The sequence below is a fragment of the Mustela lutreola genome, chromosome 1, assembly GCF_030435805.1.
Source record: "Mustela lutreola isolate mMusLut2 chromosome 1, mMusLut2.pri, whole genome shotgun sequence".
NCBI lineage: Eukaryota > Metazoa > Chordata > Mammalia > Carnivora > Mustelidae > Mustela > Mustela lutreola.
Genome location: NC_081290.1, coordinates 107045729 through 107622444, shown reverse-complemented (window position 1 = coordinate 107622444; position 576716 = coordinate 107045729). Strand labels below are relative to the sequence as shown.

The following is a 576716-nucleotide window of genomic DNA, read 5'->3' as shown; positions in this document are numbered from 1 at the left end:
AAAGTAATTATTAAATTACGAGTGTAGAAAAAATATAATTAAAGAAGTACTATATGAAAAAATATGGGGATCAGGTAAGCATATAGCCAAAGGGACTCATCATCTTTGGCGAAAGTTTAATCTTAACTAATAAGATAAGGAAATGAAGGGAGATAATTAAGAAACTACTGCCGTAGTCTGAAAGCGGTAATGTTAACCTGGGCTAAGGTTGTGACAGCTCAGATGGACAGAATTGGATACATTTGATGCATTTTTCAAAATTTGAACCGGTAAGACTTTGTGACGGACAGAAGGGTGAGAAAGAGAGAGCAAGGATGACTCCGTGAGTAATGACACCATCTGTGAGACAAGGAGCAGTGATGATGGGGGACAGTGAATGAATGGCATGTAGGCAAGAATGAGAAATTGAGTGCTGGACATGTTTACATGAAGAGTGTTCACATGAGTCCTAAAAATGGAAATAAAACTATATAAATAAGAGGGTTTTTTGGCTTTCAAATAAATTTTTAAAACAGTGTTCTCCACTGTTTTTAAGAAGACCAAGTAGAATACAGTGGACTAACATCATTCACTGCTCTCCCAAAAACTTTGAATATCTCTCCATATTTTGATAGGTTTCCATATTTTGAATCCTACTCTTTTAAGTTGAAATTTTGAGAAAAAATATTTTCTAGGTTCCTTTACACTGAGGGTACAGGCCTATCCCTGAAATTCCATCAAACAGATGTACCTGTTGAGACTTTGATTTGGAAGTGGGCTCCTGAAAGCAGGCGGCCAGGCATTAGTTTTCTGGGGAATAGTGCCATTGTTTTGAGCTTGGCAGTGGCAGCAACAATCACTTCTGAGCCAGTTCCAAGGAGGTTCTATTGTTCCTGAGAGCTTGGGGCTTATTTCCCCAGATCTCCCAATGTTCTCTGAGCTGCGTAACAGTCTCTAGTAATTCTCATCCTTTTTAAAGTAGCAAGAGCTGGGATGCCTGAATGGCTCAGGTGGTTACACACCTGCCTTTGGCTCAGGTCATGAACCCGTGGCTCTGGGATCAAGCCCCTTTCCAGGCTTCCCACTCAGCGGAGAGTCTGCTTCTCCCTCTCCCTCTCCCTCTCCCTCTTTTCCTCTCCTCCTTCACTCCCTTCCTATCCCCTTTCCCTTTCCCCCTCTCCCCTACTGGTGTTCTCTGTCTCGCTCTCTCTCTCTCTCTCAAATAAATAAATAAAAATCTTTAAAAAGATTTTAAAAAGGAAAAAAAAAGTAGCAAGACTTATGATCTTCCACTAAAACAATTCAGTCTGATTAATACATGGTAACAATTAATATATTATATTAATATATAGCCATAACATATCTACTTACATACATTGTTACATATTGAACAACCTGCTTCAAAGCAGGAAAATATCACACACAGATGCTTGGAAGTAAATAACCAGGTAATTTTTAACTTAGTAATTCAGTTCAAGGAATGTAAGAGAATGCCACAAACAAAGGAAATAAACTTCAGGAACCATAGGAAATGAGTATAGAAGTTAATCCTAATAAGCCTATTTATAGTCAATGTCTAGGAGACAAAAAAGAAAAATGGAAAGGAAATCTCTGTATATAATTCTAAGTTAACAGATGGAAAACTGTTGCATAACAAGAATACTCACACTGGGCTTTCGAATTTTTAATTTACATTGAATTCAGAAAATGGCTTCCACAGCAAAACCCATTATGTGAAGTGTGTGAAGAAAATTTGAAATACTGCAGTTGATACGCATAAATTAACACATTTTCCAGTAGGTGTACCTATCTAAAACAGGAAATCAGTCTTGTTCAAGCTATAATTAAGGACAAAAAAAAAATTTAAAAATAAAAGCTTTTTAAAACCTAAATGTTCTTATTCCATCTAATGCCTTCTAGCTCCCCATAATACTCAGCTAGCCACTTGAAGTCTGCTCAAAAATGACATGTCGGTCTAAAAAAATCTGAAGATAAAACCAGAAAGTTGCTTGGAAATAATATTTTACTATCTTAATCCAGATGCAGATTGTCTTAAAGAGAACTAATATTTATTTCCTGCAATCTCATGTCAGGCCCTACATTGGCTACTTTTTTCACAATATCCTACAGAGGAAGAGCAGGAAGTTTAGGGAAAATTGACATCACACAGCTAATAAAGGACAAATCTGAGATTCAGACAAATTGCTTAACTCCAGAGCACTGTACCACACCATCTCTATCCAAACATGAAAGCATCAAGTGGCAGCCTCCTACCATCAACTAATGGGCTTCTGACCAGGTCTTACCCACCCAAGGTTTCCCTCTGAAAATTCGGTGTCCCAGAAAAACCTAGTTCTGTGATTCTTTTGTTTCCTAGCTATGGCTGTCCCCCCGATCCTTTATTCCTGCCAGATTTGAGCTGTTTTCAGTTTTTCTGATGGCTCTCAGAATGATTCTCCTGAATCAGTCCTATGTCTCTACCCAACACTTAAGTAGGTCCTTTCCATATTTCTAGTGTAATATTTCTCACCTAGTCAGCCTAATCTAGACCCACTATGTACTATCATGGACTTTGGGCTGGATTTTTCACTCTCTCTTAAGTCTATCTAAATCTTGAGGGGCAAGGAGAGGGTTCTTGATTTGACCGTGATTTTTTTAATTTACCTTCAACAAGTTCCATTCACTTGGGCTCTGGACCAAGTGCTGATAGAATGCCAATCAATGGGCTAGCACTTCTCTTAACTCTATTCTAAAACTAGTTCTTAAAAAAAACAGAACAAAACAAGACAAAAACCCACTGAAGGAAAGGATCCCCAATGCTATGATAGCATCATGAGCAACAATATGTGACTTTTATATCATTTTACCCATTACGATGTACTTCCACATTGTCTGTTTTAAAACAGTAAATGCATATGTTATCCTGTCATTACAGAAAAGTAAAGCACAGATCCTAAATATGAAATGATTTAGCTAATGTCACAAAGTAATTGATGGAGCTGGGTCTCAAATTTAGGCTTTTTAATTCTAAACTCCATCTTTCTGGGAAATAACACCTTTTATGACAAATATAATAAACCATCCAGTGAAACTCGCTAAAACATATTAGTGAAATTCAACTTTAATGAGTTTTTAAAATCAGATATAAAGATTAAGGAAAAATTCATTGTAGGAAATAAAGTCATTAATTCTTCTCTGAGGGGTAAGTCAACAATATCAGTATTTTTAAAAAGCTTTAAATATTTCTTGATAGTTTGGGGATTGGTTTGTCTAAACTGGCCATTACATGTAATTGAAGCTGAATTATTGACAGACGTAAGGGACTAGAAATATTTATATAAATGTGTATGTCTAACATATTCCATTTTACTGACATGCAATACGTTATTAATTTCTTTTTTTCAACAATAGGATCTGCACTGTTAAATTCATCTCTGGAAAAGCTTTTAATAGAAAAGGTAACTAAAAGTAAGGCTGTAAACTAGAACCAAATGGGGGTTAATAGAGTTAATAGAGTTCAGAGAAAGGAAAAAGTTGTTATAATCTGGAGCCTAGGTCAACAAACCATGACCTGTGGGCCAAATCTGGCCCACCACTCAGTTTTGTAAATAAATTTTTTTGGAACACAGCCACACTCATTCATTTGCATATTTTCTGTGAATGCCTTTCTGCTAGAAGGCCAGTGGTAGCTACAGAGACTTCTTTAGGCACCTAAACAAATGACTAAAATATTTACTATTAGTCCCTTCAGATTAAGTTTTACTGTTTGTTTGTTTTTTTTTGTTTTTTGGTTTTTTTCCCCCCAGATTAAGACTACTGGTTTATAGTCACTGTGGAAGGTTTTATGGGGGTAGGAAAGCCGGGCCTCTGTTCTTGGGAAGAGTGAAAAGCACTGGAAAGAAATAATTCAGGCAGAAAATCTAGAAGGAGCAGAGGCACATCCTTAAAATATGCTTGAGGATGGTCAAGGGAGAGGAAAAAGTGCAGCTTGGCTCCAACAGACGATTGACTGTGGGAACTGAAGGGATACAAATATGAAAGGCTGACACAATTTCGAGGATTTTAAGGTCAAGTCAATCAACTTGAATGTTCTCTGAAGACCTTCACTGACACTCCACTAAAGGTAGAACCCTAATACATCTCACCCATCATCACCCAGTTTTGAATAGAGCCAGTGAAAGAAGAGCAGTCCAGAAATAAGCAAACTAAAATTCAAGAAATTCTTTTTTTATTTTTCTAGGAACATTGAAAGGGATCCCTCTGATAATAAAACCACTTCTAAAAATCTTCTTTCCTTCCCTCTCCAATTTTCTTAGCTTCCATGACCTTCCATAACCCTCTCCCTCACTTTTCACCCTCCACTTTGCCACCCCAACACACACCACTTTGGATATTTTCTGCTCCCCCTGGCAATTTCCCACTATCCTTCCCCTTCTCCCTCCTTCCCATTTCCTTTGCCTCCTCCTCCAACAACACATCAATTCCTCTCGATGCTGTCTTGGAGACCCTAGAAAAGAGTGGAATCTCTTTATAGCAGAAGCTTATAACTGCGTTTGTGCAGTTGGACTCATGGCAATCCGTGACATCAATAGACCTTATCTCAACAAATGTTTCTAAATGTCTAAAATAAAAATAAAAGCAAATATATTAAACAAGCAAATATGAAAATCTTTTTAAGTAGGTAGGGAAATGGAGGAAGACAGGCACTCTCATGCAGGAATTCTTTTTACCACTGAAATTTTTGAATAAGGAGGAAAATTCTAATAACAGAGTTTTATAAATATTAATTTGGCAACATTCAAAACACATTGGGAAAAAAATGTAAATAAACGAGTCAGAAAGATTTTGAAATAGTACATGAGGTGAACTACATGGGTTACTTTCTATTTGGAAATAAAAGGGGACATCTCACATGAATTTAGAGGGTATATCATTTATCTAGCTCCTACTCTTAAATCAGGAATAGATGACAATTTAGGTGATGTTTTCAAAGAAGAGTGAATATTTTGTTTCATAAAACAGCATATTCCCCAAACTCTGCAACACTGGGAAACACACACACACACACACACATACACACACACGCATGCACAACTGGAAAACTAATAAAGCTGTTGGAAATCCAGTATACTGGAATTGTTTAACAGTTGCTAGAAAATTCTCCCAAAATGCAAGCATTTTGAGCATTGACTTATCTATATGTCACAGAATAAACATCAGAGTTGGAGCTGGTATTCCCACTCTGCCACTTGTTAACTGTATAAACTTCGCAAATTTCCTTTAGGCATCGGTGTTTTTCATCTTTAAAAGGAGAATGCTAACGGTGGTATCTACTCTCCAGGGCATGGAGAGAATAATTACTCTATATATACCAAAACACTAATCATGGTATCGGATACATTGTAGGTACTCAATATGTGTTGATATGTGTTGATTGTATTTCAAAATAAGAGTGTACTGGATCCACAAGTTAAGAGGCTATCATTTAAAACCATCCTCAAATGAAATGTCTCATATGTTCCCCCTTTCTCCTTGGCTAAATCATGTGAGTGTTGTCCTGGAAAGAGAGCTATAATTTAGTTTCCCATAAAATGTCCTTGACCCTGAGGCAGTACTTAGACTATAACACTTAAGCATTTAGAATATTAGAAAGTTGAGCATCTAAATAGGGAACTTGGAAAGAATTTTGATTACATTGTATACTCCCATCTTCTTCCTTTGATACAAAATAATCATACTCTTTTGAACACAGGTTTCTTTGCACCAACCCTGATTTCTGAAGCTGTGGAGTCTCAGTGGATAGAGCTTGATGTTATGAAATGCACTCTCACCTTGTTCTCTTGATAACAGAAGCAATGGTTAAAATAAGGAAATGAAATCCTATGCAGTAGCCAGTAATGTGGTACAGAAGGAAGGCAGTACTTAAACCCTACAAAATCCACTCACGGACGTGCTGGGTTTTATCTGAAAACAAGCAGTAGCTTTTGTACTTGTTTTCTTAGAAAAAAAAAATTATGTGTTCTTCTACTGGCTTATAAAGAAAGGATGCATACGCTACCCATTCAAGACTCTTCCCAATGAAGACATATTTTAACAAATCAAGCCCTCTTAAGACTGCATTTTGTTTCAAGGGGAAAAAAATTAAGATTTTATTTATTTATTTGACAAAGAGAGATTACAAGCAGGCAGAGCAGCAGGCAGAGAAAGAGAGGGAGAAGCAGGCTCCCTGTTGAGCAGAGAGCCCAATGTGGAGCTCGATCCCATGACCTTGAGATCATGACCTGAGCCAAAGGCAGAGGCTTAACCCACTGAGCCACCCAGGTGCCCCTCCAAGAGAAAATGTTAACCAAGTGCCTTCCATTGGCCAGAAACATTTTTTGAATTGGCTACACATTGGTTTTCTTTGTACCTTTCCTCAATCTGGCTGAAAATCTTCATACCTTCTAGATTTTAGAAGCCATTCAACAACTTCCTGCCCATCATTTCAATTGAGCAAGACAGGACCATAAAATTGAAAGATTTAAGCCAAGATGAAAAAAAAACTTGTGATTTGTCTTAGCTCTCTCCTGGACATTAGGTTTCTCCTCTGGCCATTTACTGAGTTTGCCTGAGAGACCTCTACCACCATTGCTGGTCATGTATGTGACCCCTTGCTCACTAAAACCACATCAGATCCTGTCCTCTGATACTACCTTTTCTCGCGCTGCTCTTGTTTACTGGTGCTGATTGTCTTTAAAAATAGCTTTTGACGAAGACCTCATGGCCAAAGATTTATTACTGTTGGCCTCTTCTTTTCTAGCATGCATTTCTAGGGACTCCTCATGTTCTTCTTGTAACCCACGCACTGATAGAGAAACATTATTTTTTGACTCTCCAAAGTTTGCATAATTGCAAGATCTGTGAGTGGGAGCCTTATAACCATGCTGCCACAGGATGAAAGGCAAAGGCAAGTTTTGGAATTCTGCTACCATTTGGAAGCACTGCATTGCAAAATTGCAGAAACAGGACCTCAAAGAATAGACAAGACAGAAGTCACGACTGAATTGCATTTTGAGTCCAGGTAGGTAAAATTATGCTGTTACTTGGCTACCCATAAGACAAGAGGAGTGGGGCCTCTGGCTGAATTGACTTCAGTCACTGAATTTAATTAAACACTTTGCTATGCAAAAAACCTGTAAATGAGCCAGATTCCACCTTTTGGGCGCATCAGTGTCACTGGTCCAATGGCTCTCCTCCTACTCCTTTAACCCCCCTGAAGAGTATATTCTCTCCATCACTTCTTAACAACAAAGTAATGATTTTACATGATGGCCGAGAAAGTTCTGTCTGCTTTTCACACCCAATAGCCAATCCAAGGAAGCTGTGTGCAGCTTGTTTTTGGCTTGTTTTTTTTCCCCCTGAAACACATCTCAGACATAATCATTTTAGTTTTAAAGACACAATGGTGGTGAAGATTGTAATCATTTTGCTTTATGGTCTACCACAAAAACCTTCCGACTATTACCTCTACCTTCATCAATCTATGCAGCGTGCGACCACAGAAGCCATCTTCCTTAAATATACTGTGGTGATACTGTTTCTCTGACTAAACACCTGCAAGGGACTTCAGTTGTTCCTTATGCTTATTCTATGTTCTTAATGATGATAAAGATTCCACTAAAACACATCCATCTTCATTTAGGCTTCCTCCTCTCTTATTCCCATCCGAACTCATGGTTCACATCAAGCAAACTTGCTTAGGACCTCTGATGCTAATTCCAGTGCCTGAATTTGGGCACATTCTCCTTTCTCTGTTCTCCCAGGGTTGTCTTTCCCATTCCTTTTTCATAAAACTGTGCCCCTTGCTCCCTCAAGTGATGATCACCATCACTCAATGCTAGTCGTTGATACAGCCGCTGCTGCTGTCACAAAGGAACATTCGTAAAGTGTTTCCACTCTTAGTTTGACATGGGAAAGTTTATTTTGCCTAGTCATTAATTTTGTCATTACAAGTGCTTTATGCTCCCTTAGAAAAGGAGGCATGGTAGCACTTCTTCAGAAATACTAGGTCATTGGTCCTTCTGCTGTGGCCATCTTGGTTGCTGCTCCTATCACCTAGTTACTCTTTTAACCTAATTATGTAATCAGAAAATTGTTAAATATTTTCAAGTGCCAGTGATTATGTATCCATAGCAAGGTTTACTTTCCCTAAACCAAATGTGGCTGAATTTCTTGAACAAAGGGCCTCATGCCCAGAAACAGAGAAGGAGCAAGACAGAGGAAATTTCAGAGCTTCCAGAAACATTATTGATTGGCAATTTTGTCTAAATCTGACTTGAGTAAATCTGAATCATAAGAGAGTCTTGATACCAGGTAATTACTTCCTTTGAGAACAAGGTATCTAAGGGAAATAGCCTTGGCTTTGAGCTGTTCAGAACAAGTTCTGTTCTAAAACTGTTCTAAAACAAGTTCAGAAGTGAACTTGTTTTACAGATAAATGGCCTAAAGGCAGAAGTAAGCTAAGTCACTAATGGATCATTGTTGGAGCAGGAAGACTTACAGTTGGTCCCCTTTAAGGCTTTTATGCTAAATACTGCTGGGCACCACTAGATAGGAGAGAAGCACTATATCTTGGGAGGGAGCTAAACTGCCTGAACATTATCTGAACCGAGATCACATGGTGTTTTTTTAAAAAGCCTCTTCCAAACTATGTAAGAGGACCTGCAGTAATACGTGACTCATCCCCTTTCTGACTCACTTGACTCCGTTTTCACTCACCCATGTAGAAACAACCTAATATATTCTCTCATTTGCTTTCCAGAAAAGGTCTCATTTTATCCATGAAGAAAATGAAGTTTGGGAAAACTACTAGGGCCCATGTTTTATTCTTGTTGTTCATTATGAACCCACTAACTACTGTGGTTTAGGGATTGGCTCACAAGAATGAGTGTGAGGACTTCTCCATCATGACCACCTCACTGGGTTTCCAAGGCTCTGTGTTCCTTTGCTTGAGTTTAAGGGTATCATAAGGTGCCTTAATTGTGTCCATATAGGATATATCCAATGGGAATAGGGCAAAGGCTTAGGATTCTAATAGCCTTGATCTCTACGTGATGTCACTGGTCAAGGTGTGGACTGCTGACAAAGGGAAGAGTGAAACAAAGGGGAAGATAATTTTCCCTGGACTTTTGAATGAGGTGATGGCTGGTATTTGCTCGGATGACATTTGAAGTCTGCAGAGGATAATTCAGCTCACACATGACTTCTGGAGTCTCCTTCCTGCCCATGTGGCCCACTCAAATCCAGGGATGCCCTATGCCATTGCTATGCTAAGTATGCAGCTTTGGTATCACTTGGGAGCTTGGTAGAAATGCAGAATCTTGAGCTCCACTTCAAATCCACTAAATAAGAGTCTGCATTTTAGCCTGATCCTCAGGGGATCGTTGTGTTAGTCTGAAAAGTATTCCAGTATGTCATTTTTCTACCAAGCTTGGGACAGAAGAAATCTGTGGGAAGCTATCTATAGCCTTATCTACCTGGGCATCCTCATAATCTATCATTCTAATTGCCTCCCTGGAATCTGCCTAGTAAGCAGAACACAGGGTTGCTTTCCTTGGGGACCATCAACACCTCTATCCTCATCATCTGCTCCCACCTCCTCTTTCAAATGCCAGGAATTTTTTTCTAGCCCGGATAGGACACTACCCTCTTCCTATTATTTGCCCTGGTCATTTTATGTATTTTCATTTAGGTTCACTAAAATCTTACCTGCTTCTGGGGAAGAAGAACCTAAGACGCTATGTATCTATTTCTGATTTCTCTCTTGCCTCAATGCTGAACTGAGGCAATCAAATTGAAATCAACTATCCGCTGGGATTAGGACAGAAGAAAGGAGTCAATGGGGGTAGAAACATAGAGTAACTTACCAAAAATTATTCTTCCACAGTTACACATGTTGCATTTGTTTGAAGTATATTCTCAATAGTGTGTTTCTGACCACTGTTGGCCATGGCTTTTCATAGACTTTTAGAAACAAAAGCCTATAACTGCTTTTTACTTTGAATCTCATAGACATAAGAAATGTTTGTGGAAAATGATGATTGGGTTTATATATCCTTGGATTTGAGATGACTCAGTTATAAAATGAACTATTTCCTTACACTTTGAGCATAGGGAAGGCCGTCTAACCCAGCAGTTAGCAATGTGAGCACTTATATACAACTCTCTCACTTCCTAGTTGAGTGGCTCTAGTCTCTTAATCTCTCTAGTCTTCTTCTAATGAATGAGCATAATCCTATCATGCCTACCTCAGAGAGTTTTTATAAGATTAAATGAGAAATACATGTCAATGTTAACACACTATCTTGTATATAGTATGCCTAAAAATTCAAGCTTCTCTTATTACTTTAGAATTACTACCCATGAAGTATTGTTGTTGTTTATTTTAAAGATTTTATTTATTTGATGCACAGAGATCACAAGTAGGCAGAGAGGCAGGCAGAGAGAGAGGAGGAAGCAGGCTCCCTACTGAGCAGAGAGCCCAATGCAGGGCTTTAACCCAGGACCCTGGGATCATGACCTGAGCCAAAGGCAGAGGCTTTAACCGACTGAGCCACCCAGGTGCCCCTGAAGTGTTGTTAATGTTCACCTATGGCAATCAGAAAATTATGAGATTTGAATCTAGACTCCTAGCGTTTAAAATTATTATATAAAAATCAGAGTTGGAATTATCATAACACCAATAATATATTTATTAGGCATCAACTATGTACCTCGTTCTCATATATTACCATATATAATCCCAGTAACTCTTGTGGAACATTTTCTTTTTCATCTTTCTCTTCACCTAACCTATTTCCTCTCTTTCTGGGCACATAGCTAGAGACTAGATAGGTAACCACACTTATACCTAAGGATGGCCATGTGGACTGGAATGGATGAATCACAGATTATGCTACTTCCAAGCTGGACCCACTAAAACCCAGTATATGCCACCCCTGTGCTTTTCCTGTGTGGTGGCAACCTCCAAAATTATCTGGTGGAGATGGGAGAGTTGCAAGACAGAGGGAGACTGGGTTCTTCACTGACTCTTAAGGAAAGACACGAGCAGGTTGGGAAAACCTTTTTTATTTTTTGTTAGTGAGAAATAAACCCCTACTTGTTTGGTCTCTAGCATGTCTATTATAGTAGCCACTATGACTTTAATTCACTTGGGAGATTAAGTGGTCTACCTAAGGACACACAACTTATAATTGGGACCAGGAATTCTAAGTCAGTTGAATCCCAAAGCCTATGCTCTTGTTCATTAAACTAAGCTGTCATCAATCTTCCCCTGAAAGCCAAACAGGAATTTGATTCTAGAACCCTACAAATCATGTCAAATAGTAAACACTAGAAGGGGATGAGACCACAATCTAGAAAACACCTGAGCTGGGTTGTTGTCAGAAGCCAGAGCATGAATCAGCCAATTCATGCACCCTGGGAATTTCCCACAGCTGTCATCAGATGGTCTCAAGCAATGCTAATTTATTAGGAAAACAATTTTGCCTTAAGAACCTGTCATTGATTTTCTGAAATCTGTTGTCAGTTTCACTTCCATGGGGTACTGAACTGGTGACGTGTATGTTTGGAGCCTCTAATGAGGTTAGTAATGGTCTTACAAACTCTCCATGGAGCTCTCACATCTCTAATTGAGAATCAGACTTGAAATTGGCCAGACCCCAGGGAATATTCTCAAAGTGCATGCTCATAGTGACAGCTATTTACTCAGAAGGCCCACAGGGCCTTCTCCCTACCAGATCCTTAAAGAATCAGAGCAGGCCTAAGTCCACTTGGTGGAACCGAAGCTCTAGAGTCAAGCAGAAAACCAATATCTGTGATAACAGTAAACACATACGCAGCATCCACAAATAACAAGTTCTCCCGAGAGTCAAGAGGCATTGAGACAATCTCTATTTTATTCGTGAGATTCCTATGAATCAATGAAATTGAGTGACTTGCCAAGAGTACAATAAAATAGGGTATAAATATTGGCCTCTTAACTCCAAATCCACCACAAACTATTGCAGCTCTGAATCTAAATTCTCAGACATCCCAGTTAGTCAAGCAGCAGCAATCAGAAAGGCTGATTCTCACCCTCTTTTGAGTGATGCAAGCTGACCCATACACAAGACAATACGGTCTGTGAGTGAGGTTTTGTTCTGGCATTATCCCTGCCCTCCTGCCCGTCTGCTCAGCACTGTGAGACTTGGGCCTCTCATATCTGTCAGGAGCCACTGCTTTGTCTTTCCATTTCTGTGGTTTATGGAGCATTTAATACAGTTTGTGTAATTCATTTTTCTGGCTCCAAAATAAGGAAGCAGAATTCTCCCAAAATCTGAGTGTCACCCTTCTACTCAGGCTTCAGCCTGGCAAGAACAAGTGAAAGAACTTTGGCAGAAGACAGGATGGTTTTCTTTGCTCTGTAACCCTCCCCCAAGGCATATCCCAAGAATATTTTCACACAATGCAAAGGGAAGCATCAGGTTTGTTATTTCCAAAAGGCTCATTCTGAACTGCGAATCTGTTTTGTCACCTTACCACAGTAAACAGTTGGAAAAACATCCGAAAATAGGCTAAACATACCTGAGCCAAATTTAGCACTTCTATGAGAAGACTGAGCACACAGATGACACCCATGGTCGAGACAGTTGCCGACATTAGAGGCAACAAGTCACATCCTGAGAGTGAATTGCCCCCACTTGAACATAAGTGCAGTGGAGGAAAGGGCTCATTAATGATGAGACTTGACTTTTTCACACAATCACAAATGGAGATTGAACATCTTACGAAAACTCGTACAACCGTAACTTTTAAGGAGGGAAAGAGTTGTTTCTATTGGTACATGAGAGGATGTCATGGGTAAAAATAATTATATTTCATCAGTTTTAAAAGAAAAAAAAAAAAAGACTATTTAGCACACTTCTGTGTCCTTCCCACTCAGCATGGATTCATAGAAAAGGCAGGTGCTCTAGAGTCCACAAGACCTTAATTTCAAGTCTCCCTCCAAACATTGCAATGGCCACATTTCTTAATTCCCCAGTCTTGGTTCCCATCTTTGTAAATTGGGAAATAATCCTCATTTTTCTTAGGCTGTCTGGACATTTAAAAAAGTGACACAAACATAGTGCTTGGAATAACGTCCAGTATATAACAGGAGTTCAACAAACATTGGTTCCTCTTCACTCTGTACTATAGTGGGTAGAAATGGCTAGAGTAAAGAGAGTAGAATACCAGAATGCAGGCATTGTGAAATCTGGCCAAAGGTAAGCAAGAAGGTAACAGAAAAAATTCCCTGCTCCCCAAGGCTTCTTCAGATGAAAAGGGGAAACATCGTGTAATTCATTATAGCTTCCTTTGCTTGGATTCTATAGACACCCTGGAAGTGACCGCAAGTTACAACTAAAGGCAAGAAAAGAACAGGGGCTCTAACCCAGGTGATATTAATTGCCATCACTAACCAAGAGTTCATGAAAAATTAGTAGATCTAGAATACTGAGATATAAAATATAAAACCCTGCTAAGAGAAGCACTATAAATCAGTGCAGTAGGAGAAATAAAATCCTGACTTCAACATCTGTTGTTTAGGAAAACCCATCTCAGTTGGCTGTGTTGGTGGTGTACCAGTGTATGGGCAGGCCCGGTCCGCAGGAACTAACTTGTGGGGAGAAAGCTCCAGCACACTGCATACCTACTTAGGACACTGGAGGAAGAGGGGTGTTGCTGAAGGATAAGGAGGCACAGGACGAGAGAATGCAAAGAAGAGGGGGGTGGAGATATAAGGTAATACCTGTGAAGAACATTTGGCTGAGAGATTCTTAACATCTGGGTTGTCTAATAGCACATGCGAAGTCGGTGTGCTGGGGTGTCTAGTGTTAAAATCAAAAACAAATGAAGACAGCCTCGAAAATTTCTTGAGCAGACAAAACCAGTTTAATCATACAAACAAAGCTTAATTTAGCTTATTTTGCAACATTAACTTGACCTGGGTCATTTCTTGCTTATGCCTCTGGAAATCAAGGAAACCTTAAACTGTTTCTCAAAGTTAACGTGAGGTAACCACTGACCAAGTCCTATCATTTAAGAAAATTATTTTATAACCAATCCCTGTGAAGGATAAATAGTCTATACTTTTCTGCTGCATAAGCTACATTGTAACAACATACATCCCCCAGCCTCATTTTATGTTTTGGTTTGAGTGTTCCCCATTTGCAAACTTGTTTTTTAGATTTGTGCACAATACACTTTGACTAATTATTACTTCACTGATTTCATTGGTCATCTCTTTTTTTTTTTTCTGAACTTTTGACAGTAGTAATCCTCCCTCATTGCTACCACCATTTAGAAAAAAATCTGTTCTACCATTGCCTTCTGATAGTGGGTGCTATATAGGAATAATTAAGAGAGCACAGAGCTCCATTTTACAGCCGTGTTTCCTTTGGATAAAAAAATAAATAAATATGGGGCACCTGGGTGGCTCAGATGGTTGAGCGTCTGCCTTCGGCTCGGGTCATGATCCCAGGGTCTTGGGATCGAGCCCCGCATCGGGCTCCCTGCTCAGCGGGAAGCCTGCTTCTCCCTCTCCCTCTCCTGATGCTTGTGTTCCCTCTCTTGCTGTGTCTCTCTCTCTGTCATATAAATAAATAAAATTAAAAAAAAAAAACAAATAAATCAAGAAGAGGGCGTTCCAAGCAGAAAGATGCAAACCAAATTCTCACTAATTATGGGCTAGGTGATAGTTTCAGGGTGTATAACACCATTCCCTAGATTTAATGTTTTGCTAGAAGGTCCATAGGGTTCAGCATCCTCAAGTTCTCAGACCCCCGCTAGGCAGGATCCATGGGCTTTTCTAAGGACAACCATCTCCAGCCAACTATGCCAACTTTTTTTCTATACAGAACTCAAGACAGTTTCCAAATATTTTCAAAGAATGTCCCTCAAGTACTAGAAATCTAGCGATGTCAAATATCGGACATTTAACCTTTCTTAGCACTTCATACTCTAATAGCCACTTTCCTATGTGCATGAGTGTATCTTACCTTCGCATCAATGTTGAGCAGTAATCACTATTACCTCGCACCTGGGGAACCCGGCGCTCACTGGGGTTTGGAAACTTACGGGATCACATTCAGTGTGTTATGGAACTGTGCTTCAAACTCAGATCTTTGGACTCTAAACACAGCACACTTTCCACCGATTCACACCCACACCATTTCTCAGTTTGTGACTTGCATTCCAGTCCTCACCTCTAATCCACTCCTTCAGGAGCTTTCTATTTTCACACCTGCCTAAATCCAATAATGAGGCTGTGGCAGATTAGATTTCTCAAAAATGATTGCAATGATATTTCAAGTCACACTCACTCTTCCAGACACCTGCCACTCTCCCATGGAGATGTGAAGCCTATTCCCATCTCTCCACCGCTCTTGAACCTGGATGAACAGAGAGAATTTGGCAGAAATGATGCCCTAAGGCCAACCAGGCTATGTAATAAATAGCCATATGACTTCCTCTGTCTCTTTCTCTGTCTGTCTCTTGTCTCTCTCTTCTTCTAGACACGCACCTATTAGCCCAAGGTGACAAGACATTCAGTACGGAGACCACGCAGGAAAATTCCTGTGGAAAGACCACATTCACACAGATGCTCAGCAAACCCTAGTAGCTTCCCAACCCAGGCACCTGAAATGCAAGGTAATCAAACATCACATGATTCCAACCCCCAGCCTGGGAGGCACCCCTGCTGATGCCCAAGGCAACAGAAATAAACTGTCTCCGCCAAACCCTGTTCAAATTACAGATTCAGGCGCGAAGTAACTGTTGTTATTATTTTAAGTTACTTAAGTTGTTTCCATTTCAGTAGTATGGTTCATTATGCATCAAGAGGTAACGGAAACAGTGGCACTGGTAGAGCAGCAGAGAAAGTAGGTATTTAGATCTATTTTTAAAAGGCCGGATTCAAGCCAATATACCTAAGTAGATACTGCTGTTAAGATATTTTACATTCACCTTGTTACTAATCATTTCAAGCTAAAATGCTCTTAAGATAACAGACAGTAGGGGCGCCTGGGTGGCTCAGTGGGTTAAAGCCTCTGCCTTCGGCTCGGGTCATGATCCCAGGGTCCTGGGATTGAGTCCTACATGGGGCTCTCTGCTTGGCAGGGAGCCTACTTCTCTCTCTCTGCCAGTCTTTCTGCCTACTTGTGATCTCTCTTTCTCTCTCTCTCTCTCTGTCAAATAAACAAATAAAATCTTTAAAAAAACAAAAAAAGATAGCAGACAGTAATGCCAATCAACCATATAATAAATCTGAATTTTTAAAAATCTGTGTAAATCTTAAACTTTTTACATTTCTTTTTTTTTAATATTTTATTTATTTATTTGACAGAGAGAGAGAGAGAGAGATATCACAAGTAGGCAGAGAGGCAGGCAGAAAGAGAGGGGGGAAGCAGTTTCCCTGCTGAGCAGAAAGCCCCATGCGGGGCTCGATCCCAGGACCCTGAGATCATGACCTGAGCCAAAGGCAGAGGCTTAAACCACTGAGCCACCCAGATGCCCCAACTCTTTATATTTCCTAAGAGGTACCCATTTCATATTTTCAGACACTGTAATCATACTTGAAGGAAGTCTTTTTAGTCCAATAATAAAGAGTTTCACCACAAAACTGGACACATTACCTCATGTAATGAAGGAGCTTACTTCTTGGCAGACATCAGCTCCTGTACCTTCATCTGTTTTAATTTAGAGAACTGAGTTTCTTTGGAGGTGAATTTATTAGACCCTTTGGAAAGTGGAGTGTGACCCCTGGGGGCTGAGAAGTGCTAGGACACTTTTCAACGGGCAGGTAACATGAAAGTGACCAGCCAGGAATACCAGGGTTTGGAGCCAGCACGTCATGGCGAGAGGAAAACCCCTTTCTACCTAGGCTGGCAGAAACCACCGGATGAACTAACTTAAGGGAAAATGAAAATAGGATGCTAATGAGATCGGGAACTCTGGAAATTAGGCATTTGTCATCACTGGGAGAGAAAATAAAACAGGAACAGCCTACACACCTGAAGACGAACATAGCTGCTTCACCTATACTTTTCAGGGTCGATCTCAGAGAAACAACTGCCAGAATTAGAAGTGGTTTCCCACTTTGCAGGGTGGCACTGTGAATAGTTATACTTTAGAATAAGTTTCCAGAAAGTGACCATGTTCCTCATCAACGGGACATACATAACTACACCTACTCCCCAGGAATAGAGGGGGATTTTTCTTGCTCCATAGTCACATGAAACTGATTTTGTTACTTACTTGGACAGAAAGAATATAAGCTCCAGATAGTCAGAAGCATGCACTGGCAGAAAGGGGGCCAAGTGTAGCTCTGCTGACATGGCTTTCAGGCCAGATCATTAGAGAAGGAGATCGAAGAGAATACTTCTTATCATGCCTCATTTCTCCATACTTCAGCCAACTTTTTCTAATTAAAATTAAATTTCTACAGAAACTCTATTATTGGCAAAATTCAGGGCCAGCCCTGGAACAGTGGATGCAATAGGAGAATGTAAATTAGAACAGAAAAGGAAATTTTAATTATGCCAGTAATTACAACTGTTTTCATTTACCCCTACCCTCAGTGACTCTCAACCCTCTCCTATCACAGTAGCATATACTCCTCTCACAATACCGTATAGCTTCCAAAGATTTATGGTATTTATACCCCCCCAAAATATTTTGGTGTATAGAGGGAGTTTAGAAAACAATATCTCATCCTGTTTTGTTAATCTCGCCTTTATTGGCATTTTAATATTTCCTTTTATAAGCTCTTGGGATATATAGAATTTTAAGTTGTCCCTCAATATCTCTACCACTGGTTGTATACACCGTGTATAGCAATTGTCTCCCCTAACTGTGGGAAGAACTTATATACATGATATATAGTGACTCCCATGATTATGTTACGTTATTCCAAGACTTAGTCACAGTAGACTAGAGAGATTTCTCTTACTACTTCGAAGATGTAAGCTGCCATGTTTTGAAAAGGTCATGGCTAAGACCTGAGGGCAACTCTTAGAAACTGAGAACAATCTCTGCCAACAACCAGCAACAGAACAGAAACCTCAGTCCAGCAACCACAAGAAATTGAATTCTGCCAACAATCCGCATGACCTCAGAATGGACCCTGATCTCTGGATGAGACCCCAACCCAACAGACACCTTGATTTCCCCGGCTGGTGAGAGCCTGACCGAAAGACCCCCATCAGCACAGTGACAAATTTCCTGATCTACAGAAAATGTGAGATAAATAAATGGGTATTATTTTAAGATATTAAATTTCTGGTTATATGTTATATCGCAATAAAATGTTCAAACTACTCTCTCCCCCACCCTTGCCAAGTCTTGTTTTCAGGATGGTATCACATAACACTTACCATAGTGTGTTTATATTTTATTATCACTATTTTGTAGTGATGTATTTTATTATCACTATTTTCATACTATAGAATTTCCAGAGGTTTGGCACAGCCTTTGAACATTCGATCTTGTGTTGTGTCTTATCCACTCTGTGCTAGGTGCCTATAACCTGATTCACCATGTTTTCAGCTCTTCCCTGCTTCTACTTTGTGTACCATGAAAAGAAAACCAATAGGAAGAATAATATTTATGTTACCCCAGGAACCCAGACAGTGAAAAGTGATGTTCATGGTCAGCAAGGTTGGACACTCTTTCTGCCCCATTTCCTGTGACCTATAATCCTCCATCGCACATATACAGCTGTTTGTTGCTGCAAAGCTGACCAAGAGTACCACTCGTCTTAGCTCTAGAAGTATTCCCCCTAACTCCATCTCCATGTCCTCTCTTCAGGGCTGGTCTACTTTCATCACTCCAGAAAACAAAGTGAAGTGAACTGTTGGTTAAATTTCCAGAAGCAGGAAATGTCTAAAGTTATTGCCATTTGCAGCAAGGGTTGATGTCATAAATCAGCATGGAAGATAAAAAGCTAAAATGACCAAAAAAATACATTATTTAGGGTAAGTAAGGCAATGCTTTATCTATCTATCAATCTGTCAGTTTTAATTTATGACATATTTCCCCAGAATGTCACAGAATGTGACCTAATTTGGAGATAGGATCTTTATAGAAGTGATCGAGTTAACCTAAGATAATCAGGATAGGCTCTAAACCAAGATGACTGGGGCCCCAGAAAAGTAGACTTTTGGACAGAGAGATTAACATGCATAGAGAGAAGACAATATGAATAGACATAGAGAGAAAACAACCATTTACAAGCCAAGGAGAGAGGCCTGGGACAGATCCTTCCCTCATGGACCTTAGAAGGAACCGGTTCTGCTGACAACTTGATATTGGGCTTTTAGCTTCTAGAACTATGAGGTAATGAATTTCTGTTGCTTAAGCCACTCCGTTTGTGGCATTTTGTTAAGACAGCTCTAGAAAGCTAATACAGCCCTATAACCCCAAACGTTGCTCTGCATGTGCTTTGTCTGCTAAGTCATTGCATTCTTTCTGGTAGGTGGTCACCATTTCTTCCCTGAGTGGACCACAACTTTAGTCTCTCTGTACAGGAAATGTTGTTCCTTCTCCATTCACGCCTTTTTTTTTTTTTTTTTTTTTTAAATCTCATTTACTCTCTGTGCTATCAGTAATGGCTCCATGGCCCCTCTTGGAAAAAGCTGCAGAACATCTTGATAAGTATTTGATGCAACCAGAGTACAGGCAGCAGGTAAAGATGTACACATTTTGATGTGCTAGACAAATTGAAGAATGAGTGAGCAAATCTGTCTGGATTGAACAAAGAGTTCATGCCCCAAAGAGACAAGCTATAAAAATCAATGTGGACGTATTTTGAAGAAACTCTAGAGAAGTCTGACCTTTATCCCCCAGGCGTAAGAAGTCACTGAAGAGATTTGTCTGTTGTCTTTTGTTTGCCAAGAGTGTTATAATGGATGCAGCCTTTCAGGAAGATGCATTTGGCTACACATAATTTTGAAAATACATTAGAAAAAGGGACAGAATCATGGAGATCAGATAGGAGATTATGAAACAGTCATGGGCTGAGGTATTGAACACCTAGACAGTAATAGTACAGTAGAAATGGGAAGAAAAGAATTTATGTGGAAAATCTTGTGAAGAATCAACAAGTGTTACTGGACCATAAGATGACCTTGAGTCCTCCAGCTGGGAAAAGCAAAGCTGAGTCACCTGATAATGATAAGAAAAAACAACAAATAGTAAGTAGCTTAATCTCAGTAACATGTTATGTCAGTAGGTCTGAATAGTGATTTACAAAGTATTAATAGTCACTAATAAAATATTTTTGTTTTCTAGGTATATTATAGAAATCTCTTCTCAGAAATAACACCTAATGAGTCCAACTTGAGTTACTGAGTTGTTGTTACTTGTTTGATAAAATCATAGGCAAAGAATTTAACCACTTTTTTGGGAGGGCATAGTCACTGTTACCTTCCAGTGAAGGACAATGCTGTTTTTCCTTATACCAGGAGAGGAACTGGGTTATGCTTACTTTCTGTTGCCAGAATAAATACTCATATCCATACACACACTCACATGCATACACAATTATACAAGCCTTCTTAAAACGGTGTTATAAATGATTGCCTTCTTCATTAGTCTTCAGGAGTACCATGAGACTTAGTGAGTGTTAACTTATAACCTGAATAATAGCCACGAATCCATTTGCCTCCATTATTTCTAAAGAATCAAATTTAATATTAGCTAGACTGCCTTAATGTAGAAACACATGAACAACAGGGTCAATTTTATAATGAGAACATAGCCTTTTCTTACTCTCTCATATTTAAATCAATATACCTTAACATTGTTAAGAACCATATAAGTCTTCATTCACTTTCTGTCACTTTCTTCCCTTGGATTCATTAATGCAAATAAAATGTGGAAGATGACAATTAAAGACAGCAAGAAAATGCTACACAAACATTGGGAGCAATTGGGAATTTGGAAAAAAAAAAAAAACAGCAGACCTTATCCCTTGCAGACATTTACTCACGGAAATACAAACATTATGATTCTGGACACATTTTGAATGGTGTCACTAATTGAAGTGTGACAAAGCAATGTAAACCCCAAAAGCCATAAAATCATAGTCGTTAGGATATGACATCCCTAAATCTCAAATCATTTGGATGTTACCTCCCCAGGTACAAAGTTCCAAGGTTTCTGCAAAGTTTTTTGCTCAACACCATATCTCAACCTAAGCCCAACCAGTGTACTATTTACTGTGGTCTAGAAATGAACTTCTTACGTTAGTAGAAAAAAAAAAAAATGAAAAGAAACAACCTTTGAAAAATGCTGATGAAATGTATCTTTTCCCCATAATAATTTTCTGGCATTTATGACAAAGATTCTCTGTTACTTACTACTTCCAGCAAATTTCATTCTTGGCTTTGATGCAACCCAAATAACTGACAGGGGAAGGATATTAATATATCTCTGAGCAGTGAGGGAGCTGTTTTTCAAGTGAGACTGAAGCCATGAGTGTTTGGAACACCTCATACTTCAGTGAAATCCAATTTTCTCTTACAAGTTTCACTCGGTAGCAAGAAGTCACTCTTACTGCAATGCTTAGATTCCAACACCATTTGTAAAAGAGAAGGAAAAAGACAAGACACTCTGCAATGATGTTTAGGAGTTTTTTGTTACTTGCAAAGGCTCTTTCATCTTGTCTACTTCTGATGATTTCTCATCACTGAGGCAAGACCTCAGACTTCTAACAATTTGCAAAAAATTATGTTACCAGTAGTTTTACATATCCTCATGTCTGAACCTTCTGGGTTTCATGGAAGCACAACAGCTGGGGATTTGCTGGCAGACTAGAATCATATTTTACAGCAAATTGATTAAGTGGTAGAGAATGGGGAATTCAACAGGGTCATACAGCATGAAGGGGGATTTCAGTTGGGTGATATGTCATGTGAGATTGGAAGTTCTTTAGAGGGAGACATTAAAAGATTTGCAAAAATTCATGGATACAAATATTTAATATGTACTTATTATGTGTCAGGCTTTCAAATCATGAAGTCATCCCGGACTATAGGGAGAAATGGAAGTTGGAAAACCTGCAAAAGACTCAACCTTGGGAAGAAAATCAAACACAAAGAAGGTTATTTATAGTCATTGAGGTAACTCGGTGGCTCATTCTGCAACCAGCTACCACAGCTGGAGCCATTGTCAGTGGTTTCCAAACCAGGTCCTCAGCTCACAAAGGCCTCTTCAATTCCTCGGATATATATGGAAGTTACTATTGTTGTTACTGTTTTTGCAGAATGTTTTTAGTAGAATGTCAACTACATTTTAAATATGGGAAGAGCTTGGGGAACTTGAATCTCCTTCATAAAACAGGAATCTCTGTGAAGAAAGAGCAGCTTTGCAAGTTAGGGCACCGGGTTTTAGACCCCAGGCTTAGAAAAGATGTGAACATAGGTCTTAGAAGGAAATGGTTGGCTTTCCAGAGACTGTCCCACAGTTCCACAGTTAATTACCCACAGATATGTGCTGTATTCATCAAGGTTCTGCTGTAGGATTCATCATGGCTGACATTTCATAAAATCTGAGTTTATTTAAGCCCAAAGCGAAGTCTCAACTATTCTGTGTATTGAATCTAGAGTCCACTCATCCCAACTGGGAGTGAACCTCAGTTCTCTTGTTTGGCACTTAATCCACATCAAACACAATTTAACCACTTTATATAACCTCACTAAACTTCCACAATAACCCCATGCGTTAAATATTATTACTATCCCTATTTTGAAGATACGAAAATTAAGGTCATGGTCAGATAGCTACTTTGTGCCAGAGCTTGATTTTTTAACTCAGCAATGATCTTTTAACAACTGACTTTCCTGAACCTGACACTGAATACCTTGCTACTCTCCTAGTAGTAGTTTGTTGGATAAATCATCCACTCCAAAAAGGGAAATTCTATAAGGACAGTAAAGGAATATTACTGGTAGCATCTTATCCTAGAAAATAAAGGCCACTGAGTTAGAGTTAAGTCCAAGGAAGTTTTGCTAGGAATTCGTGAATAATCATACACCAGTAGTTCAGTCAAAAATTGACCACTAAGCCATCTTTTGCCAGCAGTAAACCAGATGCACACCTCATAACGAAGCAACTGTCTCTTCACCTCGATTGTTGGGCATCAACAACAAAAATAAATTTGGGGGAATATTTTAGCTTATATAACTCTAACTCTACTGAGAACAATAACAATTATTATTTTATTTTGCAAAAAGACTTAAATATCCTTTAAGAGAATGGAGCTTTCACATTTTGTCTGTTGTTGTTGTTGTCTCTTTTGTTTTGATTTTGCTCAAGAGAAGTCATGTTGATAAAAGCAAATAAAATTAAAAGAAGCCTGAAGTTTAATCAACAGTAAGATATACAGCTCTGTGTGTTACGTGCTTCTTTTTTTGTTTTGTTTTACCTTTTGGCATATCAGCATTTTTGTCAGCAGAAACTAAACAGAACTTTCCTCTCCCAACAGCCCATTCCTATTCCTTCTCTTTATTTCTTTCTCTCCCTGGCACCACTAAATTGCTGGAGGGGATGACTGGGCCACTGGATCTAAATACACTCAGCTCTAATCATATTCCATCAGAAACTGCTACTGAAATTGAGCTGTAACACATTAGAAACATCCAGAGATTGGCTCTCAAAGAAACCATGTTTTCTCTCTTCTGAATCCCAAGATGCCTTCAGGAGAGCAAAGGAAAACCTGCAAATGCAGAGAACTAAAGGACCTAGTAGATGTGATAATGAACATGCTTTTCTCGCTCCTTCCCGGGGGAAGAAAAATCCTTGTGAGTTTTGTGCCTACTGAAGAGAATGGTGTTGCATTCAGGTTGTCCCCTCTTTCTTTTTCCTTGACTTCTTCAACAACTGTGCATTCCTACTAAAGTGGGTGTTACATAAATTGAGGTCACTTAGCCAGTCACTATTGGTTCCAGAAGTAGGTGACTTTCTTTTACTAATCAGTGTGTATACTCAGTTGAGATTTAGCAGGAGCAGCTAGCTTTATTAGCATTGGAGTTTCCACAGTCCCTAGGAAACTTAACAAGTCCATTCTCACAAAAATGCCTGATCCTCACCTCCACTTCTATTTTACACACACACACACACACACACACACACACACACACACACACAATTTTCTACAACAGTATCCAACAGTATTCCACTTTGGAGACCAACAAGAGTTATCATGTCATTGAAAAGAGCCCCTAAAGATGATAAATGATAACTGCCCTACAGTTTCTGAAAGAATGACTCTGAAGAGATGAGCTGTGCTCTAAGTCAATGAGTGGTTCCATGTTCTTTGGGCCACGACTCAGATTCCAAACCCTATGTTCTTCCTGCTTGGCCACAGTAAAGCCACCATATGGCACTATTCACCACTGTTGGAAAGCATTACATCTTCAAACTTTGGGTACTAGGGGAAACTTCTTCTGGCTAAAAATGGCAACAACTTCACATCACCAAAACTGGCTCTGATCACTTGCTCTGCACTTCCATGAATGCCCAGAAAACTAGAGTCAAGGCGAGAAACTTACAATGAGAAAAGGGATAAACTAAGGCTGTTAAGACCTAGATGAGAGCTGAATAGATTGTCAGCTTTAGTACGATCTGACAGATGGCGTGGAGATCCCGATGAGAGCTTCAGAGGCAGAGATTGCATCATCACAGATGCAGCTCTGGCAAACATTGTCCTAGCCCACCTTCATTTACATGGATTTTTTTTTTATATTTTCATTGTAAACTATCAACTCTGATTTTTTATAGTTTTGCAATTTTATTTGTTATAACCAAATATTTGTATTTCAAATACCAAAAGATAGATAGATGATAGATAAATAGATAAAACACAGATGTTCTTAACTCATTCTTTATGACATTTCCAGGTTTTTATAATGCAAACTTCTCATCTAGTCCTCCATGCTAGTCAGGAATGTTAGTGCTTCAAAATGATTCCAACTTGTGTGTGTGTGTGTGTGTGTGTGTGTGTGTGTGTGTGTGTGTAGAAGCTCATCTTATTTTATTCTCTTTGGAAATGGTGCTGACTTTCTTTTCCCCAAGGTTGTATTACATTCAGCTAAAGATGAGGAAATTTTAAAGTGAAACCCATTTGTAAATTGGGACTTGCCTGCCAATAAAAGCCATATGTAATCTCAAATCCTGATTTTAATCAAAAGTTTCAAATTTTTCACTAAGTAAATCTTTATGCCAGAATACTCATGAGAGAATCCTGAAGTTTATTAGCATAATTGTGCAGCCTTAGAAATTATGACTAGGACAGATCTGGGCTGAAGTCCAGCTCTGCCACTAACTAGCTGCGTGACCTTGAGCCAGTTGGTTCATTTATATTAACCTCAGGTAGTAGCTCTCTCATTTGACTTTTGTGAGGATTAAATAGGCTAAGGCATGAAGAATGCATTGTTTAATGTCTGAAACATGATGAGGACTCACTGAGTATTACCTAATGTTATATTTTCCCCTAAAGCTTTCAGAGAAACAGAATACACGTTATTTACAAAAGAACAAAAAGTAGACTAGCATCAGACTTTTCATCAGAAAGACTGAGGTTGATAGATAGTAAGCAATACTTTCAAAGTTTTAAGACAAAAAGATTTTTAATCTAAAATTCTATATTCGGCCAAATTATAAATAACCTAGGTCAATGCTTACCAATCAAAAAACCACCAGGAACTCACCTGTAGCTGAAATAGATTGGGTTTATTTATTCTTGCTGCAGGAAAGGCAGGCCTCAGCCCATGGGCAGGCATGGGCAGTTCCGTAAGCAGGTGTCAGGACAGCTTCATTATAGGGTTTAGGCTTGTGGTGAGTCGTGTTGGAAAGAATGCAAAGAAGTAGGATTTGTTCTGATTTAGGTGCTTTCAGGAGATCCTATGATGAAGTACCTTAATAGTTCTCATCTAGAAGTGAGGAGACATGAACCATTAAGTCTAAAACTTAATTGACATGAAAGTGACAGTCATTCATTTGAACTAGGAGAGAAGAGAAAAGAGGCTGGACATCTGTATGGTTGACTCCGTGTTCTTGTTTTTGTATGTTCTCAGATGTGATTACTGAGTGATCCTGTTTTTTTTTTTTTTTCTAATTTTTTTCAACTTAATATTTTATTTCATTTACTTTTTTTTATTTGAATATACTTGACACACAGTGTTACATTAGGTTCAGTTATACAAGTTAGTGGTTTGATCAGTTTATACATTATACTATGTCCAACACAAGTATAGTTACCCTCTGTCTCATTAGATCTTATGTTTTCGACTTGTTTCATCGTGGTGACGGAGTTACCTTAGTCTGCTATGGGTGTTCTGTGAAATTGTTTATGTTGCCAGAGAGCCTCCCTGTTACCAGGCTTGCTACCAGCTGATGGAACTTGATCCTTCTCAACAGAAGGGAAGAATAAGGACATTTTCAGACATGCAAAGACTCAGATATTTTACCTTGTATACACGTTTTCCTAAAAAGTTCCTTGATGATACACTATGGCAAAAACTGAAATGAACTGAGATAAAGAAACCTGAGAACCCAAGAAATATGGGCCTCAACCCGGGAGAGCAGGGCAGTTGTTCCAGGGACAAATCAGCCCAGATCAGAGAACAGGTAAGAGAGAGCTACCTACTGGAGAGAACAAGAAACAGATGTCAGTTAGTAGAATGACTGCCTGAAATATAGAATTGAAGATATGGAGGCTGTGATAAATTCAAATAGTACAAGAACTAAAAAGGGACATTAGGTATTACATATAGTAAAAGTAATTAAAGCACATTGTCTAGCTATATCTTACAATAGTTAAATAATGCAAACACTTTATATCCATTTCTATTAGGAATAATCTCTAGATAATGATTGAAAAACTTCCATGTGAATTATAGAATGTGGATATTTTCAACCTTGACAACCTAAAAATAAAAGGTCAGGAGTCTACAAGCTGAAAAAAGAAAGACGAGCTGGAAGACATAGAAGGAACAAAAATAGTAAGTTGCAAGGTGGAATTTAGGAGAATGTAAAACAATTTGGCAGAATAAGAGATAATGGTATTATTGCATTACTCAAAGTTATGCAATAATCAATAAGAAAATCTAAAAACTGGTTTTGAACTCTGAGGAGAATGCAAGAAAGGGAGCTGGGATGGTGTTATAATAAAGGAGGCAACCTCATTTATCAAAACAAGAAGTCTAAATCATAGAATCAAAAAACAGCAACACTTGCATATTTATTGTAATGGTGGAAGAAATGATCATAAGAACCAGAACTGGGGCATCTGGGTGGCTCAGCTGGTTACGAACCCAACGTTTGGTTTGGCTCAGGTTGTGATCTCAGGTTGGGAGATCCAGCCCACCATGGAGTCATCTGTGGGGATCCATGCTCAGCTTGGAGTCTACTTGAGATTCTTTCTCTCCCTCCCCTTCTGCTCCTCCCCCATACCTGCCCACACTGTCTCTATAAATAAATAAATAAATAAATAAATAAATAAATAAATAAAATACAATCGATCTTCAAAAGGAAGAAGATGTAGAGTCAGAACCAGCCCAGACAGTTAAAATTGCTTCCTCTGAGCAGCAGATCTATCATGAAAAAAAAAAAAAAAAAAAATAGAGCAGCAGATTCTGTCCTAATCCTTTTTTCTGATTTGATTTTTTTCATATGCATAAATTATTTTAATACAGCTTATTTTAAAAGCAAAAGAAGGGGCACCTGGGTGGCTCAATGGGTTAAGCCGCTGCCTTCGGCTCAGGTCATGGTCTCAGGGTCCTGGGATCAAGTCCCGCATCGGGCTTTCTGCTCAGCAGGGAGCCTGCTTCCCTCTCTCTCTCTGCCTGCCTCTCTGTCTACTGTGATCTCTGTTAAATAAACAAATAAAATCTTTAAAAATAAATAAATAAAAATAAAAAATAAGAATAAAAGCTAAAGAAGTATTTGTAAAATGAACATGGCCATTGCTTAATGAATATTATTTAATGAATTATTTACTCTAGATTAAATATGAGAAAAATATAGCTTAGAATCAAAATTTTATCAGAAAATTTTTGTGTTATTTGTTTATAGTGCAAAAAAAAAAGACAAAAACAATATAATACAGTAGTCCAGCATCCAGATCCTTCAGAATTAACTGGCTACCTTTTTATCATGGGAAGCTGTTTTCTAATCCTATAGCTTCTGAGTAACTAATACCATGGACAGCAAATCAACTGACTTCTGCAAAAAATTGCCATCCCTATGCATTCACCTCAACAACCTGAAGACCAAGGAGTTTGGGACTTTGCCGAATCACACATGGCACCACATTGCTGTGTGGCCCTCTGTGCAGAATCCTAGATTTGGTGAGAGAAGGCAGTCTACACCCCACCTCGACTCACACAGGGCCCTAGGGGATCTGTACTGAGAACAGTGACTAGACACTTGTGCCTCTCCTTTTCACTCATGTCCCCCAAGAGTCCCCACCATTATTTGCTTAGATCCCAGGGCTTCCCTGAACATAAGGACACTATGCAGAATAATTCTGAATGATCCACATGCCAGATCTCACAAATTTCCCCACAAATGAAATTGGGGCTTCTGTTTGGACATACTTAGTCCAGTGGTAGTTGTTTCTGACCACCTAGTATCAATTTTCACTCCTTAATAACATCCCTGCTAATGAGGAATTACCTCCTCATATAGTTTGATAAGACTATAAGGGGAGGTGCTAACCATGTTAGCCAAGGAGTAGATTCATGACCAAGGTCAGTCAACAGAGAGTTCCTTTCATGGAATCCAAATCTCTACTAGAGGGACAAGGTCACCCAGGTCAGAGATTACCCAGGCCTTTCAAAAACAGGCTGTTCCTGTAAGAGCTTTGTCATGGCTCCTGACACCCAGGTCTTAGGGGTACTCAAGATCTACCTATTTCTAGGATTTGGTCTGTACCTATCAATCTTGTGACACCCTATAGTCTTAAATGAATTAACTTTTGCTACAGAAAAACAAAGAATTCTAACTAGAGGGGCACCTGGGTGGCTCAGTTAGTTAGGCATCTGCCTTCAGCACAAATCATGATCTCAGGATCCTGGGATAGAGTCCTACGTCGGGCTCCCTGCTCAGCAGGGAGTTTGCTTCTCCCTCTGCCCTTCCGCCCACTCATTCTCTCTCTCTCAAATAAATAAATAATATCTAAAAAAAAAAAAAAAAATCCTAACTAGGTTGATAGCATAAATCGATACTTAAGTATTTACTGATAGAAACTTAAACCAGATGGAGGACACTGACATCAATAAAGTGAAGATGATATTTAATATTTGAACAAAAAAAGAGGAAAAGCATGATTTATATCCCCCATGTATGACAGGGAAGATGATATCCATATATTTGTTTTTATGGACAGAAGTAGAAATAGGGAGAACACGGAAGGGACTGCTGCTCCTGGGTATACCCAGGATTTTGTGCAACTCTCCATGTGCTAACCGGAATTCCAAAATGAAATTGGAATGCAGTATGTAGCATAAAGAGAAAGGAAAATTTAAATATACTACATAGCGAAAGAGGATTAAGATTGCAATTACAAATGAAGACTAAATGAAGGGGCTGTGAAATCCTCTGATAAGGAAATATGCAGACATGAAAGAGGAGGTGACCACAGCTTGCGTGAAGCAGAGAACACTTTCCAAAGTACCAATACTTTCGAATTATATTTCTAAAGTTTTGTAAAATAAAAGAGAGAGAAAAATTGAACCTTAAATTAGATATTACAAAACTGGAGGAACTGTAATTCATCAAAAAGATATAAGAAATATTGTTTTCTGAAAAATATAGTCAACCAAAATAAATTCTCATTGCAAATAAAACACAGATTTAATATATAAAGGTAAAACACTGTCACTTTTACCATACTCTTAAGTTTTGGAAATAGTTTCACGGATTTATGAATTAAAATTTATGATTAACTCATTAAATATTTTTGATCACCTGTCACCTTTGGGGGACAGTCTCATAAAATAATACTTTAAGATTTTATTCAGTTGATCTGAATTGGCTTGAAAATCTGCTGGTAAGTTATTGAATGAATGGCAACAAACAGTGGTATTTTGGGTGCCTGATGAGGTTCCCTAAGAACTGATATTAATTCAGTCTCACTGAACAATAAGAACAGAACAGTGTCCTCTCACAGGCAATAATAGAACACAAATTACATTGTCAAAGTTCCTGGTAGGTTAGAGCATTAACCTCATGAGATTTAGATCAATTGGGCTTTGGCTTTTGGTAACAGCTTATCATTGACTAGGGTTAAAAAAAAAAAAAAACTTTAAGTAGGTAGGCCTGCAGCAAAAAGTAGCTAAATTTAACAAGTGAGTGAAATGTCCTTTACTTGCCTTATTCGTTTCTGTTTATAGATGGAATGTACATAGGGGAGAAAGAAGGCAAAGAACCTGTAACTCTAGCTTTGAGGGAAATCTCAGAAGAGAAACGCGTGAATGATACCAGAGCGGCCTCAGGCAGAATGAGTGATTGTTGCTGAACGGAGTCCACACCAGCTTCCCAGTCCCTCTCCACGTTGTTAGGGAATGGGAAATTTACTCCCTCTGATGAATTATGTACCAATTAAATGTGAACATTCTTCACACCAGACCAAGTTTCTAAGGCAATGGGATTTGACATAAATGAGAAACAAAATATAAATTCCAAGTTGCACTGAGAAATTTATTGTGGTTTTTAGTAAAGCCACACCCTTAATCACTCAGTGCCTTGACTGCTCCATTTGAAAACATAGAAAATCTTTGCTTATACAATCCTTATCAGTATGGCAGAAGGATTCATAAAGTCTGAAAAACACTTTTCCTCAGAGAAAAAAATTGCACGAATCCAGGATTTTTCCTCATCTATTAATGAAAACTTGACTTTCCCATAAAACTATGTTCCACTTGCATTCAAAGTAAAAATATGATAATCTAATCAATTTTGAAATTACTTGAAGGAGATCTGGCAATTTCCTTCAATAACCCAGTCCAGTATAATTATGTCCCCAACATAATGTTCATTATTACAACAAAATGAAAGCTGGAGAAGTGAAAAATAATCAATAGAAGATTCAAGTGTCATATATGCTTAGGTAATTGTGAAGAGAGATAATTATGTAGTTTATATTACTCAGATGAAAAGCTTAAATATAAAAGAGTAAATAAAAGAAATTTTACTCCCAAAATTTACTCCCAAATAAAATCGACCACTTACTCAGCTTTTGAAATCAAGCATAATGGGTTTTGTTCTGTGTGTATTTTCCTACATGGAGAAAGTTCTTTTGACACCAGCCACCATCTCTGCTCCTGGCTTATCTCCCAGGGCTTTCCCCTCCTTGGCTGCACGCTGCAGTGGCCATGGCTATGTATTCCCAGCCCCCACCACTCCCATCTGGCACACATCTGGAGGGGAGCAGCAACAGCAAGAGAAACTAATGAGACCTTATATTCAAAGGGAGGAGACATGCTTCTGGATAAGCTTTAAACTCTGCTCCAGTCCTCTTCTCTGCTCTTTGGCCTGTATTCAACCTTCCTCATCTCTAAAACCTTTCTCCCGTCAACTCACTTTCCTTCACACCCACTGATCTGTCTCTGATAGGTCAACAACTAAACAAGGAACCTAGCGCCTGATCTCCTACATTTTTGACTCTCCCTCCTCCAGGCCATTCTATTCACTTCCCCAAACAAGTACATGAATGTAAAAACTTTTCCTGAATTTATAGCCTGACATCAAAGACTCCACATTCTAATGTCTGTGTAGATTGGTGGTATTACCCTAGATCGATCTTTTTGATTTTTATTCTTTAACATCAATTCCTTTGAAATCCTTAGGATCAATAAATTAGATCGGAATTTTTTCTTCCTCAAAATAGTTTTTATTCTTCTAAGATTTACCAATCCTTAAGGCCTGATTCAAGTGTCAATTTCTCCATGAAGAAGTTCAAATATCTACCAGTAGAAATTCTCTGTTTCTCTTTCTGACCATCTATTTCTCTCCCTCTCTCCTTCTCTCTCATTACTATCATGACCACCACCATCCCATCTTCGTTATCATCATGACCAACATCATCATCATCAACACCCTATCATCATCATCATCATCACTATCACTGTAATCATCACCACCATGATTACCACCATCACTGTCATCACCACCATCATCACCACCATCACAAACACCTCCACCATCACCATCGTCATCACTATCATTGTCAGTATCACCACAACTATTATCATCACTGTCATCATCATCTTCACCACTATCATGAACACTTCCACCATCACCATCATCACTATCACCAGCACCACCAGTGTTATCATCATCAACACCACTATCATCATCACCACCACCACAGTCATCACTATCATTGTCAGTATCACCACAATTATTATCATCACTGTCATCATCATCATCTTCACCACTATGAACTTCATCTTCACCACTTCATGAACACTTCCACCATCACCATCGTCACCATCACCACCACCACCAGTGTTATCATCATTAACACCAGTATCATCATCACCACCACCACTGTCACCATCGTCATCACTATCATTGTCATCATCACCACCACCATCATCACCATTATAATCCTTGTAACTGTCATCATCATCACCACCACTACCACTATCATCATCATCTTTGGAATACTTTAATGGTCCCCTATCCAGGCTGGCACCATAATTATTATGTCTGCATCACCACCACCACCAGTGTTATCATCATTAACACCAGTATCATCATCACCACCACCACTGTCACCATCGTCATCACTATCATTGTCATCATCCCCACCACCATCATCACCATTATAATCCTTGTAACTGTCATCATCATCACCACCACTACCACTATCATCATCATCTTTGGAATACTTTAATGGTCCCCTATCCAGGCTGGCACCATAATTATTATGTCTGCACCCAACATCTTTTACTAGACCTTAAACCCTTGGAGGCCACAGTGCCTCATCTAGAATATGTGCTTCATCTTGCTTGCTCACTTGCTCATGTGTAAATAAACTTTCTTCTTTTCTATTCTCTCATTCACTTCCACAAATGACAAAATGAGATGGAAGGATGAAGGAGTACAGGTTAAGAAAAGCAGTGCATATCAAAGGGCTAAAGTCTATTTTCTCACCCTGCTCTTCATTTGATAATTTATTCTGTATTTGTATAACATACTGCTTTGAACAAAGAGGAAAGTAACTTTGAGGCAGCAATTTTAAGGAGGAAAGTGAGATAGAAATATGTAAGATTGCAAGAAAAAGGAAAACCACACTTTTTCTTATTCTCTAATTCTTTTATTTTCCATTTTCTATAGGAGCCACTGGAACAAGGCAAAACTATTTCTCTTTTAAAAGGCATACCGTATTTTGTCCTGTAGTCCCTGGATGAAACTAGTAGAGGATCAGTAACCAGCAGACAAGCAAGGAAGGAGATCCCCCTCCATCCTCTTATCATATGCTTCTTTCCATGAAGTTATTACAGGTCAAATGGGACAATGGGTCTGGAATCTTTCAGAGCACCTTATCATGACTGTTCATTATTAGCACAGTGTAATGGGCCAATTAGTCCTTCACAAACAGTCACCCATTGCTTGTGGTGCTTTGAGATTGCAAGGCCTTGGGAGCAGACAAAAACCATACAAACAGATGATGCCCCTATGGGACATTCACTCTTTTTTAAATTTAAATTTTAAGTAGTTAACATACACTGCAGTATTGGTTTCTGGAGTAGAATTCAGCAGTTCATCACTTACACACATCACCCAGTCCTCATCATAAAAAGCACTCTCCTTAATCCCCAACACCCATCTAGCCCATCCCCCACCCACTTCCCTCCATCACCCCTCAGTTTGTTCTCTTAACATTGCAAACAGACTTCACCCAAGTAATTAAATAACTTGAAATGTACAAAGTGTTATTTAAGAAAAGCACCAAACACAAATGTTGTGGTTAATCTCTTCCGTGTATGTGTGAGTGACCATTCACAAAGGCATCAGCACTGAACACACATTTATGAAGCTCTTATTAGTGATGCTACATTAAAGGCCTTTAGCAAAATGCTTGGTACCCACTATGTGTTTTATACATAACAAAGAACACATAAATAGCCCCCTGTTACAGAACTGTATACTTCCACTTCTAAATTCCTCTTCTCATTTCCTTCAAATTAGACGAGGAGTATTCCAAAGGCACTCCAACTTTACAGTGAGGATCGGTGCACTGTCTCCCAAAAGTTGGTGTACAAAGAGCCCAACTAGTGGAAGGAATCTTTCCTCTGATTTTCCTTACTACCTGCCCTATGTGAGGTCTCTGTAAGTTCATTTCCTGGTTTATGAAAGATGATACAGTAGAAAGGGCATAGGAGCTAGGCTTAACTAGATTTGGATGTAAGCTATGCTCTCCCAATAATAATAATAATAGAGTATATAAACTTAAATCATCTGTGAAATGGAAATAACCATATTGGCTGCATATCCCTTCTAGGAGCCTTAGACCTGGATCCATACAAAAGGACTGATGAGGACCACTGGCAGGGAGAACTATGATCCTTGAGCTGTTCTTAGAGGAAAAACAAAATTCAAAAGTATATTTAAGGGCCAGAGATGACAAACCAGCCTGCACTGATACCTTGCAAGAATAATGGGGTATTCTTCCCATTTGTCCTAAGCACAGTCTAGGCACAGCTACAAAGCAGTGATTCATTTTCTACCAGCAAAGTGGCTCCTAGAAAAGGCTGGGCCACACTACCATAACACCTGTTTAAGTACCAAAATGGAGCTCACTTCCCCACTTGGGAGCCCAAGAAAAACTCAAAAGGCACCATGAGAGTGAATCTACTGTCCCTGTTTCATGGAAGCCAAATGGCAGATCTTGTTGATTCCTTACAGTCTCATTCCAAACCATCAGCTTGGGCTCCCTTTATTATACCCTACAGCCTCTAAATCGCTGTACAGGATTTTCTGAGGACTCGTCCATGAGCAGATCATGGACTGCTGGATGTCCACATATCCTTGCACAAATAAGCAATGGAGAGCCGGATCAGGAAGGAGGACTTACATATTTTTTTTTTCCTCAAATGACATAGTTGAGCATTAAAAACAATGTATTTTGTTCTCCAGCTAGCAAGGAATAATGAAGCTAGAGTGTTGCCTTCCCAGCAACTCCTGCCTTTGAATTGTGGAAAACAGAAATGATCCTCGGTTTGTAGGCAGCAAGAGCCTCCTGAAGCTATGGGAACATTGCCAAGAGCTCTGAAAAACCTCCACAGCTAATTGGGAACTGGCTTATTAGTGACACTTTTGAGAGTCAGGTTGTCATTGAGGAGAAATGAAGGAGAACACGGTGGGCGCTGTAGCCTGGAATTAGGCCGTGGGAGGGAGGACTGCTTCCTTCTCCTCACAGGAACATTGCTCTGTAATTTTCTCAAAAGCTGTGCTCAGCTGCTTGCAAAAGCCCTGGATCTTGGAAGGCTGCAGGCAACACCTTAGCCTCCACAGTTGCCTGAATACAGTACCCCACCATCCACATTTGGAAAGCTCTGTGGCCATTTCAAAGATACCCTGAATTAGGTAACACCACCAAGATAAATGTATCCTGCCCTCTGAGCGGTAGCCTCTTGAATACGTATCTCCATTTTTTTTGTGTAGCTAACTCAAAGCATTTATTTTACAATTGTAGACAATTCCAGTAGCAAATAATCCTCAAGGTATTGCGTAAATACTTAAAACTCAGTAAAGAAAGAAAAAAAGCTGACGAATTTTTTAAAATGCTTAAATTAACTTGTCAAAATACTGGTCAGGTTATATTTAAAGTCAGGCTCTTGAAGCACCACAAGAAATGAATTATTTTGGGGGGAGGGAAGGTGATTGCCAGTGTTAGGCCAGCTCCAGCCAAGCACAACGCCATGTCCGGGGTGTTGCCTTTGAGTTTTGAGTGAGATGTTGCACTGACAACAAACTGGGTCTCTCAGCTCCCTTCATCTGCAAGGGTGGTTCCTGATCTGGATAACATTTTCTGAGTTCTGTGCTAGGATGTTAGTCCTCACCATTCCCCCACTCCAGTTCCCCTAGAAAAGATGAAGCAGCTGCATTAGCAATGAGAATGGTTTGAGCTGGGTAAGCCTATACCTCTTCCATTTGACATGCTCCTTGCTGGATGAACTGATGGAATCTTGTCACAATCCTGGTAGAAAGAAGGAAGCCTCTATCCTGAAATTAACCCCTAGGATTCTCTACTGGCATGGGAACAACCTCAAGGAGCTTTGTCTGGTGGTACTGGAAGTCCATCTGAGAACAAAGACTGGAACATGAAATATAGTTGACAGGCCTCTGTTTACGGCCTTATTCTATTCATTGCCTTTCTCTTCTCTTCCAGCAAATTCACTCTTCTCTTCTCATGAGAATGGTTTAACCTTTGTGCATTCCATAATTCAACCGAACTTGAAGAAGATAAGTTCCCTGAATCTCAAGGTAACTGGTGTTATCTCTCTAGCTCTTGCTCTTAATACACACACACACACACACACACACACACACACACACACATTCCACTGTATATGCACACACACATTTAAGGGTACACAAAATCGGGTTTGGTTGCCAACCCAAAAGTCGTTCATTTTCCTTTCTTTTCTTCTTTGCTAGGACAGATTGACTCCCACCAGACAATCTAAAATATCAGTTCACAGCAGTACTTTCTTACTATGAGATGTGATGATATGACATAGTATTTGGGTGGCCATGTGACAAAGTTCCAGAGTGAGCATGTGACACAGTTGTGGGGTGCAATGTGATAGTCTTGCAGGAGTACTGTGATGATGTGACACATTTCTGAAGTGGCCACATGACAAAGTTCTTGGGTAGCAGAGTGACACATTTCTAATAGAGGCATGTGACACTCTTCTGGGGTAGCCATGTGGTATAATACTTGGGTGGCAATGTGACACAGGTCTCTGTTGGCTATTGGATACAATGCTGGGGTAGTAGTGTGACATCATTCTGGAGTGGCCAGAACATGGAAGTGTTCCTGGGATGGCCACATGACAGTTATTGGATGGCTCTGAGACAAAAGATGACCATGTGAAACATTTCTGGTCTATGAAGCCTACAGGAAGTCTGCTGGAGAACTTTCTAGAAAGATTCTCCCTCTATATGAAGAGAAATATGGAAAAAGACCTTTCTCATCCCTGGGACTTCTCCTTTCTTTTCTTACCATAGAATAGATTTACATAAGGTTAAGGAAATTCAATATTTAATATATTCTCAATAATTCATACTTTGTTTTTTCATAATAAAAGTTTTCTCCAAGTTAGATAGAGACCCCAAACTCCCTCACACTTTTCCAAGTATTTTGTACAGATAATACAATCATGCTTGTGTGGGGGGGTGGGTATGTGTGTGTGTGTGTGTGTGATAGGATATGAACAAGGTTAGGAAGCACACAGAGAAAGCAGTTACCAATCAAGACCTGTCTTCCTCTATTTTCCAACTGCATCAACACAAAAGGAGACTTTCACTAAAGATGGATTTGAGTAGAATCCTGCTTCACTCCAAACCTCTCCATTTCAAGCTCTAGAACCACAAGTGCAGCCTGAGAGAAGAAGATAGTGTGAGTAGGGGTAAAGTTTGAACTGAATAGGGGATTACAAGTTAAAAAGAATGTGTTTGGCTCTGAATAACTGAAATGAGACTTGATAAAATAAATGAGATTTTATTGAGTCAAACTGAGATCCCAGTCATGCCACAGAGTACCAAGGAGAAAACAAAGTACCATCGAATGTAGACAGTACCAACTATTGGAACAAACAAAAGCTGTTCATGTTCATACCCCTGATAAATTGAGACTAGAGTAAACCAGTCAAATAGATTTAAAGTACCTCACAAATTTCACTCAAATTTATTTTGGAAATTCACACTAGACACATTCTTTCAAACATTTTAGATAACATAAATCAAAACAAGCAGCCTATGAATATATGGGTTTAATCCCATCTTTCTTCCCCTCCCCTTCTCTCCCAAACAAAGTTATGTACAAAATAACAAAACCAGTCTTGCTCCTGCCTTTTTTGCAGGAGTACAAAACAAATTTTGCTTCCCATTTTGAGGGCATGATTTCAGGACCCAGTAATTTTACACGCAGCTAAGATGAATGTCAAACAAAGAGGCAGTAGAAACATTTCCATAAATTGGGTGTGGGGATCAAAATGTATTATTCATGAAACATTCTTGAAAACTTGTTTTAAAAACTATTCCAACAGACCAAGCTATATATTAATATTAAAAGCTGCAGAATGATGAAGTCATAAAGACTGCTGATGAGTGAAAATGCTATTGAATACAGGTTAATTTCTAAATAATCATAATACATTTGAATATTTTTTAATTTAAAGAATTACATGTTAAAAATTGTTTCTCGTTCACCTATTGATGTTCATTTGGGTTGTTTCTACTTCTTGGCTATTATAAATACAGCTGCCATAAACATTTTTGTACATTTTGTGAACATATGCTTTCATTTCTCTTGGGCACATACCTAGGGTGAGAAGGGTTGGATCATGTGAGATGTGTACGTTTATGTTTTTACAAAACTGCCAAACTTTTTTCTGAAGTCATTCTTCCATTTTACTTTACCAAAAGTAGTGTGTAAGAATTCCAGTTGCTTCACATGCTCACAAAACCAAGTGTAGTCATCTTTTTTTTTTTAATTTTCAGTCATTCTACTAGGTATGTAGTGATAGCTTTATCATTGTGGTTTTAATTTGCATTTCCCTGATGAATAATGATGATGAACTCCTTTCAAAATACTTATCTGACATCTGTTTTTCCTCTGTTGTAAAGTGTCTATTCAAATCTTTTGAACATTTTATGAGTTTAATTTTATTATTGTGCTGTAAGAATTTTTAATGTTCAAGAAACAAATTCAGGACATCGGGGTGGCTCAGTCAGTTAAGCATCTGCCTTCAGTTCAGGTCATGATCCCAGAGTCCTGGGATAGAGTTCTGCATCAGGCTCCCTGCTAAGGGCGGGGGGGGGGGGGGGTCTGCATCTTTCTCTGCTTCTCCTTCTGGCTTGTGCTCTCTCTCTTGCTCTCACTCTCTATCTCAAAATAAATAAAATCTTTAAAAAGGAAAAAAAAGAAACAAATTCATGGCCAGATACATATTCTACAAATGTTCTTCCCAATCTATGTCTTCCTTTTCATTCTCTATACAGTGTCTTTTGAAGGGAAAAATTTATTCATTTTGACAAAGCTTTATTCATTATATTTTTCTTTTTATATTTCTTTGTCTGGTTCGTTGTTTTGAAAAAAAAAATCTTTTTCTAAACAAAGGTTATGATTGTTTTCTCCTGGTAAACTTATAGTTTTATCTCTTACATTCAGGTCTATGATCCATTTGAAGTTAATGTTTGCATAGCATATAAGGAAAATAAAAAGCTTCCTTTTTTTCTAAAAGACTATCCAAATATAACACCTTTGTAGAAAAGTTTCTTTTCCCCTCTTAGCAGTTCAATAAAAATCAATTTGTGATATATGTGAGCCCATTTCTGAACTCTCTGTTCTACCCAATTCATCTGTTTTTATCTCTCTTTTTGTTAATACGATACTATCTTGATTATCATTGCTTTATAGTAAGTCCTGAAATTGGGTAGTGGAAATCCTCCAATTTGTTTCTTCTTTGTTAAGGTTGTTTTAGCTCTTATAGATCCTTTCCATTTTTATATGAATATTATAAATCAGCTTGTTACAAAACAAAAGCCTGCTGGGAATTTGATTGGTATTACATTGAGTTTATATATCCAATGGGGAAAATTGTCATCTTAACAACATTGAGTTTTATGATCCATGAATGGATATATCTTTTCAGTTATTTAGGTTTTTAAGTATCTCTCTGCAGTGTTTTGAAGTTGTAGTGTAGATATATATCTTCTGTCAAATTTATACCTAAAACTTTTATATATTTAGTACTGTTATAAATGGGACTTTTTAAATTTTAACTTGTGATTGTTTGTTGCTAATATATAGAAATGATATTGAACTTGCATATTGATCTCTTATCCTGCAACCTTACGAATCTCATTTATTACAACTTATTAGTTCTAGCAGAGTTTTTGGTCAGTTATGTCAGATATTCACACAGATAGTCATGGTATCGGCAAATATAAACAATTTCAGTTTTACCTTTCTGATTTAGATGCTTTTTAATTCTTACTCCTGCCTTACAGCATTTGATAGAATCTCCAGCACAATGGTGAATAGTAGTGGTGACAGCAGATATACTCAAGTTTCTAGAAAAGCTTGTGTAAAATTGGTGTCACAGAAATCATCAGAAAACTATGTTGTTTGCCAAAGATTGGGAATACAGTCTTCCCCACTGCCTTACACTCATTCTTCAACTGTGCCATTTCTTTTTCAAGGTTCTAGCAATATTAGCCCCATTTAGTGACCTGGCCCTTACAGACAAGGGTCAAGGCAGAGAACAATGTATGCATTCCCAAAATCTTACTGAATATATAAAAACGAATCCCTCATTATGCCCTGTTGGTCAATGGTAAGCCTCTAAGAGCTTGTCTCATGTTCCTAGCTATAGGCTTCAACAGTCAATTTCCATCCAACGGGAAAGCTGCTATTCAACACTTTATATTATCTTGTAATATCAGCATGCACTGGTTTTCTTTCCTTTACCACAGGAAATTTTGTGTTTTCATATTACCACAGGAAGTAGAACCAATGTTCTATTCCAATTATTTTTTTTTCCTTTTCAGGAATAACTAAATTACTAAAGCTAAATCTCTAACTTCTCTCATTCATGTATTCAAACATCCAATCAACACATATTTACTAAGTAGTACAAGGAACCATTCCAGGCATAGAGATTACAGTAGTAAAATATATATATATACACACACACACACACACACACACATCATCTATTTTATTATCTTAAAAAAAAAAACAGAAGGAATTACAATTTCAATAAGATATGATATACTAGGATGGATAGTGACACCTGGGAACAGTAAATCCAGACGGTCCAAATTAGGTTAGTGAGTCAAAAACAGTATTAGCATTAGTCAGGTAAAAAGGTATCGAAAGTTCCAGAGAGAGGAAGAAGAGTGCTAAAAGACCTTGGAGGTAAAAAGGAATTGAATGTAACATGTTGGAGAAATTACATAAATTCATATTGGGTCTACTGGAGAAGACAAGGGCAGAACAATGGCTAGGTCACTCAGGGTCAGCTTAGGCAGCTTACACACTATAGATAATATCTCAAAGACAATAGAAGGACAACAAAGCTTCTAAGAATGGAGATGATACAATTATGTTTAGCAGGTTTAATGACAGAATTTGGCTATAATGTGGAGATTAGGCTAGAGGATAGAAAGATTTACATCAGGAAATCTATTAAGAAATGTTCGTATGACCCAGACTTGAATAGATAAAAGTCCAGATTAGTTAAGTTAGTGGTAGTGGACATAAGCAAACGTGGACAAACCTGAGACATGGTTAGCAGGAAGTTTAAAAAGGATGTAGATTGTGAAATTCAATGTTGAAGTCTTTGGGCAGGATGATTACAGAGATGTTAAAGAAAACTTGGTTTCTGTTTCTAGCAATATTTAGATATGAATTACAGAAGGAAAACTGATTCAGAATTTAGAGATTCAATGGGAAAGCCAAAAGCAAATAAATGTCCAGTGGTCAGTTGCCTATATGGCCTTGAAATGCAAAAGATGTCAAAGCTAAAATGTATATTTGAAAGCTATCATGTTTAATTTTAAGATTTCACCTGATATTACTTTTCTGTATTTGTTATTTTTTCTTCCTTTTAAATGATCTTTTTTTAAAATTTGAGCTCCATGTTCCTCAGAAAGTTAAAAATAGAACTACCCTATAATCCAGCAATTGCACAACTAGGTACCTACCCAAAGAATACAAAAATACTAATTCAGAGGAATGCATGAACCTAAATGTTTATAGCAGCATTATCAACAATAGCCAAATTATAGAAAGAGCCCAAGTGTCCATTAACTGATGATAAAGAAGAGGTGGTTTATATACACAATAGAATATTATTCAGCCATAAAAAAGAATGAAATTGGGGTGTTTGTGTGGCTCAGGCAGTTGAGCATCTGACTGTTGATTTTGATTTAGGTCATGGTCTCAAGTGTCCTGGGATCAAGCCGCTCATCAGATTCCACACTCAGCCTGGAGTCTGCTCTCCCTCTCTCTCTGCCCATCCTCCAACTATAAATAAATAAATAAATAAATAAATAAAATCTTTTAAAAAATGAAGTCTTATAATTTGAAATGACATGGATGAAGCTACAGAGTATAAGGTTAAGTGAAATAAGTCACTCAGAGAAAGACAAATCTCATATGATTTCACTCATATGTGGAATTTAAGAAGCAAAACAAATGAGAAAAGGGAAAAAAAGAGAGCAAGGCAAGCCAAGAAACAGACTCTTAACTATAGAGAACAAATTGATGGTTAACAGAAGAGGAATTGGTGGGGGATGGGTGAAATGGATAATGAAGATTAAGCAGTGCACTTGGGATGAGCAGCGGGTGATATATAGAAGTGTTGAACCACTATTTTGTACAGCAGAAACTAATACAATACAGTAGATTAACTAACTGGAATTTGGATAAAAAAAAAACTAAGTAAATAAGTAAATTTGAATTCCATATCATTGACTTAGTTTTCTGGTACAGATTTTTTTTTAAAGATTTGTTTATTTACTTTCAGCAGGGAGGGTCAAAAGGAGAAGGAGAGAGAAACTTTTAGCAGACTCCCTGCCAAGCATAGAGCCCAACATAGGGCTTGATCCCAGGACCCCAAGATCATGACCTGAGCTGATTCCAAGAGCAAGAGGCTTAACCAACTGAGCCATTCACTGGTATGGAAGTTTTATTAAACAGGCAATGCATCTTTACTAAATTTCCCTTTCATTTATCTCCATGCCCTCTTTTTTGGTATGTCCTTGCTATCTACGTAGCTACACAGTCTACATTACATAGCTTTGATTGCAGCGAGGCTGTCAGTTTCCAAATTCGCTTTGGGTTTCTATAGTAAAACATTTTTCAAAAATATGTTCATTCATTTTCTATTGAGGTTGTTTTTGTTTCAGTGTAATATAATCTTTTTTTTTTTAGGAGCCCTGAGTTATTTGCCCTCTCACTCATTCTCAACCAAAAAGATTCTCTTATTTTTAATTTTCACCAAATTTGATCCTGGAAAAAATAACATAGTGTATGTAGCTTTGGGAGGACATGTAAGAAATATGATAGAGAAAGGGAAAAGATATAGAAAAGAGAGGTCATTAATAAAGTCTACACTGTCAAACCAGCCACAGCTGTGAATAAATCTATGGGATAACTCTAGGAACCAGTGCACGATTCACCCAGAGGATTACTCCACCTGTGCATCCAAGGAGGTCTGAATGACATTGGTGGGCTGCTATCACACTTTAGGGTAGACTTCCCTTCCACAGCTTGGGTGAAATCTTCCAGGTAAAGAAATGTACATTTTGGCAGTTGGAGACACGTCAAGGTCACTGAAGTGTTAAATCCTGGGGAACGTGACACAGAGTTTCTGCTACAAGTCATTTTTTTGCCCCCAAAGTGCATGGGGTATGGATATCTCTTTGTTCTTTTTACCTCTTGTTCTGTTTCATCCCCAAGTGGATGTACTACAGTACAATTCTGATGAGACCCACTGGAAACATCAGACTCCACAAATAAAGTCTCAGTATGTTCTAAACTGAAGTTCATGTCTTCCCCCGCCCATCAAAGTCATGTGTTGAAACCCTAACCTCTAAGGAGGCTATATTTGTAGATAGGGTTTTTAAGGAAGTGATTAAGGTTAAAGGCAATCATAAGGGTGGGGCCCTGATCCAACAGGATTAGTTTCATTATGAGAAGAGGCACCAGGGATCCCAGGCTCACTTTTTCTCCCTCCTTCTCTCTTTCTCTTCCTTTCTCTCTCCATCTCTTTTCCTCCCTTTCCTTCTCTCCATCTCTCTTCCTCCCTCTCTCTCTCTTCTTACTTCCCTTTCTCCCTTCCTGTAAACACATGAAAAAGAGATCATGTGATCACACAGTTAAGATGGCAGCCTTCTTCAAGCCAAGCCAAGAGACCTCAGAAAGACAGCTACTTGTCAGCACCTTGATCTTAGATTTTCCAGCTTCCAGAAGTATGAAAACTAAATTTCTGTTGTTTAAGCCACCCAGACAGTGATATTTTTTTATGGCAGAACAAGCAGACTAACACACCTCCATAAGACTGCTCTTGACGTCAGACGCCAGACATATTTCAGGAGTCCCTTGGCTACCTGCATTTCTAACTGGCTATAAATTCAAGGGTTTCTATAACCCCCTCAGGTTCAGTAATTCACTAAAATGACTTACAGAGCTCAGTCAAGTGTTACACTTATGACTGCAGTTTTAATATAAAAGATACACATAGGACAATGTCTGGAAAGGAGGGCAGAGCTTCCCTACACTTAATTGTGGAGTTAGAGCATGTAACCCTCCTGGACAATCAGTGAGTTTTCCACTAAGCTTCAGTGTCCCGAGTGCTGCTTATCAGGGTTTCCTTATGTAGACATGACCGATGGACTCCTCCATGTGACAGAACAACCCTCTGTCCCTCTCTGGAGGTTGAGAAGTTGACTGATACCATGTGGCTCAAAGTTCCAACCGTCTCATCACATGGTTGGTCTTTCTGGTTTAGCATACACCCCATGATGAGTCACTCATTAGCAAAAGTATGAAGGCCTATTATGAATAAAAAAGAGCTCCTACACTCAAGAAATTACAAGGATTTAGTGTCCCTTCCAGAAACCAGGAACAAAGACCACACAAATTCTTTATTATACCACCTTTCCATAGAGTGACAATTAAATCTCCTTTGATCATTACTGGAGGGACAGTTGTGATTACCACTAATTTCTCATTTTTAGTGGGTCTTCATTCAGTGTATTTTCATACTAGGAATCTTTCTGTGTCTACCAATAGTATACATTCAAACAGTTTTCTTTTCTGTAGAAGAGAATGAAAAGACAAACTACAGACTGATGAGAAAATATTTGCACAAGACACATCTGATAAAGAACTTGTATTTAAAATACACTTTTAAATCTCAACAATAAGAAAACAAACAACATGATTAACAAATGGACCAAACATCTAAATAAATACCTCACCAAAGAAGATATGCAGGTGGCAAATGAGCATATGAAAAGATGCCCCCCACCATGTGTCAGCAGAGAAATGCAAATTAAAATGGGATACCATTATACACCTAGGAGAATGGCCAAGATCCAAAACAATGACAGTAAAGTTTGGTGAGGATGTGGAGCAAAACAAAGCACTCATTCATTGCTGATGGGAATGTGAAATGGCACAGCCACATTAAAAAGTTGTTTGACAGTTTCTTAGAAAACTAAACACACTCTTACTGTATGATCCAGCATTACTGCTCTTTGGTATTCACCCAGAGAAGTTGAAAACTTATGACTACACAAAACCTGCACACAGATATTTATAGCACCTTCATTCATAGTTGCCAGAATTTGGAAGCAACCAAAATGTTCTCCAATGGATGAGTGGATAAATAAATCGTGGTGCCTCTGGACAGTGGAGTACTATTAACTCTAAAAAGAAATGAAATATCAAACTGAGAAAAGACATGGAAGAAGCTTAAATGCATGTTACAAAGTGAAAAAAAAACTAATCCCAAAAGTCTGCATATGGTATGATTCCAACTATATGACTTAGGAAATGCAAAACTATGGTGAGAGGGGGAAAAATCAGTGATTACTGGGGTGAGAAGGGAAGGAGGGCTGAATAGCTGGGGCACAGAGAAGTTTAAAGGCAATAAAAATACTTTGTATGAAACTACAATAATGAATACTTGTCATTATACATTTGTCCAAACTCATAAATTATACAACAAGAAGGAACCCCAACCTAAACCATGGACTTTGGGTGACAATGATATATGGATGGAGGTTCATCAGTTAGAACACATGCATGTGGTGTTGATAACAGAAGAGAGTAAGCAAGTGAGGGCAGGGAATATATGGGAAATCTCCATATTGTCTACATAATTTTGTTGTAAACTTAAAACTACAGTTAAAAATAAAGTCTATAAAGAATTTAAAAAAAGGAAAAACAACTTATATCTCCAGACTACCTTACCTCTTCTAGGACTCTTGTTTTCAAAAGCTTTAGAATAAATACAGAAATATTAAGAAGGAAGAGCTCCTTTGCAGGAGCTGGCAGAGCTCCTTGCTTTCAGGATGGACATGGACCCAGGTTACTGAATGAAAGGTAAACCACTTTTGTGTTTTGTGAAGCATGTGTCCTGCTATTGTCTTTCAATAAGGTGGACTATTTTATTCCATGATTTTTCCTCCATCCTGATGAATTGCCTTTATTTTTCATAGAAATTTTTTCCAAGATTCTGACAATAGGTTGTTAGTCCTTTGAAGGCTCAAAGCAAAACCATCTTCTATTCGTATTTCACATTATGATTTCACAACATCTAATCCTGTATCATCCAACTTCTTATATCTTTTAATTATTAATATGTTCTGGCTAGTCTTTCACTGAAAAGTAGATATGGCAACATTGGCTGATAGAGCTTTATCACATAGACATTCTTCTCATGCAGACTATGCTGGGAATTCAGGTAAACTAAACCTAGATATGAGGGAGATGTGGACTTCTTTCCCACAAAGCTTTAAGGTCATATTTGACATCAGCTCTTTCATGCCCATATATTTTCTTTGCTTACTTTCATTTTGTTTTGTTTCATTGGAAATCACAATTTAATACTGCATCCATACATCAGTACCTGGGCTCATGTATAAAATATAACCACATACAAACCCTACATCAACCTAATATTCTTTCAAAATCTAATACTTCCCTATAACTATCCTTGGAATGATCTGACAACAGGTGCTGTATTCTATTTAGATTAACCCTCTATAATGTCTCCAATTTTATATTCCAGCAGGATTAATTTGCAGCTAAGCATTAAATATTTTATCAGGTTATATAAAACGTAATCCATTGGGTTTAAAAATGAGCCATTATTTCAAACTATTGCCATAAACTGTCTGTACCTTATTTTCAGACCATCAAGAGAAAATTTTATGCACGAAACTGATTTAAACAACATCTGCTTCAGTCACTATTATGATCTTCTCAGAGACAACTGAAAGGATAATCATTTTTGTCTGGTGAGAATAGTGTTCTGTTCTAAATGGGTTAAGTACCTGTGATGGCAGAACACAGGAGAAAGTCATAATGTGAAATATGAATAGAAGATAGTTTTGCTTTGAGCCTGACAACCTTATTTCACAAAAATAACAAATTGGTCCACACAGAAATTTTCTCTGACAAGTTGTGAACAGGTCAACCAAATATGAGTCTTTGAGTCAGTTCCTGGGCTACCAGACATTAGAAATTCTCTGCTTTCATTTTCTCAATCCATAATGATACTCATCCCCAAACAGTAGGCTCCATGAAGGGAGGTACACGTTATTCTGATTCTCTGTTTTATACCTAGATTTTAGCATAGTAACCAGCATGTACTTGGTCCTTAACCAATAGATGCTAAATCTTCCATTCATTCATTCAACAAACATTGACTCCAATGTAGTGAGAGAGAGCAGGGCAAAAGAGGAAAGACAAAAGTAAGCCATCAGGATGATCTTCCATAATGGAACTAGGTCTTGACTACCATAGGAGTGCTGAGAAATGAACCACTGCTTCTACCTAAAAGAACGGGAAAACATACCCAAAGAAGATAAGAACTTGATTCTAAAGAATAACCAAAATTTACCAGTTAGGAAAGAATGAGAAGCAGGATATAAAAGGCCAAACAACAGCACACTCAATGATCCTAGTAAGGAGTTTCTCACTCTCAGGCATCTCTGGAAGTTCCTTGTGCAGCATAGTGTATGTGGGAAAAATGACAGATCATTCCAATAAGGTGACCCTAGCTAGGCCACTAAGACATTACAATTTAGAATGGGAATATCTGTGAAAATGCAGTGAATATTGAACAACCATGACCTTCTGAACCCACTGGACCTGTAGCTTGTCCCACTCACCTTTGTTGGCCACTCGCTCAGTGGCCCCTTCTTGCCTGAAGAACATGCACAGGTTTCAGGTGACCCAGGTGACTTACAGAACAATTGTTCTTCTGCTCAGGGTCAGTACTCCCTGCTGACAATTAGACTAACTGGGGACAAATCTGAACACAGATGTGTTGTTACTGCTAAGGGAGAAAAAGAACTGCAAGAATCTAGCATTATCAATGCCATGGGCTGAAATAATATATCTCCCGAGGATGTTGAATGCTGTATATCAACTGTCCCCCAAGGATGCTTGGTACTGTCCATGAACTGGATTCTAGGGGTGCTGGACAAAAAGAAAACTACATAAGGGAGAATTTATGTGATGGAGGCACTCACTAGGGATAACACCTTGGAGAGGACCTCAGGAGAAAGTGTAAGGGTACTACAAAGATAACACTAGGCAGTAATCATCACTTTTTCCAAACTTCTAAATAAAGTAGAAATTCCAGAATTGCTATGGCAGTTCATGGAGCAAGGCATCCAAAGGCTCAGAAAAATGGCATACTCAATTGGAAAACCTACCAGATACCTCTATTTTTTAAAAGATCCTGAAGGACAGCAGGACATGCAAGGAATGTGCTGGTGAGACAGGCACCAGCATCCCTGAGAAGCTCACGGTGGTTGTTATGTTTAGGCCAACAGTTATGTTAGGGATGCTGGTATAGGACAGGATTATCTAAAATCAAGGACGGTCATAGGACCTGGAAAAATAGAGGCCAGCAATGGCATTTAACAATCAGAAGCAATAGACTAGAATAGAAAGGTCGGAGTGACCACCAGGAGCACTAACACACAAAAGTACTGTTGTGATGGTGAATGGACCGCAGTGACCATAGAGGCAAGATGTATGGACACTCAATAGGGAGTTGCTCAATTTATATAATCAAAAAAGATCCAGATGGATGATCATGATGCTGAAAACAATTACTGGAAGGAAGAGTCATATTCCCTTGCCCAGCTTTTATGTATGGCCCTTTCCCAGACCCTGAACCCAAATGAGGGAGAAGCTATGTCCCTCTTGACAAAAGGACACCACAGAGACACCTGAGCAAGCATATTAATAGTTCTCCTATTTTTGCCATCAACTGGACCTACAGCTATTTATTTGGGAAACCATGCTCTAGGGAAAAAAAAAAAAAAAAAAAAAGCAAAATTGATGAACACAGAGTCCAAACTGACATTAATACTTAGAGATATAAAATAGTACCATGGACTCCTTTTAGACGAGTGGACAATGGAAGTCTATAGTAAACGGAGCCCTTGTTACTAGTAAATGGATGTGGCTCATAATCGGTTCACGGGATCCACAGACAACGCCTGATGGTCATATCCCTGCTTCCTAATTGTGTAATTGGAGTGCTTGATTTAGCTAGCAAAACTATCACATTGAGCAAAAACTATAGCAAGAGAGCTATTGTAATGAGGGAAGCCAAAATACAAGTCACAGTCCCTTTACCTCTCCCCCAGGCAAGATGGTAACTGGAAAATACTACCATACATGTGGGGAATGGCAGAGATTATTGGCACCCTCAAAACCTTAAAAGCAGGAGTGATGTTCAGCATGGAGGCTGTTGGTTACACTGGAAAAGGCCCTTTCAAAGGAATCATGAAAGTAAAACAGAGTGAGCATAAGCAACTTCTTGTAGGAGATTTGCTATAATAGCAAGCAGGAAAATGGCTTTAAATGTGTAGTGGAAGGGAAAAGAAAAGAAAAAGATCAGTCTCCAACTTGTTGGATTAAATGTTTAACACCATTAACCAAGATTAAAGATAGATATGGAATAATGGTTTTTAGATTTGGAAGTGGAAACTGATGGTTTACTTTGGAACCTAGTAGGCTTGAATACAGAATTACTTAACTCAGGCAATCCAGAGTCAAGGACTATTGATCTCTAAATGGGGTTAATAGCTCAAGGGCTAAGACAAGTATGAGAGAGAGCAGGCTTTCCTGCAGCAGACAGTGGGGTCCAGAGGAATTAAGGAATGGGAAAAATAATATCAGTATCTTGGGCCAAGCATGTTTGGGGGAAAAAGAGAATTCCAGAAGGCTGAACAAGAAGAAATAGAGCAAATTGGACTCAGAAACAAGGTAAGAAACCCACATTGATTTGGGAGTCAGAGCAGTGATTATCTCTTTCAAAGTGGTCCCCAGAAAGGTCAGGGGCTAGACCATAGGAAGGATGAAAAGTTGTTAAGGGCAGAGACTTGGGAAAATATGATCACTTAGTGGTACACAAAAAACTTTATTATCTTTACTTCCTATCAGCTTTTCATTCTTCTATTCTTATTAATTTTGGTCTGTTTAAAGTCCGACTTCGCCCTTGGGTTTTTCCATCAGTCTGGTGAACCCCACAGAGATGAGATTATGGTTAGAATTAGAAACAGACTGCAGACACCTTGGCATCTAGAGACAATTCGAGTGAGGAGTGCCTGTTACCCACCTTATTTGAGACTCACAGAGAATTTAGAATGTGCACAGATGTTCAGAAATATGACAGGTTCCATATTGAGTATAATGACTAAATGGAGATGTAGACTTAAAACTCAAAAGATGCGTTCAATAGAAGTAAAAGTTACTAATTCCTGAGTATTTCCTATTTTGCCCTTCCTCCCTTCTTTTCTTTTGTGCTTGCTCAGATTCTCCTTTGGGTAAAGAAGCTAGATAATGAGCAAAGCCCAGAAAAGAACTGAATCAGAGAACTGAAGTTAATCTACATCATAATGAACTTGGAGAGTAAAATAGGAAAATGAGGTGGGCTGAACGGTGAGACAAATTTTGAAGGTTTAGAGTCAAGAGTGGAAAATGCAGCTTCAGGGAGCAAGTGCTATCTGCTCCAGGATCCCCAAAGTTGCAAAACCGAGACAATAGTTTAACCTGTGTTGTGTATAGGCAACACTCTCAGCTTATGCATTTATTAAGAGGCTATTTAAGTAATTAAATAATTTTAATTTTCTTAGAGCTAATTGACAACATTTTTTTTTATAATTTTTTTTATTTTTTATATACATATATTTTTATCCCCAGGGGTACAGGTCTGTGAATCACCAGGTTTACACACTTCACAGCACTCACCAAATCACATGCCCTCCCCAATGTCCATAATCCCAACCCCTTCTCCCAAACCCCCTCCCCTCGGCAACCCTCAGTTTGTTTTGTGAGATTAAGAGTCACTTATGGTTTCTCTCCCTCCCAATCCCATCTTGTTTCATTTATTCTTCTTCTACCCACTTAAGCCACAACATTTTTAAAAATGTCAACAACTTTGCTAAACAAGTCTACATGAGATCTTTATTTTATTCTATTTTTATTTTAATGAATACATACTAAATGTTTGCATAAATATATACTGGATTTTTTGTATGATCATCTTATGTTAGGTGCTATTCATGTGATTTTCGTGTTCCTTTTCTTCTCGTTTAACCACTGAAGAGTGAGCTAATAAAGGAAGAACAAAAATAAATACGTAAATAAAACAGAACTGAGGGCACCTGGGTGGCTCAGTGGGTTAAGCCTCTGCCTTCGGCTCAGGGTCCTGGGATCAAGCCTCACATCAGGGTCTCTGCTCAAGGGGGAGCCTGCTTCTCACCCCCCTGCCCAACTCTCTGCCTACTTGTGATCTCTGTCAAGTAAATAAATAAAATCTTAAAAAAAAAGAAGAACTTGACATCATATTTAATGTTGCATTTGTACCAGGTGTAGTACAAATGCAATTACAATGCCCTAAACAAATAGAAGTTTTGTACTAGTTTGAAAAGAGAAAACTGGATAAAAAAATGAATTATCACACCTTCAACAATAGAATGGCATCCCAATTAAAGGGTTCATGTCTTACCATCTTTACCATATCTCTCTTTCAAGTAGGGATACAACAGTGCCATCGAAACAATATACCACATTAATGGTGCTAATTTTAAATACATTATTTTAAAAGTTTGTTTATAAGTTAAAATTTTCTATTTTTCAAAGGTATCACTTCATGTCTGAGTATGTTTAAGGAACACTTTCATTAAAATAATTTACATTGATATAGAAACAGAGAAAGAATTTTGCCTCTACAAGGGGTTTACTTTCACTAATTTTGAAAAACACTTGAATGCAAATAACCATATGCAAAGCTTGATGAACAAGTGCTTTAAGAAGGGCATAGGCCACAATGGGCAGCTGGCAAGAAGTAGAAAAGATATCAGAGTAGCTTTAAAGTAAAATAGACTATTTGGGAACTTCCGATCTAATCTATAGACAGTTTTCTTATATCTAGCTTTTTGAATTTCAGACATCTCAAAGTTTTAATTCAGTATCATTCATTTATGTTTATGTACTTTCCCCATATCAGAAATTTGTTTAGCTACCCCAAATCCTAATTTTGTCTTCTCTATGAGTGAATACTGCATTAATCAAATGTAAGAAGCATCTTGGTTCTTTCAGCAAGCATAGTTTAAAGTAATGTAGTCATATTTTTTACAATGTGTTGAAAAGGGTATTATAATGTTGTTTAGCTACTGGAACATTTCAATTTAAACATTCATGGATCCCTAATTTTATTTTTTTAAATTTTTTATTTGTTTAAGATTTTATTTATTTGTTTGACACAGAGAGAGATCATAAGTAGGCAGAGAGGCAGGCAGAGAGAAAGGGGGAAGCAGGTTCCCCGCCAAGCAGAAAGCCCGATGTGGGGCTGGATCTTAGTACCCTGAGATCACGACCTGAGCTGAAGGCAGAGGCTTAACCCACTGAGCCACCCAGGCACCCCCTGGATCCGTAATTTTAAATCACACCAAGCAACAAAGATTGTATTTCTAAGTAATCAATCCTTATTTGGTCCTTTCTATTTATTTTTGAAAACTATTTGCCTCCCTTTAACTCTTAATTTGTCATTTATCTGATGTGAATTTTTGAGTGATTACAGCATCCAAATCTTCAGTCTGGATGGAATTACAATAGGAGTTTTGTCCCTATCCATCCCAACTTATTTCTTGTGACTATGCTTCCTCCTGTTCAAACCAAGTTCCAGCCAAATTGAAACTCTTCCATTTTCTGAATAGCATATGATCTCTCTAATTTTAAAAATGACTTTCAAATGTTCACACTACTGAGTCCATCCCATCCAGAACCTTTTTCTAAGACTTCAACAGGGTGCCAGACTCAGCAAATAGAAAAACAAAGCACTCACTTAAATTCGAATTGCAGACAAGCAACAAATTGTTTTTTTTACTGTAAGTATAGCCCTTATATTGCATAGGACATACTTAGAATAAAAATTTTGTTGTTTATCTGTAATTCAGATTTTATTGGATATCTGTATTTTATCTGACAACTGGCTGGTGAACTCCTAATGCTACAGCTTCTAATTTTTTTGTAAAGCACGCCCTTTCCCTCTGGCATGGCTGAAGAAACTAAAAACAGAAAAGAAAGACAGTGTCCCTAGACCTGGTCTGGCATTCTTTGGTGTGACATCAACTTCTTTCTCTCTGTTGATATGCTGAATCCCTTTTCCACATTAATTTCATAGGCTGCACTGGCATGTTGTCAGTATTGTTTCCTAGATACAGTCTTCTAAACCACTTTTGGGTTCTGGTGGATGAGATCTGAATTATATCTGATATTCCCTCTGGAGCAGGTGTGGAGGAAAGAGGGATTCATCTCAAACTCGTGTTCCTGGGGCCAGGACTAGCCATGGTAATGAGTGGGGCCAATGGTATGGCAATGGTATAGCACAATGGTAGCCAAAGTCCAAGTCCTGTGTCATACTGAGACTGCCAAGTGCACATATGAAGCATAAAGTTCAAGAGAAGGAAGAGGATATAATGGTGAGAAAAGTGAAGCAATAAACAATAGGATCTACAAGATAACACAGCAGGGAAGAGGAGTGTCTGTAGAGTATTTATAATGAAACTCATTGTCAAAGAGAAAATTGTTAAGAAGGCCAACCTTATTTAGATAATTCACTTTCCAGCTTTGGATGCCCAAAGACAAACACTTCAGTCTTAGTCATGGCAGACTCTTTCCTGGGCAGTTCCTTGTTCTCAAAGCCCACAGTCCATTGGGATTAATACAATTTTAAGACCAGGTCTATCTGGATTCCTTACTTATTCCTTACCCAGTTGTCCTCATTGTGCTTGACTCTCCCAGACCTTCACCCATGCCACCAGTCCCCATGGACTTGGTCTTTACGATTTACTATAAGAATAGAAATGAGTCATGGCTTTGTGCTAGGCTAAAGATCACCACCATCTATTAAGTAACACCTACCTATATTGAAATTATAATGCCTGAGAAATCACAACCAGATTCTAACGTAGTGTGCTTTATAACTTTTGTCCAATATCCCTGAAAATAAATTTACAAGCTGTGTACTTCCTCCCAACAATAAGGCATTTGTGTAATGATTCTAATCAACCAAATAGGGGGGAAAAAATAGAGGAGAGAAGTCTTGGTGAAAGTGACTTCTGCTTCTTACAATGACTGGCTGAATATAACTAGGAGGAAACTTACAAAGTATAGGAAATTTTCCAGAGCAAGATGTGGGAGAAAATGAACTCCAGAGCCATGCACTAACATTTGGGCCTACTTTTGTACTTGTGGCACTTGCCAACTCTAGAGAACTAGCTGAGAAGCTGAGAAGCACTTTTAACAGCTCAAATGATGGCAAAGATAAAAAATTGAAGTCCCATATATTGGTTTGGGAAACCAAAGAATTGAGGGTGGAAGGCAAATTGGAATTAGTTAACCAAGCCTCAAAAAGACTGCAGTCTTGTTATTATCTCATCTGAGTGGCCCAGAAAATCTCAGTTTCAGAAGCTAGATTAAAATGACCCCAGATAGCTCACAACCTTGTGAGCTGTAGATATAAAAAAAAAGTTCTCTCTAATAAAAGATATCATCATCTGTGTTAGAATATTAGTGCTTCTCACTCGTGTTTTTCTCTTTTAGACACAGGAACATTTCCACCCACTGGAATTTGGGAGTAGACTTGTGATTTTCCGGGGCAATGAAGTATTTAAAACCCAATACAAAATTCTCCACTATCTCTGGTCTTATAGAAATGGCCAAGAAGGATAGAATAAAGGCAAGAACCTCTCAGAGGACACAGCTAGGGATGGCAAGGAACAACAGATTGGGGAAGACTTCCCAGGGAGTAGAATTATTTAAGTCCTCAAGAAAAGAGACTGTTGAAATATATTCTCTGGATCATCAGCATCACTGGTGGCCCAGTGACTTCTTTAGGTCCCCCACTGTTCCTCTTTCGGAATTAAAAAGGCTTGTTATAATCATTTTGTCTCAATTCACTACTATATGTTGGTACGAAGCAGAAGATCAAGACCTACCACATCTGGACATGATATAAAGACTACCACACATTACACTCTAAAGAGGAAACTACCACATGTCACCAAAAGGTCCTAGATTTTCAGCTCAATGATATTACTGGAAGGGGTCCTAGAATTAGCTACCTTGGGGATAGAGGGGCTATAGCTGATATCCAGGAAAGACAGTGAAACTAACATTTGGTGATAAGAAGAGCAGACTGTAGTAGAAATTGGTGCCTCTCTCCACTATTTCCATTTTACCTCTCCTTCTGAGCACATGGAAAATTGTATCTCCCTGTCCCCTTGCTTTGACCAGTGAAATGTTAGTTAGAAGTCATATGTGCATTTGCAGGTAGATTTATTTAAAACATAACTCTTTAATTTTTCCCCTATCTTGACAAATTTCAGAAGCAGCTGTTAATATGAAAATGCCATAAGATTAAAGCAAGCTATGTGCAGAAGAATGAAACTTGGCCATTCTCTTACACTACACACAAAGATAAACTCGAAATGGAATAAAGACCTCAACATGAGGCAGGAATCCATCAGAATCCTAGAGGACACCATAGGCAGTAACCTCTTCAACATTGGCCACAGCAACTTCTTTCAAGATATGTCTCCAAAAGCAAAGGAAACAAAAGTAAAAATGAATTTTTGGGACTTCATCAAGATCAAAAGCTTCTGCACAGAAAAGGAAACAGTCAACAAAACGACACAAAGACGCAACCCATGGAATGGGAGAAAATATTCTCAAATGACAATCCAGACAAAGGAGAACAGTGTGGAGATTCCTTAAGAAATTATAGAGCTTCCCTATGACCTTGCAATTACACTACTGGGTATTTACCCCAAAGATACAGATGTAGTGAAAAGAAGGGGTATCTGTACCCAAATGTTCATAGCAGCAATGGCCACAGTCACCAAACTGTGGAAAGAACCAAGATGCCCTTCAATGGAGGAATGGATAAGGAAGATGTGGTCCAGACACACTATGGAGTATTATGCCTCCATCAGAAAGGATGAATACCCAACTTTTGTATCAACATGGAAGGGACTGGAAGAGATTATGCTGAGTGAAATAAGTCAAGCAGAGAAAGTCAAGTATCATATGATTTCGCTTATTTGTGGAGCATAAGGAATAACACAGAGGACATGGGGAGATGGAGAGGAGAAGGCAGTTGGGGGAAATTGGAGGGGGAGACAAATCATGAGAGACTGTGAACTCTGAAAAACAATCTGAGGGTTTTGGAGGGGTGGGAGGTAGGAGGTTGGGTGAGCCTGGTAATGGGTATTATGGAGGGCACGTATCGCATGGAGCACTGGGTGTGGTGCATAGACAATGAATTGTGAAACACTGAAAAGAAATTTAAAAAATAAATAAAAATTTTTAAAAAGAATTATTTTTCAAAATATAAAATAAGACCCATTTCGTTTTGATTTAAAAAAAAAAGAAAATAAGAAATGCTCTTTGCAAATACCACCAACTCTAAATAAATATTGGTATCTCAATCAACGTTAATCCTCTTCTTAACTGGGTAACTTTTTGCCCATTTTTTGCCACTCATATATCACTCATTTCTTTATTTTCCATTATTTTATAATTTTTGTTAACAGAAGCATATAACTGGTAATGAAGCAAAAGTACCTATAAAATTAAAGGAAGTCTAGAATGAGATCTGTACTTCTTGTGATAAAAGAGGTTTACTGTAAACAATCTGAATGTCATCCAAGAAAGGCAAAGGTACCTATGAAATAAAGAACACATGGCAAATGTAAAAACAAAACAAAACAAAAACAAACAAACAAACAAACAACAAAGACTAAAGCAAGCTGAAAAGCTAAACTGCTAAATATGAGTAATACTGACACAGAGAATTACTTGGTCCCTCTTGCATGAACAAAAAACAACTTCTTTTTGTTAAGCTACTGAGATTTTGAAGTTGTTACCACAACCTAACAAAGATTGACATTTTAACTTAGACTCTGAATTCAATTTCTCAGTTACCTCACAAAGTAATATTTTTATAGCATCTAGTTTTGTTTTGGTTATAGAGCCACAAATAGGATTGGGATGCCTAGGTGATTCACTCAGTTAAGCGTCTGCATTTGGCTCAGGTCATGATCCAAGAATCTTGGGGTCAGGCTCCCCACTTAGTGGGGAGCCTACTTCTACCTCTTCCTCTAACCCTCCCTACTTCCTGTGCTCTCTTTCACTATCTCTCTCTAAATAATTAAATACATACATACATACATACATACATACATACGTATATACATAAAATCAATCTTAAAAAAAAAAAAAAAAGAAAGAAAGAAATCCAGGTAAGATAAAGTGAAAAAACCCAGATTACCAGTGATCACTATGAGGCATTTTGTCATCTTGTTTACTTTTTTGGTCTGTAGCTTAAAGTAGGACAAGTCAATATTTACAGATGACTACAAGGCATAAAAGAAAAACTCCCAGTAACCAATGAGCTATTATTACCAATTAATAGCCACAGATACAAAATAAAATCAGTTGTAATAATTAACTATTCCTTCACAGATTTAGAGTATTATGAAACTCAAGAGCTAACCTTCAGCCTGTTTGGTTCTCTTTGAAGGTAGCTGGCTCAAGTTAACTTTCTGTTTACCAATAAACCACTTGGGTTGTAGTTCAAGTGACTTTTTTTAAAGATTTATAATTTATCTTATCAGTATTTTCTCCAAGGGGTGCTTTCCACATTAAATAATCAGCCTTGACAATATATTAGAGCAGAGCAAATGTGTGGTGGTTTAACAGAACAAAATTCACCTGATTTTGCATCTTCTTAACACCACAATAAGAGCATTAGATGCAGATTAGGATTTCAGCAGGTGCATTGCTTTAGTCAGTCAGTTCTTCCAGAGCCTCTCCATGGTCTTACTATTAAACACCAGTCTTTGAGGGCTATTCTTCTTGCGTGTCAGGACAGTGCCTTTCATGCTATTGCTCATGTTCCACATATAAGTGAAACCATATGATAATCATCTTTCTCTGCTTGACTTCCTTCACTTCATGTAATCCCCTCCAGTTCCATTCATGTCAGTGCAAATGGTGGTTATTCATCTTTTCTGAAGGCTGATTAATATTCCATTGTATATATGGACTGCATCTTCTTTATCCATTCATCTGTTGAAGGGTATCTCAGCTCCTTCCACGGTTTGGCTATTGTGGACATTGCTGCTATGAACACCGGGGTGCATGTGCTCCGGGGTGCATGTGCTCCTTCTTTTCACTACATCTGTATCTTTGGAGTAGATACTTAGGCTGGGTCCTAGGGAAGCTCTAATTTTAACCTCTTGAGGAACCTCCATTCTGTTTTCCAGAAAGAAAATTATGGTTTCACTCATATGTGGAACATAAGCAATAGCACGGAGGACCGTAGGGGAGGGGAGGGAAATCTGAAGGGGGGAGAAATCAGAAAGGAAGACAAACCATGAAAGACTGTGGACCCTGGGAAATAAACCGGGTTTCAGAGGGGAGGGCTGTGAAGGGGATAACAGTGTGATGGGTACTAAGGAGAGCACTAAGGATGAGCACTGGGTGTTGCATGTAACTAATGCATCATTGAACACTATATCAAAAACTATTGATGTACTATACAGTGCCTAACTGAACATAATGAAATAAATAAAAACAAAACGTCATAATACTTGAATTCTGTGAGAGTGAGACATTTACTTTCAGGTGTGTATATATGTTTATATGTGTACGTGTTTACAAGTTTTTATTTATATAGAATAAGAAATTCTATATTTCTGTGACCCCTTGATCATAAAACCTCTTACATCAATTATGCTAGAAAACTAAAGTTTCCTTATTTCATAAAAGTATTAACTGATAACATGTGATTACTTCAGACATTCTTTCAATTTATCTTTCATATCAAATCACACTCAACTCATTCTTGATTCTAATTTTTCAGTCTTAAAACATTGCATATTTATCTGACAACTTGGGTTTTTTGGCCAGAAAATAATGTTCTTTTTCAACTTCTGTTGAATAAAATTATGTCAATATGTCTATATTTTAAGGTGAAAATAAATGACAATTTGATTAATCAAGTCATTCTAATAGAATATATCCCTCTGTTACTATATCATTGCCCTCAGTGTTGTTTTCAGCAACTCATTCATATTGCAAAGATTGAGAATTTTGGAATCAGACCGACTTGTATCCATACCCTTAATCCTATACTTACTAACACTTTGACTTTGAATTAAGTTACCTATCCGGTACATAAAGTGACATAAGATCTAACTGGCAAGAAAAAAATAAAAAACAAAGCCTTTCAGTTATAGATTCCAAATATGTATCTTTTGCAACTAAACCTATTTCAAGGGGCTTTACTTAATCTAAAGACTCATTTATCAGGGGATGTTTATCAGGGGATACTTATTCAGTAACAGTTTTGTATCTAACACTGCAGTAAGGACACTGGGGGGAAAAGGATGTGTTGCTATTTTGTGCTGGAAGGGTTCTTAAGGAAAGATGACACCTCTGACCACATGTTCTTTCAGTCACATTTTACAAGCAGTTGCTTGTATGCAAATTTCTAGAGAGAAATGAGTAATTTATGTATCCTGATGTGCTTTCAGCCAGACAGACATCTCATATGCTCACATGCCATGCACAGGTTGAGGCATATAGATGTATATGAAAGTTCCAAGGGTACTCTTGAAAATTGCCCTAGACCTTACATTTCTGACCTGTCCTTAATCTCACTCCATCCCCATTTGACCCTAAGCTCTTGGCTCCACCAGCCGTGTCTGATCCCACCTCTGGCAATTTAGACTTGGTGTCTATAATTGGTCTCATTGGGGTTAGCTTCTCAGCGCTGTCTAAAAGATTTTGGTCTAAATTCTGATTCTCTCCTTGGCAGAATGCCGCATAGTATAGCCCATCCTAATCCTAGCCTCTCATGACTTGGCCGACACCGTGACCCAACTGGCCCTGGGTTATAATGGAACACTCCGCCTCTCTCAGAAATCATAATTATTGTACAAAATTCATTTCTCTTTCTGCCCTTCTTTGTGTTTCATATAGGTAAACAAAGCCTCATGTGGCTTGGGAAAATACAGTAAAAAATAGTGTGTAATGGCTTTCATGAAAAGGAGTTGGAAAAGTAAAATTTAGAGTGTATTTGGCTATTGAAAACATAGAGCTTATAAATAGCAATTGAGATGACAACATTCCTGTTTCATGTTGCATTGCATTTGTTTTATGGTCCGGAGCAGAGTCTCACTTTTTCCAAACAAAGAAAATCACCAGGGCTCTACATACTTGGTACCGATTTCACTGAGCACATTCAGTTCCATTATTACAGGAAGAAAAGTGAGCCTACTGTTTCTGAGAGGGAGCTGGCCCTTTTCGGAGGACACAGTAGCATTTTATGCAGCCACCTGTTTTAAGAGCCAGCAAACTGGCTAGGAATTATTAACTTGCCCTTTTCTATCAAAATGCTTAGAATGGGATCACCATTGTGAACAGAACAGTTAACACATTTTTCATATCTGTTATTTAATACATGCAATGTCACCAAATACATAAAATGGAGCTTCAAAAGCCATTTCTCCCCTCTCTTTGCATTAATAGGCTTTAGTTTTAAGAGCTTCCAGCTTATTCCCTATAAGACATTTCTACATATATTGATTTTTACCATAACCTGTAAAGCTAGAGCAATTTAACTTTTTATTCATTTAAAAGTGGGGACACAGAGGCATGAGAGTGCTCAACATCTTAGTTACCATCAGAAACGAGGCAAAAAAAAATAAAGAAACAGACTGGCCCAGGGTGAAATGCTGTGCCTTTGGCATCAGCGAGATCTAGGCTTGTTACCTTATTTGGATCTGAACACGTTGTGTGATGTCAGGCACCCAACTCAAGCTCACCAAATCATAGTTTTATCAGTTAAATGGGTTTTTATTTCTTTTTTTAGATTATTTATTTATTTATTTGACAGACAGAGATCACAAGTAGGCAGAGAGGCAGGCAGAGAGAAAGGGAAGCAGGTTCCCTGCCGAGCAGAGAGCCCGATGTAGGACTCGATCCCAGGACCCTGAGATCATGACCTGAGCCTAAGGCAGCGGCTTAATCCACTGAGCCATCCAGGCGCCCTTAAATGGGTTTTTAAAAACCCTATATCATAAGATTGCTAGAAATGCTGAATAAAAGCATGTAATTAGCACATGATAATTTTAAATAAATAGTAAGTATTCCTTTTGTTTTTGTTTTTGTTTTTTTTACTAACTTTATTTAGAGGCAATCCTAGAAACATCAGCCAGTAGACCTAAGTATTGAAGTGGAGAGAGGATTTTTCCACCGAAGAGGTGAGCAATTACAACAGGGGGAATTACAATGCTACTGGAGCTGAGTTTAATGACTATAATTTGGAGAGAAGACTGGGTGAAAGGTAAAGCATACAAAGTTGAGTACTAGAGGAAAACCTCTGTAAGATGATTTTGTCGTCATCGATGGAACCAGATTCTTCTCTGCAGGAGGAATGGCTCTTTCTGCAAGTGTTGCCATTGACCCCAAATCATCTGGCTCTGCAAAACTTACAAGTGACCATATAAACTCAAGTGTTATCTACTTTTTGCTAAGTGATTCACATTCACAAACTCATTTAATTTTACCCCAGCTCTGTGAGGCAGTACCTTCCTAGGTGTGGGAAGTGAGACTGTAGAGATTGCGTATCCTGTTCGTGGTTTTATGATTCATAAATTGAGACAAGGAAACTCAGATCCTTCTGACTGAAACACTCAAGTTATCACCAGTCTTCTAGGTTTCCTCCCCAAGAACCAGAAGTTCACCAAAGACAAACAAACAAACAACAACAAAACACCATAAGTGTATTCTGTTTAAGAAGAAAACGAAATATTTAAAAAATGAATATGTTTCTTTATGGAATCATTACCACACACACGAAGTCATGTCATAATATTTATTCAGAATGGGTTGAAAAAAAGGAGAAGATGGAAAATTAACTGTAAGCTATGATAAAACAAGAGACTGGGCCGAGGGGTGTCTAAGCTTTCAGCTCTTTTATTGATTGTGGTCTCGTCAGTTAAGATGATAGGAAGGGTCGCAAACGTGTTTCTTATCAGATGTTTCTACTTCAGTGGAGTTATGTTTCTTGAATATTTTTCTCATAACACATTTTCTAATAGCATCATTTATCATGCAATTATGAAGTATGTGAACTACTCATAACATGTATTCATATTTTCTTTCCCAGAACAAGTCAAGGATTTAGATTCTCTCTGGGGAAAGAAAAATGAAAAATTGATTATGCAGGTTTTTGTGTCTCTTGCTGAAATACTTTGACCTCTGTAGGCAGAAATGTAATTCACTGTGTAAGAAGGATTTATTGAGTAGCTACTGTTTTCAAGCCACTTTACTAAATCCTAAACTTAAAAAGGGGCGAGGGGGAGAGAAGATAAGTTTCTGGCCTTTAATAAATATATAATCTTGTTCAAATGTCAATACAAAGGAATCATCTGACTATCAAAACCATGAATGAAACATTGCCTTTCCACTGGCCAGTGTTCCTGATCCTCTGCTCTGTCTTTTCTTCTTCCACTAAGCTTAATAACACCCTTTACCAAAAAAAAAAAAAAAAAAAAAAAAAAGTGATATAATGTTCTTATATGTCAATACAGAGTATCTGGATAAATTCCTTCCCTTCTGATGTTTGGAGAAATATATAGGCCCAATTTTCAGAAAACACTGATGTCTTCTTCACAATTTCATCCAACTTTTTGTGAGCACTTACTCTTTACCAAGTCTTTCTCTAGGCATTCTCAAATCCATTATCCTATGTACTTCCACAGTGGCTTGATGTTAATATAAGTCACTTCCATTTTACAAATGAGGAAATGAATAATCAGAAAGAAAAAATAAATTGCCCAAGATTGTGCCACTAGTTCATGACAAAACAGAGATTTATACCTAGGGTTATAAACAAAAACGAAAACGAAAACTAGGTTCAGTGTTCTTCTCACTGAACTACTTTGCACGTAAGGACAGGTGATGTGTCTCATGTCCACAGGTTGGGTACCCCAGGAAGTCGATTCTGAGATGAAAACTAGTGCCCATGAAAACATTGGGGAGTGCTCTCAGGATCAACATGATCATTAGAGGAGAAGAAAACTGAGGAGAGAGAGTTGATGAAATCACAATTTGATGTCAGAAAACAAGATGTTGAGCTTTGCACCCTGATAAGGTATTGGATGTGCCCTGCCTCAGAAGGAGGGCTTAAATTTAAAGAAAGGGGCTCTCTGCAGTGAGGCAATTCCTAGAGAGGGCTAATGGTTGAGAGGCACCAATAACATTCTCACCAGCTGGAGGAAGATCCCTTGGTCTTGAATAAGGGATGTGGGTGCTGCAGAATAGCATTTAAACCTTAAAGCTTTGTGGGTCAGACTCCCACACTAGTTTTTTAGTGTATTTCAACTATTTTAATCCAGCCATTCAATGGATCCCCTTAAAGAAAGGTATTTTATTTGTATATTTTTCCAGAGAACCACATCCAACTAAATAAATAAGAATAAAATGAAAGTGAGAAAATGTGGTCAAGAATTTGATTAGAGAAAGAGAGTGGCAGAGGCTCATCGACAGTTACTCTATTTTCGAAAACTTTATTTTCAGTCCTCCTTTATGACAGAAACATTAGAGGAAGGAAAATTTCATTTAAGGTAACCAGTTACCTAGAATCTAGATTGTACCCCATACAAAAGATTCCTACTGATTTTCAAAAGTTGCCTCCTCCAACAAATTTTACAATTCAAACGCAAAATAGTTCGATAAAAAGAAGTCCAAACTTGTATCTGCATAATAGATTGAGCTAATATAGGACTCTTTCACTAAAATTGTAACAAATGCTAGATATTTCCCAAAGAAAATGAAAACACTAATTCCAAAAGATATATGCAACCCTGTTCATTGCAGAAACATTTACAATAGCCAAGATATGAAAACAACCCAAGTGTCTTCTGATAGATGGGTGGATAAAGATATATATATATATATATATATATATATATATATATATATCTCACATCATATATATATTACATATATATATATATATCCTACATCTGTGTGTGTATGTGTATATATATACATACACATATATTATTACTCAGCTGTATTACTCAGCCATAAAAAGAATGAGATCTTGCCATGTGCAACTGCATGGATGAACCTAGAGTATATTATGCTAAGTGAAGTAAGTCAGTCAGAGAAAGACAAATACCCTGTGATTTCACTTGTATGTGGAATCTAGGAAACAAAAAAATGAATGTACAAAAAAAAATAGACATAAATACAGAGAACAAATTGGTTGCCAGAGGGGCAGGGAATGGGCAGAATAGATAAAAGAGATTAAGAGGTATAGACTTTCAGTTATAAAATAAGTCATGGGAATGAAAAATACAACATAGAGAATCTAGTCAATAATATTGTAATAAAGTATGGTGACTACACTTATTGTGGTGACCATTGAGTAATATACAGACTGATCACAATGCTCTGTTGTACACCTGAAACTCATATAATATCATATGTCAATTATACTTAAATAAAAAAATATATAGTTTGTCTTTTTTAACTGGCATAAATGCTAGATAAAGGGCTAGATAAGCCCTGCCTCAGAAGGAGGGCTTAAATTTAAAGAAAACATTCTAAAATATATTCAAAGTTCAGAAATCCTCTCAGTGTTAGAAATACAGAGCTCAAAACCAGACTAACAAGTAAGCATCATATCTCCCCTTTCCCGCATGTGGGCATCAGAATCAGATGTGGGCCCAGCAGGCTAAAGGGCATGATTTGTGGATACAAGAATTGCAGCCACAGTCCCAGTGCAAAGCGCTGTTTCTTAGCTCTTTACATAAAGTCATGAACTGAGAAGGGTTGACCCATTATTGAAAAGGAAATTACAAAACCTCAGCTGCTGCACTAATGGATGGAGCCTAGAAGCCAGGCTATGGGTGGGAAAGGGGAGCTGAGAAATACAAAACCCAATCCTTCAGTGTGTAAGGCTAGGAAATGCCAATTGGAGAAATTAACACAAAACTATTTCAGTTCTGGCAAAACATGGAAGTCAGGCACAGGCAACCATGAAACCATCCCCTAGAGGTAGCTTCACATGATGCATGCAGGATTTCCAAAAAAGCAATTTCTTCAAAAGATGAATTCACAAACTTACAAAAAACAAACCAAAACACACAAAACTTTGAAGGCACAAATTTCCACAAAGCATACTACAAATGCAATATTCTGGAGAATTTATACCACAGAAACAACAAATAATGGAAAAATATGGAAGAATCCTAAAATAAATGTGTTTAAAGTGGTCCAACAGATAACAATTGTAACAGAAATCTAAAGCAGGAGCAAGATAAAATGGAAAATGAGCAGGCAAGCTTCAGTTATGTAGAACTAAAAGGGAAGCTTGAAATGAAAAAATGGGAATCAAAATTAAGAAAAACAACTCAAATTTAGGTTGAAAGCTTACGAGGTACAGCAGAAGGAATTAGTGAATTGGAAGATAGATTTGTAGAAATCATTTTGAATGCAGCACAGAAGTATCAAGAGATAGAAGATATTAAAGGGGAGTTGATAGACAAAAAGCACAGCAGCAGAAGTTCCAACAGACATCCAATAGAAGTAAAAGAGAAATGGAGGATAAGCAATGTCCAAAACATAACCTTTTTTAGGTAGGAATGTAGAAGCACTCATCAAATCCAGAATTTAATTTAAAAAAAAAAAGACAAAATCCATATTTCAACTAGAGTGGATGAGAATCATAGAGGGACACAGACAACGAAGGAGGTGGGGCATCACACACATGGTCGCTGGCATTAGAAGAGTGAGATGCAGGAAGAGAAAATGAATTTGCCTGGTCAGTGTTTCACACAAAATTGACACCTCCTTAAAACAAAACAAAACAAACAAACAAATAAAAAAACAAACAATAAAAAAAAAACATACTCTTAAAACTTGCTTAAGTAAAGTTCCAAGACACAACAGTATTTGAATGTGAATTGTTGGTCTCTATCCCTAAGTATTTACCACAATGTCCTAGTTCACACATTATCCTTCTAATGGAGGATGGTGCTCTGGGGATCCCTGGGGTTATCTGACCCACATGTGTATTACATGGGAGCTTACAAAAAAGGCGTCCATCTGGCTTTCTCGCTTTTTGCTGGAAGGTTCCCTCCATTTCATACAAAAATTAATTAATATATAACCAAATTAAGCTGTAATTCTCTGATGGACAGTTCAATACCTGATGTGCATCTTACATTTCACTGATGGCATGATATATTTTTTGCATGTCCATCATTTTAAAATTGTATCGACCTTCTTATATACAAACTACAATCTCCAAGAGAAGCTAAAATATTCTCTTTGATCAAACTCCTAAAGATCCCAACCTTTCAGTAGATGTAAAACAGGAAGTTGTTCCTCTCAATCTCCTCCATACTGTTTTATTCCTATTAGACCATTATCGATGCAATGCTAATATTCTTTTAGATGGAGGAGTTTGACAGTTGAAAGCACTACTGCTTTTTAATTATTGGTGTGCAAATAAAGATTCTTTTAATTAAAAGCTTTCTCCCAGTAGAGGTCAGGTATAAACAGCTCAGCAATTTCCTTAACTTTTCTTAAGTTGTCTAAATATGAAGTTTCAGCTTAGTTATCTCAGAGGTAAATGGATGAGGCTGAGTGAAAACCACGGAGCTTCTAGAAATCCTTATAATCTATTGCCTACTCCAGAGGCACAAATTGCCCTTCAGTATCTCAACATTTTTCTTAATTATCATCATGCAGTATTTCTATTTACTTTAACATTTAAGGTGCATTCATTCATTCCAAAGGTCAGAAATCCTGACTTTTTTACTCCAGTCTTACTCAGACAATTGTTGCTCTGTGAGAGCAGTCTCAGAAGTTATGTATACATAACAGATGTGGTACATACTGATGTTGAAAGAAATACACACACACACACACACACACACACACACACAAACACATACATATGTATATATATGTAATTTTACTTATATTTAGTTTTACTGTAAAAAATGACATGTAATACACTTAGTATTAGCATGCAGGTCCCTCATTTAGTGCAGAAGACAGTATAGAAAGTAGCAGTCCCATGAGGAGCATATGGCCAGTGTGCTCCCTTGATTCTAATACCACACACTCACATAGATGGATTTATAAGTCACACCTACTTTCAACTAAACAGTCCTCACACAATAGATGGGTACTGTAAAAATATCCTTTCAGAGAAATAGTTGATTGAATCAAATACTAGCAGGAATTCACCTAACAAGAAGCATATCTCTACAATTTTTTTTAGCAATATTTGAAATCATGCAATATCCAATCCACTAATTTATAAATAACCACTCACTATATCATCTGGGCTTTCTCACTTATTATCAAAGCACAATAGTCATTATATCTCTGAGGAACGTCTTTTGGCTATGGCAAAAATGACCCAAACAATATAAATAATATGATGATAAATCAAAGTTCATCTCACTGTTAGCACATATTGTTTGAAGATACAGAGAATCAATGTTAAAGACTTAAAGAAACAGACATTTCTACTACACTGAGCTTAGTTGCTAGATTCTCTTTCAGTGACAAAATCTACCTAAAACTACAATTTATGAGCCATTGAAGGACAGATGTACTTCAGAGGTTATTTTCTCAATAGTAGATGCCTTATAACACCAAATAGTAGATGTCTTATATTGGGATCAACCCCATGTCAGGCTCCCTGCTCAGTGGGGAGTCTGCTTCTCCCTCTCTTCCTGTGGGCCCTCTCTCTCTCTCTCTCACTCTTTCTCTCTCAAATAAATATTTGGAGAAAAAAAAAAGTAAATGGGTTTTGAGGAGAACAGAGTTTTCACTGGACTGCAAGAGATGTTAAGGGAAAGTGGACGCTAAAACACCTTGCCATGAAACCCCCTGATTCCTGAGGTGGGCTTGGGACAGTAAGAGGAGTATGTCCTATAGAGCAAGACATATCTGCTTTCCATTGCTCTTAGATCTTGCGTTCACTCCCTCAGGCAACCAATCTAAAAAATATCACAATTATGCCCAAATCACAGGATTATTACCAGGATTACACAGAATGACATAAAGAAAGTATCCATCATTCTGAGGTCCTTTACATACTGAATTTACCAAACTAAAAGCAGCATCAAAATAAAGACTGATGAACAGAGGGGGTATTTCAGGAACAAAGGGCACTTCCAAAATGAAAATTAATTACTTCAATAAGAATGTATTCTGTAGCTCTGCATTTCTATCTCCCTCTCTCTGTCTCTCTTTCCCATCTACCTTTCCCTGCACACATACGGCCCTTCTGAGAGATAAGCAACAAGCCATAGACAGCATGTATTGAAAGTGTACAACCTGATAACTCCTGAAAGAGGTAAACACTCATGAAACCATCACTGCAATAAAGAGTCATGAGCATATCTACCCCCCAAAAAAGCTTCCTCATGCCCATTTATGGGGCACCTGGGTGGCTCAGTGGGTTAAGCCTCTGCCTTCAGCTCAGGTTGTGATCTCAGGGTCCTGGGATCAAGCCCTGCATCAGGCTCTCTGCTCAGCAGGGAGCCTGCTTCCCCCACCCCTCTCTGCCTGCCTCTCTGCCTACTTGTGATTTCTCTCTCTGTTAAATAAATAAATAAAACCTTAAAAAAAAAAAAAAAAGCTTTCTCATACCCATTTGTAACACCCCTTACTGTCCCCTCCATTTCACTGGACAACAATTGATTTGCTCTCTGTCACTTGAGATTATTTTGTGTTTTTAGAATTTTGTGTAAATGGCCTATAGCATGTGTATCCTTTCCTGCCTGGTTATTTCACTCAGAGAAATTGCTCTGAGATTCTCAAATGCTGTGGTTCATGCCTTTTCATGGCGGAGCAGTATTCAGTCGTTCAGTTATACCACAGTTTGTTTACCCATGGTGTTCATTTGGACTGTTTTCAAATTTGGGGAATTACAATAAAGCTGTTATGAACAGATGTATTCAAGTATTTGTGGGGATGTGTTTCTTCTTGTCACTGGGAGCGAAATGGAGAGGAGTGAAATGGCTGGGTCAGATGGTAGGTGTATGTTTATCTCTTGAAGGAACTACAAACTGTTTTTCAAAGTGGCTGTGCCATTTTACATTTCCACCATCAGTGCATGGCCTGTCCACCTGCTCCAACTCCTGCTCAACAAGTTCAGATTTTTAAGTTTTAGACATGTTAGATTTTTCATTTTAATTTTTAAAGATTTTATTTATTTATTTGACAGAGAGACAGTAAGAGAGCATGCAAGCCAGGGGAGGGGGTAGAGGCAGAGGGAGAAACAGACTTCCCACAGAGTAGAGAGCCCAATGTGGGACTCTATCCCAGCACTTTGGGATCACAACCTGTGCTGAAGGCAGACACCCAACCAACTGATTCACCCAGGCATCCCTGGGATTTTTAATTTTTGCCACTGTCCCTTTAATCTGTTTGCATTTTTCTACTGATTTCTCTTGTTAAGCATATTATGTAATATGTAATTGCAAATAAAGCATATTATGTAATATGCAATATGTAAATAAATATCTAATATTTAATTGTAAATAAAGCATATTATGTAATATGTAATATGTAAATAAATATTTACATATTTATTTGCTAGCGATATATCTTCTTGGATAAAGTATCTATTCAAATCTTCCACTAGCCCTTTATTGGGTTGTTTGATTTCATATTGTGAGCTTTACATGTTCTTAATATATTCTGGGTGAAATCTTTCCTTACATATGTGATTTACAAATCTTTTCTTGAAGTCTGTGAATTGTATTCTTCACCCACTAATGGTGTCTTTCTAAAATAATGGTTCTTAATTTTGATGAAGTCTGATTTGTTCTTTCTTTCTTTTCAAGAATCATGATTTGGGCATCGTACCTAAGAAACCTGTGCCAAACCCAAGGTCACAAAGATTTTTGTCCTATGTTTTCCACTGGATATTTTTTAGTTTTAGGATTTATATTTAAGTCAATGATCCATTTTTGACTTAATTTTTATGTATTATGTGAGGAATGAATTGAAGATTTGTTTCTTGTTTGGCATATGAATATCCAATTTTTCCAGCATCATTTGTTGAAAAGATCAACTTTTCCCTATAGACCTATCTTTGTACCTTTGTTGAAATCAATTGGCTGCTCATGTGTGTGTCTATTTCTGGACTTTGTTCCAATGACCTGTCTATCTTCACACAAATGGCACATTGTCTTGATTTACTACAGCATTATAATAAGTCCTGGAATCCAATATTGTAAGTCCTCTAAATTTATTCTTTTTAGTTTGTTCAGCTATTCTAGTTCTTTGCATTTCTATATGAATTTTAGAATCAGCCTATGGATGGAAATGATGCAATACTGTTCTGGTATTTTTAGATTGTATTGAATCTATAGATTGCTTTGAAGCATATTTTCCTGGGGTTGTTGCCACCCTTTTAGTATTTTACTTGCCCCTTCATTTACTCTTATCTGGACAAAATGACAAGACGTAAAAATTCAACACAAAAAAAAGAACAAGAGGCAGTACCGAAGGCTAGGGACCTAATCAATACAGACATTGGTAATATGTCAGATCTAGAGTTCAGAATGACAATTCTCAAGGTTCTAGCCGGGCTCGAAAAAGGCATGGAAGATATTAGAGAAACCCTCTCGAGAGATATAAAAGCCCTTTCTGGAGAAATAAAAGAACTAAAATCTAACCAAGTTGAAATCAAAAAAGCTATTAATGAGGTGCAATCAAAAATGGAGGCTCTCACTGCTAGGATAAATGAGGCAGAAGAAAGAATTAGTGATATAGAAGACCAAATGACAGAAAATAAAGAAGCTGAGCAAAAGAGGGACAAACAGCTACTGGACCACGAGGGGAGAATTCGAGAGATAAGTGACACCATAAGACGAAACAACATTAGAATAATTGGGATTCCAGAAGAAGAAGAAAGAGAGAGGGGAGCAGAAGGTATACTGGAAAGAATTATTGGGGAGAATTTCCCCAATATGGCAAAGGGAATGAGCATCAAAATTCAGGAGGTTCAGAGAATGCCCCTCAAAATCAATAAGAATAGGCCCACACCCCGTCACCTAGTAGTAAAATTTACAAGTCTCAGTGACAAAGAGAAAATCCTGAAAGCAGCCCGGGAAAAGAAGTTTGTAACATACAATGGTAAAAATATTAGATTGGCAGCTGACTTATCCACAGAGACCTGGCAGGCCAGAAAGAGCTGGCATGATATTTTCAGAGCACTAAACGAGAAAAACATGCAGCCAAGAATACTATATCCAGCTAGGCTATCATTGAAAATAGAAGGAGAGATTAAAAGCTTCCAGGACAAACAACAACTGAAAGAATTTGCAAATACCAAACCAGCTCTACAGGAAATCTTGAGGGGGACTGACATTTAATATTGAGTCCTGGGATCCAGGAACACAGAAAATCTCTCTCTCTCTTTCTTTTTTTAAGACTGCATTCATTTCTTTCAATGATTTTCTAATAGTTTTTGTTGTATAGAGCTTGCACATTTTTTGTCACATTCATGCCAGGTATTTCATATTTTAATTTTAATGCTATTGTAAATTATATGTTATATATATATAAATATATAAATATATAAATATAATTTATATATATTATAAATTATATATATATATCAAAATTTAAATTTTGATTTCTTTCTTTTTCTTTTTAAAGAGAGAGAGAGAGCACACCAGCATGTCCACAAGGTGGACGGAGGCAAAGAGAGGGAGAGAGAGAATACCAAGCAGGCTCCACACCTAGCTCAGAGCCCAGCATGGGGCTCTATCTCACGACCCTGAGATCACGACCTGAGCTAAAATCAAGAGTCTGCCTCTTAAATGACTGAGTCACTCAGGTGCCCCTAAAGTTCTAATTTCTGATAATTTTTTGCTAATGTATACAGAAGCACAATTGACTTTTGAATATTCATCTTGTATCATGGAAGATTACTAAATTTATTTTTTGACTCTAGTAAATTTTTTGTAGATTTCATTGGATTTTCTATGTTGAGGATTATGAAGTCTGTAACAAAAGCTAATTTTGTTTCCTCCTGTTTAATATAAATGTCTTTTACTTCTTTTACCTGCCTTATTGGCTTGGCCCTTGACTTGTGTGTATATGCATCTGTTAGTATGGTGAATTGCATTGGTTTTCAAATATTAAACTAACCTTGCATTTCTGGAATAAACTTCTCTTAATTATAATATATTACCATTTTTATATATTATTGGATTTGATTTACTAAATTTTTTGTTAAGAATTTTTGTGTCTTTTGAAATACAGTGTTTTACTTTTCTTGCAATGCATTTTTCAGATCTGATCATCAAAATAATTCAGGCTCCACTGAAAGAAAAGAGTTAGAAAACATTTTGTCTTTACTTTTCTTTTTTTTTTTAAGATTTTATTTATTTGACACAGAGAGAGATCACAAATAGACAGAGAGGCAGGCAGAGAGGTTGGGGGGAAACAGGCTCCCCACTGAGCACAGAGCCCGATGCAGGGCTGGATCCCTGGACTCTGAGATCATGACCTAAGCTGAAGACAAAGGCTTAACCCACTGAGCCATCCAGGCACCCCCGCTCTTTAATTTTCTAAAAAAAAGGTATATATAATCAGTATTATTTTCCTTAAATGTTTGGAAGAATTCACCATTGAAGACATCTTGGTCTGAAATTTTCTTTATGCAAAAGTTTTTAACTCAAATTCAAAAGTATTAAATAGACACCAGGACATTTGTATTACATATTTATTTTTCAGTAAGTCTTTGCAGTTCACAACTTTCAAGGAAGTTATCCATTTTTTATAAGTTGTAGAATATATTGACATAAAGTTGTTCATTTGATTCCCTATCATCCACCAAGTATCTGTAAAAGCTGTATGATGTCACGTCTCTCATTCATGATATTGGTGAATCTCATATTCTTTTTTCTTTTGCCTGATTAGTGGCTAGAGATTTATCAATTTTATGGATCTTCTCAAAGAGCCAGATTTTGGTTTCATTGATTTTCTCTGTTGTCTTTCTGTTTTCTATTTCATTGGTTTCTACCCTGACTTTTACTATTTCCTTTCTTCAATTTACTTTGGATTTCATTTGCTCTTTTCTTCTCTACTGCTTTCTTAATTAACGTGGTAACAAGGTTATTTGAGAACGTTTTTCTTTACAACACAGGCATTTTGTTCTATAAAATTCCCACTGAGTAATGCAACATTGCAAATATATTGATATCTTCTGTTTCAATTTTCATAATTTCACTCAAACTGCTTTAATTTCCAGTTTGATTTTTCTTTGACCCACAGTTTATTTAGAACTGTCTTATTTAATTTTTTGATATTTGGGGGATTTGGGTATACCTTTCTGTAACTGACTTCATTTTTTTGTTGTTGTTTCAGTGCAAAAATGTGTTTTTATTATAGCATGAGGACAGGACCTGTGGGCAGGAAGAACCACATGGGCATTGTGAGGATTGCTTTAAGTCTTTAATGAAATACCAACGATAAGGAGGCCATGAGTTCCTTGAGGAATGTCATGCTCTGCAGATCACAAGGATTTGTCAGTGGGCTGCAAGTTGTAAGGAGAGGTAATTTTAGTCAAATAAGGTAATTTGAATGACTTGAGTCCCTTTAATTTTATTAAGACTTGTTTATGGACCAAATATGATTTATCTTGAACACTTGGAAAGAATGAAAATTCTGTCATTGTTGAGTGGAATGTTCTATATATATCAGATAGGAAAAGTAGGTTGACAATGTTGTTTAAGTCTCCCATATTCTTACTGATTAATTGTTCTATCACTTTTAAGAGAGGAATATAAAAATCCCTGATGATCAGTGTGAAAATGTCGATTATTTCTCTTTGTAATTCTGCCAGATGCTGCTTGATAGAGTTAATTTTTTTTAAGTAAGTAATTTTTTAAAAAAAATTTTTTAAGTAGGCTCCATGCCCAGCATGGGGCTTGAACTCACAACCCTGAGATCAATCAAAAAATGACCTGAGTTCAAGATACTTAACCAACTGAGCCACCCAGGCAAATTTTTAAACTCTTCTATTAGATATATGAACACTTTTTTTTTTTAAGATTTTATTTATTTATTAGAGAGAGAGAGCAAGCACAGGCAGACAGAATGGCAGGCAGAGGCAGAGGGAGAAGCAGGCTCCCTGCTCAGCAAGGAGCCCAATGTGGGACTCGATCCCAGGATGCTGGGATCATGACCTGAGCCGAAGGCAGCTGCTTAACCAACTGAGCCATGATTGTTAGTTCTTCTTGATGAATTAACCCTTTTATCATTATGAAATACACTTCTTTATCAAAGGTTATGCAATTTTCTATGAAATCTACTTGGATATTAATGCCCACCTGTTGGTGGTAAATTCAAATTTGTAAGTCTAAAACGTCTTTATTTTACTTTCATTTTTGAGAGAGATTATTTCTGGGTACAGAATTCTAGGTTAATGTTTCTTTTCTTTCATTATTTTAAAGATCTTGCTCCACTGTCTCCTGGTTCAAATTGTTTTTGATGAGAAATCTACTGTCATGCTTCTTGTTGCTGTTGTTGTTTTTCCTCTCTGTGCATGATTTAACACAGCCCCCACAACTCTTTTGGCCACATTTAAGATTTTGTCTTTATCATTGGTTTTGAGCAATATGAGTATGATATGCCCTAGTGATTTTTATCCATATTTCTTCTTTGGGATTTTTTTTTCTTTTTTAGCTTCATGTACCTGTGGGCTTATAGTTTTCATCAAATATTGAAGTTTTCAGTCATTATTTTCTCAAATACTTTTTCTACTCTCCCTTTTAAGAATTCCAATTACATGTATACTACTCTACTTAAAGCTGTTCATCTTCTTTTTAGTGCTTTACTTTAGATGGTTTCTACTTCTGTTTCTTCAAGTTTAGTAATCTTTTCTTCACTAAAGCCTAATCTTCCATTAATACCAGCAGAGTACAGTCAAATCTTATTATGCATGGATTCTATATTCGCCAATTCACTAGTCACTAAAATTTATTTATAACTTCAAAATCAATTCTCTTTGCACTTTCATGGTCATTCTTGGACCAGAGCAGAATTGACCAAAAAAAAACCAAGTTTCCCAATGAATGCATATGCTCACACAACGGGGGTGGAAAAATGCAAAACTCTGTGTTCCCGTTTTGGCTCCCATACTTTAAACAAGTATTTTTTTCCAGTTCATTTAATGCCATACTTCTTATATTTTTTTACTTTTTGTTGATGACTCCAGCATTCAAGATACCCCCAAGAGTAGTCCTGAAGTGCTGTCCAGTGTTCCCAAGCACAAAAACATTGTACTGTGCTTTATAGAAAAAATATATGTGATAGAGGAGCTTCATTCAAGCACAACATATGGTGAATTCATTGTGACTGATCAATGAAAGCTTTATGATCAGAGACTCATGGGAACTCAATCCCATGTTTTCCCTGAGAGCTATTGTTAATTATTTACTTGTGTTTATAATAACTCTATAGATCCTAAATCCCAAAATGATATGATTCAACTGTATTCATCTCAGACATAATTTCATCTACTTGACGTTTCCATCTCTGAAGTTTGATTTGGGAATTTTTTTTATGTCTTTCATTTCTTTATTTAACATGTTCAATCATTCTCCTAGCTTTCTGAACATAGATAATATACTTATAATAACAGCTTTCATATTTTTTTCTAATTCTATCATCTGTGTCATTTCTGAGTCAGTTACAATTGATTAATTTTTATCCACATATAGGTTGCATTTTCCTGCTTCTTTGCATATCTGGAACATTTTTATTAGGTGTAAGACTGTGAATTTTAACTTTTCAGGTGGTTCATCTATTTGTGTCCCCCTAGCTATCCTTGAGGTCTGTTCTGAGATAGAGTTAAGTTACAAATGCATCAGCCAGGTTGATCCTTCTGAGTCTTGCTTTAAAGATTTGCATAACATAGCTTAAAAGCTTAAAAGCAAGACTTGAAAGGATCAAACTGTTTCCAAGTAACTTAATATACTCAGAATACTCAGAATAATAATATTTTTCATCAAGTCCTCAGTGTCCATGTAGTTAAAGTTCTGAGTTAAATATTGTGAAGAACTCAATAATCTCTGCTTTCTATGGCTTTAGATGAAAGATTCATTTTTGCAACATCACTATATAAACTTAGATTATTGAAAGTTGAACATTAAAATAGCCTAATCCTTTGTTTTACAAATAAGGAAAGTGACTCATAAAAGTTAAATGACACTCCCAAGGTACCGTAGCTGGTTATTGGCAGAGCTGAGAAAGAATTCTGGGACTAATCTCCAGTGCTATTTTTTTCCTTCTACATAATCACTCTTTTCACTCTAATTTTGTCGTGTTATATTATTAGTAGGCTGTACATCTATCTGGATAAAATGCCAAGTATATTATGTCAGGGTCCCAACATGAAGCAGACAGAACTAAAAGTTAACAGAGCTGAAAGAATTTTATTAAAGAGAGTCTAGTAAAGAGAACATTCTCAGAGATGTACACAAGGTCAAGAAAACCAATAAAATGTGGTGACTACAGATGCAGGAATCTCATAGACTTCTAGGGCTATGGGGCTAAAACAGCAGTACAGACCTCTACAGCTATAGCCATAGAAGAAAAGCCCACCAACAACATCTAGGATGTAAAATAACAGCGCCACTTCGTCCAGGCGAAAGCAGGAGAATGAACATCCACCCTCTCTCCTCCCAGTCTCTAACTTTCCACTGGGTCTTCTCACTGGCCAAATCCAACAGAAACCATATAGAGGCAAGCCGCCTGGGGCAGAGAGAGAAGAAAATTAGTAAGTCTGAAGGAGAAAGGAGAAGAAATATTATACCAAATTTCCTTTTACATAGGCATGTAAAAAAAAATTCTGTGGTCACAGAAATGCCAAGGAGATTGAAAATGTCAATCAATCATTTGAGGACAGTCAAAACCATTTTGGAAACCATCTCTACTTCTAATGTTTTCATAAGCCCTTTACCGTAATTGCTCTTTTTCATTTTTTTTATTACAAAAGAAGTGTCTATGTTAATAATTTTTCATTAAGAAGACACAGCTAATGAAGTACAATGACAACAGGATTCAATAGGTATTTGTATTCCCAGGAGACCTAACATTTTTTCACATTCACCAGGAAGGATCTTTTAATTTATTAAAAGAATGTCTTTCTTGATATGATTAAAAATCAATTCAAAGTGTCATCATTGAGCATTCAGAACAATTTACCAAGGTTTTGTCATTCAGATTTTAAAATGTCATGGTTCTACTAGTGTGAAATCTCAGACTGAGGAAATATAAACTGCACAAAGGCATAATAAGCCTATATACTGTCGTCCAGATCCTAGTGAACTCACACATTATACCTCATAAGCTAATTGTTTTATTTCACATTTCACTTGGTATTCTCTGATCAAAAACAACTTGTGCCATCAAGAAGGTTGTATGTTGGAACAATTTACGTTTCTCACCTGTTCTCAGAAATGCTTAAAACTTAATATTGATCCAGGGCATATACATGGCTTAGTGAATGGACCATGCAACTCTTGATCTTAGGGTCAGAATTCATGCCCCATGTTGAGCATAGAGCCTACTTAAAAAAAAAAAAAATCTGGAAAACTTGATGTCAAACCTTTATAGTTTCAGACTGCACAGTAATACACTCAAAATAAAATTGTTGCAGAATTATCACACAAACATGTCCCAGGTTAATTGCTTATCCCTTAGAGGCTTTTTAAATGGCTATATCATGGTGAATTATGCTGGCAAAAGAAAGATGGTTCATTTATAAAGTTCATATAAATGATGCATTGGGAAAGGGCTTTTTGTTTTGTTTGATAAAAGTTAATCAAATGCAAGATGGCATAGAGCAATTCAGCATAAATCTTCCACAGAGCACCGCTTACATCTCCCAACTCCCAGACAGGGAGAACATTTATCTGATGCTTTTCTAAACTGTCCCAATAAATCTTTGATTAGGAGAATCCTATCAAAGTAGGTACGAATGACTTGTTTTCCAGAACTCTTCTAGTAAATATATTATAAATGGCATTTGAACTCTTTAATAGCCTGAAAATTGAGACATTTAAAACCTAAGTGAAAATCACAAATGAGTTACAGCTGGGAAGGACTTCCTCAAATGCAGTTTTCTCTTCATACCAGAGAACCTGCCACACGTCCAAGGGAAAGACACATAGCAAGTTCAGGTTTCACAATGCTCTGAAACTACTAGATTTCAGTTGCTTTAAGACCTAGGTTGGATAACAGATGTTTTAGTGATAGGGCCTATAAGATCAGTGACAAAAACTCTATTACTATTAATTTCAGGTATTGTCTGAAGTCTGAGATGAAGCAATAATTTCAAATGGAACTTTCTCTTCCTCAGTTGATAACCCTCAAAAAGAAACTGAAGCTTTCTTAACTAAGTGGGAGCCAATGGCTGGTACTTGAGGGCAGTCATATCTACCTCTGCACACCACTTCATGCCTAGGACAAGCAGGCTGTGACCATACTTTTGTGCCTGACCACATGATGTCAAATTATTCCTGTTTTAAAAGTTGTCCAGTGGGTATTTTGACATAATATGTGCCCTTTTACATGGGACCATATGAATTGAAATAGGTGCATGATGCTAAAAGATATTTTGATCTCTATTTCTTGGCATTTTGGTTTTTTTGAATTAAAAACCTATAGGACTGTTGCTTGTCACAATGCCTAGCAATGAAGACCTGTGTGTCTATTTCCTTTTGTGTTCCTTCATGATTCCAATGCTGGGTCCAAATATTCCAAATGTGTATCATCATCATCATCATTATTATTATTATTATAGTAGCTACCACTTATCAGAGGTTTTCTGTGTGCTTAGGATATATTTCTCATCTATTATATTGAAGCCATACAACAAGTCCTTGGAGTGGGTCATGCTATTGGTGAGTAAACCAAGATTTAGAAGACTTAAGGAACCTAGCATAGGTTACATTATCTGTAAATGACCTGCACGGAATCGGAACTCAGTTTTGTCTAGCTTTGAAACACATGTTCTTTCAATTGCTTATTTCTTATTAAACTGATAAAGGTACTAGGTGTTAAGATTTCTGATTCCAGATATAACAAAGCACAGTAATATAAACATTCTCACCTACAAGACTGAAATTTAAGGAAATCAACCAAATGCCTATTTTAAAAACCTGAAAATTTCAGAAACGTTGTACTATTCCTTTAGATTTACTTTTTTCCTTAGGTCTGATAGAAATAGACTATGTCCAAATACAATTCTTAATCTGTGGATTCAAACCAGGTGGTCCCAAAGTGCAACTCTGGATGGCACAAAGATGTTCTTACCTGGAGCATGATCTCACCGAACCATTACAATTGTTTGTTATTTGTTTAAAGTATAAGAAAAAATTAACAAGACATTAAATCTTCTTAGCAACTATACTTCATATAAAGCCCCTTTCTTTGCATGTAATTTATTTAATTAAAAAAAATAGTACTTGCATTTTGAGGACTAACTACAAAGGAAAAGAGCTAACAGGTCATGATAAATAAAATTAAAACACCCTTATGTTTGTAATGTATGGTTTGACTGCAGAATAAGAAAAAACAAACAAACAAACAAAAAAACAAATAACATTACTTACCGACAGTATTTACAGAGGTTCTACATATCTTTAAAAAGCAGAGTAACAATTCTTACTTTTCTCTCTCCCATTGAATTTAATTAAAATGTGATCTTTTCTAAATTGACTGAGTCACTTGGCTCTGCTCTGTATATTTCAGGCCCCATGCATGAATTCTTGACCAGATTTCCATTTGGGGAGGAGTAACCATTTTGCAATATAATTTCTTTCCAGCAAAATGCCTCTGGTCCTTTGTCAATACTCAGGCCGAAAAAAATGAGATATCCGAGGGTCTACCACTGTCCGTACAGATGAACTCTCGGGTTAATCTTCCTGATTACTTTCTCTCCCCCACCTTTATCCTCTCCACCAGGAGACTTGGCATATGGACAATTTCTCCTCAGAGGGAGGATTACATACTATCATCCCCAGTGAGTCCAGCCTTTGCCGCACATGGCTAATGCCAAATTTCATCAGACAAATTCAAATCTCTTAGCCAGAATTATAGTCCAAGGGATTTTTCTGTTGGACAAGAATCTGGGCTAGTGATTTCAAATTTCAGTCTCATTGCTTTCAGTTGCCATGACTATTAGTGTTGGAAAACTTATAGAGATCATTTAGGTCACTGCCCTCATTTTTCAAGCAATGACAGTGAAATCCAGACAGGTGAACTTTAAATGTCATAAATGATTTAGGGATAAAACCTGGACCACAGGGGCGCATGGGTGGCTCAGTGTGTTAAGCCACTGCTCAGTGTGTTAAGCTCAGGTCATGATCTCAAGGTCCTGGGATTGAGCCCCGCATCGGGCTCTCTGCTCAGCAGAGGGCCTGCCTCCCCGTCTCTCTCTGCCGGGCTGTCTGTTTACTTGTAATCTCTGTCTGTCAAATAAATAAATAAAATCTTAAAAAAAAAAAAAAACCTGGACCACAGTCCTGATAATACATGTCCAGCCATTTCTCTACATAACAGTCCTGCCTCATACACATGACTCCTCTCGTTAAAAACAAACAAAAAAGAAAACTATATTCACTTTTAATCTGCTGAGATGAGTGAACTGAACAATTACTCTTATATTTCATCTATACTGAAATACATTTTTTATTTTTCAATATCTCTAAGCTAGTGAGAAGTCTCACAGGCACTGGTATCTCAAAGCTGCTCTTAGCCTGGTGTCAGTAAAGATGTAAGTGACATTACCCATTCATATACACACTTGGCTGATATTCTTTTTTTTTTTTTTTAAGATTTTATTTATTTATTTGACAGGCCGAGATCACAAGTAGGCAGAGAGGCAAGCAGAGAGAGAGGGGGAAGCAGGCTCCCTGCTGAGCAGAGAGCCTGATGTGGTGCTCAATCCCAGGACCCTGGGATCATGATGTGAGCCGAAGGCAGAGGCCTAACCCACTGAGCCACCCAGGCGTGGCAGCGCGCCTTGGCTGATATTCTAAGAGCATAACTGGACAATCACAACCCTGTGACCCTTGACTGAACTTTTGAGGAATTAATACAATACTTAGTTGTTGAGTTTTATTGACTTCCTCTGATAATATCAAGAAATATACAACATCAAAACTTGAAAGATGGGTTTGTGCAACTTCGATGAAAATCCCCCAAATGACAGTGAAGTACACTTGAAAGAATCACTGCATCAACATTGCTCTTAGCAGCACAGAGAACCACACTGTGGGAAACCACAGGCCTCAACAGATGAGCTAAAATATGATTCAACACAGTCAGAATCTGCAAAGCCTTAGGAGGCACTTAACTAATATAATCAGCATATATATTCCATTTTATACACGAATAAGAGTGCTGTATAACCAGAATCTTCTAAAAGAAATTTAAAAATTATTCTCAGTAAATTTAAAATAGCAATGTAAATCACAGTTCACTTTTTCAGTGCTTTTTTTTTATACTTTTTACTGTTAAATAGAATAAGGATGTATCTTATAACTAATGGCAATTTGGATTTCACAAAAATAATGTGTATATTTACTTTATAAGAAAGATTTATCTATTTATTTGAGAGAGAGAGAGAGAGAGAGAGAGAGCACCAAGGGTGGGATGGGGGGAGGAGGTCAATGATGTAATAAAAATAATGCCTATAGGAAAAGCATATCACAGCACAGAGGCGGGGCATAGTGAAGGAAGGGGCCAATTGGAGTCTGGAAGATTGAAAAGAAGGAAGTTCTGAGTACGTGACGAGGGCACAGGCAGCAGCAATAGAGGAGAAAGAAGAAGATACATGATGATTCCCATGTATACATTCTGGATGACTAAAAAAATCTTAGCATCACTGATAAAGAAATGAGAGACATAAGGCAGGTTCTGAGAAATTAAGAAAGACTATTTACTCAAATGGGAAAGCCTCATGAGTAGGAGTTTCAAAAGTCTCTGAAAAAAATCCTTCAATCTCTGGATAAGTAACTTTTTTTGAGAGAGAGAGAGAGAGAGAGAGAACCTGCATGGAGAGACAGGGGCAGAGGGAGAGGGAGAGAGAGAATCCATGTTGGGCATGGAGCCTGATGTGGGGCTCCATCTCATGACCCTGAGATCGTGACCTGAGCTGAAATCAGGAGTCAAACACTTAACCGATTGAGCCACTACAGGTGTCCCTCTAGATAATTAATTCTTATAACAAAAAGCAGTATTATATTTTATAAAAGAAACCAACAAGCTCAGGATGGCCAGAGGAAATGTTGGTGATTAGCCTAAACAGAACAACCATTTCGTAAATGTTAAAGAAATGAGATATAAAAATGTAAAGCACTGGTTCACTCTATCTGCTCTACTTTATGCCAAAGGCTTGACTGTATACCTGTTATTCTCTCAATGGAATATACTGTGGTCTCATCTCAAGTGTGAATTTAGTATTCTCTTAAGTAATAACAAGTTGAAGTTCATCTCAACATAGGGCAGGCAGGAGTCTGGTTGGATCAAGTGTGCTGCTGGGGACCTGGAATGGGACCACCCCGTGATGGAGGACAGGTATTGGGGCCTGAGAGAGAGGTAAGAAAAGGAGATGCAGCTGCGCCACTGGCAGGAAGCCCAGACTGACAGCCTAGTAGATGGCAGGAAAGATGACGACCAGGTAGGTAGTGCCAGTCAATGATAAGCCTGAAAAGTGTCCCATCCAGCAGGTCAGGAACAAAGGGAATTCCCCCTGCCAAGCAGGAGGCTTCAGGAAGGCTGCCAGCAGATGGAAGGTGCTCAAATTCCTTGGTGGAGAATGCACTACCTAGATGAGCCATAGTAAAAGTACAGCCTGACTCAAATTACAGGTTTCAGGTAGACTCAGACACACAGAGACAAATAAGGATTCAGCTTCAAGAACAGGAACAGAAGAGAAATACCAAATTTCTGGAATAAGATGGCTACAAATACTGCAATACAAGGCATCAGAACTCTGCATAAAACAGAAACATTATACTGTTTTCAAGGAATCTATCATGTAATGGAAACTCCTACCTAATAGGATCAAGCTGTTTAATCTCCCCAAACCTCTGCTTCCTTGCCTATAACAGGGGGACAGTTACATTTCCTACTGTTAGTTCTAAGATATATTGTTGAGTAAAAAAGAAAATCACAAAATTATATTTATTCTATGACTCTATTTATATTAAAAATCTGCATCCAAGCTTTTTTTGTGAACATATGTACACACACATACACACAGTCACACGCACACCGGATCTGGAAGGAAACACATTCCAGTACTGTTAATGGTAACCATGGAGAAGAGAATGGGAGGGGTACCTTCAGTTTTATTATAAACAGTTCTGTTTCTTTAAATATTTTGCAATATGCATACATTAGTATATGACTTCTCAAAGAAAACACAGCTTAAAATATCTAGCTCAAAGGAGTATCATGAGGTTTCAACAAAATTGTGTATGTTCCTGAGGTGTGAAACCCAGGGACAGTCACAGAGGTAGATCTCCACAAATGACAGTACTGTTGCCATTGTCACTGTTGCTGCTGTCATTAGAGGGGGAAGGGGAAGAGGTTAATGAAATCTTTAAGAACACAGCAAAAGGAAAGTGAAGGCAGAAGCACAGTTAGGAGCATAAACAAGCTATATTTAGACATCCTCACAGAGAGGACTGTGAAGTGACTGATGTGTGGTAAGCAGGACAGTGTCCACCTGGGCAAGTTCCATGGCAATGAAGCTGATGGAGCAGAATCCGGAGGGCAGGAAGAGCTGTGGTTTGCCAGCATCGTGCGGCATTGCATGAGAATTATCAAAGTGGGTTGGAGGAGCTGAAGATCTCAGGCTGCCAATACATGGAAGTCCACTTTCACCTTCAGATCCTGTCAAAGCCTTTCTCTTCTGAGATGAAAAAATCCAGCAGGCATTGAGAAGGTTGGATAGAGGCCTTCCATGGGGCAGGTATAAGGCAGAGAGAAAAATGTGGGTGGATTTATAGAGGTTGCCATCTTTCCCCAGGTGCTCTGAGAAGAACTGGGCCAGCATTGCAGGAGAAGAGCCAACAGGAGAGAAGAGGAGAGCCCCCGCTCCTATAGCACCTTGTACAAGAGATCCAGCCACGGGCTTTGTTTATGTGAGGTTGAAATACCTCATCCAAGTCCACCACACTACCATTTCCTTCTTGGGGGGGGTGGTAGCAATCTGGGACCATGCTGTCCCCAACCACCTGCCCAGCAGGGAGATTCATGTGTCCACTAGTGGGCTTCATTGTCAATTCTTTTTGCTTTCTCAGAGCAGCTCTATTGGGCAAGCTTACTGTGGTGTTGTGGGCCGCCTGTTAGTGTCCCCCACAAATTCACATGTTGGATCCCCAAACCCCAATGGGAAGGTAATAGGAGATTTGGGCTCTGGGAGGTAATCAAGTTATGTATTAGTCAGAGTTTTCTAAAGAAACAGCACAGAAATATTAGAGAGAGAGAGAGTGAGATGGAAAGAGAGAAAGGGCACCTGGATGGCTCAGTGGGTTAAAGCCTCAGTCTTCAGCTCAGGTCATGATCCCAGGGTCCTGGGATCGAGCCCCGCGTTGGGCTCTCTGCTTGGCAGGGAGCCTGCTTCCTCCTCTCTCTCTGCCTGCCTCTCTGCCTACTTGTGATCTCTGTCTGTCAAATAAATAAAATCTTTAAAAAGAAAAGAGAGAGAGAGATTTATTATAGGAAATGGCTCACATGATTGTGGAAACCAAGTCCATAATCTGCTGTCTGGAATTCAGTCTGAGTTCAAAGCCCTAAGAACCAGGAGCACCAAGGTCTGAGGGCAGAAGATGGACATCTTGGTTCATACAGAGAGTGAATTTGCCCTTTCTTTGCCTTTTTGCTCTATTGAGGCCCTCAAGAGATCTGATGACATTCACTGGCATTGGTGAGACTACTCTTCTTTACTCAGTCTATTAATTGAAATGCTGGTCTCTTCCAGAAACATCCTCACAGTTACACTGAGAAATAATGTTTTACCAGCTATCTGGAGCATCACTTAACCCAACTGGGCTGACACGTCATAGGTCACTAGGGTGGAGCCCTCCTGTTGAGATCACTGCTCTTAGAAGAAGAGCCATGAGAGCACTTCCTTTCTCTCGGCCATGTGAGGACACAGCAAGAGACAGTCAGCTGCAAACCGATGTGGGTTCCCACCAGACAGGGAATCTGCTTGCAACTTGATCTTGAACTTCTCAGAACTGTACAAAATGGCTTTTTGCTGTTTAATCCACCTAATCCCTGGTAATCTGTTATTGTAGCCCCAGCATTCTAGGACATGGGGAGTATGGGTTTCTGCTCCTGATCATCCACAAGGGTCTCTGAGTTTGTACTACTATCCTCAGGACACTTAACCAAGCTTTTGTGACATACTACCTATGACACCAACACAACTGCTAGTGAACAGTAGTCAAGGCTCCCTAGTTCTCTTAAGCCAAAAAAGTTGGTCCTTTTCTTGGTCATCAGAGTGCCCTACTGAAAAATGAGCTCATACAGCTTTTTATTCACACTTTCTTCCTTGGATCACAGGCTATTCCATGCCTTTCTTTCCCCCAGACTCTCCCATCTTACCCTCATGACTTCTCGCTGTGCAGTGTCCAGGTCACTGGAAGCATACTTAGCTTCTCATGCAGTGTGCATCTCAGGGGTGCCCGTTCATCCAAAGGATCCACATGGGGTCATTCACTGGCTGGTGGTAGGTGCATTCCTCAGCACACTGAGCTCCTCTTGGACAAAAGCAGAATAGTCATTGAGAACCCCTCTCAGCACACTGACCAGCACTCTTTGAAGATAAGCTTTGACTTTTTCTACCTCACTATACCAATGCACATCAAACCCTCATACAGCTGATCAGAAAGGTGGAAAAATTCCTGTGGGAGCAGGGATTCTGAAGTCCCAATCTTAAGTCATGTAAACCAAGACTGAGCACAATCTGTGAGGCAGGAAACAATCAATATGAGGATACACAGCTGAGGCCAGCCAGATAGGCCACAGAATAATGACATGGGAAGGAAGGAAGTATGCACTAAGCAATGACTTGCAGAGAAGCTTAGGGCATGAGAATGGGACCTCAGGGGCAGGGCTTAGGTGAGAAGGAAGGTGATTTGGGCTTCTGTACTATTACATCCTAATTAAGGGAAATTAGTCGGCTTTCTCAAGCCTGACACTGAGGAATACCAGACCCTGTAGTGCTTTGTTTGGGTTGCCATAACAAATTACCACAAGTGACTGAAACAATAGAAATTTACCTTCTCACAGTTCTGGAGGCTGGAAGTCCAAAATCAAGATGCCAGCAACATGGTTGTGTGTGTGTGTGTGTGTGTGTGTGTGTGTGTGTGTGTAAACCTTGTATTCTTCATGATTCAAGCCTGTTTTGAGAAGGTGTAATATTTTTATTTATGCTTTGGATTAGCCTTTGTGCTGTATTAAAAGAGGGAGGTATGAACTTGTTACTTTACCAAAGTTCAATGAAGCAGATTCAAGTCAAAAGTTAAATCGTAGGTATTTTCCACCACACCAAAAACTGACTTCCAGTACTAGGCACTGGAGGCAGAACTCCAACAGGAAACTGCCTCAGGTCAGGAAGAGGGCAGAGTCTACCTGGAGGACAAAGGGCCTGGAAGTTTCCACAACCTGATTTTACCCATTTGTTAAGGGCCCCTAGAAAACAGGGTTGATGAATTACAGTATAGCACAGGTCTCCTACTTGTGTATTCCTAATCATGTCACACAGTTAATTACTATCCTGAATATGGAGTATGCGTTTGGGGTCAGACAAACAAATTCTAGATCAGTCAGGGTTTCAGACGACTCCCATCTGAAGAATCTAAGATCTCAATCTCCATCTGGAATATTCCTTGTGATCCCTACAGAACACGAGCCCAGATCCATGATTTAGAGGGATAAAACAAAACAAAAAGCCCATAGAAAAAACCCATGGCATAAAGGGAAACAACTGCAGACCATACGGTAAGCATGTTGCCAAGGGCTGAGTCAACATCCTCAATGAGAAGGTCCTAAGCCTCTCTCTACTAGTAAGCAGTGGGAGCACTGGGGGCTGGAGTCCTAGCCCACATCTGCCCCTCTCAAGGTTCGGGAATGTTTCAGTCTTGGTTAGCAGCCCTACTGTTGCGTGTTGTAAGTATCCAGGAGATCTAAATAATAAATAAGACTGCATGGTTTTAAAGGTAGATGGAACGTACTTCCTGGTTTTCAGTATGGAGAAAAGGACACCCATCCCTGAGTGCCAGAAACTGCTGTCATCCAGCACAGTGCTATGGCATGCAACATCAGCTCCAAAAGCACCTCCCTCTCCCTTGCACAGGCAGACAGGTAATGGTAGCACAAGGGTTGATTAAGTGTGCCTTAGTACAAGTGTTAGGGCTTGCCCATGGTGCTTGTAATGTTAAAGCCCGACATTCTCCCAATTCTTCTTGAGCAATGACACCAGGAAAGTGACAGCTAAGTGGATATCATATGCAAGCTCATCATCTGTCATCTCCACAAGGCCAGCAACCGCTGCCAGACACAGCACCTTCCTCGGTTGGAATCCTATCATGGACTTCACTTCATCCACTTCGGCCATCACGTTCTCATTGTGGGTCATCAAGGAAGGGAACTTGCCAGGCTTATTCAGGCCCAGGCCCGGATTCATGGGATCTGCTTAATCAGAGATTCCAAAGCCAAAAAAGGCATCATACTTCTCAGCCAACTTCTTGACTAATTTTTCATTCTTGTTGAGTTTTTTTAGCACCTCAATGTCCATGTAGGCAATATCCACAGCCTTGGCCTCATCACAGTGCTGCTGGTCTCCCAAAACACATACGGAGAACTGGGGTGGGGATGCACTTACGTCTAATGGTGTTCAAGAAGCATTTGTCCTGTTCCTAGGAAGATGTTGCTGCGGCTGAGGTCGAAGAGGTTGCTGCCTGTGTTCTCCTCAAGGATTTTGATGGATTCCTTTCGCACATTGAGGTCCTTCATCCATTTTGAGTCTATTTTTGTGTGTGGTGTAAGGAAATGGTCCAATTTCATTTTTCTGCATGTGGCTGTCCAATTTTCCCAGCACCATTTATTGAAGAGGCTGTCTTTTTTCCATTGGACATTCTTTCCTGCTTTGTCGAAGATTAGTTGACCATAGAGTTGATGGTCTATTTCTGGGCTCTCTATTCTGTTCCATTGATCTATGTGTCTGTTTTTGTGCCAGTACCATGCTGTCTTGATGATGACAGCTTTGTAATAGAGCTTGAAGTCCGGAATTGTGATGCCACCAATGTTGGCTTTCTTTTTCAATATCCCTTTGGCTATTCGAGGTCTTTTCTGGTTCCATATAAATTTTAGAATTATTTGTTCCATTTCTTTGAAAAAGATGGATGGTACTTTGATAGGAATTGCATTAAATGTGTAGATTGCTTTAGGTAGCATAGACATTTTCACAATATTTATTCTTCCAATCCAGGAGCATGGAACATTTTTCCATTTCTATGTGTCTTCCTCAATTTCTTTCATGAGTACTTTATAGTATTCTGAGTATAGATTCTGTGCCTCTTTGGTTAGGTTTATTCCTAGGTATCTTGTGGTTTGGGGTGCAATTGTAAATGGGATTGATTCCTTAAGGAACAGCACCAAAGGCAAGGGAAGCAAGGGCAAAAATGAACTATTGGGATTTCATCAAGATCAAAAGCTTTTGCACAGCAAAGGAAACAGTTAACAAAATCAAAAGACAACTGACAGAATGGGAGAAGATATTTGCAAATGACATATCAGATAAAGGACTAGTGTCCAGAATCTATAAAGAACTTAGCAAACTCAACACCCAAAGAACAAATAATCCAATCAAGAAATGGGCAGAGGACATGAACAGACATTTCTGCAAAGAAGACATCCAGATGGCCAACAGACACATGAAAAAGTGCTCCATATCACTCAGCATCAGGGAAATACAAATCAATACCACAATGAGATATCACCTCACACCAGTCAGAATGGCTAAAATCAACAAGTCAGGAAATGACAGATGCTGGCGAGGATGCGGAGAAAGGGGAACCCTCCTACACTGTTGGTGGGAATGCAAGCTGGTGCAGCCACTCTGGAAAACAGCATGGAGGTTCCTCAAAATGTTGAAAATAGAACTGCCCTATGACCCAGCAATTGCACTATTGGGTATTTACCCTAAAGATACAAACGTAGTGATCCCAAGGGGCATGTGCACCCGAATGTTTATAGCAGCAATGTCCACAATAGCCAAACTATGGAAAGAACCTAGATGTCCATCAACAGATGAATGGATCAAGAAGATGTGGTATATATACACAATGGAATACTATGCAGCCATCAAAAGAAATGAAATCTTGCCATTTGCAACAACGTGGATGGAACTAGAGCGTATCATGCTTAGCGAAATAAGTCAAGCGGAGAAAGACAACTATCATATGATCTCCCTGATATGAGGAAGTGGTGATGCAACATGGGGGCTTAAGTGGGTAGGAGAAGAATCAATGAAACAAGATGGAATTGGGAGGGAGACAAACCATAAGTGACTCTTAATCTCACAAAACAAACTGAGGGTTGCTGGGGGGGGGGGTTGGGAGAAGGGGGTGGGATTATGGACATTGGGGAGGGTATGTGCTTTGATGAGTGCTGTGAAGTGTGTAAACCTGGTGATTCACAGACCTGTACCCCTGGGGATAAAAACATATGTTTATAAAAAATAAAAAAATAAAAAAAAAAAGAAGAAGCATTTGTCCTTCTGAGTGTCCTAGTTCTTCAGGCTGATCTACAGCTCCACTGTCTTCAAAACCTTCTGGCTTTTGCACTGGTTGCTGTATAGGACTTCCCACATTGCCCTGTATACACCATATCATAGGAGACTTTCCTGCTCATGGTGCCACATGACATAACAATGGAAAAGAAAACAACATAAGTTTCATTCTGAGACCTCTTCTCTTGGATCATTCAAAACCATCATCTAGCTGCATACTCTCATGCCCTTTCTTTGGTGTGTACATAGGGAGAGGGAACGAGGGAGCAAACACAGGTGTCTTTTCTCATAAAGGTACTAATCCTGTTGGATCAGGGCCTAACCTTATAACCCCATTTAACCTTTATTAGTTCCTTAAATGCACCATCTCCAAATACATCCACACTGGACTTCTGGACTTCAAGGTATGAATTTGGGGAGGATCCTGGTAGACACAAACATTCAGTTCATAATATGCCCCTAAATAGGGTGGGCTTTCCCAAGAACTTATTAGTAATATTTGAGAATGCCTACAGGAAATTTAGAACCATAATTTGATTATTAGCATAATGTATATTATTTGCTTTAATACTACAAGAATAAGGCTTTCCATAGAATATCAGGGAAGAGAAGACAGACCATTCACATGGGGCCACTTTCTTAAGAAAAGGAATTAGCATGAGAGGGACTGGATAATGCTTCCTGTAGAACAGAAGTCAGAAAAGGGATCAAGTGTTGGAAAGGTGAAGTTTGGGGGGGGGGAAATGAAGAGGTGTCGCTAGAGAACTGGGAAAAGAATGTGCAACATGTGGTGTTCTACTCCCCAGCTCTTTCTTTATAAGATCACAAGTCTATCTGGATTTCTTATGAAACACAAAGAAGGGGCCAAGCCAGCAATTATTTACAACCAGGAAAGTACCACCCTCATAGGAGGTAGGGAGAAAAGTGGTGCTGGCAGTGTTTTAGATTGTCATGACAACCACAAAGCACCATTTAAAAGGCTTAATGTCCACAATGCAAGGGATGGTCCCATGGTTTTCAGAACAGTGTTTTCCAAATTTGAATCAGTTTAGTCTAAATTTTCCTGTCTCTGAGGAGTACCTGAGCCCCTGGGTCACCGTTATTTGTCTATTCATTGACTCATACATACATTCATTAAATTCCTACTAAGTATAGAAAAGCTGGGATAAGCCAACATGAGTAATACATGGAGCTTGCTTTCAGGGAACTCATACTCTAAATGCAAAATTAAATATGATGTTCTATGATATGCTCTGTAGTAGTTGTATAACTAGAGCAATAAGACAATGATTAATTCAAACTGCGTGAGAATAGAGAGGAGTGCATCAGAGAAAATACATTCAAGCTGGGCTAGAAAGGATGATTCGAATACCAGCAAGTTGTCATTGCAGAAGTGAGGGAGAAGGCAATTTGGTTGGAAGGAGCAAGCAGCACAAAGTCATGGAGGCATGAAAAGATGGATATGGTGTGCGTCACGTAGCAGAAGATATGAAGTATAATTTTGGTAGGTGAGACAAGAAAGACAGGTTGTGATGGGATTGTGAAAATCCTTGTAAGTCATTCTAAGAAGCTGGATTTCAATCTGTAGGAAATGAAGACCTATCAAAGAATCCAATCCAGATAAATGCCATAATTATTTGTGACTTAAAAAACAGCTCACAGCAAGGAAGGGGATAAAAGGAGGAAGACTATTTGAGTGCACTGCATAGTGCAGAGGAGAAAAGATAAGGAGAGTGGGAAAGGCGAAAGTAGAATCCAGAAGAACAGAGATAGGTATTTCAGAGCTGGAGTCGACATACTCCATGTACTGTGGGAAAGTTAATTAAAAACACTTGGGGTAGAGGGGTTACCAGGTTTCTGTGACACCAGTTAAAAATAAAGTTTAGCAGCATAACTCTTTCCAGTATTGGCATTTTATGGACTTAGAGAAGACCAAACGAGGAAAGAAAAACAGAAAGCAATTTATTGTCACAAAAGCTACATGAACTTGTGTTAATTATGGATAAATATTTACTCCATCAGCTATGAGCTTACCCTTCTAACATTCCCCTGAAGAACCGGCTGGGTAAAATCTACTGTGTTCCCAACATGCCATTGGGCTTTAGAGATAAATTCCTTCTCAAGGTAAGGAGATTTCAACATATAGTGATACCTCTGAAATTTCTTTCTCTATCAGTCTCGTCTCACACTTACTTGCTATTATGTTTTCCTATAATCGGGACATGGCCCAGCTGTTCAATAATGTGTTAGCCTGAACAATGTGGATGGGATGGATGACAAAGAAAAAAGCCAGCAATATGAAATTGCTGCCGTTTTAATCTTTACAAAGCTTAAACATGAGGGTCTAAATGTCTCCAGTAAGCTTAACTCACAGAATGGACTATCAGTCTTTTCCCAGACAGGAAGTCACTTTGCTTTTCCTCATTTCAATGTACCACCATTCACTTGAAGATTTGGGAAAGGTCATTGAACAGGGTTCTAGCATTGACTCTGTGTATACTAACTTCCAAGAAGGCTAACCAGATTCTCAAAATCTACTCAGCTTATTAGAGATGCTGCCATTTGAGGTCAGCTAATTGAGGCAAAGGATTTCCAAACTTGTTGGATTATGGCTTCTGGCAATAGAAAGGCTTATCCTTTCTGTTTCTGTTTTGATTCCCTGTTGTTTCTGAACTTTCAGAAAGAAAGTCAGTATGTATCAAACATACTTGGTTTTTATTACACCATTTCTGTGTAATCATACTCTATAAATTGTTTAAATGCAATGCTCATGTTATTAAAGAAGAAAGTAAATACAAATCAATTGTGGTTGTATAGTTACACTTAGAGTCTGACCTGATAACACAGAAGAGGTTCAACCTCAATACTTTCCAGTCAGGCAAAAGGCAAGGTAATTCTATTAATGTTTTATTGTGTAATTCTAGAATTTCACAACTAGGCTTTTACTTCCTTTGGTCCAGGAATGTTTCTTACCTGTCCAAATATTTCACACATGCCATTAAACACATGCTAGTGTCCTTATGTACTTACCTAGTCCACAGTACCAAATGGTAAGCCATGTTTTACAATGGCTAGACTTTATTGAGAATATCTTGTGTCTAGTTATAGTGTTAAGTGCTTCAACTGTATTAATTCATGTAATCTTGGGGCACCTGGGTGGCTCAGTGGGTTAAGCCTCTACCTTCAGCTCAGGTCATGGTCTCAGGGACCTGGAATCAAGCCCCGAGATCAAGCCCTACATCAGGCACTCTGCTCAGCAGAAAGCCTACTTCCCTGTCTCCCTCTGCCTGCCTCTCTGCCTACTTGTGGTCTCTCTCTCTGTGTGTCAAATAAATAAATAAAATCTTTAAAAAAACAAAAAACAACAAAACTCATGTAATCTTCATGGTGTCCTGTAAGAGTGCCACTATCATCACTCTTCCTATTGTTCCAATAAGCTACAGGTGCAAGCTAAGTTTTCCAAGGTAACAAAGCTTGTAGGTAGGACAACTGAAGTTCTTATTCCAAAGTATGTACTCTCAACCACCAAGGAATAACTTTTGTTGTTTAAAATATGTACACACATAGGAAAAAGTCATGAAGAGTCATATTAGCCTTTTCTAGTGATGAGACTTCATATAGTTTTAATTGTATTTTTATTTTTATTTTGAGATAAATATAAATTTACAGAAATGTTGTAGAAAGACTAACACTAGACTTCCTATATAGTCTTTGCCATGCTTCCCCTAATGTTAATATCCTACATGATCAGAGTATAATTTTTGAAACAAGGAAATTAATACTGGTACATACTATAAGCTAAAGTACAGACCTTATTCAAATTTCACCAATTTTTCCACCAATGTCCTTTTTCTATTCCAGGATCAAAACGACGATCCCACGTGGAATTTAATAGTCACGTTTTCATAGTTTTCTCTAATCTGTGCCAGTTCCCTAGTCTTATCTTTCCCAAACTTGACACTTTTGAAGACTTCTGGTCAATGCTTTAGCAGATTGTTCGTCAATTTGGGTTTAACAAATACCTTTTCATAATTAAATTGAAGTTACACATTTTTGGCAAGGTTATCACAAATTGGTATCCTCTGCATCATAACATAGTATACCTGATGTTGATAGATCTTAATTATAATGATATTAACATTAATAATTTTAATTTGTTAAGTTTCTCCTTGTTTTCCCTTTGTATTTAATAAATACATTGTGTAAGACCTTTTAAGATTATGCATATGCCTGTTTCTCCTAAAACTTTTACCCTCTAACTTAGCAACCATCCATGGACTGTGTCTACAATTATTACAGGGAGGGTAACCTAATAAAACGTGTATTTCCTTTGCATCTTCTACATTGATGAATTGGAATTCAGCTATAAGAAAGAGTTACTTCTCTTCTTCCCCATTTTCCTATTTGTCTGATTTACCTATTTATATTTATATGGGTTGTAGATAATTCATCTTAGTCTATCCATTATAATTCAATACTGTCATCTACTTTTTTCCAGGTTTGGTCACTGGTAGCTCCTTTAGTGTGGCTCCTGTGTTCTTTCAATACAATCCATTCTTTTTCAATCACTTCCTTATTTTCTCATACAAAAATATATTCTAAGGTTTTGTATTTTCCCTAACCCACCATGGGAATCAACGATTTCTCCAGAGACCTGGTTTCTTTTATTGGAGAATGGTATTTAGAAACCAAGGTCTGGCAATAGGCATGCCCATTGCTGCTGGAGTCATCTTTTTTCTAGGCACATTCAGTGGACTGATTAAAAAATATATGTATGTAATATCAATCACATATATGTATGCACATTTATGTGTTTCTTTGTAACTATCTGTAAAAATATATTAAAAACCCCAGGTTCATATTCATGGCTCCAATTTCAATTCAACACCACAGGGTTCATTTTAGCCTATTCTTATTCCTTATTTGTAACATTTTTCTCCAACCAGAAGAAATGTGGCTTTAATAATCTACAATATCTTTCACTTATTTGTGCAATCCTAGTATACTCAAAATGCAGCCTCAGAATTGCTAATCCATATTGCTATGAGAAAATAATAATTACCAATGAGAAGACAGCATGCATATACAATTCTTTTGGTCTTTTGTTTTAAAAAATACTATTTTCCCAAATAGGTTAGTTCTTTTCTTCCCCGCCCCATCATTTTTAAATTCTATTTCCTCATATTTATCAATAAACATATATTATTTTGTACATTTTTAAGACAATATTCTCTGGTGTCTATATATTGGCTAGAGGATAGAAACTGTTGTGAACAAAATAAAGTATGAAGATGAAAACAAAGACAAGTTTCCTAAGTGATATTATTATCTTTACCATTTTGGTAACACAGGCTTACAAACATTCTTGTCGGATTTGTGGAACTTGGTCTCAAGATGGTCTGAAGCTCCAGCCCCAGCCCATCCTGTGGCTGCTCAGCTGTTGTATTGTTTGTGTCATCCCTCTTTACCTGCCCTGAAGACAGTCTCATCATTCCAGCTCCCCAGAAAGGTTCAGGACCTTTAAGAACCTTTAAAAAAGAAATCAAGAGAGTACAATCACTGATACTATTTGTAAAAAAATCAAGTCAACAACATCTTTTGTGTTCTTCATCAAAGTACATTCCAGGAAGCTTTGGCAAACATCATGAACCATTAGGTTTATGCTGATAAAATTACACTCTTGGAAACATAATATTATATATATATTTGATGACTCATAATGCAGATGTGACATTGTCGTAGCAAAGAAATGAGGAAACTTCCAATAAACTGACCATTTCCTTTGCATGGAGATGACTCACACTACGACACTCATTCTGGCAGTAAAACATAGCAATTCTAGGCTTGCAGCACAAACCGCCTTTCCAGTAAAAGCAGTCACTCATTAAAATGTGAAAATAACAAGTCTTCCTCCAGAGTTGTTGGTAATTAATAATGGCAATTAATTTCACAAGACCAATAGGATTTGTAGATCAGGAAGCCATTAATGGAGAAAGATATCATTTTGTTTTAATAACTACTCACTGTCTCCAAACAAACAAACAAAAAAAATCTGTACACGTCATGACAAGCTTATTCTTTCTCCTGCCACCCAAATGCCCAGAGAGGCAGCCCCTGCACTTCCAGCATCAACACACGGGTACCCAGAGTCTCTCCTTCTGGAATTCCCTGACTCTAAAAGCAGGTGCCTGCCTTTCCTTCAATTTATTCCAATTTCATGTTCATTTCATTGGCATCTCAATTCTGTCTGATGCATTTCTGGAAATCAGGGTAAAAGCAAATCACAGTTTGCTTTAGTTGTCTGAGGCTTTATTTCTTACGTGGAATCCAAGGAAATCATTATATATGCCCAATAGTGTGTCACAGAAGCAAAAATATAATAAAAATAACACTTTTATCAAAATACACTTGTCAAATAACATTCAAAGTCTTAAAAAATAGTCTTGTGTTTTATACAGTGTTTACACATAGGCCCAATGTACTAAAAATGCACATGGACAATGAAAACCTCACCTGTACTGTTAAAAAGGAATAAAACAAAAACTAGTTATGTTGACTTTAACACTGATCATATTTATAATTAATACACCTATGGTTGATTTAGAATTTAGAACATCTGGAATTAGATGAAAGTGGCTGGGGGACTATGTGAAATATTCACTTTATTTTAAATATCTGTTCAGAAAGTTTGAGATTTTCCTCTTCCCTTTTCTCTCGTCTCTCCCGTCACTCGCTTTTACCTCCTCTGCTCCCCCCCCCCTTTCCCTTTTCCTCTGGCACCTGACCCTCTCCATTCATGTGTCCATAACACACAGAAGCAACCAGCCTCTTGCACTAACTTCTTTCCTTGGGGAGAAGTGAGGATGATATTTACTGTCTTTTTTTTTTTTTTTTTTGACATTTCAATAAGGGGTTTTCCCCCAGTTTTATTAAGCTATAATTGACATATAAAAGTGTAAGATTTGTAAAACAGACATTGTGGTGGTTTGTTATACGTTTACATTTTGAAAGTATTCACTCCATCTGGTTAATTTTAACACATTTATCAACTCCCGTGTCTTTTTCTTAAATGAAAACATATACCACTCTTCAGTTTTACTCTCTGAGCACATTTCAGCTATATAATACAGTGTTATCAGCTATTGTAGCCATGTTGTACATCAGATCCTTAGATCTTATTCATCTTACAGCTGAAAGTTTGTATCCTTTTACCACCCTCCTTCTATTTCCCCCATCCCCCGGTCCCTGACAACACTTTTATACTCTCTGTTTCTATAACTTAGACCTTTTTAGATTCCACATACAAGTGATACCACACAGTATTCGTCCTTCTCTGCTGGCTTACATCACATCACTTAACACAATGCCCACATGTTCACAAATGGCAGGATTTTCTTCTTTTTCATGGCTGAATAATATTTTATTTTATGCATTATATTTATTATATTATATATTTATTATATTATATTATATTATACATATATTATACATATGCATATTATACACACATACACACACAAACATTACAACTTTTTTATCCATTCAACTTCATGGACACTGTTCAGAGACACTTAGTTGTTTCCAGGAAAAAGTATTTATATATGATTTTGTTTTGAATTTCCTACTTCACCATCCAAGAAAAAAATGAAAACTCTGTCAATAGAACACACTGCTTATTATAATTTTTTAAATTTTACATATTTCTTCATATAAGAAAATCTGTAGGAATCAAATTGCTGATATTTGATTACTATACTTCATATTTTTAACACAGGTTATTTCAACACAGAATATTTGAAACTGGTAGTTTCTTATGAGATTTTGATGATTAACTTCAAATTGATTCATTATATTGAGAAAACTAGAGCCTATAAAGATTGAAGAACTAATCAAAAGTCTATTTGGATCTATTTCTAGACAGTAATATATAATATTAGAATATTAAATATTAGATTTATAAGAATATAAAGATAATGCATATTATGAAAATAAACAAAATTTTTATAATTTTTCTCAAACAATATTTTAATTGAGATATAGTTTTCATATCATATAATTTAGTCATTTAAATTATACAGTTCAGCGGGTTTTCATATAGTCACAGAGTTATGCAACTATTACTGCTATTTAATTCCAGAAGAATACCATCCAGCCCAAAATACTATATCTGTTAGCAATCACTCTCCATTCTTCTCTGGCAACCATTAATCTACTTTTTTTCTCTCTGGATTTGCTTATTCTGAGTATTTAATATAAAAGGAATCATAATATCACCTTTGTATCTGTTTTTTTTTTTTCGCTTAGCATGTTTTTAAAGTTCATCCATGCTGTAACATTCACCAGATTTTTTCCCCATTTTTTAAAAAGATTTCATTTATTTACTGGAGAGAAAGAGAGATCACAAAGAAGGGAGAGGGTCAGAGAGAGAAGGAGACACCCCACTGTTCAGGGAGCCCAATGCAGGGCTCGATCCTGGAACCCTGGGATCATGACCTGAGCCTAAGGCAGACGCATAACTGACTGAGCCCTCAGGTGCCCCTTTTTGTCCATTTATATGACTGAATAATATTCTATTGTATAGATATACCTTTTTTTTTTATTCATTCATCAATTGATGGACATTTGGTTTATACTTTTGGCTATTATGAATATTGCTGCTGTGCATATCCTGTATAAGTTTTTGTATGGATAGATGCTCAGTTTTCTTGGGTATATACCTAGGAATAAAATTGCTAGGTCATATAGAAACTCTGTATTTAACTTTTTTTTTTCTAAGCAGCTATATCATTTGATATTCTCATCAGTAATGTGTGAGAGGGTCCTTATTTCTCTACATTCTTCCCAATGCTTGCTATTACTAGATTTTTTAGTTCTAGCCATTATAATAGGTACAAAATAGAATCTTGATTTTGATTTGTAGTTCTTTAATAACTAATGATGTTGATCATACTTTCAAGTGCTCATTGACCATCTGTATATCTTCTCTGGAAAATGTCTATTCAAATCTTTTGCCAATTTTTTAAAAATTAGGTTATTTGTGTTTTAGTCATTAGCTGAGTCATTATGCATTCTGGATATTTGCCCCTTATATATATGTTTGCAAATATTTTTCCCATTCTGTGGGTTGTCTTCCACTTTTTCATAGAGTGCTTCGAACAAAAGTTTCCAAGTTTGATGAAGTCCAATTTATTTTTATTTTGGTCGCTTGTGCTTTTGTGTCAAATCTAAGAAATCATTGTGCAAATCAGAGTCACAGAGATTTAGGGCTCTGTTTTATTCTAAGAGCTTTACAATTTTAGCTCTTACACTTAGGTCTTTGATCCTTTTTCAGTTCATTTTCTAATATGTTGTGCAGTGGGAGTCCAGCTGCATTCTCTTGCGTGTGTATACCCCGTTGTCCACACTTACCGAAAAGACTATTCTTTCCCCATTGAATTGTCTTGGTACTTACTAACTATATTACACTGCTATGTTGGACCTCAACACCACATACTGCTAAAGCAGTTTTCTCTTGTGCGTCCATGATCCCCTTTCTTTTCTGGCCTCAGTGTTTGGGTTCAGCCACAAACAGAAGTCATACTGAGGATTGTTAAGGGTGTTTTAAAGCCACTTGAAAGTATCCATTGTTTTCCCACTCATTGTCCCATTGCTCTTCCCTACTCAGTATTTGTTCATCAAAAGAAGTTGTCAAAAGACTTAAACAAAGAAACCGCAGAACTGCCTCAACTGAGATGTGGTCCTCTTCCTTCAGGTTTTGTTTGCCTCTAATCCAACCCGGAAATCTTGATTTCCAAACACCACTCGTTAAAAGTGAGATTGCAGTGTCTCAGGACTGGTCATCCCATATTCTGACACTCAGGGAAAAAGATAAACTGGAAAAGGCTCCAAAAAATACCCAATGGAGAATAAAGAACAGCCTTTTCCCAAAAGCAATTAATACAGAAAAACACCTCCTTGTTTTACTTTCCCATTATGATACAAAGACAAATTTTCTAAATGAAATTACTTGAAAAAAGTTAATGACTCAAGAGTATACATGACCAAAAATTGTACCAAAATGCTGATAGCAGCTTCTCAGAAAAAATAAATGATCTTGTTTAGTTCGTGTGTTCTGTTCTCAGAGTAAATGCTTGGGCCTCTAAAGACGTGGGGTTCATTAAAGAAGTATACTTAGATCAGGTGAGGACATCTGGATTACATTAGTGGCTGAAAGCACCCCAAACTGTGGTGTGTTTAGAAACAATGATACTACTGTAGCACAGTCACAACAATAAATACTTCAGCAAATTACTTGTTACCTAGCACACATTTAATTATTATTATTATTTCTTGTGTGAATCTCAGCTCACCAGTTGTCACTGAACTGACCAGTTAATAACTGTGTAGATGTCTATCACGGCTTTAAAATATTGACAGCTGATTAAACTGACATTTTCTAAACAACCTTAAAAATTCTTTTTCATTTAGTCTAGAAGTTTCATTAATTGATTAAAACAAAAAACTAAGTTGACAATGAGACACTAATACATGCCCACAAGAATAGCTAATATTTTGAAAACTTATAACACCAAACATTGAGGAGAATGTGAAGCAACTGAAATTGTAAAACATTGCTGGAGGAAGCATAAATTAGTAAAATAATTCAGAATACGGCCATTACAAATTAGAGCTAATCATATGCTGATTCCATGATTCAAGAATAATTAGCTCATATGACCACCAAAAACATGTATAAAAATATTGATAGCAGCTTTTGTCATAGCATCCCAAACTGGAAACAACCCACATCCAATAGTAAGAAAATGGGTAAATGAATTACGTGTGCTCATAAACTAAAGAATAGGTTACAACCACAGACAGTCAGCCACATACTCTCCCAGATATAGATATATAGATATATATATATATATATATATATATATATACACATACATATATAGTGATCAGAAGAAACAGACACCAAAAAAAAAAAAAAATACACTATATGGTGCTATTTATATTAAGTTCAAGAACGTGTAGATCTAATTCAAGATGTTAGAACATGGAAATCAGAGTAGTGATTACTTCTGGGGGAGGTACTTGCTGAAAAATGAGGAAAATTCTTTGTTATGAGAATATTCTGTCTTGAGCTGGGTATTACATAAGTGTATAGACAGGAAAAATAGATCAATCCATGCATTTCTAATCAATGCACTTTATGTACCTCTTTCACATATAATAAACTTCAGTAAAAATAAATAAATAAACAAACAAACAAGGTAGGAGAAGTGGCCTGGGAAAGTAGAGAAACTTTCAAGCCTGTTTTAACATGAAACAAAACACTACCCTCATGCACCTGTAACAGACAGACAGAATGAAGAATTTAAACCTAAGAAGCCTGAACAGATTTGGTCTGAAAAAAAGGTGTGATGAGGATATCAGACTTCATTCCCACTCCCTATTCCTAATTTGAGTCCCTGTGTAACTACTATTTCAATTCCAAGAAATAAAATGATAAACACAAACTATCTGGTGCAGATGCAATCGAGTTCTTACTTAAAATCATGGGATATGACAGAAAACTAGAGCCTAAAATTTCTTTTGCTCTCCCACACTCACTTTTCATCCAAAGAATCAATCAATATTCAAGTTCAGCCACTCTAAACTAAGTCATATGTTAATTCAATTCTACTTGAATGGCTTTTACATAATCCCTAGGCAGGGACCTTGTCAAAATCTTTGCTCAGTACAATTCCTGGGACACTGCTGACACTCAGTTGAGTGTATAGTATAATTAATATCATAATAACAATAAGACACAAGGAAAATGCACACCTCTTGCAGTTTGCAGAAATACCGGGCAGCAGCTAACACAGAATTTTAATTCAGAATCAACAAAGAGAGATGGCAAGGCTGCAAGAGCCAATTGAATTCAATGAATTCACAGACTCAGCCTAAACTGCAGGAAAAACCACACTTACTAGGCAAGCTATCCTATAGGAGACAAGTAAATTAAGCAAGATAATTTCCTGTTCCTAATGCATTTACTTGGCTACAGTGGAAGTTGATGTCTTCGTAGCTACATGAAGTCAAACCTCCTTCTGAAGGTAGAAGGGACTTGAAGTGTGTGTGTGTGTGTGTGTGTGTGTGTGTGTGTGTGTGTATGCGCGCACGCATGCGCCTGTGTGTGTATTTACATCTACATACCTATGTCTGTGTATATTTGAAAATGATCAACTTTACTGACAGGTAGGGTGAGAAAGGAAGAAAGTAATAAAACACTTCTGTGACTGAAAAAGATTGTCTAATTAATGAAATGAGTTACACCTTTAGCTCCTTATTCCCACTACAAGAAGAACTGCTGGTATAATGAGGATTAATAAACGTTCCCTCAAGGTGCAAAGTTGTTGTTTTTTCCTCTGGAGAACAGCCAACATCTCTTCTCCAACCTTCAAGTTTGGGAGCACACCTCTGACTTTGCCAGCAAAGAGAAAACTACTCTGGCCTGCCTTTCACATGAACACCTGTCAAAAAGCCCCAGGGCAAGGAGGATTTTCCCCAAATCCGGGTTTCATCTGAAAGGCTCCTTTTATAATCCTTAATGGGTGAGGCTCCCTGAACAGCAACAGCAGCATCACCAGAGAACTTAGAGAATACCAAGTCCCCTGTTCTACCTCAGACTTACTGAATGAGAAACTCCAGGGCTGGGGCCAGGGAATCTGTCTTTCAAGAGGGCCTTTCAAGGAGCTTGACACATGCTCATCTTTAACTTGTTTTCCTCAGTTCCACATCCTCTTCCACCCCCTCAAAAAACAAACAAACAAACAAACAAAAAAAAAAAACACCAAAAATCTGGCCTGGTCTCTTCTTCAGCAGCTGCAAGTCTCTCTTCTTGCCCCATTGCTTTTTTAAAATTACTCTTCAGGGTGGAGCCATTGTTCCCACTTGCCACTTCTTTACACGGCATTATTCAAACAAGATATATTTTCCCACTAGCGATCATCAGTATGAAATAAAGTTTTTCTGTCCCCAAATCTTGCCAGTATCTACTGAATTATATTAGGGCCATCACACAGCATACAGATCTTCTGGAACCAGTCCTCAGTAACACGTTTGATATCATCCCTCCGCAGCCATACCTCAGCCCCCAAAGCCCAAATCTCCTATATAGTGTGTAAGTTTGCAATTATGACTCCATAGAAGAGATTGTGTGGCTACATCATTATTGTATTTCTAGACAATAAAATGTGGAGGAAGTAACTCATGTGAGACATTTCCCCTCCACCTACTAGATGGACACAGTGTGGGGCTCCACACCAGGGGCAGGGGTTCTCAAACTTTACCATGGGTCAGAATCATCCAGAGGACTTTTAAAAGTGCTAATCACTAGACCTCACCCCTATGGTTTGTATTCAATAGGACTAGGAGGATGTCTGAGAATTTCCATTATTAATAAGGTCCTAGATCATGCCAGTCTCACTGGTCCTGGGACCACACTTGGAGAGCCACTGGTCTGAACTATTGTTCTAAAGAACGGTGAAGCCAAAGGAAGGAAGCTGCTTCCCTAGGTGACCTTGAAGAGGAGAAATATTAGCTGATCAAGAACATCAACCTCATTCCGTCTGTGCAAGACATAAACTTGTGTTAGTTTTGAGCCTATGTGCCCTTACCTTCTCCTTTTAGCTATCATTCATTCTACTCTTAAGTAATAAAATTGCCTAGAAAGGTGAATTTTGACACTTTTGTGATCTTATACAAAAGTAAATTTGTAATATCCATTAATAATAAAACAAAAGGCACTAAACAAAACACAAAACATAAGCAAAAATGAAATGGTACATGTCTTAAATTAGAAATAGCCAACTTGTAGTCTCCTTTTTGTTATAGATTTTCTTCAGTGTTTATCTTCCCCAGGGTTTCAACAAGATTCTTATGAACTGCTTTCCATTAGTGCAATATAACATCTTTTTCTGCCTAGTTTTCTGTCAATCAACATCTTTTTGCGAGGCCACCAGGACAAAGATATGTCTAATTTATCTTTATTTTCCTGGCACCTAACACAGGGGCTAGAACGTAGTCAAGATTCAGAAAATACATTTGTGAGATGAACAAAATAATAATAGTAAAGTATGGCAAATGGACAAACACATATTTTTTTTTTTTTGGATTTTATTTATTTATTTGAAAGAGAGAGATGACAAGCAGGCAGAGAGGCAGGCAGAGAGAGAGGAGGAAGCAGGCTCCCTCCTGAGCGGAGAGCCCCATGCAGGGCTCGATCCCAGAACCCTGAGATCATGACCTGAGCCGAAGGCAGTGGCTTAACCCACTGAGCCACCCAGGCGCCCCCAAACACATATTTTTAAAACTTGGTTTTGTCAGTTGCCAGATCCTAGGTTATATTTAATTCTACAGATGTATTCAACAGGCATTATTGAGATGCTAGATAAAAAACAGGAGACAGAGTCAAAGTCCCTCCTCTTAGAGTCTATCCCTATGAAAAGAGACATAAATTAGCAAATATTTTTTTAAAATGCAATACAACCAAATAGAAACAAAACTAAAGTGAGACAACTAACAGTGAGGGTAGATTTATTAGGAAAATTAAAATAGGCTGCTATTCTCTAAGATGCTTGACATAGACAAAAGTATTTGGCAAATTTTATCAGCATAAAAAAAAGGGAAAATCTCCATTATGCCAGTAACACTTATTAATAAGTCCCTGTATCAATAGTTTTCACATCACCGATGGTTAATTTGACAAAGCACATGGGACGCAGCAGACACACTGACTTGACTTTTCTGCCTCCTGTATGAGTGCTCACCTCACGGAACCACCAGAGATGGAGTAAGAAGGTTGTAAGTCCAGTTAATATCGTCAGAGCTTTTTCTTTTTAGTCTCAGAAGCTACTTGGGTAGCTCAGTCTATGAAGCTGCCAGCTCTTGATTTTGGCTCGGGTCATGATTTCAGGGTTCTGGGACCTAGCCCCACTTCAGGGCTCTGCACTCAGCAGGGAGTCTGCTTGAGCTTCTCTCTTCCTCTCCCTCTGCCCCAACCCCAAAATAATATTAAAAATTATCAAATCTTAAGAGGTTATACTGTGAATATATTGCCCCTATTTTGCAATCTGTTACACTTCATCCTCATTGGTTTATTTTATAAATAGCCAAACTGAAATGATAGTTGATTTAGATTGTCATATGAGCTACAAGCCCCAGCCTGCAGGTCAAATAGACCTATTTCAAGTCACTTGATGACCTAGATGGCCTTGATAAGTCTAAATTCTCTAACATTTCTATGTTCATTGAATGAGATGACAGTAATGACTCTTTCTTAGGATTTAGGGGAAGATTACATGAGACAATTGCATGTAGAACACTTACATTCTAAATAATCATTCAAGTTGTGCAATTCTAGCAAGGATAAGAGTATATTCAGTAGGGGTGAGGAAAGGAGGCAGTCATCGTGAAAGAGTATCAGAACTTGAAAACATAGTGGTAAAACCATTCTGGATTTTGGAGTTTTACAATGAGGCTATTGTGATGAGTTGCTGAAAATAAGTTTGATGGAATAAAGAAGGGTAGAAATCAAAAAACTGTGAGTCAGGGTTTTAGGCATTGAACACAGCAAGGATAATGATAGAGGGTAGGAGTCAAGTGCTAGCTATTAAAAATGTGTAAAAGGGAAGTCAGCAGATGACTGTCAAAGAAGTGTTCTTCAGTTACATTTTTCTACTATATGCTCTTTTAGCACCTAGTATTTTTCCTTTGTGTCACTCATCTAAGTTATAATTAATTAATTTATTTATTAATACCCATCTGTAAGATAATAAGCTTCTTTAAGGTTAAGACCAGATATATCTTGTTCCCAAGCAATTACATTTGCTTGTAAAATACAGAGCCAAACTAAAAGCCTAATTGATGCTGGATAGGTGGATGGATGTATGGGTGGATGGAAAGATGGACGGACTGATGGACTACTTGGCAGATAAACCAATAAGAGACACTACTAAAAATACAAGGCATTGAGATCAAAAGAAGAGAGCTTTCAGAGTGAAGTCAACAGGATGATTATCTGTAAAGCAAAATTATACCTAAGAATCCAGGATGTCTTGATGAGGGTTTGCTTATTTCCCACCTCCTTATTTAATCTCTTCCTTTGTCCCAGATTAATAAACCACATCTTTAGAAACTTATTTGGTAATTAATAATTAAAATAAGCGTCCTGAATGCTCCATCAAGCATACTACTAGAATCTCTCAGCATCATTTATCACCTTGGCAATACACATAACATTTTAAAATGTGCATGACTTTGAGCCAACAATTCCATTTCTAGAAATTTATCTTACAGATACACTAATTCAAGTATGTGTGCTATGCATATAAAGATTCTCTTCACAACATTATTTAATATACTAAAAAATATGACACTAAATATCCCAAAATAGGAGATTTGTTAAATAAAAAAGTGGTAACATTCACACAGTTGAATTGTAGAAACCATCAAAAATATCCTGACCTTTAAATATTTTCCATGATATACTGTTAAGTAAAAAATATAGATAAAACATGGAATAATCTATGTAGGATGATTCCATTTTTAAAATATATTAATGAGGGGGCAGGGGACAGCTATTTCTGGATAGCACTCAGGAGCCTCTTCTCTCCTTTCTTTTCCTCTCCTGACACTCCCTGCTCTTGCCATGTCTTATTAAGGGAGGGTGGTCCTTGGTAAACATAATAGAAAGATTTTGGGGCATAACATACAAATATTGCCAGGAGAAACCGTCACTACCAGCCAGAAAAGTACTGGTTTGGTTTGTGGGTATTTCACTCTGAAGACTGGAAGGCTCTCCAGGTTTCTCCAGCTCTGTAGATCAGCAAAGAAGGAGCAGGCCCTGTCCTCTGTCTCTAGGTGACATCTAAGCACTTGAGCATCAAAGTTTTCAATAAGAGTTATAGGTACGACCAGGAGCTTGTAGAGGAGGAGAAGGAGCAAACCCGAGTGAGAGGGATGGGACCTCTGTGACTATGTCCCAACTGGGATCTGTCTGAACTGACAGGTGGCACGAATTAAAGGAAACGCTTTGCTCCATCCTCCGGGCTCCAGAAGATGCCCAGTATGTGTGTCAGGACTGGTTCTCCTGGTATAATGAAGTGGTAAAATATGTATGTTTACATATGTAATTGCATATGCAAAAAAAAAAATCGTAAGATACAAACCAAGGTGGTAACAGTGATTGTTCTTGTTGAGTAGACAGTCCCATTTGGTGGGAGAGAGGTGCTAGTGAGATGCAGATCAGAAGGAAATGGAGATACAAAGGAAGGGAACGGTTTATGGCAATTATGTCCTGTCATTTAAAAATGAAGAGGGATTTTTAAAAAGAGCTCAACCAAACCATAGCTTGCTCATACATTAATTGGGCCCAAGCAGGGGAAAGTCAGTGGGACTTTCCTAAGGATGGTGAATCTGTCATTAGCGTTGCCCCCAAATTTGAAATAAAACAATTCTGAAAACTTCCTTCCCAGAAAAGCAATTGTTCCACCTTCTTCAAAATGACTATTTACAAATGAAACAGGCATAACATAAGTTTTCACAATCACTTACACCAAGAGAAAAAGGAAATCACAGAGCACACCTCCCACATCAAACACTCTATAGATTAGCTCTATTCATCCACACAGCACAAGAATTCATACTGTTGCCACCTAATTTAAATAATTTGAGTACTTTTAGAATGAATTCTGGGATTATCTGTGGTATTCAAAGACTCCCAACTTATAGTCTTATAAGCACAAATTACTCCTTTTACATAAGTGGACTCCCAAGGTTGTAGACATTAAAGTCACAAAGATTACCACTTAATAACTAGCTACAAAACTCTGTATTCCTATTTCTACACTAGATTGCAAGTGCTCAGAAGGCCAGATGGAGTCTTTTTTTTTTTTTTTTTAATCTAATTTCCTATAGCACTAAGTAGAGTGCATTACCAAGAACAGACACTTACTTCAGTCAATGAAGACTAAATCCATCACACAGAAGCGACAGGTAACTGCTGTTTTTTGGGCTTTCTGGCCATAATTTTTTTCACTTCTTCACTGATAAAGTGTAATATATCAATTCTCTGTTCACCCAGAGATCCTTAATTTACCAGGATGCTTACTGTTTTTTGGAAGCTTAATTTACCAGGATACCTACTACAATGTGGAAAAAGGAGAAGAGGGAAAAACCCAGCTAATAAATTTGGTTCTTCTAAATAACTTTATAGGAACGTTGGCTGGACATTACGTGTTTAATTCATGGCCCACGTGATTCCTTCCCCCAGATCATGAGGCCAAGACTTGGTTGACTAAGACTTGGCTCTTGTCAGGGACTCACTAGGCCTCTTCAGCTTCTCTCATAGGTTCTCCTGGAATTGCCCCCACCACTGATCAGACAGAACAGCAAGTGCCTCACTACAAAATCACCAAAAAAATGGGTATAATTTGGGGCACCTGGGTGGCTCAGTGGTTTGGGCTGCTGCCTTCGGCTCGGGTCATGATCTCAGGGTCGAGCCCCGCATAGGGCTCTCTGCTCCACAGGAAGCCTGCTTCTCTCTCTCTCTCTCTCTCTCTCTCTCTCTGCCTACTTGTGATTTCTGTCTGTCAAATAAATAAATAAAATCTTTAAAAAAATGGGTATAATTTGCTCTTATAAATATTGAAAGAGCTCTTATCAGACATTAAGTTTTTAGAACATAATTTTTAAAAGATTAGAATTTATATATTCTTGTTTATTTCAACACGCATTCATGTTCCATTTTTTTCTATAAAACAGCTTCCCCATACTTCAGCCAGAGAGCATGACTCTAAAATGAAGAACTCGTGACTGGGTGTGGGAGGGAAAAGACTAAAATTAGAGAGACCAACAAGCTCTAATATTAGGGATTTATTTCGAAAATGCCACCTCTAATGAGAACTAACAAAGAAATTCTCTAAAACTGAATTGACTTGTTTAGCAGGTTGGAGTTCTGTCCTGTCCTAACAGGAGAAATGGCTAGCCTTTCTGGATTCTTTTTGAAGTTGCACAGCCAGGTTCAAAAGAAAAAAGAAGTATTCACTCATAACCATGTACAGAAGAAAACTTCGTATTTTAGCTGAAGACAGAAAAGATTGACCAGGACAGAGACAAGGCAAAAAAAGGAAACCTAGAGAGGTGTTCTTGATCAGTCTGTTGGGCTTCTAAGCTGGTCTCCAGTTTTCAGCTAAATAGTTAACACACAAATGGAATTAGATGTCACACACTGAATTTAGATGGGATACTGTGTCACCATGGTAACTGGTTTTGCTTAAACATAGCTCTGCATGTACGCAGTCCAAATTAGCTACAGAAGACACACACACACACACAATATTCCTGGAGCTTATGTAACATCCGCCTATCTGTTATATTTTTCTGAAATGGGGTATTTGAGTTCATGTTTGTAAATGCTCTTTCTTTAAAACTTTCCTTTCTAGGTAGTGTGCCTCTAATCCCTCAGCTGTTAGGATCCTGGGAGCAATAAGACAAACACAAATTCAGGTAGTAATCAACATGCGAAAAGAAGAATTTTCGCCTGTCCTTGTCAGGAAGTTCTGAGTGCTTGGAATACGGATTGTAAAACCTACCACTCAAGCTTCTTACCTTTCAGATGCTATTTTATTTGGCTCATCCCTGTGGAGTATTTCAGATCATTTTTCTTGAAAGATGATCCCCAAAATAGCATTCCCACCCCCGCCCCCGACTCCTCCTTGTGATAAAATTGCTAAGAAAACAACTTAAAGCAAATTGAAAGAACTTTTAAAAAGAAAGGAAGTTGCCACAACCTGGTATCCAAACCAAGAAATATCCTCAGCCATCTTCTCATGAGTTTTCCTTGAAGATTTATCTAAAAGAAAGGAAAAATAATTTATTGGTTGAACTCCATTACGTGGCCCTGTTAAAAGCATGTGATTCTTTTTATTTGTCAAGTATCTATTTCTGTTTTCTTCTTCTTCTCTCTCTCTGTTTTTTTCTGAGAAGAGAACTAAATATGATCCACTTTGGGGGAAATTACATCATTGGCTGTTTTACAGTTTTCAAGACCACTCTGATTTCTGTACTAAAATGGCATAATGTCTGCAGTGTTAGTGAATATTTGTCTGAGAAGAGGGAAAATTAATCATATTTCCCCTACTGAACACCAGTGAAATTATCTTTCTGCTTTTGGCTTCAGGATGTATTCAGTTTGTCCAGTCTCCCTTTCATTTAAAGGAAAATAGCTACCATTTAATTGAGCCCCAAGTATGTACCAGGCACTTGGTGGGAAATCTAGTCACCATGTCCTTTAATTCTTACAAAGCCTTGCAAGGTGGGTGTCATTATCTCTACTGAAGAAAAGGAAATTAATGCTCAGAGGGGGTCTGAAAAACTTTCCCTATTTTACACAGCTTATAATTTGGCAAAGCTGTTATACAAATGCGGGTTCCAGAATACATTTGCTCAGAAGATACTCATCCCATTTCTGACAGTGCTACTACTCAAAAAACAGCAGGTAAGGGCTCTTCAGCTTTGGATTATTAAGTTGGATCTGCTGAATTTTTTCATTAGAACGCTCTTTCCCTCTGTTGGAGCAGCAGTACTGCGATACCCCGGGGGACCACTGGGAGGCAGTAGTAGTCTGAACCCAGCATCCCACCATCAAGTCCTCACCATTGGCTTGCTTTCTTTACAAAGGGTCTCTACCTCTACAAAGACCTGAATATATAACACTTTTTTTTCCTTCCCAAGATATCCAGAGTCGAATGTGCTGAAATATCTCTTGAAAACTCTTTAAGAACGTGAAATGTCCTGACTCTCGTATGCAACGAGAAGCAGCAAGATAGCTGTTCTGCACAAGTTTCTGACAGTGAGGCTGCAATAGCAATGCCTGGGTCTGGAAGTGGAGGCAGTGGGACAGGCCCATGCCCTGAACTCACAGGGTCCAGAGGCGTGGGAGTAGGGGAGAAGCCAACATCAACCTTCCAGAATCGTAGGAACATCGCTAGTGTAGCTGGGAGGGATCAATGGCTACAAGAGGGGACAAAAACACATGTCGATGCCACTGATGTGACAGAAGCGTGGAGAAAGAGAATCCACAGATCCTTGAATGCTAGAGCTGGGGAGGAGCCTCAAGAAAATCTCATCCAGTCATTGTCACTCCGTGGCTTGGAGAGCTTCTTAAGCAAGTGTCCCAAAGGCAGCTAAGGGGGTGGAACAGGGAAGACTCTCCAGGTGAGGCTCCTGGCAGTGCTTTCCAGCCCTGCATTTTTGCCAGTGTTTCCAGTTCTATCAGTTTCGAGGTTTCTGCGCAAGATTTTCTTTTATAAAAGAAACCTATAGCTTTAGAAATTTTCAAACTGCTTTGTAAGTAAGGACGTGGAGACAGAGAGGTCATCCCTTATATGATACCTCTTTCTGCAATGAATGAGCAGATTGTTGGGGCATATTCCTTTCAATAGTGCAGATAGTCCATGATGCCCTGCAGCATCCCAGCCCAGTACTGCAAAAAGGTGTGGACATCAGAAGAAATAACAACCAATGCAGTAGCCCAAGGTCTAAGACTCAGCTCTACGAAGATGTCTTGCTGTTACATGCTTTGAGACAAATCAATGACAGACAACCCGCCTTTATTTTCCTCTTTAAAATAAAAGCTGCAATATCAGCTTCCTTTATTAGAAACAGATTCAAAGCCAGGTATTGGCTGGGTATTCTGTCAAGAAAGGGATACAAGCTAAGGGCTAAAGGAAACAAAATTATGTGTTAAGGAGAGTAACTTTTATACTATTAACTCAAAGCAGGAAGACTTAATTCAGCAGGGGATTGAAAGGATACTCGACTGAGGCCTGAACTAACATCACGTTTCTTTATATGGGCAGGAATTAAAACCAGAATAACCTCTCCGTGGCAGACTCATGTACGAAGTTTTCCTAGGACAAGTTTCCATAATTGGGGGCAACAGAACATTTTAGAAGGAGAAGCATCGGTTTTGGACATAGACATTGCTGAGTATGAATCTAGCACTGCCAGTTCCTGACTGTGTATGCCCTTGACCAAGTTGTTCAGTCTTTGTGCACCTTGTGTTCCTGTTTGGAAATGCTTGTGGGACTGTTTTGAGCATTAGAGAGAATACATGGGAGGCATCTCACCCGTGTCTGACATTATTATTCTTGTGTGTTCTTGTTGTTTTCTTTGTTATTGGACCTGAAAATCAGGATTCGGAGTTAGAGTGAAGCGACTTGAGTGATCTCTCCACAGATTGGAAACTTCTGGTTCTATAGCCAGTTTCATCTAGCCGGGAAATTGTTTTGACTACATGAGGAGAAAATTGCAGAAGCTTCTCAGCAGGAAAAATGTTTCATGAGTGTAGGAATGAAGATGTGGTTAGAGTGGGGGCACAACTGTCAGGTATAAACTGTCTTTGCTCTGGGCTGTTAAGGAAAGGGAAACTATGGGGGCACCTGGGTGGCTCAGTTGGTTGGTGCATCTTCTTTCAGCTCAGGTCATGATCTCAGGGTCCTGGGCTGGAGTCCCACATCAGGCTCCCTGCTCAGAGGGGAGCCTGCTTCTCCCTCTGCCTCTGCCTGCTACTCCACCTGCTTGTGCGTTCTCTCTCTCTATCAAATAAATAAATAATAATTCTTAAAAGAAAAAGAAAGAAAGAATGAATGAATGAAAAGAAAAAGAAAGAAAAAGGAAACCATGAACTGAGCTCCAGTTTTATGCCTGATGTTTGAGCCATCATGGGTAATTTTTTTTCACTGCAGGGTTTACTTTATACAAGGCTGACTGTAGCACCCCACAGCCACTGCAACAGGTTGAGGAAAGTGTTGGTTTAGAAGAAGAAAAAGCAGGAGAGAAAGATCACAGAGAAGTTGGAGAGGGAACCATTTAGATTTGTGATGTTGAGCAAGTGCCACCTGCTATCCCTAGCACTCATTCAACCATGCAGCTTTCATGCAGCAGGTTGGAGCCTTCCTAGGGCCATTGTGAACTCCTGGAATAACCTTTGTGTTGGACAAAGTTCTTTTGAAATTAAGCTATTCAGGAAAATGTGATCTGAGGCAATTTTGACGCCTAGAGTTAGTGGATTCAGAGTAGCAGGAGCCTACCTGATCAGCACTAAGGTTTAGATGCTCCAGAATTATTTCTGGGTCAAAGAAGCCAATTACAAGATGACTTCTTATAGAAAAAGAACAAGAAAGAGAAAAGACTTAGAAAGCCTTCATAAATTGACTGTGGTCATAAAAGCATGGAATTAGAGATTTTGCACACTTTGATATTCTTCTAGAGTGACAGGCATGATAATACAGAAAAATAATATCTCCTATGAATGTAACTGTTTCAGTAGAGATTATTGGAGGGCAGTTCCTTCACTCCCCATGTTAGAAATCTATCATCCATTCCCCCATGAGCAGAAATTACAGTTTTGAAAATCTTAGCCATGTGGGTCTCAGGGTATGGGCTGGCAGTGGGCCATACAGATTGAGGGCTACAGCTGGCCACCTTGCTCAAAACGTGTCAGCCAGGCCCTTGAGTTCTCCCAGGGCTGGTTGCTAATAGAATTTTCAGTGTTTCTTCTATAAAGCCTTGTTTCCTAGTTGTGGCTTTTTGGGCTATAATTACTTGCTAAAGATGACATCTTTCTTTTACAAGTACGAGGCCTAAGATGAGTATATGAAACCACCCTATTTGAATAAGTGCATCAATTTAGTATCTTGAAGTAAACAAGGTTAATGAATTGATGCATTCCGTGTAGTCCCTGAACGTAATTAAATTCAAACATTACCCAGGAGGGAGTCATGTTGCTGACCGGCTTCCACAAGGACAGCACCAGGGAAAATAGCAGCCTACAGACTAATTATTAATTCTTACCTCTTCATGAGGGAGAAACAATGGATTAACTGTTTTAAATCACATTGGAACTCAGGGTGGCTATGCAGTTCTGTCATAAATATTTACCCAACACTCTGATTTCACCATGCTCTTTACAGAGTTAGAGTTTGTCCTGGGTCTTGCATACCTATGTTTCCTCAGGCTACAACATTGCCCAGGGATTTTTTTTTTTTTTTTAATTTAGAAATGGTATGTTCTCTTATCTTGGGCTCCTGAATTGATTGGAGAATCTCCATTCCTTTTCCATCTTTCAATCTTGGGAGTTTCCAGGAAGTGTTTCATCAATGTTGAGCTATCTGACAAATACCACCATCTTTCTACTCCTTGGCTCTGTTCTGAGATCCCTATCTACGTATCTGCTGCCTCAGCCATTAAAATCCCAAAGGCCCCATAAAGACAACTCACCGTTGCTCCTACGGGCTTGGGCACTGTCCACCAAAGTCAGGCTGTCCCAATCCCATTGAGAGTACAAGCTCTATTTCCACTCCTCCTCTAAGACTAGGGTTGTCAGATTTAGCAAATAAAAATACATAGAAGCGACCAATAAATTTTCCTGGAAATATGTCCTAAATATTATATATAATATACTCAAAAAAATTATTCCTCTGAAATTCAAATTTAATTCAGTGTTGCATAATTTCCCTGGCCACTCTATCTAAGACATATAGAAAATGTCTGTTTCATTCACACCACAGTATCATAGAGGAGTTTTTATTATTTTTATTAGCCCACTAAAGAGGACACTGAAACTTCCAGTCTCAGTGCACAAGTTGTACCTGAATGTCTGGTTTCGGTCCTGGGCTCCTAAATCCTCCCTGTGCTGCTCAGTCTCTCTTCTCTACTGCTGCATGAATCATACCTCTACTAACTAAAGATCATCCACACTGTCAAATGGGGGATATTAAAAATACAACACATTGATGAGTGGGATTTTGAGTTAAGAGTGATGGGACCTTGGTATAATCCAATAGTAGCCTAAATTTGCTATAGCTGGAGTACCTAAATGAGCTGGGCTCCTGTTGTCAAGGAAACCAGCTGACCCGAGTATCAAAAAAAGTGATAAGGCCTTCATATTTTTTAAAAATATGCATTGATTTTGGAACCATTTCTCCCTTACTCTTTTGATCAATGTCCCATTTATCCTAAAGCCCAAATCCCATGTCCTTCCTATATTGTCACACAGGACTGGGAAATTGCTTAATTAATAAAGCACTTCATCTGCTATTTCCACCTACTTCTTGGATACCCACTCTCTTTGATCACTTGTAATGCTATCCAAACAGAATTTCCTACCCTGTCTTTTTCAATAACTAATAGATAAATGAGTCCCGTATCTCTCCTGACCAACCATTGGTTGTGGCCTCTTTAAATAAACCAATAGAAATCATCATCCACACTAAATGGGTTATTAAAATAACCTTTACTTTAAAGTCACCTACTTGAAAAAAAAAGTTTATATGCCCCTCAATGAACAGGGATCCATGTCTTTTCATCTGGTTGTATTCTATGACATACACATATTTATGTTGGATCCAGGAATGGACCCTTCTTCTAAGAAGAATCAAAGAAGGCAAGAGCAATAAAGTCTTACATTTATATCTTTACTGTATTCAACATATTTTATTGTACTGAATTTGGTTTTTGAAAACCAATGGTGAGCTGACATACCTACTTGGCAACCACAGACTGAAGAATCTTTCAGCATTTCAAATGCTTCAAAATATAATCTGGACACTCAGCCTAGAACCTTTCAATTTTCTTAGATGGGGACTTCTGGCTCAGGAAAGCCTGTTCCTCTTTTAAGGATTCTCTGTTTGTCAATAGTAACTACCTTAAACATGTCATTTGCATGAATAGAGCCTACCCTGGGACTTTCCTTCCCAATAAAGAAGCTTAGGATCAAAGGAGTTTACCATATTTTTGTTCCAAAACATATTGCAACAGGGGTTGCAAATTAGTTTCTGGTCACTTCCTGGAGTACTGTGTTGAGGATACTACTCGGGCCACCTTTGGGCTCTAGAAAATAGTTTTATGGTCGATCAGCCATGTTTCTCATGGTTGCATGCTTGGAGGACAAAAGCACACATGCCTTGCATTTAATATGCCTGTATTAGAAGCATTAATTGACTACATGAGACTGGAAATCAATTTCAGATTCCTGGGATGAGACAGCAGTATTTTTAACTAACAAAGGCAGCTTCATCTTTTCCTTAACTAACTGACCAAGATGCCTGCCAAGCAGAGAAGCACTGATGCCTGTCTCTAATACCTTACTATCTTAATCTAAAAGGATTTATTAAGCATTATTAATCAATTAATAATTAATTAATTAATTAATAAGTTATTAATTGTGCATATGGGTGCTCATGGCTCTGAAAAGAAGTACAACCTCATCTACAAGCTGCATCTTAGCCTAGAGAAACATTATGATAGGGTATTAAAGCAAGGGCAGACTCAATGCCTTTTCTCCTCCATATCATATTTTATCAGAAGAATCTCCCTTTTAAGTTGCTTGAACCAACACCCCAAAAGTATAAGGTTCTTAGTGGAATATTCTTTTAACTGTACTTGCCATTCCATTTCTGCCTAGGATTCAGACACTTTTTCAGAACTAGCTCAAGCTAGTTCAGAACTAGCTGACAGCCAGCAAATCAAATTCAGATCACCATCACCATCCAGGTGACACCTTCTTTCCTGCTTTTCTTCCCTTGAGATGAATTTTCCTGAGAAGTTCCTTTGTCCTCATGCAGACAAACTTCTCATAGCTGTTCAGAGAAACCCAGATAGGTGTTAATTCCATACAGATCCATACTGGGATCTCTGGGCTGAATTTCCATAATCAATGGGGTGAGGCTCAATTGAGGTAATCAATTGATTATCTATGAATGCCTTAGGCATCCAGAAAACAGCAGTATAATTATAATAGACAGGTAGCTTCTAAGCCATTTATTTAATATCCATGAAGAGTCCTAAAAACGGACCTGGGTAGCTTCTAGTTCACATGACTCCATGGATAGGACAGTTCCTGCACTTCAGCAATGGTGTATATGATGAAAATATTAAGTCTACTCTTGAGTGACCCTCTGGGATATAATAGCACTAAATTCTCAGGGAGCAACCTAGCCTGATAAGTGCACCTTTCCCCTCTTTAAAGTTGCCTAAAGGTAGACCCAGTATTTCTGAACTGAATTGGAACAAGCCTGTACAATGGCATTGAGAGAGGGTGGGTTGGGGCTGATCACATCCCACACCTTACTTACCAAGTCCTGTTTCACCCAACCCTTTATGAGTCCAGAAGAAACCCTTTATTAGCCAGATGGGCTAGAGATAGCTCGGGTTAATCATTAGTTCTGTGAATCCTCTGGGTAGATAAGGATCTTTTGAGTGGACCCATCCAGATAAAAACAAAAACAAAAACAAAACAAAACAAACAACAACAACAACAAAAAAACACTTTTTTCTGAACAGCTTCACCAAGTTGTAAACCAAAGGGACATGAAATGGAAAATTAGACCCATGTATTTGAAAATCTCTTTATTTCTTCATTTTTATTCTCCTTGCACTTATACCAGAGATCTTCAAAATGATAAAATGACTCAGAACCAAAAGAACTATTTGCAGGATTATACTTTGTGGAGAGCTGTGGTGGTACAGTGTAAAAACAATCAGAACATAGGACCTGGCCCACTTAACAATCTCTCTGAGCTTCAGCATCTTTATCTATAAAATAAGAAAATGGAGGCTGTATGGACACTTCAAGAGATATCCAAAAATAACTTTTGCATGTCAGTGTTTTGTACATTGTAAATTTTTTTAAAAAATCTGAAGGAGTATGATGATTACACTCTAAATATGTATGGTAGGTTAAAATTTTTCAGTAATGTTTATTTTATTTCAAGTAAGTTAAGTGACAACTTTTATTTTTTATTTTTTTAAAGATTTTTTTTCACTAATTTAAATACTGGGTATTTATTAGAATAAAATAAAAACGCATTTACAAAAGGCATACTCTCTCCTATTTTTTTAATTAATTTATTTATTTTCAGCATAACAGTATTCATTATTTTTTTCACCACACCCAGTGCTCCACATTTATTTGACAGACAGAGATCACAATTAGGCAGAGAGGCAGGCAGAGAGAGAGGGGGAAGCAGGCTCCCTGCTGTGCAGAGAGCCCAGTATGGGGCTGGATCCCAGGACCCTAGAATCATGACCTGAGCCGAAGGCAGAGGCTTTAACCCACTGAGCCACCCAGGTGCCCCAGGAAAGTGACAACTTTTAAATGGGACTGTTTCCAAATTTTTAATCATCAGGTGACACCATGGGGAGAGGTATTGTCTCACTCTAACCCCATCAGCAAACAAAATAGCTTGTTTCCTGTTTCTTAGGATGATCCAATTGTTAAAATTCGTGCAGGATACCAGGTCATACCAAAGTGAGATCCATTATGTTTAAAACTGAGAAACAAAAAATAAACAATAAGGCAGAGGACAATATGTTCAATTCATAGAGTGAGAAAGAATTTTCTCAATCATGGGCCATAATGAAAGTGAACACTCACATAAGAGAAAAGCTCTTTTAAAAAAATTACAGTACAACTAAACAGGGATACTCAACAAATTGTCTTTCTCTGCAATGTGCACTATTAGTGCTGTAGATCTTGTTAGTGATATGTTTTAAGAAATGACATGATACAATTATAAGCTTGAGTGTCTTTCTCAAGATTATATAAACCATATCATAACCCCAACCTCATTTTTGTTTCTTTTAATTATTTGAATTATTTAATGTTAATTAATGTTAGTCACCAGTATAAGAAGACAAATTCATTATTAATAACATTCACACTTATATTATCCAGGCAGAAAGGGTAAGACTAAAAATGAAGGGAGAGAGGGGCTTGAAGTTGGGAGGCTTTCATTTTCTTTTCAAAGGAAAGGAAGGTCACTGATGAGAGGTGACTTGAGATATGTTTTAATAACCTTAATTTGGAAATGGTATAAGGGAGACTGAAGGAAGAGAAACTGGAGATAGTTAATTATTACAAAGTAGCTTACCGATGTGATGGCAAGCCAATAAACAAAAAAGAGTGATTACTACAATGGTCCAGGGGCTCATTTATTTATTTGGCAAATATATGTAGTGGTTATGACCTAAACACAGATGACACCATAATGTTGACCAAAAATACTACTGAGTGTGGTGGTAAAATAATCATATATACAATTAAGTGTATGATAACATACATAAAAGAGTTCTATAAATGAAAGGTAAAATAGTTTTATAAGTCATAAATAAAGGTTACTGGCAAGAGTTATGAATCAGGCAAGGCATCCTTGATGAAGTGACACCCAAAGTAAAATAAAAATAGTTGAAGGAATTTAGTAGGTAAAATGGCAGGGGAAGATGTTGAAAAACATATTTCAAGTAGAGCAGATATTATGTGTGAATGCCCTGTGGCAAAAGCAAGTGATTGAATAAGAAAGTGTGGCTGAGTTTAGAATACAAGAGAGAGAAAAGGAGACAGATATGAAATACATCAGATAGTGGTTAGGTGTTTAGAAGAAAAATAAAGAATAAGAGGGACAGAGACAGATCAGGGAATAGAGTAACTTTGAGCAGAAACTAAGGGATGGAAATATGTGGGTAGTTGAGGACAGAGCTTTCCAAGTAGTGAATCAGCAGCTAGTTACCTGAAGTGAGAGTATTCTCGCTGTATGTGAGGAGAGAAAAGATACCATTCTAGCTTCTGTGGAATGAGCAAGGGGAGAATATTGAAAATGAAGCCAGAGAAATAGTAGGGACCAGAGACCACTACTTTGCATGACACAGAAAAATACTGGAATATTTTTGGAGAAGATTTTCATAATCTGGCTTATCTAAATCATTCTGGCCACTCTATGAGGAACACACGATGGGGGCAGGAGCAGATACTGTCATGACATGGGTAAAAGGAGAGATCAAGGATGACTCCTCATCACTTGACCCCCACACCCGGGGAGGAATGGTACCATTTGTGTAGATCAGCAATACTGGAAGAGGACTGAGCTTTCTGTCCAGAAAGCAGAGGAATCCTGAGGGGGAGGAGAGCATGAAACACATCTTGGGCATTTGAATTTCAGTTGCTCTGTGACATCCAAGTAGAGATGTAATGGTGAGAGTCATAGTGAACAGAAGATAAATGAAATTTTGTGTATATAATAGATTGCCTGAGGGGGACCTGGGGAATGGGGACTCAGCCGTTAAGCATCTGCCTTCTGCTCAGCTCATGATCCCAGGGTCTTGGGATCAAACCCCGCAAGGCTTCCTGCTCAGTGGGAAGCCTGCTTCTCCCTCTTCCACTTCTCCTGCTTGTGTCCCCTCTCTTGCTGTGTCTCTTTCTGTCAAATGAATAAATAAGATCTTTAAAAAAGGAAAAAAAAAGGGGCGCCTGGGTGGCTCAGTGGGTTAAGCCGCTGCCTTCGGCTCAGGTCATGATCTCAGAGTCCTGGGATGGAGTCCCGCATCGGGCTCTCTGCTCAGCAGGGAGCCTGCTTCCCTCTCTCTCTCTGCCTGCCTGTCCATCTACTTGTGATTTCTTTCTGTCAAATAAATAAATAAAATCTTTAAAAAATTAAAAAAAAAAAAAAAAAAAGAATAGATTGCCTGAGAAGAGAGAATATACTGACAAAACAGAGGGGTCTAAGACCCAGTCTTAAACAATATCAATATTCAGTATGAAATTGGCAAGAATTAATAATCACACTAACAATAATAATAATGCATGAATATAGGACAAGAAAGAGGGAAATTAGAGCTGCAGCTGTATTTGTTGGTGATTAATATGTTCCAGGCACATATCTTTATACCTCACAAAATTTATCTTCACAACAACCCTATCTGGGCTCTTTCACTCTTCTTATTTCAATAATTTCCATTATTTGATGAGGATATCAATTTTGGACTTTATTTCAGGAAATTGTTTATTATTCATTTTTTTAGACATTTTTGTTGTTAGTCCATATGTCCTGAGCTCTTTTGCTCTCTGTATGTTCTGTCTCTCTATGTCATCCATATCTATTTCTTTCTCTAAAATTATTGCAATATCTTTATGGCCTTTTGTCTTTCATTATGTATGATTTCCTTAAGCCTACCCACAGATTCTCCCATTCACGTTTGCTTTTGTTCTAATTGTTGAAATATGGCTTTCAACTCTATAAATTTTTTCCTTTTCCATTTCCTCCTTGAAATTTTTCCTCCTTGAAGCATTCTCTTCTCTTGGGTTTCGTGCTGTATCTCACTGCTGGCTGTTTGTTTTCTTCCTGCATCACTCTGTGATCACATCTCCCTGTTCTTTAAAAAAAAAAAAAAAAAAAAAAAATTTATTTATTTTATCTATAGAGAGAAAAAGTGTGGGAGGGGAGGAGCAGAGAGAGGGGGAGAATCTCAAGCAGACTCCCCAATGACTGTGGAGCCTGATGCAGGGCTCTATCTCATGACCTTGAGGTCACGACCTGAGCTGAAATCAAGATTTGGACACTTAACTGACTGAGTTACCCACACCCTCTTCCTTTCCCCAACCTCTACACCTTCACGCACTGGTTCTCAGCCTTATGTCTTCTTATTTTCTCTCCCCGGCATTCTTCCTTCAGCTCCATAGATTTAAAGAATATCTACTCCTGTGATTTTCGAACCTTAATTTCCAACCCAACCTTCACTCCAGAAACATCTAGTCAGGCTCTTAACAAACCCATTTCAATATCCACTGGCCCCCAAAGTTAGGAAAATGAAAACACAGCTTTACATTTTCTCCCTAAAATGTACTTTTCTTCTATCTTTCTTATTTTTGAAATGGTATCACTTTCTGCCCTACTGCTCACACCAAAAACTTTATATTTATTATTGCTATCAATTCCCAAATCTAATCTACCATTTGGAGGGCCTAGACCTGTCTCTCATGATCATGAGAAAAATCCCCTAATGTCAGGTGCTGCAGATCTCATTTCCTAGCCAAATTCTTCACTTTTTTTTAATAAGATTTTATTTATTTATTTGACAGAGATCACAAGTAGGCAGAGAGGCAGGCAGAAAGAGAGGAGGGAAAGCAGGCTCCCCACAGAACAGAGAGCCCGATGTGGGGCTCGATCCCAGGACCCCGAGATCATGACCTGAGCTGAAGGCAGAGACTTTAAACCACTGAGCCACCCAGGCACCCCCAAATTCTTTACTTTTTGAAAAGGTAACACCAATTTACTTGGGATGAAAAACAAATTGCTTGGAGATGGAAAAATTATTTAATCAGTGAATAAAAATGTCTAACTCTGGGAAGATTGAGGATTAAGGTTAGAAATAATGAAGTAAATTAAATCTGTAGTTTTAATACTTGTGCTTTGAACTAAGAAATAACCTTTGTACATTATTTATTTGACATATTTGTAATCTTTAAGAGAATTTGGCATATTAGAGCTGCGACTATAATTCAAAATGTCTAATTACTAATTTACACTTGTGATTTTAAAATCAAAAATATAAAAATGTTTTATTACATACTTATGACAAACTACTTGCTATGTTAGTAAGTTTCAGTAAAGAACTTCATAGGTCCTTTATAAGTTTCAGTTGGTCATATTATTGAAATAGTTAAGGGGCACCTGGGTGGCTCAGTGGGTTAAGCCGCTGCCTTCGGCTCAGGTCATGATCTCAGGGTCCTGGGATCAAGCCCCGCATGGGGCTCTCTGCTCAGCAGGGAGCCTGCTTCCTCCTCTCTCTCTCTGCCTGCCTCTCTGCCTGCTTGTGATCTCTCTCTGTCAAATAAATAAATAAAATCTTTAAAAAAAAAGAAAACTAATAAAAGTAGTAACATTTAAAAAAAAAGAAATAGTTAAAAGAGTTAAATATCTTCAAAGTATAAATGATAAAAATATTAAAGCTCCTTAAAAGTGCTTGCTTCAATTTACCAGACATTGAATAGAAAAATGATATTTTCATGAAAGAAATTAATATTTTCAGTCCTGTTAATTTGAACAGGGAAAAGGGAAAAGGCATGAATGCAAGCACGCACACACACAAACCCTTGGGAAGTAACTGACATGTGCCTGTAATAAAAAAATTTTTCGGGACGCCTGGGTGCCTTAGTGGGTTAAAGCCTCTGACTTTAGCTCAGGTCATGATCCCAGGATCCTGGGATCAAGCCCCGCAAAGGGCTCTCTGCTTGGCAGAAAGCCTGTTTCCTCCTCTCTCTCTGCCTGCCTCTCTGCCTACTTGTGATCTCTGTCTGTCAAATAAATAAATAAAATCTTTAAAAAAAAAAGATTTTTTTTCAACAAATAGGTGTTGAGTGAAAGAATGAGACCAGATCTATCTTAAATTTTTAATCCACTGGAGATCTAGGTGCAAAATGTGGCCATTTACTTAATGAAGAAAGGAACAAAGCTTTTGGGGAGAAATCATAAAGGATTTGATGTATTCTATTAGCTTTATCAGGAACCATATACCTAATAACTTCCTGATATTGCTAGACTCATTCCACCAGTCCCTGCCCACAATCACAGGTGTTTGCTGGACTTCCCTCTTCTCAGAAGGCAAATAGATAAGAACCTTATTTAAAGCAATTAAATACTGCTAGTAGAGCTGGTAAATACTGCCAGTCATATGCCTGCTCTAGGAAAGAAACTGATTCACCTAGATACCTCAGTCCACGGGCCAACACTGAGACCTCATTTCAGTAACCATACCATAGAGAGAGTCTGTGGCTTGCATAATAAATTCTGGACTCCCGAAACCATTTTTAAAAGTCTCATTTTCATTTTAGCAGCCAATTCAGATTACCATATTGTTGATTTGATCAACTGCCAGAAAAATTCAACTTTTTAAACTTGGTGTAATTTCAAACTAGACCATGCTACCACTATTTAGAAAATCTTGCAGAAACAACCTTTGAGTTCTCTCCGGGTCAATTTAAAAATAAACATAGTTGTGCTTAAGATTGTAGGCCTAAAGCTGAAATGTTCTGTAGTCAGATGCTCATCTTGTGCTATTTTACAGAAATCTTCCCAGAACCCAGCCATTGGAACCAAGTACCTAGTACCAATTTTATACATTGGAAACACTCGTAGGGTAAAAATACCAAAATCTTCTCCTAGCCAGACCTGACTCTTTTTCTTCAGTAATCTCTGCTTCTATGTGTAAACTTTGTAGATGCATCTGTTTTGAGTTACATAAATACACCAAAAACGTATTTTATACTAAGAAAATTTATGCATTCCATATTCTCACAGTTTGAAAATGGCCAAATTTTACTCTCTTGAATAAATACTCTGGGGATAAAATCAAAAGAACAACTCAAAAGCAATATTTTGAGAGTTTTTTTCCAGAATCAGAGAAAAAGAAGGTACATAAAAGTAGACACATGTTTATAATACATATATCTAAATATCTATCCTGAGAAAAGGGATATACTGTAGATAATTCAAAGTGATTTGGCTGTTCAAAATTTCTTTATTTTTGGCTTGAAATATGTTTCCATGCACATATTTCTATTTGAATATAGGTGTGTTTAATATTCTTATATTCAGTTCAAAGAAAATAAGCAAGTTAAGAGGGTATGTTTGGGACCATATAGAAGAAAGGATTTTATGCAGCTCTTGTATGACTCCTAGTAGCTTTTCACCATCAAGATAGTATCAACATTGAGACTGCCACCTCCCAGAGCCGCTGGCAGGAAAAGAGAAATGGATCTCTATGCCACTACTCTTCCTTACCTCCTCCTGTAGGAAAATGTCTGTCTGGGGTGGAACCTCATCATACGTGCTCTATTTCTCCACCCCACGCCAGATGACTGCACCGGAAAAAGAATTCTAATCAAGGCTCAAGAATAGGAACAAGCAAGTAGTGGATGTGGTGAGTGGGATTCTTGGAGGGGATAGTATAAGTGGTTAGACAAGTACCTTATATAGAGCTACTATATGTGCATCAGGGACAAGAAATCCCTGACAATTTCCCAGCCCAAGGTCATAATCCTAGCATTAACCAGTTTCCACTCATGCTTCATAATGCTTGGTGCTCTCTCTTAGCTCCAGCCCCATGACCATATATATTATAATCTGTAGAATAGGGTCAACTCTGCTAGTCCCTACCCTTCATCACTATGGATACACCCCCAACCGAGTGTCAATTATTATTACACTATAATAATAGTGTAAAGAAGCTGGAAAGCTGTTCCTGATTTTGTCTTTTTAGAGGGTAACCTAATTCTAGATAATAATTTACTTACTTAGAGCTATTATGGATCTGTATCTTGAACTTAAAGAAAAAAAAAAAAAACAGTCCTAAAAAAGAGAAGTGTTTCAAAGATTTTCTCTGCATAACACATAAATGAACTTTAAAATGACAATGAAGGGGAAAAATTACAGGCAGCATCAATATAGATATTTATCATCAAGCAACTGGGCAAAAAAAGATAAGGATAATACTTTTAAAATCAATATTTGCCAGGAGCTGATCACAACTGAGATACTCTTTTTGAGAATAACAAAGAGAATATTCTATAGATAGTCATTTACTTACTGGATTACAAGCATGAAATTTTCATGGACACAGATCCTTTCTGTTTCCATTTCTGGTAAGATTTTGCACATTCTGGGCTCCTGGTCCTACCTGTATATCCTATCTTTGACTAATTCTCCACTAATCTAATGACTAATGTTTTGTCATTTTCTATGCTGGCTACTTTTGAAAATTTTACTTTTCTTGTTTCTTTTCATTTCTTTTCCATTAAGGAACCAAATATCAACCCAGATATCAACTCTGTCTGGTATAAACATAGAGCAGAGATGGGTCTCTAACAAGAAAAATCCCCAGATAATTTTCACACAAAGTGGAAAGCAATAAAGAACTGACACTCTCAAAATATAAATTCCCCTAACAGTTCCAGAAGTTCCTTAGCAAATCACCACAAAGCTTTGCATTTCTTTACTATGCTTTTTATTTTTTTTTAGAACTAATTTTTAATAATAAAAATGAATTAAATTTTAGTATTAATTTTTTAAATTCCTAGTGTGGCCATTAGATTTTGTATACTATCTTTCATTATGAATGTGTAATTTTTCAGTCATGTTGTGAATTAAATAGGTTTTCAAATGCTGATCTCACCAAGCAATAGCTATTTATAATATTATATGTATTAAAAGAGTATCATAAATAACTAATGTCAAAAGACTTTTCAAACACTATTTTATATTGAGTTGTGACTGAACAGATGCTTGCAGAACATAGAATCATCTATATGTCAAAGTTTCTCATTATAGTTCAAGTTTGGTAGGTTTTTCCTTTTATTCTGTCAGTTGTAAGGCCAACAAAAAATCCTGTGAACTTAGCAATTATCTTCATACAGAAAGTCAGGTGGAGAGTGTGAGTGTGGTCTGGTCTGTCTAACATATGTATTTCGACCTTCTTGCACAAGCAGAGATTGAAAAGGTTGTGAAGCAGGCAACACACTGATTTCTGTACCTGGAAAGAAGCTACTACAAGCTTCGTTAGCGGAAAAAACAATCTTTTACATCTGCCTGAGTTTAAAAACTCACAGAATCTCCTGGTAAAATACAATTTGACCTGAAGATTCTGTAATAAAAACTCACAATTATATATCCCTAAAACAATTTTATGTGCATAAAATGTTGCACATATGTTGCAAAAGCTGATGGCTTTTCATTGACTGAGCAAAATGTCCTCCTTTAAATCCCTCAGGATTAAGTGTCCATATATATAGCCCTATGGCAACTGAGACTTGCCTGCAGAGTTTGAAGGTTTCATAGAGGGTAGAAACACCATGAAATATATATGGCATTCTTTAATATCTAAACATTTACAGAATATGGTTTTCATGGCTGACCAGTCAAAAATTTAAGATAAATTATGTATAGTGACACTTGACATATTTTTCTTAAGGCCTATAGTTAACTCATTTTTCTTAAATTATCTATGCCTCAGTGATTTTATCCTTAATTAATCTTGGTTTTATGAAAAAGAATTTAGGTTTAATTTCCAGAGAAATGATTCCAGAAGTATTTTTCCAGCTATCAGTCTCCAAGTTTTCATCCAAACTTTTTATTCTTTCAAAATTCTTTTTATTAAAAAAAAAAAAAAAACTAGGGGTGCATGGGTGGCTCAGGCGTTAGGCGTCTGCCTTTGGCTCAGGTCATGATCCCCGGGTCCTGGAATGGGGACCCACATGGGGCTCCCTGCTCAGGGGGAGCCGGCTTCTCCCTCTCCCTCTGCCTACTGCTCCCGCTGCACTCATTCTCTCTGTGTCAAATAAACAAACAAAATCTTAAAAAAACAAAACAAAACAAAACAAAAAACTACATCTTGAGAATCAAGTACAACTTCTGCCCCAAAACTAATATGATTTATCAACTGAACAAATATTAACTGAATACCTCTTCTTTTCCAGATATCACATTTCAAAAAAGGGAATGACCTGTTGCTGAGCTGATTCAATAATATTGAAAACCTTATTTTTCTAGCTAATATTTATTAAGTTCCTCTTATGTTCTAAATACTGTGTTAGTCATGGGTTTTCAAAGAAATGATTTGAAAACCTGACCTTGAAAAGCTTACATTCTTGTCAGGAAGACAGTAATAAACAAATAATCACAAAGGGATAAGTGGCCTAATAGAAGTACTGTGCAAAGTATGAAAACAGAGAAGGGGAAGCATCTAATTTTAATGTAAGGCAAAGATGGTTCAAGCAATCTTCCTAGAAGAGGCAGCACTTGAGCTGGTTCTTGAATGATAACAAGGGATTTCCCAGAGACAAAAGTGAAGGAGGATACTCCAGAAACAATATATATGTGAATCTACAATATATATGTGAATCTACAATGAAAGGCAAGCAATTTGGTGAAGCCAAGTGTAGAGTATAAGGGAGCACTAAGATGTGAAGACACAGTCTTGAAATATGGACCTGCTAAGAGATGCTATCCTTGAAAAAGTGTCCTTTGACTCACATAGTCTTGGAATAAACACTGATATATAATCATTTAAACTGATTATAGACTGGCATTATTTTATATTTTTGCAAATCCCTTTATAGCTTTGTGTAATAGAAAACAGATAGCTCCTCAGATCTACTTCTGCATTCAGTGTGATGTATTATCACATATAAACTACCTCTGGAAAACTCCACTATTCACTCATAAAAAAATGAGAGTAAAAAGGTGTCATCTGAATGGAATTTAGGAGTCCCCAGGGCCACACCTGGAAAACTACTACTTTAGAGATTTGGGTTTTTTATGCTATTATGAATAGTATCATTTTCTAAAATTTCATTTTCTAATTATTTTCTATGTGGATATGGAAATACAGTTGATCTATACATATTAACCTTGTATTCTCTGACTTTGCTAAATATACTTAATTATACTTTATTTGTAGATAACTTTGTATTTTCTACATATACAATAGTACCAGGATGGAAAAATGACAATTTTATTTCCTTATTTTCAAAACTGCTTTTGTTTTGTTTATTTTTCTTCCTTTCTTGCAAAGTTGGGACCTCCAACTCCAAGTTCCAAGGTTCTGGAAATGTTCTATTTCTTTTCTGGGTTCCAAGGTTCTGGAAATGTTCTATTTCTTTTCTGGGTGGCATGCACATGTATCTTCATTTTATGGTAATTCGCCAAGCAGTACACTTTGTGTGAAGTCACCAATTAAAGTTTTTCTACTGGCCAAAGAAAACTCAGTGTTGGGGGAAAAAAAAAAAGCAAAAAAGCATATGAAAATATTCATACTGCATTCAATTTTCCTTTGAGATTTTCTGAGTCAATCTATCTCTGGAGATGCATGTTAAAGGGTTAAAATTTGGATAATAAAATAATCATTGCTTCCAGAGAAAGCATTAGGCATGCTCATGAATTATTTACTTTTATAATTTCAGCTTACTTCGCCTGTACATACGTGCCAGAAAAAACACCCATTTAGGTTGATGCCAACTAGATTTCTTTTTTAATTCCCTTTTGAGAAAGCTGACTACTTACTTCAACAGGGTTTAGATCAATTTACTTTGCCATGTAATTCGAGTGGTGCTGCTGACTAGTCCATTAACCTGGTTGGGCAAGGTTAAAGATAAAGGAGAGTTAAGGTAACAGATTTCCTCTTGCTGGGTTCCAGGGCCCTCTCCTTATTCTCTCTTTTGCCAGACCCTAGAATTGCTTCTGATGTCGTAATCTGGACCTTCCCTGTTATAATGGAGATTAGCAGGTTTTATGGAGTTCATCACTATCTAATTGAAAAAAAATTGCAACGATATCATCAGAACAGTAAGAATACATAAAAGAGGGAGAGAGAGAGAAATTATGGAGATTGTCAGATATGCTGCTTATTATGTAAATATTTCTAAACATATTCATTCAAAATGTATCCAAGACATTTTTCTGGTCATGTGGCCTAAATTACCTGTACTAACATAAATATTATTTTATTTTATTTTGCCCCAAACATTTCCTTAGACAACAGAGTTATTCAGGGGAAATTTGTATTGTGTAGGACAATTTAGAAGTGACCTCCCAGGCCTCTCAACATAAGGGAGTTTGTGGGAGAGAGACTGCAAAGTAGAGCTGCCTGGCCCTTTTGGGGTGGAGACAGTGTTTTTTCTCACTACTCTTTAGAGTTCTCTCCATTGTCTTTGTCTCAATTCCTCAGAGAAATTAAGATAAAAGAAGGCTTAATTTCCTCTCTGAGGAGTATAGTATTTGTAAATTTTGAAGTGTATTTCCTACATAATACATCTAGTTATCGCCTTCGATTTACCATCTATGTTCAAGAACACTCTAGGTCTGCTAAAGGTAAATAAGGAAGCTCTGTTCTTTATCTATCGTCAACACTGGCAAGGCCAAAATAAATCCCAGCAGGGGTAATGAAGGTAAAGAGGAGATACCAAATTCTGGAAAATGGGATCTCCTTCCCCCTTTCTGGGCTCCGTCAGGAAACATTATACCGCTTTTCCAGCAGCTGGCTACAACCAGGTGATGACCGGCATGAAGGACAGGAGACAATGTCTAATGACCCCGGCACACCAGAGACCCAGGCTGCTTTCCTCTCTATTGACAATTCTCAAATCCTCCTTGTGAATTATAAAGTGTCATTAAAATCTGGAACATCTGACTCCCTCTCTAAGGGTCTCACTGACAAGTGGAATTAAGGTCAGATACATTATGGGACCTCTTTGTGTAAAGGTAAAATGACTTTTTGAACTGAAATAATGGAGTTAAGGCACTGAGGCTGAACACAGCTCCATCCAAACCCCCGGTGACATATTTACAGAACCAGGTCTGGCTGGGAACAAGGTGAAAGAAACAGTAACTCTAATTGCAGCCAGCAAAGTGAACGCGCTGATTGGCTGAACGCTGGCCAAGCTCTTACCATTAAAAATACCGCAGCGTTGCTGCCAAAAGGGGTGTTGGGACAAATTGCCAGAGGTAACCATTACATAAGCCAGAGCTCACCCTGCCAATTAGCCAGAAACCACTGCTACATCTCTTCTGGCCACAATGATTCTGATAGGGCACTTGCAAGCTCTTCAGCTGCTCAAAGACCATATCAGAAGAAAGCAGTTCCAGGGAACCAGAGAAATCACCTCCAGGCCAAAGTAGCTGGTGGGGTACGGGTAAATCACTCTATCAATTGTAGTATTTTCAGCAAGAAAGTCAGACAATCTCAGCAAACTCAGGCAAATGACCTTTTGAAAATTGCTGCAGCTTTTTTGGAGGAGTGAAGATAGTAAAAGTGAAGAAACGTGCTTTAGCTTGCAAAAAAGGAAGGAAAGAAAAGCCTGTGGAATTACCTCATTTTCTTTATTAAAAGATGCTTCCCATTCTGATTAGCTTCGAGCTCAGCAGCTTTCCCTGAGGGCTGTTCTCCTCAAGTAAAATGGAGGCAAGCACAGAAGACAATTATCCAAGGGAACCAGAAAAAAATTCCCTTTATCTTGAAGTCCTGGAAAATGTGGGTATACACAGGGAATTACCCAGGCAGGAATTCCCATGCTCATGTGTCACTGCTCCATTAGGCTGCATTGGTTGTGGGGTCCTGGAACGACCTTAGTGCCAGCTGTCATCAAGTCCTTCCTGAATCCCAGCTACAGACTCCCTCTGAGGAGTTGATTTATCCACCCTCCAGGCTTACTCCCACCCCACCCATAATATACTCACAATGTCATGTCCACAGTCCATTCAACTGCCACCTACCTATGGTCTTGGTCTAATCCACAAACTTGATTTTGCTATTCACCTGCATAAAATCCCTGAGGACTACTCTATGACCTTTATTTTAAGTCTGAGCTTCTTACAGTGAACCCCATCTACTTTATAAGTCTCTGCTCCACTCATTCCCCACAAATTCTACAATCCAGATAGAGGATAATCTCCAACAGTGATTCTCAACATGAGCAGCACATTCTAATACCCATTGGAGCTTCTCAAAGCTCAGTCCCAATGCCCGGACAGAATCCTGTACCAATTCAATTGGAATTTCTAAGGATGAAACTCTAACATAAGTATTATTTATTTATTTATTTATTTGACAGACAGAGATTACAAGTAGCCAGAAAGGCAGGCAGAGAGAGAGAGAGAGAGAAGCAGGCTCCCTGCTGAGCAGAGAGACCGATGTGGGGCTCGATCCTAGGACCCTGAGATCACGACCTGAGCTGAAGGCAGAGGCTTAACCCACTGAGCAACCCAGGTGCCCAAAACATAAGTATCTTTTAAAATTTGTCCTGTGGTTACAGGTTTGATAACCAGTGCATTCTTACCACAATTATTGACTGAATGCTTGTGTTTGTCTCCCCAGAATTTATATATTGAAATCCTAACCCCTCATGTGATGGTACTAGGAGGTGGGGCCTATGGGAGGTGACAAGTTGATCAGGATAGAGACCTCGTGGGTGGGATTAGTATCTTGTAAGAGACCCCAGAGAGCTCTCTTGCTCTCTTTCTATTACTTTAGGTCACAGTGAGAAGTCAGCAGTCTACAGCCCAGGAGAGGGTTCTCAGCAGGTGCCAACAGTGCTGATACCCTGATCTCAGACTTCCAGCCTCCCAAACTGTGAAAAATACATTTCTGGTGCTTGCCAGCCACCCCATTTATGGGATTTTCTTATAGCAGCCTGAACTAAAACACCCACCGCTTATGTCTTTACATCTGCTTTTTCCTAGACTAGAAATATGTTATTTTACATCTTTATTTTTTTCCCCCTGCAGTTCCTGTAGGACACAGGTAACATATCTTCTCTTCCAACCCTTCAGTCACTTCCCTTAGTTTTCCCTGTGGCAACCCTCACGTGCCTGCGTCCTGAACTTTGATGTCTCTCATTTCCTCACTAACTGGATGACAAATCCTTCCGGACAGGAAGAGCATTTCATTTGTCTTTGTATCCTCAGCGTCTACTGAAGAAGGAGAACAGATGCACACCAATACCAAGCTTGGACTCAATTCTCCAAGCTCTTCCTCCAACTGCCAGAAAGCAAGCAATCCTCTGTTTACAAAAATTTCACAGGCATCCTAATTTTAGGACACAATAAACTGAATGAAGAGGAAAAACATCTGGAAGATCAGGGCATCACAGCTACTTTAGGACATCGGTAACACTTGGATTTTGTTACTCTCTTGTGCTTAAAACTGGGTGAGAGTCTCTTGATGGCTTCCATATTGAAAGATTTAACAAAATGGAATGCCGAAGCATTCAATCAAGAACATGAAGGCTCGTAAACATTTTGATTTCATGGCCTTTCTTCAAATGGATTCGCTTTTTAATACACTTTGGCAAAGCATGCTCCGCAGTGTAGGAGGCAGGAAGGACGTTTCCATCAGTGCGAACTGGGGCGTTGGTTTCCATGAAGAGAAAACTCAGAATCCTTCCAAACAAAAAAGGGCTCCTGGACACAATGCAAGAAGGATGCTGTGAGAAGAGGTCCAGATTTAGCAAGAAGGATACAAACATGAAAGCAGTTCTGTGCTGGAAAGACGTTTAAAAATCCTGAGATCTGCAGGCCAGAGCCTGCCACTGGAATTGGCAAAAGAAGAAGAAACAACAGACTTTCGTTTTGGCTTTTGCCGCAAGTTCGATTGCTTTGTGATTCTTGCCCAAAGTCTCTAAATAAAAATGCTTGGTGTGTTTTCCAAAGTTCTTGCCTTCTGACGCTAATGTGGAAGACACACCACACTCTTTTTCCTTTCTTCCCAGTGGAAACAGTTTGAGAAAATAAGCTGCTGAACAATGTGTTGAAAATAAAGCTATTTTCCGATATAGGTGGTGACCTGATCATTCTTGCTTAGGAAAACCACAGAGACATATAAAAGCAAAGAAAAACACAAGTAAAGAGCAACATTCTTCCTTTCCTTTCCCTCTGTCCTTTCAGAATTCTCTTAAGAATTCTCCTGAGAGGGCACCAAGGTGGCTCAGTGGGTTAAGCCTCTGCCTTCGGATCAGGTCATGATCTCAGGGTCCTGGGATTAAGGCCAGCATCTAGCTTTCTGCTCAGCAGGGAGCCTGCTTCCCCCTCTCTCAGTCTGCCTCTCTGCCTACTTGTAATCTCTCTCTGTCAAATAAACAAAATATTAAAAAAAAAGAATTCTCCTGAGAGAAGTTTTATGCTTTATATGATTTTGAGCTTTTTATGGTAAGGAGGCTTCATTTCCAGAAGCAAATACAGACAGGCACAGGAACTTTCTTGAAAAGAACTTATTCTAGTGCAGACATAGCTTTCAGGAATCATCTCCGTCTCAAGCCAGGTATAGAAGTAATGGAGAGATAAGGGGTGAGGGGAACATAGTAAAACATTCTTCACAGAATCACCTTCCTGTAAAATTCTTTTTTTTTTTTTAAGATTTTATTTATTTATTAGACACAGAGAGAGATCACAAGCAGGCAGAGAGGCAGGGGAGGGGGAGCAGGCCCCCCGCTGAGCAGAGAGCTCAATGCAGGGCTTGATCCCAGGACCCTGAGATCATGACCTGAGCCAAAGGGAGAGGTTTAACCCACTGAGTCACCCAGGCGCCCCACCTTCCTTCAAAATTCTTAATCATCAGATTTGTCCTGTGTCTGTACTTCCTCTTTGGACAAAATTACATTAGATTAAGCATCTACAACAGCCATTTCGATAGGTCAAAACTTGTCAGAGACCAACGATTACATTGAATTCACTCCAACACCGAACTGATTTCAAAGCAATGAAGAACATGGGGCCCTGAGATGAATGAGGCCCCTTGGTAATTTCATTTTGAAGTTTCAAGCCCCTTTTTTTAAAAATGTTGAGAAGGGGCTTGAAACTTCAAGATTGAAGTTGAAACTATAAAGTTAGTTAACATTTGTAGAGTGTTTCTCATGTATTAAGCAGTGTGTGAAATGACTTGCACAAGAAATCTCGCTTACAGTGTACAACAATTCTATTAGGTGGTATTATGACTAGCCTCAATTTACAGAAAAGAAAACTGAGGCTGGTAAAATTTAAGTGAATTATTCAATGGCACATAACTTGTAAGCAGCAGAGAGCTGAGACTCAGAACTGTGTGTTTCGATGGATACCCAGGTTCAAACCCCAAGGGCCCATTATATCGCAGGCATTCAACATTCCTGCAAATATAAGAAACTGAAATAAATGACCACAATTCTTCTCAGGATGAGTGCTGTGTGTCGGTGGGGAGACATGCTCTGACAGGCTGCTTGGCCGGGGTGGGGGTGGGGGTTGGGTAGTGGTGAGAAGTGACAGCCCCCAAGAGCCGCTGTGCTCGCATAGCTCACATAGCCACTCTGTCGTCACTCACACAGTGTGACTGTTTCAGGATACCATGTGCTGGTCACTGTGGTTATGGATTCAGAGGGTTTGAAGTGACTGCAGTGGCACTAGGTTATTGCCCTGAATTCCCAAGTTTACACCAAGTTTCCCCAAATGGATCTCTCAATTCCTGGTCTCACCAAAGGCTTTTGAATCAGTATTAAACCTTGGAGTGTGACAAATGGCCTGGTCACTTCCCCGCTCGGTGTACTCACATTTCACTACTCCCTGCTTTCTCTATACTGCAGACTCTCCCATTCGTCAGTCCAGTCAAACAGATACTTTAGGCAAATCTTTCAAAGGAAAAAAAAAAAAAAAAGGCACATTTTGGAAGGGTTCACATTTGGTGATCAAGTAACAGAGCATATCGTGGCAAAAGATCCAAAAGCATTAAAAACATCCCCAAACATTTCTCAGCCAGTTTTATTTTTCCACTGCTTGTAAGCCACTAACTCTGCCTTTCAGTTGCGTGAGGGCTTAAGCAACTTTCCAACTCAGAACTACCACTGTTCCATGGAGCAAAAACATCCAGACTTTTAACAGGAAGTTGCACACACAAGAAGACAGGCTTGTCTTTAAAATAGTCCATTATGGACAATCCTCAAAACCTTTGATCTTAATTAGCTGAACAAACTCCTAGGGCTTCATCGCCAGCTCAATTAATTTGATTTAATCACATTTTACCTTGTCAGTATGCAGTTTGGATCATAGTAACTTAAGATTGGCCAAGATACGCAAAGATACTTTATCAGAGGGGAAATAATATTATAAAATGTAAACATCATTTCCTGTGACCAGTAACATGAAGTACCCAATATGTTGTACATACATCAACTTCTGCATCTCATCTGGTTCCTACAAATACGATAACCACACATAAGCACCAGTCGATCAAAACAGACTTTGTAATGACTGGTCTCTGCTTACCTCTTTGTACCATCTAAAGAATAGTTTGGATATTTAAGGATTGACTTAATGCTGAGTCAGAAACTTGTAAGCCCTGTAAATAAGAGAACTTTAGAATGTACTTTTATTCTGTTAGTAACTCCCAGGGATTTGATAGTAACTTCAAAAACAAAACAAAACAAAAAATGGATCGAAAGCCCAGACATCTGCACCCAGCTCTTCTTCTCTTCTTGCCTTTGTTTAAATTCTGGATTTGCAAAGAAATTGCTGTATAGGTTTGTGTGCGTAGAACCATGTACAGTCAATGCACTCCATATGTTGATTTAAGGGATTTACAATGGTAACTATTTCCATACTTTGTTTTCACTTTCTACATTGATTTTAGACATTGGTCCCTGTGATTCCTCTAAAGAAATGAGCTAATGGGTCCTCAAGGGAATTGAAGAGCATTCAGACTGAACCATGGTGCTGGGCCATGAGCAACTTTTCTTTGCAATTAGTCTTTGTTTACAAGGCGATGCTCTAGCTTCAGATGTTTCTATGACAACCATGTGGAGTATTTATTCCTCTGAATACAGGGAGGAAAATTATGGGTTTATTTTTATTTTTTCAGCAACTCCTACCCAGCCCAATATCTCTTGATGTTGTGATAGCCTTTACATGGTGGGCAACAGAGAAGGTTCTAAGATTTCTCAGCCCAACTTGGGTCAGGAGGCTGGGGCTTCTTCCTTTTCTATTTTACCTAAGTGTGGATTAAATAAGGCCAACTGATCCCTGAAGACAGGATAAACTAGCAGGCTCCTCATTCTCTTTTTTCTCCTCAGTCATGTACCTAGCCCAATTTGAGCAGGATGTATACATGTTAACTACTAGACTGGTGGAAAAGATGGCCATCAACTTCAAGGGAAAGTCAGCTCAGTGATGAACAATGCTCCTCAAACTTTCCCATAAAGTGCTCTTGGGAAGAAGAGAATGAACCGATACCTTTGAAGTCTAGGGATGTCACGTCTACATGGGATGCTACAAGCTGGAGAGGTTTTCAATATTCTATACTTTATCATTAAAAAGGTCAAAAAAATAAAAAATAAAATAAAAATGTCACAGGGCTTTTTTTTTAAATCCTACTCCAATTATATGTTTAAATACAAAAGTATTGGGGCAGCTGGGTGGCTCAGTCAGTTAAGCGTCTGCTTCCAGCTCCAGTCAAGATGCTAGCATCCTGGGGTTGACCCCCATGTTGGGTTCCCTGATCAGTGGGGCACCTGCTTCTCCCTCTCCCCACTGTTCATGCTCTATCTTTCACCCTCTCTCAAGTAAATAAATAAAATCTTTCTAAAAAATAAATACAAATGGCAAGATTTCATTTCTTTTGATGGCTGCATAGTATTCCATTGTGTTTATAAAAAATAAAAAATTATTTAAAAATATAATAATAAATAAATAAATAAATACAAAATACTTTATATTACTTACCATGGAATAAAACTGACTTACCATGGAATCGAATTGTTTGCTAGAGTCAAACTCCAAAAAGATACACCATGTTTTTCTCATGGAATCGTGTGTCTTTTGACATACTAGTTTGAGAATCTCACATGTAGATGAAAGAGTCTCGAGCCCATACAGTGAAGCCTGGATTCTAATCCTGCTTCTACCATAATATACCTTTTAGTCTTTTGTTTAATATCTATACTCCTCCATTTTTAATAAAGGAAAATATTTTTAATGTCAATTCCAACTTAAAAATTATATAAAGCTTATATTTCTGTTATAATATTATATACACTTTTAGGATAAGTTAAGTCATGTTAAAAATTCTTGAAAACATTTGTTGCTTCTAGAAAAGAAAATAGAGTTGTCATGAAAAATGAATAAAGGGGATATATCTTAGAACAATACCAAGAGTTTACTGAAGTCAGGGAGACTGACTTAAAACTCAGAAAGCAGTACCAGTGATCAGTGAATCTGAGTTTCAAGATTTCTACTATTATTTGCCTTTTGCACTTAAAGGTGGTCAATAATTGAGAAAAAAAATACTTAGCAAAATTATGTGCACATTTTTCTGCACCTAGAAAGCCACTTCAAAGAATCTATCCCTAAGATATGATGGCAAAAATACAGACATAAACAAAGCATGAGAAGTATTTCTATGTAGTGCAATGGATTGATCTCCATAACATAAAGTTTAAAAAATATGGAGAAAAAAAATGAGCGTAGTATATTTCATGTAAGAAATATATATTTTATGTAAGAAATATATTCATATTTTTAAGTGGATGGATAAACCAAAAACCATTTTATTAAAAATGCCATCTGTAGTGGGAGAGAGGAAGTAGGGTGGATGAACAGATAGGAACAGTCTAGATAGATCTAGACTTCTTTGAATATATTTTGCTTTATAAATTTGACTTGGGAATTTTTACATAATTATAACATAAAATTAAATTATAGAAAAGCAATGCCCAAAAGTCAAAAACAATATTGAAACAAACTTAAGTATTTATCAAATGGGTAAAATAACTGCACAGAAGGAATTAGTTCAATCAATTTTACAACAGAGCAAAATGTTCATATGTTCCTAATGGAATATGTCATAACACAAAATGAACTATAGGGAAAAAATGACAAATTTTAAAATATTTTCAGTAACCACATTGTTGGAGATAGTATTGATATTGTTATCTTAAAATGACTGCACATGAATTATAGGATAAATCCAATGAGCAATTCTGTTGGTTCATTGGGAACTGGGATTTTTTGTGTGGGAGAAAAGAGGAGCAGATAACAGATAACTTTTAGTAAAAACACTGTAGACTCTTAATCTCACAAAACAAACTGAGGGTTGCTGGGGGGAGGGGGTTTGGGAGAAGGGGGTGGGGTTATGGACATTGGGGAGGGTATGTGCTTTGGTGAGTGCTGTGAAGTGTGTAAACCTGGTGATTCACAGACCTGTACCCCTGGGGATAAAAATATATGTTTATAAAAAATAAAAAATTATTAAAAAAAAAAAAAGTTAACCGAGGGGGAAAAAAAAAAAACAACACTGTAGTCCTGAATTGAAATGGAAATTATTAGTAGAAACCTATAAATAGGTTATCTTTTTTTTTTTTTTTCAACCGCGACGCTTTCCAAGGCACGGGCCCCTCTCTCCGGGCGAACCCATTCCAGGGCGCCCTGCCCTTCACAAAGAAAAGAGAACTCTCCCCGGGGCTCCCGCCGGCTTCTCCGGGATCGGTTGCGTTACCGCACTGGACGCCTCGCGGCGCCATCTCCGCCACTCCGGATTCGGGGATCTGAACCCGACTCCCTTTCGATCGGCTGAGGGCAACGGAGGCCATTGCCCGTCCCTTCGGAAGGGCGCTCGCCCATCTCTCAGGACCGAGTGACCCATGTTCAACTGCTGTTCACATAAATAGGTTATCTTTTGAAAAGAAGCAATTTTTCTAGCCATATTAGGGAGTAGGTCTAAACAGTGGCTTATTCCATGTTGCCAATGTCCCCTTATCCCACTAAAAAGGAAATAGGGCTGCTTAGAGAAAAGGCCTATTCCAGGCCTGGGGCAGGACACATCCAAGACAAACCTGAAGCAGCTTGTCATACAGGCTGCAAAGATCCATTCCCAGGCTTCTGTGGTTTTATCAATGGGTATCCAGAGCAGGGGTAGACTGGAGGGAGGATATGTAAGATCATTACAGTTGATTGTGAAATATCCAGAATTTTCTGACTGTGTTGTTAAAATAGTGGTGGCTTGCAATCAGTCATGTTGAGAAAATTTATACCAAAGAAATTGGTACCATGCTGCATATTGTAGCTTTTTTTTTTTTTTCTTTGAGATCCTCTTAGCCAGCACAACACTATATAGGAGTCAACTCAAGGAGGCTACTTTGGACAAGGGAAGAATATCTAAGCATTGCTAAGAAAAATAACTTCAATGGAGTGAAATATATCAAATATAATTAAATCTACGTGTTTATAATGGTATCGACCCCAGACACACACATGAAAGTTTAGTTCATCACTTCAAAGCAACAGGTAATCAAACTTCTTTTTTTGAAAACTGGTCGAGAAGGAGAAAGAACAAAGCATTTATCTTGTCTTTTTTATACAAAATATGTAGGGTAAACACAGTTGATAGGGAAAGTTTTTTTCTGTATATCTATGCCAAGTGATAGATGATAGAAAAATGATAGGGGCGCCTGGGTGGCTCAGTGGGTTAAGCCGCTGCCTTCGGCTCAGGTCATGATCTCAGGGTCCTGGGATCGAGTCCCGCATCGGGCTCTCTGCTCAGCAGGGAGCCTGCTTCCTTCTCTCTCTCTCTCTGCCTGCCTCTCAGTGTACTTGTAATTTCTCTCTGTCAAATAAATAAATAAAATCTTAAAAAAAAAAGATAGACCATCAACATTTATAATCCCTAATTAATGAATGAATAGTGGAAATGAACAACGATGTCTACTAACATGACCAAATGGGAGGGAACCACACATTTGCTTGGATACAAAAAACATCCATGAAATATAGTCTTGCCTCCTTCAGTCCCATGCCCTCACCCCCCAAATTAATCTCTATAGCCATAACTACCATTTCACCAGGAAAAACAAGGTAAAAAGGAATCCAGTAATCTCTGCTTATCCTCAGGAATATGTTCCAGAGGATGTGTGAAATGGAAAATAGTACACTACCTATATGTTTTTTCCTATACATACATATGTACACACCTGTGATAAAGTTTATTCATTAGGCACAGTAAGAGATTAACAATATTAACTAAAAATAAAATAGAACGGTTACAACAAAAAGCTATAATAAAAGTAACGTGAGTATGGTTTTTCTCTCTCAAAATATCTTATTGTATTTTACTCACCTTTTTTCTTGTGATGATGTGAGACAATAGGATGCCTACATGATGAGGTGAAGGAAGCTGAATGATGGTGAAATAATTACGCAGCATTAGGCTACTACTGCCCTTCTGAAGATATGTCAGAAGGAAGATCTTCTTCCAGCCTGCGGTTAACCAGAGCATAAATGAAACTGTAGAATGTGAAACCATGAAAGGGGGGGGGGGTGTTACTGAATGTTAATGAAAACCATGCTATCAGCAAAATTTAGGCCATTGGAAACTCTACAGAAGAACCTCTGCAATTTCTTCAAAAAAATGTTGCAAAGAAATATAAGTGGCAGGTGGGAAAATGGGAAGTAAAGGGAGAGAAAAATAAACATCTATAGATTAAAGAAAAATCAATAGGCATGCCTAGGTGACTCAGCCAGTTGGGCCTATGGTTCTTGATGTTGGCTCAGGTTGTGGTCTGAGGGCCGCTGGGTCTAGCTCTACATCAGGCTCTGCACCAGGCTCTGCATCAGGCTCTGCACTCACTGAGAGATTCTCTCTCTCCCTCTCTCCTTGCCCCTCTCCTTCCCCAGCACCCTTCATGTGCCCACTCTCTCTCTCAAAAAAAAAAAAAAAAAAAAAGGAAAGGGGACGAAAAAAAAAATTCAATCAATTGCAATGTACAGACTTTACTTCAATTCTGAGTCCAACAAACTGTGAAGGAAAAAAAAATAAAACAACTATTAGACAATCTGAGAAATTTGAATAGTAATTTAGTGTTACTGAGGAATTATTAAACTTTTAGGTCAAATTAAATTCAAATTAACACCACATTGAGATATCACCTTACACCAGTTAGAATGGCCAAAATTAACAAGACAGGAAACAACATGTGTTGGAGAGGATGTGGAGAAAGGGGAGCCCTCTTCCACTGTTGGTGGGAATGCAAGTTGGTGCAGCCACTTTGGAGAACAGTGTGGAGATTCCTCAAGAAATTAAAAATAAGAACTTCCCTATGACCCCGCAATTGCACTCCTGGGTATTTACCCCAAAGATACAGATGGAGTGAAAAGAAGGGCCATCTGTACCCCAATGTTTATAGCAGCAATGGCCACGGTCGCCAAACTGTGGAAAGAACCAAGATGCCCTTCAACAGATGAATGGATAAGGAAGATGTGGTCCATATACACTATGGAGTATTATGCCTCCATCAGAAAGGACGAATATCCAACTTTTGTAGCAACATGGACGTGACTGGAAGAGATTATGTTGAGTGAAATAAGTCAAGCAGAGAGAGTCAATTATCATATGGTTTCACTTATTTGTGGAGCATAACAAATAGCATGGAGGACAAGGGGTGTTAGAGAGGAGAAGGGAGTTGGGGTAAATTGGAAGGGGAGGTGAATCATGAGAGACTATGGACTCTGAAAAACAACTGAGGGGTTTGAAGTGGCGGGGGTGGTGGGAGATCGGGGTACCAGGTGGTGGGTATTATAGAGGGCACGGATTGCATGGAGCACTGGGTGTGGTGAAAAAATAATGAATACTGTTTTTCTGAAAATAAATAAATCAATTTAATAATAAAAAAAAACTTTAAGGTAGAGTAATGGTATCATGGCTATCGTTTTAAAATGAACTCCTATTTTCAGGATATTTGCTGAAATATTTATGGATGAAATGACAGGATATTTGGAAAATAAGTAGAGAGGATGAAGGTAGTTAGGGGAATAGAACTCTGCTATTCCAAGAGTAATTTGCTGGCTAACAAAATCTCCATCATCTAGAACTTATTAGAAATGAACAATCTCAGGCCCAAGTACAACACAATAAAAAACTGTATTGTAACATTTAGGTTAATTTTTATATTCATTGAATTTTGAAAGCTCCGGTTTAATAAAACACGATTGGCTATCATTTAAGCTGGAGTGAGTTACCTTAAGGTACTGCCCTCTCTATATTGGTATGTATCTGAAATGTTCCGTTATGAAAATTTCTCTCAACAAGAAAGTCAAATCAGAGAGAAGGGTGACTAGTGTGTGAGTAGCCCAAAAGCAGACCTTTCATTTCTTTTCCTCCTCACCTCATTTTCCCTCATGGAGCCCCCCCCCCCCCAGGGTCTGGGGTTTGATCGGTAGCACGTTCCTGATCTGACCCTGAAGCTCCTCACCAGGAACACTTCAAACCTTCTGGATTATAGGGCCATTTCTACTGTGTTTCCAGTCCTAAACCCCAAGGTCTGCAAGTAGTTTTCATAGACGGAACAAATTCTCTGCTCCCAAAGCCCTAATAGCTTCTCAGCAAACTGCATCGGGAGGCTTTCCAGAGGAGTCGAGCAGACGGTGATGCCTCCTGCCAGGAATGATTGGCAAGCTCTTGAGAAGAGAACATTTTCCAGCTGGCTCCATGCCATGGCCCAGCTGCACTTGCTACAAAAGTCATTGTTCTTTCTTCAGTGATTATCAAAAATATTTTAGCACTCTTACAAATGCCTTAAAGAAGAGGTCAAGGGAGATCTCCGTACACGTGGATGAAGCATTGTATTTTCTGTGGTTCAAGTATGATATAGGAGTGGAGTTCAGAGGATAGACCACACTAGAGGAGAAGTAGGAATACAAGGGTCACATTATTCGTGTTTTCCCTCTTCCTTTAGGCAAGGTCCTTTTAATATACAAATGCATTGACACAGTGGCTCCAAAACAAAATCTGCTCAACTTGCGTTGATACATTGTCCAATATCACTGTCGGTCTTTCTTCCTCCCCACCCCCACCAATTTACACAAAGATTTGCCAAATAATTCAGAATCCAAGGTCTTCTGGGAATCACCCTGCCCAGAAATGTAGTGACTAAAGCCAGTTAGTACTGGGCAAATTCCATCCTATTTGAAAGCAACAATACCATTCTTTTAAATATTTGAAAAAGAGCTAACTAGTAACCAAATAAATGCAAAGGAAAATAATGAAGTGCCCCTTCACCTCTCAAGTGGGCAAGGACTATGCAGTGATGAGGGAAAGCCAGCCCTCTTCCATGGTGCTGATAGGAAAGCAATGCAGGGGAACCTTGCTAGACAATACATACATAAATAAATTAGCTTTTTGTATCCATGTGCTTTTAAAGACCACTTTATTGAAATATAACTGACATACAATGAACTACTCATATTTAAGGTGTGTAATAAGTTTTAATATATGTTGACACTGCTGAACCTATCACCATTAGCAAAATCATGAGCATCTTCTTTGACCCCTAAGTTTCCTCTTAGTCATCTCACTCTGACGATCATCCCTGACATTTACTCTTGTCCACAAATATGACATAGAATATGACTGAGATGAAATCATACAGAATCTGTCCTGTTGTCTGGCCTCCTTCACTCAGCATAATTACTTCTATATTTACACGGTAGCACATATCGGCAATGTATTCTGTTGTGATGACGACTCGTTGCTATGGACTGAATGTGTGTCCCCCGCCCCTCCTTCCACCTCTCAAAGTTTTAATGCAATGACCTTTGAAGGTGGGGCATTTAGAAAGTAATTAGGTCACGTGGGTGGAGCCTCCATGATGGGATTAGTGTCTTTTTAAGAGCCCCAGCTCACTCTCTCTTCCCTGTGTGTGGATGCAACAGGCAGTTGACTGTCTGTAAGCCAGGAACTGGACGTCTACCAAAAAGCCAACTCTGCTGGTACCCTACAGCTTCCAGAACTGTGAAATAGAAGTGTTGTTTAAGACACCCAGTCTATGGTGTTCTGCTCTGGTGCCCCTAACTCAGATACTAGTATTCTATTGTGTGGACACGGCACAGTGCATTTACCCATCTACCTGTAGATAGAAATTTGGGTGGCTTCCATTGTTTCATTACTACAAACACAGTTGTGTGAACATGTGATTTCTTCAACACATGGGACTTGATGGGCATAGGCACCGGGCACAAATGTAAAGCTCATGCAGCTTCGTTATCCGTGAGAAAGTTCTTTTTCTTTAATGCAGGAGTCGCATAGCTCCTGCCAGCACTCGTGACGTGGTGGAAGGCTAACTTACTAGCTTGCAGATAGGGTAGAATTTCACACCATTTATAGTTCTTGGTAATTCTATTTCTGAGGCTCTTCGTTGCTTTATGGAGATCCAGATTTTCATCTGGTATCATTTTTCTTCTGCTTGAAGGATTTCCTCTAATATTTCTTGGAGTGTGGGGCTACACGTGATGAATTCTTCCAGTTTTTTTTTTTTTAATGTTTGGCAAACTATTAATTCTGCCTTCATTTCTGAAATATATATTTGCCAATTATAGGATTCTAGGGAGATAATTTTCTTTCCTTAAATGTCAACACTTTAAAAACATTCTTCTACGCTCTTTGTGCATGTGTTGTTTCCTATGAGACCTTTGTTGTTATCTTTTTCTATATGCATCATGTGTCTTTTGTGCCTCTGGCTGCTTTTAAGATTTTCATTTTATCATTGGTTATGAGCAATTTGCTTAGGATGTTCCTCTGTGTAGTTTTCTTTATGATTTTTATGTTTTGGATTAAGCTCCCTCCATATACAGGTTTGTAAATGCCATCAGATTTTGAGTTTTTTAGACCATTCTTTTTTGAATATTTTTGCTGTTCTCCTTTCCTTTGTAAACTGTAATTACATATATGTTGAGTCTTTTTAGTTATCCCACAGTTCATAGATTATTTTTGCATTTTCCCTTCCAACTTATTTAATTTGGGGTAGTTTCTATTATGATGACTTCAATATGACTATTTTTTTCTTCTGTAATATGTCATCTGCTATTAATCCTATTCAGTGTATTTTTTCATCTCATGCATTGTTGTTGCCATTCCTAGAGCTCTCGTTTGATACTTTTTTTTATTTAATGTCTTCAATGTCTCAACTTCACTTTTAAACATCTGGAACCAAGACCAGGACTAGAGTCAGGTGTGAGACACATCTGGGCACAGAGTTTGAGAAGGCATTCACTTTCAAGGATGCACACGGACTGACCTCGTTGTTTGAAATGCAATTAAAACAATTCTGTTAATGACTTCATGGGCTAATAATAATACCTGTAGCAGTTCTGTATTTATTTCATTGATTTTCTCTTCGTGGGTCATAAAAAATTTTGAAGATTATATAGCAAAACCTGCTTATCTCTTTTAGGCTTTAATATTCATTTTAATTTTATTATTTATTTACACTTTTTAAAAATTTTTAATTTTAATTTATTTACACTTTCAAACCTATTTCATCAATGTCAGGTCATGATCTCAGGGTCCTAGGATAGAGCCCCTCATCAGGCTCTCTGCTCAGCATGGAGCCTGCTTCCTCCTCTCTCTCTGCCTGCCTCTCTACCTACTTGTGATCTCTGTCTGTCAAATAAATAAATAAATCATCTTAATAAAAAACTTAAAAATAAATAAATAAATTCAGAAAAAAGTATCTTAAACTTACGGAAAAATTATAAAAATAATAGACTCCCAAATAGCCTCCACCTTAATTTACAAATTCATAACATCCTGTTAAGTTGCAAACATTCTTGTGAAATACTTTAATCACACTGGTACTTATAACTAATGTGTCATATATCTATTAACTTGTCCCAGATGTATGAAGGTGAATACCACCCCCATGTACACCACTCAATGACATATACTTGCTCCTGGCTAGAAAGCATCCAGGGTAACTGTGGAGTGATGAAAGTAAACCCATCAGTATTATTCAGGGGGAAAACAGCATTATACTGTGCCAGTGATGAGTTAGAAGGCACTGCTTAAATACAAATGACAGCATGACTCCTATAGATAAAAATAATCCCTGCATACTCCTTTGGCAAAGCCAGTCTGTTTGCTTCTACCTGAAGATCATGTCTATGTGTTTTCTGTATCATAGTGCCAATTCCTCTTCAAACAATGTAAGCTGTGGGACTGTGGGGCTGAAGCAGGGAGAAAAGAAAGCCGTAAGGACCAGAATATTTGATTTGGATGTTGCCAGGGTATTTCCCAAGTTGGGAATGACTAATGGAGAGAATGATTTGGGGGTTGGAACTCATCCCTGGACCAGTTTTATAAGATCAGTTGAACAGATTTACATTCTGCTGGTTTTTTCTCTCTTAGAGACTTGAATCCTGATGCTTTTGTTCAGCGTCGAGATGGAAAGTCTTAGAATGCCATTTGTAGATGATGCCTGATCCTCAATCACAGCCTTTCAGACCGCTTCTCTGCTTCCAGCCGATGCAGCAGACAGTTCCCTTTGCTCAGTGTCAACCCCCAAGCAAACATTCCTCCACATCCCATCCTGTGTCCTTCTTAGACACAACAGGAGCTTCTTTGGCCTACATGCAAACCCCCAGCAAGTATACAGGAGAGTTCATGTCCCTGGGAGCAGTCCTCACCCAGTGGGAGTGGTGGATAAGTACTCCCGTCTCTGGGCTTCCAGTGAGGCAGCTCTTGGAGACATTGTGCACTTCTCAATGTGGGCCCTTGTGGAATCAAGTCAGCATGGCCCATGATAATGGCCTTTCAGTCTTAGCCTCTCTGTTCCTTCATTCCTGCATCCTAGCTAAACCACTACCACCTGAAGCTTTGTCTCTGTCTCTACTTTTAGGAAACCCAAACTAAAGACCCATTTACACCTTTGAAAATTTATTGAAAGCAACTAGATTCAACTTTGCCTGTTTTACTAAATACCCTTAACTTAAGAACAAAGACAATGTCTATTTTATCCATCATTTTATCCCTAGAGCCCAACATAATCACTTGAGTCAAGAAATCCCTGGCTAAAAAAAATTAACTAGTTAAAATAAAGCAGAAGAACATTCATTTCTTATCCATCATTTTGGAAAACAGCATACACTGTTTTTGGAATTGCACAAATACCACTCAAGAATCCTTTATTCTCCTGGTTTGGTTTTATAGTAACTATTCACAAGGCTAAAATAATAAAATAAAATCAACAGCCAGGAACAATTTGTCAAATTATCCATTAAATATCCATTCAAACTCACTAAAATCTAATAGTTCCTTTATACTTAGACTCTTTTAAGAAATTTAGTAAGAAGATCATGTTCCCCTATGTCTGTATAGAAATAGCATGGAGACACCATGGCCGGGGTAAAGGGCTCTTACTCTGGGATCCTTAATAGTTTGTCTTATCAGAATACCAACTGTAACATGCAACACACATTTTAGTCTCATTGGGTTGTCTGCCTCCCTGTTAAATGATATGCCCTCTGAGGGTGGGCACTATTCTTTAAATTCTTTACTCTATAATCAAGAGAACTTAGATCCAGTCCTGGAATTTGATGGATCCCAATAGTTATCCACTAAATGAATAAAAGCATTTTTTTCTTTCTCTGCTCCTCATAGAGGACAGGATGAGACAGGAGAATGGGGTGAGAGAAGACCAGAGAGGAAGGGAGGGGATAAAAGGGAAAGAGAAGTTCATAAAAGTGTGGGAGAGGAGGGGACTGGAGGTCAAGGAAGGGGAGAGGTGGGGAGAGAAAAGTGGACAAGGGAGTGTAGGAAGACAAAGGGAGAGTAGCCTGCCATTGAGCAGCATCTGCCCATCACTCCTGAACACGAACGTGGCATAGAAAGATTTTCTGAGCTAAGGAAATTGTTCTCAAAACTGAACAAAATAATTATTTTTAAGAATAGGTAGACTAATATGTATGAAGATCTGTTAATAAGCCTTTAACTGCCTCCTCATTTTTCCTACAGCCTGAATATTTAGCGAGTATGCTTAGTATGTTTACACAGACATCTCACTTATATTTATAAATATATCTGTAGAAATATTTCTGTTCTGTTCGCCGTTTCACACCACAAGAATGTAAAACAGTGTATTTCCATTTAGGTCCAGAGAAGATGTTTTTTGCTAAACCATATAGTTGGTGAGTTCATTAAGCAATTCCCAAACCTAACCCAGAAATCACTATGAGCTAGTTAATGCCTGCACCACATTATCTTCCATGTCTAACCTAGTTTCTTCCTAAACTCTGATGAAGACATTCTCTCTTCCATCATTTCCCATTCCCTTCCATTTAAAATGTCCTCAGGGCTCCTGCTTATTGCTTCAGGTTTGGTCTAAGAACCATATACAAACAAATTATTTTTTCAAGTATCAGTAGGCTAGAGATTCATGTGGCCTTATTTTTCATTGAAATCAGAAGGTTAAAACCTCTGGATAAATTTTCTTGTAAAATGACAGGGACCTTCCTAATTGGGCCAAATCTTAACAAATAATTTAAGTTCAGCCTCTCTGGTTCAAGAACTACTTCTCCAACCCTATCACGTGACTTGACAAATGATTATTACTTTTCTTTCCCCATGAAATATATATAGCTTTCTTAAGTATAGACATTATATATCATTTTCCTTTTTGGATGACTCATACTATGCACACCTATGTGTGTACAACTGTGTGTGTGTGTGTGTGTGTGTGTGTGTGTGTGTGTGCTTGGGTGGGGAATACGAGGTTAGAAGAATACTAGCCTCCACGTTAAGGATGTCTTTCAGAGTCCAACACTCCATCCCTTACTTTGCTATAGATGCCCTTTGATGACTTCCAGAAACTGATCATTGCTTTCCAAGTTGTCATTTAGTTTACAATAGAAACTTCTAGTGATCTGGGTTTTTCAGTTGCTCATGGGTAACTGGTTGCCATTCTGATCTCCAGGTAAACTCAGTGTAATTTGGGTTTATTATCTGTTCTCATGCCTTCTTTTTTATTTTATTTTATTTTATTTATTTGACAAAGATCACAAGTAGACAGAGAGGCAAGGCAGAGAGAGAGAGGGGGAAGCAGGTTCCCTGCTGAGAAGGGATCCCAATGTGGGGCTTGATCCCAGGACCCTGGGATCATTTCCTGAGCTGAAGGCAGAGGCTTTAACCCACTGAGCCACCCAGGTGCCTCAATGCCTTCTTTTTTTTTCAAATTCAGATTCCACATTCCTCCCATAATTCCCAGCCTGCTATTAACTTTGGACAGTATTTCTCTTGAGTGTTATTATTTCTTACAGTTTTTAATAAGGAAGGCACAAGATACCACCATCGCCTTCTTTCAAAGAGACCACTCATCCTCTAGAAAAGTCCCTTTCATTTATTACATTATGGATTCCATCACTCACTACAGACTATATCCAAACTCAGACTTCTAAGGAATAAATTATAAGTTGTTTTAGTATGCAGTATATCTCCCAGATGATAGTAAAGATTACTTGTCATTCATTATTTCATTTACTTAAACAGTATATATTGAGCACCTCTTCCAGGAATAGCTGGGTATTTTTTAATGAGTTTGGAAGTCAACATGCATATTGAACTGTAGCAACCACCTCAATGTTGTATGATATCAGACTGATTAAAGTGAAATTTGGTTTGGAAACACAGGGATCTTATAGGAGAACAGTTGACAACTAAATTTTAAAAATCACTTTTTAAAAACATCGGGACAATTGAATAAGCGCACTTAAAGGGACTGACATTGCGCAATCATGAGGCGGCTAAAAGAAGGACTGTGATGTAGGATTAAGGTAAGGATGAGAGAAGATGGTGGAGAGCTCTAATAACAATGGCCAAAAGGTCATGTTTGAATAGGATGGAGCCGTGAGGGGATTGACAAATGCTGAAGGGGCAGCCAAGATAAATGCTCCAAACTAGTTGTGTTTGGAAAGTGCCATGACCTGTGCCTCCTAGGTTCAGATTAAATTACATTCATCTAAGAAAAAGAACTGCATGGTGCCTGGGTGTCTGAGTCAGTAAAGCAACAGATTCTTGGTTTCATCTCAGGTCATGATTTTAGGGTCATGAGATCCAGCCCAAAGTTCAGCTCCATGGTCAGCACAGAGTCTACTTCAGATTCTCCCTCTCCCTCAACCCACTTGAGTGCACAGGGGTGGGTATGTGTGTGCGCACACACACACATACGCACAACGTGCACACACACTCTGTCTCCCTCTCTCAAATAAATAAGTAAATAAAATCTTTAAGAGAAAGTACTGTGGTTTCTGACTTTGCTAGAAATCTGCTAAGAATTCACCACTCTTCTTGGGTTTCCAAGGAAGCACTCTACTTTGCTTCCAGAATCTCCTTACACCTGTCTTTTCCTCACGGCCTTGAGATTAAAAGACAAAGTCTTTGACTTGAGTCCCATTTTCATTATTGCTTTGAGCATCTTCAGATAAAGGAGGGAGCAAATTTTCTTATAATTAGAATGGGACCCAGTCATAGGAACTCTTTTAGAACCAACGCCCTCTTTTTATAGTAAGTATTCTTTGTATGAATATATAAATATTATAAAGAACCCCAAAAATGGAATGACAAAAGAACATAATATTATATCAGCTTAAGGCTACAAACAGGTAACATATAGAAAGTATGAGCTTGGAAGGTACCTGACCTGTAAAGACTAAATGTGGCAGAGTTGTGGGAAGGATCATTTAGAAGCAGCCCAAGGAAGCTGATTTCAGTGAAGAACATGGGGGAAAATAAAAGAATGTTAGATCTGGAAGTAGCATCTAGGAATAAGAACAATTAATACTGTTTTCAAGTGACTTCCCAAGTGCAATAAGGGAATTAACTTTTTTCACCCCTTCTTTTAAGAACCAACAAGCTTGAGGAAATGGCTCTAATCTTTGGTTGTAATACAAGCTACAGATGAGAAGTTAGATTTACGTGGGTTAAACACAGCAACATCCCACCATATTTTTTTTTCGAGTTAGTATATCTGTTGACCTAAGTGGTTTAATTTATGCCTAATATCCACTCCTTGGAAAAAGTCTTGGTAATTGGCGGTTGAAAACATTTGTTTTGAATATAATTAACTACCTCCTAACCTGGTTCCCCAAAGCATCAGTTTTGCTTAGGGCCTGAGAGGGTTTGCCTTATGGTCTGAGAGGGTTTAAAATGGTAATGTTCCTTACAAGAGAAAAAGAATATTGGAAAAGTAATTAAGACGGAGGGAAAAGAAGAGTTTTGGCACAGATGGCCTGGTTTGTAGTGGGAAAAGAGGTCAGGAGTAATATAGCATTCCATTTCATTTCTAAGATGAAAAATACCTACATATTGGCAGAAAAAGTCTGTGCTTCTGATTCAGACAAGGAGGTCAGGTCAAAACTTTATCTTTTAAAGAAATAGATCATGTAATTGGTTGTTGAAAGTAATTGAAAGTTGGCACAATTGGAGAACCATTTCCCCGGAAGACTCACTCTTTTTAAATTGAGCAAATGTCAGAACCAGACATTAAAAAGCTAATGTTTGTCTTCTAATTCTCAAAGACTTTATTGTGTGTATTTCCTGTGGACTTGTGTACACGAACTTTCCTAGGTTTATGTAAACAGTTCATACCAGGCTGCCTCTGACCACTGATCCCTTAAATGGAAGCTGCATTTCAGAAATTATTAGTGGACTTGAAATAGGAGGAATGGTTAGAAAAGTGATTTGCAACTCTTTCAGAACCAACGCCCTCTTTTTATAATAAGTATTCTTTGTATATTCATATTTGACTTGTGTGTATTTTTTTTCAAAAACAAAATATAACGCAAATAAGGGCATTAATCTTTCCTAGTTCCACTTTTCCCCTTAGGTTAAAAAAAATTATATCTACTAACAAGTGATTGAATAAATCAAAAAAAATTTTTAAGAATATTTACAAAGATACCATTTTGAGAAAAATATCTCTCATTATGACATTACCAATGTTTGGGGGGAATAAAAGTGTTTTTTGCTATTTTGGGGTTTGGATCATTCTCTTTTAAATATCCAATTAAACCATGTACAGGGCTTTAAAAATTCAAGTACTGCTAAAAGGCTTTCAACTTAAGCAACATCGCCATTCAGTATGTCTTACTGCCCTTGATACCTTCTCCTTACAGATAATTATTTTCGACTCATAGCTGTTTATTCTGATATATACCTCCATATTAATAAATAATATGTTTGTATTATTATTTCCTTTTCAGCTCTATTGAGGTATAATTGATAAATAAAATTATAGTATATTTAAAGTGTATATCTTGGTGAATATATATATATCATGAAATGATTTCCTCATTTAGTTAATTAACACAACCATCATCTCACATGTGTGTTTTTTCTTGTGTGTGAGTGTGAGAACATTTAAGTCCTACTCTCTTACAAATTTCAATTTTATAATACAGTGTTACCAACTACAGTCACCATGCTGCACATTCAATCCTCAGATTTTATTCATCTTAAACTATTATTCATCTTACTTATCAAAGAAAGGTATAACTACGTGTGGGGATGGATGTTAACTTGTGGTGGTCATTTTGCATATACACCTATGTCAAATCATTATGTTGCACACTTAAAAGTAATGCAATGTTATATATCAATTATATCTCAATTAAAAAAGATGAAAAAGGTCTTGTTAATTAATGTATGTAATACATACATACAGTAAAATTACCTTCTGTTTTGGTGTACAGGTCTGAGTAGATGTAGATTCACATAAGTACCAACACAATCAAGTCAAAGAGCAACTCTATCACACCAAAAAATCTCCTCATTTTGAGCCTGTCCTTACCCCAACCCTAACCTCTGAGAACCACTGATCTAGCTGTAACCCATCACAGCAGCTTTGCCTTTTCCAGAATGTCACATGAATAGAATCACACAGCTTGTAATCTTTTGAGACTGGGTTCTGTGGGGAGTCAATTCTCCCCTGCATTTTTATACATTTTATGACAGCCTTTATTCCAGATTATCTTTGAGGACCTTTGCTATGATAATTTCAAGGCCATTTGCTAAAATGGAGGTAGCTCCATTGTTTTTGACTTGAACATGCAGCCTATCTATGTTTGCTGCTGTGCCACGGGTAATAAAGAGGTTTTGTCTCTCACATAGGAGTCTCCTGTGTTCTATCCCCATCTATGACACTGTGGCAGCTTCAGTTAGCTTGCATGTAGGGTAAGACCTCCGACCCTTCACAATTTTTGATGCTCATTCCATTTGGCGTGATGCATTTTGGATCGTTGGGTTTTCATGGGTACCAGTAGTGCATTGGCTTCCTAGGGCTACCATAACAAAGTACCACACACTGGGTGGCTTGAAACAATAGAAATGTGTTGTCTCCCAGTACTCGAGGCTCTAAGTGTCAAGTCAGGGTGTCAGCAAGGCCATTCTCCCTCTGAAAGTTGGAGAGGAATTCTTCCTTGCTTCTTGCCAGCTGCTGGTGGTTTGCCAGCAATTCGTAGAGTTCTTGGCTTGCAGCTTCATACTTCCAATCTCTGCCTTTGGCATCATGTGGCCTCCTCCCCATCTGTTTCTGTCTTCACATGGCCATCCTCCTATATGGGCTCCAGTCATATTGGGTTAGGGGTCCATCCTACTTTAACAGAACTTCCTCTTAATTAATTAATTACATCTGCAACCCTCCAGTTTCTAAATAGGGTCACATTCTTAGGCACTAGGGGTGAGGACTTCAACATATCCTTTGGGTGAGGAGACACAATTCAGCCCATAACAAATAGTTCATCTCTTTTTATTGCGAAGTACTACTCTGTTAAAATTGGATGTATCAGTTTGTTTATCTATTTGCCCCCTGCAGGACATTTGTGTTGTTTCTAGGTTTTGGTAGTTAATGAGTGATGCTATTACAAACATTTGTGTACAGAGCTTTGTATGAGCATAGTGTTTGTTTCTCTAAGGTAAATATCTAGGAGTGGAATTGCTGGATCAAATGGTAACTTTATCTGAAACTGTTTAACTTTTTAAGAAACTGTTTTCCAAAGTGGCTGTAGCTTTTTAGCATTTAGATGTCCCCTGGCAGTGTCTGAGAGTTCCAGTTGTTCCTCATCCTCACAAGAACTTGATATTATCATTTTAAAAACTTTTGCTCTGTGTGTGTACGTGTGTGTGTTACCAAATACCTATATAGTATTATTTTGTTGTGACTTTAGTTTATTCTTCCCTAGTGACTGATGATGTCAAGCAGCTTTCATGTGTGTAATTGCCACCTATATATCTCATTTGTTGTGATTGTTCACATCTTTTGCTCATTCTTTAGTTTGTTTATTTGTTATTGTATTTGGAGAGATTTGCATATATTCTATATATAAGTAACTTGATAGAGATGTGATTTGAACACACTTTCTCCCAGACTATAGGTTATGTTGTGTTTCATTTTCTTAACAATGCCTTTTGCAAAACAAAAACACTATAATTTTGATGAAGCTCAATTTGTTATTTTTTCTTTTTCTTTTTTTAATAACTTCTGATTTTTGGTGCCATACCAAAAATTTGGTATGAATCTGGTGTGAAAAATTTGGTGTGAAATCTTTTCCAAACCCAACATCACAAAAATATTCTCCTGTTGTTCCATGTAAAGATTTGATATCTCGTGTTTTAAATTTGATTCTATGATCCACTTTGAGTTAACTTTGCATAAGGTATGAAGTTGAATTTAATTACTTATTTTGCCAGTGGAACTCCAATTATTCCAGTATCATTGCTGAAAATTTACCCTTTCTCCATTGAATTGTCTTTGTACATTTCTCAATTGACTATTTGTGTGGGTCTATTTCTGGACTCTATTTTTTTTCATAGACTTATGTTTCTCTGATTTCATCAATACCATATTATTTTGAGGTTTAGAGTACATTTAAAAATGAGTAAGGTAAGCCCTCCAACTTTGACTTTGCCAAAACTGTTTTGGTTATTCTAGGTCATTCTCTTTTCAATATAGATTTTAAAATCAACTTGTCTATAGCAACAAGAAACCTTTGCTATGGTTTGATATGGATTGCATTAAATCTATAGATTCATTTGAGAAGAATTGACAACTTCAAGGTACTGAGTTTTCTAATCTATGAATGCAGCACATCTCTCCATTTATTTAGATCTTCTTTGATTTATTTCATCAGCATCTTGTAGTTTTATAATTTTTGCTTTCAATTGTCTTGCATACCTTAAATAAGTTACAATACCAAAGTCTATTACTTTAGCCCAAATATTTATTGTGACTTTTTTAAGATTCCCTTAATAACTTTCCCTTTGCTGCTTCTTCCGATGTTAAAATATTATATCTTACACTTTGCCCAATCCTTATTATGTTCCTGCATAGAAAGATACACCATAGCCAAAAAAACATTCAAAAATAGTACATCTTGTCCTTGCTCCTTTAAATTTACTATGGCTCTGCAAATGTAGGTGTTACAGGACCATGATAAGAAAGAAATTCAGATTTGCTTTATTTATATTATTTTGGTGGCATTTTCCGATAGCCAGGTGATGGTGTGTTAGGAAGTCTCTCCAGGAGTTGTGACAGTCCTTTGCAACCATGAAGACTGAAGCCAAAAGAATAGTGTGAGAAGGAGTGTGGAAAGAACCTAGGTCATTGACAGGAGGTCACCAAACGAATCCTGGGACCATATAGTCCCAGATGTCCTTGTCAGTAACTGTACAAGTCATTATGGTTTGAGCTCAGTTAATCAGGTATTTGGTTACTTGCAGCTGAAAGACCTCCTGCTGTGAGAGTAACTGTTGTAGCCTACCTTTCTTGGACATCCCACCCTTCTTATGCTTTAACCACAGTCATTGACATACCACTCTTTTCCTGGATCTTCTCCTTTGCTTTTACTTTTTCTCCCAGGCTGGAGTGCCTTCCACTCCCCTCCCCAACTTCCTTCCTCTACCAATCCACCCTCATAGGAAGGTTCCAACCAAATGCCATTTCTTCCAGGGGAATTTTCTGACTACACTTACCTGTCCAACCCCAACCACATTCACACAGACATGTTTACACACACACCATCTTCATCTCCACAATATTGGCTTTAAGCACTCATGCAGGCAGCGTGGTGCCCGATGCCACCACCAGATGTGAAGCTTATTGAGTGCTTATGTCGTGCCAGCCACCATGATAAGTATATTACTTGCTCTGTCCTTTTTACTCTGTATGGAAAGTTAACAAATTAAGTACTCTTACTGTCTTCATTACTTACTACTTACTACTTCATTACTTACTACTTCATTACTTGCCAAAGAAAAAAAAAATCAGGTTTAAAGAAGCTTGGTCAGTGTCTCAGGGTCACACAGACAGCCAGTAAGTAGTGGAGCTATAAAAATTCCAACATAGGTCTGACTGTAGACTGGAACTGGTGTAGAGAACAGTACATAGAAGTGAGTGTATGTGGCATGAAACATTGCTTTATTCTCACTGTTACTGCATATCACGAAAGAGAGACTGTGTTGGATTTCACTGTTCGCCTCTCTGCTGGCATGCACGCAGCAGAGAGACATGATGAACACACCCATTGATCAACGGGCAGTCATCCTCTCAGAGGGCCAGAGCTCCTACCTGCTTGCTGCCTGCACTACGCCAGGCTCCAGGTGTGGCCAGCTGAGCCCTTCCCTTCTCTACAAACACATCTATCCTTATGAGCCTTTGACCAGCCCTGGCAGAGCTTTGATTAAGTTAATTCTCAGGTAGATGTTAGCAACTGACAATGGTTGTGGTTTCCCTTCTCCAATGTGTATTTCTTAATAATGGACTTTTGGAAAAAGTGCTGTTGAAACTGAAGAAATGTGTCTTTTGTGGTAGAATCTCAAGTACACTATGAGATTCTTGAAGGTAAACTGTTGAATACACACTCAGGAAATAAATATATATTTTTAAAGATTTTATTTATTTATTTGTCAGAGTGAGCACAGGCAGCCAGAGTGGCAGGCAGAGGCAGATGGAGAAGCAGGCTCCTGCTGAGCAAGGAGCCTGATGTGGGACTCAATCCCAGGACACTGGGATCATGACCTGAGCCGAAGGCAGCAGCTTAACCAACTAAGCCACCCAGGCGTCCCCAGGAAATATTTTTTAAACAAATTTTGGGAAGATGGTTGTTATAGTGGGAGGGATAGTGCCAAAAAACAAACAAACAAACAAACAAACCACAACAAAAAAACAGTCTTTTCAATATGAAAGCATTTCATTCTCTTCAAGACACATGAGGCTTTTTTGGTTGATTTTTCTAGGAGAAGCATCCAGATACTTTACCACCCTAATCTCCTGATTGAAGTATTATAGATTTAAAAATGCCACTATCTTCTCCCATAGTGGTAGTAGTAATAGTTAATGCTAGTAGTAACAGTTAATGATAGTAGTAAATATTAAGGTTTACATAAATAACTAAGTAATTCCTACATTTTCATTTAAATTCCTATTTATTAAGCAACTATAAATGAAAATCAAATTCATTAGGAACAATTCTGTGTAAAAACAATGGTAAGCAGTAAAATGTTTGTCCATGCAGGACCATCCATCTAATTCCATTGAATTGAAAATATAGGACTGGATTTTAAATTTGCTCTAGAAATAAACTAGGACATGGCTTCTTAAACTTTTTTGATCATAAAAATTTTGATACTTATTGAAATACAGACTTCACTCCAGACCTTCAGTCTCCAGAAGATACTGAGAATGAGTGGAACATACCGAACTAGGACAAGAGTTTCAGCTATTCTTCAATAAAGATTTGACACTTGGCTCTGGGATAACCCATTTTGTGAGATCATGCTGGAAAACATTTTTCTTCTCTTTTCCAACCTGCCCTTTTCCCAAAGAATATTATGCCAGGCACTCTCAGATGCTGATTTAAAATGTATATATATATATATATATATATATATATATATATATATATGCACAACAATTCTCACGAAGAGACAAAGACAGTAAACAATTTTACTTGGTGTGGTAAGTCCTAAAATAGAGATAGTGCAGGATACTGTGTATTTAGAGAGGGGGAATGCCTTGCCTGAATATTTAAGGCAAATTTGACCTCTACAAAGTTGAGGTAATTTGACATAGAAGATATATGCATAAAGACTCAGGAACTTAAAGAAACCTGGTGTTTTCTGAGCACTGTGAAATGTCTTACATGACTGAAGCCCAGGGTCAAGTTGGGGAAAGTGAGGGCACATGAGAGGCGAGAGGTGGATCGTGAACAGCCTTACACACCACCTTGAAGAGGTTGGACTCAGTCTTGTAGACAAGAAGGTGGTGTTGGGGAGAAACCCAGATAACCTCAGCACTGGTATAGAATGACTTCAAAATATAACTTGACAAGAATGACTTAGGGCTGGAGTTTAAGGGGACTTTGCTCTGAGCTAATTTCTACAACAGTCAGTTTCGAGCTTTGCTAATCTAGGGGATATACTTGTCAGCTGACAGTTTATATAGAAGCTCAATATGCAAAATAGATAAAAGGGCTGCTTTGGTTGATTCAGGACACTCAGCCCCATGGCAGTATTCCTGTAAATGAGATCCCAAGGAACAGTGTGCAAATCAGAGTTCTATGCCTTCAGAAAACTGAATGATTGAAAGGATATTTAGGATCCTACTGTTGAAGGGTAACTTTGATGTTTTCTTTGAGGAGAACCCGTTCAGCTATGTCTAGTATAGCTCCCTCCATGCAGCATCCCTCAGGAGATGCTTAGGGCACTGAATCAACTCTGATTAGACTTTAACATTTCCAGGGAAGGGGGGACACCCACATTCTCCCATAGTTTACTCTCTGTTAAACAGGGTCATTTATTAACTACCTCTACTTTACAATAAGCTGGCATTTTTCTGATTTAAGCAAGGTTTTTTAGAATAACCAACTCAATAATATAGCTACCATGTCAACTTCTGTTCACTTTTTAGGTTTCTTCAATCTTTGTTTAAAACAACTCTCTTTCCCTGCTGGGTTTCTACTCTCCTACATGCATTCCAATTTGTCAATGTTGCCTCTTGAAAATGTGCTCATAGGTCCAACATTTCTTTCCCAACGTCTTGCCTCCCATTGTTACATATGCATTTATAAAAAATTGAATTTATCATGAAAGGTCCTGATGGGGATTTTCTGGTTAACATTACCATAAAATATACTGAAAAGGAATATCCATGAAACAGAGTACAAATGGCATGAAAAAGCAATGTTAAGCCAGACATTAACTCACTACGTAAACATTTAACATCATAGCAAAAACCTTTATGTTGTTATGATTGCCACCTTGTGTGTGTGTGTGTGTGTGTGTGTGTGTGTGTAAAATAAGAACCTAGAAGAAGAGCGAGAGAACATAGCAGAGGCTCAAAGTTTGTTGAATGGATTAAGTGGAAAGCCACATACCAAGGTAAAGGGACATATCTTTATTGGGGATCTTAGATTTGTCCAACTCAAGGGCTTTCCAGTCTTGAACAACACAGGCACTCAACCAGGGCAAACTGAAAGGTCCTTGCTTCTTAACTGAATGTGACAAGAGGGATCCAGTGACTGGGACATGAAGTAGTCGAGGAAGTGTCAGACATTTTAGGAAGGCTGCTCCCACAGTTCCAACTGTGATGCTGACTTCATGTTGGGGCCCTGGTTTTCAGGCAGAAAGATGGATGTCTACTTTTAAGTTAATACTTCACATGAACGTGGTGGGATAGGAGGAAAAAATGTTTCAGGAAAAGAGCCCTCTGGGGGGCTTTAGCACCACCATGATGTGTTCTGGCCTGACATGACAAGATGCTTCCACTTTGATGCTCTAGGCTAAGGCATGCCATTGTTGATGCGCAGAGATGTCCCCTACCACTCCACTTTGCTCCCCTCATCATACAAGTTTAGTGTCTGAAGATTTTCTTTATTTTCTTCAAAAATATTTTTAGAGTAGAAGCAGAGGGTACTTTGGATAACAAAGAAACTATTGCTAACTGAGGGTTGATCAAATCTAGCTCTGATTTCTTAAAAAGCTAGATGACCACTCAGCATGGACTCTGACCTCTCAGGAAATAAATCACTTTAAGGGTGGGTGAAGGAGGGGACAGAAGGCTGTTTCTGTGTGTCAGTGTGTGTGTGTGTGTGTGCACGTAGGCATGTGGGTGTTTGTGTGTACAGCCAAAGGTTCACTGGCATAAATAATTCAAGAATTCAACAGGTTCTTTAAAAATGAAGGAGAAAGCTCTAGTAACTGGTGACCTGGTAGCATTATCCCTTCTGGAGAAATAACTCCAGCTCTTCGTTGGTTTCCTTGATAGATTGAATAATCATGCAAAAACATACAGTATTACTTTCCTAACTACTGACCGGACAGACCAAACCATACTCACATCAATTGCTTATTTTAATGTCAAATGTTTATTTCTAAGCCACAGTTGCCTCAGCACAATTTGTAAAAGAAAGGAATCCCCCAAAATGAAAATTTTTTGGTCAGGATATTTTCTCCGCAGTTATAAGAATGAAAAGAAACACCTTGGTATCAAGAATTACCATTTCTTCCACATCATTCTAATAAGTTGCATCTAAATATTTTCCTTGGACATCATTTTTTTAAGGGTGGAAAAATATCCATGGGGGGAAAAATGTTTGTATTCATGAAAATAAATTGGGGATAGTCTTTGCCAGGGAATATATCTAGAACATCTTTGTTTTGGTACACTATATCACTAATTGCCATATTCTTATTATTTGATATAACAGGCATACTTTATTACATAAAACAAAGTGCACTGAAAATGAACAATGTTAGAAACAAACTGCAATTTGGTGTATCTTAAATCTTCAGGTGATTAGATAGGAGCCGGAGCGCCATATGCAAATTTCATATCAGTACAAACGCAACTCTCTTTCGTGATGAAAATGCACTTAGTAGCTTAGTTCTTTTTGCTTGAGCAGATAGGGCATCCAATACAACTGAAACAACCTGATAACAATTTTTTTTTTTCAATAAAAAGGAATGCTCTGGTTTCTTAACTGACTCCCACATTTGAGGGAGCCAGAAGATGGCATTTGCTCTTTAAATATATTTCTCTTGCTGATTTGAGACACAAAGCCACCAAGATTCTTCCAGTGGAAGTAGGCACCACACCTCAGATCACCAGGCCCTCGGGGAAGGAAGCCTGTTAAATAAGTAAATCTGTGATGTGCGGTGGTGGGCCCAGCACCTCGAAGACAGCATGGTGGTTGTGCACAGAAATCCCTTCAGCAGACTCAGTGAAAGGATGAGAGTTCTTTAAGTTCATGCACATTTTATTGAGTAGTAATATAAAATGCTTTTTCTTTGTCATTGTTACAAGTGCATGCTTTGATTGCCAACATTTCAGAAGTTAAATTACAAAGGCAAGGCTTTAGGCTGTAGTGAATTACTTGGGCACTTATACAATTGTTAAAAAATATGAATGGACTTTTGTTGTTGTTTCAGAATGAACCAGTTGTAACCCGTAACTGATATACAAAGGGAAAAAAGTGAAAAAAGTACATATTTTGTGGCACATGACAGAACAGAACAAAATAACTAAACGTTATGACATTAACAGTTACCATGCATTTAGAGTTTCACATGTAACTACAAACTTATTTAAATTTCACAAGGTTTGCTAAACATGCTAACCGTCTATATGTGCACTGACAAGCTTATGTTAAAAACTTTTAAGAATACTCTCCCCTTTAGATTTTTTCAAAGCTTTTTTGATTACAAAATTTCAAAGGCATTAAGCATTTTAGAGAATATAAAGTACGCCAGTATACATACATTTCCAGTATATGTCAGACCACTAAGCGCGTTACAGTCTCATACAGGCCGATACAGCCATTTTTTTTCTTAAAAAACATGCATAGGCAGATTTTTTTTTTTTACAGAATATAGATGCTTTATCACTGTACTTAATATGGTGTCTTGTTCACTATACTTAAAAATGCACCACTCATAAATATTTAATTCAGCAAGCCACAACCAAGACTTGATTTATCAACAAAAAAAAACCCTAAATATAAACAGCAAAAAAAGATAGATGTAATTATTCCAGTTTTTTTAAAACTTAAAGAAAAGAAAAGATACTCATTGCTAAATTAATAAGATAAGTGTTATATGGAAAGAAGGGCATTCAAGCACACTAAAGAAACCTGAGGTAAGCATAAACTGTACAAAATTAAACTGTCCTTTTTGGCATTTTAACAAATTTGCAACATTCTTTTTTTTCTTTTTCTGTTTTTTTTTTTTTTTTTAAGACTGCCTAATTCATTTTATAGCCATTGTCTGACAAGAGTAGCAAAACATTATCAATAAATAGTCCTTATTTAGTTTGTACATCATTTTGTTAAAAATGTTTGATGTCATCCATTTTTAGTGCTGCGACTGTAAACGTACAATAGAGTAAGAAATTAGACAAAGTTTTCGTGTCCAGTAACATAATAAAAGACCTTTCATTAACCTACCTAGAAGTCCCCAATGCAGTAGGAAAACATGTTCATTCCCCTAACATTGCAGTATATACTAGCATTAGCTTTCTTTCTAATTTTTTTTCTATAAGCATTTTTAAAAGGCATACCCAAAAGAGGTGTTCAATCACCACCCCCACCAAAATATAGTTTATTATCTCTATCCCTCTTTTTTAATGATAGTGTAAACTGAATCCAATTCCTGGCCCCCAGAGCAAATAAGCTACCATCAGAGGCAAGAACATCCAACTGCTGATATGCAGCAATCCCCATCATGCCCTGCAGCTCAAAAAAAAAAAAAAAAGAAAAAAAGTGAACAGGAAGTGGTCACTGGATATTGCTGCTATTACTGCCATTGCTGTCCGTGCCGTTAGTCTCTGAGGCGAGAGCCTTGTTGATGGAGTTAAGGTTGGCGTCAGAGGGCATGGCATCTCTGCGAGGTGGCATCCTCTCATTAATTCGGTCTAAGCCCTTGGCCTCCTCGAAGCTAGTGATCTTATGTTGTGGTGAAAATCCTTTGATAGCTAGACAGAAAATCATTAAAAAAAAAAAAAAGAAAAAGAAAAATTAGGTTAGCCAGAGGAAAACAAAGGGCACAGCTGCTGCATCAGGTGAGGTTAGAGATTTCGCAGTGAGTGAGGGAATCCTTTAGTAGAGAACAGAATGACGGGACCTGAACACAACACAACAGACTCCTTACCATACCCGAAGATAACCAAAAAGTTTGAAAACAGCCAATGTCTCTTGCCAACCAAAATGTCCTCTTCAAGTTAGTAAGATGTAAGCATTGCTCTGGTTCTTCGTAAGAGTTTATATTAATGAAATCCGAAGTGGATATGTCAAGAGGAAAGTTGCTACCAGGGACAGGTATCCAGACTTAGCATTAACTGGCCACATCATTAGCATGGTTACTGCGTCAGACATCCTAACCTAGACAGACCATAACATAGGCTTCCACTGGCTCTTCTACTGTACTAGTAATGGCAAATTCAGTAGAGTCAGGCAAGCTATGCCTAGAAGTCTAGTAGAGAGCTTTAGAGCAGAAGCTAAAAGGAGCTCTGAAAGGAATTAAGTTTAGGGGCATTTCCATGCCATTTCAGAATCCCAGAAAGGCTTTCTTGGCAAACAACTCAACGGCTACATGAAGAAAAAAGAGAAATTACAAACTCCCGTTTCTCTAACTCAACTTTGGAAGCATGTGGAGTGGGTGACAAGGTAAGAGAAATTCAGAAAAATCCAGATCAGATCACTAAGTAGAAAAACGTTGTCCACCCTTCAGTGCAAAACAGGTCAAACTGATGTTCATCTGGTATCCATTACTGCCTAAATCAAAGCAAACCCCTTTCCTAGTAGATTAGGCAGATATAAGTGATGCTTTACGAATAAGGAGAAAATGCCTTTCACAACTTTCAGCAAAAATTACAGGATTGGTTTGGGCCCTATTCAGTGAAAACATGGCATTCTCAAGGGGACATAAGGATATTTGATTTTTTTCATTAACCCTTAGTATGCTGTAGAACTAGATCAGACATTTGTGCAAGAAGCTTAATGACTTCTTCAGTGGGCGCACCAACCAGTGAGCTGAAAACAAGGTACATATAGGGAACCAATGACATCAGTCTGCTTTACTTCCTGTGATGTGCAAGCCAGATACTGAAGGACCAATCACCAGAGCTGAATTGGGCTACATCTCCTTGGCTGATCGGGGATGGGGACACTTTTGCAGTACCTTTACCCTCCCCACCTTATTTGCGGGGGAGGGGAAAGGAAAGCAGTTTCAAGCTGAAACTTTGCCAGCCAGTCCTACACAAATGTGTAGTGCCTTTCACTAGCATGGATGAAATTCTTTAAAGAGCTACACCATTGCTTCCAAACTCATGAAAGGATGAGAAATAGTTTGTTACCCTTCTGCATTTTAAAGGTTAGCAAAATGGTGATTAGTCAACTGTGAGAGGAAGAAGATGGGGGAAATGAGGAAAGACCAAGGCCCAAAGCAAAGCTTCTTAATTCTTCTCTAATTTGGAAATAGATTGCAAAATAACAGAGCTGTCTAATGAGCACCCACCCTGAACACTCAGTTATTTTGAGGGACAAAATAATGGCACAAAGTGGTATTCTACTCTTTTTCTAAGCCACTGTGAACATCACTTCATCATAACAAATAAATACAGAAGTTTGCCAACATGATAATTTGTGAAGCGATTTTATTATTTAAATGGTAAAAGAGGCATCTCAGGGTTTTCAAAGCCAATAGGGTGAGAGCGCAGAAATTCAAACTCTAGCTGGAACAATGGATATGTCCCGAATGGGGCTCCATCTCTAATCAAATCTCTAACCCTGGTCTGGAAGAATGTGCTCTGCTGTAGTTGCTGGTCAGACAATGGGTATTAGCAATTTACATTGGTAGTATATTGAACACAACACAGAGTCACAGAAACCACAGAAAACAGCCAAACTATCAACAAGAATGCACACTGCAGATTAGAATTTGCCAAGAGGAATAGAGAATTCCCACATAAATAGCAGTTTATTCACTGCTATTTAGGAAGCAGTTGTATTTTCTCTTACAGTGCTATCATTTCCCCTACCAGAACCAAATCATATGCAAATTCGACAGTCTAAAGTGGCACTTTTTACATCGTATCGAAGGACCATATGCACACAATTTTGGGAAAAAATTAAAAAAAAGTGATCTTGCAAGAACAAAATACAACTGAAGAATTTTGTTTTAAAGGGGAACTTCAAATTATTCTTTTTAAAATTTCCAGAGGGTGTGGTATGGATAATATTAAAAACTATTTTGATAGGCAGTCCTCTCTTGACTATATTGTTCAAGCACTTGATTTGAAAGTCATTTCTAGAGGACCAATGATGTTGTCCTTTCGCCATGCTAGGCCACAGTGGGGGAGGTACAGTTCTTGATTTTCTGTCCTGCGCCTTAGCACAGTGCCTGGCACCAAACTGACACTCAGTGAACCATCAGTTGAGTGACGACTCGATAGTCACTGTTCTTGTCACGGCCACTGCCACAGCCACTGGGGATTTTTGAACTCTTTATAATATCTTAATGGTGCTAACTGTCCTACAAATACCAATAGGTTAAAATTTGTAAGACTAGCAGAACTGTTTACCTCATACACAGCTGTCTCACACTGGAATATTTTTTAGAGACATAAATCAATGTTGAACTACAACAAAGCACTATTCAAACGAACACTTATTTTTGGCTAGAAACTTCTGAAGACTAGATTTAATAAAGCTATTTTTCTTCTCTTCTCTTCAGTGCTGACTGAAAATGATTTGAGGGAGGGACATGGTTCAGCTCAAAGAATATTATTTTATGCGATATTCGTCAAAACAGCTGCCATAACCCCCACCCCACATCGTTCAAGATTTCAAGATATATAATCCTTTGATTTTCTGTGACTATACTAGGTTCGTTGTATACAAAGTCAAACATAGCTTTAAGGGAAAATAAAAACAAACAAACAAACCATAAAAGGACATTTTCCCCTTTAAAGCAAGAACATTTTGGTTAATACTGAGCCACAACTGTTAGCCCAACACCCACACACTCTGTACAAGCTACAGCAAAAAAATAAAAAATAAAAAAATAAAAAAATGAATACACCCAGCAGAGCCCTTATCTGTTGCAGGTACAACAGAAAGGGGACTGGCCAATTTACCTTCATCAGCCTCAATAGCCTCAACAGTAGCTGAAGAGAAGAAAGGGGGTGCAAAATGAATGAGAAAAATGAGCAGAGGATTTTTAACTCTAAGAACAAATCAGTGACGATCAAGGGAGCTCAGAGAATTAATGTTCCTGTAAGTGCTGGATTCTGGTACAGACAACAAAACAGAAATGGTAAAAAGAAAGGGAAAAAAAAAAACCACAACAAAAATGAGAAGTTTATTTTATGAGCTGGATACACCTATCTGAGTGAACTGGTTTTTGTTCATGAAATAAATGACAACGGTCAACCCTTTTGAAAAACAAGACATTTTTCTTTTATTTAGATTGAATCAGTAAGAGACTAGGTCAATCTTAGTCGGACATAGAAAGTATACAAAATCTACTTCTACGCTTGGCGACTTAAGATTTGAAAATGCCACTCAAAATGGCAGACCTCGAAGGAGTGTCATAATATCAGTGGGATAATTCACACTATTTAACATTAAATGGCGTGATTCCTAGCACAGTGAAAAAGTGGAGTGTGTGTATGTGTGTGCGAATCTGGAGGAAGAATAAAATCAATGTGTCTGAGTTGCTAGTCCTTTAAAGACAAACACAGAGCTTGTCTGGAGTGGTGAGAGAGAGGGAGAAAAGGTGGGTAATGATATGCACAGTCTGGACTTCCTCTGCCAGGCAACCCAATTTAAAGTCAGTTTTCTTTACTGGAATACCATCCATGGAAAGGGAATTCTTGAAATGCTATCATCAAGTGGTAACATGTCAAGTGCAGTAATAATTCTATCAGCATTTTAAAGAAGAGACAGTCCAAATACTGAAACTTCAGCATATTTCCGAGGCAACACTTTTAAAAGCCCACTGCTTTCTCAGCAATTTTTATAATAAGGTTAGGGTCTATATTCTCACCAATACAGGTGTATGAGTCTTTCCACGTTATTAAGGCCAGCTGCTATCTTCCTAATTAAGGGCCAAAATGTAAAACTTCTCGGTAACTCCAAAATGTTTAATATTAAAATTCTACCCCTTCCCTTGAATTTGCATATTTCTTAAAATTTAAGGTTTTAAAACTAGAGCAACTGCCAAACGTACACTCTAACTTCCTTACAGTGCATTCTAAATGCCTTCTGATAAAAATGTAAAATATTTACCACTATGGGGAAAAGCTTAACAGTAAAGCTTTAAGCAGTTACTTCTTTTTGATAATTTGAAATCCAGACAGTAGATTTTGAAATTGTTTCAATGGATGTGGTTTAAAATATATATGGGGTTTTCAAGTTCTCAGGACTAACGAGGTTCTAGCCCTAATGTCTGATATATGTGGATGTGTTTGCACGTGTCAGAGTTCAACACAGAAAAACACAAACCAATGGATTCAACATAAAGTAACAGAAAAGAAAACTGAATAAACTAAGTTAAAATACAGGTGAAAATCTAGTAACAAAACAAAGAGTTTTAAGAACTTAAATAACTTAAATTCAAAAGTAAACCAAAAATCTGGAACCACACCAGCACCCACGTATCAGAAGTATGCGCTGCCCATTATTAAATGTCTTCTTCCAAAGCAGATGTGGCCCATAGTCTCTGATAATACACCTGCTGTACTTATCAGAAACTATGCATATTTCAGTCATTTAGATAGTTGTGTATTTTGTGCAAATGATCCATTTATGCTAATTTTTTTTAGAGAACATGTTTATTTTGGTGGGAGAAATTTTTGTTTTTTAAAAGTTATTAGGATAATTTTTAGTTACAAATTAAAGGGTAGATTTACTTCTATGCCTTTTCCTATCTTCATTTACAAATTTGTGTCTTTTTCTGGAAACCAGAGACACTGATTTTGGAATAAACTCACATGAAAATAAAGAAAATTATCATGACGCTGAGCACGATTCTCTGCGTAGAAGAGGTGTGTCTAAATCATGTAACTATAGGAATACGTGAATCTTCTAGATTGAAGGATAGAGATCGGGAAAAAAGTAACCCACAAAAAAAGATTCAGGGAAAGGTAAGGGAAAATAATCAAGAGGCTGAGATTAGTTTTTAAAATGTTATAGTGGATTTTTGTTTTATTGATTTGTACGCATTCACTTCAAGTATAATTTAATAGCAAATTTTCATCATGTATTATTAAAATGGACTCTAATTATAATGATAGTACATAATGATAGCTAAAACAGCAAGACAAAATTCACAAACGTAAAAGAGTATGCAGTGCTGTTTTGTCTGGTGTGGTAGCCATTAGTCACATGTGGCTATTTAAAGCAAATTAATACAAATTAGCTAAAATAAAAAAATCCCATTTTGGTGTCTCCGTTGTAGGAGCTGTATTTCAAGTGCTCCACAGCCAGTGGCCTCTGGACCAACCCAGAAATTTCCATCATCACAAAAAGTTCTCTAGACAATACTCGTCTAGAAAGCTACACATTTTAACTAGCGAAAAAAAAAATTAAATCTTTATCTCTATCTTAAAAGAAATGTTTTCATTCTTTTTAAAAAATAAAATGTCATTCTTCTCAGTCTCCTCTGTCTCGGATGGAGAAATCAAAGACACATATGACTCCCAACTTCTTTTCAAGGAGATAACGAAGTCACCTTTTTGAGGTCCTTCCATTCTCCACTATAATCTAGGCCTCCGGACGTGTATCTACCGGTGTGTTTATTTTTTCAGTCAAATAGATAGCCAGAACATTTAGCAGAAACGTAATTTATAAAAAGCTATTTTTAGCAGCGGAATGGCTCTAAGCTGTCAAAGCCGTCCTGCGTGTGGCCAACCTAAGTGGGCTGTCCCCAGCCAGCGGGTGTGGTGACTGCTGTGTGTACGTGGCGGGTGGCAGGTGGCAGGTGGCAGGTGGCAGGTGGCGGGGTGGGCGGAGGATGGGCGAAGACCGCGGTGCAGGGACGACCCGGGAGCTATTCTGTCGGACAGCACTGGTCCGACTGCTATGGGGTTTCAGCCCTTCTTCCCGCCGAGAAGGTCTGAAGTCCGAGGCCGCGCTGACAGGGGTGAGTAATTCGGGGCTCTGACGACCCCGCGGCCTGAGCTGTCCCCCACACGGCCGCACCACCGGGCCTGCTTACCGCTTTGCAGGGTCTGCTTCCCTCCAGAAAGCACTCCGCTGGGGAGCATGCCCGTGGGGGTCAAGCCTTTCAGCGTCAGCACGCTCTCGCTCTCTTCTCTGCAAAGGCACAAGGCGGGGAGGGGAGCGGACATTAACTTTGATTTTCTTTCAAAAGAAAAGGGCGGAAAGGCATAGTAGAACTCCCATTTCCCTCCACCCAGGCCCTTGGATTTCACCTCGTTTCAAACATACTGCGTTTACATACATTCCTACTGAGGTCACGCCACGTCAGTGGACAGCTGCCGCGCTAGTTTACGCTTATACACTGGCACGGGCGCAGCCTCTTGCGAGTCCCGAAGATACAGAAAACAATTCACATTCTGTAAGCAGGCACTGCCCTGCGGTGTTTGCTGGACAGCCACCGTGACACCCATAAATATGTTGAAAATGAGCCCTGGAGAGTGCGGATGTGAGTTTTCCAGCCAAGGCTCAGCAGAAATGAGTGGAACTTACTTCCCTCGGGAGAGAAAACCAAAGAGTATATATGAGGGATTCAAAACAAAACAAAACACCCAAAAACCTGTCTGGTTTATAGATTATGGAACTAGAAATTACATTCAAGGCGCTATTAAGTAATTGACATCACATGGTAAGTAGACAAATACTGACATCCAGCCAGGAAAGCCACGGGTAACATTTCCCACCTTTTCAGCAGTGTTGCCCCCCACTGATGTGCTAATAGAACTTTATTGTATTACTCATTGTGATGATTGTCTTACATCTTCTGCACATCATCATTTCAATGCTATTTATTCGTCACAGAACTATTAATCACTTTGATTTATTAATAAATCATCACGATTAAATAACCATGAAATAGGAATACTCTCATCTCTTTCCATGTAGCTAACGCTGTAATTCTACATAATCAGAAAGTGTTTATAATATAAATATATAGATATATAACATCTACTATATGTACCAAAGCCACGTTTTATGAAGCTATCTAACATGACCCAAACAGAATTCTTAAACGATTCTCCAAAACCAGCTACTTCCACAAACTTTCTTCAACTTCATCTTTTCGTTCAGTCTCAGGAATTACCCCTTCACTCCTGTGCTCTCTCTCTCTCCACCTCCTCCACTCAGCTGGCAAACCTTGAGGGCTCTACCATCAAAGTATTTCCAGCATCTTGCCACTCTCACAATCCTACCACTTCCCTTTTTAAAACAGTTTTGTGGAGTAGAAGCAACATCCCATATAATTCATCCATTTAAAGTATGTGATTTAATCAGTTTTTTTTTAGTGTATTCACAAAATTGTGAAAGAATCACCTTAAACAATTTTAAAGTATTTTCAGTGCCCCCAAAAGAAAATCCATGTCCATTAGAGTGGCTCTCCATTTCTTTCACCCTTATATAACCACTAATCTACTTTCTGTACATTTGCTTCTTCTAGATGTTTCATAGAGGCAGAATCATACAATGCATAGCTTTTAGCAGCTGACTTCTTTTGCTTCCCACCAGCATCTCTTGCCTGGATTTTTCCAGTAGCTTCTGTACTGGTCTTCCTGCTCCATCCTCATCACACTCTCTGCCTCCATCCCTGTCTATTCTCAGTGTACCAAACAGGCTGGGCCTTTTAATACATATGCAGATCCTACCACTTCCCTATACAAAGCTCTCCAAAGGCTTCTCCTCTCATTAAGGGTGAAAAGCAAAATCTTTAGGTTTGACCACAGCCTTTGAAAACTAACTCCCAACCCAAGCTCTCCTAACCTCACCCATCTGTCATACTCCATTTCCTATAGCGTGCACTCCCCTTAGTGTCTCTCCAACACATTTGGCACACCTCACCTCAGGGCTCTACCCTTCTTTGGCACACTCTCCCTCCAGTATCTGCATGGCTCACTACCTCTCTGCCTTCAAATTTCTGCTCAAGTATAGCCCTCTAAGTGAGGACTTCCTTTATAAGGCTGTTTATATACTGCCCCTCTCCCCTTGCTGATTTTATTTTTACCTAAAGCACTTATTACCCCTGAAAAACTATACAGTTTATTTATTCTGTTGTTGTTGTTTTAAGTATCCAGACAGGAAAGCACCTGGTATATAGTCCACATTCGAAACACATTTACTAAAAGAATGAGTAAAAGGAAAATAGAATGGTGATGTTATCCACCTTTGAGACTTCTATATCCTTTACTATAGTTGTCTTAAAAATGTTAGGTTTGAGATGGTCATTAATCATTGCTTGCCCTCATACAGTACTGTAACCTTTCCAGGCTTCTGCTGTCAAACCAGTAGAGGTCACACAAAGAAGAACTAATTTTTTTTAAAAGATTTTATTTATTTATTTGACAGAGATCACAAGTAGGCAGAGAGGCAGGCAAAGAGAGAGGAGGAAGCAGGCTCCTCGCTGAGCAGGAAGCCTGATGTGGGGCTCGATCCCAGGACCCTGGGATCATGACCTGAGCCGAAGGCAGAGGCTTTAACCCACTGAGCCTCCCAGGCGCCCCAAGAAGAAATCATCTTAAGTGCTAATATGTGGATTTGGAATTGGGAGTCCCTCTAAAGAAAGGAACATATCTTCTTTTTTGCATTCATATTCGAAATCAGGATTCCTCCCTTCTTTTCCCTTTTGCACTCAACGATATTCCTCATCTCCCTATATTCTGATTGTTGCTCCTGCTGCACACAAAACCCAAGCCTCATAGTTTCTGGCAGCCTCCCCATTCCTCAATTCCAACCACATCCACTGAGTCTTCCCTCACACACCTTGGCTCTACGGCCCACTGATAACCACGTCCACTTCTGGAAAGACTCTTTGCAGAGGTCTCAATCACTTTCTTCCCTAGTTCTCCTCCTCCTCTGGCCTCCCCTTTCCCAGTCCCTTGGATGATCTTTTTCCTCTGGCTCCACACCTGTGCTTTCTAAAATGGAAGCTTCCAGCCACGTGTGGCTCTTATCCACTTGCAACCTGACTTGAGATGTGCTGTCGGTATGAAATGCTCACCAGGTTTCATACACTTAATACGAAAATAAGAATGTAAGACATCTCCTTCAGAAGCTTTATACTGACTACACATTGAAGGGATAAAATTCTCAACATATATGTTAAATAAAAGACGGTCTTAAAATTAATTTCACCCATTTCTTTCTACTCCTTTACTGTGACTTCTAGAAAATGTCAACCTACAGATGTGGCTCACATCATATTTTTACTACAAAGCACTGTTCTAGAGGATTCTTTTCCTTTTCTCCTGTGTCTCCTCTCTTTCATAGCGAGACCATCCACTTGGGCTACTTTAGTCTTGTGTCCCCTCTGTCCCCTCTCATGACATTTCCTACCCTCATCTCTCTCTAAAGCTCCAGGGTAGAATTCCTGTCCATCTCTGAATGAATATTCCACCGGCATCCCAGAGGAAAAATATGCCCAAATCAATTTATCATAATCCCCCCCCAAAATACCTGTTAGGTATTCAAATGGAGAAATACTTCCTCTTCCTTAGATGACAGCACTATCACCCAACCCACTGCAGAGGCTAGAATCGCTATGGAATCTCTTAGAACATTTCCTCTCCCTCATCTCCCCTTGCAGAGGTCGGAATTCTTGGAACAAACGACAGAACCTACTCTGGCTGATTCTGACAGCAGAGAGATGCACTAAAGGATCTGAGAGAGCTCACAGACCCAGAGAGTCTGCAGCCCAGAAGAGCACGGGTGTCCATCCACGCTGTGCAATCGGGTACCGCCACTGTTCAGAGCCAACACCTAAGCTCATGCTAAAGCTGTCCACATTCTGAGAAAGTAGTTCTTTTGCTGTCCTCTCAGGTTTCACAGCTGAGAGAGAAATCACCTTCCCCGCTTCCTGCCTCCTCATGATGCTCATTTCAAAACACAAGTTTTCTGTGCATTCATTTGACTGGTGGATCTTAGGCAACATGCCTGCTCCTTCCCTGCCAAGGCTGCTGAAAGACAGTGTTCTGATTCCCTTATAATGTGGCAAATTATCACGATGGAAGGAATATGCCGGACCGTTATACCTGACAGATGGATACCACCATTCACATTTGTTTATTACGTTTAAAAATGTCCAGCTTCACAAATTCTTTTCGTCTCTTCCTTTGTATGTTTCCCCCTATACCCTAATTTGTTTGGATAAATTCAGTTGTTTCCAAAACGTCCTCCCTGACGTCAGTAAGTCCTCTTGTTGTCCAGTTGTCACACTGCCACTAATATACAATATCTAAACATGGGTTAGAGCATGCCTTTTATCCTATGAACAACATCCTATGATGGTCCCTGCCTCCATGCAAAAATTCGATATTTTATTATGACCATGCTATTCAAGGCTAAGGATCTGGACTTAAATACATCTTCAGCTTCAATTTTCCCTGGATTCCTCACTCACCCTCATGTCTTAAGACTCCGCACTTTTGAATACTTAGAATTCGCCGACCACACTGTTCCAGACACTCACTAGTGCTGCACACTGAGTTTGGACACAGTGCTTCCCTTGCAAGTCTGCTGTGTGGATTACTGTCAAATCCATACACCATGAGACAGGGCACCTGGCACTTAGCAAGAAGGCTCTTAATGCACTGCCCTTAGGACTATGTGACTGTGTGGTTGATGACTTCTCAGCTCCCAAACCTGCCTGTTCCACAGTTCACCACCTAAAGGAATGCTACCTATCCTTCACAGCATTCCTCCTATGTCAACCTCTTGAGGAACATTGTTTCCTGTTTTCTGTTTTGCAGGAAACAGAGCTCCGTGGAGCCCCATCCTCATCCATAGCAAAGCATCTCTTCATGCACTTAGCACACATTTTGTTGTCTTTATTAGTTTCTTGTCCACATGTCTGTCATTCTAACTTGGTATTCATTGTACCTGACTCAGTGTACTGTACACATCTAACATTCCGTCATTCCTTGCTAACCTTCACCTTCTTTTCTCAGGCTAGACACCCCCTGCATTCTGCAATACAATGTATTTGTTTTTAGTTTCCATCAATGTATGCAATCTCTGTCAAGTCACTGACCATTGCTGGGTATGAAGAGACCATTTCTCAGCTGGGCACAATTCCATCTTATGTACCTGTGGGCAGGGGACTGACTAGAAGGACTTTCCAATCTTGACACCTACTTATGACTCTATAGCATTGCCTTTACCACCTTCATATGCTTTGAAAACTAACATGGATGGAAACAAGTTTTTATACTAAGAAAGGCTTTCCTTTTTTCCTTAAATACACTTTCACTTGGAAATTTTGGAGCTGTTTTTACTTCTTCCCACAGAGACGTCAGATAGAAAAAAAAAAATCAAGAGACCTCAGATAGAAAAAAAAAAAAAAATCAAGAAAAAAAAGTCAGTAAATGTGAAGTATGATAAACAAGCAAGTGATTCTGCAGAAGTCCTGGTGGACTTCCGATCTTCACATGGTCTTTTGCTGCCACAAGACATCCTTCCAGCCACACAGACCTTCCTGGGCCTCAAAACTGTTGACCTGGTTTCCATCCAAGAATCTTTGCACCTGCTTCTCTCTGTCTTAAACACTCTTAACTCTGCGTTTTCGTGAAGGTCACCCCCACACTTCCTACTCAAATGCTATTATTCAGAAAGTTCTTTGTTGGCCACCCACTAAAATAAGTGCCTCATGTCCCACTTGCTATCCGCCTTTTTCTCTTCATGGTATGTAATCAATGCTTTACGTGTATAGTTATTACTGAATGAGTGAGTGAGTCCTGGAAATTCAGTCAGGAATAGAAAGCATTAGTGCACAGGCAGCCTCGTTCATTAGGCTGTAAGGAGCAACAGTGCCCTATTTTCAGCCTTAACATGACTCTTCAAGATCTGGCTGGTCAGCACGGAGCTATTATTGACTTTGATTTGGTGTCTTTAAGAAAGGATGATATTGCCTTTCATCTTTTTCACAGCACCCTGCTTTTGGCAACAAGCTATTTGGTTATTCTTTAGTGACTCTACCAGGAATAGACTAGCAACAGCCAGAGGAGAAATCAGAAGAGCCCACACAGCTACTCTAGGAAGAAGAGTTGAGATAAAAATTTGGCAAAAATTTGGTTATGAACCATACAACATCGAAATGGTCTGTTTTGCAAGGTATACCTATTTATCCTTGTTAATGGGCAATTGTGAATTGACCATATACTCCTCACATATAAATAATGCCATATTTCAAGGCAATTTTTTGAGGAGAAATATATTACTTTGTCTTACCAAATAGTAGATAAAAGAATTTAAATAAAGTGCAGTTAGTTCTCTTCAAGAAAATATTTGTTTTTACAATGTAGGATTAATAATAACATGGTTCATGATCTATTTAAAAAAATAACCACTGCATGGGAATTGAAACATTAAATAACTATTAAATAACTATTTTTCTCTCAATGACTTATTAGAATAACAGAGTCACATGAACAAGCTCAGTGATTAATGTTCATTTCCTAGAAATCTAGTGAAATGCACCTGATAAGTTCATCTTTTACCACAGAACCAAAATGAAACATAAAATGAATTATAACAGCTTTCCTATTTCACTACAACTTCAACCTATTGTGAAATAAATTTTCTAAAGTCCAGCAGGAACTGGACTTTAAAAGAAAAAAAAAAACAACTAAGAAAAAGCAAATATTTTCTAGCAAAATACTTATATTACCAGATTACAGTATTAAAATGTTTATCAAAAGACACATAATCACATTCAAAACAGAAACACCAGAACAATGATCCCACCTGAGAACCGAGAACACTCGGGCCATTTTGCCTATTGCTCGGATCTTGTTTCTTATCACCTCCTTCCGGGCCGCGGCTGTTGCTCCTATATTTTAAAAGAGAAGGTTAAGTAGTCAGTGACCTTTTATCTAACTGTAATTATTTTACAAGTTTAGATATATAACCGACTACAGTAAGCAAAACCACCTCCCTCCCCCAACAGTGGATTTATCTCAGAATTAATTTTAAAAACCTATACATCTGGCTATTAATACTTGGATGTGGCTCTTAAGAGGTCCCCAAAATGCCAAAGCACAACTTTCGAGATTTCCAAGGAGAGGTGGGTAAAGAGAAAAATCATGGAGCTGACCAGGTTGGTTCCTATCCTTATCTTTTGCTTTTACAGAGAGAGTATGTATTGGCAAAAAGAATCAGGTGAGTCACCAGGACTTTCTACTCATGTCTGGACTCTATGCTGAAAAGACTACTTTATTAGGAAGCTCCTTTTTCGAAAGTTCTCCCTTGAAGTGAAGGCAGTCTCAATTCCCTAAGTTCCCTGAAACCTCATGCATGTCATTCAGTGGCCATAAAAACATTTCTTTTAGGACTTGTTACTCTTCCATCTTCTGCTGGTTCACATGTTCTAGAGGGGAAAATGGGTTTAGTGAGAGATGGTGGCACGGTCTGTATTTTAGTACTTATGTAAAAGTTACACACAGGTCTGTCTGAGTAACTTCTACCACTTACTGTATTTTCCAAATGGAAAAAAAAATCAATCTATGCAGATTATTGTTACTTATAAACATTTTTATCATGTTTTAAAAATAATACTATATGATCTTTAGTGAAACTATTTTATTTTTTATTAAATTCCCAAAGCATGTCTGGAGAAGTACAAATCACAGAAAAACATCTCTCTTTCTAAGATTTTTATAATCCAAGGTAAAGGGGCTCAGATAGCCTTATTATACATTATATGGGACTTTGTAGGAAGTGTTAACACAAGATTGTTTTTCTAGTTCTACTGCCACCAATATAAATACAACAAAATATTCCTTTCAGATAATATCAGAAATGTTCTTAATCCAAACGAACAATTTATTAAGTTGGCTAATTTTTTTTAGAGATTGCAACCTACCAGTGCTAATTGGTACAATTTTTGGTCTTTCAATCTGAGATAAGGACAAGCTTTTTGACCTTTTTGGATGGAAAGAGTTCTGCTCTTTCTCTCAGCAAGGTTTTTTTTTTTTTTTTTTTAATTTTAAAAAGACCTTTTATTTACTTATTTGAGAGAGAGAGAATGAGAGAGAGCACACGAGAGAGGAGTAGGTCAGAGGGAGAAGCAGACTCCCAGCTGAGTGGGGAGCCCATTGCAGGGCTCGATCCTAGGAATCCAGGATCATGACCCCAACTGAGCCACCCAGGAACCTCAGGTTCTTCACAGGCTTTTAAGAATGTGATTTAGAATACCTTTTCATTGTTTGAGAGGTCAAATAATTAATCACTACCCTAACATTTCTGTAAGAAGGAAAACTCACATCAACACACACAATTTTGAACTGTCCAGATAAAAAGCAAACAAACAAAAACAAAACCCAAACCTCTGCTTTTCTCTCCCCCAAGGAAAAGGAAAACAAAATGGGCCACTTCCTTCTCCTGAGGGGGTTAGTGCCCCAGAAGAGCTATGAGGGCACACCCACCTCACACACTCACGGGTGTTCCCCAGAAGGTGCGTACCAGTGAGCTGGCTTCTTCCCCTTGTCTCTCTAACCTGAACACAGCCCATATTTTTGACCATTTCTTTCTCCCTTGTGGCAATCCCAGCATGGCGGATATCTCCCAACATACTGACTGGCTGGACTTATTACTAGCAGCTATTCTGCCTGCAGACGAATAGAGGAAGTTTCAATGCATGAGAGAAAACCACTCTCCAATACAGTCTTTCTAATGATTAAGTGGAACCATGGATTCTCATTTGCTAGGTTCCTTGAATTACATGCTGTTGGCCAGAACAGTTGAGAAGAAAACAGTGTGTGGCCGGATCCCTGCCTCGAAATTTATCCTGGGTTTCTAACAATATTTACTACCTATGATTTGTAATTATGATTCTTTATACAATAAATCCTGTCCTAGAGACCATTTAAAAGTCTTACGTTCCTGTGCTTGCATTTTAGGTAATTTATGATCAAGAGACTACTAAGAAACATTTCTTAAGTAAAGAAAAAAGTGGGATCGCAATTAGTCTCCTTAAGGTAGCTTTCTTTCTTATCTATATATTTTCTGTTATTCCATTAAATTCTGTTTTGGGTCTAACACCATGCTATTCTTACTCTATAGTTAGTATTTCCAGTGTGTTTGACCCAGTCCAATCTGAGGTCATGGGATGCTAAGTCAGGGAAAAGATTCTGACCCTCTCCAACACACAGTATGGCCAGATCATAAATCCATCCAAAAGACACAAAGAATGTAAAATGTGGGTGAGGTCCAAAAGTGGTGACTATATTTAGAAGCACGGTAAGGAGAGCAGCAAGAAGGAGCAGCTAGAAATAAAACTGTATATTTTTAAGAGAAATGAGAAAGGCAAAACATAAAATAAATGAGAAATATATAAGAAGGATAATCTCCCAGAAATTTTTCAGTAAAGGCCTTGTAAAAACCACAACCAGAGCAAAGAAAAATAAGAAACTAGTCAGAAAGGGAGGGAAAGAAATTGTATGGAACTGTCCTTTTCAGCTCAGTATCAACTGATTCTCAGAAAAATGCTCAAATGGATTCTGAATTTGAAATGTAAAATCAACATTCTGATAGAGTCAGTCTGTCCTTCCTTATTTTTTTTTTTTCAGATCAAATGACCTACTGAAGAGCATGCAACAGATTATTCTACTTTATGTACTCATAGGTGTACTCCCAAAAAATGATGATTCACAGCACGTTACAACATTTTTTTTTTTTTTTTTTTTTTTTTTTTTACATCAGAGAGAGCACAAACAAAAGGTGCAGCAGGCAGGGGAGAAGCAGGCTCCCCACTGAGCAAGGAGCCCTAAGCAGGGTCGATCTCAGGACCCTGAGATCATGACCTGAGCTGAAGGCAGCTGCTGAACTGACTGAGCCACCTAGGCACCCTGACAACACTTTTCTTAATGAAGAACGGTTGTCTCTTTTTAAATGTCTCAATAACACAGGTAAAAAGTTTACTTTTATAAAATTAGAATACATTTACTCAAGAAATAAAAAACAACCTAATCGTAAACAGTGTGAAGAGACATTCAAAATGAGTATCTCTTAAGTTAGAAGTTGCCTTCAGTGTTTTCCAAATATTCAAAATCAAAATGAAACTAATGCCACACTTGGATAACCTCACCAAAATTTGAAATACTCAAATAATGTTTGTTCCATTGCAATTCCTCACAGTCTGTATTCTATAGCAGGATCAAAGAAAAAGCATGTTTTTCAGAATTTTACTAGTTGCAACATGCAAACACAATGTCACAGTCAACATACTCGCTCTCTTTAAGTCCTGGAAATGACTACAGTAGCTCAAATTAAAATCGAGCAAATAAAATAATGCAGGAACATAAAATTCCTTTTACATTAAAACTGAAGTGACTATTTTTCACTGAAAAGAACAGAACATTTTAACCTACAAGTCCATAACGGAAAGGCAACATTTCATATGTTAAAAAAACAAAAAAACAAAAAAAAACAGTCATTTTAAGTAAATTTCATTTTGTATTTCCATTTGGGTAATTATCACTTCTTTTTTGAGCCCGTCTCTCTCTGTCTTCAACTTTTAAGTTCTAATCTTCTTTTATGCCTGGGGTCTGATGCTACTATATCCAGAATCCAGGCAAACCTGCACACTCAGTTGTCCTCAAAGTGGAAGAGGCTAATGTAGAGACCAAGGAAATCTTTAAAGATCTGCTTTTAACATGTGTCCTTTCTGACCTTAACTTAGCCCCTCGCTGACTTTTCATGACTTTGAAAGGCATCCACGCCAAATGGCTTGCTGAGTGAGTGCAGCATCCCTGCAGGGCGGATTGCAGCCTCTAAGGGGACCAGGAAAGTGCAGCAGCCTCACTGCAGGAAGGAGCCAACTGCTAGGGGGAAGAGAGATTCTCAGCACATGGGCTTTCTGCCACACATCACACGTACTCTGTCATCCAGCTCACAGCTCCAGCCTGCTGAGGTACTGCTGCAAACCCCTCCGTGTTAACTGAATTAGACTATGTGGGAAGTGCTAGATAGAATACGATACCACCCAAATCATTTCTTCATTAAGTGTGCTTGTGAATCTTATCCCGTATACCTGCCACGTGCTAAATGCCAGCAACAGAAATATGAAGGATGCGGGATCTCCGCTGGAGGAAATCACGGGAATGACAACAAGAGAGTGGGACAAATCGAGTGATAGTAGCAGTGGTGTGCCCAAGCTGGCTCGAGTCCACTAGTGAGAGAGTAGACTGAGCACATCTCTCTCTTTTTGTTTTTAAGATTTTATTTATTTAAGAGAGAGAGACAGCATGAGCAAGGGGAGGTCTAAAGGGAGAGGCAGAGAGAGAATCTCAAACAGCCCTCCCTCTGAGCATGGAGCCCAATACGGGCTCCATCCCAGGACCCTGAGATCACAATCAGAGCTAAAATCAAGAGTCAGACACTTAACTGAATGAGCCACCAGGTGACCCTGGGCATATCTCTTCTCAACCTCATGCCGGCAGCCTGACATCAGTAGCAGGGAAGAGAATATATACTGTGGAAATCTGCAAATGCCACAGACTAGGGCCATTTCCCCCTGGAGGATGAGTTGTTAAAGGCACACCAGCATGCCATTGATAGCAGGTACTAACTGCCTTGAGGCATGAGAAAAAAACTTCACTGAAATCATAGTAGTTAAAGGATCTTGAAGGATAAGCAAGAGCAAAAGAACAAGGAGAATGAGTATTCTCTGTAGAAGGAAGAAAATTTGCAAACTTTTGGAGGCCACAACAATCCATGTTATATTCAGTGGTGGCTGAGAAGTCTTATGTGGATGGAGATATGCTGGGGTGAGGACAGGTGAGAGAAGCAGGAGCTGCCTGGAGCAACCTGTAAAGGCGTGAGCATGTAAGTACACTCAGGCAAGAAGTTTACTTACTAGCATACTCGTACGAGCATACTTACATACCAGCATAGTAGAGATTAACAGAACATACCCTGTCATGTATCTACCAAAGAAAGAAAGAGATGGACTGATGGATAGATGGATGGATAGAACCGATGGAGAGCAGAGAGGTAGATACATGAAAGTAAATATAATCAAATGTTAATTGTAGACTATAAGTGATGAGTACATGGATATTGACCATACAATTGTTTCAACATTCTTGTATATTTAAAATATTTTAATAATAAAATGTCAAAAAAGCAAAACTGTATTTGCAAGAAACTTGGTTTTGAGGGAAGGGAGGAAAGCTTTTGAGAAGAGAGGCGTCTCCATCCTGCCCTTTATGTTATAAGGAGGATGCATGAGCCGGCCAAAGGAAGCAATAAAGGAAAGTTCTCAGTGTGGCTACAGACACCCCATCCCTCCTCAGCTCCCAGAGAACACTGACCCAGTAAGGTTTTGTTTTATATGTCCAATTCAATGGATTCTAATTGCTTTCAATGCCTTTTGGTAATTGTAAGAAATGAAGATGATGAGCTACTTAAAACTTTTATACTCAGATGTCTTGTAAAATAGGAACATTTTCAGATTATTAGAATGTGAAAAATCTCCTTTTCCAAAAAAGCAGAGAAAAGTGAGGTGTTTACTTTTTAATGTGAATGGTAGCAGAAATTCTCCACCTCATTATTTTAAGTGGCCTCAATTTTTGCTATTATTTAGGCTTCTTCCTTTAAATGCCTTTTAATACAAGTATATTCATAGCATATATTATTAAATAAAATATATTCTATACAAAAGTACGCATATACACTAACATTGTACACTTTCATTTTTTCCAAAAGAAAGATATTTTAAGAACTATATATTGCTGGTAAGCTTCAAATCTCTACCTTTTTAATTAGAATCTAAGAAACTAATAGAGAAAAGTTACCACTTTTCCAAATTTGTTAACAAAATTGATCTCTGTAGGAAACTTATTCTCTTTGAAAGTAAAATTTTATCGTAGTTCATTATTATTAAGCAGAGTTTAGATGTACCCCCAGATTGTATTTTTCATCAAAAAGAGCAATTATTGAATTTGAATAAAGGCTAGCGATAGAATTAAGCACAAGATGTTGAGATAAAAAATATCTTTTGTTGTGTTATACTAAAGACAAAAATTAGTTAGGTTTCCACCCAAAATCAGCACCTTGAAATACAAGATATCATACAAAGAAGAGTCTTCAGATGCCCCTTAAAAACCTTGCATAACTGCACTTTTTACAGATGATAATGATGACACTATAGTATACAGGCTATCTTACTTAGGAGAACACATGTCCCCATCAGGCTATGAATCCAAATCAGGTGTCATAATCCCTAAACCTTACTCTTTGTCTTTTGTTTCCCTGGCCTACTATAGTAATAAATCTTGAGCTTCTAAATGCCAACAAAGTGATGCAATCTATAAGTTACATTAGACATCCACCTGGTTTTGCCCTTGGCTATGAGCTTGTCAAGTGCTTTACAACATCTGCCCACACTGTCAGGCATTTGAATCCCTGGATTTAGGGGTAGCACCATCAACACTGAGTAACTGTGTTCACTAGGACAGACTGACTTTAAAACTGTAGCTTTTACATTTTTTACTCAGGCATCTATTAAAGACTATCCTCCAAAGTATACTATCCCCACCACTAAATTTAAATAGTTGTAAAGAATAGATATTTCCATTTTTAAAATGACTGCATTACCTTTTTTTTTTTAACTAATGGCATATAAATGTCACAACAATTTCATCCCATCATCACCCATTTAAAGAAAAAAAAAGTCCACGAACAAGATACTCATTGACACTTAGAAATGTACATGAGTCCTATTTCTCTTTGAAATTCTATTTCCATTTCCATTTCTCTGATTTTAATCTAGTGAATTATATGTTTATACTTTAAAATAGTTTTATGACTACTCTGTATCTTATTATCAAAAATATGTTTCAAAATCTAAGTTAACTATATATTTTATTTTATTTTTTTACAAGATTTTATTTATTTATTTTTGAGAGAGAGAGCACACAAGCAGGAGGGAGAGGCAGAAGCAGGCTCCCTGCCGAGCAAGGAGCCCAACATGGGACTCAATTCCAGGACCCAAGATCATGACCTGAGCTGAAGGCAAATGCTTAACTGACTGAGCCACCCAGGTGCCCCTGAGTTAAATGTATTTTTAAAAAATTTCCTGACACAATGAAGCCCTAAGTGTTCAAAAATTCCTTTGTAATCAAGATCACAATTATTAGTAGTACATAAATGAGCTAGATAGCATAAATCTATGATAAATATTTAAAAATATGTTAAAAGCATAGAAATAAAGTTTTATTGGAATGCTTCCCTTAGTGACAAAGATGGGGGGTGGTTATGTCACCTTGCTTAAGGAGACTTCTAGACACTGAGTCTTCAGCATCTCTCTGTTGGTACCCAGTACTAAACATGTCAAGGCAAGGTTTACAATGGTGATGTCTCCGGACACCTATGCCTTTCTGTTAAAGTTGGAGAAGGACAATTAAGAAAGAAGAGGTGGAAAAGGAGAAGCTATAATGAGGCCTGAATTTTCCAGCTCAGTAGAGTTTTTGGAAGGAGGACATCTGTAAGCTGAGGATGAGAAAATGGATTCCCTTGAAACTCCCCTTGAGACGTCCGTGGGTAACCCCAGTAGTACAAATGTTCTAGCATGAAGACTGCTGCTCTATCAAGAAAGTGATTGCTCAGTTTCTAGGGTTGATGGCTGCCAGAAGAGCTCCTTGACTAGCCATACTTGGAGATCTGTACTGCTCAAGCACTTGACAAAAAGTTCCAGTTAAATCTAGTCCAAAGAGATTGTTAGGTGCTGGCCCTCACCAAACAGCTCTCCTTCTGCTTACGTAGGTTACTCCGTGAGGTAGGAAAACACCCCCTGGATCACAGATTTCAATATATCCTGTAAAACTTCATCTCTTTGAAGATCATAACCTAAAATATTTGGAATACTTTTTGATTTTGTTTTTCATTCTACTATATGACATATACATAGGTGATAAAATTGGAATATAATGGCTATTCACTCCATATTCACTCCAAACCACATAGTCTCAATTTTTTCCCATATGTTTTTTAGTTCAACTAAAATCTCAGCACGTAAGAGACCCTGCAATAGTGTGATATTTGGCACAAGATGATTCTGTCTCATATCCTATTTTGAAAGGAACAGAAGATCCTTTAAAATATATATATATTTTTTAAAATAAAAAGCCTCTCTTATGTAATGGATTCCAAGAAAGGCCAGTACAGCCTAGACTGTTTTTTCCCCACTTTTCTTGTCATAAAACATAAATGAATTATCTGGATAAGAAATCTTAAAAATGTAAAGACTACTCCCAAATGTCAAGTAACTGTCATTATTTGATTATCCTGCATAATTAAAAGTTACTTCTGTTTACAAGTTTTAATTTGATTTCACAGACTTTTGTTCTCTGAGACATTTTGTCCCATCTGTTCAGGGACTCCTCAGAAGAATCGCAAAATTGGCTATACACATAAATCTAACTTGGGTAAAAATTAAAAGATCTCAAAGTACATTGGAGAACTTCCATTGATTTTTCAAGAAACCATCACATAGTCAAACTATACCTTACAAAGAACATTTGAGTTGATTTATACTTACCAAAGTAGAAGCTAATGGGATTTCACATGCCAGGTCAGACTGGCCTCTTTGTCATATCAGAAACACATCAAATTTGTAAACTGATAAGTCAAAATCAAAGCAAAATGAAATAATAAATGCCGAGTTAATAATTTAGACTTCTTGGCTATGGGAGAAACAATCATAATGCCTGGGTGTCCAAGCTATCCAGGATTGTTCTGTGTATAGGTGAGGATGTAACGGTTCAAAAAGGTATTTATTAAGGACCTCATTGTGCCTGTATGCTAAATGCCAAAAGGATGCATGCACTAGAAGGGAATTCTGGACCCTTATGGATTTATGCATTCATCAAATGTTAGAACTACATTTAAACCATCCAAACTAAATTTATCTCTGAAATGATACAAATTAAGGGGGGAAATGGACAGCGTAAAATATGTTTCATGGTCCTACGTGTCATATGCTAGATAGAAAATGAACTGAGCATCATCTGATAGCACAATAAAAAAACAGGCCGAGAGAAGTAAGGCAACTCATTGGTCTGACAGTGGAGACCGTCTCCCCCCACACCCCTCCCGGCCACATCCCACCTGGAGGCATGGGTCTGTATTGAGCTTATCTGAAACAAAGCCACTCAAAGGTCTTCTGGGGCTCCTCAAGACCTAGGTGGGTGTTTTGCCAGCAAATGGGGAATGCAGTGATGTTTTGCCCAAGAATGAGAATAAAGAAATGAGCATTGGGTTGTGGCCTATGATCAGCACACAGGCATGTACAGGAGACTCAAGTGAGACTTAAACAATAGCTACAGATATTATTATCTTATCAGAGGAAGGGGATACACCAATCAAAAATGTGCTGGTGGGCCACAGAGGCAGAGTACAGAAGAGAAGCTGAGGCAAACATCTGAAATGTCTAGGGAAGTTCTGTCCAGGGAGCAAAGGCTTCAAAGGTTCTGGCCCTAGTGCAAGGCTTCAGATCATGAATAGCACTCGTTCACTTGTCTGAAGACCTGAAGATACTGGCAAGTGGGAGGGAGAAAAGGGAACCATGGTGAAGAATTTTGGTTGGGAATAAAAGACGTAGGTTTGAGCTTTAGCAATTCCATTCACTAGTTGTGCTGTCCTGGACAGGTGACTAGGTTTCTAGTCTAGGTTGTGTAAAGTCAAGAAGGTTCAAAGTGCTTTATTTGCATTATTTCATATAACCTTCACAACAACCACTAGAGGAAGTACTATTAATCTCCACCGTCCTTAGCATGATTCTAGGGACTAGAGATGGTAATTTGCCTAAAGTTAGTAGCTGAAAAGTGCTGACCCAGAGCCAAAATCCATTACAGTAGCAGGTTGACTGATACACTTCATAGGTGGGTTGAAGAATTAAATAAGTAATGTGTTCATTCACTCCCAACATTTAACAAATGTGTGCCCAATACCATGTTACCTGCTAGAGCACTTAGCACAGAGCTTTGGTCCATGAGAAGTACTCAGTAATGTTTGCAATTATTATTAAGAAGAAGGAAATGCTTGTGGAGAGGTGGACATTCCAATTCCTCTAACACTCACACTTCTCACTGTGTGATCTTTGTTAATATCAAGCTCTCCAAGTTGGGACCTCAGTTTTATTTTGTGCCAACCAGGCTAAAGGCTGGGCCCCAGATAATGGCACATCTACTAGGGGAAAATGCTGGCAGCCAGGATGCTGCTGGTTTCACTTTTCAGGAAAAAAAAAAAAGAAAGAAAGAAAGAAAGAAAGAAAGAAAGAAAGAAAGAAAGAAAGAAAGAAAGAGAGAAAGAAAGAAGAGGAAGGAAGGAAGGGAGGAAGGAAGAGAAAGGGTTAGGGGAAGGGAAGGGAAAAGAAACACTTCCAAAAGGTGGGCTGACAAAATATAATCAAGATGTCTATTTCTATGCTGAGAAAAAGTGGAAGAAAAGTTTTATAGTAAAAGTATAGTAAAAGTTTTATACGTAAAGAGGAAGAGCCCAAACAGACTACACTCATAGAAAAATGTTTTTAAAATCTAGATTTTCTGAGCACTTATTTCACTTTTTCATAAAGTCCTTAGACTCATTATCAGAGATCAAATGATTATTATCAAAAGAATGTTTTACAAACGTTGGACTCACAACAACTCTGTCTGCAGTTGTTAATTAACTAATAATTATTCTCATATAAGTACTTCGGGTAGACAACTTGGACCCATAAAATGGCTTAGTACAAAGAGAATCATGAAAGCTCTGCCAAAAATACAAGACGAATTATCTTTTCTTATGGTATCACTTTCCAGCAAGCTTCCATTACCACTCTAGTCCCTTTTGTGAAGAATGCCTCTCTCACATCCAAATTACCTTAACCTTGTTTGTGAGAAGTGATGTTTTTCTAAAGTATAGACATATACACAGAATCTTTGCCTTCATTGAGGAAAAAGAGCTCTCTACTTCAATTCCTTTCAAAGAAAGAATATATTCAGGTTTCTTTCTCAAATTTCTCATATTTCTTTCTCAAATACATTCAGTTGAAATGTATGCTTAGATACGCAATAGCTAATGTTTAGTGTAAGTTGGCCAATGTCACCACTAGTTGGAGGAAGGCTCAAATACTACAAAATTAATGATTTTTAAACCTGGGTATAAATACTGTACATGTGTAAAATACATGTGTCTCTGAAAATGCAACATAAAATTTGAGAATATTATCTTACTGTAAGCATAATATTCTAGCCAATGGTGGACATGATCCAACCAAATACCAATAATGATATGGCTGTTTTTTTCATGTTTACTTTGTTCTGCAAAGTCTGACTTCTTCGTAATGTGAAAATCCGGCTAGGTAATAAAGAAGCACATTTGTGCAAAATCATGGTAGTACAATATGAAGGGAAAGCAGTACTTTCAATGTCTGTGTTGTTGTATCATTTTAATTAGCAACTTAAAAGGACTTTAATTGTTGCAACTAAATATGATAAGCTAGACTTGACGATACTGATTACAATATGATGGCTACCCAGGCACCTTGTATGATAGTCAAGGCCCCAAAACACCAATAGCCATAAATACGATGGGAATTTCTAGCCTACTATGTAGGAAATCCCTGTGTATTTTTTTACACATGTCTCAATTTTAATGATATATTGGATATAAACTATTTGCTTCCTTTTTATGGTATAACCATGATAAAAAAACAAAAGTAGTTACCTTACTATAAATGGTACAGAGTACAAGGGATACATTTATTATGACAAAAATGGCTTATACTCTACATTATAGACCAAAATATTAAGTAACTGAAAAAAAACAACACTAAACTCGATGGTAATCCATAAAATCCTGATGAAAAAATAACAAAACCTTTTATAAAATACTGAATATTTTTCCTTTCTATGTATATCTTTCCTTTCTCCAATTACCTCACTCAAACTCAAATATTATAATAAAGATAAGAGAACTTAACACTGGTCAACAGTCAACTAAAACTCATCTTTTCATATCATTTCCTGGAAAACTTACATGGATTTCTCACATGGCTGTACATCCAAATGCAGTAATATACATAAGGTGTTTTTCTTTTCCTTGTCAGAAGTAAAAGACAAGAAAGACTCCTCTAAATTTTCTCCTTGAGTTATCAAATATTTTGTCCCAATGCATGCTCCCTCCCCCAACCCTTTCAAGCCTCTGTAAGACAAAATACTTAAAATCCATTTCTTGCTGCCTGAGTCTCTCAGCTCAACGAAGGCAGAAACCATGTGTTTGCCTGCATATACAGAAAAGGACATTCCATAAAGGAGTATTTTTACAGAGAACTAAAAATATATAAAATAAAATAAAAATATGATATGAAAATTGAGGTACTCTGAATTTTATTTTTTGGCCCTTTGCCAATGATTGCTATGTTCTTTTTTAGCTAGTATAAATACCACAGCCACCATAAACATCTCTTTTCAATAATCTGATATCTGACAAGCATAGTGATGTCCTAATATTTCATATTTTGGCCAGACTTACATCTCACAGTAATTTTTCTGCACTTGGTGCAAATATTTTTAACAGCTGCTGCCTGAACTGGTATACAATCCTGGTCCTTTCTACTTGATCTCTCCTTCTTTCTCCTTCTCTCCTTTGTGTCTTTTTCCCCCAGCTTCAACAAGGGTCAATTTAAAGGATTAGCCTGCAATTTTCTGATCTTACCCTTTTATGTCAGCAACTTTAGAGGCCAATAGAGTCGATTGTGACATTTAATTCTAAGCCTCTATCACTAGCCCAGATTTTGTACCCAGTTTCCAGGACTCCACTTCCAAACCTCGCTTAGATATTTCCAGAGCTATGTGTGTCCCTTTTACTTAAACTCATTTCTCCTGAAACTTGTTTTTCCATAAATGTTCTCATCCTCCTAGACCCCTAGGCCTGAACCACCCAAATTAATTTTTCTTTCCTTTGTTTGCCCCGTTGATTTATAGCTCTAAGTCCTTGGACTATTCTTTGAAATAGCTCACTTTGTTTTATTCTTAACACTATCATTGTTTTGATTTGGTCACCTCAACTTTTAGATACATTATCAAGTTCCTAATTTATATTCCTACTCATCCTTTGTTCATTTTGTAAGCATTTTTCCAAGCTTACCAACTTCAGGTTATGTGTCAATGTTGACAGAACAAGAATCATATCACCCTGTGTTCCTTGAAGCTATTTATTTATTTATTTATTATATCTAAATGTTTCTATTTTCAGGCGTCCTGGGTGGTGCAAACTGGATAAGAGGCTTGATTTCAGCTCAGGTCATGAACTCAGGGTCCTGGGATCAAGCTCCATGTCAGACCCCACACTCAGCTGGGAGTCTACTTGAAGATTCTCTCTCTCTCTTTCCTTCTGCCTTTCTCCCTGCTCTCTCTCTTTCTCAAATAAATAAATCTTTAAACGTTTCTATTTTATTTTTAATGCTTCTAGGTAAATTTTGGGGTCTTTATAAATTTTTTTTTAAGATTTTTATTTCTTTATTTGAGAGAGAGAGAGACAGAGAGACAGCAGGATCAGAGGGAGGAAGCAGAGAGAGAGGGAGAAGCAGATTCCCTGCTGAGCAGGGAGCCAGATGTGGGGCTCCATCTCAGGACCCTGAGATCATGACCCCAGCTAAAGTTAGATGATTGACTGATTAAGCCATCCAGGCACCCCTCGATGTTTCTATTTTTTATATTAAAACTTAATATTCCCCTTACCCCAAACTGTCAATTATTATAGGACAGTTTTTTTTTTTTTTTTCAAAATCAGGAACCTGAAATATAGAAGGATATTATGAGATGCACAGAAATGACAATAACTGCAGCCATAAGAGAAACTCTAGGTTAATGGCTTTTGGTATATGTGTTGCTGCCAGATGCCAAGGGCAGAAGAAGGGAGTTTTTAAGATGAAATTTTGTCGCAAACATTCATCATGGCAACTAAACACAGTTTTGATAGAAAATAATATAACCAAACCTTTATAGAGGTATTCTTCAGGGACCAGTCAAGTGCCGTGTTAGTGCCACTAATTCCCAACTTCACCCTTCAAAATGTTGGAAATGGCTTTTTTAAGTTAGACTAAAAGAAGTGGGGAGACACTCTGGAACCTATGATATTTCATATCAAGAATTACCTAATAATTCAAAGCAGATGATGGGAGATAATTTTCTTGTATAAATTTAGATGGTTTCATAGAGGTTTGCAAAAAACTGCTCTGATCCCGTATTCAGTGACTGGTCTGTGGTTAATATTAGGATAATGCAAAAATGTGGATAAAGGAGAAGAGTTCCACCATGTGGTTTGCTCTTTAGATGAAAGCAGAGGAATAAATTCTAATTTGATATTAAGTCATTCCAGTGCAGCCTGAAACTATACTTGGCTTGAAATGCCTTCATTTTATTATTCTTTTCTTTCCTTTCTTATTCTACAGGATTTCAGTTTCACCTTCACTGTTCTGTGGTAGCCAGACTTGCCACATAACATAGTCTCAAACATAACTTGTGTCTGTGTGTATGTATGTGTGTACACACACATACACACACAAACACACACATGTGATCTCAGAGTCTACGATTTTAGGACTTAAAAGAAAGTTCCAAATAAATAAATATTTCTAACTCATGAAACTGTTATTAGGTTTCTAATGCTTATCACTATTCCAGATGTTCTTGTTGTAATAATGAACAATAAAGAACTCTTTGAAATGATGCAGTTTGCTTGACTTCTGTCAGCTCTCCCCCCATCCCAATTTTAGGATAACTTTCTAATCTTTGGCCTGAAATGAGTCTTCTTCATTAATGTGAATTAACTGCCCAAAAGAAATACATCTATTTGGATTTCTTCTTTCTCTAAAATGGTCTGGTGAATAACAACCCCAAATTGAAACCAGACTATAATTTTATCATCCAAAATCAGAAGTAGAAACAGGAAACAAAGACCCCAATATATATAAATTAGATTCTCAAACGACATGCATTGGTATTAAACTGTTTCAAAACTTTACAAGATAATACAAGTTTTTATTTTCAACATTAAAGAACCACAGACCAATTTAAAATAGCAACCTTGTTCTAGATAGGCTATCAAATTCCTTTATTTGTAAGGCAGATGCTAAGGAGAAGAAATTTGTGGCGTGATTTCTACTTAGCAAAGACTAGAGGAGCCAGGAGTTAATAGTCTGCTCAGCTACAACAAAATCCTGAATATAATGAATCACATAACTTCTTGGAGCAAACTAAAATTAAAGGGATAGAATGAAACTGTTTTATTTGCCATTTATTTGACTTTCATGGCTAAATAGTACAAAAAACCTACTTTCTTATTTTATAGTGTATTTAAACAGAACAAACTATATTATGTTTAACTGTTGTTTCTTCACAACAACAAAAAGGCATCACACTGCTTCAAAGAAAAAGATTCCAAGCATTGTAATCACAGTTTGTAGAAAGTTCAAGAGTCTGAGAACAAGGCAGACATTACTTTGAATCCAGGCTCTACTACTTCACTAGCTGTGTGACCCTACACTTTATCTTCACCTCATCCAGTCTCAATCACTTCAAATGTAAAAGAGGGATAATCATAGCATATATATCAACAGGTTGTTTTAGGAGGAGATAATATAAATCACTTAGTAAATGTAGTTAAAAATAATGACCGTTAATAATTATGAATTTTTGTTGTTCAAAATTAGTAAGAAGTGAATATATATAAAGGACTTAGAATAATGCCTGACACATAGTGTCAGATTCTGTTATCGCCATCGTTAAATGGTAAAGAGGAGCTGATGGAATGTGAAGGAAAACCAAAACTCATCCCATAACTTCCATTCCTCTAGGAAATGAAAAGAATCCCTACTTGCCTTAGACTTTATAGACACTAAGGAGTCAATCTGATAAGAAAAAAAGATAGTCATGGATTGTAGAGGTTATCATTACTACCTTGGACTTTGCAGTTGACATTGAATATGGAACAAAATATTAAGAAGAACTTGATAACTCATGAAGAAATACTACATCTCTCCAACCCCACCCTTAGAATTAGCAGCCCTTTAAGGAAGAGGCTCAGTTAATTGCTTTGCGGTCTTCTGATTCCTGCTTTCCACCTCTGTAGCCAATAAGCCTGGAAGCCTGGTAGGCAGAGCAGAGGGCCCGACCCTGGAGAGAGACAGACTACAGGTTGCGTGTGGGAGGGACTGGGAGGAATGAGATATTTTCTCCTAAGTTCAAAAATAATATTGCACCCCTCACTCCAAAAAGAAGAAACTTCAATATACATTCTCAATAAACTATAATCTCAGAGAGTTCCAGAGTTCTGGAAAGTTTTCCAACTCGTACTTTGAGTACCTTTGAAGAAATTCATAGTTTTTGCATCACGTTACACAAGACACTAAAGAATATTTCTGAGTATTTACTTCAAAATGCATAATGTCCTAAGTTCAACATACTTTTAATTAAAATTTTTATTTCTATTTTCTTTAGAGGGCCTAATTATAAGATGTGAGCTTAAAGATCAGTTAGAGGTCATAGCTCTTTCTCTGCATGACCGACTAAAGATTTAAGCACAGTAGAGTGAAATTTCAGTGGTCTGCTTAGAAACAAACAAAAAAAATGTCCAAATCTCTTGAAAGATACGTACTCCATAATTGGAATTAACAGGCTTAAAAGCAATTGCAGATAAGTAACTGGATGATGACTGAAAGTAATTATTCTAAAGCAGAGTAAGTCACAAAATATACCCTTTCATGTAAGTGACCAAGAGGGTGGCTAAAGAGAACTTTTGCTGACCTAAGCACTGAGTTAGTCTTGGTAATGTTTAATGGCAGGAAACACCTGTACTGGTACAGGCATTTTAGCTGCAGTGCTTAGCACACACTAGGTGCTTAATAGATATTTGCTGAGTGAATGGATTAATGTATAATTATAGTCTACTTATTATAAACATCTTATTACAGGTCTACTATGCAGTACTATTTATGTTACATTTTTATCATATTGTTTGTATTATAAATATTGGCCAATGAACCTGACTGCAATAGAGATTTGTTAACAGAGGCACATTATTGTATTAATGCTAATTAATCTTTCTTTTGAGGAATAAAAGGACCATAGGGAAAGACAACTATTCAAAAGTGTGTGTTGACTTTTAAGATTTACGTTCTGCCAGGGTGGTATTCTTTCTTTAGAAGAAAAATCTGTCATGATAAAAATATTATCTCTTGAATGATATCACTGTCCCTGGAAGAGTTACCAGTAACGAACTGTGGCTATAGCATATGAAACATCTAGAACCTGGATCAAGCATAAAATATCCATTGAACTCTTAGATATTTCAAAATATATGAATATATGAATATAGTTATTGAAGTAAGTTCTTACAGCTACTTGTTAGCTAATTCTAACCTAGTAAATATTCATATATATTTACAAGTATTATATATATTACTTTCTCTCTTTCCTTATAATATACATACCCTTGCAACGTGATCTACGACTAAAGAATAGGCTATGGAGACAAACAAGTAATGAAGCTGGGAGAAGTTCTAGAAAGGAGAAAGACCGGGAAAGGATAGGCACAACTTGATACTCCACATCTACCTAAGTTTATAGACTCAATTCATATGAGCACAGGAGTACTTCTATTTTACTTTTGCCTGAAGCATTAGTATCTTGCACTTGTAGATGTGACCTGCATTAAATCTAAGTAAGCATTACATCATGCTGTTTAGCTTCTAACTTTCAGAAAGGACCACATTCAGTTTTCATTTGACTTAAGTGCAGTTTTAAAAGGGAAACATGTTGGCGCGCCTGGGTGGCTCAGCTCCTAAGCGTCTGCCTTCAGCTCAGGTCGGACTCCCTGTTCTGCCTGAAGCCTGCTTCTCCCTCTCCCCCTCCCCCTGCTTGTATTCCCTCTCTCGCTGTCTCTCTCTCTCTGTCAAATAAATAAATAAAATCTTAAAAAAAAAAAAAAAGGAAACATGTTATCAGTTTAAATTTCCGCAATATCTAATTTCTGCTGCCACATTCACGCTTCAATTTATAATCTGTCTTATTGCATTGATATTTTCTGTTTATGCATCAGTATCTCTATCCAGACTGCGACTTGATGAAGTCTCCGGCATCTTGGCATCCTAAGTGCCCTACAAAGAGTAGGTCCTTATTCATGTTTACGGAAATATGATTTGCTCTCACACTCTCTTCCTGCAACTACATTTTGGTTAGGTTGCACTGATTTTGAAGTGCCGTGGTAAGAGCCACAGCAATTTTTTCTCTCCATCTTTCACGTGATGGGTCTTCATCTCTTACAGAGGTAGGATACTCTTCAAGGGTAACAGAATACCAAATAGTATCTTAAACAACAATACAAAAGCGACATAGCTTATTCGTAACTTATTACAGGTAGAAAAAAAAATACTGGTATTGACATGAATACCAACATATCAATGTGTAAATATCTTCTTTTATCATAAACATCAAAATATGAATAGCTGACAGGAACAACTTCACTAAAGGCACTCTTCGAAAGTTACGTAGTAAATGGTAACGTCTGCTATGGGGTTGAATTTTTCTTTTTGTTAAGGAGCCAAAAAAGTCACTTAGCAATGTGAGCTATTGAAAGATGGTTATTAAAATAGTTCACTGTTTTCAGGGTAATGGGAAAATTATTTCATGGTGTGTGTGTGTGTGTGTGTGTGTGTGTGTGTATGTACTTCCTCAAATCAAATGGAAAATATAGTACCTTCCATTCTCAGTACTATGTTATAATTTAACATAAGCTTAATCTTAGAGATTTGCTCTTTGGGTTACCTAGGCGACACCCATGTGATTATGTGGCAAACAGCATTAGCACATAGGCTCAAGTCTCTTACCATCAAATCCATCTTCTTCTGACCCCAGTTCATCATCTGAACAGATGTTGAGGACATTTACCAGCATCTCGGTCACTAAAAAGGAAAAAAATAAAAGCAAAAACGCTCAGATTTTTTTATTATAACCATAATGATTACTCTGGGATTATTAATGAGCAAGCTTAGCAATAACATCTCTTACCTGTATTGTATAGAGAATCTCCTGCAAGATAGTTTCTATAAAATTCAGATCATTAAAGATAACCAGCTTTGTGATTCTACACAGACTTTATGTTTATAAAAGTATTAGCTTGTGTCTATGAAATCGTATGATAACATTTAACTAGCCATAGGTCAACAGACAATGGACAACCAAATATGTCTATGAAAGAGGAAAGGGCTATTTCTGAATTTTTACTTGTTGTACAATGAGGCTACGAGATGTAGACCACATTGAGACCTTCTGTTTTGCAGGGACTCAATGAATGCTAGATCTCTTTTTAAATCTTTTTAATCCCCCAGAGAACCCAGCACAGTGATAGGCATGTAGTTCTGTGTTTAATAAAAAATGCTGATTGAGGGACTAATATATTTGAAGTAGTTTCAGGGATACTAATAAAAAAAAATAAATGAATTGATACATGAATTGATACATCATTAAATTTTATTTTCAAAAAGCCTTAACAATAAAACTTAGGTAAGTTTAACAAGAAATTCAATTGGCTAAATTGATGACAATAAAACTGCATGAAAGTGTTGTCACAGAAATTAGTACTGCATCACTTTTACAGTATAAGATGCATGTTATTTACATTTAACCGTTTATAAAATTAGGTTGGTTTCTATCATGAAGGTGAAAAGAAACTTGCCCACTATTTCCTCAAGAGGTACTATTTGAAATCCATGTTCTTCTAGAGTGGAAGACATATGATAAAGAGTAAAACACCGGTGTAGTCAACACTAATCCATAGCTTCAGTTTAATTATCAAAAGTGAATTACATACTCAAATACATGAATAGGTTCTTTTATAACAAATGTTTAAAATCTGAACATTTAATGGCAACAACCCAACTGCAGGGTGTTCAAAGGGTGCCCAACAGTTATCAGGATTCACACTGCTTCTGTTTCCTGAAAAGCCAACAGAGGACAGTAACACATGTAGTGTTCTGATCAGGGTGGGAATGTGGTGACACGGGTAGTGCTGGGAATACCTATCAGAGACTCTCGAAATTGATTCTTGCCTTATTTTGGTGTCCGAAAGAAAGATTTATTCACTGACCAATCATAACTTCTGGGTTATATATGCCCATTGTAGGGCATTTAAAGGAAAACCCCCCCACAAGTATTATAAAAAATAAATATTACATTAATATATTACATAAACTTATTAATATAAATAAATATTTTTAAAAATGTGTAGTTTTTCTCTACAACCCTCTGAGGGAATGCTGAAACATGTGAAAACTCTTACCTTTATTCTGAAGTCTATTTACCTGCTCTAGTGCTGTGTGCCAAGATACACAAGGAATGACCTGGTCTGTCCCAAGGCCTCCTGACCTAAACACTCAGGCTCAATGGGTGCCAGCCTGTCCTTGAAATTTTTGTTGAGGTTTAAGTCAAAATAGAAAACAAAACAAAGGGAGAAGGAAGGAAGGAAAGGCAAGCCAATTCTTTTGAAAAAACTGGGACAAGATAATAGCTACAACTTTTAGATGTAAATTTGTCTCCTTTGGCAAACACTGATGGTCTCTCTATTTGTCATGAACCGTTTTTTTGTTGTATATATTGTCTTTCAAATTATTATAGCCATTGATCACTATCATACTATGATTATTATCAACATCAGAAGCGTGAGAAAGGCATAGCTATAGTAACCTCTTAATTTGACAGGGAGTTTGTAAAATAAAATAGCACTTTTGAATTAATACAAAGGGGTAAGGAGAAAAAGGAGCCATTATTACAGCTTGAAGCCAGTTAAAACTATATATCTGTTACTTTTAAAAGATTTTATTTATTTGACAGATCACAAGTAGGCAGAGGCAGGCAGAGAGAGAGGAAGGGAAGCAGGCTCCCTGCCGAGCAGAGAGCCCGATGTGGGACTTGATCCCAGGACCCTGAGACCATGACCTGAGCGGAAGGCAGCAGCTTTAACCCACTAAGCCACCCAGGTGCCCCTATCTGTTACTTTTAAAAGGGTTCCATTGTTCCAACGAGATGATATAAATACTCCTGGTATTTTTCATCGCTTTTGCTTCCCCTTATTTCAGTCATTGCATTTTGTGAACAGGGTATATACGGTGACATACTTTCAAATCACTTCTCTCATGTTGCAACTCATGAATTGTTTTGGTTAGAAGAGTCCCCATCTCTTCCCCTTCCTTCTTGTATAATTACATGAAGAACATCTCAAGATTCCCCAACACACCTTTTTCCCCAACAAATGGCAGGGACCAAGTGAAAACATCCATGAAATTGGGAAGCCAGTATGGGTGAGGAGAACAGTTGAACTGCCTGATATTCATGACGTTGTTCTCATACTTCAATACTGCAGCTGGAAACAACAAACACAAGGGCATTAGATTCACATGCACATATTTCTGCTTCCCCACGTGGCTTTAGTTGATCCAGAGAATTCAACTATGTGACTCAAGTTCCAAACATCAAGACAAGTAGCTTCATCAGCCACAAATATTTATACCATTGGGAATTAAACTATACTCAGTAGAATATGTAACTGCACAATATATGAACACTAATATGAAATGGCATTACAATTTGGCAAATATTTATATAAGATGGTTAATTAAAAGTCTGTCAGGAATTGGTCAAGCTCCTCTCACAGCCAAGAACATGGTAGTCGTATTTAACATCTAATGAGCCTAACAAAAGTGTAGTATAGCTAAATTAATTTGACAATTTAATAATCTCCACAAATATTTGAACAGAATTTACTTCTACGCTTAAAGAAAAAAGAAAACCACACATTTCCCAGTAGAACTCACAATGGTTGTATGCAGTAGTTTAAATTAGATTGCATTCTTGACTTAATAAAATAAAGTGTCTGGATTGAATCCTGCACAAAATTTTATACTGGTATCTGACTTCACCCTTGACTTCTGAAAAGAATGAACCACCCATGACTTAGGAAAATGAATCTGCCCCTGAATTTCACTCTGCTTTGCATGGTGTCTGTAGCTTAGATACACAGTTACATAGAAAGTTATGGTTGCAGAGATCCTAAGAACATCACTAGTCGCACTTGCAAACAGATTCAGAAATTCATTCTATAACAATCCTGATACAAGTTTAGTAGGTCTCTGTGAGTTCTTTCTCTCTCTTTCTTCCTTTTTTCCTTCTTCCTTCCTTCTTCCTACCTTTCTTCTTACCTCCCTCCCCTCTCTCTCTCCCTTTCTTATTTCATTTTTAAGTAATCTCTGCAGCAAACATGGAGCTCGAACTTACAACCCCAAGATCAGGAGTTGCATGCTCTGCTGATTGAGCCAGCAAAGAACCCCTCTGTGAGTACTTTTTTTTTTTTTTTTTTAGTTGAACTTTTTCCCAAGCTGGAGCTTTAATCAAGCAGGAGCCCCATATAATTTCCCACATTTTTTTTTCAGCCTTATAGAGGTATAATTGAGATATAATAAATGGTAATGTAGTGAAAGTATACAACATAATGATCTGATTTATGTGTATATTGTGAAACAGCTCCCACAGTTGAGTTAATGAACACATCCATCACCTCACTTAGTTATCGTGTGTGTGTGTGTGTGTGTGTGTGTGTGTGAGAGAGAGAGAGAGAGAGAGACAGAGACAGAGACAGAGACAGAGAGACAGAAACTTAAGTTCTACTCTCTTAGCACATTTCAATTACACAATACAGTGTTATCAAGTAGTCATCATGAAAGAATGTAGCTACTTTTTTATTCTGATTACTTTCTTTTCTTTTTTTATTTATTTCTTTTCAGTGTAACAGAATTCATTGTTTATGCACCACACCCAGTGCTCCATGCAATACGTGCGCTCCCCAATACCCACCACCTGGCTCCCCAGACCTCCCACCCCCCTGCCCCTTCAAAACCCTCAGATTGTTTTTCAGAGTCCATAGTCTCTCATGGTTCACCTCCCCTTCCAATTTCCCTCAACTCCCTTCTCCTTTCCATCTCCCCATGTCCTCCATGTTATTTGTTATTCTCCACAAGTAAGTGAAACCATATGATAATTGACTCTCTCTACTTTCAATTTAGGAAAAGCTACATGCTTTAATGGCATCATCTGTTCTATGGATAGACAGTTTTAAATTGTGGGAAGTTCTCAAGTTGAGTTGAAAACTTCCTTACCATTTACTGATCCAAATCTACCCTCTGGAAAAATACAAAACAAGTATGCTTCTGATTCTAAATGACAATCTTTTAAATATGAAGAACAAAACTCTCACATAATACCTTCTTGAGCTTTGGAAAGATTTTACTTTTATTATCCTCTCATGGCCTGATTAGCATTACATTAGTGGAAATTACTGAAGAAATTCTAGATGATATCAAATGGGTTTTGTCTTGTTTTGTTTAGGGGTTTAAAACATAGAGAAATCAACCCTTTCATTATTTTTTTTTTACATTGTAGCACTTGATTACAGATAATAAAGACAGCCCTTCAAAATCTGTTTTTTGAAAAGCTGCCAAAAGTTTACTACGTTTGAGCCCTTGCATTAACTTCTTACTTAACAACATCTTTCACATAGCATTGCTTTCGTAACTGCATTTGCTCCTCCACCTGGAATATACATATGTACATATAAATATGTATATGTACATGTGTGTATATACATATATATAAACACGTATGTATATGCAGGTGCCTAGGCTCCATGCCCAGTGTGGAGCTCACTGCTGACCTCATGACCCTGAGATCAAGACCTGAGTCTAAGACCTGAGCTGAGATAAGACTTGGACGTGTAACCAACTGAGCCACACAGGTGCCCTCACCTGGAATATTTTCTTAGAAACTGCTGAGTACCCCGATTTTTCCATCCTGTGGTGTCCAGTCCAGACTCTACCCCTCCAGTGAAATATTTTCTGATTTCTTCTAGTGGACATAATCTTAAACTTCTTCTGAATTCCAAAAGTCATTGACTTACACCTCTATATTGCATTTATTATTCAATTTTGATCTCAGCCATTCTTCTATGTCTTTAAGACATAACTTCCAGATCTTTAAAGAGAAGTGTCATGCAACAAGCTTCATGTTTCTTTGTGTTTCACATACCACCTATTTAAAATTTTTTTAAATTTTTTATTTTTTATAAACATATATTTTTATCCCCAGGGGTACAGGTCTGTGAATCGCCAGGTTTACACACTTCACAGTATTTAAAATTTTTTTAAAGATTTTATTTATTTATTTCTCAGAGAAAGAGAGACACAACACAAACAGGGTCGGGGGCGGGGAGCAGCAGGCAGAGGGAGAAGCAGGCTCCTTCATGCAGGACTTGATCCCAGGACCCTGGGATCATGACTTGAGCCAAAGGCAGATGCTTAACCAACTGACTCACCCAGGCGTCCTTACATACCACCTTTTATTTTTATTTATTTTATTTATTTATTTGAGAGACAGAGATCACAAGTAGGCAGAGAGGCAGGGAGAGAGAAAGAGGGAGAAGCAGGCTCCCTGCTGAGCAGAGAGCCCAATGCAGGGCTGGATCCCAGGACCCTGAGATCATGACCTGAGCTGAAGGCAGAGGCTTCACCCACTGAGCCACCCAGAAGACCCCGTACCACCTTTTAAATATAGATGCTCAGAAGTTAAGGATTGATCTTGGTATTTCTCTTAAAAAATTTTTTTTCAGGAAAATTCTTTCTATTCCCTTTGGCTGTACTTCAGATGGGATGGCTTTTAGTGACTTTTCCTCATCCTGCTCATCCTTTTTCTGGGAACATGCCACATTGGCAATACCCCTATAAAAGTGTGGCCCAGAATGAATAGAATCTTTTTGGTGGGTTTAATCAATGTAGAATATGAGGAGGATCTATTTTTCTCCTGTAATTTGGATACTATATATATCATATTGTAACCTAATAATATGTTGATGTTTTCAGCAGCTTGCAGTTCACTAAAATCGTACTTAAGAACAGGATGGTCTTTGCTTTGAATCATATTTCTGGCTTGCCAGCTGGTTCCAGGGAACAGAATCATGACACTTTGGGGACAAGGAACACAGATAGTGCAGTCAACATTGACATGAAGGGAGTTATTCTCTTCTTCCCACAGAATGCTGAAGCCTGCACGTGTTTCCATACACCCCTTCTTCTTTAAGTTATCCTGTCATTTATGCCATATGACACTCGGCCTAAGGATACACTCGTACAGTATTAAAGGCATGCAAAGTTAAAGAATCATGGCAAATTACCATATCCATACTTCTGATCCACCAGATGGAAAAGGTGAAGTATTCCCCATCTTTGCTGAGTACTGGCTGAATACCAGCTCCGTTGAAAAGGTCTTTACTATTTTTGGATACAGCATATTCGTAGCAGGAGTGTATCCTCACAAATTCCAAATTATCTTTAAGGATCTAAGTTTGTCTTTTGTCTGTTTTTTTGACACAGAAAGAGAGAGAGCAAGCACAAGCAGGGGGAGGGGCAGAGGGAGAGGCAGAAGCAGGCTCCCTGTGAAGCAGGGAACCCAATGAAGGCTCAGTCCCAGGACCCTGGAATCAGGACCTGAGCTGAAGGCAGACACTTAACTGACTGAGCCACCCAGGTATCCCTACGTTGTCTTTTTTTTTTTTTTTTAAGATTTTATTTATTTATTTGACAGACAGATCACAAGTAGGCAGAGAGGCAGGCAGAGAGGAGGAAGCAGGCTCCCCGCTGAACAGAGAGCCCGATGCGATGCGGGGCTCGATCCCAGGACCCTGAGATCATGACCTGAGCTGAAGGCAGAGGCTTTAACCTACTGAGCCACCCAGGCGCCCCCCCTACGTTGTCTTTTTGAAGAATAATTTCTTCTCTAAGTGCCCCCCACCCTTTTTATTGGCATTAGGTTGGCACAGCAAGAAGAAGGAAAATAGATGTTATAACTCACAGCGCCCTGAAGGATAAGGAGAGGCTTAGGGAGACGCTCTACAAAATATCTCACTTAATCCTTACTACAAATCTGAGAGGCGGGTGTGACTGCTTTTATGTTATAATCTAAGGAATCGTGGTTGAGAAGTGAAGTGGCTTGCTCACGATCATGCAACCAGCGACTGGATGAACGGACGGCTTGCTCATGACCATGCAACCAGTCACTGGATGAACGGACTCCTATCTAAACTCAGCTTTCACTAACATCAAATCCATCACCCCCAACCATTCCCTTCCGTCTCTTACAAATTATAAATGGATGAATGAAGTCTAGTCCTAGTGGTCATAGTAATTTAACTTTGAATATCATATTCATAATTAAAGATGTTTTAGCTTTTGCCAAAATACATATTTGAGAAAATGAAATATGATGCACATTTAAAACTGAGGGTACGGGTTGCTCTATAGATAAAATGGAAGTTCTGTTTTGTAGCTGGTGAGAGAAAGCATTTATTCTTTCAACATTGACTAAACACAATTTATTGGAGTGCCTGATAAAACAAACATTTTTTCAGATTCCCTTTTTGTTTATTAACATCAGAAATAATAACATTTTAACAGTGGCTACATTTACTAAGCATCTACTATATGCCAGGCACTGTATTCGGTCCTTCACAAAACAGAATCACAAATCTTCACAATATCCCTCAAAAATCGTTCTTAATCATTTGCATTTTGAAAATAAGCAAACAGAGACGTTATTTGCCCAAGGTCACACTCGAGAAGCAGTTAAATTCAGTTTTGGCCTGAATCTAAAGTCCTTATTCTTTCTAGAATTCCATGATATTCTCAAACTAACTGCACCAATCATTCAATGTCTGACAAGTTTTGGACAGATTCTCCTTCCACATTTATTCTTTGTAAAAAAACAAAAGAGCACTGAATTGGAGGGCCAGGAACCCCGACTGCTAGATGGGTTCTCTCATTTAATACTCACAAGACCCAAGGTGACTTAATGTTTTGAGGTCTCAATTACCTCCCCTAACTTTATCTAGAAAATTTATATGACTACTTCTACTTCTAGATCTGAATAACAACAAACTTCTGGGACAAAGACCTCATCATTAAAGCAATTATTGATTAATATTTTCAGTAATTCTAGAAGCTATTTATAGAACATTTTCCTACTTTTTATAGGTTAAAAAAAGAATAATTAACATAAAAATGCAAATGCACCAATATGTATTCTTTTTCTTCAGTGACATAAAATATTCATGCACAAATACTTCCCAAATAACCTCACATTAATAGGTTACTCATGAATTTTTATTATTTTGTATTATATATGTGTGTGTGTGTGTGTGTGTGTGTATTTCAGAAAAATACGTGGAAAAAAAGCCCTTTAAACCAAAACAGTCCCAAATATCTATAGTCACGAAATTCACAGTTAACATTTCATCTTCCACCTCCCACGTCCGCCCCTGCCACCTGCCTCTAACTGTCACTGGGATTACAAAACTCAACTAGAGCCCTAACAGTGTGCTGTTCTCTGAAGTACTTGAAAGACATTTATCTCCAGTGCAGTATAAATAATACAAATGGTTGTACTTCAAGAATCACTCGAGACCAACTCCTGAGACCTTGTCTGAGAAACAGAGAAAGAACAAAGTCTACCATCAAGAAATCTCACTATTTCACAGGCAATTATACATGACCTCCTGTCATTGAACAGTACATCAGAGGCCTGGAGAGGGATGATGACATATATACAGACCTTGCGTTATTAGCCAAATTTAGAGTGGACCAGATTGCATAGAAAAAAGTGCTCGTCTGTTGCACATGCACTTGTGAAGAATAGACAGGACAATACAATGGAAAGAATACTAATCCCCATGAGTCTGGAGGTCTGACTGCCAGATCTTTCTCTGATGTCAGTTATGGTCTAAAAGTTATGTAATCGTTTTTTTTTTTTTTAAATTTTTTATTTTTTATAAACATATATTTTTATCCCCAGGGGTACAGGTCTGTGAATCACCAGGTTTACACACTTCACAGCACTCACCAAATCACATACCCTCCCCAATGTCCATAATCCCACCCCCTTCTCCCAAACCCCCTCCCCCCGGCAACCCTCAGTTTGTCTTGTGAGATTAAGAGTCACTTATGGTTTGTCTCCCTCCCAATCCCATCTTGTTTCATTTATTCTTCTTCTACCCACTTAAGCCTCCATGTTACATCACCACTTCCTCATATCAGGGAGATCATATGATAGTTGTCTTTCTCTGCTTGACTTATTTCGCTAAGCATGATACGCTCTAGTTCCATCCATGTTGTTGCAAATGGCAAGATTTCATTTCTTTTGATGGCTGCATAGTATTCCATTGTGTATATATACCACATCTTCTTGATCCATTCATCTGTTGATGGACATCTAGGTTCTTTCCATAGTTTGGCTATTGTAGACATTGCTGCTATAAACATTCGGGTGCACTTGCCCCTTTGGATCACTACATTTGTATCTTTAGGGTAAATACCCAATAGTGCAATTGCTGGGTCATAGGGCAGTTCTATTTTCAACATTTTGAGGAACCTCCATGCTGTTTTCCAGAGTGGCTGCACCAGCTTGCATTCCCACCAACAGTGTAGGAGGGTTCCCCTTTCTCCGCATCCTCGCCAGCATCTGTCATTTCCTGACTTGTTGATTTTAGCCATTCTGACTGGTGTGAGGTGATATCTCATTGTGGTTTTGATTTGTATTTCCCTGATGCCGAGTGATATGGAGCACTTTTTCATGTGTCTGTTGGCCATCTGGATGTCTTCTTTGCAGAAATGTCTGTTCATGTCCTCTACCCATTTCTTGATTGGATTATTTGTTCTTTGGGTGTTGAGTTTGCTAAGTTCTTTATAGATTCTGGACACTAGTCCTTTATCTGATATGTTGTTTGCAAATATCTTCTCCCATTCTGTCAGTTGTCTTTTGATTTTGTTAACTGTTTCCTTTGCTGTGCAAAAGCTTTTGATCTTGATGAAATCCCAGTAGTTCATTTTTTCCCTTGCTTCCCTTGCCTTTTGCGTTGTTCCTAGGAAGATGTTGCTGCGGCAGAGGTCGAAGAGGTTGCTGCCCGTGTTCTCCTCAAGGATTTTGATGGATTCCTTTCGTACATTGAGGTCCTTCATCCATTTTGAGTCTATTTTCGTGTGTGGTGTAAGGAAATGGTCCAATTTCATTTTTCTGCATGTGGCTGTCCAATTTTCCCAGCACCATTTATTGAAAAGGCTGTCTTTTTTCCATTGGACATTCTTTCCTGCTTTGTCGAAGATTAGTTGACCATAGAGTTGAGGGTCTATTTCTGGGCTCTCTATTCTGTTCCATTGATCTATGTGTCTGTTTTTGTGCCAGTACCATGCTGTCTTGATGATGACAGCTTTGGAATAGAGCTTGAAGTCCGGAATTGTGATGCCACCAACGTTGGCTTTCTTTTTCAATATCCCTTTGGCTATTCGAGGTCTTTTCTGGTTCCATATAAATTTTAGCATTATTTGTTCCATTTCTTTGAAAAAGATGGATGGTACTTTGATAGGAATTGCATTAAATGTGTAGATTGCTTTAGGTAGCATAGACATTTTCACAATACTTATTCTTCCAATCCAGGAGCATGGAACATTTTTCCATTTCTTTGTGTCTTCCTCAATTTCTTTCATGAGTACTTTATAGTTTTCTGAGTATAGATTCTGTGTCTCTTTGGTTAGGCTTATTCCTAGGTATCTTATGGTTTTGGATGCAATTGTAAATGGGATTGACTCCTTAATATCTCTTTCTTCTGTCTTGCTGTTGGTGTAGAGAAATGCAACTGATTTCTGTGCATTGATTTTATATCCTGACACTTTACTGAATTCCTGTATAAGTTCTAGCAGTTTTGGAGTGGAGTCTTTTGGGTTTTCCACATATAGTATCATATCATCTGCGAAGAGTGATAATTTGACTTCTTCTTTGCCGATTTGGATGCCTTTAATTTCCTTTTGTTGTCTGATTGCTGAGGCTAGGACCTCTAGTACGATGTTGAATAGCAGTGGTGATAATGGACATCCCTGCCGTGTTCCTGACCTTAGCGGAAAAGCTTTCAGTTTTTCTCCATTGAGAATGATATTTGCGGTGGGTTTTTCATAGATGGCTTTGATGATATTGAGGTATGTGCCCTCTATCCCTACACTTTGAAGAGTTTTGATCAGGAAGGGATGTTGTACTTTGTCAAATGCTTTTTCAGCATCTATTGAGAGTATCATATGGTTCTTGTTCTTTCTTTTATTGATGTGTTGTATCACATTGACTGATTTGCGGATGTTGAACCAACCTTGCAGCCCTGGAATAAATCCCACTTGGTCGTGGTGAATAATCTTTTTAATGTACTGTTGAATCCTATTGGCTAGTATTTTGTTGAGTATTTTCGCATCTGTGTTCATCAAGGATATCGGTCTGTAGCTCTCTTTTTTGGTGGGATCCTTGTCTGGTTTTGGGATCAAGGTGATGCTGGCCTCATAAAATGAGTTTGGAAGTTTTCCTTCCATTTCTATTTTTTGGAACAGTTTCAGGAGAATAGGAATTAGTTCTTCTTTAAATGTTTGGTAGAATTCCCCCGAGAAGCCGTCTGGCCCTGGGCTTTTGTTTGTTTGGAGATTTTTAATGACTGTTTCAATCTCCTTACTGGTTATGGGTCTGTTCAGGCTTTCTATTTCTTCCTGGTTCAGTTGTGGTAGTTTATATGTTTCTAGGAATGCATCCATTTCTTCCAGATTGTCAAATTTATTGCCATAGAGTTGCTCATAGTATGTTCTTATAATAGTTTGTATTTCTTTGGTGTTAGTTGTGATCTCTCCTCTTTCATTCATGATTTTATTTATTTGGGTCCTTTCTCTTTTCTTTTTGATAAGTCGGGCCAGGGGTTTATCAATTTTATTAATTCTATGTAATCGTTTTTACTGCACCTGTAGAAACCAGTGTAAACATGGAAGCCATGCCGTGCACAAGATACAAAATCAGTAATCAAGGGACAGCTCCTACTTGAAAATAGAGAAGAGCCACTGGAGACCTCTATTATTTTTAATGCCACAACTAGGTGCCCTGAATAGACTGAAACCCAAGAACAAAATCATTCCTCTGTTTACTAAATGCTAGGCCATATCCAAATTTGTAAATTAAAGGGGTTTCCCCTACTTAAAATTTGAGATTCTGATGAGACACAAAAACCAGTATTTCTTAAGAACTCGGTAACATTTCACAACATCTTTATAATTGTCATCATCAGGGAGGATGATGATAGGGCAATGAGTGAAAAAAAAAAAAAAACAAGACAAAACAAAACAGAAATATCCAAACAGACCTTCTAATTTAAGAGAAGTTAGCGACATACTGCGAGCAAGATTAACTGGTTCACCAAACCATGGGTTCAACACATTTCAAGTGGATTCCAAGAGGAATACAAAGCGTCTTTTCTGAAAGCCTTTAGATTAGCAATGTAATGCTCCCAGCATACTTCTCAGGCTTTCTCAGCACCACTAGTGCTATTTTCAATAGAGGAGAGGAGAGGTCAAAAGAATGGAAATAATGAATTCTAATAATATTTTCCTTCTCCTTAACTCTAAATGACCATCCACGCCCATCTTCAAAAGATGGGACAGAGGGACAGAAAAGATGAGAAAAAGGCAAATGGTGGCACTCTAGACTCATTATAAAACAACCAGAAAAAGAAGGGGGGAAAACGCATAAGAGACCCAAGAATTAATAGTTAATTAATTAATTATTATTATTTTTAAAATTTCAGTTCTGCCACCTGTAGACTATAGATACCCCAGCAGGAAAACTAGCATCAATGAGTTCTTTTGGCAAAGTCCTACCATCACAGAAGGAGACATGATGTCTTGATGGATAAAATTCTTTTTTTTTTTTTTAAAGATTTTATTTATTTATTTGACAGACAGAGATCACAAGTAGGCAGAGAGGCAGGCAGAGAGAGAGGAGGAAACAGGCTCCCTGCTGAGCAGAGAGTCTGATATGGGGCTCGATCCCAGGACCCTGGGACCATGACCTGAGCTGAAGGTAGAGGCTTTCACCCACTGAGCCACCCAGGCACCCCACATGGATAAAATTCTTGAGATAGTACCTATATACCTATATACTTACAATGTTCTTTGCCAATATTTTAAGATTTTGCTGTATGCTGCATGAAAGTGTTTCTTTGATTCTGGGAGAGATACCATACATTTTTAAAAATCTGTATTTTCCCATAGAGATTACTTTTTTCTTTTATTAACATATAATGTATTATTTGCTTCAGGGGTACAGGTCAGTGAATCATCAGTCTTACACAATTCACAGCACTCACCATAGCACATATGGTCACCAATGTCCATAACCCAGCCACCCTATCCCTCCTCTACCCCCCAACCTCCGAGCAACCCTCAGTTTGTTTCCTGAGATTAAGAGTCTCTTACGGTTTGTCTCCTTTCCTGGCCCTGTCTTGTTTCACTTATTCCCTCCCAATATTATTTTTTTAAGGTACAATTTTCCTTAAGGATTTTGAGAAGACATATATGTATAGTTTTTGTAGTACATATTATAGCATCTATAAACACCATTTCTATGATTCCTTACATTTTGAAACCTGACTTCTAACTCTCATTTCCTTGTTTTTCCCTCAATGTCCTGTACTTGCCAGGTGTATTTTGTTTTAAAAAGATTCTTTTCATTATTACTAGTGACCTAGGCTAAGGGAAATTTATTAATTCATGAGGGTTGCTGTATTTGGTGAGCAAGGACTACAACTTATAACTCACTTTTACTCTATAGTTCATAAGACTGATGACAAAAGTGAGTGTTCAGTCATTTATGGAGGCAGATTTTAAGTCTTCATTTTTAGGTAATTTTGTCTTAATGACATTCTTCATTCTGGGTTCCTTGAGAAATTTAGTATTTAAATTGCTTGATTTAGTACATAGGGTCTCTCACTGGCAACTTCTCAATAACTTCCATGTAGTGACTGAATTTCAATCAATCTGAAGTACTTTATTATTAATAAATATGAACAATAGGTATATATAATTTCTTTGAAGCTATGAGCTAATGATTTTGTATTTTTCAAAATACGCACATGTGTGTTACTCTATATAATCCTCTTATGCACATATCTAGTCCTTACCAGCTCCTCCTACCTTGTACACTCATCCTTCATGGCACCTTATTACTTTGCTGTAAGTGTCCTACATAAAACTTGGTTGATGAGGGGCATCTGGGTGGCTCAGAGGGTTAAACCTTCTGCCTTCGGCTCAGGTCATGATCCCAGGGTCCTGGGATTGAGCCCCACTTCAGGCTCTCTGCTCAGCAGGGAGCCTGCTTCCTACTTGTGATCTCTCTCTGTCAAATAAATAAATAAAATCTTAAAAAAAAAAAACTTGGTTGATGGTATTCTATGTACGTGAAGGAAAGAGACTGTAGCAGATATATCTATGAAATAGTATGAGTCAATTTTATGATTGTGTGTGTACTCGTGTGTGTGTATAATGTTTCTCTTTTTAATATTATGTTAGTAAATTTTGAAGAAGCCCATTATTCAAATACAGAATTTGGGTAAGTTAATAAAAGGAAAATGATGGAAGGGATGAAGAAGGCAAGATCACTTTTTTCCTTTCACGGTGCTTTGCACTGTACCTGGCACATGGTTGGTGCTTAATAATGTTGGTCAAAGAAAAGGTCTAAGGAAAGGAAAGAGAGAAAGGAAGGACAAGATGGAGAAAGACAGGAATGACAGAAAGAAGGCAGGCAGGCAAAGAAAAAGTAAAAACAAAGTTTTCCAGAACATAAAACATGTAACTTCTCATGAGGCTAAAAATAGAACTAACCACATACGAACAGTATGAAGGGAACATGCTGGAATTCAGAAGAAAGATAGTATGTCACTTCGGAGGCTAAGCCCTGTTTTAAAATTGCCAAAGTGTCTCTTAATTAGACAAGAGTGGAAACAGTATTGGCTCTGTCACAAAGTAACTGTATGAACTTGGGCAAATATTTCTCCTGATTTGAGCTTTACCTTCTAAACTTGTAAAGTAGGAAAAATTATGACCTGTTCTGTTGTTCTCAAAGTATGAAGACCAAATAAAATGATATATGGGATTAATATACATGATAATATATATGATTAGATAAAATATCTGGCACCTGAAAGACACAAAGTATCATGATGCAGTTTCAAATTCTTCAAGGAAGAGATAGCTATCTATGTTTATCACATTGCCATTTTATAATTCCCACCTAATCACATCGAAATACTAACATCTGGAGAGTCTGGGCTGAAAACTGATCCTTGCAATCAGTTCAAGTCCAGTGAAACAGTGTGAATTTTTTCTACGTTACAATTTCACATAGAGAACTTTAGGCATTTTTTGCTAAGCCAAGAGGAAAGAATGAATTATGAGTTCTTTACCAGTTTTATCTTTAAGTTCTAATACGTATTAGCATTAGTTATAATGCTAGAAATAAGGCTTAAGCCACTATAGTAAATGAGAGAAAAAGGTTTAGCTGAAGCTTTAAACTGCTAGAGAAGTGGGCATGGCCTTAGAAGGCACTGTGCCTATGCCTTGCTCTCATTCAATGTGGTCGACACTTGTAAGCTCCTAGTGCACTAGGATACCTGGGCAGGAGGTACCTGGAATATTGGCAGTATCTGTATGCAATCACAGAACACCCTTTTCACCTTCCAGCTTGTACTTGGTATTAAGCCCTGAGCTTGCTATGGTTCTAGGTTGCTATCTCCAAGATACCCTTGGCACGGAGTTAATATTAAGCCCATATCTTTGATATTTTCTGTGGAAAGTAAGATCGCTGCAGACTTTTTGACATTGGCAGGTCAAGTTTCTTGCAGATCTAGAACTTCCAGACAACGAAGAGCAAGTGATACGCCCATGATTTGGGTCTTTAGCATTATGTAGATTGTCCCTGTTTTTCCTCCTATTAAATGCTTTACAGAGAATTCGATTTCTAGAGAAATAGGTTTCAGTTCAGTCTAAGAATCTTCTAACCATCTGTCAGAAGACGGAATGCAACACCTCAGGACACATCCCCCAGCTGATCCCCTTCAACTGGCAGCAGGACTTGCCAATGAACCTGCAGGGAGGATTTAGCATTGATCCAAATCCTGTCTTCATCTTTGTTTAAGGTCTTGTATAACTTCGAGAGCTCAATCCTCTAATTCTATAGGCGACACTCTGAGAAGCAGGGATTACCTCACTCACTGAGTTACTACTTACTTAGGGAAGTTCCACAATTGCTTCACTGCCAAAATCGGTGATTATGTAGCAATGATGGCCACGCAACCAAGAAGTTTATTTGTCATTGCAATGATACTGAGGATGCATTCAATTAAAACATATACTCAGGGTAATTCTTAAATATTAAATCTTGATGGCTTTTCTGTTTTATCCTGTCCTATTAATGCTTCAGTGTAAGCAAGTGGACGACTGGACAAAAATATCTAATTAGAAAGTGACCTCCAGCAATGACACTTTCGCAATGGAGCTAAGTGAACAAAAGCAAGAGTCTAAGTACCTAAGGGACACTTTTTAAAGAGAGAAATCATTTATTTGAGAAGAACATAAGAGATACCCCATTCTTTTAGTAATGTATATATTTGAATGTATATCATTCATGTAATTTTAAAGGGATAACAAATGACTTCATTTCAAAAGCTGTTCTTTTCTTATTGAAGAACAGTTAGTCACCTCAACATAATGGAGCCATGAGTTGAACAGGAGATTGGGACAAACACTGCCCCGAAAACTTGCAGATAACAAAGCTGACCTAAAAGAACACAGACAGAGGTTAACTTGCGAGCCCTGGCGTCAGGCTGCCAAGTTTCAATTTCAATCCTTTTGCAGGTTGTGTGAACCTTGGCGAAAGTGTGTAACCTCTCTGCGCCCTAGATTTTCATCAGTAAAATCATGATTAGAATGTAATTCATGGAGTTTTGAAAGATTAAATGCATTTACACATGGAAAATTAGAGCAGTGTCTGGCACAAAGTAAATGTTCTATTATTACATTATTATTATTATTATTATATGCAAGTTGCATGAATAAAGTAAGTAACATTTGTGCACATGCTATCCCAACTGGAGGGAAATATTTACATTTACTAAATATATTATTACCAGCCTAAGACTTTAACGAAAATATACCAAGCTGTAGCAGTCAAGGTGACAACGATAATGATAATAGTATAAGAAATTATAATCACAGTTAGATTAATTTCATATACGAAAGGGTTTTCTGCCCCTCACTCCATTCATCTCAGAGGGGCGATTTCTCTGACAACCAATCAAAACTTCCCAACTGAAAGTTCTCTTCAGCCTTAAATGTCTACATAGATTTCTTTTCTACTACCTCATACTGATAATACAAAAAGCTAATGCTAAGAGTTTTCTTAATGTTTTCCACGTTGCTCCTCTGTGAGGGTGTAGATTCCATATCATTTGTCCACAGACTGTCCTAGATTTAATAATCATTATAAAGAAATTATTTTTCCAATGTGTGTAAAACAATACTCATTTGGGTAAGGAATAAACTTTTTTTTAGAATAAAAATGCTTACTAAATAAAGGAAGGAATTACTATTTTTCAATGGGACTTCTCTTACTTATTGTTTTGCATTGGTAACAACAAGAAAAACACATAGTCTACAACTTGCTAGCAAATATTGAATAACAAAATGCTACCATGTATATATACTTATATTTCGTATATTGAGAAAAGTGATCTTGGCAAACAGTTGCTCAGGACTAATTAAGAGGATCTTTAGATTTGATATGGTGGCAGGAGAAAAGTAAAAGCTGTGAAAATTGTGGCCATTGGATAAAATCTCTGGATTAATTTTTCCTACCTTGTAAAGCACTAATGATCATATTTATGCCTGTGGTTGTAAAGGTCTAAAACATGCTTTAAAAATGTTGATGTCAAGCTAAAGCTTATTCCCATAGATAAGAGGTTCTCAGGTTCTCAGGTTCTACAGAAATGGTTTCCTACTTATAAAATGTGCTCAGTTTTGTAGGGAAGTAAGATTTTGGCATGTTTTAGAGGAAGACACTACGATTCTAACTTAGGGTTGCCTGGGCATGAATTCTACTCCTTTCCAGAGACAGCGCCCCTCCCCTGCCCCCAACCATCTCCCTTTTTTTGCCCAGGATAAGGATCTAGTTGGTTTTGCGTTTGGCTCCTGAACCAGGCAGGTGCCACATACCACTAAGTTTGTGAACACAATTCCTAAAAGCTGAAACAAGGTATTGGTATGAAAGAACTATGCTAGGATAAGAAATGAGGTTCTCCGGGCACCTGGACAGCTTAGGTCATGAGCCTGGGATCCCAGGATCCTAGGATTGAGTCCTATAAGGGGCTCCCTGCTATGCCGCCCCCCCTGCTTGTGCTCTCTCTCTGTGTCAATTAAATAAAATCTTAAAAAAAAGAAAAGAAAAAAGAAAGAAAGAAATGAGGTTCTCAAAGCTGGCAGCCCACGGCATTGATGTTGTCGCTGAGGTTTGAGTGCTCACACTAGACAGCAGGGGACCAAGGTGAGCTGACTTCAGACACATTGCATTTGCTCCTGTGTGTCCACATCATGACTGCCAATAAGATTCTTCCCTTGGGGACACCTGGGTGGCTCAGTGGGTTAAAGCCTCTGCCTTCAGCTCAGGTCGTGATCCCAGAGTCCTGGGATCAGGCCCGCATCGGGCTCTCTGCTCAGTGGGGAGCCTGCTTTCCCCCTTTCTCTCTGCCTGCCTCTCTGCCTACTTGTGATCTCTGTCTGTCAAATAAATAAAAAAATTAAAAAAAAAAAAAGATTCTTCCCTTGGTTTCTTACAGGAGGAATTCAATCCTCCCTTTATGACAGTGTGCCAAGCCATAAATTTTCTCTTTATTTATAAATGGTACTTCTGAAGATCATGACTACTATTTGAAGGAAAGTATTTGAGGATGTTGACTGTGTCAAGTTTTGGTAGGGTTAATATGCTTTTTAAAGTAATTCTATCAATTTTCCTAGTTTAAAAGTCCAAACCATCATAACACATTTTTTTTTTTCCCATGAAAAAGGGTAGACTTTTCATGTTAGGATTTTAACATACGATGCTTTTCTTGTCTTATCCTTGAAACCCAATTTTGCAAATCTCTCTTCCTTAACCTACTTTAATACTGAATTAATTTTCTTCCCCTTCATTTTTAATCTTTGGTCTTAATTACTAAGTGGGGTTGCCATTTAGGTTTTTCTTCTCAAATCCAAAATACATTTCATTTAATAAATTTTATTTAATTACTTAGTTTTACTATCAGTAGCTCTTCTTGGAACTGAGTGTATACCCCTGGTATGTATATTTGTATTTCTCTATATCCATATTGTATATCCATCCACCCATCATCGCCCCCCCCACACTCATATGAAAACTCATCTAAACTACAGGGAACTGGCAACCTTGTGTTATTTCCTCTAGATTACTCTGAAGCACAGGTATATCGCTAGAGAGATCAAGGTTTAAAACACATTTTTCCAGAAGTTCATTATAATTTTTGGCCAAACTAAAGCAGAGTTCACATTTGCCTCTTATTTCTCGATATGGAAAGATTTTACTCTTAAGATTGCTTTCACGTCACTTCCTCAGTTAAGCTTATTATTATTATCATTTGGTCTCCACGGACTAGTTTCCACTCTCACTTAATACCACTTCTTTCTTTGTAGTATTTTCCAAGTACGTCTGAATCATTATTGATGGAATTCCTTATTTAACATCTATTTCACCACCAAGTTAAAAAACCAAGTAGGGTGAAGGAAGATGCCAATCTAGTGCAGCACCTAGCACAGTGCTTACTATACTTAAGCTCTCAGTAATGGTTTGTTGCAGTGGTGAGTGGATGAGATTGAAGTCATTTTTACAGGTGGCATATTATTATTATTATTATTTTTGAAGATGTTATTTATTTGACAGACAGAGAGCATAAGCAGGGGGAGCAGCAGAGGGAGAAGCAGACTCCCCGCTAAGCAGGGAGCCTGATGTGGGGCTCAATCTCAGGGCCCTGGGATCACGACCTGAGCCAAAGGCAGATGCTTAGCTGAGTGAGCCACCCAGGCGCTCTGGCATATTATTATTATTGTTGTTGTTGTTCTCATTATTACTATTACTATTATTAGCAGAAGCAGTGTGCATGTGTCATTCTTGTAGTTTTCTTCTGTTCAGTGGGTTTGGGTAATTATAAAAATTGTTTTACCCTTAGGGCTACAGATTCAAAGGAGGAAAACAATTCAAAGGGGTTATGTGCTCTGCAAATGTTTAATTCCGTATCATAACCGGGTACAACAGTAACTTAAAGCGAGGTAGAGCTCTGTGGGTCTGGGAGGGCCCTTTGGTGCACTGTCTTGCTATTTAATTTCCAGAAAGAAAATGCTTCAATCAATGAATGTGTTGATGGCCTACCATGTATAATGCATGCTACCTGGCTTTAACACATGCTCCAAAAAGCCCCCACTTCAAACTAATTACAATCCATTGGGAAGATAGAGCAATGCTAACTACAGGAAGAGCTAACAAGAAAAAAAAAATTAATTGATAAATACAACGGCAAGTGATTGGTATTTCGGGAACTCAGGGAAGGCCTACCAATAGAAGTCTTTAGCAATTGTGTCAGACTGATGATTCACAGACCTTGTACCCCCGAAACAAATAATATTTTATATGTTAATAAAATAAATACAGAAATAATACAAAAGAGAGAGAGAAGTCTTTAGAAACTGACTGGAGTCTGAGAACAGGCCATTTAGATGGGCAGAGAAGAGGGAGACAAGTATTCAAGATAGAAAAAAAGTTATGTGGGCAAAGACGTGGTGAAAGGGAACAATTTGTACAGGGCCATGAGTGGAATAATGCAGTTCTCTAAAAGTGAAGGGTTCACCCAGGAAGAAGCAGTGAGATGGTTTATAAAGGTAGATCGAGTCACAAAGTGAAACTATAAGTAAGAGGCTGAGGAGAACGGGGTGTTTTTCTGTCAGTTTCCCTGAAGCCACTGACAGGTGGCATAATGATAGCAACATAAAATATTCAAAGATGATAATATCTTAATACCGCACAGCATTTTGTTGCAAGGTAATTTCATCTATTATTCACAGAAGAAATTTTTTTTTTCTCCTTTTGCAGAGATGTCACTGCGTGTCAATACATGTAAATGAGCTGGCGTTTCCTTGCAGAGCTGTGATCGCAAGCTCGCTCCATCTTCTGCCCAGACAGGATGCAGGAGTCCTCAGAGTGAGGAGACAGAGGCCGGAGGAGGGGTGAATCAGTGTAGGCTACAGTAAGGAAGGGCCACTCACAGTCCTCATTACTTTTAGAAAGCCTCTTTTCATTGCAAGGCAAGTATGAACTACTAATCACAACCTACAGACATTGAAACACGAAGCTGATCACACACCTAGGATTCGTTTTAAGATGGCAGAATACACCCATTTTTCTCACTGTCTCATGTAGCTGAAGAGCTCTTGCTGCTGCCTTAATTTGCAGGTGCTTAAAAATCGCATCATATTTTAATTCTTGGGTTATACACAACTCCAGAGCCTTATATGGTCATCTGTTTCTAAGAATCAGACGGTTAACTTAGAGATTCTTCACTGCTCTCTTTCCATTGATGATATTTTGAAGGAGTTTGCAACCCAGCTTTCTGGCACTGCCTTTTACAATTCTCGTTAACATTTATTTTATTCAAATACAGTAATAGCCTCACTTCAGCCGTGAATAACTGACTCCCACTCCCACATACTGTACACACTGTTAGTATAATAGCTTTAAAGTGCTTCAGAGACTTTACACAAAAGTCTTTTGAAATTATGCTCAAACTGAAGAATATATATTTCTTCTTCCTATCAGTTTATCTTTTTCTCTCAGGAGAATTTTTTCTTTTATGAAAAGGTTCCCAAAATGAAATGCTTCTCTCCCCTTTCAGAGAGATTGTGATCTACCCTAAACACAAGAGAATGCAGAAAGAGAACTACAAAGGCTCCAAGATTGCAATCCACTCATGTCTATTGTTTTTTTTTTTTTTTTTTTTTTTTTTTTTTTAAGTTCGTGCCTTGTTAAATCAGAACCATAGACAAAAAAGCAATGCATACCCTGTGGGAGAAATCGCCATTGGTCTCAAGCAAAACCGCTACCCAGCCTTATAATGAGAGGAAAAACTTAAGTCTGTTTTATGGAGTGAAATCCCAATCTTCTTCTTCTTCTTCTTTTTTATTTTCTTACTGTTTTGACTTTTTTTCAATCATTAAAAAAAAATTGTATGTATAGTCCATGCTACTTAGTAATTGGTCTCTGTCAAGAAAATTACTTTTTTGGATGCTCCTTTCACTAGGTGAAATAGAAAAAAAATTGTTTTCATGCCATAAAGAAATAGGAAAATAAGTGTTCAGATTGTATATACTTTTGGGGAATAGTAGGATCATGATGGGACAGGCAAGATGACCGGCTGGGTTCCTGCATGCCTTCTAGGTACCACTGGGGAATTCTCTGGAATGAAAACCCACATCCAATCCAAGGGAATTCAATCTTACTGCTTTTATACAAAAGGGTTCAAGATTGAGATTTTGTTTGGCAAAAAAAAAAAGAAAAAAAGAAAAAAAATTAATTCAGAAACACTGGTGTTGACTTTATTTTATTCTATTTTTCTTTTTCTAATCAAACGGTCACCATTCTTTAATGTCCAGATCATGTTTTACCTTAAACAAGGCTTTCCCTGACCACTCTAGAAAAATGATTCCTTGTCCAACCGACTCAGTGTTGGTTAAGCTAAGCTAACTCTCTTACCTTCACTTAATGACACTGTGTCTTATATTTATATTAAATCACCCAAAGGTGTTAATTCATCAACTGGCTTATAAGCCCTGGGCACACCAAGAACACGGTTTGTTTTACTTTACATGCTTCTTGCCACAGAGTACTAAAGACAGCTCCTCTTCTAGAAATCAGGCAACTAGGAAACAGGGGACAACTCTCCCTTGCTTCCTGCCATCCATCGCTGTGACAGAAATGTCACAGTGCCTTCTGATAGTGACTTCACTCCAAGGCCACAGAGGAGGGCCCACACAGTCAAAATGGCTGTGTAAGAGACTGTGTGGTGTGACCATCCCACCCCACCCAGCAGGTGTGTCTCTCTGGCCTATGGGGTGGGGACAGCCATGTGAGGTATCTATAGGACAACGCAGATGTGTTGGGGAGGTGTTGGGGCGGGGAGGCAAGGATCTCAGCAAGCCACCCTCACCCTCAGATATGCTGCAGGAATGTTATCTAGACCAATGCCAACCAGAGTTAATGGCTTTTTCACATTTTATCCCCCTTTCCGTCACACCTGTAACACTCCGTGTCATCTGAATATAGAAATTACCTTGATAAAAGAAGATAATGTGTCCCTTGCTCCTCCGCTCTTTTCTAGAGTCAGTAAACAATGCCCTCTTGTTTCCTGGTCTTTTTTAGGCACACAAGTATGGAGTTTCATAAAGGAAGGACAGGATGCTAAACCAGAAGGCGTGGGTTTGATTTTAGTTCTTTACTACCTAACTGAGTGACCTGGGGCAAAGCAATTATCCACAGAGACCCATTCTGCATACTAAAAGGGGTGGGGGCTAAGGATATTTATTTTGAAGTTTAATTCAATTTTTTAAAAAAATAAATGAACATGCTCTGGCTCACAGTAGGTACTGAATAAATGCAATTTAAACTTGAATTTGAAGCAAAAGCTTTTGCTCATGTCTCCTAAGCCCTAAAATACACAATCACCTTGTTCTCATTGAAAGCCACATCCTTTTTAAGACATGTGATTTTGGATTACTTTCAATTATTATTTCTTTTAAAACTTCTATCTACCAGAGCAGTTCAGTGTAGATCCTGCCATACATTAGAATCTCCTGCAGAATAGTTAAACAATAACAGTGCCTGGGCTCCACATCTGATCAACTGAATCTGTAACTCTGAAGACAATCACAAAATTTGCATCCAGCAATACGTGAAAAAGCCAGGAAATAAAAAGAATGACTAAAAATCCTTCAAACCAAGCCATTCAACCATTCAAACCAAACCCAAATGAAACATTGCAAGACAGGGTACGCAAAACTGCAAGAGGGATCTAAAACCACTTACCTTTGTTATTGTATACATCTAGGTAATTTGGTGCTGAGAAAATTGTAATTAGAGAAGGGAAGCCTGTCGTTTGGCTTTTCCTGTACATGCGATACCTAAACACAATAAAGACGAGTTACAACAGGATATTATGGGGGGGAAGATGGTATCAAATTACAGATTCAAAATAAAATATTCAAGTTATGTTTTATCACTCTGAGACAACTCAATTACTTAACATTAAACAAAATTTTCTCTCTAAAGTCTGTTACACACAGACAGGATTCCTCCCAAGGTCAACCATGAAAACATACAATCAGGTGGATAATATCCAAAGAGGTCTTTCCTAAGTTTAACAGGCCTGGGAACGGTGGAATTCAAGGCAAAATCATAATTCATATCCACATGTGCAATGGAGAACAAGAAGGTCCCTTTTTGTATGAAGATATCCTTGTACCTACCACGTTTTTTAGAAGTGTACCAATATTTTTGACATAAGACTGAATAAGCAGAGCAATATATAAATCTTTCACACTAATAACTGGGCTGATTATTCAATTTATCTACAATATTTATAATATTCTGTTATGGTCTTGACTAAGCAATTTGCTTTACAAAAGATGTGTAGTTAAATCTATGGGTTTTACATGTTCAAAGTGTTTCTATTTTATTTATTTCTATATTTCTATATTTATTACCAATCTCTTCTGGCATCTGCAGGTTGAAGATTACTGTCTGAGCAGGGTAATATTTAATCAATCAGTAATGAAACAGAACATCTGTGAGATCTTTGGAAATAAACCAATAAGCCAGTTACTTTTCTTCTACTTAGATAAAAATAGGACTCTAGTCCTCAAATAATCAAAAAATACAGGAAACTCTGGCTCTTTTCCATTAAGGTGAAAATATATCTCATGACTTCTATGTAACAGATTTTAGGAATATTAGCTTAGAAAATTTCCTATAAAGTGCAAAACAAAATTTTATCATTTCTTGGGTATTCTGGGTCATGTTATTTCTGGCTGACTAACCATACCAACTTTAGTTGGGTTTTAAAATACCTCAAATATCTGCCTTTAGGTAGATAAATAGCCACCTTAAGATTTATAATTTCACAAATATGTCGATACTACTTTCCCTAGGAGAAAATATATGCTCAAGAATCTTTTGAACTATTCTAGAAGTATTTATTTTGCTTATCGGACTAAACTCTGCTGGTGGAAAAAAAATCAGAATGTAAAAGATAATTAACGCCCCCAATATTAGTATCTTGGAATTACAAACGGTGATTAGCTATGTAGGCTTACTTGACAACAAATGAAAACAAAGAAACTAGATGACATAATCTCAGTTTAATCAATCAAATGCTCCTTTCAAACAAATATGCTAATTGATTTTAACCGATGAACTTAAAGTATTTTCCACTAAGCAGATGATTACAAGTCTGTAGTGGGATTAACAGAAAGCTGCTTAATGTTCAGTTAGGACAGTTAGTCAAAAAAGCATGGTGAAACCACTGCCTTTGAAGTTGGGGGGAAAAAAAAGAAAAAAAAATTATTTGAGGACCTGGCTTGTTGGCTTATTGACAGGTTATATCAAAGCTCAGCTACAACACACTGAATACACAGAATTGGATCAGTTCATACCTGTTGATTATTGCTTGAAATAAGCTAATTTTAAAAGAAACATAAGCTGGGCCTTGACTTAGGATCATCAGATATGGGCTAACTTCAGAATGTGGTCATCGCTATTCCTAATTTCAGCACACAGGTTATGCAATATGAAGTGTTCCTCCCTTTCAAAAAACTCAGAATATGGAGGAACGAGTTTAAGCATCTGAAGGCAAACAATACCTTTCAGAGCCTCCTGAGAACGGCAGTGGACTTCAAATCCTAGAACTCATTACGCCTTTTCCTCCTTAATGCAGATTTAATGCACTATCAAACGGAACATCGGATGTTTCTTAGTTTTCTAAGCCCTTACAATCGGCCTACCAATTATAGTAAATATTAGAGTAACCCTGGACCCTAAATTTTAAAATTTACCGTGTATTACAAAATCCTCTTGTGCATTTGTTAGAATATAGAATTTTCTCCCTCATTTAAATGCCTCTGCTTTTGTCCTTTAAAACTTCACAGGGGTCAGGAGTGATATTCTTTCAACAAGAGTCCACCGTGCGGTAGCTGTTAAATATTTATGTGTAGTTCTCACTCACATCACCAACCGAGACTGAAAAGCTGCTGGTAATGTACTCACTTACTGGACAGTGGGAAGAGCAGGAGAGGAAAGAGAGCACACGGACCCACAGAAGTTAAGAAAGCCGGCTGAAAATCTTACCTGTTCAAGCTAAACATAAAGGCACTTTCAAGGGGACTTTACCACACATTTGTGACCACTCATTCCCCAGGACCCTGCCATATCTGTGTCATCAGAAGACAATTTTAGGAACTGATTTCTTCAGGGAGAGAGCCTAGTACAAGGAATCCTCCACAGCCCGAACGAAGCGAGGAAGCTGTGACCCGGGGCAATGCACGGTTTCCATAAACCCACAAAACTGCTCACCCTGCATCTTGGGCTTCATGGGCTCGGAGTATAGATAACAAATTATTGTGCTGTAAGAATTCACATACAGCCGGGTAACTGCCAGAGACAAAAAGAAAAGAGAAAGAAGCATCTGTTATGAAGTTGTCAAGAGTAGCACATTTGTCTGTAACATCCTGACCTATGTGATTCGATCAGACGTAATCAAACGTACATCATTCATGAAACAAGCCTCTCGGCTCTCAGGACAGGTCTTTTCCCCTGTGGCACAGAGCACCTGCAGCTCTACTCTTTACATAATCAGAAAGGGCTGGAGATGCGTGAATTGGACAGAGAACGCGGGCCATTATATAACAACACTAGAGGAATGTCCACTCACAGGAAACATCAATATTATCAAGTCTACATTTAAGCACAAGTGAACAGAAGCATCAATATAACATGAGAATGGAATTGAAAATATAAACCTCCATCTCGATTTTCTCCAAGAGAGCACTATTTGTATTTGGATGCCTGTGCATGCCTGAGTGCTCTACCAAGTGGACTGAATTAGGGAGTGGGCGAGAATAAAGTAACCGATATATCACTCAAAATCTAAACAGAATTTTAGATTCTGTTTAAATTTTAGATTCTGTTAAAACCTGTGAATTATTGAATTCACAGGTTTTAAACTGTGTACTTTAAATATGATCAACAGAACTGTATCTTAAGACTGCTGCTTTACCTTGACTTAATAAAAATATTAAATATATAATCAAGATGATTTTGTCTGTTAAGGAGTCTCAAAACCAAAGAGGAGAACAGTATTCAAAATGAAATTCAAATTATAAACTGAACTTGTGGAACCCTGGGCAATCACATTGTCTCTGCTCTACAAATTTTTCATGAGATAAATGTATGTCATAAAAATGAATACAGTTTAGGTGTTTCAAATAAAAGGACAGCAAACTAATGCTCATTTTAATATAAACAAACTGCAGAAGCTCACTAGAATCTAAACTACATGCACTATGAGAAATAATTCAGCAATGATAATTATCAATATCAAATATCAAAATAATATTTTGAAGAAATACTAAATAGTGTATGTCACTCAAATTATTTATTATAAAAGAGAAGATGAAAATAGTTTCTAGGGGCGCTTGGGTGGCTCAGTTGGTTAAGCATCTGCCTTCAGCCTGGGTCATGATCTCAGGGTCCTGGGATCAAGCCCCACGTGGGGCTCCCTATTCAGTGGGGAGCCTGCTTCTCTCTCTCCTCTTCATTCCTGCTCTCTCTCTTGCTATCTCTGTCAAATAAATAAAACCTTTAAAAGAAAATAGTTTCTATGTTACAAATTTTGTAAGAATTCCCTGATCAAAAGGAAAAAAAAAACATTAATATGGCACACCATATTAGAGATGTTGATTATAAAAAGGATTCAGTTCTTTGCAAAACTGAATTTGAAACAAAAAATAGTCTTTGTGCCTTTGCACACATTTATGTGCATTTGTATGCATATGTATATGTGTTCTAGAATATTCTATCAATCTGCTAAGGAGAGAAAAAAAAAAAAAAACCTTCATCAGGCCTTTACTTCCTAGTTGTCCCAGGTCACTCCAGTAAATACACCATGTAACTGTTAAACATTAGTGTAACCTACAGACTGGAGAAGATGGCCCAGCCTATGCACATGGAAATATGTCCGTAGCGGTACCTAGACCAAGAGCTGACCTACCTGTGTCTTCAAAGACTTCTTACCCTAGGAAAAGGTGAGTATATCATCTTTGAGATCAGTGTGTCAACAAAAAAAAGCTTAATTGCTGAGACACAGGTTGGTCTTTAAAAAACAGCACGTTTGGACATACTTAGCTATAAAGTGCCCAGCCAATGGATGACAGCATAGGGTGGCACCCAGTAAATGTTCCTTCCCTATCTCTTTCAGCCATTGATTTCTCGTGCCCTTGAAATACTTCCTTAAAAAGATAGTTTATTGTCTTGTTGTACCACTGAAAGACAGAGGTTGTTTGTCTAGGTTTGTCACTTTTTGTCCTTGGGCAAAAGGCTTGGCAGCACTTTTTAAATTTATTTTTTCCTTTTGTTAGAACCTATACTAGATTTATGAAAGCATAATTTTAATATATTTTCTTCATGCTGAGTTTGATACCCTTATGTGTTTAAAGTTTCCCTCATGGAAATATATATCTGATTTTTAACGGTAATCTGAAGAAAATAAAATTAACCTTGCAGCAATATGCTAGGTTAATAGCATTAAGTGAGGAACACTTGTATTATTACTTGGAAGGAACTCATTTTGATGAAAATCTTTAGAAATTTAAAGGCATACATAATCAAATCCTCAAACTCTCTAAGAATTACAAACTTTTTTCTAAATAAATTTAGAAAACACTTGAATATCATCTAGATTCCCATTATTGGTCAACTGCCTGCCTGGGATACATTAAAGTCTATGATAATATAAAGCAACAAAAGAACAAACTTCACAAGATTCTTATGCTTTTCAGTGGAAATGATGATATACAAAAAAGCATTCCAGCTAAAAAGCACTACAGAAGATATGTGTAGAATGATAGAGAAAGCAGGGTTCAGAACCCCTAATATCACGGAGGAAGCTGGAAAATCATTTATTCCCCAATAATTTGTCAAAGACTGACTGGTGACTTGTTCTATTTGTTAGAAGATTGTATTAGGCACAGGGAGGGGTGGTATGGTAAGTGTAAGGTGTAGTTTCTGTCTTGACAATATGTATTACCTAGGTAGGAAAGTAAAGCATTTATTGAGATTTTATAGAACAAATAATGTACATTGGTCTGAGGAGATTTTCTGAAAAATTTCTATCACTTGTTAGATCTTTTGTTTTCTTTTTTCAGTTTCTTTGCATTAATGAGGTGAAGCTTCTGAGATAGTAGGACTACCAACAAGAAAGAGAAAGAAAGCCCAAGCATGGGCCCATGACCTCCTTTTGAACACAGGACTTGCTGGATCTCAGTCCTACTCACAAACCTATCCATGGGTACCCTTGTCAAGCAAACCTAGTATGATTTTGTTTAACCCAGTGTCCTGGACATGTCTTGAAAGAAGACTTAATGCAAAGATCGGTGAAGGCCAGCTTCTAACTTTATCATACTCACTTACCAGCATGCAAAAAACAAACAAACAAACAAACAAAAAACTGTGTTTGGGGAAAAAGCTAGACTCTCTGAAAATGTATTTTTTTTTTTTTTTCCCCTCCTCTTGGACTTGATTACTCCTTAAGCACTAGAGAATACTTTCCTCTGAGTAGAAAAGGAGGTGGAAATTTCCATGGAATAGTGGGAATCCTTAGATCTGGGTTCTTATTCCAATTTCCTGTGTAAACTCTGGAAAATGGCTTAACCTCTTTGAGCCCAAATTACCTCACTGGTAAAGATGCAGATGGTGCCAGTTATATCATAGACTCGAGATAAAGATTAAATGAGTTAGCAATATATGTAAATTCCCTAGTCTAGGGCCTGACTGAGAGTGGTAGACATTTAATAACTCCTAATTTTCTCTCTGCTACCATGTTGTGGAAGAAAGAACGCAGCACAGAAGTGAGTCAGCAACCCCAGAGTCTAGTTAGTAGCTGTTGTGAAAAAGAAACCTATAGGCCTAAAATGGCATCACTTAGGCCAAGTCACCATCTGGGGCTTTATACCTAACCTAATGGAAGTTGCAACTTTCCCCAGAAAGTTCTGATGTGCTTCAGTGACGTAATCTGTCACATGGGCCCTCTGCCTCCACCACAGGCAGATGAGGTAATCTGTGTGAGACCCCCCCCCCCTTCCTTCTTCCCCCCGCCCAAAGCAACGGGACTGGCCTGAAACAAGACTTTCTTTCTTTCTTTCTTTTTTTTTGCTAATAACCCCTCAACCCACCCTCCTTCCTATAAAAACCTTCCATTTTGCCCAGCCCTTAAGAGCCCCTTAGCGCTGCCCAGGTCATGAATTGTTTAATAAAGCCAATTAGATCTTAAAATTTAATCCATGGATTTTTTTTTTTTTTTAAGCCCTGTTAAAGTTATTAGTTGTGACTCACATTAGATCACAAAGGCAATGACCTATGGGGAATACTAGATAGGAAAGGAGTTAGAATGAAAGCGGGAGAGGGACGGATGCAGACAGAGTATGAACAAAGGTAAAGAAGTAGAAACGAGAAACACGAGAAATGCGAGAGAAACTCTTTGGGCATTCGATAAAATAGATTATTATTAGACTCATTCTGTTTATTCTCTTATTTTAGTTCCTTCCTATATGAAACTATGTTTTAGACCTTGAATTAAGCCTCCCAGGTTTCTGTCTCTTTAAGATATAGCCAACCAGCATTATTAAAATGCTTTCCTCATAGCTTTTATGACTTTATTTCTACTGAGTATTTTTTCTTCTGGAAAAGCCTACTCTTCCACCAAGCCTTGGCTAAGTTATCCCCTATAAACCCTTCCCCTCAAACCTGCCTCACTCTGAGGTGTGGAGAACTGCTACATTCACCATGATCCCATAACATATTTGTCTAAGATACCATTCATCATGTTGTAGTGTAAATTATGTGTATATATCTGCTCTCCAGAAATACTGAATGCCTTAAGAGACGGACATTATCGTATTTGTCTTCATATCCTAAATGCTTAGCAGCAATCTGTCAGCTTATCAGAGCTTACACTCAATCGCGGGAGTAGTCTCAACGGGGCAGTCTAGCAGGTGAGAGATGGAGAGGTTTCTTTCCCTCACGGGGTTCAGCAAAGCATAGGCAGGCAGGCAGCTCACAACCCCTGCTGAGGGGCTGGGAGGAAGCCTCTCGTGCCTCCTTGGTGTCCTTACTTTCTCCCAGCCCAGCAGTAAGAGAGGACTCTGACCGACTGCCAAGCTCCTCCTCTGCTTCTGGGGGCTGGGCAATAGGTCCTAAGCCCTGGGGTGTCCCAGTGTCTCCTGGATGCTGTCAGGCGTACCTGTTCCCAGGGCTTCCTCTGTTTTGTTTTGTTTTTCCTTTGCCCCAGGGTTCTCCAGCTAATTTCATTTTACCCACCAGGTATCAAGCCTGGAAGGGCTCCAACTCTTCCTGCCAGAGTGTAAGTGCTCACTTGCACCTGACCGCAGGCTGCCTCAGGAGCAAATGAGCAATTTTTATTTAAGGCAAACGTTTTGTTGAAGTATAACATCTATACAGAAATCTGCCCAAACCAGAAGAGGACCAACGGATAGATCTATCTTCCCCTTGTAACTAACACTCAGATCAAATCACAGAATGTGCATGGCCTGAATCCCAGCACCCTCCATAGCTCCTTCGAGTCACCATCACCTCCTCACTAAGAGTCATGGCCACTCTGGCTTTGAATACTACAGATTAGCTTTCTGTCACGTTAAACTCTTATTTCAATGCTATTATCAACATGAGCTCTAGTATCAGGCTTCCTCCACTCATCACTATCCTTGTGGCATTCACCCGTATCATTATGTGCAGCTTTGGTGAACCCCTTCTCATTTGCTGTACTTGGGTATGTAGATATACAATTTATTATTCATTCTATTAAATAGATATCTGGGCTGTTTCCATTTCTTGGTTGTTATGAATATGGTTGCTATATGCAATCTTTTGGGTACAAACATGCACATTTCTGGTGAATATAAAAATACAAGTAGAATGGCTTAGTTAGATGTATGTTCAGCTCTAGTGTATAGTGAGGCAGCCGACTGTAACTGGGCATGAGAATTAAAAGGGGACAGATCGTCATTTTTCTAGATGTGTTCTCGTCCACCATATTTTCATGAACACCACTTTCCCTGCCTGCAAAGAGCCTTCCCAGATGACTCTGGTTGGATGTGTTCCGTTCATCCTTTAAAGCTCAGATCTAATAACACTTCTACCATGACTTGTGCCTTAAATTCCAATCCACACCTGTTTGGGTTCGGCCCCCCAACTCTGTATAGCTGTGTATGTGTGTGTCTGTGATAATCTCCATATTTCTCATAGCATTTCTCACCTTGAATTTTATTTGTCATAGCGTATGGGTCTTTGCCACTCAGAGGCACTTACCCTCAAAGGCAGGACTCTGAGTATCTATAAAGCCTCACAGAAGGCATACATAATAGGTGCTCAACTAATGTTTGTTAAATAATTGAATGAGTGAATGGATTCTAAAAAGGATATCCATTAAGGAAGCCATATGACTTGGAGGAGGGAGTGAGAAGGGCATTGTGAAATTTAGATGTGATTCCAATGAACTAAAAATGAAAATCTTGAACTCAGAGTGGGAATAAGGGAAGGCAGTGTGATCTAGGTGCTGGTGATAGCAGCACCTAGGGTCAATAAGATATGATGACTGATTGGTAGTGATTTCCATGCAAAAAGAACAAGCGAAAATATCTCTTAATAGAAGCCATTAATAGAAATAGTGAAGTTAGGGGAATCCCCACTGGGGAAGTAAACCATAGCCCTTTTAGGCAAGGTGAGTTGAGGTTAAGGTGACCATGGGACATCTAAGACAAAACTTCAAGCAGCCACTTAGAAATAGAGAACTCCAGCTCAGGAAAGATAAACAGATGAAGGGGCTAGATCTGGTAATCAAACCACAGAGTCTATACAGTTTACAGGGAAGCTAAGGGAAGAGGAGGCTCCAGGGGAAAATGAAGAAAAAAAAGTGTTGGATGCAGGAGGATGACCAAGCAGAAGCGGCAGGGATCTGCTGGACAAGTTAGAGGAGAATCATGATGCAGGAGGAGGAACCAGAGGATCTCCAGGTAGAAGGGGTTAGCAGGAGTGTCAGCTGCAGAAGGGAAGGCGGGTTCCATGTGATGAGCAGACACATGGCTGATGGGTGATTAAGAGACTGGCAGTGATTTGAGTGAGCCTCGATTTGCAGCTTCAAAAAAAGCTTTTAAAATGACTGTCAAGATGTTCTTTAAGGCTCAGAGTTTAGAGGAACTTCAGAAGGTCTGATGTAACTCACTCCTTTTGAAGTAAGCTAAACCTAGAACACAAAGCTTACGTGATTCACCCAAGGCAGACACAGAAACTGCCAACCCAAGCACCAAATCCAGCCAACAGCTTTGTTTGGTCTACATGAAAATGAAACTTCTACCTTCAGTTTGTCAGGAGCCTCACGAATTTTTACAGTGTAAGACTTGGCCTGTTTCAAGTATCTCAAGTACCTGTCGGGACGTCATAGGCATGTGAGTTCGCAAACTGTGATCTTAGGTTACAAAGACGGTGGCACTGGGGCCAGAGCAGAGGATTCCTTCCCCGGTCACGCTCTCTTCTCTAACTCATGGTGGCGTTCATGCCTTCTTACTGATACCCTTTTCTGCAGAACTTCATTTTATTTAAATCATGGCCCAGACACCATGTTAGATGAGGCTAGGGTGGCATAGCAAATTAAGTATGCAGACTCTATATAAATGCATCAAATAGAACCAGGAGTTGCCAATCAACATCACTGCCGACAACTCAAACAGGTGCATTGTCACCGAGTTTCTCGACCAATTTGATCGCTCTCTCTTGTGCCTCTAGGTCAGCTCTATCAAGCGCAGCCACCAGAAGACACCTTGACCCCTCCACCGAACTAAAGACAAGAATCAAAAAGCTCTAAGAGAAGGAAACTGTCCTTTTTCTTCTCCTTAGATAAAACAAAATCCAGATTCCTTTGCCATTCATCTATAGGCTATGGATTTAAATATTCAGCATTTGTCATGGCCAGCGATACTAAAGAAACTCTAATGAGAGGAGTTAAGTAACCACTTTGTTGAGAACAAAAGTGTGAAAACATGAATAATCTTCTAATTATCTAGTTGATGGACTTTATCTCTGATGTAAACACATCTTTGTCTATATTGACAAAAGAAAAATACCATAACTTTATATAAGCTCTGTGCAGAACCTCATTTAGAATATTATTTCCTTCAACAGCTGACTCAGAAAACTAAGAGAAGAATGTTACATATACTATGAACGAAAGGAAAGGTCAGGGCAATGTGCCTCAACATCAAAGTCAAGAGGTTTGGCTTTTGTTTGCTCTCATAGTATTGAAGCACAGCTCAGTAGTATCAAGTAAGTAATTTAAACACTCACGGTATGATGAGGGATGCAACACCAGATTTTAAAAATCGAAAACTTCGCTTTGATATATGTCCACAACATTTATTTGTTCCTTAAAACTTTTAGCATATTTAATAAAAGACTACTTCTACATTAACTACCGAAAAGAAACCTCAGGCTTTGCAGAAATGATTTTACCATGCTTCTTCCTTCCACCCAAAATAGACTCATTTGACCTGGAGCCCAAATTTCCAAAACACAGAAATGATTTGTAACCTTTCTGATGAACAGGCTTAGAGCAAACCGCTTTATTAATATTCATAACAAAAAGTATTCTTTGAAGGATGCTCGACAGTATACAAGACTTTCTGTTCACAAACTAATTTTTCAATCACTTCAACAGATATATAAAAGGCAGCTTTTTCCCCCTATAAGGAAAACTTAAAGATATGGAACAAAATGTTCCACCACTGAACCAACTCTGATCAATGTTATATAGATGCTGATGGCTGCTGGCTCTCCAGACAGAAGACAAGCGTCTGTATCAGAGTCTCCTCCCACCCCCAACTGCTCCAGCCTTTCCAGCTACTCCACTGCAGGGGCTGGAATTAAGCATCGACCTCAGTGCATATCACATTAGGTTTATAAGTTTTGTTTTGTTTTCTTTAAAGATTATGTCTTATAGAGTTTAACATTCTCGATTCCTCCACAGCCTCCTTCTCTTGTTATTCTGGCCACTGTCACATCAACTGTGTGTCTCATGCTAAGAACACCCAGTGGAACAGAGACTAATCAAAAGCAGAGGCTGGACATCAGGAAAATCGTGAGGATGCAAAAAACCAACAACGTCGCCAACTTCTTTCTGAAGTCATCTGAAACACTGACCATGGGCAGATTCCCCTACACTGGCAAGTATAAAAATTACTGTCACAATATTGCAAAGTGGTTTGTCAAAGGGCTAAAAATAAATTTACTATGGTCCCTATGTCCTGATTGCTATGTTAATTTTAATTTACCCAGGAAGTCTAATAAACTTAAGAAAATTTAAGAGTAACTTCAATATCATTTTATTAACAGATTTAAAATTATTTTCCTGATTTAAGTTACAAAAACAAATAAAAAATGTTTTAAGTGATTATATAATTGAACAAAAAAATCAAGGCTGGCATTGGATTTTTTACTTCAGTTCTTGAAACAACACATTTTCTACTAAATTCTTCTTCAGCTGCCTCACCACTCATACCAAGGCCTCTTTTATGCCTTTTCTATTATTCCTTGTTATTATATCTGTGTATTTATACAAATGTTTTATTTATCTTTTCCTTTTGCAAGTGCTATGAACCCACCTGAACAAGGCTTGCAAAGTGAACCTTTCATTTAGCCTTGTTTCTTAGAGAAGTTACATAAACATCATGAACACATCAAACCACCCATGAACTGATAACTTAGAACACTGATGAACCAAGTATGCTCCCAAAGGCGAGCCGTCCCTCCTCACCTGTAGAAGTACGAACACCCCCTGACTGTGTTGTGAGTGAAATGTTCCTGAGTCTTCTCATTTCCAAAATCCTCCAGGGGGTCTGACCACAGGATGTCACACATAGGTCCATAAGCAGGTGGTTCTTTGAATCGGTCTAACTAAGAAAAATAGAAGATAGAGAGCAAAATACTAATCTTTGGAAGCTTGGAATTCAGAAAGTAGAAGCGCTGTTGAAGTCCCTGACTGCCTCCCCAGCTCTGTGCCCTGTGAGGGCGGCCCTCTTCCTCTCCTGCTGTTTGCTCTCCTGCCTTCCTCCCTCCCCGTCCATCCACGCTTCCTCTCCCTCTCCAGCTTTCCCTCCTTCCTCCAGAGGAGCCTCTTCATTACCAGTCTTCGTCTCACTCTTCACCTCCCTCGTGTTTCTTTAATTCCTACTCCTTGCTTCTCTTTTCGTCTCCTAGTTTACTTTTTATCTTTTCTTTTCCTCCTCCTTACTTATTTGATCTAAATATTTTAGTCATTACCAGTTGAGGTGACCCTGTGTTTCACTTCTGAGGACGAGCTTTTATGTTGTCTTGCCTTTGGGGAAATTTCTGTTACTGCCTCCATAAAACTGAGACTTAGAAATCTGGATGCAGAACAACGTATCGGGTTTATACTGAACGATACGACTTGGAGAACAAACGGCTTTCATTTTAAGAGCAGCCACTCGTTACACGGCATTCTGGATATTCATTATTAGGGGCTATCTAGTTTCGAATTAGAGTACAAGCCTGTTGTAGTTTATCTTAGTAGTTACAAACCAAGAGGAATGATAGGCAGTAAAATAAACCCCAATTTTGCTGGTCATTCTTCAGCTCACAATTCTAAGCTTTATAGGTTTACCAGAACCCTCATATGAAATCCATTTTCGAGCTATAAATGTTTAGCAAGGTCATATTTCAATTTTAAAAGGTGTATTTAGAAAGCAAGAGCAATATAATAACTGGAAATGACATTTCACCAACAATTTTATAACACTATCACTTTTCTGTAGTTTATCCTGATTGAATTGCAATTAAAGAATCTTGGGTGAAGTTAGCAGACATTATAGTCTCTTAAAAAAAAGCATAAAACAGCTGTGAAAACCTATTAAGAACTGATATTCTTCATATTCAATACTTTAATATTTTTCAAAAACCCATAGGGAAAGGTGGATATATAAGCCTGGCAGCTGGTCAAATTCTTTTTCCCAATACATAAAAGGTGACATAAATAATGGTTTTGCTACACACCATTTTTTACTAATATCTAAAAAGAATGAGGCAATATCTCACATTTTCAACACTCAATGAAAAACTTCAATAAGCAAAGACCCTCTATATTTCAACCATTATGTTACCCATAAAATATTCATTGCAAACTTAGACTTATTTAAGAGACTTAAATAATTTATGCTTTTGGAATAATTCATCCAAGAAAAATAATGCTTGATCATAAAAATACAGAATTTCTTCCTAAGAAAGAAGAGCTTCTTGTTAGGGATAGAACAGCAAAGGAGGGGAGTCTTTCTGATTACTTGGAATTCCCAGCTAAACATCTGGTACAGCAACCAGAATATAGAACTTAACTCTCAAAATGTTACAAAGTGCATTCCAAAATTAATACCACCAACAGGAAGAAAAAAAACAACTACAAAATTAATTAAATAAAGTAAGGGTGGCAGAAACTCTGACACAGAGCAAAATGCAAAGCTAAAAATCATTTTATGGCTAAGAGAAGAGCTTAATGACATATGTGAAAATTGAACGGAATAGCTGAAACATGTCAAAAAGCAAATACTGGGGATAGCGGGTGATAGTTTTAAAATTTACTTAATTTATGATATGAGTTTAGATAATATAATGAAAGTCCATCTGATTATAGAACTCATACAGAAAGTGAACCACTCTCTCCTTCAACTCCATGACTGTAGTTCAGTGTCATGTCTTTCTCGTACTCAACAGAGAGCAAATACCCATGCTCTGTGTGCTACAGAATTCTAGAAGCAGATGGATAGTGGTGTCTTATAAAAAAAGACACAGAGCAGGAAGCAAAGGTTTATTTAATGTACTTCTGTTTGATTTTAAAAATAAAAATCATGCATTTCCTTTCTGATGGGAAACTAAATACTGTATTATTTTTACACTTGAAAACTTGGACCTTATTGAGAGTATGAAGATAGAATTTGAATGTTTCATTTCCTTAAATATAGTTTTTCCTTTAAAAGTCAGGGAACTTTTCAAAGAATATTGAGCCCACCAATAATAATAATAATAATAATATATAAAAGATTTTCTCTTCTACTATATAAAACTATCTCATATTATCACATATTCTCAAGAAAAAGATAATTCCATACTCAAGCTAACTCATCTTTTTGCTGGCTAACACAACTGTTAATAGCCAATGTTAAATTAAGTAAAAAATACCTCAAAAAAAATCAGCTTTCACTTAACCACTCATTACAGTCCACAGGACATCACAACTGCTTTGGTCAGACTGTTGTTTTAAAGTGTTAAGCGTGAAAATAATAATTTTTAAAAAATGATAATATGGACATATTCTAAAGGTCGACTTGTGATATTTTCTTTTTCCCAAGAGTGAAGCAACATTTTCTGGCTCTAATAGACTATGAATATACAATGGGTTGCTTAACACCAGCCAAAGGGGGAAAAAAGGCATTTATTTTTTAGCATTCAAACTTTATACATTTCAGTGACATATCACATGGTAAAAGGAACCCTGAGGTTTTCGAGATAAAAACCCTTTCAAGTATAAATATATTTTTCTTCCTGAAGAAAAATGAATACAAAGAAGAGGTGCGTGACAACTTTAAATTACTTCAATTCAAAAGGATAAAGTTCTTGAAAAAGACAGGGACATTCCTGTTTTCAGTTTATTAATGAAGTGCCCAGAATGACGAGGCTTCAAAACAACAAAACTTACTTTTCTGATATCATCTAATGTGTTAATCTCGGGAGACAAACCACCGTGGACACACAGGAACTGCTGGTTCATCAGGGCAGCCAGGGGCAGGCAGTCAAAGGCATCCATACAGGCATCATAGACGCGTTCTGAATACTTTATTTTACCTTTTAAAACATGATTCAAAAAAATAAATAATTGACTCGTGATTTCATAGCTAGGATAATTTCCATGAAACAGTTTTCGTTTTTTTTTAACATTTCCTTCCCAGCATCAAACCACTAGCATAGAACTACACATTGCCAAGTTGCAAAGCATGATCAAATAAGTTGCACGCTTCGAAGAGGGAGAGTACAGGTTTCAGCCACTATCTGGAAGTGCAGTGTTCCTACGAAGCCATCTGTAAGCCGAAGCAATTATCACTCACTGATACGGAAAAACTGGGGGGCATTCTCAGATCCAAAAAAATAACCTCTTAGGCTTTTCTGATATCCTAAGACACTACTTGTTTTTTTGTTTTTGTTTTTGTTTTTTTTTGCATTTTATTTTTATTTTATTTTTAATTTTTATTTTTTATAAACATATAATGTATTATTAGCCCCAGGGGTACAGGTCTGTGAATCGCCAGGTTTACACACTTCACAGCACTCACCAAAGCACATACCCTCCCCAATGTCCATAACCCCACCCCCCTTCTCCCAACCCCCTCCCCCCAGCAACCCTCAGTTTGTTTTGTGAGATTAAGAGTCACTTATGGTTTGTCTCCCTCCCGATCCCATCTTGTTTCATTTATTCTACTTGTAATGGATGCACAAAATAAATGAAGGTAGAACACAGATGCTCACGGACCCAGTTCAAAGCCCTGGTGGCTAGATGGTGAGGTGCACATCAAGGTTCCCAGGGAAGGGGCATGGTGACCGACCCATTGCTCAGGCCTGAGCGCTGTCTCCAGAAGTGCTTGCTGCACGTGTAACACTGACCCCTCACTATTTTTGTTTTTCACCTTTCTTTCTAAAAGCAAAATTCTCTTTGGATTTCTTTTGGTTAGCAATAACAGGTACTAATGTAGGTTTTCATAAAAGCAAAGTGACATAAGACATAATTTCAAAAGGCGGGTTATACCTGCATTATTAATCCTTAGATGTACTGTTTTACATTCTTGTTGTTCATCCCTATTTTACAGTTTTTAGTAACTTTTTATATGGCAGAGACGAGAACTTTTGTATATATCCTTGCTATTGATCTGCAGCTGTATCTCAAAAATTATATATATAAACAACTAGGAGACCAACAGAGTACGTAAAGCTGGCTAATTTTCCTAAGTGATCTTATAGAAAAGGAGATGGCAAGAAATTTTCTAAAGTTGTTTCCATATCACTGCACGTTGCTTTTCCCTTACTGACTTATAGCTAATATTCTGAGAAAAGTCTCTGTGCTCCACTGAATAGAGGGCTAAATGACAGAGAGAAATTTGTTTCACTCAACAACAGGGAAAATTAAGAGAAGAGGAAAATGAATATACATGAAGTACTCCTCACTTCTAGTATTTATGTCTGAAGGAAGACGTCATCTCTAATTTTGTAAAATCCACTAGAGGCTAGTAAATCTATTGAGTCCAAAAGAGGTACAGTTGAATTTGCCCTCCATCTGTTTTTCTTGAGTGATTTGAGATGAAAGGGTAAAATTATTCCCCTGAATAGTAGTATTCTGGCTATTTTTAGAAACTAAGTTAATCATTGGTTCTTAGGACAAATTACATCAAAAATTAATTTGAACTTTCAGATCACTATATAGAAAATTTATAACTTAAAAAGAAATTCTGAATTCTCTTCATTGTCCATGCTTAGAAAGAAATATGGAATGACAGAACAAAATGGTATCATTTTTTAAGTTTTTGAGTTTTAGGCAATGGATATCATCATGTGCTCTTGGTATGAATTAAATTGACTAGCACATACGGCATTAAAGGAAGAAGCTCGAAGTATACTTACATTCTTGTTTAAATGTGAAATACTCTGTTAGATGTCTACATTCATGATTTCCACGAAGTAAAAACAGTGTTTTGGGGTAAAGAATTTTCAAGGCCCACAAATACAGCACACACTGAAAAAAATAATAATAACATAAAAATAAACATTTTCCCATTATATTTAAGGGTCCCATTGCCCACACATGAGGAAGACATGAACTAATGTGTGCCTATGACCAAAAGTTTCCAAAAGGCTAGACCTTATTAAGGAGGATATTAAAAATTAAACAGAAAATATTAGTACAAAGCCAAGGTTTATATGCATAAACTGATTTTCTATGCACCACAAGAAAACAATGGACTGTACAGGGTCTATTGGAAGAAGTCTGAATAAAGATATACTCAAAATATACTGGTGTACAAGCATGAGAAGAAACGTGATTAGCAATTAATGAATAAAGACACCTTTCTTTATAAAACAAATTTTAAAAAAAGATAACAGAAACAGGAGAGGGCGCCTGGGTGGCTCAGTGGGTTAAGCCTCTGCCTTCAGCTTAGGTCATGGTCTCAGGGTCCTGGGATTAAGGCCCACATCAGATTCTCTGCTCGGCAGGGAGCCTGTTTCCTCCTCTCTCTCTGCCTGCCTCTCTGCCTACTTGTGATCTTTCTCTCTGTCAAATAAATAAATAATTGTAAAAAAAAAAGAAAGAAAGAAAGAAGGAAAGAAAGAAAGAAAGAAAGAAAGAAGGAAAGAAAGAAACAGGAAAATTGGGAAGGAAACGCAAGACAAAATTTGGAAGTAAACAATGCCACCAGCCTCAGGCTGACTGATTTCTTTTCTTTTCTTTTTTCTTTTCTTTTTTTTTTTTTTAAAGATTTTATTTTTTAAGTAACCTCTACACCCACTGTTTGGCTTGGTTTACATCCAAATATAATTAAACTGAAGGCCAGAGATCTCACTACACATTCTGCAAGTAACTACAGGAAGAATTTCATATACCTTAAAACTCTCAAATTAATTACTTGGGTATTACAGTTTGTGTAAAAATGAAGGTCCCCTTTGAATTCACCAGGTTTGGAATAAGCCTCCTCTGACACAGTCATTCTGGAGTGTGAATTAAGATAAGCAGGATACTGGAGTACTACCATCAATTTCATTATCCTTCACTGGCATTCGTCAAGAGCCCACAGGAAAGAGAAAACCACTCTTTGAAAACAAGTATGCCCTTTTTTCCTCATTAAGTTTATCTTCTAAAAGTGAGGATAAGAAGATAAGAGGACCACAAAAATATTGAGACAAGCCTGATTCTGGTTACTAAAATCTGAAACCAAAAATCATTTAAAACATTTACATTTTTATAAAGAGCTTTCCAACATAAAGTAAATATGCTGCATAATGTCCACCAAGAAAAGCTACTAGCGATTCATTTGTTGTGATACGTGTGAAGACTAATCACCTCTGTCAGCTTATATACCAATTTATTAAATGAGTGGAAATAATTATGTTTGAATATACAGTCCACGTCCTGGGGAAAAATACTAATTATCAAGGCAAGTATGTATTACTTATTTTTCAAGTAAGATATTGTTTCCAACTATGTAATTATAATTGGAGTAAACAAATAATGGGTTGACATCAAATTTTGTATACACAGACACACACACACACATATATATTTGTTACTTCAATTAATTTTCTAATTATCATTTTCTGGTTATACTTATTAGCTAAAGTTCACATGACAAATAATATTACTATTTCTGAACAGTTGACCAAATGGTCTACACAAATGATCCTTAAGGCATTATGATCCGTCATCCATGGTACACATTCCCTCTTATCCCAGTGGGTAGTATGGTGGCTTGATGAGTCTCTGACTGTTACACATCTGGTTTTCAGGGTACACTGACATGCTTTCACAAAAGGAGTGTTACTCAAACTTGTCTCGCACTTCAGAGAAGATATTTGTAAACAATTATTACAGTCAATGAGAAAACTATTCCCAATTTAAACTTTACAAAGTTGTACCTTAATACTAAAGAAATACACATACACACTTCCATATTGGTTGTTAACTTCGGATGTCTAGTTTGGAATAAGATGAGAATGTAAAGTCTTTTAAAAATTATATTTATGGGGCACCTGGGTGGCTTAGTGGGTTAAAGGCTGGCCTTTGGCTCAGGTCATGGTTTCAAGGTCCTGGGATGGAGCCCAGCATGGGCTCTCTGCTCAGCAGGGAGCCTGCTTCCTCCTCTCTCTCTGCCTGCCTCTCTACTTGTGATCTCTATCAAATAGATAAATAAAATCTTTTAAAAAATTATATGTATTTACTAAAATTGCCACATCTAATATATTCTGTTTTTATATTGAGAAAGAGTATATGTTTTGGCCATACTGTAGCTGCTTTTAAAAAAGTTTTTCTTGCTGTTGTTTTTATTAAAGTCTAATTTATATAGGAAGAAGAGCACATATTTTCAATACGCCAGTCAATGAGTCTGTATATGTGTATATTCTCATGAAATGACTAACCAAATCCACTCACATTTCAGCACCCAGAAGGCTCCCTTGTGGCCCTTCCCAATCAATATCCTTTTGTAAATGTTTATTACATTTCTAAAATTCCAACCACAATTCTGAACTCTTCGCATTGGCTTTGTCTGCAAGAATCTTAAGCAAAGCTATTATCTCTCCAACTAAAATCTAAAACACGATTTTCTAACCCCTGTTAAGTGCTACAGGAGTCGCTTTTTAGGACCCATATTTTCTCCTTGCTGTCTGTTAAAGATCCGGTTTTGACATTAGCACATGGCTTTATCGCCTTTAGTTTTAATTTCTGTAGCGTTTTCCTAACTGAAATCTCAAAGAGTGATACAGAAATATTTTATGATATGCTTTTCATACTTATTTACCTTTTTAATGATTCACGGCACATTTAATATCCTTGTTATTTAGCGGATATAAAGCACCTAGTATATGGGAGTTTAAGAAATATTAGTTCCTTTTTCCTGTAAATGAGAAGGAAGACAGGAACACCGGAGGTAGGAAGGACTGAAGGAAAGCAAGAAAAGAGAAAAGAAGAGGAGGAAAAAGAAAAGGAGAAAGAAAACATAACTTAATTTCCAAATTCTTGGCTCAGCATACCCTCAAAATAAGAATCCTGTTTTCACATTTTATTTCCTTCTCCCCTGTGGCAAGAACAAAATATCTTCCCAAGCGCTGACTAAAACCACAAATGCAGCCAATATGGAAGAAGTGGCCTGGTAAATGAAAGGGCAAGAGTGGATTGGAGAGTGGAGCCGGGCCAGCCTTCACCCTCAACATCTGGTGGGCAAGAGCCGCCAAGTACAACACTGTCTTGCGGGCAACTGTTCTGCCATCTAAAGTTCTAATATTCTGGGGACCTGTCGATCTGAAGCGAAATCATAATTGGACTTTATTTTTAAAAAAAGGAAAGTTTCTTCTAAAAAAAAGTATCACAATCACTATGCACGGAAACACAAATTAGTTAAAATAATTGGTTATTTTCTTCTATGTGGTAGGAGATGGCTAATGTGAACAAAATGTTCACTGAATTAATTGGTTAAGGTGGAAACAGAGAGGCGAGTTACGTTGGCCTTTTTGCACGGCTAGATGTAAATTCCTTGTGCAAATGACTTTCAACCAGACCTTGATGGTCTTTCCAGGACTACTTGAAATAATTTAACAGTTATGACTTACAATTAGTTTTAAAGTATGAACAACTGAGCACCCTCTATATTTTTATTAATTTCTGTCACAGACATGGTTTTCTCCTATTTAATCTATCAATCTTCCCCAATGAAGCAGCACTAAGGATATAGTTTTGCCAAGGATACCGTCTTCTTCATTAGTTTAATTGGTTCACTGGTAAGAGTCGTGCAATGATTTATTTTTGTAATTTATGCCTTTTGATTATGAGTATTCTTGGAAACTTGTATAGGGGAGTAAAGAAAGAGGCAAAAGAGGAAGTTAAAAAGCAAATAGACAGCTTCAGATATACATCAAGCAGCCTTCCAAAATAATTCTCCATGCTGTGATATGTTCCAATCAAAAGGGACGCCTCTCAGTCATGGGACAATTAAGTGAGGGATGTACACTGGCTGGGAAAAGATCCAAACTCCCGAAATGTCAAATGCGGCTCCTCTCAGACATTCCCTGCCTGGTCTGACAAGTATGCCGACAGGCAGCAGAGCCTCTAGTCCTGCAGTAACAGAGACCATCGGCAGCGGGGAGACAGCAGACAATTCCTTCCTCGTGTCTGTGGCATCACTCTGTCACCTAACACGGCTTGCTGCACTGTCTGCCTGTTATTCTCATGCAGAAGCACAGGATGCTGCCTGACTTGCCGTGGTTCATTTCGTCTCTGAGTTCACAGCGAATAAACACAACAACTCTTCCTGCTTAACTGAGTTTGAGGCTTGGGCTGAGACCTTTATGTAAGTAGCACAGGAGTGGGGGCTCGCTGCTAAGCTCACAGCCCTGCGGCGTGGAGCCGCACAGATTGGCTAAGAAAAGCATGCGAGCAAGCAAACAGAAGGAAACGGCGAGGCGTGCCTCGTCTGCAGTTCTGTTTTTCTCTGCATTCTTGGAGGAGCTCACTCAGATGCGGACCTCTACAGACACGTATGCTTGATCAAAGAGATTAGGTAGCATAATGCCATCATCAGAAAGAGGATGGTATTTGGTGTGAGACAAATTATTACTCCAAACAAAATTACCTCTTCCATCACTACTCAAAAGCACGCTTGTTTTAGCTAGGCTAATGTTGTGGGGAGTGATTTCTAATCTTGGCAGAGAGAGAAGGTGGTGGGAAGGGGTGGGGAGGGGTGTAGAAATGAACTCCGTGTCCTGCCCACAGCACATTACCTACTGCTTGGAAACACTACCCGGCAGTGATTGTATGAACCTACTCGTCAAAGCTGATTTGGTAAAATTAAACATAAGTGGCTCCTCTTTGCCCAGAGGAGAGCCAAAGAATACCTGCAGGGCAGCGCTAAATTATTGAGGAATCAAGAACCTTTTGAAAGCTGTTAGGATAGTCCACGCCGGAAAAGGGAGCTCTGATTTTAGGAACTCTTGTAAACTGAGAGTGTCTTACTCAAACAGAATATGCTGTATTCCATGCTGGACCTTCAGATTGAAGAGGTGCAGGAGAGGGCCACGTGTGCCTGTTTGCATGTGCGTGAGTGGATATAAAAGTGTGGATCAGCTTCTGCAACACTGATGTGTGCATTTTTTGGTGGCTCACCTCGTGAATGTGGCCAAGGCGTGGGGTGGAGTGGGAAAAGCACAGACTTCCAAGCCCGCGCTGTCATTTACTATGCATGCAACTCTCTCTGAGCTCTGGTTTTCACCCGCACGGAACGAAGACATTTGCACGTTCCTTGCAGAACTGTGAGGAATAAAGGAGCTCATGTATCCCAGCCCAACAAGAGCATTTCAGCATGCAAACAATGTAAGCTTCCTTAATCCACCATTAAGAGCCCCAAAGTATTCTCAGTAAATATATTTTATAGAAACATCTGTTCTATTTTAAACATGATGATATCACTGAGCCATACCAAAGCCCCTCAAAGGTCACAGTCTAATCAAAATGGATCCTTTTCATAGAGGAGGACTTCACATTTTTGTTATTTCTGTATACATGTGGCGAGTCCCTGGAGCTGTACTCCCAGACACTTACAGTTTAATTAAAGAGCTGTTTGTGAAGATGGGAACTCTGGTATATGCATCTCAGAACTTCCAAATGTCCTGATACATTTGCTATGTCACCAGCATCGGGGTTCAATCTCTGATCCTTTGAATTCCAAAAGGTGCCCACGACACACAAAATTGCAAATTTTGGGGTGCCTGGGTGGCTCAGTGGGTTAAAGCTTCTGCCTTCGCCTGGGTCATGATCCCAGGGTCATGGGATCTAGCCCCACATGGGGCTCCCTGCTCAGCAGGGAGCCTGCCCCCCCCCAACTCTCTGCCTGCCTCTCTGCCTGCTTGTGATCTCTCCTGTCAAATAAACAAATAAATAAAATCTTTTTAAAAAATTGCAAATTCTATAGTTCAAGTATCTAAATAAATTGTAGACTCAAAAGAAATCTGCTGAAGAATAAGTTAGTGATTATTGCTTCTCAAGTTCTTTAATTTAAGGAAACAGAGCTCTAAAAAGCTCCTAATTAGGGAGAGTTTAGGAAACTTCAAGTAATTTGAGGCCAGAGCTTCAGAAGCCTCAACTCTCAGAGTAAAATTTCAAAGGTAAATAAACATGAACCAGATTAAGAAATAATATTATCCAAAGAAGGAGCTGGCGAGACAAAGATGGAGTCCAAATGTGTCAACTGTTCCTCAAGGAACACATGATTTAGTGGTTCCTCTTTACTAGTAAATTACTAGGGAACGGTGTTATTTCTTTGATTAGATTGAGAAGATGGCAATTAAGTAGTTCAAAATTGCAAATATGCTATTAAAAATTTTTTCTAACATAGCACTCCATCGTTTGGCCAATAAAGATAATCACTCCCAACAGGTAATCTTCGGCTTTCCCTAAGAAGGTGAGCTTCAAGGAAAGTAGAATATCTATTTCGTTCACTCTCAGAACCTTACACAGGAGTACTTTGCATGTTAAATGAATAAGATGTATTTAAGAGTCGCTCAAATAATTTTTGAAGGTATTTACGCAGATTCCACACAGTTGTAACTTAAGAGAAGTAGTAGAAACATTTTACGCCCATTTCTGTTTTCTACTTATTGCAGTCTTTTACAAACCTGGCTACATATTGAAAATCACCTCTGGCCATAGCAACAAGTTCTGGTCTATGGGATGCAAGCCAAAGTAATGGTACCACTTCTAAGAAATATGCATAAATGAGAAGACATGTCCTTCTCTTTTTCCTTTTCCTTCTAGCTGAATGCAACATGGGACATGATGGCTGAAGTTGGTGTAGCTGTCTTGGGTCACAAGGCAGTCTTTGGAATGAGCCCGTGCATCCCATGCCTATCAGAGCAACAAGGCAGAAAGAACCTGGGCCCTAGCACTATGCTGGGACACGTGGGCAGTCCCATCTGTGAGCTTCTACTAGAGAGACAAATAAACTTTTATCTTGTTCCAACCACCATTTCTCAGGTAGTTATTTTCTCCTGGCAGATACCAGTCCTAATGTGATATAAAGGTATTAGAAAATTTGTATTCAATCGCCCTTCCCTACTAAGTTGGTCGAGTTAGCACATGAATGACATCTGTGGAGTTTACTAATGTTTTCCCCTGTACTTTTCTTATTTCAATTTCCTTCCTAGCTAGTCTCCCTCCTTTGATTTAGTCTTCCTCAATCATGTTTGCTCTCAGAATTGTTCCGCTTTACTATATTGCAATGGCAATCATTTTCCATACTTCTTTTATCACAAGGTTTTAATAATTTAAATCATTGAATCCTGGATGACCACTTAGTCTAGGCTTTTGATTCTATATAACTTTTTATAGTCATATTTTCCAACATAGATTTAGTTTTCTAGAGAGCAAGGCTACATATCTCTTCAAATTCTCCATAGTTCTGATCATAGTGCATACACATTTCATGTGTTTACTAATACAGTACATGTTTACCAAATGGAAGATATATCAAAAATTTACTTGCTCCTTTTGTTTTTATATACTAAAACCATCCATCCTGCCCTCATCATCATGAATAAATAAGAAGTATATGGTTCTCAAATACACAAAGGCTTAATATTTGGTGAAAATATTAAATATATTTTAATATATATAGCCAATGACTATAGAGTCTCTCTCTATATATATAGACTCAATTACTGAAGGTAAATTGAACAACCAAAAATATAAAATTGGTATGATAGCTTTAAAAACAAAAGCTGTTTAAGAGTGGTATGTTCTTCAACCTCAAATATTCCTATAGTAAATAACATATTATGAAAATTTAAAAACCTAGTCCCCTTTTTACATGATTATTATGAATATATGATGTTGGTGTGAGACTTTTATAAAGTTGATTTCTCTCTTAATTAAGAATATATGGAGGGCACATATTGTATGGAGCACTGGATGTGGTACATAAACAATGAATTCTAGAACACTGAAAAGAATTTTTAAAAATAAATAAATAATTTAAAAAAGAATATTTTTTATCCTTTTAAATGCTTTTTTTCTTTTTTCCTGAGAGTGCATATAAAAATGTCAGGTACTATAGCATGAGCTTTGCTTCTTTAACAATCATTCTTATTTCAAATCATTTCTTCTTTTTTTTTTTTAAGATTTATTTATTTATTAAAGAGAGAAAAACACAGACAGCCCATGCGTGTGCAAAAGTGGGAAGTGGAGGGTGAGCAGAGGGAGAAAGAGAATCCTCAAGCAAGCTCCCTATACAGAGCCTGATGCAGGCTTTCATCCCAGAACCCTGAGATCATGGCCCGAGCTGAAATCTAGAGTCAGACACCCAACCAACTGAACCACCCAGGCATCCCATCAAATCATTTCTTTCAATAAATATCTAATGAACCCTTTCTATGTTTAAGATACCATGGTAAGCACCGGGAAAAACAAAGAAGTGAATAAAGTGAGGTCTTCACCTTTATTTTGAATGAAATTTCTACTTACTTGAAGCAGGTGCAGGTGGGAGGTTGAGGAAGAACTGCTACTCAAAAATTATCTGTTTTGTTTTAATTAACAAGTTTGACAAATTACCCTTGTTAGATGACAGATGCCAAAAAAGACAAAATATAGCAGCTGTGAGTGTACTCACACATACTCACACACAAAAACACAGACACAGACATAGACACACATGCACATGGTTATCAAATTACAAAGGTAAGTTATTGCCTCACAATTATAAGGCATAATCATACAAACACATTCCTGCTTATTTAATAAACTTAGTTTAGTTCTCTCAATAGGAAAAAATATTATCTAATGTAAAATACGATGCAATTTTTGCGAAGTTGCAAATATAGAAAAGGTATAAAAGGCAAAGTCTTAATAATAGCCATTTCCTTGGCATCTCTATGCTAAAAAGCATATGGGAATCAACCGAATATAGAATACATTATATCCCAATAACTGAGGGTACTATTATAGACTAGGAATTTCCTTAAGACAATAACATTTACCACTTGTGGTTTGCCAAGATATTGTTGATTCATTCCCAAATAGCTAAGAAATGATACAGACTTACTTCGATACTGAAGTACCCTCTGTCAACATAGTCCCCTAAGAAGAGGTAGCGAGTGTTGGCAGGAGATCCCCCCACTTCAAAAAGCTTCATCAAGTCAAAGAATTGTCCATGGATGTCCCCACAAACTGAAAGAAACAAAGAAAATTCATTTTATGGTCACATTATGATTTTCAATTAGATTAAAAAATTACAAAATCTTAGAGGCAGAAGGAAGGTATAGCTCATCTTAGCTGAAATATTCTTTTGCAAAATAGAATAAGGGAGACAGAGATTTCAATGTTAATTAATGGCAGACCTGGCTCTAGGATCCAAATCTACCAATTCACAGATTAACTGTGAAAGTAAATATAATAATAATAATGAATAGTATTGCTGTGCTTTCAATAATGCATCACCACACCCCATCCTTAGAAATTTATGCACCACTTCTGATTTAATACCAACAAGGTCATGGGATGAATTTTCCCTTTGTAGAGAAGAGATAAGGCAAAGAGAGGTTCAGAAATTTGGAATTATCTCTATATAACTGAGGTCTGAATAAATAAGTACTACATTTTATTACCTCCTGGAGAAAAAGAAAGTTAATATGTATCATAAAAACTGTATTTCATTGACCCTAAAATGCCATCAATCATAAAACACATCATTAGTTTATGCACCACCAAAAAAAAAAAAACGCTCCAATTTAATTTAAATTATAAAAGAACATTTTATAAGATGTACTTTAATATCAGATGTTAAAATGACAAAAAAATCATTTTAAAATTAAATCGTCATTTTTTAAATTAAAAAAAAAATCAAAGCTTGTAAAGTACCAAAATCATTGGGAAATAGTATTTCCTAACTTTCTCACCTTCTCTTTTAAAACCAAAATTCTTGAGAGAATGACGTAGCCTCTCTTTTTAGAAACCCCTTATTCAGTACTTATCATTTCCTTTACTACTTCCAAAGCCTTAAGTATATATATATATATAATCTTCATTATACAGATGAGGAAATGGTGTAGCTAAGACAGGTTATGGGGCTAAGCAAGATCACTCTTCTCTATGGATGATCCAGGATTTAAATTCAGATTTGCATAATTCAAAGCTTTTGCTGCCAACCATCGTTTATAATATCTTTGCTATTTTATATGTTTTACCTATGTATATGTATTTAATATTTTAAAATAACTTTATGTTTAAATGATGAACATGATGGGTTGTTTCCTGAACACTAAGAGGTTCATGGAATGAATATATCAACAAATAGAAGGCTAAAAGCATGTCATATTAACCCATTCTGTGCTGCAATCAATTTAAGATAAAACCATTTTAGTCCACCTCCATCTCCTTCCCCTTCTCCTCCTCTTGTTCTCTAGATGTGGGTCTTCATGTCTTAAATAATCCAAGTTTCTTTCTTCCTTGGATTTCCACAGGCTGATGCCTTTTCACCAACCAGTCACAGGTCAGAGGGTTCTTTCTTGAGCACTCTTTTTAAAGGAGTTGCCTCTCTCCTAAATCGTTCCTCATCCCATGAATTTGCTTTCTTCACAGTACTTAACACTATCAGGAATTGTCTAGCTTTTCCTCTCTCTGTTGCTGTGGCTCCCACCTTCCATCCTCTTGGGCCTATCTGAGCAGTATACAATGCAAGCAAATGAGGCAAGCTGTCTTTTTGTTTGCTCAGTCTCCAATTCTCAACCAGACTAGGTCCTTTCATCTTCAAAATCATTTAGTTTTAACAGCACTTCCAAACAACAAGGCTTTGACAATTCTATTAAACCTTCAAGGCAAGCTCTTTCTTCATCAACATAGACCTGCTTCCCACATTTCCCTAGCTCTCATTATTTTGCTTCTCATCCCCAACTGAACATTGTGGATGGATTACTCAACTAAGGGCCAGCACCAAAAGACCTGTCAGATTGAAAAGGCTCCAAAACCAAAAGAAACACAATACTGTTAATAAAAGCATTCCCACTTTCTATGAAAATATCCATACACTTGGCTAAACATTTCCCCCAAAATATATATTATGTCTTCAATAGATTATTAGGAGAATTTTACATATTTCTATCAGAAATGTAGAGAGTTATGGCATTAATAAGATGAAGATATCAAAGATAATGAAATAAAACATAAGGATTTTTTTTTTTCTGGACCATTGATACCCATATTCATGAGTAACCTGATGTGCCACAACCTGATGGTTATTTTCCTTATGAGCTGTGGTCCTACTTTTGTTTTTATACTGGAGAAGGAAGAACTCCATTAGTTTTTATACCTCTCAGGTATACTAAGCAGTTCAGTCTATTTGGTGAGAAGGTGTCATTATTTTCTTGGTTCTTTCCCTAAGTGGGGTAACTAAGTGAGTTTGAATGTGGTTATTCTAATATTCTCAGTACAACAAAATGTACAAGAGTGACCAACATCCTGTCGTGCTACCATATTCATTACTTTTTTCTCTTCTGCTATCAGGAAATACACAAATTATGCTGAAAACAATCACACGCTAAGTAATGCCTAAATGAACAATTACTTTTAAGTAACTGCCTTTTAATATTGCTTCCCTGCCCACAATGATTCTCAGTCCACCACGCATAAAACTTTATTGGAAATGATTCTCACACATGAGTGGTACCAACTTCTGATCTAAATCTCCAGAAGGAGAGTATGGAATTTTGAAGTGGGAAACTGAAAAAAAAACCATACAGAAAGGATATGTCTTTATTTCTTAAGGAAAGGAATAGCTTTTATTTCTAATATCATTGGATACCTAGTTATTAAGCTTTAGAATCACAGGCTCAGAGGGAGGTTCAAGTACACACAAACATAAATATAAATGTGTGTCTGTGTGTGTTATGCATGTGTGTATGTACATGTGAAAAACCACCCACCACAAAGGAGGAATTATTTGGAGATTAGTGGTCAGCGAAGCAGTTAGGGAGTCATTAAACAAGTTCAAGACTTTGCTCACTGTATTTTACAGCAAAGTAGTGCTAAAGTGAAAAAGGAATAAACAGCTGAGGCAGTAACAAGGGACTCTTTGTAGTCAGCTGAGTATGTTCTTGTAATCTACAAACTGGACAATGAGTCAGTCACAGCACAAGTCTAAGAGTCCCTAAAACTAGCACACTGCTAAGGAGAAAAGATAATGGCCAGCATATGGAGGATAAACAGGCTCTTGAGAAAATAATCTCAGGCAGAGGAAGGACAAGCTGGAAAGATAATCACAATCATGACCAAGCCCCTGCCTTGCATCTGCCGACTAGAGACACGCTGGTAACTCTATTTAGAAGGGATAAGTGTTCATACAAGAACCACAAGCATATTAATCATACAATTAGGTATGCACATCATAATTAATTTAGTGAATCAGCAAATAAGTATGGCCATATTATAATTTAATTATTTTTTCAAAGAATTCCATTGTTTCCAAGTTCACATTGGCAATTACATTACAACATTAAAAAATGTAAACAGTAGACAGTACTGAATATAGAAGGATGAGGGCCCAGTGTAACCGCTATACAGTTGATAGTCTGAAAAGGACTTTGACAAAAACTATCATCCTGAATAGGAGTTATACTAACAAATATACTATAAAACATATACTTTCATGTAAAACTACTTTAAATAGTTTTGAATTAGTGCTAACACTCACACATTTGGTCCTGTTTTCTTGTTTACACACACGAAAAAATCAAAAACATCATTAGGTCAATTTCCTACTGACACTAAGCAAAACTTCCATAACATCATAGCATTCGAGGTTAAAGAAAGCTTAACAAATTAGAAGGTTTGTGAACAGAGGAGTGAGTTGTTAAAGACAGACAAACAGATCAAACAAAATAAAACAAAACAAAACTTCAAACGATAAATTACAGGGGAAAAATAGATATTTAATGGACCAGCACTTCTAAATTGCATCGATACCATGATTTAGAAGTCAAGTGCTTTGGATTTTTGAGTTGCTATTTTTCTATAAAGACCTTTTAATTTCTCCAAAATGCTGGCTTTTATCATCTTGGAAGATCTGCATGAAGTAGAATATACAAGTTTTCTCAGTTCATACTGAACTAACAGTTTGTAATTTTTCTTTAAGAAAAGATGTTACTGAATCGCCCAGCAATTTTCACCATTAGATTGCCACTGTCCTTTTTTGCTTCATTGACTTCAACCCACTATTTTTTCTGTAATAGCCACATTCTCCCAAGACAATAACATCTCTAATGTTTTTTTTTAAATACTGTTAACTTCTATATATGTTTGCCAATATGATTTTTTTTAAGATTTTTTTTTTTTAATTTGACAGACAGAGATCACAAGTAGGCAGAGAGGCAGGCAGAGAGGGAGGGGGAGGAAGGCTTCCTGCTGAGCAGACAACCTGATGAGGGGCTCGATCCCAGGACCCTCGGATCATGACCTGAGCTGAAGGCAGAGGCTTAACCCACTGAGCCACCCAGGCGCCCCAATAACATCTCTAATGTTAAAGAACTAACATGTTGAATTCTCAGCATGAGGGGATTAATCTTTTAAATTTATTGGCTTGATTCTTGAATCTTCTGTCAGCTACAACTTATTCTTTTCCAAAATTTACAATTCTGCAGAGAAAGGTCTTATGTGTAGAGATTGTGCTCTAGGTTAAAGACAGTGATAGCACTAGTACATATTTGCTTCCTCCTGCTGATAATCCAGCTTTAGGCAAACCTTCTGAATGGTAAGTTCCAGTACAAATCAGCTGGCATGAGTACGTGTAGTTTATTAGCAGAATGTTAAACTTCGGAAATCTGGCAATTAGTGAGATAAAAGTGAGTTTTATTATGGCATTCACTTACTTCTAAAAATCTGCAACTGTAAAATAAACTAACCAAGAAAAACTAAAGGGGTCTAATCCACTAAAGATGTGTACTTCAATATAATTGATATTTTCCGTATCGCAAATATTATATGTCAAATGTTTAACAAGCCTTGGGCATTTTATAAAATACAAAATATGAATTCTCAACCAGGGCACTCTGGTTTTGTTAGTATAAAACAGTAATGAAAAATCTCCAAATTAATATTTGCTAAATACTGAAATTTCAACAATTTTATTTTTTTAAAGATTTTATTTATTTATTTGAGAGAGAACAAGCAGAGGGAATAGGCAGAGGCAGAGGGAGAAGCAGGCTCCCTGCTGAGCAGGGAGCTCAACCAACATGGGGCTTGATCCCAGGACCTTGAGATCATGACCTGAGCCTAAGGCAGATACTTATCTGTCTGAGCTACCCAGGCACCCCATGAAATTTCAATAATTTTAAAAGAAAAAAAAAGCTATGAAATTACAGAACAATGACAGCACCACTGCAGATTAGTAGCAATGATTTCAAACACTTTATATTTATGATGCTGTTCTATGAAGATAAATAAACTCCCTGTTCACCAGTGACAATGAGAAATATAATAGGACAACTGAAAAAAAAAAAAAGGAAAATATATTATGGATTCTAATAGTAACAGCACAGTACTAAATCCCTAAATCCCCAAATCTCAGTTGATAATGATAATCTGATGGAAAAAAACTAGAATAGTCTACATTTTTAAACTATGTTATAGAAGAACCAAACAATACGTTTGGTTGTACTATGGGTACAACACCATAATATATGTATACAGTGTATTCCAATCAATAGAAAAATAAATTATTGAAATTTATGCTTATTTTTTTGTCCTAAAAATAAGTGTTCTCACCATCAAAATTATTGTTCGATTTTTTTTTTCCTTACTGAGTTGAGTGCTTTGGAAGATTTTGTTTATTGGAAGAATTTAATTTATTAAATAAGAATGTATTTGTTTTAGCTGTTATCACTATTTTTCCACCTCAGCATCAATCCAGCTTATAATAAAATGCATAATTATTATTATATAAGTCATGGTCATGATTGTGATACTAATGACTAATAACAATTATAAGTATGTACAATACTTACTGGATTATTTAATTAAATTTGGTCATCACTCTGTTCATGTGCCTAAGTTTGGCCAGACGTGGAAACTATTGGTTGGTTATGTGATATGTGGATTTATTTATATTATGTAGTTCACCAAGCCCTTGATTGTCATTGGCAATCAAGAGTACTGGATGAACACTATTCGTTGATGTGACTTCAGTCAAATATAAATAAATCTGATGATTTACATACTTAGATATACTATTAGTAAATGAATGATTGTTCTCTTCACTTTTCGAAATACTGATACCAGATTTCAGAACATAGTGAATGCCCTCCAGGCCTGAAACATGGGCTTTCATTACTATAACCAGATCTGGAGATTACAGATCTATGCCTTAGTAGTGTTCCCATCTGTTTATTTCTGGAGGCTTGCTTTGTTTTGTTTTGTTGTTGTTGTTGTTGTTTTAACTATTTGGTTACAAATAGTTAAAACAGTACTCTTTCAGATATGGTATTTCATCCTTGAGAAGAGGCAGTAGAGTGCAATGGTTGAGTATACAGACTGCGAAGCTAGACTGCCTGGTTGTATAAATGCTTCTTGTTAGTTTTTTGGTTTGTATGTGTATTTCTTTTGATGGACTGCAGTTGATGAACTACGGCTTTCTTAGTTAATTATTATCGTCTTCCTTCTCCCCAAATCAGCTTTACTACTTATTGAATATGTAGATTTTTCCAATTTGCTTTTCCAACCTCCCCTTTCCATATACATTCACACTCTACTCTTTTTTTTTTTACTACTTTTCCTTATGCTTTCACCATTTTGCTTTGTAAAAACACGACACCCCGTCTGACTAGGACAAGCTACTTAATCTTTCTAGGAGGTCTCAGATGCCTCATCTGTAGGAGGTTTCACACGAGACCTTACTTGATAGGTTTTCTTTAATTATATAAAATAATATAAGGGAGAAAAAAAGCTTAGGAGGCTATGGTCCATGGACTGTACAAACACAAAACGAAATAGTCATGGTAGCTATTCCAGATGGCGTCTGCCTAAGAAATATCATGAATGTTTTGCCAGATTTAGCTAGATGATCGAAGTAACTATATTCAACCTAGCCATAAATAAAATATACCAAAAATTGTTCATTTTTTCCCACTTTTTATCCAAATCTATGCTATCATATATTGAAAGCTACTGAGGCTGAAGTCAAAGAGACTTGGTCTCTTGCTCCACAATTGCCATTTCCCAAGAGTGGAAATATCGCCAGATGGCTTCAGTGATATTACCAATCTTTCAGGGGGTAACAGCACCATGGTGAGTTTCTAGTTAGCCTCATTTTCCTTTGTAGCAAAGCTCATTTACAAGACTACTCTGTTTTATGGCTGTGTAATAGTAGCAATGTTTTAAATTAAGCTGGAAGTGACATAGTAAATAGAAGGAATATAAGGTATTGCACCAAATGGATCAAAAACAAAATAAAACAAAACAACTCTTCTTAGAATTCTGGAAAAATCAATTAAGAAAAATCTTCTAGGTGATGAATAAATGAGTCATTTCTTATTATTATTACAATACTCCTCAAGTTTGGACAATTTATTTATTTTTTTTTAAAGATTTTATTTATTTATTTGACAGACAGAGATCACAAGTAGGCAGAGAGGCAGACAGAGAGGAAGGGGGAAAGCAGGCTCCCCGCTGAGCAGAGAGCCCGATGCAGGGCTTGATCCCAGGACCCTGGGACCATGACCTGAGCCAAAGGCAGAGGCTTTAACCCACTGAGCCACCCAGGTGCCCCAAGTTTGGACAATTTAAAAGATTATTTTGTTTCTAATATTTTAAAAACTCAAGGAAAGCAAGCTAGTGATATTTAATTCTAAAGTCCCCATATTCATCATTAAATTGGCAATTATAGCCAGTGGGTTTATCGGTAAAGGACTTTTTATCTAGCACTGAATTTCAAGTGGGCAGTTCTATTTATGCCTACTCGTAAGGGAACAAAGCTAGTAAGTGCTATTCCTAAAAGATAATACTTAAATGACTTAATAGGAAGAAGGATTAAATTTCTTTAGTAAAAATATGTAAGCTTACTTGTCATATGAGGTATATTTGGAAATGGAATTTTTAATTTTTAATTGACCAATTATTAAAAATAGATGAATAGCTCAGACATGCTAGAACACATTCATCTGAAATTTAGCTAAGAAAAAGTATTCTCTGGTAAATAATTCTGACAAGGCAATGAGCTTATTTTTTTAATTCTAACTAGTTTTCCTTAATCTGTCAATCCCCCATCTTGTCTTTCATTCAGATATACCAGAATTTATTTGGTTAAATATGTGAAACAATAGGGGCACCTGCATGGCTCAGCTGGTTAAGTGTCTTCCCTGATTCTAGCTCAGGTCATGATCCCAGAGTCCTGGGATCAAGCACCAATGTCAGGCTCCCTGCCAAGGAAGCCTGCTTCTCTCTCTCTCTCTCTCTCTACTCACTGCCCCCACCATGCACATGCTCGCTCACTCTCTCTCTCTCTCAAATAAAACATTTTTAAAAATCTTTAAGAAATACCTGAAAAACTAAGCAAACCATTGAAAGGTGTAATATTTGCTAAATAAACTGTATTAAAAGGATGAATAAGGACCCCCCCCCAAGACTGAGGGTTTCTTATTTATTCTAGAATATATTGGGACAATAAAGAAATGAAACGCTTGGAATTTGGTCTCAAGAACTTAAGCATGTACTTGAGAAAGCAGATGCATCCAAAATGGTATTGAAAAGTGTTGGCTTCCTGGCATCCAAGTATTGCCTCTCCATTTTGAAACTCAGAGCACTCTCTCATGGTCAAGAAATATGGGTTTATGAGTTAGTTCTCCCATAAACATTTATATAAGTGAATCATTTCATTGCCTCTTTGCCATCTGTCAAACTTCCTAACAGAGGCAGAAGGATATATAGTTTCTCTAAAAATAAATGTCAAGTTAAAACTACTTTACATATACTTTTTAATGTTTTTATTTTGAAATTTCAAATTACATTAAGAAAGCATCAGAGTGTGTTGTTTATCCAAAGGAGGTATCAATTTAGAATTTTCAAATTTAAATAATTAATCTCATATTTCAATGTCAGAACTAATCTCCATTCAATTGAATATTCCTCTTGTGGAGCTGATTATATTCCACAGTCATAAAATCATCAATTTTGTTTATCTCAATGAATACAAATTGGGGTCACAGTGCTAAACTGACCTAGGTCAAACATCCACATCTCTGTATATTTTGTACTTTTATATATGTGCTTGTCACCAATTTGAGCATGAATCACATCTTATGTCTCTTCACCATTTGACAAATATCTATTAAATTATGCAAAAATCATGTTTCTCTAACATGTTGTATAAGGCATATAAACTAAGGAATCATGGCAAACTAATGCAGGTGTTTGGAAAACAAAACCACTGCCAACAACTCATCTTATACTGTGATTCATTAATAATAATTTTCAAATTCAGTTTATTTTTCATTTGATTAAAAATGATGAATGCTTCTTATATATTTGAAATGTTAAAAGGATCAATCAGGTTTGTCAATCAACTCTTTTCCTTTGCCTTGACAAAATATAAAGAAATTGAAAAACAAAAAAATTTCATAATGTGTTTGGTGAATTACTAAACTGATTTTACTAAGGAAAAGTTTATTTTATAAAATCACATAATTTAAGTTACATTTCATTATAAATCTGCCTTATTAAATCTCCAGAACTCTTTCCACCATCTATATTCATTTAAGATATTTTAAATGTGACTTTCAAGTGTTCTTAATACACATGAGGCTGATTTTAAAATATTGTGTCTCTTTGTTGTTAGTCCTGTTACAAATTGAACTACATTTTTCAAAAGGACACTGGATTTCTCCTGTGATGTTTTGATACTTTACAATAGAGTTCACATGTTAGAGGGACAAATTGTCCAAAATCCCAAATAAATAGCTAACTATAAACTAGGATATTTTTTTCTTTAGTCTTAATTAGCAGATAGTTACAAAATAACTCCCATGTGATAGGTGTTATGGAAAATGAAAAAAGAGTGACTTTCAATGATGGGAAGACGAGTTCATATAAATATGAAATAATTCAAGAATAAGATGTACTTTTATAGTAAAGGAATATAAAAACAATCAATTCCCTTAAGAAAGACAGAGTGTACTTGGGATGTAAGACTTAGAGATACGAATAAGGACCAGATGAGGCTTCCAAGAGCAAAAGGGCTAAGGATCTGACCTTTCATCACTAAGAAAACACTGACCTTTGACCATGATCTTCACTCTCTGGCTTCTAGACTTGGGAAATGTAGCTGGCTAAAACCCAGTGCAGAGGGATCCAATCAAGAGTCTCCTTAACTTTTCAAATGTCTTAGAACTAGAGACGAGATAAAATCACTAGAGATAAGATGAAATCAACTGTACTCTATTTGTTCTACAGATACTACCTGGGAAGAAGGAAGAAGTCAAACACATAGGGTTTGCAATGTGTGCTATGGCCATTATGGCAAGTATGATCCTTTCCTTCTGTTTCATGAATAAGTAATTTTCCTCTCTGTAGTGCTAAGTCATCCTGACCACTTTGGAGCTTTCTTTCGCTAATAATAAGAGCAAGCAAAGACCAGTGTGACTAAGGTCATCTATTGGCTGCAAATGTGTTCTTCAGAGCCAAAAGGGTGCATGAGGAGTGTTAGGGCCCATTACAACAATAGGGTCTACTTCTATCATGTTTCATACTTGAAGTTTCCCATGGAAGATTTCTTGGTGTGTATGGGTGGGCGTTGTGTTGGGGGTGGGGGTGAAGTGCTTAGAGTCTGCTGCTTAAAATTTGTTTACAATTATTACTGAAATAGAAGGCTTAAGAGAAAATCAGAAATCTGGAAATGAAGGTTGGTTGACATTATCAAAGAAGATTTAACCAAAGGGAGGTGACCTGTAGCATTTATAAAAATTTGTAATCAGTTGAGGATAAGAGGAAGGGATCCCTAGGTAAGAAAGGGCAAATGAACCAGGATAAATAGATTGCAAATAGGAAAAAAAAAATGTTTTGATCAGAGGGTATACGTGAAACAGAGGAGATAAGTTAGATTAGATTGTGAAGGGCCTTGAATTCTTGCATGTGATGTTTTGAGAAGGGAAACAATCCCAGTAATGTAAGAAGATAAATCTGGAAGCTCTCGAGGAAAATGCAATGGTGTGGAAGAATTTGAGAGCCAGGTAGTTTTCAATTAGAGGTTCATTACAATAATTAAGTCACAAGACAAGGAGGTCTGATACTATAATGGTGGCAATGTGAAAAGATCTAAGGGGCCTACTATTTTCATACTTCTCTATGACCGTTCAAAAGTATATAATAAATGAAGCCACTCATGTATGCCCCGATTCTGTAAATAGTAAATGTCTACAACATTCCCAAGAATGTTGGGTTAGACCTTAAGAATGATAGGGTGTTAGACCCTAAGAACATAACAGAACTTAGACATAACTAATGCTCTCTAGAAGTAGCATGTAAGAAAGACAATGAACTAAGTAAGTAAAATTACCAGGGTAGAAGCTCTAAAGGCAGAGATTTTTTTTCTTCTTCTTTGTTCACTGTTGTAATCCCAAAGGCCAGAATACTGCTTGGCACTTAGGGAATCCTCAATAAATAGTCACTGAACAAATGAATGAATGAATGAATGAATGAACAATGCAATGGGCATGGTAAATTTGGTAAAGTTTCCCAGACGATATGGTGCTTAAGCTGAAATCTGAATAACTAAGAGCAGTTAGTGACAGAATGATTGGGCCACGGGCAGGAAATACTGCTCAGAAGAACAATGTGTGGCATTAATTTATGAAGTGAAAGCATATCTGTGAATTTGGAGTCTAGGGAGGTCATGAAAAGAGATGAAGCTGTAAGATTACCACTGGCCAGAGAACACGGATGTTTTCATCCAAGTTAGGAAATAGGAATTTCATCCAAAGAGGAGCCAAGAAAAGAATTTGATTTGGGCAAGAGAAAGACTATCTTAGCCCTGGTAAGTCACTCTACTTCTCTAAGTCTCAAGTGCCTAATGCGTAGAATCAGGGCAGTAGCAGCTATCATACACAGCGGTTGTGCAGATTAAATCTGATAATGTAGTAACTGGCACAAGTCAGTAACTCAACACGAGGTAAGTTTCCTATCTCCAGAATACCACAGCTCTTGTCAGCTCCACTTGATTGGAGCTGCCCACCTCCCCTTAGTAAGTGATTACAGTAAGATTTCAAAGTAAAAATATCACTGGATAAAGAGTTTTGTATATCTTACACTAATATTTTGCCTCCTTTTATGTAATGGTAGGTAAAGGGTGATAATCCCAATGTTAAACCTATAGATGCAAACCACAAGAAAGGTGACATTGCTTTTATTCACCTCTTTTCACACAACGTGACTGAATCAGAACAAAACAGCCGCAGAATATTTAAAAGATAAAATACACATAAAGAGGTTATACAGAAATTAGAATTTTTGTGTCGAGCAGCACATTTTTATTACAACACTTTTAAATCCCATCACTTATAAAGTCCTGTAACTGATATTCATTATTGAAGTAACTTAACATGGACAGGTTTCTGAATTATTAGAGTCTGCTGCTTTCCACTATACACACAATGCTTTCCACTGCTTGTGAATACAATGTATTTAAAATGAAGCGAAGAGTTCCAGTGTGTCCTGAAGCAGAGATTCAAAATCCACCAAAGCCTCAAACATAACAATGAAGTATAAATGCTTGTTTGCATGCAGGTGAGGAAAAATAAGATAACATAGAACCTTAAACCACATAAAAGATCTGTTCCCAAGATCTTTGAAAATCCTATAACCCGAAAATGTTATTAAGCATATTATTCCACGAAATGTGGTTAAGCATGAGCACTGGTTTCAGGCACAAATTGATCTGGGCTTACACAAAACCTCTCTAACTTTCCTTTTCATATCAGCTTCTCTGCACACTGGTCTTATTTTCTCCTACCAGTTAGACTTATTCCAAGTATCCTCCAAATCACATCCTGCCAGCACGCTGAGTTAAGAGGTAGATTCACCAATTCCAGCCCAACTAGCCATGGAATAACTTCTCCCCTGCATTTCCCTGCTCACTCATGATTCAGAACCTATGTCCACGGAACAGTGCATGCCAGCGGGCCAGTCCTGAGTCGTGTGCCCGCCTAGACTTCCTCATGGGAACAGGTAACATCTGTCATATAAAAGGAATGGGGATAGGAGAAATATTCTAGGCAAACACAAAAAGGGGTTTGTTTGTCTTAAAAAAAATGGTTGGAATTCTTGTACTTCTGTTTACCTTAAAGATCACTTCAGTAGCCTTTGCTAGAGTTTTAAGTCCTTATTTGAGCAACATGGCAAGAACTGGACAACTCACTGAAACAGTTTAATATTCACTTTACGTAGTGTCTGCACAGAATGCATGATGGAATCACTTCAATTACAGACCCAAATCCCTGAAGAAGATGAAATTCCACTCTTCAGTTTATCTAAAGCCTTTCCTTCTGGTTATAGTCATCGCCTCACCCCTTCTCACTGCCAATGGAACTGGCTCTTTTTATGGTCTTTTTTCTTTATTATAGGAAAATACACATACATACACACAGATATACAGGTGAAAAGACACACAGTACTTAAAAAAAGAAAAAAAGGCAAAATGTAATCAGACACTGAAGGACCCGCTAGCCTAATGCATGAGCTAAATTAAACATGTAATGAACCACTGTGAAAGGTCAAGTCTTAGAATGTAAAAAATTGTGGATGCCAAGATTCAACTCTTCTCCTACTGTATCCTGTGATGTCTAAAATATGGTGAAAACATTTTAAGTACCATGACTCATGTCTCTGAAGATGGCAGCAGTTTTCATACAAAGATCAAGTGTTGGAAAGGGATGGAAAACTGGAAACGAAACAACTATATAAAAACCCACTTAGGGGATGATCTAATCTTCGTTGATTCCAATTCCTGTAAGGATTAGAAAAGCCTACGTTAAGCACACTTTCCATATTTCTCTTTCCGCAGTTGTCATTAATATGGTATTTACAAAAGACTTTTTGACTAAAACACAAAAGAGATGAGTTTCTTCATACTTCAGCCATATTGCTTCCTACTTTCCGTCAGAATCTTTTACGTGGAAATCAAGACTGGTTACTCTGGAAATACCGATGGTACAAACACGTGGATTATCACAATAAGCCTCTATGTATGATGCACCTTTTCTTCATAGTATCTTTAAAAACTTCACAGACCCAACAAAATCCTGCTTACCCACGACTCAAGCTCTCAAGAGAAGACATACAGAGCAAATTCTTAGTTAAGTGTTCCACTCAGAAAATAACCACATTCTCTTCTGTAGGAGCCTTCAAACGCCTTTTTTTTTTTTTTAAAGATTTTACTTATTTATTTGACAGACAGAGATCACAAGTAGGCAGAGAGGCAGGCAGAGAGAGAGGAGGAAGCAGAGACCTGCCAAGCAGAGAGCCCGATATGGGGCTCGATCCCAGGACTCTGGGATCGTGACCTGAGCCAAAGGCAGAGACTTAACCCACTGAGCCACCCAGACACGCTCAAACGCCTCTTACATAAGAAAATCTATCTGTGTTGGAAATTGGCCATGGAATCAAAATTTACAGTGCTGCTTCCATGAAGGTTGTTAAAACTGTATGCATACTTCAGGCTTGCCAAGAGGCTATTGATTCCATGTTTGAGGAGAAGCAGTTCCAAAAGTGAACAGAATCCACAGCACCAATTTTGGGTTTATAACTTAGCTCTTAGTAACCTAGGTGTTCATTATTGTAGGTCCTCTACAATTTGGGTCCAGATTTGTCCCCACAGGGGCCTGAAATCTTGTTCTCCCTTACTTTTTAGCCCAGGGGCTTGCTTTGGGCTATACTACTTATTTTCAGAAACCCCTTATGCCTATTCATTGGCTCAGTCTCAACCCACCACCTGTTCTCAGATCTTCCCCAGGTCCCTAATGATGACATCTGCTTGCTTCTAGATATCCAGTTCCTCTACCTTGAACTTCCCTGTTACTAGGTATTAGGAGTTGAATTGTGTCCCCCCAAAAGATGCTGAAGTCCTAACCCCTGGTACCTATGAATATAAATTATTTGGAACGAGGGTCTCTCTGCAGATGCAATCAGATTAACATGAGATCATACTCCATGAGGATGGGCCCTGATCCCATCTGACTGGTGTCCTCGTAAGAGAAAAATTTAGACCTAGAGACACAAGGCCATGTAGAGACAGAGGCAGAGATCAGAGTCTTGCTGCTACAAGCAAAGGCAGACCTGGGGCTACCACAAGCTGGAAGAGGCGGGGAAGGATATCCCCTAGAGGTTTCAGAACAAACACGGCCTTGCCAACATCCTGATTTCAGACTTCTAGCCTCCAGAACTGTGAGACAATAAGTTTCTGTTGTTTTAAGCGGGTCAGTTAGTGGAACTTTGTTATGGCTGCCCTAGGAAACTAATATACTAGATTTATCACTCAATTATTAGAATTTGACTGACTGATGGACACACACACACACACACACACACATACATTTTAAGTTCTTAAAATATGACAAGCAGTGTTTCTAACCATTTTAAATACTTGAGATCAATTAATACTGAAATAACCATTATATATCATCATTTTCTGGACGGGGATTTAAGAAAGTTTAAGCAACTCACCCAAGCTGGTAGGTAGCAAAGCTGAAATTCAAACACAGGCCCAAGCTACTCAGGAGTCCAGGACTATTCAGGTCAGCCACCTTATCTCTACCATGTGAACAGGCCTCCCCACCCCCAGGCTCAAGTCTTCATAGTGAAACACCCTCCACCTGCGGTTGTCTGGGCTACAAACTCTTCAGGTTGTCCTTTCCCAGTAAGAGTTAAGATATATGCCCTGAGAGATGACATGAAAAACTTTCGTAATGAAGCAAATGTAGGGCACCTGGGTGGCTCAGGTCACAATCCCAGTGTCCTGGGGTCAAGTCCTGCACTGGGTTCCTTGCTTCTCCCTCTGCCTGCTACTCCCTGTTTGTTCTCGCTCTCGCTCTCTCTCTCGCTCTCTCTCTCTCTCTGACAAATAAATAAAGAAAATAATAAAAAATAAAAAAGCAAATGTGAGGTGCCTGGGTCCATGACCATGACCTTGAAAGGGTCCTGGAAGTTTTAGTTGGCTACAGATTCCCTGTGTGCCATGTCTGTGGTGAAACTCCAAATGCAGCAGCTCATTCTGAACTCCTTATTGTTAAGCACACAGCAACAGACTAGAATGCTCTAAAGGAATACAACAAACATTATTTTAGACCTTGAAAACATGGTTTAGAAGAAAAAGAGGGGCTACTCAGTCCAGGAAAAAAAAAAAAAAAAAGATGGCAACATAGTAACTAACTGCTCTTAAGTATTTAAGAGGCTTTTATGGATGAAACATTAGGCTTATTTTCTGTTTTTTGGGAAGATAGAATAAAGGCAAATGAGTGAAAGTTAAAAGGGAGCCTATTTGTCCAGTATTTAAAAAAAAAAAAAAGATGCATAGCTAACAATAAGCAGAAAGGAATGGCTCGTATGGCAGCATAATGAGCTTACCTACACAAGAAATATTTATGTCAAGTATGAGGCACCAAGTCGCTATTGTAATTCCATTATATCTCTGTGCCTTTCCTTCATTTTCTTATTTTTGACTAAGGATTCTCTTCACTTGGGAAACTTATTTTGGGCAGTTTGACTCCTGCTTCAAGCAGCAGCTAACACTAACCAGCTATGAGTTTCCTAAGATCCTGAACTACTCATCTCTGTTCTCTCAATAAAACTAAAATAATAGTATTTCACCTTGCATGGCTAAGGATTAAAAAGCATTGTGACTGTCACTGCTGTATTTCAATGACCTTAAGACCCTACTGGTCATAAGATACACTAGTATTTCATGTATCACTAAAATAAGCAAATAATGAAAAGTTTTCATACCACTTAAAATGCTTATTTTATACTTTATAAGAGAAATATTGAATAATACATTTCTAAACCTTCCTCTCATTGAGTTTGACTTACAAGAATCCTTTCTCATATCAGAATCATTTGTTTTTTCACAAGGTATCATCATCGGTGCTACCCAAAGTACTCAAGATGCAGTGTATTTTGAAGGACTGTTCTCCCGGAGCGCCTGGGTGGCTCAATGGGTTAAGCATCTGCCTTTGGCTTGGGTCATGATCCCAGGATCCTGAGATGGAGCCCGACATCCAGCTTCTCCCTCTCCCTCTGCCTGCATCTCCCTCTGCCTCTGTGCTCCCCCCCCCCTCTCTCTCTCTCTGTCTCTGTGTCAAGTAAATACATAAAATCTTTAAAAAACTAAAAGAATGCTGCAGTATCATAACCAGGATTTTGGCGCTGAACTTCCTTGTCTGGGGTATGATAGGCAATCCTCTGCTTTTATGCTGGTAGGAAAATGTGATGGGGCTTCATGGGCTTATGGAAATCATCATTTCTCAGTTCATGTAAAGCATATGGTTTTTGCTTTGTGTGAAAATAGGTAATTATAGACAGTTGTCCAATTAATGAATATTTTCTTCTCTATATTAAATGTGGGTGTTGTACCTCACCACCACATTTCTCTGCCTCTCTACACAATAACATTTAGTTTCAATGCGAAATATTTTTGAAGACATCGTAAACAGCAATTAAACTTAACTCATGCAGTTCTGGCACTGCACATAAGTCAAAGACAAAATAAGCGGCTATAAATGAGCTCATGCCCAAGCAGGAAATGATAGCTATATCATGCCTGTTGCTTGACCAACAGTGATTCTGAGACCCATGCAAATTTCAGAGAAGGTACAATATGAAAAGACTGCATTTTAGAATTGGTGAAATAAGATACTGCTTTTTGTCAATTGTAAGGAAATGTCTATTTTAATAGGTACCCCTGTATTTACATAAAAGAGAGGCTCAATAAATACCTGCTTAATGGAGTAAAGTCTGTAGAAAATCCCCCCTGACTCCCAGTAGGGGGATTTTCTGCCATTGTCTAGAATAGAGGACTGCTAAATTACTTTTTGATCCTAAGATCATTTCATCATAAAGCAATTAAAAGGCAAGATGGAGGGAGGGACGGGTGATCTGACTGAAATCATGCCTTGAAATGCAACTCTAAGAACACATTCAATAAGGAGTCGGAAAGCTGGTTGCCTCAGTGGCTGAGGAAGGGCATGCAGTTGGCAAGCCTCGTGCCCAGCCAGTGTGAGAAGGCACAGGGACATGTCTGTGCTCTTCCACATAGGACTTTGGGAGTCCTGTCATTTCCACAGCTCTCTGTGGACCACCTCACCGCCACACGCCCTTTCCCACCCAACCGAAACAAAGGCTAGGCCTTCTGAGCAGGGGAAGGCTGAAACCCTCTGGAAGGGCTGAGTCACCACCGTCCCTGGGTTAGGTGCCTGCCTCTGTGCTATTTTTTCTTTTCCTTGTTGCCGATCTTATTCTTTTCGAAAGCTCATCATCCCACATTAGTTTTAATTAGTCGATGTAGACCTGCTCCCTTCTTTCTACTTCTTCTAATCTAAATGTGTCATGAGAACAAGTGCAATTTACTACTCTCCATGGGCTGGGAGTAGGCGTGTATAAATTTGGAAAGCCCATTATAACTCACAGTCCACAAAAAAAAAAAAAAAAAACAAGTAAATAAAATAAATAAATAACCTCCCACAAAACAAAACAAACCAAAAAACTCAAACCAGCAAGGACTCTGTCTTCATTATTCTGTGTTATGTAAAACAGGTTATTAATAAATCAGCAATTGTATTTCTACTTCTGTTAATTTGAGGTCATAGTAATCTTAAAACCTTGCTTTTACCATGACACTTCTCTGGGCAGAAATAATCAAAGGCTGTCTTTTGCCGGAAAAGAAAAAAAATCTACATTTCCTCTCATGACACCACTCTACCCCTTCCTCTTATGACTGTCTGGTTCCATCCCACCTCTCCGGGCTCATCTCCAGTCAATCCCTTTGAGGGGTGTTTGGTGTTGTGGTTGGGGGGGTGTGAGTGCCTGTGTTTATCTTACTTGATTCAAATCTTGGCTTTACCGCCATCGAATGCATCATATGGGACAACTCACTGTACCTCAACAAACTAAACAGAGAGAAGATATCTACTCACTGGCTTATTGTGTGACATTTTTAGTCACCACTCACTCTATCTGACATAGTAAGTGTATGTAAATGTAGCTATGGCTACAACAAAGGCATATCACTTTGTCTGAAATCTTATTAGATTTGTCTTTCTACTAATCCTTCTATATTTGCAATAAATACATACTTTTATATAGTTACATATGATGTTACATACTCAACTTTATACCTGGTTATAAGGTTACCTGTGTAAAAGCTTACATATATATAAGGCTAAATACATAAACACGTATTGTAAATAATATGACAGGAAAATTGAAATGAAATGAAGTGATATGAATGATATGAAATGATATGAATATCTGACATATGAAAAACATTTTTAAAGAAAGCGTTTCACGGTTAAAGTATTCTGTGAAAGTGGAAAGTCAGTCTTAGATTTAGATGGCCTATTAAAGGAGGTTTAACTAGTTAGTGACGGGATCAGGCCCAAGACTCCTAATTCCTAATACAGCAGTGTTCACACATTCCAAATTTGATTAGGCAATTAGAGGACAAAGACATCCTTTTTGCATTCTCTACAGTAACCGGTACCTACAGCATCTGTTCATCATGGTGCTCAGTCATATTGTGCTTAATCCCTACAAAGATTATGACAAATATAAATAGTGCTTTAGGCATAAACCAAGAAAGAGTTGAATCTCAATACAGTCCTGGTGTTTTTGCACAGAAATAGAATGGATTCTCTACCCAAAGCAGATTTTTGGTTTTTGTTTGTTTGCTTTGGCCCTGTAATTATTGGGCAACTAAAAGACTTTGAGACACTTCATTCTGTTTTCTGCTAGTTTTTTTTTTTTTTTTAAAGATTTTATTTATTTATTTGACAGATAGAGATCACAAGTAGGCAGAGAGAGAGGGAGGGAGGGAGTGGAGCAGAGAGCTCAATCCCAGGACCCTGGGATCGTGACCTGAGCCGAAAGCAGAGGCTTTAACCCACTGGGCCACCCAGGTGCCCCATGTTTTCTGCTAGTTTTGATGTTAAGTTTGTTTCAACAACTCTTACTACTGGGAAAGATAACTAATGTATATGAAACAATATAATTAATTCTTTAAAGTCTTTAAAATTTCATTTCTTTTTATGATATTTTTAAGCCTTCTAGCAATGTGACATTACTATATGATTCTAGGTTTTTTCCACAAATTATGTCTCTTTTATTAATTTTCCAATGAATTTTGCATAGTATTTTCATATTTTACTAACATAGTTTTTGGCCAGAATTCCCCATCCTAACCTATTTCTTTATTTGCACAGCAGTTTTTAAAAAGGTACTTAATAATTATCCAAACCTCATTTTATCTCAGTTTGCTGACTTAAAAAAATGTTCATTTGTCTTCAACGAAGTAGAACTCGTGCTATATTTCTCCTTGCAGTTTACTTTTCAAATTAACTTTGATTTTAGCAGATATCCACACTGAGTTCTGAAGGCAGAATTCAGCACTGATGACTTAATGATAGTCTCATTTTGCAAAATATTACCCTTTCAAGACGTCAATCTCAGCAGACAAATATATGCCCCAAGCAGACACCTGGTCACATTAAAGACGGGGATGTGCTGGCTGACTCTCCTCAGTGGTGCTTAGAACATTAACCACACACTACTAGACACAGAGGACACTTTCTTTATCTCTCTTCTTACCCTTTCCAGTGTAATCTTCTCTGGATAGGACGCATTAATATGAGAGTCCAAATAATGTGAAAAAATGTGCTATAATTAATTGCACTCTAATTTGGGAAGGAAAAAATTCAAGTTGCCTTTTTCTTTAAAGTCATTTTCAATAAAAGTCAAATGAATCTGTGAGAAGCATCAACACTGCATTCTGGACAAAGGAAATGATGCCAACATCTTCACACAGATAGCTTGCAGTTCCTAAAGTATTTCGGTTTAAGTGTACACAGCACTGGGGTTATGGGTCTGGCTATGTCTCTATCTGGAGACACATGTTTCTTTAAAACATATGATTAAATTTAAAGGAAACAATGTTATCCATTTTTGGCATTATATCTGCTTGAAGTAAATAAAGGTGGGTAGATTTAGAGATTTGAACTTAAATTACCTATGAGGCATCATTCTCTAGTAAAACGTTTTCATGGAATACTCAGAAATTTTGATTAGTTCTCATGATCCAGAAAAGAAGCTACAATATAATGGGGACAGAAATAATAGAATCTCAAGATGACAGAAGAGCAATAAAATATTGCTCTGCTCAAAACCCTGTGGCATCCTACCTGCATTGCTTAAAAGCCAAGGTTCTAACTGTTCAGGCTCCCAGCTCCTCCTTTTACCTCAGCTTCCCTTCTTGCCAGGCACTTACTTGACTTCAACCACACTGCCTTGCTTTCCTGAGGACATCAGGCCGACCCTCACCTCACGACGTTTGCACTTGCTATTCCTCCCCATGGAGCATTCTTAACCTGTGCTCTTCTCTTCCGCACTTCATTCTGTATCTGTTGGCATGTCATCTCCTCGGAAAGACCTTTCCCAATTTTCCATCTCACATTCCCTTCTGGGGACGTGCTTCATCCTTTAGCCTTCTTCAGTCTTCTTCAGAGCACTAGTTACAACTCTATTATGTATTTTTTTAAACTTATGTTTCAGTTTTTGTCTCCTCCACTAGAATGCAGCTTCCTGAGAACAGAGACACCGCTGTATCCCAACATATTGCTTAGTGACCAGCTCAGAAAATTTATTGAATGAATGAATGAATTTAGAGGATGGGTGATACGGAAGCTGAATATGCAGTTATAACACAAAGTAGTAAAATAATCTCAAAGATGTTGCCTACTTGTGGTACGATGATACTTAACATTAACATACCAATGGAATTTCATATGAAAAAGCATTAAATGTCAATTATTTCAGAGGGTAGCCAAAGTGGGGAAAAAAAAAACAACAAAAAAAATCCCCCAGAATTTACTGTAGTTGACTATAAATTATCTGGCCAAGAAGGCTCTGATCCAAAAAATCCGCACAGAAGCAAAATATACCTGAAATGAGAGGTTTTAACTACTCAAATATCTTTGTAAGCATTTATTGGCCTAGGAACAAAGCATTAAAAAATGCTGAATTTGACATGCTGTAAATTTCACCCCAGAGAACTTGAGGAAAAAGTTAGGATAACCATCACTCCAGACTGGATTTCGACATACAAGGGGGTGCTGGTTAGTGAAATGGAAGTGAGGAAAGCAGTGATATCCTCTAACCACCCAATACATGAGAAAGGAAAAAGTAAGCATGGTCCCAACACACAGGACAGACTTTTGGAATGAATCATGATAATGATATTAATACCTATCACTCACTGAGTGTTGGTTCTGAGGCGGGCATCATCCAAATCAGTCAACACTCATAACGTCCACAAACTGCAAGCCCCACAACCATTAACTACCCCCACCTTTTAAAAATCAAGGCAACCCCTCTAAGACAAACTTCCGTAATGCATTCAGGTAAGCAAATGTATGTTAGAAATAAACTTACAAATCAGCCTGTAAAAACCATGTTTGTACAGAAAGGCAGCTGGTGAACACCTTGCTAATACTTAATGATCAGGGATGCCACAGGCCATAGCTGGGGAGTCAGGGTACCCCTTGGAGCTGGGCTGTGCAAGACATTTTGACGACATGACTTGGCCCCAATACTGATCTCATTATACTTTTTTATCTTGCTTCTATTCACTTCACTTTCCCAGCCACCCCATCCAGACAGTTCTATACCGTCTCCTGCTTTCTTGACCTCCTGGAAGTCTTCACTCTCAGCACATAATTCAATTTCTACCTCATAAATGAAGAGAGAAAGCCAGCAGGCAAGCGCATTGTCTGTCTCCTGACTCGTTCCTTCCTCACCCATACGGATTTCGCTCCCTCTGGCCTTCGGTCTTTTCTGCTGCCTAAAGCTGATTAGTCTACCATGTTTCTGTGCCTAATTTCACTGGGATTGTTCTTCATCAACTATTTGCTCTGCCTCTTTTACTCCTCCTGGCTTCTCCTTTTCCACTGTTTGTTTTTGTTTTTGTTTTCTTCCCATTGTAGCTATAACACTTAAGTCTCTTTGATGGTGGAAAAGCCTCTCCTTGGCCCTGTGATCCTCTCATCCTACTGCTGGACATTTTTTTCTTCAGTCAAGCTAACTGACCTGGTCTACATGAATGTGTTCCCGTCCTCCACGTCAGTCCCTCTCAGTTCACTGTAACAGGAATGTCCTTGTCCCCAGCCACTCTACTCCATTTCTATGGACAGAGAGCACTAGTTGTTTCCCAACTGTGACACTCTTTTTCTTCTCTCCTCAAATTCCAGCATGGCATCCTAGTTGGTTTTTGTCTGGGTCTGTTCTGGCTGCTATAACAGAACACCAAGACTAGGTGACTTGCAAAGAACACGAACTGACTTTTCCTGGTTCTGAAGGCTAAGAAATCTAAGCTCAAGACACCTCCAGATTTAAGCCACTAACAGATTTGGTGTCTGGTGAAGGGCCATTTCCTGGCTCATGAAGACAGCCATCTGTTTCCTTATATAGGAGAAGGGGGCAAGAGTGCCTTCTGACTTCTCTTGTAAGAGCACTAATCCCACTCGTGACCTAATTCTACCCAAGGCTCCACCTCCAAACATCATCACAATGCAGGAAGTTTCAACATATGAATTTGGGGTTGGTGGGACACAAGCGTTCAGTTTATAGTAGTTTTTATACTTACTTTTCTAGCCATACTTCTCAAACTTCTCTATGCCTTTTCTTTTGATGATTCCTTAAATGCAGGCATTATACGCAGCTTTGTCAATACCCCTCTACTAGCCTTCTCTTAGTAATCTACCCAATTTCATGATCTTGCTGCTGCCTATATACTGATAATTCCTGAGCAGCAGCTCTAAACCAGATCTCTCAGCTGACCTCCAGAGAAACACATACACAGCAGCCAACTCTACTTGGGTATCACATAAGATTTCTTTAAAATGAATCCATTGTCTTCTCACACAAATGAATTCATTATCTTCCATACATACATTCTACCTCAGATGGAACAGCACCACTTATCGAGTCACATAAACCAGAACGCTGAAAACCATCCCAAGTTTCTCTACCCATCACTTCCTTCTTCAGACACCAACTTTTAAATATTCCACTAAATCCCATCCTCTTGACCCTCACTACCTGGGCCACTATCTGTCTTGATTCAGGTCTTCATCTGGACCATTCTCATGTCAGTTTAGTTGGATTTCTGCCTTCAGTCTCACTCCCTCCAGTACTATCTTCCCAGCAATGCCCAAGTGAATACACATAATAACACACACACCATATTTAATCAAGTAATTTCCCTTTGGAGTATCTGTACATCATGAAGTTTAAACTACTTATCCTTAGAGTATGAGACTTTCCCCAGCCAAACTTTCCAACCTCATTCCTGGCATCTGCCTACAGCCTGAATAGTTTTCTAGACGTACCAAGCTCAAGATCTCTCTCCTCCTTCGACCTCATTATTCCTTTGCTTGGAATGCCCTCTCCATCAACCCCTTATGTGCCCAGTAAGCTCCTATTTGTCCTTTAATACCTGTGTCAGTAGTTACTGCCTTGTGACTTGTATCCATAAAGCAACTCACTGTGCAGATGATGACATTATTAAGGGCATACACTACCTGTTTATCAATTCTGTCCCTATCCTAGAAATGTAAATGCTCAGTAACTATTTCTCAACTAAATAGAAAAATGAATATTCTATTTAGCAGACTTTGATCAACTTCTAGATAGTCCCTGAGGTTGACTATCCATATTTAAAGAAAGTTTTTTCAGAATGTTCCCTATGTCATCTCTCTGAACAATGGGAATTCTGTGAAAGGTCTTGTGCTGTAGGCAGTATTTTCTTAAAATCCTTTGATCACAAACCAAGGTTAGAAATATATTTGACATCATAAACCACTACAAATATACATATGTACAAGGGAGCAAAAGCTTTATAGATACTTCCCCTTATTTTGTATGATATACCCTAGTATTTTCTTTCTTATTCCAGTCTTTTGCATTAAATTAAAAAAAGACTGGATTGATAAACAAAAATCGCTTTCATGCCTCACAGATTGTGACACACACATATTGTGAACAATACTGCTGTATAAATAGTATTATAAAAAAAAAACTACCTTAAGGAAACTAAATGACTGAATTACTTAAGCATCTCTCTTAACATTTAGCTATAAATGTTACTGGAAAACATTTATCATCTGTCCAAATGATAGAAATATCCATGTAAATGAATGAAAAAAATATGAAATATTTAAAAACCAATAATATGCTATTTCTTTGAAGTTCACACATTGCTACAAACTATAAAAAATATGTGAAGATTCTGGCTGTGGTGAGTCTATATAAAAGCATTTTGCTTACAAGCTCTGAACTTAAATTCATAAAAGAATATTATGTTAATGCTAATCATATCCCTTTGAGCCATGCTTCACATTTTACCTCATCCAGATCTAAGTATCATGAATCCAAATTTAGGAGAGTTCAAATTTAGGAAGTTTTTCTTTCACATTTAAAACTGGGATATTGTCACCTACATATATGTATTTTCTGTGTTTTCATCTCTGCTCCTCCTCAAAGCTCCTAAGAGCATGAAATCCATCTTCTCTGACTCGTCCAAATATACCTCAGAGTCGCTGAGATTGGGTAAGAGCTCTTCAGTAGAACCACCATTTACCAAGTGTCTCTGCATGTCAGGCAATGTGCCAGATAATTCATGTCATTCATACTCCTCACAACAACCCCAAAGGTCAGTGCTATTCTCTGTTTACAAAGGATGAACTAAGAAATGTGATTCAGAACACAGAAAGTATAGTAATTAGAGGCACCTGAGTGGCTCGGTTGGTTATTTTGATTCAGGTCATCACCTCGAGGTCCTGAGATCAAGCCCCACCTGGAGTCCTGTGAGGGGCGCTGCACTCAGCAGAGCGGGGGTGGTGGTGGTGGTGGTCTGCTTCTCTCCCTCCCCCAGTGTGTGCATGCATTCTCTCTCAAATAAATAAATAAATAACCCCCCAAAAGGCTAAATAATTAGTGCAGAGCATACAACTAGTAGGTAGTAGACTAAGCCTTGAACTCCGATTTCTCCTAAAGACAGGCGATTCCCATTGGACTCTTTGCAAATTAAATAAATACAGTGAATAGTCAAAAACTGAGAAGGTGCTAGATTTTAGAATTCAGAGTTTTTCTTTTCTGGCCAACAATTTCTCAATTCCTCAGTTTTATCCAGAGCATGCAATTAAACTCTGGCTTAATTTCCTTTACACCAAAAAAATTACTGTATTATTAAATAATTTTAAAAGAATTTGAAAAATAGGAGCATTATTCAAAGTTGCCATGAGTGAGAGTTTACTGCCATGCTATCGTCTATGATCAAAGAATTCAGACGGATGCCTTTTATCTGAGAATATCAAAGGCCACTAACTAAAAAAAGACACAGAGTTCCTATTACACTGAGGAGAAAAAGCTGAGTCCATTGAAATATAATATAAGAATGTTGGCATACAGGTAATTCACAGATATTATTTCCTTGGCTACTTGAAGCTGGAACAATCTGGATTGTTTCCAAGAGCTATTCTTTTAAAACTGCAATATACTCAATTCGTTTGTTACAACTGCCCCCTTTTTCCTCTTGATACCCTCCTACACTTGATCCACACACTAAATAAGCACATACATGCTCACACACACACACATACACACACATTTACAGACTCAAATCACAGATCCACATACTGTGTTATTTTTCCACTGAAGCTAATAACAGCATGAGCCATCAAATAGCTAGTATTTCTCATTTTAAAAACTACAAGATTAAAAGTAACTGAATTATTGTTCCAAGTAGTCACAGGTCTTTAGTCCTTATAAGGGTAGATGGACATTTTCAAAATCTAGTAAGTTAAGTAACTTGGTGTCTTCTACTAAGCTCCATGTTTTTGCACAAAATAGACAAAATCAGGTAATTTTGGTGATTCTGGGTATATTGCAGGCAATAAAACCCCCTTCTTAAGATGCTTACCTCAATTCCATCATCCAAGATATAAACAAAAGAACAAGATTTTCCCTGAGGATACATCAAAGGCCACCATTACTACCGAAATACATGGAGTTAAATCTTATCATGATACAGAAAACTTAGGTCATACAGGATTTTTAAGACACACCTGGAAAAAAAAGTTCCCTCTAAGGCTAGATATGAAATAGAAATAACAGCTGAGAAAGAATATGACTTATGAATTATCAGACTCCTTAAATGCAAAGGTTTTAATAATTTTATCATGATATATATTCCCATTTTTCAATTTGTCTTATTCAGCATGGGTTTCCATAATAAAATCTTATAGACTGGGTGGCTCAAACAACAGAGATTTATTTTTTACAGCTCTGGAAACTGGAAGTTCAAGATCAAGGACCAGCTAACTTGGTACCTCTCCTTTCTTCTCAGAAAGTGACTAATCCCATCAAAAGGAGCCCACCTTCACGACCTCATCTCACTCTGCTTACCTCTCATCTCCAAATACCATCATTACTGGGCCTTACGGATTCAGCATACAGATTTGGGAAGACAGGGGATACAAATATTCATTCCATAACACAATCTGTCACATTATATAGTCTCTCTTCTTTTCATATGGAATTATTTCTAAACATTTAACTCAGTTGCCCTAGCTACTCTGTTTGTTAATTTATTAAATGTCTTGATCATGAAAGCTAATTTATCTTTCCAAAGAGGAATTTCGGACAGCATGGAAAGGAACATTATTTATGTTTTCTATTATGTTTTTTTTCTATTTACAAATAATGACTTTCTTAGAGCTATCACTCTCTTGATATCCTATTCATAGGGCAGAATCAGTAAGTTGTTTCTGTTGACTGCATTCCAATCAAATTAACATACACATTTTAAAGGTAAGAAGTAAGCAATTGGACTGTCACTTCTGAATTCTGATAGCACTTTCCATGGTTCCAGGGAGCCTGGTGCCTGGGCATGTCTTCCATCTCAATGGTAACTGCATCATCAGGCCCAGGAGAAAACAGAGGATAAGTCTCTCTGACAGGTAAAGATGGAAGGTTCCTACTAAGATGTCATATTACTTATAAACTGTGTATATTTGGGGAACCAGGGTGGCACAGTCATTAAGCATCTGCCTTCGACTCAGGGCATAACCCCAGGGTTCTGGGATCGAGCCCCACATCAGACTCCCTGCTCAGTGGAAAACCTGCTTCTCCCTCTCCCACTCCCTCTGCTTGTGTTCTTGCTCTCACTGTCTCTCTCTGTGTCAAATAAATAAATAAAATCTTTAAATATATAAATAAATAAATAGTGTATATTTGTTAAAAGAAGTAAAATTGGTGACTCTTTCAGGAAATCCTGTTGCCAAACTCGAAATTAGAAAGAAAAATTAAGCATAATTTATTCAGATTTTTTGAAAGCAACCTATCATAGCAATGGCTCTTAATTTCTTCATGAATACATTGCCTCACTCAACAAGATAAATTTTTTAACGTGTCTCTTTGAGTAAGTGAAGAAAAAGTTGATTTTCAGAAATTGGTACTTTTGAAAATATTGCTATTGAAACGGCTACAATTTTATATCTTTGAAACCACAAGCACTTACAAATTGTTAACAGTTCTAAAAGTTATCTAAGACAAAAGTAGATAAAATTGAATTAGGAATATCTGTAACATTTTTTTTTAAAAGATTTTATTTATTTGTGTGAGAGACAGAGAGAGACAGAGTGCATGCACAACTTCGGGGAGCAGGGTGGTGGGTAGAGGGAGAAGCAGACCCCGTGCTGAGCCTGGAACCAGATGCAGATTGATCCCAGGACCCTGAGATCATGTCCTGAGCCCAAGGCAGACGCTTTATGACTGAGGCACCCAGGTGCCCATATATAGGAGTTTTTGAACACAGTATGTGTAAGGCAATATCTGCCTTTAACTGCATTTAAAGCAGCAATGGGAACTGAATGCAGGCTGAACAGCGACTTTGGCTTCACAGACTTGCCTATATTATTTACCTGTTCTAGGAAACATTGCTGTCCGATATACCACACCTATGTACCCAGGTTATAAACCAAACACTCATGTATTAAACAGAAATTTTTTTTAAAAAGAGGAATTGGTTTCATTCTTGAGCTTGTGTAACTAAAAGATTAGCATTGGAAATCCTGTGTTAATGCAACCTCCGGGAAACGAGAAAGTCAAACATTAACCAAAATGAAAGATTTTTGCTAGAAGTTACAAGTTTGATATCAGGACCAACACAATAGCAATGTTTGTTTTGTCTTCTCTCCTGTCTTTCACACCCTTTAAGTGGTAAGCATTAAAAATCCAAGCAGTCAGGTGTTCCTCTGTATCTCAACTGACAGGATTTTCTCTAATCAATAGTTAAGAACTGAGCAGAGGAAACTGAATCCTAATATCTTTATTCTACAAACATTTTAATTCCTCAAACATTCTTCAAGCCTATCAAACACTGACAAGTTATCAGGTACAGCTACTAAAGCATAACTTAGACCTCAAGTAGCTTGTGATGACTTCAGTGATCTCATTAGATCATTTTCTAACAATGGCTAGGTTATTCAGTTTCCCACATTCAAAACCCTGTAGTAACATCTTTCTGTAGATTACCATATTTCAACTCTACAATAACCCTATTACCCACATACAACTCTTACTTCAGTTTAAAGGTAAGTAAGCTAAGGTTAGGAGAGAGAGAGTAAGTGATCCGAAAGTCACAATTCTAGTGGTGGAGCCAGGACCTGAAAGCAAGACCTCTGCTTTCAAGCAGAGGACCAGAGTCTGTGCTCTTGACCTCTAGCCTATACTATCCATATTATTATTTTGGGTAGAGTGATAATGGCACACTTCCACCATAACTACACCATACAAAGACTGAAACAGAGAGAGTAAGATCATCAGAACTTTACACGGAGGAGAAAGATTCAGAATAGGCCCATATTTATTCAGATCCCAAGGTCAAAAATATTATACTTAGCAGCCACTTCTAGAAGTTAATGAGTTCTTCTTTAGGTCTGACTGTCTGAGGATATGCCCAGGTTCTGTGTTTATACCCCTAGAAGCTGTTGAGTCTTCTGTGTGCTTCAAAATTCTGGAAGATCTATAGGCAGCTTTGTATATGTGAAATACCTCTAACTTAATACCTCTAACTTCCATGTTTCTCATTCACTAAATGAAGTGAACTCCTACCCTGTTTTTTCTCATTTAGTCATTGAGAGAACACGTACTAAATTACTTTGAGAATACAGCTCTTTATGTAACTATTATTATCACTATTAGAATATAATGCTAAAGATTCATAGAGCAGGTGAGATCTATCATTTTTTTTCATTAACTCACTAGAACCAAAATACTTTTTACTAAAGTTAAGATACTGCTAAATAAACCACTGCATATGCTATTATATATTTAATAAAGCAGTAGAGAAGCGAAATAGAGAGAGTCTAAATAGTTACCACAAACTGAGTAAATGTAGGTAAGTAAGGACAATGCATCAACTAATTTCACCAAAGCTCTGGAAAAAAGTTTTTTAAACAATCTGTTTAAAGAGAAAAACACAGAAACATAAAGGAAATATGAGTATAATCTCTTCAATGGGAAAAGTTTCAGAAGTGAAATGATAAGAATTTCTGCTGGAGGTAAATTTCAACTCTCTTTTCACACCTGCCAACCTCCTATAATTTGTTATCACTGGATGGTCCCATTCCCTGAACACAACACTGTTATTTGCTCCAGTAGTTCTATTACCTGGAATATTCTGTCTCCCCCTTAACCTGTTTGTTCAACAGAATTCAACCTTCAACTACCTTCTTCTCTATAGAGCATTCTCTGATTCTACAAATTCACATTAATCACATCCACTTGGCCATTCTCATAATATTTTCCTTTTCATTAAATTTTTGGTGTTTATCATGGCACATGACATTATTCGGGGAAACATTTAGGTTCCCTAGAATCCCAGTCCTTAAGAAGAGTTATTATGCCATTTTCTTTTCTTTCTTTTTTTTTTTTTTTTAAGATTTTATTCATTTATTTGACAGAGATCACAAGTAGGCAGAGAGGCAGGCGGAGAGGGGCGGGGGGGGGGGTTGGGGAAGCAGGCTCCCCACTGAGCAGAGAGCCAATGCAGGGCTCGATCCCAGGACCCTGAGACCATGACCCAAGCCGAAGGCAGAGGCTTAACCCACTGAGCCACCCAGGCACCAATGTTATACCTTTTCCAATTGTGTATCTTCCAGGTCTAACCGATTAAGCTATATGTTGTGAGTAGTCCACAGAGGTTTGTTTAAAAAGAGAGAGAAAGAAATCTATAATTAAAGTCTGACATGCTTATACCTAACTACAATAATACAAAATTTAAATTTACAAGAAGACTTTGGAATGATGTGACTTTATTTTTAACATCAGTAGCTTTCTATGGAGTGCTAGCTACTCCACTGTAGACCCCTGTACCATTACAGTGGACCTTTAGTTAGGATTTGAATATAAAGGCTGAACAATACTGCTCAGACCACATACTCTTCTACCCCATTTATCTTGATGAGGTTCAAAAGATACATTTCCACACAGAAATGTTTACTCTCTATTTTCTATACCAAGGAAGGAGTTCTAGATTATTCCCAAACTTTAGCTAAGCCCAAGTTTTATATTTTTCTACATATATTCAAATATTCTAGTATTTAGGAAATATAATATAGCAAAACCTTATCCAGCATAACTAGAAGAATGCAGGGCATTTGAACTATTGAAAATTCAAACCTTAAAAGTATTTTTCAAATATTTCTAGAAGTTAGAGGTAATATTTTATATTCTTCATAAATATGCATAACCTAAACTTAGTATTGAAATTTTTAAAATTCATTCATTCATTCCTTATTTTTTTCAATAAGCACTGACTGGACAAATCAATGTTCAAGTAGATGCTTAAAAATGTAATTAAATACTTAGAAAATGCATATAATATTTTGATCAAGGATGAGCTATATTAGTAGAGGTTGTTTGGAGCTATATAAGGAATAGGTAAGAATAACAGAGAATTACCAGCACAACTGTTGAAAAGTATAATAAAACATCTATAATGCTATTGGATGCTTAAAAAGGATTTTTCCTTTCATGAGAACTCTTTATTTTTTTTTTATGAGAACTCTTTAAAAATTGTTAGTTCAGACTGTCTAATGATCACATTCTAATGTCGTCTGTGCTTAATGAAGTTATTTTACTTCATAAATCAGAGAATATTACAATACTGTTATAAATATTACATATAATTTAAAGAAAGTAAATATTGGGAATCCAGATTATGTAACAGAAAATAAATCGCATAAATGTAGTTCAAGCATTAACTTCTACTAAAAACAGTTTTCTCCATCATGTAATAAGTACTTAAACCACTTTTTTTCTTTAGCAGTCAACCGGCAAATATTTAAAATAACGGACCATGGGGCAGACACAGTATTACACACTAGAGAGAGATACAAAGACAGATGGATATAGTCCGTTCTTTGCAGTGAATAAGCAGAAAGTCTAGAAAGGAACACAGACAACAGGCACCAAACGCTTTATTAAAAGAACATTAAAGTGCTCCAGTCTCACCAAGGGGAAGAGTGTGACGTCAGAAGAGTGCTTGCTTCTGTGGATAAGGAAAGAATTCCACAGGAGTGACATTTAAGTCTTATCTGGGTTTAAGGGGAGCTTAACAAATCCTGTGTAATATAAAGTATCTGGTAAGGTGAGGGCAAGGAGAGTTAGGGGTAAAAGCTCCGAGGAGGCTGAAGAAGAAAACAGCCCTCTGGTTACTCGGGGCTATAGGGAGTCTGGATTCTATCCAAAGGGCAAAGAGAAGTTACTAAAGGGTTTTGGGCAGGACAGGGGACTGACGTGTTTGTGCAGAGCTCTGTGTGTGGGTTTGAGGGAAGCAGGCATTATGAGAAAGAATTCAGGCTTCTCCTCAATATGGAACCTAAACAAAGCATGTTATTGTACCAATTAAAAGGAGCATCCCCTATGTCTCTTTATTTTTAAAAAAAACAACATTCATTTCAACATCACACATACAGCAAAAGATCTGCAGATACGGTCCATTAGTGGCATGACAATCATATCTTGAGCACATGGACTATAAAATTCTAGTCTTAGTCCCACATTTGTTTGTTTAGCTGCTAAAGGATCTCTGAACAAAGAGTCGGGTCAACAGAGAGAGTGTCAAAACATCAACAGAGAGAGATCTTGTCAGAGCTTAATTAGGGCTTCCAATTAGAAAACGAACTAAGGATCCTATTAGCTCTCAACCAGGCATTCTTCTTGATTTGGAAGAACCACACAATACCCACACCTCACCTAGCTAACAAAAAGGAATGTTTTACCTCTTTGATGACCTCCTCCCAACTGGCTTAAGTCAACAAAGACAAGCATATTCCAGAAACATAGTCTCAAGACCACACTGAAGAGAACCACTGTGCTCGGGCATGCTGGCTGCCATGTCTTCAAGTTACCAGAACAGCTCGGTTTTTAATACTAGAACAGTCTGGGACATACTTGGCCTTCTCTGCTGCTCTTTGGTAGAAATTATTAAATAAAACTCATGGCCACTTTTAACAGAAAAAAAAAAAAAAACTGCAAGTCACAAGAAGGAAATTTTCTTCCTAACAATGGGACTAACTCAATTTTTTATGAAGCACCATATTTACTTGTATATTTCATCCGTAACATGAATCCTGCTTGCCTATTTTCCAGTTTTGAAGAAGAAGTAGTTTTTTCCTTCTCTCCAAATTATTTTGTTGTCAGAGTACTTTAAGAATTGTAAATGGTCAGACGAGTTAGTAAGGAAAAGTTTACGATGTTGAACTAGTATTTGCTGTTCTGTACAAACCTCAGAGACGTTACCAGTGGATAAACAAAAGAAAATTTTCAAACTCAAAATCACACACCCAGGAACATAATTCCAACTCGAAAACTATTATAGACAGGATCAAAGCTTAAATTAGTCCCCCAGATCCAGCAGAATGAGGCTTATAATAGACAGGAATTTAGAAATGGTTCTTTTCCCAGGCTGGGAGAATGGGTGGGAGAACTATTCTAAAGCTATGCTACGGACGATAAAAATATTTTCTATACATCTAACAATCATAGGGCCTAGTAGTAACATTTAAATTCCAACACCTTACCACAGAGCTTCGTAGAGTGACTGAATTTTAGAAGTTGCTGGTGGGGGCCTAGCCCAGAGTCACCTGGTCCTCAATGGATCCAATTCTGGCTGGGTTTCTTTGCCTCAAAAAGAGACTCTTCAACTGTTCGAATGCTTCCACTTTATGATTTTTTAAACATGCATTGCATTTGTTCCACTTGGCATTGAGTTTAACAAATGTAAATCCATTTCAGAAAATATTCATTCCCGGAAGAAATATTTTAAGATTTAATTTGACTTGGTATGTTAACACACACGCATGCAAACACACACCTCCCTAATCTCAACCAGAGAAATAAATCTCATTCTTTTTCTCTGAATATCTAATACCTAGCCCAGTGCTTGTCACCCGGCATGCGCTCAACACATGGTTGATGATCTTAATGGATAATAGAAGAATGGATGGATGTCAGAATGAACGAATGGATGAGCAAGTTCACTGCGTAGGGCACCTCCATTGGGCCTTTTTATTTTGAAGAGCTCAGGTGGGCATTTTTTTTTGCATCCTAGGCTTCAGCTTGACTTCAAGAAAGACCCAAGGTCCCTTCTGCTTTTGCCACCTCACACATTCTTCTTTCTCATGGGAGAGGCAGGCATTCCAAGATTCAAGGAGGTAGCGATGGATCAGAGGGTGGATGGTTTTTATACTCGAATCTTTGTTCAGCCAGGAGAGATACTTTCTTTCTCCTGGGAACAGATCCATTTGGCCCCAGGCCTCTAAGAGAAGGGATAATTACATGACTAATATAAGGAATTGTTAAGCTTAAATGATTTCTTTGTTGTAAGTTCTCACTTCGGGAAGCACATAAATACTTCAGTGCACTAAATGCCTCATTATTACTTAAGGGAATAGTAGATAAATTTTTATTTTAACTTGAAATAGATTTCATTCTCAAAGCAGGAAATACCTGGTAACTCAAAATTAAATGTGGTCAACTACATGCTGAAAGAAAAGATATCAAATTCATCAGAAAACAGCTCACATTAATCATAGTTAATAATATAGTACTACTACTAATACTACCGGCAGCAGCTAATATTCAGTGAGCTCTTACCATGTGCCGGACACTGTTGCCACCCTTGCAACCACCCTACGAGGTAGGTAAGTACCATTACCATATCCACTTAGAGTACCATTATTATACCCATATTTTCCTATTATTATACCCATTTAGGTAGGTCAGTACCATTATTATACTCAATTTTATGCCCAAGATTAAACAGCTAGGAGTCAGAGTGAGGTTTCACACCCATACGATCTAATGCTAGTGATGCTCTGGGCTCCAGCTGTGGAGTTTCGTATGAAAGGATGAAGCGTGCCTGACGACAGCAAGAAGGATTACCACAGATAAGCAATTACAGAATGGTTCCAATTATGGAACTACTGAGTGGTTCTTTTCAGTGTGTGGTCACTCCTCAGTCCTAATTCAATTTACTTTTTGTATCAATACACATTAATAATGGAAGTCATGGCATTCGCTTATGTCATGGAATTCTCCCACATTTCAACTAGGGTGGCCTTTCCAACCACTCAAGGCCCCCCAGGCCACGCCCAGAACACAGACACAGCACAGATGAAAGAAAGAGAATCGGATTTCAGAGCTAGTCTAAAGAAAACGCAGACAAAGGCAGAGATAGGAAAATACAGACTCCAGAGACAAAGAACAAATCAATTTGGTGAGATCTGAAAGGTTTATGAAGGAGAACAGGAGATAGGTGGGTAGGGGCCAAATTGTGGGAGACCTGGAACCAGCTTCTTTATTATGGTCTATGAATTGACTTCTATAACTAACGGTGAGTCACTCACTGCAGGTTTTTAAACAGGAGACGAGGAATGCAAAATGGTATGCTAGCAAAAGTAATCTAACAGACTTTAAAAAAATGGATTCGAAGAGAAAGAGGCGAAGTACCAGCAAAATAGGCAGAAAGTGCCATCGCCCCTTGGCAATCACGGATTTAACATTCACAATTTCAACTTTTCCCAAGTGATCTGCAGATGTTCTCATTTCTAATTTTTCTAGGGCACAGAGTTATGAGGTCGATTTGTAAAAGCAGGTAGTTAGCTGACACTGTACTTCTACTTCTCTGTGCGATTTTGGGGTATCCCCCCCGCCAAGCCAGAGTCCTATATTCAGTGGCTCTCACTAATGAAATACTTTTCTTTATGCAAATGTGCCTCCTGGAAACTGCAACAGGTAGAGAAAAAAGCAGTCAGCTCCAGCAATGAGCTTGGGGATTGAATTGTGGAGGTTCTAGGCATTTCATCCCTTGGGAAGGTCAAGGCATTCTGTACTTGTCGCAGTCCAGATACGGTGTCAGGAAGAAAGCAACAGAAGTGGTCAAGGAGAAGGGGTGGCATGAAGATGTGAGAAAGAAATGGCAGGACTTAGTGGCAGCCTACAGAAGGGGATGAGGCTAAGAAGGCAGCAAGAGGGACTCCCTGGTTTCAAGCCTAGGAGACAGCAAGCATGTTAGTGCCTTGAGTAGAAATAAATGCTAGAGGGAAGCCAGCCCCCAGGAAAACATGACCGGTGTCTGTGCACAGTGAGTAAAGACCTTAAGGCTAATTTAAGCAATCTCTTATCTGGAAGAAGGGAAGCAACTTGGATAATTATAGGGTTCACTGAAACCCATCCTGGAGGATGTGAAATTCATTCCACATTCTCTTCTCCTTCTCTTTTAATGTGATTGATTTGGGACACTCTAATTACTTGATTTTTCAAATCAAAATTGTACACAGTTCTACCCCTTAGTTCAGAAAACATTTATGAATCTTGAGCAGTTCCTTGACAGGCTCCCAAACTCCCAAGTTTTCATGACTCATTTCCAGACAGTTCTATTTTCAATCAGTATCTCAGAGCCACAAGTGCCTAAACTTAAACTTCTGGGCTGGGCATTTAAATAATGATACTGATATACATTATCATGGAGAGAGAAGGGCCACTAGTGAAATAACATTACTGTGTTAAGTTTTCTTCTTTGTTTTGCAGGAAAAGCTTCAGGGTGACAAGCATCCTATGAACAATTAAAGCTAGATATATGCGAAGAAGGGGAAGAAAAAAAATAATAAAAGCACCACCAGAACCTGGTTAATTGCTGAGAATTCCAATTGAGAGAATTATTCACGATGACAAAGAGTCATTATCTCAGTGTCCCCTGGCTGGCTCCCGGTGCCTCACCAGCCTCATCTATATTCCCCATGGGAAGCAGCAGCAGCTCTAGGGAAGATCAGCAGTGAACAGAGAATGTGTTATGTGGAAATAGTTATTTCAGATGGATCACAAATGGGAGCCTGGTGAGAAGAGGAAAAAATACTTTAAAAACACTTTTAAAAACCCTACTTAAGACTAGAGGGTTTTGTTTTGTTTTTATTTTTATTATTATTATTTTTTCATTTTTGAAACATTTGGAGGTTCAAATGAAAAATGGGTATTGAAAGCTATGGTGCATTAAAGGGGCTCACCTCTCATTTTCAATATTTGGGGCTTTGGGCCTTTGCACTGTATCGTAATTAAATAAAATATGTGGGGAGAAATCATGACAGGAGTTAAAACAAGTGGTCCCATGACAGCTCAAGATTCTCTGGGCTCCGGAGACTTCACCTGCCACCTCTACTGTGATCTCCTTTAGTTAAGTGCTCAATACATAATCTCGGAATGAAGCAGTCAACTCTACGAGTCAATCGGTGAATACTGGAAGAAAGGGGAAGAGAGAAAAGGAAAGAAGGGAGGGAGGAGGGGAGGGCAGGCAGGAAGGAGGGAGTAAAGAAGCAAAATGAAAACAAGAGAAAAAGCAAAGGAAATGGAGAATGGCAAAGGTTTGTGTTAACACTTGCAGGTGGAAATAAGGGTAGTAATTCTTGTAAGGAACCCATTCTGGAGCTTCATATTGGCCATTCTATGTGTCCTCTCAGCTCTCGACATCAGCAGATACAATGAAAACTGAAGATTTCAGGGGACTTCCACAAGATGTGGTGAGGGGAGATCTCGAACCCACCTCCTCCCACAGACACATCAAATCTACAGCTTCAGAGGGACCATGTCCCTCTGAAATATATCTGAAAATTAAAGGAACTGTTCTCCCTAACAAAGGAGAAAAAGACTACATTGGATCGGTAAGAGAGATGGAGACATGGTTAGGCCTCAAACCCCACCCCTGGCACAGTGACACATAGTGGGGAGGAACCTACCAGTCCAGCACTTCTCCTGGAAGAGCAAGGGATTGGTGCCCTACCTCCACTCCTGGGATCTGTCTGGGAGAGAAGAGCCCCTGAAATGTCTGGCTTCAAAAAAACTAACTGGACTTAAGTCTAAGGAACCGTTGGTGCTATAAGACACTGAGATTCCCCCTTTGGAGGTCTCATACATAGTCTCACTCACCCAGACACCCAGTTTAAAAAAAAAAAAAAAAAAAAAAAAAAGGCAGTTTGAAAGGTGCCAGGACTATATATGAAAGAGATACATTTGCTAATGCATAAGCATCCACTGGAAGGATAGGGGGCAGCTGAAACTCTTCTGGAATCAGAAAAGCTGGCAGATGCCATTTGCGCATGCTCCATCTTCCCTGGTAGCTCAAATCGGGGAGCTGAGAGGCAGCACCCTGCCTAGCCTTGCTGAGACAGGCAGGGGCAAGTGGTCATAGCACTATCTCACTGTCTTGCTAAAGCTGGAGAGTACCAGTGCTTATAGCACTCCCCTGCTCCCTGACTGGTGGCAGGTGACTGAATGGTCATAGCATTCTCCTGCTCCCAGACTAAAGCTGGTGTGCATGCACAGACAAGGCACTCTCATGATGCATTCTTAAAACCTGTGGGCACACTTTCTCATCACCTTTCTGAAACCGGTAAGCATGTCCCTACCCTCTATATACTCCATTCTCTAGCTAAAGCCAGCAATCCACACAGGGCATGCTCCTTGATCACTTGGCCCTCCTGATCAAGGGGCTGAAGATCATGAGCGCCACCTAGGAATGGCAATCGGAAAGACAGTTCTTGGCAGGCCAACCCCATGAACAATCACCCCTACCGCCCCCCCCCCCCACCACCCCTGCCAGCACTCCAGATTGCAGACCAGAACAGAACCCAGACTTCCTGTGAAAAAGACCTATTTACTTTGTCTGGAGTTTCAACCTGAGGGACAGGCTTTACGTTTCCCACACATCTAGAGGCTAAGGAGGTTTCCCAGAGAATGTAAGCAACAAGACACACCCTTGCACATTCCTTTGGCCTCACGCACAAGATCTCCCTAAAAGGAGCATATACCCTCAACCGGAGCCCCAGTTCTTGCAATCTCTGTCCAAGTGACACCTTCAGACCTGGTTTGGAAGTCAGCAAGGATGAGGAACGCAACCCCACAGGACTGTATATATTTGCATACTTGAAAAGCTGCTCCATGGGGGTCTGGCTTCCAATCAGTCTGAAACTAGGTGCCGAATGAGACTCCATTTGCAACACTGACAGGTCTCAGCTCACCTTCAACATTGGCAATGTATCAAGAATAAATCAGGCAGCTTAGACAATCACAAAGGTTCAAGAGACCAACCAAGAGCTAGGGCAAGGTTGGAAGAAAAGATTCATCACCTACACAAAGCCATTCCTTCAAGACTGAGAGAGGTAGCTATTTGGCCTAATACATAAAAACAAACACAGAGAGTCAAGCAACATGAAGAAATAGAGAAGTATGCTCCAAATGGGAAAACAAGAGAAAACTTCAGCAAAAGATCTTAATGAAATGGAGATAAGTAACCTACCTAATAAAAAGAGTTCAAAGTAAGGGTCATAAAGATGCTCATGAAACCCAGAAGAAGAATAGATGAACACAGTGAGAACTTTAAATAAAGAGATAGAAAATATAAGAAAGTACCAAACAGAAGTCACAGAGCTGAAGAATGCAGTAACTGACCTGAAAAAATACACTAGAGGGGTTCAACAGCAATGGCACAAAGTAGAAGAATGGATCAGTGATGTAGGAACTCAAGGCAACAAAACTCCCCCAGACAAAGCAGCCGAAAGAAAGAAAGAATTTATAAAATGAAGATAACTTAAGGGACCTATGGAACAACATCGAGCAGAAGAGCATCTGCATTAGAGGGATGCCAGAGGGAGAAGAGCGGAAAAAAGGGTAGAAAACTTTTTCAAAGAAATAATGGCTGTAAACTTCCCTAACCTAGAGAAAGAAAAAGAGAGCCAGGACAAAGAAGCAGAGAGTTTCAAAGAAGATAAAACCAAAGACTGCCACACCAAGACATATTATAATTAAAATATCAAAGCTTATATCTGATATCAGATATCAGAAGCTTAAAAGCAATAGGAAAGAAACCAAATTGCTGGGTATAAGGAAAACCCCATAAGACTATTGGCTGATTTCTCAGCAGAAACTTTGCAAGCTAGAAGAGAATGTCATCATATATTAAAGTGCAAAAAAAAAAAAAAAAAAAATCCAATCATGAATACTTATGCCAGCAAGGTTATCAGTTCAGAATTGAAGAAGAAATCGTTTTCCAGACAAGCAAAAGCTAAAAAAGTTCATTGCTACTAAACTGGACTGACAAGAATTGTTAAAAACACTCCTTTAAGCCAAAAAGAAAAGGTACTAATTAATAACAAGAAAATATACAAAAGTAACAATCTCACTGGAGAAGATAAATGTATAGTAAAGGTAGTAGATTAAGCATTTATAAAGCTATTAAAAGGTTAAAGGACAAAAGTAGTAAAATTAACTAAATTTGCGATAATTACTTAAGAGACATAAAATCAGATGTAAAATGTGGCATCAAGAACATAAAATGTATGGAGGCATGCAGAGTTTTGGAATGCCTTCACATTTAAGTTGCTATCTACTTAAAATATACCATTATATATACATAGGATGATATTTGTGAACCTCACAGTAACAATAAAACTAAAACTTAGAGTAGAAACACAAAAGAAAATGAAAGAAATCTAAACTTAGTGCTAAAGAAAGATTTACACATCCACTGTAGGAACAACATAAAACAAACTTTAACAGACCTAAAGGAAGAAACTGACAGCAAAGCTGTAACAGTAAGGACTTTAACATGCCACTTACATCAAGGATAGGTCACAAAGACAGAAAATAAATGAGAGAACACCAGCCTTAAATGTCACATTAGACCAAATGAACATAATAGTTGTATACAGAACATTCCATCCAAAAGAAGAGAATACACTTTCTTCTCAAATGCACATTGAACATTCTCCACAAAGGATCACATGTTAAGCCACAAAACAAGGCTCAATAAATTCAAGAAGACTGAGATAATATCAAACATCTTTTCCAACCGCAATGGTATTAAACTAGAAATCAATTATAAAAAGAAAACTAGAGAAATTAAAAATACATAAAAATGAAACAAACAAACAAATATATTACTGAACAACTGCTGGGTCATAGAAAAAAAAATCAAAGAAGAAATAAAAAAATACCAAGAGACAAATGAAAACATAAATAAAACATACCAAAATCTAGCAGATGCAGCAAACATGGTTCTAAGAAAGAAGTTCATAGCAATACAGGCCCACCTCAAGAAATTAAAAAAAAAAAAAAAAATTCTCAAAAAAATTTTAACTTTACACCTGGAGAAGAGCAAACAAAGCCTGAAGTTAATAGAAGTAAATGGTAAAGGTCAGAGTGCAAATACATGAAATAAAGACTAAGAAAGACAATAGAAAAAATCAATTAAATGAACAGCTGATTCATTGAAAAGTTAAAAAAAAAAATGACAAACCTTTAGCTAGGCTCACCAAGAGAAAAAGAAGCTCAAATAAATAAAATCAGAAATAAAAGAGAAGTACAACAGATACCATAGAAATACAAAGACTCATAAAAGACAACTATGAACAATTATGTGCCAACAAATTGGACAACCTAGGAGAAATGGATAAATTCCTAGAAATGTAGAAATCTTCTAATACTGAATGAAGAAAGAATAGAAAATCTGAATAAACTAATTACAAGTAAGGAGACTAAATTAGTAATGAAAAATTTCCCCCCTCCAAAAAAAGTCCAGGACCAGACAACTTTACAGCAAATTCTGCCAAACATTCAAAGAAGATAATGTATCTACACTTCTCAAACTCTTCCAAAAATTTGAAGAGAAAGGAATATTTCTAAACTTACTCTATGAGGCTAGCATTACTCTGATATCAAAACCAAAAAAGGACACCAAAAGAAATAGAAGGAGGGAGAAAGGAAGGAAGGAAGGAAAGAAAAGAGGGAAGGTAAAAAAGAAAGATTACAGGCCAATAACCCTGATGAATACAGATGCAAAAATATTCAAGAAAACATTTACAAATTGAATTCAACAATGCCTTAAAACGATCATACATCATGATCAAATGGGATCTATCCCAAGAAGGTAAGGATGGCTCAACGTCCACAAATCAATCAATGTGATATGCCACATTGACAAAATGAAAGATAAAAATCATCTGATCATCTTAATAGATGCTTAAAAAGCACTTGATAAAATTCAATATCCATTTATGATAAAAACTCTCAATATTTTCTTAAATGGGTATAGAAGGAACGTACCTCAACTAAATAAAGGATATATAAAACAAAGTCACAGCTAATATCATACTCAATAGTGAAAAGTTCAAACATTTTCATCTAATATCAGGAATAAGATAAGAATGCTCACTGTCCCCACTTTTACTCAACACGGTATTGGAAGTGCTAGCCACTGCAATTAGGCAAGGAAAAGAAACAAAAAGACATTAAGACTGGAAAGAAAGAAGCAAAACTTTCACTATTTGCAGATGACAAAAAACTGTATGTGGAAAATCCTAAAGATTCCACAAAAAAACTATCAGAACAAATAAATGAATTCAGTAAAGTTTCAGGATACAAAAATAATGCATAAAATTCTGTTGCATTTATGTACACTAAAACTAAAATATAAGAAAGAGAAATCAGGAGAACAATCCCATTAATAATTGCATCAAAAAGAATAAAATACCGAAGAATTATTTTGACCAAGGAGGTAAAAAATCAGTACAGTGAAAACTGTAAGACACTGAAGAAAGAAATTGAAGATACAAATAAATGAAAAGATATTGTTTTCATGGATCAAAAGGATTAATATTGTTAAAATGTCATACTACACAAAGCAATCTACAGAATCTATGCAATTGCTATGAAAATTCTGATGACATTTTCCACAGACCTACAAATAATAATTCTAAAATTTAATTGTCAAAACAATCTCGAGAAAGAACAAGACCAGTTATCATACTCCCTGGTTTCAAACTATACTACAAAGCTGTAGCAATCAAATATGGTATTGGCATAAGAATAAACATATAGGTCAGTAAAACAGAATAGAGAGAACCCAAATAAACCCATGCATATACAGTCAATTAATTTATAACATAGGAGGCAAGAAAACAGTCTCTTCAGTAAATAGTGTTGAAAAAACTGGACAGCTACATGCCAAGGAATGAAACTGGACCACTATCTTAAACCGTATATAAAAATTAACTCAAAATGGATTAAAAACTTGAATGTAAGACCTAAAACCATACAACTCCCAAAAGAAAACACAGGAAATAAGCTCCTTGACATTGGTCTTAGTGATGTATTTTTGCATCTGACTCCAAACGCAAGGGAAACAGAGAAAAAATAAATGGGACTACAGCAAACTGAAAAGCTTCTACCCAGTGAAGGAAACCACTGACAAAAGAAAAAGGCAAACTATTGAATGGGAGATTTTGCAAATCATATTCTCAATAAGGGTCTAGTAGTCAAAATATATAAGGAACTCATACATACCAAAAACAAGCCAAAACAACCAATTCAATTAAAACATGGGCAGAGAACCTGAATAAACATATTTCTAAAGAAGACATACAGATGGCAAACAGGCCCATGAAAAGATGCTCAATCATCACGGAAGTACAAATCAGAACCATAATGAGATATCACCTCACACCTGTCAGAATGGCTATTAACAAAATGAGAAAAAAAGAGCAAGTGTCGATGAGGACATGGAGGAAAGAGAACCCTCGTGCACTGTTGGTGGGAATGTAAATTGGTGCGGCCACTATGGAAAATGGTATGGAGGTTCCACAAAAAAACTAAAAATAGGGGGCGCCTGGGTGGCTCAGTGGGTTAAAGCCTCTACCTTCGGCTTGGGTCATGATCCCAGGGTCCTGGGCTGTCTGCTCCACGGAGAGCCTGCTTCCTCCTCTCTCTCTCTGCCTGCCTCTCTGCCTACTTGTGATCTCTGTCAAATAAATAAATAAAATCTTTAAAAAAAACAAAACAAAACAAAAAAGACCCCTAAAAATAGAACTATCATCTGATCCAGCAATCCACTACTGAGTATCTATTGGAAAAACAAAACAAAACAAAACAACCCTAGTTCAAAAAGAAATAGGCATCCTTATGTCCATTGTAGCATTATTTATAATAGGCAATATATGGAAATAACCTAAATGTTCCTTGATAAATGAATAAAGATGATGTGTTTCATACATACACAATGGAATACTACTCAGCTATATAAAAGAATGAAATTTTGCCATCTGAGCAATATGGATGGACCTTATGCATATTATGCTAAGTGACATAAGTCAGGTAGAGAAAGACTACAAGACTTCACTTATATATAAAATCTGAAAAAAAACGAACAAACAAAACAAGACCCAGATTCATAGCGACAGAGAAGAAACTGATGGTTGTCAGCGAAGACAGGGGTTGGAGTGGACAAAATAGGTGAATGGGATCAAGAAATATAAACTTCCAGTTATAAAATATATTAGCCATAGAGATGTAATATACTGCATGGGGGAATATAATTAACAATACTATATCAACTTTGTAAGGTGACAGATGGTAATTAACATTATTGGACATTATTGTGGTGATCATTTTGTAATGTATACAAATGTCAAATCACTGTGTTGTACACCTGAAACTAATATAATATTGGGTATCAGTTATACCTAATAAAATAAAAATAAATAGCAAAATCTGTTGCTTTCTAAATAAATTGCAATTTACTAAACATAGTAAAAGTTTTGTTACTTAAATATTTGATGCAATGGAGAATGCAAGTTCATTAAAGCATTTTTTATCAGCTGAAAATTATTTCACATCTCATAATATTTGCTAAGTACTTTTAATCAGTATCATCCATTTTATTCATTCTTCATGCTATTCATAAAGCCTCCATTTTATGAATGGGAAAAACTAAGGCTCAATATAGTTAAGAAATTTAAACCATTATAATAAGAGCTGGTTTGGCTTACTTGGGGGTTTGGCTCATTCAACCCTCACAGCTCCCTAAGGAAGGTATTAACTCCATTATGTCAATGAGGAAACCAAGGCACAGAGAGCTTTAGGTAACTGGCCGAGTTTCCTAAGGCTAGCAAGTCATACAGCAGACTGAGATATGGACTAGGCCTGGAGTCTGGCCCCCAGGACCCATGGATTAGCTCATAGAATACAGGAATCCTGATTCAGGAGTCAGTGTTCTTCCTCACCACACTGACCTAAGTTAAGGACTCAGTGGTTTCTCCCTCTCTCTTTGCCCACATCACACACTGACCTACCCCTCCCACTCAGGATAAGTGAGAGATTTCATCCAGATCTACATGAAATCAGAAGATATCAGGGATTTTAGAGTAATGCAACCCTTCCCCTCAAAAGAGACAGGTTTAGTTTATGACAGGCTTTTTACCAGAAGCTGGTTTTTTGTTTGTTTTTTTGTTTGCTTTTTAGAGTCCGTGACCAGGACTGGCCTTCTTTCTAATGTCAACAGAAAGGTAGTTTTCTTTATTAATGGCCAATAATGGTTTAAATAAACATCTATATTTTTATTAAATAAAATGGATTCAAAAAACCTCACAAAGCCCCTAGCCTCAAAATTATTCCTACGCTATATGCTATGTTGTCACCAGTTTAAAAATCCACAGAACAAAACTTCATCTTACTGTAGGACCATATAATTCCAGAAATAAATCTTTAAAAAATATACGTCTATGGATGTAGGGCTAATTCTAAAATAGCTATCAACCAGGACTGTCTTTTTCTGCATTGCTCCAGATACCTGAAATATATACATCAAACCCATCTATACACAGTAATGGGGCCACTGGTAGGGACAGCATTATTCTTAGAGTTATAAAAAGTGGAGCTATCTATAAAATATTCTGTCTGGTTCTTATTGAACATAACCTAATAGAAATAAATATTCATGTATGAATCATTACAAAAATCGTGAGAGGATAAAGTGACAACTACCTTTGAAAAGTGATTTAAAAAAGAAAAAATAAACTAGGATGTAGTAGAAAATTATGGTTGGTGGGTGCCTGCTGCATTCCACACTCTGTTTTGAACTGCTATGTGCCATATAATTTAATGGTATGGCAACTATAAGCCTATACACAACTGTAACAATGAAGCAGCCAACAAAATTCAGGAGTACGTAAATTTATTTCTTCATGGAAAACCCACTGGCAAAGACCACAAGTAGTAAATACTTACAATCCTTACCAATAAGGTTTGGTTCATTTTAGACAAGTAACTTTTTCTTGCTGCCCCAAGTTTTTTGTTTTTTAAAAGTCTCCTTCTCCAAGGCATCTGGGTGGCTCAGTGGGTTAAAGCCTCAGCCTTCAGCTCAGGTCATGATCTCAGGGTCCTGGGATCGAGCCCCGAATCGGGCTCTCTGCTCAGCAGGGAGCCTGCTTCCCTTTTTCTCTCTGCCTGCCTCTCTGCCTAGTTGTGATCTCTGTCTGTCAAATAAATAAATAAAATCTTTAAAAAAATAAAATAAATTCTCCTGCCCTAACACATACACACACTCATTTATTGAAGTGAAATTGTCGAATAAATACTGTAATTGTTTAACTGGTACAACATGATGTCAACCCAAATTTTTCATCTCAAGAAACAGGAGAATGGCCAACATGATTTCTCTAGTCTCTTCAAAGTTAAATATCATCGTCTCATCAAAGAAAGAATAGTATCCCCCAACTTCTATATAAATGAGGAGTCCAACTATGTTGAATGCGAACAGAAATCTCACTATGACTACAGTGAATTTTTTTAGAAGCAAAATAGGCCTTCCAAGATGATTTATACTTTTCCCGTTTTGTTTCTGAAATGCCAGGTTTTCCTTTCAGGTTGTTTAAAATAAGCACACTGGCCCTCTCAGGCTGCAAACACCATTAAACTACCCTGCGGTAGAAAAAGATGGTGTCGCACTCTTGATTTTCAGAAATCCGTAGGCATTTCTGCTTTCCGTATATCCAGAAATGATCCGTTCTTTAAAAATATGTTTCGAAGCAGAAAAATGAAGGTATTCTTCTGAATACGTGTGTGAGTGGAAGTATCCAAACAGCTAACAAGGTGACAGGTTTTAGGAATCCAGAGAAAAACAAGGTCAGGGAATTTAGATATGCTACCATCAAGAGCAAATGTGAATCCTCGCTGAAGTTCAAAATAATGATTCAGATTTCAAGACTTTCTTTTTCTCTCTTCCAAAAAGAAATGTAATCTTTTTATTGATTATTTGAACACACCCCCCCACCCCCGCCCCACAATCACAATGAATTCAATCATCCACGAGTCCTTTCACTAGGTGCTATAATATGGTATAATACATTATACGTTTTCTCAGGCTATAATTTGGTATTTAATGAAACCAAACAGATTGCCTTAGTGTTGCTATGGGAACATTTATCAGAGGGAAAGGGGCTGGCAGTAAGCGATCTGCTGCCAAATGGGAAAGAATTCATTAACTCTAGAAGACTGGCAGTCCCAAGAATCATTTAAATAGAGACATTAAGGAAAAATGTTCAACTGACAATTTGGTTGCACAACCCTAAAATCTCTTTTAGCACATAGAGGTGAGGGCTGTGCGGATCCTGCAATAGTCGATGAAGGGATTCGAACACATTCAACTACAGGCGCAGATTTCTGAAGAATCTAGGAAAAGGGACAGATGGAGTTGGTTAGTAAGACAAAACTCAATTGCTCCCAAAAGAACAGGGAAGCCAGTGTCTTCCGCTGCACACCATACTAAGAGTTGCTCTGAGGCAGGCAAGCTGATTATCTTCTTTTCCCCAGGCAGTAGTCTGTAAATGACTGGGTTATACACGCATTCCGTAGGAAAAGTCGACGTTCCCAGTTCATACTCCTTAAAAACAGCAAACACAAAAACAAACAAACAAAAAACCCTGAAATACAGCAGTTAGCCAAACAATTGATTTCTACTCCTTCGATGGTTTGTAGAAAATAAATGGGACTCCTTCCTCAACTCCTGAAAATCGAAGTTAGTCCATCCATCCAAAGGAGTGGCACAAACACAACTACATATTCAGCCTATAGTACCTTGTACCTGGGATTAAAATTCCTTACTAGCAAATGCGACTCTTCCCTCTCCCTGTGGAAATTTCCACTTGGGGTTTACTTCTTCATTTTGCAAATGCACACACTCTGACAAACTGTCTGCCAGGATTCACACCACCCCCTTCTGCATCCTCCCCGGATGCTGGGGCCAGAAACCCAAGAGCTACACTTCTCCTACCCGCCAGCCATTCGGGGTCTGGATAAGGCTGACAGCCTGCCAGTCAGATGGATTCACGGGAGGAGCAAGAGAGAAGTATTCCTTAGTCCAGAGCCCGACATGGTGACTGACTGTACGCTTTGGCAACTGTTTTCCACCGACTGGCAATTCAATTCCATGTTCTCCTACAAGTCGCCAGCCTAGGGGCTTCCTGTTAGAGCTTTGTCGGGGTGTTCCTTCATTTGGGGGTGGCAGCCATAGTTTCCTGGATACTTGTTCATAGTTTGCAGCGCAAGGAACAACCACCACCGCAAAAATCCTCCGACACTCTCCTCCTTCCAACAATTTGGTAGGCACTTCATTCTTTACTTTAAATTCTTTCTTGGTTTGAAATATCTGCCGGAATCTGTCTCCCAGGAAAAACTACTGATTTGGATCTATCAAACTTGAGTGGGTGTTTTTTCGTCCACAAATCAGGGTTGTGTAGTTTTCGGAGAGACTTCACAAAAGCATGGAACAGAAGTGTGTGTGGACTCTGAAACTGCTGGGTAAAGGCTTTAAAGAAGACACATCGTTATTCTCTCACCCTTTCTTATCCCCACCCTTCTGACAAGACTTAAGAGACCTTCAGGAAAGGGGGTGTCTATTCTTCTGCTGCCCCCCGCCTTCCCCCTTACTACAGCCTGCGCTGGTGAGAGGCCCAGGCTGGGTTGTGGAAGCAGAGCACTAAGCGTTGGGATCCCCACGCTTGTGTTCTCCATCCTCTTCTCTTCCTTTTTCTTTTCTGTCTCTGGGTCAGAATACTATAACTTAATGGTCCTGGCTGAATTCAGGAGTGGAGATAGGCAAAGCAGATCTCACACTGTTTTTAAGTCTCTTTGAGGGGATCAGGGAAGAATTCTCCAACTGGCTCAGCCTACACTTCAGGTGCTATACTGAGGATCAGAGCTAAAGGCTTAACGAAGAGCTACTTACCCTAATAAACAGATTTCTCTCATGTTCTCAGGTACAAGCTGGTAGGTGACAGTACTTGTAATTGGCATTTGTAATTCCCCATCTAGGCCATCATTCTCTCTACCTAGAAATGTCTTCTGAAACTCATGTTGACACAGTTGGGACAAAATATTGATTAAAAAGTTGTTCTTTTGGGGCACCTGGGTGACTCAGTGGGTTAAAGCCTCTGCCTTTGGCTCAGGTCATGATCCCAGGGTCCTGGGATCAAGCCCCGCATCGGGCTCTCTGCTCAGTGGGGAGCCTGCTTCCCTTCCTCTCTCTGCCTGCCTCTCTGTCTACTTGTGATCTCTGTCTGTCAAATAAATAAATGAAATCTTTAAAAAAAAAAAAAGTTGTTCTTTTTATATGTAGCATGTTATATGATTTAATTTCAATCCAGGGTTAATAAATATTCCAGTTTCAGTTTTACCAAAACAAATAAATTAAATACAAGCGAAGTGACTTAGGATTTATTTTTGGTGACAAACTGCTTAAGGATAGTATTAGAAGAATCAGTAAACAGATATACTATTTCCTAGTTTGTTTTCTCTGTGTAAGGCATACTTGCCTCCTTGCTATTGCTTGGGCACTAGGCCATAGTTCTGCCTTAGAGTGTCATGGTCTAGCCATTCACTCCAGAAAGAGCCCCTCTTCCACAGATCTCCTGGGCCACTTGTTCACCAATGTCAAGTCTGCTCAAATCCCAACTTCCCACTGGGCCCTACTCTGACCACTCTACCTACCAATGCCACCTACTCTCACCCTAGACTCCCTTATTCCACTCTACTTTTCCTATTTCTGTGGTGCTTTTCACTTTATAATTTACTCATCAATACTTTATTGCATTTATTATTTACTTTCTGTCCCCTACTGATAAGACAGTAAGGAACTTTGAGTGGGTTACACATTCTGTTCCTTATTCCACATTTCTCTTTACAAAACCTTTCTCATAAACACCTCAGATTTGGCGTTCAACAACATGAAATAATGCCTTTTGTTAATACGGAGTAAGTAACTCTTCTCAATACAAACATAAAATATTTAGAACATCAGTTTGTTATTTATACAATCTTCTGAACATGCAGAAACATGAACCCAGTAACAATCTTTAATGTGCCTCATGCAGGTCCTTATCCTTTTATCCAGTCAGATATCATTCTTAACTTTTTAAAGTCTGATATTAAATACTTTACTTCTTATGTTTCACCCTGAAATAAGAAGAAAACTCCTCAAACATCTGACACTGCTTTTATCTTTGATATCTGTCCTAGGCTGTCCAAATAGTATGTAACTTACTTGTGTACATCAAGAAAATTTACCTAATTTCAGGATTACCAGCCATAAACAAGCACACAGCAGTCTTTTATGAGACAGTGGGAATTTTAAAAATTAAAAGGAATTTATTAAGGTACATTACTGAGATAGAACTCTGTTGGTAGTGACAACCAGACCATACACACATAAAGATTCCTACATGACAATAACAACAAAATGATTTTTATGTCAAATAAGACTCAGCTCACCTGGTTAATTAAGACAAAGGCAGATGGATGGCATAATGATGGAATGAGCAATGGTAGAAGACTGCAGACTTGATAAATCAGTTAAGTAAAATTTCAAGACTTAAGGGAGTGTTAAGGATACAAATGGGTTAAAGCTGGAACACACGGTCCATTTAGTAGAATTTTTTAAAAAGAGAACTTGAATTTGCATGCACATTCTGACTTCAAAGTGTTTTAGGATGAGGCACAAGCAACAACCACTGTGATGACTCCGCAAAGTACTCCCAGGCAAAGAGATTCTTCTCCCTACAGGCGTCGAACACCAACATATTTTCTCCAGCTCAGTCAAGTTTCATCGGTTAGGTTTTCCTTTCATCTCAACCAGTTGCTATCTCAGCTCTTCTTATCCTTCTTCTTTTTTTTTTTTTTTCTTTAACCTCCGCTCTCTGAACTATGCCATTCAATGGGGTCCCATAACCCATTTTTGAGCCCAAACAGTGGACAGTTGGTTTGCTAGAGCAGTCCAGTGCACCGTTTCCCCCAACCCAACAAAGTAGATTTCCAGCATGCAAAATTTAGTCTTGATACAGACATCCCATGTTTATTTATGTCAGCCAATTCCTTTGGCTTCCTAAGGCTATTTTTCTCCGAACACTCTCCCTCCTCCAGAGAAGAACTAAAAAAGAAAAGAAAAGAACATTCCCGGAATTTGGTTTCTCAGTGCCGAACTCATATGTGCCAGTGGCACGCTAATGGCACGCCATCTGTCATGCCTTGCCCCTGTGACTCTCCACTGGGCACTCTATTTCCTTGGAGACTATCGCCTGTTATGTGGGATTTTCATATGGGCTGTTCCCTTCTACTAAGCCAATCATCTGGAAGTACCTAGCCCTTCATTTAAAAGATGAATTTAAAAAAAAAAAAAGACAGATTTAAAAAAGATCTTATCTCTAAGGATTCCTAAGCAACATTAATAATACCAACGCACTTCCTGATGGCTATTTACATTTGACAGCTATTTGCATTTCCTTAAGGTACATTAAAACATCTGAGAGCCTACGACCACATGTCCGAGCCAAAGCACTATGACTTACTGGCCCTGTACTGGTAATGACTATGACTTACTGGCCCTGTACTGTTAATGTTAATGAGACCTAGATTATTTGAGAACAATAAGGCAACTTAAAACACTGAAATAATAACCCATGACCAGTCTCTCACTTTTCCCTGCCTCTCCTTTTTAATTATACCTGCAATTGAACATTTCAACCTGAATTCAGGAGAAAATTAGGTAAGGAATGATTTGCCTTAAGCCATACTCCAAAATCCCATGCTTTCAACTGAATATGTTATTTAGAGTTTCTTCAATTGAAGGAAGTGGGACAGATACTGAAGGACATTTATGTAGAAGAAATAACTTGTTAGGCTCTAAGGGTAGCCATTAATTGTGACAGCCTGAAAAACAACAGTCTTTACCAGACTATAGGGAGGATGATTCCTGCTATCACCATACTGGCTCTTGGTTAAGGTAACAAGATCAAATTGCTTCTGGAGGCACACGGAGCAGCATGTTTTGGGGAGTAAATCTCAGCCACATGGTTCAAGACAAACAGTTTTGTTGACTAGACAGCTGTAGTATAAAACATCTAAAGAGGGTTTAGCAAGTATGTAAATCATTATTCATTGACTGAACAAGTATTTACCAAGTGCCAAATAGATTCCAGATACTGCTCTTGACACTGAGAATAGACCAATGGGAAAAATAAATATGACTGCTTTCTGTGGGCTCATATTCTATTGAGAAAGACAGAGAATAAATAAAAAGACTGAGCTTCAAAGCATGTCATTGGATGACAGGTGCAATAGAAGAAAATAAAATAGGAGTACAGGACACCAAGTTCCTGAGAAGTAGTAGTTGGGGGGTGTGGGAGAGAGGACCACCACCTTCTATAATGCGATGAGGGAAGTTCTTGCTGAGGTGAAGGTGACTTTCAAGCCAAGACACAGAGGAGGTGAAGACGGTACAGACCTATGGGCCAGTGTGGCTAAGGTCAATCAAGGAGGGTGGAGGGAGCAAAAGATGTAATTACAGAGAAACATGAACAGAAGCAGGGGAGAACTCAGAGCCTGTAAGGCCTTAATGATGAAGGCAAGCACTTGCCCTCTTGTGCAGTGGGAAGTAAAACCACTTGAGGGATTGAGTAGAAGACTAGTATAATCCTACCAACGTTTCCCCAGGATCACACAGACAGCTGGGTGGAGGACATGAGGACAAGAGAGAGAAGAGAACATTCAGGGAGCACTGACCTATAGGCTACTGCCACAATCCAGGTGAGGAAGCCCAGGCCCAGGCAGAGGTGATGGGGATGAGACGTGCACACATTTGGGGCACACTTTAAAGCTAAAGCCAAAAGGATTTTCAGAGAGAATTCATATGGGACGTGAAAGAGAGATGTCAAGAGCGTAATTGCTGTGTATCGTGAGAAAGTACAGTAGAAAGAGCAGATAAAAGAGGGAAGGTCAGGAGTATGGCTCTGGACATGTTCAGATTCGAGATGTCTCTGGTGCAGACAAATGGAGGTAAGCAGGTACTGAGAAATGGAAGCCTGGACTCAGAGGAAGGGATGGGCCAGTGACGCAGATATTTGGGAAGCATGAGACTGAGGACGGTTTTGAAAGCAAGAGAGCAGACGAGGTGTCCAAAGAGAGTATACACAAAGAGAAGCAGTCCAAACACGAAACCCTGGGACACTCTAAGAGGAGGAAGAAGCACCAAGGAGACAAAGAGAAGTGGCTAGGGGTTAAGGGAGAAACAGGAGTGTATGGAATCCTGAAAACCAAGTGAAGAAAGTATTAGAAACGAGTGGGGGGTGTCAACTTGCCAAGAAGTCCAATGAGAGAAAGGACTTAAATTGGGATGATGTCAAAAAATACGTTCAAGTCCTGGGAAACTGAGTCTCATCTGAAAGACCATATATACCACTCTTTGGAAATTGATTTTTAGGAGCTTTATCATCCCATCCACATGTCTAGCAAGTAAAATTGTTTAACACTTTATTAGACATTTACAAGTCTTTTGTATTTGCTATAGCTGCTTATACAGATACAGCAATCCATCTGCCAAAGCTACCCCCTTAGCCTGGTAAGGCAATGATGAGAACTAACCCTGGGAACCAATTCTTGATCATTCTATCTTTCCCCTTTACACTTATTTGCTGGGGGATCGATACTAAGCATCAAATGAAACAATGACAAATCTACTCTGTAGACGTTAAGAAGAACCACAAACAGGAAATTGCGATGCCGACTTTCCAAAGAATCACTAATTACAGTAAGGAGCCACAGATAAGCAGCTAAGTAATTATAGCTAGACACGAGGGTCAACAACCAGCCTTGCCTGTTCACGGAAGATGAAACAGAGCGTCTGATATGATATGTTCATGTAGAGGCAACGTAGGAAACCGAGTATTTTACCTAGGTCCTAACAGAGCTGGAGGGTGAAATTTATCTTCCATGCTTTCTACACAATTTAGCATGGCGCCTAGAGAAGGTGCTCACTAAGCGGTAAATAGGAGAATGAATGGAGTTCATGCCCAGAGCTACTACACAGGACCATGCAGGTCAGGCTCTACAGCAGCCCCCAAGTCACGATGGGAACACAGGCCCAACCACACACGATAGCCCTTGAGAGCATCAATCAGCCTCAGACTTTCATACTAAAGTCAAAAACAATCACCCTAATAATACTTTATATGTTTATAAAAAATAAACAAGGAGGACATAGGGAGATGGAGAGAAGGGAGTTGAGGGAAATTGAGGGGGGAAATGAACCATGAGAGACTATGGACTCTGAGGAACTAACTAAGGGTTTTGAAGGGGTGAGGGGTGGTAGGTTGGGGAAACCAGGTGGTGGGTATTATGGAGGGCATGGATTGCATGGAGTACCGGGTGTGGTGCATAAACAATGAATTCTGTTACGCTGAAAAGAAATTAATAAAAAAAAAAATTAAAAAAAAATAAAAAAAAAAACAATCACGGTCACAGCACGCATATACTAAATATGAGATCGATATAAACTGAAAACAGGCTTACAAAGATGTGTCATGTAGAAAAAGATAGTTACCAAATGCCTACATATGGATTTGATGATTTGTACCTTACTATGCATATCATCTGTTTTCAGCGTTTGATTATAAACTGCTAGAAAGCAGGGATTGATCATGCAAATATATATACCAGAAGCAGGAAAACACCGTTTTCAAGGCTGACTCTCATACTTGATGATTTTGCAACACTAAAGCAATCCATAAAAAGCACCTTTAAGAAATGCTGATTCAGAAACCATTGAAACGCCATGTTTAGGAGTCACACTGATGATTTTTATCCTCTTAAATTTGGGGAGTCATTGTTGATTCTGAAGAGAAAAAGATTGTTCACTTACAGTGAGAGCCATGTGGCATGTTTTCAACTGAGACAGTGTATTAGAAGGCAGGCCCAAACTGTTCGGCTTGTTTCCCACATTTCTGTAATTTTCCGTTAAAATCCAGAATTTATTTTCTATCATTTTCTTACCTGCATCGTCCTCATCACAACCCAATTAAGAGCCATACACAGGATACTATAGGATACTTTAAATTAGCCATAGACAAAAATTTAAGATCTCTGGATTACTGATTGAAATCACAAAAGAACAGTGACCTTAAAACAAATAACACAAAATCTCAGTTATTTAAAGCCTCAAGATATTCTTTTCCCCTTGATTATATAAAGCTACACAGAAAAGCAGAAAAAAAAAAAAATCCTCCTACTTCTTATTGAAAATCACCCATGGAGATCAGAAACCAGAACCCACTGCAAAATACCTGAGATGTTCAGCTTTAATGTCGCTGACCCACAGCACTGTAATTCTTCCTGACCATTGCAAGCCACAGTTAACCAGGCAACAAACACAGAACGTTAGCCGGAATTTAAAAACAAAAGCAAGAAATATTTATTTATTAATTCGAGTAACTAAATAGAAGCTACCTAATTGGAAAGGAGCTAAGATCTGAGAAAGAGCACCAGATGGGGAGGTAAGAGGTGTGAGAAGAATGAGAATTCTATATTTGCCGAAAATGTCTACAAGGCTCGAATCAACCTTACACCTAGCAGCTCTGTCACTGTACCTTTCTTAGATATCTCTATACCAGGACTTTACTTAGAAAATATATAATAATCAGAATAGATTTCATTTACACTCACTAGAAAATCCTGGCTGAGGGCCCCTGGGTGGCTCAATCAGTTAAGCATCTGACTCCTGGTTTTGGCTCAGGTTGGAATCTCGGGTCATGGGACTGAAACTTGCACTGGGCTCCATGCTCAGGGCAGGGTCTGCTTAGACTCGCTCTGCCCCCACCTGAAAAAGGAAGGAAGGAAGGAAAAGGAGAGGAGAGGAGAGAAGAGAAGAGGAAAGGAGAAGAAAGGGAAAGGAAAGGAAGAAAAAAGAAAAGACAAGAAAAGGAAAGGAAAGGGAAGAGAGAGGGGGAGGTTGGAGAGGGAAGAAAGGAAGGAAGGAAAGCAGGGGGGAAGGAAGAGGAGAAAGAAGAGAAAAGAGAGAGAGGAAAGTTGGGAGGGAGGGAGGAAGGAAGAAAGGAAGATATCTTAAAAAAAAAAAAAAAAGAAAGAAAGAAAGAAAGAAAAGAAAGAAGAAAATCCTGGCCCAACCTATAATTTATCCTTCTTATTTCTTTCAAAATATCTTTAAGGCTTTAAAATGTACTCAATTCATTTCAACTCTCATTTATTGAGCATCTACTATATACCAATACATCAGAACATTAGTGACACCGACAAAAATTCCTATTTCCCAAGAGCTCACATTCTAGGTTTGTCAAACTTATCTGGGCAATTGACAAATTATTTTGGTATTTTGAAAAATTAATTAAGTTAAAGATCATTTGGAAAAAAGAATTAACTAGTATCTCCAAGAATTCTTAAATAATTCTTTCTTTTGATTAGCGATCACATTTTTCAATACTCACTTAAGACAGGTTCACAAAGCGAAGTCCTTGGGTGGCTGTCCAGAGGAACACTCCTGCTCCGCCATGTGTGTAATCTCCTTTCTGAGTCATTTAAAAATGATCAGTTTTTACCTTGGGGTGTGAATCAGGGTCATCTGTGAAGCTTTTGAAGTGCAGAGCTATATCCAGACTTACTGAATAAGAATATCTTACAACAGGGTTGGATACGTGTCTTCTCTAAAGCCTTACAGTTGGTTCTGATGCCAACTATAGAACAATCCTTTTAACAAACTCTTAGAAGGTTAACAGCAGAGGTGAACACTCTGGATAAAAGAATTTCCTGAAAAGTTCTACGACATGGTAATAGTAGTAATAATAATGATAGCTAAAGCTTTGCACTTACTGTTTGTCTTGCACACTTCAAAATTATTTTCCTGATAGTCCTTCATTCAGCCTTTATAACAACCACGATTATTTCTATTCTGCAGGAAAGTGGAACACGGGGAGGCTGAGTAACCTGGGTAATGTCCCAAACTCTGCAGGCAGAAGGGCTGGGTTCTGAGCCCTGGCATGATGGCACAAAGTGCCTGTGTTCAGTTGCCACTCCATAGAAGAATTTATTCTAACTACTCATCCATTTATGAATTCGTTCAGTAAATGAATTAGGTACAGGCTTAAGGGTGACAGACATGTCTCTATTTTTCCTCCGTGACTTTAGCACAAATATAAAACAACTGCATGATTTCTCTGCCAGGATGTAAGGACCCCATGAAAACAAACATGTTTCTTGTTTCCCATGGGACCCTCACAGTTAGCCCAGTGACGGATGCAGAGCAGCATTCCACCAGGATCTGCTGACCCACGGAATGACTGCATGAGAGAATGACAGATGCACACTTTTCACTGGAGGACTCATACTTGCACACAGACTTAACCCATTAATTAATATGAATAACGCTCTACCCAAGTATCAACAGAGAGTAGAGGGAGACAGAAAGGGAGAGAAGAAAGCCCATCTCATCCAGAAGACCACTTGATTCTCATGAGAAGCCCAGGAGCTAGACGACAGAGGTTTTATCAGCTGTATTTTGTAGGCAAAGATACTCAACAAGAGTGTGCCTGTAATTCATGCTATATTTCCCAAACTTGAACGGTGGACTCAGGGACATGGGTTCAAATCCCATTTCTGACACTCCTATCTGTGGCTTTAGGCAAGAAGTTTAAGATCCTTGAGTTCGGGCTCTCTTATTTGTAGAGAGGTATATGCTGATCTTGCCTTTTAGTCACAGATTCCAAACATTTAGAACGGTGCCTGCTCTGGAGTTGGCAGTTAAGTTTATTATTAAATTGCAGTGCCATTAAAGGCCTTAAATATAAAAACATGTGTACAAGTGCCTAGCACTGTGACTAACGCACTGCTCATCACAGCTCTCCTGTGACTAAATGTCCCTACAATGTTATTCCCACTTCCCCTTCCCTTTAAAATCTCTAAAGGGGTTGTCTCCTTCCCCATTTCAGATTCTAAGCCATGTGACCCCTTCCACAGTGAATCTTAGCAGGCTTAGACCTACTTCCGTGAAATCATCTAGTTCACTAATCAAAGGGGAGTGGATTTAATCTTTAAACCAGGACAGACTCTAACTTCAACCAGGTATTCATTTTCTTTCTCATTCCCATAAGACATATTAAACATACGTCTCTAAGTTCTTCTTCACAGAAATCTTGGCATCCCTTTAATCCATTTCATAATGAGCCTATAGGAAAGGTTTACAAAATTATAGCACTGCTTTATTATCACTGGTCAGAAGAAGAAAATCAATTCACTACATAGCTAGCTACACGTTAGATTTCTTCGTGCTGGGGCATTCTTACCTGCATTTAAAATCAGCATTTCCAGATCTGTGATAATCCATATATACCCTGAGTTCCACACACCCACTCTCTGGCTAAGACTCACCTCCACTACCACGTCTGCCTCCTTAGTATAGGAGGAGAGCTATCAGGCCGGTGCAAGAACATGGCTGAGATGTTGAGGATGGATCCTGGGCCTTGACAGTGGCTTTTTGGGAATAGAGGAACTGAACTTTTCTTTGTTGTGTGTTGTTTTTTGTTTTTTGTTTTTTGTGTTTTTTTGCAGGGGGCGGTGAGGTGATGTGAGGTGTTATGTGAAAAATGTCCCATAGGCCTAGTTACATTGCTATGAGTAATACATGGATGGGTGGTGGGCAGAGTGTTTATTTAGCCTGTGGTAGGAGGGAGAAGGCAGTGCTTAGATGTACAAGATTTTGCAAACCCGATGTGCTAAGGGAAAAAATCCAAATTTTAGCGGGCTTATTTTTTGCAACAGTAAAATGAAACACTAAGTGATTTCCACAGTTATATACAGCTCCAACAGTCTACATTTTTATCAAGAGCTGAAAAACAACATTGTTATATTTATACCACACACTTATTCTAATGCACCAGGAAAGGCAGTGATATCAGAATTTAGAGAGATACAGATACAGATAAGATACAAATATAGATACAGATACAGTTATAGATATACATATGAAGATGACAACCTTCTACGAGCATAAGTTTTAAGTAACAATTGGAAGAGGATTTTCATCCAATTTAATTTAACTTAATTTAATTAAGCTTACTTTAAATTTTCCAAGCTAATTTCTGATTTTCTAATTAGCTAACTAAATATAATAATATGAACAATGACCACATAAATGCTAATAATTTAACATTTATTGATGTGATAGCATTATAAAAACCCAGTGAGGTATATGACATTAGTATGGCACTCCTACTTCAGAGAAAGAAAATCTTATCTGTAAGATAAGGTGCAGAGACTTTAAGTCATTTAAGTGACAAAATGGACAGCTCCAGAATTTAAACCTAGACCAATCCAAACCCAAAGTCCCAGCTATAAAACATATTCCAAACATAATACTCAAAAATATTATAAATAACTGTAACAATAATTTCACAGGATAGAAGTGAAATGCAGAAGGGAAATTGTGCTTATATTGGAGTTTAGGGCAATGGACTCTACCTCTAGTTCATCTGCTAAGTAGCTGAATATTCTTGTAATGGGACAAACCTCTGCAAGCCTCAGTTTCTTCCAGGGTTGAAGGAGAAGTTTAGCTGAGTGGGCATTTCTCAACTCTGTTTCCGTATGGCCTTTGTCTGGTCACAGGGAAGGGAGGTAATCATCTTTTTGTAACCAGGGCCTCTTGGTTTTATAGTTAAGTTTTGTAAAACAGTTCATTAAAAAAGACTTGGGTCATTAACAAACAGTTTGGAAGTCACTGAGCTGAATGATCTCTGAGTTTTTAAGCTTTTCTGACATTTTATGACTCTATTAAATACTTGTGTTTTCAGCAATAAGGTTGGCTTCTTTCAGCCTGACTTGTTTAATAGTCATGCTTTTAAAATGTGAACCTGAAAGATTTCTTTTGAAGAAAATGAAGCCACCAAACCACCTGGTGGATTAACTTTTTCCACTAAGATATCACAAAATTAGTTAGGGTTGGGCAATAAGTCTCTGAAGAGTCAAGGCTTTAGGTACGTTTGATTTCTAAGAAGAAACTTCAATGTCCTTCGGTATTTATGTATTCTGGTAATCTGGCTTAAATCTTTTCTAAAGCAGTTTCTTGAATTAAGCACAGCATTTCCTTCCAACAACATGTGAAGGCCATAAGTATTGTGGCCTAAGAATGACTTAGGCTGAGAGGAACAGAAGTATGTGTGCTCAAGTCTAAATAAGAGATTAGACATCATTTGCAGTATGGAAGAGAAGCTGATGGGCGCCAGCTCATGTCTACTTCTTGATCTAAAATAACATAAACAGACAAGCACTCTACGTCTGGGGAAAATGAGACCCTCAGCTGGCCAAGAAGAGTGAGGTGGGGGGGAGGGCACAATGCCCGCAGTCAGTTACAATAGCTTAATCACATAGCACTTACTATGTGCCAGACAGTGCTTGAAAAGCTTTACAGGTACTGATTTACTTAATCCCCACAACAATTCTGGGAGCTCAACACTGAAGCACAGAGAGTGTACATGACCTGAACAGCCAGCCACAGAGCTGAGAGGTGACAGGGCCCGGAGGTGACCGGAGCTGGGATTTGAACCAGGCACCCTGTGGCCTGAGAAGGGGACTTATTTGTGAAAAGGGAATGGAGGGCTAGGGCCAGATTTAAAGCCCTGGCAAATACTGAGAGACATGAAAAAGATCTAAGAAGTCCATAATAATGGAAGAAATGGAGATGGGAATGCCCTGGAAGCAAAGATTAAAACACAGCCTAAAGACAGGAAACACAGACTTCTGAGAAGAAGGTGGTCTGAGACTCCCCTTCTTTTTGAAGCTGCACAAATCTGCAGGGGCCTACAGAGGAGAAGAGCCTTTCTTCTGAGTAATAAAGAGGGCCCTCGAGGTGATAGCTAAAACGGGGATTTAGGAGCCTGGCTGTGGCAGACTCCTGGGAAACTGTAACAACCGATTTTCACTGAATAAAAGAAGTGACATCCAGGTAATTCTGGCACCTCGCCGTCTGGCTCATATTCTCCAGAGAAAACCGACACACGGCAGGTGAGGCGCCTGGCTCCAGGGTTATCCCAGCTGATTACGGAGCAGTCCGCCATTCTTCCCACCACACTACTTGCCTTGCTTTTATCCCTAATGTTCCCTCCAGATTTAGTACTTTTTATGATTCTATTTGTGTATTTGCTAAAGAAGGAGTATCCAGAGCGCAAAAGGAGTTCAAGCTGTCTATGGCATGCACACATCGAGAACTTTCTAATTCCACAGCTGTACACCATATTAAAAGATGCATATGCCTGAACCTGCCCCAAATGCTAGATGAGAAGGAAGAAACTGAGAAGTAATCGTCATTGGTACATGAAACACTTTCTATTTTCTATTTTCAAATTGACAGAGCTGGCCAGGAAGGAACCTCTGCAGGAAAGGGGCAAAATGTTGTTTGCTCTTTAGGCACAAATAGAATGAATAAGGTTGATTCTACCACACCATGGAGTAAGTTTGGGAAACTAAAACATGTTATTTTATTCCATTTTCCACAGGAAACAGAGAATGGAGATCTGTGGTAGGCTCCCATTAGCATTATGCGGTCTCCACAAAACCCAACTTTCTCAAGTCTGAAGACATTTAAAGGTAATTATGGGGGAAGATGAGGGAAACATTTCCAGCAGTTAAATAAGGATAGTCATGGAATGGACAAACAGCACGCCTCGCAGGTCATTACCTGTGCCCTGCTGCCAACTATGATGTAAGAAGCAGAAGAAAACTCCAGGTCAAGGACAAAATGAGAAGGACATTAAGGGCTTACTCTATTTAAAGGTTAGTAGGGAAAAGTGAGTTAATATGTGATCTACAGGCTAGGAACGAGCAGAAAAACTCAAATTTACCACTGAAGAATAAATACTAAAGTACACTAAATGTATATAAATGTATATTCAAGTCTAATAAAGGCAACAGAAATTAAACTGCAAAAGTAACACTAAACATGCTACAGAAGTAATCATCAACATTCTCCATTGTTATTCAGAAGCAAACACGTAACAGAACAAAGAGGGCAGTGGGACACTGAGGCAGGGAATGGGGTTTTGTGCCTGACTCAGCACTAACCAGCAGTGAATGACCTTACCAGACCAGTGCCCTTCAGCTTCCTGATCCCTGAGGCTGGGAGCTGAAGTTATCTCTAAATCTCTTCCAAAAACAAAATTAAGATGGCTGTTCACAACAGAAAAACGATCACGGGAAAAAATTTATATCTATTTTTTCAAAGTCAAGAATTTAATAATAGGGATTGATATGGCCAGCAATCAGATCTATGAGCAAATCTTAATTCCTTAAAGGAATAAAGGATGTGTTCATTAAGTTATTTCTATTACTTATATACAACCACTATAAAAACCCCTCCACCCCTCAAAAAACAAACAAAAACTAACAAGGAAATGGAGTAAGAAAGGTCAACATTCCATAAAACATCAGTAGCTATATTGATTAGAGGAGGACTGTTTCTCTACTTACATAACTTCTGGCACCATATATATTGGGCTTTTCCCCCACACCAACCAATCTCCAACCCCAGAGAACCACATTTTTGACAGACTTGGTTACAAAGTTGGGAGTTCCCACAACCCCTCCCTCCCACACCCCTCAATGTTGGGCAGAGACTCAGAGAAACATTTACTTATATTTACTGGTTTATAGAATGAATATTATAAAGGATACAGATGAATAGTCAGAGGAAGAGGCATGTGACAAGGTATGGAAGGATCTTCTGTTCGTGTAGAGTTGGGGTGCACTGCTGTCTTGGCATGTACTTGTGTTAAAAAACCCAGAAGTTCTCCAAACCCCATAATTTAGACATCTTTATGGAGGCTTCATCACACAGGCATGATAGATTATTAACTCAACCTACTGTCCTTCTCCTCTCCCCTAGAAGATGGAGGTGGAACCCCTGAAGCCCTCCAGGAGCCCACTCAGAGTTGTTTCATTAGAACAAAAGTTGCTCCTATCACCCAGGAAACCGCAAGCTATTTAGCAGTGCTCCGTGAGATGATCCTCTAATGCCCATGACTCAGGGAGCTACATGGGCTTTAGGAGCTCTGTGTCAGAAACTGGGGGTGGGAACCAAATATGTATTTCTCCTTATGTCATAGTGACATATCAGAGTTTATTGCTTAAAATTACAAATCCCTTCCCTTTTCACAATGCCTTTTTTACACAGCTACCATAAAATCATTCAAATTAAAAAGCAGCCGATTTACTCGTTATTTATATTAGAAAAGCATAAAGCATATACTTGAAGAAGACAAAGTATTTTGGTGAAAGAGCCCTTCTATGTTTTAAAGAAATAAACAAACAAACAAACAAATAAAATGCCATGTGGGGAAGGGCAGGGAAGCTTCAGCTATAACACAGATGATGTTCCTAATGACAGAAGTCATGCTGGTTATTGAAGAACTCACGAAAAAAAAACAGTGGTTCTGAAATGGTTAGGAAACCATCCTATGGTGGGAAAGCGAAATCACACAATAACAGAAGTTGAGGTTATCTGCCGCTTTGACACAGAGATGTTTTGAAAGGGTGGCAGGAGGAAGCCCTGAGAAGGTTAATGAAGTATCTAATCAAGATATTCACTTTGAAGTCCTGTAATAGGTACTTGGAGTAAGAAATATACTCATAGAATCAACACTAAAAAGGGCTTTGAGATCACCGCGAACCATCTGCTCATAAATTGCAGGAAGAAACTGCTGTCGGAATGTGCAGCCACCTCCCCGGATTCCTGATTCATGGTCCTGTACTCTTTCTCACCGCTTTCAGACAATAGTTTTCACCACTATCATCATTTTTATCTTCCTTTTCCTGTTACGCTCAGAAAAAGGTATTCTTTCAGTGGAATAATGACAAGAAGATCTAAACAAAACCACTATCCTACTCGCAACCCAAACAAACGTCAAGGAACTCATCTGTGAGTCAGATGAAAAGTGCAATTCGGGAACTAAGAAAGCACACAAAACAAAACACAACAAGGGACGCGTTTATATAAGTTCTCTGAGTGGAATTTTTGAATTTTCGATCATGAATTATTTTAATGAATTCTGATTTGTACCAAAAGGGCAAATAAGAAGTAGGCACTGAACAAATCAGCAAATGTTGATGTTTCTTTTTTTTTTTTTTTTTAACTTTTTGTCTGTAGGTCTTCTTTTTATTTTATTTTTTTTTTAAGATTTTATTTATTTATTTGTCAGAGAGAGAGAAAGAGCACAAGCAAGTCCAACAGCAGGCAGAGCAGGCAGAGCAGGCAGAGCAGGCAGAGGGAGAAGCAGGCTCCCCACTGAGCAAGGAGCCAATGCAGGACTCCATCCCAGAACCCTGGGATCATGACCTAAGCCGAAGGCAGATACTTAACCAGCTGAGCCACCTAGGTTTCCCAAATGTTTGATGTTTCTTACCAAAAATGATTGTTAACATTTAGAAGACAAAACAGCATGATCCCTACAAGCATATCATGGTCCAGCGTAGGATGCTACATACAGAAAAACATATTTTTCAGGGGTGCCTGGGTGTCTCAGTCGTTAAGTGTCTGCCTTTGGCTCAGGTCATGATTCCAGGGTCCTGGGATGGCCCCACCTCAGGCTCCCAGCTTGGTAGGGGGTGTGATTCTCCTTCTCCCACTCTCCCTGCTTGTGTTCTCTCTCTCTCTCTCTCTCTCTCTCTCTCTCTCTCTCTCGGTGTATCAGATAAATAAATAAATAAATAATCTTTAAAAATTAAAAAAAATATATACATTTTTTTCTTTTCTTACTAAATATGAGCATAGGTATCCATCTATGTACAGAAGATTTGGGAGTCTAAGTGCATATATGACAGTGTTCATGGTAATAAATGATAATTTTCATTTCTCGAGATCCTCTCACATCCCAGGCATTGCATGAGGACTTTTTCTTATGTTACCTCAAGTTTCACAGCGGTGTAAGATAGAAATTATTTCAACCATCTGCAAGATGAGTAAAGGGAGAGGGAGGCGTTAGGTAACTTGTCAGCAGCAGGATTAAAACTTATTTGATTCCAAAACGTATTTGATTCCGAAGCCAATGGTCTTTCCGCGAGGTGGAAGACCTTCATCCTGGCAGCGCTCTCATGACACACAGAATGCAGACATTATGGGGGGTGGGGGAACACCTGGAACACAAGGGTGAACACATCCATGCTCCACTGCAGTTTCACTTTTTTTTTTTAAGATTTTATTCATTTGACAGACAGAGATCACAAGTAGGCAGAGAGGCAGGCAGAGAGAGAGAAAGGGAAGCAGGCTCCCTGCCGAGCAGAGAGCCCGATGCGGGGCTCAATTCCAGGACCCTGGGACCATGACCTGAGCCGAAAGCAGAGGCTTTAACCCATTGAGCCACCCAGGCGCCCCTGCAATTTCACTTTCTATACACATGTTCAAATTTTATTTTTTTGCCAGGAGTATGGTGAAGATTTAACAGCTTTCACATTAGGCCTCACTTAAACAGAAAATCAAAATCTGGTTGAAAAGAAAGTTAATGTTTACATTTTTAAAGATGTATTTAAAATCTCGACCAGCACTGACCCTTAAAATAATGTATACTACCAGACAAATACAGTCACACTGTCTCCTATTGACCTCTACCGGACAGACTGTTGGTACACAGCTCCCTTTCCAGTGGGCATAGTGGACTCTGCCCAGATTCCTTGCTTGCTCGGCGACAACCCTTCTTCCCATTCCCTCCATCATTTGAAACTGGACAATTGCCCATCAGGAGTCAACCCCCAAACCTATTCCAGTGTATCTTTGCAATAATCATGTCTGTTTCCATCAGAATGTTACAACCAGTCCCTTTCCTGAAACAGGCATTTGTCATTACACTTACCTAGCCATCACTAAATGCAACCATAAGACTCCCAAGCAGCTTCCGGTCCCTCTCATGTTCCTCAGCTCAATGGAAAGGTCCCATTAGCCTTCCTGGTCTGGTTCCTCAGACTCAACCCAACTACACATGAACTATGTCTGACAAGTCTTTTCCCCACCCCCAAAATTCACATTCTCTAGTGACCCTCACCTAAGACAGAATTAATTCTATGACTCCTGACTAGCCCCTCATGATTCTTACTCTGTGGAAACCAAGTCATTTGGAAAACTGGACCAGATCTTGCTGACCTACTGCTTTTCCCAATCTCTTCATCATACCCACAGTTTTCTTCCATTCTTCGACTAGCTCTAAAATAAAAACCCACTCCTTTCAGTTCACCTGTCTCTCACTGTGGAAACCAAAAAGGTGCCCAGGGCATCATAGATTCCCTTGTAGGTGATCTCAGTTCCTGTGGAGATGTTTAGAAAATACAGCTACAGAACTGGGCCTAAGTCCCATCCACAACCTCATTGCTTTTGGGGAAAGGTTTGTTACCTTTTGGATACCATCGAAAAGAATCCATTGCCTGGATGAAAAAGTTTGATTCAATAACAGAGTCATATTCGTTGTTGAAACAGTTAGTCTTCTTCTTGGACAACATCACTACTGGCCTCGAATCTATGACTTGCTAATTAGGAGAAACCCAGTACACTGTCCTCAATGACTGTATCACTCTGGACATGGAGTTGAACTGACTACTGCACTTTTGTCTCACTAATCTAACTCATGCCTTTGTAGTAATCAGGAAGACTCCAGAGACAAATGAAGAAATTCCTTGCATTGCTATCACCATGCTGTCACTGCTGAGAAAAGATGACAGGTTCTAGGCTTCTGGTGGACCCATGAAAGCCTGTGAAATTGGGCATATAGATTGATTCGCCTCTAATCTCTGCCTTTCTGTTTATTTTTATAGGTATCTCTCTTACTAAATGTCTCCAGGTTACAAAGTAGAGCAATTATCACCAAGTCTCAATAGATGATTCAGTTGGTCCTTAATGAACAGAAGGTGACCAAATGAAAAATGGACTTATGTTATTGAGAGAGAAAAAGAATGTGTCTTCTCTCCTTGAACAAAAGGAGGGACTGGCAAAGATTCTTTCTTTTTTTGTTTTTTACAGATTTTATTTATTTATTCAACAGACAGAGATCATAGTAGGCAGAGAGGCAGAGTGAGAGGGGGAAGAGGCTCCCCGCTGAGCAGAGAGCCTGATGTGGAGCTAGATCCCAGGACCCTGGGATCATGAACTGAGCTAAAGGCTGAGGCTTTAACCCACTGAGCTACCCAGGTGCCCCAAAGACTCTCTTTCTGACCAAACTTTAGACAGGCTCCTCTGAGGCTTCTTTCCTCCAGGCCTCATCCTTTGGACCATGTCTTTAGCTTGCCTGTCCAGTGGTACTAAGAATCCCCTTATCCTTGATATCTGATCACCCTGGCCTGCCTTGAGCAAGAATCTCTGTACCCCTGAAATCTCCTCTTAGTAATTTTCCATCCACAGACTTCCTTGCCTCACTCTTTGGCTATCAATTCCTACTTGTCCTTATATTCTGAACAGAGCTCAGCTCTCTACTGGTCTCTTTCCCCATTTGCAATAGTTTAGGAATAAAATGTTTGTTTGTTTGTTTGTTTGTTCACCACTTTAACTGGTATCTGGCTTTGGTTCTCTTTGACATATGGTATCAACACATGGTATGTGATCATGTTAAGGTCATAGGGAATATTATAAACTTTATAAGTTGAGGTCATGCATCGCTTCATTTAATAAATGTTAATGAATGTCTACCATGACACAGTCACTGTGTTACATGGTAAGGATAAAATGGTGAACAAAAGCAGACAAGGGGTCAGCCCTCATGAAATTGATAGTCTAGTGAGGAAGAGAAAGTTCAATATAATGATCACACAAATAACATAATATTATTGCTATGATAAATATTTTGAGGAAAAAGTACATGGTACTATATGAACTAGTGAGGGAAGGCATCCCTGAAGACTAACAAAGTGACAGTTAAGCTGAAATCTCACTATTCAAGATTATTGAATGTGTGTATGGGGGTGAAGGATATTCTGGAAAGAAGGAAGAGCATGTGTCAAGTCTCTTATTGAAAAGGAAAGTGGTAACAGAGTTGAACTGAAAGAATGCCATTGTGGACAGGTCACAGAAAATAGAGGTAATGAGGGAACCAGGTATTAGATGAGACTGAAGATATTTATGGACAATGGAACACTCAAGACTTTCTAAACCATCCTAGGATTTACAACTTGATGCTTGACAATTGGACACCATTGTATGTGTGTATTTAGCACAGTGTTTGTACCAGGGTAAATGTTCAATGAATGAAAACCTTAAAAATATTTGAATCATCTTAATATGTCAATGTATGGTATTTGTCTTTTGTGTAGCATACACTGACTTACACATAAGACAAATACCACTTATCATTGATTTTGGCCCTAGGGTGGCCAGTGGAAGAGAACAAAAAAAACATTAAAAAAAAAACAAAAAACAAAAACAAAAACAAAAAAAACACTGGAAATCCCAGTCACATTTATCTGATTTAAATGTCAGAGAGCAATCTACAGTTGCATATTACATAGGAAATGTAAAATCTAGATAATGTGCACTTTGTTGGTAGTTCCATGAACTGTTATTTAAAAAGTCAATCAATCAAATTTGAAACGAAAATGTGGTTGTGTCAAATGATATTCAGCTGTCAAATATGGAAAATTACCACTTGACTTGAGATGCCTGAGCAAGACCCACCCTCCCATATTTGAATTACTTCCAATTTCAAAGGATAACTTAATACCTCACATTTCACAGGATTTTTTTTTAAATTTTTTTCATTCCCTCTTTTTTTAAAAATAAAGTTTGTTTATTAATTTATTTATTTATTTATTTATTTTTAGTATTCTCTACCCCCAATGTGGGGCTTGAAATTACAACCTCGAGACCGAGTCCCATGCTTTTCTGACTGAGCCTGCCAGGTACCACATTATTCCTTCCTTCTACTTAAGGTCCTGACTATGGACAAAAACTATGTTCACAAATGCAAAATGTATTTTTCCTTAATTAAAATTGAAACTCATTTGCAATTTAGAAAGGATGAGGGGTGGGAAGCCATCAGCAGGAGGATCTGTCTGCTCCCTCCTGAATTCCACAGCCTTCTCAGTATTGACCTATTCCATGAAAGGAGAAGCATGATGCCTGCTACAAAATCCAGATGAGCAATCAGGAGCTCTCTGGGCTTCCAATCACCCAACACTAGAAGAGAACCGATGGCTGGAATATTAGCTGCACAACAACAATAACCACCATGACAAGAATGGATGTAGCAATAATAACCACCCAGCTACTGTTTACTGGGCACTTAGCTGTGGCTGCAGCATTTCACGTTATTGGAAGCAACAGGCATAAGACTAATACCTCATCTCTTCAAAGATCAGGAAGCTGGGGTTTCCAGAGGTGAAACAAGCTGCCCAGTGGTATAAAGCTAGAAAACTGCAGATCCAGAATGCAAATCTAGAGATCCATAATTTTTTTTTTAAGACTTTATGTAAGCAAGTAAGGGGAGTGGGAAGAGGGAAAAGCAGTGAGCTTCCCAGTGAGCAGGGAGTTTGATGTGGGGCTCGATCCCAGGACCCTGGGATCATGACCTGCGCCGAAGGCAGACGCTTAATGACTGAGCCATCCAGGTGTCCCAAGATCCATAATTTTTAACCCCGATACCACATAGGGTGAAAGTGAAGTTATTGGCACGTGGTCATTAGTCAATGGCACTGTCCTGAGAGGGACCTCAGGTGATCGGCCCAGCAGAGATTAAATCACACTTCCTTTTCTCACCTCTTCTCATTCCATCCTTTTTTTCTTTTCTTTTCTCTCTTTTATTTTTTTCTCCCCCAGATAAACTGGCTGAACCAGAAGTTTGAGTATAATCTGAGAATGCTGAACAGCCCACAGAGGGAAAAGATTCTATAAATAGCCTCACTGCCACCATGCCCCCAATAAACTAAGCTAAGGAGCCACAACTCATATAAAACAGCTCCCAAAATACAAAACAAAATAAAACAAAAATCTCTCTTTTTTTTTTTTTTTTTGGACATTTCCTCAAGTCAGGTTCTTAAGTGGAATGGATATTTCACATCAATAATGCAGACAATTAACTTTCCAAATTTTCACCTAGCTTTGATATATATTTAATAAGTATCACCAGCTTATCTCTTGAAGAAGGCGAAGAAAGCAGTCGTTAAGATTAAGCTAAGATCCACCTTTGAAGGAATTGGCCTTTAATGTTTAAAACATGAGGGAGAGAATTTTAAACGAATAATCTGTTTCATGTTTAGAATTATCTGGTAATCTCCTATTCGTCACATGATATCCAAATACCCAATCTGAAATACTACTTGAAAATAAAATGAAAAGCATATGTAATTAGGATCTTAAAGGAGATGCTGAATATCTACAAATTTCTGTGAGCTCAAGTCTGTGAGCTCTGCGTTCCTAACATTGGAGCGTGATTTTCAAAGTCAGTGTTGTTTTAAGAAAGAATCAGATTAGGCTAATAAAGACCAAGGCACAGAGGCATATTACTTTGAGAAAACAGAAAGTAAGGTACAAAAGATCCTTTGTTTGAAATGAAAACAGACGTCTTTGCAAGTCATTTCAACAAATATTCACCTTCATAAGCAATGAAGGATAAAGACTCCGATGGCAGTGAAAAGCACAGCTCGATGTATCGAATGCATACCACCAGATGGCATCTCAAATCAGAGAGCACGGGCGGAGATCATGTCAACAGCTGCGTCTCTGAAGTGGAATCAAATTCATGAATTCCACATCAATTTCTTAAGAGCAAAACATCAGACTTTAATCACAAAACCCAAAGGACACAACAATAATACTGTCGTGAATATAACAAAGAATATGAATCCGGAAAGAAAGGCACTGTGAATCAAGCAGTATCTTGTCATCGGTTATTATTAAAACAAACAAAAACTACAAATGGAGTCTTCACAGAAAAAGAAGGTCTGGTTAATAATTTTATCTTTCCTTAAATTTTACCTACAGTTGTCCTTCCCATAAATCCTCATTTTACTCTTTCACCGGGCTTTGTTCATTGTAAATAAGAAACAAGACAATTCAGAAGACAGTATTAGAAGAAAAAAAAATTAAGAAAAGCTTAAAGAAAGAGAAAAAGAGGTCAAGTTTCTTTTTGCCTACATATAAGACTCTCATGAAGTTGAAGTTCAAAAGCCTTGGTGTCCAAACTCTAAATATCTTAAGGAACAGAATGAAACACTGCCTCTGTGTCTAAAACTGGCTAATACACGGACCACAAGATCAACTGTGAACAGAAATTAATTACAGGAAAGCATATTATACACCAAACTGAAGTCAAACAGTGACCAAATGATAGCAGGAATTTAAATTTTGTTTAGAATATTAAAATAGGATGCTGTTTCATAAAAATCTCTGAAAAAGATTTGATTACCCCCTAGATGTGGGGTTGGTTTGTTGGTTTTCTCTTTTCATATAATCCATAAAATCCTATTTCTACAAACCACATTGTATGAGAAGTGTCATTTTTATATGATAAAGGCAACTTAAAGGAGACTTGTTATCAGTTTGTAATTTACTCTTGTATTTATATATATATATAATTTGTATATATATAATACATATTATATATATATATCAGTGTTTAATATTAAAAAATAAACATTGAACTTTTGATAGCTTTTGGGATTTTTTTGTGGGTTTTTTCTGTGTGATTTTTTGTGTTGTTTTTTTTTTTTTTACCTCTCCAACAGATGGACTCATGTCTCAAAGCTCTCCATGGACTTTCATGTTACTGCAAGAGACAGTGCTCACGCAGTGATGCTGGTGGAGAGCTGGACCCGCAGACAAAAAACAAGCCAGGACAGAACTGCCTACCGGCCTTCTCTCAGGGAATGTATCTTAACACTGGCAAGAGTATACGTATGAAACCATTTAATATTTTAAATAATACATTTTATATGCCAAGATAGTCATTTTAAATAGCGCTAAAACTAAAGTTAAAGCTGCCTCAAAACTTAATATTATTTTCCCCTTACTGATCCACTAAACAAACCACAGATTATTCTATAAGAAGCTACTTCTGACAAGTTCATCTATTTTATTTCTCCAATATCTTGTATGTCCAAATATTCCACTTAAGACACAAACAGACAAATAGCTATGGAGGAGAAAAGAACAGAATAAAAAGATAACAGTCATTTAAATGATTACACTGACACACACGGAAACAGACATATCCATACACATACACGGATGTGAACTCTGTTTTGGAGGTGACTGTATGCTTCTATTATTTTCATAATTTACTATGTGCAAATCAGCAGTGCATTTACATTAAATGTATTTTGAAATAGAGGAACATCCAAAAAACCATAACAAAAAATCTATATCCTCAGATGTTAACGTTTAATTAGGATAACAGCATGAAACAATGAAAAAAATCAGTACAATATTGTTAAATGCCATACTATATGACTACTCCCAGAATTAATAATTCCAGGGACCTGTATCATCCAAATAAAATGGGAATAGATGCAGTTGAACTGTCTGGGCTTTAATACCAGTTCTGGCACCTTATAGAAGGGTAAACTTAGATATGACACCCCACTGAGCTTCAGTTTCTTCATTTGTAAAATGGAGCTGATAATAGTGCTTCCTTCACAGGGCCGGGTGAAAACACGAGTTAGAAAATCCAGTGTTTATAACAATAATGTAAAGCAAGAAATTAAATATTAGCCTTACAACAAAATAACCCATTAATTCATTCACCAAAAAGCAATAAAAAAACAATTACCATCTACCATGACCATAGTTTCATATACCCAAAAAAAAGCATTCTTACTAAGTTGAAAACGATAACTGCATTCTGGACCAACAAAAAGTCTGTCATAAACCAGAACCAGTCTGTGACCAGCATTCGGGAATGTCCATTAAAACCTAGAAACATTACTGGCCCACCAGAAAATAAAATCAGTAGTGTTTGAAATTATTAGGGACACTTGGGTGAGAAAATGTAACATGAGATGAGACTGGAAACATGGATATAATCCGCCTCGACAAAAGGAAGAGCATCTATATTTTTCCCTGCAGATACCCAGGAAAAATGTTCTTTCCTCATCTGGAAGAATTCTGGTATTATCTGAAACACTACTTCTCTTCAAGCCCTAGTAATACTGACTACAATATATTAATACATTTCAACTTTCTACAAAGCAATCAGAATATTATTACTCCAAGGGATAACTTTCAGGTTTAAGGATAATAATTTTAGGGATTTTCATCTTCCTATCAAAACAACTACAGATAGGATGTTTGGGTGGCTCAGTTGTTAAGCATCTGCCTTTGGCTCTGGTCATGATCCCGGGGTCCTGGGATTGAGCCCCAGATCAGGCTCTCTGCCCAGTGGGAAGTCTGCTTCTCCCTCTCCCTCTGCCTGCTGCTCCCAGTGCTTGTGCTCTCTCTCCTCTCTCTCTCTCTCTCTCTCTCTGACAAATAAATAAAATGTTTTAAAAAAAGGAAGGAAAAAAGAAAACAGCTCCAGGCATCACCTTACCAGTGGTGCTTAAACACTATTTGTGAGAAGTACCGGTTTAAGGCAAACTGAAAAGGACAGGGTATGCTGCATCTTAAAGCAAAATATCTGTTCGTGGTAATTATGATGTAAGTGTAATGACTGTCAAATGTTTCCTTTCGATGGTGTTACATGTTTACTGAGGTCAACAGATTATTACTGACTCGTTCGTTACACACGAGTGCTGGAGGACTATGGCTCAGCTATTCTTAATATAATACTCCATTCATTACCAAACAATTCACATAAAGATGCTTTTGATCTTGATGCTTTTTCTCCCCCTTTATTAACTGTCCCAGCCATAGTTTTCTATACAGTCCACTCTCAAAGAGCTTGTGAGAGCTCTTTTCACTGAGAAAAACTGTACAGATAAACTCTGTACGCCAAATACACTAAGCACTATTGTTTTGTCTCCCCACCTTTGCATTACAGCAACACATTTTTATTTAAAATAAAACCAATCATGATCAACAACCAAAATAATTTATTTCTTTCTATTTCTTGAGAACCTTTAATAGCACTCTTAGCATTTTTTTTTTCAGTAATAAGCAAGAACAAATTTTGTGAAAGAAACTGAAAATGCCTGATTTTTAAAAATCTTATACAGAGGCAGAAAACCGCATGTCATACAGTGTGATAAGGAAGCAGGAGGTACCTGAATGGTGCCTGCTCAAAACAAGGTTTTCGGCTTACTAGCCAGGAGACCTCAGACCAGTCACTTAAACCAGTGGTTCCCACAGTGAGGTCCCAGATCAAGGGTATCATCTGCACCTGGGAAGCTCTTAGAAATTCAAATTCTCAGGCCCACCCCCAGACCTACCAAATCAGAAACTCTGGAGGTGCAGCTGGGCAACCTGTGTTTTAATAAAGTCCTTCAGGTGATTCTGATCCGTGCTCAATTTTGAGAAACATGAACTCAGACTGCTGAAACTCCCTTCTCTCCTGCTTAAGATGGTTTTCCTAAAACCAGCCTTGCCAAACCAGAGAGGCAAACGCGTCATGGGAAAGGACTCTGGCTCACATGCTGTGACCTTTTATCAACATTATCTTTTTTCTTTTTTCTTTTTTTTAATCAAGAGTCAAAACTAAGGAGAATAAGGACTTCAAAATGATGCGCTCCGGCCACAGGCCCGGGCTGAAATGTGCTGACTGCCAGCAGTGGGCCGGGTACCAAAACAGGCCTCTGGCTGAAGGGAAGGCCCTCGAGATTTGGCCACTGAAATCTAAGTGGGCAAAATGCCCCAGAAGTAATATTTTATCCCCATATAAACTAAGGCCGCGTTAGGCTTTGATAGTGACAAATGACAGTAGGAGGAGAGTAAACACTGATCTTTTAGGTCTCAAAAGACACTGGATTCTTATCCCCACTTAACTCTCCCCAGAGTAAAGGCATGGGGAATTCTCCTAATTGACGTCAGCTGCTGTAAGGGAAGGAATGCCATGACCTTAAACTTGGCCACTGGTCCACTCTCACATCCAGGAACAAAGCCAGAGGGCTCTCCTGGCAACTGCCTGACATGCTAAATGGCAGACACAGCCACTAAGGGAATCCTTTTGCTGCCCCAGGGACAAATCCCCCCCTGCAGGAAACAGACGAACTGGAGAGATTAGCAGTTTGCCCGGCTGACGCAGGCCTACCCCCTCCGCCCAAAGAGCAGCAAATGAGTTCTAAATCACTGGATTCAAAACCTAAGCTTCTGGTCTGCTTTGCTTTACAAATGAGGGTAATGTTCTCTGCTCCCTCGAAGGGAAAACAGGAAAGTAAGAAAACTTCAAGAAGAAATGTAGGAAATTGGATCCTTGCATAAACCACCTAACTTATTCAAGTAGTAGTCCTTGTGGACTGACTTTCAAGTACAAACTATCAGATGTTTTAAGATTAGTATTAATTATCATTTTTTAAAAGACCTGTAATCAAAATCATATCCAAATCCCCTACCCTGCCAAAGGCATCGTCTTGGCTTCTCTGGGAGAATATGATAGGTTCCTAACCAAAGCCTCTCCCCAGAGTTCCTTCCCACTCCATTCCACTCACCTCCTCCAGGATGTGATTCTAGTCACACACATGATTATGTAAGTCCCTGCTCAAAGACCCCTAGACTCTCCAGTGCCTACAGAACAGTATCGGAACGTCTCAGCGCTGCCTACCAGGGGCTCGTTCCCAACCCGGACCTTCCAACCTCAGTCTTCCCCAACCCTCACCCCTTCTGAGACCGTGGCTTCCCACGGCAAACCTCCAAAACCAAGTCTTACCACTTCACCAAAAACAAACAAACAAACAAACACAAAAAACACAAAACGCCGTTACCTTTGATATGCCATTGACTCTGCTCAAAATATCCTTCACAGAGTAAAATTTTACTTCTCAGATGTGATCCAGTTCAAATACCATGAAATCTGTGGAACCTTTGACTTCCCTGCATTCCTTTTTCTGAGTTCCCACACTAAGTTCATGGCATCTTCATTACAGTTCTTAACAAATAATACAGTAATTATGTGCTTTTGTGGACTCCCTGACCAGACCTTGAGTATTCTGGTCAAGGACGAGACCTCCTGTACTTATCCTCCACAGCTCCTGACCTTCTAAAGGAGTTCTCAATCCCTAATCAAGATAGTTAGGATCCTGGCTATTTAACTGTTTCTTTTACTTAAGACAGAACATAACAATCAGTGGGCAGTGTCAGGCAGGAAAACCTTAGCCATTTGGAAGATAGGAAAACGTTCTGGATTTAAATTAGCTATATCCAGTTTGGTACTTCTTAATTTGCTTGAATAGATCTAGATTATATATTGTATAATCCATAGTTTGATATATCTGGCCAAAAATATCAGTTTTTCTCATCTTGTTCTGAGCCCCCTGAGAGCAGAGACGACATGATTCATCTCTGTATAACCCACACCACCTGTACAAGATAAATGTTCAATAAATATTCATTAAATTGAATTCCCAAAATGAACTGGATCTTGGTCCAGGCCACTTCAAGAGAACATTGGAGATGGGGTACCTTTAACAACAAACAGTTCTGGAGGCTGGTAAGTCCAAGATCAAGGTGCTGGTATATATTTAGTATTTGATGGGGACCCTATTCTGGTTTATAGGGATCATCTTACTGTATCCTCAGGTGGAGGAGAGAGAGAGAGCTCTCATCGCTTCCTCTTCTCAAACCTGCAATAATCCCATCATGGGGGCTCCAACCCCATGACCTCATTTAACCCTAATTACTTCCCTAAGGCCCACCTCCAAATGCCATCATATTGGGGATTAGTGCATCAGCATCTGAATATTGAGGTGCGAGGGCATGAACATTCAGTCCATAGTAAGTGGCCACACTGACCTCTGGCTACCTATCCCATTTGTACGTTACAAGTAAACAAAGATAAACTCAACTGAATTTTCCTAAAAGAATTGGAGAAGGAAATTTTAGGAATTTTCCTAAAAGAATCAGAGAAGGAAAATGTCTCCAACACAGAAATACATTCTTCAAATTAAATCTCTGAAACAGCTAACATTCTAATGAGGCAAGTTAGTTCAGAGAAAAAAGCAAAACGTGCCTCATACCTTCCTTGTCTTGATTGCGGACCCCTGGCTAATGGTCACCTCTACGCCCCTGAGGAGGCCACTGGTTGATCTGAATCTAACCTCTAACCCCCTGAAGGGCAAGGTACACAGTGCATTATCTCCTCCAAAGGGACACACCCAAAAGGCCAGGTTGGGACTAGGCAGCTTCCCAGTTCTTCTTCCCCCAAATAAAATGTACAGCATTTTAAGGGTAAAGAAAATCTGAAATAACTATAAACCTTTCACTATCTTATAAACACTTCAAGTGGGGGAAGGTGATTTGGGCAACTTGGTTCATTTAAACATGAAAGACCTGCTCAAGAAATGAAATGTCCAGATTTCAAATAACTTGAATACTAATTTCTAGGTTTTTCTCAAAACGGGGGCAAACCATCGCACAGATATTAGCAAGGCTTTTTTCTAAACATTTGTGAGCAAAACAGTTTTATGGATAAAAACTGGGAGTGGGGAGGACTAGAGGGAAAGTGGGGGAGGGCTTTTGTGTGTAACTACAAAATACTTGTCATTTGTTTCATTTTGAGAGTTTATAGAACTATCCCACTTAAAGGTGAATTCCACACAAGAAGTTACCAGTTTCTACCAGGACTCACTCACCTCATCGTTTTCAGGAACTTCACATATGCAGGTGAGAGATTATTTTTAATACCACTTGGATATCACCAAGTTGTCAGGCTTCAGGCTTTTCCAGCACATTAAAAGTCCTTGCTTCTTTCCTCTTAACCTTTATCACAGGTTCTCATTTGTATATTATACCTTTCATTCTCATTGTGTATATATCATTTGTATATCATATAAAATAATATCTCTATATTATTTTCCTTCTCCCCTTCCTCTTCTACTTCCTTCTTCTACCACTTCTTCCTTCTCCTCTGAACTGAGTTTTCCATCTTTTCTAAGGGTGGAGTTCTGATCCACATAAAGAATACTCTATCCCGAAGATTTTTAAGTGTCAACTATGACTTGTACTGCATAGCTTAGTATCAGTAAAAAAAGGACAACCTTACTGATTCAGTCATCTAAGCAACAAATATTCTCAATTTAAAAATACATGGGGAGCCTGAGTGGCTCAGTCAATTAACCATCTGACTCTTGATTTTGGCTCAAGTAATGATCTCATGGTTATGAGATAGAGCCCATCCTGCCAGGCCCCACACTCAGGGGGGAGTCTGCTTGGGATTCTCTCTCCCTCTCCCTTGCTCTCTGCCCAACTCTCTCTCTCTCTCTCTCAAAACAAACAAACAACAACAACAAAATATTTAAAAATGCACATTACACTGCTAGCTCAGGCTCTTATGAGAATTATCTTAAAATAAAAGGCATTGTAATATTGTCTTATCAACATATCCTGATTTCATTTTGCATTTTTGCAGGTTTCAGCTTTTGCTCAGAAACTCATGGGCTGGGATATGAAACTATAAATCTAGCTTTATGGTGAATTACATACAAAAGTTTTTTTTCCTTTTTCCCTTTTACCCAAATGTTAAAATATTTTTTTTCTCTTCTCTTTTTTTCTATTCCCATTTTCACTATGACTCCACATCCTTATGTTCTCAGAAAAGAGGAAAAGAGATCACTACAATGGAATCTACAAGAGGTTCCTTGGGATTCTGCTTCTGTTATGAAATATAAACATTCCTCTAGAGAAAAGCTTTTCCTGCTTGGATTATATTTCACTAGTGCTACATATTCTGTGATGTCTCCGTAGCTGCTTCTGTCACTATCTAAAAAGCTTTGGGTTTTAGCTTCCCCTGGGAATGTTATACATGACTGAGTCCTGATTTCTAAAGTCTCTTCATAGCTATACTCCAAACTCTGCCAAACTGTCTGCTGGTATCTCACTAGAAAGAACCAAGTGTGATCTGTACTGAACATGGGGGCAATTAGTCCATGGGCTCCAGAAGGTTTCTAGGATAAAACATCCTAAATCTGACTCTTCCAGAATCTTCTCTGTGTGTTCTTTCAGCACAGGACCTAATCAAAAAGAAAAGCTGACTGCATCCCAGAAAATATATTGCCCTAAATATCTATTTTACATGTTTTGTTAAGTGATAATTATCACCTCCATTACCACCTACTGGGCTCATTAGTGAACTTAACATGAATTCTTCATTGCAAGTCACACATTATCATGTGAAATAAAAAATAAACTCAAAATACCAAGCCATTCATTCTTAACAAAACAAGCTTAATGATAAATATGTCATTTACCTAATATTTTATCATTAATTTATAAGTGGAATTTATGACCAAGTCTTACAGTAGTTTTTTTGTTTGTTTGTTTTGGTTTGTTTTTTTGTTTTATTTTTTGCTGGTGGCTTCTACACTTGTATCTGGATACCAAACAAATTTAGCATTTTAGTATCTAAGAAAGTAAAGAATGTTGACATTGGTTTTGTCTTGTTTTTACAGTGTGTAGGAATTGGAGATAATAAAGAAAGACTCCATTTGAACACATGGAAAATGGGGTTCACAGTGATACACACAGAGTGAATTCATGGCTTGCTTTACTCAACACTGGCCAAAACTGAGTTAACACCATCAGAGCTAATTTCTCCTGCTGCCTGGTCCCAAACACATTCATTATATTTTTTGAATTACAAACAAGAAAAATTGCATTACCAACCAAAAATAAAACATCAAGATTGTCAATTTCTTTGGAATAAGAACCGTTAAGGACATTTTGACCAAGGAAGGTCTGGTCTGGTATTCTAGAGAGCTTATTTTTCTCTTAACAATAATACTTAAATATACCTTTGAAGGCCAATCATTATGCAAGTAATAAAGATTTGGAAGAAGCAATCAGTAGTATATGTGAAATATTTTAAAATACCCCCCTTTATTATGAAAAGGACAAAATCTTATGTCTAATTTTTTTTTCCTTTGCCAGAATGATAATAATTAAGGAGACAACAAGAAATTTTTAGCCTTTCCAAAAAAAAAAAAAAAAAAGAAGAAGAAGAAGAAGAAGAAAGAAAGAGAAAAAAAACTTACAAGTTTAGAAACTCTATAAAGGATAGATCAAAAGTCTCTAATATTTGATCCACTACACCATACAACATTGTTTTGGGCAATATTTAATTTTGATGGACTAAGAGAGGTTATACTTATATACAAAAATATGTATCTGCCCGTAAGAAGTAACAGAGCAAAAAAAAACTCAAAGTGAAGACATTTTCTAGACACAAAATACCATAAGAAGGCATGAAATTTGGCCTCTTCCTAAACTTCAATGGTTCTCAAATTTGAATGTGTACTGGAATTTCCTAGAGGACTTGATGAAACAGAAATGGCCTCAGCCCAGAAAATAAGATTCAGTCATTCAGGGCAGGGCCTAAGAATTTACATTTTAATACTTTCAGAGGGATGAGATGATAATGCTAGTCTGGGGACCACATTTTGAGAACAACGGCTTTAACTCCATCACTTTCTCAACCACTGTGGATGTCTTGGTGTACCTTGTCCAATCTTTCCCAACAAATATTTTGTGTCCTCTGTGCCAGACAGTATTTCCACCAATAAACAAGATCAGCTCCAAAGTAAAGTATTACTTCAGAATACCTTCCTCACTTCTGAACTGTACAACACTTTTCAGAGCATCATCATCTTACAGATATTTAATACATGAAATTAAAAAATAGTTATATCTGTATCATAGCTTTACTCCCTCATGTAAAAACTTGACAGTTAAAGAGTAAGATGAAAAAGGTATTTGAAGACTCCTTGGTATCTAGGATTTTTTGATTTGGTGCTAAGAACAAAGTGTGACTACAAGTGGGCAGTCTCCATCCTCCGGACTTACCTGTGACTGGTGCATCAATATCCAGCAAATTTTTTTCCTGTCGGAGAATTGAAGCCCCTTCTGTTATTATTCTCAATGCGACGCTCTCTTCCAGCCTGCCCTCCTTCATGAGATGGGCCTTTAAGATATCCACACGGGGTTTCCCATCGTTATCAAACACTTCTTTTGCTGTAAGCCGGTGACTTGGAGGAAATGGGACAGCTGAAAAAGAAAACGTCAAATTATTCCATTAGCCAAACCCCATAAAAATTCAATAATAGCTACCAAATATCTCCCTCTATTACTAACACCTATTGGAGTATTTTAAAAGTTCCCACATTAAAATAAAATCAAGGGTTGTCAAGAATGGAAGGCTGCTTTCTTTCTTTGATTCTAGATTTGACTGCTGAAAGAAAATTTACATTGCATCTAGAAGACCCTGATTAAGTTAATAAAAAGAGAGGGAGATGTTTCTGTTAGGAAATAATTCTACAAAAGACAATAGTTTCTACACATCCAACCATAACTAACACGGGAGGAGATGTGTCTCCACTGGGAAAAGGTCTCCCAGACCAGATTTGGCCCTCCAAAGAAAGTCACACCTCTGAGTAAACTTACTGACTCAGTGTTTAAGGAGAGAGCAGAAATCTAAGAGCAAAAAGGCAAAAAATGCACTGAACATTAAACAGGGAATCGGGATTCGTGTGCGCGTATAACAGAGGATCATCTCGAACAGTGAAGGACAATACAGTTTCAGGGAGGAGACACAGATATTTAGGGATATGATATAATAACAGACACAACTGACTGCTCAGACCCAGAACCAAACATTCTTTCTTTCACCCACACCCCCATAACTTAACAGTAAGAAGCTCTCTGATAGCTACTGTCACTCTTTACATCTGCGAATACATTGACTCACTCATTCAGCTAAGGATATTCACTAAACCTCTACAATGTACCAAGACATCCAAAGGTCCATGGTTAGAGATGGTATCACAAAGGTTAAATTTCTGATAAATGGCCAATAAGCCCCTTCTGTGAGGGTGAGTCATTGTCTATTTTACATGAGGAGTCATTATTGGAAAACAACTCAGACCTCTTAGAAATATCTAGAAGGACCATAAACACAGTTTCATGAACCTTTCAGCTGTCATGTGCATTATACCATATGCACAAGAACATCTCCATACGATGGTTCCTCTCTTAGAAAGAACATTTGATATTCAGGAATAAACCTTGCCTCCTAACTTCCTGAAATCGTCTCTCACAGGAGCAAGATTTACAGTAGAGCAATAGCAAAAAATTGTGTGCACTCTAGTAGCATAGATTTGCTATCCAAGAGAAATTACAAGTACTTGAAAAGAAAAACCAGGATGTAAACCTATACTAATGGATGCAACTTGATTCTCTTAATAATCCAAGCATATCTAGTTAACTATGCAGCCAAAACGAATCGGCAGAAGTACGTTCAGTGGAGAAGCATGAGGCTTTTGTGGTCAGATGAACCCGGGAGCAAACCTTGGCTCTGTACACCCACCAGTTTTATGACCTTGGGCAAGGGAAATCACCTCCTTTGGCTTCAGTTGCCTCACCTGTAGATTGGGGATTACATCTCTCGGAGCATTGTTATAATAACTCAAGTACGTAGAAACACCCAGAGCTAACATTTATAGAATGTTTCCTTTATGCCAGGTTTCGTTCGGGTAATAAAGTCAGACACAACAGGAAAGCTGTGAGATGAGTAAGACGTATGCACGTGTGTTTACATATCAGTGTTCTTAGTCCTCACAGCATTACTGTGGGGGAAAAACCTGAGGCTTAAAAATATTAAGCACTTTGCCCAAGACAATCGCCTAGGGATTTCTATGTCGACCCAACGAGTATAAACTCCAGCAGTTCGATGCTAGAATAGCTGTGTCAACAAGGACACTACACTGCTTCTCAAAAAAAAACTTAGGACAGTGCTTAGTAATCGTAAAGTCAGGAGGAAATCACTTTTTAGAATTGCAATTCTAACAAATTCTGGGAGACGTTTTTATCTTATGAAGACCACATTTGTTTTCAAAATTATTTGGGGCAGCTCAGGGTAGCACAGATCTAGAATACAAAACCATTATGTAAATTAAAATACAAAATGAATAATGCCAAAGCATAGTGTACAATAAGAGCTAAGGCAAGAAGAATTAAACAAGGAGGAGAAAAAAATGAGGAATTTAGCGGCGCCTGGGTGGCTCAGTGAGTTAAGCCTCTGCCTTCGGCTCAGGTCATGATCTCAGGGTCCTGGGATAGAGCCCAGCATCAGGGTCTCTGCTCAGTAGGGAGCCTGCTTCCCCCTCTCTCTCTGCCTGCCTCTCTGCCTACTTGTGATCTCTGTCTGTCAAATAAATAAATAAAATCTTTTTTAAAAATGAGGAATTTAGGTCATTAGACTTCAGGCATTTGGGGGTAAAATTGCTCGTTTTGTTTCTTTGTCTTCCCTGCTTTTTCTTACGTAACAGATATGCTTATGAAGAAAACATGGCAACATTCCACATTTCCATGGCCACATTTCTGTTTTCTGTTTTTTGTTTTTTTTTAGTGTGGATCTTTATGTATGGTTTGAAATTAGAAAATATCTTACCTGGTAACTCCTCAAGATCTCCCACACATAGGACAGGGGTTGGAAAGGAAGAAACTTCAAAAGGACACCTGGGGTAAGGCAAAGAGCCGATTTTTTTTTTTCTCTTTTCAGTGATTTCCTAAGGTAAGAGTTGGGCAACTATGAAGGTTGAAGTGACTGTGCACAACAGTACAAGATTCCTAGGAGCACGAAAGGACAGGGGACTGGTTTACTGTCAGGCATATGAAGGCTGTGGGACACCCGTGGACTAGCTGGCCTTATTACACTTAAGACAGATGAAAGGGTTAAACCTGAAAGAACTGAAGCATTGAGGAAGGTGAGAGGCAAAAGAAAAGCACCCTGAGAGGCATCACCTTCATGAATTAGATTTTGTCCAAGTCCCTAGGCTCTCTCCAAAGCCAAGTTCACTGCAGTAACAGATGCTCCCTCTTCGAGGCCGATCTTCTACCTTCCAGTAATGGCTAATCCTGGGTAACTGGCTAAGGTGAAGCCACCTGCTCTGACATAGAGGAGCTGGTTCCAAATAAACAGGAGCAGGAAAGAGAGGAAAAAGGCCAACCAGAGGGCTCTGTTTCCAGCTGGATGATAAGAACACTGATGAGATGGGGCCCTTTACCGGTTAAACAGATGGCAAGGTCCCTAGGGATCCAAGATGCACAGCGATGATGCTGAAGTTGGAATGCAGAGATGCTGGAAGCCAGAGAGGAGTTTTCTGGGACAAAACATACAAGTGGGCTAATATTTGTGTATCTGTGCCCCCGTGGCTTCATAAAGAAAATACCAGCCTTACAAAGGTCACATTTTATTTGCTTTCTCTGTTCACCTGGCATCCTACACACAGACATGTGCCAAATACTGAGCAAAAACTACTTAGACCAAAGACTCCAATGTGCATAGAAAACCTATCTTTCATTAATTGTAAAAATGGCTACACTTGATATAATAAAATTGGATTTTCCCTCCCCTCCATTGTTTTGAGTATTGTAAGTTGCTTTCATTGCTACATGAGCAGGCCAGGACTGAAGGAGCTGAGTCTGTACATCTAATAAAATTAAGAAATAACTGTTGATATTTGGCTGACTCGTCCCAACCAATTTTTTTATAACTGCCTACTAAGTATGGAATATGGTGTTCTAATAGTCTCCTCAGAAGTATCCTAAATGTAGATAGAAGCCCTCTCAGCTTTCTCCGCTTCACAACTACCACTCAATGTCACTCTTTTTTCCTCAAATATGATAGCAAAGTAGATAAAATTTGGGAGATATACATCCTCAACTGATTCCTAACATAATTCACAGCTTTAAAAGCAAACAATATACTGGACCATGAGTGAGTTCCCGTGTCAATAGCTGTGGAAATCTGGCAGCTACTGATTTCCAGTGAACAGAACATGATCTTGTATCTTTATTTCCTATTTGTTGATGCTACCAGAGAGTTCGTCTACCTGATTCAGAGAAAGGTTACTAGTCAAGGAACCAAAATCACATGTATCCAATATTGGCATCCATAGAATGATACTAAAGTTGTTGTCAACTATTCATTCATCAGAAACACATTCCAAGTCAGAAAAACTGGGACGCCAGCATAATTCTAGCCCTAGGTTCTGGCTAACAAGGGGGACCCCACCTCTGAAAGAGTCAGGGGTCTCCTTCTGTGATTTGGGTTGCATCAGTTTTAGATGACCATGATGTGTCCTGGTAACCGGAAGTGATATGCTCTCATTCTGGGGGAGATCTAGATATGTAAGACTTCTGTTCCTCAAATCTGAGCCACATTATTCACAATTAAAGAGACCCCTAGGGGCACCTGAGTGGCTCAGTGGTTTAAGCATCTGCCTTCGGCTCAGGTCATGATCCCAGCATCCTGGCATCGAGCCCCACATCAGCCTCCCTGCTCGACGGGAAGCCTGCTTCTCCCTTTCCGGCTTCCTCTGCTTGTATTACCTCTCTTACTGTCTCTCTCTCTCTGTCAAATAAAAAAAATCTTAAAAAAAAAAGGGGGGGGGACTCCTACTATTCGATGGGAAACACCATAAGGTCCCTGTCACGGTGATACCTTCACTGGAAAAAGAGCAGCATAACTGCTGCCTGACCTCTTCCAGGAATGGTCTCATAAATGCTGACAAGAAAGAATCACGGATAAAAAAGACATTTAGCCTAGAGATTTTTTTTCAAACCTTTGTTTTCCTTCATTTTTATTTACTCAAAAAAAAAAAAAAAAAAGACACCTGAAGTATATTGAAAGGAAAAAGAATTTAATGCAGCTCACTCAGCCTCTCTTCTTCCCTGTGATGACTGTTGGGGCAATTAGAACTCTCTCAGTTCAGACTGACTCCTGACCCCCTCACATTAAGTAAGAGGAAACCAAAGTCCAGAGAGAGGATAAGTGAATTGTCCAGGGTCACAGGATTAGTCATTGGCAAAACCGCTAACTTTAGGTCTCCTGGTTTGGATTCCAGCACTTTTCCAAGTCTGCTCTGTCCAATTGAGTAGCAACAACTACTCGCTACTGAATGCTTGAAAAGTGACTGGTGTTGGTGGGCTCAGCCCAAACTGAGACGGGCCGCAAGCCTACGATGTGCACTGGATTTACAACACTTGATACAAGAGAAAACAAGAAATGCAAAATATCTCATTAATATTTTTATGTTCACTACATGTTGAAATAAGGTTCAGGATATATTGGGCTAAATACAATTTATTAAAATGAATTTCTCCTCTCCCTCATTTTTTAATATGGATACTAGAACACTTAAAATTGCATAAATGCTTTGTTCTACATTATTATGGACCATGATGCAGCCTTCTCAACCAGGAACCAAGAACAGGGGAGTGGAAATTATATTCTGTAATTGTTCTTCTTTTTCACATTTAGCTCCTACAGTACTTCAAACTATCACAAATTGGAATCCCTTTTACAAAGAAATGATGCTGAGGGGCAGCCTCTGGAAATTCTGATTTAATTTATCCAGGCATGGTTTTAAAGAAACCCAGGGTAAACTGATGGGAAGTCCAGACTGATAGTCACGGATCTATACCACAAGCAAAGACATATAAAACCCCAAGCAGTTTGATTCCCACCCCCAAACATGTTCCACAGTGTCAATCAAACATAGCAGATGTGAAGTCTTTGCAAGTCCAGACATGTGTATTCCTTCCCTCTCTGTCATCAGAACGTGTCTAGGAACAGCTCTTGTCCCATATTTCACAGTACTGTCTGCACTAAGATACTTATGCTGGCACATGTTAAGAGAACAGTTTAAGTATATCACATGTCAAACACAACTTAAACACATTCTGGGTGACCTCCATAACCTGGCACTCCATTTTTCCCTAGTGGACATTTGTATATGTCACAACTACTATTCTTATCAAACCGTGTCAACCAACCAATCAATCAATCACCCAGCACCTGGTAAGCACCTACTATGCACTGTATTCAACGTCAGGCAGTAAGAAGCACCACGAAGAAGTAGGCAAGAGAAAACAAATATTGGCAGATCCAGACTCTGAAGAGATTACCAGGTGATATGGTATCATGGTTATATCTATTGGTTTTTGCTTGAGATACCTGGAAAAGCATTAAACCACAAAACTGAAGAACAAAATTTAAAGAAAATGAGAGATGATGTATAATGAGTAAGCAAGAAAAAAAGTGTCTATCTATTTTAAGGCTATATCTGAGTTCCTATAAACTCTCAGATACAAACACAGCTTCCTTCCATCTGAAGAATAGAATAAATATCTCATTTTTTTAGGTGACTCCAAAAGATGAGGTTCTGCCTTGAAGGTAAGGAATGAAAAACAGAATATGCTAATTTTAAGACACAAAATGCCAGTTAAAATACACAAAAGTAACTTCTTTGTAAGTAAATAAAATTACCCTGAAATCTGATCCTGCTTCTGAATAAACAGTGAAGACATATGTAAAAGGAAATCCTGGTGACTTTTCACTAAATTTTGCTTGGGTTCTAATATTGAGCCAGTAGGTTTGACTTCTATCCTTCTGGGTTTAAAAAAAATCTGTCAGTATGGGGATACCTGTTAATCCATGCACATCACGTCTATATGCAAAGATATACAAACCATGTTGTCTAGGAGGGGCAGCTTAAAAATTAACCACAGCTAGCCTCTAAGAAACATCGTAGGAACTTATTCACTAGGGCCCCCCTTACACCACTCCTGTAGACATTCATCACTTGTTTGTTCGAAAGTCACTGGCTTTCATTACAGACATTAATTTCTGTCAAATTAAAATATGCTTGCTCATCTCAAGTGTGGTTGAATATTAATCTTGTAAACAGAAACATCCGGACCCACTGAAACTAAAAAAAAACAAAACAAAACAAAACAAAAAAAATACTTCACAAGAAATCTATAAATAAAACCCCAATTTATTAATTTACTCATGGGTTTTTTTTTTCCCCACAGTTTTGATGAGCTCCTCCATCCTTAGAGCAAAGACCTCCTTTCCTGCCTCATCTGAATATTGCCCCTCAGATGCTGAGCCTTAAAATGTATTCAGTTTTAGACATGGTATGTGTACTGATCATTTCACTAGCAAACTGAATACCTCATTTGGTTTTCCTGAATGTTTACATGCAAATATAGCACAATGGTATTTTATGTAACTTCCCCAAACTGTTAATAAAAGGGCACTATGATCCTCGAAGTGTTCATTAAAATAGGGCATCTTTTCTCCTCTGGCTTACAGAATTTTTCTTATACACATTACTTTTGAACCTAAATCTGAAATATGCTACAAGCAATTCTTTAATAAAAATCAGACACTAATTAATTAAAAGAATCATTGTTATAGCTACAAGGGATTTAATACTTAATTAGTGAAAATGAGCACCTACCAGCACAATCAGAGCTTCCTTTATTATCCGAATTTCAAAATACTTTTCATTTAAATAGGCTGTATTCTCTGGCTACTCTATGTTCTGAAGTCTAAGGACTCAAGGACAGGGTGATAGTCCATGACCTCATCTACATGTAGGACTGGGTCGTTCTATCACAGAACTGTTTTGAAGTTTCAATATTTTGGTGAGTTTATTAATTACTAGAAAAGTTGCAGTTGGCTTACATAAAAAATTATGTAATAATGATTCAATATGAAAAATGATTCGACAAAAGTTATATTTTAAGAGTTTCAAAACATTTCGGCATTACTGAAAAGCTTAAATAAAATCTGATTTTTTGTTGTTAAAATTAAAGTTATATGTACAAGTCCAGGGCTTATCATGGTGGCCATGCCAATCACAAATTATTTCATATGTATACACGATGAAAGCAAAATTAAATTTATTGATTTTTAACATATGATATTGAATGTTCAGATTAAATGAAGAATTTTAATTAAATATTAAATATTTTAATTTAAATATTAAATAAATTAAATACTTAAAAATTTTTAAATATATAATTGAAGATGTATCATTTTGTAAGAGTGTACTTTATAATTTTTTAATTAAAAAAAATATAAGCAGTCATACTTAGTCATACCACCCCAACTATATGTATTTGACCTCAGTACTAGATGAAGTGACTACAGCAATATTTTTAGCAAATGGTATTTACAGAAATCTCTAGAATAGCAAACTTACAGTAATGAATAAAATCCTACTCACTGAAATATATTTAAGCAGAGGGCTTTTTTTTTTTTTTTTTATTTGTTTGGTTTTTGCCTTGAACATTTTCTTTTTCTCGAGAGAAACATGTCACAGGAGGAGATTAAAATCAAGAAACAAACAAGATACTTTAAGACAATCTGAATTTATTTCCCAAGCGAGCAGGTCCCTTTGAACACGATAATTTTCCCTGAGAAATGAAAAGTATCTAGGGATTATAAAACTTTATTTAACCCAAGATATACTTTACCATTCAGAAACCCACAAGTCAATGGCCTAAGACATGAAATACAAGAAAGGACCTTACCTATACTGTAGCTGAACTATTTGATTAGAAATTCTTTAATAAATGTAAACTTCAGAAATCTCTGTCTTAAAAATAAGCCTTCAATGAAACTTGGAACTTGATATGAAAAATCAATCTATGCCCACACACAATTCTTTCCTTTCAAATTCATCATTCAGCTCGAGATGCCCACACATTTTCTATGCCCACATGCTCACCCACAGTCCCCATCCCTGTGTTTAAAACACCTACAGGCATCAGAATAACTTTTTTAAAATGAATAGGCTTTCTCTTCTTTGAAAGGTCTTGATGATATGGCAAATTTGTGTCCCAAATGTCGAATAATGTAAATCTAAGTGGCAATTTAAGGATATTACCATGTTACCACTTTTTGCATATAAAGGGTGATTGGTTTAAAAAAAATAATAAATCTGGCATACAGCCTTATATCTGTGGCCACCCTGAAGCAAAGATCAATATTATGCCTCAGAGTCACCCTCCAGGGAGCCAGGGGCAGGGAGCTTAAATCCCAGGTTTGCTTTTAATCCCCCATGACCTGGCTCTCTGCTCCCTACTGCCTGTGGGCTCAATAGTGAAATATTAGGTCTTCTGGGCCTCTCCATGCTTCAGTAATGCTTATGCCAAATTATACTATTTGCTTCAGTCTGAAGACCAGACCTACTTTCCACTTTCTCTGGTTCATCATTTCTAAGAAACACCCAGTCTGAAGAATAATATAGGAGGTTCCAGGTCTTAGGACCTCAAATGTGTGCTCCCCAAATCATAATCCTCACATACCTTGAGTTAAAAATTGGTATGTTTTAGTGACTACCACCTACAATTAGATCTTCTGAAACTTCATTTTCATTTATCTTTAAAATATATATGTCAATTTAATTTTAAATCAAACACGCATTTCTTAATCTATCAAATGGAAAATGGTTAATTTCATAATAAAGCTCCAATAGACTGCATTCCCTTCCTTAATAAGGAGCCACACTTACAGGAGATACTCCACTCTTATATATCGTGTACAAAGAAGAAATTCTCAAGTAATTAAGGAAAAAGATTAATTATAATGTCAATTTCAAATTAACATGTAAAGCCAAATCTCTTTAAATAAGTCCATCAGTCATCAATAACTCAAAAAACACCAGCTTAATTAAACAGAAAGTTTAACAATCAAGTTGCATTCAAAGTCTAGTCCCGTAGTGTTGTGTATCAGTTGTTAAGATTTCAAATCCACTTGTCTATGTCTTAAGTGAAGTTGTTTTGAATGAAGGGTGAATTTGTTTACATTGAGAAAACTGTGTTAGAATGTTGTCACCAACATCTGTTGTTGTCAATAAACACTCAGTAGCTCATCTGTTGATGGATATCTCTGGGGGCTTATCAATAAGAGCATAGGGAAGAGTCACTATGATGTAACATACATTTAAACGTTAAATACCAAGAATTCTGAGGACCTGCCAAGAGTAGTCGGTGTGGGTAAGGGTACCCATTGCTGATCTAAATAGCTATCCAAAGAACTCAGGCAGTGTTTGCTTCAGCAGCAGGTATACAAAGACCTCCGGCATTAGCTCCTGCCATGGCAAGACAGCTCTTTGGAGGAATGGTGAAAATCTTTCAGGGGCCTTGTGAAGGAGGGCATCTTGCCCACTAACAGCAGCACCTTCATTCCCTTAGCAACATGCGCCAGCAACAAGGGACTTCTGCTTTACCCTGGCAGCTGGACGTCAGCTCTTGGTTAGCTAAGCCAACTCTTCTGAGAACCAACTCCTGGACAGTTATGTGTCAACTAAATTTGGATTTTATTTCCTTCGTCTCCCCCTAACCTGGAACAATAGTGTAATTAATCCATCATTGGCTTGGAGTATGTTATTTCTTTATTGGCTTATTAAGAGACATTACCCCATATGCTACTGACTTGTGAAATATTACCATTATAAATTATAATTCCCGCAGTGAGCCTGTGTTAACTACATTATTGGCAAAGAGAATCCCACTCTCTGAGATAATTTGCCTCAGCAAGACAAGTGCCTTGGCATTGACAGATATTCAATCAATGCATTTCTGAAAGAATGAAAAAATGAATGGATTTTTTTTCTCCATGCTTTCTTAGAATTTGGGGAAATTTTGTGGTAATAGAATTAGTTTAAGAAGAGAGAATAGAGGGGTCCCTGGGTGGCTCAATGCGTTAAGCCTCTGCCTTCAGCTCAGATCATGATCTTAGGGTCCTGGGATCGAGCCCCGCATCCAGGCTCTCTGCTCAGCGGGGAGCCTGTTTCCCCCATCTCTCTCTGCCTGCTTCTCTGCTTACTTGTGATTTCTGTCTGTCAAATAAATAAACAAAATTTAAAAAAAAAAAAAAAAGGAAGAGAGAATAGAAAAAAGAAATGGCCTTGTTCAGATCTAAAAGTACATAATTGTGTAAAGGTAGTCAATAACCAAAATAACTCAGAAACTGAAACGTTCATTTAGTAAATGTCGCTTTCAAAGTACTCATTAAAGGAAAGAGACCATGGATGCCAGATGGTAGGGTGGAGCTAGAGGCCTCACTCCAAGATGAAACTGACAGAGTCAAAAGTGAGCAATAGATAGAAAACCAAAAAGAGGAGGGGCAAAAATCACTACAAAAAGTCTGAAGTGCTAAATATCTTTAATCCCATAGGTGAATACAGAATCATAACTTTGTAGCTATTTGTGATGTAAAATTGACTCAATAACAATAAAAATAGTATCACCTGGGTACAACAGGGCTTCAGTGTTTTTACACTCATAGAGCTCTATCCCAAGAAACTTCAGAAGGCAGTTCAAATAGTTCCTTTAAAAAGAACATTTTTCTACTTAAAAAATGCTACTAGTATCTATTTATTGAAGTATGCATCCGTAAAATAAAAAACTTTTTATTTTTTCATTTCCAGCTTTGTGATATCTGAGATTTATGATTAATTCTTCCTCAGCATCCTTATATGTCCGAAGTAGTTCAGGAGGAGAGTCCTCCTCTCTCCTCTTTTAACTACTTGCTTGATGACTATCACTACCAGTCAGAGTGAACACCAATCTTACTACAAGACACAAATGAAAGATACACTGTGAAATGCAGCCGTCAAGAATAGCTAAAACCTAGTTTATCTAACTCATTCGAAGCTCATATAGAATGGCAAACAGAACAACATAGCTCCCATGACATATGACTTTGGGTTATGGTTCCCCAAAACATTCAAAACTTCACTTCCACAAATTTTTCACTATCCAAGTATCACAGTGAGCCATTTAGCCAGCACTGGGACTACTTTTCTTACAGTTATGTGTGCAGAATTCACAATTGGCAGACAAGAAATATAATATTTTTTTATTACCACAACATTTAAAATCATTCCTTGGCTTAAATTACCACCCCCAAAATAATTATGTTTAAAAGTGGAACTACTAGCAGATTAATACAAATGTAAGATACAGGACACATCCTGTGAAAAGTAATCACACACACAAACACACACACATACACAAACATATACACACATACACGTGTGTACACATACACACCACAAATCAAATAGTATAATCATATGTTTTACTCTAACGGTAGAGTTGTGTGTATTTTTTATAAGGCTCTTGATAATGCTCCACTTCTCCAAAACTTGAGTTTCCACCATCCTCACCAATCACAGTGCAAGCACATACCCAGAGGTAGTGCAAGATAGATCACTCACCACAAAATCTGTGCCTGTTATTGCATAGGAAAGGAATGGAGCCATTCTCACCATATAAATACAAAAGAATTGTTTCCGTAGTGTAGTGGTTATCACGTTCGACTCACAAAAGAATGGTGGCCTGGCAATACTGAGGATGTGTTCAGTTACATATTTTACAACAGCCCTAGATAGATCAGGGTGTATCTATGATATTCATAATGGTATACTGTTGACCCTTGAACAAAATGAAAATTAGGGGCATTAACACCCCATGCATTTGAAAAATCTGCACCTAACTTTTGATTCCCCAAAACCTGCATGTAAGTATGACTGCTATACTAATAGCCCACTATTGACGTACCAATAAAATAAACAATCAACTAACACATACTTTGTATATTATATGTATTATATACCATATTCTTGAAGTAAGCTAGAGAACAGAAAATTTTATTTAGAAAATCCAGAAGGAAGCGGATGCCTGGGTGGCTCAATCAGTTAAACATCCAGCTCTTAATTTTGGTCAGGTCATAATCCCAAGGTTGTGAGATCAGATTCCACACTGGACGTGGAGCCTGCTTAGGATTCTCTCTGTAACTCTCCCACTGCCCCTCCCCCCTTAAAAAAAAGCCAAATCCTAAATAACATGTGAATTTTACTAGAATAATTTCCCACATGTATTAGCATTGCTTATTCCCCACCTAGCCAAGAGGGACCCAATTATTACTCACACCAAATGATAAACAAAACAAATGATAATCAGTCACCCAATCTTTTCTGAACTCCCTTCCCTCCAGACTCTAATTACCCAAACGGTTTCCATGCTTTAGGGACAATAAAGTGTGTCCTAGAAGCAAGGACAGATTCTTGGATCTGATTCTCTATAAGAGGCCATTGTAGTTGCATTGGGAATAGGATTTATCTCCCCTTTCTTTAATGCAAATAATTTCCCCATCCCAGATACAACTATTCAAATAACAAACTTCTGAATAAACAAAGAACAGTGTAGATCCTGATAGAGATTATCTGCTCCCTACAAGGTCTACCACCATTTGGTACTCAAGCAACAAAGGAAAATAATTATAATCATTTATTAATATATATATATTCATACAGTGCAGATACAAAGTTGATTATTAAGAACTTGCCTAAATTATGTTTTGTAAAAGTTAAAACCAAAGAACAGGTATCTAAAGAAAATATTTTAAAATATGACTACTGGAAGAAAATACAAAACATAGAAAACAGAAAAATACAAAGCATAGAAAAAAGAGGAAAACTGTGGACTTTAATGAAAGTACACAATTATTACAAGGGAGAAAAACTAAGCTAGGTAAAGCATCAAATAAATTAAAAGTTTTGCAAAAATTGTTGAAATTCCATGGGAATGCTGTCTGTTGCACACATTTCTGGGGAGCAAGTCCACAGTTTAATTGACTCTCAAAGGCCCCTTGAGCCAAAGGGGCTAAGGCTCCCTCCATCACAGCTTTCTCATGTTCATATGAGACCCATTCTAGTCTATTTGCTCAATGACACTCTCATCTAGATTATTCAAATAATGATCAGATGATTTCTCCAAATCCCCAGCAATCTCCACTTTACCCACCTAATCCCCAAACCTTATGGTCTGGTCATACCTAACTACTCAATACCCCCAAGTATTCCATATAATTCCATACCTTTCCTCAAGCCTTTCAGAAATAGTGAGGCAAAGGGGGCTAACACAAACTCAGTTTACACTTCAACTTCACCAAATTATATGATCCTGGGCAAATGATTTAATCTCTCTATGCTAAAGTTTGCAGATCTGTAAATTGAGGATTAAACAAACTAATATTTGTAAAACACTGGGAACATTATTACCATAAAAATACTTCATTAAGTGTTCATTATGATTGGGTGCCTGGGTGGCTCAGTGGGTTAAGCCGCTGCCTTCGGCTCAGGTCATGATCTCAGGGTCCAGGGATCGAGCTCCGCATCGGGCTCTCTGCTCAGCAGGGGGCCTGCTTCCCTCTCTCTCTCTCTCCCTCTCTCTCTCTCTCTGCCTGCCTCTCTGCCTACTTGTGATCTCTCTCTGTCAAGTAAATAAATAAAATCTTAAAAAAAAAAAAGTATTCATTATGATTAACAAATGCCTCTGTAGGCTCCTTAAGAATGCAACCTCCTGATTCCTGATCATCCCTATTCAAATGTCACAACTGCTAAAAAGACCTTTCAAAGCCTGCTTTCCATCCCAATCCCCAATGTGGAGTATCAATTACTTAAATAAAATGTCCTTGGATCACCAAAACACAAAGTTGTTTTTACTCTGTTTTTGTTTTGTGTTTCTCTCTTTGCCCCTAAACCACAGAGGACTTCCTGCCTGTATTAATTTTTGTACTTCGGCACTCATAAGAAACCCACAAATTATTAGATGGGTTTTATGCTAAGTCCAACAAATGTGTACAAATCTGAAATTGTGTTCTTACATATCATTTAATTTCATTTTTCAATTTTCTAGTTGAAGAAACTAAGACTCGGAGTAAGAGTACCAGTGATGATAAGAACAAAAAACAATAATCACTTCTATAGCACTTACTATATCCCAGACACTGTTCTAAACACTGTATATGTGCCAACTCACTGAATTTTCATAACAATCCCATGATGCAGATACCATTAGTCTATTTTTCTTATGCAAAAACACAGGCACTACGAAACTAAATAGATTTACCAAGTTCACACTGTAGCAAGTAAGTAAAGGAAGCCAGGGATTAAAATGGGCCCTCTGGCTCTCGAGTTGTGTTTTTAATCCTTGTGATTTTGCCTCTGTAAATAAGATCCAGGGATCCAGAGGTAATTAATGGCAAAGCCTGAAATACACATTTAGTCCTCTGGATTCCCTGGTGATGCTCTTTCCTTATGAGTTCACCATTCTCTACCCAGAGTGATGGCTACTGAGAGCATTCCAAAAACATTTGGCCAATGATTTAAGGACACACGATTCACATCTTACCACCTAATTCTCTAAATGCAATAATATTTATCCCAAATGTGCAGTCTGTTCCTTGGACATCTTATTTGGCTTACCTGTCTTATTTAATTGTTGCCAGTTTTGAAAGGGACCAGCATAGGACAAGGAATCACTGATTCAGTACTCCACTTGTAAAAAGTACAAGGTCTTTGTCTTAATTTGATTTCTGATGGATTGATCCAAAGGTAAGAGGAGCCTCCAAGGTATTTCTACACATGAGCATTAAGTTCAGGTTCTAATCAAAGCCTAAAAGTTTCCCATTAATGACTGCAGGCCACCTCTCAGACTAGTCAGTGATTTTGTTGAACGTGTGCCTCCCCAACCTCTGTTCCTTAAAATGCCTGGTTAGTCTACCTGCCATTGACAATTACCAGCAATATGAGCAGAATCTGAGCTCTCAATGCCACAAAGTATAGTGGTTCTGAGTTACAAAGTCCCTAATCACCTATATTCATTTTCTGGCTTTAATGGTTATGTGTCCCTAAAGAAACCACAGTTTCCACACCTGTAAAATGGAGATATTTACCTCATGAGGTTGTTAAAAGGGTTAAATGAGAACTTGTTTATAAAAGTGCTTAGTGCAATACTTTTCTTAGAGATTTGCAGATGTTATTGTATCTTATGACTATCCAGAAGGGAGATCAATCATTTCCTAACTTATTTCCTATAAAACTCAGTCTTCCTGACACACTGTATTTTGTGAAAGCCTACTGCACACAAATAACCAATTCAATTATTTTGATAAAGTAAGTCAGTAAGTTCACACCAACATGAATATTCAACAGAGAGGATACTAGTAAAATCGGTCAGAAATTTTCATCAAAATGGTAAGCATATTAGTTTGTTTAAGCTGAGAAGCATTTGTCTGTCAATTTAAAAAAAAAATAGCGGAAAGCCTGCTTATTTCTGCTTTCTCCTTATTCATATATGCATGATACTGAGTGATGTGCTATCATGCAACAAAAGTTAACATTTTTTACTTTTACATAATACACATAGTGTTTATTTAATGACACGTGAATACAGCTCTATAATATTGGGTTAAGTCCAATATGATTTGAAGATTCTAAATGCTATTAGGTATCTTCAAATCAATAATGAATAAATTCCTTATATATTATCTCATTTCAAAACTACTCTAGCTATCTTCATCTGCCTACTCTATTAGGCAGAGATATTATTTGGAACGAAGAATTACTTTATGAATATAAGATTTTTAACTTTAAAAAAACTACTAAACATTGAAACAATTATCTGTACATACGTGACATATCTGAACATTTTCAAATACATGATTTCATTCAATCCTCATGATAACACTTTGTGATAAGTATCATAATGGTCATTTTATAGATCAAGAGAATAAGAAAACTGTGTTTAGGTTGCAGGGTAAAGATAACATAGGTATGGGGCCAGGACATAATCTTCGAGTCCCAGGCCCTCTCCACCAAAGTTCACAACAGTAACCTGCAAACGCCTGTAAATTGTAGGTGGTTGAAGGCAGTGGCTAATTACTGTTTGAAAAGCTAATTAGGGAAGAAGGAAACCAAAGATTTCCAACCAAAAGAAAGAAAACCTTTGATTTTCAAGGTTGATAGGATTGCCACAGCTGCAGGAACTTCCTATCTCCCTCCACTTTGAAACCCAGTGTTCACTATTCCACATCTGTGATCCAAGGCCAATCCAATCCTTTGACTTGCTAGTCAGAGATAAAAAAGACTCTCAATTATTGAAGTGTTTACTCACATTAATTACAATGAATTTTTGCTCTCAAATAAAATATGTCCCTTCTAATTTTAGGGGCTGATAGGAAAGAAGTCTGGGTGACCTAACTGTCTTTGCCCCTGGGTCTCCACCTATTGGGTTTGCATCCTTTTTCTGCTACCTGTTGGTCTAGATCTTGGCAGGATTCATTCAGTCTCTCTGGGCTTGAGTTTCCTCATCTGCAAAATGCAGATAATAATAATACCAACATGCAAGGTGATGATGAGGATTCAATAACACACGCCACATAAAAACTCGAAGAAATGCCTGACATGGACTAAACGGCTCAATAATGTTTACTACGAGTACTATGAGACCTGTTAAAACGAGAGCAAAAGCAAAAAAATGCAGTGGCTCCCTGAGTTGTGTTTTCCCATAAGAGAGAGCAAAAATCATTAGAGGCCCTCACTCAGAGATGATGCCCATCCCATAAGGGACCCTTGGGCTTTCAGGATTCATAAATGACTCTGTGGAGAAAGTTCTATCACTACCTATTAGATAAACAAAACTTAACACTCGAGAATGTGATTCCTCCCATAGCAGAATAATCTGTAAGAGCACCCTTTATGACTCTGGGGAGTCACTGATTTAACTAGCCAGCAAAATGACCTGGGAGAGCTCACTGAAATAACCAGTGATCAATCCAAAGGGTCAAATTGTGCTTTGGAAGTCTCATTTTGATAAGCTCTGAACTGCACAGAAATAAAACCATTTGGGGGGCTCTTGGGTGGGTCAGTCAGTTAAGCAGAGAACTCTTGATTTTAGCTCATGTCATTATCTCAAGGTCCCGAGATCAAAGCCCACTTTAAGCTCTGTGCTGGGCATGGAGCCTGCTTAAGATGCTCTCTCCCTTGCCTTCAGCCCCTCCTCTACCCACCCCCCCCCAAAAAAAAGGAAAAGAAAAAAAGAAATTCAAACCATTAGCACACTGACTAGGCACATGCCTATGATTAACCATAGCAATTTTCCTTCTGGTCCTTTATTTTATTTTCATTTAAATTAATGTAATTCTTAGCTAAAATGCAAGAGAAAAATGTTAGAGAATACCATCTATTCACTCTAATAGCAATAATCTAAGTGTTTTCATTCTTATGGTATGACTATATAACTATGTACCTCTATGCTAAGAAAATTCTCATGTCCTTTCATTAGACTTCGTCTTGTATATATTCATTGAATAGAGCTTGCCTTAAAGGAATGTCATTTTACCCAATGTAATATTTACATTTGTAATAATTTACAATGACAATATTTCTAATTAATAATGTAAATAATAATGTAAAATATAATATTACATTTACCAAATGAAATGTGTCTTCACACCAAGAGAAGATTATCTTGAAAATTTTTAAAAATAAATGAAGATTTCTATAAGAATCAAGGAAAAAAAACTATTCATCTGAGCAAGAGATATTAAGCAAAGTACAAAGTCCCATAGATTTCACTTCCTAAGGAATACTTAAATATAAATAAAATGGGTTATTACAAAAACACTGGATGCTTTAAATAATGCATATTGTACTGATTTCTCTCAAATTCCTCATTTCTAGTAAGAGGAAAGGAATCAAAAGTTTTCTCAATTTTCTTTTGTACCTAATTAACTATTAACCATCCAGTCACCTATTAAGCAAAATATAATTTCTTGTTAATTTGTTACAATGCAAGCAATTCCTTCTCTGTGGTAAAGAAAGGTAAACAACAGTGAAAGAGAAAGAAAACTCACTTAAGTGTTTCAGAAACAAGTACTTGTTCACCATTCTAATCCAAATGTCCCTTTTAACTAAATAAAACTACCTTCAACTGCTTTCATTTAAGCATTTTTAAAATCCCTAATTTAATAAAGCTAATTGAATTTGTTCTAGAACAAACCTTGTATTGCTGATACACTGAATTTATTCTAAAATACTGCTAATCCATTTAAAATCTGTAATATACTTAACTATATAGCATTAAAAATGTTTGCCATTTAGCAAAGATTTAGAAATATAATGTGATTGGTTTAAGATTAAAGTTACATTACCAAAGCCCAATAAAAATAGCACTTAAGTATCAGAGAAATACAAGACCTATTTAGTATATAACAGATTGGCTTATCACCAAACTTAGAGAATCTTGTATTAAATGAATATCAGGCTTAATTGAAAAGAAAGAAGTCCCTAAGTCTTGAACTTTTGTGCCAACAATGAATATCTAATAGAAGAATCTAAGAATGAAGGTGCTTTCTGAGGTAGTTTTTGGCTGACCTACATATGAATGAAAAGCATTCAACTGGCTCAATCAGTTAAGTCTCTGACTCTTTGATCATGAGATCAAGCCCCATGCTCACTCAGCACAGAGCCTGCTTAAGATTCTCTCTCCCTCTCCCCCTGCCTGTTACCAACCCCCCCCCACTCCCTGCCCTTGCTCTCTTTAAATAAATAAATAAACAACATGGCATTATATATGACTTCTCATTTGGAAACATATTATTTAGTCACTGTACCACCTGGGGGAAAATAGTAATATGGTCCCCAAATGAACTTGAATTATATGAAGTATTTTTCTCTCATTTGCAGAATGAATGGCACTGCCTCAAATTAAGGAATTAGTAATGATAATAAATAAGCACAATTATACTTTTTTATTGGATCCTGAATTCACTTTACTATTGCTAGTCATGACGCTATGAATTCTATTTCCCTAGCTGATCACCAGACTAGGGCCTTGAATTCCAAAAAGTGAGTCCTTCTAAACTACTTTCTAGAGCCGTTCACTTGCTACAAAAATGTTCTGTTGATTTTAACAGCCTACCTAGGATTAAATAAAACCAACACCTATATCCCTGGTAAATTGTATCAGAAACCCTTTTGAAGGAGAAACTACTGAAAAATACCTTTCCTAGACTGTTATTCAACTATCAATCATATGCTTTCAATGACCAGTGAAAATAGAAATGTTCCCAAAAACATATAAATAAAGGTTTTAGAAACACTTTTAAAATTTGTTGCACAAGGAGGTATGCTAGTGATAACTGAGACTAGACATTCTATATGGATTTCATTTATGCCTACCGTGCTCTACCCTGGTGTCAAGAGGTTTGACTATTTGAGGGCATGTGGGTGGCTCAGTTGAAGCATCTGCCTTCACCTCAGGTCATGATCCCAGGGTCCTGGGATTGAGCCCCAGGTCCAGCCTGTTTTCCTTTTCCTGTTCCCTCTGCTTGTGTTCCCTCTCTCCCTCTCTGTCAAATAAATAGTGGGGAAGGGGGGGCTTGAATACTTGGATTTGAAACCTGACTTTACCATAACCATATAAAATAAGTGTTTATTGCTCCCATTTCACAGATTAAGAAATAGAGATTAAATATGCTATCCAAGTTCACTCTAATATTGAGTGGTAAAGTTTGGATGCACAACCAGGTAAGTTTGTTTTCAGTTCTTCACATTATACCATGCTAAACTACCTAATTCATTAAATCAAGTTGGTATGCCAAATAACTTTCAGATACACAGTTTTTAACTATCAGATCTAATTTTGTCTATATGCTTGGTGAGTGAAATAGTATGTTATTACCTTTACTGGTCCTCAAGTTAGCATAGAGATTCAGACCGGCTCTGCCACTAATAGGCTATGTAACTTCACTTTTCATTTGCTGTTTCCTGTTCAAAAAGCGAGGAAATAATACCAATAGGTTCTAGATCGCTTTCCATTTTGAAAATACAAGACACATAGGAGTTTCTGATATATAACCGCTGATATAGAACCATTTTACCGGCCTGATAAATCCCAGGGGCATTCCCAGAGCTACAGCTTTGGAAGGAATACTATGAAAAACAGAAAGCAGCAAAAGGTGGTGCATTCCTGTCCATTCCGTTGCTCAGGGTGGGTACTGCACAAAAATATCTGGAAGAGACAGAAACTAAAGGCCCAAATGCTGTCCCCCCAAGATGAATCAAACCCTTAACTTTTCTACTTCCTCCAGCTGGAGTCCCTGAGTGATGCTACAGGGATCTACATTTTAATAAAGAATTTGTTTGTCTTGTCAAGGTGGAACAAGAAAAAAACTTCAGTGAACACTGTTTACTCCTCTGGAGCTTGGGGATGAGCCCCTTATTTTGTAGAAAAGCCCATCCAGGAGAAGTCTCTTTATGAACACTGGTGAAAGGAAAAGGGGGGGAATGGGAGAGGAAAAAAAAAAAAAAGAGTGTTAAAGGGAAGGGGAAAGGAAAAGAGGAGGAGGAGGAGGAAGAGACATCAACCACTCTGAGAAAAATGTCTATAAAATGGCATTATTTTATTGAACTATTATCCCCCCCTTTTTTAAAGACTTTATTTATTTATTTGTCAGAGAGAGAGAGAGAGCACAAGCAGGGTGAGCAGCAGGCAGAGAGAGAAGCAGGCTTCCCGCTGCACAGGGAGACCGATGTAGGACTCGATCGCAGGACCCTGGGATCATGACCTGAGTGTAAGGCAGATGTTTAACTGACTGAGCCACCCAGGCATCCCTCTCCCCCTTTTTTTCTCAGTTAAAAACTAAAACCTACTCTCCCACCTTCACTGTTGAATACTTTCCTCTCATTTTTAAAAACAATTTTTGTTATACCCATGTTTACCCATAGCTCCTCCCCGTCTAAAGTCAACTTTGGCTTTTACAAACACTAGCAAGGCTGAATAATAACTCCCCATGGTTTAGATTCCTTTCTAGAAACAATTCATTTAGAGAAAACAAAGGAAAAATCATGTGTAACAATGGAAAATACAGTTCATCCAACATCCAGATAAGATAGGAACACAATAATAAGACTATTTCAGCCAGGGGATAAACTCTAAAACAAACTGTTCTCTGGGAAAAAGAAACAGAACTAATGGAGTAAATGGATGTAAAGGAAAAAGGGACAGGTTTAGAGGGCTGAAATGAACAGAAATATAGATTTTTTTTTTTTTTGAAGTCCCAAACCCAACATAAGCCATCAGCAATCAATGAAAAATGTTCTCTACCCCTTTAATCCTCCATAGTTATGACTGGATATCCATACTCCACTTCATATCAAAATAATCCTTTCAAGAACATCTGCTAAAGACCTGAGTTTATTCATTCATTTAAAAAAGCTTTGGGTAAGTGCCTTTTGTTAAGTGTTATGTGTCAGACCTGGAGCTAGGTGTGGTAGAATCCATGTTAAAATTCTACTTCCCTGTAGGGCATAAGAATGAGGAAGAATGGGAGGGTGAGATTGGGGTTCTCAGATTCACTGCCAAAGTCTGATTGTGACAACTGTATCCTCTTTTGCTCAAATTTTCCTAAATATTTTATCACTACATCTAATATTTAAATTAGAAATTTTAATACTATGACATGAATGATACATAAGTTATACAACATAATATATAATATTAAATTGGCAAATCTATTAATAGTATGGGTTCATGTAATAAGGAGGAGAAAATAAATTAGGAGAAGTGCCACAGTAAAAAAATCATTTCAAAGACAAACATCCTTGTATACAGCCGTGACAAGCCAGTGTTTACTAGAAAAGCACAGAAAAACCTAAAATCACAGTAAGAAAAAAAGTCTAAAGTAATATTGGTAGTGAAATAAATACACAGAATATTGTTGATATTATTTCCATTAGAAAAATAATATTTTTGCCTCAATGATGGTCATTAGATATATCTGTGACATTTTCAACTCACACTTCCTTAATGACATCATCAATATTTTATATGCAGATTTCTCTACTTATAAAAGAGATCGCTCAACAATAAACAAAATATGCTTGAAATTTTAATAAAATCTTTACTCCCCTTAAAAAGTAGTCTACAGTATTACGAACACTGCAGATAAATCGAAATACAGTTAAAAGTAAAGCTCTAGTATATCATTTTCAAGAGAAAGCTTCTAAATCAAATCTTAAGAATAATAACACTAGCATGGAGGCAAAGACAGAAGAAAATTAATCTCTTCTTAAAAATAATTAATTGTGATAATAAAATTTCATCTTTAAGCGATACATACATTCTTTCCTCTAGCTGTCGGTAGACAAGCCTATTAGGAAATGCCATTTATAAGTTACTTTAAAAGAGAACTTAAATCATATTATTTTGAATCATCCATGGTGAACAATAAAACTTTTATTCCTAGAAGCTCTATTCTCTTCAAATGAATGCAATCTTAAAAGTAGTCAACACCTAGAATGAAATGAATATTCAACACACATGGCAGTCTTGGGAACTGTCATCTTAGGAAAGGCCAGTTAACAAATCGTTTTCCACATAACAATGCGAGCTGATTTCTAAATGTATTGTGTAAGTTGCAAAATAAAATGAGAGTATCAGATTTCCAACTCAAGATCAGATTTCCAAATTCCCCTCATTAACAAGAAACACAAATGCATAACTTTATAGCATAAAGAATGGAACTAACTTTACATGAAATGTAGCCAAATGAATGCTATTGAACATCCAAAATGATCATTTTCCATGAAGTTAAATACTTATAATCATGAGATTTGATTAACATGCTCTGGTTTCTTGCATGCCATGTTATCATTATAATCAGAAAACTGGAAGAAATTTTCTCCAATTAAATATAAAACAGATGATCACACTTAGGAAGAAAACATGTTTCACTGTCACTTATATAGTTAAGATTATAAATACACATGAATATTTTCATCACAGAGGAAATCAGATTATTTAGCATTCTAATTTTTACAGCAGACTTAAATTTTCAAATCCTTTGAGACAAATTCAAGGAATACGTTCTTAAAATAATAGTATGCATACCCAATGTTTTGTTTTTCACAATTAGTTGACAGCATGTTTTACAGTTTTTCGTTTTTGTTTTGTTTCTTTTCTTCACTAAAATAATAGTCCAATGAGAATGGGAAAATCACCCTATTAGTTTTTACCAGAAACATTTCTATTTCTATTTTCATCCCCTAATTTTTAATAATCATACTAAAATATAATCTCTTAAATAGTATTGATACTAAGTTTTATTTAACAGAATTAGTAATACTTTCTCAGCTGGACAGTAATAGGTTTTAATAAAAAAATCTAGCTTTTCTGATAATCAAGGAAAAATATACTTATCTGGATAAAAGTGGTAAAATGGAAAGCACCCCCCCCTTGTTTTGTTGTAATTATTCTTCCTACCTACTATATGCAAGTGAAACGCTTTGGTTACTTTTTACCTCTTCAAGTGCCCACATTCACATGAGGATACTCTCTGTAATTTAGTTAGTGACCTGCTTATACATTATCAATAACGCACATACACACTTCCACACATATCACAGGTTAAACTATCCATTCATTTAAATGATGGCCCCTATGCTGATGAATTCAGAAAGTCTGGTAAACTTACAGCTTTATGATAAGGTCTGAAAAATAAAATGTTGACTAAGCCCTGATGGCCCTGTTTGCCTTAAATTTCTCCTGTGATTTCATTGAAACAGTTTGACCTATCTGAATAACACCATTAGAAAGTTCAGGTGTTTTGTACCAAATCACTCCACATCAGTCTTGTACTAGAAATTCCAAAGAACAGAGAATTTTTATTATCAAAAATAATGTCAAATAGAATTCAAAAATTTTAAGCAAAAATCATAGTAAAATTTGATAAAAGTAAGCCTTATGAAGTCTTCCTATGAAATGACTTGCTTCTATAGATTCAGGGTTGCATATGTATTTTCCATTAGTTGCTAAGTGGTAGAAAGCACTAATTCCAACTGTATATTCCATAAGACATAAAGTGCTGTGATAGGAATATAATCCAAGAACCATTAAAAAAAAGGTCATACTATAGTGCTTCTTATAAAAGCCTTCACATCAGATTATAGGAAGTATATAGTTGCCTCTGTAGTTCCTATGCATAATAGAACTAAATTAGTCTGTTTTTATAAATATGCTCAGAAAAATAACATTTTACATCAATATTAAAGATTCCTAATTTTGTCATTTTGTCAGATCTGATATGTTCTAGGTCATATCACTTAAAAGTTTGCTTTAAAAGAGAAATCATATTTTGAGAATTAAAAGGCAGAGGCAAAAAAACAAACAAAAACCCCAAAACAATTCCAAATTGGAACTCTAAGTCTTATGTTTATTTTACTAAAAACAAAAAAGAACCATGAACGTATGAGAAATTATTTCAAAAAGCCTACTTTTTGGAAAACCACATTACAAAATCAAGTCCAGTATCGGCAACAGGAACATAGCTGGAAATGTAAGGCATATTCCTCGTTCCTGAGTGTCAAACTTTAGGGATGACTGCATTTCATCAGATTGGATACACCATAGTATGTAATAAGGTTTACAACTCCAAATACATTTACAGCACAAAAATAATATACAACAGCATCAGCTAGTAACTTTTTAAACTGCTTCATGGAATAAAACACATCTTTCTCTGAAAGCAAGTTCAATGTCTTTATTGCTACTTGGTAGCCAAGATAATATAAAGTTCACCCATGCTCTCTCTTCTAGACTGTGCTCTGAATACTATCAAAGCACATTTTAAAATAGGAGATCTCCAACCAAGAGGAGGTATCCAACTCATCCTTAATTTGTTTTCATTTTCTTCCAAAATCTATCCTATTGGATTTTTCTCATTCCTTCTCATAGATCGAAAAGGACCTGTATTTAAATTTAGGAGCCCAGATTATAAGTGAATCCTGAAATTCTTTCAGGTATTATAAACATCTAGCAAACATTTTAGATCACTTGGAAAATCATCCCTCTGTTGGTGTAAATTGCCTCAGGAGTCATCTCAAGTTAACAGGGGTACCCTGGAGCAAGTACTCGGTTTCAGAACCCAAGCAATTCTGCCAGCCGTTTGCACTGAGAGTCAAGGATGAAAAGAAGCCCCAACAGCACTGGGCTTACCAAACGGCTACAATGCTGGGTGCTCCAAAGTGCATTATCTAATTAGATTCCCACACCAAATTTTATTAGATAAAGCTGAAAAATAAGTAAGAAAGCTCGACAAACCCTCTTTCTAAAAGAGACAGCACAGATCCCTGAAACCAAACGAGACACAACATTACAGATACCTAGTTTCTGGGCATCACTTTCTAGATAACACAGGGGAAAAAAAAAAATTTGAACATCCCTGGATTATTTTCCATAAAGATGAGTATCAGTTGAGAAAGAATATTGTGAGGCAAATTAGGAAACTTCAAAATTTCACAATATATAAAATGCTTAACATTTTTAACTGTGCTTTTAATTTTCTCCAGTCAAAATACATCTCAGACAATGCTTTCTTGCAATCACGTGTATGGCTTCCTGTCTGCTTGGTTCAATGAAATTAAGGATGAATGTTTGAGAATTACACAATCTTTACCTACGGAAATCTTCCCTATCAACACCCGCATTTATTTATTCTGATACCTAATGTTTAAAATGAAATCCATTCCTTCTCACAACTATTTCTCAGTACCACCACCACCAAGACCAGTAAAACAAAAACCCAACCTAGAACAAGCGACAACTTCCTTCCTTCCTTTTCTTTCCTCCTTCCTTCATTCCTTCTTTTTTCTCTCTTTCCTTCCTTCTTTCCCCCTCTCCTCTCTCCCCTTGGTCTCCACTGTCCTCCTCCTCCCTCCCCTGCCTTCCTGCTCCTTCCACCTCCTTCCCTTCTACTCCCCTCCCCTCCCCCTCCTCTCCTCTCCTCTCTTCTCCATACTTCTTAGTGTAGGAGAGAGAGCCACTGAATTTCAAAAAATAGGTATGAGAAACACATTATGATACAAATGAACAGAATTCACTTTCATACTGAAGCAGATATGCCAGTTTATAAAACTTTCTACCCTCAACCCCACCCCAACCACACATTAAAAATACACTCAATAACCATGGTACACCATAATTGCTCTTTTTAGTCGTCGTTTTCCCAGTTCTTGAAAGTAATACCGCATGAAAGATTAATTTAATTTTTCCTTCATTTCTGTGTATTTGAGTAAGTGTGCACTAGAAAGGGCATCCCTTATACACTTTACATGACCCAACATCACATATGGAAATCTGATTATTTTCCCCAATTGGTTATTTTCTCCCGAGATCATGACTATCTGTTGGCAGGTACTCAAGAATGGATGATTCATTGCACTGATGAAGATCTGGTTCATAAAAATGTACTTATATCAAAGATAGACCAATCGTAGGAGGACAGAATGAGGATCTATTCTTAATCACACAACAAAAATATAAATGAACATTATGAGAAAGGAATATCCTTAAGCCTATTTAAACATAGTCATTCTTGTTCCAATATCTCTAATTAAAGATATGTCCTACACTGATACACAGATATCAGGCTGGATTAGCTGCAAAGACACAGTTAAAATGTAATTATCTGGGCGCCTGGGTGGCTCAGTGGGTTAAGCCGCTGCCTTCGGCTCAGGTCATGATCTCAGAGTCCTGGGATCGAGTCCCGCATCGGGCTCTCTGCTCGGCAGAGAGCCTGCTTCCCTCTCTCTCTCTCTGGCTGCCTCTCTGTCTACTTGTGATTTCTCTCTGTCAAATTAATAAATAAAATCTTAAAAAAAAATGTAATTATCTATGCCAATCGTACAGGCCACTGATGTACATAATCCAAAAAGTATTTGTATGTGAAACACAGACATTTGGGTATCTCTGATATCTTATTAATGCATATTATTTTCAATAAAATAATGAAGTCATTCTGAAACCTCTTCAAGTCTATTTGCCCTGGTTTCCAAGCCTGTCAAACTGTTCACATTAGCTCCTGCGTTCCCTCCATTCAAGGGATGAACTAAGTAGTCTCCTAGACTAATGGAAAGATTGGCTTAAATTTGACCTTGGCTCTCTCTTTATAATTAGCTGATTCATTCCCCAGGGGAAAGAGGTAATTAACTTACTGGTTCAGAACTTCCTTAGGAAAGAAATGTAACTGTCTCACTTAAAAGGACTTTCTTTTTTCTGCCGATCTAATGCAATCTCAAATTTAGATAGAGATGATAATTCATAAAATTCTTTCAAACATATTAGCTCCTTGGCTCCACACAACAGCCCATGACTTAGTTCAAGCCAACAAGCCCTAAGGCACGGACAGGATAAATGATATTGCAAAATCATGCCACTTACTATTAAAACCAAACTCGAATTCAAGGTTCTGAACTCTTAGTTTCTCCTCCCCTGACTTCACAATGCCACACCCATTAGACTGTGATACCAATATTTATAATGTAGAGATAATTCTGACCGAGATGGTGTATTAGCAAAGAAAAATTTGGACACACATATAAAGCATCCACTCTGGAAAATGAAACCTTTCTTTTTCTCTTCTATCTCCTTCCACAAGCCAAAACTCTCATGCTTTTAAATAATACATAAATAACATAGCACAATTTTAATATATGATTTAATATTATTTTAACAGCCATACTCCAGAAACTACATGTAACTTTGAAACTAAAATAGTCTCTCCAACATGTTAAGTGAAATAACCTTAAATAAAAGCCCCTTCTAAAATAAGAAATGCGTATTTTTCTGAATTGCCTAGAAAGTGGGCAATCTTCAGTCTCTTTAGGCACAAATCTATAAAACTCTTCCCACGGGGGGAAAAATTTTAAAGAATACACAAAATTCTGAACTAAAGAATACTAAAAGTACCCCAAATCAAACTAAATTATGAAAAAACCAAAAACTGAAATGATCTAAAATAATATAAAAGATACAAAGTACCCATCGTTATGGACTTATATATTGGGTGACCAATATATAATTTGTCATGTAAATCAAAAGACACTCTGGGGAATGAAAGGGTACTATTAATAATTACACTGGGACAACAGGCATAAATAGGGATTGTCCTGGGAAATAAACAGGACATATGGTCACTCTAATTTTATGTCTTCACCAGCTGGATCCTTTTCAAGGATTCCCAAGCATCTTGATTTTTTTTTTTTTTTTTAGGTTAGAATTCTTTTTTTTTTCCTTCATTCCCTTCTACCCCTACTTCTCTTTTACAATCCAGGAAAAGATTAGTCAAGCCACTTAACTCTTTTTTCTCTGCATGTCCTATTTTATCTACTAACTAAGGCAAGAAGTATTTATTAGTCTGAAAATCTCCTTTAAAAGCCATTACTTCTACAATCTTAGCTTTATGACCCCTGTGTTTCCATTTCAAAATGTCATGGCCAGAGCCCCGAGCAGAAGCCTGTGCTAATATACTGCTTTATATTTGAAATCACCTGAATGTAGACTTTGGAAAATTTGCTACCCCTGATTTGAGATGAGTACCTTACAAAAGTAAAGTCTTCTGAAATTCAATCTTTGGAATCAATAAGGAAATTTGGAGGGGTGGGGTAGAAGAACAAGAACAAGTCAATATTACTAATAAAAGGTTTCACTATCCAAAGTATGATTTGAGTTTCTGCAGACTTCATTATCTTTGTGCATAAAGCCTTCCAATGGCATCTCATCTCCAAAGTAAAGCCAAAGCCCTTGTAAAGTTTTTCCCCCATTCCCTACAAACACTACCTCTTTTGACTTCCCCTTCTGCCACTCTCCCATTTCCCTCACTCAGCCTCAGCCAGACTGATACTCTGAAATTCAGACATGCTGCTGCCTCAGATATTTAGAATTTGCTCTGGTGGGAACACTTTCCCCCATGCGAGCACTTGATTACTCCCTCACCAATTCTAGGTCTTCCTCCCAATGTCCCCTCCGTGAGATCTTCTCTGGCCACACTATTTTTAAATTGAACACTCCTGGCACTCCTCTTCCTTTCTAGCTTTATTCTTCTCCATATATTACTATTTGCTATGTCAGAAATTTTATTTTTTTTCTGTCATGTTCCCACTAGAATGCAAGCTTCATGAGGACAAAGATGTTTTTGTCTAATATACTCACTACTGTCATCTACAGCACCTAGAAAAACACCATAAAAATGGCTCGATAAAAATTTGTTGAATAAATAAACTAATAATATAAAAAATGTAGCCCTTAAATGCACTAAGCTTGCCAAAATGGCTGGCAATCAGGCACACTGGTTACAAATCCTTCTGGTTGCTTAAAGATGATTTAAAATTCATTTTAAAAATTTGGCCATTTTTCAAATGTCCCTTTGGATGTCTTTGAAATCCAGAATTCTTTGGATTACGTAGAATTTTTTGGTTCCAGAATGTTATCAATAACAAGTACAGCAGGGCGCCTGGGTGGCTCAGTGGGTTAAGCTGCTGCTTTCGGCTCAGGTCATGATCCCAGAGTCCTGGGATCGAGTCCCGCATCGGGCTCCCTGCTCAGCAGAGAGCCTGCTTCCCTCTCTCTCTCTCTGCCTGCCTCTCCATCTACTTGTGATTTCTCTCTGTCAAATAAATAAATAAAATCTTTAAAAAAAAAAAAGTACAGCAAATTAGAATTTGATTATGTGTCTAAGTATATATATATATATTTTTTTAAGATTTTATTTATTTATTTGACAGAGAGAGATCACAAGCAGGCAGAGGCAGGCGGTGGGGGGGGGAGCAGGCTCCTTGCTGAGCAGAGAGCCCTGATGCGAGGCTTGATCCCAGGACCCTGAGATCATGACCTGAGCCGAAGGCAGAGGTTTTAACCCACTGAGCCACCCAGGCGCCTCTAAGTATATTTTTAAAAGCAATATTAGACATGGACATCTTATGACAGTTAAGAAGAATTTAAAAATATGAAAAGAAAGATTCCTTCATGTATCTTATATATAAAATATTCACAGTAAATTATACATAAAACACTAAGAGGAAAACAAAGACCTTCCTTTCTCATCTCTAAAGCCTGTGGGATGGATGTAGATTTAATAGTGAGCACTTTGTGTCAAAATGCATTAAAATGCAAACATCGACATTGGAAACACTGATAATTAAGTTTTCAGTTTTCTCTGTCAAAATGAACATTTGTATATAAGTGTGAAGAATAAGAAAAAATGATGATGTACAACTATAAAATTTGTATACTTTGAATAGGAAATACTTGTGGGAAATAAACTGCTATCTAATATTGTAATTGTTGTGATGTTGAAATATCTGAAATTTTGGGACATCTGGGTGGCTCAGTTGGTTGAGCAACCGCCTTCGGCTCAGGTCATGATCCAGGAGCACCAGGATCCAGTCCCGCGCCAGTCTCCCCAGCTCCATGGGGATTCTGTTTCTCTCTCTGACCTTCTACTCTCTCATGCTCTCTCATTGTCTCTCTCTCAAATAAATAAGCAAAATCTTAAAAAAAAAAAAGAAAGAAAGAAAGAAAGAAAAGAAATATCTGAAATTTTTAAATTCTAACATTATATTAATATTACGCTTCTTTCTATGTGAGGAAACCTTATAAACATAGGACCTGAGCTTTGAATGGTTTTAATGAAGGTGGTAAAGACCTTTGTCCTGAGACAGCTGTGCCAAGACCTGAGATGTGAACTTTCTGATAATCCAGACTCCTCAAAAGCTCACACACACACACACACACACACACACACACACAATGTGCGTACACAGCCTCCTTCCTTTCTCCACTCTTGTTATCGCCTTCAACTCCTAGGCAAAATTCCCCAAGAGAAGTGACAAGAGTAAAAACTTAGGACCTCCTGACATCCCGATGCAGTAGTTGGGAAAGAATCACTAGTGTCGATTGCCCAGGCTGGCCTGAACAGATAGTGCACATCTAGAACCTAATGATCAAAGTCAGAGGCAGCAGATGACTGATAGCGGAAAGAGTTTTGCTAGATGAAGGAGTCTCTCTCAGGACCCTTTCAACTACTGTCCAAAGAAAAACAAGTTCTAACTCTGTGAACTCACCAGAATATCATAGAGTTAGAATACCACTGAGTTAAAGTTCCAAATTTACAGCCATGTTTCTTGCACTACAGTTATTGGGAAGTGAGTATAACCTAGCACATCTTTTAACCATCAGTTTTACTCAAAGCTTAGCAGGTAAAGAGGTACTAAAACAAACACCCCTATTTGGAGGTGTTATGCTTGCATAATTTCTTCATATGAAACCTAAGCCTTCAAAATATGGTCCTCCTACAAAGGCCTTTCAGAGCTATATCTCTCATGCAACCCAAGAGAACACAGCCACTCACATCATTCCCCTCTCTCTCGTTATGGTGTCTTTGGACAGAAAAGTATGAGAAATACTGACACTATGAAACACTATCACTTCAAGTAGAGAAAAAATAGATTTATAACCACAAGCCCGTCCACAGTTCAGTAGGATTATTTTTTATATGATGGATAGTATGTTAATATCAAAGGTAAAAATGCTTACACTTTTTTAAAAGATTTTATTTGTTTGTTTATTTGAGAGAGGGGCAGGAGGAGGATCAGAGGGATAAGGACAAGCAGACTCCACACTAAGCACAGAACCTGACACAGGGCCCGCTCCCAGGACCCTGAGATCACGACCTGAGCCAAAACCAGGAGTTGGCCACCTAACCAACTGAACCACCCAGCTGCCCCTATTTGCACTTTCTTTACAATTAAACAGAGTCTACTGTAAACAAGCATTCCCAAAATAAAATAAATATAGTCCTATTGGTAAGTCCACTGTTAAAAATACAGATATCTATGGGGTAATGATACCTAGGTTTCTATATTCATACATACACACACACACACACACACACACACATTTACTTATAATACACATACTATATAAGTATAATACTCATACTAATACTTACCCTATACACACATAAATTATATTATTTAATAAAGAATAAACTTATGGGAGGAAAGAAAGCTCACACCATACTTAAATTCCCCTTAGGGAAAATAAATGCTCAACAGATTTCTTAAAAAAAAAAAAATTCACTGGGTTATATACGATTCAAACTTTAAGTAAATATTTCCCTTATGTCTGACCCCTGCTTTCTCCTCCTCTGTAAATTCTCTGCTCTTGTTTTATACATAAGACTGTGTAGCCTTATCAAATATAATGCTACAATTATCCATCAGTTGTCTTTCTCTCACTCTACAATGTAACTGTTGAAAAGGTAAGAAATAATTTATGTATCATTGAATATTTAACCTAGTACCTAGCATGTAAAAGGCCACTCAATAAGTACTTACTGGATTAATTAAGTGAATCAATGAAAGAATAAATATTTATCCTAACTTCTCATCCTCATCTTTTAATCACACTTCTGATGCTTCAAAAACAGTGAGCCAGATTTTTCTAATCATCCAACAGGCCTTTTCAGGGCATTCTCTCGTCAAGAATTCTCTCGATTCAAGCTATACTTGACTGAATAAAGGTAAGATCACATAACACCTAAGATTTACTGTGATAAATAAATTTAGATAAATACAATATCCTTTTATGCAGTCTGACTAAAGGACAAGATACTTGTGTTTCAAGAAAGCCAGAATGTACGCGGTTCTTTTTTCATGACAGGAATTCTCTAGTCACGTAAGTTGGGAATTCTCTTTGACCTCATCATGAGACTACTCTTTCAAGATCTACCTCCAGAGACTGTGCTACAGAACTATAAAAAAAAAAAAAAAAAAAAAAAAAACCTCAAGTTCTGAGTGAAAATTGTTGAAATTCTAATATGTGAGAAGTCTTATGAGGATTAAATCACAATCCAAAATTATGAACGGGTAGCATCCACAGTGTCTGTAGAAATCTTTACAAAGTAATGGAATTTAATTTGAATAAAAACCATTTCAATCTTGGATATGGAAACTTAAAAACTAAACACTTAAATGACATTAAAAAGCCTTGATTAAAGACAGTACACAATAAGGAGTTTTATATTTTATCTTTTCAAATTGTTTTAATTTAGAACTCTTTCATTTGGTTCATTAAAAAATCAAAACAAAATCTCTCCATGCATATCTGAAAAAAAATTTCTTCAGGCCAATGGGCTCTTTTTCAAAAGATGCTTTTTGCGAATTAAAAGCACTTCCTGAGATTCACAAAGAACCAAGTATTAAAGATGTAAACTTTGGAATCAGGATAGGCCAGACAACTCTAGCAGAAGTGGAATTGATTTCCTGGTAAAATCCTCTCTTTTTTTAATTGCCAGGGAACAACAGGCAATGATAAACAAAATATTGAGAAAAAGAGCCATTTCATTAGAAAAGATCTGGACATAGATATATGCTCTCCAAAGATAACCTCTCTGGGAAGGCCAATGGGTGCTGTCCCATTAGGTATGAGTTTTGATTTTCCAGTTAACAAAGTGGGAGAGACTCTTTTGGGAACTTCTTTTTGCTTGGACTCCCAGCATGTCAGCTCCTAAGACTTTGCTTAACAGCACCGAATACAGCTATTTCTACAGTAATATCAGATTGGCTTACAAATGGCTAAAGTATGAAATACAATGATAAACTGAGTTGAAGTCTATCTCTCTAACTACATGCTGCAGAGTGGTACAAAACAGAATATTTTTTTAAGGGCCAACTGAAAAAATAAGCCAATCTAAGAAATAAATAACAAGCAATACCTTGAAATGCTAAAAGGGTAATATAATTGTCAGAATTAAGATTTTTACCCATTCCTATACTTACATTATTTACACATACACCAAAACAATACTTTTGGGAGACTCTGCCTTGTGGCTTTGAATGGAATTGCAAAAATCCAGTCCCAAAGCTAGAGCTTCTGAGCTAGCTCTAGGAAGCCAGCTACCAATCCAGGGGTATCGCCTCTGCTGATTCCTCTGTGCCAAGAAGCAAATTGTTCTTCAGGGTTCAGTTTCTGAGTGTATGAGAAACAGAAGAGTGTCTAGCAAAACTGTGCTTTTGTGATAGCCTCTTCTCTAACCGACATTTTTTAAGAACTGTATTGGTTTCCTATTTTGATCTACTCACTCTTTGCAAAAGTAAACCTCGACTTGCATAAACAACTAGGGAATTTGGTAGTATATTATCAGGTAGAGAAAATGAATCTAAAGGCAGCATTAATATAAATTGAGCCCTTAGGAGTTAATCACAAGCTAGTCAGTCTCTACTATAATCTGTGGGCCAAATGTTGAGATAATTGTTCCCTTCGGTATTATATATTATTCCCAGTGTTGTCCACAAAGCAGCAGGTAAAAAGGGCAGCAGAGAAAGGAAGAGGTAGAAAAGAAGGGAACGAAAAGGTACACAGATGGTGCTTTTAGTGTGATAATAGCTGTTGTTGTGGAGTTGTTCCCCGCCCCCCAGCAAAATAGGACAAGAAGAAAAGTGATAAGATAAACAGAGAAGTGGCAAAGGATGGAAGAAAAAAACTTCCATAATTATAATTTCCCAAGAAATGGGAAAAAAGAGAAAAATATTCCAAGATATTCAAGGGGAAAAAACTTACATTTGAAACCATTTATCACTAGTCTTGATTATGTATACATATATATTATAGATAAATTATATATTATATATATTCTCTCTCCATTAAAAATTTTTGAGCCACAAAATTGATTTTTTATTATTGAACTATAATTGATATACAATGTTTTCTTCAAGTGTGCGACTATTGACTCAACAATTCTATATATTACTTACTGCTCACCACAATAAATGTAGTTACCATCTGTCACCATACAACATTACTACAATATTATTGACTGTACCCCTTATGCATCCAAAATTGATATTTTTTAAAGATTTTAGTTATTTATTTGACAGTCAGGGAGCACAGGTAGGCAGAGAGGCAGGCAGGGAGAGAGGAAGGGAAGCAGGCTCCCTGCCGAGGAGAGAGCCCGATGCAGGGCTCGATCCCAGGACCCTGGAATCATGACCTGAGCTGAAAGCAGAAGCTTTAACACACTGAGCCACCCAGGTGCCCCGAAAATTGATTTTTGATAATAATACAACTCCCATGACATCACACAGATTTGAATTATAAAAGACTTTAATCAAAGTGCCTTAACAATTCTTAAACTTTAAATCCTAATAATCTTTAAAACCATTTCTCATACATCAAAAAACAAATTTACTATATTAGTCAGAATTCTCTTCTGCAGAAATGGATCTTAAATTCTATCTATCTCCACTGCAGGTCTTACTTGTAAGACCAACATCATCTCTACCTGAACAACAGTTTTTATTACTTTTAAAAGTATATCATTATATTACGCATCTCTCAGAAAAAATACTGCCAATTAATTATAACCTCCATAACTTTAAGATGCATCCCAACTCATAAATGGGGGCGATGGGGGAAGAATGTTCATTTCAGAATGGATGAAATCTCCCAACTGACTGGCTGACTTATATCTCATCTCCCAACTTCCCCTCCATTCCTCACTCTGCCACATGAATTATCTGCAGGTAACAGCACCATCTCGCTAAAAAGCCATTGCATCTCCCTTCTGCCTGCATAAGTAAAAGCTAAATTTGATATTAAAAGCATAAACAGCTTTTCACAAACCAAACCCACTTAGCTCTCCAATCACATCTCTGCCACTCCCACAATATAACTCAATCCTAAAGTCACAATGAGGATCTCTACTTTCCATAAATATAAAGTGCTCTTTTCAAGACTTTTTAAGTATTATATGTACTATTCCTTTCCATGAGCTGACTCCCCTCCCCACTTTCTTCATCAAGGATAATCCTACTCACACTTCGTAACCTATGGTTTATGAAGCATTCTCAAAACACAAAATCATTCAGAGTGCACTTGGGTATGACTACTTTTATAATAATCAATTCTAGATCTTCAATTCCCAAATCTCCTCTTTCTTAAAACTATCTCCTTGAGAACACTTTAGTTCTTCTTTCCCATCTCCCCCAACACACACACACACACACACACTTCCACACACACCCCTTTTTTTTTTAATAAATGTTGTTCTCCACTTTACAAATCTTAAAATGATGCATTACCAGATCTGAAAACCTCCAGAGCACTTGGCAACTGGAGATAACTCAGAGCACTAAGTGGGAAGGAGAGTCCTATAAGAGGAAAACAAGAAATGTGGAAGGCAGAATCTCCATTCATCTGGCCACTAACTCATGGCCAGACTCATGTCTCTTAACATCCTGTAGGTTGGACTGTTTATCTATTGGTCCATCTATCTTAGAATTCGAAATTATAAATGAGATGCTTGGGGAAGGGGATATAGTTCATTTAAACTAAAAAATCAAGTTATACTTTTTCTTACCAAGAGTTAAGTCTGATTTGGTTTATTGGCTTGACAAATAAAGACTTGTTTCTCTTATAAGATAATGTGGTGGACATTTTCCGACTCTAACACACTATAAGCAAGAACTTATATCCTCTACAGATACATCATACGTCTCATATCTTACTGTAAATACTTGTTATATGTCTGTCTCCCTCCACTGGACTATGACTTATTTAAAAAAACTTAAATGGTGTGTTAGTTTACCTCTGATTCTCTTAACTATCTCTTTTATTCTAGGTTTTCAACAAATTTTTGACGGATTATTGGATCAGTGAGAGCTCCAAATCTCCTTGCTAAAAATTCCTATGAGAACACAGTAGCAGTCACACTGTTGAATAATCAAAAGCCCTCCCAACCAGAAGCACTCATTCCCTCTCTGAACTCCTATTTCGTTCCACCTGTAACTCACTGAGCATTCCATAGTAAAAAAAAAACAAAAACAAAAACAAAAAAAAAATCACTTCAGTATATTTCATATTTTCTAGAAGATCAAAAGCTCCCCAAGGTTAAGACCCATATCAGACTGACCTCTGCACCTGGCCAAACATTTTTGAGTAAACTACTTATTTAAAATAAATCTATCAACCTTTGCTCTTCAGAACACTGATATCTAATTTAATCTTACTGCTATGTGCTTTGGCTCAGGATACAGAGGATAGAGAGGGTAATTCCTAAAAAGAAAAAAGTGCTGTCAGTATATGAATATGATGCCACTGACTCACCATGAGCAGGGCAGGCATGCTGAGTTATTTTTTCCAGTACTCATGATGAATTGTGCTGACTGAGCCATTCAGTTCCTCTTGGGACCAATGGCACACATTTTTTATGTAGCCTGCCAGGACCTAAGATATAATTTTTGGAGTAGGGTTGACATTTTTTTTCTTAAAGAAAATTGTAGCCAGTTCACTCAAAGTGACAATACCAAGAGCAAAATAAAGTAACCAAGAACATATGTAGAAGCAATCAATGCTTCATCTCTTGTTCAGAGCCCGTAGACTTTCAGAGCCTTTCTCAATCTTCCGTACCTGAGTCAGTGTTTGATCTCAACGTCTCCTGACTGACCACATGTAAACCAAGTACTCATGAGCTGAACTGTACACGTTTTCCTCTCAGTTACGTACTGGTCATACCACAGATCAGTGGCATAAGGGATATCTCAGCGCTTTCCAATTTTTACATAAAACCTCCTTCCTAATATTCTTGAGTTTTAAACTGGTTTCACGACTTTAAATAAAAAGTACCATTATTATTTTGGTTCATGTATTCTCAAAATGTCAATTTCAAAAACACGCTATTTCAGTTTTTAGTAGCGGATAGTCTGGTACTCCAACAACAGAAAAGAAATCCTCAGGAATACGAAAAATACTATTCACGTCTACTAATGTTTATCAAAATACTTTAAACCTACCAATGAAATAAAATCTACCTGTTCTCTTCATATTTATTTAAAGGATTTCGGCGTGTACTGATCATGCTTCCATGCAAGGTCATCGACATGAGATACCATTATGATGATTTCAATTACTAGTGCCTCACTTATCTCTCATGTTCTTATTTCTTATAAATTTTTTCACACATTAGGCTCCCCTCTCCTAAAATTAATTATCTAGGCTTAATGTGAGTTACAAAAATGAGATTTGGGTTTTAGTCTTCTTTTTGCTTGTTTAGTCTATGTCTAACTTTCCAAGGAAACGGTACTCTCCTCATAAGTAAACTTGAAGACAACACCCTGCTTTTTAAAGTATAAATAAGCCTCTGAAGTTATATTAGAAAGAATTTTTAAGTATACAGGCATAAAGAATGGCTATCTAGACACATGAATGGAAGAGTATACAAGTAATAAGGATTTTAAGCTTGACATTGGAGTAGCCAACCATCCTAACTGGCCTGGAATTGGGGAGGAATATTCCCTGGTACTGGGCATTCAGTGATAAAGCCAGAAAAGTCTCTGGCCCACTGGGACCAACTAACTGGTCTTTCTACCTGACACAGCCAGTGGAAACTGAGATGTTCAGCTTCTCTTTATATAGCAGTGAACTAAAAGGAATTCATAAACATTTTAAAGAGAAAATATAAGTTTTTAACAATTTGATTTTGTTATAACATTTGAGAATAATGATTGTTTTGTTTGTATTTTAAAGGAAAGTGTAAATAAACCTTAAAAGGCTTTTGAAAATCTACTTTATAAATTAGAGAATTTAGTGAACAATGTTCACTTTTTACTTTCTATTATCGAGTTAAGTGGCCCTTTTGTGTGAGTCTAAAAGTAAAAAATAAATAAATAAATAAATAAAAATAAATACATAAATAAAATATTAAGTATTTAACTGAAATGAAAACTTTAAGAAGTCTTACATAGGACTTTTCAAGTCCTTTTTTATTAAATGATTTAGTTTAAGTAAAGTACTTAATTAATCAATAGTTGATTTCTTATATTACAAAGTGGTATTAAAGAGCTTGGCAAATTATTACAAGTAATAGAAACCCCTCCATTTTCATATGAGTTAAGGCACATATTCAATGCACATGAAATGTGAGAAATGCACATGTTCAACTCAAAAATGTACAAAGATAAAAACTAGGGCGGTATGATTACCTTTTACTGAGTCATAGTTTTTTGCCTAAAGATGAAATTCTCCTCTGGTTCATTTTCTAACCATGAATTTGCAGTTTGAATATTATTCTAAAATTCTTAGAGAAGCAAAAGACTAATCTGCTTTAAAAAAAATGAGAAGACTTCAATAGAGTTGTTCAGAAATAATAACTGCAAACAGGCTCTTTACAACAAGTTTTCCAATCATATGTATACATTTCAATAATAAAACACAGCATGGGTAGTTGGCCTTTTTTATTTTTGGCCTTTTAACATATAAATTATTAATGAATGAAAGATAGACATTACTTCAAACTAATAAAACTTTGAAAAAACTATATACTTGAATTGAAGCTGCCCCTATTATATATAACTTGTATAGTTTAAGAAACTAAACCATGTTTTGTTTCATTTTGTTAATGCTCAAAGTTAGTTTATTACAGTGAAAGGCTATGAATTGAATCCAGCAAAAGCAAAAGGTAAATAGACCACAGTCCAGTAAAGAATGGGTACAGATTCCCAAAAGTCCTCTCTCAATGGAGTGGTATAGACTGCACCTAATTTTCCCAGAAACGATGTCTGACAGCATGTATCGGGTTATTGCCCACGAGGAAAGCTCACCCAGGCCTTGGTGTCCAGTGTTCTTATCGTTGTGGGGGCTGTCATGTGGGCATGGAGAGCTCATGAGGCTGATCTTAGTTACTTCGGACTATATCCCTTTTAGAATTCACACTGATTTGTTGATGCCCAGGTCTCTCACCATAAATCACACTGTTAATATAAACCATCTGGTAGTTTACCTGGTAGACCTCCACATATACAATAACATTTTTATCAGGCAAGATATTTTAAGGGCTTAGATGTTTTCTTCCAGGATTCAGGCAAGGACTAGACCATTCTTTGGAATACAGAAGTCCCCTAGACTTACTGGGTTAATCTTTACTAGACAGGCTCTAAAACTGAAGGTGATGTCCTGATGTTTATAGTGGCATTATTAACAGTATTTAAATTATGGAAAGATCCTAGGTGTCCATTGACTGATGAATTGATAAAGAAGTGGTAGGTATATACAATGGAATATTACTCAGCCATAAAAAAGAATAAAGCTTGACATTTGCAAAGACATGGATGGAGCTAGACAGTATTATGCTAACCAAAATAAGTCAGAAAAAGGCAAATGCCATAGGATTTCACTCATCTGTAGACTTTAAGATAGAAAACAAATGAACATTGTGCGGGGGTAGAGAGCAAACTGGAAAAAGGACTTCACTATAAAGAACAAACTGATAGTGACTGGGGAGAGGCAGGTGGGAGGATGGGTTAAGCAGGTGATGGGGATTAAGGAGGGCACTTGTGATGAGTGCCAGGTTTTGTAGGGGAAGTGTTGAATCACTATATAATACATCTGAAACTATCATTACACTGTGTGTTAACTAACTGGATGTCATGAGAAAGGTAAAATGAAGTGTTTGATTATCTTCTTGAGAACATATGTTAATGAAACCAAACCCCTTTTACTAGCTAAGTCTATCTACCATTGGGTGTGGGGCTGAATTGCTTCAGAAGAAAATGTAAATGAAAATAACTTTTACAGGTGTCTCATTCAATGCTCAATGAACATTACTGGGGTTGACTATTCTCCCCATCAGTCAGCTTTAATTCATGTCACTTCAAACTTTTGAAAAAGTTACCAGACCAATATGTAGATAAATAATAATAATACACACACACTATGGTTATACATATTTGTATCAGTGTTAGCACTGATACAAATGTAAAATTATGTAGGATGGAAAATGATTATTAATTGAAACATTCCTCTCCTTACTAGACTATACACTTCATGGACAAGGGTTGCTTATGTTTTCCTGCCATATCCTTACAGCTTATAAAACTTGCCAGGCACATAGTCAATGCTCAGTAAACATGTTTAATTAATATAGCAAATTATGATCATTGAAATCTTATCTTTTGGAACCATGATGAATGATAAACACTTTAGAACCATACTGAACAAGTACTTGAAAGAATCAGACTTTTTTATGGCCTCAATTTCCCATATAATAATATTTAACTCAAAACAACACATATAATCTTTTGACAGCCAACTTCTCTAAAATTGTTTTACCTCATATTCAGAAAGATGCTTCCCCCATCGGTGTTAGAGAAGGTAATACAATACTTTTAACTAAATGAATATTAACTCTTAACAGTAACACACCCTTTGCACTATGTAGAGCCCATATAACTTTCCCATAAAATTGACCATGTTTTCTGTATTTAAATTTAAATCTATGTTCTACCTTTAAAGACTCTAAAAAAAGGAAGAGCAAATACAAAAGTCAAATTCACCATGGCCTGACTAAAAGACCATTACATTACCATAGATGATGATTCATTCAAACAACACAAACATGGACTCTGCTAGGCTCTGAGAGAACAAAGGTAAGCGACAGACACCAGCCCTGGAGTCCCAGAATTTGTAGCATTGTAGAGGACCCAGATAACAAATAACCAGAGGAACAAATGAAATAATCACCATTTGTGGCAAGTACTACAAAGGAAATGGAGTGCAAAGATAGAGAGTAAAAGGGGAAACCAACTTTAAATAATATGGTCAGAACAGGCTCTGCTGAGGAAATGACATTTCAGTCAAGATCTGAAGAATGAGTAAAACTCAGTCATGTGAAAAGCAGAAGGAAACACATTCTAGGCATAGAAAACAGCAAGTGCAAAAGCCTGAGCAGGGAAAGAGCTTAGCTTTAGAAGAACTGAGAGAAACCCTGTTGACATGGGCAAAGTTGAAGGGGGTAGGAGTGGAGACGCCATCAGTGGTGGAATGTGTAGGCACCAAAGAATGTAAATGCAAGTATACAGGAAGCCATAAATGGAATTTAGGTAGGGGAATAATAAAATCTAACAGAAAATCTCTCTTTGTCATGTGGAGAATGGTAATGGGGAGCAAGAACTGAGGATGGCCAAGGCTTTGCCTTGATACACTTAATAAATTCTACCATCTGTATAAGGCAAGTGAGCCCTTTTTTTTTTTTTTAATTGACATAGAATGTATTATTTTCTTTAGGGGTACAGGTCTGTGAGTCATCAGTCTTACACAATTCATAGCACTTTTTAAAGTTGTGGGTTTTGGGACGCCTGGGTGGCTCAGTGGGTTAAGCCGCTGCCTTCGGCTCAGGTCATGATCTCAGGGTCCTGGGATCGAGTCCCGCATCGAGCTCTCTGCTCACCAGGGAGCCTGCTTCCCTCTCTCTCTCTCTGCCTGCCTCTCTGCCTACTTGTGATCTCTCTCTGTCAAATAAATAAATAAAATCTTTGAAAAAAATTTAAAAAATAAAAAAAAAATAAAGTTGTGAGGTTTTTTTTCCCCCTCCAAATGGCTGACATTTATTTTCAACCATCCCTAAATTTTCTACTACCAGTACGTTATTTCAAATCAACATAATATGTCCCTAAGAGAAGCTCTGGGCTCAGATGGCCATTAAAAAAAAAAAAAAAAAAATCTTGACTCTTCTGCTTACTAGTTTCATGAAGACTCTAGTTTCAGAGTCCTCACCTATAAAGTGGAGATAATAATAACATTTATTTCCTAGTGATATTTTGAAGATTGTATCATGTACTCTGTGTAAACTTCTTAGAACGCTAGCCTAATAAGAACTAAATACCATAAACCATATAAAGCACTTAGCAACTAAATGATTACAATCAAGTCATGATGATGATATTAATTATAACTATTATTAAAAAGTGGCTTCGCCTATCTTTTCTCTTTTCATTTGAAGATACCATTTCTCCTAAAACCTCAGGTCCAGCAGAAAATATCACAACTGCCACTGTGATTTCCTAAGTCATCAACTCTAACATGCATACAGAAATGCTTTCCTGTGAATGGGTGAATGAAATATTATCATTGTGTCAGCTGAATGATCTGAATCAGATTTACCCAGCATTCTGGGGAGTAGACGACTTGGGTGTTCCTGTGGAGTCTCAGTTACTTAGTTAAACAATATCTCCACAAAAGAGCATGAAAGATATATTACAACATAAGCTTTAGTAGGGAAAGCTAATTAGTAATGAGCTTGCAAAAGGATTAGTTGACTGCCATCAATATACATTTGAAATGTATTTTAGCTGGGGTATCTAGGGGGTTCAGTTGGGTAAGCCATGGGCACTTGCTTGGTTTCAGCTCAGGTCATGAACTCCCAGTGGGGAAATGGAGCCCCACTCAGCAGGGAGTCTGCTTCCCCTCTGCCCACCATCCTCCAGCTGGCACACTCACTCTCTGTCTCTGCCTCTCTCTCAAATAAATAAACTAATTTTTTAAAAAAATTTTTAAGTATTTTACCTATAGCTTCATAACAGATTCTTAGCTTCTTACTGTAGGCTTTCCTAATACCATGTATTAGCATCAATAATGACCTTAAATCTGCTTTGTTTATGTCCTTTTGGAATAATGCTTCTTCCCTATTAGACACCAACTTCTTGAAAGAACAGAGCATGTCTACTTTTGCACAACACCGTGTCCTCGGTGTCTACATAGCAGTCAGACTACTGGCGGGCAACTACAGTAGATGCTGTGCTATACCGTCCAGATGCCCCGGCCAGGACTCCCTTTCAGAATCAAGGCTCACCTTCTGCCCCCTCCCCCACTGCCCCACTCTTTCAGGAGCACTGGCAAGTGGCTGCACATAAATGCACCACCCTAGGTCACATCGCTTCCCTCGTCAATGCACAACAGCAAAAACCCAGTCTGCTTGCCAGCATTCAGGACGATTGTGAAGGACAATCCTAGTGGCAGGGCTTACTGTGGGACACTGTTGGACTGGTCCATACCCCCACCACAAGTACATCACAGTTCAATCCTCATTACCATCAGACCTCATAGACTCATAGATGTTGGCCCTAAAGGTGCTCACATGCTACACACAGTTCTCAGGCTCACCCAGCAAATCACCTAACAAATACTTATAGAATATGTGCATGGTTTTGGACTAAATCCACATATGCCTTCTCTCAAAAAGAAAACATTCTTAGAGCATAAGGTACCAGTTACACTGATAATAAAAATATGTGAATAAGCCTCAAAAATATTGAAGATTATTTCATTTTTATTACTTATGTTTTTTAAGATTTTATTTATTTATTTGACAGAGAGAGCACAAATAAGCAGAAAGGCAGGAAGAAGGAGAGGGAGTAGTAGACTCCCCAATGAGCTAGGAGCCTAATTCGGGACTTGATCCCAGGACCACAGGATCATGACCTAAACCCAAGGCAGATGTTTAACCAACTAAGCCACCCAGGTGCCCCTATTTCACTACTTATTTAATGTTAAGTTGTCAAACAGAAATAATTACTACCCCAGAAAAAAATAAATATTTACTACCTGAACTGATTTAGTACCTTGCCCTTCGTTGAGACCAAAAACCAATTAAAAGGCCAATGGCATTAGTTCTATAGGAATGTTAGAAAAGTTATTATTTTTTTAATGAAGAAAATAATAAATGGTTAAAATAGATGTCTTGGACCAATCCATTTCTTTTAAACTTCCACACCCAACTGCTTTTTTCCATAAGTATGGACCTCATATTTACTTACAGGTAAAACTGATTTAATTCAATAAATAAAGAACTCAGTTTCTTTAAGAGAAATTAATATTACTTTTAAATTAAAAGAATAGCTTATAAACTTGAATGTAATTCCAGTTTTATTATGTAAAGTGATTTTAAAAAAGGAACACATCAAGAAAAAGTTTTAGGTTGAGGATCAACAAATAAAGGGAAATACTAAAAATGGAGGAGAGGGAAATACAGTCAAGCTTATTTGCCTCCATATAAAATACTTAACTCCCCTGAGGCTATTTACAGTCTTCGAGTCCATAGCTTAAAGAGTTGGGACTCAAAACTCATAGTTTTCCTGCTTCAAAAATCAATATTTATTTCCGACCATAAGCTAGAATTTTAATTGTTTTGGTGGGAAGCTCTTCAATTTTAATGGATGTAAAACAAGAATGTACTCTGTTCACCAGATACTAGAATTATGTTCTCAAATATATCCTATCACCTATCCTTCAACTAGCCTTCTGAGACTTAATTCTCCCTCTGACCTAAGATGTTTTGAATGCCTCACACAATTATTGCTTTACTGGCACTTTGATGACTCATAATTATTTTTAGGATCAAACTCTAGCATAACCATCCTCCCGTTTGCCAGTCTACCCTAGTATAAAGGAAACACACACATCTATTGCTGACAATTAAATTGACTTCCTCTATCTACTAACACTATTATTCAAAGAAAGTTTAGTGAAGGTCAGGAAACAGATTGTGAGAAGTTACTGAATCCCAGAAGCAGAACTTAAAACAATAACAGCAGGAGGTCACATATGTAAGTAACTTAGATTGTTCTGTCCTCCCTTGGGCCTTATTCAATGCAAATGGAAACCTATCCCTCGCATGCATCAGAGACAAATAGTTTTCTCAAAATGCCATGGTCTCCCTGAATTCTACTTTATGACAAAACTTAAACATTGTATTCAATATTATTCCTTAGAGCACTAAAGCACTTTTGATGACTGTCACTGTTGATAACTCCCTTTCTCTTTCTCGATAATGTCAAAATCTCAACCGTCTTATTTAAAGCAAACAAACACATCAAACACAAAATAAATTCAGAAGTGTCTTTACAAACAAAAGAAAAGTTATTCCAGAAGAAAACGTTCCTATCAAGAAAAGGGAGAGAATTTAGAGTGAGGATATTCATTTATCACAATTTGGAAGCAAAAGAAGCAATGGAGAAAGGCAAGTACACAGGAAACATGAGAATAACTGTTAAATACAAATTCACAACAAGATCGGAAAATGTTAAAAATGATCATTTTAATGATTCATCTCTACTTTCCCAACTCCTCTCCAATCATACCATTAAGGTAAAACTGAAGACATATTAAGGGTGCCATGGCCCTTGAATACACAATAGGCACTTCCTTTGAGAAGATGATATGCCAGTACTACTTAGAACTGACTCCTCACTTAGTCCTGTAGGGATTAGGTTGCAACAGGAATTCTATATGCATGTCAAAGCAAGCCAAAAATCTCACTCTTTAGCATAATAAGAGTTAAAATGCAGCTCCACTGTGGCAGTGGTGGAAGTCAGGGTAATGGTGGGTTCAAACACGTTTTTCTTTTAAAGGTTTTATTTTTATTTATTTGACAGACAGAGAGCACAAGCAGGGGGAGCACCAGGCTCTCTGCTGAGCAGGGAGCCCAACACAGGACTGGATCCCAGGACCCTGGGATCATGACCTGAGCCAAAGGCAGCCGCTTAACTGACTAAGCCACCTTGGCACCCCTGGGTTCAAACACATTTTACTGCACACGGACAGCATCTAGATCATCAGTGAATTTAATCTATTATAGTTTTGATTAAGGATATTTAGGGTAAAAGAAAGTCCAGCAAGCCACTGGAACACAACAGCTGGTTTGTTTGCACATCATTTTACTCTATGCTTCTCTACATACTTGCGGCCAGAAATACAGAAGAGGAAATCATCTCTGAGTGAGATTACAAGTAGAATCAAAGCAACGGTTAAGACTGTGAATGCTCTGAAAGTCTTTTGGCCTTTTAAGGTTTATGAACACCATAGAGTTCTCCTCACTCAAGAGAACAGCACCACACAAAACCAACAGCTACTGGGAATAACCAAATTACATAAAATTAATGGGATGTGGCTCTTTGCAAGAAATAAATTTATAGCTAAATGATGAGTGCCTTACGCTTTTTATTCCAGTGGGTGAACTGCTAGAGTAATCAATTCAGTCAGGTCTATTAGAGAGGCCCATTACATGTCTGATGGGCAGTTTCACTTTTTTTCACTTCCTTATTTCAATTTCTGTCTCTCTTGAAAGAAAAATAAACAGGTTGATCTTTGAATTTAAATATGGAGTGCTGGGAAATCAGATGTGCAAAAGAGAAAAAAATTTTAAATGGAAATGAGGATTTGGATAAGCCAAAGACACAAAAGGATAAAAAGATACATCAGAATATTAAAATGGTTCTTAAATAAATCAAATATCTTCAATTTATTTTAAAAATGTGAAATTTGGTGATATTCAGAAAAGCCTCCCAAAAGTTGAAAAAACGGTAACAAATAAACCTAAGGATGGAATTACTGTGGTCCAACCTTAGAAGAACCAAACCAATATGGACACTTGCCCTAGGTCCACGGGATCCACAGAGAAAGAGGCAACAGTAAGCTCCATGGGAGTGTGAGCAAGCGCATCGTCTGATGAGATGGTGTGCTAGAGTGAAGAAACAATGACTTGGGCGTCTGACTGGCTCATTCGGTTAAACCTCTGTCTTTGGCTGGGTCATGATCCCAGGGTTCTGGGATCGAATCCCACATCTGGCTCTCCATTCAGCAGGGAGTCTGCGTCTCCCTCTGCCTTAGTCCTTCCCTCTTGCTCCTTATCTCTCTCAAATTAAAAAAAAAAAAAAAAAAAAAAAAAAAAACTTTCAAAAAAAGAGAGAGAGAGAGAGAGAACAATGGCCTAAGCCTTACTTCCTATAATGATACACTTTTGCATCTTTCCAAAAAGTTACCGCATCCATATACCGGCACTGTCTTTTTTCTTAGCTACCTCCTAGTTTTGACAGGAAAGAGACATGATAATACGTGGAAGGGCTTTGTAAATGTTAGTGCATGAAACAGATTAAACGTAGTGCTGATGTGAGAGTCCGTATGGTTGCGATCTCTAACACAAAGCAAGCAGTCACGAAACATCTGTTCAATGAAAGGATGAGCATTTAAAAAGACTTTTTAAAACCTAAAACCAAATCACCAAAGGATGCCAAGAGACAACGTTAGATTGATATTATATTCTGGGATCTCCCAGTTTTCTATAATTGTCAATATTAATCCAATGCTTACTATTATTGTCCAGGCCGGGTTCCAAAGACTTTAGAAATGTAACGTGACAACAACTCCATGAGATTGAATCTACTATTAGAATCTAGCTCATTTATAAATACTTATTTACATGTGAAGAAAAATACCCAACCCAAAATACAGGGCCAAATAATTTATCAAAAAGCACAGAGTCTATAAAAGTGGAGGATTCAATTCAAACCTAAAAAATCTGGCTCCACTAACCATGCTTTTAAACTAAAATGAATTCATTAACATGTATAATCAGTGGCAAATTGGTAAGTAAGTATAACTGAACAAATATCACAGCACATGACCAAAATAGTATTTTCAGATAAAATTCACTCAGGATCACTGTTAATTATGTGACATAGTCATAATTCTTTTATATTTCGAAGCTAACTCAATGGCATCATATCAATTATATGGTTTCCCTGTTTCTTCACTCTACCTTCAAAATATTTCCTTTCCCTATCCCCAGATATATTCATAATTACATAGCTTAAGTCATATCAGTTAAATGTGAAAGTGTTTAAACACAAGGGATTCTTAAAAACTCATAGTACAAACACCTAGATTAGGTGACTATTTACAGTCATTCATTCATTAACAATTTATTTACTACCAACTACAATAGGCATTACATTAGGTACTGAGTGGAGATAGACTAGCAATTAAAGATACAACCTTAATCAATTATTTTAAAAATCTAACTAAGGCACAAAATTTACTTATGTGAGAAAGCCCAGAAATTATATTTAACACTCGCTCCAGTTGAAGACAGATATGATACTAGTTGAATAAAAAGAAGTTCTGGAGAGAAATAAGAAAGGTCAAATCCTGGAGAACCAAGTTCCAGAGAACAGAAATGATGTATAAATACTCCAGGGATGGGGCACCTGGGTGGCTCAGTGGGTTAAAGCCTCTGCCTTCACCTCAGGTCATGGTCTCAGGGTCCTGGGATGGAGCAACTGCTCAGCAGGGAGCCTGCTTCCCTCTCTCTCTGCCTGCCTATCTGCCTACTTGTGATCTCTGTCTGTCAAATAAATAAATAAACTCTTAAAAAAAAAAAAAATACTCCAGCGGTTTGAAAATTATTCAGTATGAAAAAGAGAAGCTTAACAAACAATAGGAAAACTGGATTCCCCAGGGCACCTGGGTGGGTCAGTCAGTTATAAACATCTGCCTCCAGCTCCCATCAGGATCTCAGGGTCCTGGATTGAGTCTTGCATCAGGTTCTACGCTCAGTGGGAAGTTGGCTTCTTCCTGTCCCTCTGCCTACCCCCACCCCCATTTAGGCACTCTCTCTCTTATAAATAAATAAAAACTAAAAAAAAAAAAAAAAACTGGGTTCTCCACTCATTTCTCATGTCATGGATTCACATGACTTCAGGCTATCTGTATGTGTCATTACTAAAATTAAATTAAGAAATTGGTGTTTCTGAGCCCTTGAACAAGGGCTCCTGCTGCTGCTGAATCTATCATCTATAATAACCTGCTAATATGCTGCCACCTGTGCAGTGGAATATAAGTGGGCTAAAGTGAACAGAAAGGTTGATGGTGAGCATTGTGGTGGCTCTAAATCAGGAGTGGTTCAAGAATCTGGAGAACATTTAAAACCAAAACTATTTTCTCTTATACTTCAGTTTTCAATCTTCAAACTAGAAGAATCTTCCTTTTTCCCCCTTCTGCTCATCTTCCCAAAACTGCCCAATTTTCACCCCTACCAATCTATCACACAGCTGCCTCCATTACACCATACACATGCATGTGCACACCCAAATCTGTGCATGCATGCACACACATCCTCATAAACACAGCCCATGCTCTTACGGCACACCTAAGGATATAGAAAACCCTACCCATTCTCAGCCACCTATAGGCTCTAGACGGAGAAATAACACACCGAGTTATAGAACAGGGTTAATAATGGTTAATAATCTTCGGCCAGGAGTCAGACATCCTGAATCAAAGCCCAGTTCCTCTCTTCGGTTCTACATGGTCTTGGGTGGTTATTTAATCTTTCCGACCCTCACTCTTCTCATTGACTGAATCCTGAATGAAAAAAAGTTACTACATTTTCTAGTTCAAAACTCTTTTTAATTCTTGAAAGAATAAAAGTGAAATCAAAGGGAGACCGAATAACTTTGATTTATATGATAAGGCTTTGGTATCTTTTTTCATAGGATCAAAAATGTTCTATCTCATGATGGTTGGAATGTAGTCTCTTACCAAGTAGCATATTGGCTTCCCTATACAAAAGGCAAGACTACATTTTCCAAATATTGGTAACATTTGAAATATTAGAGAAATATATCAATCACTCTCCTTTTAAACCATCTGATTTTCAGTTCCAATGTGCTATTTGAAAACATACTTCCTATATACGTATAAAGTTTATTTCTTAGAATGCCTCTTGTAGAAAAGTCACAGTAATGTCCAGTAATAAGCATTTCTTCATTCTCCACCAGGCAATGTCTACTCTCCATCCCCACAAAAGTAAGTTGGGGTCCATATACTCCTACAGAATCTGCTTTTTCCTTTCTTAGTCGCTTTTTGTAAAATTAATAAGAGAAAACTGAAACAGAAAGTCTCCATAATTAATCTCTTCAGCCTGCAAGATAGAGAACTCAGAAACAGCATATGAAAAAACCAACACATAGAGTATTCTACTGAGAACACATAACATGCTGATTTTAATCAAGTCCATGGAATAAGAGGAAGTGAGAAATAATTTCCTCACTGTAGTACTAATGAGGACTGACTAACACCACAATAAAAACTGTGCAGTCCCCAGGCAGATGAGAGAGAAACCAACAGCTCACATACACAGGCACACACTAAAGTTACACGTGAAAACAGAGCAGAACAGATTCCGTTGTTTGAGGTGACAGGAGTTTAAAGTATTTTACTAGTAGCTCCTTGAAGTTGTACCATCCATGATCCAGTGAAGTATGGAATCAGTTAATATGGAATTTCAAGTCAAATTGATACAAATCAAAGCACTCTATTCTGTACCACAGTGCCTGCCTACAAAATGTGTAGAGATGCCCAATACATAGCTCTGTAAGAAGGAGCTTAATACACACACAGACACACACACACACACACACACACACACACATTTAAAATCATTTCCAAGCTATGCCATATGTTTGTACATGTCACTGATAAAAAAGAAAAGAAAGAAAAATTGACGTTAGCTATGAAATTGAACTATCATAACTGTCAGCCTGCATATATTTCAAAGAAATCTAGTGAAATGTAATGAGACTGGTGAGTAGTTTCTCTACACTTCTTCAAAGAGATTTTTTTTTTAAATGCCTTCCCACCAAGTCTTTTAAAAAGATAACTCAAAAGCAATGCAATCTGATTACACAAAAGAGAAGGCTTGCAGACTGCACAAGACAATCTCTAATCCTGAGCTGCCCACTCCCCATCCAGTCTGACTAGCCGACTGCACTAGCTTACCTCATATTTGACCCATCATCTTCTTCCATAGAACACTAGCCCTACTTCACTGCTGGCTTAGTCTTGTTAGTGGTGCCACCATACTGCCAACTCCTCAAATGACACACCCAGGACCGGTTTCTGATTTTTCACCATTTTTAATCACTAAGAGTGACAAGAATTGTATTCAGTGGCTACACATCATACACTTTTACCATCACTTTATTTAATGCAATTTACCACCACAACCTCTAGGTTGTTCGTTTGAAAAGGTCCTGAATTTACCTCAGCCTCCAAAGTCACTGCTGTCACTCCAGACACGGCCATCTTCAACCCTCTCCTGAAATACCTCAAGAGCTATTCTTTATTCCTCTATTTATCTAGTATCTCTGGAAGACCTATCTCCCTAAAACACTATTTAATATGTCCTCTAAAACCTATAGTGATTTTATCTATTTTCTGTCACAGTATTTCCCAAACTGTATTGTCACAAGAAAAATAAAAAGTACCCATAGCTAACTACATTTGAGATACTCTGCTTGTTATACACCCTGCTTTCAATTTCATCGTGTAAAGAAACATATTAAAATTTAGTCTTGAGGTACAGAAATCAGCTTACCTGCTCTTAGTCTAGCATATTCCATAGCTGTTTGATCAAGGGACCCTTCCCTCCCCCAAAACAAGCATGAATGGAGCAACTGGGCAATGCTAGTCTCATGGATCAATTCAAATATTTTCAATTCTTTGCCTTTCAATTCCCTCCTCCCTACTGGTAAGCCCATGGTCACGCATTTCCATTGCTTTCCTTTGCCTCTGATGTAGACAGCCTAGTCTCTTGAAGTACATCCACTTACCTCTTTCCCAACCCACTTGCTCCTGTTGTCTCTGACTAAATGTGCCTCCTCTTCTCTGTACAAGTAAATCCTACTTAGTCTTCAAAGCCTGGTGCAAGTCATTCCAGGTCGATGAACTCCTCCCCTCTGTCTTCCTCAGTTAGAAAATAATCTCCTTACAGGAAGGCCCTATGTTTTATCAGACAGTATTTTCTTCACTTCCAGCAAATATACATGGTAAGGATGGAATGAGTTTGTTATGGTAGCTATATTTTTTAATTATCTGGCACAAAGAAATGCCTTCTTAGAGTAAGATACCAACTGCAATCCACACACCAGAATACTGGTATGTTTTTAAGGAAGGAAGAGGCCAAAGAGATGCTCCTTTTTATTCTGATCCTCTTCAACCACTCAAATCTAAAAAGCACTTTCATTTCATTCATTCAAAATGAAGTGAAAACAAAGCTGTAGGTCATTTTGCATGGAAAAGCAAAAAGCACATCCAAGACCAAGAGGTGAAACTTTGAAAACAAGCAAGATCCCTATTTTCTAGTAAAAAAAAATAATCAAATCTTAAGTAATTAGTAATACATTACAAATGTTTAGGTTATTTTGAGTTAAGAGAGTACTCTTAAATCTTTATTAAAAAAAAAAAAAAAACCCTATACATTAGTCTACATATAAAACAACTGCAAGTTGAATCAGTGTAGACAGTAACTGTGTGTGTACATATGTAAGTATACATACACAAACATGTATGTGGTCATCCTGAGATCTTTTGCTACATGTTTAAGGGCTCTGTCTCTTGTGATTTATAAATATATTTAGTAAACTGTGGTGCTAACGAGGCAAACTGAAAGAGGAAATTTCTCCTCAGCCAACTGGCTTAACCTTGACTTTCTAGCCTTCTCCTGTAACCCTCACCTTGGCCTTCCAGCTGCCCCACAGAAAAACAGAATGAGAAAAGTTGACCAACCTAACCAGAAAAACAAAGTGTATATAATGAGGACTATATATGTGTTTCCTTTAAAGCAAAAATCAGTTTGCATTCAAATGCAAATCACATACAAATTTACTAGCTAGAATAGAGTACTCCCTATCATAAAGCCAGTTTGTAAAAAATTGGATATTAAATATTTTTTTTTAAACCTGGTTATTAGCTGTCATAATGTCCTTTTTTATGGGCTGGTAAAGATGTATGGTCTTCATATGTGTCTGCCTCCTTGCCGTCACTGGAGATCCTTCTTCCCTCACCCTTTCTATGCCTTTTGTACTAAACACAGCATGAACATCATCTCTGTAATTACCAGGAGCAAAGAATTCAAAAACTTTAAGCAAGATGGCTCATTTTCCCCATACATATTTAATATTTTTCACACAGTCTGTGATTTATTTTGTGTTGGGTCACAGTCCAGAAACTAGAAATCATAGCAAGTATGTCAACAAAAGAAATTTTTTTTTAAAGATTTTATTTATTTATTTGACAGAGAGAGATCACAAGTAGGCAGAGAGGCAGGCAGAGAGAGAGAGAGGAGGAAGCAGGCTCTCTGCTCAGCAGAGAGCCTGATGTGGGACTCGATCCCAGGATCCTGAGATCATGACCTGAGCCGAAGGCAGTGGCCCAACCCACTGAGCCACCCAGGCGCCCAACAAAAGAAATTTAATGTAAGAAATTGGTTACAGTTGTTGCAGGATGGAAAGAGCAAAATGACAACACTGAAGTAACAGAGACACAAAACAGCAGTGTTAAGCTAATCAGTATGTATGGAGTGCTATTGGTCTGTATGCCACTTATTTGGGCACTGCCCAAAGAATAGGAAACTCTTCTGTCCTCGCCACTTATACACCACCTCAGTGGTGGACACAGAAGATTAACTGAATCAATGATGTTGATTTACCAAAGATACATGTTAGATTACTTATTAGCATTTCAAAGTACTATCTGCCCTTCCCTCCACTAAAGGTACTAATGATGCTGATCTGGAGGTCCCATGGCCCCAGATACAGAAAAAAACCATCAAACTTCTAATTAGTGAAATTCTATTGACTTTCACCTGCTGTCCCTCTTTAGTGACTATCTTTGTGATTCAGATCTGAACTGAAAAACCCTGAAGACATCTGTCAGAGATTCTTAAGTGTTAAGTAATACTTAATAGGAAAAAAATTAGTTATTGCTTTTTAGGGCTTAATTATTTTAAAAGAATACAAACATTGCTACAAAGTTAGATGATTTCAATATTCTCTTTTATAGATATTTTATCTACCTCTGACATACTTTAACACACTATTAACAAAAATAAGACAAATAAATTTAGCTTTGTATTTTTATTTTGTCATATACTATAAAACATTTCTTAAATAATGCATTTGTTATCATTTATCTTTATACTGAACTATTCATTAAGAGCATAACATATTATCTTGAAGATTGCTAGAAATTTTTCATTCACTGCAAGAGGAAAGATGAGTGTCTTTTTTTTTTTTTAACTACACTCAGTCCCTCTGAAATACCAAAATTAGACATAGAAAAGAAGAGAGAAAACACAGAAAGTTAAGGAGCTATTATTATTTTGTGAGAGGGCAATATGTTAACATTCTAATTTCTTGATATTTCATTTCAGTTATCAAAACTAATTGATTTTTAAGGACATGACAGAGGCCTTGCAGTAGACATTCCATTTTAATTTCATTTTATACAGATAGATCTTTAGAATTTTTACACATATTTGCTTTATTTTTAATGTCGGACAAAGGTGACCTATTATAAACTTCTCTGTTCAACTGTGAGATGTATTAACAAACACGGCCTACACATGACAAAGCTAAATTACCATAAAGCAAAATAATTATAAATATTATATCATATTTCAAAGAGGATGCCCTCAGTACATTTACAACATAATACAAAATAGAAACAAACTAATTTTCTAGTTAGTTTTTTAAAAATTATATAGCATATTATGGTTTCTCTAATTTTCTCAGTGCTAAAGTGTGAGTGAAGAACACTTTAACATTTGATTTGGGATGAATACAGACTGGGATTGTGAAATGCTATGTAAGTATCAAGGTAACAGTTTAATGAATATATTATTTAATACGTAACCTCTGTAATACTTTATGGTCCCAGTTTTAAAAACAAGGAAAAAAAAAAGCTAAGTTATCAGAATTTGAGAGGCAATGAGATTTCTGATATAAATTAATCTAAATCTTCTCTTTATAGATGAAAAAACAGTTCCCCAAATAATTAAGCCCCTTGGTCAAGGTCACACATTGTGGTATAGTGAGAAGACCTAAAATTTAGTCAGACCTATTACTCATCCAAGCTCTATTCCTCACTGTGTTACATTGTGGATGTTACTGTATCTTCCAATTAAAGATTTATTTATCTATGTTAGAAGGGGAGACAGTAAGCAAGTGCGAAGAGGGGCAGAGGGAGAGGAAGAGAGAATCCTCAAGCAGACTCCCTGCTGAGCAAAGAGCCTCACACTGGGCTTGATCCCAGGACCCGCACTCAGGACCCAGAGATCATGACCTGAGCAGAAATCAAGAGCCAACTTCTTACCCAACTGAGCCACCCAGGTACCCCTACTATATCTTTGAAGGCCTTAGTTTCTGCATCTGTAAAAAGGCGTAATAAGCAAACCACATGTTTCCATTGAATAGAGTATTATCATGGTACATACAAGGATGGTAAACATACATGACGTTCTGTCCTTATTAAAGAAATAGCTGCACATAATCCATGTTTCTCTTGGCTTCTCATCTATACTCATGAAGATGATAGTCTGCTTAGCTTGGGAGTTGCTTAAAATTCAAAATACAGATTTTTCCTATATAGTTTTAAAACTCGTCCCAATTATGCGAATCTCATAAATTCAGAACTGTACCTTTTGCCATCTACATATTAAATTAGCATAATTAGCTAATCTGAAGGGACTTTAACAAAGCTTTTCCATTCTACTCATTAGCCTCTGCCTTTTTCTCCCTAAGTGAGGTTAATATTTTTTCCAACTGCAAAAATTTTAATAGGGTTAATGAGTGAGTACAATTCTCTTTGTAAATACAAGGGACTATTAACCTTTATCCTTAAGGGAAATCAAAAATTTTAAGTCAAGTAAAATGTCTCAACTGTGATTACCAAGCAGTCTTTTTCCTGAAAAAATTAGTTTTAGTGCAATGATAACAAAGGAAAAAAAAATTCCTTCTTTCAAATAAGGTATGTCTAACTACAGCCTATAAGAGAAGAATGGTCTCAATTTTATAAAAGAAACCGTATTTCCACTTAACCCAAAGAAAAATTTCACATTATTTACCTTTAAATTACTTATTATACATTAATTTATGAAGAAAAACATTAGCAAGGATTTTTTTTAGTTTTCTAAGTATTATAAAGTTATGTCTCTATAGAGGCAAATGTCGCATAGTGAGGGAAAAATGACAAGGGAGAGCTGGAGAAAGTTCTTTGCTGTTTTGTTTATCAGAGAAAACATACATAATAATATATAGACCTATATACACACATACATATACAAACATACACATATTCTTTTTTTAGTTCTCTGTATGTTCTCCCAAAGAATCTCTTTTATTATAAATGGTACCTATAAAGGGCCTTAGACATTTTTACTTATGTTTTGCTAACCACAAAACTCAATTTCAGAGACTTTTTTCTACTGTGTGAAAACGTGACTGACACCTTATCCCTAGTGCCTAAAAGTGAATGGAAATATCCACATTAAGCTACACAGGATAAAAATTAAGTTGGATCCCACCATGACTATTCCTTGGAATACAGTGCACTGACACCGCCCTCTAGAATCAGACCATTTGTTAAATGTCTTGTAATTGATAATCATGGAGATTTTCTAATGCTCCTCCTGAATAATAAAAAACAAAAATGTCGTAGAGATTAAAAGCAACACGGAAGTCCCAGATGAACTAAAGGTTTACAATAACAACAGCCACTTCAAGGAAAGGACATTCTAACACTCTCTGTCTTTCCTTTCCCAAGAGGTTCAAAGATGAAGTGTACATCGATTTTAGCCAGCTGGAAGAAACATTTACCATTCCCAAAAGCAAAAAGCAAAACGGGATCTCATTCTCTGCCTATAATCAAGCATGAATATAGATACCAACGGTAGTGTCTATGGAGGTAACAAGAGAGTTAAAGGACAGATGTAAGCCAGTTCTCCACCTCCTTGATCAAAGGATTAAACAGGTGTCCCTTTAGAAAGTCTAAACCAGATTCTCCCGCAAGAAAGGTTCTTGTTTCAGAAAGTCGTACCAACTAAAAATGTGGATATCCATAGTCCTCACTTCTCATTCCTGACCCTATGGTTGTAAGATAAAATCAGTTCTGAACATTAAACATATCACCCCCCAATTTTCAAATAAGGAAACTGCCTCCATGTCCAATTTTTGAAGAAACTGCCTCCATGCCCAGTGGCAACCAGAAATATGCAGCAGAACCCAGGCCCAAACTCCAGACATCCGTTGTGAAGTCCCTATCCTTAGCTGAAATTACCATACCAGTCTCCATGTTACTAATATTTGGATATTATAAACTTTTCTTATTTTTCTACCACAATTTCAAAAGAGTTAAAAGTAAATATGAATTATTTCTTGGTTTGTCTGTTGAATGACTAAATGTAGACATTGATAGGGCTGTAAACACAGTAGAGAATTACTACACGGGAAAAAAAGAAAAATTACTACAGAGATGTTGACAGAAACATGCACTCAATTAAAAATACAATTACTTTTCACCATTTATTTTCTGATTAATGTACAATTTTTTTTTCCTGAATTGGTCGTAACTCAACAATGAAAACTAAGACACCAGTGTGGAACCCGTGAAAGAAAGGGTTTGCTGGAAATTCCTCTGCTCACATTTTAACTCCATGGCAATGGTTTTAAACCATGTACACCTATACCAAAAAAATGCTCCATGGAAATCTGGCGCTCCCAACCTCTGAAGACCATTTATTGGCTCTATATAGGCCCACATAAAACTCAATTTTTATGGGCACCTGAAAATGTACAGCAAAATTATTTTTATTATTAACTTATTTCTTTAAAATCTGTAGTCTGGCTCAGAGGCTCAACCTCTTATGAGTTTTTCTTTCCCTCCTTTGAGGTACTTCTTGACAATTATCTGTCTTGATTGACAGTTGCTGTCCCATCAATCTCATGCTACTCCTAGGAACACATTCAGGATCTAGGGAGGTAAAACCACAGAAGAGCCAGGCTGAGACCTGCAGCAGGCTCCAGGAGTTTGCATCTTGCACCCTCTGCACCACTGCAAAACCAACTCTGATAAAGCTCGTGGAGTCCAAGAGTGAATCTAAGCTCTCTTACTCATCCCTTCTTTTTCTGTAACAGGATGGCCTTGGGTTTATTCCCATCAATTCTGATTTGTTCACAAAGTTCTACTGTTCTATTACATATTATGTATAAGAATTAAGTGTTGTTTGACCAAAGCCCATCTTCCTTTCCATCCCAGCTTAAATGAAGCCTGGGAGTGGGGCGGGGGGAGATACTTGTTACTAGTTAAAGCAACGACACTTTTTAATCTTTTATCTGGTCAAACTCAACAATCAAATATAATTTTCTAAGATTCCTGGTCCTATATCAAGTTTTGATGGAAAACAAGAACCAAGTCTCATACATGCAAATAACAGATAAAACCATACACTGAGATTGATCACAGAAATTTCTGTTTTTGCTTATGTTTATTTAATGAAGTCATTTGTGTAGAAATATGATCGTCCCAAATGGTACAGCTTCTCTAACCAACAACCACTAAACAGAAGGTCCCTGCTATATTGTTTTTTTAGCGCACAATATTATATATGTGAGAAGCAGATGGTGAATGTCAATTGGCACCATTCCACCATCTGCTCTTTGTATTGCTAGTCAAGTTCAGAGTGTTATAGAAGGAGGAAAGAAAGACAACGATATTATTGAAGCCAAAGGTAGTCTCCTTCCTTGAGCTCTCCCAACATTTGCCGCCTATATGCCAAGTACTTCCAAGGGCAACAACTTCTTTGTGATATAGAAAATCTGTTTTAATTTAACTTTATTAAATAAAACCTAAATAATAATATTCTTTTCTAAAGCCCCCCACAGACATTTTCCAGTCAAGAAAGAGAAAGAGTAACAGATCTTTAAAAACCCATACTTAAAAAAAAAAAAAAAGAAAAGGATACAGAAAATAGATTCATATACCTTAGGAGGATACATAACAAACAAACAAACAACAACAACAAAAAAAACATAAATACTCTAGCTGAGTTTGGTTTTCATTTGCAGCTAGAAAACTTGTATATTCATGAAGGAAAATCTTGGCAACATGGTGGCTTCCCATCCAACTGTAGTACAAAAGGGGATATACTCTGCACCATCATATAACCTTCCTCTCACAATTATTTTTTATAGTTATTGTACTGAAATTTCCAAAAATGAAATCTGTACTACTTAGTAGACACATGTATTTAAGAGAGATTACAGAGTATCCTTTCTTTTAAAATCTATTTTCATGTGAATGTAATACATAATATTCACGGCAACAGGTATGAGAAAATTATTCAATTACCTCCTTTTATAAAATCATGCTATATCAATGTACTATAATACATATAGTTAGCACCAGTAAATTAACCAGATGATATGCTAGATATGTAAACATGCTGTATCAGAATAAGAGCAAATCCATCTATACCGCCTGCTGTATGCCACGCATGGTTCCAGTTGCTTCCCATCTATTCGTTCTTCAGTCCCCCAAACACACTAGCCAGAGTTGGCTATATAATTTGTATAGCCCAAGACAATACGAAAATGCATGGTGTACCGTTAAAATTGGAGAACACAAGCTTTTTCCCTTCTTCCACGCTCTCAACCCATCACAAGATATTTGCAGGATGAAGGCAGATCTTCACAGGTGCCCGGGCCCTCCCCTGTCCCTAACGCTCAGCACATGCACTACCTGCTAATCTGCCTCTGCCTGACCCTGGGCCCAGGCACCACTGAAAGCAAAAGGAGGCAGAGGAGCCAGCAGAAGGAGCAACTCGGAACCCCTCAAGAGAAGTGGGGAGGCAGCAGCAGACAGACCACATGTGAGCCAAGACGCCAAGACCCCAGTGTATGCTTCATTGTCCCATCTGACCTCATTACAAAACATAAATTCAAAGTCAAAATGGTTAAAAATGTCAAGATGGTGAATGCAGAGCATGAAATACCACGCTTGGGGTCATATGCTGAGTTCCAGACCATTTATGATATCACTGGTTACATGCCTATGAAGCTGCCCCTGACCCCAAAGCAGAAATGCCATTATTATCTCTACTTTACAGATAAGGAAACTGAAGCACAGAGAGGATGATGAATTTCCCCAAAGTTACCCAGCCATATAAATGGCAGAGTCAGGATTCAAACTCAGATAGGATTCAAATGAAATTCTGATTCTAAGTGTCTATGTTCTTTACACTGCCCTAAAAGGAAATTTTAAAAATATGTTTTTAGTCTCTCATTATCTATCTACTATTTTTAAATGATTATTTCTAGTCCATCCATATCTAGAAGTCATATACACAACTACTAGTTATAAAATCACATACAAAAATATGAGAAAAATTCTACACCTTACCAATTTATATAAGACCCAGCTATAGAAAAGTGACTATTTGTTGATTTTCATTTCCAGAAAAGAAGAAAGGAAGGACTATATTATATGTATTAGTAATATATGCACATCTTATATATTGATATTTATACTTCAAAGATCTAGTAAGTTATATTTAATGTCATAATTACATGAATACCTGTTCCTTAGAACAGCATTCTAAGTGTAATTCCAAGATTTTCAGAAACATGAGAATTACTGTCAGTACTTGAACCCCAGGCAACCTTATGACATCTCCCGAGCACACTCACATCTTTTTTTTCTGTACATTTCTCCTCCTCCCTGCTCATTATCTCCTATGATCCCAAACACCTGGTATCATCATCCTATCTAATTATAAAGAGTTTTCTCTTCTATTTCCCCATCACTTATACCAATAAAAAAATTCCAATGACCCAATCAGCTCATTCATTTGTTCAATGAATATTTATTGGACAATTCTGATTTGCTCTATAGACTATAAATTGCATGCTTACAGATTACTCATGCACTGACAGATTATGATAACATTATGATTTTATTTATTTTGATTTTTGATTTTTGATAACATTATAATTTTGAAAAGAACTCTAGCATTTACTCATCCCCCACCCACCACATATTGTTCTGGGCTTTCCAATGAATGAATCACTCTTATATCATATCAGTATGTATGCATGAAAGAAAGAGAGGGAAAGATAGCACCCGTCACCTAGGGTCTACCTTAAAAAAAAAGAAATCAATTCTAGTTTTCTTAGTGGGGATATGACAAAGAACGCGTCCTAGGAAATTAGAAAGTAGAGGCAGTCACTTGATCTTGTAGTTGCTTTTTCGCTCCCACCATTTGACTTGTAACCATTAGACTTCATTTTAACAGTAACAGGGTGATTTAAAGTTGTATCATACCCACACCAGATAAGATAAAAAATCATCCTATCTTTTAAGACAGGTATCCAAACTGACCTATTCTGCTTGGTTCAGTGTCCTTCAACTCTGGGTAGCATTCGCTCTTCTAGTTATAATTTAGCACTACAACTGTGAGGTCAAGGTCTGAGTCTCCATTATCTCTGCATTCAACTAGAAAATCTAACACATATTAAGCACGTCATGAGTAATGAAAGCAATAATTATCAGGTACAATTTATAAGTCCATCATTTCAGTTTGTATACTGGGTCCACACCTGTGATCAGCACATATGTTTATCACCATAAACATTTTCTTACTGGAAAAAATAGTTTTAGTTCCATGTTAAAAACCTAACCACATTTTAAATTTTTAGAAAGCAAGAGTCATTGATTTGGTGATTGCTCTGTAACTTTCTTCAAACTCCAAAATGTTAATTATTATAATTGTTAATGCTGATAGTTCTTGGTAAGATCTCTTCAATTAAGGTCAAGATAAAATAATGGTATGCCCTCATACCATTACAAAAGGAGAACAGTGCTCATTGATGTCATTCACACAAAAGGGATCAGAGATAATGCTGTCTAAATGGACTTTGGAGATCAACCTCATTAGGAAATTTAATAAGATAAATCAGTATGTATTAACTGACGATTCTCTGTTAGGCTGTTAAATATTGAGTCTGGTCCTTTGCAAGTGTTGCTCTTGTAGTCTACAACTATGACTGTCTATAACTATTCTCATTCAACCAACAAAATTTGGTCTGTTTCTTTCTCTAAACTACACCATTCTTGAAGACAAATCCTGCATCTAATCAATCTTTGTATTTTCTATTAGGCTAAATACAGAGCCTTATAAGTAATTAACAGGAAACGAGTAGTACGGGAATGAGCAAATCCTTCCATTCCCCAATACTGCAAATATGAAAGGCATGAGGGGAAAAAATTAGTCCTAGGATCAAGATGTAAAGTTGTGCAGAATAATATTTTTTTCATTTTTTTTTTTACTCAAGGAAACAGAAACCTTCAAATTTTACAAATTTGAAATCACTGAAATGGAAAAGCCTATTGGGACTTCCAATTCTGTTTCTCCCTATGCCCCAGTCACCCTGCATTAACCCACAGCAAATCCATCTTCAGAGACCTATCCTCTAAGATATATTACAACAAACTTCCTAAGACTCCCCACTTTTCACCTCTAATCAAAATATTCATTTCCTCAACGTAGGACATGCCACTTCTGGAAAATAAGAACTAACTCACATCACAGTGCAATGCTTAATAACCAATTACCCCCAGGTACTTGTATTTATTAACTCCTATAAATTGTTGAGGCAGAATATCTTGCTCTACGAAAAAAGGGAGGGAGGAGATGTCAACAGTCTACAGAGTTGGCACTTTGGGGAAAGTGAATCAGCACTTCAATCTAATTTCCAACTTGACATCTCTACTGTCCTTTCTCGCACCCTCCCCAACTTAGCTAAGTAGTTTTGATTCCTAATTTACCAGAAAGCAGAGGTTCCCCGCTGTCATTTTTTTTAAGACAAAGATATAATGTGCCCACGTTTATCAGCTGCTTTTAAGTGAAAATTCTGTTTTTTCATTTTTTATTTGTTACATTTTTGGCATAACATAAATAGTGCATTTCACACTTAAGAAATGCAAATCCCTGCAGGATAAAGGCCACAGTAGACATACAAAACAGACTAAGATCCAGACCTTCTTCTCAACTATTTTATCACATTTATCATATTTATCATTTATCATATTTATCATATTTATAATGATCCATCTTATTTTTAAATTGATAAAAAATTCTAAACTCTTATTAACAACTAAAAGTGACTGGATTCTGCAAACATTATAGCAATCTATTATTTATCATATTTATCATATTTATAATATGATACATTTATCATTTATCATATTTATAATGATCCATCTTATTTTTAAATTGATAAAAAATTCCAAACTCTTATTAACAACTAAAAGTGACTGGATTCTGCAAACATTATAGCAATCTATTATTTCAGTGTTAATCCTCTGACGTAAAAGCGAAATTTTGAAAATTTAAATCAAAAATTTCTTTATTCCCTCATTTTTTTTTTTTAACACCTATACTCCTGTTGCCACATGATGTCTTTGTTGTGATGACCACTGGGTGTTATATGTAAGTGATGACTCACTGAACTCCCCCCTGAAGCCAAAGTAAACAACCAAACAAACAAACAAATAAATCCTTTAAAAATAGGAATACAAATTAAAATAAAACATATTCATAAAAAAATAATTTGTTCTAAGTGACACATTAGGGGTATGTTTAGCTTGTTCTTTGTTCTGTTACTATAACCACTGGTGGTACTGTGTTAATGTTAGTTTTTCATTAGGAAACCATAAAATAATCATCACATCTACTCTATCATTTTATCTTTTTCTTCCATCTGTTTTGTTTTTAAGTGGGGTATTGAATCCTTTGAATCATTTTCTTCTTCTTTTTTTTTTTTGTCTACACTATCATCACTGAATGGTTAAAAGAATGGTAAATTACCAATATGTCTAACACCGTATGTTCTTTTCTGCCACTGGATCTGATATTTATCTTCTCCTCGCTACTCTTGCTATAGTAATAGTTTTATTGAAAACATGTGTTACAAAGTGTAACAAATACAGGTATGGCTTCTTAATAGAGATTTGTTAAATTAGCCCAGCAGAGCTACTGTATTACTTGGCCATCAAATCACAGTGAGAATGGATAGAGTTAATTTTTTAAAAATCATCTACTGTCAGAAGAGTTAGATACCAACGAGGAAAAAGGATGTTGTCTTTCAGGTTAAAATATTAAAGTCAGCAATGCACAATCTCAGCTATTGTTCATTCTGGCAGATCACCAGTGGCTGGATGATTTACAACAGGTTACTAATTATATGATAGCACATAAATATCGCTAGAAATTTCAAATGTCCACCTGCTAGAAGTGTAACTACATGAACTGTGAAAGTAGAGCAATCATGATCACTGGCTGACTCCAAAGGCAAATATTTGGTTAGCAAGGCTGCCTGTTCACTAGTGTTAGTATTCACTGATAGCAAATAAACCATATCCACAACAGAAATTTCCATTTAAATGACTGTTAAAAAGTCTGATGAAGTTAAAATGAGATATGATGATTGCAGAATTTTAATGATGGAAGGAGTCAATAGACCTGTTACAAAACAGCTGCGTGTGTCGGGAATGTTTGCCAGTGGGACTGTCTGGTTCTATGAGTAGCATGGTAATCTTAGAGCTGTGTCTTAGGGTAGCAGAGTTAGTCAAGCAGAGGGACAAAGAAAAATTGGTGTTTACTGTGTACCTACTATGAACTAAAGCTTGAACTAGATACTTTCAAGGATATTCATTTGTTCAGTACTCTAATTAATGCTGTAAAGTTTATCACGGTCATGTTTTTTACACATGAATAAACAGAAGCTATGAAAGATTAAATTTGCCAAGGTCACTCACATGGGGGGAGGAGTGGGATACAGATCTGAATACTCACTACGGAACCCACCCCTGCCCTGTTGTGTGTCCTTCCAGAAGTCCCTTTATCCTTCTGAGACTGTCACCACATCTTTATAATGAGCCCTGAAGGTGCTTCCAAGTTATTATTTGCTCCTGATTTTTTCATTCTGTTGTCTTTTCTTATTCCTTTATAAACGCTTGGGGGCGTGGGTACATAATAGACTGTCCCAAATGGAAATGTCCCAAAGGGAAAACCATTAGAGAAATTAGTTGGTTAGTTACTTTCATCCTAAGTTAGACAGTTAGGGGTCTCGATCTCCACACAGAAGACATTTTGTCAGTCTTCTAGATTCAGGAACTGAATCCAATGAACAAATCATCAGTCATTTTATTTGACATTTAGAACCTGTTATCAGTTTGTTGTAAAAAGCACAAATAGTTACTGTGGGCTGTGTTTACCTTACCTATAGTATGCATATCAGGGACTACCCTTTACTATAGAAACATTATTTATCCCACAAGACTTCGCTAATAATAATTAAATCAGTGTGTGTATATATATATATATATGTATATGTATATGTATGTATGTATATATATATATATATAATACTTAGAACACTGTCTGGCATGCATCATTCTCTATAAAGTGCTGTTTGTTTTTATAATGTTGGATAATTTACCCCTTCATCCATGAAACATACAGAACATTACATAATTCCTGACAGACAATATTAATGGCTATGTAAAAGGATTCATGTGTATCCATAAACATATCTTTTATATATTTGTTTACATTTGGTCTAAAAACATTAATTACTGAATATGCATTACTTGTATTTAGAATGTATCTAGGAACATCTTCAACTTTTCTTCTCTATTTAGAAAATTCAAAATGTATTATCATTATTTCCCAAAAAATGACCAGAACTAACGCCCCTTCAAACTATCTAAAGAAATAAAAGAGTGTTCAAAACAATTGTCCTACTTGTCTGGAGACAGGAAAGCATACAAAATTGGCTGCAGGCAATTTGATCGTAAGATCAAATTAATATATAAATAAGCAAGTAATTGTTTAAAAAGTAGGTATGATCATAGTAGTAGCGAAGCACTCAAGAGAATACAAAATCAGCTAGAAAAACAAAATCCCAACTTTAATCAAGAACATTAAATCTGAAGGACAACTAGTAAATTCCCATAAATTTACTGATGAAAAAAAAAGCACCATAGAAAATAGTAGCTAAGGAAAACGTCCTTAAGTATCCTCTTCAGTAAGAGGATACTTAAGGAACTACCCAAATGGATTATCACTTAAGTGAAGGAACTCTGGGTTACACCTCCACATGCAATTTGCTCAAAATTTCTGATGAACCAAAGAACCACTAGCAACCACAAGAAAGAGGAAGTAACACTGGAGAGGAGTGCTGCTGCCTTGTGTGCCCAAAAGTCTTCCTCTTGGATACAGAAGTAATCTTTAAGATCCCTCAAATCTGTCAGTGTTACAGACACTAACTTTTAAGGTGGAAAGAGCAGATACCATCTAAATTTCTCTGCTTGGGTGGGAACTACCTGATTTTGTCACAAAGCTATAACCAATTCTCTCTGGGAAACTCTCCCTTCCTTTGAAATTTCTCTCTGACTTGCTTTCTGCAGGGCTCAAACATTTCTCTGCCGCCACTCCTTTCCAGGTCTCCTGCTCATCCCTTCCTCACAGTCCTAGTGAGTCTTCCTTTGATAAAACTCAGAAAGGAGAAAACTTGCCTCTTTGAAGCTTGGCAAGGAATTCTTTGGTTTCCTTTCTTGAAAGAAATCCAATCTCTGAGAAATTAAGACTCTGAGAAGAACCCAGACAAGCATACTGTTGATTCTGGAAATCCAACAAACCACTCCAATTTAGAATTTCCACCAAGGTTTTCACAGAGCTGAGGCAAGTATCCAGTATAGGCTGGAGTCAGAAGACCTGGCTTCTGTTTTTGAAACTTCAGTCGACTGCATCTAGAGATAAGATTATGCCTTTTAATCTCTGTTCTGGGTTTCCCCATCTACCGAAAAGGGGAACCAGAGGTTTTCTTCAGTTTATATTTAAATATTTTTATTACTCTGAACACTTCCTTCTCATTACTCTGAAGAAAACACTACCAATTCTTTCGTCTTCCTCTATCATGGTTCTTTACCACCCCACATGCCAACTGTTTCCTCTCATGTGTCCCTAAGATAAATTCAACTTTGGAAACTCATCAGAACACGGGTCATGACCCCAGTTGTCATGAACCTCACTGCTGAACCTTTTCTTTTCCATTTCATGCCTGCCTTCTTTCTCTCCCAGTTGGCAAGTAGGCAATCATTCATTCAGCACACATCCACAAATGAGCGTGGATGCCATTCTGACCAGGATCCTTAGGAATCTCAATAAATCCCAGCAACTTCAATCCCTCCTCCACTCCCACAGACCAGTGCCTGCAGCGCAGACCATGACCTTGTAGCTGCAGCCTTTGTCATACCAACTAAGAGTTTTCTTTCATGGGAGCTAAAAATGACGTATCTCAGTACCAGCTTAACAAATGTACTCATTTGCTTGTATCTGTCATGAAAAAAAAAGTTACTTAGTTAGAATTATTAAACACGTCATTATAACACCAGATTTATTCACAGCGCTACACTGAAATCATTTATGCTCATAACAACTTATAAATTCTGAAAGGTGTTTTTGAATGCTGGTATAAAAACTAGCATACCATCCTAAAAGATGCTGACTTCTCAGGGCAGTAGATCTAAACTGCCAAACTGAATAAGAATGTGAATCTTCTGTCAGATGCCCCCTTCTCTGAGACCCCTGCATTCTGTGAATGCTACTGGCCCTAGGATTTTCTCTGGTGTCTAAAGTGTATGCTAATAAAATGCTAAAAGCTGTCAGCGAACAGAACATAAGAAACCTCCTGACCAGTTTGAATACTAATTACTCTCCTTGCAAGGCAGAAACTCTGCCTTTCAGTTTCATCCAGTTTTAGCTAGATGACCAGTTTAGAAAGCACGACTGTAATAATGTAGTTTCATGGACGCCAGTCTCTCTTAATGACTCATCTGCAGCGGCACAGGCTTCTGAAGACATAGCAAATCATACCAACAAGAAAGGTGCAACATTTCTATTCTAATAAAGATCTTGGCATCACGTCTCATTTAAATATTCCCTTGGGTAATTCTGAGATGACACAGAAATTGTGGTGTGTGTGTGTGCCTATGTGTGTGTGTGTAGGATTAGAGATGTAATAACTTAGAACTTGCTTAACACGTTGGCTTCCTCTCTGGTCTTACAAAGCAAATTCATGATAAAATAGGCGAGAGAGAGAGAGAGAGAAGAGAATTCAAAGTTTAACACAAAATTTAAATGAACAAGTAAACTCATCCCTCAAAATAGCATATCTGACTTCACAGGAAAACCTTTTACTTTACTTTTTTTTTTTTTTAAAGATTTTATTTATTTATTTGATAGACAGAGATCACAAGTAGGCAGAGAGGCAGACAAAGAGAGAGGAGGAAGCAGTCTCCCTGCCGAGCAGAGAGCCTGATGCAGGACTGGATCCCAGGACCCTGGGATTGTGACCTGAGCCGAAGGCAGAGGCTTCAACCCACTGAGCCACTCAGACACCCCAATCTTTTACTTTTCTAATACCATTCTGATCCACTTAGGACTACTCAAGATCTTTCTAGAATGATAGATATGTCATTTAAATAAGCTTTTATATTAGTACTTTCATGTGGTCTTTCATGAAAGAGGCAAGTTCTGTTTCAACCTATAGGTATGATCCTGATGAACCAAATTACTAACTAAAAAATGAATGCCAGCAACACACTGTAACTTTCTCTCTCTCTCTCAAACTGCAAGTCCAAACTATCTGCCTCTTCCTCTGAAACAACAACCTCTGTTCATGTAAAGTGATTCATCCTATAAAATCTTCTTGATGATCTTACAATCACTTCTCAATTATTATCATCAGGTAAATCATCCTTATAAAAGATGTTAATTCCTGTTTCTAATTAACATTGTCACCTACTTTCTGATTATTCCCATCTAGAATAAGCTAGAAGGGAAGATCCATTAAAGTAAACCACTTAATTACTTTCAGTGTCCCAGGGATACATGAGCTCTTACAAGAATAAGAAAGGAAAAGGTTAGAGACATCACTTTCACAGAGAGAACACCAGCCAGCAGAACAGAAGAACCCATGATTTTTAGCTCACTGGCAAGATAACAACACACTCACTTGCTTTTACTGAGTATTTACTACAGAGCAGTCTCCCGCTAAATACGTATTATCTTACTTAGTTTTCATGAAACTATGTAAGGCAGGTACTATTAATATCTCCAATTTAGAGATAAGGAAGCTGAGGTCTAGCAACCCATGTTCCTTAGATCAAAACAGGTAAAAGTGTCGAAGTCAAGGCCCTCTTACAGCATAATGGGGTAACTCGTTCAGGAATGAGAAAAGTCCTATAGTCTGTTTTCAGTCATAGTGAAAGGATATTATGGAAAATTCCATAAAAGGAGGCAACAACATATATATTTAACGTTAAGCACTCCAGAAACAAATCCTTACATTTGAAACTATAGTATGCCTTTCTATACTCTTTAGTATTTTTATAACAATATATTCTGTCTCTTAAACTCTTTTGTATTTTTATAACAATATATTCTGTCTCTTAATGTCACATGATCATTCCATAATTTTTATAACTATTCCAAAGTCTTAAATGAATATCTCAAATACCTGAAGTTCTTTCAAAGCACTTGCAAACACCACCCAGTAACTGCTTTTAGTACACCAGTCTGAAAAAAGCATGCACTATCCTTTATAAATTACTGAGGTAGTACAATTTTTTCACTTAAAAAATCAAAATTTTATTTTCTTCAAAGGTATCAAATGGAAGATCCCATTGCAAAACACTGGCCAGAGATTTACATAGTCGTTTAGAAATACCTAGTTAATCATGGGCTCTTCAAATTCCTTCCTCTGCAAGTTAATTATAGAATCATCATGACTTTTCTCACACATTCTTCTAAAGATCTCATAAAAATATTTTAACTATATGTGTGTGGTTAACCCCCCAAAAAAGCTATCAAAAGAAGAATTAAGCATCAATGCTTATTCTCTGCAGAATTAAACTAATCTTAAACTAATCTACCCTATTTCTATTTCTCTGTAGGATTACAGTATGAAATATTCACAGATATTATTAACCATGTTTTACAAAAAATGATTTTCAAAGATTTTTCTAAGAATCATTCAGTGAGTTAAATATTGACCATGGGCTAAGGTCGAATATAAAGACTGGCTTTTTAACATAACAGGTTTTAGATTAAATTGTTTTTCTTTAGTAGAATAGGAGGAACTCACCAACCCCCTCCCTTTAGTAATAACCACTTCACAAATAGGCAATCAAAGGGAATGCTATTTACATTTTATAGAAGCACTACAAGTGAAGTAAATAATAGGAGTACATGCATATCCCCATGGCCTTCATCCTCATTCAGATTATAAAAATACTCTAGACTGGAGTAACATCAAGTTACTGGTGTAATTTGTAACACTAAGATACATTCTAATTAACGTACTCCAAAATTAAGGGTAGATATGAAATCATATAAATTGTTGACGCCATTAGTTTTTATTTCATTTTTGGTTGTTGGGTTTTTTTTTTTTAAGATTTTATTTTTTTAGAGCAGTTTTAGGTTCACAGCAAAATTGAGAGGATACAGAGGTTTCTCATATGCTCCCTGCCTCCACACATGCATTACCAACATCATTCACCACAGGGCTATATTCAGCTGGATTTTTTTTTTTTTTTTAGGTTGGGAAAATAGTGTTTAGCTACCTGTGGATGCTTATGTTTTCTTAAATTAATAATAAAAGTAGAATTTTACATGTTAAGAGCTAGAAGGAAACTTAGTGTGTGCTTAAGTTGAGCTTCTCCTTTTACAGAAAGGAAATTGACAGAAAGGCAGGTAAATAAGTTTCTGAAAGTCACAAAGTTAGGGGCCCCCTAATCATTTGAGGCTACGATACAGGTCTCCTGACTCTCAGGGTTTCAATTACCCAGGACTATAGCATGCTCCATAACTTTCAGCTATAAATATTGCCTTAGAAGAATAATTAGAAAAATGCAAATCAGGTTGGTGTTAGCTGTAACTATCCACCTGACCACCCTACTCCCACAGTTAGTGGGCCAGCTACTTTGCTGAGAAGAAAATTTGCATTAAATTCTATGCCCGTGGTTGACCCTGTGGCCCTCGTATGTTCTCTTAGGCAGGGGGGGCTCAGAGGAGCCAGAGGGAGGAGGGGGTGCTGGAAAGCAAGCAACTGAAGAGAAACAAGGCTGAGAATCACCCTATTTCACAGGTGAAGCTAAGCCACTTAGGACGCCCCATGCGCACGTGTAAACACACACACACACACACACACACACACACACACACACACACAGGTGTATGTACGTCCTTGAGAAAATACATTTAAGTTGAAGCTTATGTCCCATATCCATACAGATAATTTCATCTATTCAGCTCTCAATCTTAACAAGCAAAGTCCTAGGACAAATATCCATCACTAAGCAAAAGCTGTTGCAGAGTATGTGAGCATATGCCAACTTCTGTCCATCACAGACAGTTTTAGACTTATAAACTGTTAGTCCCTAACCCCAGCTGAATATCCAAATTATCTGAAGAACTTCTACAAAACGCCAATCCCCAGACCCCATCTCAGATCAATTACGTCAGAACTTCAAGAGTGGGACCTTAGCACCGGCACCATTCTTGTCCCCATTACTCCAACACACACGTTACATCACATTCTGTGATTAGTCAAGGAACACATGTTTTTGAATACCTCATTCACAAAGGGCAAGATGACAGTTATCAAGAATATAAAAAATAAGAAGAAGACAGATTAGCTGTATTCCTTACCTTCAAGGAGGACAGCTTTCTAAAATTCTGGGTTCTTACATGTTCCACTCTCAACATTACATTTCTACTTTAATGCCATCCTGAGGTTTTGGGGTTTGTTGTTGTTGTTGTTGTTGTTGCCATAATTAATGGCAAAATGTCAAACCTCCCACCCCATGAACACATAAAGGTCAGAGCCTTCTGCTCATTACCAGCAGCACCTCTCCAGACTGACAATATTCCATTAATGAAATCATCACTTCCTTCATTCAACCAGGGAAAAATCTGTCCAACCACATTATCACCTACTCCACACTAGCTATACTGTATATCATGTCCATTAAGGTACCATTCCAGAGTTTTATTCAAGTGAACAGAAATCTAGATCTGCTATGCAAACTCTCTCCTTTTATCACTCTCCCCACTTTACCAAATTTCCAAGTGAGGTCATTCGAGTTGACACAGATGATGTTGACAAGAGTCCTTTACTTGGTATACCACAATTGCTAGGAAGCATCTCCACCCAAAGCTATTTTTCCCCAAGATTATCTTAATGTACTGATTCTCCTACTAATTAGCAAATTTGCCCTTAAATATAGAAATATTCAAATATTCCTATTTGAATATTAAATATTAATTTTATTATTATATAAACATATATAATTATATATTGCAATTATTAAATATTCAAAACAGGCAGAAAAATACTTCACTTAACATATTTCATTCACATTTAATCAAATAAAGCATAAACATATTTCCATAATTTTTGTCCACAAAAACTCCTGCAAGAGAGGTATTGTTTCTGTTTATCTTGTTTTTTTTTTTAAATGACCCAGCACTCTAGCAGTAAAAAAAAAAAGTTACTGTCATTAACAATCACATTTGAATTTCTGCAGTTTTATATTTCAACAGGAATTGGCTTGGTTAAATCTTGAAAACAAAAACTGAAATGACTATTGAGGGCTCTGAAGGAGAGAAAAAATTTCCTCTCAAGCCTTCTTCATGAACTGTCTTTTGGAAACCAGCGAGCAGCTACTATTTAACATATGGAAAAATGCACATGGTACAAATGCACATAAAATTGAGTTTACTATGCTAACCTTGGTCTCTCCGTCTCAGAGTTAATCTAGATTCTAAACGCCCAGTTGCACAGGCCAGCAGGCCAATGACCCTGAATTTCTCTCAGTGGTTTGTCAAATTCAAAAAAATCATTAAACAAACATCTCATTTAATCACCCGAGAAAGGGTAGCAAACTCCCATATCTATGGGAGCCAGGGGAGAAACATAACTAAATGTGTCTGTGGAGGGAAGAAAAGATGAAGACGCTGAGAAGAGGATCTGGCAACTCGCGCCCTAAATTGCCCTTATTAAAGGAGGCAGCGGGAAAAAGTCCGATTTGATGTGAAAACTTCTGAATCCAGTATGCTAAAACAAATGTAAACTGTATACATCTCTTTCAAGGCCAAATTATTCTATCTTACCTGGAAGGCAGCCTTCATATCTGATCTAGGTGATAAAGAGAAGCAATTCTGAAGAAGGCCCAAAAAATTCACATTACCATTGATTTCCATAAACACGCCACTGAACTTTGTTTCCCCACAGTCTACTTTTTCAACCCATGTGACAATGCATTAGGGTCTGCTTTCTCCAAGATATTCAAGATATTCCATTTTGAGTTTTCCTAACTAGTTTGGCCTGAACCCCTAAGAAAGAGGGGGAAGCAGGCCCCCCGCTGAGCAGAGAGCCCGATGCGGGGCTTGATCCCAGGACCCCAAGATCATGACCTGAGCCAAAGGCAGAGGCTCAACCCACTGAGCCACCCAGGCGTCCCAAATAATTCTGTATTTTTTTGTAATAAATATAGAACATACACAAAAAGAAAAGTGAAAGAGTAAACCTTTTTTATTTATTTATTTTTTAATGAATGGTGATTCAGGCAATGGAGAACTGAACATGAATCACTTGGAAACACGAATAAATATAAACAGTGAGTTTTTGCTCACTCATGCTCTCTCTCTGTTTTTGTCAACATTTGGAGGGGAGAAGCTAAATGAAAGGTAAGGAGTGGCTAAATGACAAAGTAAAACCATAAGCCAAATAAAAATCATACAAGAGTAACAACAGATACACAAACACTGCCCTCAAACCCAACACAACCCATTTAACATGATTCCAAATGAGTAAAATGGAAGTGACAAACCACACTGGTCATTTGCTCATAGGATAGAAGAGGACTTAATTATGTAATACAGGTGAATAAATCAAGGAAAGAGATATAGAAAATGTCTCTACAATAAATGCCATTTGCATGTTCTACCTGGAAAAAAATATTGTATTTTTACAAATGTATTTGTGACATCATACTAGAGGAAATATGGAATTTATCTCTTTAATACTGAGGGATGAATTACCTATGCAAACAGAAAGTAGAATAACATTATACTTCAACAAGCCTACTTTCTTACCAATGGCCTTAGATGGAATAACAACTGATAATTCCACACTGTTTTTAAAGCTTCTCCCCTTCCTCTCATCAACCCTATTTTTCACCAAAACTCTACATTTTCTCTCATTCACCCCATACTTGTTCTTTTCCTAAATGCTGTCAAAATATGCAAAACTACTAATAACTAAAAATAAAAAAAGAATGGCTGTATAGCATTCTGAATGTGCAGCATCAGAAGTATAAACAGGTAAACGGAATTTAAAGTAAATATACTTTTTCAATAAGGTTATTAAATTCAGGTATAGTCTTGGCTATGTGATAGCTGCTAATAAATTATAAAAATTAGTTTTCTTATTATAACTTAGGGACTATCTAATGTCTCTCATTTAAAATCATGGTGTTACTCAGTCTACATGAGCCACAGCTTAAAAACAAAACTTTAAACCTACAACTAAGAATTATTTTGGGCGCCTGTGTGGCTCAGTGGGTTTAGCCTCTGCCTTTAGCTCAGGTCATGATCTCGGGGTCCTGGGATTGAGCCCTGCATCAGGCTCTCTGCTCAGCAGGGAGCCTGCTTCCCCCTCTCTCCCTGCCTACCTCTCTGCCTACTTGTGATCTCTGTCTGTCAAATAAATAAATAAAATCTTTTAAAAAAAGAATTACTAATAAAATTTCAAAGAGAAGTCAAGGTTGGGACCAACCTGAAGACAAAAGCTTCACACTGACAGACTCAGAGACAATGTGTTGACCAATAAGAGTAGAGTCTCCACTGCAATCTCCCAACTGAACCTGGGTTCAACTCTGAAAGCATTTTAAATAAAAGGTTACTTGTATCACACAAGAACACACAGAAGAAAGACACAAGAACAGAAATTCTGAGAGAACAGATAATAACTTCCCAATAATTGTTGATTACTGATGTCCTCTCCATCTATAGTATCAGACCAACTAATTCTTGCCTACAAACAAGCCAAATACTGTAAGAGCATGAAACACCCCTGCACCAGATTGCCACCCTGGCTGTCTTTTTCAAACAGCTGATAGAGCTACGTTGTAGTGAGATAGACATCTTTTCACCAGTCTGCCTCTCCCCTGGGGCTTCATCGGTTGCCTAGAAATGAAATAATATGTCTGTATAGATTTCCACACCCTCATTCTGAGGGGGAGGACTCTATAAAATGGAACTCAGTTGCTTAGTTGTTAGAAAAATATATATATTAGAAGATAATTCATGTACTGAACAGAATATACATTAGATATAGGATAAGTTAATGGTTCATTTAAAAGTTGAATAAAATTCTTCCACTAAATTAAAATTTATGTCAATGTGATATTTAATATGTATGAATTATCTGTAAATGTGAATAAAGGTGTTTTTTCAACCAATATTTATTCAGGGCGGACGAACTGCTAAAAACTGTGCTACATACTTGGGATTACACTCCAGTGGGAAAGACAAGGAATCAAATGATTATGGGATAGAAACTGTGCTATGACATCTGTTTTGAGAGCCACAAGCATAAGGTTCAGTATTAAAAATACTTGAAGTCCACTCTGTACTAGGACTGGAAGAGGAAAGTGCAAGAAGACTAGTTTCTAAAGGAGGTGACACCTAATCTGGCAAAGAAGCGGAGGGAAGAGTATTGGAGATATATGGAAGACCACATGCCCAGACTCTGAACCAACAGGGGGTCTGGTAGAGAAGAAACAGAGATTCAGTAATTGAGGGAGCTAGGACTTTGTCCTCTTATAAAGGGAAACGATCAGAAGACTTTCAGCAAAGGAATAATACCCAAGGCTGCGTCTCAATAGCACACTTCAGCTACTGAGCTGCCTCAAAATTGCCTTTCCATGAAATACCAGCTCTACAGTTAAATCCATGCAACATCTGAAATCAGATTCTAAGTAATTTTTTAAAAAAATCCTACCCCATCTTTTGTAATTAACGGACTCAATGAAATATTTTCTGAAGGTAGAAGTGTGTTTTGAAGAAAAAGAAAAAACAACACATTTGAGAAGTGGGATGGAGTGGGTGGTTGGGGTAAAGAAAGGCACAGAAATAGGGATGGGGAAAACGCATGGTATGTTCTGGAAAGCAAATAATTGAGCCTCTTTCTAAGTGTAATAGGATTTCAGTCTCAAAAGAAACTTAGTGCAAAAAATGATAAGGTGGTAGGTGCGCCTGGGTGGCTCAGTTGGTGAAGCCTCTGCCTCAGGTCATGAGCCCAGGGTCCTGGGATCCAGTCCTTCTTTGAGGTCCCTGCTCAGTGAGAAGTCTGCTTCTCCCTCTCTGTTCCCACTGCTTGTGCATGCACGTTTTCTTTCTCACTCTCAGATAGATAGAGAGATAGATAAGTAAAATCTTTTAAAAAGGTGGAAAGGAGGTGGAAAGGAAGATTAAATGCCTTGAATTTAATTCAGTCACTAATGGGGACAACTGAAATACTGTAAACTGAAGACTGACAAGTTGAGTGAAGAAACCTACCATGTCTACAGACAAGTGCGCAGGAGAAACTAAAACTGTATAAGGACACTTTTTTAAGGTTCTTGTTAAACTTCTACAGTTTAAATGGATAATTTCCTCTTTTTCAGGGATACACTAAATGGCCTGGGCTAAAAACAATATGGAGAAAAAAAAATCTATACATTCTCATAATTAGTCTATTTTCAACTAAGGCAAATAGGAAAGAGATATTATTCATTTTTTACAAAAATATCTGCACACAGTAATCATCAGTGGAAGAAATCTGAGACAAGAAGGTAAAAGTTTGTCACCTTTTAGTGATCATATTCTTCAGTTGGCACCTACTGACTAATGGGATTTCAGCAATCACAGGGGAGAATTCTGGTCTGTTGTTTCTTTCTCTGGCTCCAGTGCAATTGGACCACAAAGCTAGAGTCAACTGGAATACACAGAACCATCTTCATCTAGAATAGTATGCTGGCTACGTCAGAATCACTATGAAGAGCTGCAAGTCAGAGTCAACAACACAAAGTAACACTGAGGTATTTAACTACTCATAGATTGAAGATAGTAAAATTTCAGCTTTACCTCACCTCCATAACTAGACTAACTTAAGGAAGACTCAAATCCCATAATATCCTAATAGCATATCATTTACATGAATGTGCTGAGACATGCTAGGTCTAACACATTAGCCACATATGTAAGTAAAATACCTGTGAGCCAAAAGTCTGAGACTTACATGTATCCAAAGCATCTTCTTTAGCAGGTTCATGGAAAAAAGCCAAGGACATTATCATGATTTGATTCCATGTCATGTTCATGAACCTGATATCTTGGCATTTGATTCTTTTAACTCAGTTGTCTCATGGAACTGGCACTAAATATTAGCTGCCCAAAGTTCATAAATATCATTTGGTCAGTCCAGGACAAAACTGCCATAAAAATTATAGAAGTCAGTCACCAAATTCACTTATTATGTTTACTACTACCAAATTAGTCAACATTTCTCATTTTCGCTGTTAGTTTTTAGCAATACTGTACTCTGCCTTTAAAAGCTTTGCCAAGATCATTGAGCCCCTCACCCCCGAGATTCCACAGACTCAGTCCTCACCAATTCAGACAACCTCTGTCCCCAAGTTCCCTCTCCCTTCACTCCTTTCTCTGAGTTCTAAGCATCCCTCCTCTTTGCCAAGGGAATCCTCTACTTGTTTTCTTGAAAGTTAGATCTTTGCCCAGTCAAGTCCAGTGTGCTATCAATTATGCAGAACAGTTCTCTCCCATTTTGGATTCTCTCTGGGGATTGACTCCTTTTTACTCTTTGTACAAAACTTCTCAAGTCCCTTCTAGAAAGAAGGAAAGAAGAGGGAAAAAAGAGGAGGAAAGAAGGGGAGGGGAGGGGAGGGGAGGAAGGGAAGGGAAGGAAGGAAAGGGGAGGAGAGGGAACAGGAGGGGAGGGGAGGGGTGGGCAGGGAAGAAGAGGAGAGGGGAGAGGAGAGGAAGGAATGATGAAGGCAGGGAGGAAGGGAAAGAGGGAGGGAGGGAAGAAGAAAGAAGAAAGGAAGAGAAAAACCCATCCACTGGTCTGGTTCCCTCTCAACATAATCCTGTGGAGATCACTTCCCCCTCCTCTGTGAAGGTCTTGAAATCAGACTGCCCCAGCCTGCTGTGCGTGGTCTCTTCTGCCTGTCACCTCACACTCATACACCAGTTTGTTTAAATCCTTCTCCCAAAGCCTGGAATCCCTATTTTATTACATGTCCACTACTCTAACTGCTGAATGGAAATCTGGGGTCACCCAAGACGCAGTCAGTCGTCACCTCAGTTGCCAGTTGTCATGCATGCAGTCACTTACTAAGGATTCATAGTTAGTTGATATCCTTACCATCTGTCTCAAATATATCCCTCAGCGGCAGTATATTGCTTTAGGTAATTTCTACTTCCCCCTAAAATACAGTGTCACCCTCACTAACTAATCTATCCACATTTATCATTCCATTGCCTACAACAGACTATAATAAATCTCTCCAGACATAAACCTGATCATACCTTACTTATTTAGACTATAAATTCCTATGGGCCCTGATTGTATAATATTCTTCCAAAGCCCAGCAGCAACCATGCCACTATCTGGTTCTAAATCTTTACCAGCTCCACATTCACAAGTGAATCCGATGCAATCATTTAAGTTTGTTACCCAAGACTTTGCACAGAATGGCCCCGAATTGTCTCTATCAAATCTACTTCTAACTCATTATATTCTAGAGCTCAAAAAAACAATATGGCCCTTCCCATCCATGAAGGCAGGGATAAAATGCTACTTTTCCCAACTCCTGTCACACACAGAAGTGTCATTATTCCAAAATAGTGTTGAGTAATAATCATTCAGTGGACTCTCCATTGAATTAATAGCCTAATCAAAAGGGGAAAAAAAGAATATAAGCTCCTTGCAAAGAGGGATTTGTGTGTGTGTGTGTGTGTGTGTGTGTGTGTGTATTTAACTCCTATATCCCTAAGATCCAGAATACTCCCTGGTTTTAACAGGTGCTCATTAAAAAAATTTAAAAACAACAACAACAACAACAACAACAAAAACCCACAGGCTCTTATTAAGTGAGATTGTTGGAAACATAGGCATGCTGTGGAACTATCCACTTTGTTTTACAGCTGTGAAACACAGAAAGTGAACTGCCATCATAATTAAGCACTTAAATGTGAACATCATGGGGAAGATAACACACAAGTATTTGTAAGATAAGAGCCCAAATGTGGCAGTTCTCCAGAAATGTAATATTAGCAGAAGGAAGGCCTTTACTTAGCCAGCCTCCAGAAGCTGGCCTAAGTCTCTCCCAGAACATGAAAACATTTCACCAATTTTCGTTTTTCCCATGGTAATCTCCGTGGCAGAGATGGGCTGCAGGGGATTTCATTAAATGTTAGAAGGAGTTCTTACAAATGGACTTAAAGGCACATAACATATGAGATAGTAATGAAAATACACTTCCCGTGCTTCAAAATGTGCTACATTACAGTCAAATTCTTGAGAATATTACACAAAGACAGCAATTTACAAGAGGACAAAATGAAAAAGAAGGTGCTGCATTTTTGCATTTTTACTTCCTAACATCAATAACTTTCAAAATGGCTCTAGCTATTGCATAAAAAGAAGCATCTGTGAGATCCATTCACAAATGTACATATGCACCCATGCCACCACAGGTTCTAAAAGTAAAACTTCTTTAGTTCTAAATCTTTAGATTTAGTTCTAAATCTTTAGTTCTACCCCAGACTACCGTTCCATCCCAAGACACAGAGGAATGTCTAACTTCAGGTAGCGGATAAGCTTGTTCAAACTAAGCTGACTTCAAACTGAGCTACAAAGGAAAGGCTCAGTGCATTAATACCATAAGTTCCTTAAAGTTTGTTCAGAGAAACAAAATGACTGCTTACCAGTTATCTGAGATGCACTATGCTACAGGAAATGAGGCACCCAATGCTGTTTTCAAGTAGACCTTCTTGGTCTATACAAATGGTTCTATTACGAAGTATCTTCTAGAAATGGCACATGGGTATACTGGCAAAAAGGACCCATCCAACTGCTTCTATACTAACTTTGTTTAACTGGAGTGGTTTCTAATTCTTAATTTACAGGTTGGTTGGTCCAGACCCCAATTCCCTACATAAGCTTTAGCAACTGGATCCATTTTAAATTACCAGTGTCATCATTATTTGCATTCAATTTATCATGGTGTAGGAGTCCTGGTTGGAACTTTTTACTCCAAAATAGATGAAGTTTAGTGTGATTCTATGAAAGTTTAAGAATAGTTCTATAATCTACATGTGGAATTCATTCTAATGATTTTGTGTTAGTCTACCACATTACATGGAATGGCAAGTTTCTGGCTTCCAAAACCAACAAGACTTGTGGTCCTATCAAAGTTAATACAAACTTACTCATTTTACCCTCGTCAAGTCACACTCCCTTCTATAAGACATTATTTTGTAACTAAATTTATAAAATATAATGTGCATTATTATTATAAATATAAAACAAAGAAAACAGAATCAATTCTGTACCTAAAAGGTATGCAAATGGGGGTGATTCTCTCAGGATAAGAGATGGTGACTAGTTTTAGCTACTGACAAATATACCTCTCACTTCATCTATGTGCTCCTCAAAAGTCCTAATGACACACAGATGCTAGTCTCCATATATCTGTGCTCCCCACCCACCTTTCCAAGTCCTCTGGGTTTCTCTTTATAGGAGTACACATGTTTTCTAAACCATCTTAAGTAAAAAGCAGCATTTAGTCATCAATTCACTAGAAATACTAACAATTCATGCATTCAGCTAGACAGTTAAATCTAGTATAATTAAAATCCATTCAACAATACTTTCATTCAACCAATAACAATTTATTGGTGCCAAGCATAATTGATAAGTGCTAGCTCTCTAGTTTCCCACGTACACATACCAGCAATTAGAAGTGTAAATATGATATTCTCTTTCCACCTTCTAATTGGAGAGAACAACCATAAATTTAAAAGGCACTATGCACTGGCAATCATTTACTCTTTGGTGAGCCAGTGGAACAAGAATGAAACACAAGGAAAAATGCAATAAATAAGGACAAAACTTCTGACCTATGGGCTTATTTATCTACCACACATGTTGCTTTTAATTCTGGCTTGAATTTGTCTCCTTTTGGGGAAGGGGGATCTTATCCTTCCCCCTCTCGTCTTCAGACATTGTCTTCCTGTTACTGCGTGAGTCAGCACCACGGGAAATGGACAGCTTCCTGCTGTTTATTAAGAGGCAAAGTCTTCTCCCATTGAAATGACACAATGTAGGTAGGTAAATCACAAACAAGGGTACGAAAATCACAAACATGGTGGGAAAAATTACACACACACACACACACACACACATACACACAAAACACAGATAACAAAAATGCCATTGCTAAACAAATGTCAATCTTTGATGCAATTCACCTTTTTAAAACAATTTAAAATATGACATACTGCTATTATCTTAGCCATTCCTAATAATAATAAAATGATGTAACTCTTTTAATTCACTTAATAATTGTGAATAATACCATATTTTAAAATTAGTAGTTAGGCCTAATTTCCTTCAAAAAGACTTCCCTGACACCCTACTCCGCACACCTGCAAGTTAGGTTAGGGAATATGAACCGTGCTGGTGGACACTTCATTCACCACCCTTAGTCAAAAATGTAGCATTGAAACTCTGTTTTTAGATTTATCTTCGCTATGTCTTCCAGTTCTATCATTCTAGTTACACTATATAATAATGCTATATACCATTTATTGAATGCCTTCAATATAGTTGGTCTGTTATATTCATTATCTAATTTAATATCATAACTACTTTATGGAATATTTAGTTCCATTTTATATTCAAAAACATCTACCCAATATAAATATTTACACAAATTATAACTAAGCAGCAGTCAGGATTTAAACCCAGTTCCTAGGTACCTTCCAGAGATGGACTTTCTCATCCTGTAATGCACAAGAAGTGCAGGATATTATATAGTATAAAAGGTAATCATATTAAGACTCATTTATCGGGCACCTGGGTGGCTCAGTGGGTTAAGCCGCTGCCTTCAGCTCAGGTCATGATCTCAGGGTCCTGGGATCGAGGCCCGCATCGGGCTCTCTGCTCAGCAGAGAGCCTGCTTCCCTCCCTCTCTCTCTGCTTGCCTCTCTGTCTACTTGTGATCTCTCTCTGTCAAATAAATAAATAAAATCTTTAAAAAAAAAAAAAGACTCATTTATCTATTCAATACAAACTTATAAAGATGTTCCCAACATTCCTGACCATTAGCATATTTCTCTTTGATACTAATACTTCTTTTATACTTAAAGGCAACAGTACAAAGCACAATCCAACAGCTAGGGCCTCAGTTTCTCCACCTACACCAGGTGGTTAATAATAACACCAATCTACCTTATAAGACTAAGTGAGGTGGTATTTGGAAAGGACTTGAAACAGTACCTGGCTAACTCAAGGACTAGGGAAGTGTTCGTTAAACAAAAGTACTCTCCCCTGGGTAGACTGTATCAAACCTGCTTAATGGCAAACTCTGTTGACAGCACAACATGCACTTTATTTACAGAGAAACACCTTGTAACACAAATACTTTTAAACATTCCCTTAGGGCAAGGATGCTAGTAGACAGGGTGGACAAAGAGCAAACTGTTCCCAGGTAGGAAGGAAGAGTGAGCAGCTGGCGTGAAAGGATGGCAGAAAAGAAACTAAAATAGCTTCAGATCTTCTCCTAGATTACTTTTCCCAGGTAGATTTTAAATCATTTGAAATAGTATCAGACCTTAAGATCATCTGTACTTCCGAGGAGGTGAATTTTGTAAGTTTGATTATGATCCTCCAATTGGTAACAGAATTATCAATTTAAGAATGGTATACATTAGTTGATATTTTCAAAATACAAACCAATTGGTAACAGAATTATCAATTTAAGAATGGTATACATTAGTTGATATTTTCAAAATACAAACTGGTATGTGTTACTTTCTAAATCAAGGTTAGCTGTTTGTAACTTCCCAAAACCTACAGAAGGGTTTCTGTTACTCTTAAAAAATTAATGAGAATCAATGAACATAATTTCTTCACCCTTAGATTCTATTTTGAACAGAGAATAGTAATCATTAAAACTACTCATTTTATTAAGACATCTCACATTTATAAACCTGAATCCCAGATGTTAGTAGTTTTGTTTCTCATCTATTTAAAAATAAGTTTCAATATATATCATGTATATTATATATACTATATATTTTATACTTATTTATAATATTAAATATATAACATAACATATATACATTGAAACTTATTTATAATATATAATAATATATGTTATAAATAATATTACATATTATAAATAAGTTTCAATGTATATATATTATATACATATATAAATATATTATATATGTTATATATATTATATATTATAAATAAGTTTCAATGTGTATCATATATTATATAGCATTTATTATTAATATATAATATTCTTATATATTATATTATTATAATATTATACTATAATATTATATATTATATTAATATTATATATTCTGACCCCATATATATATGGGGTCAGAATGAGTGAAGGAACAGAGTGGAAGAATTCTTTCAGAAAGATGGCTATGGATGCTTCTACCTGTACAGAAATAACAATATCTGTAGATTAAAGGAAAAAAAAGATAAAATAGGAAAACACACTGGGCCAAAAGGCAATAGAAAGTTGATTATTATAACCTAAATTTTTAAAAATTTATTTGAGTGAATAGACACCTTAAAAAAGCTTTATATAAAGAAAACTACAGCATAACTCTCTAAATAGCACAGAGTAGATTAAAAGAAAACATTATAAATGAAAAACTATATTTAAATTTCAGCCTGTTTTACAGTCTTTACTCAATTTTTATTGAGAAACATCCCAGCTATTCAGGTACCTGGGTGGCTCAGTCTAATAAGTATCTGCCTGTGTCCTGGGAAAGAGCTACACATCAGGCTCCCTGCTCAGCGGGGAGTCTGCTTCCCCCTCTGCCTGCTGCTACCCTTGCTTGCGCTCACTCGCTCTCTCTCCATCTGTCTGGTAAATAAATAAATAAATAGATCTTTCAAAAAAAAAAAAAAAAGAAAGAAATCTTATTTTTAAAAAATCATCCTAGTTATCATTTTGATACAACTTCCAAACTCTTCAATTACTTTATTTCAACTAATGGGGCTGAAGATCTGTTGAATATTTTAGTAATTCAGGACAAAGTTTATTCTGCGTAAATGCTAAACCAAGATTAATTTCTGACTTCCCAATTTCTCTAAAGAAATGAGACACTTCTGGTTTACAAGTATACCTCTTTTACTTAATCTTTTCATTTACAGTATTCTGGCATGAAAGTCATGGATCTCATAAAAAGAACACCTGAAGCATCTTCCACATTAGTAAAATCTTTGGGACTTTCTCTGCCTTTAGAGAAAGCCCTCCTTCCCACAAGTCTAGTTTATATAATTCATTTAATGTTTCACTTCTTAAAACACTTTAATCAAGTTAAAGTGAAGGTTCATTTAGATTATTACAAGTCTAACAGGTGATTTATGATATCCCAAGCCATTTCGAGCAATAAGACAATTAGTATCAGATAAGACGTGTGAATAATAGTATTTAAAGCCTCTAAAAAATCAATCATTAATACATAATTTTTATTTCTTAATCACAAGATGTTCAAAAGTTCAAAAATAAAGCTGAACGGTTTTCACTGACTGGCCTTCAAAGGTTAATTACTTAACACGGCTTGCAAGCCTTGCCTCTGACCCCACTTCCTCATTAGCCTCATTATTTCTTTATAACTCCTCACTTAACGATATATATCCCAGCCACTAAGAACATCTTTCTGTTCTTCAGATGCTCCTCTGCCTTGACTCATGTAAGCCTCTGCATGGGCTGGCTAGTCATTCCCCTGCAGACCTTCCTCTCTTAGTAGCAGCTCCTCACTCGGCTGTCACCTGTCTCTCAGGCCCTGTTCAGCTGTCACTTCCCCTGGACACCTTTCCTGACTCCTCAAAGCTGCAGGTAAGCCTCCGCCCCGCCCCTACAGCATGTCATTGGGCTGCGTAATAGCCTACCGAAAGTCAGACTGCCTCGTGTGTCCAATCCAGCAGAAACATGACTGGCAACATGTTACCACCTTGCACCACCCTCATGCCTATGGACCACTGCAAAGAAGACTTGAGGCTGGGGAAAATACATGTCTGCCAACGAGAAATCATTCCAAAGCTACTGCCACAATTATTTTCAAAGACAACAAGAGGCAGATTTGAGTAAAACAGCAGTACACCTTCAACATATTTGCACTTGATACTCTCAAAGGTAAAACTAAAAAACCAAAGTCTCTCCAAAATTAACCAAGGTCTCTCCAAAATTCACCCAGATGTTATAAGTTTTCTTTAGACCAAAGACCCAAAATTGTAAGATATGATGCAAATGAAGTTCCCCTTCAAGCTTCTTTGGGGGAAGCTGATTACGTAAAAAGGTGACATTTACATCTTATCAAAGTTTTGTATCATGGTTATGGAAACCTGACCACATTAAACAATGAAGAAAACAAAAAATACCTCCTGAGAAGTGCCCCTCTGAAACTTAGAACCAGAAACCCTCAGAACACAACCAAATGTTAGAAGCACTCACAGGGGTTCCTCTACTTCACACAATCCAGAAGCATAGCTATCAACCTTTATCCAAAGAAAACTGCACTCATTATTTTTTTTCTGAAGATTGACCTTTTTATAACAGTTTCAGTCTTTCAATCAAATTTCAGTTCCTCCTCGATCTTTTGCACTGAAGTTTTTCCACAATTACATTTTTTTCATTTTTCTTTTTTATTTTTCTCTGCATTTGTGAGGTTTTTTATAATTTACATGATACTTCCACATCCATTATCCTTGGTTCATTACTTCATTCACCCCATCTTGCACTCATAGTGTAATTAAACACCCACCGTGGACTAGAAGATGGGATACGCCCTTTTTAAAAGCAGATTAATAAACTTTTGTTTTTAGAGCGATTCTAGATCTACAAAAAAATGAACAGAAAGTACAAGTTCCCATCTACCTCCTGATGCCCCTCCACAGCTCTCCCTATTATTAACATCTTCCATTAGTGTGATATATTTGTTACTGTTGAACTGACATTGACACATTAACTAAAGTCTATAGTTAATTTAAGGCTTACATTTGGTATTTTACACTTCTGTGGGTTTTGACAAATACGTGATGTCTTGTATCCACCACAACGATATCATACAGAATAGTTTCAATGCCCTGAAAACACTTGGTGCTTTACCTATTCCTCCCTCCCGCTCTTTCATGCTTTCCTGGAATCTCTGGGGAATCCCTGGTGTTCCTGATACCTCCATGTTTTTGTCTTGTCAAGAAATTTGTATAGCTGGAATCATAGAGAACATAAACTTTCCACATTGGCTCCTTTCACTCTGCAACCAGCACTTACAATTGCTTCATTTCTTTCTGTAATTTGATAGCTCATTTATTTTTATCTCTGAATAATACTCCATTGTTACGCATGTACTGGTTTGTTTATCCATCACTTACTGAAGGACATCTTGGTTGCTTCCATGTTTGGCAATTATTAATTTATAAAGCCGCTTTAAACACTTGTGCACCGGCTTTTCTGTGGACAAAAGTTTCCAACTCATTTTGGTAAATGCCAAGAAGCAGTTGTATTTTTTTTATTTTGTTACTTTTTTTTAGTAACAAACCTAACGCCTACTTTTTAATTTCCTAATTTCATAGGACTCTCTTTCACTTGCATTCACTTATCAATATTTAGATAACTTAAGTATGCAAGAGTTTCTAATGGCTCTTGTCTCTTCAGAAGTTTATGTACTCACTATCCACTCCAGGACACAGTGGCGTACACATTCATTTCACACAGGCACACAAGTCCTATTAGACTAAAAAAAAAAAAAAATTAAAAAATATATATATATATATATCTCAGCCACTGCATCTATAGAGATATACAAAGCCTTGCAAAAATGTTCACCAAAATTTAAAATGGATTGATAATGTTTTCCAAGGACAACCCTCAGCCAAATCGAGTCAATGATATTTATTAAGTAGCTACTATTACAAGTCACTGACTGACTGCAAACTTGATCTCAAATTTTGCTGCTTAATGGCTTAAGAGTGTTCCGAATTCTGTCTATTTCAATGACATAGAATGCACTCCTTAAACAGAAGTTTTCATGAAAACTGAAGCAACCGGGTGCTGGGTGGCTCAGTGGGTTAAGCCTCTGCCTTCGGCTCAGGTTATGATCTCAGGGTCCTGGAATCGAATACTGAATCGAGCTCTCTGCTTGGCAGGGAGCCTGCTTCCTCCTCTCTCTCTCTCTCTGCCTACTTGTGATCTCTCTCTGTCAAATAAATAAATTAAATCTTAAAAAAAAAAAAAAAATAACTGAAGCAATTAACTACTGGGTATTTACCCCAAAGATACAGAAGTAGTGAAAAGAAGGGCCTTCTATACCCCGCTGTTCATAGCCGCAATGGCCACAGTCACCAAACTGTGTAAAGAACCAAGGTGCCCTTCAACAGACGAATGGATAAAGAAGATATGGTCCATATATACAATGGAGTATTACGCCTCCATCAGAAAGGATGAGTACCCAACTCCAGGACTGGAGGAGATTATGCTGAGTGAAATAAGTCAAGCAGAGAAAGTCAATTATCATATGGTTTCACTTACTTGTGGAGCATAAGGAATAACATGGAGGACATTAGGAGAAGGAAAGGAAAAGAGAATTGGGGGAAATTGGAGCAGGGGATGAGGCATGAGACACTGTGTGCTCTGAGAAACAACCCTGGGGTTTTGGAGGAGAGGTGGGAGGTGGGGTTGGGTGAGCCTGGTGGTGGGTATTAAGGAGGCCACATATTGCATGGAGCACTGGGTGTGGTACATAAACAATGAATCTTGGAACACTGAAAAAATTAAATTAAATTTTAAAAAACTGAAGTATTATTAGTCATACTACTGAGAGACTTTATTGCAGTCTTTTAAGTGCTCTTCTTAATTTCAGGATCCTCTTAAAGCTTAAGTAAACAAGGAATCCTTCCTAAGTCATAATGTGGAACCTGCCTAGTAGATTAAAAAGGCATTTTTTTAATATGTAGAGAGAACCACTTCTTTATTCTAACATGGCAACAAATATAAAATATGAATAATAAGTAAGAGCCATTACTGAAAAATTAAGAACAGTTCTTTTAACTATGACTATAATATGACTATAATATTCAGTGTTTCAAAACAAACTTAATACTGAATTCATTTAACCTATACACTTTCAAAAGAACTATAAATTTGGGGCACCTGGGTGGCTCAGTGGGTTAAGCTTCTGCCTTCGGCTCAGGTCATGATTCCAGGGTCCTGGGATCGAGCCCCACATCGGGCTCTCTGCTCTGCAGGGAGCCTGCTTCCTCCTCTCTCTCTGCCTGCCTCTCTGCCTACTTGTGATCTCTGTCAGATAAATAAAGAAAAAATCTTTAAAAAAAAAAAAGAACTATAAATTTATAATGTGGTCAGCATATTTTTCACATATTCTATTTGATTTAAAGATTATTTTGTTTGTTGGTCTTCCTGGCATGTGTCAGCTCTTCACTATTACTCCATTACTCCAAATTTTGTCTCTTGCTAGCTCTCAGAATTAGGTCCATTAACAACCCAAAGAGACACTAGGTACACTCCCTCCACCATATTCCCATCTGCTGTGGTTTAAAAGTGATGCTCCTGCTCAACAACAGGTCTCTCCATACTGGTTCTTGAACGGTGCACCTCCTGAGTCTCAGTCTTTGTTATAAGGTAGATCATGATGGTGGCCATAAAGGTGAGATATCAACTCCCACTGAGTCCTGAGATCCTGAAGGCCACCCAGGGCCACCCATAAGTTGACATGTGTTAGCAATGTCATAGTCGGGCTTTTATAAGGCAGTCCCAGTTTTTGCCTGTTGTACTTGCATCTTCAAAGTACTCCAATCTAGACAATAAATCAGGCGATCACCCTGGTCATAAGCATTCCCTCTCTCTCTACCCACTCGCTTTACATATTCCCAACCATCCCTTTAAACAAACACCTCTGTTGACACCTATCCTCTTCATGCCACTGGCTATCAAAACTTCCAGAGCTCTGAATACAAGAATTCGGCAGCCACTATTTTTCATACACACTCTATTCTATACAAGACTGTTTTTAAATATGACAGATTTGTTTTAAGTAACTTGAGGAGTTTCCCAACAAAGCTTTTCTCCCAGCTAAAAAATGCAATGAAAAGGTCTTGCATCAGACTTAGGAGTATGATACTCTTCTTAAATAAAAGAATCTCAAGCCAATCACCTTCTCACTAAGAAAAGTTTGATCAATGTCCTAAAGTGAAAAATAGGAATTGTTGTTGGGACTCCAAGCTTAATAGTAGAGATGAGCACCTAGAATTGAAGTCAATTTGTAAAAAAGAGTAAGTTTGGGCAGAAACCACACAATCCAATTTCATTTTACAGATGACAAGGCCAAAAAAAAAAAAAAAATCCAGAAGCAGCAGAGTGATGAGTAAGAACAAGGTGGGAAATGAGTTTTGGGTAGTTTAATTAAGGGTCTGAGGAATGATACTTAGGAAGCGGAACAAAGGAATGAAATCAGGGCAACAAACATGCATTAGGAGGTACGAGAGGGGTGGGGGCACAGAGAACCCATAAGCAGAATACCAGATGACCAGCAACATTAGTTACCTGACCATCCTGCGTTCGTACAGAGAGCCAACAACCATTTTGACTTTCCATTACTAAGGAGTGAAGAAATTCTTTCCCGTGACTTTCTGTGTGATGATTGCTAAAGGTTTGTTGCTGTATATGAGATGATGTTTTGTGTCAGAATGAGTCTGGCCCAGCAAACGATAACTTGCAGAGTCATTCACCAGCTTCAACTGTGCTCAGCCTGAAACCTGATTGAAACCAGCTGAGCCCATGACATCACCATAGGCTTTTTACTATAAAAAGGGCAAGCTCTGTGAGGTCAGGAAGCAAAACTAAGCTCCGCGAACAGAAGCCAAGTTGGAAGAGGGAAGAGCCAAGTGATGTTCAGAGGAGGAGAGATTCATTCCAAGAAGAAGCTAGGATGAGCAATCTGCTCAGAGACAGCTGCAGAGGAAAAAGGCACACGATGGAAATTGTCCTTTAAGAGCGAGGCACTGCTGTCTCCTGAAGACTCAAGTTGTCTAAAGCAAAGCCTCAAAGGAGAACCTGATTTAAACTATTTCAGATTTTCAGTTCCTGGAACTGAAGCAAGCTATAGTACCATCGTGGTTATAGTATTAATGTAGTCTCTCACTCAACATAGATTGAGCATCTACTGGGAATCAGGCACTGCCCTAGGAATGGGGAATACAATAGTGAATAAAGTGGACAAAAGTCCTGGCCCTCATATAGCATATATTCTCAGAATGGAAACTAATAAATATACAGCATGTCAAGTGAGGATTACAGGAAACATGAAGAAGAGAAAGTGGTGGGGTTGAGAGTGGTGATTATATGAGCAAAGACGAATGCAGGTGGGGAGACGAGTTGTGTGCATGTCTGGAGGACGGCGTGGTGGGCAGAGATAACAGCAGATGCAGAAACCTTGAGCAAGGAGTGTGTTTTCTACGTTGAAGGAACATCAAGAAGGCCAGTGCTACCAGTCAGAAGGAACAAAGGGAAGCAGGAGATTGTCAGGGAACAAGTTAATTCAGAAAGTAAGTAGAGATGTCAAGCAGGCATTTGGCTATATGAGACTGGAGGCTCTGGGAAAAGAGTCAAACAGTGAACAAAAATTAGAAACCATCACTGTACACATGATGTTCAAACAATAGCCCTGCCCCAGCAGTGCATGTAGATAACAAAGAGAAGGAGGGACATCCCAACAGTTAGAGGTTGGACAAAGGATGAAAAACCAGCAAAACAAGACTGAGAGAGAAACAGTCTCAAAGGTAGGAGGAAAATCAAAACAGTTTGATGCTTTGGGACTTTAGCAAAAAAAGTATTCCTTGGGACATGGGATGATCAACTGCGTAAGGCTGCTGCCATGTCAAGTTAGATGGACCTACCATTGGCCTTGACAACATGGAGGTTAGTAGAAACCTAGTAGAGCAAGATCAGGTTCTGAGCAGAATGAGAGGAAAAGCATTTGCGGGGAATCGAAGGCTGGAAGAGACAGCCTTCTGAAGACAGTGAATGTACACAACTCTTTTGAGAAGTTCTGCTAGTAGCTGGCTAAGAATGTGGGCTCAGGAGATGGTTTGTTATTTTAAGACCAAAAAATTATAGCATGTTTTTCTACTAATGGGAATGATCTAGTACGGAGGGAAAATGATGAAGCAGAGGAGAAAGAGACTTGCTGGGGGCAATACCCTCAAATAGGCAAAGGGGGGTGGGATCTAGTGAAGAAGACGTGGCCCTTCCCTGGTCTTGAATGTGTGCAGGTTTCAGGGTTATTTGGTTTGTTTATTTTTTTTAATGAAATTATGTTGGCTATGAATGAGATTGTATCAAAAAGAACATGACACGACTGTCTGAAATTCTTAAGTGATATACTCAGCTGGATTTTAAGTGAATCAAATGTAATAATCAAAATGTGGTAAAACACACAGTGTCCAACTCAGATAGGAAAAATAACTACTGTTTGTCTTTCAATTTCTTTTCCTTTTCTCTCCTTTTTCTGTTGTAAAATAATAATCTTTGGCTCAATTAGCGAAAATGCTTTACTTAATATAACCAAGGCAGGCTTGCTAATTATCGAAGAGTGTCTCTTCCTTTATTAGGTTCCCTAATGACAAATAACAAACCGGGGGGGGGGGGGTGAGGGCATGGGGACGACAGGAGAACTTGTATTCAATACCCTCTCCGATCTTAGCCTGTAAGTACATCTTTACGGAGCTTTCCATAGGTACAATAACTGATATTTAACTTTGATAGCCCTTGCCCCAAATCTTTTCCTGAGAAGAGCTACTCAAGATAACAAGAATATTTTAAAGAATAGTTTAAAAGTGGTTTGCAGTTATTGCTTATGAACATAGATAATCCCACTACTAATACAATTTTTTTTTATTTTATTTATTTATTTGACAGAGAGAGATCACAAGCAGGCAAAGAGGCAAGCAGAGAGAGAGGGGGGAGCAGGATCCCTTCTGAGCAGAGAGCCCAATGTGGGGCTCAATCCCAGGACCCTGAGATCATGACCTGAGCCGATTGCCCCACGACTAATACAATTTAGATCTAACATAACTGCTAAAACCTACTCTGAGTGAGGGTGTTTTTGAATCTGAGCACTGATAGCCACTGGCTGCCTTTAGCTTAATTTAATACAATAGATGTAGGTGCTCAGAGCCTTAGGAACTTTCACTTCCTGGGCCTGAGGAGGTGCAAAGAGCAAAGTGAGGCTCTCACCCCCCCACCCCCCACCCCCGCACCCCCCCCACCCCATCACTACAGAAATACAGCTAATGCACAGAGAAGATCTCTTCCCAGGGAAATCCTCAATGCACGCATCATGGGCTTTTTTTTTTTTTTTTTTTTTTTTTTTTTGATGTATCATGGGCTTTTAAACAGCTATTCAAACTCTAACTTCCAAAAAAATTAGCAATCACCATAAGTGGGTACCTTCCTTTCTAGTTGTTCCTAATTTACCTGAGACAAGTAATACTTGGTTCAAACGTATTAAGTAAGAAAACATGATTTTCTAAGTTCACATGGCACACACATCGCATTTTAATTTAAAAAAACTAAAAAAGGGGGTCGCCTGCGTGGCCCAGTGGGTTAAAGCCTCTGCCTTCAGCTCAGATCATGATCCCAGGGTCCTGGGATCAAACCGGGCATGGGGCTTTCTGCTCAGCAGGGAGCCTGCTTCCCCCGCCCTCTCTGCCTACCTGTAATCTCTGTCAAATAAATAAATAAACTCTTAAAAAAAAAAAAAAAAAAAACTAAAAAAGGAAAACTATGAAAATTCAAAACATGCATGACTCTGCTTTCTCAGAAATTCTTCACATTACTATTTTACCAAAAAAGAATGTACAGGAAAGACCTAAATTTCCACAAGATGATTTTCAAACAGTTGGTTTTACTGTTGAACTGGCCAACAGCATGAGCTCAGATGAAAGTAAGCATCTGGCCCTAATGTGACAACTAATTCTGTTACTCGAGGGAACACACCTAAGCCTTGGTTTCCTCATCTAGAAAAAAAGAGCGTTGACTCCTATGACTCAGATTGTTGCCTGTAGCTGTAATAGCTATGATTTTCTTCCACATGATGTTACAAATCATTAGTCTCTTGGGTTAGTAAAGTTTTATCAACATACAGCAGAACTATTTTAATTTGCAATAAAAAGGTAAATATGTCAGGTGCAACACAAGGGAATTAACAAAATCGGTGCCTGCAAGGAGAAAAGATTTAAGTAATGTGGTAGACAATTCTGAAGATGGCAGCCTGGAAAGCACTTTCCCCACCCCTGAGAACTGTCATCAACACTCCCATAAGAACGCCCTCATTCATTCCGTAACCCAGCCCACAGCTGATTGATTTGGGGGTTGACGCCAGACCTGAGCTAAGACAATCAGGTTGTCGCTCCCTGGAAGTTGTCCTTTGGATCTTATAAACATGGGCTGGGAGCCACGGGTATCTGAGTCACGGTAACTGTTAACTCTTAAAAAGTCCACTCCCCTGCTTCTGACGATCCCAAAGCAGTTCCAAGTCCCCAGGGCCATCCTGGTTTCTTTCTTTTATCAAGACTGATGGCTGAATTATTCCCAGGATTCCTTTAAATATTGAAAAAAGTTAAATCTACATTAATTATCACTAAATACAATTAAAAATCCAGTTCCTCAGTTTGGTCATATTTCAAGCGCTCAATCATCATGTATGTCTATTGGCTACCACAGAGGACGGCCCAGATTTAGAGTACCTTCAGTCATCAAAGAAAGTTCTTTTGAATAATGCTGCCTGGGACACTTCTAACAAACTTCCTCTTTGCTTAATTAAGCTTCTAGGATCAGGATTTGGAGGGGGAGGGGTTGTTCATTTGTTTTATAATTGCATGGAGTAGATAAGAGTCTTAACAGGAGGTACAGGAGGCATAAAGTTAACTTTTCAGAAATCTCACTAGCAATTTCTAGGTACTCCCAAGGATTCTAAGTCTTGAAGTTAATGTCCCTTCAAAACTTAAAAGTTTACTCACATCACTCCTGGACTCCTCCTCGGTCAGAGAATCACAGAATTTATGAATTTGGGAAAATTAGATTAAATATCTAATAATCTCACGATTACCCAAGTAACCAGGCATAAAGTTTAAGTATTTATTTACCCACCAGCCTGTTACTACACCAACTGCTTCCTACTCTTCCCCCACATCTCACGCTCTTTTTCTTCTTTTTTTTTTTTTTTCATTTATTTTGTAAGGTACTTTCACCATGGTTACCATTGTTTCCAGTGTCATAGTTCCCCATATCTAAACAGCACAGAAAACATTCTGTACTTTCAAATCAGGGAGCAAATACACTTTTAATTGTAATTTTATATTTTTCACTAGAACCTTTATGTTCAAATCTTCCACATGATTAGTCATCTGTACAGATTGGAATCTGGATAGCTGGAGATGTTTTTATTCCATTGTTTTTAAACAAATAGTAACCAAACATCATTTAAACTATGTGGATTAAAATGTCATACCTAGCACCAACAGACTTAAACGTGTTAAAAGCAAGCCCTCTCAGTATCTTCATAAAGCAATGTGTTACGTTTAACTAAAAAAAAAAAAAAAAAAAAAAAAAAAGGCAAAAATAACAATAAACAAGGATTCTAACCTCTGTCATATGCACTCTCACACCTAACCATGGTGCCATGGTGAAATCTGATTGTCTGCCTAGCAAAGAATATACAGGTTGTTTTCAGGTAAACACAGAACTCAATATTCGTGCAATATTTATTTTGACATAAAGATTGTTTTTTAGCATTTTATTTTGGAAATGAATTATTTTTAAACAATCCTTATACTGGATTGTTTCATTGAAGTCAAATGCCATCATATGTTAGAGGAATTTATGACCTTCCAACTATCCCTTCCATTAAAGATAAACAACTTATACAGATTTGCATCTAATGTGACTGGTTTGTAATGAAATGCAGAAAAAAATTAGACCCCTGCATCTAATAAATCATTATGGACTCATATTTTTGTATGTCTTTTCCTTACGTGTAAATGAGCAAAGAGTTCCCCATTCCTATCACATCCCATAAACCAATGTTCTAAAACTTCTGAAACAATGGTATACATTTCAAAGAATTAACCAAATCTATTTCTTTTTCCCTTCCCTTTCAAACACCTGTGTGTGTGTATACACACACATATATGCACATATATGTATATATAGATACATAACATATAAACACACACACGTTTCACAAACTTTTCTAACACATAGGGTGTTGGCCATTCCTATCTTGAGGAAACACCTCTCCCAGAATCCCCAAGCATGACCCACAAAGTCAACAAAGGGAGTCCTGAATTTAGTGGCTGCTGCTTTGAAGCATGCCATTAATCACTGGTAGTGTGAATCATCAAGAAGTAGTCCAGAGAACACAGACCAAAAACTTGGACTCTTTCAACAAAGGTTTTGGCAGATAAATTACACAACAAAAACAAAAAAGCAAAACAGCATAAACTCCAACTCTCAACTGCATGGTAAAATATCTATTCTTTAGAGAAAAAGCCAATAAATAGACCTTAAAGCAACTGAGCACAAATGCCAGCCACACTCCTGGCATAGATTTTACCCAGACACCTGACTTCCTTGAAACATCTGCATACACCATGGCAGGGATCCCAAATTAGTTAAGTCATAAAGCACCTGAAAATATTTACTATACTAGTAAGTTATCAAGAAGGTAGAAAAGTCATAATGTCTGATGAATGAAAGTTATGGAACTGATTATTTTAATTAAAGTTAAACCCCTGATCAAAAATCAAAAACTTCCTTAAACAGTGGAAAGGGCTCTATAATCAAACTCATAGCATTCACGAGCCCTATCTTCATTTCGAAATGGAACTTTAAATACTCTTACAAGCTGCTCTATATGTCAGAATTTTACCAAACATTAATTTTAACGAGGACTCCGACACTGACTGTTTACACTGAACCTATTAAAAAAAAAAAAAAAAAAAATTAAGTGTAAGAGACTCAGCATTAGCAGCCGGAGCTGGTGGGTGACAGGCCATCTAGGGAGAACTTGGGAGAACCTGGTCCTTTAGCAAAGTTTGAGTAAGTAGGTCAGCTGTCACCTACGACCAGCCAGGTTTGGCCTCTCTAAGGAGAGGACATTAGACACAACGGTCCAGGATCAATTTTGGCAGCTGAAACTTGAAACTTTAGTCTTTTAAAAGTAGTTAGTAATTTTTTTTTCTAGTAGAAAGTATATATTTTTTTTCCAGGAGCTTTTAGATTATACACATGAGGAAAAACTTGTGTGTGTTTATGTGTAATATTAATATATCTTTTCTCTTAAAATTAGGCAAAAAGCACTTCAAGGCTATGTTTACTAAACTCTTATTATTTAAAGATTAAACAAAAAGATGATTCCAAAATCTTTATTTCATTTCTCAAACTGAGTAACTGCAAGGAAAAAAAAAAAATCCCTACTAGCAGAAATACCCTAGCTAATTTATCTTGTTTTAATGACGTTTAAAATTTTGGGAATAGCCATAAGCTTTATATCTTTTGAGTCTTTCAAACACATTTAAACATACTTAAGCATTAAAAACACAACTGAAAAGTCACACTCATTTATCTAAATTCCTTTTAATATATACATTTAGTACTGTACCACCAAAAGAAATTGAAGAGTCTTTGGAAAGAACTGATGTTGACCTTTTCTTCATGACATGATCTTGTTTTGAAAATATTCTGCATGGAAACACAAGGTTCTGGTCAAAACAGTGGCCAACCACTTTAATTTTCTTAGATATACGATCTAGCTTTCAGCCTTGGAGTATGAAGCTCAGATGCTCTGGGCATCCTTCCATTCATGTACAAAGTCTTCTGTTTAAAGGACCCACACCATTCTACATATAGGGCAAGAAGAGTGTGCACCATTTCAATGAGAAGTGCACAGAATTTTTTTTTTTTACCTTTCAAGATCCCCGCATCATGTCACATAAAAAAGGAAACATAATAGTAGCTAGTTGTCTATTAACTAGCCTCCCTTTATTAATGAATGTGGAGAAAATGCCTAAATGTATTTTCGGTAAATTTGTCCAAAGACAAACCTGACAAACCTTAAAGGAATTTTGCTAATCAATGGTTGTAACTTACGCTCTATGCAATCCCTAAAAATGCAAATGAAAACAACAGTTTCCAATAACTCAGTTCCTGCTGCCTTATACTGTTTTTTCCCCTCCTTGACCAGACTGTTGAAGTCAGACAGGTCGAGGTCACCTTCAAGAAAGCCCTTTGCCCTGCCAGGTTAAAGTCATGCCAGCAACCAAAGTAGAATCTGATATAAAAATAGGAGCCGAAGGAATCCAGGGGAAGCAAAGCACATTTTAAGGCCAATAGGTCACATGATGGCCAACAATGCAAAAGAGGTGATAGAAGCTTAAGGCTTTATCTATATGAGCGATAGAACCAACCACTCCTACCACATTAATCAGTTAAAATAATAAATCTCCAAAACGGCCAGGTGTTAGGCTGAAAAACTAAAGTTAAGTGGATTATTTGGTGTTGCAGAGTCACAAGTAAAAGACATTAATTAATCTTCTACGTTTTTACATGTCTTAGTTATACATAAAAGCCATTGATTTCACTGAGGTTAAATAATGGCTAACTCCTCCCCTCCCCACGCTGGCAAAAAGACTGCGAGGCTGTCAATACAGAATACTAAATATGAAATTAATAACAATACAGGATACAAAACATGAAATTACTCTTATGTCATTTGAATTTGCAGGCACCCTAAGGTCAAACAAATGCATAGATAACAATCATTTTTAAGAAGGAAGAAGAAGGAGGAGGAGATTGATATCAAAACAGTGCTACCAAATGCAGAAATAAAGTTAAGGGGTTTACAGGAGTTGAAAGCATGCTAGTTACAAAGGCATGATAATGTCTGGGAGGTAGTAAAAATATTATCTGTATATTTAAAAAAATAAAGGAAGCAGCTGTCTAAACATTTTAGCTTTCTTCCAAAAAATGTTTATGCACTGGTCTGAGGATAGAAATAATCCAAGTTGAGGCAATGTTTTAAACTATTAGAACACACACACACACATACACACACACAATGGAGTGCCTTGTGTCCCTTTCTCCTTCCCCTTTTTGATTTGAGGCATTTCCTCTCAACTTGGCTATAAAAAGGAAATCCTGAAAGTGAAGGTTACCAACAATTATCAGTCACTCCAACTGTACAAGAGAAAAGGGGGGAAAAAAGCTCTTTCTTTATGGTTTCAACTACAAAAAATGACATGGGAATGTTCTCTTTTATAAACCACCATTACGAAGTTCATGTCAACCTCATTTTCTATTAAAAATGTATCTATATTAAAATACACTTATAGTGTGCCAAAATAGTTCCAAACTGAAATATGTATTTTTATTTTGCATATTTGCTTCATCTTTATATATCAGAATACCTTTTGGTTACATAGTTGCAATCACAGTTCCCTTATAATTTTCCATTCTGTATTTTCACTTAACATTTCATCATAACATTTCCATATGCCTCCCATGTTTCTAGTTATGACTTCATTAGGAATTCCATAATATTCCAAAAATTTAATGAGCTATTTATTCACTTCCTTACTTATTTCTGTCTTCTTACAGAATGGGCTTTGGTAGAATCACTGTTGTTTTGGGCAAACAATTGTGATTTCCATTGTTCTTTTGTTGGACACTTAAAGTGTTTCTAATTTTTTTTCTCCCATTTTAACTAAACCTGCAATGAGCAACTTTGTGTAATGCAGCTCTTTTTCTCAGTTGAATTATTTCTTGGAATGAGTCAAGGGTTGTAAATAATTTTCTCAGTAATTATAATGCCTCACTGCCTTATACAGTGTTCACCCATTTATAGTATCTGGAGTGATAAAGCAAAACAAAATATCCAGTAATTATTTTAAGTATTAAAACTACTCTGGGTCAATTTTCTAAATGCTATTACATTTTTCTTGTAGTTTTCAGACTTAAATAATGCACACTTCCAGATAAACTTGGAACATGTATCTGGAAGAGTCTAAAGTAAAATCAGTATTCTCCAAACCCCTAAAACTCACTCTCTGATGTAAGCACTGGTAACAACTTGGTACAGATCTCTCCATACTTGTTTCTTTTGTATATATAAGCATATATGTATATATTTAGGCTTTATAAACCTTTCTTTTATTTTACAACACAAAATCTCTCACTATCTTCAAATATGAGCTCATAATGTGACTTCTATGAAGTCATGATAGGAATTCTATAATATGATTTTGTCTCATTCAAATATCACTTTGTTCCAGTTACACATTTGAGAACATCACAAGCACTGTACCAATTTTTGGTTAACTGCCACTCATGAACCTAAAACAGAAGATAATCCTCAAATTGCTATAAACACTGGTGTGTGTGTGTGTGTGTGTGTGTGTGTGTGTGAATTACCTTCCTAATGATATTTAAGACCACTACCAAAATGGGTTTGTATGCCCTAATAAAATGTTTATTATCGTGATGCTAGGGTGGCACCAGGAAGGAAGATAGCCTGACATCAGAGATGTGTTGCTCACATGTGGATAACTAAGATCATATAACACCAAAATTTTACCTAGCGAGATAAAAAAAAGTTTCAAAAGAAATCAGTGACACAGAGTTAGAAGTCAACAGACGTTCATGAGACTTGCCAGGAAGAAGCCAGCAAAAATCCTAGAATAGTGGTTCTCTAAAGGGTATAACTGTGTTCTTAATTTGATTAAACCATAAGACTGCCTCTGTAAGGAATATCGTGTTTGTTTTCTCTATATGGTTTTGACTCTTTCTGGAATGTCCATGGACGGCCCTGCCTCTCCTGTTATCAGCTATACAATCAAGGCAGAATTGACAGTCGAATTAAACGCCTCCTGCATTTGCAGTCCCACAGACAGGTTTTATTTATAACCATCCTTATCACTATCTAGAATTGTCTTGTTTACTTACTAATGCAATATATGTTCTCTTCCACAAAAATGTAGGCTTAAGAAAACCTACAGGGGCACCTGGGTGGCTCAGTGGGTTGTGCCTCTGCTTTGGGCTCAGGTCGTGATCTCGGGGTCCTGAAATCGAGCTCGGGCTCTCTGCTCAGCAGGGGTCCTGCTTCTCTTAATCTCTCTCTGCCTGCCTCTCTGCCTGCTTGTGATCTCTGTCATATAAATAAATAAAATCTTAAAAAAAAAATTTAAAAAAAAAAAGAAAGTAAGGGCATCATGTTTCCATCCTTTCACGTCAATGAATATTAATTGAGTTCTGCATATTCTGTACAAAAGGGATGGAGTACTGACCGAAACAGGCGAAAATATGTGCCCTGATGAAGATTACCTTCCAATAAGGAGAGATGAACAGTCTACTACAGAATAAGATAGATGTTATATTAGAAGGTAACGTGTGCAGTGGAGAAAAACAAAACAAGGAACACAGAGAGTATCAGGGTAAGAGCAGAAGTGTGTGGCTACAATTTAAACACCATCCCAGCACTAAAAACATGCAGCCAGTCAGTCGATAAATACTAGCTCATGGGTTAAGACCAGACTGGCAAACGCCAAACAGCATATCCTGATTCCCTGGAAGCAGGGACTGGTTTTGAGATGTGTGGCTAACAAGATCACAGTCAGATGCAAGAGACAGTAGAGCCATCAAGACCAGGAGATCTGGTGTTGCTTTATAAGGTTCGGAGCTACTACAGCCATTTTGCTAGTCATGAAAATAAAACCATCCAGGAGGAACGCAGAGCCCAGAAGAGTAAAACAACCAGCACCTGAAACAGCATTTGATTAGCTCAAACTATATCTGAAGATCTGCAGGCCATTCAGTTAGGCAGGGAGGTAAGAGCCTATGTATTCACTAACTCAGCATTCTATGTGGGGCAAAATAATTCCTGCTTTGCTTTCACTAATAGCAGTTTTCTTATGGACCATTTCCTCACTTGAAAAGTCAAAGTTACTGATGTGTTGTTTAATCCACTCAGAGCTGGGGTTCCTATGACTTGCAACCTAATGAGTCTGTACTGACATGCATTCTAATGTACACGTAAATCTAGCACCAATTACCTTCCCAGCTCCTCATGCTCGTCAGTGTGACCTTGTTAGGATTTGGAATATTTCCTCCACTTCCTATTCCCAGCCACAACTTTCCATTGGTGCCTAGCCATACCCTACCTCCTCATCTCTTTCACAAAGCTTCACCTCTTAATCCATTCATTACTCACTCAGTCATTAAATCTAACAAATGTTTAGCAGGCACTGACAGGCACTAGAATAAGAACACTAATAAGGCACAGTCCTTGTTCTCAAGGACATCTCAAAAAGGAATGGAAATGGTTGAGGAACAGCTGCAAAAGCAAAGGCAGACTAATGGGTGCTTGACCTTAATAATGTGTGGGAGACAATGACAATGGGAAGGGTGAGGGGATCAAATATATACTTTGAATGGTCCACAACTTCTCTTACCTCCTCTGAGCCCATTAATGGTATCAACTTACTGTCCTTTACACACGCAGCCCTCAACATGGCAGTCCTCTCTTCTCCAAAAGGTCTTTGAGGCCAGGAATTGTGTCCAAACCTTTTCTATCTTCCCAACTTTCCAGCATAGAATATGGCATAAATGAATCTCCAATAAATGCCTATTAGTTCAAATGTGGGTGTTTTGTACTCAAAATTCTGAAAAAGACCCATTAGATGCTATATCTAGCCCTAGTTGAGTTTCATTGCTTTTTGACAGGGTACTAATTTCCTCTTACCTGTTTTGACAGCTGAAAGCTTATAACAATTGCTCATCCTAAATCCCACCACTACAGTCTTCCGGTGGCATGTCCATGTGGCTTCTAAATCAGCCTCCTTTTCATGGGTTCCAATAACTTTCTATTTTGCTTTCGTTAGCAGGAGTTCTCTTAGGAGCCAAGGAGATAATTGCTTTAGAGCATTTTGGTTTTGAGCCCTGTACACAGGAGCCACTATACTGGGGCAATGAATTAGTGAATTTTTACTGCCACAATACTCCTTAATCAGACTGTTCTCAATTTAGAAAGAAAAAAAAAATTAAAGAATGATGAACTAAGTGGAACTAAGTACAGCTTTTAGTACTTACAATAGAGCAAACAACAATTAACCAAAAAATGAGGGGTGCGGGAAGGGGAGGGCACAGCATGTTCCTGAACAAAATTTTATGCATTCTTAAGAGCTGATATGATTCAAAGGGGAAAAGAAAATGTTTTTCTCATATGGAGAAGAGTGAATCTAGTTTGTACTGACGTGTTTTTCCATACGATAATCTCAGGTATCAGATAAAAAATGTAAGGATTTTAAAAATCCTTTTCCAGATCTATATGGCCATTTTCAGGCATTCATTTATACGTTTACTAAATCAACTTGCTAGCCGTATTGCCCAAATCACATCCACCATTTCAAAATGGTTTATTAAAATGTTGGTACTATAGGACCATTAGTGCTATAGTTAAAACTCATTATAGGTGAAGTAGGCTAGAGGAGGCTGGTCTAGAAAAAAAATCCCCACCTACAATGTGGCCTATTGGCAAGTACATTATGAAGCTCAAGAGTAGCAAAGGATAGGCAGCATGGAAAACACATTCTTGACTTTCCTCTATTATAATCCCACTAGCCTTTTGTCTTATCCTCCCTTACATCCTGGCTTCACCGCAGCAATATTACAATCCTCCTTTTCCACCTTCCCATGCTTCCCCCTTTGCATGAGACAATTTTGGCAGCTACCAACTGCCCAGAGCCTCGTACACAAGAGGGGACCAGCTCAGAAAAGAACTCATCATTCTTCAGACCTCCAAAGGATGCCAACCAGCCCAGCCATGGCTGAGTCCTCTTAAGAAAGGAAGAAGGGCTAGTCATTTTCTCTTTGAAGTACCTACTCCTTCTCCAGTATATTCCACCATATTTTTCCAAAGTTAGAAAATGCCCCTGTTCCCAACCTACATGTCCACTGGCACAGAGCGGGAGGGCAGAGCCCTGAGCAGAGGTCCATGCCCTCCTTCCAATATCCATTGTCATTCCAATGTCATTAGGTGACCTTAAGCAAGTCATTTCAACTTCTTGGGTCTCAGATGATCCAGGTGTGGGGTAGGCCCCTTGTTGTTCAATGTTTTTGTTCCCGTTTTTACGTACTCCTACTTTGCTTTTATTGCTTATCTGTTTTATTCTCTCTCCTGCACCAGGAGGACGGGGACAATGTCTGTATCCTCACACATTAGCACTGGACTGGCAGGCACCTAGGAGGCATTCTATTAGTATAAGGAAAATGAACATAATAGATAAAAAAGTATTTCAACATTCTAAGGGCAAGTCAACTAAAGCAATAGGAAAAAAAACGAGGATCAGCTTTTTTCTTTGCAGCAGTCACCATGTTACCAATGGATGTCAGCATCTTTGAGCCTCCATGAGATATGGGATAGAAGAGAGCAATGGTTCTCAAAGAGGGAGTGTCGAGGGGATGGCATAAGGTCATGACAACCACTTCCAAAAAGTACTTCTAAAAAGTGAGTGAGGTTATAAAAAGTTATTATCTCAGAGTAGGAATCTAAGCATTCTTTTTTTGAGCAAGACATCTCCTCAAGTAAAACTCTGAAGCATTGAGGACTATCAAGACATCACCTCCGTTGGAACCAACAAATCAGATGACCACTACAATCCCTTCCAGCATCACCAATATGTAATTTGAAAGCACAAACTAATGTTTACCAAATCTCAATTTAAAATTTTTCTAGGTATACTTCAGTATTATAATTTTATATCCACACATTAACCAGATGCTACAGTTTTATTCCCTATACATAGCTAATTTAACTATCAATTTCATTAAAGGCTAAGTTTTAGGGTCTAATACTACTATATGTTAGGAGTTTTTTTGTGAGTTTTAATAACAACAACAAAAAAAATACATTTTATATGGCAAGGAAGAGAGAAATTATCCCTTCCATCTAGAATAGGGTTTCTAAACTTCAGCACTATTGACATTTTGGGCTGGATGATTCTTTGTTGCAGGAAATTGTCCTGTGTGTTATGGGATATTTAGTAGCATCCCTGACCTCTGCTCACTAGGTATCAGTACCTGATCCCTACCCCTGTTATGACAGTAAAAAATGTCTCCAGACACTGCAAACAGCCCCTACCCCCAAACCCTTGCCACACTGGGAACCACTAGGGGAATAACATTAATAATTTAATTATCTAGCATCTTGGAATACAAAACATCCATTATACACAAGGTAGGGCTATGGTACCAACAGGCAATTACTTAAGGGAAAGAGCAACTTATCTGAAAAAACACTCACTCATTTGTTAGTAGTGTAAAGACCTTTAGGAATAGGAGACATGAGTTTTATCAAAATAGGCACCTATTCTCTAATTTATACATAAAGCATACACAGGTGGAAAACCTCAAACATGAGCACATGTACCGTCTACAACTATTAAGGAATTCTAAATAACATTTCTTGAACATTTCTGGAAATTTCCTTTTGGAAAATTCAAAATCTCATTGTAGATCTCATGATGTAAGGCCACATCTAGTATAGAATAAAACAAAATGGAGATTTGGCAATTCTCTTGATGTGCTTATTTCGCTTCAAACTTTTCTCTTTGGGATTTAAATTCTAGCCTTTAGCTGTCAAACATGAATAAAATTAAACCAGATAATTAGCAAATCTACAATGACTGTTTGCCAGGTACGCTTTACCTACTGTAATGATTTATAGATGTTAACACCTTACATTCTTGACTGGTTCTGAAGTCCTGCGCAAAGTATAAAGGAAAAACATTTGAAATCTCCAAGTTTCACATGGACAACATGATCTTTCACTTCAATGGACCAGACCCAACACCTTATGAACACTAGATAAACTTTTTTTCGCATTTTAAGTCTTTAAGAAAGGTTTCTTGTCATTGAGTTTTCCTTTGTAGTAGATTTTAAAATAGGCAAAGTTTTTTTTTCTAATTTCTTAAGGAATATTCTATGTCTTTCAAGAAAAAGTGTCACATGGAGAGACACATTGGACATTTAACCTTAAAAAAGAAATTATACATTTTAAAGATATATTTACATGGTAGCATGAGAAGAATTTTCAACATTGTTAAAGTGTGCGTAATTTATTATTCAAATAAAATTCAACTGATTTCAATTACAGTAACCTTTAAATCATTTTTAATACTATTTGCATCTCATTCACAGTGTAAAATAAGAATTAACCATTACCTATAGACTAGTATGTTTGTTTCTACAATTAATATAGGTATTATATATGCAAATTTTTATTTATTATGCATCTAGAGTCTAACATAGTTCATATTTCTCCAAGTGCCTATTTTTGTTTATTTTACTGCTCCTTCATAGATGTATGAAGAAGCTAAGAGGAATAAAAGAAAGATGAATGAACTATTTTCATTACAATCTATGTTTTGATAAACCAGTTCACTTTTTTTTTTTTTTTTTGCTTTAAAATATTCTCAAAAATAATCAGGAGGTAATTAGAAGAATATATAGTATTTGCTTTTAAAAGATAGAGTCCCACCTGTCCCCATTATTCTCATAGATTCTGGTAACTATGTCATTTTATTTAAAGGTTTTAGTGACGGGTTTATTTTTTTGAGGGTTTCAAATAGATGACTCTGTTTCTGTTTCCCAACAACTTTTTTTTTAATAAGGGATACTTTTTCTGAAGATGATTTATTATTGAAAATATATGCAAAAATTTCCATTTATGCATACAGGACTACCACTGGTAAAGTAAACAATTATAGATCTAAAACTTCAGAGACATAAAATTATAGCTGAAATTAATGAATCAGAGCAAAACAATGCCACCCTATTTAATATGCCCTTAACGGTCCCTTCTATAACACCAACCTGCAGCCAAGCCACTGTAGAAACATTCTGAACTTCAATAAGAATACTTGAAATCAGAATATATTTAAAACAGTGAGGGCTTCTTTAGAAAAATTTTAATATTTGCACATTTGGATACAACACCATCCTGGGAACTGATAAAGTTCATACCAAAATATGACTGGATCAGAGGTGACAGGAGGTAATGACAAAAAAGGAAATATTTATACATCTCTGCCTTCCTCATTTTCTCTTATCTGTTCTTTTTACTGAAGTTTGGTTGCACCTGTCAATGATACTGGCAAGTGACAAGTTCCTTGATCCTCCTTAATCTTCTCTGAACAACTTCTTTTAAAGCTGCAGTGGGATTTATTCCAGATCATAAACAGTATCTATAACAGAGTCAGTTTAGGAGTAACTATAAGCTCCCATTTCAAAATAAGAACCTATGGCATGGAACAAAACTAATCATCATCACACTCATTTACAATGTCCTAGGTAATTATTATATGGACCTCATGAGTTGGCTTCATCATACAAGTCACCGCTTAACTTAACCAGGATACCATCAATATAAGGCGACTGAAGCTGGCCCAAGGTCTTTCAGAACCATATAGTTTGACTATGCAGAGTGTGTCCTGGTCAATGACCTACTGCCAGTAAGGGGAACCCACTGGTGACCCATCCTGGAAAAGGGTCAACCAAGCCAGCCCCCACATACATGGCCAGATGTTAGCAGAAAACTCAAAATGCAATATAACATAACAGAAACGCCTAGCTTTCCCCGTTGTTCTGTGCAGGAATATTGGTCTTGGCAATGAGGATCCCTGCTCTAAATCTCAGGCTGAAGCTACTATACAGCATAGTGCTTTCGTCATTTTTAAGTAAAACCATGAAGGTAGCTTTGTTTGATTGGTTTTCATGCCTTATCATAATGTTTTGATTATAGCTCCTTTTGTTTGAATAGTTCAGCTGTTTTTACTTTTATCGCCACCACTTCAGGAGTAAAAACACACTGCTGATGGAAAGCCATTGGACCAGGAATCGGAGAACCTGCTCTTAAAGGGACTGGCTCTGCCCAGACATCACTGTGGTCCACAGCAAATCCCTGCTGGGCTTTCTCAGCAGGGAGAGGCCAACTCTAATGAATGACTCCAGAGGTTGCTCTCAGTTCCAAAAATCTAGTATTTCCCCTGTAAGTCTTGGAATCAGCACAAGCTAGTAGGTCTCACAGCAACTTCTATGCCACCTTCACAGACAGTGCTCCCACCAGTTGGAGGCAAAGAAACCTTCATTTGTGGTCACCGGAAAAGCTGGCTCTCAAAACCTAGCTCTACAAGGATCTTTTTTTACTGTTTGTTTGTTTTTTTAAAATAAATTTTACATACCGGACTTTCATAATTTTGTCCTCTATATCTCTGCAATAATAGAGAACAGAGGCTTACCTTTTTTTTAATCTTAATATCCCATTGTAATAAACACGTAGTAAGCATCAATAAATGATACCAAAAAATGCTTTATAATTTCTATTACGAAATGTCTAACTTGTTTTTATCAAGTCATAAACATTAGGCAGCAGAAAAAATTTATACTACTAGCTCTCATTATCATCAAAGACTGGCATCTTGCACATTCCTACAACTACTTTAAAAGTCATTCTTGCAACACACTTTTATTGAATGCCCAGTTCTAAGCCTGGCACTAGGTTTATAAAGTGGATTAAATGATCTTTGCCCTCCAGGAACATAGTCTACTAAGGAGGAGGAAAAAAGGTAAAGTAAAAAGACAAATAATAGACTAACACACCAACTGCTCTTTCAGAGAGACAAATAATTTGGGTCATAAGGACAAATAAGCTAAAATAGTATCAGCTTTATTTAACAGAGACAAACTAAAAATTAATGCACATACACGTTAAACAAGCACTTCAAGCTGTCAAGTCAAACTACCCATATAAACACTTTGTATCCAGAAGATGTGAATCATAGTAACATAATAAAACATGTTTAGTCAGAAAACTTGTTTGAATAAAAGACTGGCAAAGTTACACATCTTGGCTTCGGTTTTCCTGACACATAAAGAACAAAGATCAGATCAAAACATAAACTGTGATGACAATCTACTAGAGAAAAGGCATTAGGGTTACCATAGTGATGAAACAATTTTTGTCACTACTTTTTAAGTTACTAGTTTAATCACTTTATGCCACAAAAGATAGTATTTCATGCAGAGGTTTTAAATGCTATCCCAGAAGGTAATGTATATCACATCCCCAAAGCAATGCATCTTTGAGAAATTCTAAGTTCTCTCTATATTAAGAATATCATTGTTTCTATCACTATCACTAATCTGGTGGTAAAAGGAGAGAGAAAATAAGGGGGAAAAGCATTAAACTAAAAAAGTATAGCAATCTTACCAAATAATTTAAGATATAGGATTTTACTTTAAACTACTTCAAAGGTCCTTAACAGAAGTCACCATCATTCATCACAAACAGAATCATCTAAAAGGCCAACAAACAAATTTATGCACATTCTTATCTATAAATTCACATATATACACACATTTATATATAAAATACCTCTCCCTTATATGAATATACATACACACAAACCCTAATGACATATAAAGCAAGCATTCAAATCTTCAAATGTCCAAAATTTATTGAGACTACAAAACTCAACTCATTTAATATCAAAAACATGATATACTGGTTCTTACATATTAGGCCTTCCCTGCTCAAATATTTCCAATGAAATTAATATGTGAGTCACTAATTCTCTTGACCATTCTTTACCCAAGTAATACAATAATCATGCTCACTTCCAGGAAAAGTAATCCTGTTTACATTTGTAAAGATGGGGTTACATATTTTTTAAATTACCTTGTACTTTAGTACATACCTAATGAGATGTGTTTATTCCAAACAACAAGTTTCTTTAAAAAAAAAAAATTAATATATTTTTAAATCATACATGATCTCAGAGAAAACCACCAAATAATGGCCCACTTAAAAGAAAATGCTCAAATTAGTAAACATTACCTATATATTTTTTCTGCAACAATTAGTCCATTTAATTAGTTTCCTGAATATCCTAAAGAAATCTCAGTTTGAAAGTGGGGAAAATAAAGAAAAATTGGAAGCAAAGCTACCCAGCTTCCAACAGGGTATAACTTTTCTTGTAGATAGTAATCTCATTGGTAGTAATTTCACTAGGTAAACCTCTTACCTAGATTTCTTTATAATATACTCCTTCCATGCATTACAATGAGGAAGCATTAAGCAAAATGTATAAATGCTAAAGAAAAAGCCCTAGAGGGTAAGGGTAAGAAGACGACTTTACTGATTCATATATCCAAGAAATAGTTCCCAGCATGTTACTGGGACAGAGGATGTCCCAGCTCTGTGACCATGGACAAGGAAGTCACCTCAGTATGACGATCATCTTTAAAATGTAGTGGCAGTCACAATCTTCAAGGTCCCTTCTGGCTCTAAAACCATGAGATCAGGCTGCAGGGGGTTATTATTATGAGCATCTTAGTATCACATGATCCCATAAGCAAGGAGAAACTTCTCTAAGTTAGCTTACTGCCAGAGAGTAATAAGTAATTCTTGATCTATAATGTCAGCTTGTTACAGGATCCACTAAGAAGAAAACAAATAACAGAACATGGCATCTCCAAGTCTGTCATTACCATACGTTTTTATACTGAGCTCCAAATAACCTAAAAGCACTAAACTAATTCTCAATATAATCATTCCCATTTGACAAAAGGAGAAACTGAGTCTTCGCCACAGTGATAATCTAGCCCTGTCTCAGCAAGGCAGAGCCTGACATGACAAGTCAAAAGTTCCTGGCTCTCAACCTCTACCTTTTAGGAGAGATACAGTATGATCTTTCTGAGTCTTTTTTTTTTTTTTTTTTTTTTTTAACAGATTTATTTATTTGCTTCTGAGAGAGAGCACACAGCCTGTATGCATGAGCAGGGGGAAGGAGCAGAGGGAGAAGCAGACTCACCGCTGAGCAGGGAGCCAGATGGGGCACCTCATTCTTGGGACCATGGGATCAAGACTTGAGCCTATGTGACCTGAGCTGAAGGCAGACGCTTAACCAACTGAGCGATCCAGGTGCCTTTCCTGAGTCATTCCAAGCAGTTATAAACTAAGGGCAGGAACCAAGTTGAAAAGTTGAAGGCAAATTTATGTCTCACTTAAAACTTGGGAAGGGTCATTATATTTATTTTGAATGCTTTTAACATTACAAATGCAGGATACAGTATTCCTTTTACCTCCTCCTGGGTAACAATCTTACAGTTAAGGAGCCCTTCCAGGCCAGGGAAATATCCATATTTTGACTATGTGTACACAAAGATATACAAATGTATGCAATTTATAGGATATTTTTTATTAACAAAAATGACATAAAATATATGATCATATATTCACATATACATACATATGTACAATTTCCTTTATTCTTTTAAAAAAGATCATGCACATTTTCCCAAGAATACAGCTATCTACCGATTGATTTTAATATAGCTGCATTATATTCTATAGTTTGAACATACTGTATTTGACTCAAAAGTTTTAACTGATTTTTTAATTGCTAAAAATACATCTTCAAAAACTTAGATTAACAACATGTAGATTATTAACAATAGACATCACATACTTTATCTCTATGAATTGGTATTTTCTGAAGGATGGATTTCTGGAAGAATAGGATCAATGAGACAAATAAAAAATGTATTTTAGGTGTTAAAAATTCACAGTCTTGGGGTGCCTGGGTGGCTCAGTGGGTTAAGCTGCTGCCTTTGGCTTCAGGTCATGATCTCAGGGTCCGGGAATCAAGCCCTGCATCGGGCTCTCTGCTCTCTCTCTCTCTCTCTCTGTCTGCCTCTCTGCCTACTTGTAATCTCTCTCTCTGTCAAATAAATAAATAAAATCTTAAAAAAAAAGTTCACAGTCTTAGCAGCAGGCTGTAAAAATGTCAATTACCACATATCCTTATTGGCATTAGATATTATAAGTCTGTTTAAGTTAACTAATCTGATAGGGATAAAAATAACATCTTATTGCTTTCAGCTGTATTATCCTAACCGGTCATGAGGTTGAGCACATTTATAAATCTTCACTGGTCATATCTGCATGTTGCTTATGGTTCATACCCTCTCTAAACTGTTTTTCTTTTGATTAAGGTGGTAAAACCCTTTACATAATAATAACTGTGTTAATTTTCTACCATTTTTTTGCAAATATCTTCCTGCCTTTCTTTATAGTGCCTTTGCAAATAAGAATGTTTTGCTTTTTATGTAACCAAATCCATCAATTTTTGCTTTGTGGATCAAAGTTTGTTAGCGAGCTTAAGAAGACATTCTTCACCAGGATATTTTCTTAGTAGTCTATGCTTTCTCCTAATATTTTTATTTAGATTGCTTTTTGGTTTTTATTTGTTTTTTTATTTTTGGTTTTTTTTTTTTTAATATACTTGAAATTGATTTTTTTCTTTAATTTTTAAAGTAATTTTAAAGTAATTTAAAGTAATTTTCTTTAATTTTTTAAAATTAATCTCTATATCTAATGTGGGGCTCTGACTCATAACTCTGAGACTAAGAGTCACATGCTCTACCGACTGAGACGCCAGGAACCCCTAGAATTTATTTCTATATATAAAATTGAATAAGGCTAAAAGCTATGCCATATAACTTTCTGAATATTCCATGCTCTTTCTTTTTAATTGAGATGTCATTTTATCATAGAAGCAAGTTTTACTATGTACTAGAACCTGTTTTATGCCCATTTTGTATAATGATGCCTATTTCTGTGCCAATATTGCTATGTAGTTTTAAGTTTCAATTCTTAGTATAAAGACAACATTCTCCTGTAGTTTCATTTTTAGTTTCATTTCTACAAATGAAAAAGTTTTTTATAGTTTTTAAAATTAAAGTAATAAAAATCTAAACATAAAATATTGTATAGAGTGTTCAAATTTGATCATCTAGATAAGGAAGCCATTGATCTATCTTCTGAATTCCTCGTGTAAAGATTCTTAAAAGTATTTCAATCAAAAATAAATAAAAATTTAGAATATTTACAAAGCTAGTAGGTTTTTTTTTTTTTTTAATTTTTATTTATTTATTTATTTATTTTTTTATTTTTTATAAACATATATTTTTATCCCCAGGGGTACAGGTCTGTGAATCACCAGGTTTACACACTTCACAGCACTCACCAAATCACATGCCCTCCCCAATGTCCATAATCCCAACCCCTTCTCCCAAACCCCCTCCCCCCCGGCAACCCTCAGTTTGTTTTGTGAGATTAAGAGTCACTTATGGTTTGTCTCCCTCCCAATTCCATTTTGTTTCATTGATTGATTCTTCTTCTGCCCACTTAAGCCCCCATGTTGCATCACCACTTCCTCATATCAGGGAGATCATATGATAGTTGTCTTTCTCTGCTAGTAGGTTTTAATATAAAAACTTATAATTTCTCCAGGTTCTAAACTCTATATCCATTTATTTAATTTACTAACACAAGTAATTAAAGAATACAAGAAAAATATTCTCTTTGACCTTACATTTTTTAAAGTAGAAAAACAAATTCAAAAATAAAGGTTCCTTATTTTTATATGCTACAATTTATATGAGACTGTCTCACTTTAAACAGGCCTATCAGCCTGGCCTAATTTAAGAAAAAACATTGAGGCCATTGAAAATAAGCTGAAGTGTCAACCCACTTTAGAAGAAAGCTATTAGTAAAACAAGGGTGAAGTAACAAGCACTTGTGAAAAGCACAATAAATAAACAATGAGACCCATTCAAAGATACTAGGGAGACATTCAGGCTTTGCAGAGTTAGAACAAGAGACAGCAGAACCAGTTCCCACATGGGCAAGAGTTTATTCTATTTTGCTTATCTGAAATCAGAGTAAATGATCCCAGTGGTTTGGAATGGCTCAAAAATGTTTCTCAGCATCTAGGCAAGGAAAAACTGCCTGGTTTTCAAGTAGCTTAACTGCTTTGTAGGAACTCTTTTGCTCATATGAACCATAAACTTCATGTTTGAAAACTGAACCATTTAAGACCACAAAAGGCATTATTCTTTCTTTCTGTCATCTGTCATTTTTTAGCCCTACTTTTAAGAGGTGATCAAAAGAAACACAGGACACTAAATAACTTTGGAAGTACTGTAGTCTGCACCCATGAATTATGGTTTGTGAAAGTGCATTTATAGAATTAGTATTTCATATCTCAGGAACAGTGAAATGAACTTAAATGGCTAATCATAATTGAAGTTTACTAGCAAACCAACAAATATTTAGAATAAGAATTATAATGGTCTGTTCTCGTGATTTAATTTGGGGTCAAGCTAATTGATGAGAAAGCCTAGAGCAAACTTCTTTTAGAGTGCAAGTATGGAGAGAAAGTGATAACAATCATCCTTTTTTTCACATAAAAGACCAAAAATGACTATATTCTTTGAATAGAAATAAAATGAGATTAGTAACATGAAAACTTTTTACTCAAGTCTAACTTCAGAATGAAATCAATTGTCATAAATTTTCTGGTTTAAAAGCAGAAAACAGCAGGTTAGCTAAGATTTTGGTATAGCGGGAGCAGTTTAGAAAAATCAATGATGACATGTGTTCTACTAGCTTCTAATAGTATAAAAATATTTTTAAGAACATATACTTAATTACCACTAAATTATATATAGCCTAAAACCAGTTTTCTAAGTGTTTTTCATAGCTCACAAAAGTGATTATATATTCAGTGAATCTTAAATGATGGAAATACACCCATCTCTAGTATCTAAGAACTCTATTACCAGTTAAACCAGTGAATTTCAGCTTTACACAATGCTTTGAGAGCATAGGATTTATCCAAAAGGTAGATTTAAGCAATAGGCATTTTTTTTTCCCCAAGAAGACTTCCTCAGAAGAAAGAAGTTTTATGTCTACCTCCCAAAAATAAGAACCTGTTTCACCTTTATAATTTGATGATGAGTCCACAACAAATACAATAGGTAAAGCTACAAATTCTTTAGTGCAGGAAAATTAGCTCTCTGTCATATCCTTGGAACATCTATTGTTTGGTTAGCTTACTCTGGAAGAGGTTTCTAAAGCAGTCGGCTGTCATTAATCTAATTACCTATTGGGCCAGCTAATTAGAGAGGGCACTTTTCTATTTAAAAAGTACTGCCTCAGGTAAGGCTTGAATTAGTAGCCAACTTTCACCCCGCACCCCTAGTCATTCCAGAATCATCGCTCTGTCTGGAACACCTACTATTCCACTGTTGGAATGCAGTCTCCCTCCTCCACCTGACCACAGAGGTTCCCTCTCCGGAAAGCCACAAATTACAGTGCTAAACTTCAGCCAACAGAAGAAGGCATTTGGAGGTAAAGCAAAAATGAGGTTGAAAGAAAAATTTCCACTAAGAAATCAGCAGTAATGATTGATACATGAAGCTACATAAAAAGCAAACAGACATGGGCTATATACCATTACAATCCTCACTTATCAGGAAAATGAGAGAACACCAAAAGACTGGTATTCTAACCCCAAAGGAAAGATATTCAGCAGAAGTAAGTGAGATGCACTAACAAATTTTCTGAAAAAGAAATAAATCAGCCCCAATTATAATAACATCAAAAACAACAAAATCTAAGGAATAAGGAGGTGAAAAATCTCTATTCTAAATATTATAATTGAAGAAGACACGAATAAATGGAAAGGTATCCCGTGTTTATGGATTGGGAAAATTAATATTGTTAAAATGTCAATACTACCGAAAGCCATTTGTAGATTCAATGCAATCCTTACCAAGAGTCCAATGGCATTTTTTACAGAAGTAGAAAAAGCATTCCTAACCTGTGTATAGAACATAAAAGACCCCAAAGAGTCAAAGGAATCTTGAGAAGTAAGAACAAAGGAGGCAGTATCATGCTTCCTGATTTTAAGCAACACCATAAATCTAGAGTCATCAAAACAGTATATAGTACTGGCTTAAAAACAAACAGACCAATAGTACATAATCAAAAGGAACCCAAGTATATATAATCAACTAATATTTAACAAGCCAAGAATACTCAATGGGAAAAAGACAAGTCTCTTCAATAAACACTTATTGGGATAATTGGGCATTCACATGTAAAAGAATGAAATGGACCCATATATAATACCACTCACAAAAATTACCTCAAAATGGATTAAAGACTTAAGTGTATGACCAGAAACCATGAAACTCCTAGAAGAAAACGTAGAAATAAAGTTCTTTGACATGGGTCTTAAAATCATTTTTTGAAAATGAAACCTAAAATATAAGCAACAAAATCAAAAACAACTGAAACTACATCAAATTAAAAAGCTTCCACACAGCATGAGAAACCATCAGCAAAGTGAAAAGACAACCTATGAAATGGGAAAAAATATTTGCAAGCCATATATCTGATAATGAAATTATTGTCCAAAATATATACAGAACTCAATAAAACTTTATAGAAAACAAACAAAAAAATAAAACATAAATAACCTAATTTAAAAATGGGCAAAAGACCTGAATAGACATTTCTCCAAAGAAGATACACAAAAGGCCAACAGGTACAGGAAAAGATGCTCAACATCATTAAAATCACCAAGAAAAAGCAAATCAGAAGCACAATGAGATATTACCTCACACCTGGTAGAATGGTTATCATCAAAAAGATAAGAATAACAAATGTGGATAGAATAAAAAGGAACCCTTGTATACTGCTGGTGGGATTGTGAATTGGTGCAGCCATTCTTTAAAACAGTTATAGAGGGTCCTCAAACAATTAAAAATAGAACTACCATATGATCCAGCAATTCCACTTCTGGGAATATATCCAAAGGAAATAAAAACAGTACCTCAAAAAGATACCTGCACCCCCATGTTCATATCAGCATTATTTACATCAGCCAAGACATGGAAACAACCTAAGTGTCCACTGATGGATGAACAGATAATGAAGTTGTGGCATACATAATCAATGGAATATTACTCAGCCATAAAAATGAGGAACTCCTAGCATTTGTGACAGCATGGTAGGACTGTGAAGGCACCATGCTAAGTTAAATAAGATAGAGAAATACAAATACTGTATGATCTTATTTATAGATGGAATCCAAAGACAAACAAAAAAACCCTGAACTCATAGAAAAAGAGATTAAACTTGTGGTTACTAGAGGGAAAGAAGAGGGAGGAGTGAGGGGGATTGGGGGAAGGGGATCAAAGATACAAACTTCTAGTCATAAAATAAGTTAAGTATGAGGGCTATAATGTACAGCATGTGAACTACAGCTAACACTCCTACATGATATATAGGAAAATCATTGAGAGTAAATCCTATGTGTTTTCATCACAAGGAAGTTTTCTTTCTTTCTTTTTCTTTTCTTTTATTTTTATTGTATCTTTACGAGAAGATGGATGTTCATTGAACCTACCATGGTAATCACTTCACAACATATGTGGAATCAAACCATCACACTGTGTGCCTTAAATTTATCTAAGTGCCTTACTTGATAGGGATTGCTTATTTCATGAAGGTGCACTCTCATTTTCTTTCTTTTTTGTTTTGTTGTGTTACTGTTGTCTCCTTTAGTTTAACATGTGAGGCTTAGGGCACAGATAAGCAAGACAAAAATGGTGCACACAAGGTCTCCAAGCTAGACCAGAAGCATGAGTTAAGGACTTAGCCCTTTCCCTTCCTGGCAGACCTTCACTCCATAAGCATTTGTGGAATATCTCAGCCAATACACTACCTCTTCGCGCCTTCCCTGAAGATCTGACATCGGAGATGACCTTTGCAGGTATTACAGCTCTATCAAATGACCAAAGAATTTTTCTCAGCAAAACACACTAAACCTAGAGCATGGGGTACACTCCAAGATCTAAAATGGAGCTAAAAGAAATCACAGCCCTAATTTCATTCTGATTCGAAGAAAACCAGATTTTGTTGGCACACTGTTTGTATTTACATAAACGATACCACATTATGTGGAAAACAAGAGCATCTGAGGGCAGATTTCTGCCTAGTCAACTTTTGCCCCAGTCAGTGATGTGATTACAGCTTTACTTTTCCTGCTCCATGGGAACCTGAACACAGAGTATGTTGAAATGAGGATGAATAATTGCCATATTTCCAGTGTTTCAGGACTTTTACCTCGGTGAAACAATTCTGAGAATGTAGTCTGGCAGCACCAACCTAGGAAAACCAGCGAGGCTACCATAGTTCGCTGACTTATCAGCTGAAAATGAACCTTCTTGAGTCCAGCTCTAATGGCCACAGAGAGAGATGTGAATTCCCAAAAAGAAAGTCCTCTCCTAACAAATGACTTACCTAGATTATGTGACTAATGGGTACCACAGCTTGATTATAAAATGTAGTTATAATTGGCCCAGTGTTAAAACACGGTAAACTACGTGATATTTTTTGGTTGGAATTTCCTCTCTATTTTTAAGTCTACCAGATGTACCTTGTGGCTGACACTTGGACAATCAGTGGCTGGCATGGGAAATCTTTCTTTGGAGCAAATACTATGCTCCGAGTTTTTTCCCAGACGACAGTAACCAGTGAGGTTATAACTGAAGTATTTATGTTGCTTTTTTAACGTATACTTTTTTTTAAAAATCTTATTGATTTGTACTCCAATTCTATAAGCTTGTTAAAAGGATACAAACCGCCACTGCATAATATGAATTCTTACTATGAATCTATTGAATCTGTTATCCAAAAATAATAATGATAAAGAAAACACAATGGTAACTGAGTAATCAAGGGAGAATTTCCTAATTACATCTTACAAATTTTTTAGCCTTTTTATCTATGGGGTGTGTCCCAAATAATTTAACAATACATCTTGTAATGACTCATGTCTACAATTACAAGGACTTCTGTTTGTACTCTTAAAGATCCGTACACTTGAAGTCTGGCCTGGGATGAGAAAGTAAAAGTAATTTATCGACACTTTTATGTATTTTTCACATTCAAAAATTCTTCGTGCTATGCATGTGGAATCTTTAAAAATTATTTTCTTCCAAGATGACTTTAGCTGAGCCAAAGTAATTCTAGATTTTAAAACTGGATAGATAAAACTGCTCTATAGAAACCTAATGTTTTGTGTTGTTATCACTGCACAATATATACAGTATACTTACTTACGGTTTTGTTATCCTAATACCCGACATATAGAATGTTCGCAAAATCTCTTGAATGTAATATTTCAGAATAATTTTTAACAAAAAATTTATTAGTAAATTTATTAAATTTATTAAAAATTTTTATTAGTAAAATAAAATTTATTAGTAAAAACTTTTATATTCACACAATGAAAGCATGCTTTCTGAAATGTGAAATTTTGTACACAAACACACAAGATTGAAACCTCTAATAGAGAGATTAAGTTACTTCCTAGAAAAGGGAAAGCAGGGTTTCATATAAAGAGGTCTCCCAGCTGTGGCCCCACCTTCCCCTGCCATTGCCTTTCCGCACTTTGAGGGCAAAGCCTTTGTCATCTATGATTTATTAAAGCTAAGGGAGCAGAAAGGGAAAAAAGACAGTACACATCAGGTGTAACCTTGGTACTTCCTGCGGCTTCCCATTGTAAGGGGCTTTACTCCTAAAGATATTATAAAATGAGAAAGCTTTCTACTTGACAATAATGCATAAATAATAGAATATAAAAAACATAATATTTCTGAAGTAGGCGCATCCAGGTTCTGAAGTAGTAATCTTCTGATATAGGTCTCACGTAAACATTTGAGACCCCAAAGACAAAATACTGGGGAGCAGAGGGAAAGACACAGTCTCATAAACTTCATCTTGCTCTAGGGGCTCAGGGAAAACTTTCTTAAATATGGCAAACTGAAACACTAACTTCAAAGAAAGAAATGCAGCCTTGCCTAAGGATAAAATAGAGCCATACACACACACACACATATACACACACAGACATATACACACATACATAGCATATATATAATATATGCACCATGTAGGCCCCTGGGAAAATTCCAGTTGTATACTTTAAAAAAAAAAAATCCAGATGTACCTGCATAAGAAGAACAGACTATATTCTGTTGAATAATTCTCTTTGTACGCCATACAAGGATGGTTAGCAGTCAGAATTAACAAGAAGAGATATAGTCTGTAAGGTGTGAGGCAACAGAGTGTTTCTATAGAATATTTTTATACTGGACTAACAAGAAAAAATAATTTTAAAAAGTATTCTGTATATTACTCCATTTAAAAGTATGTGTTTATCAACCTACGCTGATGATTCAATAGACACAAACACTTTAACACTTTAATTCTGTATTCTGTCTCATATGAAAAAAAGATCAATATATAAAAGATATTAAATAGGTCAATATTTAAAGATTTGATAAGCCAAGTACGATTATGAAAACTCAATGAATTATCAGGTTACCTACCTAATAACTACTCCGCCATTTAACTAAAGTATGCCGGTTGTACTTTCTTCAACTGTAGTATTACTGATAATTGTGTTTGTATAAGTAAAAAGAAAAGCTTTCACTGATTAACTTCCTGTTTTTCTACATAGTAGCTTTCAACTGCCAAGGCTTTTTAAATCTCTCACAACTAATACAAACCTACAAAAATAAAAATAGGCTTAAATTTAAAAAAAAAACATAAATTCTCAGTAGCCAATAAATGATTATTAAGCTCTATTTTAATACTGATCCACTTAGCTCATGGAATTATTAATGTAACCACATAAGCCCTCAAACTTTTCCAAAAAGTGACATTTGTCCTGCAAGAATAATAAGGAAACTAACTGTAGAACTTTATTTTAAAAGAAAAAAGGATTTATGTTTGATTTTGTAAATTAACATTATTTACTTCAATCAAACAAACTTACTTGGGAATAATATATAAAATCCATGAAAAAGTTCAGCAGAGTAAAGGCATGCATAAACCTTTTTTGATCCAAGGATCTTATCAATTAAAAAAATTTATATACTTGGCTAGATACAATTTATATTAATGTATTTGAGATGGAAGAGCAAATTACTTGAAATTCATCATCCTAAAGATATGAGTAGAAAATTTAATTGAAACTAAATGGAATAGTGAGAAATGCAAAAATATTTTTCTAAGAAAGAACAAAATCACCAAAAAAATTAAGCTTTATGAAAGGAGACTCATTTAAAAATCAAGAATTAGTCAATTCTCACGATGTTAAGTAAGTCATAGAAACAAAACAGATAATCTATTATTTTAAGATTTCTTATTTGCCAATGAACCCAGCTATAGCTAAAATCCTAAGGGATCAGTTTTGTTTTAATTATGAAAGTACAGTGCTCTGTATTCCATTTTGTTCTATTACATTCCTGCCATTTTTCTCTTCTCTGCCCAGGAAAAAGAGAATTAAAGTTTACAGGGTGCTTGGTGTAAGACAAGGCACAGTGCCTGTTTTTTACCAATGCTATCTCATTTAGTCTTTACAACCAGCCCTATCAGTTTATTGGTATTAATCCTATTATTCCAACCAAAAATTTGGAAATCATAAAGATTGAGTAAGTTACCTGAGGCCACACAGCTATCCATTGGGTGTTCTGGTCCCCAAACCATGCTCCATTTCTATATTATAAGATAGTATATGGTATTATCTCTCAGAACACTGCTATATTTTTTCTGTTGGTAAAGCTCAGGTTCTGAACAAACACATACATTAACAACTTGCCTAAGCCAGCCAATTTATTATATCTTTTTAAAGTTAATCTCTTTCTACTCAATGTGGGGATAGAGATATGCAGAAAATCCATTCATGGGGCACCTGGATGGCTCACTCTGTTAAGCATCTGCCTTCGGCTCAGGTCATGATCCCAGGGTCCTGGAATCAAGCCCTGCATCTGGCTCCCTGTTCAGTGGAGAGCCTGCTTCTCCCTCTCTCTCTACCTGCTGCTCTACCTACTTGTGCTCTCTCTATATATCTCTCTGTCAAACGAATAAACAAAATCTCTTAAAAAAAAAAAAAAAGATCACATAATTTTGAGTTAAACTACACTCTCTTGGGGCGCCTGGGTGGCTCAGTGGGTTAAGCCGCTGCCTTCGGCTCGGGTCATGATCTCAGGGTCCTGGGATCGAGTCCCGCATCAGGCTCTCTGCTCAGCAGGGAGCCTGCTTCCCTCTCTCTCTCTCTCTCTCTCTCTGCCTGCCTCTCCATCTACTTGTGATTTCTCTCTGTCAAATAAATAAATAAAAAATAAAAAAAATTAAAAAAAAAAAACTACACTCTCTTGAACTAAATACATGATAAAGGAGCTAAACATCTATATAGCATATTTATTGTTTGATGCAAATATTGCAATTATATAACATGGATCTTTATAATTCAATTCTATTTTCATTATGAGTATATGAATATAAATTAAACTTATGGGATATGAGGCATACAAAAGAAATCTTAGAACTTATCAAATATTATTTTGTGAATAAATAGTTAATAGAAAAATTCACCTTGGAGAAAAGACTTTAAGAAGAAAATAATATGTCTGAAATAAAATATGTACAATCCAATTTTTACATTATTATGTAACTAAAATTCATAAATTATTTTAGTTATTATATTGGATGAATGACCATTCACTTAGTTAATATACGGAGAGTTTGTGTAAAATGAAAAAATTAACATAGCCTTTGAGTAAAATTTTGTTTGGACAACTGTACAATACTTTTCTGAAGAAATTTCTAGTAATCCCTAATTAGGTTTTTTACAAAAAGGAACTGTGTAGATTAGTACTATAGGGTCAAATAACAAATGAAAGACAGAATGTATAAATGAAACAAGATGGGATCAGGATGGAGACAAACCATAAGAGACTCTTAATCTCACAAAATAAACTGAGGGTTGCCGGGCTGGGGGTGGTTAGGGAGAGGATGGTTGGGTTGTAGACATTGGGGAGGGTATGATGTGCTATGGTGAGTGCTGTGAAGTGTGTAAGCCTGACAATTCACAGACCTGTACTCCTGGGGCAAATAATACATTATATGTAAATTAAAATAATTAATAATAAAAAAATTTTAAAGACAATCAAAACATGTAACAATCAGGGCATGAACGCAATGCTTCCAGCCGAGCACTGCACCTAGCAACCGATGTCTTTGACATATTAACATTTTGGATACAAAAGACAAAAGAAATACATAAAAAGAACTTTGAAAATGTAACCCCCAAAATAAGGCAAGTTATTAAGAAGAGCATTCTAATACATTTTCAAAAGTTTATTTCTTCTTTCCTTCTCTTTCTAACCAAATACTTCACCTTAGAACTTTCAAATTCTTGCATTTTCCTGAAGCTACGTCATTCTTTATTACGAAAGACCACATAAGTGGAAATGGATTTTTTTCTATTATAAACATCTCTCTTTGAGTGTTTAATACCAAGAAATTCGGAGTTCTTGGAGAATCCCATTTGTGGACTTCAACTCTGGGACAAACCAATGAGAATCTGACTTAAAGCCATTGGAGAGTCATCTTCTTGTCCATCTTCTTGTCCATTTTAGAAGGGTCACTTTCTGAAGTTTCCAATTAATATTCTCATTTGCATGGCTGACATCTGCAAACATGGCAGACATGGAGATTTTACACAATATTGTCTTCATTTCAGTTTATGTTCTGTTTTGTGTTGCAAGAGAACATCCCAGCCCTAACTTTCCCAACCAACCTCTAGCAGCATATGTGGAGATCAGCACTCATGTTGGTAGAAACTTTCATCTGAAATGTCTGGAGTCTGAGGCAATTCAGACCTCACAGCTATTACTCACGAGTCCCATTAAGCAAACTTTTAAAATTCCTAGAAGAAGGCATGATTTATTATAAGCAAATCCCCATGCTGGCTTTTTTAGTAACAGAATTTTAAGTGAAAATAAAATTATATAAGATACACCTTGTTTGGATACTTTAAAACTCTATTAAACTTAACTTTTAAATGGCTATGAATACAAAGGTTGGCATAATTAAAAGTCAACCAGAGCTGATTAATGAACACATGAAAAAATGAGGGAACTGATCCTATTCTAAGAAGCACTTCAACTGAGGGACAAACACTAGGAGAATAGAGTCATTACTGTACAATAGGAAAAAGGAATCAGAGGCTGTCAAGCAATTGGGAGAGAAAATAGAATGCATTTGCAATGTTTAAGTCCATCTAATGCCCAGCAATTTCATACCTACCCTACATCTAAAACTGGGACACAATCCAGAAACTAAAGGGAATCAGATATTTGCAAAAATATGTTTGCACTACACTATCCAACAATTGTCCTGGCAACATTACTGTATGTATCGCAACATATGTTGATTTTAAAGAATAAGTTTTGGAATTAGTCTTCTAATGTATCACATTTTAATTAAGGAGATATTACCAGCCAAGTGACCAAAATATATAATTTTCAAAACAATAATTCTTAAGTTGCTTATTGCTCTGCTATGAAAACTACATGGCATTATAATACTCCTGTCGCCACTTAACATTTTAAATAATTTAATAAAAAGTACCTGACTCAATATATTTAAAAGAATAAAAATAATCCCTATGAGATGCTTTCTACATTTTTTCATCTGAACCACAAAGAAAATACTGGAAACAAAATACAAAAAAAAAAAAAAAAAAAAAAAAAAAATCAATCCTCCAAACTATTTCTTCGTTACCTGAATGGCCACTTTCCTTCATTCTAAGATTCTAAGAGTCACTGTTTAGTTTCTTCTCATAAAAACCATTCTGCAGCAGGACAATATACAGTTGACTCTTGAAAACGTGGGTTTGAATGGTATGAATCTACTTATAAATGGATTTTTTTCAATAAATACAGTCTAGTACTATAAATGCATTTTCTCTTCCTTACGATTTTCTTAACATTTTCTTTTCTCTAGCTTACAGTATTGTGAGCATATGACACAAAAAATATGTGTTAATCTACTATTTATGTTATCGGTAAGGGTTTAGTCAACATGAGCTATTAGCAGTTAAGGTTTTGGAGAGTCAAAATTCATATGAAGGGGTGCCTGGGTGGCTGAGAGGGTTAAAACCTCTGCCTTCAGCTCAGGTCATGATCTCAGGGTCCTGGGATAGAGCCCCACATCTGGCTCTCTGCTCAGCAGGGAGCCTGCTTCCCCCTCTCTCTCTGCCTGCCTCTCTGCCTACTTGTGGACTCTGTTAAATGAATAAATAAATAAATAAAACAAAAAAGTTATATGAAGATTTTTGACTGTGGTAGATCAGCATTCCTAACCCCTGCATTGTTCACAGATCAACTATATTTTTTTTTTCAAAATAATTAGAAACAACTAGTTCTTGATTCGACTGTTTTTTCATTTAAGCATTACAGTCCTGCTTAGTGAGAGGATTATGAACTTACCCATTAAGTCTCTGTTCTCTGTATATAAAATCCTGAAATTAGCCTTAACACATAAATACCAACTCCTAACAACCCAATTTCCATTTCACATCCTGATGAATTCTTGTTAGCCTCTTTTTTGTTGGTAGTCTCCTATGATTGTCCTTTAGTGGAGGCCCTCCTACCTGGCGTAAATTTCCTTTACTTTTTTTTTTCCTGCCAATAGCCTTAACATGGTCCATTTTTCTGCTTTTTTTATTTCCTCAGTGCCATTAGAGGAATATGCCATTTGACATAATCTCAGATCCTTTAATATAACGGAAAAACGGGAATTAACAAATGTGACTTCTAAGCTTAGTAAGTGCTAAACACTGAACTAAATATTTATATTTTATTCAACAATCATCTTTGGAAAACACTACAATCTTAGTTTTACAGAAAAAGAAACTGAGACTCGGTGTGGTTAAATAACTAATCCAGGATCCCATAATTAGCAGAATTTGAAGTCAAGTTCATGCTCTTCTCCCTAGATGTACTTTGCTGCTTCTGATTATTCACTAATATTTACATGTAGGAATCAGAGTCCCTCATTTAGGATGCAAAATATGCCCATGAGAATAAAGCCAATAAATAAAGTATCCAAAAAAGATCCTATTCACTGACGTTTTTGTATGGAAAAGGAATTACATCTGCTAGAATTAGATTCAGCTGCATATGACAAACCCAAAATAACAATGACTTAAATAAGACAGAAGTTGAATTCTCTCTCACAGAAAATAAATCAAACTGGGTAATCCAGATTTAGTATGGCAATTCCACAAAGTCATCAAGGACCCAGACTTCTTTTAGCTGACTACTTCCTATTCTCTGGTGTATGATTCTCATCCCAAATGGCTGTCAGAGCTCCAGCCATTGCAACTGCATTCCAGGAAACAGGATAAAGGAATGGGGGTGGAGGGATGTGTTACCTCTCTTTTTTTAAGTCTGTATCTCAAAACACCACTCAATACTCAAACTTCCTACTGGACGGAACTTAGTCACGGGCACTCACCTAACTATAAAGGGGGCTGGGAAATGTGTTTTCTGGCTTGACAGCAAGCTGCTTAACTAAAAACCAGAGTTTTATTGTTACTAAAATGTAAGATAATAGTGAATATTTGGAGGAACCTAGGGAAAAAATAAATCTTTTTTTCCCCCTCCTGTGTTTGAATACAGGATATTGGATTAGGTGATAAATTCTACCAATGGGGGTATCACTGAGTTTAAATGGTCCTTCATGTTCCAAAATTCTTCTAGTATCCAGAAGTCCTGGACAAATAACCAGAGAACACAGGATAAAATGCAAATGTTGATAAGTAATCAAATATGACATTGGGGAGGGTAGGTGCTATGGTGAGTGCTGTGAAATGTGTAAGCCTGATGATTCACAGACCTGTACCCCTGGCACAAATAATACATTATATGTTAATAAAAATAATTTTAAAAAATTTTTTAAAAATCTGAACGCTGCTTCAATAAGTAATCTAGGCCCACCTAGCCTCAAACATTTTACAGTACCATTAGTATTTAAAAACAATTTGTCCATCCATAACGTGAATGTGAATAGACTTCCTTAGTCCCTGATGCCATGTCCCAGACAGTCTTTTTTCTTTCTTGATGAAGCATTTGAGAAAAACAGATGTATAACTTCAAAAGCACTAACCCCCCCAAAAGTCACTTTTTACAAAAGGTTTTTGGGAAGATAGAAGGAGTCATTTCACTGACAAAACAAAAAAGTCTTTGAAAATCTCTTTAAATATTTTTTCTTTAATGTTCCACTCCTCGTGGCATTTACTCTCCCCTCCTCTCTCTCAGAAACCTTCCCCACTCCCCACACTCATTTCCTAGAATCCATCTGACGGCATTCAGTGAGACAAAGCCAGCCAATAATCCTCCATCAAGCAAAACTAGATCACGTGTTGTCCCTGAAACATGGACTTGGGGCCCCTCGTCTCAGCACATCCAACCCATCCATGCACACGCATACACACACACAGGCAACACTGCAATTTCTTTGTGAAGTGACGTACTTTCAACTCATTCAATCCGTAATCAAGACCGTGAAGTTTATCCTTAAATTCTATGTATTTCCGAAAAGTTAGCAGACAAGTGAATTTCCCTATCTCACCATAATCTTAAATGCAAGACTAAACATTCCGTCTTTGTAAGCTCTTTATGTGCTCCCATCCCATGCATGTCAGTGTGTTCAGTCATTCTTTATGTTAGATTTACAAGGACTGTGGCTCAAAACTAAACACAGAAATAATGTCCTATCAAAATATACATGATACAATGGTATTACTTGTCAGAGCAAGTAATACTGCTCTGACTGGCAATATTACCTGTCTACCTCTTCCAGAATCGGAGAATTCTACTTAATCAACTGCGTTTTTGTGGATTTAGGTCCACATGATGGTCCACTTTGTGACAGTCCAGTATTCTTACAGTCCTTGGAGAGGCATAATGCAGAACAAAGAGCAATCTTTGGAACCGCGTCTCTAGGTGGAGTCTCCGTGTCGACATTGACAAACCGTGTGACATTGAGCAAATGATTCCCTCTGTGACTCAGCTTCTATAACTATAAAATGGGGATAATAATAGTATCTACTTCTTGGAGTTGCTCAGAAAATTAAATAAATTACTACATGAGAAATAGGTTGGAATAATACCTAATCCATACAACCACTCAACGAGTGTTACCTACTACTATTTCCTACTTTTTAATAAAAGTTTACTATAGTAAATAACACATTTAAAGCCACTCTGGAATATAAATCACCCACTAGAGGTAATAACATACATTCAAGCTTTAGAATAAATACCGAACCTGTATTTTTAAGAAATGGATTCAGAAAACATTTAAACCACTGAATGGTATGAAAAAAAGCTCAACTACTGAACTAACCTATTAACATTTGTTTATAAAAGGCCTGGCCTCAGAAAACCCCCATACCAACTAAATCATTCCTCTTAAATAAGTTTATAGCACATTTAACAAAAGGAATTTCAACTATTAAGTATTTTTTAAGTAAAAATGATATTTCATGAAAGAAAATCCTTAAATAATGAAATCTTTTTTAAAGAAATCAAGGAGGTGGTAAGCAAACAGTCTTCATTAATGATGGGCTTAGATTAAGGTCAACTTGATAAGAGGTAGGCACCATACTTGCCTATCCAATCTTAAAATAAATCATTAATCTAGGAGCTTTATTGAAATTATAAGGTTTATTTTTAAATATTATATTTTTAGGATTACATATATATATAGTACTGTAATACTTGCTCTGTTCAAGTATCAATACACAGCACTAAAATAGGAATATGAAGTAGAGGTCAAGAAGGGAAATAAAATAGATATCTTCCAGCAACAGTCATTAAAGGATTGTTTAAGATTTGATAGTACTCTTAAAGTTAAGGTCTACAACCTTATGCTTGAGTATAACTTAATAGTCAGCATTCTCTGTTTTTAATGTGAATATAAAATCCACTATAAATTCCAAAAGAATTCTAATGGTCCAACGTACTGTTCACTATATATTACCACTTGCATGCAACTTTTAACAAAAAGACCTAAAATCTAAGGAATGCACAACGGTAATTTGTTTGGAGATTCTCACTTTGTCCAAACCATCCCCATTGCTAAATTTTTCTACACAGGCTTCCATACTTCTCAAGGTATACTGGCTCCATTTCTGCTGGACAAGCAATCTCTAGACTAAAAAGTAAAATAAATTAATTAACTAATTAATTAATTTAAAGTGATAGCAAATAAGAACATAATAAAGAGAAAAAAAATTATTTTAAAAGAAGGCAGACATTGAGAGACTTTCTTATGAGCTACTAAGCTTTGGACAGCATAGAATTCTTTCTCAGAATTATATCAGATTGAAAAAAGCTGCCTGGCTTGAAAAGGAAGAACAGAAGAGAAAATTGTCTTACCTTCCTTCAGTAATGGGTGGCTCCCAAAAAGAATGAGGAACAAATTACATTATTATTTTTAAAAGCTAGTGGTATGTTATTTAAAAAGTGACTAAGATTATGGTATGACTACTGATACTGAGCTTGCTTGGCATGTCTCCAAGGAAAGGCTACTAATTAGGGGAGGTGCCCCATGTAAGAGTAACTCTCACTCAGGAGCATCTGTTCAGTGTTCACTAATTTCCACAAATTTCTAGATCAGCTACAAGTTGTGTAAACTAGTCTTACTTTTCAAAAGTACGTAAAGATCAACAAACCTAATAGCAAAACTAGGAGATGTTGGGTTTTATAGAAACCACTGAGAATTTACGTATGCAACATTTGTAGTACATTAAAAAAAAAAAAAAAATCCAAAAGTAACCTATCTTAAATGTGATTAAAAAAGAGTTTACATTTGAGATTAGGTATTAGCATTAGGGAGGCATTCCGTATAAGCGACCCCAAAACAGTTACCTTGAGATGTAATCAGGTAAAACTTACTTGTTGACTTATATAGATTATTGATATCAAAACGTCTAGCTGCTAAAAGAAGATGGTTATAAAAACAGATCAGCACAGCCATAGAATATCTTCAATGGCATATTTTTTTAAAAAGATATAATATTTCAATGTGTTTCCTACAGTGGAGAGGGCTCAGATTCCAAGCGATTGGTCATGGTTTTTGGAAAGAAATATACTTGTAGTAGAAAAAGGAGAATGTTTCAGACTATAAGAGCTTGACCGAAACAGGACACATCACAGCTATTCCTTCATTCTAAGCTTGAGTTCAAGAAGCAATATTCTAATTTGTAATTAGGCTGTCATTACTTTGTCAGTAGGCAGACCTGAACATAAAGACTGATTCAAGACAGGGAGAGGCATAGGATTTCATTAAAATCTTTTTAGAGGGAGCATATAGATTTTGATGTATACTGGGTCAGGCCTATTTTGAGACCTCTAGTGAAAGACCATGTAAGTCTAGATCTCCTGGTGGGCATCTTTCCCCCAACATAGCAAAAGCCTGCATGATTTTAAAGCCAGCCAAAAGGAGAGCATCACAGAGGGGTGAGGAGGAGAACCCTGATGTGCACTGAAGCCAAATCCAGGCCTTAGACTTCCAATTCCAATACCAGCTATTTTTGATGGGATTTATGCTATTTCTATCAAAAGACTCATACAGCGGGTATGATCTGTGTTTCTATATCTACCCATGATCCATGCGATTCAAAAGATTCCATTTTCTCACCTCCATGTTACAAATGACAATGCTTATAAACAAACTCCAGGACAGCATAGCTATGGAGATGAACATATCCATACATATTTATCTTTTGTGCATTTGTAACTCAGAATTAAAAAGTAGAAACACAAATCCACTAGTACAATTGACTTAAAGAATTACAATTTAAAAAAACGAAATTCAGAAACTACATGTATTTCTTTGAGAAAACAAACAGAAGAGTATTTCATAGGTAAATCAGTGCTGGGTGTGACTCTGGCAGCACTATAACGTCACTAAAGCAAGGAAAAGCAGCCCCTAGCCTTAGCCAGGCTTAGAAATACCATCAGGGACCAAAAAGTCCATCAGTGGAAGTGAATGTCATTCCATCTTCAGTGTTGAATACAATTTACTTTTTACTTCCTTTCCCTAAATCTTCTTCCCAAAGAAGCTAACTATAAAAGGTCCAAGGAGCTGGGATCATTTGTTGTTGTCATCTGGCATGAAAACGAGGAAACCCTTCCAAGGATACCAAGTACCAGTGAACTGGCCCCCAAGATGGGAATAACACAACGAAAACAAAGGCAAGCAGCCTGGTACCAAGGATGCACAAAGCTTCAAAAGTAAAACCAAGAAAATTTAATTTATGCAGGACACAAGAGAAAATTGAAGAGTCAAATGGCAGAGTTCAAGTGCCAATAGAAAGGTGTTTTTAGCAGCAATACTCTGTGAAGAAAGGGGAAAACCAGGCCAACCAGAAAGGCAGCTGTTGCAACAGAGGACGTCTTTAACTGCAAAGACCATTTATAGTCATTTCCCCTGCGGAAGGTTGGCCCTCTCCCCCAACCCTGATTAAGAATAAGAAATCCTTGTTTCATTTGTCCTTTAATACTCCTGACTCAGAACCCTTGTCAAATGAACTCTTTCGAACACATTTTGACTTTCAGGTTAAATGTTAAATAAATAATAAAATAGTCACTCTTTTCACATAGCAACTTTTCCTATGCCAATAAAAACATGCCTAATCTTGCCCATAAAAAAAAAAAAAATAGATACCATAGTCTATTCCAAATGCTTGCAATAAAGAAGTAATATATTTAGTTGATATCACAACTCTGAAGAGGGAGGACATAAAAAGACACAAAAACATTTTATTGTAGAAAATTTCAATGTTGCTATTACATGATTTCTGCTACACTTGCCATATGTATGTACATATATGCCCACAATATATTTAATTAATGAATAAAGAACCAAAAAATAAGTTATAATAGAATATTCATTTCCCCTTAAGACCACTAAAACTCACACTTCTGCCACAATCTGGTCATCTGTGAAATAAAGGCACTGGGCTAAAATGTAATCTTTAGCTCCCTTGAAGTATCCACTTCTTATGGTTCTAATATTGCAGTGATCCCAGGCCCACTGTGCTGGCCTCCTAATCTGTCTGCCACATTTCCTCCATGTCTAAAGCCATTCCTCAAACGAAGCCAAACCGTAAAATGCCACTAATCTAATGAATAGCTTTAAAAATACTCAAACGTGCTACTACGGGGCTTTTGGGAAAGCAATTATTTTAAAGACTAAAATGTGATTTTCTTCAGTGCCTCATATTCAAGGAATGTAAAGTACTGCAACAAACTCAGGTTAATTGTGTCGTGTGATGAGTGTCCCCTGCCAGGCCCCCCTCACGTGCCACCCTCCCCCCACCCTCAGTCCAGGGTGGACTGATTAACCCACTTACCCAACGTAGTAAGGAATAAATGAAGACAGAATATGTCCCTGAACATCTTGTGCCCCTGATCTAATCATGAATGCAATATCCCAGAACAAAAATCCTGCTTTAACCTAAAGAATCTCTCAAATGTTAAAACCATTAGGATAGGGATCTATGCTTTCATTCATAGGCCACCTCTACTCTTCGAGGTATGTAATATTTATAACAGTAACATCATCAGCAAAAACTTAGCGCTCACTACATGCACGCCAGACATGCTTTCAGGGGCTTTAACAAATATATTGATTCATTTAATCATCTCAACAACTCTACAGGTAGGTGCCATTATTACCCTGTTTCACAGGTTTAAAAAAACAAACTACTGAGGCACGTAATCACTTGGCCCCAGAGCAAGGAAGCAGCAGAGGGAGGACACAACACAGGCAGTTTGGCTCCAGTAGCCCAGGCTCTAAACCACTCAGGGTGAGGAGCACAAAAATATCTACCTCTTCTCCATTGTTCAGTTTCCTTCCACTACTTTGTTTGGTTGCATTTACTAAGCACTCCATAACTGTAGCTGAGTGAACAAATTTATTTCTGGAACTGAAGACACGGACAAAGCAAAGCAAACATCCATGTCCCAACACAGGGAAAAAAAAAAAATAAGAACAAAATCATAATATTTCGAATCCTATCTAGAGTGACCTCATGAGTTTATTTAATGATATTGGTCCGGTTTTTATACATTTGGTATTTCGTATCTCCCTGCCTCCCTCCGCGTAATTCTTCACCTGAAGGAAAAAAATGGAACAAAAATAGACAATGTATTTTGGCAGTATTTTTATTCCCTAGTGCCAAGGAAGAATAAGAAGAGTGAAGATGTCCAGTCCTGCATCAAAGGGAAGTATTTCCTATGGAGTGATCAATGAATTACCATCACCAAAAAAAGAGTAAGTGTAAACCCAGAATTTCTTTCATCTTCAACTCTCATTTACATTAATGGCATCATTTTCAATATATGATTTGCGAGATGAAATTCTTTGTTCAGAGTAGCTGACAATTGGAAAGATACTCTAGTTCTATTAAACCAGTGCATTTTAAAGCCTAGCCTAACAAAAGAACCACCTGGGAGACTTAAAAAAAAAAAAAAAAAAAAAAGTGATGCTGGGGGCCTCACCTGAAGAGTCTATAATTTAATTGGTCAGGGACAGGACTGAGCATTGATCACTGTAAAAGTTTTCTGGGTGACTGGAAAGTGCAGCCACGCTTGGGAGGCACTATTTAAATGCTACCCTGGGCTTGCTGAGCTTTAATATGCTTCTACATCACCTAAGGACCTTATTTAAAATGCAGTTGTAGGGGCCTCTGCCTTTGGCCCAGGTCATGATCTCAGGGTCCTGGAATAGAGCCCCATATCGGGGGGGGTCTCTGCTCAGCAGGGAGCCTGCTTACCCCTCTCTGTCTCCTGCCTCTCTGCCTATTTGTGATCTCTCTTTCTCTCTCTCTGTTAAATAAATCAATAAAATCTTAAAAAAAAAAAAAAAAAAAAAAAGCAGTTCTAATTCGAAAGTTCTGGGGTATGGCTTGAGGTTGTAATTCTCCCGTGCTCCCCGGCCCTGCAGAGGCTGCTGGTGTACGGTCCCCACTTAGAGCAACAGCCTTCTATTCCTCCATCAATACATTACTATAATTAGTATTAAAGGTGAGATAAAGGGGTACAACAGATATTGCAATTTAAGGGTAATTTGTTATTTTACTTCTATGTAAAAAGATAATTTAAAAAATTATTTTTAAAAAGTAACTTGAAGCCACAGAAATGATTACATAGCACACGGTTCCTGGGAACTAAATAAACAGCAATGCGTGAGGCATCAGGGGGCTGTTCCGAGCCCAGAATTGGTACTTGGTAGGTAATATGTGTTTTATTATGATCTTATTAATAAATGAGCAGCAAATGACAATGACCCATATCAAATAACCTCAACACAAGATATTTAACTTGTTTTCTGGAAAAATATGGCTTCCACTCGTTCACAGTCTTCCTATTATGTCATTCTCTCCTATACTTAGAACATCTGGTACAGAGATAAAATATTTGCTCTCGAGCTGAAATTTGCACTGTCGATAACATGATATATGGGATCAGCTTTAAAATATTTCAGCAAAGAAAAAGAAAAGAAGGGGCGCCTGGGTGGCTCAGTGGTTTAAAGCCTCTGCCTTCGGCTCAGGTAAACCAAATGTAGTGAAATGTGGGATCTCAATGCTTAACCTGTGGAACAGGCACATAGGGTTAATGGCTCTCTCCTTCCAACTTCTATGTATGCTTGCTTATCCTTCAAAATAAGTTTTAAATGTTCTGTTTTGGGATCTTGGCTTCACCACTGATTAGTTCTGTGATGATGAAGAAATAACTTCTCTGACCCCCACTGCCCTCTTCAGTCGAACAGGATGCCCCATTAACTGCCTTATGAGGATGACTACAGGAATTAAAGGAAACGGCATTTAAAAAATAAATAAATAACTGACACCAAGCAGGCCACATCATAAATATAAATTTAATTTTACCCTAATGGGTCAGTTTAAAGAGAAGTAACGAGAATGATAAAATGTTTCTATTTAAATTTTTTTTTTTTAAGATTCTATTTATTTGACAGTCAGAAATCACAAGTAGGCAGAGAGAGAGGGGGAAGCAGGCTCCTGGCTGAGCAGGGACCCTGATGTGGGGCTCGATGCCAGGACCCCGGGATCCTGACCTGAGCCGAAGGCAGAGGCTTTAACCCACTGAGCCACCCAGGCACCCCAAAATATTTCTAAAATAGAGACCAGTGGGGCTGTGAAGACTGATGGGAGTGTCTTCACCCTACATACCAGTCCTTCCCATTACCTCTTTCTTAACATTCTAGACCAGATTCCTTCAGAAATAGCAATGAGTATGGGGTGCCTGACTGGCTCAGTTAGAGTAGGGTGCAACTCTTGATCCTGGGGTCGTGAGTTCGAGCCCCACAATGGGTGTAGAGATTACTTAAATAATTAAGACTTTAAAAAGGAAGGAAGGAGAAAGAAGAGGGGGAGGGAGGGAGGAAGCGAAGGAGGAAAGAGGAAGGGAAAGGAAAAGAAAGGGAGAAAGGGCGAGCAAAAAGTAGCATATAGCAAATTCTCCAGAATGTGTGTCCTGAGATAAATACATAAAAAAGTTTCTTGCATGACAACACAAATCAACTAAGGGTGACCTATAGATAGACACCACTTCTAACTGTTTCACTATTACCCCGAATACAAGCAACACAGCTTTTCCTCCCACTCACTCCCTTCATTTAGGAAAATCTGAACAGTAGCTGGGGATAGCAGGCAATGCCTTGAATACATGCTAAATAAGCAAAAGCAAAATATCACTTCTGGTGCTATCTCTTCATAGGACAGAAGTTCAAATAAAAGCAGATGGTACCTTTATTATCTGTAATGTAATTACAAATGATTATTTAATAATTTTTAAATATCCATTATTGGAGACAACTCCATCATTCCAGAAAGAAACCATTCACAGAACCTCATAGTTGGACACCCTGCACAGAAGGAAAATGCACAATTTCATACTACACAGTTTAGCACAGAGTAAAAGGAGAAATTATTAAAAATAGTGGTCATACTGAAAATAATTTATGCACATTTCCATTTTTTCAGAATATGAAGAAGCAAGGCCATACTGAGTCTCACTTTTGTCTATTCCAATTGAGCTGTAATCAAATATTGTGACTGAATGGGACTGAGAGTCCTGCTCTCCTCTGCAAGAAAAAAACTTTACAATCTGGAATGTACTACAAGTATGTTAGCCTCCTTCATTAGTTCAAGAAAAAGCAAAAATAGGTGAGTTCGGAAGCTGCACTTACTACAGGAATTCTCAAAAGAGGCATTCTTTTAGTTAATCCTCTATTTCACAATTTCAGTGTTAGGATACAAATGAAAACCATATATATATATATATATATATATATATATATATAATTTTTTTTTGGCTTCCACTTTCTTTTTTTTTAATTTTATATAAGCAATGAATCTTGGAACACTGAAAAGATAAAATAAAATGAAAGCCATATTTAAAAAGCATATTCCTTACATATTGCTCATATTATTCACATAAGGCACAAACAGAATGCTTAGTCATTGGTTATTTTACTTAGATATTCCTTTCTAAATACAGACTTACCTGGTATTTTTTCCTATACTAATAACATTCTAACTATCTATGTGTACAATAATAATCCCTAGGTATAATCATATCTCAGTACCAACTTCCTTAAATGGTAAAGCTTATTTCAAGTCAAGGTCTAGGCCAAGGATTAAAATAAACACACACAGCAAAAAGCTGTAATATGTATTTTGTTTTTTTCAGGCCATGAAATGTCTTACACTTCAATATGTATAAAATTAACAAAACAAGTATTGTCAATAAAACACCCTAGTTGTACTGGTATCTAAGAATCAAAGTTATTCAATTTTTTTTTTCTTCCACGTGTTAATGAACACCTTTAAACAACCATCAAATAAAGGTCATATTTGAAGTCCAAGGTTCACAAAAATGTCACAGGGGGAAATACGGATAGGAAAAGGAAATATGAACCCAAGCTAATTCCAGCAGGGAAGAAATTTTCCCACATACAGGGGGTATTAGCAATGAACCAAAGGAAACCCAGAGGTCTCAGAATGAAATTGAAGCTCCCTGAATTTACAGACTCAGGGAATCAAGGCAGGGTGCTAAATCTTTTCCACCTAAGCCTGTGACTACAACTATTTCAATCACAGGACTTCTCAAAATCAGTCAAACCAGGTTCAGTTGGATCAGAAATCTGTTTAGCAATCATGTGAAAAAAGAAATAAATTTACTTAACTGCCTCAGAGAAGCATCAAAATTCTGGATCTGAGTCATCACCCTTGCCTTTAAATAATTACAACATCAGTTGAAAAGTGTAACTAGGCTAGTCCCAAACATTCGTCATAGTACAGAAGAGTTATAAGTAGTAAATGAAAAAATTCTGATCTCAAAACAATTTGCATTTTCATCTAAAATGTCACAACGAAACCACATAACTCCCTCCTCAAAATGTTTCATGTGACGTCTCCTTGAAGTGGCTTTCACTTTAGCTATGTGGCTTCCTTTATTTGCTTTAGTGACAAAAATATGAAAATGAATATGAAGAAGCAAAGTCTCTATAACAAAGGCCAACAGCACCTATAATAGCTGGATCTTTTTTTTTTTTTCCATAGTTTTAACTTGGACAAAAAACCTTGTCAAGGTCTAATAAAAATATCTTCCTTATGTAACTCACAGCATTTCCTATGTTTTATATTAGTTTGTTCTGTAACACCACAATTAAGTCAGTAAAGCAAGCAAAGACTAGCTAACAGTCTAGTCCCGTTGTTGGTGAGCCCTGGCTATCTATTCCTAAAAAGGAAACAGAAATACTTGCCCCACAAAAGTGCAAGATTTTTCTCTCACAGAACAATCCAATGATAATCTACTAAAATGATGGCCAGCAGTGACAGTATTTTATATAAAAACAAATCCTTAATAAAGTCTATTTTCTATCAATTCGTTGATGCTACCTAATGAATTTGACCTTGTGTGCAAGCCAACGCAGTGTTATGGTGGTAAAAGCCCAGGATCTGGAGTCAAGACTGTTGGAATCCAAATACTGGCTCCACTATTTACTTGCTGTGTGACCTTCAAAAGGTATGACATCTCTCCTAGCCTCAGAGTTACTGGAAGGATAAAATTATGTAATGTATGTGCAGGCCATATACATTAATATAAAACCTCAAAAATATATAAAGGAGCTTGATTACTTATTTACTTACTTTGAGTAAGATTCTGTGAAGAAGCAAAGTAGCCAACAAGTTAAAGTATTTCCTTCAAATATAATTGCAATGTAATATATTATAAAACAAATGCCAGCAATAAAGACACCAAGCCTCTAATCATTATCCCTGAAAAGTTCATTTCTTCTACTGTCTAAAATGACAAAAGATTAAAATACATCTGAGAGTAGGCAAAAGCATTGGATATTTTCTAAAAATTTATCATTCCAAGTACAGTCATAGAAAAATACACTAATTAGGTAAGAAAAAGATCAAGGACAATCAATTATTCAAGCATTTCCCTTTTTTGGTACAGAAGCCACAGCTTCTTTATTAACACAGGTGGGATTTTTTCCCATGTTACATATGCAGAACCGAAAATAAAGATTTTGTGAACTTACTCATCTAAACTGAATGGCTCCAAAAATTCATTTGGTTGCCAGGTTTAGGTATAAGACCTAGGAAAATCCACTAAGGACGTTAATTGGGGCAAATAATTAAAAAGAAGAAGTAAGAGAATCCAAATGTTTAAATAAAAGATCTAAAAAGGCTAGAACCAAGGATAAGGTAAACAAGATTTAAATCAAACCAAGGTATTCCTTTAACTGCTGTGCTTAGAATTGCCTGAAATAATGACAAAATCCAGAGTGAAGGGGACTTGGCTTAATAGATTTACATGCACATGCCTGGGGAGGAGGAAGAGGAGGTCAAGTATTCCAGAAGTGAAGAGTACTAGGAAAAATAATCCAACTTGAATACATTAATAAAAAATATGATATTAGAAAGGGGGAGAAAATGGAAGTACTAGAATCATTACGGATTTGTGATGCACAGATATATCTTTTCCAATCAATTTGTTTGCTGGGGAAGGGGAAGGATGGAATAATATGATTAATTATGTGCCAGGCATCATACTAAGCACTGGGTAGATGAAGTAGGTAAGGCCTTCCTGGGTAATTTCACAAAGAGAAAATTTTGTTACAAATGTTTATTATATATTGTATGTACAAAGTATAAGAAGTATAGCAGACAGCTGTGCCTGAGATCAGAGAAGTTTTACAGAGAAGGACACAATAATGAGCTAGACTGGTCCATATAGAGGTAAAGCAAATACAAGGCCATGGAAAGTATCATTGGCATTTTGAAGTAGTTCAGTTTAGCTCAATCAACTTGATATAGACCAAAACACAGATAAGCATTCCAAATACACCTATAAATAAAAAAATGTTCTCTCTCAAGAATTTATATTCTAATAAATTGCAGAGACTTAAATGCAATACAATGTAAGACATGCTATATTAAACCTATTTTCAAATTTCACGCAATAGGGGTCAAATTCCATAATACATAAAGAGTTGCAACAAACCACTAAGAAAAAGGTCAACAACCAAATAGGGGATTAGCATAATCAAATGTTCATTTTTATTTTTTTCCAGATGTACATTTTTAAATGATTCCTCTAGTGCCAATATGGGAAAATTAATTTATGAGAAGGGACAAGTTTGAAAGCAAAAAGAAGCTTTCAGCAGCTTTGGGAAGCTACTGCAGCACTAGGTGAAATAGTTAGAAGACCTGAACTTAATGACAGGTTTAATTACCCTGGATGGACAATGGTAACGTCAACCAGGCTAGAAAACACAGGCAAAGCAATACCTCACTTTATTTTCACCATACCCATCCACAGCAACTGTTCTGTACAGCGTTTGAGAGAATGCTCCAGAGAAAAGATTAGGTTACAAATATAGAGGTGTTACTCATCAGCCTAGAAGCAGTAGTCAATCCTACTGTGTAAGGAGGATTGTGTGTAAGGAGATGAAATTGCCTGGAAGAACTTACAAAAAAAAAAGGAACATCAACATTTAGGATTCAGTGGAGAGGAGCTGGCAAACAAGTCAAAGAGGAAATCCATGAAAGCCAATGAAGACAACCTTTTAAGAATGAAGAGGAGGCCCATTATGTCATTCCAGAGAAGCCAGCAACTGGACAGTCATTGGTGACCTTTGCTAGCCTCAACGGCAGAGGACCTAAAACTGCAGTTGATTTGACAATGGGTAGGAGGTGAGGAATACATTAATGCACATTACTTCTAGAAGTGAAAAGCTTTGCTTTCAAAGGAGCTCTCCAACAATTAAAACACACAAACAAAAAACCACCCACAATGCCTAACATGTATTAAGGACTTCTTTAGAGCAGGCAGTAAGCCATGCATTTCAAATACAATTCCTCTCATAGTAACAATAACTTTGCAAAGTTAATACTATCATTTCCACTTTTCAGTAAGAAAAATGGGTTCAGGGTTGTTACATGACTTTCCCGTAGACACACAGCAGGCACACAGAGAAAGCAGGATGTAAGTGCAGGTTTTATCAAACTGTAAGCCAATGTTCTTTTCACACTCCCATGCTGCCTATTCATCATTGTAAATATTCTGGGATGGGGGAGGGCTATTAACCATTTAATAGGAAGGGTGTTTTGTTTTGTTTTGTTTCATTTTGGAAGATAGTTGAACTAGTTGACTTTTATAGCCTCTTCCACCTTCTACAACTCATGATTCTTTCTCTTACACCTTGCTCACAGGTAACCTATAAGAGCTGCAGAATTGCACATACACTCATCATCCCTTTTGTAGTACCTTTGATGCCATCCTCACTTACAAATAAGCCCATGTCCTGACATTGTGCTTATATTTAATACATACAGGAAAAAATTAACATGGATTCCACTTACTTCTGCCAAAAAATGAAAGCACAATCTAGGAAGAGAGTTAATCACTCCCTTACCTGCACTCCACAGCACATTGCGTCTTCTGCTATTACAGTAATTACCACTCATGTTGTGATTTGTTCCTCCTTTCCCCCCAACACACACACACACACACACACACACACACACACACACACACACACGATAGCAACCTCAGAGTTCCCCTACTTGAAGTACTGAGCACATACCACAGAGCTAGGCAAGCAGTGATGCATACATGGACAGGATGGACGGATGGATGGGGAGATGAATGGCCTGATAAGTGAAGGGAATAATATTTTTAACAGCCATTTGATACTCAATAATGGATTATTTAATCCATTTGCCAACTGGGATGTTACAATTCTATCACCCTTGAGGTGAACAGATAGAAAATTGAGTGATATAAGAAGCATGGGATATGAATTCTTCAAAAGGAGACATGAACATTTACTCTCAAAAAGTCTCCTGAAACACAGGATTCTTCTTGAATTCAGTACCACCCAAAGGCCGAGAAAAATTTAGTCCATTCACCAAATTATTTTTTAAAGATCAGTTACTTATGAAACGTCTTTCAAAGAAAGCCAAGCTCATCCTAAATAACTAATCATAGTATTTTGGGCATGGCCCCTGGGAGATGTTTGAGGAGACAAGGCTGCATAGAACTTGCTGAAATCACCCCAGAGGTGCCTCCCTATGTGTTTCAAGCTCTATCCGATCAACAGATGTGGCTAGTGAAGGTACAATCTCTGACCGTTCTTGCCAACCTTTCTGTCGAGATGCAGAGGACATGACATTCCCTTGCACAAAACACAAGCATGCATGAATCCAGACTCTAAGAAACTTTCCTCAAAAGTGTTCATTGGAACAGAGCAAACACTTCAAGAATTATAGGGATGCAGAAGTCCCACTGTGATCAGAGGTGCACCATTACACGTAATGCAAGATCCCCACAATAGCTGCAGCTCTGTCCCTTCCTCTCCTGCATGAGGAAACATATGGGAATGCAAGGGGAAAGTAGTATCTTAGGGTTGAACATGAATCCAGTCTCGTTTTTATATAGGTATTTTAAAATAAGTCATTTGCAAACTTTTGTACGCTGTTGTCAGGAGCTGTTAATACCTCACAGCTGAGTGTAACACAGAAATGTGTTCTGACACCATAGTTGGAAGGCACTGGCCTCTTTTAGGCCTCAGTGAAACTTAAGCGAGTTATCCAATTACAATCGAACTCACTGGGTTAGCCAAACTCAATGGCCATAGGAGCTGTTTATCACCCACCTTCAAAAATTGGGTGGCAGAGGAGGCAGGTTTGGCTCTAGGCAAGTGGGGTGCTGAGCTGCCTTCATGGTGGTGTGACTTGCGAAGTAAACAAGGGACCTGGCCTGTCCTCTGTTACCACGCTAACGGCACCGTCGTGTCAAGCTATCTTGCTGCCCTTATTATTGGCTTATATTACAAATAGAAGCAAGTAAAATAAAAGCAACACCTCCAGAAAGTCATGCATCTGCTACTCAGGTGTTCTGGAAAGCTCTACTTATGGAGCAGGTTAGGTATTTGACACCTGAAAGCTGCAGTCCTGGGAGAGGATACAAGGGAGGGGAATTTCAATAGGAAGGACAGGAGTAGGAGCATCCTGGCAGTGGCAGTCTGCACCCAGCCAAGGGGCATCAGGAGATGCATACAAGACTGGGACCACCCAGTGAAGGACTAAAGTTTCAGGAAGGTTAAGGGTCAGCATAAGGAAACAGAAGAGCAGAGCAGAGGGCTTAGGCAATTAAGCTCAAGGTGATGGAGGTTCAATGAAAATAGCTTAGCTTATCACACTTCTCCATTTTCCAAAGACCTTAACAACCTGCATGGTTTTAGAGAAAGGCTACTGGGCTGGGGAAAGACCCAGAAATGATGTCACACGGGGTACAGCTAGAAGACTTAAGAACATGAAAGTTGTTTTTAATATCAAATAAGCTCTCTTATGAAAAACAGATAAGGCCCATTTCATGGAACTCTGTGGGGCAATGCTAGGAATAATGACTGTGTACTCCAGAGCATTAGACTGGTATCAACCCTAAGGAAATACTCTGGCAAGCAGAAAGGAGAGCAGGTCTTAGTAAGTAGGAGCTCCTCACAACATGTGTTCATGAAACAGTGGGATTACCACCCATCCCAGAGGCTGGACAGGACATTCCACAATGGGGATGGCCTGGGCGAGATCACTATTGTACCTTCAAAATCTCAGTTTGGCTTGTTCGTTTTCTTTGGTTTAGAAGTTTTACTTCTCCGTCCCTCTCACCCTACAGAATTGGGAGGACTGGCTTCAAGCCAGATGAGTGGATTTCCAAAGTTTCTTCCAGCTTCAGAATTTCATAATTTCAGATTTAGATCATATTTACAATCCAAATAAATGAGAATCCTTTATTCTCTCCATTCAGAAGTTTCCCCATAATCCGTGCCAGTCTTAAATGTCCATAACTGCTCTCAAAAAAAAAAAAAAAAAAAAAAAAAAAAATTCACCTAAATCCTGGCTCCTTCCCAATCATGTTTCTTCTTATTCAATTGCTAGTAGTAATAATGTATGAGTGTGATCCACTGTAGAAAGAAATTTTCATACCTATAATCTATAGTTAAATTACCAGTCAACCTCTTCTTATTCAGACTGAACAATGTCTCAGTTCCTATCATAATTTTAAGTTCTTTCATCACTTGGGAAAGGGGGAGGAAACTTTTTTTTTCTTTTTAAAGATACTGGAAGTTTTCTGCATCTGTTTCTGAAAGTTCATGTCAAATGAGTACACAGGTACTGAGTTCTGACCAGAGGTGAAGGTACCAGAGGTATCACCTCCTGACTGCTGAATGCAAATGGGCAGAAGTTGACAATGATGTGATTTTATGTGGGAAACTACCGTTTCCCTAGCCTTCAACTCCTTGAAGAAAAAGTATTTTTGCCCTAGAGAAACAGATGAAATCCTAGCCCATAAATGGGAGCTTGGAAAGCCCTGGCAGCCTCCTTTAGCAGAGAGGCATTGGACCAAGTCTGGGCTAGCAGGTCCATGGTCTCTTGTAAGGAACAGACTGAGAGCAGATGCCTCATCATACCCCCTCCCAGCTGATGTGGACCCCAGGGCTGAGCGATCAGGAGAGGTGACTCACCAGCAGTCTATACTCACGTGATGTGCCTGAAGATTCTGTATTAGTACTACATAGACATCTCTTTCGTAGGCCTACAAGCAGGTTTCATATCTCTGTTCTGATTCCTAAGTGTATTAGCTCTTACTCATTTGCATTTGTGTGTTTTTCTAAGCGAGCAATATAATCAGGCAGTCTAATCCGAGCCTCCCAAAGGCTTGTCATAGCAGTTCTCCTTCAACTTGGTATCATCACCAGTCTTCCTCTTGGAAGAAAAAATCACCCCTCTTCAAGAAACTTGACCTCCATGCCCTGTAACTGACAATAAGCCCCTGAAAACCAAGCACATCCTGGGGGTAAGCCACTCCTGCTAGTTATGCTTCCATCAGTTGTCTTTAGGGCAAAAACAAACAAACTCAACTAACGAAAGAAAGCATTTCAAAAACTCAGGCGAAAACACCCTTCTACAAGACTGGCGCTTGAGAATCCGGAAACTCACCAGAAGTTTGGGAGCTGCCCATGATTCAAGATCCACAAAATTTCAAAATAGAAAAGAACCCTATAATTTAGAAATTAAATCCCTCTTCCCCTTTATCGGTTATTCTGCTCATTTAGCAACCACGTATGGAGGGTCTAATCTATAGTAGGCATTGTACCAGGGCTAAACATACTAAGTAAAGCCAGGCCCCACTCTCCTGGGCTCTCTACTTCCTGGGAAGGAGACAGATAGGTAAACAAATCTTCACAGAGCATGCTCTATTCAAGGTGTCCTCTGTGACAATGAAGAGGCTGAGCCCCTTTACTCCAGCTAAAGATACCAGGAGATGTAAGTCCCAGAGGAGGCAATATCTGAACCAAGGCTAAATGATGAGAATTAAGTGATGACAACTGAACTGTTACCATGACAATAATCAAACCCACACAGAGAAGGGACGCAAGTACTTTATTGACATTAATATGCACAGCAGACCAACAATGCCAGGTGTAATGAAAAAAAATTTTAATTCCTTTGTAAAAAACAAAATAATAATAACAATAATAACACAAGCTTGGAAGTCCTGACTCAGCTTCTGTCACTGTAAGAGAATATATTGTGTTTTTAATTTAATTTGATAATACGGCATAGCTTACAGGATGTTTAAAAACAAATGTCAACAGATGGCTTAAAGCCCACTTAGCAGAATATAAGGAGTCAGCAGAGTTGGTGCCACATTTTTTTAACTTCTCGTAGCCCATATATCTTCCTACCTGGATAGAATCCAGTGACATTTTGGGGGCCAGAGGAGGGCAAGAGGAGGGCAGGAGGTTATGCTGAAGAAGGCTGCATTTCTAAATTATAAAAGCATTACAGAAAATGATAAATTGAGATGTAAACAAAGGAAGAGGGTTTTTTTCTGGTCTTGGTTTTGTTTGTTAGTTTTCATGGAATTTGCCAGGTCCTTTTCTCTTCAAGTCCAAATCTAAACAATAATTAAAAAATATTTATCACCCAATATGTCAAACACTAAGTGATTAAGATATTTCTTCTCACCTGTCAAAAACTGATCAGTCTATAGAGAAATACAACAAAAACTGAAAGAAAGCTTTCAAGTTCAAACTACTCTGTCATGGTGAAAAGGATTTAGCCTTTTAAACTCAACTGGCATAAAGCCAGTCCAAATGACCAAACAACAAAACTGCCCTCCACCTAATTATATCACCTTATTAATACCTCCTCCTCATACTGTATTTCCTGATATGGCTAGAGAACAAAGCATTCCAATTAGCCATACAGTCATCGTATAGAATCATTTATAAAGAATCAGAATATAATGAGCTCAAAATAAACATATAATCTGTCTCCATTTATTGCTTTAGGAGGCACACGTGAGAACTGTGCAATGTCCAAAGTCATCTGACAAGTGATTCAGTGCATAAGAAGCAAGGCACTGAGCCAGGCCCCATTGGTTCAATGACCATAGTTTTCAAACTAAAACTCTGAACAGACATATTAACAGATCATTTGTACCTTCCAAGCATATGTAGCATCCTGGAAGATTAAACAATGACGTATTAGAGCCTCCTAAACGTTCGAAGGCTACATGGAGACAAATGAATATTTTAAATCAGAAGTAGTAGCTCCTCCCCGAAAAGAGAAAAAAATAAAGTGGCTCTAGACAGTTACTCTAGGAAAAGACTCCAAGTCTTAGAACCTTAAAGCTGGTGGGATTTTTTTTAATTTAGCTCCATATAAATAAAACTCTGTCTCAACATCAACCACCATTCTTCTGGTTTATAACTGTAAACTGACAACTCTGTAAGGTGGTATGTCATAATCTGAGGCAGTTGCAAACATAAATCTCTGGTATCTGTTTGTTATGCTTCTGCAGACATTCGCAGAATTTCCAGTTCCAGGAGATAGTTCGTAGAAAGTCAGATAGACCATCATATTTTGCTGTGAGGCAAAAGCACGGATTAAGGAAGTAATAAGAAGATAAACAGAAAATTCTATTTTTCTCTAGGATGGTCTTACAAAGAATACATCTAATTCCAAAAATGTAGTAATTTCATAACCGATTACTGCTTCCTTGGTTTTTGTTTTTAATTTCAAGGTTTCGGCTACTGCACGTACATCTGTGAAATGGATTTGAGATCCCAGCCATAGGTCTAAGTCCTCAAGCTGACAGTCCAGCTGATTTAAGCCATTATTCAGAACACCTGACAGTAAAGAAATATGAAATGTTTTATTTGACTTCATATGAAATATAATTGATGGCTTATCAATGATACAGCCTGCGTGAAGACAGAAGATGGAAATACAGTAAAAAATAAAACGAGTTAAAAATACTGCAAATATCAAGACTACTAAAGACTTAGTTTATAAATTGAAATCGTGTTTCATTGTCTACATTCCCACCTGATGACTATTTTTGAAAAAGGAATAAAACCCTAAGAAGTGTTGGCTGGTATTTTCATTTGATTGTTCTTTAGAAATTAATAAAATCCTCAAACCAGGCCAACGGTATGGGCCATTTATCTGTATTTCAGACAAAGAGGCTTATTATAACAACCTTCAAAATAAAAGTAAAAAAAACTTTTTAGCAGGAGAATATGGTATTTCCGTGTACATATATGAACAGAAAATAATGTTTAACAGTTTTTGTTTAGTAAACCTCATGCCATGATCAAACCAGATTATAACATTTATCATCAGAATTTATATTTCTGCTAAATACAGATACAAAAGCTTCTTCTATTACAGTTATTTTATATAGCTAGTAATTCAGTAAAATTAAGTTTGAAATAAAATGTGATAGTTTAAATACACCAAAAGAAGTCACAGTTTCAAACAGATTTTCAAGAGAGAAGAGCATCTCTGCTAAAGGAAAGAATGTGCTTACACTTACCTGCATTCTAGTCCCACCTGTGACCGACCATTCTATCTATTCTGTCTCCATTTCTTCAACTATAAAATAAATGCCACCATAAGCTACTGTTGCAGACCCAAGGCATTCACAGATTTCAATATTAATCGTTCTGACTATTCTTGAGTGACCCTGAAAATACATTAACACATTCTCATTTGTAATTCTGTGTCAGCAGTGACCAAATTGCCATTCCCAGGCAAGGGGAGCAAGCATGACCACTTGGTCTCTCAAATTCCACTTGAGGATCCTCTAGTTCTCACAAGTGAATGGAGAGTACAATTTTCCATTTGAGGAAAATAGCCTGTGACTTATCAAATATAACAGGGCAATTACAGAAAGATGGAATTCCAAATCTCACTGTATCTCTCTTGAATATCAAGAAAGTTGCTAAAAGAGTAACAATATGATTTCTTAGTATTTACCAAGGTTCCAGATCATGAATCACCATCATTCTCTATAGTTCTGGAGTGTCCAATATTTTCACAAAACTTTCCAATTGTAATTTAACTGAATTTGCTAAAAGGAGGGTATATCTAGAATAATGCTATTTTCCAATGAGGTCACTCTAAATGGATTCTTTATTTGGTTTCATAATTAGTTCCAACTTTACACATGGCTGACACAGAAAAGATATGGAAAAGTGTAAGAGTCCAATTACAAAAGTTACAAGCATACAGTATATCAGAGTCATATTTCATATTTCTAAGATTATAAATAAAAACAGGTCATACTTAAAGAAACAAAGAGACTTAAAATACAAAATAGACTTAAAAAGGCATATTTTTAAACTAATACAAACAAATGTTGGAGGAGTAAACCTCTAACTAGATTCTAAGGCGTTACTTTTTTCACATTTTATACTGGATGTCTTAAAATACATGGCTCATTTAAAGTAGAGGTTCTTTCCTCCAGTTTCCAAAAAATATTATTTTTTACATGTTAATCTTCTAATAGATGGCATTTTAGAATCACTGGAATTTCCCTGAATCATAGTCTTAAGTTTACAAAATGCCTTAAGCCTTAAGTTTACAAAATGTGTTGAAAACCATGTTATATTTACTTTATAGTAGAAATCCTGAAAGAAAATACTAATGAATAGATTAATCTAATTTGTAATTAATAGCATTAATTGACATGCTATTCAGTATGTCCTGAAAAGAATCTGTTCTGTTAAGTATATTAACCATGCCCAAATCGTGTTTATAGTATTAATTAGATTAGCAGACCCCTTTCTTCACATCCAGTGCTGATGTAAATTTAGCCACCAAACACTGACGTTTAATAACACTGAATTAATGAGGTTTTACTGTACTCAAATGGAAAACCAGATACATAGAATATACACGGAATAACTGAACTGATGATAATAAATCTAAGTAAAATAAATTCACAATGAGCTCTTCTTGACACACCACAAAGAAATGGCATTAGTTAATACTTTGTTTCAAAATCCAAAACTGATGATGATTACTTATGTAGCATATTTTTATTTTCTTCTTAAGCAGTATTACTATCTCATTCAGCTAGAAACACTGGTGGCTTGAATCCTTATTTATTTAATATTTTGCTTAGCTACCAGCTTCATGATTATATGATCTTAGATACCTTTCCAGAATTTCCCTATGTGTATTTTGTCTTCAAAAATAGTATATAAGCTGGCAATACAGAATAAGACAGCATGTTTTGTTTTGTTTTAATTCCCCACAGCCAAAAGTAACCTGACATACAGCACAAATTCCCTATCTACAGTTTTTGAGAAATTCCCCAAAATTCCTCCCAGGAATTTACCCCCCATCAACCTGCCATGGTATCTGGAATTTCTACTGTCAAAATCAGTTTGGGTTAAGGTAAGAGGCCCATTGGAAAATACTTAGAGATAGGAACAAAGGGAAGGGAAAGCGATGCAACAAAGCAAGACACTCATCACATACAATTTAATTTCCTCTAAGTGTATGACTTTTGTGTAGCAAAGTTCTAAAGCCAATAAGGAGTGTTAGGGCCAGTTGAGGAGTTAAAGGCAGGAACAGGCAGGGAGAAATGAACAAAAGCCAAAGTTTGAAACCAGGCCTGTGGAGCACCGCTTCAGAGAAAATCCAGACTACGTGGTGTGCTGGCGGAAAGCCGGGAGAGTGGTTATTCTTCTATTTACTGCCCTCCATCTTTTGCCATATAGCTATACATATATTTTATTTCCTTAAAAAAATGTAAAACAGTAAATGGATCAAATTATTCTGATTTCCAATGAAGGGCATTACCAAGATCTTGTCTATGAATTTTTATACTTTCCATTGTTTTTATCGAAGAACAGTCAAAATGAAACAGCACCAGTTTTGCTAAATGAAGTAACTTTTTTCCTGAGGTAACCTAAATGAATGCTTTTTGTCTCCAATGCTGCCATTCCCTTTCATTTTTAAAATTTGGAAAACTGATCACAGGCTCTGAATACACTCTAGAAGATGCTACGAACCTGAAAAATTGCATAGTTAGTTGAGACTTAAACTCAACCTACCTTTCTAAAGCTGCATTCTGGAAGTACAAATCAAGAAAGCCGTCACATCATGGTATTACTACAAACAAAACCACAAGCACAGCTTTATTTGTAAATAGCAATTTGTTATACAACAAAAGCCAGATGACACTAATGCAGATAACTGTAAACAAACACCATGGCATGCCATGGTAATAATGACCCAAATACTTATTTCTATATGTAACCAAATACTACTATCTGTACTTTGTAAAAGGAGAGAAAGCTTAAGGAACACAAAATTTTCTCAAGGATAATCCTTTCCCTGCATTAAAGAGTCAATCCCAGACCACTGAGATTAAGTTCTAACAAAATTTCAAGTCATGGTTCCATGAACTATGTCTTATCTAATTTTGTAAATTCAAAAAAATCATTTGGTCATCTGTTTTCCATTCATTATACATGCACTCTCTACTCACTAAACATGTGTATAAGTGGGGAAATACTATTTCTTAGAGAACTGATAATCAAAATAGACTACCATTTCAAACAATTAGTTATAAAAATCATATATGAGACAAAATGTTGGATCCACCTTTCGATAATGCCTTTTAAGCCAACAATATAAAGTCTCTAAGAAAGCACAAGAAAAATAGCATCCCCACCTTAAAATTACAATTTATCAATAAAACTTTTCTATAAACAAAATTTCACATTCAAAATTCATATCAAGATCCTTATCAAAACAAATGCAAAATTACCTTTTCCTATTTTGAGACTTTCCTATGCTCCTATATTATCCACATGTGCATTTCAGTTCTGCAAAAATATGTAAATCATATTTTTGGAATTATGGGGTGTTTGTGTACTTACAATAAAGAGTCATTTATAAAAATGTTATAATACAGCATTGGGAAAAGCAAGACAAAATAGGCATGGAATGGATGAATGGGCTCCTTCACAATAATTGGTAAAGACACCAAGCTAGAATGCATGGACAATTATTTTTACATTCTTCCCTGCTTGACAACTTTACATTTACAGGGAGAAGCCACATTTTGTGATTTAAAACAGGGACCCTGAACTTACGTGTGCACATATGAATGTTTTTTATTTGTTGACACATTTACTGCTATCTTTTGAATCGTAAGCTTTACATTACTTGTTTTGAAAACAGGCAATCTCAACATACAGATTGGAGTTACACCTAAACTTCACACTTTAGGAAGATACTCCCATAGCTCAGCAAAAGGTCGTAATTTTTTTAAAATGTCAACAGAAAACCTTAATACATAGCCTAGTTCTTTTGAATGAATTTGAATTCACTGTTTCAACCTGAGGAGCTCTGCGTGCAGAAAGAACAGCTGTGCATCTATAGCCCTACTTGCAGTCATTACTGCAAGGGTATTTCCTCCTTATTTTGATGAGTCTATGAATACTGCATTCAAGCAGTAATGATTCTAATACAACCAAAACAAGAAAAGATACTTTATTCCTTCTTTCTTAAAAAAACAGAACACAATATCCCCCATCACCAGGAACACACACACACACACACACAAACTTTAAAAACTGAGCACATGTGCATGGAGCAATGACCAGCTCGGACACCCCAGGCCTTCTGTCTCATGGTCTCAGGGCTGCTGAGTTACTTCACCTAAGTGCTCATGGGGCAAATGACTTTATTGCCTTGCATTCTACTTGCATGGCCGCATTAAATACTATCTCAGTTTTACACACAACACGCACACACACAAGCCACACCAAACAGTGCTGTTTCCAATTTCTGCGGCCCCTTGCGCGCCTAGCCCAGACCTCATCCCCGCTCTGCTCCAGGTCTTAACACCAGGGACGAGGGACACTACTTAATCCTGGCGGATCTGCTCCGTTGCCCCATCCTTCCAGGATTCGGAGGATGGTTCCTACCCCACTCCACCACGGAACACAACGAGGACGGCGGGTTTTCCCGGGCAAGAAAGACCAGTGGCGGTCCCCTTCCTCACCCCCACGCAACCCGGCTTCTCTTCGCCAGAAAGCCCAGGGGCAGGAGTATACACGATCCCGGGGCGGGGAAAGGAGCCAATAATAGGAATCAAATAGCCCGTTAACAAGGGGGTGCCAGGGCACGGAAGAAGCGAGAGGGGTGAGGTTACCACGCGGGAGGTGTGCTCCAGCGGGGAATCATTCAAGAGCAATGACAGGTCGGCGGGGGAAGGCTCGGGTGGCGAGGGAGGTTGGAGAACAGCTTTTCGTGTCTTTCTCAGGGCCTGCGGGGGAATCCCGGGGCGGCGGCGGCGGGGCTCTCGGGTCGTTCCCCGCCTCCCGCGGCCCCCGCGCGTCCCCTCCGCCACCCGCTCAGCCTGCGGCCGCCCCCGCCCCGCACGGAAGGAAGCGCCGGGCTCCCCCCACGCTCTCCCGCTCTCTCGCGAGTCCTGTGCAGGCCCTTTCAGTGGGAGGGGGAGGGGGCGCGGAGGGAATTGCTGCAATGGAGCGCCGAGAGAACCCTGCCCGAGCGAGGCAGTCGGTGGAAAGCCACGGCCACATAAAAATGCCATATTAATTTTTTAAAAGCCATAAATCACCCCTCCCTCTGCAAAAGAAAATCATAAACCCGATCCCATGCAAGCCTGCGAGCAGCCACCCACTTCCTATTTCTGTCACAGCAGCTACACCCTGCCAGCAACCACCCCCCGGGCGCCCCCTCCCGCCACCGCCACCCCCGCCGCCGCCTCCCCGCTGCTCAGCCATTTGCCAACTGACGCCCCCGTAAATAAAAATGCCCCAAGTGGGGCCGGGTGAGAGGCTTGGGGGAAGGGCGCGCAAAGGAGGGGGGTTCGAGGGTTGCACAATATCCTAGAAGGTCCGTGGCTGGAGCAAGGAGAGAACCGGAGGCGGGGGGAGGGGAGGCAAGCCGTGAGGGTTCCTGCGGCACACGGTGCACCCGGGCGACCGCGGCGCGCCGCTTACCTTTCACCACCCTGTCGGTCGTCGACAACTTGGGATCAATTGCCTTGGGCTCGGACATCTCCAGCCGCCGGGGGACAGCGACGCGCTGCTCGTCCGTCCTACTGCACACCCCGACCGGACCGGCGGGCCAGACACTCAACGCCGCCGCCGCCGCGCTGCAAACCGCTCGGCTGGAGGTCTGGGCTCTGAGCTGGCTTTAAAGTTACTGCCTTCTCGCGCGTCCCTCCTCCTCCACCTCCTCCACCTCCTCCTCCTCCTTCGCCGCCGCCGCCGCCTTCACTCCTCCTCCGCCGCCGCCAGCCCCGCCGACTCCGCTCCCGGCTGCGCGTGTGTGGTGGTTATTTATTTATTTTCTAAGCACGCCTCTTGGTTCTTCTTTTATTCTTGGGGGAAGGGGGATGGGGAGGAGAAGCGCACACAGGAGCACCCACCCTGGCAAGGAGACCGGGCACCGCGGAATGGAGCCCCACGCGCGCACTCTGCCGGGATTAAGACCGATCACATGGGAGGGCCGGGGGCGAGAGAGAAGAGGCAGGGCCGCCGATGTCAGTGCCACCAGCCGTGCCTCGGCGTCCCCGGCGGCGGAAAGGCGGCCGCCGCTGCTGCTGCTGCTGCTGCTACTGCCGCTGTTGCCGCCTCTGCTTCCCCACACCAAGCGCCACCGCTCGTCCGCGGCCGCCGGAGACGTCCCGCCGCTGCGCTCGCCCGCGCTCCTTTCTGCCACCCCGCGCCGCTCCTTCACTCACACAGGCACAGCCGCGGAGCTCGGCAGACACAGTCCTGGGCGCAACCTACCCTCCTCCTCCGCCGCCGCCGCCGCCGCCGCCGCCGCCTCCGCCACCGCGCCCGCCTCCGCCTCCTCCCCTTCCTCCTCCCGGCCCCCGCCTCCAGCGCCCCGGCAGCCTCCACCTCCCTGCGGAGCCGGCCCCCCCACTCCCCGCCCCGGCGTCGAAGCTCTTGGCACGCATTGGCTGAGAGGCGCGTCATTCACTGCTAGGTAGCGGCCTCCCCGCTCGCCCCGCCTCCCGCTCCTCCTCGCCGTCCCCGCCTCCCGCTGTTTTCTCCCAGCTGCCTGGCCAGTGGGCCTGCTGCCTCTGCCGCCCAGTCCCCGCTCAGGTGTCGCTGTTGCTGGCAGGCCCGGATTAGGGAAAGAGAATGGGGAGGGGGTCGCGGCTGGGAGGAGAGGGGCTGTACTCTGCCCCCCGCAAGCCCATTTGGCATCGGCCCCTGGACCCCGCACACTCCCCCGCGCGGCTTTGGCAGTCGTGCGTTGTCGGCTGGGTTAAGCCGCAGTGTGAGTAGCCAAGCGCGGAGGGTGTCTCCGGGTGTGTGCGTGGCCCTCAAGAGGGCAAGAAGGAGGGAGGCAGGGAGAGGAGGGAAGGGGGTGGCGGTCAGAAGCACCGAGAGAGGGCGGAGGAAGGAAGAGCTCGGGGAGCTCCGGGGCCCGCGGCACAGCTGCTGTCGCTGTCGCTGTCGCTGCCGCAGCTGTCCAGGGAGGATCGCCAAAACGGCGGCGAATCAACAACTTACCTTGGGGAGTCGGGCTCCTCCTGTGATGGGTGTATGGTGGTTTTTGTTACTGGGCTTTTTCTGTGGGCGGTGTGGTGGTTACCAGTGTTTCCCACCCGTGCATCCACACCTTCTGAGGAGGGGGCCGCTTCTGAGCGTCGCGAGTCAGGGACGTGGCTGAGTGTGCCGGGCGGGCTCGCCAAGGAGATGGGGGACGGGAGTCCAAGCGATCCCCCAGCAACTTTGAGTCACCCGGGACTGCCCTGCCGATCTCCAGGGAGAAATGAGGGGGCGGGAGACACACCGCAGAGGGTCGCCTTTTCCCTGTTCACAGGCTCACGCAGCCAGTGGTCAGGACTGGTGGCACCACACCTCCCTTCTGGCTCCTTCCAATCCTCCGACATCCACTTGGTGCTCCCGATGTGTGCGGGGCCCTGAAGCCCAAGGCGGATCTCCACTGTGGTCCCTTCGGTTGGGAGAATAAAGGAGAGAATGCTAGGCGCGGGAGGACAGCGTGACAATGGCCCAACAGCTCCTTTCTGACCTGCCTGCCCCACCACAGAATGAGGAGCCAATCTCCCTCTGTCCGAAGGTCACCTCCGCTCACTACTGTCCTCTCTCTGACCAACCGGGCAAAGAGATTGGAGCTTGCTTCTCTGTGAACAACAGAGAGCTGAATAAATTTCTCACCCTCCAGCCTTCCTGTTATATTTCTTAATTCTTCAATATCAGGGTTTTTTTTTTCCAACTTCCTGAATTGGACAATGAACCCAGGAAAAAAGCCTAATCAAAGATTTAGGGGAGCTAGGAGATGGAGCCAGGAGACTGATTAGATTAGAGTTCAAACTTGAAAATAAGTTTGAGAACTTGACTGATGGTGCTTATGTATGGCTTGAAGAGTATAGCCTTCAAGGAACAGGACCTCACAGTAAAAGACAGGGAGCTTCTGTGGAAGCCTTCTAACAAAAGGAGACCATATAGAGTGTGTCCCACATATTTAGGGAGGCTGCCACCAGCTCCAAGATTCTGCTGCCCAATTCACAACCCCAGGACAGCATGTGGTGATTAGGCAGACAGTGCATTCAATAAATATGTATTGTGTTCCTTTAACATGCTAGGCACTGTGGTAGGTAATTTGTGTGGGGTGTGTGTGTGTCTGTGTCTGTGTGTCTGTGTGTGTGTAGGGTGTTGGGGGGGGGCAGTTATTTGAAAATGGTCCTTGCGCTCAATAAAGCCTAGAGTCTAGTAAAACTGTCATAAAAATAGGAGCTCTGAGAGGCCACTGTATCGCCTCAGGAAGTAGTTGTTGAAAACAGTCTCCTGAGCACCAGCAGCCCTAGTTGCTAAGGCAGATTTGGGAAGTTGGTTCCTAGCCAGATGGCACAGAGTAAGTAAGGCAGGGATGCCAAGCCTATGGGTGAAGAAGAGAGCCTGCCTGAGGAAAGACCAGGAAACCGTGTCCAGTGATGCTCACTTCCAAGGCCACAGTGTTTTTCACACAAATTGCAAAGAGAGGTGCAGATCCCACCATTATTTGGACACAGTTTTCAGGTTTAGGAAGAACACCTTTGAATCAAGATCAGAGGGCTTAAGATGTCAGCACCATAGAAAAGTTTTATGATACAGATAGGAAATAAAGGCACACCTTTGAGGCACACCCTTCAGTCCGCTATAAGTTTGAGACACCTCCTACCTGAGGTATGTGTGGGAAAAAAAAATTATGAATCATAATCACTTTACAACACATCTTATTTTCATCAGTCACCTTTAATACATGTGTATGGTCCCATACTGTTGCAACACAAACACCTCTTCTTGGACAAAACTGGACCCTCAAAGGAAAACTACACAGCAGAAATTAACTAAGGACTAGTTACCTGCAAACCTGCATACTGGTATAGCCAAATCATCTTTTATATTGAGATATTTTTTTCAGATGCCCTACGATCTGCTGCCATTTTTTAAAAATCCTATTATACTATCCAAGTAGTCCTTGATTATACTATCCCTTACATAAAATCACCTTACACTTAGAAATTACATTTTCAAGAAGTTATTTCAACAATGTCCCTTGCTTATGAAGAAAAAGAAAGGAGAAAAGAGGTGGGGAGCCCAATGCGGCAGAAAACAACTTGTAGTCTGATAATAAATTGTATTTCCCCTTCCTTAGTATACTTCTGGAAAGCATCTGCCCAGCTAGGGATTCCACTCCCTTGCATCTGAGAGGGTGCGTGTGCTAGTTCTGGCCAGTGGATTCTGGGTTGAATCAGTGTTTGATCAGCTTCAGGTCAACGCAATTAGGCAGCAGCTATGCATTTTCTTCAGCCAATGAGCTCTACTCCTTTAGCTGAATGCAGAGGCTTCTAGGGCACAGGGGAAAGCATAACCCTAAATGGAAGGAGCTGAATGCCTAGATTACCACCTATAGGAATGCTGCCCACCTACAAAGAAAATCTGCTTTAGACTTTACAAAAGAAGAAATGGGTTTTTACTGAGTGCTCCATTGGAATTTGAGGATATGTTTGCTAGGATAGTTAGTATTCCCAAATTAATACACAAGAGTTATTTATTATGTTAGCTCAAAAAGTAAAATCCAGAATTATCATGTATCTGTTATATAACAGCATGACCAGAATACCACAAATATTCTTATTTCTTTTAATACACAAGCATCAAAATTGTATATTTTGTAGATGAATTATTCATTTACCAGGTGTGTTTTGAACACCTGTTCTGTGCAAGGTACTATACGAGGTGATGCAAAATATATAAAGAATTCGAAGATTTAGTCCCTTCATTTCGAAAATCTCAAAGTCTTGTAATATAAGAATTGTGCACATATTTGTAAACATTTCGGTGTAAGGTGCAACTTCCTCTCACTATTGGAGAACTCAAACTAATTTTACTATTCACTTCATCTAAATGAATTATGAAGTTAAATACGTGTGCAAAAAAACACTGAAGATTTGGAATAATCAATGCATTCAATAGTTCCATGTCACAGCTTACTTCTTTTGGTGTAAATAAGAGTAAATGAACAATATTTTAGTTTGCTGTCAAGTGTTCTGCTAGATCTAAAGGCATTTTTCTTCTGCAAATAAGAAAAAAAGATGTATTTTATATCCTGTTTTGAGAATAACCTGCTTTTGAAAATGTGGACTTTCCGTTCTTGGATGAACATTCTATCATTTGACATTAAGAGTTGCATAATAGCGTCTGGCATTGGCTCTGGTGAGGCATGCACTTCGATCTGAGTAGCTGATGGTCGACAGCAATATGTCTGACCTGTTCTCACCTGCACTGGTGGAGCACAACATTGAAGAACTTGCCGCGTAGACAGTCAGTCCTGATGGGGCCATGAATGTGTGCGAGAATTTGATTTATTATTGTAAAGCTAATTCCTCTGACACTCCCTTCTAACTTGTGAACTTCTACCCTCTTCACAACAGAGACTCTACAAAATATATGATCCAACATGGATTTTACTCAAGATTTAAACTAAAAGGGCTTTTATTTTTTATCTTTTGGATTGCTCTTGAAATTTTGTTGAACCTTATATTTTTCAGAAGGCAATTTTACCCATTTTAGAAAAGTTATTTCCACAAGAACATAAAAAATTTGTATGCCAAATGTATTCAGGAATAAATTAAATTTTTTCTATTAGGAGCCAAACTATAACTTACATAATTATATGCTAAGTTTAATACGAAGTGGGCATATTTTACATAAAATTTCACCAAGACTTCAGGTGATCATATTTGTGCAGATTTAATAAACATATATTCATATTATTGTTTTATTTATATCTGTATCTTCATCTTATATCCCAGTTCTGAGCACAGAGTATGTGCTCAACCAACTTTCTTGATTTAAAAAAGTATTTTAAAATGTATTGGCATCCAATATGTGAAGCCCTAGGCTTAATACCACAGTATCTGCTCTCAGGGATATTTCAATATTACTAATATACATACATATATGTATGTGTATATATATGTATCTCTCCATCTATATGAGTGTGTATGTATATACATACACACTCACTATACATACACACTCACTGGCGAGAAGTCTTATTAGCCCTTTCTCCTAGATAGCTTAAATTCTAATTTTATGATTACTTTAAAAATTATGAATATGTTGGGGCGCCTGGGTGGCTCAGTGGGCTAAAGCCTCTGCCTTCAGCTCAGGTCATGATCCCAGGGTCCTGGGATCGAGCCCCGCATCGGGCTCTCTGCTCAGCAGGGAGCCTGCCCCCCCCACCCGCCTGCCTCTCTGCCTACTTGTGATCTTGTCAAATAAATAAATAAAATCTTAAAAAAATATATGAATAGGTTAATGGTGCCAAGTCATAAATGTTTACATTTTAAATAGATATATGTGTGACATTACATTGACAATCTAAGAAATAGTCATGCCATAAAACTTTATGTATTCTGGCTTTCCTAAACTCAGAATTTCAGAATATTTGACCTGAAATGAGCTGAAGTTGATATTTGAAGTGCTTTGAGAACAATGTCAACAACAGCAGCAAAAGACTTAGTACTCAAACTAAAGGTACTCTCAAATTGTAGGAGATTTGATAAATCAGTTTAGGAGAAATTGATTTAGGAGAAAGTTCATCAAGCCCTTTAAAAGTATACTTGCATATACAAAATCAATATAGTATTAAAAATGAGTTTCACTCATCAAAACCAACAGAAATTTAACTTTACTGGGACTAAGTTTTGCCCATTATCAATTAAAAATTCATGAATTTGCAAGGAAATCGTTTATTATGAAAAAAGAATCTTGATCCTGGAGTCCTGGAATCGAACCACACATTGAGCTCCCAGCTCAGCAGGAAGACTTCTGCCCTTACCCCACAATTCACGTTCTCACACACTCTGCTCTCTCTCTCTCTCTCAAATAAATAAATAAATAATCTTAAAAAAAAAATTTTGTACTCAGACTAGCAATCTTTCCATTAATTTCTAGTCAGTGAGGTTTTACTCTATTAGTATTTATGATTATTTGAAAGCATATATTCAATAGACATTTATTGAACACTTACACATATCAAGCACTAGGAATATAATGTGAAAAAAAGTCTCTCCCCTCATAAAACTTACATTCTAACAGAGAGAAAAATTATTTAAAAAAAAAAAAAAAAGGAACAATTACAAACAACTGCACACTCAGGGCACCTGAGTTGAGTATCTGCCTTCAGTTCAGGTCATGATCCCAGGGTCCTAAGATCAAGGCCTACGTTGGGCCCCCTGCTCGGTGGGGAGCCTGATTCTCTCTCTCCCTCTGCCTATTGTGCCCCCTGCTTGTGCTTATTCTCTCTCTCTCCATCAAGTAAATAAATAAAATCTTTTTTTTTTAATCTTTAAAAAAAAGTTACAAACAATATGTCAGATGGCCTAAGTGATAAACATAAAAATAATGTATGCTGGTAAGGGCATTGAAAGACATATGGGCAAAGGGATGTTACTCACTGCTGCAGGCAGATTATTGAGGGGAGACCTCTCTGAGAGGTGATATTTTAATAAAGTTAAAATAAACTGATGGCAATATTTATGCAGCTCTCTGGAGGGAAAAAAAAAAAAAAAAAAAAAGAATGTTCCAGGTAAGAGAATAGCATATGCAAAGTAAGAGTCTGACATTTTTAAAGAAATGTGAAAGGAGGCCAGTGTAGCTAGAGCACTGGTAAATCAGAGAAAGCAGTAGAAGATGAGATCAGAAAGATGATGTAGGGTTAGATCATATAAGACCTTATAGATCATAGGAAAAGTTCTAACTGTCATTCTGGTGAAATAAAACATATTTGTTAGGAAGGTGGCAAATGATAGGATTTTTGCATAAAGAAAACTGTCAGTCTTTTGTAATTACTGACACTCTACATAGTTGTGGGAAGGGAGCAGGGGTGGAAATGCCAACAGCACGTAAGAGAGTGTCGTCTGAATCCATGCTAGAAATAAAGTGGTTTGGATACAGAGTTTAAGAAGTAGTGAGAAGTTTCTAATTCCAAACATAGTTTAAAAGTAAGGTTAACAGATTTGCTGTTGGATTGAAGATGCGGGAACGTTAAAGAGTCAAGAACTGCAAGGTTTGGAGTCTGAGCTAATGTGAGATGGAGTTACCATTCACCGAAGAAAGGAACATTGGAAATAGAGCATATTTTGTGGAGAAGATCTAAAACTGGATTTTTATGCGTTAACTTTGAGATGCATATTATACGCAGAGGTGGAAAAGACATGCAGGTAGTTAGATATAGGAGTCTTTGGAGGGGAGACAGCCAGGCTGGTGATGCACAAATCAGCAGGTCACAGCATTGTAGCCATACCCCATTTCATTTAAGGGGTGGAAAGAAGAGGCGGGACCAGCAAAGCTGATGGACAGGAGGAGGTTCTGGAGGAGAAAGAGGAGGAGTTTGACTGTGAGGTCAAGCTAATGAAATGAATTGTGTCAACAATGCTGATGGGTTATATAAAATGACAACTGAGAACGGACTACTGATTTGGAGGGAAAAAGGGAGTTCACTGGTTATTGTAGCTGGGCAGTCTTTACACCTACCTAAAATAGCACCTCATCAGCCTCTGCCTCTCCATACTGAGGTAGCTCCTTTTTTATGTCTGTAATTACTTGACATTACATGTGTGGGTGTGCTATGTGTGTGATTTGTTTGCCCATCTTTCATCCTTCTTTGGTTAGACAATGTGATTTTTGAGAGCAGGGACCTTACTCCCATTTGAATTTCCAGTGCCCATAGATCATATGCCTGGTAAATAATAAATGTTTGTTGTTAATAAATGTTTGTTGAAATAAAGAATATTCACTTGCAATGCTCTGCCAGGTTAGTTTTTCTGCTTTTCTCAAGAGTTGAAATAAGCATTTCAGTGGGGTGGGGAATGGGGGAATGAGGTGAAGGGGGTCAAAGGTACAAACTTCTGATGTAAGATAAATAAGCTTTGGGGATGTAATGTAAAACATCATAACTATAGTTAACAATACCGTATTGAATATTTGAAAGTTACTAAGAGTATATGTCCTTAAAGTTCTAATCATAAAGAAAAAATTGTAATTATGTGAGATGATGGATGTTAATTAATTTTATCATGGTAATCACCTTGCAATATATGTATACACCAAATCATGTACACCTTAAATTTATACAATTTTCTATGTCAATTACATCTCATTATAACTGGGGAGAAGAAGAAATAAACATTTCAAAATATTTGTAGGGGGGAAAATTCACATTTATATTTTTTTTAAGTTACAAAATCAACTTTCATAGATTAAAAAGAGTTGACTCAGGCCTTGAAGATGAGAAATGGAATGGGAATTCAGGAGTTGAGTTTTAACATGAGGTGTGTCTCTCACATGTCCCCACTGTAAGAATAATTATGTGTGTAAATCCAGGGGAGGGCACAGTATTACTCACAGCTCCTCTTTCTCCAAATACACAAAGAGTTCTATTGTTTGCAGCATCTAAGCTATTCCCTGGTGATAAGTTAGGCCAGACATTAGCAATTCTCAGGGAGGAAGTGAGCAGGGTGTGGGTAATGGTTGTTTAGAAATAGTCCCTCAAAAGAGGGTTTTTTTTTGTTGTTTGTTTTGTTTTGTTTTGTTTTCCTCTTTCAGGGTGTCCATGTCCAGCCCAGAGAAATCTGTGCAGTCAGGGAAATTGCTAGAAATGCTTTAGGGTGCCTCTTCCACCCATACCCATATTTAAAAAATACCCCAGCCATAGAACCTGCTGAGTGAGCGTCAGAACACAGGTTCACCTGCTGCTACCACAGAAGATTGGACCAGGATAGTTGAACTTCTAACTAAAAGATACCTAAGGACTAGTGACCTTTAACTTCCCTGACCTAATTGGCAAAAGTGAGCTGGGCTAAAAAGATACCTTCTGGGAAGTGCTGGACTTAAACATTCAAAAGAAAGTTGGTGGTGGTTGTTTGAATGAAAGATCCTACAACCTGGGACTGAGATGACCACCAGCCAATGAGTCATGTGCCAGGTGAATAAACACATGAAGCCATTTGGGCTGGAAGGACCATAGGTCAGATTCAGCAAGGGTGAAGAGAGGAAAGGATTAGGGGGAGGGAGGGAGGAGAAGGGAACAGAGACACTATCCTAAATCTGTTTTCCTTTTTGTCCTTCCTAAGGCCTGGCTGTTTAAATTTTTTTCTGGATTTATGAGACCCCCCTCATGGCCCTTACAATAAACTGTGTTTTCTAGAGCTGGTTTGAGAGTTACGTTCCTTACAATCCGAAGACCCATCACTAAATCATATGGAAGATACAAAAGAACAGCTGAGATGGTTAGTCCATGGCTCTGTAAGTTTTCAAAAGTTAACACCTTCTGATTCTGGGGCTTCCAGAAATCCTCCCCATTCAAAAAATGACTATCAACTGCTCCCATCCTTGTCCATCCCAGTTGTCTCTCTAGCACGTCCAATGCCAAAAATAAGCAGAGCAAAACAGTAGATGTAAAGGTGGGGCAGGGACTGACTGGGGTCAGGTCCCAGGAGATCGCCTGCAAATGCATCTAAAATTGATTCATTAAAGAGTGTCCCAAGGCAGGGGGAGGGAAAACAAAGGAAAGTAGTCATTTGCCCTACAAATGCCCTACAAATTTCCCTCCTAAGGGAGGGAAACAAGGCAAGGATGAGATGTCAAACAAAGACCCAGGGATGGTAACTTTGCTAACTTCTGCAGGGGACCTCTGCAGCCCCTTAAGTCACAGACTTAAGTCACACCTAAGTCAGACCCCTAAGTCACACCTCCAGGCTACAGGGAGCTGAGTGTATTTCACACCACAAGTCAGTGGTGGAGATGCAAATTCCGAGGCTATTCTGGTTCTCATAGCCTTGAGGGAAGGTGCTGGGGAAGTATGAGGAGCACTGAGACAAGAGATGTAGGTGAAGGCATTCAGGGAGTTGTTATACATGGAAATGGAAAAGATTTGGAGAGGATATGGGTGGATAAGGAGAATCTGCTGGTCAGGAACGTAAACAACATGGATAGAGGGATGGTATAGGAAAACAATCATATCACTTCACTGCATACCTTAAAAACAACAACAACAACAACCCACTCTTTTTATATCACTACACATTAGTCTCATTTTCCCACCTCCACAATGGACATCCTAAGAGTAAATGTGATGTGATTTCATTGGCAGATGGTCTCACTCTTGCTCCATTTCCAATCCCCAAATAATGTCCCTTGTCTTATATGAAATTCTTAAGTCTCAGAACATAGAATGTAGTCCCTTTATGGACGGATTAATGTGAAAATATCCCCAAGACTGGAAACACATTGACTCAACTCAGAACTGAGACTTGTCCAGGGTATTTGTGGCTAGGTCCTCTGCCCAGCCTTGGTAAGCATTTGGTGTATGCTGTCTGTTTTATCTGTTTAGAAGCCACATCTCAAACCTGACTCATCGCCATCTCCTACATGAATTATGGGGCCATAGTTCTATGGATTAAGATTGGGTCCATGATGCCGTCTTCCCCCGTCAGATTCCTTTATTTGCAGAATTTTGGATTCAATCTTTCTCTAGAACACAGGTGGTATTTATACAAAGGCAATTTCAGTAGCTATATCATTCTATCCTATAAGATCAGGAAAGCAGAAAAAGGGTTTCTACAGAAAGAGGGAAAGAAATACATATTAGGCATACAGAGAAGAGCATGGCTGAAAGGCAGCAGAAAGACTGCTAGTATTCCCTTCTCTGACTCCACCATGTTCCTGAGGCCCAGATGCATGATGGTTCTTGGAGCCCCAGAGACCCCAGTATATTCTGAGCATTCATTCCCATTTTGTGTTGAAGTTGGGTTGAAATTTAGTTGGGTTGGAAAAAAGTTGTTTTTTGTTTGTTTGTTTTGTTTTGTTTTGTTTTTTCAGATAGAAACTTGTGCTTTAATATATCTGTGTGTGTGTGTGAGTGAGTGTATGCGTGTGTCGAACGACTGTCTCCAGGGCCTCAGCGCTGGGCCTCTGTCCTTGTTTTCTGCTCATCCTCGAAGCCAGTGCAGGCCCCCTCCCTGGCAGGCCGGCCCTGCCCCTGGGTACCCCGGCTGGCGGGGGTCAGTCTTTGGTACGATGCGGACACTTTGGTGTGCCGGGGGCGGGGTGGGGGGGGCACGCAGCTCTCATCATCTCTGCGATGCCAAGAGGAAGATGACCATGGGCCCCCAGAGCTGTGGGTGGGGCTGGCGGGGGGCTCCACTGCCCGGCATCACCACCACTTTGTTGAGATCCATCTGCTTCCGGGGACACTCTCCCTTCTTCAGTGTGACGTCATCTACGGCGATAGCCCCCAGGTAGCCAGAGCCTCGCACCCCCTCAAAAATAATCTGGAAGGGCCCGCTGGGTTGATGGGCACGTGCGCCTGCTGCCATACGTTGCCCTTATTGCCACTGAGAGACCAGGCATGTGTGTCCAGGGCCCCTTTGTTCGGGGACCGCACCAAGAGGTTGAGGGAGCCGATGTGCTTCCCGTACATGTGGTAGAAAAAGGAGACGCAGTAGAACTTAGCACTGGCATTGTACAAGGGACTCACCAAACGGGCTTGGTCCCCCAGCTCCCGGGGCCTTGATGTCTCGATGAACATGTAGTAGCCCTCAAGGGTTGCAACCAAAGAGTAATAAATAAGAAGGGGAAGACAGTAACAACTTTTCTGAGCTATGGACTCTGCCTGGGAGAAATTCTGAGTAGAGACGAGAGGGCGTCCCTTTTCTCCTGGCATCTGGATGAGCGTGGCGTGGTCCAGAGGCTAGGGTGGCAAAATGCATAATCCAGGGGTTTAAAAAGTCTTTCCAGAAGTTACCAGATGGGAACACTTTTTAGAGGATCATTTTCCAGATCCTCAAAGTTCATACTTACTTTTTTTTAAAGTTGATCTGTTAGGCGATCTCCTGGGACCTGACCATTCTCCTTTGCCACACCTCTCTTCACAGACTCTCATGCCCTGCCCCTTCATCTGAAATTGGTATGGTAGTTATTCCAAGCTGTGAAACCTTTTGGGTGCCAAACAAAGGAACAATTTGAGAAGTGAGGCTGAGAGAGCATCACATGGTAAAGCTAGAAAGGCATGAACGAAAATATCGGAGGAAAGTATTCTGTCTTATCCAAGTGAGAAACTCATGGCTATGTTCCTGTCACTTTATCTATCTCCCCCAAACCACACATTAGTTATGTCTTCACATTCAGAAGTTAGATGATAGTGGGGATGCATATTTACATGTTTATTGTGATTGAAAAACAAAATCAGGTTTTGGATTTTTTTCCTCCTCACAGAAAGCCTAGTTTAGATTATTGGTTTCACAATTAAGAACTGATTTTGCCAACTAAATTCCTTGGCAGATATTTTTCCTCTAAATAAGTTAAATTTGTCACTCTAATGGTTTAATAGAAAATATTTAACACACAAATACAATACATAATTTGCTAGAACATACAATTATGTGCAGCTATTAAAGCTTCAATATAAAATTTTACCTTACAACTGAAAATATAATGTTTAAAAATCATTTTAGGAGATACCCAAGCAAAAACTATATGATACGTCTAGATTACCAAAATGTATCCATCCAGATTAAGTCACTGTGATCAAGTCAAACTGACCAAACACATATTTTTTCCTTTTTATACTCTTGAAAACCTTGTGATCCTAAGACTACAACACTTGGATTAGCTGAATCACCAAGGTATAAAAGCATTCGCTCATTTCTTATTTGAACATGTGAAAGTAAACCAAGTATACTAGCTACCTGAAAGGTTGTAGTTTTTGATATTCGAGGGAAAAGGAATAAAAATAAACTTTTTAGTTGTTTTATAATTCTACATGTTATTAACATCAAACTTTAATAGTATAATTAACAGAATATATCCTATATATTTATTTTTTCATACTGTTTAAGTGGGTATTTTTGTCTATCTAAGTTTATCTAAGAGCAAAGCCCGAGATAGAGATCCTTTTCAAATGATTTAGTGAAAAAGAGCCCTCAAGAGAAAGATTAAGGAAAGCAGGAAGGACAGGAAATAAAAACTAAGCAAGAGAGAGGTCCTAACTGGTCATTAGCTTCAGGCTAATCCCACTGAAAAGCTCTGAGCCTGAACCACACCACAGAATGAGACACCCATGTTGCAGGGAGATGGCCTTTTGGCCACATTAGCCAAGATCTCTGGGCAAGTGGCAGTTCCTGTGTGACCGACACTTTGGGGGCAATTCTCTGGAGAAGAGGGCCACTGTCAGTCAAAACTCACAGCTGATGGAGAATGGGTGCTCTGGATGGTAAAAGGGATTTGGAGGGGACAACAACAACCTCTGAAGTTTTCTATTTAGGAATAAGGAAACCAAGGCTCAGAACGTTTAAGGATCATGAGCCACTGTTCCACAGGTAGTGAATGATGGAGTTATGGCCCAAGTTTGGTCTTTTGACCTTGAAGCCCCGGTGAAGTTCAGATCTTTTCTGTGTCAAACTGTTTCATGTCCTATAGCATATATAGTCTATGGAGCTAAACAATTTGATATGAAATCAGACTAGCTATGCTGTTGTACTAGCTATGTTCTTGGAAATATATCCTTTGGAGCCATGACCTAGCGAGGTTACTTAACATTTTTACTTAACATTTCTGAGTCTCAACTTCTTAATCTGAAAAGTGTGAACAATAATAACTAGCAGCATAAGTATTCTGATGATGAAAGAAAACAAACATGTAAAACACTTAGTGCTCTTCCTTATGTCATACATGTGTATGTATGTATCCATTTCCTTTCCTTTTCTTTTACCTATAGGTAGACCCATTAAAGTAGTGTAGAGAATATATTGGGTAACACATAAATAATATATTGGTCAGCACATAAATACATACCTATGTTGCTAAGAGGGAACACTGTCAAAAGAGACTAGATTTTCTAGAAAGTCCTATCTAAGTTGCTACCACAAAAGCTTTAAAATTGACTACTACAATTTAATGACAACTTTATCCCCGTTTGAATCTGTATGATTTTTTAAAAAGCCTTCAAATCATAACATACATATAAAAAATGAAAAAGTCATTTGCCAGTTTGAGGTTGATGCAAACGGAGTCAATGTTAACATGATTTCTTTTACTTAATTGTTACTGTCTTTTTAAAATTTTCACTCATGAATAGTATTATGATGTGTATGTGTGTGTGTACATACACACATACACATACCTATATATTTATATACACACACTTCTTTAAGTATTTCATTGCTGATGAACATTTAGTTGTTTCCAGTTTGGGACTATGATTAATAATGCTTGGTGAATATTACTGAACTTCTCATGTGGTGCACATGTGTGCATTTCTTTCGGGTCCAAAAGGTAAGAGTTCTTTCAGGTCCAAAAGGATTATGGAATATGTTTATGATCAGCTTGAGTAAATACTAACAAATAGCTTTCCAAAGTGGCTGTAACGAATTATACTCCATTCTCCCACAATTTATAGCACTTCCTGTTGCTCCATATTTTCACCAACACTTGGTTTTCTCTGTTTGGTTTCTCTTTTTACCATTCCAATGGCATGCTGCTACATACTTATCAAAATAACATTTTACTTTCCATTTCCCCGATGCCTTATGATACTGAGTACCTTGCATATGTTTTTAGCTATTTTGGTATTCTTTTTTGTGAGTCACTTTTCAAGTCTATTGCCATGTTTCTTTGTTTTCTTTTAAAGATTTTATTATTTTATTTGATGGAGAGAGAGAGAGAGCATGAGCAGGGGGAGGGGCAGTGGGAGATGGAGAAACAGACTCCCCACTGAACAGGGAGCCTGATGTGGGCTCAATCCCAAGACAACAGGATCATGACCTGAGCCGAAGGCAGACACTTAACTGACTGAGCCACTCAGGCCCCCTCATTGCCATATTTCTATTGGGTTTAATTTTTTTATTTTTAAGTTTTTACTTAAATTACAAATATTTGGGGTGCCTGGGTGGCTCAGTGGGTTAAAGCCTCTGCCTTTGGCTTAGGTCATGTTCTCAGGGTCCTAGGATCAAGCCCCACATCGGGTTCTCTGCTCAGTGGGGAGCCTGCTTCCTCTTCTCTCTCTCTCTCTGCCTGCCTCTCTGCTTACTTGTAATCTCTCTCTGTCAAATAAATAAATAAAATATTTTTTAAAAATTACAAATATTTAACATACAGTGTAATATTAATTCTGGGTATACAATATTGTAATTCAGCACTTCCAGACATCACCCAGTGCTTATCACAAGTGCACTCCTTAATCTCCATACGTACCCCTACCCAAGGTCCCTCTTGTTCTCTACACTTAAGAGTCTGTTTCTTTTTTTTTTTTTTTTAATTTAGTGATTCATCACTTACATAGGATAGCCAGTGCTTATCATAACAATTACCCTCCTTAAAGGGATGGTGGATTTTATCTTTTTCTTACTGATTTTTAGAACTTCTCTCTGTATTTTGGATACCAGAGCTTTGTTGGTTGTATCTTCCCTCCCTCTGTAGTTTACCTTTTTGCTTAATTTTTTTTTATTTTTAAAAGATTATTTATGTATATATTTACACAAGAGAGAGAGTGAGTGCCAGGGGTGGGGGGAGGAAGAGAGAATCCCAAGCAGACTCTGAACTCCACACGGAGCCCAAACATGGCTCAGTTTCATGACCCTGAGATCATGACCTGAGCTGAAATCAAGAGTAAGATACTCAACCAACTGAGCCACCAAGGTGCCCCTCCATTTTTCTCTATTAATGGTGTTTTTTGATATTCTTATTATAATGTACTCCAATTTGTCAGTCCTTTCTCTTATGATCAGCACATTTTATGTTTTCAGAAATCTTTACTAGCCTCATATTTAAAATGTAATCTCGGGATGCCTGGGTGGCTCAGTGGGTTAAATCCTGTGCCTTCGGCTCAGGTCATGATCCCAGGGTCCTGGGATTGAGCCCTGCATCGGGCTGTCTGCTCAGCAGGGAGCCTGCTTCCTCCTCTCTCTCTCTGCCTGCCTCTGTCTACTTGGGATCTTTGTCTGTCAAATAAATAAATAAAGTCTTTAAAAAAAAAATAAATAAGATGTTATCTTTTATCCATGTTATCTTTTAGATACTTCTTTCTTTTATATTTCATATTTTGTTTTATTAGCCATCTGGAATTGATTTTTATTTATTTATTGTATGATGTAGTAGTTAAGCTTTATTTTTTTTTCAAATAGATATCTAATTAATGTAACATCATTTATTGAAAAGATTGTGTTTTGCCATTGTTCTACAGTGTCTCATTAGACATAAATCAAGTGTCCAGATATTTGGGTCTATTCCTGAACTCTATTCTGGTCCTTTAGTTTATCTGTCCTTACATCCAAACTGTACTTTCCTTATTATTGTAGCTCTGTAATTACTTTTATATTAAGTAGAACAGGTTTCTCCAATTTATCCTTCAAGGTTGTCTTGGATAGTTGTATTTTAACATACATTTCTACAAAAAAAAATTTACTGGGATTTTAATTAGGATTGCATTCTATTTTTAGATTTATTTTGGCAAAATCTTTACAATACTGAGCCTTCCAATCTATGAACATGGTATATTTTCCCACATATTTAGGTCTTTAATTTTTTTCAATATTATTAATATTTTGGGAGAAGAGGTATTGTATGGATTTCTTTTGATTTTTAAAAACTGGGTCGTTGAAAGTTTTTGGTAAACCTGTGTCCTTTTGAAGAAAAATTAATTGACTCAGAATTTGACTCTGTTTTTCTGAGAATGCCAGTGCTTCAGGCTGATGCTCATTTGCACACAAGTATCAGGTAATAAGGAGGCTGTGAAGGATCCTCCCTCAGATATATTATCTTAATTTTCTATACTAATAACTTTGATGAATTTTAATTCAGTATTCAGTATTATGAAAGGTTTCCAGAGAAATGGCCATATTAAAAAAATAGTTCACATAGTCAGTCTATCATACTCTATGTATTTTAAGTGAGAATTTATACATGTAGTAAGTTGTGTCTAGAATGTAGTTTAAGGAAAATATTCATTTTGGTTATGACATGATATACCACTTGTGGAATTCAGGGTCACTTTAGGAAACAGATAGTAAGTTTAATTTGAGTACTTTGAAGAAAGTTTAATAAGGAAATGTTTTACAATACAATAAGCAGTATATATGCTGTATCATGAATCTGGTAACAGCAAAGCGTTCTTTGCTACTCTTTCACCTACACTGACAAGAAGAGAAAAAATTACCAAAACCTGAGACATGGGATCATTGAAGGCCCTGGGACCTTCAGAGCAGGCACACATAAACCCCAAATGAAGGAATCCTTCTGGCTCATAATTCGTCTTCCAGTGATCCTACTAGCCTGACCCAATCAAAAACCAAAGATAAGAGAATATTTGACACAGCTCATGTATTTCAGCTTCCAGGATATAACAGCTCAAAGCAGAGAACAATACAGAATGGCTCCAGAGGACCAAACAGAAGACATCCAACATATTACTTTTATAAATCAAGAAAACCTTTAAAATTCTATTCTTCTCAACTTCCAGAAAGTTAAACTATTAAACCATCAATTTCATTAAAAATAGTACCTCTAGACATTTTAAATATAGCTTCACTTTCTGCTGTATAGTGCATGCTGTTGGCATCCTACTGAGGTTGTCTTTACCCATCTGTACCCATCACCCTGTTACTGGATTTGACTAGCAATAGTAGTAATAATAATAACTATTATTATTATTCACCATTGGCCCTTCTCTAGAGAATCACTCTTGGCTGATAAAGAGCTTCTTTCTTAGGGGGCTGCTTTCTCTCTCTGCCCTCAAGAAGTCAACCAATGTCAGGCTGACAATGGTTGGCTCACTTGCCATGATGAAGGATTAACTCTTGTGCAACTTGTGTTTTCAGATTTTCCCAAGGGATTAGACTGAAGCTAGTGTCTAACTAGGACTACATTCTTGATTAGTTTTTTACACACTACCCTATGTAGTTTCGCTCCCTTTGTTCCACTGAGAGCACTTCCCCAATAAACCACTGGAACAAGAAGTCCTGTCTTGGGCTCTACCTTTAAGATACCTGATCTAAGATGTTCTGTAATATGATACATATGTGTACATGTTGTTAATGACAGCATATTTTTGTATCTTCAATTGTTTATTTTAAAATAGCTGGCATTTATTAAGCACTAAAAATAGACTTGGATTTTAATAAGTATTTTATAATATATTACAGTTTTATCATCTCAACAAAACAAAGAACACTAATAATTCTCACCATATAAATGAGGATATATTTAAAGGTTAAGGAATATCCTGAGGACACAGAAATAAGAAACAGCAAAGCTGATATTCAAAAAGGACCTCTTGAACTCCAAAAACAAAACTATTAACCACTAAAATATATTATCAACTTTTTAAAATTAAAACATATAATATTTATTGAGAACTTATTAATCATTTTACCCACATTATATTATTAAATTCTCATAATGTTCTATAAAGTGGCTGCTAAAATTATCCTTATTTTACAAAACAGAAAAATTGAGAAAGACTATATATAAAAGATATATAAATCTAGAAATAAAATTCTCTATCTCCAGATGAAGGCCTCCTTCCTCAGCACCTCCTCTAGAGGTAGGTGGGTGGTCTACATTACCATATCACATCAATATGGTCTTTTTTTTCCCTCCACAATGACTGGTCCCACTGAATATGCAGAGGGCTAATAATTATTTCCATATTTCTAGCACCTCCTAGAAATATACTAAACACACAGTAGGTATTCATAATCTTACATAAATGAATGGCTGAAGAGTCAATAGATTGGGAAAATTCACTTTTGCCCTAGTTTGGGCTATGACAGAATACCATGGACTGGGTAGCTTAAGCAACAAATATTTATTTCTCACTGTCCTGAGGCTAGGTAGTCCCAGTTCAAGGTGCCAGCAGACTGAGTGTCTGGTTAGGACTTGCTTTCTGGTTTGCAAATGGCGGCCTTCTTTTTGTATCCTCCTATGATAAAAGGCAGAGAGAGGGAGCAAGCCCTAGTGTGTCTTCTTATAGAAGGACTAATTCTATTCATGATGGCTCTACCCTCCTGGCCTAGTCATCTTCCAAAGACCCCCTCCCCCCACCTCCTAATACCATTATGTTGGTGGTCAGGATTCCAAAAACCGGATTTTGGAGAAAACAAACATTCAGTCCATAACAACTCTTTTTTAATTATATTAAAATCTATTGCTGAGTCCTTATCACTCATTGAATTTGGCAAGAAAAAGTCTCTTCAGCTTTTTGTTTTTCTCTCTTTTTTTTTTTTTCAAAGATTTTATTTATTTATTGGACAGAGAGAGAGATCACAAGGAGGCAGAGAGGCAGGCAGAGAGAGTAGGAAGCAGGTTCCCTGCTGAGCAGAGAGCTGGATGTGGGGCTTTATTCCAGCACCGGGGGATCATGACCTGAGCATAAGGCAGAGGCTTCACCCACTGAGCCACCCAGGTGCCCCTGTTTTTCTCTCTTGAGAATAACTTTAATCTGTGAGTCCACATATTACTACTTGTTACTGTAAGTATATTCTGAAAAAAGAATCATCAACTATCAGGACTGGATTAGAATCATAAAAATCCTCTCTCAGGTGAACTCTCATTTTATAAATGGGGAAAGTGAGAAGATGTGGAGAAGCCGAATTCACCAAGTCACAAAACATCTGGTCAGCAAGCCAGCCTGGACCTTGTTCAGTGCAATTTCTGTTGGTCTGGGTTGCCTCCTTAACCCAAACAGTAAGATGTATATAGGCATATATATTTATATTTAAACCTTCATCATCTGTGATGGCCTATGTCATTTAAGAATAAGAAGAGCTAGCAATTATTCAATTTTAAAATATGTGCAGCATTATGTTGGGAGCACTACATACTTCATCTCATTCAGATCTCCAAACACTCCAATGAAATAAGTATGGTTACATTCTCCTGTTAGAGATAAGTAATTTGAGGTACAAAGAATGTAAGCAGCTTACCGAAGTGGTGGTTTTAAATCAAAGTATTGAGCCCAGAGACGTCCACTAACCACTAATACTAAGGAGGTTTGTTCTGGCTTTTACCTTCCATGAAATTCCTGATAGAAGATATATGTTTTTACTGTTTGGGTAAAAAAGTCATTAAAACCAAGAATTTTCAGCTTCAATTTTCTCATCCTCTCACTGAAAACCACCACTGGCATAATAGAGTTCAAGATATTTTTCATTAAAGGAACACATATTTTATATAAAAACAAAAATCACTAAAATGTTGGTGCTTAATAATAAGAAAATCATATTTTTAGTGTAGTACAGTTCTTACTACTTGGAATTAAAGAAATTTTATTTATTCTATAACTTTCATAGTTCTTTTTCTAGTACAGGTACTTTTTAGGTTTAAAATAAAGTAGAATTATTTTTATTGATTAAACAGCTCACAAGAGATAGAATAAATGAAGGCAAAGAAATTGTTTTCATAAAAGTGATCATCAATGCACATGCTTAATGTTGAGATATTGTAAGTGTGAAAAGTAAAAAAAAAATGTTTAGTAAACAAATCTTCTCAAGTATTACATGCTTTATTTACAGATTGTTACCTTGATTAGGAATCATGCAAGCATTACTGTTTACATATTTTTAAGGAGAGAGGCAAAAACATATGTCTATTTGCCAAAAAGCATTGAGGCAGTCTCAGTACACATCTAGATGTAAAAATGAAATTGACATGTGAATTTATCTTTAATTCACATTTTTCTCTAAGAAGACATCACCATTTTTCTTTAATTAAGGCATAAACAGAATATATGCAATTAAACCTATCATTTGATTCATTCATAGCTTTGCATAGTTTGATAGCTCTTTCAATTTTATCACATGAGAGCATCATATTACATGCATGTACCACATTTGGGTATCTTTCCCTTTAGTGAAGGTTGTCTTTGTTCATTCAACTTTGAATTTGAATTTGGTTGCTCTGAAAATAAGCACTGTATTTCAATTATATTTACAAACTTCACTGAAGGGGATGAAAACAGGTCCTGTTTTAAATATTTGTTGATGTAATGGACATATCAACAGTATGACCACTTGCCATTGGATATCTGAGTAAACACGGCCTGGTTTCGAGCTGGAGGTCTCATATCAGCTCCAAGCTCCCTTTAAAATTTGTGTGCTGCCTTGCTGTATTTTTCATTTCTCTATGCCTCTGTGCACTTGTTCATATGTGCTATTCTAGTTTTCTGCCATGTCAAACCCTGATGTGAATATCCTCTCCTCTTAACTACTTCCTCAGAATTTCAATCTCAGTCAGCATTTTGTGATTTAGTGCTCTAACTGAATATTTGAGGCGTTCTGAGGAAGGACCGTTTCACACAATCTACAACATTCTACCACTTGCTTACTCCTTTGTTTCTTCCTTTCCATTCTATTACCTTCCAAAGTCTGGAAACCCCCATTTGGTCCTCCTTTTATATCACAGCCCCCTTGTCCAATGGATTCTATCAAGTGGAGAAGCCCTGCCAAGTCACTCTGCTCTCTCAGTCACTACCTAAAATTCCGATGAACAAATATTCTCAAATTTTTTTTAAAGATTTTATTTATTTATTTGACAGAGAGAGAGATATCACAAGTAGTCAGAGAGGCAGGCAGAGGGTGAGGGGGGGAAGCAGCCCCCCCCCCCCCTGCTGAGCAGAGAGCCCAATGTAGGGCTGGATCCCATGACCCTGAGATCATGACCTGAGCTGAAGGCAAAGGCTTAACCCACTGAGCCAGCCAGGTGCCCCTATTCTCAAATTTTTAATATGAAGTACAAATCCTCTAAATCTTTTTGAGTAAATTCCCCTTTCTTTTTATTTAAATCAATTCCAAAATAACCTTCTTTACTTGTGTAAAGAAAAATATATCAAATGAAGCCAAATTTATTTAACAATGTAAAAGTCACAAAGAGAGATGGTATTATCTAACTTAAAAAATTTAGACCTGAGCCTTAACGCCTTAACCATCTCTTAAAAATATCTAACAACTATGATTAATTTTACATAAAAGAAAGACAAATATTTGAATACAGAGGGAAAAGAATTGAGGCATGGAAGATGCTGGCCAGTGGAGTACATGAGAATTATTGACTACTTTTATGAGCAGGTGGGATGGAATATACTTGGCAAGAAAAAGTTTCTCTTTACAGCAATTAAAAAATAAATTTAGAGAGACAGAAAAGCATAAGGAGAATAAAATCAGCACTCATGCAGCCAACACTAAGCATAAGAAATAAATCATTACATGTACAATTGAAGCCTCCTGTGAACTGTCTCTTACTGCATTCCCCTGAATTTTGTATCACACTGCTGAATGTTTTATATTTCTACTACATATGTATGAATTCCATAAATAGATATGTTATTTTGCATATTTTAAAAATTTTAGAAGTGCTATTATACTCTATATGTTCTTTAGCAGTTTGCTTTCTCAATTTGTTTTTAAGTTCTATTCATGCCCATATATTTAGTTTGAGTTCTTTAATTTTAACTGCTGTATGGTTTGTTGTTGTTGTTTAAAAGATTTATTTATTTATTTATTTATTTGACAGAGAAAGAGATCACAAGTAGAGAGGCAGGCAGAGGTTGGGGGGGGGTGCGGGAAGCAGGCTCCCCGCTGAGCAGAGAGCCTGATGAGGGACTCGATCCCAGGACCCTGAAGGCAGCGGCTTAACCCACTGAGCCAGCCAGGCGCCCCTGGTTTGTTGTTGTTTTATGAATAAATAGAAGTTTATGCAGAGTTCCACCAGAAGACATTTAATTTTCTCTCTTCTTCTTCTCTTTCTTTTCCTTCCTTCCTTCCTTTTTTTCTTATTTTAAATTTTTTATGGATGATGATGATTTTTTATTTTTTTTATTTATTTATTGTTTTTTTTTTTTTTTTGCTATTAAACCAATGCTGCTATGAGCATTTGGTTAGCTTCCTTTATTTGTGTGCACATGTGAATAGTATACATCTAGTAGTAGAATTACTGGGTTAGAAGGTGTGCACATCTTTAATTTTATTTGATATTCCAAATCGTTTGTTAATGTGGCTAAACCAATTTATATTCTTCCAGGAATACATGATCTTCACTAACACTTTTAATTTTATCGAGTCAGATGCATGGGAAAGAGTACCTTACTGTGTTTTCAATTTGCGTTTTTCTCAGTAAATGTGAAGTTCAGCATCTTTTAGTATGTTTACTGGTGATCTGTTTCCTTGTGGGTAAATTGTTTGTCATAACTCTGGTAGTTTTATACTGTGTCAGCTTGACTAAATAGACCTGTTTCCCAGAATCCTTTCCTTTTATAGTTCCAGGTAGAGTTGGCCAAAGAGAAATTTGTGTGAGATTTGGAAGCAGCTCCCATTTTGCTTTGAAAGTGTCATGATCACATATGTTGAGAAATAGATGTAGAGATGTTCACGGTTTCCACTTTGCCCTTTCTTTTCCCCACTACATTTAGCTCCTTTTCATATAGCCAGCCCTGGCCAGTCATGTTCCCAAGCTCCCCAGGAGACTCAGAAGCCACAGCCTTCAACATGCCTCTCCACCAACACTCCTTTGTGTTTTCATGCTAAGTCATAGGACTTAGGAGACTGCCCCTGACTTCAGGAGAGCTAGTTAGTAATTTGTCTCTAGTTCTCTAATTTCTGTCTTTGGAATCTTCATTTCCCAGTTTTGCCTAATTGTGTAACTTCTTATTATTATAATAAGATTCTCATACAAAACAAAAACACAGTAAAGTTGGAAGCTTTGAAGAGCTTATAAATTCATGAAAACCTAACTAAGGCTGAGATCGGAAAGAGAAGGCAGGGACTGAAATGAAACCAACACTGGCATAATTTTTGCCTCAAAGCATTTGTCAAATCTTAAGTACCTCTCCAGATTCCAAGAGGATGAGTGTAATAAAAGTAGACTGAAGGGTAGGCCAGGTGGAAAGAAACCAAGAGGGTAAGAACTAAGCAAAGCTTTAGGCAGTCTCAACAGAGCTAGGGAGGGCGGAGGGAGAAAAAGAAATTAGAGTATCAAGTTCTCCAAGGCAAGGAGGTCTGGTAGAAATTTTGGTTTCTAATTGGATGACTGAAGAGGTACATTTTATGAGTGATTGACAACCAATAATAGAACAGAATTTACAAACTGAAGCCCAAATCAAATCAATTTAAATCCAGACCATATAAAGGTAATCTGCCCCACATTCTTTAAATGATAGAAGCAAAAATAAATTCTCTATAGAGAAAGATAGCATCATTCTGCTGTTTAAATTATTTCTAGAAATGTTCATAGAAAGTATCCTGCATTCAATAAAATTACTGTATGTTCATTCAACACAAATACTGTACAAAAACAAAACATATACTGAGAAATACATTCAAATGAGCAGAAACCAACAGATAAAAAAGTAGAAATAAACACACAGGAAATACATATATTGGAATTTTCAGACAGGGGCTTTAAAATGACTGTGATTAAGATATTTTAGAAAAATGAAACAAAAGAGGAGAATTTTATCAGAAAATTAAAATCCATTAAAAGATATCTAAAGGAAATTTTATAACTAAAAAATTTAATACTTAATTTAGAGCTTAGTAGATAAATTTAAAGCTGGTTAACACAGAAGAGGAGGCCTAGTGAACACAGAAGAGGAGGCCTAGTGAACTGAAGCACCAAGAAAAATTATGGAAAAGCATAATTAAGAGACACATGGAGACATAGTGAAAATTTATACATGCAATTGATATTCCAGAAGGAAATAAGAGAAAATTGGGAAAGAATCCTTATTTGAAGAGGTACTGGATTAAAAAATTGAAAAAATTGATGAAAAAATCTATAGCCACATATTTAAGAAGTACAACAGACACAACATAGGATAAATATAAAGAATATCACATGAAGGGTCATCATAGTAAATGTCCTTAAAATCAAAGGGAAAAAAAATTCTTAAAACCATCCAATAAAAATATCAGAAGATATATTTTTTGTTGTTTTTTTGAGCAAGAGAGAGGGCACATGTGTGCATGTGCACGCATGAGTTGGGGGAGGGGCAGATGGAGAAGGAGAGAGAATCTTAGGTAGACTTCAAGCCCAGCATGGAGCCCATGGTAGGGCTCCATGTCAGGACCCTGAGATCATGACCTGAGATGAAATGAAGAGTTGGACACGTAACCAACTGAGCCACCCAGGCACTCCTCAGGAGATATTTTGAAACGTAATTTAACAAGGTGAGTTTAAATCTGTGCACAAATGCCAAGGGCCAAAAATAGCCAAGTCATTCTTGAAGGGGAAAATCTCTTGAGGACTTTGAATGTAGAGGAACATTTTTAAACAGGACACAAAAAATATGAATAAGTATCACTATATTAAAATGTTCAATATATGCCATTAAGAGAGTAACACAAAGGTGGGAGAAGATATTTGCTATAATAGGACTAATACTATGTAAAATGACTAGTAAGACAAATACAGACAAAGCAATAGAAAAATGGGGGAGAGATATTAACTGACACTTTAAAAACTTAGAATGACCTGACCAATGTACATATGAGAAGGCTCTTCTCCACATTAATTAGCAGGAAAATTGGAATTGTGTGATTTCTCTGCACTCACCAGCATTATAAAGTATCATAAAGCCTTGTAAAGGAGACATGTAGATCCATCATATATGGTTGAAAAAGGATTGGTATAAGGACTTTGGAAAACTATTTAGCATAGCCTACTCAATTTGAAGATACATATTCCTGAAAACCAGCAATTTCACATCTAAATCCACACTCAATAGAACACATTAAAAGCCCTCTTCAAAAACATTCTTGCCTGCCTTAATTTTATTAGCCAATGGAACCAATCTAAATGTCCACTAAACAAAATGAGCAAAATTTGATATATTCATAAAATAGAATACTTGATAGCAAAGAACATGAATGAACCCACGCTAAAAGTAATTTCAAAAAGAAAATATATATGGGCACTTTTTCTGCCAATACCTGAAATCTGGCTTTAAGTGGGACCTGGCCTGAGAATCATCTGCTCACACCTGGGCAAGGCTTTGCTAAGAGTTGGGTAGGGCTAGGGAAGTTCTACTTTCACCAAAGTTGTACAAAGCTAGAAAGAGTGGTGGTTTAACCCTAACAATCAGCTTTCTGATTTAGTTCTAGATGCTGCAGAGAGCATCAGGGAGTTCTCTTTAGTAAAAAGCCACAGAAAGCTAATTTGGCCCTGGGCAGTTCCTTTCTTTCAAAATTTAAGATTGCTCCAAATGTCTCTGTTTCTCATCTCTCTTCAAAAATGAGTTGTCGTTGTTTTTCTTAAATTTCTGGAATTTATATTTGTTATAATCAGAAGGGCTAATCCAATAAAAGCAAGTATATCATGATTAGGAAGTTGTAATTAAAGTTTTATCTTAATCTTATATCAAACAGCTTTGCTTCTTTGATAAATACTCTTGTTATCTAAATACTTTTTTAAAATATATTTTCATATTTAAAATGTATAATGCATAATGTCTGAGAAGGAAAATAATTGTAGCTTCTCCTTTTTAAATTGTATGCCTTATTTTTATTTTTATTTTTATATTATATTGGCTAGAATCTCTGATAATTTAAAAATGGTCACTGAAGGCAGATGTCCTTGTCATGTTCCTGACTGAAAACAAAATTCTAAGTTTTCACCAATCAATATTATGTAAGCTGCAAAATTTGATACTGTTTATTAAATTACCGAAATCTCCTTTTATTCCTAGTTTGCTAATAATTTATTTATTATCATATATGGAATATTGAATTTTATTATTTGATCTTTATATAATTGTGATATTTGTTATTTTTCTTCTTGAAATTATTACTATAATAATTCAGTTATTAAATGGATAGCTTATATGAATTATCTACTATTAAAACAACATTGTATTCCAGGGATAAATCTAAATTTGTCATATATTTAAATACATGTATGTGAGAAGGTATAGTAATATATATTTTCTGGATTCAACTGACTAATTTTTTAAAGTATTTTTATATTTATGTTATAGAAACACTAAGTTATAATTTTATTTTTTATTATCTTTTTTCTAATTTTGACATCAAGATTATCATAGTCTCCTAAAATAATTGGGAATTTATTTTCCTTTTATTTTTTTATTTTTCCTTTTTAAAAAAGTTTTTATTTAAATTCCAGTCAGATAACGTATAGTGTATCCTTTATTTTTATCATATGGAACACAGTATATAGGATAAAGATTAGCTCTTATGTAATTATGCAAAGAACACCGCTGTAAAATTACATTTTATTTGAAAATGTTTAACTCCTCTTTTAATTACTTTCATTACTCTATGCTCATTCTCTTATAATCCTATGTTTTCTTGAAACAATTCTGGTAAGATGCTTTCTTTTTCCTAGCAATTTGCCCACTTTTTATAAATTTGCAATATATTGGCATAAAATATATATTATTAAGTCTTGTATATGTATAGTTCTGTCTCTTTTTAATGTATCATAGTTTTTATTTGTGCCTCCTGTTTTCTTGACTTATCTTTCTGTGAATAATATCTTTCCCCATTGTTTTTTTCTCTTCCTTTGCAATGTTTTGTTAGATTTATGTTGGTTCTTCCATTTTATGTTTCATGTTACTTTTTTCTCTTTCCCATTTCCTATTTCTTTTTCTTCATGTGTTGCATTCTTACTAATTTCTCCAAATATATATTTTGCTTCATTCTTTTCTTTTCAATCTGCTTTATAACCGAATATTCTCCTGTAAGCTTTTTTTTTTTTAACAGCCATTACAGTTTTTATTCCTCACATTTGTACTTGTTTATTATTGCAAAATTCCTGGTCTTTTTGGATAATGTTTGTTTCCCATGTGTTTAATTTCTTATTTTATCTCTTCCACAATTTTAAACATTATCTGACTTAACATCTATCAGTCTTTCATCTAAATATTTTAGGAATATATGTGTCTGCCCTTTTAAAAATTTTTTTTTTTTTTTTTTTTTGCTGACTTTGGTTCATTGTGGGTGTTTTCCTCATGTGTTTTATAATTTTGAAAGCATAAATCATGTTCAACTGACTTTATCTATTAGGATCCTAGAAGGATGATGACATGTTTTGTCTTTATAAGAAAGTCTTGGGTTTGCATCTGCCAGGCTTAAACATTACCACTTTGAGAAACACAGTTTATATTAATTTTCCAGACCATGAAAACTGTGTTAATTTAAACCCCTAACCTTCCTAAGGCAGACCTATGAATACAATGTTTTAAGGGAGGTGTTTTTTCCCTACCTAGAGCCAAGGATGATACAAAGTTCCTTTGTCATATCCGTTTTCAAGTGGAGAGATTTTAATGAAGTTCACACTTTCATTGTGGATGATGTCCTTCAAGGGTCTTAGTTGTATGAGTCATCTTCATTCCAAATTATCAACTCACAGGTGCCCAGGGCTTCATGTGGCCTTTAAAGGCCAAGCCTCTTGATTACTCAGCCTAGCAAAACCTCTAAGACTGCCAAATTGTTAGTGCCTGATTATAACACTGGTTTTCAATTTCTCCTATGTTTGGTATCCTTCAGTTACTTGTGAAGTCAAACATTTATGTTAAGGACGTTTATCCAGGATTTTGACAGATTTCCCTAAGAGGGCTTTTATCTTTTCACCATATAATACACAAAATTCTTGGAAAGAAAAGCTGACCTTCTCCAAACTCTCCATTTCAAAACCCTACATTAGTTTTTTCAGTGGATGATAATCACTTCTGAGAAATAGAAAGGATTGCTCACTTAAGAAAATGGCTCACAGGGCACCTGGGTGGCTCAGTGGGTTAAGCATCTGCCTTTGGACCAGGTCATGATCCCAGACTCCCAGGATCAAGTCCTGCATCGGGCTCCCAGCTCCACAGGGAGTCTGCTTCTCCCTCTGACCTTCTCCCCTCTCATGCTCTCTCTCTCTCAAATAAATAAATAAAAATCTTTTTTAAAAAAATGGCTCAATACCTTAAACTATACTAAACTAACTATTGTTTCCATTGAATGGCATGAAAAAAATAAGAAAATATAATTTATGAAGAAATTATACAAGGTTCAAAATTATCAAGGACTTCAAGAACATTTTATTTTGGGGATTACAGTTATGTACTCTGTTGTAAATTAAAAGTAAGAGCTTAAAATTTTTAAAATTTTTAAATAGTCATAATTATATTACATTTTAATAAAAATAAGATATTTTCATGAAAATTATATTTTTCAAAACAAAAAATGAGGAAAGTGTCATTGTTTTATATTTTTGCATATGTCCTTAATAGAAAAAGAGCTGCATTCTCACATGTTTCTGCATTCAATGTGTCATGATATTTCACTGCATTTATTGAAGAATTGGTTGCCTATAGTACAGATATAAGCAGAAAATCTAGTCTTATAGGGACAGGTAGTTGGAACAGGGAGGAGTTATTTTAATAAACTTTTCAGATCTCTATGAATGTTCTTTGATTCAACATCTTTCTAGCCCACTTAATACAAAGGAGGATGGCCAGACAGTTGGCTAGTTACTTGGAACAGTGTGGAGTAGGAATGCCATTGTGTTGTGTGTCCTCATAGTCCTAAAGTTACAGAAACAATAGATATTGCATAAGTTTAATGCTCCTTCCTCATCTTAAATCTTCTTTTTCTCTGCCTTTTTTCTGCCTTTTTTTCTCTGCCTTTCCATTCCTCACCCACCAACTTTCCTTCCCTTAAGATTTTCCAAATACAAAGGGTTGAGAAAAAGATGAGTGAAAGAGAAGATGCAGTAAGACTAGAACACTGGAGATGAAATTATGGAGAGTATAAATGAGAGAGAAAGTGATCAAAGAGGCCCAGAATATATTGCTGTGGAATAGAAAATAAAGTGCAATGGGAAGACAAGAGACGAAAGACAAGCAGTAGGATAGGAGAGAAATCAGCTAGGAGACAGGCATAAATACCCCAAGGACAGGAGTGGAGGACCGAGGCTCATATAAGGGGAATCTTTTCTGTAATTTATCAGGAAGAGAGCTACTTTTACAGAACATTAAGAACAGTAAGAATATAATTAGCATGGCATATCCAACCTCATATTTGGTAACAAAAGCCCCTGGAGACTGTGGGTGTCCTCCATGGCTATCCTCATTCCAAAAACCGAGGAACTCCCAATAAAAAGCCACCCTTCCCCATATTTCCTTAGAAGGAAAGTCATTATGTGACCACAACCCATGGTATTAAAAAACTTTCAGTTTGTTTTCATTCTCTTGAAGCTTGTTCTAACTCTTAGGATATAATAATTAATTTACTTCTCCAGTGTCTAAAATGACTCTTTTCTCCACCTCTACCTTGTATATTACTTATTTCACATTTCAAAGAGTTCCATCTCATGCCATTATCTCATTTTTGCAGGTGGAAGATTTTATCTTCAGGTTCTAATCTAATTAAACCATTTGCCAAGCCCCTTCGTGCTCTCAGATTGTCATTGTTGGGCTTCATTTCTAATGTGTCCTTGTTTATGACTTTGTGCAATACCCATATAAGTTTTATCCTTTGATTTTCTTTGAAGGATAACTAACTTTTGAATTCTTCCACCTGAGATTCCCAGAGAACCGATGTTCTCCGAAAAACATTTATAATGATTGCCTAGTCCTTTATCTGGATTGTTGGTGTCTCTGCCATTCCATGAGCAAAGTTTGGATTATCTTTCCATAAGCAACTTTCTGATTTTGTTATATAGAGGCTCATTTACCATTCTTATGCCCTCTCATGTCAAAAGAGATTTCTGTAGTTTACCTGTTTTAGGTCAGAATCTCACTGCAGTAAAAAGCCTACACCATTTATAGACTTAGAGATTTGACTACGGACTGCTGCCTCCAAATTATTTATACATCTATAAAAGAAGACTACAAAGATAAGGATTTTTTTAATCATTATCCTATAACTCCTATTCAAGTCCACTGAAAACCATGCCTCCCATTACTAGATAACATAATGCATTTATTTAACACAAAATTTAAAAAAAATCTGAAAATCTAAATAGACTATAAAACTACTGGTTCTCATTTTTCTCATATTATTCCAAACAAGTTTTCTTAAAGAAGCCATGTTAGCTTTTGTACAAGATATACATGTATGTGTATGTAATACATAGATAATAAAATATGTTATATATATATATATATATATATATATATATCCTTATATTTTCTAAGCTTCAGTGCTTTATTGTAAATTGTAACAACCTCTGTGGAATGGGAAAGAGATTTAGGTAAATGATAGTTCCTAGTATCCCCTCTGGAGCCCTGATAGAAATGATTATCACACTGCACAATCACCAGCTGTCTTATATAAAAGCCTGAACATTCTGGGAAATATTCCATAATTGTACACCTCAAAATTTTCCAATCTTATATGCCAGTGACAGGTGAATTATTTATATTTTCCTAGTGATTTGGTATAGTATATTCTGTAGTTTTACTTTTCTACAACTTAGAAATTCCAAAATATCAATTTCTAAAACAATTTGGGAGTGAGAAGCTTCCTAAACTTTTCCTCAGTAAAAACCCAGACAAATAATGTATTATCCTCTCATTGTTTTCTCTCTCCAATCCCAAATTTTCCTTGTATTCCATGAGACTCAAGGAATTCCATGGTTTTTTAACTGAATTTTTCCCTTTATTCTATTATTACTTTCATTTAGAAGCCCATTTAATAGACCCTTCAAAATATATTCCCCCCCACCCTGTTTTTAATTGTGACCACTTCATTTAATAAGGAACAAAAATTATTCTATGAAACTACTATACTAGATGAAACAATATTATAGATATCGGGTTGAGGGCAGGGGTCTCAGGTATGCATTCCCAATTCCCCAACTTATGTATGCCACCTCTCACCAGCCTAAAATTTCTTCTCAGATCATAATAGCTTTGTAGAACAATTTCAGGTCTGAATCACTAAGGGGGAATGTTCTCCCTAATGCGACATAAGCAGAACTCACAACTTTCTAGAGAAGTTTTGAACACAGAAGAGGAGAGAATTCAGGAAGAGTTCGAGTCGTGGCTTTCAAATTGCGGTTAGTTCACAGGTGGGCAGGAGCCACATCTGGGAGCTTGTTAGAAATGTTTGCTCCCCTTATTCCAGACCTACTGAATCAGACATTCTGTAAGTGGGATCCAGAAATTTGTGTTTTAATCTCCAAGGAATTCTAATGCCCACTAGAGTTTGTAAAAACCACTGCAGTAGAGATTTAGGTGCATTTATCAAAGGACAGACAACGTCCAGGAGTAGTGCTTCTCAAACATGACATGTACAAAAATTATAGATCTTTGGTGGGACTGCAGAGTCTGCATGTCTAAGAACCTTCCGGGTAATGCTGCTGGTGTTGCTGTTGCTGTTTTATAGACTTTATTTGACAGCAAGGCCACTGATAAAAGGGAGGAGAGACCATATGAGGAGGTGCCAAGAAAAACAGGCAAAATGGGGTGACCTTGAGGAGTGTGGCCTAATACTGAGGAAGACTGACTAGACTTGGTTTTATTGGGAATCTTGACAGCTGACACAAAGGAAGGCCTTATCGTGGTTCCAAGATTTTAAGAAAGGTGATCTGACATGAAAGGTCAGTAGGCAAAGAAAAAGGAATGTCAAGCTTTAAGCTTGTGCCAGGTTAGCTTGTCTGGTTTGGGACTTCATGGTGTACTATACTCAATTCTTTACGGTAATCTTTGGCAGAAATATATGCTTGAACTTGCCAGGACCAATACTAACTAGACACAGTGGGGCAAATTGTACTCATAAAGGACGGGAACCAGGTTTAAGTCATGTTGGTGAAACCCAGGTTAGAAAGCCTACAGTTTGCGGAGGGGGCTGATGTATGACATTGGGCAATTTACTTAATAACTCTGCTCCTCTGTTTTATCCTGTCTAAAATGTGAAGAAATTAGAATCTATCTTACAGAATTCTTATGAAGTTTAAATGAATGAAGATACTTGCAAGGCACCCAGGGGAGTGCCTAGCACACAAGAAAACTCAATTAACCCTTCCTCATCTTTATCTTTGTCTTCACCTTATTATTTTCATTATTATTATTACATCTGCCACATTCATCTTTCCTAGTGAATGGGGGAAATAATGAGGCTGAAGAAATTATGGGCATATCACAATAATAAAATGGTAAGTGTTTTGAGACCAATCAAGAGGATTGAGAAAGAACCCTTTTCCAAAGGGGAATATTAACCAAAACAACATATCCTGTATTAAATCTTTTCATATGAAAAAACTGAAAAATCTCTTTATTTTATGACAAGATCCTAAAGGATAAGTAGTTATTACAAAGCTGTTGTTACTTGACTTACTTCAAAATCTCAGGGTAGGGTGCCTTGGTGGCTCAGTCATTGGGTGTCTGCCTTCGGCTCAGGTTGTGATCCCAGGGCCTTGGATCAAGCCTGGTATCAGGCTCCCTGCTTGGCAGGGGGTGGTGGGGTGGGGTTGGGGGTTGTGAGGTGGGGGAGGGGGCTGCTTCTCCCTCTCCCACTCCCCCTGCTTGTGTTCCCTCTCTCACCACATCTCTCTCTGTCAAAAAAAAAATAAATAAAATCTTGAAAAAAAAAATGTCAAGGTAACAACATCTTAGTGACATGTAAGAGAAGTAGCCAAGTCCTAGCATTAGTTCACATTCTTTTAGCTCTTCTGAGGTCACTCATAAGTCAGATTTCCCGACCAATAAATCTTTTGACATGTTGAGCTGCTGAAGAAAATCAAGTGTTCCTCTGGGGAGCAGATCTCTGAGGTTTGAGTATTTTTTTTGCTTTTGCTTTTTGTTTTTCCTTCTGGTTTTCTTTTTCTTTTCATTTTTTCAAGCAAAGTCATCACTGTATCAGTCTGCTATAGAAAAGAATTGGTAAAATAATTTCTGCAACCTCTCAGAATATGAGATTAGTATTTTGGGATAAGAGGAAGAGAAAAAGAGTTTCTCCTAAAATTTTGCACTGATCATTTCATGTATCTCTGTGATTACTTATTTAATATTGGAATAATTTGTTTTCATTTTTAAGAACATAGATATTACCACAGAATAAAACTGAGGATTTTTAAATGTATTGATCTTAACTCTTTTGTATTATTCAGAAAACACTTATGATCTAAAAATGATAAGCTAATTTGAAATACCTTAATACATGTGCATGTGGCTCTACCTCTCTCTCTCTCTCACACACACACACACACACACACATACACAGTAATACTGATGATTCTTGGCAGTAATTCTGATTGGCATAAATTTTTCAAGTATTTTCAACACATTACACATTCAAATTCTTGGCAAAATAAAACAAAGAACCCTGAAAAAATATAAATCAGTTAAGATTTTTCAGCTTTTACTGAGTTTTTCAAAAAACAGGCCTTTTTTTTTTTTTTAAAGGTTTTATTTATTTGACACAGAGCAGCAGGCAGAAGGAGAGGGAGAAGCAGGCTTTCCGCTCAGAGCAGAGAGCCTGATGTGGGGCTTGATCCCAAGACCCTGGGATCATGACCTGAGCCAAAGGCAGACACTTAACCGACTGAAACACCCAGGCACCCCCCAAAAGCAGGCCTTTAAAAATAATTTTCCGTATTTAATGTTTTCAAGTGTCTGTTTGTTGCCTGATTAAGAAGAATTTCCTTACAGCCCTCAATGAAGGCAGTGTGAGGTAATAATGTACATGAATCTTTCTTACTCAAGCAAAGCTGTTGTTGTGTTTCCCAGTGGTTCAAACTGTTGTTGTGTTTCCCAGTGGTTCAAACAGCCAGTAATATTTAACTTGTATGCTTCATGTAACAATAAAACAAATAAATGGACCTCTCAAAAGTTACATCCTGCATTACATAAATATTTCTCTTTAGCACATTATAACCTGCCTTGCCACAAAGTATTGTAGCCCTTCCTAGCCACAAAGTAAGTACTCTCCTTATTGAGGCCTAGACATTTTTATTGATTTTCCTCACATTGCAGTGAAATAATCTGTGCCAACAAATTATGTAACAATATTTAATGAAGCTCCCCAAAGCATCTTATTATCAATTAGTATCCAACATAGCCACTAGTAGCAAATGGAATGGATCTTCCTAATGGATTAATTATTTTGTACTTCAAAAGTTACATGGGGGTGGAATAGTGATCAAAGAATTTGCTTTGGTCGGTCCATGTTTATCCAGCTGATGTACAAAGCTCCCACAGATCTGGCTGAGGAATTTTGAGATTCATAGCAACCTGGCTACGGGAAGCAAGCTGCCTTCTACCTCCTGTCAGTCATGTTACAGAGCATGCAGAAGTGAGCCCACAAAGCTCAAAACCAAAAGACTGTGGTCTGTTTTTCCCTCAGTCCAGAGGCCAGTGAGAGTGAAAGTGTTCAGGAGATTCTCTACATGGATAATAACAGTATAATCTCGTGACAAAAAAGAAAAGGAGGGGTGATATCCTGCCTATAGTGCTGACCTTTTTTGTATCGCACTTGTTTTTTTTTTTTTAATCTCCAGATTAAATAAACGAACATCCTCCCATTCTGAGAGAAAGTAGAAAGTAAAACACTTTACCATCTCTTTCTGTGGTAATTAACAAATAAATATTCTATAAATAAAATAGTTTGCACTTCTCAGAATATAGGGAAAACATGGAATAAGCCTGGCTCCTAGAACTGATCTCTGAGTTACAAATATAACATGGTTTGTTCAAACCCAAATACAGATGGCTTTTGATTCACAATAAAAAGGTGCCAGTTAGAATAATAACCCCAATTCCAGAACATTGAGAGCACATGCAATTTTATTTACCTAGGGTAGAATCAAATGACCCAAGTCTTTAAAAAAAAATCATTGAAAATGAGAGAATTAAAGTATGTAGTTATTAATTCACCAGGTATGGTTTGATCATAGAGCCTTCAACCCTAATACCCACCTGCAGGCTTAGGCTTACCACTAGACTCCCAGACGCCACTTGACAAGGATGACAATTACTCCCCCTCATGATGGCCTCTTATGTCATACTCCATCCTGAAAATGGGGCTTCGGACTTCTTCCCAAGGCTCATATCTGCATATTTCTCAGCTACCATTTGTGTTAAGAATGACATCACTAGGGATTGTAGGATGTCTTTAGGCTGTCACTAGCTTCAGAGTTGGAGCCACACGTTGGCCTCATTTTTTTCTTTCAAGATGTCCCTTACTTTCTAGCCACTTTGGGAATGAATTTTAAGTTGTCAAAATATTTTGCCCATAATTTTTAGAAGATTTGTGATGGATCAAACTGTGGCAGGCCAAAGTGCTGGTTTGCAAGGACACTGTAAACTCAGAATACCTTCTCAGTTCTCTACAGTACATTCACATAATTTATATGATCATTTATTTTAACCTCATTTTTTTTAATTACCTGACAAATTACTGTTTCTAATCTTATCAGGTAAGCACTTTTTCCTCTATTCACTATGCTAGTATGAAGTTTTTTCCCCTTTTCTTTCCTTCTCCTACTCTTCCTTCTTCTTCCTCTTTTTCCTTTTCTTCCTCTTCCTCGTCTTCCTCCTCCTCCTCATCCTCCTTCTCTTTAAATCCTTCTTCTAATAGGAGCGAGAAGGAATTCAGATTAATTCAAGTGTTTCTTTTTTTCTTTTTCTTTTTTTAAAGATTTATTTATTATAAAGAGAGAGAGTGCATGAGCAGCTGGTGGGAGGGGCAGAGAGAGAGTGAGAGAATCTCAAGCAGACTCCCTGCTGAGTGTGGAGCCCGATGCTGGGTTTGATCAGCAGTTTCTCATTTTCCTTAGTCTCCAATCTTTGAACATCACCCGCCACCCCATCTGCACCTGGCCTACTGTCACATTTTACGAATTTTTTTTCTAAAGATTTTATTTATTTGAGAGACAGAGAGAGAGAATGAGAGAAAGCACAAACTGGTGGAGGGGTGGAGGGGGACAGGCAGAGTAAGAGGGAGAAAACAGACTCCCCACTGAGAAGGGAGTCCCATGTGGGGCTCATGACCTGAGCTGAAGGCAGGCACTTAAGGGACTGAGCCATCCAGGTGCCCCTATCAACATTCTTTTAATCCATCTTCTCAAACATTCATGTTCCTTCTTTCCCTGGAATTGGAGGCTGTTTTTCTAGAAAATTCCATCCTACTTTTATTTCGTTTACTTTTCTCTGCCCGTTCTATCAATTTCCAAGAGACAATGACATGGTAAAGAAATAGAGGGAAATTTTGGGCCTGTGACTGAAGACTGTGTCACTGAGATTAAGGTAGAACATGTTGCGTGTTGGTGAGAAGGAGAAGTCTAACTTAGGAAAGTGAGACAGGTCAGAGAGTAAATATATTTGTCCAGAAAGACAAGCTTAGCCTTGTATTGCTCACAAAAGGTAGAATTATGGGAAATTTGAAGACTGTCATTTAGGTTGAAGCTGGAGAGACAAGGAAAGAGAAAAGAGAAAGAGAGTAAAGAAAGTAGAAGGCCTGATAAAAACAGAATGCAGTCATTTGAAAATTTGTAGTAGGTAAGACAAGTATTCAAAACCCATCGGTGTCCTATAAAATAAAGAAAATCTGGGTTACCTTAATGTCTGGGTCATTTGTGCAATATTTGCCCATAAAAATTGCCGTCTTTTTTGGCTCATTAATCCATTCTGGCTCAATTTATAAGAATTCTGCTTAGTATTTTTTAACATTTATTTTTCATCTAGCTTTCCATTTCTTTTGAGTTTTTCCCTTATATCTTACCAGAAGCCCTTCCATTTTTTTTTTTTTTTAAATCTCCTTTCAGGAAATTCTCTAATTCAGATAGTGGTAATGGCTTTCAACTTAGGGAAAAGCAAAGGGCAGAACTTTGTGCAGTTCTCAACTAGTCTTTCATGTTCTTGGTTCTGTAACCTAGGGGAAGTCATGTTACCTCTTTAGTTTTGATTTAAATACAATAATTTTAATAGTTCCTGTTCCCCCTCCCCGAGACAATGCTCCCTAATGTGAAGCTAGTAAAGGGAATGCAATTTGTAAACTATGTTTTACCTTATCTAAAGGTGTCAGTATTTTGAGATTAACTTAGTATATGACATCTGGGTAACAATTTAAGTATCAGGTGCATTACTTTTTTAAATAACAGCTTTATCGAGATATAATTCACATCTCATACCATTCTCCTTTTTAAAGTATACATCTTAGTTTTTAAATATAATCACAGAGTTGTGCAACTGTCACTACCACTATCTAATTTAGGAAATTTTTATCACCCAACATCCCCAAAAGAAACCTTATACCTATTTGCTATGATGTTCTGTTTCCTCTTCCTTCCTCCAGGCCTTGGGAACCACTAATCTACTTTCTATCTCTATGTACTTGTCTCTACGGGATATTTCATATAAATAAAATCATACAATAAGTAAATTTGTGTGTCTAGTTCCTTTCAGTCAGCATGTTTCCAAGATTCATCCATATTTTAGTATGCATCAGCATTTCCTTCCTTTTTATTGATGAACACTATTCCATGGTATGGAAAGTCACATTTGTTTATGTATTCATCAGTTGATGGACATTTGGTTATTGGCACTTTTTGACCATTATAAATAATGCCTTTTAAACTTTCACATTTTTGTGTGCATAGGTATTTTCAATTCTTTTGAGTATATACCAAAGAGTGGAATTGCTGGGTCATATAGTATATTAGTTTCCTATTGTCATTGTAAAAAAGTTACTGCAGACTTAGTTGCTTAGAACAATACAAATTTATTATCTTGAGTTCGGGAGGTCAGAAGTTTAGGACAGGTTGACAGGGGCCGCATTGTTTCTAGAGGCTCTAGAAGAGAATCATTTCTTTGTCTTGCCTAGCTTCTAGAGGCTGCCCGAACTCCTTGCTCATGGCCCCTATCCAACATCTTCAAAACCAACAGTGTAGTATCTTCCAACTCTACCCTATGATTCCTGCTTCCTTTTTCACATCTATTTTACTGACTCTCCTGCCTCTTCCTTTCCCTATAAAGATGCTTATGATTACACCTCCCCTACCCTGATGTTCCAGAATAACCTTTACAGCTCAAGAACCTTAATTTAATCATATTTGCAAAATTCTTCTTGCCATGTAATATACGATTCACAAATTATGGGATTAGTAGGTGGACATCTTTGTCTTATTATTCTGCTTATCGTATATGGTAATTCTATGCTTAACATTGTGAAGAACTGACAAACTGCTTTTTAAAGTGAGTACCAGGGATGCCTGATGGCTCAGTCAATTAAGTGTCTGCCTTTGGCTCAGGTAATGATGCCATAGTCCTAGAATCAAGTCCTGCATTGGGCTCCCTCCCCAGCAGAGAGTCTGCTTCTCCCTCTCCCCCTATGCCTCCCGGCTGCTCGAGTTCTCTCTCTTGCTTTCTCAAATAAATAAATAAAATCTTTAAAAAAAATAAAGTGTGTACCGTTTTACATTCCCACCAGCAATGTATGAGGGTTGCAAATTCTTCACATCTTTGTCAACACTTATTTTTAATCAATAAAATTTAGTTTTTAGAGCAACTTGAAGTTTACAGAAAATTGGCCAGACTGTACAGAGTTCCTGTATACTTCTTGTGCAACACACACACACACACACAAACACACACACACAATCTCCCCCAACTATCAACATCCCCTACAATGGTACCTTTGTTACAACCTATGAACTTGAAATGACACATCATTATCACTCTAAGTCCATAGATTGCTTTGGAGTTCATTCTTGGTATTGTATATTCTACTGGTTTTGACAAATGTATAAAGCCAAGTATCCGCCACTAGAGTATCAAACAGAATAGCTTTGCTTCTTAAAAATCCTCTGTACTCCATTTATTCATCCCTCTTTTCCCCAACCTTTATCAACCACGGACCCTTCTAACGTCTCTCATAGTTTTGCCTTTTCCAGAATGTCACATAGATGAAATCACACAGCATTTTCGGATTGGATTATTTCACTTAGCAATATGCATTTAAGTTTCTTCTAGGTCTTTTCATGGATTGATAGTTCCTTTTTATTATTTTTTCACTGCTGAATAATATCCTATTCCCGAATGTACTACAGTTCATCTATTCACCTACTAAAGAACTTCTTGGTTTCTTCTAAGTTTGGCAATTATGAATAGAGCTGCTATGAACATCTGTGTGCAGATTTTGTGTGAGCATAAGTTTTCAATGCATTTGGGTAAATACCAAGGAGTGTGGTTCATCTGGCAAAAGAATGTTTAGTTTTGTAAGAAACTGTCAAACTGTTTTCCAAAGAGGCTATAACATTTTGTCTTCTCACCAGGAAGAACTAAGAGTTCCTGTTGCCCTAGTTCTCACCAGCATTTAGTGCTGTCATTGTTTTGGATTTGGACATTCTAATCGGTATGGATATCTCACTGTTTCAATTTACAAATCCCCAATAACAGGTGATGTGAGAGGTCTTTTAATATACTTATTTGGTATCTATATATCTTTTAATTATTTTTTTTCTTGAAGAGTTTTAAAAGTTCTTTGTGTATTTTGAATAATAGTGTTTTATCAGGTGTCTTTTTGCAAGTATTTTCTCCTAGTCTATGGCTTGTCTTCTCATTCAGTTTATCAATTACTTCTTTCATGAATGTGCTTTTGGTATTGTATTTAAAAAGTCATCACTTAACTCACGATCATTTAGGTAATCTCCTATATTATCTTGCAGACGTTTTATAGTTTTGTGTTTTCCCTTTCAGTGTATGGTTCATTTGGAATTAGTTTTTGTGAAGGGTGTAAGGTCTGTTTCCAGGTTCTTTTTTTTTTTTTTTAATGTCAATTACAGAGTTATTCCAGCATTATTTGTTGAAAAGACTATCTTCTTTCTATTTTATTTCTCTTGATCTTTTGTCAAAGATCAGTTGACTGTATTTCTGTGGTTCTATTCCTGAACTCTATGTTCTGCTCTATTGATCTATTTGTCTATTCTTTCACCAATTCCACAGTCTTGATTACTATAACTTTATAATAAATTGAGGTTGGGTAGTGTCATCAGACTTTGCTCTTCCTCAATATTCAGTTGGCTATTCTGGACCTTTTTGCCTCTGCATTAAATTTTAGAATCAGTTTGTCAATATCCACAAAATAACTTGCTGGGATTTTGATTGGCAATACCTTGAATCCATATATCAAGTAGGGAAGAACTGACATCTTGACAATATTGTGTTTTTCTGTCCATGAATATGGAATATCTCTCCATTTATTTAGTTTTTTGATACCTTTCATCAGAATTTTGTAATTTTCATTATATACCAAAGTATGTCTCTCCTTTGCCTGCTAAATATGAGCAATAATTTTGTTTTTTATTTCAAATTCTACTTGTTCATTGTAAGTATATAGGAAAATAATTGACTTTTATGTACTTATCTTGCATCTACAACTTTGCTATAATTGCTTATATGCATCAGAAGAGTTTTGTCTTTTTTTTTTTCTGTGTATTCAATCATGCCATCTGTGAACAAAGGTAGTTTTATTTCTTCCTTCCAATATGCATACTTTTTATTTCCTTTTATTTTTTGGTCCTTTTTTCATTAGCTAATACTTCCAGTACAACATTTACAGGCAGTGGTGAAAAGAAACCTCATCCCTGCTTTATTCCTGTTCTTAAGGTGGAAGTTTTGAGTTTCTCGCCATTAAGTGTGGTGTTAACTATAAATATTTTTGTAGATGTTTTTTATGTAGTTGTATTTCTTCTTTATTAATAGTTTGCTGGATTTTGTCAAATGCTTTCTTCATTTGTTGATAAGATTATGTGATTTTTTTTTTGTTAGCTTATTGGTGGATGGGTCACATTAACTGACTTTTGAATGTTGTACCTCTTGCTCACCTGGGATAAATCCCCCTTGTTTGTGGTATATAATTTTTGTGTATACATATTGTTAGATTCAATTTGCTGATATTTTGTTGAGAATTACATCTGTGTTCATGAAAGAAATTGGTCTGAGGGGTTTTGTTTTGTTTTGTTCTTTACATTTGTAACATTTTTATCTAGTTTTAGAATTAAGGCCATCCTGACCTCATAGGTTAGGAAATATTTTTCTCTGCTTCTAAACTCTGAAACAGACTGTAGGTAATTGGTATATTTTTCTTTAAATGTTTTCTTTAAATAGTTTAAATATTTTTTCTTTAAATAGTTTTTTAAAATAGTTCTTTAAATAGTAGAATTAACCAGTGAACCCATCTGGACCTGGTGCTTTCTGTTTTGGAAAGTTATAAATTTCTGATTCAGTTTCTTTAAATAGACACAAGATATGGAGATTATTTCTTCTTTTGTGAGTTTTGGCAAATTGTGTCTTTCACAAATTGGTCCATTTCTCTTCAGTTAACAAATGTGTGTGCATAGAGGTATTCATAGTAGTCTGTTATTATCCCTTTAATGCCCATTAAATCTGTATGGATTTTGCCACTTCCATTTCTTTTTTTTTTTTTTAAGATTTTATTTATTTATTTGTCAGAGAGAGAGAGAGATCGAGCACAGGCAGACAGAGTGGCAGGCAGAGGCAGAGGGAGAATCAGGCTCCCTGCCGAGCAAGGAGCCCGATGTGGGACTTGATCCCAGGACTCTGGGATCATGACCTGAGCTGAAGGCAGCTGCTTAACCAACTGAGCCACCCAGGCATCCCACCACTTCCATTTCTGATATTAGCACATTCAAACACATGATTTCATATTGTTTTTTGAAGAACCCACTGAAGAAAGTATTATAGTACTATTTTTATATGTTAGCAAACTGAGTTTCAATGATCTTAAATAAATTGATTAATCTTTTTCCTTATAATTAATGTCTCTAATTGCCAATCTATGAACAGTAAAGGGCTGGTTTTGTGATACATCTTGGTGAAATTTTTTATAATATAAATCCCAGGACACTCACTATTGAAGATTCTAGTTTGATTGGTTTAGCTTGGAACATCTTTTCTATACTTCATGCCCCCAGATTAGTTCAGGGAGTTAACTAGGTTTCACCTCTTACAACTACTTAAAAAGATTGGAAAAATCTGCTCAGGAACCTGTGCTGGATTCTGAGGCTGATGGGGAAGTATTCTGTGATCCACAAGTGATGGCTGTGATGGGGCCAGATGGAGAGTGTAGAATCCCATTGCCAAATACTGGCCAAGTGCAATTTAGATGGTGACAGTTGGTAGGTGGGTGAGAAGGAAAAAAAACAAGGAAATTAGAAAATATTAGTTATATTTTGATTAAAAAATGCCTGAGAACATACTAAGTATTTTATGCAGCTATATGTAACCCTCTTAGCTGTATCAGAAACTTAAATGTAGCTCTTGGAAAAAATGCTAGTGAATGACCACAGTAGAGAGCCAAATAAAAGAGAGGGGCCAAAATACTCTTGCAAGTTTCCAAAATAATTGGATTCCAGCCCTGCCCCAGTCCTACCGGAATGCCTGGGCCAGGAATGCTAGGACAATGTGTAAGAGCAGCTGCTGTGTGCCCATGTTTTTTCTGTTGCAATCTTACATCTTAAAGCAAAAAAAAATGTGGCTCTATCTATTTTAGCAATTGATCAAATATTTATTATTTCAAAATTTTCAGGGAGAAATCAAATGTATTTTTAAATTCTAAATTGCATATGCTTATTTATCATGTCTTATTATTGTATTTTATATTCGATTCTATTTGGAGAAACAGCTTGGAAGTTGGGTCTGATAAAAACACACCTAAGTACGTACAATGACTGTCATAGATATATTCATAGAAAGAGGTGATTAAGCTGTGCCATTTATAGACAAATGCTTCCTTTTGGGGTTTAGTTTTCCATGACAATGTAGGCTTCTTCAAGGAAGAACTCCACACTTGGGATTCATTTAGGCTTGGAGAACCGTGCATACAGCTTCTTGCTGTGACACTGGCAATAGGTATCCTGCACTCCTCACTATTTCAGTGATCATGAGCAGGTAATTTGAGGCAGATTAAATAAACTCCTAGGATCCCCAACAAATTCTTACTTTGTCTACCACTCTTGTGGACATTGTTAATTCCCCCATCCACTTATTGTTGAAAGAAATGATAAGATCCCTTCCTATAGTCAGTGTCAGGGAAGACCTTCGGACTGCTTAGTTACCTCTGTGCCTTTAGAAGGCTTGTAAAAAAAAACATAACAAATATGAAGAGAAAAATGTTGCAATTGATTAGACATATCTATCATCAGGCCAGAAGTGGGAAGTTGCAACACATAATTAGTAATTTTTTCCTTTGATTCATATCAGTAACAGTGGCTACGTGGGGAAAAAATAAAAGTATGTTAGGTATGATGTTCCTATTATTAGCATGAAGGTGGGAAAAGAAAAGAACTGGACGAGAGGGCTGGCATGAAGGTCTGGATATAATTTCCATAAAATATAATTTCCATAAAAACTGAGCCCTCACAAATCCTATTGTACCAAAATTATTAGAAAATTTAAAAAATCTGCAAAACTGTCTCAGATACAGGTATTAAATGCATTTAAAAATATAATTGACTTTGAATTATAAATGCAGTTTTGTGTCTATTAATAATAATATTCCCCATTCAAAATCCATAAGATGTCCGTTCTTAGAAAAATCAATTTGGAAAAATAGTTTATTATTTTGCCATTTAATCATTTGAACCTGGACATTGGTCATTACCTTGGTTTATAGTCTGAAGGTCTGGTATTTCCACTTGGTTTTACCATTGTAACAATTGAGACCCGATGTTTTAAAGATAATTACATTTATTGTACAAGCTAACTGAAAAAGTGCTGAATAATTGTCACTGCCTAAGAGATTAGATTTTATTTTCTGCTAGTAACGCACTAAGAAGCTTTTAATAGAAGGTGCTACAGTAATATTTAAAAATTGTTGACAGCTACTTATGAGAGGGACTTAACATTTGTAAACAAAACTTGACTTTATCAAAAGCAATATCAAAGGGTTATTTTACTCTGTTACACCTTATAATGTAGCTCCAATATATTCTGGAGCAAGGATAGGGTGGGTGGGAAAAGTTTAATATGGTAGAATATAGAGAAAAACCTGATGTTAGGCAAACCAAATGACAAGGAACTAACGAAGTTAGTCCAGATACTAAAAGTGTGTTCTTTGTTTAATGACGCACTGAGATTTTAAAATAAAAGTTCCCATTTACCCCATACTCTGGGAAACACACTCAACTGTCCATATTTCCTGAAGGCAATGAGAATTTTTTTACTTTTCTCTTTTTTTTGTTCCTTTGAGAGCAATACCTTTAAGTCAATGAACAAAACAAGGAAAGCCTCTAAACAACTAATTGGAAACCAAACTGGAACTAAGACACATACTGAAATTAGGGCTATCATTACTTCACAGTGGCTCAATTTCTGGTTTTCTCATTAGATGCCATACATGTGTTTCCTGTTATGCTTACTAAAAACAAAAATATCTTATATCAGATCACATTTCCTACAGATACCAACCAAGAACTAATTTTCCAGCTTGCAGATTAGCTTTTAAATGTGATCATGCATCATATTTGAATAGGCAAATGAATACTTATTAAATGAATGGTACTGGGTAATTAATTAACTACTTGGGCTTCACTTTACATTTTATGAACATTAAAGAAAGGAAAGAAAGAAGAGAGGAGGGAGGGAAAGAAGGAAGGAAAGGGGGCAGGAAGGAAGGAAGATAGAGAAAAGGGGGCAAAATGCAAGACATTCCAGTACCTAGTATTAGGTAATCGAATACTAAGCTAAAACTGTAAGAGAAAAACTTGGGAAAGCATTTAATTTTAGGACACATATTTTCTTTTTTTTTTTTTTTTTATTTTTTTTTTATTTTTTATTTTTTATAAACATATATTTTTTATATACATATATTTTTATCCCCAGGTCTGTGAATCACCAGGTTTACACACTTCACAGCACTCACCAAATCACATACCCTCCCCAATGTCCATAATCCCACCTCCTTCTCCCCAACCCCCTCCCCCCGGCAACCCTCAGTTTGTTTTGTGAGATTAAGAGTCACTTATGGTTTGTCTCCCTCCCAATCCCATCTTGTTTCATTTATTCTTCTACCCACTTAAGCCTCCATGTTGCATCACCACTTCCTCATATCAGGGAGATCATATGATAGTTGTCTTTCTCTGCTTGACTTATTTCGCTAAGCATGATACGCTCTAGTTCCATCCATGTTGTTGCAAATGGCAAGATTTCATTTCTTTTGATGGCTGCATAGTATTCCATTCTGTATATATACCACATCTTCTTGATCCATTCATCTGTTGATGGACATCTAGGTTCTTTCCATAGTTTGGCTATTGTGGACATTGCTGCTATAAACATTCGGGTGCATGTGTCCCTTTGGATCACTACATTTGTATCTTTAGGGTAAATACCCAATAGTGCAATTGCTGGGTCATAGGGCAGTTCTATTTTCAACATTTTGAGGAACCTCCATGCTGTTTTCCAGAGTGGCTGCACCAGCTTGCATTCCCACCAACAGTGTAGGAGGGTTCCCCTTTCTCCGCATCCTCGCCAGCATCTGTCATTTCCTGACTTGTTGATTTTAGCCATTCTGACTGGTGTGAGGTGATATCTCATTGTGGTTTTGATTTCTATTTCCCTGATGCCAAGTGATATGGAGCACTTTTTCATGTGTCTGTTGGCCATCTGGATGTCTTCTTTGCAGAAATGTCTGTTCATGTCTTCTGCCCATTTCTTGATTGGATTATTTGTTCTTTGGGTGTTGAGTTTGCTAAGTTCTTTATAGATTCTGGACACTAGTCCTTTATCTGATATGTCGTTTGCAAATATCTTCTCCCATTCTGTCAGTTGTCTTTTGATTTTGTTAACTGTTTCCTTTGCTGTGCAAAAGCTTTTGATCTTGATGAAATCCCAGTAGTTCATTTTTTCCCTTGCTTCCCTTGCCTTTTGCGTTGTTCCTAGGAAGATGTTGCTGCGGCAGAGGTCGAAGAGGTTGCTGCCCGTGTTCTCCTCAAGGATTTTGATGGATTCCTTTCGTACATTGAGGTCCTTCATCCATTTTGAGTCTATTTTTGTGTGTGGTGTAAGGAAATGGTCCAATTTCATTTTTCTGCATGTGGCTGTCCAATTTTCCCAGCACCATTTATTGAAAAGGCTGTCTTTTTTCCATTGGACATTCTTTCCTGCTTTAGGACACATATTTTCTAATGCAAGAAAAAATATCACAAAGAAAAAAGCGGACTTGGCTGCATAAAAAATGAAAAATCAAAACCACTCTGTCAAAAAGAGCCAAATTAATAAAGAAAAAACAACAAAATGAAAATAAATCTATGGTAAATATGATTAACTAGGAATTCATATCCAAAAAATATGATTGGTTCCTAGAAATACATAAGAAAAATCTTAAGATCTCAAAATCTTGGGAAAAAAAAAAAACAAAACAGTCACAGAACTTTGTTCACATTTCACTCAAATAAATATTGAAAATACAATGAAATACTTCACTTTAATGGTAGTGAAAGAAATATAATTTGAAATAAGATGTTATGTTGACCAAATGCTTATAAAGCAAAATATACTAAGTAACAAAAAGGACTTAGTAGAATAAAAGAATCCACATACAGTATAAATTGAGGTAGTTTTTCCAACTCAGTTTGGCCAGATTGAGAGTCTCCAAAAAGTTAATAACTTTTTAGTCAGTAATTTCCATTACAAAAACCTATCTTATGGAGGGGTGCCTGAGTGGCACAGTCAGTTACGTGTCCAGCTCTTGGTTTTGGCTTAGGCCATGACCTCAGGATTGTAAGATCAATCCCCAAGTTGGGCTCTGTGCTCAGCCTGGAGCGTGGAGTCTGCTTGGGTTTCTCTCTCCCTCTCCTTCTGCACCCCCCACGAGCACTCTCTCTTTCAAATAAATAAATAAGTCTAAAAAAAAAAAGAGAAACCTATCTTATGGAAACTATTATGTACAGAAATTGTCACTCTACTGTTATTTATGAGGAACAATCTAAATATCCAATTATAAGAGAATGATTTATATAATCTAGTCAACCAGCAAGATCAGCATCACTAGGAAAATTGTTAGAAATTCACATTCTTGGTTCAACTCGAAACCTATTTTCTGTCACTTCAGAGGTGGGTCTAGCATTTATAAAGCCTTCAAAGATAATTTGATGCATACTAAAACCTGAGAACCACTGATATAATGGAATATTACACAGACATTCAAAGTGTTCTCAAGGAACTCTTAACATGGAAAAATTCTTATAATCTAATATAAAGTGAATAAAAGAGTAAAAATTGCTCATATTTAATATGACCATGGGAATTATGCATAATATGATTTCCATTTTATAAGTACATATATATCATATATAAAATCAAAGACCTTCATGTATATGTGTATTCACATCTCCGCACACACACACACACACACACACACACACATATATATATATATATATATACTAGCAGAAAAAAATGCTATTCTCAATGTATCAGAGGATTGACTCTGAATTTCTTCTTTGAATCTTTACATATTTTTCCAAGTTCTCTTCTGTGATGGCATATTACTTTTTATTATCATTAAAGGATCTTGGCCACAAACATCTTCATATGCATATACAATGTTCAAAGCCCCAGGTTTCCTATAACTAACTATTTATTAACCTTTCATGTTTACATTGGTTTATTGCAAAGAGAGACCCCTTCTTCAACAACAGAGGGTGCTTCATCATTGAAGAAAATGGTAAGATGTGGTACTTGGGTTGTCCTAGCCACAGGCAGGATGTGGCTACCAGAGCAGAGCTGTAAGTCTTTGAGCAACTAGCCACATCCTCCTCTCACCGGTTCTTTTTTTAGCTGATGACAACTCCCAGGATTCTGACATCAACCAAAATTCACATCTTCTTCCTATTGCTCTCCTAGCCCCCTTCTTTCATCAGCAATTCTCACATTAAACTTAGTACAGAGAGCAGGGTATAGAAATTAAAGGAATATTAGGTATTTGACATTTCAAACAGCCAATCTCATTTAGCCAAAATATTGTGGGGGGGGGTGGGTGATAAATAACTGTTGTTTATCATCTCATGTCAAAAATTATCTGTTCTTTGTTATCTTAAAAAACCATCACAATTTCTTCTCTGGTTTACTTTATTTGTTTATTTTTATCTAAACACACAGAAGGTTCAACCTGTTCTACTAGTACTCGGACAATGTGTCAATATAACATTGTTTACAATGGATTTTAAAGCGCTTAAGTGTTGGAAACGTTTTAAATACCATAGAAAATAAATATTTTAGCATGTGTCTCTTTACTTGTCTAAACTACTGGAAAAAGATCACTTCACTTTTTCTTCCTGCTCATGTTAATATAGATAGTGAGAAGATTTGGGGACAGCCCCAACTGCTCACGATTGACAACTGTCCTCAGGGCATTTGGAGACTAAGAAAAAGCATCATTCAGTTTCTAGGCTATGGTCTGCTTTGGCCTTCAAAACTTATACTGGAGAAATTCCGTGGGTGGAAATACAGTTCCACTCCTTAAGTAGGTGCAGAAGTTGCTATGATCTGGAGGATTCCATTTGCATTAAAGAACAGTGAAATATTAAAAAAAAAAACAACAAAACTCCAAATTCTCATAGAAAAGAGTATAATTTAATGATCTTGAAAATTAAATCCACTTATCAAGGCTACTTAATAGCAATAAAGTCTTAGATATCCTTATACCTGGTATTCAAAATGTGTGGATATATGAGTATGATCAGAGACTGATTTTGAAAACCTAAAACCCCTCAGAAGATGGTTAATCTTTTGTGGAGTGTAGATGCTGTCAGCTGAATGGTCATAGTCCTGTCCTGCCACCTGAATGTTATGTGTATCACCAAGGTGGTTTTTGTGACTTCCTACACTTATAGATATTTGTCTAAGTTGGGGATGACTCCTCAGATTTTCAGAAGAAACCTATGTGACATATGGAAATGGACTGGGACATGTAAATGCTGAAGATAAGGTGATCTTACAGAAAATAGAACAAAGGTAAATACAGCAAGGATCAGGATGGAAAGCTCAGTCAAAAATGAGAAATTTAAAACACCTGTGTTTTGTCAACAGTGGCTTGGCACCTAGAATAGGGAGGACAGAGGAAGTTAAATCCATGAGACTTCCAGAACCCAGCTACAAAAAATGAACTGCTAGGACCAGATGGTTTTATGGCTTTAGTAAACAATAGATTTGCATAATGCTTCCTCAATAATTCTGTCAGGAACAATGTTGAGCTAGAAAACAATGTACAATTGTGTCCTTTTTTTTGGGGGGGGGGGAACCTGCTCTCTAAATGGCCAATAGATAATGGGGGAGAAGATGACATGTTGGGAAGAACAGATTATATAAAGGACTATTATCAGATCATCTTGACTGTAGAGTAATTATAAATGCCAACATGTTTGGAAGTATTAGGTCTCTCTTGGTGGCCACATTGTTCATTGATTCTCAAACAGGAATGAGGGCTCCTCTGATTTGGGACACCCCCTCCCTAAGGTTTCCTTGTTTGTTCTGTTTTGTAGCTTCCTTTGACTTTTCTTTCTAAGGCTTGGGTGACTGCCATTTGGTTTCTCTTCAAGAAGAATCAACAAACCACTTAATGTTGAATTCTTTTCTAGTATACACATGTATCACTACTCCCTATTGATCTCAGGATGTGGAATCCCCACACACCTTTTGAACAAAATCCTCTGTTTCAGCAAGTGGATAGGAACTCTCATCTACTTCATTCATTCAAATCATTTAATTGACAACAATTATTCCTAGAGGTGATTCCTCTGCATATAAATAGAGATTTCTACTTTTAAACACCTGAGTCACAAAATAGGCTAGTGGAATATCACATTACTAAAATTAACCCTTTATACCCTGCCCCACACATGGTAACAATCCCCTCCCCACTTTTAAGTAGAATGCCAAATATTGGTGTTGGAGCTTACAAATTCAAAAGCCTACAGTGCTCAGGTAGGCAACATAACTAAATACTGCTCATGTTGAAGGGACAAAGACTAACAGTAGGGAAGGCTGGGGACTATAGTGAAGTGGCTAAAAAGTCTAAAAAGAATTCAGCAGCCCTTCAGCTCTAGACAATTACTGCCATAGAAATGCAAAAGTAGCCCAAGCAAAGGCCAGTCTCCTGGATTTTAAAGCAAAATTAATTTTTAAAAAGCTCAACTTTATGATAATACTAATGATTTTTTTAAGTTAGCCACAAAGTCTAAATTTTTATGTTGTAGGGACAAAGTACTTTTGTGAACAATATTTATCTTATAAAGTACCAGGCTATGAACCTACCTCATCTCTAAGCCCAGTTGTCCAACAGAAATCAGTATAAGTTACATGAGTGATTTAAAATTTTCCAGTAGCTCCCTTAAAAAGCAAAAAGAAATGGGCAAAATTAATTTTATAATACATTTATTTAACTCAATTATCCAAAATATTGTCATTTTAACATGTCATGATTATAAAAATTGTTAATGAGCTATCTTATACTCTTTGTGTTGAGTCTGAGATTTAGTACAGTAGTCCCCCTCCACAGTTTCAGTTACCTGTGGTCAACTGCAGTCCAGAAGCAGATGATCTTCCTTCTGACCTACCATCAGAAGGCCAACAGTAGCTTAATGCTACATCACGATTTAACCTCACTTCCTTTTACCATATAGGCATTTTATCACCTCACATCACAAGAAGTATGAGTAGAGCAGAGGAAGATATTTTGAGAGAGACAGAAACCACACTCACATTACCTTTATTACAGTATACTGTTATAATTGATCTATTCTATTATTATTGCTATTACCCTCTGACCATACCAAATTTATAAATTAAACTCTATCATAGGTATATATGTAAGGAAAAAACATAGTATATACAAGATTTAGTTCTATCCATGGTTTCAGGCATCCACTGGGGGTCTTGGAACATATCCTCCATGGATAAATGGGGGTGGGGTCACTACAGTATGTCCTTCACACAGACAGCACATTTCACTTTTTACTGGCACATTTCAAATGCTTAACAGTCATATGTGATTAGTGGCACCACATGGGATAGAATAGTATGCTCTATGGCTTAGAAAACCTGCTCTTATATACACATAAACAGTGAGCAAGTTCTTGATTAGATAAAGTGGCAGAGTCTTTCTGCATCAGGGCTCTTCCTGTTCCTATAATATCCAGTTGCAGCTGCCAGAGTAGATGCAGGAAGCAGACAGGAGAGCTCTGGTCATGGGATACGTTTTCCCAAGGAAAGAGTATAAGGAATCTTAAACACTGCTTGAATTATGTGAAATGAAATCTTAGAAGTATCTTGGGAAATCATTTAATGCATATGAGGCTCAAACAAGTCAGCTGCAAGACTGTCTCCCCTGCTCCCATTCTCTTGCTACTGACTTGTTTGTGCCTCATTTCTTCTCCCGTGCGCCTCCTGGCACATATGACTTTCTATAACATCATGAAATATGGTAATTCATCCTCTCCTTGTGCACATCTAGTAGTAGATGAGTACCTAAGTAAATTAATCTTTTAGTACTGGATTATTTTAATTTATAAAGTTTTTTGTGTCATGTGAAAAGGGGGTTTGACTCATTCTAGAATGAAATTCAGGTGAAGAGAACAGTGGGAGGCAAATATTAATTTAAAAATGAAAAAAATTAGTCAAAAAACATGAAAAGCAAAAACTTTCTAATTCTGAGATGTTCAAAGATTAAATGGATTTCCTTGTATCTAGAGGTGTCTAAGCAATCATTGTACAAATAACTGGTTAACCTACTTGTGGTATATCCATTATATGACTAGATAATTTTTTTGCTCTGAGATTTGTGATAGGTATAATAATAATAATAATAATAATAACAATATGCACATATATGTGTATATATATATTTAAAATACAGATAAATGTTCACATTGTGTTATTTTGAAATTTGTAATGTCATGTTATTTTTATCTGCACTTTCTATTACTAGTGAAATTGAGCATATTTGCCTATTTCTAGCAATTTAGAATATCCCTTTCGTGAATTCGATGTTCATAGTTTTTTCCCATTTTCCTATTTGATGTCTTTTCCTTATTGAGTTTTATGTTTTTCTGACTCAAGCAAAAAGTTGAATTATATGTGCTATTCATATAGTTTCCCATGTTCAGTCTTAGTTTTACTTTTTAGTTGTCTTTTAAAGAATGAAGTTCTTAATTATAATTTAGTTTAAATTATCAACTTTTCTCTTTTATGATGATTGCTTCCTGTACTTGTTTAAAAACTCCTTCCCTATTCTGAGGTCACGAAGATATATCCTATATTAATATTTATCTGATTCCTAACCTCAAAGGGAAAGCTTCTAATGTTTTACCATTAATTATGTTGATTACTGTAGATTTCTATAAATACCCTTTATCAAATTAAGAAAATCCTCCCTTGGGGCACCTTGGTGGCTCGGTGGGTTAAGTCTCTGCCTTCCACTTGGGTCCTGGTCCCAGGGTCCTGGGATTGAGCCCCACATCAGGCTCTCTGCCCAGCAGGGAGCCTGCTTCCCCCCACTCTGCCTGCCTCTCTGCCTACTTGTGATTTCTGTCTGTCAAATAAATAAATAAAATCTTAAAATAAAAAAAAGAAAAAAGAAAATACTCCCTTATGATAAGATCATTTGATTTACTTTTCTGTTTCCTATTTGTATGGTGGTTTACATTAGTTGATTTTCAGATATTAACTAACCCTGATTCATGGGATACAGGAAATTTAGTCATGGTGTATTATCCTTTTCTATGTTTCTAATTTAAGTTTGCTAATATTTTGCTTAGAAAGTTTTTCATTCTCATTCATGTGCTTACTGTCCTTTTCCTTTGTTCTCCTGCCTTTTCTGAAGTTTGAGATTGAAGTTATGCACATCATGATGTAAAGTAATGCTAACACTGTTAACTCTTTCTTTCAGATTCATTTATGTAAAATTGGGATTCCTTTTTTTTTTTAAACACTTTATTTTGAAATAAACTCAGGCTTCCAGAAAAAACTACAAGAATAGAACAAAGAAATCTTGCATATTTTCCCTCAGTTTCAGTTTCACTCATTGTTAATATATAGTTAACATCTGAACAACATAGATTTGAACTGTGTGGGTCTAAGAGTGGATTTTCTTTAACAAATACAGTACAATACCATACATGTATTTCCTCATGATTTTCCTAATAAAATTTTCTTTTCTCTAGCTACTTTATTATAAGGATAAAATACTTACTATGTATAACATATAAAATATGTGTTAATCTATTGTTTATGTCATTAGTAAGACTTCCAGTCAGGAGTAGGCTATTAGTAGCTAAATTGTTGGGGAATCAAGTTGTATGAAGATTTTTGACTGCGTGAAAGTTCAACACCCCTACCCCTATGTTGTTCAAAGGTCAACTGTATTATTGTAGTAGCTTTACCATTCTCTCCCTATTTATTTGCTGAACTATTTGAGAGGTCTCAGACAACATGCCTTGTACTCCTAAAAATTCCATCATACATTTATAAGAAGAGCATTTTGTTATGTTGCTAAAGTATAATTGGCAAAATTAGGAAAATTAACATTAATAAAATACTATTGTTTAATATATAACCCACAATTAATTTTAATCAATTATCTCAATAATGTCTTTTGTAAGACATTTTATCTCTCTGATTCAGGATCTAATACAGTATTAGAAATTGTATTTATTTGTTATGTCTCTTTAGTCTTAATCTAGATCAGTCACTCAAATTTTATTTTTTTGTACTTTGTAACATTGATAGTTTTGTAGGGTAGTAGCCAATTATTTTATAGGATCCCCTCTAATTAAAACAGAAATTACTTCTCCCTTGAATGTCTATGGAATTCACTTAAGACCCACATCTGGGTTTAGAGGTTTCTTTCTGGGATGACTATTAATGACAGGCTTAATTAATTAATTAATTAATTATCCTTAAGATTTATTTGTCTATTTTAGAGAGGAGGGGTGCGGGCACAGGGAGAGAGAGAATCTTAAGCAGATTCAGCACTAAGCACAGAGCCTGATGTGGGTCTCAATCCCAGGACCCTTCGATCATGACTTGAGCAGAAACCAAGAGTTGGATGCTTAACTGACTGTACCAGCCAGGTGCCCCTCACTTTCTTTAAATATCAGAAGACTATGAAAGATACTTTTCTCTGTTTTAGCCATTTTATTTAAATTTTCTAAATTCATCCATTTTAATTATATTACTATAAACTTGTTCATAATATTATTTTATTTCTACTCTCTATAGAATATGTAGTAATCCCCTTCAAATTTAGAATCATTACTGTGCTTCTCTACCTGTTTTTTCTTAATCAATATTGTCAGTATTTTTCTATAATTTTTAGTTTTTTGAAAAGCTCAAATTTTAAATTTGCAATTCTATTTTTCATTTATTTTTTATTTAAATAGTTTTTTGTGTTTATATTTTCCCTCTTCCCTTCTTGTCTGTATTTCTTTAAATGTTCTTATTTATAATGTCTCTACCTCATTATTTTTTGCCTTTCCCGTTTTTTGTTTTTTATTTTTTGTTTTATTATGTTAGTCACCATATAGTACATCATTACTTTTTCAAGTAGTGTTCCATGATTCACTGTTTGTATATAACACCCAGTACTCCATGCAGTATGTGCCCTCCTTAACACCCATCATTGGGCTAACACATCCCCCTACCCGCCTCCCCTCTAAAACTCTCAGTTTTTTTCCCAGAGTCCATAATATCTTATGGGTCATCTTCTGATTTCCCACCTCATCTTTCCCTTCCGTCTAATGTCCTCCATGCTACTCCTTATGTTCCACATATAAATGAAACCATATGATAATTGTCTTTTTCTGCTTGACTTATTTCACTTAGCATAACCCCCCTCACCCAATTCCATCCATGTTGATGCAAATGATGGGTATTTATCCTTTCTGATGGCTGAGTAATATTCCATTGTATATATATGGATCACATCTTCTCTATCCATTCATCTGTTGAAGGGCTTCTCAGCTCCTTCCGTAGTTTGGCTATGTGGACATTGCTGCTATGAACATTGGAGTGCATATGGCCCTTCTTTTCACTACATCTGTATCTATGAAGTAAATACCCAGTAGTGCAATTGATCAGTCACAAGGTAGCTCTATTTTTAACTTTTTGAGAAATCTCCATACTGTTTTCCAAAGTGGCTATACCAACTCGCATTCCCACCAACAGTATAAGAGGGTTCCTCTTTCTCCACATCCTCTCCAACATTTGTTGTTTCTTGCCTTGTTAATTTTTGCCATTCTAACTGATGTAAGGTGGTATCTCAATATGGTTTTGATTTGAATTCCCTTGATAGCTAATGATGTTGAACATTTTTTCGCGTTTGATAGCCACTTGTATGTCTTCTTTGAAGAAGTACCTATTCATTTCTTATGACCATTTTTTGACTTAATTATTTGTTTTTTGGGTGTTAAGCTTGAGAAGTTCTTTATAGATCTTGGGTACCAGCCCTTTATCTGTAGTGTCATTTGTGAATATCTTCTCCCATTCTGTGGGTTGCCTCTTTGTTTTGTTGACTCTTTCATTTGCTGTGGAGAAGTTTTTATCTTGATGAAGTCCCAAAAGTTCATTTTCACTTATTGCCTTTCTCCCTTTTGATACATGTAATTATAAGATAACATTTCCTTAAGCCATTATTTGTTTGTAGCTGACAGGTCTTGACATAAATTATATTTATTAGCATTCTGTTCAAAATATTTCCTAATTTCTATTGTGATTTCCTTTTTGACACATGGTTTGCTAGCAAATGTTAATCTTCAGGTTATGCCTATGTTATTGATTTTTACCTCGGTTGCATTATGGTTAAAGAAAAAATAACTTATATGTTTTCAATCATTTGAAACTTGTTGAGAATTGTCTTTTGGCTCCCAACTTGGTCAATGTTTGAAAAATTTCTCCATGTACTGGAAATAAATGCATATTCAGCAGACATGCAATGTTTTATTAGTAACCCTCAAGTCAGGTGTGTTATATATATGGATAAGATATTTTATATTCTTATAATATTAGGCAAATTTTTATTTTTTTAAATTTTTTTGAAGATTTTATTTATTTATTTGACAGAGAGAGATCACAAGCAGGCAGAGAGGCAGGCAGAGAGAGAGGAGGAAGCAGGCTCCCTGCTGAGCAGAGAGCCTGATGCGGGGCTGGATCCCAGGACCTTGAGATCATGACCTGAGCTGAAGGCAGCGGCTTAACCACTGAGCAACCCAGGTGCCCCTAGGCAAATTTTTAAATCACAGTGTCAAATTATTTATATCTCCACTGATCTTTTGTACACTTGTTTTGTCAATTAGTAAAGTATTTTTAATGTCTATTTCTTTCCCAGTTTTGCCAATTTTTGCTTTATGTGTTTTGAAGCTATGTTATTAGGTGGGTTCAAATAGAAAATAAATATATCTCTAGTGAATTAAACTTTTTATCATTATAAAGTGACTTTCTTTGTACATACTAATACTTTATGCCTTCAATTCCATTTTATCTGTAGTGCCATCTTCCTTTTCCAACAGTATTACATAGTATATATATTCGAATATTTTTACTTTCACTTTTCTTAATCCTTAGACTTTATCTGAAACATTTTAGATGAGAAGAATTGGATTTTTAAAAATCCAGTCTGACAACACTTGATTTTTACTACAAATATGAGGCTTATTTATATTTAATATAATTACTGATGAATTTGCATTCTAATCTATCATTTGGTGGTGTGATTTCAATTTTTTTCTACTTGTTTTTATTTTCTTTTTCTTTCCTTTTTACCATCCTTTGATTGATTAGGAATTATCTAGCCATCATTTTTTTCTCTCTTGACCACTTTGAAAATTATATAAATTATTGCTTTATCTCTAGTAGATATTCTAGAAATTACAACATACATATCCAGCATCACAATCTAAAATTAATCAATGCCTTCATCTTTTTCCTTTTATATAACCATCTATTATCATTATTTTATAAAGACAAATTATATTTATATTTATCTTCATAGTCAATAATTACTTTATTTGTTCTTTTTGAATTCCAGACTTCCCATATACGAGTACTTTATTTTTGCTTGAAGTATATACTTCAGTATTTCCTTCAGGGAGAAATCTTATTTAATTAACAGCAATATTATAATACTTGGAGAATATCTTTGCTGAATACAGAATTGTAGATTGACAATTATTTTATCACTTTTATCACAGAAGGAATCTGCCCAAGGTTGACCCATTTGTTTTGTAGGGAGGCTAGGTCACATTGCACAGAGTGTTGTTCACATGTGCTTCTGAAAGACTGGCTATATCAGACCTTTGACCAATCTTGGACTATTGGTGATGCTTCACCACTATTGACATTTTTTCAGATTGACCTCCAAACAATTATGACCATTAAACAAATTTATGCCATTTATATCCTGAAGTGGTGTGCTTATTGCAAAAGCTACTGAACAACAGGGTAATAGTCGAGATCACTGATAGATCTTCCATATTTCCTGTCTTCCATAGCATCTTGTATTGTTGTCTTGGAAAGTTCTCCTCAAATTTTGACTCAAAAAGTTTTCTGACTCTATTCTTTTTATTTCTTCTGCTTTTCCTTGGTCATTGAGTGAGGCTATTCCAAGAAAAGGATCATTTCCTCTGGTTTGTTTCCTGGTTAATGATCAAGATAAAAATTTGGGATTCTGCCTTGACCATTCTTGAGTGTGATACTTCTTTATTTCCCTGAATCATAACCCCAACATCATGACATAATTGTGTACATAACAATGCACAAATATTACAGATAAATTCCTAGAATTAATAAGGGATTTTGCAAAGTTGCTTGATATAAAGTGATATAGAAAATAAATCCCATTTCTGGAGTTTTACTACATAAATAAAATAACATTTAAAAATCAAATAATACCCTGTATTGGTAGTACTACTGGTATATGCATAAATTGTATTCTTCTCTTTGGAAAACAGTTTGGCATTATCTACCAAAGTTGAAATTGTGCATACTATACAAACTGCAATTGGACTCAGATGTATATACCCAAGGGAAACGCATGAACATGTGTACAAGGAGACATATGCAGTAATGTCCATAGTAGCACTGTTTCTAATAGTCTCAAACTGATAACAAATCAAATTTCCAGGAATAGGAAAATAAATTGTGCCATATTTCTACAGTGGAATAATAGCAATAAAAGTGAAAGAAACTGTGGATACATAGAACATTGATGAATCTCTTAAAGGTAACCACACACAAAATAAGATATATTGGGTAATTCCATTTATGTTTGGTTCAAGAAGTAGGAAAAATTATAATGTTAAGTGCTACAAGCTTAGTTGGAAAAATTATAAAGAAAAGCATGAAAGTAATAATCATAAAAATGTAGATAGAAAAACGCTTTGAAGTGGAGCAAAAGGATAGTGACTGGAAGATACATAAGGACAGTTTCTGAAATATTGAAAATGTTCTATTTTTCATTTGAAAAATAGATGTTTTATTTACTTTAAAGCACTAAGCTGTGCATTTTTGTCATGTGCCCTCCCCCACATATATTTTGTATTTCATATAAAGGTCTATGGAAATTGACAACTGGCAAGGATTTTTTTTGAACCAGAATTATGAATATTTTAAATTTTATAGATATTTCCAGATCATTCAGTTGAAAGATTGTAACAATTTACTTCCACCAGCAATGGTTTTGCACTGACATGTATTACTGTGTGAAACTCCTTTGACTTTTCTTTATCATCCCACTAAGCTATCTTCCTAAGTGGGATGTTATCTTTACTAGCTCAGATTTTTCCTTGCTCCATTATCTCACTTGTATAATAATGAATACAAATAGACCAATCCCCAAACCTCTGTGGCTTCACATCATGAAATTTCCATTTGGATGTGGAAATAATGGGAGCTACACACGTCACTGGTCTGTAGCAATTCTCAAATCCCACTAGGCATACATGGTAAAGTCTTATTTCTCTCCTAAGCAAAATTCATTGTGGAATGAAATAATAGCCCTCCTTCATATTAAAGGTCAGCCTTTTAGAGCTTGGGGATTCCAGTATGGCTGCAACAGAGGAAAAGAGAAATGGAAGAGGCGCTCACTTCAATAAATATTTGTTAGGCAATTATTTTTTTCATCTCAAACAAGAGGTTTGTGGTATTCCTTGCACACATAGAAAATAGTTTAACACTTCTCCATGGGAGACAACCCAAAAATCTCATCCTGGCAGTGCATTTAGCTCAAAATAAAAGGTCAATAGATAATGTACAGTAGTTACTATACCAGGATCAGACTATCTCCTCTGTGTCTGGAAGTGTAAAATAAGAAAAGAGAATTCATTTCATCCCATACCTTCATACAATCTATAGGAAAAGGATACTGTAATAAAGATTTTTTGTAGCCAGCTCTATCAGATCTTGAGTTAAGATATATCACCTGGGGAGGGTTTATCTATTGATTATTGTTAGACTGACTATCTTATTTCCACCATGACAGAATGCTCTTTATTGGAAATATTCTAAGCACTTGCAGTTATTTTTTATACTCTTCCCCCCAAATAATATATTATTAAAGATTATCTACTTTGATGAATATAATTGAGTTATATATATCCACAATCATTTAATTATAATTCTAAAATCCAAAATTTCAACAACAAAACAAAACTTTAAGTTCTTTGATATTTAGTGATAAAATCTACCTTGGTCTGAAATGAGCATATTCATAGTACCTTTTTATCACATTACAGGTGAATATTCATATTTTTCACTGCAGATATATTAATGTATTGATTATAGGCCATTGCTTCAGATCCCTACTAGGACTGTCTTATATCTTCTAATATATGCTATGTGCCTTGTATTAGGTTTCTAAAATTGGAAAACTTTCAAAACACATGTGCCCTAAGAATTTAAAATAAGGAGTTATGGATCTGTATTTACATTTTTGTTTAGTTTGGTTTTTTTTTTAATTTATTTTTTTAATTTGCTAAGTATTTGACACCAGGACAAAGTGTTTAAATGCCAAACAGTGCCTTTAAAATCTTAATATTTCATTGTGCAGTCATCGAAAAAAACCCCAAATCGTTCCATTTGCAGTAATGTGGATGGAACTGGAGGGTATTATGTTAAGCCAAATAAGTCAATCAGAGAAATATAATTACCATACGATCTCTCTGATATGAGGAGTGTGAGAGGCAGGGCAGGGGGTCATGGAAGGTAGGGAGGGGAAAAAATGAAATAAGATGAGATCGGGAGAGATACAAAGCATAAGAGACTCTTAATCTCAGGAAACAAACTGAAGGTTGCTGGGGGTGGTGGCGGGGGAGGGATAGGGTGGCTGGATGATGGACAATGGGGAGGGTATGTGCTATGGTGAATGTTGTGAATAGTGTAAGACTGATGATTCACAGACCTGACCCCAGAAGCAAATAATAGAATATATGTTTTTTTTAAATACAAGATATGTTAATTAAAAATTTTTTAATATTGATTTAATCTTTCAATCCATGCACTTTAGATACTTGTCACTTTTATAAAGTAAAGCCATTATTAAGAACCATCGCCAATATGTTACATAGTGTTTTCTCTCTGAGTAAGAGATATTTATTTCTGGGGTTTAAGCAGGAAAAGCTATTACTCCTGAAGACTTGTCTTTGTGCAAATTTCCTTGTTTATTGCTAGAAGTTTATAGCCATATTTGATTCCAACTATATGGCTTACAATTTTTTTCTAATGGTCTCATTTTCTCATTTCTGACTCTCTATTATAGTTTATAGATTTTTGCTTTTCCATTCTACTTGCTTTGTCTTGGTTTTGTGCATTTTCCTGTTTCCTTATCTTAATTATAGAAGTAAAGTAGGAGCACAGATAAATAATATAAATGGATATATAAAACTTACATGAAGGATTAAGGGTAATTTAAACAGGCTAAATTCCTACAGAGGATAAATTCCTACAGAAAGGAACTCTCTGGTATGTTTATGTGTGTGCTTGGACAATTTCCTTATATATTATTCTGTCATTACCCACGTTTTGTGAATAGTTCCTTTATTGCCATCCTTAAGTGATTATAATTTTTGTGTCATCTATTTTCTGCCAGGAACCTGATTGATAAAGTAATTAATACTAGAAGTAGTCACAGAAAACAGACTGTTAAAATATTATCTGAGATTGAATTGCTCATGAAATCAAGAAATGCAGAGATAACTTTCTTGCAAAGAGAAAAAGGGTAACAGATAAATCTATGATGTGCCGTGGTGTCACAATTACTTAAACTATCACCACTGGTAGTGCCTGAGGAAAGCAAGGAATTAGGACAGCACTTCTGAAATTTTTTTATAAGATTTTATTTATTTATTTGACAGACAGAGATCACAAGTAGGCAGAGAAGCAGGCAGAGAGAGGGGGAAACAGGCTCCCTGCTGAGCAGAGATTCCCAATGCAGGGGCTTGATTCCAGAACCCTGAGATCATGACCTGAGCCGAAGGCAGAGGCTTAACCCACTGAGCCACCCAGGCGCCCCTGAAATTTTAATAAACATACAAACCACTGCAGTTCTTTATTAAAATGCTGTTACTGATAAAATAGGTCTGTGATAGTGTTTAAGAAGCTGAATTTCTAACAAGCTCCCAGATGATGTTGAGACAGTTGGTATGATACCACATATTAAGTAGGAAGAACTGGGAGATCAAATGGCTGTCACACTTGGCTTCTATGATGAAGACTGAGGAGTCAGCTAGATCCTTCATATGTACCTTTAGAGAAGTAAGGTAAATGGAAATATTAAAGCTATGAATATACATTTGAGAAGAAATAGAGAGACTCTCAGTCCTCCTTGCAGGTCTGAAATCATCTGTCATCTGCTGTAGGTTCAGGACAGACATGACTCAGGACCACACCCACATTCTATCTGACAATAAGAATTACAGGATTGTAGCAACAATTAAATGCTAAGATTTTAAGTTAAAGTTAAGGCACTGATGGGGAAGGAAGAGGCCTTGGAGATGGAGACATTTCAGCAGACATGGACAAGGCTGAGAACTCTGAAACTTCAAAGTCCTTTGAAACTTCAAAGGCCATCCTGTTGGCAGAGGCCATCTCTGCTATCTGAGGTAGCCAGTCCTTCTTACCATAAAAAGCTTTCAACCACTCCCTTTGGGACAATTTTCTTACAAGGTGATGGCAATTCTCTTTCTGGCTTACCTTCACTTACTCTCTGGCTTCCAAGACAAGTTAAGAATTAGATTCCAAGATAGCCTTGGCTGGGAAGTATAAGATCTTTAGGAGGAGATTAGTATACAACAAAATTAAAAGATATCATTGATCTTCATTAGAAAGATATGTAAGTATATGTAAAGGTAAAAGTATAAGTTATAATAAAGTTATGTTTGGGAGTATTAAACCAGGGGGGTGGAAATATAAGGTTGAATATAAGGTAGAATATAAGTTTTGATTAGGCCAAATTCATTGGCAGGAGTGCACTTACCCTGGATTTTGAAAATCACCTGGGAGTGATAATAAGGTTATGTTATCAAAAATTAACTTTCTTTCTTTCTTATGGTAAAAAACACATAACATAAAATATACTATCTTAACAATTTTTGTTGTATAGTTCAGTAATGTTAAGTACATACACATAGTTGTGAAACAGATTTCCAGACATTTTTCTTGCAAAACTGAAACTACATATTCATTTAGTAATTCTTCACTTTCTCCTCTTCCCAATCCCTGTAAATACCATTCTATTTATTTCTACGAACTTAACTACTTTATATGATACCTCATGTAAGTAGAATCAAATGGCTCAAGAACATTCCTGGCATGGTGTCTCTAAAGGAAACAGTCTAAGCTTCAGAAACAGGTAAATGTTATAGTGAGTCTACCTGTGCAGGACCCACCTCCCTCAACTGTAACCTTGTGAGGACTCAACTTTTATCAAAGTACTAAAAAAAAAAAAAAAAAAAAAAAGCATCAGGAGGACACCAGCAACCTTAAAGAACTTTGTGGTGACTAGTTTCTGTAGGCCAAGGATAAACTTGCATCATTGGAATTAAGTTTCCTGAATTCAGTGGGAATAAATGACTCAGGGTATTAGATGTTATATGGCAAAGCTTAATCATCACAGACTGTGTGGTCCCCATTACCACAATAAGCCACAGATATGGATTTAGTCAGTGTTTTGACTCAAATAAATCTGTGACCTAGGCTAACTGATCATGGTGGACATGAAAGAATATATGTTAACTGCAGAAATAAAGTATTAGTAACTTACACAAAATAACCTCCGTGGTTGCTTCTAGAAAACTAAATTGCTGTAGGAGTAGGAGAATTATATAATGTAGTCTTATATCCTATTTCCAGAACTATACCATTTCACAGATTCACACAGCCTTGACAGAGGGAGACTAAACATTCTGAAGAAAAGAGTGCAATGTATACTGTGATTCTTTGCCCAAGATTTTTCCAGAGGGACCTCAGCCATGAACTTAAGCAACTGAGCACTAGGTAAAAGAAAAAACCTTGAAACTCTAGGACTGATTAGATAGATACTGGCTTTAAATTTTTGTTGATCCTCAAAGACCCAAATGTACCTATAAATAACTGGACACAGCAGGCACTTATATAGGTCAAGTGATGAATGGAAGTTTGGCTCTATTCCATCTCACAGAATGTCAAGACAGACTATAGACCAGTCTTAATATCTTCTCTGCCCCAGAATGTACACATATAGTTAATATCTGTTAGAATCACTACAGTGGCTCCCTGCTTCACTTGGAGTAAGGATATTAGAGCAGGAAGGGCCAAGTGGAAGCCCCTGCAGCTGGCTCTAACAACCCTCACCAAAACTGTGCATCAGGAACACTAATGTATCTCTGTGGAAATAGAGATTGGGCCCATCACCAAAGACCTGAGATAGGCATATATCCTACCTACTTGATCATTAACTGAAAATTGAGCTCAAAATCCAGACAGTCCATGGAAAACCAGATTAGATACACATATAAGCAGGCAAACACAAGAGCCAGAGTTGAAATTCCAAATGCAGTGTCCTTCCTGGAGTAAATTAACAGTCTGTGGAAATCAATATGCAGTTATTGATCTGGTAAATGCTCTCTTGTCAGTTCCCAACAATTAATAAAATCAGAAGCAGTTTATATTTACATGGAAGAGACAACAGTATAATTTTACTGACTTGTCCCAGGATGTTGCCAAACTTTTATGTTCTCTCATGATCTTGTAACATAGTTTAGAATGTCCTTGATCATCTTGGTAACCAACAGAACATGGCACAGGTTTATTATGCTCATAGACAGAATGATAATTGGACCCAGCAAAAACAAAATAGCAAACATCTAAGATGCCTTAATAAAATTAATCTATGCCAGAGGTGGGCAATAATCCTTGCAAAATACTGGAGGTCTGCCACACTGATGAGGTTTCTGGGATACAGGGTTCTGGGCCTTATCAAGTTATTCTTTATATGGACAGTATCTAAAGTGGCAGACTCATTCTATACTTTGTGTCACCTAGTATGAATTTGTGAGACATACTATTTCATGGATCTTTTTGCATTTGGAGGCAACATATAAAATATTTGGACATTTTAATTTAGTTTAATTGAGTTTATTAACTCATTTACAATATATCTAGTAATGTTGCTAGTTTTGAGTGCAGCCTGGATATATAAATAGGGGCTTTGCAGCAGTTCTAGTTTGTGCTGCATGCTGCCCCACAATCTACTCCTTATAAGCTAACATATGCAATTTTATTTGAAATACCTGAGGCAAAAAAGGATGCTGTAGGAAGCCATTAGAAAGCTCTGAAGGCAAATAACATCACATGCCTTTAGGGTTTTTGAGCAGACCTATGCTTTCTTTGGCCAACAACCATTCTCCATCTGGAAAGTGGCTCTTGGGCTGCTGCTGGGTCTGGATAGAGACAGGACACCTGACCCTGAGACACCAAGTAACAGTGGGGCCTGGACTTTGCATCATGAACTGGGTATTTTCTGCACTACTGAAACATACAACTGCATACGCAGCAGCATTTCATTATACAACGGAAGCAGTTTATATAAGACTTGGCTTAAGTTGATCTTGATTATAGCAGTAAACTGCATGCACATTGGTTCAGACACCTGCTGTATCTGTTCTTCACTGTCTCCTATTTAACTCACACATAGAACTTCACAGGAAGTTTCCTGTTACCAGTTAATGGAGGAGAAAGTATAATGAGTCTGGTTTATGGATAGATGTGCATCACAGTTTTTGCCACATAGAAGTTGATTACTGCTGCATTATAACCCCTTTGTGAAGTGACTCTGAAGAACTGTAGTGAAGTAAAATTCTTCAAGAATATAGTCTTTGGAGATACATCTGGATGTCCATTTTTTATGGAAAAAAAAAAAAGATGAACTGAGATTTGTATCTTGTTGATTTATAGGCATTGGCTAATTGGCCAAATATTTAGTCACCTGTAACAAACAATATTGGAAAATTGGTGACCAGGAAATAATACTTTCTTATTATTTTCTTATAATAAGAAAAGTGAGCTTCTTTGTAGTCTATGTAGATGTTCATATGGTTATTGACAGTGAAGGAGATTTTGCATAATTAGCATCACAAAATGACTTGGAGTCTTGTCAGTCACTTTCCCTCCCTCCCTAAGTCCCCCAATACTTGCACAATGAACGCATGAACAAAATGACCATAATGGCAGGGGTGGAGGCTAAGTATGGGCTCAACCCATGGTCTTTTCCTCACAAAATCTGATCTGACTACTGCCATTGCTCAGCCCCTAAACTGACAGCAATGGAGGCCAATGTTGTACCCAAACAGGGACCATTTCTGGGATATGACAGCTAGTTGATGCCCATTGACTATGTTTGACTCTTCGCCTTAGAGAGATAAGCACTTTCCCTCATGGAATTAGACATTTTTCATATTTGCATTGGCCTTCTCTGCACCCTGATTTGTAAACTGGCAGATGTCATTATATCCTAAACAAATATGTCTCTAACCAAGACACACATATTGTCAAATATATATATAGCAATGATGGGATATACCCACTGAATTCACTGGTCTTACTCTGTGCCACATCATCAAAAAGCAATTGGCTTAATAAAATATTGCTATGGCCCACTGAAGGCTCCTGCTTTATTTTTATTTATTTTATTTATGGCTCCTGCTACTGATAAGAATTTTCAAATTTATTGTACATGCCTTAAACCTGCAGGCCATAGATCATACATGTGGTCTCTCCTATAGCCAGAAACAAAGGTCGGATATTAAAGTAGTCCTTCTCACAGTGACATTTAAAACCATTTTTTAAAAATTTTACTTTCTGTCTTCAGTGATCATAAACATGGTAGATGTACAAAAACTAGTACTTAAGGAAATTATGGTTTTGAAGAAGGAAGCTTCTGGCCATTTTAAGGTCCTTCTGCCATTGCACCAATAGTCATAAAGTCACTAAAAGTCAGCCACAGTCAGCTGTGCATGAATTTAATCCCAAACACTGGGAGAAAGTACTCCCCCCCCCCCCCCGTCTTCTTTCAGTGTTTTTTCTTTTTCTTTTTAAATTTTTTTTTAAAGATTTATTTATTTATCAGAGAGAGAGAGTGAGAGAGAGCGAGCACAGGCAGACAGAATGGCAGGCAGAGGCAGAGGGAGAAGCAGGCTCCCTGCTGAGCAAGGAGCCGGATGTGGGACTCGATCCCACGATGCTGGGATCATGACCTGAGCCGAAGGCAGCCACTTAACCAACTGAGCCACCCAGGCGTCCCTTTAATTTTTTTTTTTAATTTTATTTATTTATTTGAGAGAGAGAGAGAGAAAGGAGAGGGGAGGAGGTCAGAGGGAGAAGCAGACTCCCCGCTGAGCAGGGAGCCCAATGCGGAACTCAATCCCAGGACTTCAGGATCACAACCTGAGCCGAAGGCAGTTACCTAACCAACTGAGCCAACCAGGTGCCCCTGAGTTTTTTCTTTATCTTTGGTTTTCTGTGGTTTGAAAATGATATGCTTAGGTGTAGTTTTTGTTTGTTTGTTTGTATGTGTTTGCTTGTGGTCTTTTTGACATTTATCTACTTGGTATTCTCTGAGCTTCCTGGATCTATGGTTTGGTGTCTAATATTAATTTGGGGGAAATTCTCAGTCATTACTGAATCAAATAATGTTTCTGTTCCTTTCTCTCTTTCTTCTCCTTTCTGGTATTCCCAATTACACAAATGGTATACCTTATGTAGTCCTACCCACAGTCCTTAGATATTCTGCTGTTGTTTTGTTGACTGTAAAAGCCTTTACTCTTGTGTTTTTTTTTTTTTTTTTGTGTTTTTTTTTTTTTTGAGGAGTCTATTGATATATTCTCTAGCTCATAGGCTCTTTCCTCATCTATGTCCAGTCTACTAGTGAGCCCATCAAAGGCATTCTTCATTATTATTATAGTGTTTTTTATCTCTAGCATTTCTTTTTGATTCTTAGGATTTCCATTTCTCTTCTTATACTCCCCATCTGTTTTTCAATACTGTATACTTTGTCTATTAGAGCCCTCAGCATATTAACTATAGTTGTCTTAAATTCCCGGTCTGTTCTCTCAACATCCCTGCCATGTCTAATTCTTCTGCTTGCTGAGTCTCTTCAAAAAGTGTTTGTTTGGATGTTTTTAAAACTTTTGTTACGCCTCATAATTTACCTGGTACCAGGTAAAAGAACCTACTCTAAAAAAACCTTTAGAAATGTGGGGGGCAACTATTCTATAGTCTGATGATTAGGTCTCATTCTTTTATTAAGCTTATGCCTCTGGATGGTGAACTTCGCAAGTATTTCTGTTTGTTTGTTTGTTTGTTTTCTGAAGGGAGTAAGATGGCTAGCGTGGGCTGTAGTTGGGTCTTCCTTTCCTCAGGTCAGTTAGAGTTTGATAATATCCTACCAGGCTAGGGTCTGGTTAATTAGTTTTTCTTGAGGTAAGTCCTTGTTAAGAAAATGAGTGTTCTGGAATGTTTCAGGATGGTTCCTTTTCCCCACTTCTAGAAACCCAAGAGAATATATTTTTAATATTTACTGTGTGAGTTAAGCCTCACAATATTTTGAGAGCCTCCTATGACTGGGTCCCCTGGAATTTTTAACTCTCAAGAGTTGTCCCCTAGCAATTTGTTAATTATAGTTCAGGTTTCATGCTACTGGTTCCTGAGGCAGTTTTTGCTTGAGGGTCTCTGCTTCTCTGTAAATTATGATCACCTCTATTCACCTGTCTGTCTCTCAACTCCTGGTAGGAGCAGTTTGCCTCTTGTTCTCTTCTCTCTCACGCATCTTAGAGGCATTGATTATTTTTCAGTCTATTTATACATAGAAAAATTATTGGCATTTATAAATCAGATGCCATCTAATTAATGTTCAATAAGTGTTAATGGTGGTTATTGCTATGTACTAAAATTTAGGGTGATTTTCTTACTTTTTAAAAATATTTTTTCCATCAACTATTTAAGGTTTATAGTGATGTTTTATAATCACAAAAAATATAAAACTATTTTTTCTTTTTAAAGGTCTGGAGTATTCTTACTTAAGAGAGATGTTTTGCTTGGCCTAATGTTTCAGACCATCTTCTGAACTTATTTCTTGATACGTAATTTCTGAGCTCTCTCTCAACTAGCTTCTTTCTTCTACTCTTGGTGGTATTATTACTCAAGTATACGCTATATTTGACATCTGTTGGTTAAAACAGAAAACTAACTGCTATCTTAAAGTAGTTTTGAGGGTATATATATATCCCATATATCTATTTCTATTTTATGTATTTCATCCAAAATGTGTTTTAAGACATAGTTTATCCCTAATTGAGAGAATTTCTATTGAGCAAATTCAGTGAAAAGTATACAAAGGCTTATTTTCCAAGTTAAATATTGTTGGTTTGACCTTGAAACTGGAAGAGAACATAATGATGTTTCACTAAGATAATCACAGTGTAAACTTCTAGGGTATTTAACTTAATCCTATCTTAAACACAAAAAGTTGTTGTTGTTGTAATTTTTTGCAGTCAGTATCTAGATATTAAGGAAGTTTGTCAATATTTTAATTCACCATTTGTACTTATGGTTCTCAGTCCAAGCAGAAAAACTTCCATGTCTGCCATGTCTGTTTCCTCAGTACATATGGAAGGGAGAACAACCCTTCTTAGAACACTGAGGCTTCTTCTGCAACAGGAAGACTGTCTTGCAATCACTCCGGCTTTGACTGCCACTACAAAATACCAATTTCTCTTTTACTACCTGTGCCAAAAAAAAAGTGGAAGCTGCATAAACAGACTAATTCCTTTCTTGGCTCACTTTCATATCAAGGTCTCAAATGGGCATGTCTGAATAGTAGAGTCAAATATATATAACTGAATCCAAGCTTCAAGGCAGTCTGGGAATTTGAGTTCTGATCCCCTTTGGAGGAGTTTTAACTTCTTATGTCTTTCTGCTCTGTTCTAGGCTCCTTAAGTTTTAGTTTAATACACTTGTTCTGCATTTAATTTTGTAACTGTTTTTTTTTCTTTCCAAGATTTCCAAAGGCTAGTTTTCAGCTCTTCCATTGATTAAAGAAGATAACTTTTTTTTTATTTCAAATATATTGCCTCCTCATTATCTCTGAGTATTCTAAATCTACTTATTTTAAAAATCATTTTCAGATTATTTTGTTATTTTCTGCTGGTGTGAATTCTTCTGTTTGACATATCTTCTGAGAGCTGCTCTGTTGCAGACTTGCTGATGGAACTGCTGCCTCTTAGTCACTGGGATAATATGATGCTTTGGCTGCCCATGATCCTACAGGCCCATCATCCATGCCATTCACCAAAGAGATTGTCTTAACATTATAAGCTGACAAAAGATGCTTTTCAGTGGCAGACATTTGTTTTTATTTTTTTTCAAAGATTTATATATTTATTTGACACAGAGAGAGAGAGAGAGCATGCAAGTGGGGGCAGGGGCAGAGGGAGAGCATGAAGCCTGAGGTAGTACTGGAACCCATGAACCTGAGATCACAACCTGAGCAGAAATTAAAAGTTCGCTGCTCAACCAAAGGAGCCATTCGGGTGCCCCAGACATTTGCTATTTTTAAAAAATGATCTCTTTGTCTTGTAGAATGGAATTCAAAGAGATTCTATATGCCTCATTTCTTATTTATATTTATTTCTAATAATGTTACTAGGAAAGTGATTTTATTAATAATGTTACTTATTTCCTGAATGTAATACTTTCTGAGGGTCCTATTTTTTTTTTTTGACTTTTAATTTTTAATTTTTTATTTTTTATAAACATATATTTTTATCCCCAGGGGTACAGGTCTGTGAATCACCAGGTTTACACACTTCACAGGACTCACCCAAGCACATACCCTCCCCAATGTCCATAATCCCACCCCCTTCTCCCAAACCCCCTCCCCCCAGCAACCCTCAGTTTGTTTTGTGAGATTAAGAGTCACTTATGGTTTGTCTCCCTCCCAATCCCATCTTGTTTCATTGATTCTTCTCCTACCCACTTAAGCCCCCATGTTGCATCCCCACTTCCTCATATCAGGGAGATCATATGATAGTTGTCTTTCTCTGCTTGACTTATTTCGCTAAGCATGATACGCTCTAGTTCCATCCATGTTGTCGCAAATGGCAAGATTTCATTTCTTTTGATGGCTGCATAGTATTCCATTGTGTATATATACCATATCTTCTTGATCCATTCATCTGTTGATGGACATCTAGGTTCTTTCCATAGTTTGGCTATTGTGGACATTGCTGCTATAAACATTTGGGTGCACGTGCCCCTTTGTTCACTACGTTTGTATCTTTAGGGTAAATACCCAGTAGTGCAATTGCTGGGTCATAGGGCAGTTCTATTTTCAACATTTTGAGGAACCTCCATGCTGTTTTCCAGAGTGGCTGCACCAGCTTGCATTCCCACCAACAGTGTAGGAGGGTTCCCCTTTCTCCGCATCCTCGCCAGCATCTGTCATTTCCTGACTTGTTAATTTTAGCCATTCTGACTGGTGTGAGGTGATATCTCATTGTGGTTTTGATTTGAATTTCCCTGATGCCGAGTGATATGGAGCACTTTTTCATGTGTCTGTTGGCCATCTGGATGTCTTCTTTGCAGAAATGTCTGTTCATGTCCTCTGCCCATTTCTTGATTGGATTATTTGTTCTTTGGGTGTTGAATTTGCTAAGTTCTTTATAGATTCTGGACACTAGTCCTTTATCTGATATGTCGTTTGCAAATATCTTCTCCCATTCTGTCAGTTGTCTTTTGATTTTGTGAACTGTTTCCTTTGCTGTGCAAAAGCTTTTGATCTTGATGAAATCCCAATAGTTCATTTTTGCCCTTGCTTCCCTTGCCTTTGGCGTTGTTCCTAGGAAGATGTTGCTGCGGCTGAGGTCGAAGAGGTTGCTGCCTGTGTTCTCCTCAAGGATTTTGATGGATTCCTTTCGCACATTGAGGTCCTTCATCCATTTTGAGTCTATTTTTGTGTGTGGTATAAGGAAATGGTCCAATTTCATTTTTCTGCATGTGGCTGTCCAATTTTCCCAGCACCATTTATTGAAGAGGCTGTCTTTTTTCCATTGGACATTCTTTCCTGCTTTGTCGAAGATTAGTTGACCATAGAGTTGAGGGTCTATTTCTGGGCTCTCTATTCTGTTCCATTGATCTATGTGTCTGTTTTTGTGCCAATACCATGCTGTCTTGATGATGACAGCTTTGTAATAGAGCTTGAAGTCTGGAATTGTGATGCCACCAACGTTGGCTTTCTTTTTCAATACCCCTTTGGCTATTCGAGGTCTTTTCTGGTTCCATATAAATTTTAGAATTATTTGTTCCATTTCTTTGAAAAAGATGGATGGTACTTTGATAGGAATTGCATTAAATGTGTAGATTGCTTTAGGTAGCATAGACATTTTCACAATATTTATTCTTCCAATCCAGGAGCATGGAACATTTTTCCATTTCTTTGTGTCTTCCTCAATTTCTTTCATGATTACTTTATAGTTTTCTGAGTATAGATTCTGTGTCTCTTCGGTTAGGTTTATTCCTAGGTATCTTATGGTTTTGGGTGCAATTGTAAATGGGATTGACTCCTTAATTTCTCTTTCTTCTGTCTTGCTTTGGTGTAGAGAAATGCAACTGATTTCTGTGCATTGATTTTATATCCTGACACTTTACTGAATTCCTGTATAAGTTCTAGCAGTTTTGGAGTGGAGTCTTTTGGGTTTTCCACATATAGTATCATATCATCTGCGAAGAGTGATAATTTGACTTCTTCTTTGCCAATTTGGATGCCTTTAATTTCCTTTTGTTGTCTGATTGCTGTTCTATTTTTATAGACTCTGAATTTCCATGTTTTAACTCTCCTTGCAATGACTAGACATGTTTATAGCTTAGTTATTGGGGGTTTCTTTTGTAAGATTTTATTTATTTATTTGAGAGAGGAAGAGTGCACATGCATGAGTGGGGCAGAGGCAGAGGGAGAAGCAGACTCCTCACTGAGCTGGGAGTCCATCTCTCTAAACTTGATCCCAGGACCCTGACATCATGACCTGAGCTGAAGGCAGACACTTAACTGACTGAGCCACCCAGCTGCCCCTACAGCTTAGTTATTGTTAAATGATTGCCATATGATTGAACATGTGTGATACCTACTTATCAAATAGTAATTAGGAGGGATAATCAGTTTACCTGAAATTCAGATGATGAAGTTCAGTATTACACTGGTTGAAGGCAGTTTTTGTAACACCTCAGATAATTATGCTGAAGGTTTAGGTTGATAAGGTTAGGGCTACAGGAAATTCTGTTAAACCCTCCTTCTGGGCTTTCTGCAGCCTGACGAGGGCTCTCTTTGAACTGGCAGAACCCTAAGCCAAGCACATTTAACATCTACTAGTCTGACACTGCTTATTATTCTTTGCTTGAAAAAGATCATAATTCTTCTGTCTTACTGTAGGAAATCTTCATCTTCTATAAGATTTATGGGATAGGGAAAGTTTTTTCACAAAGACCCAATCCACGTCCTCTGCAGAACCACTGGAATCTCAAGAGTTTGTAAGATAAAGATAATACATAAATGTATCACTGCTCTATTGCCTAGCAAAGGGTCTGCTCATGGTAAATGATTAATTTTTGTGTGTAAAGCTTTAATTTAACACAAAGTCTAGGAGGTGAGAATGGCAGAATAAATAAATTCTCCATGAATTTTGACCAAGCTGGAATTCTTAAATTTTTTTTTAATAACAAGTAGATGACCATCATCAAAACACTATTATAAGAACAGAATATTCTTTTAGAGACTACTTAGATTTTGGTGATTGAATCCAGTGGCATTTGTAGAATACTAACACTTTCTAATAAAAATGGAATGATTTTGTAAGTACTGCATATTGTGTTTTAGAAATAATTTAAACTAAGATGTAAAATTTAATCAGATCAAAAAATTAATCCTATACATACATTTCCTCTAAAATTATCATCCTTAAAAGTTAAATGCCAACTAATTTATACTAAATTTATAATAACTGATCACCTCAAAAAGAACATTGCCATCATTGTTACATTTTTAGGTAATTGTTGTTAGTGACAACTCATAAATTTTACTTGTTAGACTGCTCTTTTTATAGATTCCTCTTTTGAGTTGTCTTTGTTATGTGCAATGGGGTCTTTGAACCTTTGCTTTATCCATATAATGAATAATGAAGAAATTTAAATTTGGGTCTTACATTTATGCTCAATTACAAATGCAGAATCATTAGGCATGAAAATATGGGATTATGTAAAAGAATCTGTCAATGTTCTGATTCATCAAATTCCTTGGGGTACCAGGTGGTGGGTATTATAGAGGGCACGGATTGCATGGAGCACTGGGTGTGGTGCAAAAATAATGAATACTGTTATGCTGAAAATAAATAAAAAATAAATTAAAAAAATAAATAAGACAAATTAAAAAAATTCCTACTCTTTCCTCTTTACCTCTAGTTCATAGGCAAAAAATAAAAACAAAAATCTTTTTGACCCTCATTGTAGGCCTGTTACTATTAGCACATAGAGAGTAACACAAGAATTATTTTCCTAATAGAGCTGGCAATGTTATATAGCAATCAGTAAGGACTACATAAAATAGATTTGTAAATGATACCTTGAAAAATAGAAAGCTCATTTATAAATGCATAAAGACAGTTAAAATATATCTATTTATTGGGAGATCTATAGTGGCTTCATGATCCTTCTATATTCTTATTCTATGCCTGCCAGAAAGGGAGAATGCTCAGTCACTTCTTTTTAAAATTTCCATCCCTAATTATTGGCTATTTTTTTCTGTTTCAGCTGAGTTTCAGGGCAGGCTATCCTGAAATTAAACCTAAAGGTGGAGGAGGAGTAGTTAAGGAGAGCAGGAAAGTTCTTATTTTGACTATGTTGACAACAGATGGCTCTATGCTCTCTGATCCAGCAGCTGTTTTAAGTGGATTCTTCTATGGAGTGTTTTTATGGGTTATGTGAAAGTCCTTCTCCATATTTGGATATTTCTTACCTGAAATACCTTCTTCAAACTTTATTATTATATCTTCTTGCTTACTTCCTTTGTAGCTCCCAAGAGTTTTCTCCAAAAAACTTCCTCACAAATTCTTTACAACTGGTTCTTTCATCAACTCAATGTGGCTAACAAGTCTAAGGATCATGTAACATTTTTCTTCCTTTTTTTTTTTTTTTAAAGTTTAACTGCTTTTAAACTTGGCATTTTATCTGACGCTTCCTTGGGAAAACAGCATTTATTTTACTTTGGTGTACCAGCCTAATCATATGCTCCCCATCATGAAAGTATATTTGAAATGTATATTGAGAAAGGGTTCTTTTGCAATTAGCACAGCTTTGAACCCATGGGGCCTCATAATTTCATTGAAGATCATAAGATTTCTTATGTTTTACCTTGGGGACTGCCAGAATCATAAAAAGTTCTACTTCCTGCTACCTAGAAAGTGATTTAGGTGTCAGTTATGTTTACTTAATTTATTGCCTCTTCCCTGAGGTGGGAGGTGGTGAAAGGGGTTAAGAATTGCCATTTATGGGGCACCTGGGTGGCTCAGTGTGTTAAAGCCTCTGCCTTCTGCTCCCGTCATGATCCCGGGGTCCTGGGATCGAGCCCCACATTGGGCTCTCTGCTCGGCCATGAGCCTGCTTCCCCCTCTCCCTGTCTCTGCCTGACTCTCTGCCTGCTTGTGATCTCTGTCTGTCAAATAAATAAGTAAAATCTTAAAAAAAAAAAAAAAGAATTGCCATTTATTCTTATCACATAAGGATATTTTTAACTGTTGAAAACAAAAACATGTTCAATTCTCCAAAAGTTCAAGGTTCCCTAAAATTAAAAAAGATATTTCCAATTAAAATAATTCTTTCAGGGTGTTTGAGTGACTCAGTTGGTTAAGTATCTAACTCTTGACTTTGGCTCAGGTCATATCTCAGGGTTATGAGATCAAGCCGTATGTCAGGCTCCATGCTTGAAATTTTCTCTCTCTCTCTTTCTGATTACTCCTCCCTATCCCTACTTGTGTGATTTCTCTCCCAAATAAATAAAATCTTTTAAAAAATAAATTTAAAAAACCACTTTCTATAAAGTTAAACATAATTCTTTTATAATTTGGCTATTTTTCTTAAAAATATTCCCTAGGTCTCTCCCCACTCCATTTCTTTCAAGTTGCCTGAATAATTATATTCTCAAAGGATCTTCAGTCATTCAGACTTTTGGTCTACACTGCAATTTGCCTCACAAGAACAGCACACTGACAAAAATGCAAGCTAACCATAGCTTTTGCCCTTTGTTTTAAAAAATGTCAAAATGACTTCCATTGTAAGACTAGAATGTTAAACATAAGATGCAAAAATAAAATTCTCATTCAACTGGTATACATGCTCAGTTTTCTTCCCGTTTCCCCAACTGAATGTTGATTTACATTTATACAGAGTCACTTATTCTTTTCTTTTTGTCTCAAGGTTAATTTATATTTATTCACCTGCTCTTTCAGCTTAACGTATGAAAAAGGCCACAGAAATCTCTGAAATTAGAACCAAGAGTATTGCTTACATGAGGATAGTTTCTACCAATTCTTTTTTTTTTTTTAAATATTTTATTTATTTGATAGAGAGATCACGACTAGGCAGAGAGGCAGACAGAGAGAGAGGAGGAAGCAGGCTCTCTGCTGAGCAGAAAGCCTGATGCGGGGCTTGATCCCAGGACCCAGAGATCATGACCCAAGCCAAAGGCAGAGGCTTTAACCCACTGAGCCCCCCAGGCGCCCATTTCTACCAGTTCTTTGGGCAGAGGCACTGTTGGTCAACTTTTCTACTTATAACAACAATGGATTTGACTACAAAAAAAAAAAAGAAAGAAAGAAATTTTATTGACCTCATACTACTTGAATTTTTCCCCTTGAATTTTTTTTAGAAGACTTTATTTATTAATTTGACATATAGAGATCACAAGTAGGCAGAGAGGCAGGCAGAGAGAGAGAGAGGAGGAAGCAGGCTCTGTGCTGAGGAGAGAGCCTGATGTGAGGCTCCATCCCAGAACACTGGGATCATGGCCTGAGCCGAAGGCAGGGGCTTTAACCCACTGAGCCACCCAGGCGCACCCCCTTGAATATTTTAAATCTTCATTTTACTAAACTATATTGTGGGGACTTTCTTCTTCCTCCCTTCTTTCTTTTTATTCCTTCCTTCTTTTTTTTTCTTTATTTAGATTTACTCCAGTTTCAATACTTTTCAAAAATGACCCAGTTCCCTTATCCATACAACAGGATAAATCAAACTTAGACATAAGTATAAAATGAAGCAAGGCATATGAAGGGCTAACATGGCACAATGCTTTACAAGTATGACCATGTTACATAGAAAATTAGGAAAGCCATCAAAAACATTGAGTATGGTTAGTCTCATTTTAGGTTTATTTCTTCAGTCTATTATCTTTTGTTTCTTGCTGTCAGGGGAGCCTAGATAGTGTACTAATTTTCAGCTGGGTTCCTCATCAGTACTCCTATTTTCCATTTTATGTGGAGTCCAGTATTCTTGTCAGGGACCAACCTACTCAGCCTCTGTGGTCATTGTTTACTAAACACCCTCAACTAGGGTCTGTCTCAAATTGGACAAAGCTCCTGGCATCATAAATGCATCATCATATTGAGGAGATGAATAAAAAATATTGGATTTGGATGGCCCAGACAGAATCTTGTTATGTACATACTTCCGAGATCAGACGAGATCGGGCGCGTTCAGGGTGGTATGGCCGTAGACTTGTTATGTACATACTAACTCTGTTCGGATCTGATCCAAGTTTACATGTGAATCTTGTCATTAAAAAAAAAAAAAGCTTATAATCAGTCTGAATTATAAGGAAGATCAAAGAGAATAAGCAGCACATATTTCCTATAATTCAGACTTAACTAATGTTAAGATTTGTCCATTTGCATTAAAAATTCATAAAAAGATTATTAAAAGTACACACAAATTTCTTCCCTTCCCAACCTTTCCCTTCCTTTCTTAACTCAAAGAAACTTCCCTTCTAAAGGTAGCATGTATCTCTTATCTGTTTTCTAATTTACCGTAATCTCAAAGCATTCTGTGTTTTTCTTTATTTTTATTTATTTTTTATTTTATTTTTTTCAGTGTTCCAAAATTCATTGTTTATGCACCACACCCAGTGCTCCATGCAATTTATGCCTCCTTAGTACCCACTACCAGGCTCACCGAACCCCCCAACCCCCTCCCTTCCAAAACCCTCAGTTTGTTTCTCAGAGTCCATAGTATCTCATGGTTTGTCTCCCCCTCCAATTCCTCCAACTCACTTTTCCTCTCCAGCTCCCAATGTCCTCCATGTTACTCCTTATGCTCCACAAGTAAGTGAAACCATATGATAATTGACTCTCTCTGCTTGACTTATTTCACTCAGCATAATCTCCTCCAGTCCCACCCATGTTGATACAAAAGATGGGTATTCATCCTTTCTGATGGAGGCATAATATTCCATTTTATATATATGGACCATATCTTCTTTACCATTTGTCTGTTGAAGGGCATCTTGATTCTTTCCACAATTTGGCAATTGTGGCCATTGCTGTTATGAACATTGGAGTACAGGTGGCCCTTCTTTTTACTACATCTGTATCTTTGGGGTAAATACCCAGTAATGCAATTGCAGGATTATAAGGTAGTTCTATTTTTAATTTCTTAAGGAATCTCCACACTGTTTTCCAAAGTAGCTGCAACAACTTGCATTCCCACTAATAGTGTAAGAGGGTTCCCCTTTATCTACATGCTCTCCAACACTTTTTGTTTACTGTCTTGTTGATTTTGGCCATTCTGACTGGTGTAAGGTGGTATCTCAAATGTGGTTTTGATTTGAATGTCCCTGATGGCTAATGATAATGAACATTTTTTCATGTGTCTGTTAGCCATTTGTATGTCTTCTTTGGAGAAGTGTCTGTTCATGTCTTCTGCCCATTTCTTGACGTGATTATCTGTTTTGTGTGTGTTGAGTTTGAGGAGTTCTTCATAGATCTTAGATATAAGCCCTTTGTCTATGATGTCACCTGTGAATGTCTTCTCCCATTCTGTGGGTTGCCTCTTTGTTTTGTTGACTGTCTCCTTTACTGTGCAGAAACTTTTGATCTTGTTGAAGTTCCAAAGTTCATTTGTGCTTTTGTTTTCTTGGCCTTTGGAGACATGTCTTGAAAGAAGTTGCTGTGGTCGATGTCCAAGAGGTTACTGCCTATGTTCTCCTCTAGTATTTTGATAGTTTTCTGCCTCACATTGCGGTCTTTTATCCATTTTGAGTTTATCTTTGTGTATGGTGTAAGAGAATGGTCGAGTTTCATTCTTCTATACATAACTGTCCAATTTTCCTAGCACCACTTATTGAAGAGACTGTCATTTTCCCACTGTATCTCTTTTCCTGCTTTGTTGAAGATTATTTGACCATAACAATGAGGGTCCATATCTGGGCTCTCTAGTCTGTTCCACTGGACTATGTGTCTGTGTTTGTGCCAGTACCAAGCTGTCCTGTTGATCACAGATTTGTAGTAAAGCTTGAAATCAGGAAACATGATGCCCCCAGTTTTGTTTTTCTTTTTCAACATTTCCTTAGCTATTCAGGGTCTCTTCTGGCACTTGATTGTGAGACTGATGAATCATAATTTTAGATAAGAGCTTCTGATGGCAGCTAGGGAAGGTCCATCAGAATAACGTCAGATCTGTCCATAGAAACCTGACAAGCCAGAAAGGGCTTTCAAGACACATTCAGGGTACTAAACATGCAGCCAAGAATACTTTATCCAGCAAGGTTGACATTCAAGATAGATGGAGATATAAAGCACTTGGAAGACCCACAAGGTTTAAAAGAGTATGTAACCACCAAGCATGCACTACAAGAAATATTAAGGGGGGGGGGTTCTATAAAAGAAGAGAGAACCCAAGAGGGACATAGAATAGAAATTTACAGAGACGATCTATAGAAACAAGGACTTCACAGGCAACATAATGCCCATAAAAAAGTATCTTTCAATAATCACTCTGAATATGAATGGCCTAAATGCTTCCATAAAACAGCACAGGGTTGCAGATTGGATAAAATGACAGGACCTGTCCATATGCTGTCTACAAGAGACCTATTTAGAACCTAAAGATACATCCAAACTGAAAGTGAAGGGATGGAGAAACATCCTTCATGCTAATGGGCCTCAAAAGAAAGCTGGGGTGGCAATTCTCATATCAGATAAGTTAGATTTAAACTAAAGACTATAGTCAGAGATAAAGAAGAACACTACATCATTCTTAAAGGGTCTATCCACCAAGAAGATCTAACAATTGTAAATATTTATATCCCTAATACGGGAGCAGCCAACTACATATGACAACTGTTGATCAAGACAAAGAGTCATATTGATATGAATACATTAATAGTAGGGGATCTTAACATGCCACTCTAAGTAAAATACATCATCCAAGCAGAAAATCAATAAAGAAACAAGAGCATTGAATTACACATTAGACCAGATGGACCTCATAGATATATACAGAACATTCCACCCTAAAAGTTCGGAAAGAATTCAAACATTAAAGACCACCCTGCTTAAGAATGTTTGAATCAACCAGGAAATCAAAGAAGAACTTAAACAATTCATGGAAACCAATAAGAATGAAGACACATCAGTCCAAAACCTATGGAATATGGCAAAGGTGGTCCTAAGGGGGAAATACATAGCCATCCAAGCCTCACTAAAAACAAACAAACAAACAAACAAACAAAAAAGGGAAAATCCAGAATACACCAGCTCTCTTTACACCTTAAAGAACTGGAAACTCAGCAACAAATTAAACCAACCCCACTCACAAGAAGGGAAATAATCAAGATTAGAGCAGAAATCAATGGGATAGAAACTAAAAACACAGTAAACAAATCAACAAAACTAGAAGCTGTTTTTTTTTTTTTTTTACAGAATCAATAAGATCAATAAACCACTGGCCAAACTAATCCAAATGAAAAGAGAGAGGACCCAAATTAATAAAATTATGAATGAAAAGGGAGAGATCATGACTAACACCAAGGGAATAGAAACAACCATCAGAAATTATTATCAACAGTTATATGCCAATAAGTTAAGCAACCTAGATGAAATGGATGTATTCCTGTAAACCTATAAACTTCCAAAACTGAATCAGGAAGACATTGACAACCTGAATAGACCAATATCTAGTAATGAGATTGAAGCAATGATCAAAAACCTCTCAAAAAACAAGAGCCCAGGACCTGACGGATTCCCTAAAGAATTCTACCAAACATTCAAAGGTGAAATAATACCTATTCTCCTGAAGCTATTTCAAAAAGTAGAAACAGAAGGCAAACTTTCAGATTCTTTTTATGAAGCCTGCATTACCCTGATCCCCAAACTGGGCAAAGATCCCATCAGAAAGGAGAATTTCAGACCAATATCCCTGATGAATATGGATGCCAAGATTTTCAACAAGATCCTAGCTAATAGGATCTGACAGGACATTAAAAAGATTATCCACCATGACCAGGTGGGATTTATCCATGAGATGCAAGGGCAGTTCAACATTCACAAATCAATCAATGTGATAGAACAAATCAATAAGAGAAGAGAGAAAAATCACATGGTCCTCTCAAATGGTGCAGAAAAAGCATTTGACAAGATACAACATCCTTTCCTGATTAAAACCCTTCAAAGTATAGGGATAGAGGGAACATTCCTGAACTTCATAAAATCTATCTATGAAAAACCCACAGCGAATATCATTCTCAATGGGGAAAAGCTGACAGTCTTCCCTTTGAGAACAGTAACACGATAAGGATGTCCACTCTGGCCACTGTTGTTTAACACAGTACCAGAAGCCCTAGCAACAGCAATCAGACAACAAAAAGAAATAAAAGGTATTCAAAATGGCAAAGAACAAGTCAAACGATCTCTCTTCGCAGATGGCATGATATTTTTTGTGGAAATCCCAAAAGACTCCACCCCAAACTACTACAACTCATACGGCAATTCAGTAGTGTGGCAGAATACAAAATCAATGTACACAATTCAGTTTTCTTATACACTAACAATGAAAATACAGAAAGGGAAATTAGAGAATTAATTCCATTTACTATAGCACCAGGAATCACAAGATACCTGGGAATAAACCTAACCAAAGAGATAAAGGATCAGTACTTGAGGAACTACAGAATATGCATGAAAGAAATTGAAAAAGACACAAAAAGATGGAAGAGCATTCCATGCTCATGGATTGGAAGAATAAACATTGTTAAAATGTCTATATTGTCTAGAGAAATCTATACTTTTAATGCCATCTCGATCAAAATTCCACCAGCATTTTTCAAGGAGCTGGAAAAGCAAGCCTAAAATTTCTATGGAACCATTCTGTATTTTTAAAATTTGTACATGTGGGGCACCTGGGTGGCTCAGTGGGTTAAGACTCTGCCTTCAGCTCGGGTCATGATCTTAGGGTCTTGGGATCGAGCCCCACATCAGGCTCTCTGTTTGGTAGGGAGCCTGCTTCCCCCACTCTCTCTCTGCCTGCTTCTCTGCCTACTTGTGGTTTTTCTCTCTCTCTCTGTCAAAAAAATAAATAAAATCTTTAAAAGAACATCTTTAAAATAAAAAAATAAATTTATACATGTGATATCATATTCTATATATCTCTCTGAATTATGCTTTTGTCTTTCAATAGTCAGATTTATATTTAAGGATATATTTAAGTCCAGGTTATTCATTTTACAGTAGTCACAGAATAGAATCTTCTTATCGTGTGTGTGTGTGTGTGTGTGTGTGTGTGTTGGACATCTGAGTTTCTTCTAGCTTTTCATTACAAATAATGGTGGAAGGAGCATCTTTATAAATACAAGTTTTCTTGGCATATATGCAAGAATATATTTCCCAAAGTGAAACTGCTGTGTTGAGGGTATGTATATCCTCAGATTCCCTTTGGCATATTTTTAGACTAAGATTTCTTTCTACCAACCTAGGCTGTCAGGCTTGGCTGCCATTCCAAACAAAAAGAGAAATCATTTGGGATAAGGTGTGGCTGGCACCTTTTATTGGGCTAATAGTGTAGCATGAACCCTGTTCTTGGTCACCACTTTCGTAGTAAATAAATTGCTGAAGTACCCACAGAACCAGACATTATTTTACTTTGTAATGGTTTACATGTCTTGACTGGAAAATAATTCTACTAGATCAAAAACACATTACTCAGCATGCTTTGAAAAGATCAAATATAATTTCTCATTTTCTTTGAGACTAGAAATCAGTGAGTGGCAGGTTATTACCTAAATTATGAATTTTGCCAAAGTCATGAAAGCAAGTCCTAAAAACAGACAAAAACCCACTTTATTTGAATTTTGTTATCTAGTTGTGGTTAATATTTACTTCCTGTAACACAAGTGGATCATAGCTCATCATTCACTTGGATCTACATGTTAATTGTTTAACAGACAAAGCTTTCTCAGAATTGAAAGAGTACCTGAGTTTTTTCCAAAAAATAAAGAAAAAACCCACACCAATGACTTGTTAGATTTAAGTTTGTAGTGTCAGTTGGGTGAACATAATTAAAAAGCATTAGTCTTTGATTAAGGAGTTAATGAGTTATAGATCCATGGATGTTTGGGAGACAGAAAAGTATTCAAAAATAATCATTATTATTTTAAAATGTTAAGTAAATGAATATATAACACTAATATGACATCTCTGAAGGACAAGTCCATGTCCAAATTATCTTTGTGTCCTTTGTGGTCTCAAGCACACTACTTTATGCATGGAAAATGTTAAATAGCTATTGCTGAATGAATGAATGGACAAATGATGCTTGAAATGGTAACAGGAGATGCACAGATTTTTTTGCTTTCCCATTAGAATATTAAATTAGACAATATCCTAGTGTCATGTTTGATTCTAGTCTTAAAGGGTTTTTTATGGTAGATGTTTTTATTAGTTCAAAATTAGAGAGGTTATCTATTCTGTTATTTTTAAAACCCAGTGCCCAAAGTAGTATTTCTTCATTCAATTTGAAATTTTTAGCAAATGACTCCTTGAAATCTATAACATCATCTAAAAAATGTTATTGGGACTTAGTTATAATTATCTTTTAAGCTTTTTTTTGTGCATAACTAAGACTCTTACCTAGTCTCTTGGGTCTTGCTACTACCTTGTACTAGTACCTGACAGACATTTGGATAGCTATGGTCAAGCAGACTGGTCCCTTCAGAGTTTGAACCACATGCAAAAGATAACATAATATTGAGACAGAATGCTAAAAAATGTGCAAACCAGAAAATTAAAAGGATAGTTAGGACCAACATTATTATTTTTATTGAGATAAGATAACTTTATCCAAATATATTTGCTTGTAGTAAGGAAATACTGTTTCATAAAATTGTGTAAGTATACACACACACACATGCACACACACACATTTTTAAGATTTTTATTTTCAAGAGAGAAAACATGAGTGGGGTTAAGGGCAGAGGGAGAGGGAGAAGCAGATGCCACACTGAGCAAGGAGCCCAAAGCAGGACTCCATCCCAGGACCTGAGATCATGACCTGAGCCAAAGGCAGATACTTAACCAACTGAGCCACCCAGGTGCCCCATATAAATATATTTTTGAATGCAGTTTTGTGGTTCAAAATATATTTCCTCCCATGGTACAATAAAAATACTTGGAAGCCAATCTCTTAAAAAAACATAGGAAGGTAGGACTTTTAAAAAGTGACTACAGGGGCACCTGGGTGGCTCAGTGGGTTAAGCCGCTGCCTTCGGCACGGGTCATGATCTCAGGGTCCTGGGATGGAGTCACGCATCAGGCTCTCTGCTCAGCAGGGAGCCTGCTTCCTTCTCTCTTTCTCTCTGCCTGCCTCTCAGTGTACTTGTAATTTCTCTCTGTCAAATAAATAAATAAAATCTTTAAAAAAAAATAAAAAAAAAAAAAAGTGTCTACAGTGGGGCAGCTGGGTGGCTCAGATGGTTGGACATCTGTCTTTGGCTCGGGTCATGATTTCCAGGTCTTGTGATCGAGCCCCAGTGTCGGGCTCCCAGCTCAGTGGGGAGTCTGCTTCTCTCTCTTCCTCTGCCTCTCCCCCTCTTGTGCTCTCTCTCTCCATCTCTGTCTCTGTATCTCTCTCAAATGAAAAAAGTTAAAAAAAAAAAAAAACGTGACCACAATAAGTAGACAAAGGTAAAAATCAAGATAATATGGTATTATAGAAACAAAGGATTGAAAGCATTTTTAAAAAGGAGAGAGTATTCAACAATATCACTTGCTATAGTAGAATTAAGTAAGATAAGGTAAGAAGGGCTAATTTAATTTAGTAATAATGAAGCCATAGAAGATTTTGTTTCATTTCAGCCATGAGGTGGGGATTGATTAGATTAACAAGCCATGCTATTAAGGAATTAATCAAGTAAACACATAATGCTTTAAAAACTTGACTTTGAAGGCCTAAGAAAAATGTAGAGGCAAGTTATAAAACCTAAAATTCAGTTTTCTTTTCTATAAAATAGATACCGGAATACTATATCAAAAGGCTAATGTGTAGTGTGGGTACAACAAATATTTGGATAACATATGGTACTCTGCAAACGTGAGCCATCACCACCACTACCACCACCACCACCATCATCATTTTTGGAGGTAATTTTCAAAGGTTTTTGTTTGTTTGTTTGTTTTTGAATGTTATCATCCTGTCAATCATAGGTAGCAATAATTCATTTTTTCTTATCTACTATTTTAGAAGTATATTAGATTTATTGACTTTATGTATAAGGAAACAAGTATAGCCAAAGGTAGGGGGAATAGGGTGGTATAAATTACAGTTCACAAGAGGACCAAGGTTAGACTATGTTACATATCAATTCAAATCCTATGTAAAGATTTCTAAGCACAGATAACAAATAGTGGATGACTATTATGTACCAGTCACTCTTATGAGAATTTTATGTTTGTTGATCTTTATAATCACCCTATAGAGTAAGGGTTATGACCTTATTAGATGAGGCACAAAGAGATACCAAGGAGTTAAATAAGCATGAGCACACATCTTTTTATGGTAACTGTGGTTTGGGTCTTTGTGGAGAAAAAAAGTTTTAAGAAAATTAAAACCAAAGAGAGAGTGGTGGGGAAACAGAGGGTGAGAGAGTGAGAGACCACATTTGTATTCTTTCTCTCCTGTTTCTCTTTCCTTCTTCTGTCCACAAAGAAAAGTGAGGTTCATATGCTAAGTCTTAAGAATCAGTCCATGCCTATAGTGGTTATCAATCATCCTTTCTGAATGTTCTTCAGGAACACTTGGTGAAGACTGCACAATTCCTCTGTCAAATGTGTAGGGGGAAGAGATGTTGCAGCATTGTTTTGAAATGAGTGAATCAGTCTACGGCCATACCACCCTGAACGCGCCTGATCTTGTCTGAAATGAGTGAATCAGAAGTGGCTGGCTTACCTTCCACCATGCACTGTTTGTATAAATTGAAGTGATTGCTGTGAATGAACAGAGTTAGAAGCCATTGCATGTTTGGGAGAATGTGGAGGAGGTGGTTGTGACAGCTATGGGCCATGGAATTAGAAATACAATTTCACTGTGAAACATTTCCAAAGATACTGCAGGCTAAAATTTCAAAGGATCTCTAGAGGATTTGGTTTTATTACTCACACTGATATCCATGGGCCTGGGCAGTTACAGTCTTGGCTGCTTTCTGGAACTTTGCCTGCCTACTTCTGTTTCAGCCATAAGAAATTATTTGTGTCACAGTCTCTCTCTGCCCCCCATCCAAGTACACTAATTTCAAATAATTGATGTTAAGGTAACAGAACAAAAGTAGTCCCAAAGCACAGCTATTGGCTATGAACAGTCAGGTAGAGAATGCAGATGGCTGCTCTTTGAGAAACAAATATTGCCTATGAAAGCAATTCTCTACATATGAAAGCTGATCTTGTTGACTTCCATTATAAAATTGGAGCCTTGCTACCCCAGAAAATCTCTGACAGATAAAACAGAAACACATTTAAAGGCAACAAATTTAAAAAATATGTTTAAAACTGATTAATGCAAAATATACAAATATATAAACAATGAGTTTATTTATTTATTTATTTAAGATTTTATTTATTTATTTGACAGGCAAAGATCACAAGGAGGCAGAGAGGCAGGCAGAGAGAGAGAGAGAGGGAAGCAGGCTCCCTGCTGAGCAGAGAACCCGATGTGGGACTCAATCCCAGGACCTTGAGATCATGACCTGAGCCGAAGGCAGCAGCTTAACCCACTGAGCCACCCAGGCGCCCAACAATGAGTTTAAAGAAGTTGTTTTTGTGTTTCTTAAGCTGGCTTACATTAATACTAAATTAATCAGTTCAAACAGAAAAAAAACCCACTTTTGGCTCAAAGTTTTTTCAACTACTTTCAATCTTGATTTCCTTAGTATTCTGTAACAGTATGTTGTTGATAGCTCCCTTTGATTGAACAGATTAGGCTTCCTGGTAGTTTAAGACTATTCCAAGCTTATCATTATTGTTTTTTATAATAATAAGCATACTTATCTGGTTGTAGGGGAGGGAGAATTTATGCTTCTGGAAGCACAAAAGGAAGGACATTTAAGTTACAAGAAACTGAATTAATAATGTTCATGTTCCATAGTTCATACTCTAAAGAAGACATTTTGCTAAACACTATATTTATTCAATTTTTTTTTTAGTTAATCTCAACTGAACTCCACTTTATGAATGAAGTGGTACCATCTAGATTTAGAGAGATCAGATCTTCCCTTCACTTACTCCCTGAACTCATCTCATTTTGAGCATCCACTTCCTTTGACTCCTTTTAATTCTGTATTCTTCCACTTGTAAATTCTGATATATATATATATATATATATATATATATATATATATATAATCAGTCAGCAATAGGCAATTGCCCCCAACACCTAGCTGACTGACAATATTGGCCAATTAACATTACCTATTGCCACTCACGGTCAATAAATAAAAGATGTGCTTCTCTAGAGAGACTTCATGAATACCATCTGTACCACCACCTCACAACTGTCCCTTACTTCATTCTTGGGTATACTGATAGAGATAGTTAATGTTCAAGAATTGTAGTGAAATACAAATGTTTGGGAATTCTATTTTAGTTTATTGTACTTTCTCCTGAATCTGGGCCAGTCCTGTGACTGCTTAACCAACAGAAAGAGTCAGAAGTGACACTGTGTCTGTTCTAGGCCTAGACTTTAAAAACTAGTGGCTTGGGGTGCCTGGGTGGCTCAATCATTTAAGCAACTGACTTTCCATTTTGACTCAGGTCATGATTTCAGAGTCATGAGATCAAGCCCCATGTCAGGCTCCATGCTCATGGAGTCTGCTTGAAATTCTCTCTCTCCCTCTCCCTCTGCCCCTCCACTTGTTTGCATGTGCACATACTCTCAAAATAAATAAATAAAATCTTAAAAAAAAAAACAACATTGCATTTTATGTCATTGTATTGTAGTACAAAAATGAAAGTGTCTCAAGTTCCTCATAGCAGGGAGATCATATGATAATTGCCTTTCTCTGATTGACTTATTTCACTAAGATAATACCCCTCTAGTTCCATCCACATCATCGCAAATGGCAAGATTTCATTTCTTTTGGTGGCTGCATAGTATTCCATTGTATATATATATACCACATCTTCTTTATCCAAATCCATACTGTAAAATCCACATTCTTTTTAATAATCATTTTTATCTTGGAAGCATTAAATCCTCCATTTTAAAAAAAATGTACTTACCATTTTTTTTTTTTTTAACGTACTGCCAACCCAACTCTTTCATTATGTTGATTGGTCATGAACAATGCACAAAAGAAATGATAGACTAAGTGAACCTTTTTTTTGCCCAAATGTTTTCTTGATCCAGCAAACCACTGAAGCAACTTGATGATGTTTAGAATGGGGAATTTGTGTTAGATACTACTCTCTACTTGACTCTTTGGATCCACTTTACACTTTTGTTTCCCATCCTTCTCTGTCCTTGGAAGGTTGTCTTTTACTGACTGAAACATGGGCTCCATTGCCTGGTTTCCAGTAGGGTTCAGACATTGGGAAGTACTGGAAGCAAATCAGGTGATGGAAAGATAAAGCTTTAGTTTATATCCATGTCCTATTTCCTTCAATCCTTGTTTCAATATGGTTCTTCTTGTGGCTTTGTTCCTATACTAAGAGCCATAGCTGTCCAAATGAGTTTCTCCCTATTATGCATCTTGCTAGTTTTGCTAATCACATCTTTCACTTTTTAGGAGTTGGAATGGTTTCTTACAGTTACTGGTGTGGGATTTTTCACCACTCTTTTCTGTTTCCTTTAAGCTTGTTTATTGCTTCTAAATTGTTTCTTTGGTAAAACTTTGGTAAACTGTGCCATCTCCTTCTTGCCAGAAATTTTGAGGGTTAATGTCCCAGCTATTTGTAAGCCATCCTCAATTTTTAACAAGAACTTTGAATTGTATGTCCCATAAAAGCTAGAGCCATACCCAATAAATTCAGGCAAGATGTTGGAAAATATATATGTCTGATAGTAAATATGAAAAAGTCATTAAATCACTCTTCTCCCAAATCACTATAACTACAAACCTAGGGATACTTCTTTTCTAATAAGTCTTTGAAGAATTTATTTCACTTGTGTCTGACAAATGAAACTATTTTTTTTTCCATGTGGCCAATCATGTTTATTCCTCTCTTCCATGTCCTTACCACTTCATTTACATTCTTCCTAGTTCTCATATGTTCATGTTGTAATCCTAGCTTTGAAGATTCCATGTGAGATAACTACAAAATAAGACTTAATTTTTTCCCCTTTTAAAAAATGATTACGGCCTGCTATAGATTCCTAACATAATCCTCAGCATTGTAATCAGCCATTTGAACACCTAAATTATCTAAGCTTTGGAACTTTAGTACTTATAGTCCATGTTTAAGTAACTATTTCTTTTCTCTTCTCTTCTTTTCTTTTTCTTATGTTAGACCCGTTCTTCTTTCACAAAGGCTTAACATGCTTTTATGGCCAGGTTGCAGTTTACTTTGCTGTTTTTGTCACACCCTTACTTTTTTCCAGCTATTAGGGGCCTTGTTACAATTTCTTTTATCAAAGTGTTTATATTCCTTTGCTATTTATTTTCAAATTGCAATGTCTAGGGCTTGTAACAACTTATAACTAGATATACTGCAATATATTTTATAAGAGTTATAGGATAACTTTCATTATCCCTAACAGATACCAGACAATTATTAAAATTACATTATTTTAAATTTTCCATACAATTAATAGACAATGTTCTATTACTTTTGGGTGTACAATATAGTGATTCAACAATTCTGTAAAACACCTAGTGCTCATCATGATAAGTGTACTCTTCTTAATCCCCATCATCTGTTTCATCCAGCTTCCCACCCCCACCTTCCCTCTGGTAACCACCAGTTTGTTCTCTATAGTTAAGAGTCTGTTTTTTTGTCTGTTTTTCTTTCTTTCTTTCTTTTGTTTCTTAAATTCTACCAGAGTGAAATCATATGATATTTGTCTTTCTCTGACTGACTCATTCATTTAGCATTTTACCCTCTACATCCATCCATGTTGTTACAAATGGGAAAATTTCATCCTTATTTATGGATTACTAATAGTCCAGTGTATGTGTGTGTATGTGTGTGAGTGTATCTCACAACTTCTCTACCCATTCATCTATTGATGGACATTTGGATTGAGAAGGCAGGCAATTCTGCCCAACCTAAATCATAACAAATGAAATTAATAGAAAAGGAATTATAAGTACCATTTCTCTAGTTATAAAAAGAAATAAATTGCATATCTATGAATCTATGCATTTCTCTATCTATATCTTGGTCAGCTTGTGGGCCATCTCTCTACTTAATGGAGGCCCGGATTCCCCTGTTTTGATTATGCACTTAAAAATACATAGAATTCCCAGACAGTTAAATATTGACAGAAACCTAGTTCTCCCTGTGTGTTACCTTTATGTTTCTTTTTTGATGAACTTCTAACACTTTTCTGGTCCTTTTTTGTTTTTTAAGATTTTATTTATTTATTTGACTGAGAAAGACACAGTGAGAGAGGGAACACAAGGAAGGGGGGTGAGAGAGGGAGAAGCAGGCTTCCCGCTGAGCAGGGAGCACAATGCAGGGCTCGATCCCAGGGTCCTGGGATCATGACCTGAGCCCAAGGCAGATGCTAACAACTGAGCCACCCAGGCATCCCTACTATTCTGGTTCTTTGATGAGTTTCTCTAATTTAGACTTTTTACATCAGAAAAAGGCATATATGTAGAAAAATACATACATACATACATACATATATGAAGAAAAATAAAAACTCCAATTTCTATTATTATCTTTAACATTGTTATTCTACTTTATTTCAGTAATTTATAAATTACCAAATAAATATAATTTATAAATTATAAATTAGGCTTGATTTTTCCCCCTTCATTAGGAGAAAAGAGATATTTTGGCTACCCTAAGGAAATGGTGAGTATTGGATGATATGCTATCTTTATTATTCCAAATTCTTTGAATGGTAGTCATTTCTAAATATTAAGGCTTATATTATTATTGCACCAGAATTATAGAAATAATGTTTATTATAAGGTTTTACAACTACTTTTCAAGTCAGAATTTTTTCCTAACAAAATGCTAGATGTATATTAAGGTGATCCATTTAAACTGTATTTTCCCCAATCTTTGAAATTCCTCAACATAGCAGGCTTAACAGTAGAGTCATTCCTACAAGAAAAATGTTTCTATGATGCAAGTGAGAGAAATCCATTTTACTATTCTGAGACAAAAACACAATGTCCATAGATTTCCTGTTTTAGAAAACTAACAAGTCAATTAGCATGCTTATCTCAATAAGAATCTCCTTTTCCTTCTCTTTCTCCTTCTTCATCAAATGAAATGTATGAATTTTAATTTAGAATGCAAAAAAAAAAAAAAAAAAAAGGATGTTTATAGTCATTTTTTACCCAGCACTTATAAGCTCTTCACAGGAACAACTCTGGACAACAGTTATTATTACTACATTTAGTTTAAAGCTGTATTCCCAACCAAATTGATTGATTCCAAGATCAGTGCTCTTTCCAGGTCACCCTAGTGGATGTATAAAGAAAGACTGATCTTTTCCATAAACTTTACCTTTTCACAGGTATTCTAAGGAGAATATCTTCCTAATTATGGATCAGAATATCTTCCTAATTAAGCATAATTTACAATGGAAACAATTTGGGTCATGGGCAATTGCACTTCTCTCCAAAAACTTTATTTTGGCACTTCCTAGAGAAACAGGGTGTAGCAGGATTTTCCTGTGCTTTACTGCCAAGTCATGCTTTTGGTATGTAGTGATACTCCTGGAATACTTGTTTCACCCTGTTGATTTCTTCCTGATTCCTGTTTTAAGACATTGGCTTAAGCTGACTTTTTTCTAAGTAAATTTTTATATTACTTACACCTATATTTTAAAATTAGAAAGATGCTGAAATATGATCCTCACTCTAAAGAGTAACTGTGAATCCTTCAATTACTTCTTTATAGCAGTCTTTATCTTCACTGAATCTTGCCTTTTCTATTGGCTTCTTCTTTACCAGTTCTGAATTGTCTCATTATATTTAATCACAGTCTCACTAAAAACCCACATATAATACTAACTTTAGGGGATTATAATCCCAACCTCTTTAAAAGCCAAGTTATAAGTTTTGTATTGTAACATGTATTTATACTACATATTACCATGCATCCATAAAATATGCTCTATATACTTGATTTCCTAGAACACAAGAATTTTGTTCTCCAAAACACGATACTCAGTTGGTTACTAGTCTTCACAGTCCTTATCTCACACACCTTAGTACCTACTTTTGATGCTGGTTTCAGCCTTATTTAATAATCCTCAGCTTTCATTTAATAATATCATGTCTTTAACCAAATTCCTACATGGAGGGTTTTAATCTTTACATCTATCACTGAATTATCAACTGCTTCCTTTTGAGTAATTTCTTTGGCACCTCTCATTCTCCAAGATTTTACTTTTCGTTCTAACTCTTGAGGAGAACAGAATATCAAAATCAAATGTTAGTAAAAAGTAGTTCTGAGCTCTTAGACATTTGGTTTCTAGATAGAAGTAAAAAATAATGTATTTTTACCATGAGGCTTCTAGATAGAAGTAAAAATTAATATATTTTTGCCAAAGACTCAGCTTCCTAGGTTTTGAGTATGGGTAGAAAATGCAGTTTGGGGGCACCTAGGTGTCTCTGCTGGTTAAGCATCTGACTCTTGATTTCAGCTCAGGTCATGATCTCAGTGTTAGGAGATTAAGCCCAGCTGGGCATGGAGTCTGCTTGAGATTTGTTCTCCCTCTCTCCCTGCCCCTCCCCTGACTCATGATCTAAATAAATAAAGTCTTAAAAAAATATGCAGTACCAAATCTATAAGTTGGTAGTGAGCAGCTCTTAGGAGGTTATTAGACTTGTCCAGTGCATAATATTAGGCAATACGAAGACATTTTATTGGTGATGATTTTTTATTCTGGGATAGGGAACATCCTTTCCTTCTTCTAGCTCTGTTCTCCATTACCCAGGAATAAATCATCTCCTCACCCCAGAGTACCTCTAACCAAAAAACAACTCTCTAAACCTGTTAAATGATTCAAGGATTGATTTTAAAGCATAAAATACATGATGAAAATTAAAGGACAGTGATAAAGATATCTTCCAGACCTCCTAAAAGTACTGAATGTAGGGAAGGGAAGACTGAAATTTAGTACATGACTTGAGATGTATATCATACTCAGCCTGGCTCTGCTGGCTATTTGTCACTTTCTAGAGACCCAAAACTAGAAATTCAAAGCAAAGGGTGAAAAGGAAAAAGAGAGAGGATATGTGAAAATCATATAATGGGAAAAGCTAAGCTTGGCATACCACACAAACTGTTTCCCATCTCTTGTCTTGAAGAACTGAGGTTGGCAAATACCTCAATTCTCACTTTGATTTTTGAAAATGGAATTTGACTTTGTTAATGGTTTTTCTCCCCCTAAAATTTAGGCTTTTTTTTTTTTTTTCAATTTGATGTTCTTATAAATTTAGATACTGATTTTCATATGTGCTCAAAAAAGAATCTTCCTAATTCAACAAGATCCTTTGCTTTCAGAACTAGTAAGAACAATATGCATCCTATGAAAACTTTTCAAAGATTTATTCTGCACAGGA

General features: G+C 37.4%; 1 protein-coding gene and 2 pseudogenes across 7 annotated transcripts; all 3 read right to left on the bottom strand.

Annotated features, from left to right (window-relative positions):
* Positions 1-88108: 88108 nt before the first annotated feature.
* Positions 88109-90613, bottom strand: LOC131819616 (large ribosomal subunit protein uL1-like; annotated as a pseudogene).
* A 70406-nt stretch (positions 90614-161019) lies between these two features.
* Positions 161020-483022, bottom strand: PPP3CA (protein phosphatase 3 catalytic subunit alpha). Of its 7 annotated transcripts, XM_059172188.1 has the most exons (17): positions 481390-482214; positions 479184-479241; positions 478465-478522; positions 475935-475993; positions 327999-328199; positions 246150-246274; positions 236977-237088; positions 235007-235152; positions 232058-232197; positions 222535-222612; positions 219994-220088; positions 198152-198277; positions 195747-195821; positions 176621-176705; positions 169887-169984; positions 166804-166833; positions 161020-163641 (listed from the first exon to the last, which is right to left on the bottom strand). In XM_059172188.1, the coding sequence occupies exons 5-17, from the start codon at positions 328105-328107 to the stop codon at positions 163445-163447; spliced, it is 1416 nt and encodes a 471-aa protein (XP_059028171.1). In that variant the 5' UTR covers positions 328108-328199; positions 475935-475993; positions 478465-478522; positions 479184-479241; positions 481390-482214; the 3' UTR covers positions 161020-163444. The 7 variants fall into 7 exon arrangements, with proteins under 7 accessions (XP_059028171.1, XP_059028153.1, XP_059028162.1 ...); XM_059172170.1 differs by lacking the exon at positions 479184-479241; XM_059172179.1 differs by lacking the exons at positions 475935-475993; positions 479184-479241.
* A 9803-nt stretch (positions 483023-492825) lies between these two features.
* Positions 492826-493645, bottom strand: LOC131824052 (MAM domain-containing glycosylphosphatidylinositol anchor protein 1-like; annotated as a pseudogene).
* Positions 493646-576716: the final 83071 nt, after the last annotated feature.

Bases quoted from the DNA above. Each gene is read 5' to 3' on its own strand.
- PPP3CA (XM_059172149.1), bottom strand. From the start codon at position 481,447: ATGTCCGAGCCCAAGGCAATTGATCCCAAGTTGTCGACGACCGACAGG. The intron at 220,089-222,534 runs GTGAGCAGTTTT...TATTGTGTTTAG, and splicing joins CATGAAGCCCAAGATGCAGG to GTATCGCATGTACAGGAAAA. The intron at 169,985-176,620 runs GTGGGATCATTG...GTGCCTTTGCAG, and splicing joins CGAGTGTTCTCGGTTCTCAG to AGAAGAGAGCGAGAGCGTGC.